The sequence below is a fragment of the Lissotriton helveticus genome, chromosome 1_2 (genome assembly GCF_964261635.1).
Source record: "Lissotriton helveticus chromosome 1_2, aLisHel1.1, whole genome shotgun sequence".
In the NCBI taxonomy this organism is placed as follows: Eukaryota; Metazoa; Chordata; class Amphibia; order Caudata; family Salamandridae; genus Lissotriton; species Lissotriton helveticus.
The window spans coordinates 174,347,789-174,924,504 of NC_136058.1; the positions used below are offsets into that span (position 1 = coordinate 174,347,789).

Here is a 576,716-nt window from a genome sequence, read left to right on the forward strand (position 1 = left end):
ACGGACGCTACCCTATATCTGTGCGACATGGAGGTTCCGCAATTGTCCCAGGACGACGCAACGGAACTGGAGGCAGAGATCACGATAGAGGAAATAGGTGAGGCAATACAGTCCCTGAAACCGGGGAAGACTCCGGGACCTAACGGCTTCCCGGCTGAATTTTTCAAACGTACAGCGGACCTGCTCCAGCGCCATATTAGACAGCTATTTGCTGAGGCACTCCAAACGGCGAGATTACCACCCGACCTTGCTACGGCCATAATTGTCCCTATTCACAAGGAGGGTAAGCCAAGAGACAGGTGTGCCTCTTACCGCCCGATCTCTCTCCTTAATATGGAGACGAAGATTCTGGCTACGATACTAGCTAGGCGCCTGCGGGGGGTGATCTCTGATTTAGTACACCCAGATCAATCCGGGTTCCTTCCAGACAGAGCTACCAAACTAAACCTCCGCCGCACGCATAACTGGCTACAGGAGGTCCAAGGGAGTAGCGAACCCCACTGGTTCCTCTCGTTGGATGCCGAGAAGGCCTTCGATGCGGTCCATTGGCCCTTCATGTTTGAGACGTTGCGAAGGTTCGGCTTTCGACAGGGGTTTTTGCAGTGGCTTCGGCTCCTGTACTTGGGGCCAAGGGCACGAGTGCGGATAAATGGACGACTATCGCGCAAATTCCGCATTAACAGGGGAACGCGCCAGGGATGCCCACTGTCCCCTCTGCTCTTTACTTTGACTATAGAAATACTAGCGATCCGGATCCGGCAGAATCAAGGGATTAGGGGGTTTACCTGGGGGAACCCGGAGTCTACCCAGGAAAAAATCTCACTGTATGCGGACGATGTCCTGCTGTTTGTGACGGACCCGGATGACACGATTCCGGTCCTGTTCAAAGAGTTGGATGAATTCGGGGCGCAAGCTGGTCATACTATTAATTGGCATAAGTCGATTCTCTATGACCCACACGGCCGAGAGCTCAGGGAATGCCTGCCTGAACTCCTCATTCATACCACTGAGGGGTTCCAGTATCTGGGGGTATTCATAACACGAGACGAAACACTCTCCTTTCACAACAATGTGGCACGCATCGTTGCAAATGCAATGTTGGACATGGACCGATGGAAGCAGCTCCCGCTTACCCTATTGGGACGTGCAGCACTATATAAGATGGTTCTGCTGCCAAAGTTCCTCTATGCCCTGCAGAATGAATACTACCCGCTCCCTCCAGCAACCTTGTCTCGTATACATGGTGATTTGCGAACATTCTTATGGCTGGGGAAACATCCGAGAGTGGCCTTAGCTACACTGCAACGTCACCAATACAACGGTGGGATATCTCTTCCCAATCTCGAGGTATACTACTGGGCAGAACACCTCGCTCCCATAAATGAATGGCTACACACACCAATGGACCACCCCACGTATGCGCTAGAACGATCCAAATGGGCTCATACTAACGTTCTGTACTACCTATATGGTGGTTCAGCGGGAAGACATTTCCTGCCTGCTACCAAGATCACGCTGGTGGCGTGGAACAGGGCGACCAAACGCATGGGATGGGACAAACGGCCCACCCGGCAGACCCCGCTGTGGCATTGTAGGTGGCTGGGTGAGTTACACAAACTGACAGGCTTTAGACAGTGGGACAACATTGGCATCTCGACCATAGGGGACGTGAATGCCGGGGGCGTACTGAAAACATTCCGGGCTCTACAAGTGGACTTTGATCTGCATGACACCCAGTGCTACAGATACTCTCAGCTCAGACACGCCTGGAGGGCACAGAACATAGATCTGACGGACGTACCAGAATATGCCCCGTTAGAGGGCAGGTTGCTGCAGGAGCAAATTGGGAGAGGGGCGGTGTCCCTAACATACAGAACACTGACCAACAATACATTGGGAACACTACAGGACTTGCGTAATAGATGGGAGGCAGACATAGGGGAAATGGAAGACCTAGATTGGGAACTGGTCCTTATGCACCCTCGTGAGGTGGCGATTAAGTCCAGACTCCGTCTCATTCAGCTGAAAGTGCTACATAGAGTATACTACGACAGGGTGCGGCTATTCAAAATGGGGAAGGTCACGGATACGAAATGCTTGAGGTGCCACCTGCTGGAGGGAACTTTCTACCACACACTTTGGGGCTGTGCGATAATACAGACATATTGGGAGGGCATATTCGGGGAACTAGAGGAGGTACTGGAGACTACTTTGCCACGTGACCCCAAGCTAGCACTGCTGGGGTTGACGACCGAAGTTGACTTGGCCCGCCCGCTGACCATATTTCTAGTGCTGGCCCTGGTAGTGGCCAAGAGGGACATTGCTAGGCGATGGGGTGCGGAAGAATCACCAGAATTAGAGGAGTGGAGGAAGGGTCTCGACCTATACATGGCAGCGGAAAGAGTGACATACAAGGCCAGAGGCTGCCCAAAGAAATTCAGGAGAGTATGGACAAAGTGGAGGCAATTCCACGGACTAGAATGAACTCAACGGAGTTCTACAGGAGAGCACTACTACACCTGATGATTGAGGCATACGTGAATTAGAGGGGAAGGGACTGGGCCGGATTGCACTGTACCTCGATGTTACCCTGTGCTGAATCGAGGGTCTTGATTTCAGAGGGAATGATGGCAGAACTATGGGGTGGGGGTGGGGGGCGGGCATGCAGGGGCTGTTTTGGGGGGGTTGTTTTTTCTCTTCTTAGTTGCAGTTGTAACATACTTTGGTCTGAACTGCACTGTTGCAGTGGAGGGGGGGTACTCTTTATGGGCAAATGAAAACGTTGCGATACGGACGGATACTGGCGGAATGTTGAAGCCAGCCCGTGTCTTTATATTTTTCTCAGATGATGAGTGTACTGTAACAATAAAAATCTGTTTTAAAAAAAAAAGGAATGTAATTTCCGAAATCTTTGGTCTTCAAATCCTGCAGCTGATGTCTCAAGCATGTTCACAAGGTCCGTTTATGATGCCTGAAATGCTCTTATGACTCAGACGTCCTATAAGTTGTGCGTTGTCATGAACCTCAAAGCCGCCCAGGAACACAAGGCTAAGCTGGTCAAGGGCCAGATCGACGGCGCCTACCAGGTTTCGGTTGCCTTCTCGGGACCCCTCTTATGAACAATGCCATAGTCTCCTCTTCCTTCTGAAGCAAGCAGAAGAAACAAGGGAGATCCAGGGAGTGTCAGACCCATCTGCAACCCATCTTCTCGCCAGATTTGCTCATACAGTAGCTTCCCAGCAGCAAATGGAGGCCCTTAAGTCTGCGTTTGACATATTGGCCCAGACCCCTTCCCCCCAACATACATGCACTGTTCACCTTGAGTTTGACTGTGTCATCATCCTTTGTCGACTCTGGTGCATTGCCAGCTGCTTTGGCACGTCCACTTCCTCTGCAGAGGGTCGACTCGGCCAGCTGCCACAAGTCCCCTTGTACTGGTTGATGTGGTGCCCGCTCCCCCTCTACATTCCCTGTTGTAGCTTTGAAGCCAACATTTTCCACTTCATCGGCATCTTCTCAGTTGCCTACAAACCTGATGACTGGTCTGATGTCACAGACAGCATGGCAGGGCTCCTACACATGACTACAAGTCTAAGCTACCAAAAGTGACCCCACTGGAATCCTTTCAAATTTGTTTGGATCTGACTCGCGTGCACTCCAGTTTCGAACCTAGGAATCTTGATGGTGATCACAAGGTGGATATAATTGAACCCCTGTTGGCCCTTTGGACCCGAATACAACCCCATCATGGATCTGCAAAGTGGAAGCAACCTGGAATCCCCCTCTGATGAGGAACCGCTGTCAGTGGAACAGTTTAATGTCTTGGCTGTTGTTCCTGAGACCGCTGGGACACTGGAAATTCCCCTTTAGAAAGCATGTGTAGCTCAGACAGGATTGTATAAGGTGGAAAAAACGATATTGTGATGTGCAAAATATGGTAGCATATTTCAATAAAAAGTAAAAAAAAGTAAGCTCTTGATAATAGGAAGCCACAATATTCACTCTCTAAACTTATTCCAACCTCAGATAGTCATTGATAGCCCTATTTCCGTCTGTACAGTATCATATGCTTGGGTAGAGAAGTATAGCGGCAGTTTTCTCCTCTACCACATGCCATATTCCAACACTGCTCTGAGCCTTTGTCACTGTGATGCTTTCATTGGTTCAAAGTTCTTTTGTTCCAGCTGTTACAGGAACATCACCTTACTTTCTGGATTGACAACAAAATTGGACTGTCAGCTCATTCGGTGGGAAGTTAGAATGTGAATGTGGATTGCAGGAGTGATGTTAGGCCGGGCCTGAATGCCAAACGTTTTGCCAGATGAGGATGACAGAGGTGAATCTGTATCAGATGTCAACCAACAGGAACTGTTTGTTGCCTGTAATTTCCTGTGGAGATGCTCACCTCTAGTTTTCTAGGGGATGCTTGAGTTTCTATTGTTCTTTCACTCTAGCTATGCTTTTCCTCCAATTCCTCTAAAATAGAGGGACATTCAGAGTGTAGAACTTGACCCATGCCATTCTAATTCCGCTTGACTTGGCTTATTGCATCTTTTGAGCAGACCTTTTGAAAATGTGCTGCAGGTCCAACCTGCATCTCTCTGTTTTAATGACCTTCTGTCTTATTTGAAAGACAATTACGTTACTCCCAAACATTAATTCACTCTAACTTCCGGCATGGAACTGGAAAGGTTAGCTTGGGGGGCAAGTGAATTACCAGTGACACCCAACAATTGATGTATAGTCTAGCAGGTGTGTGATCTCTCCTTGCTGGTGTGAAGAGCATCTCTCTACAAACCTGCATGTGGGGACTGTGAAGGGTTACTTTCTAATAATCTGCACTTGTATTTTTTGCAGCCAGATCAAGCCTCCCTCTTTAGGTAGCCATGTTTTAAAAGGCGTACAAAACAGGATTCCTCTGGGTTCCGTCAGTCTGGATCTGACATTTCTCAAGGGAGCCCCTTTCTACCCTTCACACCACTGTCTGTTGAATTCCTTGATGAGGAACCTAGTTTTTCTAGTGGTGCTAACCTCAACCAGACAAGATGGAGAGTTTCAGTTCCTTTCAATGTTGTCCATTGATGGGCTTCTCTAAAGGCAATGCAACTTTGCGGGTAATATCTTGATCAACGTTTACCTTCTCTCATCACCTCTCCATGGAGGTGAGAGGCTTCATCCTAGAAAGGCCTTTAGTCACTATATTAATAAAACCTCATATTTCTGTGTAGTTGAGAATATTTCCCTTTCCCCCAGATTTGGTAAGGCAGTGCGTAACCAAACCATTTCTTGAGGGATTTCTCTTTGGAATAAACATTGTTATCAGCTAGGAGGCAAAGACCATCCTGAGTGTTCCTGATCTTTTGAGGGCACCGTGGTAACTGCTGTTTCCAGTCTGTCGTGCAGCTCCCAGGGCCTCCTGCACTCCTTCTCACTGCATTAGTGACTCCATGAGTAGGACAGAATGTGACCCCAATGTAGTGTGGGTGTTCTTCCTGGTTTTATGGTATGTCATGGCGGTATCCTCAACCCTTCTTCAAGAAAGCTTTAGGAACGGTTCAAGTAAGGATGAAAATGTTGCTTATCTTTGGGAACGTTGACTATGACAGTACAAATTATTTGTCATTCTCCTGCCTTCAGTCTCAAAGATGGCTTGCATTATTTATTGGCTCCCGCCACTGCAACCATAGCATCTTCGGGGTGTGGAATAAGAGGGCAGAACTAACAACACCAGCTTCAGTTGTGCCAAATATAAGTCCCTGTAGTCACCTCCGCTTTTGTGACTCCATGCACATTGTCAAGCAGCTCTACCTGGTGCCAGTGGATGATATGGCTGAAATAGTTATGTGTCCAGTCTGGCACCTGGTATTGAAGGGTCAGTCAAGGAATCTTTGGGACCGGTCAGATCCATCACTTGAACTTCATCCTGAATGTTACTGAAGGTACATAACTTGAGCTACATCCAGCTGGATCTCTTGTGATCCTTCGCATACGGAGCTTACTGCAGGCGGATCCGTGTTCTACCTTGAACAGCAATAATTGTCTGGTTCATTGTTTGGTTGAGTTGCCATTGGAAAGGAGTCTCAGGGAGAATGTATTCTAAATTTAGTCTTCATTATATATTCCTTCTAGTTCCCTTGATGCAAAGGATGACCTAAAATACATCCACAGAGAGCAAACATCATTCTAATTGAACCAGATCGGACCAGGCTTTCCAAATATTCAGATCTTCTGGAGCTCAGTGGTGTTGCTCTGTGGTCTCTTCTAAGTTTGGAAAACATATTAAGACAGCAAGAAACCAGGTGTTTACTCTCAAATCTGTTTTCTCTGAAAACTTCAGGGCATATTACCAAGCTATAGCGATAATTATCGCTAAGCTTCGTTAGCGGGTATAAAAATATTGCCGCGCTCCGACGGTTTTTACCGCTGAGATACCTTGATATTATCAAGGTTTATCTCAAAAGCGGTAAAAATCGTGGAAAATGCATGAATAACGCTGTAAAATCAGCGATATTTATGCATTATCGTGACAATGCTCTTAGCCATGTTATCCACCTTCCATTGGCTAACATGGCTAAGAACTGCTCTGGGCAGGCGTTAGCTTTTGGAGATAATCGCGCTTAGCGCGATTATTTCCAAAAGTTGGTAATAGGTGATAGCGATGTTTCCAGTCACTAACATCTTGGCACGCCCACTATGCATGTCATTAGCGATAATTATCGCTGACATGCATAGTGGGCCCCTAAATGCCCGCTATCGCCTATTAGCTGTCGCTAACTGGTGTTTAAGCGACAGCTAGGTAATAGGGCGATTAAATTATCGCCGCTTCAGCGGGAAAAATTCCCGCTAAAGCGGCGATAAGGACCTTGGTAATATGCCCCTTCATTTTTGAAACTTGAAAGATTAGTGCTTTCTCCTTTCTTGATGATCGTCTAGAGAACAGTTTCTTGAAGGAGCTAGTGTGCTTTTGCTAAATGGTGAATTCTGGACCAGGTGGACCTTGGAAAACTAGATCGATAATATTCTTTGGTTAGGAGGAATGCATGCTTTATTGGTGGGGTGTTTTGCTGAGGCTACCTTGAGAAACCTCACTAAAGCAGTTCAAAGTCCATTACTAGAAGGAACCAGCTGGCCCTTGAGCACATCTGTTGTCGTTGTGTGTTGGAGCACGGATTCACTCCTCGGAGCACTGTTTCCTGTGGATACACAGTAAAGCAGTGCGATTGTGAGCTTTTCCACTTCCAGCCTGCCCGTTAAGGAAGGTGCATGGCACACAGGGTCTGGTGCTTCAGCCAGATGTGGGGGTGCCTTTGAGGCTGCAGCTTAGTCTGCAGAGGAAAAGGGGCTGCAAAGTACCTCCAGTCAGAGAAGCAGCTTGGCTTGGTTGCTTCGGTTGCTGCCAAGATCACAGAGACGCCACACAGTGGGTCAGCTATGCCAGTAGTAGTGATGAGGCCATTGGAGACTGGAGCTGCCTTCAAGTGTACCTGAAAGCTGAAGATGGCAAGTGGCATCAGGAACTGGAGCAGCAGGAGCTTCTGGTACAGGCCCTGTGTGAAGCGAAGGTGAGAGACGCGTGAACCGCTCTGACAAAGGTTCAGCAGCTGGGGCCACATCTTGACTTCAGAACTGACTGCTGGGAGAAACTGAAGTGGTTGGGCACTGAAGGGACCTCGGGTGGATGGTCTGCTATCCTGACAGGTAGACCTCCATGGGTGATGGGAGCCCCTGCTCTCTATGGACTAAGGTGCAGATTAGAACTGCACTGCAACTTCCTGGCCAATAATCCCCTGGCACTTCATCTACTGAATGGTGAAGAGAGACACAGGCAGTGTGCCGGGGCACCTCCTAAGCATTGTGTCGCTGGGCTGTGAGCTGGACCTCGAGCATTGCCCTGATGGCACAATCACTCAGTGAACTGTCGGTACTTTGGGTGCATGTGTGGCTCGTGTCCCATTGGCCCTCCTAAAAAAAGATTGCTTCTATAAACATATAGGATGGAGGGTGTGACCAAATTTGTTTTGCGTGGGTGATATTGGCTTGAGAGGGGGGAGGGGGCGAGAGGAGGCCTACACTTGGCCTTTCTCTTTTAACAGCCTGTTGATTGAAGATGGGTCTCTTCCCCAATAAAAAGAAGCTAGTTTAGAGGATATTAACAGGCTGAGGCAGTATAAACAGCCCAAAGCGATCTTGGAAGCCTATCTGGTGGGGACTGGACAACCTGCTGTGACCAAGACATTGCTCCATCATGTGAGGGGCACAGGAGCAGGAGGGAGCATCTGGAGCAGGTTTGAGAGGGGAGAAGGGGGAGCTAGGCGATCAGCTTGGACAGATGCCCAGGGCTACGAACACATCTAGGCTTGATCCTGAGAGGGTCATGAGGAAGGGATACATGTCATTCCCCTTGGGACATAGCCAATGGACAGCTGTTTGTCCATGTGTTTGTGCACAGGAGACTCAGCAGATCATAGCCTAGCACCCTGCCGTATGTAACCAGTTGGCTCCAGAGAATCCAAATTGCCCAGAATAAGGAAGGTCTGCCTCCTAATGATGAGAAGCTTGATTAATTGCCTAAAACCAAATGACACGCCACCTATCAGTCCTCAGCTGAACCTCACGTTAGGAATGGATCTGGCACCACTATTTCATACTTGAAGGTTATACTATAAGCTCCAGGGTAGAGGTGCCTTAGAGATGAAGATTGATAAAGTTGGAGTAGATGTGGCACTGCGGTGATAAGATCTACATATTGTGGTGGACAGAGACAGTGAGATGGGTCTCTGAGCTAGAGAACACCATCAAGCATCTTCAGACTAGGATGTCAAAGTTGGTGGGCACCACAAAGATTTTAGAAGAAGTGTTGGAAGACATTGATGGATGCTTGAGGAGGAACAGCCTCCACATCGTGGGATTCCCCAAAGGGTCAAAAGGAGCTCACCTAGAACAATTTTTAGAACAGTTATTGCAGGGGAAGAGATTGCAGTGCGTTTTGAGGTAGAAAGTGCACAGAGAGCACTGCCACCATGTCTGTCCCCGGCATGCCCCCACAAACCAATCTAGCCAAACTCCTCAACTACTGGGACAAAGATGTGGTACTGAGGATCATGTGACACCTGGGTTGTGTCATGTAAGAGGCATAGACTACTTAAAAACAAGGCTCATTGTTTGATGAGGTGAAGCTGAAAGCTGTGCAGCTGGAGTGTGTGCTCCTTTGTTACGCCACGTTAAAACTTAAACCATTCTTTTTCGAAAAGCCCCGGACAGCCTGGGGCTGGGTGGCAGAGTGTGCGGATCTCACAGAGAAGGGAAGGTATGCATGTGGCCCCCTGGCATGGGTGACTTGAGGGTCACGGTTGAAGCAGGGTCAATGAAAGGTGAGAAAGTGATAGTACCTGGGTGGTGAGTCCCAGACATGCCGCAGGGGAATAAGAGAAATGGATCTGGATCCTCATTTGCCACATAATCCTCAATGACATTGTGGCTGGCGAGGATGGTGTCCTGCATGGGGACATGAGTTTTGTGGCTGCAAGGCTCAGGTAACATGAGGAGGGGCGGCCTTCTTTTGTTTCACCAATAGTTTCAAATGGCTACATCTCACAAGATGGTGCACACTTACAAGCCTTCTCCCAAATCGTCATTCAACTCTCTACTAGGTGATTTTAATGTTTGGCCAGTCCCCCCAATGAAGCATCATCGGGTTTGGTATGAAATGCATTGGGGGGTTTGATGCATACATTTTCGAATAAACACGTGGGTTTTTCATGAAATTGATGTCTCCACCATGCCCTACTGACGGCAGTGCACGGGAAGTAAAGCCCTGCTGAGGGTACTGAAATGGAACATCAATGGATAGAAAGACCGGTTCAAGCAGGTTGTGTTATGAACCTGGCCTGGTGCTCCTTCAAGAGGCGCATGTGATGAGGATGAATTACACAGAGATAGGAAGAGGATACACCCAATGCTGGCCCACATTCGGAGTCATCTATTGATCATGTGGAACGGTCATTCTAGCTAAAAGGTTCTTTCTAAGATCAGGAAAGACTCAAATGGAACCTATGTTGGAGTCACTGGTGGGTGAAGCAGATATGTCTATCCTGTTCTCCTGCTACATCTCCGGAGGGCTGGAAGAGGGGGTGTTGGAACACTCCACTTCATAGGCCTACTGAAGCCTGAGAATGTCAGCTCATAAACTGGGTGGGGACATCAATGTCACAAACACAGAAAGTGACTGACCAGCAGGCTTGGGAAACTTGACAATGCTGTACACACTCTCTCTTCATCCAGTGCTTGAGATCTCCAGATGTTTTCAGTGGAGAATGTGGCTTCGAATATCTCGGACCACTCACCTCCTCACAAAGCAAACTAAATTATGCAAAACAAATAGAATTTGGAAACTGGACATGTGGCAACTTCCTATTTCCAAGAAAACACATGGTTCAGGCAGTTTCTCAGGGTGGGAGTCAATCAAAAGAGTACTCGAGAAAGGCTCAGATAAGGATACACATCAAAAGAAGGATACAAAGAGGATCTTAGCACAGGAGGACACTTGGCCAATGTGCGAGTGTGGGATCGCTAAGCACAGGAGAGAACTCAGTGAAAAGGTGGAGTTTCTCAGTGACTTGTAGATTCCATGATTGCTGGAGAGCCCTACAGTTACATTTGGATTACATTTTAACAATGGTAGAGTTAGGGTAAGCAGCTGATCATCATAAGAGTGAAAAGATGCTTTGACACCTGGGATTCCCATCAAAGTTGTTATAGGATGTATCCACTACTGAACAATTTTCCAGTGTTTTGGAGAATTCATAACGTGATGTTAGGAAACAGACAGTGATACTGTATGCTTCTAAAACTCTTGCATGAATAGTATATCATATTAAAGGTACACATCTGGCCTTGCAGAATGGGGTGTAATTTTGGGAGTTGACTTCAGCATTTTGTGCAAATAGGGCTAGTACATAAAGCGCAAACCTCAGCACATGGGTTCGGAGTGCTTTAACATATTACCACAGCATCCTGTAACTTTGAATACCTAAAGAAAGCAGTAAATGGAATGGATATCATCAGTCTTTGGAATTCAAGTGAATTTTGAATAGATCTATTTCCATCCCTTTTTGGAAGGCCAGCAAGTTTGTATTGAATCCGAGTTCTTCATGAAGGCTGCAGGAAAGTGCCCCTTTTTGACATGGTCACCCCCACTTTTTCCCTGGCATCTGATGCAATTTTGACTGAAAGTTCACTAGGTTCCTGCTATCCAGGCTAGAGGGATAGTCGTTTTAGTTTACTTAGTAAGAATGGTAGGTAGGAAGCAGTTTTAGCCAGTTTTGATATATGGGCGCAATACCAAAAGAAAAAAGTTGTATGAGAAAGCTTTGCCTAAGAAGAGGTTCTATGCAATTAATAAGGAACTCTTGTTTTGCGGAGTTTATTTTTATAGTGAAAGAATTCATCCAGTTTGTACATTTGTCCAAGACGTCTTTCATAGTTGTGTTGGATGGGTTAGATATCCTCAGATAAACATGAGCCTAACCACTGCATAGGCAGGCCAAAGCAAACTGAAAAGCAGCCTGGTCCCGCAGCCCATCTCATCGTCCCTCCACACCCTCAGTAAAGCCACTTTAGTTGTCCAGGAAGGGAACAACCACATCCTGTTGGAGGGAAGGTATCTTCCTTTCTGTAGGCATGGAAGGCCATTACAATAGACAAGTGGGCCCTACAGATTTTGGAAAAGGAATATACACTTCCATTCCAACAGGCTTTTCCCCAGATACTTCTCAGTCACTTATTTCAGATGACCACACTGATTCTCCAGCAGGCGGTGGCGGCTCTTTTACAGAAAGGAGCAGTGAAGTTAGTCCCAGAGCAGGAAATTAGGTAGGACTTTCTTTCTGGTACTTTGTCGTTTCAAAGAAGAATAGCAGTCTGTGTCTAATCTTGGACCTTCAAGTTTTTGAACTTTTACCTGCACATTGATAAGTTTCACCTGCTTGCTTAGGTACTTTTGGCACCGGAAGCGAAAGACTGAATTGAGTCCTACTACTTGCTTGATGTGTGTCACTTATTGATCCCGCAGTCCCACTTGGACGAACATCAGGGCCACAGTTTACACCAAGGTGATGGCGATAGTTGCAGAACATCTACACAGGTCAGGGATCTCCGTTTTTTTCCTAGCCAGACGATTGGCTACTAAAGATGGGCTCTCAACAAATGGTATTGGGACACCTTAATGCCAAAGCATACACCTGCTGTTCAACCTGGGATATTCCATCAGTCTGCCCAAGTTGTACCTACAGCCCTCTCAGCGCCTCCGATTCATAGAATCAGTACTAGACACAACACCTTTACATACTTTCCCTGCTCCCCACAGAATCCAAGTCATTCGCAATAGGATTCAGATGCTTCAAGAGGGAGGTCAAATTCCAGTCCTGACGGTTATTTGCCTGCTAGATCTCAGGCTACCTGCATCCTATTGGGCACACATATATACGCTGGCATATTAAGGCTAACCAGGGGTGCCTCAATATGCAGTGGTTTCAACATGGGGCCAACCTGAGGACATTGCCATAATTTCCCAAGACCCTGCAGCGGATCTGCCCTAATGGTTGGTAGAGCAATACCTTGCTTGAGGGAAGGCCTCCCCTTGTAGCAGGGGCTACAGAAGTGACGTACGCCTCCAACTTAGGGTGGGGAGCACATGTGGCGGTGTTGGAAATCAGAGGCCTCTGGTCTTACAGACAGCGAGGTTTAGACATAACTTTGCTCAAACTGCAGGCAATTCGCTTGTGCCTGAAAGCTTTACCTCCTTCTCTTTGTGGACATTCTGTCTAGATTCTGACAAATTGCACGAACATGATGTAGTATATCAAAATGCCAGAAGGAGTGGGATCTCATTTCCTCTGCCAGGAAGCTTTGAAACTGTGGGTAAGTGCATAGAGTCAGGTTGGTTGGCACACCCCTGGTGGGCTCCTTGAACACAAGACCCTCCTGCAACATCACCCCATTGCATGACCTTTGCAACAAGCTCTCGGACACCATCAGTAATAAAATCACCTCCATATATGGCAACGTCAACCCTCACCCGAACCCCATCACCATTGCAACTTAACTTCCCATCATGGCTGAAGATCGAACCTTGACCTTGTGGCCCGCTGTCACCATCATCAAAACCATTGCTACCATGAAGGCCATTCACTTGGGTGCCCCATCTGACCCTTGCCACCAGCACGCCTTCACCAGAGGAATTCTAAAGATAAGCGAAGCACTAACACCCATCCTCAATGCTTCCATCGACTCAGCCAGATTTCCGGACACATGGAAACCTTCCACCATCATGTCCCTGCTCAAGAAACTATACACTTACATAACCACACTTCCCAAATGAAGACCCATCGCCATCCTACCATACCCTGCAAAGGTCATAGAGAAACTAACCAACTGACTCCTCACTGACCACCTCAGCAACCAGCAGCCCCTCAATGCCACACCCAATGACAGTATAGAAACAGCACTCATCACTGCAACAGAAGACCTCTGCATGATCCTTGACAGAGGAGATAGGGCAGCGCTCATTCTCCTGGAAATCTCTGCAACATTTGACACTGTCCTACACCCTATCCTCATTAGGCGGCTGCACAAGATTAACACCAAAGGACCTGCTGTCTGCTGGATCTGCTTCTTCTTAACAGATCGAACACAAACTGTCAATCTAGCACCTTACTCAAGAGCCCACAAACTCATCTGCGAAGTGCCTCAAGATTCATCGCTCATCCCCACCTTCTTCAACGCATACATGATGCCTTTGGCCAACATCATTTGACACACCATATCCTCTCCTGCGACAAAAATACACAACTCACACTCGCCCACTCGGAGACGACCCCCAACTCAAGAGACATGTTCACCCCCTACATGACCAAAGTCACTAACTGAATGAAAGCCAACTGTCTAAAGCTCAACACTGACAACACAGACACGGTGATCTTCGCCCTGTCCTCAACCTTCCATACAGAACTAACATCACACCACATCTAAGAGAGTTTCACTGGCACTCAATACAGAAACATGCTCATTTCAAACTCCTCACAAACACAGAGCGTAGGCCCTACCTACCTGAACAGTTGCATCTCCTTTCAACTACCAGACACCTCCACTCAGCAGGACTCCTACTCGCACACTTTCCACGCACATAACCAGATTAGGAGGATGGGCATTCTCTTACATCGCGTCTAAAAGTGTGGAATGACATTCCACCCCCACATAAGAGCCTACTTGAATTCCACAAGAAGCTAAAGACCTAACTTTTGGATTAATCAACCTACCATAGGCAAGGCTAGGCAAACAATATAACTGCTCAGCGCCAAGATTCCTTTGTGGTTGACAAACGTACAGAACAAATACACCTAGCCAAATATAATACAACAATGTATCTCTGTTACTGAATCAATAGTACAAGATTAGCAGTTTCTAACAATAAGGTGCTGAACAGTGTTTTATGTTGCATTATGTCAGATGTGGCGGACAACTTACAGCAAGACTAAAGGCCAAGTATTGGGGTCATGTAGATTAAATAATATTGTCTCATACGTGGATGATCACAGTTTCAGTGCTACCTTTATCAAAATCCACAATGAAAGTAATGTAACAACTTGTTGCTGGATTTTTAGAGGAGTTTTAATGAGAAAGCTATACTTGTACCCAGGAGGGGCAGAGTTGAAACTGGCCCAGGTTTGTAGACATTTAGATGTCAGTGGTTGTTTTTTTAATGAGATTTGTGACCTATGCAGATTTAGTGGAATGTATGAATTTTCTTTCTTCTGGGGAAGAATTGACAATTTTATCGATTAGTGAAGCAAATCTTGAGCACAAGATTTTATCATACACCCTGAGATTGGATCACCTGCAAAGAATGATGGTTGTGATGCTGCTCTGATTTGCAGGAGAGATTTGAGATCTAAATTATTAAAATATGCCTATGTGGTTGCTGCTTTTGACAGTATTATTGGGGAGGTTGTTTGCGGATCTTTATTTAAATCATTGGGAATTTTTAAATATTCAGAAACATAATATTAGTGGCAATAGATCTAGAGCATTAATGTTGGATTGCTAGACCGTTTGATGATTTAGAAGAGTGCTTTGAGGTGTTGTGAAGACATATTTGATTTTTAAACACATTCAGTAATACGTGTTTGGTCTTTGAGAATTTTACTCTTAGGTTTGAGTGTGCATAGTGGGTCATCCGTTTATAGTTTTCTCCATTTTTCCTGGTTGTCCTTTTGCTTGCAGTCATTTCAATGGTGTACCATAGAGTGGGCACGAGCTTGGAGGACCCTGGAAGGGTTTTTGTTTAAAGGGTTCCAGTATGTATATAATGCTTAAGGTAGCTGAGACAAAGTAGCTCTGTAGATTGTTGGTGGAATGAGGAGTGTCATTTCCGAGCAAATTGTGCAAGTGGCGCAGAATAACATTTGTGATACAGATGTAGGTCTAGACTGTGCTAAGTAATGTGATCTGTTAAATTGTTACCTGTGCACAAACACCTGTTTGCGCAGGGATTGCAATTATATGTGGTGCAATATCTAATCCCCAGTGAATACCATGTTTTTCACCGCTATAAATTACTCTCTGGATCAGTTCCCAATAACATAAGCATTGAAGATATCTTAATCGGGCTATGCAATACAGTGGAAATGAATTTCTCCAAACCGTTCATAAATGGGGACAACTTGATGCAATAGAAGAATATATGCGACATATCAGCATCGAGATCCCCACAACGAAAACACTTCCCATCATATTTACTGCCCCAGGTGGCCAATCGCTTAGGGGTATAATATAGCCTAAATACCGTTTTATATATTTGAGCTTTTAAGTTAGCTGCCATACAAATCTCCTTGGCCATACATAGAGTATCATGAATATCGACTTCTGGGACAGCTAACTGATTTTGCCAATAATGATTAAATTTATACATATCATCATCTCTGCCCTCCATCATTAACGAATATAATGATCCAATCTTTTTCCTGAGGCGGATCCCTTCAACTAGTGCGTTTGGTACTGGTTTAATTTGTTTTTTTAAACAAAAATCGCGAATTTGTAAATATTTAAAAAAAGATGCCTGAGACAAATCATATTTTTTTACCAATATTCCAAAAGTAGCAAATGTAGAGTTCTCATCATATAAATCTCCAATTTTTCTTAACCCTTTATTTGCCCATCCCTTTGAAACATTATCCCAGAAAATAGAAGGTAATATTTTGTCCGCATTGAAGGGGATGTAATAAGAGATTCTTCCTAAATTAACTAATTTCCGGACACTTCTCCAAACTTTAAAGGCTGAAACTAACACCTTGAAACGAGTGCGCTTGTAGTAGTTACCCTCTAGTTCTTTTAATAAACTCCCTTTCGCTTGTTCTCCTAATAGTAGATAAAATATAGAGGGGGAGTCTGCTACATCCTCTGTTGGTTCTCCTGTCAGCATAAAGCGCATCCTTTGCAAAAAACAAACATAATAATAAAACAGAAAATCGGGTAAGCCACGCCCGCCCCTTTCTTCCGGAAGCGTTAGCTATTTCATGGCACGCCGAGTTTTACCCGGGAACCAGAAGAATTTCAGACACACAGTCTGAAGCTGATGTAAGTATTTTACTGGGAATTCCAGTGGAATGCTTCGAAATAAGTATATTACTTTTGGTAGAATATTCATTTTGATAATATTCCCTCTTCCTATGATAGAAATTTGCAGACGCCCCCATCTTTCCAGAGATTGCTTAGTTTGATTTATTATTTCTTCCCAGTTGCTATCTACTATTCCTTGCATTTGAGCTCTGATTTTTATACCCAAGTATGTGACCTCAGTAGTAACTCTTGAATCGTTAAATTGTGTAGTCTCTGTACATAAGATTTGAGTTTTTGCAGAATTTAATTTATAACCAGACCTGGCGCTGAAGTCTTCTGCCAGTTGCTCTATCTCTCTTAATGCCTTCCCAGGTTTGGTGGTTATGGTCGCAATATCATCTGCGCATGCAAATATTGAGTATGAAATGTCTTTGACTATAAAAGGTTTAATGTTAGGTGAATTACGCAGACTAATAATAAAAGGGTTTATAAATAAAGCAAAAAGCAGCGGGGAGCACGGGCACCCTTGCCGAGTCCCTCGAGTGATATTAAACTTTTCAGATTTTAAACCCATAGCAGCTATTCTTGCGTTAGGTGCCTTATATAGTACCTGAATGGCAGTCATAAAAGCTTGACCAAATGGCATCCTCCTCATCACCTCCCATAAATATACCCACTCCACCCGATCAAAAGCTTTCTCGGCATCAAGTAATATCAATGCTAAATCCCTCTTTTCCACTTCCGCTATATCCAATAATGTGATGACCCTATTTATATGTGAAACTGTGCCTCTTTTGGGGATAAACCCATGTTGAACAGTTGATACCAATGGTGTAATAACTTTGGACAATCGATTTGCTATCATTTTTTAATATAGCTTACTATCACAGTTAAGCAATGATATAGGGCGGTATGAGCCAGGTAGCTCAGGAGGTTTCCCTTTTTTACTAAAGACGACAATCACGGCATCATCCCAAGTGTTTGGGGCTATCGCCTTCTGTGTCATTCTGAAAGTATCCAACATAACCTGTTTTAATGGTTCAAAAAAACTTTTATATACTTCCCCCGGGATAAAATCGGGGACCGCTGCCTTTCCATTTGGTGAGTTTTTTACTGCTATCTCTAATTCCTCCATCGAGAAGGGACTATCCAGAAATTCCGCCTCGCTTTCACCCAACTTATTAAATAAACCCTCATTCCAATTCTGTCCTACCTCTTCGTTAGCTTGCCTAGTATATAGTTCCATATAGAACTGTTGAAATATATTTAAGATGGCTCCCGGCTCTTCATGCATCACCCCGAATTGATCCTGAAGTCTAGGGATAAGACGAGACGTTGCCTTCATTTTTAATCTTAGCGCAAGTGAGCGGCCTATGGACTCTCCATATTCGTGAATATGTCTTTTGTTGACTAGATATTTGCTTGCTATCTCTTCCGACTAAACACTAGTGATGCTAGCCCGACAACGTGCTACTCTGCCCTCTACCTCTGCTATCGCCTGTGGAGTATCTCTATGCCGAATTTTTACAGTCAGTTCCTCTTCTGCGACCCTTAGTTGGTTATACAGGTCTCTCATGAGTGAGCGAAGTTTGTTTTGATGAAATATCCCATAGCTAACTGCTTCCCCCCTAAAACAGGCCTTGAATGTATCCCATACTGTTTCAATACTGGCGGTGCCCAAGTTAACATTAAAAAAATCTGTTATCCATTTATTCATATATATTGTATATGATTCATCAAAACACAGTTTCCTATCAAATGAAAAGCTCCTTGGACAAACTATCTCTGTTTGAATTGGGCATTCAATTAGAATAGGGGAATGATCCGATGATATTTTAGGAAATGTCTGTATATTTATTCCAGACTGAATAGATGTAGAGGTAAAAAAATAGTCCAGCCGGACAAGTTTCTTATGGGGAGCAGAGTAATAAGTATATCCAGGAAGTGTCGGATGCTTCTTACTCCAGATATCTACCAAAGCATGGTCAGTTACTAAATCAAATAGAGCTCTAAACACTCGCGGTTTACGACCCTTATAATTTTCTGGGCCGGCGACTAATTCCATATTATTTAAATTTATATTCATGTCTCCACATACAATTAATGGAGATCTCCACATAGCTAATTCTATATTTAACAGTCCCAACACCTCGTCCTCATCCATGTTAGACCCATAAATTGAACATATTGTTAAATTTCCCTGACCCAATTTTAACTCCGCAATTGCCCATCTACCCCATTCGTCACTAAGATTGCGGACTGAAATTCGGCCTGACTAGAATCATCACCCCTCTAATCATATTAGTCTGCATGGAAGTAACTATTAAAGTATATCCTAAGTCCGCTATAAGCTTCCTTTTATCCCATGCTAGATGGGTTTCCTGCAGGCAGAGGATATCAGGTTGCATAACACGAATTTCAGCTGCGATTCTTTTCCGTTTATTGGCATTGTTAAGCCCGGATACGTTAAATGAACAGATTTTAACCTTTCTCGCCTTCCAGTATTATGAGCACCATTCAACATAATTTCTACCAAAAGACTTTTGTGTTATTCTGCATAAAATAACTAAATATGTGTCCCTACGCCAACAAAAATCTTCTCCTTCAGCAATGTCACCCGCCCCAACCCTGGATTTTACCCCCTTTTTCCCCCCTACCCCGAGTACCCTCCACCTACACCCACTGTCCCCCCTCATCTCCCCTCCCTCTCCCACCCGACCCCCCCCCCCTTTACCGAGGCCATTGGACTCGCGGTCCAGTTGATGGTGGTGAGCTTGCAACCCTCTCTCTGACACCATCCGCAGGGTCGAGTACAAATAATAGCTCATTTACCACAAATCTCAACTCTTCCAGCTCTCAACTCCTACATCAATACATTGAAACCTATTTACATTGCCTTAACCATTGCCTAAACCTCAATCTGGGTTTAAATCTAAAAGCGACAAAACAAAAAAAAAAAAATATTGAGGAGGCATTCTATCATTATCCAAATCAGCTACCAAACTCTTGACTATGACCCAATAAGCCTATACTTGAGATTCAGAAACACTCTGTAGATATTCTTTTGCAGCTGAAACATTAGTGAAAAAGCGAGTTTTCTCCCTATAAATAACTTTAAGTTTTGCAGGGTTCATAATGAAAGCTTGTGCTCCTTTACTTTGGAACTGGCTCACCAGCTGCCGCAACTGCCATCGAGTGTCTATTGTATACTTGCAGTAGTCAGATGTCGCCTGCTACACAAACTCATGGGAACCCTGCTACATAAACCCATGGGAACCCTGCTACACAAACTCATGGGAACCCTGCTTCACAAACTCATGGGAACCCTGCTTCACAAACTCATGGGAACCCTGCTCCACAAACTTGTCTGAAACCTGCTACACAAACTCATGGGAACCCTGCTTCACAAACTCATGGGAACCCTGCTACACAAACTTGTCTGAAACCTACTACACAAACTCATGGGAACCCTGCTACACAAACTCATGGGAATCCTGCTTCACAAACTCATGGGAACCCCGCTACACAAACTCATGGGAAGCCTGCTACACAAACTCGTCTGAAACCTGCAACACAAACTCATGGGAACCCTGGAACACAAAGTTATGAGAACCCTCCAACACAAACTCATGGGGACCCTGCCACACAAACTCATGGGGACCTTGCCACACAAACTCATGGGGACCCTGCCACACAAACCAATTGGAACCCTGTTACACAAACTCATGAGAACCCCTTTACATAAACTCATGGGAACCCTGCTACACAAACTCGTGTGAAACCTGCAACACAAACTCATGGTAACCCTGCAAAACTGACCACTGGGATCCCTGCTACACAAACTCATGGGAACCCTGCTACACAAACTCATGGGACCACTACAACACTAACTCATGGGAACCCTGCTACACAAACTCATGGGAACACTACAACACTAACTCATGGGAACCCTGCTACACAAACTCATGGGATCCCTGCTACACAAACTCATGGGACACCTGCTACACAAACTCATGGGAACCCTGGAAAACTGACCACTGGCATCCCTGCTACACAAACTCATGGGAACCCTGCTACACAAACTCATGGGAACACTACAACACTAACTCATGGGAACCCTGCTACACAAACTCATGGGAACACTACAACACTAACTCATGGGAACCCTGCTACACAAACTCATGGGAACACTACAACACTAACTCATGGGAACCCTGCTACACAAACTCATGGGAACACTACAACACTAACTCATGGGAACCCTGCTACACAAACTCATGGGAACCCTGCTACACAAACTCATGGGAACACTACAACACTAACTCATGGGAACCCTGCTACACAAACTCATGGGAACCCTGCTACACAAACTCATGGGAACACTACAACACTAACTCATGGGAACCCTGCTACACACACCCATTGAAACCCTGCTACACAAACTCGTCTGAAACCTGCAACACAAACTCATGGGAACCCTGGAACACAAAGTTATGAAAACCCTACTACACAAACTGATGGGGACCCTGCCACACTAACTCATGGAGACCCTGCCACAGAAACCCATGGGAACCCTGCTACACAAACTCATGGGAACTCTGCTACACACACTTATGGGAATCCTGCTACACAAACTCATGGGAACCCTGCAAAACCTACTCATGGGAACCCTCATGGATGCAACGATCACTGTATAAAGGTGCTATATCAACCACAAAACAATACAAGCATTGGCAAAGCCAATATGTGTCTCCTGTGAGAGTTATCGCCTTTGTAAATTTGTTTTTACCCATATTGTATGGCAACACGGCTGCTGTGCAACAGGTCTAAAAACTATTTACCAAAGTACTAGGACGACATCAATCCGCTGCATCACAGTGATTTTCTTTTTTAGATTTCAGAATTATTGCACTGCAGCTGCTGTACAACATAGCTATAAGTTATATGTAAAAAGGCACCATTACACGGCCAGCTCTGACTGCGTCTTAGCTCTTTTCTTTACTTTCAGCCATGTTACACAATCAATCTCACATAGGCAAGAGCAATTGGCTTTGCCAATGTATTTTTTTTTACTCTTTCAGCAATGCTGAACACCCGAGCTAAAAAAACAATTATAAATCCAATAGAGCTTGCATAGGCGAAAACTATTGGCTTTGCCAATGCTTGTTTCTCAAGAGTCCATGATGGTGCATATAGGTAAGGATGAGCTGTTGTTTCAGCACAAGTGAAAATCCCTAAAAAGAAGTTTGGAATTGTTTGTAAGGTCTTGTGGTAAACAATTTCACCACAGGGGCTATCAGCCAGCCCTCTTCGCCATGTTTCACAAGGAGCACATCCTCATAAAAAGAAGTTCTCCTCAGAGCCAAGGATTACCATGACAATAGCAGAGCTGTAGTAAAAACACTTTTCGAACAAATGAATTGTTTTTACAATGAAAGGCGAGTAGCGCAAAGGAGATAGTTATATCCATGTGTTTTGCACATGCTACGGTTCATTACAGGAAAGGTAGTACCTCTATAGATGACGCACATTCTGAGCTGCAGACATTTCAATCTGATTTACATAAATGGTTTCTATTATTGTTTTTGAAACATATTACTGTTTTAGGTGTGTTTCATTTTGCACTACAGACTCTGATTTTATTCTTCAGGTCCACAACCATAATACCAGTGCCCAACACAAGCCCACTCAGATGCCAAGGCACCCTTCCAACATTCCAACATGGCTGCCTGGAGCTTCAGGTCCTTGGAAACTCCGCGCACAACATCCTAACACGGCCCTCCAAGCCCCACTAAATTATCTGTAGGGGCCAAATGCCAAAATCGGACGATGGCTGGGGCCGCGATACTTGCAGCGGCTGCTCTGCTATGATATCGGCAATATCCACCCCTGACGGAGGATGCCACCTGAAGACCTTGGCCTGGCCTCCCATTTTATATCAGCACTAGAGGTGAGCCGGGCCCCACCGCGACGAACGGGTGCGCCCTCACTGCTCTCCTCAGAGATGCGCTCCAGTCTGCTCTGCCCCGCGGCACGCTTGCCTAACTCCAAAATGGCGGCGCCTTAGGGACCTCAGCTCCAACGACTCCCCGAACGGACTTACAAGCCCGCGATCGGCTGCTGCCAAAGCATCGGCTGAAGAGCCTGCCCTCCTCCTGTGCCCATCCAGCTGCGACGTTGCTCCGGCTCCTCCATATGGCTCCAGATAATGTGGGACAGCTGTGAGGCGTGTTCTCCCCGCTTCCAGGGACATCGAGACGTCTTTGTTGATGTGCCCCCACTGGCTGCCTGCCGCACAGCTGCCTCCCCATGCAGGCTATCTTTCTGGATTTTGCCTCGCCTCTTCATCGACTTTGGGGACCCCAGTGAACTTCTCCCAGGTTTGGGGGCGCGGGAGCCACGACCGGCTGATGGTCTTCGGTGTTGATCCAGTGGACTCGAGCCCACACGCCTCCACTCCCTTCCTGACTTTGATTTGCTTTAACTTTGTACCCCCCAGGACTTCTCCTGGCACTTTGGACATACTCACTGGGTTACTCTTATGGACTTCTTTACTTTTTTTCTTTTGTTCTGGCCGCCATTTTGCTGCTGCTCTCGGACGCTTTTTTTTCTCCTGACCCTGGCCTCCATCTTGTCCGTTCCCTCGGCCTCTACCCTTCTCCCTCGTTTCCCCCTTGACGATCCTCAAATGGTTCTGATTTGCCTTTTCTCCATACTCCTGTATCCCTCCCACCCTCCTCCCACCCAAATCTACTATTTGTATATATATGTATATATAGATAACTCTAATCACTAGTATATGCTGTAGACCATTGTACTCTCTACCATTCCTATTTGACGCTTAGAGTTTATCTATTTGTATCGCTTTCTTGAGTGACTCTCTTCCTTGTGTGACTTCACAACCTGTACATTTGCAATTTTTTTCTGCTTGTATCTTTTATGTAACGCAGGTGATCCTAAATCCTTATGTATTGAAACTGGTACTTATGTAAAGCGCTCTGACGCCTTCGGGTAAAGTTTGCGCTATATTAAATCGCATTAAATTAAAAATTTTTTTTTTTTTTAAAAACAGCAAATCAGGGACTGCAGCCCGAGGGGCGCAGTCCTTAGCAAGGAGGGGAGATCCATTGGAACATATTATATCCAGGGGAGAGGAGTTGGCTTGACAGCTCGGGCGGTCGAACTCGAATCTGGGGAACTGGGTTGAGTCTCGGCAATGACGCTGAACATCCTGTGATTCTGGGAAAATCACTTAATCTCCTTGTGGCTAACAAAAATTAATTTGTCCTCGTGTAATGCAACTGGTGCTATGTAAAGCGCTGTTATACCCGATCCGGGTCAAGTGCGCGCTATATAAAACTCTGGAAAAACCCAAAATCATAATAATAATTAAAGATCGAAAAGCCTAAATGATAAGTAACTGCGTAAGATGCACTGAACTAAGACAGCTACACCCGTTATTAATATCTAAGCCGTGATATAGAATGGCACGTTCCCTATATCCAAGCCTGCTTATTTAATGCAGTCCCTCACCCCTGCCCCCTCCCTTCCTGTAATTTTGGCTGATCAAATCAGCAAACATCTTGCAAAATTTGTTGGGGGGTGTTCAATAAAAATGTAATATTTGCAGAATTAGGTGAGGTAAACACCCCACTTTTCACCTGCAAATTTAGGACAGAGCAACCCACCACCCAGGGCATCGGTATTAAGGATGGCGTGTAAGTACTACACCAGCTTTCCTGAGATTTATAGGATTCATAATCGGGGCCTAATAATTCAAGCGTCAGATAGGCGTGTATTCTGAACCCATCACCACAAAAAGTGATAAAGGGAAACAGATGACGAGAGGGAATATGGCTTCCAGATGTATTGAAATCAGAGAATTTACTCCCACGCGCCTCGAAAACTGTGAGGCCTGCACCAATGAGGGAGACCAACTGAGCCCGAGTAAATGCAGGGTCGGCCTGGGACAGAAGAAAAGCCTGGGCGCCACAATTCATTTGGCCCCGTTAGTGAATTAGCAAACGGAACCTACCTGAGCCAGCAGACAAGCTTACGTTTTCGGCTCAGGACGCCCGTGGAGCTGCGGTGGTTCTCGAGCTAGCGCCACGGTGGGGCCCAGCCTGGAGGCAGGCACACTCCGGCCCAGCGCAGACGAACCCGGGGCCGCGCTCACAATGCAACCGGGGAAAGGGAACACTTGGTTGGTTCACTGTGTGATGCACTGTCGTGACCCGACAGATAAGCGACAGATAGGGCAACAGGACAGGAGGACGCTAGGACCCTGTGGGTCATGAGGGAGGTGACCAGGTCACCGGACACCACATCCGGTTAGGAGACAGGAAGGGACACTTAGAGCCAGGACTGACCAGAGGACAGACGTACAGATGACTGCTCCTGTATAAGCAATAAAAGAGGATTGTATTCACTAACCTGTGTCCCGTGTCTGATGTGTCCACTGCCAACGAGAAGAACACGACAACTGGCGACGAAGGTGGGATCACCCATCTGCGTGCCCGTGGATTTAAAGAGCATTTTCCACGTTGGGAGTGCACCGAAAAAGACGAGGAGAAGCTGCAGAAAGGACGAGCATTCAAGAAGACAAAGAAGCGCAGCGACGCGGGAGCCCACCCCGACCGCTGCAAAGGAAATACGATTGCCCCGGTAAGCGCCGCGTAAAGAAGCGCGAAGTTTAAAGGACCTGGCGCGAGCTCTCGCGAGAGTCTCGGTGGCCATTTTAGAATCAGGCGCGAGGGCCAATCAGCAAGCGGGAAAACACCGGCGGCCATCTTAGAGTCAGGAAACGATCGGATTGGCTGCGAAGTCTTGCGAGACTATCGGCGGCCATCTTGGAGTCAGGCAAATAAGCCAATAGGAAGCCAGGACGACTCGGCGGCCATTTTAAAGTCAGAAAAAGATCGTGAGCAATGGGCAAGTGCCGAAGTTGAAGGGGAAGGAAGAAATAAAGCACAGGCAAAGCCAAAGACAGCAAAAATAAAGAAAATACTAATAGAAAGATAAGAAATAAAGAAAATACTAATAAATAGACAAGAAATAACTAAAAGGAAAGAAAGAAAAGAAACAGTGAAAGAATAAAGAGAAAAAGACAAAGGAAAAAGAAAATAAAGAGAAAGGAAGAAAAGAAAGAGAAAAGAGACGGTACAAGAAAAAGAAGAAAAGACAAAGAGCAAAGGAAACATAAAACAACGCACAAAGGAGCGAAAGAACAGAAAGAGGAAAGAGCAGATAAAGGCAAGAAGGCAAGGATGGCAGACCCAAAGCACAGCGCACAATACAGGAGGCCACTGCCGTTCAACTTATCGGAGCCACAAACAGGAATAAGGTGGGAGAAGTGGATCAGACGGTTCGAAAGATATATGGAAGCCCCCATGAGTTCAGAACTGGATTATTGCACCAACAGAGTGCGAGAAACTGCACAGCAATCACACACAGTATGAGCAAAAACATGAAGGCGGCTTTCAAATGCAGTAGTGAAAAGAGCCCGAGAGGCAAAACAGAGGTATTTATGCATATGCAATGGTGGCTTTCTCTACAAGATATTGACAATGTTGCACAAAAAACTCTTCTGACTAAGAGCCAAGATTCTATATAACCTTTAAGGGACATATATGAGCTCCAAAATCTGCTATGGAAAGTATTTCGTTCCCATGGAAAAAGACCGTCATATGCCCAAGATCACTCCTTTTAATAGTTGAAAAGCCCTGAACAGAAACCACACATCTGCTCTTTTCGCACAGCCTCACCACCGCCTCACATCTCCTGTCTTACAGTATAGCCTCAGCTCACATTTACTATGTGGCAGCCCGTTGAAGAAACAAGCATTGAAAATGCAATAGGTCTCGCCCTCGCTTAAGTTAAAGCAATTCTGTTTGTAGTAGTAGAGTGAGTAGTGGAGAGTTAGTAGTAGAGAGTGAGTAGTACAGAGTAAGTAGTAAAGAGTGAGTAGTAGAGAGTGAGTAGAATAGTCGAGAGTAGTAGAGAGTGAATAGTAGAGTGAGTAGCAGAGAGTGAGTAGCAGAGAGTGAGTAGTAGAGAGTAGTAGAGAGTGAGTAGTAGAGAGTGAGTAGTAGAGAGAGAGTAGTAGAGAGTGAGTAGTCGAGAGTGAGTAGTCGAGAGTGAGTAGTAGAGAGTGAGTAGCAGAGAGTGAGTAGTAGAGAGTAGTAGAGAGTGAGTAGTAGAGAGTGAGCAGAAGAGAGTAGTAGAGAGTGAGTAGTAGAGAGTATAGTAGAGAGTAGTAGAGAGTGAGTAGTAGAGAGTGAGTAGTAGAGAGTGAGTAGAGTAGTCGAGAGTAGTAGAGAGTGAATAGTAGAGTGAGTAGCAGAGAGTGAGTAGCAGAGAGTGAGTAGTAGAGAGTAGTAGAGAGTGAGTAGTAGAGAGTGAGTAGTAGAGAGTGAGTAGTAGAGAGTGAGTAGTAGAGAGTGAGTAGTAGAGAGTGAGTAGCAGAGAGTGAGTAGTAGAGAGTAGTAGAGAGTGAGTAGTAGAGAGTGAGTAGTGGAGAGTAAGAGAGAGTAGTAGAGAGAGAGTAGTAGAGAGTGAGTAGTAGAGAGTGAGCAGAAGATAGTAGGTAGAGAGTGAGTAGTAGAGAGTATAGTAGAGCGTAGTAGAGAGTGAGTAGTAGAGAGTGAGTAGTAGAGAGTAAGAGAGAGTGAGTAGTAGAGAGTAGTAGAGAGAGAGTAGTAGAGAGTGAGTAGTAGAAAGAGTAGTAGAGAGTAGTAGAGAGAGAGTAGTAGAGAGAGTAGTAGAGATTGAGAAGAAGAGAGTTGTAGAGAGTGAGTAGTAGAGTAGAGAGTATAGTAGAGAGTAGTAGTAGAGTGAGTAGTAGAAAGTGAGTAGTTGAGAGCGAGTAATAGAGAGTGAGTAGTAGAGAGTCAGTAGAGAATGAGTAGTAGAGAGTGAGTAGTTGAGAGTGAGTAGTTGAGAGTTAGTACAGAATTAGTAGAGTGAGTTTTAGAGAGTGCAGGCCTCAGATCTCCAGCCCACCGAACCCACCCTTATGTCTGTCAGGCTGCAGCCCAACAGACCTTTTAGGAGCACCGTATCAACATGTGCGGAGTCAGGGAAAGGTTATTCTGCATTGGTCAAGCCTTGGCCTCTTTTGCAAAGTTAGTTACTGATGGCGAGGGAGGGAGCTCCTGCCTATACAACACTGCATAACACTTCCATTGGTCAGTGCACAAAGCCTGGCCTTCGTGTTGCCGTAATACACCAGTTACTATTAGTACATTTGTATGAATAGCTTAAATGCAGATGCAGCAAGTGAAATATGCTACTTATTACCACTGCTGAATGTGGGGGGAGACATTTCAAGAAGCAAGGCCTTCAGTGAGTTATGAAGCCCCTCTACTTCCTCAATAATGGAAATAAAAAGCATAGCATGATTTTATATAGCATTCCCTTCCACTAATGACGCATTGAAGAGCTCGCTTCTCCACAACCCAAAGTTAGTGGTTAATCCAATGGTTATGAATTACTGTACATTTTTTGGTTATTGGGTATGTTTTGTGCTCCGAGGAAACTGATGCGTTTCATGGACATCAAGCTGCGTAGTGAAAGTGGCATGGACATCAAGCTGCGTAGTGAAAACGGCACACACCAAGTTCCACGGGAAACAGCATTTTCTTTGCTAGGACACTTTTCACGCTTCCATTGCTAGGACACCAAAATGCAAAATGGCGTTGGGCTGTCCACAATCCCTACGGACACGCGCATGCTGTTTGCTATGGACAAATGGCAAGAGCAGCCATTTTTGTCCACGCAGACGCGTGCATGCAAGCCCTCCGCAGAATCGATTCCAAAAGGTACTCGCAATAGCGAGAGCATCGCATGCGCTGCTTTCGCTAGGCGAGACCTATAAAACTCAGTTGGGCTATTTGTACAGGTAAAATGACATATCTCCAAGTGCTTCTGACTCCAGGCACTATGAGGAACACATAGCCAGACCACGGGAATTATGCGGCAGGAGAGAACCAAATTATGCAGCAGGGTTGAGTAAATTGTGCCGCAAGAAAAGGCAAAATATGCAGCGTAATGCACTACATTTTGTGATAGTATATTTTGTTGTTTTTACACTTATTAACAGTATACTGGCATTGGTTGCATCTCATTAGTACCAAATTACTCCCAAATATAGCAATAAGCATCAGAAAGGTAGCCAGTCAACCTTTGCAAAGGGCCTTCCACAAGGCAGGAACAAGGCAAAAGTGGCAAATCTACAATAATGCGAAATATGCCATGGCCGCACATTCGCAAAATTCCAGTGGCCATGAACATAGCATATTTAATCTGAAAACTGCGTGCTTTGAGTGATTTCAGAGGGATCTGGGATTAGGATTGGGGTGGGGAGGATGCTGACAAGGAACCAGGGTTGGATTGGGATTAAAAATTAGCTCAGGCACCCTAAAGAAACTGGCGGCCCACATTTGCAGATTGCAATTTTGCACAAAACACTGCTTCAGTGTTTTAAGTATTATGAAAGGGGGAGGGCATTCACTGGCAGAGGCATGTTTTCTTCACTTCGCTTAAATTAAAAAAAATGCAAATGTTGCCAGGACTCTTTGTGCAGGGATTAGTTCACAGTTGTGAACCAAACCTGAAATATTAATGGGCCGGCCTATCGAGAGATTGAGAATGACACCTGGGCCTCGTTGGTAAAGGGGAGGTAATAGAGGCCCATCTGCCTCGGAGCTAAGATGCCCTAGGGGCATTCGATCGCTTTATCAAACTTATTTTCATTTAATTTCATTCGGAAAGGCCGTTCAGGGCCCCACTTGGCCTCTAGCGACATCTGAACAGCACAGAAACAGCCCAAATCGGCCAGCACGCTGGGCAAAAAAAGCAGCCCACGGCTGCAACTCCGATACCGGCCCATCCCCGAGTGCCCGCTTTACCAATCCGACCCTGCATGGAAGGTCTGGGGCTCAGGGATATATGTATCTTCTGCACTTCAACGTAAATGCGCAGAGAAATTTGCTGCTGCTCGGAGTTAATGCTCTGCTAAATCAAAGGTCAGCAGCCTCTTTTGCTGTAAAAAAAAAAATCAAAGTTTTAAAATAAATCTTCAAAGTGCGGAGTCGCATTGAAAGCATTTGCTGGTTACGGCTCTCTTAGACAGTTATCAGCACCTGTAAAATTAAAACTGAAAATTTGTATGTGGATGAAAGTTTGTGGGACTGTCCCTCCCAGAAAAAAACTCAATCTAAAACTGGTATTGACCTTAATGGAACATCCATATTACCGGTTACACATGGTACTGGACAGAGTTACTGCATGTGTTTTTGGACCCCACTAAACTGCACCGGGGTAAATTGACTGATTCTTGGCGCCATTTTGAACTATTACTTGGTCTCTCTGGTTTTCATTTAATATATAAATCTAGCCAGCATAAACAGCGTGTTTGCCCACAGACGTGCTCAATCTATGAAAAGTGCGCAATGGACCATTTGCAACTGGTAAATTGTAATGTCCACTCAAACACTCGCCACAAAGCTTTTGTTTTCCTCTACCTCTTCAATACAGACCGGTCTCTTCTAGGTTCTTATGTGAACAAGCACATTCGTCACATGTAGGAGTGGATGCAAACACCTGTTCTGGTGCCTTGTTCTGGGAACGGTAAGTGTTAGAATGCTAATCTTCTATATTACATATTATGCTGAGACCCCTCGCCATGCTAACCTCCCCCACTGACACCCCAGGCTCTGGCTGCAGGTTGCTGGCCCTGTTACAAGTGAAGCTGCTGCTGTAATTGCGCCCCACACAACTGATCCAAAAGACGAGCAGGCCAGGATTCTTGTTCCCTTGTGAAATTGATCAAAATTTCTGAGTCATGCCAAAGAGAGATATGTGCTTACAGTAGATAGTTATCTGCTGTATGACATTAAAACAGGCCCTATCTTCATGCACTTAACAACATTAATGCCAAAAACATGGCTTGATTTACAAACAAACGAGTGTTAAAAAAGTTTAGGCAATGCCAGTCGGCAATTTAGTTCTTCTTTCATTTCACGTTTTACTTAATCTTGCTTTCCTCAAGAGTTGGCTATTTAATCATGTTGTGTTTCTGTATTTTTTTTCTGTGCATACTTTGAGCCATGCCAGGTGTTTATGAGAGGCTTTGATTGACAGCTCTGACGCCAAAGCATTGTGCCTATCAGTGGGTTGGCCTCGCTGCAGAGCACATATAATTTGGTCCTATATTCCAGTTGTAATTCCAATTCTGTGAAAATGTGTGTGAAGTGGGTGCGCAAACAGCAAAATATTAACAGGGCACAAGGAAAAGGGAATAAATTGCTTGAATGCGGGTCAGTGCATTGTATGTTGGAAGTGGTGACCTGAGGGAGATGCAAAGAAGTGCATTTGGGAAAAGTGAAAAGAGGATGCTGAAGAGGAAAGAGTGGTGGTTGAGATGTGCAGATGGACGAGATGTGTAGAGTATAGTGGCATAAATATCTAACAAAGCGCACATTTAAATTTCGGAATTGAAACATTTTGAAGGTTAATTATTTATAACAAATCCCTGTTACTCATTAATCTGAAAAAGCTAAAAACCAACAACAAAGTCAATCCTACTGACAGGTTTTAGGTGTAGGTCAGTTGTTGTGTTATGTATCTGGATGCAATTACATCTCTGAGAGAAACCAAAATACCGGACAGGTAGCACACTATGAGAATCATAGGCATATATTTTAAATGTTCCATTTAAGACAGCCCCCACATTTTTCTTCCCAGTTAAAGACCAGTCCTCACATATTTCTATATGACTGATTGCGGTCAGCCGCTATGGTTTTTTTCTCGAAGCCTGGTTAGAGCATTTTCTTCCAAAGTTGATACCGCATGCAGTGCACGACACCGGCCAAGCACACACTTTAAAAGGCTGAAGTTGTCGCGTTGTACAATTAGCATACCACAGTAACTGTTGAACATATTAATGCAACACAATATAGGGTAGTTTTTAATGTGTTTAATATATCAAGACGACACGTTCCACAGCAGTAGTTGTCTCATGCTGGAGAGAGGACAATTGGGCCCTAGGTTGGCATAACAAACTGACCAGCAGAACACCATTGTGGTCTAGTGCAAGATTGACGAAGGTGGCCTGTGAGAAAGTGCCATCATGAATTGCTGATGTGCTTTGACTGAGTGTGCTCTGGGCTCCTGCCAACCTGGTACCCAGGGCCTGTGTTCCTTCCCTAAAACTGTACTGAAACAAAACCCAAATGACATCTATGGCCACCTGTCAGCCTCTAGTAATTGGTACCCTAGTTACCCAGGGCATTTGATATTTGATATTTATTGGATTTTGTAAAGCGCGACTATCGCTCCGGGAGGAGCATCTTGGCGCTGAGCGTGCAGGAAAAGAGACATAGTGATAAACAGATCAGATGGCTGCGAAGACTGAAGAGTCGGATTGCTGGAATACCCAGGTTTTCAAGAGTTTCCTGAAATGGCTCTCAGTGGCAGCTAGTCTGAGATTAACGGGGAGGTTGTTCCAGGCTCTAGATGCCAGGAAAGAAAAAGTCTTCCCCCCGCGCGTTTTTAACCTGAATCTGGGGATAACGACAAGGTGGGTTCCCGAGGATCTCAGGCAGCGCGTAGGATTGTAGTACGTAAAGCGCTTGGTAAAGTACAGGGGGCCAGTTTTCCTAGTGGCTTTAAATACAGTGAATAGGAGTTTAAAGAAGATTCTTTTGTGAAGAGGCAACCAGTGGAGGGTGTTGAGGGCAGCTGAGGCTGAGGACCTTCTGGGGAGTTTGAGAACGAGTCTAGCAGCCGCATGCTGAACACTTTGCAATTTCCTCAAGGTGGACTTCTTCACTCCTGCCATTAATCCGTTACAATAATCGAGTCGGGAGAGGACTAAGGCAACCACGACTGATTTTCTGGCGGAGATGGGGAGGAAGTCGAAGAATTTCTTCAGAGTTCTAATAAGGCTAAAGCAGCTCCCTGCAGTGATGCGAACATGGTCATCAAAGCTGAGGGATGCGTCAAATTGGATGCCGAGATTGCGTGCCGAGGAGACAGCCCTGGGAGGGGCTTCTGAGTTTTTTGGCCACCAATCTTTTGGGGAAAAGGACAAGTCTTTCCCTAGGGGTATAATCTCAGTCTTGGCACTGTTGCATCTGAGGTGGTTGCTATTTAGCCATAGAAAGACCTCGGAGAGACAGTTCTTAAATCTAAAGACTGCGTCCGTGCATTTTTTATCGATGGTAACGACAAGCTGAGTGTCGTCAGCATACGATGTAACGAGGATTCCGTGGGATTCTATCAGTGCAAGGAGGGGGGTCATATAAATGTTAAAAAAAAGAGGGCTAAGTATGGACCCCTGGGGGACTCCTGATGCGATTGGTCTTTCTCTGGAGGAGTAGGGGCCTAGTGAAACTGTTTGGGATCTATTGGAAAGGAACGAAATGATCCATGTCAGTACAGTATCTGTCACACCAATCTCGCGCATTCTGTTGATAAGAATGACATGCGAGATGGTGTCAAATGCTGCGGTTAGGTCAAGCAGAATGAGTACAGCCTGTCTCCCCTCATCCTGCAAGAACTTGATAGAGTCGGATAATTCAATCAAGGCGGTTTCAGTGGAGTGGCCTGGACGGAATCCTGATTGTTGGGGGTGCAGAAGATGATTGTTCTCTACGAAGGTTTTTAACTCGCCATATACTAGCTGCTCCGTGATTTTGCCGAGCCCGGGTAGTAGCGAGATTGGGCGCATGTTAGTGAGGTCAGTGGGGGATTTGTTTTGCTTCTTCATTAAGGGCTTTACTGTGGCCTTTTTCCAGTCATCGGGAACGATGCCTGATTCAAGGGATTCGTTAATAATGGCGTTAATCGTGGGATTTACAATTCCAATGAGGTGATGAAGAATGCTAGGGGGACAGGAGTCCGTGGGGGCTCCCGATTTGCAGGCCAAGATGGCCTTATGGGTTTGTTGAAGGGAGACTGGCTGGAAACTGCCAAGGGTGGAGGGAATTGTAACGGCGTCGTGGGTGGTAGTGAGGGGTTGAGGGAAATCTTTCTGAATGTTGGCAATTTTATCTATAAAGAAATCAGCAATTTGGTTGCATAGTGTTTGGGATGGAGGGATTTCAGGTAGGAGGGCTTTGGGATGTGTGAAGGACTTAACTATGGAGAAGATCATTTGCTGTTTCTGCTGGGCTTCCTCTATGGCTTTGGTAAAATACTCCCTTTTGGCCGCTTTAATGTTAGAGAGATAGAGTTTCCTCTGTAGGATGTAAAGTAGCCTGGGGGCTTCATCGTAGGATTTTCTCCATGTCCTTTCTAGGATCCTACATTGGAGGTGGCTATCAGTGAGGGACTGGGTATACCAGGGGGCGTTGGGCTTTTTTTTCCGGCGGGATGACTGGCGGCGGGTGGGACTGGAGTTGTCTGAGACAATTTTGCCAATCCAGGTGTCGAAGTTACGGGAGTCGGACACAACATCCCCGACTGAAGTGGGGGGCGGGGCCAGAGGCTGGAGGTCTGACTTGATACGTTCGGCCACCTTCTTCCAATTAGTCGAAAAAGGAGGGAGGAGGCGCTTGGCGCTTGGTGACATGGAGGAGTTTACCTTAATGACAAAGGGGATAAGGCAGTGATCGGTCCATATTTGCGAAATCGGGGGGAGTGTGGTCATAGTTGTCAGATTGGAGCAAATGCCGTCTAACGTGTGTCCAGCCCTATGTGTCGGGGAGGAAACAAGTTGGGAGAGACCGAAGATACTGAGAGATTGTTGGAAGCAAATGGTGTGCGGGTCTGTGCCTGATTCCAAGTGCAGGTTCAGGACGCCTAGAAGGGTGAAAGTGGAATAATGTGTCAGGAGTGATCCAAGAGCGTCGTCGAGGGAGTCCAGAAAGGGGGTGGCATTTCCAGGTGGGCGGTAGATGAGCCCCCCTGAAAAGGAAGTGGAAGCATTAATTTTGATAGTAAAGCCTATGCCCTCACAGTCCTTAAGGTGGCTTAGGTCGAAGGTATGGCAAGTGAAGGATTTCTTAATGGCAAAGGCTACCCCCCCTCCCCGGCCAATGGGTCTATCACGCCTAAAGATAGTAAAATCTGGGGGTAGGGCGGTTGCAAGATCGGGATTCGATGAATTATTGAGCCAGGTTTCTGTAATAAAAAGGGCATCTAAGTCATGAGATTGTATGAGGTCATGGATGTCTTGACCGTGGCATGCTAGGGACCTAGCATTAATGAGCCCTCCCTTAAATGTATCTAATTTATGCTTAGATCGGGGGGGGTGTAGGTGTTCCAGTGGTGACACCCAGGGACGTCCACCTACAGAGGCGACACGAGAAAGGGCCCCAAAGTTGATTGCTGGGAAGGCAGCCTTTACAGTGGTGGGCTCCCATGCCGTGACGCAAGGAATATAGTTCAAGGGGGTCATACCTGATCATAGGGATAATTTGGCCGGTATGCCCTGTGCCTGGCGCGGTCTTGGCGCGGACGGGCGCAGACGGGCTTGGCTTAGGCGCGGCTTCGGCGCGCATCCGGCGCGCCCGCTGCGCCAGCCCGCTGCGCCGTCTGATCGGCTTGCACATTTTATAGGAAGGTAAGAGGGCGGGAAGGACGGCCCGACTTGAGCGCTGTCCCCACCTGCCACACTCAAGATGGCGCCCACCGCTGGGCTGAAGGAGAAGAATGAATGAATAAAAGGTGATAGAGGTGTCAGAGTGCCTAGCAGTTCAATTCCCCTTATACTGACATCCCCCAAAGATAAAGTAAGGCGATTTTTAAAATTATTAAAAACGCTCCAGATGCGCTGATTTTTAAGAACATAAATCAAATATCACGTTAGTAAAATTCCTCTGCCGCTCGCAGCCCCAGTTCCCCTCACCAGGGAGAGCATCTGAAAGGCACCGAGCGCTGCGAATGGGCTCTGTTAAATACACCAAGAGGGCGGGAAGGACGGCCCGACTTGAGCGCTGTCCCCACCTGCCACACTCAAGATGGCGCCCACCGCTGGGCTGAAGGAGAAGAATGAATGAATAAAAGGTGATAGAGGTGTCAGAGTGCCTAGCAGTTCAATTCCCCTTATACTGACATCCCCCAAAGATAAAGTAAGGCGATTTTTAAAATTATTAAAAACGCTCCAGATGCGCTGATTTTTAAGAACATAAATCAAATATCACGTTAGTAAAATTCCTCTGCCGCTCGCAGCCCCAGTTCCCCTCACCAGGGAGAGCATCTGAAAGGCATGGTGACCAGAGAAGACCCCCTGAGGGCTGCAGTGCTTATAGTGCCACCCTCAGGGGCCCTGTACCCTGGCATCTACACACTGCCTTTGCAAGCTGAGTGCCTAAGTACAGAACTAAAACCAGAGTCGACATGGCACACATCTCTGTGTGCCATGCCCACAGAACCCACTGCCCTGGCATACTTCAGTCACCCCTCTAACTGGGTGCCCTGTGTCAGAGGTGTGGGCACAGGTGCATGAGCCCTGTGCCCCTACAGTACCCAGGGCCATTCCTGGGCACTGTAAGTGCAGTGATGCCATTAAGAGTATATGGTGCTGGGAGGTTGGCATTACGAATTCCACAGCACCATAATGGCTACACTGAAGACTGACAAGTTTGGTACCAAACTTCTCAGCACATTAAACCCGCACTGATGCCAGTGTGGGATTTAATGTAAAATGCACCAGAGGGCATCTTAGAGATGCCCTCTGAATCCCTAACCTACAATCCACGTCTGGCTGAGTGGCTGCAGAGGCTGCCACACAACAGACATGTTGCTGGACCCCTGGGTAGGAGAGCCCCCGCTCTCCTGGGCCTGCAACAATGCACATCCTGGGCGAGGTGCTAGGTCTCCTCCCCCAGGATGGGCAGGGGGAAGCTTTAAAGGCATGCCGCCTCTGTGAGCTTCTCCAGACCATTTGCTGTACCCAGCAACCAGCCCCCACCAGTTCTTCCCCCCACTCTGGTGGGAAAAACTACGTCAGGAAGGGGGGGGGGGGGGTGCCAGCCTGTACCAACCCCACCCCTCAGGTGGTGGAGACAAGGTGAAGCACAACCCCGGGCTCGGCCATCTTGAAGATGGGGAGCCCTGCCCTATCACAGCTAGGCTCCTGCCCACCTCCGACAGGAGAGGAGCAGACTAGGAGGTGTACCCACCCCAGGGCAGGGACCCATTGGTCCCTGTCCTTGCTCTACCTGTAACGCCCCTAAATTCAGTATTTAGGGGCTCCCTGAACCTTCCTTCCAGAGATCCCGATACCAAAAAGAAGAAAGAAGATCAAGAAGAAGAAGACCCGCCGTGCAGCTGCTAACAACAGGACAACAACAACTGACTTGGCCCCAGCCCTACCGGCCTGTTGATCCTGGAACCTGCTCCTTCCTAAACCCGGCGACCCCCGCGGACAGCAACCTTGGGACACCCAGAGGACCTGCCTGCCTTGACCCTCTTGAAGATTGGGACTCCCATCAGCAGAGGCTCTGCTGCAACAACCCACATGGTGCCTACCAGGAAGCTCCGGACCAGCCCACTCCGCACCAGCCGGGCCCGGGCCGGGCCAACCCGAACCAAGACCACGAGGACGTCCCCCCGGTGACTGGGACCCGAAGTCCAGTGCCCAAAGACCCTCCTAGATGAACCAGCCAACGCCTGCAGACTCTGAACCAGGGGCCACCTCAACCGCGACCAGCAGAGGGTAAGCTTTTCCGACACCCAAAGACACCCTGCACCCGGCGCTCTACAACCCCCTGTGCATCCCATTGGGGTACCTACCTGTGCTCCAAGATTCCAACTTACCTCTCGAAGTGCTGGTCGCCCCTGGAGAGTCTCCGTCCCCGAGCCTGCAGCCTTTGTTCCTTTTTGACCTTTCCCATTGGATAACATTGGACGCCCGACGGCTCAAAAGCACCCTGTACCCAGCCGCCCGAGTGCCGCTGGCTGTGACCCCTGTGTCCTATCCTACTTCCCCCTTGCCCTGAGCAAGTGACCAGGAGCCCAGCTCCCACAGCCGCGTGGCCTGCTAGCCAGCAGCCACCAACCGAAGGCCCCCCTTCCCTCATTGGATATCATTGGGCCTAACTACCTCTGCACCCGGCCGCCCGTGTGCTGCTGGGAGTGAACTAACTGTACTTACCTGAGCCTGGGGACCCCTGAGTCTATGCCCAGAACCTTAACTTCACCAACCAATACTCACCTGGAAACCGGTAATTTACTTACCTGCCGTTGGATAACATTGACTCATTTTGACTCGAAAATTTTCTAAGTGTGAAGTTTTGAAACCTGAAAATATTCACATAAAATCAGCCAAAGTCCGAATTCTGAAGTACTCACCTGTGATCAGGGGAGAAGCCAGTGCTGTACCTTTCAGCCCAGTACTGAACCGCAAAAGTAATTCCTAGCGGGGTTACTAGTAATCTGTATTTTCTCCATAGTAACCCATTGTCTGCTTTTCTAGGAAATTTCTTCTGTCTACTTTTGAAAACTGCAAATATTCTTTAAAAATCACACGAAATACTGAAACGCAATTACCTACCTGTTTTGAGTTGAGACCCCAGTGCTGGCCCTAGGAGAGCAGTGCTGGGTTACAAAAGGAACGCGATTGTACTTTACCTGCAACCTGAATTTTCTCCCATTGAATAACATTGTCAGATTTCCTTTGAAAAGTTTCAAAGTGTGAACTTTTAAAACAACTTTATATTCATGAAAATTCACTACAGTAACGAAAACGTTTTTGCTAACCTGGTTTCAGCTTAGACCCCAACACTGAATCTCAGATCTAGTCCTGGGACTACTAAAGTAATCTATATAGTAATCAACTGTACTTACATGTGGAAAACCCATTGAGCTCAATGCTATAGTGTGTTTTAGGATTGTGTTGCTTACTGTCAATACTGTATTAATTGTGTGCACAAACTGTATTGCTCCTTTGCAAAGTAATTACATGAGAGAACTCATAACAAGAAAAGTATGTTTTTAGAACTGTTAGTTTTAAGAATAAAACACCTATATCTGTGGATATAAAAACAATTAGCCTGGAGTTCAGTCCTTGAGTGTGTGGAACCTTTTGCTGACTGAGTGTGTACAACAAATGCTTTACACTGTCCTCTGGTACTGCCTTACTGCTCGACCAAGCTACCACTTTGGAGAGTAAGGTTAGTTCTGACTTTAACCTCTGTTATACCTCTGGGGTGGGTGGACTCTATACACACTGTACTTCATTCTAGTCCAGTATATATAGAGACACTTTCTCACATGGCCTCGCTACAAGTGTTTACAAAATGGAAGACCATAGGAATAGAGAGACTTTAAGTCATTTGGAGGGACGGAGAGCCACTTCCGTTTGAGGAACTACAGCAGGAGTTTGAGCTGGCTGAGACTCAGAGGTTTCATTATTTGAGGCTCAGACATATCCTGCGGACTCAGTTAAAAGGAGATACTCTCCTTCCTGACTATTCGCCCCTGGAGGACAGATTATTAATTGACCTTATCCCGGAGAAAGCGATTTCAACAATATACCAGAAGCTCATGAATAACCTGCCCTACCCACTGGCAGCATTGCGAGCCGCCTGGACTGACGACCTGGGCAATACAGAGGACGAGGAGTGGCAGGAGGCGCTCCTGGGCCAGAGGGAAATAGCAATATGGGTGCGTTTTAGACTGATCCAGCTACGGATTTTACATCGCTCCTACTATCCTTCGACACTTCTGCACAAGCTTGGCAAGGCACCATCACCACAGTGCATCCGAGGGTGCCACGGTGAGGACACTTTTCTTCACATCCTGTGGGAATGTCCCAAAATTGTGCAGTACTGGCGCAGAGTCACAACAATTATGGCCAGGGTGGTGGGTACCGACGTGCCACTAGATGCAAAGTGGCATCTACTGATAATTAAGGGAGAGACAGCTTGGCCTAAGTATATTACTATATAGCTCGTATTAGCAGAGGGGATCGCAAAGCGCAATATTACTAAGGGAATGGGTGGCGTCCCTTCCCCCTTCAGTGACAGACTGGGAAAAGGACGTAGATTGGTGCCAGAGGGCCGAGGAAACAGTCTACAAAAGCAGAGGTGCATAAAAACATGGGAGAAGGTGTGGGCTCCATGGCGACCTTACAGGGGAGTGATGATAGGCCCTGTAGAAGCCGAAGAGGCCTCAGCTTAGGCAGTGCCTTGAGGTAGGACTACCTTATGCTGGTGAGGTGTCTGCCACTCTCTCTTCCACTACCCTATTCTCTGTCCTATCCCCTTTTATCTGCCTGTGTCTCCTATCGCTCCTCATATCCAACAGTCCCTTCACCTTACTTTTAGAGTATAGGCAAACACAGATAATGCCACTGCCCGGAGCACTGAACTTCAGTGAGAAGGAGTGAAGCTGGAGATCCTGCTGGGTCTGAGCTATGAGAAGGCTAGAAATGGGTTCACTGGTTGACTCCGAGACGTAGGAGTGGAATAAGGTCAGGGTAAAGCTAGAGACACCTTTTTGTCAGTGGGTAAATGTTGCGTAGTGATTAGCTTAAGTTGACTGGACGGGATTAGCATACTTCATATGCTGGTATCTTGCAATAGAGCTCATTAGGATAGCAGATCAATCAGTACGAAGAATGGGAGGCCATTAACTGTGGTGTTTTAAACCTCAAAAACCCTATGTCTTCCTTATCATAGAATGCTGGCAAGAACACAATACTTCAACATCCCAATCAAAGTAGTTTTCTTAAAGTACCATGTTGAAGTGGAATTAAAAATGCAAAGATTTGAAGTGGCGTGGTTGGGGTTTTAACAGTTCTTTTAAAGTTGCACAAATACAATTTGCTTTCTCTTCACTTACCTGGGGTACGTGCATTCCTTCTGGCTACTATGTGGTCCACCCTGGTCCTATCAATAGACCGTTTGAGTGGAAAGAGGCAGCCCTGTTGGGGGGGTCGCTTGGCCCGTGCTTACGGTCACCATCTTGGAGCAGTTGACGCTCTAGCTGTTTTACTCTGTCCCGTGGCCCTCGCACATAAATCCAGCGAGGGCCACGGACGAGCACCACAATAGCAGAAGCGGCTGGAATTGCTGATCTTCCAATCTTGTGACTGTGCTTTTAATTTCCTTGTACTAGAATACACCTGTTTGTGTCTGTCAGTGTGCCTTTTGATTTGAAGCGACGTAGTTGGGGTTTTAACAGTTCTTTTGGGGTGTCGTTTGGCCCGTGCTTACGGTAGCCATTTTGGAGCAGTTGACGCTCTAGCTGTTTTACTCTGTCCCGTGGCCCTCGCACATAAAACCAGTATTCTCGCTGGCGCGCCTGAGGCAAGCCTGTCTGCGCCCATCCGCGCCTGAACAACACCAGGGAGGCTGCCTCTGGGGCCCAAAGAGGCAGTCAGCTATAACCCCATACACCTATTCGATACCTGTGCTTTTGGAGATTGGTAAATGTATGGGAAATCCAAGATGTAGGGAACATATCTTTTCGAACCAAGATCCACCTTTCAGCAAATGTGCTTGCTGCAAGGAGTTTCAAGATCCCCCGCACATAGTTGCTGCTGATTCTAATTCTTGCATCTCAGTCCCTATAGGTCATAACAACAATGCTTCCAGGAAGAAGCTTCATGAAAAGGGTGGGAAACTGTTCAATTTGCAGGGTCTCTATCTTAATGCCCGATCCATTCTAAAACATGCAGCAGAAATATGGGACCTTTTAGATTCCCTCAAACCATACATCTGCCTCTTTACTGAAGCATGGCTGCATCAGCTCGCTACCCCCTCCTTAGCTATTGCCTTTCCGGAGGACTACAGAATCTCCAGACTAGATAGAGAAGGGAAGAAGGGTGGGGGACAAGCCATTGCGACCCATCTACCTTTGAGCATTAAGCTTTTGGATTCCTTTTCCTCCCCCAGCTTGGAGCTGTTGGCTTTCAAACTGGAGATAGATCATGGATCCAGTTGGATGGGAGCTGTAGTTTACCATTCCCCGGGGAGATCAAAAAAGATTTCTGCATTTCACTAATGGAATCCCTTGCACCTCTCTCCTTGAAATCACACAATTTTCTATTAATAGGAGATTTCAATCATCATTTTGATATTAATTCCGACCCAGAGTCCATAGGGCTGGTAGAAGCGTTGGAATCTCTTGGCCTTTTACCCAAAATATTCAGCCCCACTCATTTAGCTGGACACACACTGTACAACATATTTTCTTACACTCAGGATGTAGTAGTGGACTCCACTATAGTCCTGACATGGACAGACCATTCAGCTTTGAAATTTGTGTTAAACCTATCAAAGGGAATAAAGAAACCCCAATCAGTCCTAGGCCGGCAGAGACCATGGAGGAAGCTGACTCTAGCCTCTTTTTCCCCTGTATTTAAAGCCCCGGCCCTTCAGAATTGTAGGGACAGTGATGTGGCTCTGGAAACAATAGAAGGTTTTCTGACCAAAGCTCTGGATACAATCGCCCCAATTAAAGTGTGTAAAACCTGGATAAAAGCAGCTCCAGCACCTTGGCACAATGACAGTCTTAAGAAAGAAAACGCTGTTTGGAGGAAATGGGAAAAGAAATGGAGAAAATCTAATCAGGAGGCAGAAAACTAGCATATAGAACGGCTCTTAGACAATACCTAAAGAACTTTAACGGTGCTAGAAGATCACACCTGGGGACCAGAATCACGGAAGCAAAGAATTCTTCCCAAAAATTGTTTAAAATCTTGAAAGATTTCACCAACCCAAGAGTGAATAACTCCTCTATCCCGCAGACCCAGCAGCTCTGTGATGATCTGGCCAACCACTTTAAGCTAAAGACTGATAAAATCTACAACTCTTTCAACATACAGGTGAAACCTAGAGTGGTTTCAGATAAGCACAATGTTTCCATTTCTTGCTCATTACAAATATTTAAGGCCATAATGGCGGACCAACTCCATTCGTTATTAGCTCACCCAAAATTTCGTTCCCCTCTCAACGTGGATCCCCCTTTCATCATCACAGCATTGGCCTCGGCTCTAGCGGCCCCCCATTGCTGAATTATGTAATCAATCTTTAATCACAGCCACCTTCCCTCAGAAATAGAAGCAGGCGCAAATCAGACCTATATTAAAAAAAGCCCTAGCTGATCCTCGGGATCTTCAAAATTACAGGCCGATCTCTCTTCTCCCTCTGTTTTCGAAAGTCATGGAAGCCTCAGTCAATAAGCAGTTAGTTCAATACCTTGAATTTAATAACCTGCTTGACGCTTCTCAGTCAGGCTTTCGTGCTTCACACAGTACCAAGTCTGCACTAACAGAAGTCACTGATACGATCAAGCTCGTCCTGGACAAGGGGACTCATACTATGTTGATCCTTCTTGACTTTTCGGCTGCTTTCGACACAATCACTCATCGAATCCTTATGGATAGATTACAAGAGATTGGTGTAAGCGGAAAGGCACTCGATGGTTTGTAAGCTTCCTTGCCGACAGAACTCAGCAAGCCCAACTTGAGTCGTTCACTTCTCAGACTTTGGCTGTGGACAAAGGGGTACCAAGGGGCTCCATTGTAAGCCCCACATTATTCAACATTTATGTATCTTCTCTGGCCCCCATTATCAGATCTTGTTGGTTCGACACCGTTTCGTATGCGGATGATACTCAATTGATCATTACCATCGATTCAGATCCCGCTTCGACCAGAGAAAGATTAAAAAAATGTATGTTAATGATGGCGGCCTGGATGATTGCTAACTTTTTGCAGTTGAACACAACCAAAACTGAGATTGTGTTGTTCGGGAAGGCAGAGGAGCTGTAGTCAACAGATTGATGGCCTCCGGAGCTGGGTGACCCTCCGACCCCCAATAAATGGGGGAATAATTTAGGTATCATGGTGGATGGGAAACTCTCCATGGAGCAAAATGTGAAGAGCATTTCAGGCAGGTGTTTCGGCTTGATGCATATGTTCAGAGAGATCTTTCCTTGGTTGCCCCTCTCTGCTAGAAAGTCGCTCATTCAGGCACTACTAGGTAGCAGACTGGATTACGGTAACTCCTTACTGGTAGGGATTAGGGAAGATCTTCTCTCTAGACTGCAGGTCGTACAGAATATTTTGCCGCACGTCTTGCTCTTAATCGTCCATCTCGCTCGCCATCGAAACTCCTCCTGTGCCAAATTCATTGGCTGCCAATCAGGAAGCGAGCATTATTCAAGCTGCTGTGTCTGGTATTCAAGACTCCACAGGGGCATGGTCTGGAATATCTCAGTAAAAAGATAATACTTTACATTCTGTGTTGGCAACAAGGTCGAGCAATCGACGACTGTTGCGTCCAATAAGGTCAACAAAACCAGAAGGGGGGGGGCGCTCTTTTTCTTACCTTGCGCCCTCCCACTGGAATAGGGTGCCTGACAACATTCTTGATAGCCCCTCCTTTGGGCTGTGCAAAAAAACGTCTCAAAACCTGGCTGTTCAGTCAATAATCAGCGGTTCTCTCCATCACTCTTCTGACATTGTGGCGCTGAGAAATCCCCGTGGGGATGATTCATTTAGCGCCTAACAAATACTACTAATAATAATAATAAGATATACCCAATTCTGTTCTCTGGCGTCCAATAGTATATCTTACAAATATAAAGAAAACTATTAAACGCGTGCATCTGATAGTGCGATGCCATTAATGTCTACAAATTATCACCTTATTATTTCAAGACTCTTTAGGCAAGTCCCAAACTATTTATACAATATTTCTGTTTTAAATACTCAAAAAAGTAAAATCTGTGCAAAATTGTTAATCTAAAACATTTTCATTTTATCTAAAAATCAGGGCTAATTTACAATTAGGAAAGCAACTTTTGGTTCAATTTTCTACAAACTGCAACAAACAATTAAAAAGGATTTTAAATTCAACAACCCAATTCATTAAATATTATTTAACCTCCGAACTACAGTATGCTTTCTTCCAGCTAGACGTCCCAGAATACAGTAGATTGTGGAATAAAAGCCATGGCTTGGAATCATGACAGCTTATCTTCTCAGCAGGGAGTTTGGAAAACATGTTCCACCTTTCTCGCTCATACAGGCCGATTTCTACCACAGACTAAAGAAACTCGAGAATGGTTTTAACAGTAGGCATGTAAAATATATCAAGTGCTCATCAGGATTAGACAGGCCTTTTATTCTGCAGGGCATTTCCTCGGTGAGCAGGAGCCCTTCGAGGCCGGTTTTGAAAGCCCAGGGCCGCTCCAGGTGCCCCTGACACTTCCCCAGCTCCGCGAGTTTAAGCGCTGAAGGCACAAGGAGGCTTCATGAGAGATAGAAAGGGAAGGAGGGGCAAGAGAGAGAGAGAAAGTGATCAGAGAGGGAGAATAAAGTTAGAGAGAAGGATGGTTGGAAAGAGATTGTGGTGTGTATTTAGCAAGGTTTTGTTTCGCCCTTACACCACGCAAGGGGGCGCAATGGTGACGAAAACCCCAAATGAGATTTATCAAGGCCACCTTGTGTGGCTCTGCGTGGCTTGATAAATCTAGAGTAACACAAGGAGTGCTTAATTTAAGCCTGTGTTTTTTACAGTCTGCCACATGGTGGCACCGTTTATGCAAATTAAAGATGAGCAGTACAACAGTTGTTTATTAATTTAATATCCATTACAACAACTCAAACCTGTCGCCCAAGACATTCTTATCACTTTGGGGGTCTGAAATAGTCTAAATTGTCACACTTGTCTGAGTGAGATGGTTAGTAGTTGTGTAGGTACGGTAATTGGCAACACTTTCAGGGGCAATGGGTGATGCATGCTGCAGCGGCCTCATGATGAGGGCCGCCACTATCTTACAAACTAAGCAAATTGCTGCCTTGCGTTACTTTGCGTCAGGGAGGCGTGCCATGGGAGGAGCGTGGGTGTTCCCACACAACCACCCATGCATTCTGATAGATTCCCAGATTTACCAACACTGGTAGACCTGAGAATGTGTCAGAATAGTATGCCTCCCCTCCAGCGGAGCAACAAGGAGAAATCTTTATTTCTCCTTGTTGTTTCCTTCTGCAGCACACTTAGAAAGAGATAAATGCCTCTGAGGATTGCAATGCAACAGACCACTATTACTCCCAAGCCTGTTACACCTCACAAAGCCACTCGGAGGATGGTGACATACAGCCCTTCCTGGCACACTTGACACTGCCGGGCGTCTTGCCATCTGAAAGAAAGAATTTAGAAACTGCCATAATGACTGAGTGGGTTTAAGAGACAATTATAGATTTACAATCTGGGAAAATGCCTAGTCCCAATAGCCTTCTTGTAGAGTTTTACATGAAAATGCTGAGTATGACAGCATCACTCCTATTAAATATGTACATAGAAACCAAAATAGTTGGCTGTCTTCCATACAACCTCAGAATGGCCACGTTAGCCATTCACAAACAGGACAAAACATAAAATGACTGTGCTTCATACAGGCTAATATCCCGCTTAAATGTTGACGACATTGGCCAAAATTATGGGCAACTACTTGAGAGAGATTATCACTAAATTTATACACTCCGACCCATCAACAGGAGCACCTGACAACATCAGGAAACTTACTTAGGTGTATGGCAAATACTGAAGGAAGATCAGAACCTGCAAAGGTCTCATCACTGGACCCTATTAAGGCGCTCGACTCCCTGGAATGGAATTATATGGACAGAGTCGTTCCACGGATGGCATCCAGCCCAACCCATCTGAACTGGAATACAATCCTCTACCATGACCCCCAGGCTAGAGTCCAAGTCAACGGACCTACATCACATCCATTTTACTTCAAAAGTGGTAACAGATCGGGATGCCTTTGTTGCGTATGGACACTCTGGTTGGGGTTTACTTTCTGTACTGGGGGTAGCAGAAAGATTGAAGGGGTAGACTATGCAAGCAGCTGACATTAATAACTGGTCTAGCAACAGGTGTGCTGGCTGTGTTTTTTTTAATTTGAGCTTTTTGCAACGGTCTCTAACACGCTGGTCATGGTCTTGCTATGGATAATAACAGTCTATACTGCATTGCTGTTGACATTTCTGAACAATTAAAAAATAATGTTTTAAACAAAAAAAATATATATATAAAGAGATGCCCAATTTCTACCATGATCTGTGCATTGGTCCTGGTACCCCTGACCTACTGGATCAGGGAAGATGCATTGGTGAGGAGCCTGCGATTGGATGCCACATATGACATGACAGAATGTTCTTACAAGTGGATAACATCCTGCTATACGCTGCATGCCCAGAGAGGACTGGATAGGTTACTTCAAACTGTGGATATCTTTAGCAAGTATTGGGGCCTACACACTAATAGGTAGAAATCATTTCTTTACCCATTGACATACTGGGCCCCTAGAGCAATAACTAAGTATTCCAAGAATGAAGATCAAAGGGATACAAGAACCTGGGTATATATTACACGTGACCCCTGTGAATTAATAAGAAGTAATCTATGCAACATTCTGACCAAAATTAGTAAGCATGTTAAGTACTGTTAAGACTACGAATTTTAATTTTAGGATGTGCAGCCTTATTCATAATGCATGTGCTACTAAAATGTTTGTTTGTCCCCCAAAATACACCATGTCAGGTCCCAGAGAACCTTTTTAAAAAAAAAAAAAAGAGAGAATCCTAAGTAAGATCCTTATCATGGAACAATGGGTTGCCAAGAATAACAATGAATAAACACCAGTGGTGTACAACGGGGCCATCGCTCTCCCATGCAGCCAAACATATTACTGGCCACCCAGCTGGTACTGGCGAGCAATGAACTTTCTCCCTGCAAACTGAACTATCCGTTGGATTAGACAGACACATTACAGAACACCAGGATAACATGCATACCTTATATAAGAAGAAGGGTGTGAGAAATATATGAGCAATAATTGCAAGGGAGGTAAGGACCTGACCCACCGTTAATCAACAATCGAGCTGGGAGAAAATCCTAACTAGAGAGACGCCCCCATGGTCAAGTGAATGGTTAAAGGAAGTATGGAGATTTCAGGGGTTCAAGAAGTGGGACTAATAGGAATCAGTAAGTAGGGAGATGTGCGGGGAACAGTCAGAATAACAGAAAGCAAGATATTTTGATACCTCCTGATAAAACAGAATTATGTTGCCACCATTAATGGGTGCTAGGCCCATATCTGCTCTTTACCTATCTAAAGCAAGGTGCCTATCCGCCTATTCTACGAGCCATCCTTGCTAAAAGGATGTACTCATCTTTGAGGCTGTCCTCAATGCTGGTTAGGGTGCCTAACCCACCTGCGTAGGATCTAGGTACCCTTTGCACTACTCTAGGAAAAATGGGTGCAGGGACCACATCTTCCCTCTCTAGGGGAGGAGGCTGGGAATTGTCCCCCTCATCACTACTTTCTCCTTCTGCAAGGAGGTCCTCCTCTTTAGAAGGGTGTTCCTTAGGTTACTCTGTCAAAAGCTCCTGGAGCTCGGTCTTGGTAGGATTGCAACCAATTTTTATTTTCTTCAGCCTACGGAGGGTCCTTAGCTCCTTCATGCCAAAATGGAGGCGAGTGGTCAGGCGAGCTCTACTACCACATTCTCTAAATCCATTTTTTCACTTATGTTGGGGCCTTCTTAAAAGAACTGAAAAAATGTCTAGGCACTCTTACCCCCACCTATAGTAGGTGTTTAAAACTTTAAAATGCTAAAGGGATTTACCTAGGCCCTAACAAGAACTTTCAATTAAAAAAAACAATTGTCAATTCAAAAATACAGTTGAAGTTGAAGGCAATTTTGTATTGTAGTCATGTGGTCACTTTTTGTCAAAGTGGTCCAGCAAATGTAAAGTCATAGGTCCCACCAATGATGGAAGCTGGCTCTGTATATACCATACCAAAGTACGGTATAGTGTGCACAGAGTCTAGTGGATCCCCAGAGCTTTACAGAGGCTAAAGTAGATAATACTAATACCCTCTTTTGTGGTATTGGGGGCGAGCAGTTACAATTATCAGAGGGTAGTGCTAAGCATTTGTTGTACACACACAGACAAGAAATGATTACACACACTCAATGACTAAATCTGAGAAATACATTTTGTAAAAATATTACTTTTAGTACATTTATTTCATAGAACCAAAGATACTTTGTAGGAGTAAAATATTACAGTTTTTCAATGTCAAAAAGTGGACACACTGTATTTTTCAATCAATACAATGTTATCCATGGGAGGAATTACAATCCGCAATATGCAGGTAAGTAAACGATTTACATGATTGATCTTTTGGATAAAGAATTAGTACCAGTCAAGATTCAGGTAAGTGAACACACTGCACCACCAGTGGCACTGGGTCGGACGGGTGCAGAGGTCAAACTCAGGATCTGGTGCCAGTGTTATCCAATCGAAAAAGGGGTACTACTTACAGGCAAGTAAACAGTTTGGTGACCCTGTCTCCGGGGTTTAAGATAAGGATGGGGTGATAGTTTTATATGTTTGAAAACAATAACATTTGATTATCAAAAAAAGATAAGGATGGGAGCCACAAGGCAGCACCAAACTTACACCTTCAGCGGCACATGGGTGGATCGGTGCAGAGTGCCAACACAGTGTTGGGCAGGAAAATGCAAACAAATGGAGAATCTTGATGTTGGAAAAAGGCTCAGGCCAGGAGGCTGGATGGAAAAAAAACTATAGCTGCACAGGTAAGTTGGGGTGTGCTGGTAGACCTCCCCAAGGCCCAGATACTCCAGGTGCAGGGGTTTCCTTCGGTGTTGAAAATCCGCTCACCAGTGCAGGTCGCAGTTGGGGGGTTGTTGTGCAGAGGTTGCAGGCTTCAACGTGGAGTCCATCAGGGAATCAATCCATGGTGGACTCTTGCTCTAAATCGCTGGGGGACCTTTGCTGGACCCGTGGACCAGTAGAACTCGGACTGTGGGCATCCGGTACAGAGGTAGTCGGTTTTGCGGTTGAGCGGGCAGGGCACTGGGTCTTTAAGGTTGGGTTTCTTCTGCACAGGTCCGCAGTCCACTGGAGATTTGGAGTCTTTTTAGAAAGCAGGCAGCCCTCCTAGGGTCCTGGAGGTAACTGGGCTGCTTGGACAAGTCACTCTTCTTTAGTCTTCGCAGCTGCACATCTTTTCTTTGTCCCCTTCTTCGTTGGTCGTTGGCAAACCGAGGATTAAGGTTCAGGGGTGCCCCTAAATACTCAATTCAGGGGCTTTACAGGGGTAATAAGGTAGTAACCAACGGACTACTTACTTTTAGGGTGCCTACACCCTTTGTATGTCCACTCCCTCTAGGGCGGGGTCATACCCCTAACCCTATTGGCTAGAATCCTCTAAAGCAATATGGAGGATTTTGAAAGGAGGGAGTCACTTCAGCTCAGGGCACTTTAAGGGTGGCCCTGGCTGAGAGGGGACATACTTCTGCTTATTAATTTTACAGCCGACCTTGCCGCCAAAAGTGGGGCTTGTCAGGGGGGACAGACATCTCCAATAGCTTGAGAGGACTTGGTCAGCAGGACAAAGGACAGGAAGCCTTTGAGGCTCGCCGTCTTTCAATGCTGTTCCTGCTTGGGGGTAAGTGTGAAGCACCTCCACCCAGAGCAGGCTTTGTGTCTGACCCACAAGAGCACACACTTGTGGGTTGGTAGGTTTTCAGGAGGTACATCTGAGATGCCCTCGGAGTGCATTTATTAATTAATCCAACACTGACATAAGTGTGGGCTCATTAATCTGAGATGTTTGGTACCAAACATCTTGAAATTCGGTGAAGGTATCATGGAGCTCACAGTGACAAGCTACCAGCCCATGTACTCAGTATGGCTTCACTGTGCATTTATAATGACTAAGAATGGACTTGGACACTAGAAGGGCATATCTGCTCAAGCAGTTATTCCTCAACCACAAGTATTCACATATCACGTTCTTTGATCACATTTACATACATGTGGCCCCACCAACAGGAGTATATATTGCCACATGATCGTAAGTCATATATAAAAATATATTTAATAAAAGCAGACAGAACTTTGTAAACAGTACAAATGTCAGTCAGTTAGGAATACATAAAAACAAGCATTAAAAATGCAATAGGTCTCGCCTTTTGCTTTGCTATACAATACCATTAGCAAAGCAAATGGCTTTAACTGAATCAAAGGCGAGACCTATTGCATTTTCAATGCTTGTTTGCCCTTGTGATGGAGGCACAGGTGGCCAAACTCTGAGCATCGAGCTTGCCTTTGAGAATCTGAATGCCGGATGGAGTTCAATCAGTATTCCTATATGCTGATAACCTCCTCTATTTAGAGGATTGCGGCGCTCCTGCTGCTGATACACCACAACTGCTTGCGGACTTTGCTGCAGCGTCTATGGTTTGAGTTAACCAGCCCAAATCATGCGCGTTCCCACTGTGACCCAATATTCCATTCACTCATCATGACCTAGACGGCGACCCATTACGTTGGGAGAGCACCACATTTAGCTATCTGGGTATCAAAATGACGTTGGGAATGCAACCCTCCTGCGTTCAGCTTTAAAAGAAAAGGGAGAAAAACACACACACATTGTCTTTCCTTTCTTTCAATTAAACCCACGTCTGTGGATGTTTCTGCCTCCCCCACCCGCCTTCTGCATCTTTTCTTCATTGAGAAACAAACTGCGCTTTGCACAAATCCGGAAGCGCTTGTTGGTTTAAAGGTTTGGTGTAGAGGGGGCGATTTTACAGTGCGTGGATATTAAGGCTGTGTGTAGTGCCGTCATTTCCCAGTGTGAGCCTGTAATGCCCGCAGCCAGGTATGACTGTAAGAGGAGGCAACGGACGCCAGCAGTGCCGGCAGCAGCTGAGCGGCCTCAGGTTTCTTCCGTCGGTCTGTCTCGAGAAGCGGCTTCTCCGCAGACCTCAGACACGCTCTCGGACAGAATAGAGGTGCGCCATGCCATCCCTCGGATAGGATGCCAGTCTGCCTGTCCTGAGGGGCATTGCCACCCACGTTATGTCATGTGCTTTTGTATAGCGCTTTTCAGCGCTATATGTCCGCAGAGACCGTACATACTATCGGGAAGCAGCAGAGATGCCCCTGTGCCACCCCTCCAATAGGATGCCAGGGTGCAGTGCTTAATTTGAGCAGGTGCTTTCAGGTGCCGGGGCTACAATTTCTGAACCTGCAGGTGGTGGTCTCAATATTAATTGTTCAATTCAAAATAAAAAGAATAACATACATTGCATGGTGACTGGCTGGTAAATGTTCATAGGCAGGCGGGCATATGCCTGTCCAGGTAGGGACGATTGTTTATCACCATATTAGCGATCATGTCATCACGCTGATCACAATTCCAAGAAGTCATCTACAAAATATGGCTTGCATTCTATTCCCCTAGTCTGCTGCACCCTGCCACTGCCTGAGCCTAAACCTCCCATTGAATAATTGTAGCCGGGGGCTGGCTCATGACGGAGTTGAGGCAAGGAAGATGCATGAGAACATTTGGGAGTGAGGGCTCTTGAGGAAGAATAAATGAAAGTAAGTGTGGACTTTCCACTTGTTGCGTAGCCAGAGTAGCATATCCGGCAGCCCTGCATTGCAGCTATCCCCAATGTGCTCGATGCGGCTGTGGCCCAACACAACTTTTGTGCGCTATGGCGTCACCAGTAGAATTTGTGTGCAGCACCCCAGGATGGTAATTGCTGAGCGTGAGTGAGTCCAGTAGGCACCACAGCCATACTTACCGGCATTGGCAGCATTACTGCTGGGGACAATGGTTCACAGCAAGCTGAGCAGTGGATGCAGATTCCGTCGCCATACCTGGATCTACAGGCAGCACTAGCAGTGACATGACCTGCTGTGCTCAAGCAGCCACCTGTTCCGCAATAAACCCAGTGATGCCACACTGATTATTATATGCAAAAAAGCATTTTCATTTGGTGTACATTTTGTTTTTGCACTCTGTGCAGGTAAGAAAGTAAAACACGTCATCTTCCGCTTCTTTAGGAAAATGCGGAGTTCAAAATAGCAGGGACATGTACAGGCTGACAACAGGGGTCACAGGCAGCAGCAGTGTTAGAGATGAGAGACAGCAAGAGTACCGAGGAGAAGAAACAACAAGAGAGGAGAGAGATAAAACGGAGCAAAGTAGAAGAAAAGGAGGAGAGCAAATCAGATGCAAACAGAAAGCAGCCATGATGTGAAGAACAGAGCATTAAGAAGAGAGAAGACAGAATGAAAGAATGTGGAGGACAGGACAGAGGGAAAAAAAAGCAGACAAATGATAAAATGGAGACACAGCTAATCACTGCTAGAGAGTGATGGTAAAGAGCCAAGATCGAGGGGAGAGAGAGCAGAGCATGGATAAAAGTGAAGAGAAAGAAGGGCAGGGCTAAAATGAATAGATGGCAAATCAGAAATGCAGGGAATAAGGTAACACACCAGGTGTGACAAAGATTATAGAAAACAATTAGAGAGGTGAGAGCATAGACTCTTAGAGCAAAGACAGAGACTGAGGCAGTGAGAGTGTTGACAGTGGGGCTCACCGGATGAAGACGTGAGCAGTGGCCTCCATGGCAACATTTTCAACACCTGCACTTCTTTTTTTTTTTACAAATTAAGAACTGCCAGGGTGCCTTCACCTGTGGGGCCGTGCCACCCACGTTTTGTCATGGGCTTTTCTATAGCACTTCTCTGCCTCTCAGCGGTACTTTTTTTTTTAGCAGAAACCAGACACGCTCTCGGACAGAAGCAGAGGTGCCCCGTGCCAGCCTTCGGATAGGATGCCAGGGTGCCTGCCAGCGGGGCATTGCCACCCACGTTATGTCATGTGCTTCTCTATAGCGCTTCTCGGCCTCTCAGCGCCATATGTCTGCAGAGACTGTACACGCTCTGCGGCAGTCGCACAGGTGCTCCGTGCCATCCCTTTGATAGGATGCCAGGGTGCCTGCCCTGCAGGGCCGTGCCACCCACGTTATGTCATGTGTTTTTTCTATAGCGATTATTACATTGTGCACGGTCCAGTGGCTCTTTCGGAATCTAGCCATCCTTTACGGACAAAGTACACTTGCTCACATGAGTCAATATTATCCAATGACATTGCATTTGTCTGTGTGGCGTATTGTTTAGTGGTAAATCACACCGGACAATGGCAGGTTAGAATAGACCAGTACATTATTTAGTCATGGAAACGCACTGGATAGTGGCAGACAGATGCTTATGTACATTTACTGGTTGCCAGGGCGGCACTGCACGCGCTCCCTTCTGAATTCCACATGTACACTGCTGTGTGCGGCTGCCCAGGTACCCTAACTACACCACACAGCATGATATTGACCTACTATAGCGCACCAAGACTAAAATGGTGCCCTGTTGGTGCAAGCGCTAGATTACATCATGCTATCTAGTGTTTGTCTAGTTCTGAACGGACACTAGCGTCGGAGTACCCGCAGTCCAGTCATTACATGGGCGGATCCTTACGTGTAGTTGGAGGGGTGAGTGGTTGTAGTAAAGCCGAGGTTTGAAGATGCGTGTCCCCAAATTGCACTTTTATTAAAAGAGGCTTTGTATGTGGGCATGTGAACGCCCCCCACTCCTCCCCCTTTGAACTCCACACAAGCAGTGTTAGAAGTGGGCGGGAACGGAAGGGCACGGCGTGCCTCTACTTTTAAAAATTATGCTAGTCCGTTCCCCTACTTCCTGTTTTAAAAAAAAAAAACATACCGGGAACTTTATTTTTCTGCCTGTGTGGTGCAACCTGCACATTGAGGAAGGCCTCTGCAGTGTGCCCAACCTCCTCCCCTTCCCCTCTGTGTCTAGCCTAGGGGCCTGCAAAGTGACACTGAAAGGGCCATCAGTGCTGCTGCCGTGAGCCCGTGACTCACACCTCGTTTTGTGAGGATGCTGCCTGCCCCCCCCCCCTTCCCCCTCCCCACCAATACAATGGTCCCATCAGGAATCGTTGGCCCGATTTCTAGGGGTGCAGGACGGAAGCCTCATTGTCCTGGCAGACTGGAAGGTGCCGCTTATCCATCACTGCTGACTTGAAAATGAAAGGACCCAGGAGGATACTTTGGTGTCACGCAGACTGAGGGACGCCAGCTGGGAAAGAAGACAAGCATTTGCAATGCAATAGGTCTTGCATTTACATGAGTTTGTGCTATTGACATCGCAAATGACAATGCCTTTTATTTTTGTTTTCGTTTTTAACATATAAATAAAAGGCATTGTCATTTACAATGCCAATAGCTTAAACCCGCTTAAATGCGAGACCTATTGCATTGCAAATGCTTGTTTTAAATGTCTAATGCTGCTAACGTCCTAGATCTCCTCTGAACATGAACTCGTGATCAGTGTTCTCCTGCATGTGTTTTTTCTTCAGCACCCTCCTGGCATTATATTATCTGTGAATGTAGGTGAGCAGGGAATACACTGATCCCAGCGAACATGCAGTAATTAGTGGCTGACGATGTAGGATTCCATCTTTGTGATCTGAATGGTACTTATTAATTCCTGTAGTAAATTGCGTGCACTCAGTTGCTATTTTGGCTTGGGCAGAGCTGCTTTGGTTGCGTATTTTTGTAACATAGGCCAGTGTTTAATACCTCTCTTCTGAGCACATAGTGATAAGCGGTGTGTACTGCATATTGTATTGTATTGTAATTGCATTTATATAGCGCTTACTACCCCTGACGAGGCGTCGAAGCGCTTTTTCAGCGGGTAGCACGCTACTCCGGGACCCACAGAGGATTAGTGTTGAATTAGTATGTGAAACATGCAAGTACATTTTAAGTGGTGGATAGGTTAATCAGTTATTTGGATTTGGAATGATAGCAGAAGGATAAAGGAGGACAAAGGTTTGTATTTATTTATCGCTTGCTTGTTGACGCACGCTATTCAGGGAGCCTATAGAGGATTAGTGGTGAATTAATATGGTGAAATATGAGGTCATTTCAGTGGTGGATATTAGTCTGTTACTTGGAGTGAGAAGGATAGCGGATGGATAAAAGGGGAAGAAAGATTTGCATTCATATAGCACTTGTTACCCCTGATGGGCGTTGAAGCGCTTTTCTGGCGAGTAGCACGCCACTCCGGAACCCATAAAGGATTAGTGTTGAAAATTAGTATAGTATAAATATGAAGTAATTTGAGTAGTAGATATGTTATTCAGTTATTTGGGCAGTATATTAGTATAGTTGAATATGGAATATTGAATTTGAGAAGTGAAACATGTTAGTCTGTTAAATTTTATTGAAAAAGGATAGTGGAGGGATAAAAGAGTGAAGGACTTTTTTTTTTAAGTCTTAGCAGTAGGAAGAGGCTTTTGGATGAGTAAAAAGGAGTTTTGGAGGGAAGGAGTCAGAGGGGAGAGTTTAGAAATGTTTGTTTTAGGGGATCGGTGTAGTAAAAAGAGGTGTCAGATGATGCAAGGAGGGGTAGAGCAGGAGAGAGTCTAGAAAAGGTTATTTTGGCGGTTATAGTAGTGGTATTGGGTTTGGGATAAATGAGAGAGTGGATGTAGAGGATATATTGATAGATCTATAGGATAAGAGATAGGGTAGTGCATTAGAAGGAGTAGTAGAAAGAAGTTTGAGAGGAGTCAGAAGGTTGGGCTAGAAGATATATTGAGTGAAGTATAGGCTGAGAAATAGGCTAGTGCATTGGAAATGCTAAATTAGAAGAAAGAGATAAGTATATAGATCCATAAGTACATTAAAAGTATATAGATACATAAAAAAGTAAGTATATTTAGATTAAATATATTGATAGAGGCACAGGATGAGAGATAGGGTAGTGCATTGGATATGCTTTTTCAGGAGAAAAGTAACAGACACACAGATCCAAGTACATAGAAGGTACATAGATGTACAATGGAAGTATGTACATGTAGACCAAAAATGATTTTTATTTATTGATGATTATTATTATTATTATTATTATTATTATTATTATTTTTCTTCTCTTAACAACATAATTGTTTTACATGTTTTATAAAGTAATACACAAAGATAGGTACATATCTATAGTGAAAACAAATGCTTATATACAGAGGGATATGCTGTAAATTTCTATTTCTGTATGGTGCTTATGTGGGGAAGCGCCAGTTTTCTGAAGATAAGGTGGTTGTCGGTGGATCTTATGTTGGGGGGTAAAGAGTTCCATAGTTTGGCTGCTTGAACAGAGAAGGATGTGCCACCCATTGTTTTTTTCTTGTATGGTGGGATTTTGAGGCGAGATGCTCCTTTAGAGCGTAGGTTCCTTTGTTGAATGGGTTTGGTGATTTTATTCCTGATGAAGAGTGGTCCTATTCCATGTATTGCTTTGTGGGTAATACAAAGCAGCTTGAACGTGGATCTTCTGGCAACCGGTAACCAATGCAGGGCTTTCAAGGCAGGGGAGATGTGGTCTCGTGGTTTGATATGCAAGAGTAGTCTGGCAGCCGAGTTCTGAATCCGTTGAAGTCTTTTCATGGTCGTTAAAGGTGATCCGTGGTAGAGGCTATTGGCGTAATCGAGTTTGGATAGAACAAGGGAGATGGTAGCTTGGACCTTGTGTGGAAATCCCAAATGAGGGAAAATTCGTCGCAGCGTTTTTATAGTAGCAAAGCTTGATCTTGCTAGTTTATTTACTTGGACATTCATCGACAGCTTGGAGTCCATGGTCATTCCGAGGTTTCTTACTTCCTTCGATACTTTATGCAGTGATCCCAGTTCATCAGGCCATTCGGCAAGCGGGTTGTCATTTTTCCAATCGCCACACGTGAGTATTTCAGTTTTTGAAGCATTCAATTTGAGATGGCTCCAAGTCATCCACTGATCCACGGCTCTGAGACAGCTGAAAATTGGTGATTTTCCAATGTCTTTGGGGCATTCCAGTTGAAGGAGTATTTGTGTGTCATCTGCATAGTTGTAGCACGGGAGGTGAAATTTATTGATTAGTACTGATAAAGACTTCATGTAGATGTTGAAAAGCATGGGCGAGATGATAGAACCTTGAGGGACCCCTGCTTTTGTGGAGTACGGTTTGGACGAGAAAGGTGGGGTGTGGATGACATTAGTTCTGTTTCGAAGGTAGGACGCGATCCAGTCTAGAGCAGTTCCCTCTATGCCGGCTTCATAAAGTCTTTGTTTCAGAGTGTCATGGTCAACCGTGTCAAAGGCAGCTGAGAGGTCCAAGAGGAGTAGCGCAGCAACCCCGTTCCAGTCAACTGTATTCTTTAGGTCATCCCAGATGGCAAGGAGGGAAGATTCAGTGCCTCTTCCCGGACGGAATCCTGTTTGGAAATCTGAAAGTATGTCATTCTCTTCAATGAATTGCGACATCTGGGCGAACGTTGCTCTTTCTATCAGTTTGCCCAGGAAAGGTCCATTTGTAATGGGTCTGTAGTTGTCGGGGTTCAGCGGGTCCAAGTTTGTTTTCTTCAGTAAAGGGCGTATGTATGACTTTTTGAGTTCTTCTGGAAATATTCCAGTAGTTAAGGAATCGTTGATGATTCTTCTTACTGGAATGGCAGCAGAGGTTGTTAAAAGAATTGTCTTGAAAGTTTGTGGCGGACAGGGGTCAGAAGGGCTGCCGGCAGGCCTGCTTGCTTTGACCAGGTCCATAAATTTATCGTGTGAGATGTGTTGGAAGGAACGGAGAGGCTTGATTAGAGCATTCTTGGATAGTTGTTTTGTACAAGGGTTAGTGCTGGTACTTTGTTTCTGTTGTAAGTACGAGTCCAACGTGTCTGCTTTGTCCTTTGGTTTTCGAAATTCATTGAATATTTTATAGAATTCTTTATTTGCACATTTAGCGTTTTGAATTCTGTCTGAATAGTACCTTTTCTTAGCTTTTTTGATAGCCGACTTATATAATCTGTTAATTTTTTTGTAGGTGAAGTTTGTCTTGTTTGGCGTTTGTTTTGAGCCAGGTACGTTGCAGCTTTCTAATTTGTTGTTTTATGTTTTTTATTTCTATCTTTCTCCAAGGCGCTTTTTTCCTTTTGTTCTGTTGTGTGGTTTTGAGTGGTATCAGGATGTCAAAAGCTTCCTGTAGCCACTCATATAGATTCTGAACAGAATTTATGGTTTCCAGATTTATACTGGCTGTTAGTTGTGTTTCCAAGTGTTCCAAATTGAGTTTGTTCCACGGCCGATAGGTGGATGGATGTAAGGTAGTTTTAGGTGAGTCGCTTAGTGTTGTTTTATGTTGGAAAGCAAGCAAGTGGTGGTGGTCTGACCATGTGACTGGAGTTATAGTTTGAAAGGTAACTAGTTCAGTATTAGCAAAAATGACATCTAGGATATGTCCAGCGATGTGTGTCGGATTGGGGACAATCTGATGCAGGTTCAATGAGTCTAGGCCAGTGATTATTGTTTTTGGATGGGTCATATTGATTTTATCAAACCAAATGTTAAGGTCACCCAGAATGCACAGGTTGGAGTGTATTGTTATCAGATTTGAAACTGTGTCTAGAAGTGCGTCTGGGAATGTTGCCTTGCTAGGTGGAGGTCTGTAAAGGAGCAGGAAGTTACAAGTAGAAGACGGTGTAGGATTGCATCTTGTTAGAAGAGCCTCACAATTCTTTATGGAGATGTTGTCAACTATAGTGATATGTATTGTTTGCCTGAATACAACAGCTAGACCACCTCCTTTTTTGGCTATACGATTTTGGGTGATTATTTGATAGCCTAGAGGAATGGCTTCATGCAGGACTGGAGCCATATCCTCTCCCAACCATGATTTGGTTATGAATAGTATGTCTGGTTTTGCATCGGTGAGAAGGTCGTAGATGTGATGCTTGTTTTCAGAGAGTGTTTTTAGTGCTGGTATTAGCTGTATTAGGATAGCAATCGTGTAGCTGTTCTGTATCGTGTTCCTCATCCAGCATGCTAAGAAGGCATTTTGATAGGTCTGCATGTGTATGTGTTGGAGATGGTGTTTGAGAATGAGTTGGAGTGCTCTGTTGCTTTTGTGGTGTAACATTGTTGTGCGGTAGACTTGGGGAAGCAAATTTGTGAGGTGTGGCATGTTGCTTATATTTTTTGCGTATGTTGAAGGCGGAAGGTGTATGAGTCAGGGGAGGTGGTGCAGCATGTGGGTCATGTCGTAATGTTTTAAATTGTCCAATGGATAAGAGGCGGTTAGAAGAGAGGTGCTGTATTGCTGTATCTGTGTTAGGTGTGGTGGAAGAGTGAAAGCTTGGCATTGGAGTTTGTTCCTTTGTGTGCTTTGAAAGGTGGGTATATGTATGTATTTTGTGATGGTAAGTATTATGAGGTGTTGCGCTCAAGATCTTGTTGTGCTGGTGTGTGTGATATGTTTTATTTTTAAAGGTGTGGTGAAAAGGGGTGCTGATGTATATGTTTCATGCACCTGATTTGGTTGTGTAGTATTGTTTGTGAGAGGAGGGTGTGACGTAGCGGGGGTGGTGATGTGTTTATGTGTAAAGTGTATGTTGTGTGTAGGAGGGAATGAAGTAGAGGTGAGAGTGTTTATCTTAGACTGGTTTGTTTCAAGAGTTACAAAGTGTGGTGGTGTGCAGTGTGTGTGTTGTGTGTTAGTGTTATTATGGTAGAAGGGAGAGGAGTGTGTTTGTTGGACAACTGATGGAAGAATCATTATATATTTGTTAGTGATAAAAGGTGGACTGTTAGGTGTAATTACAGCAGGGAGAGTGTGTCTGAGTGGGATGTAGTTATTTATGGTGTTGATTGGCGTTGTGTTAGTGATGAGTGTATTGGTTAGTGGTATAGGATAGAGTTGTGTACTGTTTGTGGGTGATGGTGGATATGTGTGGTAGTTGGGATAGTAGGGTGTGTAGATGTGGTTTGGTTGAGTTTGTAGTGCAGGCTGGTACATCAATCTGTGCATAGTGTTGTGCGTGGTGTATATTTGGTGTGAGTGTATTGCTCTGTTTGTAGTTGTGGATGGGTATTGTTAAATGAGAAAAAGGGCAGCATTTCTGGCCCTAGTCCCGACCAGTCTCGAACAGGCCCAAACAGGCAACTACCCTTGTCCTCTACACCCTTAACAGGCCCAAACAGGCAACTACCCTTGTCCTCTACACCCTTAACAGGCCCAAACAGGCAACTATCCTTGTCCTCTACACCCTTAGCCTCGACGCCCGGGCTGAGACGCCCTAAGCCTGGCCTTTTTTATAGCCCTAGTAATTCAGCCAATGGGAACCCTAGCCCTAACACTATCCAATCACAACACTAGCCCTAGCATCTAGAACCAATAGGAGACCAGGACCTTGCAGCCAATCTTAACCCTAGTCCAAGCACCCAATCAGTTCAAAAACCCTGATCTCTACGTCCAATAAAGGCCTTAGCCCTACCACTAGTCCCAACCCAAGTCAAAGCAGCCAATGGTACAGGTAGCCCTAGTCCCTACTTCCAATAGAAAGCCTAACCCTACTCTTAGTCCCACAACTGGTCCAACAACCAATCACACCAGAAGCCCTAGTCACAACTTCCAATTAAAGCTCTAACGCTAGCACTAGTCCCACCCTACTCCCAACAACCAATAACATAGGAAGCCCTAGTCCCTACTTCCAATAGAAATCCTAACCCTAGCCCTAGTCCCAACCCTGCAATGATTGATTCACAGACCGAGAAACCAATCAGAACCCTCAAATACCCAACCAATGAGGACATTTACCCTAACCCAATAGAAACACCAGATATAACCACCAATCAGTGTACACATGTGCCAACCACTAGCACACCATATAAGATCCCAGCAACCTCAGACAAGGTTTGCTGGCCTGGGGGTTGGAAGCTGCTTGCTCCTGTTCAGAATCTCCTAGGAGACAGACAGGCTCAATCCACAACTCTGGACTTCAGCAGGTAAAGACTTCACTAACTCGAAATCTAACAATACTGTTTGAATAAAGCTTTACTCCCCCTGCTGGCCAAAAAACGAAGTGCACAGGCCCCAGTAAATACAGTTTCAACAGCTCACAGAGGCAGGGGGGCTGGACTCACTGGCTTGTGAACACAAAATGGAGGCTGGGGGTGCACTGTTTGAGCACAGAGGCCTAAGCACAGAGCAAAGGTGAACTTTGGAGGGAAAACAGATTTGTCACCAAGGAATGAGAGGGACAAACTACAGAGGTTGGACTGCAAATCCCACAAATCAAGACACTAAATGAAGGCAATCATGGGCAGGGAAAACCACACATTTAAAACACAACACAGGTGATAAAATATGCAATTACAGGCAGGCTAAAATTACGTCCACAGTTTGCAACCGTTTCAGCATTACGGCACACGCTTCATATGAGGGCACAATGCTTATACGTTGCCCACCTCCCACTGTGCATGCCTCCTTCAGGCACAGCCCCACAGATTCGAGGGGTGCAGCTGCTCTGCAGGAAGCCCCACCCTTTCCCTCTTTAGTAAGGTCCGCCGGGACAGTGCGAGTTTCACTCAGTGGGGCAGAAGGGTGTTTGGTGGGGGTAGGATGTCGCACTATGGCCAGAGCTACAGAATTTGGAACTGGGAATCCTGGTTCAGTCTTCATGCCTAGTCCATCAGACCACTCCGGAGGGAGCACATTCCCATGATAGACCTTAGAAGGCCCCACTGGACCTTAGAAGCCCTGGTCACTTAGCACCAGCAGGTGAACCCTACCGGTGGCCAGTGTTGGTTAACCTTGAAGCCCTGTCCTCCGTACTGAAGTTCACCTCCAGTCTTGTGGGCAGGCCTACAAAGCAGCACACCCTAGAGCAGCAGTGACGTTGTCACTGAGGTCACAGGACCCTTGAGGCCAGTCCACCTCACCCATTGGTGCCTCCATTGGTCTTATTCCAGTAGTACTCACCAGGGATTTGCAATGCAGAATATGCATGCACACCAGACAAAGGAGGATGCATTGAAGGGCCTTGCGTCATGCTTGCACCTTGCTGTGTGGTACATGCACAATGCAGAGCTCCAAGTCCTGTTTTAAAAGCCACCTAAAGCCACTTAGCACGTCTTTAGACAACTTCATAGATATTGAGTAGTGCAAAGCAGCACAGACTGCTGCATTGCCTTACTGTGTGCAAGGGAGGTGTTGCGGTAGGTGTTGCATGGGAGACTGATTTTGTAACTGGGGACTGGTTTTACAGCAATGCTGCAACATCGGCCCCCAGTAACAAAACCAACAGAACTGTGCAGAATTATGACTCACTTTTAAAAATGCATAAATCATTGCAGAGTTCCTTGTAAACCCAGTAGTTTTCCTGCAACAATAAAAGTCTGCCACGTAACTCCCATGGTTTTTGTTGCATTCACAGATTTACAAGGACTTGTAATCCTGGGAATGAGTCAAAATCCTGCGCTGCCCCAGGAGTGGCATAACTAGGAGAAATATCTTTATCTCTCCTTGTTTTTTCCTCTTTCAAAGTGTGCTTTATTCTGCAGCACACATAGAAAGAGGAAAAAGCTTCTCAAGATTGTTTTTGTGCAGGATGGTGCCCCTTCCTGCACCAAAGAAATCCTGCATGCAACGGAGGCACCCTTGCACCATGGGGCAAGTGTGCCTGCCTTGGTGCTAGGCTGTCGAAATGGCCCCAGCGCAGGGGGAGCAGACAGGAATTCACCATATTGGATAAATACCGTGCATTCTTGCCTTTTCCCTGTGATACAGGGCAGTGCAGCAAAGTAACTTGCTGTGCTGCCCAGCGCCACCATTCCCATAAATATGCCCCTAAGCTCACAAACTTCATGGTCTCTCTGCTTCATACACAAGCACTTTTAGCATGTGCTGCCTGCTTTGGGGCCACTGCAATTATGCAGCAATGGAGGGAAACATTATGTTGCAGTGTTGACTAAATTATGCAGCAAAAAAACTGCAGTGATACTTTATTATTTTTACATTTTTACACATACTAACAGTCTCTGGAAAGCTTTCGCCTCATTAATCCCAGTGTAACATGCAAATGCAGCGGTGAGAAAGGTGACCAGTCAACCTTTGCACACGGCCTTCCACTTCACAGCATCACAATTCACGTTGTTTAGTAACTTTTGCTCCATTACCCAACTTATATATTATACCTCAAATAAACATGTTTATCGATTATTTGAAATAAATAGCGTTATATGCTGTAACTGGTCAGTGAAATGCCAAACGTACTAAAAATTGGTATGTTTTGCTATGTCTAGCCACACCTCCGACTCCGCCCACTAATCCAATCCTCTGCGTATTCCCGCCCCCTGAGTCTTCGCCCACAGTTCCCCTACTTTTTTCCCCCCACTTCGACCACTGCACACAAGCAGACCCTCATCTGGAAACTACATTTACTTTTGTGCACCTGTATTACGCAACGTCCATAATCCATAGGTATCCAGTGCTTTACAACCCGTAGTTTGAGCAGCCCCCTCACCCGAACCCAAGTATTCCCCAGTGTACCTCAAATTCTCCACAAACAAGTGAGGGTTCATCCCCGGGCCCGAGGCCATCATCAGCCCCTCTTGTCCTGCGACTGGACCCTGTGACCAAGACTGCGCCCCTATGTCCGCACCCAGACCCTACTTATCTTTTCTGCGCTCTCATATTGACACCATTCCTTTCCTCACCAAGGCCACACTCGTTCACCCCAACCAGGGGGCAGTTTCGCAAACCAGACATCTCCAAGAACACCATGGCAGAAACCTCCCTCTCTGTCCAGGCACCATGTCTGTTTTCAGATTTGAATAACGTTCAATGTCAATGTGTGAGACTCGTTTATTTATTTATTTTGAAAGTTTTATATAGCGCGGACAAGATCCTTGCAGATATCAGAGCGCTTTACAAAGAGAAGTACATGAGGGAGCATGGTTAACAGATAAATCAATAGGTCAATTAATACAAATAGGAGGCAACTAAGCCCAACATGACATGAGTACAGAATGGTACAAATAGGTGGCTACAAAGCCAAACATGTGAGTAATAAGACAGTTCATACAAATAATCAAATGGGTCAAACATGTAGTATAGATCGGTGCAGAGTACTAACAGTGGTCAGGATAATATGTCAGGTGTATTTAGCCATGAGGATAGCTTTTACTTCATTTTTAAAGAGTGTGCTGGAAGAGATAAGCCTGGTTTCGGGCGGGAGAGAGTTCCAGATCCTAGGCGCCATTCCCGAGAAGGAGCGCTTATATGTTTTTTCCTTCCGGAATCTTCGAGGTTTCAACAGAAGATTGTTTGTGCCTCTGGTGTTTCTAGCTCCTCCAGAGATTGTCAGTTTCTGAGCGAGGTACCCGGGTGAGTTTAGATGTACCGCCTTGTGTGTCATGCAGGCGATTTTCAGATGTATTCTAGCTTCAAATGGCAGCCAGTTCAGGGCTTTCAAGTCAGGGGTAATATGTGAGTGTTTTTTTGACCCAGTGATGAGTCTCGCTGCAGCGTTTAGAGAAGCTCTTAGGGGTGCGGTTGTAGTTAGGGGGAGTCCACAGAGGGCGATGCTGCCGTATTCAATTCGAGGAATGACTAGTGCTTGTACTGCCGTTTGGAAGTCTTTGGCTGGGCGGTAGGGTTTAAGTTTCCTCAGAGTGCTGATCTGGAAGTTTGCTCCCTTTGTTGCCTTGCTGATATGTTGCTGCATGTTCAAATTGGTGTCGAGTGTTATGCCTAGGGATTTTGCTGAGTCCACGATGGTGGGTTGGACATTGAGTGCGGTTAGGTCTTTAAGCCAAATTTGAGTGGTGGAGACCTTCGCTGGAGGTGAGATCAGAAGGAACTCTGTTTTCAGGGCATAAGAGATTGAGCCAAGGGAAGTTTGACTGCTCTCGAAAGTGTGAGGCTCACACTTCATGAGTGAGGATGGGAGCGTCTGCGGCTAGGCGGAGCCTTCTCCCACAGGACGCGTGAAGGTGCACTAGTGAGGATTCCCACATAGACCGGCGGGTGAGGGGCTGCCCTGTCTGACCCCTACAGATGCCAAGAGATGCAGTGATGGCGCTCCTCTCGCCCCAACACGTGCCTGGCAATCACAGTGATTGCACGAGCCACGCCCGCCCCCTCCACGAACAAGAAATGCACTAACATGCTCGGGAGCTTCACACAGACGTGTTCTGCTCCTCACGTAAGGGCTTTAGTGCAGTCCACCGGGCTCTTCTGCATTCACTCACCTCCTTCCCTCCCAGACTCCTCACCAGCGATGGCATCATCTACTAACCCATCGGTGCCGTCCGTGCAAAATAAACGCAAAGTTTCACGCGTAAAAGCAACCCCTCTCTGTTTCAGACCCTACCGCAGCCTGCCTCCTCACCCCCTCCAACCCAGGAGGCAAAGGAAGCGGGCGACAATATCTTTTTTTTTTTTCCAAAAGATTTTATTAGAAGAAGTTTTTACAAAAACAGTACAGAGTAAGCCGATCGAAGGCAACATTGGTAAGTGTAAACATACTTATCGGTAATAATACGTTAGGGCTTGTTATGGCGCATCTGAGCTGGTTATACATTGGCTGCTTGAGTCCTTGTCTTTACATACCGGTCAAATGCATTGCCCCCTACGGTCGGAAAAGATCGTGTGTAGAGGTAAGTAGGACAGAGATGAGAGGGAGTGAGGGAAAGGACGGACACAGGTGCGATGAATAGAGGTTGTATGGCCAGCGCGATTTTGCAGACGGGTTGCGCCTTGGTGGGTGGGGTTGGGGGGGGGGGGTGGCGTTGGTCTGTGTAGGGCCGAGAGGTGCATTCACGGCGGTTTTTGGGGAGGCAAGGTATTTGTCCAGGGAGAGCCACATCTCATTGCTGCGTCCGACTTGTGGTGTTTGGTTTTTCGTTATGTTGTCAGCTCCCCTTAGGAAGGTGACCCAGTTGAACCATACTTTGAAAGTGGCCCTCCCTGTATCTTTCCAGTTAGACAGGATTGTCTTGGTTGCCGCCGTGAGGAGCAGGTCAATGAGGCTCCTGTCATTGGCATATTGAATCTGCGGTGCCGTGAATGCATACACTATGCTGAGGAGATCTATTTTTGGAGTGTACCCAGTTACATGTGGATGAAGTCTGTTACTTTCCCCCAGAAGTTTTTAACTTTAGGGCAATGGACTATCATGTGTTCTAGGTCCCCTCTCTGTTTCTGACAGTTCCAGCATAAGTCGTTGTCAGTTAGACCGACCGCTGCTAAGCGTGCCGGGGTCCAGTGCACCCTGTGTAGGAGCCAGAATTTCGTTTGCGCTAGTGTTAAGGTGACTTTGTACCTGCTTGCCGAGGCCCAGAGGAGGGCCTCTTCTTTCTCGCTAAACCGCCCCTCGTTTAGTGTCTCCCAGCGATCCATGACTTTCTTGTTCAAATTTGTTGTTTTTGCCCTAAGTAATTTGTAGAGGTGTGATGTTTGGTGTCCAAGTTTGTTAAGATTTGACATGTATTGGTGTATTGTTGGCACCTCTTTGCTTAGTTTTGCTCTAGTGATGGCCGCTTTGATTTTGAGGAAGTTATATAGTTATATAGTTCTATGTCTGGGAGGTCATGCGCCTTTTGTAGGTTGGAGAAGGTGGCAGCAGACCCTCATTCCTCTAGTTGGGATGGGGTGTGGATACCTCGCTGGAGCCAGGGGGTTATATTAAGTACGCTGTTCTTGTATTTAATTTTTGTGTTGAACTAAATGGATTCGTATTTTGTGTTTTTTATACTTTTCTCCATTCGTTTGCCTGCCATGCAGGCTGTTTGGACAGTCTTAAAGTTTGTGACGTTAAGCCCCCCTAGGTCCTTGCTGAGCCTGAGTTTCTGGAGGCTAATCCTTGCTTTTTTACCCCTCCAGAGGAACGAGTTTATCATTGTGTTCAGTTTTTTGTGGAATTCTTCCATGACTATCAGTGGCAGCATACTCAGCAGGTAGTTGACCATTGGAGTTCGCATCATTTTAATGGTTTCTACTCTGCCCCACCAACTAACGTACTTGGGGGACCACGTGTCAAGTCCATCTTTTATTTTGTTTAGTATTGATTTTTCGTTATGCTCCAGTGTTGACCTGAGGTCCCTGTCAAAGTAGATACCTAGGCATTTAAGTGCCTTCTTCTGCCAGAGTAGGCCGGAGTTTCCTAACACCTCCCTGGTGGTGTGAACGTTGAGAGGCTTGCATTCGGACTTGCTTCTGTTAAGCTTGTACCCTGCTACATTGGCATACACTTCGATGGTGTTCATTAGTGCTTCTATTGAGGGTTCGGGGTTCTCTGTCACAATGCATCAGCATATGCTGCTAGTTTGACCGTGTTCTCGTTGACCTCCACCCCCTTGATCACGGTATTGTTCCTGATCATGGTCAGAAGGGGTTCTAAGGTCTGTAGGAACAGAGCCGGCGATAGTGGGCAACCTTGTCTGGTTCCTCTTTCCAGAGATAGGGCCTCTGATGTGCCTCCGTTAACCACGACTCGGGCTTTGGGTGCCCTTGTACAGAGCCATGACCATTGACCTATACTTCTCGCCTAGGCCGAACTTCTGCATACACTGGTCAAGGAAGGGCCATGAAACTCTGTCAAAGGCCTTTTCTGCGTCTAGCGCGATCATCACCGCTGGTTTTGTGTTGGAGGAGGCACAGTTAATTATGTGGCAGAGGAGTCTAGTATTGTCTTGGGATAGTCTGTTTTTAAGGTAGCCCACTTGCGTTTTGTGTATGAGGTTTGGGAGTTGCGCGTTGAGTCTACCCGCTAGTATTTTTGCGTATATTTTGCAGTCTACGTTAATTAGAGAGATGGGTCTATAGTTCTGCGGAAATTGCCTGTCTTTGCCTTCTTTGGGGATGACTATGATATTGGCCTCTGCCATTGAGTTTGTCATCTTCCCTGCTTTGATGCAGTGTGCGAAAACCTCTTTCAGTGTGTTTCTAATATGGGGGAGGAAGTGTTTGTAAAATTTGGCTGTGTATCCGTCCGGACCCGGTGCCTTATTGTCTTTTAGGGCCACTACTGCCAGATCTATTTCTGCCCGTTATTTCAGATTCTAGTGATGCGCATTGTACCTCTGTTAGTTTGGGTAGACTAAGTTTGCCTAGGAGGATTGCCCCCCCCGTCGGGGTTGAGGTTTTTGTCCTCTTTGTATAATACCTCATAGAATTCTTTGAACACTCTGAGAATTTCTTTGTTGGATGTTTGAGAATTCTTGTTGGTGTCGGTCATGGCTGCTATGGTGTGTTGTCTTTGCTTGCTTTTCAGGTAGGAGGCCAGGGCTTTTCCTGCTTTGTTTGCTGAATAGAGATTTATGGCTTTGTACTTGTTGATCCATGTGCCCGCTCTCTCGCTTAGTGTCTTATTTAGTTCGTATTTTTTCCTTGTCAGGGTAGTTAGTGTGTTCCTATCTGCTAGGTTGACGCTGTGGTGCATCTCTAGGTCTTTGATTTGTCTCTCTAGTTCTGCTATTGTTTTGTTCCTGTCCCTGTTCATTTTGGCCTTGATGCTTATAATTTTCCCCCTTATTGTGGCCTTCATAGCATCCCCCAGAGTACTCCCTTGTCTATGTTTGGCTTGACGTTAATTTCTAGATATTCTTTGATGACTTCCTCTATGGCTGCTGTATTGGTCGGGTCCTTAATGACATCGCTATTGAATCTCCATCTACAGCTAGTTGGGTCGTTGTGGCGACCGCTAAGTGTTAGACTAATGAGGGAGTGGTCGGACACTGTTCTTGGTGCAATCTCCGTGTGTTCTATGACGTGAGTGTGAGTGGCAGTGGCTGATATCAAGATGTATGTGTTATCAAAAGAGACTAGCTTAAATATGACCAATATTGTTAGGACTCGGATTAGATTTGTCATGGGCACCTCGTTGGTGAGTTCATGAAGCCCTCACCCACCAACCTGGTTGGTGGCATGCTTCATCATCGGGCCCACCCAGTGGCACCTAATGTGTCCCGGGTGTGCTGCAACGCCTGATTACAGCGGAGCTGGTATTTTACTGAGAGTGCAGTGTGAGGTGTAAAATGAAGTGTGAGTTAAAACGGCTTGGCGAGGGTCCCAGTACCCGAGGGTAAATTAAATTTTAATAACTGGGCCCCCGTCAGCGGTTAAAATAAGGCTTGGGGATGTTTAAGGGAGGTGAGTTACTACCTCCTACATCCATCAGTTGGTCGACATGTTTCAACCAGTGCCTTAAACTAAATCTGGCTTTCCTCAGGACCTTTTTAAAATAGAGTGTAGTGCAGGTTAAAAAGGAGTGTAATACAGGCTATGTGTTACACTCACTAAGGTGTTTCTCTAAGTGTGAGAGGGGGGGATTCCCTTCTCATATATGCGCTTAGATTTTGCAGCCAATGCTTCCAGGAGTGAAGCGGTAAGGGGTTGACCAGCTTTTCTGGTCAGAGCCTGCCTTGTACCTGTTGCACTGTCCTCGTACTCCGTACTTAAGATGTAGTCAATCCTGCTGTACAAGTTGTGGGGGTGAGAGTAAAATGTGTAGTCTCTGGCGTCTGGGTTCTGGAGTCTCCATGGATCACTGAGGTGGTGTTTCGCGCATAGGTTCCTAAGTGTGTGTGTGGGGGCGTGTTTGGTGACTGGTCCTTTGTGGGTGTCTGTCTAGAGTTTGGTCTAGTACCAGGTTAAGGTCCCCTGCTACTATCAGTAGTTCCTCCTGGGCGAGATTGCGGAGTTTGTCTCCCACTGCTCCCCAGAAGGACTCGTCCTCCGTGTTGGGGCCGTAGATGTTGGCGATGTGCATCGTTTCTTCCCCCCGCTTCAGGCTAGTGATTAGCAGGCGTCCATCTTCGTCCGCCTGGTGTTCGAGTAAGGTCAGTCTGGCTTTCCTATTTATTATCGTTACTACTCCTCTTTTTAGGTCTCGGCTAAAGACGCGCGGAAGCGCGTCTCCGCCGAGATCTTATGTCACCGAGTGTGCTTCCCAGGAGACAGTCCCGGCCGCGCGCATCCTTCGAGGCGATTTGTAACTGGAACGCGCGCTGTGGCCAGGCGCTGTCTCCTGGGAAGCGCAAGCACCACACACGCATGCGCATACACACACACACAAGCGCCCATGCACGCACGCACATACATACATACATACAGACACCACCCCTGACACATACACACACGCGCGCACATACACAAGTGCACCCAGGCCCCCCCCGCCCCCCGCCGTCACCGTCGCACACATACATACACACACACACGAGCATACACACACACACACAAGTGCACCAATCCCGCTCCAGCCTTTTGGAACTTACCTTACCTCAGCACGCGGCGCCCAAACTCCTGCTGGCGCGGCCCAGGGGCTCTACACCGCTCACAGGAGCCCCGGGCCGCGAGACGCAACGACTCCGCCTGCCTCCTCTTCCGGTCTGAACGTGGCCCCGCCCCCGTCACAGGCGACCGTGCCTGACTTCCGGGGCGGCCGCGATACTAAGAGACTGCTGGGGACAAAGTGTGGTCTGTGGAGTTACAATGGTTGCATGCAAGGGGTGAGTGTGAAAGTGCCGACCTTATTTACCTTCTGCCCCAGCAGGAGGAGGTGTCAACAATGAGGCCGGTGTTTACACTGAAGTGTTTGTGTGTTCACGGCCTAGGATGAGCAGAGCAGAAAGGAACAGTCAAAATCCGCTTGGAACGCAAACGTGCTTTCTTTGCGTAGACAGTATAAACGCATTTAACTATACATTTAATAAAGGGATGCATTACAACGGAGGTGGGGTACGGGGATGAGGGGGGGGGTGGCAGGCTCGAGCTCGCTTTGAACCCTTCACTGCTGTTCCTGGGCACAGCACACGCCGTGTTTGGCATCGGAGGAGACGTGCCAGACTCTCTCAAAGGTCAATCTCACGCTCGCCTGCGGAACGGCGCCGCTTCCGGTTTAAACAAGAAAGAAAATCCATATTCCGCCTCATGCTGAGCGCAGGACACGGGGCGAGGCCCGGCTGTGTCCGCTGTTGGCCTACTTTAAGGGGAAGACAGAGCTGGGCTGTGAATCCGGCCGGGCTGTGACAACGCGCATCGAGCAGCGGAAGCTCATTCAGCAGATCAGTGCTGACAACACCTGCCCAAGATCACACACAGCGACTAAAGAAAAAGGCCAGTCGAAGCGGGTGTGCTCGGGACGCAGGGTTGACTTGGCTGCAGTGAATGGTTTACCAGTTCGGGGATGGGTGGTCGATATTATACGGATTAGTTCCAGAATTCATCTTTAATAACACCCTCCCCCCGCCCCCCAGCCCCTCCCCCAATCATACCACCGCCAGTCTGATAAAGGGCAACATTCAGAATACAAGGCAGTAGCGTTGACAATGTGGCATAAGCCTTAGTGCAAGGAACGACGTGCCACCCACTCCCATAGGCTTCTGGGTCCCGGTGCCACTACACCTGCTGCACCAAGGGAAGCCCCGCCCCCGATATATGTATACACCTTTTTGGGTTCTACTGCACCCAGCACGGGTCACGCGCACTTCAAGGTCATGGGTGCCCGGGTCTGTCTGCTGATCAGCACAGATGTATCGATCGCATCCACAGCTAATTTCAGCGTATTGGTATTTCGAGCTACAAGAATGGTGTCGCAGTGAATGCCACGTGTCATCTGCGACTGTTCTCACAACTGCGGGCCCCGTCTGCCCCAAAATTAGAAAGATAAAGACATTTCAGCCGCACAAAACACACGCCAATAACCGCTGATTTGCGTGGACAATTATATTGATCTGTCACATGACAGCAAATTATCTTTCATTCCGACAATAAATGTTACAATTACGTAATATTTAAAAGGAATGTGTAATTCACAACACGGACTATCCTGGCTAAAGGCTGAGAGTGACGTGGGTGTGAGGTCGTGAACGTGCACAACTACTTACTAGTCACACTTCTATTCACCACCAGGGAAAACCACAACTTAATCCTTCTGAGAGAGAGAACATGAAACACTACTGTCAGGTTGCCAACCTTCCAGAGACATCAAATTACGAATACACGCCCGTCTTCCCCGCATTTTAGTGTAAAATGAAGACCGACGTCAAGCCTTTTCTCATCCTGGTGACAATAACACGCGTGACATCGATCAGAATTTCATCCATTTGAGGAAGTGAAGAAAAAAAAAAACAACTGTCATCCCCGCACATTCTCCTAGGAAGATAAAATCAGGAGCCAGTATGAACTTTAGTGAAGGCTGATCACCCGCATTTCATCTTTACTCGAGACGAACCCACACGACCCTTGTCTTTAAGTGATGCGGCTACCGGCACAATTTAGAGAGAGCTACAGATATTGGACCTGGGCTGATCACCCGACAATTATGAAAAGGTTATGGACTAAGGCGGGTTGGGGGGAGAATCTCGGCATAAACGTCTATTTGAAGGGCAGTTTTTACATTCTTTAGTTAGATGGCTGGTTGCGCGTTTTCCTCACGCACGATGCGTGTCTTCGGTACAGACTGGCGCTGAATACATATTTTAAAATGTATATATTTGTGGTTGACGTTCGCGAGAGAGAAGGGTTGATTAGGATTCAGTGTGGGGGGTGGCTTAACTGATCGGGGGCTGGGGGTGGGGGGGCTTAACTGATCCGGGGAGGGGAGTCGCCAGCCTCTGGTTAAAAGACGCATCATGCCCATAGCAGCGCTTTGTATTAAGCTTAAAACAAACAGCAGTGAGCCGCTCTGTAATGGGCCATAACTAACATTTTTAGGTCTCGGCTAAAGACGCGCGGAAGCGCGTCTCCGCCGAGATCTTATGTCACCGAGCGTGCTTCCCAGGAGACAGTCCCGGCCGCGCGCATCCTTCGAGGCGATTTGTAACTGGAACGCGCGCTGTGGCCAGGCGCTGTCTCCTGGGAAGCGCAAGCACCACACACGCATGCGCATACACACACACACAAGCGCCCATGCACGCACGCACATACATACATACAGACACCACCCCTGACACATACACACACGCGCGCACATACACAAGTGCACCCAGGCCCCCCCCGCCCCCCGCCGTCACCGTCGCACACATACATACACACACACACACGAGCATACACACACACACACAAGTGCACCAATCCCGCTCTAGCCTTTTGGAACTTACCTTACCTCAGCACGCGGCGCCCAAACTCCTGCTGGCGCGGCCCAGGGGCTCTACACCGCTCACAGGAGCCCCGGGCCGCGAGACGCAACGACTCCGCCTGCCTCCTCTTCCGGTCTGAACGTGGCCCCGCCCCCGTCACAGGCGACCGTGCCTGACTTCCGGGGCGGCCGCGATACTAAGAGACTGCTGGGGACAAAGTGTGGTCTGTGGAGTTACAATGGTTGCATGCAAGGGGTGAGTGTGAAAGTGCCGACCTTATTTATGTTGGTGTCGTGCGGCGCAGCCAGCTGTAGCATTTGATTAGTGCCTAAACAATAGCGATGCGGGCCACGAGCGGTTATTTCGCAGAACAAAGATGCATTGCAGATTGCTTTATGTCGCGTCCATTGGCGCTTATTATGAGAAGTGTACGGTCCTGACGGAAAGTAATTGCTTTCCGCCGGTGTTTTGGTTGGCTGCCGTACATCAGGTACATCTTTGTATTCACGGGCGGCTTGTACAAGAGAATGGGCTGATTTCCCACAAGGGCATTCACGCTAATTAATTTAGTTATCTCAAGAGCTTAACAAGTTGGAGCCCATGCTGGCCGAGTAGCGGCGTTCTTCCACAGTACAATCACTTCATGGTATTTAAGATTAAGCGATGTTCCTTCCCCATGCGAACGAGCTCACGTGGTCATCTCTGGGCGCGTCTTCGCTTCCCTAGGATTCTAACAGGGAGGTGTCCGCTTTCTGTATTTTTAGTGGTGAGTGGTGAGGGCAGAGTGGTGAGTGGTGAGTGCAGAGTGGTGAGTGCAGAGTGGTGAGTGGTGAGTGCAGAGTGGTGAGTGCAGAGTGGTGAGTGCAGAGTGGTGAGTGTGCAGAGTGGTGAGTGTGCAGAGTGGTGAGTGTGCAGAGTAGTGAGTGTGCAGAGTAGTGAGTGTGCAGAGCAGTGAGTGCAGAGCAAGTGTGCAGAGCATTGTGTGCTGTTGAGTGCAGAGTGCTGTGTATTGGCAATGTTAATGGCAATGCCCATTTATTTTTGATTTAAAGAAAAAAAATGTCATGAGCAATGACAATAGCTCTACCTTTAATGATGCCGAGACCATTGCATTGCAAATGCTTGTTTTGTGTATGGCTGGTGAGTACAGGGTTAGTCCAACTCAGCTCGCCTTTAGGCGCTGTGCGTCCTCTTCAGAAAGTTTTGTTTCCTGCAGGACATATACATCGCTTTTTAGTTTGGTTAGATAGTTCATTATCTTCTTCCTTTTTATCGGGTGGTTGAGCCCTTTGACGTTAAGTGAGGTTATTTAAAGGTCAGATAGTAGTTGGGGGTCATTGTGCGTTGTCATCGTGAGTGTATGTCATCGCCCATGCTTGGTGCTGTATGGTTGGCACCTATGCGTTTTGCCCTATCTGTCCCCCTCCTGGTACCTCCCTGCGTCCCCCGTCTGGACTGTCTGCAATGCGTGATGGCTGTGTATGTGTGTCCGTTGAGAATGAAAGAAGTACAGAAAGAAAGAAAAAAGGAATAAATAGTCTGTACTGGTCTACCCCCCTGCCCCCCCAAACCCCCACCCCTCCCCCCGCATTTCGATAGATGGGCGTGCGACAGCAAAGTTCCTTCCCCACTCTCCTCCCCTCCTCCCCCCTGAGGGTTACAGTATGAACCCCGGTATATCAGAAAAGGATATACAATTGGTCCATACGGGAGTTGATGCCATGTTGACCTCCCACTCGTCCCAGGGTGTTGAGGTAGTGTCAGTTTGCAGATACGGTGACATGTCCACCCTGGGGAACGGGAGCGTCTTATTGTTCGTACCTGATCCAGATACAGGCTATACCCTGAGGTAGAATGCTAGTTGAGGTAGAGGCGTTGATCGTGTGCTAGAGCTCTTTTGTGTGACTGGTTATTGTCCACTGCAGGCCTGTTCATTTGCACTTGTGTTATCCGATGATGCTCTTCTCTTCGCCATCTCTGTGCGTTGCGACTCCATGTCCTCCACCGGGGGACCGTGTAAGTGTCTTCTCAGTTCTCCCGGGTCGTCGAAGATCAGTGGGTGCCCCTTGTCCACGATTCTCAGCCTTGCCGGGCCTGCAAAGCTGAAGGTGATATTGTCTTTCCTCATTTTGTCTCGCAGAGCTAGGAAGCCTTTCCTTGTTTCGACAGTTTGGCGCGAGAAGTCTTGGGTGATTATTATTTTGGTGCCTTTCCACTTTAGTGTTTGGTTCTTCCTGGCCACTGCAAATATTGCCTCGGTCTGTTGTATCTAAGGGGTCTGCAGATAATCGGGCGGGGGCCATGTGCGCTTTGGAGTTTCATCGCTGGTACTCGATAGGCCTTGTCTAGTTCGAAATGTTTGTCAAAGCTGAGACCAGTGATATGTGGGATGAACTCCTCTAGGAGGGCTGCGCAGGATCCGGGTTTGTCCTCTTCCCCTTCTGGTACGCCAAGAAGTCTTATGTTGCCTCTTCTTGTGCGGTCGTCTTGTTCGGCCAGCTGTTTCTGTAGGCGGCTTTGGAGATTGACTGCAGGGCTCTGCTAGATTTCGTGGTGGCGTCTTCGATCTCGCTGATTCTCACTTCCGCCGAGTCAATCCTGGTGTTTGGGTTGTGTTGGTCTGCTCTAATGGCTGCCAGCTCTAGTTGCATGTTGTTGATAGTTTGTTTGGTGGATCTGGCAACCTCGTTGCCTTCATTGACTTTCCTGAGGATTGTGTCCAGCGTTGTGTCGGTTTTGAGCTTCAAGGGCGAGTCAGGATTGTTTTTGTATTTCTTTATTTCGTTGGCTACCTTTCCTTCTTGGTTGGACATCTCGCTAAGGCGCCTTCTGGCAAGGTAGCTGTCCAATCTGTTGCCCTTGCGTTGTGTGGCTGAGCTGGATTGCTCTCCTCTTGGACCCGGTGTGGCTTTGCTCGTGTGCTGGCGGTCTAGTCTGTACCTGCTAGGCTCTCGGATGGTCCTTGTTCTTGTTTTAGCTCCCGCCAGTTACGCTTGATGGTGCTGGAAGAGGTGATCCGTTCTTTGCGTGCACACTTGCTGTTTTGCTCTGCGTGTTTCCGGGTTGTTCCCCCTGGGACGGCCTGTTACCTGCTCTCCCTCTTTGTGAGACGCTCGTTTTGACTTCTGCTTTGGTCACCGAACTTGGCGGGTTAAGTACGTGTGTGCTGGCCTAGATGGCTGCTGCCAGTGTGCACCTTCAGTTTCGAGGTGCTGTTGCTTAAATCGCCGTCTTTGTCTTACTTTGCGCAACCTGGGTCAGCCTGTTAGCTGCTTCCCCCTTTTGTGCAGGCGCTCGTTTTGCTTTCTGCTTTGTTCGCCGGGCTTGTCATGTTAAGTACGTGTGTGCTGGCCAAAATGGCTGCTGCCAGTGTACACCTTCAGTTTCGTATGCCCCGTGGTGCGGTTGCTTTAATCGCCGTCTTTTTCTTACTTTGCTCCCCCTGGGTCGGCCTGTTAGCTGCTTCCCCCTCTGTGCAGGCGCTCGTTTTGCCTTCTGCTTTGTTCGCCGAGCTTGTAGCGTTAAGTATGTGTGTGTTGGCCAAGATGGCTGCTGCCAGTGTGCACTTTCAGTTTCGTATTTCTCGTGTGGTCTTCGCTGTGATCGCCGTCTTTCCCTTACTCTGCGCCCTGGGTCGGACGAACAAGTTACTTACCTTCGGTAACGATATATCTGTAAGAAACAGTAGTTAGTATTAGATTCCTTACCTTAGAATATCCCCAGGCGTCAGTCTGGATCCGCAAACTTTTGCGTAGCAGTACCCCTGCGCGTCGGTAGGCGTCGTCTGCAGGCGTCCCCTGCGGCTCCGCGTCGTCGGCGTCGTGCGCCGTGATGACGTCGCTGGAGTATATAGACGCCGCCTCCGCGCGCTGACGTCAGTTCTTTGCACACAGCTTTTCCGCGCCAGAACACGCAGAGCCATGTGAGAACCAACACTGGTGCCATTTGAAACTAGGGCCCTGAAAGGGATGTCCTTAACCCTAGGTATCAGTTCGCAGAACGGGGAGGATGGGCGGGGCGGTAAGGAATCTAATACTAACTACTGTTTCTTACAGATATATCGTTACCGAAGGTAAGTAACTTGTTCATCTGAAAGAAACAGGTTAGTATTAGATTCCTTACCTTAGAATAGATACCCCAGCAATACCAACCCCGGTGGTGGGTCTGCGAACCAATACAACCTACACCAGAAAGTCCTGGAGGACCGAACGGCCAAAGAAGCCATCCCTCCGGACTTGACTGTCCAGGCAGTAGTGCCTCGCAAAGGTGTGCAGCGAGGCCCACGTGGCCGCCTGGCAAATGTCCTGCAAAGGGACTCCTCGGCCCAGGGCAGTAGTAGCCGCCGTGGCCCGAGTGGAATGGGCCCTCAGCCCAACAGGAGGCTCCTTCCGAGCCAAAGAGTAGCATGCTTTGATGCACAGGACGACCCACCGAGAGATGGTCCGTTTCTGTACCGCCCTTCCCTTCTTCTCACCCACGTAGCCAACAAACAGTTGGTCATCCACCCGGAACTGGCGTGTGCGATCCATATAGAATGAAAGCGCACGTTTTGGGTCCAGACGATGGAGCCGCTCTTCATCCTTTGAAGGATGCGGAGGCGGGAAGAAAGAGGGCAAGGTGATGGACTGCCCAATGTGAAAAGCAGAGACTACCTTGGGCAGGAAAGAAGGTCTAGTCCGAAGAACCACCTTATCAGGATGAACAGACAAGAAAGGAGGTTGAATAGAAAGAGCCTGGAGCTCACTCACTCTCCTGGCAGAGGTGATGGCTACCAGGAAGGCCGTCTTTAAGGTGAGAAGACGGAGAGGACAGGAATGAAGGGGCTCAAAGGGAGCGCACATCAGGAAAGTCAAAACCAGGTTCAAGTCCCACTGAGGCATCACGAACGGAGTTGGAGGACACATGTGCGTGATGCCCTTCAAGAATCTCAACACAATAGGGGACTTGAACAAAGATGGCTGATCAGGTAGCCTCAAGAAGGCGGAAAGGGCAGAAAGATAGCCCTTGATAGTGCCCAGAGCAGAGCCCTGCTGGGCAAGGGAAAGGAGGAAGAGGAGAACCTCAGACAGAGGGGCAGAAAGGGGATCCACAGCCTTCGCTGTGCACCATGCCACAAATCTGTTCCACCGGCAGGCGTATACCGACTTTGTGGAGGGACGCCTGGCTGCCAGAATGACATCACAGACTTCAGGAGGCAAGTCAAATGGCCTCAACTGTCGCCGCTCAATCTCCACGCATGGAGGTGGAGACTGGACAGGTTCGGGTGGAGGACCGTCCCCTGCTGCTGCGACAGAAGGTCCTCCTGAAGGGGCAGGCGGATCGAGGGACCGACTGTCATGCTGAGTAGCTCGGGATACCAGTACCTCCGAGCCCAGTCCGGAGCCACAAGGATAACTTGGGCCCGGTCGCGCCTGATCTTCTTCAGCACTCTGGGCAGAAGTGGTATAGGCGGAAAGGCGTACAACAGACCGCAACTCCACTCGCGCCGAAAGGCGTCGCCGAGCGAGTGCCGTCTTGGAAACTCCAACGCGCAGAACTGATGACATTGCGCGTTCTCTTCTGTGGCGAATAGATCTAACCAAGGCTCTCCCCATTGCTGAAAGAGGCCTCTCGCCACATCCGAGTTCAGACGCCATTCGTGATCCACCGAGCACCGACGGCTGAGTTCGTCCGCCCTGGCGTTCAGAGAACCTGCCAGGTGTTGAACCGTCAGAGTCACGCCCTGACGTTCCAGCCATTGCCAGAGGCGCAGAGCCTCTTGGCAAAGGGTCCACGACCCCACACCGCCCTGTTTGTTGCAGTACCACATGGCGGTGGTGTTGTCCGTGAACACCTGCACTACACCCCCGTTGACAAAGGGGAGGAATGCCTTCAGTGCTAGGCGAATCGCCCGCAGCTCCAACATGTTGATATGGAGCCGGGACTCCGCCGGAGACCAGAGGCCTCTGATCTCCGCCTCTCCCAAGTGGCCACCCCAGCCTTGGAGGGACGCGTCCGTCACAACCACGTGCTCCGGTTGGGGAAGGGAGAGGGATCTGCCCCTGACCCAATCGCGGTCCGTAAGCCACCACTGCAACTGTCTCGCAGTGCCCTCCGAGATCAGGACATGGTCGGATAGGTTGCCCTGATGCTGGGCCCACTGAAACTTCAGGTCCCACTGCAGAGCCCGCATCCGCCATCTGGCGTGATGCACCAGAAGGATGCAGGAGGCCATCAGCCCCAGAAGCCGCAGCGTCAACCTGACCGAAACCCGGGATAACGGCTGAAAGATGGGAATCAGAGCCTGAATATCCCGGACCCGCCGTTCCGGAGGATAAACCCGAAACTGCGCCGAGTCGAGAACCGCTCCGATGAAAAGGAGCTTTTGAGAGGGACACAGGTGTGATTTCGGCACATTGATGGAAAACCCCAGCTCGTGCAGGAGGTCTGCCGTCATCTGAAGGTGGTGGACGACTGTCTGGGGCGAGCCCGCCTTCAACAGCCAGTCGTCGAGGTAGGGGAAGACTGAAACCCCTAACCGGCGCAGATGAGCTGCGACCACCGCCATCACTTTCGTGAACACCCGTGGGGCGCTGGTAAGGCCGAATGGGAGCACGATAAACTGAAAGTGCTCGTGGCCTACCGTGAACCGCAGGTAACGCCGGTGGGCCGGCAGGACGGGGATGTGAAAGTACGCATCCTGCAAGTCCAACGCTACCATCCAGTCTTGTGGGTCTAGAGCAGCCAAGACCTGAGCCAAAGTCAACATCTTGAACTTCTCCTTCCGGAGGAAGCCGTTGACGTTCCGTAGATCCAAGATAGGACGTAGGCCTCCCTTGTCCTTCTTGGGTACCAGAAAGTAGTGGGAGTAGCAACCACACCCTACTTCTGGCCCAGGAACGCGCTCGATGGCCCCCTTGGCCAAGAGGGCCGTAACTTCCTCCTGCAGAAGTGTCAAGTGGTCCCCCGACACACGGTGGTTCTGCGGTGGCATGGCTGGAGGAGTGGACTCGAAGGGGAGGGCATAGCCCCTTCGGACAAGCTGCAGCACCCACCTGTCCGATGTTATCGCGCGCCAGCGGGAGTGGTGATGGCGAACCCTGCCACCCACTGGCGTCACGTGAGCCCGAAAGTTCGGACTAGGAAGGCTTGGATGCCGCAGCGGAGGGAGGCGTGGACTGACCACGACGCTGGCCTCTACCGCCACCACGGCGGAAACCACGGGCGCCACCGCGCTGGGGAGCGCTCTGCGCCGCGTGGCTGGCAGCACGTGTGGGACCTCCCCTCCCTTGGCCACGAAAGGGCCGAAACGAACCCGTCTGCTGGCGCTGGGTCGAGAGACCCAAGGACTTGGCCGTGACCCTGGAGTCCTTGAAGCGCTCCAGCGCGTGGTCCGCTTTGTCACCAAATAGGCGACTGCCATCAAATGGCATGTCCATAAGTGTATTTTGGACGTCTGGTGAGAAGTTGGCAGATCTCAGCCAGGCATGGCGACGAATCGCCACCGTAGTGGACATGGCCCGTCCCAGTGAGTCCGTGGTGTCCAGACCACAACGGATCGAGTACCGCGCCGCATCCCGGCCTTCAACCAAGGCCCGGGTGAGCTTGTCCCGCACTTCCTGGGGGCATTGCGGCAAACACTCCTCGACCGTATCCCACAGGGAGTGGGTGTAGCGGCCCAAGAGGCACGCGGTGTTACAAGACCGCAGTCCAGCGCTCAAAGAGGAAAACACTTTTTTTCCCAAATTGGTCGTACCTCTTTGACTCCCGGTCGGGCGGAGCCGACGGAAATGCGGACTGTGAAGTGGAGGCCTGGATCACCAGACTCTCCGGGGAGGGATGGGTGGACAGGAAGGCAGGGTCGTCCGAGCAGGGACGGTGACGCCTGGCAACGTTCCGGTCAACCGGCGCACCAGAAGCGGGCCTGGACCAGGTGCCCAGAAGGACATCCGTCAGGGCCTCATTAAACGGCAGCAGAGGCTCCTGGGGGCATGACTGCGGTTTAAAAACTTCCGTCAGAATATTCGGTTTGACCTTCGCGACGGGGAGCTCAAGGTGTAAGGCCTTGGCAGCCCTCATCAGGACCACCGAATAGGCAGCACCCGCCTCGGACGCCACAGGGGACGGAGAGACAAACCCAGGGTTGGGCGACTCGTCCAGGCCACTGGCATCACCCAGATCACCTACCCAGTCCACATCGTACTGGCAGGCACGGGATAGAGGGTCCTCAGACCCCTCCCAACCCTCTCCATACTCCTCCTCGTCATACCCATATTCTGGGTCGACGATATAGACATCGGGGTCAACGGGCCCCATCGGCGTCGGGTCCGGCGTCGGCCGACGCCGGTCCGGCTCCGAGTCCGGAGTCGGGGAGGAAAGGGGGGTGGCGCCGCGCGGCGTCGGTGCCGGTGCCGGGGACCCGACGCCGGCCGGAGCCGACGGCGGAGTCGCTGCACCACGCGGGGGCGGTACCACGGGTTGGCCCACAGGAACCGACGCCGGAGAGGCCGGGAGACCAGCCGGCGACGAACCAGAGGGAACCAGCGGCGCCGGGGCCGGAGCCACCGGCGGCGCCGGGGCAGGAGCACCCGAACCGCTCGGGCCCCCAGACGGGACCGACGGGCCCGCAGGCGCCGAAGGCCCCGCCGGAGAAGACCTCGCCCTCATAGCAATGAGGAAGGCCTCGATCTCCTCACGCGACGCGCCTTCCCCAGGGACCGACAGGTGTGGGGTAGACGGCGTCGGCGACCCATGCGGGACCGCGGGGGTGGGGTCACCCGAGCCCCCGGCCGCAGCACGCGGGCGTCGGGGGGAGTCGGGGGTGCGATGGCGACGCCCCGACTTCTTGTGCTTACCTGACGAGCCGGAGGAATGGTGGCGACCAGTCAAGTCAAGGCCCGACAGTCGACGCAGGACTCCACGTCGTGGTCCGCGCCCAGACACCGGAGGCAGAGTCGATGGTGGTCGGTGACCGACATCAGGCGGTCGCACTCGTCACAACTCTTGAAACCGGGCATCCTACCGGCACCGTAAAGATCAATCAGTTAACAAAAAACTTGGTCAAAAGACCGGAGTACTGCTCTTCGGATCTGCGCTAACTGGCGCGGAAAAAAGAAGAACTGACGTCAGCGCGCGGAGGCGGCGTCTATATACTCCAGCGACGTCATCACGGCGCACGACGCCGACGACGCGGAGCCGCAGGGGACGCCTGCAGACGACGCCTACCGACGCGCAGGGGTACTGCTACGCAAAAGTTTCCGGATCCAGACTGACGCCTGGGGATATTCTAAGGTAAGGAATCTAATACTAACCTGTTTCTTTCAGATAGTTAGCCTTCTGTTCTTGTTAGCCTACTTTACCGCACTGAGTAGGACCATGTGGGCCTGGGAGGTTGATTATGTGGGCACTTCCAGCTTCGTGTGGGCCGTTTGCTTTGATCTTGGCTACGCCGGATGCTAGTAGTGTGCACCTGCAGTTTCGTATTCGCCGTTGTCTTGTTGTCTTTTGATTAGTTGTATTAGACCGCACTCGCTGGCTCACCAGCGCGCCATCGACCAGGGTTGTTCTTATGTTTGGTGGGTAGCAAAGATGGCCGCTTCCAGCGTGCACTTTCAGTTTCGTATGCCCCGTTGGCGAGTTGCCTTTCGTTATGTATTACTTGTTCGCACTCTCAGGTACTTGGGCTCACCGGCTCCCAGGGCTGTGCTGAAGGATGTTCCCCCAGTGTAGCAGGCACGCCTATGTATTTCTTCTGCACATTCTCGCCTACTTTATTGCGTCCTGCGGTTGAGTGCTGGCCAAGATGGCCACTGCCAGTGTGCACCTTCAGTTTCGTTTTTGCCAGATTATTTATTAGTCCCTTTTTAGCGGTTTCGCGGTTTAGTGCTCTCTTTTGCCAAACTCTTAGCACTAACCTGGCTTGGTAGTTCAGGTGGGTGCTCCGTTCGGTCCCTTTCACTCTCCTTTTCTCTGGGCTAGAACTTCTCATGCCCTGGTTAGCACCGGTGCGACAACATTTCTGCTCCTCTTCGCGTCTGTCTTGGTCTTGTGTTGAGGACCGTTTCTTGGCTTTGCCGTTTTCTATGGCTGTGGTGGGGTACTTCAGTCTGTGCGCTTGACATTCTGACGTCTGTGCTTGTAGTTTTGGCTTTTGCGCTGGTTTGTTTCGCTCGCTAAATCGCAGTTATTTCCTCGGGTTAGTGGAGGTAACGGACTCAGGCGCCCGTCCTCCATTGCTGTCCAAGCCACACCCCAGCGGGCGACAATATCAAACACCCCAACTGCCTCACAGAACAGGACAGACCGCTGGACCCTCAAGGAGCCTCTTCAAGGGAGTCCGCATCAACTCCACCGCCCCCACTCCCCCGATCCAGGCATGCGCACAAGGGAAACACGAAATCTGTAATACTGGGACAACATGCCCCCTTTCTCGAGTTTCTTTGTTGGTCCGTGTGACCCCCGCCATCAAACATATCCAACGCAGAGACGGTCGATCTAGGCGCACGCTGAAGTCTGTTGAAAGTCAAACATCATTCCTTCCATCAAACCACCTAACAGCAAAAACCGGAAATTTCAGGTAGACTCTGCCCGCCCCACACCAAACATATATCGCTGCTGACCATTATACTAAGCATGCAGAACAACAACAACAAACGTGCCAACAAGCAATCTGTAAATAAGTGAAAAGTCCTCACTTGGGTGTCAAACAAAATTCTGGTTGTACCCCCTCCTATAAACTCACTCAGCGCACTGAAAGCGGCCCCAAGCGCTCTGCGCCTAGACGTCGGGCGCACTTAGGAAGGGCTCTCCTGTGAACTTCTGTGGCTCTCTCAGCTCGTGTCTAACACCGAGCACATGATGCGCAGAACTTCTAGTGAAAAACAATCACATCCGCTTTCACATTTGTCCGGAGCAAAACGATTTCTTGTCTTTATGGGGCTGTTTGAAACACATGTCCCCATAAAGATAAGAAACCTTTTGCGACGCACAGAAAAAAGGCGAGCCCGTCCAAGTGGGCCGGCCGAAAAAGTCTGAAGTACATGACATAAAGAGCTCTTTTCCAATGGCTGGCCACCGTTTAGCATAAACGGTGATGCCAGCCAATGGAAAAGAGGGGCGGGGCTTAAAGCCCTTTACTGAAACTCCTCAGAACCATTAAATCTCGCTGAGCGAGCTGCGCATGTGCGCAGCCATGCTAGATGAGACCTAACAATTAACAATGACTAGTGTAAAAATAATACACCACAATAAAAATGTGCTTTCCACCTTAAAGAAAGGGGAAGAAGAGGAGCGATAGAGAGAACACACAAGACAGAACACTTAGTCATTAAATTCATCAGCTAATTTGTGTAAATAATCAGCACAGCCACATGATTGACATCTCCTGTCTACTGTGCCTGTATGTTCTTCAAATTTAGCTTTAAATATGCTTTGACGCGTTTTGGCGGTATTTAACCAATTCCAACCGCCTTCTTCTGGACATTATTTTTTAAATCTCTAGTCAATATGAAATATTCATTGGCATATTCAAGGATGTCTTCTTACTTTTTGTTTTCGAACTTCTTACATTTCACAGAATGAATGTATATCACACAAAAGGGCATGTCACAGCTAACCCCACATCTAACACACTGTCTAACCAAGTCAGTTTCACTAGAAAGTGGGGAGAGCCTCCCATCCTTCATTTCCGACAGTCCATCCTGTCGGACTCAAATGACACATCATAAAAGGCCTACAAGTTTTAACCCCCCCCCCCCCTCAACAAGATAAGGACCACCTCTTGGTAGTTAAGTTATCAAAACTATCACTGGGCTCAGGATCTAGTTCTGTTTGGCTGTAAACATTGTGTTCACTTCTGCTGTCAGGCTGGTTTTCCAAGATGACCAGGTGGCCTCCGACTAAAACTGGAATAGGTGCATATGCTGTAATGAGGGAGGGCATACCGCCAAAGGGAAACCGCGTGTAAGGTAGGCGACAAGAGGGCCCTACTTATGTTCACATTTTTTATAGTCTTCTCTAAAAAAATATCCACCATCCTTTCCATAGACAGTTTTTTCCAGAGACGGGCATGCCACTGAGAAAGCACTGGCACAGCCTTTTTCTTCCAGGCTGCTGCGATCGTTACTTTGGCGGCCCATACCATGTCCACATTATAGCCCGGTCTGTTTTAGTTTGCTGCTCTAGGTCTGGATCTCTCAGTCTTAATAGTGCTCATTCCTTGGTGGTAGGGATAGGGTAACCCAGGAGTTCTCATGTGAAACAAAATCTCCTCCCAAAAGGGTCGGATTGAAGGGCAATGCCACCATATATGACTGAAGTCCCCATAGAAGCCGCACCCTCTCCAACACAAATCCAAGGACTCTGGGAAAAGTTTAGTTGGGTATAAGTACAAATCAAAGAGAATCTTATAGTGCGCCTCCCTTAGGTCTAGTGAGTCATTATCTTTGGCAATATTCCTTCACAGATGGTTCTACTCTGTATCGGAGATCTCTCTCCCTGTACTGTACCCTTGTCTGCATATAACGTGGTCTTGGCTACTGTGAAGTAGAGAGAAGCGGGTTATAAAAGAAAGATCACCCCTCTCATGGATCCCACCTTCTGCACAAATATTTCCATTGCAGTCTTCTCCTGAGTCGCGGCCTCCCTGACCTGCGGCTGGAAGGGCCAGTGTTTGAGTTGGAGATAATGGAAGTGCTCACTGGGCGGAACCTTGAAATCCCTTTGACAGCTGGCAAAAGGTGAGAATGTCGTAATTATGAAACAGATCCGATAGCATCAGACAACCCCCCTCCCTCCAAAAGTAAAATGAACCTCTTGCAGCGCTGGGGGGAATTCAGGGTTGAATTAAATAGGAGAGTAGTGCGAAGGGAAAGTAGACCACTCTAGTCCCCCGGAGACCTCATCCCAAACTTTAAGTGTGGTGCGCGTGGGAGTACTAATGTACGAGTTTAGTGGCCTGTCTTTCTTGGGCTTCCATATCAAATCCCATATTGTCCTTCCTACCACCACCCTTGTCCATATGCAGCCAATGTTTATCTGACTCTCTCTTTGACCACTCCGCTAAAGTATGGAGCTGGGCTGCTTTAAAATATAAGTGGGGATCCAGTAGCGCCACTCCGTCGCATCTTGCCCGGCTGAGCGTATAAAAGGGAAACCGCGCTCCACTGTTCTGCCAGATACATCCTGTGAAGAGAGACCGCAATTTAGGCAGAAAATCCCTGGAATAGATACAATAATTTAGGGAGGGCGGTCATTTTTATCGTGTGAATGCGCCCCAAACTGGAGATAAAAAGAGGCTTCCAAGGTTTAAGATCTTGCTGGATTTGGAGCAATAGTGGGGGATAGTTAGCCCTAAACAGACCCTCTAGGCTGGGAGTCAGGTTAACACCCAGGTATTTGCTTGACTGTAACTCTACTTCAATGGGCTCAACATACATTCAATCTACTCACGGCCTCCCCGGACAGAGTGAGATTCAAGATGAAAGATTTCATGAGATTTACCTGAATACCTGAAACTTCTTCAAAAGTCCTCAGTACATCCTGTAATTCCCGTAGCGACTGGTCGGGGGAAGTAAGAGAGAACAGTACATAGTCAGCGAAGAGCGATATTTTATGCTTCCCCCCCCAAACCGGAATTCCCTGGATTCCTGCTGCTTTACGAATCCGTAGGGCCAGTGGCTCAATGCTCAAAGCGAAAAGTAGTGGCGAGAGCAGGCACTCCTGCATGTGCCTCTCTCTAAGGGAAAGAGGGTTGAACTGGTCCCGTTAAACTGGACTCTAGAGCACGGGCATGCGTAATTAATGTCTTCTTACTTTATAACAGTTTATGCAAGTTTAACATTCCTTTTCTTCCAACTTAATTTGAGAGAAGTCTCAATACTAGAATTAAAAGATCCTCTGTGAGACCCAATAAGGGTGATTAATCCTTTTCACGTTTGTTCACCTTTGATATCGGGGACAACATCCTCTCTCCTTATTGGGTGATTTGTGTGCCGTATCTTCCAACCGTACTATGAGGTATTGGCCCCTGACTATCGTCCAGCCTTGGTTTCTTTTTCCGACTGGCCTCCTGCTATCTAATTCACGAGGAGTCACTTGGTCAGGTCATTTTTATATATGATTTATGATCTTGTGGCAATAAATACTTCTGTTGGTGGGCCCATATGTATGTATATGTGAGCAAGTAGCGACAAGTAAAGTGTGCGGTGAGCGTGATATGTGAATACTTGTGGTTGAGGAAAAATCGGTAGCCTAAGGGAATATTTGCAGATTTGATAATCTAATATGGAGCCCTGTCCCTTTGGTCAATAGGGTCCCTCGCATACTATTTTCACAGGGATGTGTGCTACGTCGACTTCACTTTAATCTGCACCAAAACACGCAGGCTGCAGTGGCACTATGCTTGTGTTTGAGGAGGAGTTTCTTAGGGTGGCATAATACATTCTGAAGTCACAAGGCCCTTGGTACCACTGGTTCTTTTAAAAGTGACTGATATGTGAGTCAGAGGATTGCCAATTGGAGAAACAAAGGTACAGTCAAAGATGCATCAAAGCCAGACAAAAAGTGGGTGGTAACCACGCCAAAAGGGGTCCTTGCCTAAACTTATGGTTTACATAGATTTCAAATTTAAATTAATCAGTCGGGTCGTAACCTACAGATGGTTTTCACGTACACCTAAAGTCAGAAAAGTAAACATTTATATACTAAATTTAGATAGAAATCACACTTTGTTGCCAAAAGGTTTGCTTTTATTAAAACAGATTTTGTCCTCAGGTGTGCAATAATACAAAACAATATTTTTCCAGAAAGGGATGGGAAAACAAATAATGGTTATTACTATATTACACTTATTTGCCAAGAAAGCAAGCTTCCTTTTCAGCTCCTGATCATAAATAAATCCTAGAATCCGTTTGGATATTTTACACCAGGTCCCCACGATCAATAGTACTTGGTTATTCATTTCCTCTCCGACTCTTCTTGTGGCTTTTCTTTGATCTGAAAAAGCAAAGCAGATTTTATTTACACACTAACATTATCTATGACGAAAGCTCTTATTAAAATTCTAATTCAGGTAAAAAGATGTGTTGGGGCTGTAAATGCCGATAACATATTAGTGTATTTACATGTGTAATATTATTAAATCAACACTTTTGCTGAAAGTACTTAAAAAATATTATCAGCCTTTGACTATATCGAGTTTCAAACCTTTAAGAAATATTACCTAATTTTCCTTTAATTATCTAGTTTTGGCATAAACCCCACAACCTTGATTTCCAACACTACAACTTAGGTTGTTGCACACTATTTTTTGTAGCTTTTTATTAGATTTTTAACAATCAATTTGCAGCAGGTAAAGCTAAGTCTCAAATCAAAGCCACAGCTCATTATATTTCTGATAATTTAAGGTGATCACATATTACACAGAACATGCAATCCATTATACCACTGACTGTTAAGCCAGTGACCCCATATTTTCAGATATTTGGTTTCACAGCTATTCTTTTTGCAGCAACACGGTAAACGGTGCCCCTATACCAGTCTCTCATTTTGGGGCGACTCTCGCTATGCAAACAGCGTCCTTACTGTTTTTGCAATCATGATGCCAAACCCATCCAATGCTCTCTGTGCATACGTATTTATCCAGCCGTCCATGATCTCCAAAAATTGCCACCTGTCATCGGGTCTAGGCAATACGCCCAAGCATTCAGCCAGAGATTCATATATCTTCTGACAATATCTTTGGGTAGAGGGCATTCCTATATAACTTATTAGAAGGTCCCTACAGATTCCTTACATCTAATGTAGAGCAAATTATTCTCTGTGCCCATCTTCCAAATCCTTTCTGGGCTGTGATAGGTTGATAGGTTTTATGATAATAATTTAACTGAATAATTTCCAGGCTGTATGTGTGGCCACTAGTGGGTCAGGGGTATTAAATATTAAGGCTCTTAAATGTCTTGATATGCCCTTTTGACCCAAGAGGTTCATCACCAATTACATCTCCAGTGGGTTATATTGTAGCACATCTCTCAACTCCTCTTTATATTCAGACAATGCATGTCTCAATTGCAAAGATCTATAAAACTGACTTGTGAAACTCAAAACCAGCACTCAGTTGCTCAAACAACTTGATATGATCTAGTTCCTAAACATCCCCAAGGGATGATATTCCTACGAGGGCTCCATGCTTAAAATCCTGGCAACTGCGCCACATGCTTTCAATTGGAACCAGTTCAGAGAGATGTTTGATTTGTAAGTTTATTTAGGAAAGTTTATTTAACTACAGAGTATGTTTTTTTTAAAATATGTTTTTATTGTTTCAAAAGTACAAACAGATGATTATACATTGTCAGCATGCCACATTACTGTCGACTGTACAATTATGCGGGGTCCGCAAATCATACTATTGTAAATGCAGACCACGTAATAGAAAAACAATACGTGTGCAATTGTAATTGTTCAGTTAGTCCATAAACGTAGTTCAGACGCCTATAACAGGCAGCGCAACACACAAACTATTACCAGAACATAACACCAGTGTCTTCATTAGTTTTCAAACAAACAGTCATATATATAAGCTGTGATGCCATAAAGCAAAAAATCATGATGAACTCAAAACATCATACCACCCTCCCCAACTTCCCCCGTGCTCAGTTCCTATTATTCAGCGACAGTGTGTTTATTTTATTTATTTATTTATTTTGAAAGTTTTATATAGCGCGGACAAGATCCTTGCAGATATCAGAGCGCTTTACAAAGAGAAGTACATGAGGGAGCATGGTTAACAGATAAATCAATAGGTCAATTAATACAAATAGGAGGCAACTAAGCCCAACATGACATGAGTACAGAATGGTACAAATAGGTGGCTACAAAGCCAAACATGTGAGTAATAAGATAGTTCATACAAATAATCAAATGGGTCAAACATGTAGTATAGATCGGTGCAGAGTACTAACAGTGGTCAGGATAATATTTCAGGTGTATTTAGCCATGAGGATAGTTTTTACTTCATTTTTAAAGAGTGTGCTGGAAGAGATAAGCCTGGTTTCGGGCGGGAGAGAGTTCCAGATCCTAGGCGCCATTCCCGAGAAGGAGCGCTTATATGTTTTTTCCTTCCGGAATCTTCGAGGTTTCAACAGAAGATTGTTTGTGCCTCTGGTGTTTCTAGCTACTCCAGAGATTGTCAGTTTCTGAGCGAGGTACCCGGGTGAGTTTAGATGTACCGCCTTGTGTGTCATGCAGGCGATTTTCAGATGTATTCTAGCTTCAAATGGCAGCCAGTTCAGGGATTTCAAGTCAGGGGTAATATGTGAGTGTTTTTTTGACCCAGTGATGAGTCTCGCTGCAGCGTTTAGAGAAGCTCTTAGGGGTGCGGTTGTAGTTAGGGGGAGTCCACAGAGGGCGATGCTGCCGTATTCAATTCGAGGAATGACTAGTGCTTGTACTGCCGTTTGGAAGTCTTTGGCTGGGCGGTAGGGTTTAAGTTTCCTCAGAGTGCTGATCTGGAAGTTTGCTCCCTTTGTTGCCTTGCTGATATGTTGCTGCATGTTCAAATTGGTGTCGAGTGTTATGCCTAGGGATTTTGCTGAGTCCACGATGGTGGGTTGGACATTGAGTGCGGTTAGGTCTTTAAGCCAAATTTGAGTGGTGGAGACCTTCGCTGGAGGTGAGATCAGAAGGAACTCTGTTTTCAGGGCATTGAGTTTGAGATGATTATCTGCCAGCCAGGATTGGGTGCATCTGATCGTTGAGTTCAGGAGCAAGATGTCCTTGGGGGACTATAATTTGAGATAAAGTTGGGTATCATCTGCGTACATGTGAAAGTGTACATTGGATGCTTGTAGCAAGGTGGTGAGCGGTTCCATGACTAGGTTGAACAGAGTTGGGGATAGAGAGGATCCTTGGGGGGACACCTAGCGTTACGGGTATTGGCGAAGACATCAGGTTGTTGCTCTTGAATTTCTGCGACCTGTTGTGAAGAAAGGAGGTGAACCACTTGAGAACAGTTCCAGATAAGCCCATTCTTGTGTTTAGGAGCTCAAGTAGATTCTCATGTTTAACGGTATCAAATGCTGAGGAGAGATCAAGGAGGATGAGGAGGCAGGTGTCGTTTTGGTCTAGCATTTGAAGTGCGTCGTCAATTATGTGAGTCATAGCCGTTTCTGTACTGTGCCCCGCTCGGAAGCCTGACTGGTGCGGGTTGAGGAGATCAAATTGTTCCATGTGTTTAGACAATTGTAGTTGTGCGCATTTTTCCAGCAGTTTGGCGAGAGTGGGAATATTGGTAATGGGACGGTAATTGTTGAGATCAGAGGGGTCGGCTGTAGGTTTCTTTAGGAGAGGTGTGACCTGACCAACTTTTAGGGAGTCAGGTATGCTTCCTTGTTGGAGAGAGCTGTTGATAATTTTAGTCCAGAGAGGGATAAGAAAGGGGGTAAAGTCTTTTACTGCTGCAGCAGGAAGGGGGTCCGTGAGGTGATTGGATGGTTTCAGGGTGCTGAGCAGTTTGCCAATTTCTTCTTCTGAGTATGTGCCAAAGGTTGACCATGTGGCATTGTTTTTTGGTTCAGTGGCTGCTAGGCACTGGGGTTTGAGTAGAGGCTTGCGTCAATGAGGAGATCGCTCTTTATGTTGTCAGTTTTTTGGGTAAAGAAAGCAGCGAAGTCTTCACAGGATGGTGCCTCACACGCAGTGATGAGTGGTTGGGGTTGATCCTTGGATTGTGATCTGATTAGCTCAAACAGTTTTCTCGGACGGTTTTTTGCTTGGTCGAGCTGGAGGCTGAAGAAGTCTGATTTTGAGCGTTTTATTTTCCTGAAGTAGGCGTTTCTCTTTTTCTTCAGATTTTTTTAGGTGCATTGCCGAGGGAGCTGATCTCCAGGTACGCTCTGCCATTCGCATGTCTCGTCTATCATCATTGAGTCTCCCGTCGTACCATGGATTAGAGATTTTAGTAGAGGCTCTTTTTAGCTGCTTAGGAGCAGCCTCATTAAGGTTTAGGTCCCTGTCCTCCTGTGATGCGCCAAGTGTAGTGCTATCGGTCGTCACTGATCTGTATCATAACGTTAGTTGCGGTTTACACCCAAATGCACGCCGTGGGATCAGAGGCACAATCCATCGACCCCTGCAGTATCCACGGAGCACGCACCTCAAGGCGGGTGCGTGCTCAGCAGACAGTGGCATCCAGTGCAGCAAAAGCATTCAATAACGCATACCATTCTAAGGAAATAGGCGTCCGCCTCAGCCCCCTATATTGTTCTCTACGTAATTCCGCCCCCTCTGCAGTACCCCAGCGAAGCACCTCTGCATGCCATTCCTTTGGGGATGGGGGTCTAGTTGACTTCCATCAGGTTGTCACTGTTCGTTTGGCCAGGAGAAGCGCAAGATTAACAAAGTGCGCGGAGGGATTACCTTTCTTTGCACGAGGCCCCAGTCCCAGGATGCAGTATTCCAGGGAGTCATACGGGCGTGCCGGAACCACTGCTGTCTGACTGTCACGGACCATGTCCCAATAACCTCGCAGTTGAGGGCAGGACCAAAGCATGTGCAATAAGCCCGTCTGCGGCGAACGGCATCTCGGGCCATCGTCCGACGCGCCTGTAATCGTCGCGGGGTTTGGTACGCTCTATGTAGTAGCATAAGCTGTATGAAATTAAATTTAGGGTTTCGTGAGACCTTTCTAGGGAACTACAGGATCTTGTTCTATTCCGTGTCCGTGAACGTGCGGCCTGCATCCCCTTCCCATTTGTCCCATGTCAGCTGCAGAGAGAGCTTTTTTTTCGTTCCTTATCCCGTAGGTCAGCCATTTCACCAAACGGGCGCCATTACCCATCATGTACTTCATGGTGAGGAGTGCGTTTGTGGGAGGTTCAGCCCAGTTAGGTCCCCATGTAGTGCGAATATAGTGGGTAATATGGGCATGCAGTAGGAAGAATGTGGGTGGGGTTCCATGCGAGCGCACAAATTCCGCGTGACATTAGAGTGCCCTCCGGAAGAAATCTCCTAGAGTCGTGCCTCCAGTCTGACCAAACCCTAAGTGCACGGTTAGTGAGCGTACTCGATCTAGTGGGCACGCCGAGTAGGGGTATAGTAGGGACATATGGTATTAGTTTGCCAGTATATCGCAGAGCGCTGCGCCATTGACCAATCGCCAAACGGAGCAAGTGCAGTAAGGCCGGTGCTTTGGTAGCGTGGGGCAGGAGTAGCCTATGAATAAGTCCTGTATCTCTATCACGTTCGGTCAGATCCAGCTCATGGAGATTCCGTCCAGCTAGCCAATATGTAAGCCATTGTAACTGACATGCATAACTGTATACCCGCAAATCCGGGACTCCCATGCTACCCTGGGTGGTAGGCATCTGTAGCTTCGCCTGACCGACACGATGCCGCCCCGTAGCCCATATAAGGTCTGTCAGTAGGGTGTTCATTAGTTGAAAAGTCCGTGCGGGAATCTGCAGTGGGAGATTAGTGAAAAAATATATCAGTCGTGGCAGCATCACCATTTTCGTAAGGGCAACTCTACCGGCTATTGACAAAGACAGGGAAGTCCAGAACTGGATGCGAGATCTAAGCGTAGTGAGCGCCCTGCCCAAGTTTCCGTCTAGGAGGTCCCGGGTATTACGGTACACATGTATCCCTAGATATTTGAAGGTAGCAGGCTCTATCTGGAATACCCAAGGGTCGAATCGCACAGAGCCCCCAATCCGCGCGTCGTCAAAATAGTATGCATGAGACTTAGACTCATTTATAGTGAGGCCAGACAGTGTGCTACAGGTAGAAAATATACCAGGGATCGGGTTCAGATCTGCACCCAAGTCCTATAAGTAGAGTATAAGATCATCGGCATAAGCAGAGACAATGTGGGTTGCAGAGCCACGTACCACACCTCGGGGAGACGCAAAAGTGCGAAGTCTGTTTAACAGGGGCTCTAATGCTAAGATGAACAGTAGGGGGGATAAAGGACAGCCTTGTCGCGTCCCTCGAGCAACCGTATATTTCCCGGAGATATGGCGGCCTGTGCGGGCACGCGCCGTAGGGTTCGTGTACAATAAACGTACCCATGCAATGTACTCCTGTGGGATTCCGAAGCACGCTAGGGCCCGAAACATGTAGTCCCAGCGCAACGCTTGTTTAAGGTCGAAGGAAATGCATCCCTCCTCATTGCCCGGTAAGCAGGCACCTAGCATAATCTGATGTAAACGCCTAATATTGAGGGCCGTACTACGGCCTGGCACAAAGCCACATTGGTCCGGATGTATAAGTGAAGGGATAAATTGGTTCAATCGGGTGGCCAGTAGGCGGCTAAGGATTTTGTAGTCTGTATTGAGAAGGGACAAGGGTCGGTAGCTGGGGATATGTAGGGTGTCTCTGTCTGGCTTTAACAACGATGCCACCAGCACTTGCAGTGTCGTGTGTGGTAAACTGTTGCTTTCAAGAGACTCCTGGTAGAGAATTTGCAATTGGGGTACTAGTATGTCAGCAAACGTGGCATAGAACTCTGCCGGGAATCCGTCGCTTCCTGGAGTCTTATTACGGGGCAAGGCCTTAATGGCATGCCGTATTTCCGCACCTGTTATGGGGCATGCCAGGTCTTTCTGCTTATCCAGTGTCAGTCGAATCATACATATGCCATCAAAAAATTCAGCAAAAGGGTCCTCAATCTGTGGTGGGGGAGGGCCATATAGGAGTGCATAATAGTCTTTGAATGCGGTGTTGATGTCCAGCTATGTGTTAACCTCCTCACTGGCGCTGTTGAGTATGCGGATTATAGGGGTGGGTGCAGGTGTGTTGCGAACTAATCGCGCAAGTAGTGGTCCGGATTTATCTGCTTGTGAGTGTTGTTTTTGAGTGTACAGGCGGTAATCCACCACCCCGGAGCTCCTCTAAAAGCTCCGCATATCGGATAGTGGCCTCCCGCAGTTGTGTGAGTTGGTCATTCGTGCCCACTGCCTCGCCTCCCAGCGCAGCCTGCTCCTCTTCTACTCTCTTGAGCGGATCAGTGAGAGCATGTTGCACTCCAACTTTAGTACTATTAGCTACTCCCCGTACCGTCGTTTTAAAGGCGTCCCATTCTATCTGTCGGGAGCTAGCAGTGCCTGCATTCTCTACAAAATAGTGCGTTATTGCCTCAGACAAAGCCGTTTGGAAGACCTGGTCTTCCAGCATAACTGGTTGTAATCTCCATGTGGGGATCGGTGTCGGTATTCTACCTCCATTGTATTCGCAGCTCTACTGGGTTGTCATCTGACAGGGTCTTCCCCATGTGGTTTGCTGAGGTGACGGAGTCCATCAGCGTGGAAGAGCATATATAACGGTCTATTCGAGTGTGCAAGCATGTGGCGGAGAGTAAAATGTATATTGCCTGTGTTCCATGTGTTTTGTCCTCCAGGCATCCCATAGATCCCAGCCTCTTGCCTAACCCTTGAGTGCATCTGCTTGTTTTCTACTTTCAGTGGATTGTAATGGGACCTATCGAAGGTGAGGTCTAACACAGCATTAAAGTCACGCCTAATATCCAGTGATATTCAGCCCATTCAGACAGTACCATGCTGAGTGTTGCTGAGTATTTGTCCTGGTCAGTATTGGGCGCATATATACAGCCCAGTACCACATGTCTCCCATCCAATAAACCATGTAGCAAAACAGATCAGCCATTACTGTCCACTTTTTGTTCCAACAGCGCAAAGGGAACCGTATTCCTCAACCAAATTGCCACCCCCCTCGAGAAAGCTGAATATTTGGTAGCAAACAATTGCCCCCTCCATTATTTGTGTAGTTTAGTTGTTTCGTCCCCATTAAGGTGTGTTTCCTGTAGGTATGCAATTGAGACTCTTCTTCTATTAAGTTGAGCCGGGACTCTGTGCCTCTTATGGATAGAGCCCAAGCCGCGCACATTCCAGGTGCAAAGAGTGTATGTATTAGGTGTCGTCGCCATGGAAATGACATCCTGCAAGGGTGGAACCTATTGTGGCAGTTCCACTGAAGAACATGGTAAGGAATTTGAGCACGTAAACCCCCATTAACACCCAATTCTAGGTTCCTCTTGTAGAACTATAGAGGACCAAACCAAGACTATCAGCCTAACGTGGGCATCAAAGAGTAAAGAAAAACATGCAATCGCTTGGGGGGCGAAGGCCATGTCTGCGCTAGAACAAACAGTCCCTCGCAGCATTAGGACCGTGCCCCTGGAAGCTTGGGTACCTGGGGTCTTATCAACAAGTCAGAACGTTAGTCCCCCACATCAGGCTTAGTGCAAACGTTACCACCGCAGGATACCCCGGCCGGCTTAAAAAGTCATTCGCTATCTGCGCCGTGATCGATGGAAAAAGCGGTTGGCTGCTGTCTGATTCGGAACAGACTGTGTTAGTATCCGATAAGTGTTCCACGTGGTCGACAGTTCGGGCATCATGAGCCGCCAAGGCGGCCGCCGTTAGTAGTGCATTTTTTTGGCTGGAGGGGATTTGCTCCTTCGTTGGGGCCAGCGCCGAGGGGTTTCCATCGCATTCGCGACCCGGTTCCTGTTGATCCGCTGTTTTCCGGGAGGAGGAGACGATGCTCGGGTGAGTCTGCAAGAGTGGATCCTGAGAGAGGTCCGACGCAAAGGTGATCTCAACCCATTCTGCCGCTTCGTCAGGAATCTCAAAGAAGTATGACTTTTGATTATGGATCACTTTTAGGCGCGCCGGGAAGAGTAAGGCATATTTCAAGTTATGGTCTTGCAAGCTTCTTTTTATTCCCAGAAATGATGCTCTAGCCTTCTGGGCTGCTGGGTCGAAATCCGGGTAAAGTGAGACAGTTTTGTTCTCAAATTTCACTGGTGCATTCTCTCTGGCCGCCCTTAGAACGGTGTCACGATCTTTGTAGCGCAGGATGCGCGCTATTGGCGGGGGGGCGCTCCCGGTCTGGGCAGTCGGGACGGCACACGGTGCGCTCTTTCCACACTGTAGAGTGGAGTAAGGCTGGTTGTGGCCACCTTATCCCTGAGCCAGCCTTCCACATACTGCGTGGGGTTAGACCCTTCACTGCGCTCCGGAATTCCCAAAATGCGAACATTGTTGCGTCGGGATCTCCCCTCTGCATCGTCTACCCTCTCCTGGAGTCCCCGAAGTTGGCGCTGGAATTCTTCGAGTTATGTGGAGTGCAGTGTTTGTTGTGGGATAAGGTCATCTAGAGCTAGCTTGTTCGATATGACTTTGTCAACCAGTTTTTTATGGTCATCTCGTAGTAGAGTGAGTCCCGTTGACATCGTGTCCATTTGCGTTTCCAGCGCCATTCTGGAATCCCGGATTTCTTTTAGTATGAGAACCAGCTTGGCATCATGGGGATCCATGCCCGTTGGTGGGATAACTTCGTTGTCCGGAGGGTTGAAAGGGTCACCAGCGGTAGAGGATTGTGTCGCGTTGTCCGCAGCGGGGTCCGCTTGCTTGGTCTTAGTGCGTCCCATGGTGCCTCTCCGGGCCCCCACCCGTCTCTGCTCCAGTATGTACAGGTGTGAGGGGCACCTGGCCAATGCCCCAAGCCGTGTACGGAATTAGTGGAGCCTTCTCCCGCCTGGTGCATTAATGGGTGGCCAACAGTAGAGGCCTCGACTTGTGTTGTAGGAGGGTCAATGTGCCACTTAACAATGTGTACGGAGGGCAGGTTCTCTGTGGTAGAGCCAGGTGTGGTGTCCCATATGACACCGTGCCAGGATCCGTGAAGAGCACTATGCCGCACCTGCATCAGGGGCCGGCCGCGGGGTAGGCACTGTAACCTCTGGAATGGCAGCTCCGTCGCCAAGGGCACACCAGTGCTGTGTTCAGTGGCAGTTTCGCAAGGAGGCGTCAGGGGCCCAGCGCATATCGGTGGCGCCGTGTCAAACGCGCGGAGGATCGTGAGCTAGTTTCCGCGTTGCCTGTCATTCACCGCGTAGCTGGGGAATCTGCAGGGCCACCCAATCCAAGTCCCGCCGGTTGCCACTCGGAGCGGCACACTATATATAGTAAAGGGACTGTCCGTAACGCGCCTTATTTCCAACAGTGTCTCGCCACAAGCACTGGGTAAATCACAGACTGCGCACTCTGCATAAGCACCCCGCTCCCCCAAGTTTGTCGCTGTATCAATGCGCCCTTCGGGTAAGTTTATTATGGGTGGGGGTGGGGCAGGGGCATCTACACTCCACGTGTATACCGCACCACAAGTCCATATGCGGAGTAGGCGTGGACAGCCCTCACACTGACGCGAGACAGTTCGCTGGCGGAAGCCATCTTAGCTTGCATCATCGAGGCGGGCTCCGCTGCATCAAGGTAATCCTCACCGGAGGGGACAGGAAAGGATCCCAGTTGGCACGTAAAGTTGCATGTCCCGCCGCCTTTAGCGTCCGCCATTCAGGATTCTCTGTGCCGCCGGGTCGGTTCGAGCACGCAGCGTCCTTCTCACTCCATGCGGCACATACGTAACTCCGCCTCCTGTCCTCGTCCGCCCAGAGTCGCGTCGGACCGCAGGCAAATTCAGCAAGTTATCGGCCAGCCAGTTACTTCGCAGAGCATCTGGACACTTCTCCAGTATTCTGCCGTTCGTGGGGCTGAAAGCAGGTATCAGCTACCCAGGAATCTCAGGATATTCAGCAGAGTATCGGGGCAGAAGACGGAGCTCACGTCTTCCATGCTCGGCAGTCAGCCACGCCCCCCCAACTACAGAGTATGTTTTAAGGCATCTTGCCAGCAGAGAACTGGGATTCTGGATCTGCTGTGCAAATCCAGTGGCTAGTCTCTATATTTGTTTAAATTAGAACTCCAGTTTGTGTTAGGCCCAGTTGGAAAATGGCAACCTTCCTAGAGTCTAAAATATGGTGGTTTTTATCTGCCTTGTGAAAGTACATATGTCACATCTTTTTGATCTGTAAAGATGTTGTATCCCTGCGGTAGTGACATACAAATAATGTCATTCTCTTGATAGTGACAGAAATAAAAGTTCCTTTTGTGACAGCAGTCTGAGACCGGTGCCTTTTCAAAGGTCAAAAACAGCTATAACCCAACAGTGTAGTCTGTATTGATGTATTTTTACCTTATTAGTGCATGTATCTAATGTATATAATTAGGTCAATACATTTCTTAAAATAGAACAGACTGGTCGATTTACTAAAAAAAAAAAAACTCTGAAATCGGAGAGGTCTTTGCACCAGATTATTGCACCTGATGCTGCCTAAAAATTCTCCTGCCAGAACTATGTGCTGTCGCAGCTTCCAGTTCCACGCTGAATGCAGTTACCCTGCCGAGAGGGGAAGATTTAAACCCAGATGCTGTGTGTTTTCTTTCGAAAGAACACTCACTTCCAGCCCTCCGGATAACCACAGCACTTTGCTGTAAACAAGCATGCAGTACATTGTCTCAGAAGAAACTCTAGATACAGGTTAATCTACTTTCATAGTTAAGTGCCTAAAAATAGGTTTTATGTTGATAAATGTAATGTCTTTCTATGTTAGAAATGTTTATATTATTCTCACTGTGGGCCACGTGCCTAGGTGCTGTATTAATCATATTCTGTGTGGTTACTTTTCATGTGCTAAGCAACAGGATTAGAATGTTGAAATAAACACTTTATAGTGTCTCTAAATTAGTGCAGTGCTGTACGTGATATTCTAAAGACAGAAATTAGGTTTTAATTACCACTGCGGACCCAAAATCTTTTGGGGACTGTTAGTAACCTAGAAAACATTTACACCTCACAGTTGATTGGGGTTGTATGCAGCTACAATAACCTGGACTTTCACATTCAAGCGTTGGTGTACTAAACTAAGTTCAGGCACCTGTGGATGGGAAAGTCATTGAGAACTAACCATATAGACTTAGTTTAGGAAACCAATATGGCTGGTAGAACTATCGGAGGAGTTTATGACAAATTAATGATCAGATACCCAAGAGGTAACTATCAATCTTCTACCAATTGGGGCAGCAGACAAAACTGGTGCATACAAAGGGCCGTGAAAACCAGGAAATTCCAGCTGAGCCAGCAGAGGAGGGGAGCTAATTAATGGGAGACACTCTAGAGTGGGGGTGGGGTACAGGAGCCACCCATAGAGAGAAGGCACACTAGAGGTACTGGGACCTAGCAGCCACAAAGTGTTCCTTTTGTGGATAAAGGACAGTGGTTACAGCCCACAAAGGGAGGAACAATAGTTACTTACCTGTAAACAGGTGGTTCTCCAGTATTGGTGTCTTTCATAGATTCACATGCCTGAATCATTCCCCGTCGTCGGAGTAGGAGTCTCACGGTATATAAAAAGCAATAAAATGCCATAAAATATATAGCAAATATCAGAAATACCAAACCAGGAAGTAAGTAGCCCCAGCTACAGCAGAAAAAACTTCCATACTCGTGACTATCCAAGTCGTTATGTGTTAGTCCAAACTGCAGCCAATCAGGCGACAGCACCCACCAGAATGTTCTCCCCAGAGGCTCAGGCTCTCAGATTTTCTCGCACAGGAGTGAAGTCCCATGCTATTCGAGAGAGTCTCTGGGGGAAGGCGGGCAGGTTGCATGTGAATCTATGAAAGACACCAATACTGGAGAACCACCTGTTTACAGGTAAGTAACTATTGTTCTTCTCCAGTATTAGGGGTGTCTTTCATAGATTCACATGCCTGAATCAGAATAGTAAGCAGTACTCACATTATAACGCTCTTAGACGTCAGAATATCATATATGCATATAATTAGATATATATATATATATGTGACATGCATAACAGTAATCAACAGGTTCTGAGCAAACGTCTAAAGAGCATAAATGAGGAGGTGGAAACCGAGGCTCACCTTATTTGAAAAGATTGCGAAGCACTGCTCTTCCAACCGAAGCATCTGCATCGTCTGCCGAGTCCAGACAGTAATGTCTAGTAAAGGTGTGCCTGCTAGACCACGTGGCAGCTCTGCAGATCTGTCGAAGTGGCACACCAGCAAAAAGGGCAGTGGAAGAGCTAACTGCCCTAGTTGAATGTGCTCTTGGCAATGCTTGCAAGGGTCTACCAGCCTGTTGATGACAAAGTCCAATCGTAGAGGAGACCCATCTAGCAATGGTCTGTTTTGAAACAGCACAACCCCGGCATTGCCGGCCATAAGCCACGAACAGTTGGTCTGTCTTGCGGATGGCCTAAGTTCTGGAGAGATAGAATCAAAGGCATCTTTTAACGTCTAAAGAATGCAGTGCTCTCTCAGCCGTAGACTGTGGGTCAGGAAAGAATGTTTTAAGGACAACAGGCTCATTTAGATGAAAGTCCAGCGGCACTTTAGGCATGTACGTGGGATTAGTGCGCAATACCACTGAGTCCGTGGTGAATTGAAGGAAAGGTGCCTTAGATGTAAACGCCTGAATATCGCTGACCCTCCTAGCAGATGTCAAAGCCAGGAGCAACGATACTTTCCATGTCAGAAATTTCAGGTCCACCTTATGAATCGGTTCAAAGGGGTGTCGCATGAGCTGAGATAGGACGATGTTCAGATGCCATGCCGGAGGAGGTTTCCGGATCGGCGGAAACATGCGAAATAAGCCCTTGAAAAATTGTTGGATGATCCGTACAGAGAACAAAGAGTTTGATCCATCTTGGCGAAACCTAGAGATGGCTGCTAGGAAGACCTTAAGAGTAGAGTGCGCCAAACCCAATCTGGCTAGATGCAGAAAGACAGGAAGGATTTGTTCTGGTGTTGCTCGAATGGGATGTAAGTCATTAGCTTGGCACCACGCACAGAACCGTTTCCACTTGAGTTTGTACGTTTTGATCGTGGATGGAGCCCTGGCTTTTGCCAGCACCTCCTGACAATCTTGTGGAATGTTTAGGTGTGCAAATTCCATGTGTTGAGGAGCCAAGCTGACAATGCCAGCGAGTTCGGGTCCGGATGGTATACCCTGCCTTGCTGGGTGGATAGAAGGTGCGGAATGCGTGGTAGTGGTATAGGGTTGCATTCCGAGAGAAGGAGTAGTTCGGTGAACCAGTATTGTCTGGGCCATCGAGGAGCAATCAGGATCAACCGGCATGGCTGCTTCTTCATTTTCCTGATGACTTTCGGGATCAGAGGTATCGGAGGAAAGGCGTACGCGAATATTTGATTCCAGTTCAGCGAAAGGGCATCTCCACACGAGTCCTTGTGGGGAACCCAGCTTGCAAAGAATGGGCATTTCCGGTTCTGGAAGGTTGCAAACAAGTCCAAGTCCGGATGGCCCCACATCTGAAAGATGCGATGTAGAGATGGAAGATGAAGTTCCCACTCGTGAGTGCAGCCCCCGGACCTGCTGAGAGAGTCCGCCAATACATTCGCAATCCCCGGAACGTGGACCGCTGACAGATGGATATTGTGAGTCAAGGCCCAACTCCATATTTCTTGTGCTTGTTGAGATAATCGGACTGATCTGGTCCCGCCCTGTTTGTTTAGATAATACATGCAGGTGGTGTTGTCTGTCCGTATCAAGACTGTGGCACCTTGCAGAGTCGCTTGAAAGGACTTCAGGGCTAAAAATATGGCGTGTAACTCGAGCCGGTTGATGTGCCATTTCCTTTGGACCTGGTTCCACTTCCCGTTGACCGTCATGCCTTGGAGGTGTGCACCCCAGCCTGTCATTGATGCATCGGTCGTCACTATGAACCTGGGAACTTCCGCTAGGAAGGAGCATCCCACTTGTAAGTTGGATCGGTGGGTCCACCATGCGATCGCTCGTCGCATGCGAGGTGTAATGTGGAGGATATCCTCGAAAGATCCTGTGACTTGGATCCATTGGCGACTGAGCTCCTCCTGTAAGGGTCTCATCCGAAGACAGCAGTTGGGAGTGAGCAGAATGCAGGAAGAAAGCATTCCGAGGAATGACTTGAATATGCGTACTGAAACGCACTTTTTTAGTGACAATGTCGCCGCGAGTCGTTGAATCTTGACCTGTCTTTCTTCTGAAATGAATACTTGGGCAAGGTTGGTGTCTAGTGTCGCTCCCAAGAAGTCCTTTCTTGCTGTTGGTGTGAGATGAGACTTCTCGAAGTTTATTGAGAAACCTAGGTCCTGCATCAGTGACAAAGTTCTTTGAACGTGGTCTTGAGCCGTGTCGAAAGAACTGGCCTTGATAAGGCAGTCGTCCAGGTATGGATATATTTGAATCGATTGCAACCGAAGATGGGCCGCTACTGGGGCCAGCATCTTCGTAAACACTCTGGGGGCTGAACGCAGGCCAAATGGGAGGACTTTGAACTGGAAGTCCCTGCCAGCCACTCTGAACCTGAGAAACTTCCGATGCCGTGGGAAAATCGGAACGTGGAAGTATGCATCTTGAAGGTCGAGTGTTGCCAAAAACTCTCCCGCCGAAAGAAATTGGAGGATTTCCTGAAGTGTTAGCATCCTGAATGTGAGCTTCTTCAGGAACTTGTTCAAGGCTCGCAAGTCGAGGATGGGGCGCCACTCTCCTGACTTCTTGCGAACAAGGAAAAACCTTGAGTAGAAGCCTCTTCCTCTCTGATGATGAGGCACTCTTTCGATTGCCCCCTTCCGGATCATGGTGTTGATCTGGATGAATAGCTCCTTGAGGTGCGCTGGATCGGGTCCTTTTGGGGGGCAATTTGGGGGAATTTTCACGAATTCTAAAATGTGTCCTCTGGCTACTACATCCAGGACCCATCTGTCTGGAGTAATTTTGGACCAATTTAAGTAGTGTTGGGATATTTGTCCTCCAATTTGGTTCGGGTTGGCACAAAGTGGTGGCAGGATGTGTGCCTCATTTCTTGTTGTCTCTTCCTCGATAATTAGATTTTCCTCGAGGTTGAGAGTAATGTCCTCTCTTTTGCCCATAGGTTTGTTGCCGGTAAGGCTGAAATCTTTGGTTTCCCTGGGTGGAGGAATAAGAGCGTTGTTGGGTGTATCCTCCTCTATTATTGAAATTCCCCCTTCCTCTTGTACCACGAAAGGAAGATTTCCGGTATTGAAGGGTACCCAGTGAACGTGCCGTTTCAGTGTCTTTCTTTATGGCCTCCAGAGCATCATCAACATGTTTGCCGAATAGTGACTCCCCATCAAAAGGCATGTCTATGATTCTGTTTTGAACCTCCTGCCTAAAGGAGGTTGCTCGTAACCACCCTTGCCGTCTAAGAACAGCTGCACCCGCTAGCTGTCGAAAGCCAGTGGCAGCAACGTCCACAGCAGCGTCAATCATCTCCGAGGAGACACACTCTCCTTCCTGAAGGATTTTCTTGGCCTCAGCGCGATCAGGCTCGGGAAGCTTGTCCATGTATGGTGAGATGTCCGACCACATCTGTCTATCGTATCTCCCTAAAATGGCGAGGGAGTTTGCGGCCGGATGGTCGTGGCTGCAATGGTAGAAACCTTCTTGCCGATGGAATCAAGACGTCTCCCATCCTTGTCTGGAGGAACAGAGACATGAGACGTAGGATTGGAAGATCTCTTCTGCGCTGCCTGTGCCACCACAGAATCGGCTTTAGCTTGTCCGACAAGGCATGCTGGAGAAGAAGTAGGCGCCCTATATTTTTTATCTACTCTAGGGAGCACTGCTGGTAAGGAATTTGGCTTGGCCATGATCTTAAGACCCTCCTTCCAGATGAAATCTATAATTGGAATGGTCCAACTCTGCTTATGTGGGGTAGATTTAAAATCATACAAAAAGCAGTCTTCTTGTTTTGCCTCCATGGTTATCAGAAACCTCCTAGTTGCTCTATCCATGATCTTGTGGAATGAGGCAACGTCCACGGGGGGTGACTCAGAAGTAGTAGGCTCCGCCGGAGAGGGTGTGTTTGCATTATAATCCTCATACTCCGACGATTCAGAGACTTCATTCAGCTCTCCTTCCTCTTGATCTTCTTGTTCCGAGAGCTCCTCGTCCCTTGGCTGAGGAGATGAAACTGGTGACGTAGGCAACGTTGAGCGACTGTCCTCCAACGCAGTAGTCGCCTTTGGTCGTGTCCGCGGAGAAAGGGGAGGTCTTCCCTGCGGCAAAGGTGTAGACATCACCGAGTCACCAGACTCAGAAGGTGGGAAACGTCTATAATAGTCACTGAGCATGTACTGCAAATTGCGAAATAAATCTTCAGGCAATTGCATATCAGTTTCAGGTCTGTCAGCACGCGGAGCAGGCTGAACGTCCTCCATGCTATCCTCAACCTCTTCCTGAACTTTAATATGGAGTTCAGATGGACTTCGAGCTGCCCCAAAATTTTCGTCTTCATAGGATCCTTCCTCATCGGAATCCACGAGCTTGTCAGGCACCACCAGGGTAGTAGAAAAAGATTCCGCAGTAGCTCTCTTTTTTTAACAAAGTAGCTGTAGTCGCAGGAGATGGCAATGGAATCCCTGCTGTTTGCGCAGACCAAACCTGCAAAGTAGTGCAGCTTGAAAGAGGCGGCGTCAACGGGACGTTTGCATACTGCTGACATTGGTGTCTCGTCGACGGTATCGTCGTCGACGGGGCCGTCGACGGGTTCGTAGACGGTAGCTTCGTCGACGAGTGTTTTGTCGTCGACGAGGATCTCTTCGTCGACGAGGTCGTCGACGGTGGTTTCGTCGTCGAGGTCGTCGACGGTGGCTTCGTCGTCGAAGTCGTCGACGGTGGCTTCGTCGTCGAAGTCTTCGACGGTGGCTTCGCCGTCATGGTCGACGGTGGCGTCGTCGACGGGGGCGTCGTCGAGGTCGTCGACGTAGATTTCGTCGTCGACGAGGATTTTACCGTCGACGGGAGGGCCATCGACGTCGATGTTCTCGTCGACGGTACCAATTTCATCGTCGACGGGGATCCGATCTTCGATGGTACCTTGGCCGTCGTCGTCGGGGCAACTGTCGACGACGAGATAGGCCTAATTTGGACATGAACCAGTGTAGGCGAAGAAGCTGAAGACATGACAAGGGTAGGCTTTGGTGAGGAGAAAGTCATAGTGCAGGTGGTAGAAGTGGCCACATGAGAAGAAACACAGTCCTTCCTTGACGTTGAAATGGTCAATGATGGCAACTGAGGAGGCGCAGATTTAGAAGATTTCTTGGGCACTGTCTTAGTCCCAGACTTCTTAGAGGGCGTAGAATCCCCTTTGGAAAGTGGGATAACTTTACTTGAAGAACTAGGCCCAGGAGCATCCTGAGAAGATTTAGACTTCTTAACCACCTTCGCCCTCAGAGATGAAACATCAGTTTCAGCCTTCCTCTTAGTTGAAAGAAATGAAGAGCCGGAGGCACAACTTCCTACCTCAGAGACAGGGTCATCCTTGTTCTTGAGTCTATTGAGCCACAATAGAAGTCGCCCTTCTCTATCCGTGATGGTCTTGGAGGGGAAAGTCCGGCAGATCTTGCACTCCTTCACCTCATGATCAGGATAAAGACAGTACAAACATTTCTTGTGGGGGTCCTCCTTAAAAAGTCTTGGCTTCCCACAAGAATCACAGGCCCTAAACAGGGACTTAGATGAAGAAGACATCTGTGAAATGTGAAGAAATCAATGATATAGAAGAAAAAACTGAGCAGAGCTCAGGGAGACTCCCTTCACACAACGTGCGGTAGAAAATCTGAGAGCCTGAGCCTCTGGGGAGAACATTCTGGTGGGTGCTGTCGCCTGATTGGCTGCAGCTTGGACTAACACATAACGACTTGGATAGTCACGAGTATGGAAGTTTTTTCTGCTGTAGCTGGGGCTACTTACTTCCTGGTTTGGTATTTCTGATATTTGCTATATATTTTATGGCATTTTATTGCTTTTTATATACCGTGAGACTCCTACTCCGACGACGGGGAATGATTCAGGCATGTGAATCTATGAAAGACACCCCTAATACTGGAGAACATTCTGTTCTGCTCCTTATATTCTATCCAGCGTTGTCATGTGAAATCATCCAAAATATGCAGAGTGCTCACTTATACAGCTAATACCAGAATGTTAGTGGTGAACTATAGGGCTACATAGGGTTTACTCAATGTATTTCAAGCTTGTCAAAAAGAACAGTTAATGTACCCCCCCCATGTTTCAAAGGAATCCCATTGCTCAATTAAATACATGCTAAGAGAGTAGCAGGACTAAATAGCTTAACAAGCATATTCTGTGATATACTACCACAAGCTGCTATTGTAGCACAAAACAAGCGTTGGCAACGCTAAACTGACTGTATGTCAGTGGTTACTTTGCCAATAATTACATTGGAAGTCATTACACGAGGGCACCTTTCCATCACATGTTATTTCCTCAGCAGCACCTTCGCTTCACAGATATGTTTTTAAGGATTACATCAAACACACACTAGATATATATATATATATATGTACATATATACACATACAAACATACACATTACATTTGTAATCCAAATATTAAAGCAATTATTTATTTTGAAAAAATAAATTTGAATTATAATATTTAATCTACACTTAACTAGAATTGCTTTTAAATCAAATATTTTAAACTACCATTCCTTTAATTCTGAGAGCCTCTCACTACTACCCATTCCTGAGCCGTAAAACTACTTACTAACCACATGGGCTACAGATTTCAGATCCTGAGAAAAACGTCTTAATACCAGTATGCACTTTCCAACCCTTACACTAAAGGCCATTTATTATCCTATATAAACTTTAAACATTAACAAAATAAACCCATATTTTGAAGCTAATTTGCTAAAATTACTACTGTATTAATTTAATTACGTTAAATAGTTTTAAAATAAATTACTTTAAGTTGGGTTAAATTACTATTACAATTTTAGATGACATAACATCAACTATAAATACATATATATATATATATATATATATATATATATATATATATATATATATATATATATATATATATATATGTATGTATTTATAGTTGATGTTATGTCATATACTGTGCATTTACCCTGAGAGTGCTGCCATCTCTTTGTCCGCGTGATTGCGGTTTGAGAAACTTTGGAGCAGATATTACGTGTCGGGTGCACCCCCGACAAGGCAGGCACCAGCCTAGGAGTGCGGGAGGCAGGTGCAAACGGAGCGAGAATATATATATATATATATATATACACACACACACATATATATATATACACACACACACACAACACAAATATATATGTACATATACACACATTTAAGGTTAGATACTAAACTCTGTAGGTAAATTATTTATAAGACCTGCGGAGTAAAAAACTGATAATTTACCTGTAATGTAGAGGCTTCCATTGTAACTCATACCATTTAATGGCTCTGAGTAATGGGGACATACTGTGTGGCTAGCATTGTAATTTACGTCTGCAATACACTCCGTGCCACTATTCTATGCATGTGAAATCGTGAAGTAGATAATAACTACAGCAACTATTTGCTCACTGAATAACCATCCATGGGATATCAATAACATTAGCACTTACTATGCTGGCTGTAGGCAGAAGCTAAGGATTTGGGAGCAATGCTTCCGCCTATTCATTTCAATAGCTACAAAAAGTTAAAACCGGTTATTGCATTTCTTTCGCATGTGCAGTAATGAAGATGGTGCATCTGAAAGTGTAGTGTATTTCAAGGAGTCTACGTTGAGATGAAAACAGTCCAACCTACCAAGGCTTACATATCACTTTGGCATGTCAAATCCTATTGCACAAAGACAATCAACAACAGCCTTTTTTATTACAAAACACAACTGTTAACAGCAAGAACGTAATGCAATCATAACTATTATTTTCACTTTAAGTTAACTATTTGCTGAAATCGCATATTTTATGATATTCTATAACCGATTGTTTGGAAAAAAATTGCATACTTTCATACCTTTCAGGTGATTTGGAATGACTCCTATGTCTATGGCTTCTGTGGTGCCCTGAAAAGAAAAGTTTAATTGTCACTGAATAAATATTTCTAGCCTTAACAAAACACAGTTGAAAGAGAAGCTGCTATTTAAATCGTAGCATATTTCTTCTTAGACGTAATAAGTCTGCAACCTGAAACAAAGCTGTAACACGTTTTTTTTAGATTAAAACTGGCAACCAGAGCCTACAGCGCAAAAGTATTAGAAAGGGAGTTACTCTTTCATTTTACATGAGATAACACACACACTACATATGGAAGCCTCTGATATTAAAGTACAATAGTCAATTTTTTAAGATGCAGTATTGTTGTAAAAGTAAACTGTGTAAATGAAGGTTACTACTGCATATGAGCTGTAGACCAGAAGATGCAAGTTGGCTTTGACAGTTTTAAATCAGCAGCTGCTAGAGCTCTAAGTGTTCACTTAGTTGCTGATTATGAAGTCATGCACCATTTATTTGTTATGGTCTTTTCTACGTTATTCAGACTTCTTTAAGTGCCTATCAGCATTATCATGGCATGTCATTATTATGTATTCTTTAATCAAACCTCTGTGTTTTTGTAGAGTGTACGATTCACAGGAGGGTATTGTGGTGCTAAAAGAAGGAGCTGTAATGGGCCAGTCTAAGTCGTGCCTAAGTGAAGACCAAGGTCTACAGTTTCCTGAAAAAAATCAAGAACTGAAGTAGAGTCTCTGATGTGCAGGAGCTGGTCGTTCCAGGCTTTCAGAGGAGGTAGGAGAAGGTAAGACTGAGGAGTCTGGCCCTGCGTATGTGATGTGTGAGTAGGGGTGGTAGTCTGAGTTGAGCTGCTAAGTTTTGTACGGTCTGGACTCTTCTGATCAGTTGTGCATTAATTCTGACAGTGTGTGTTGCCGTAGTCCAGATTGCTGGTTATGAGAGCCTGGGTGACTGTTCTGCGTATGTTGACAGGAAGACACTTGAAGATCTTCTTCAGCATCTTCAGTTTGTGCATACGGGAGAAGGCGGCTACATTCACTTGAGCAGTCATGAAGAGTTAGTGGTCGACTCTTACTCCAAGGTTCTTTACTGATGTATGAGTCAGAGTACAGTAGTCCATCAGGTGGGGTTCCATAGCGAGGTGTCTGTGCCGAAGATTACTACTTCCATTGTGTCTGTGTGGAGCTTGAGACAGTTTGTTGTCATCCATCTTGCAACTTCAGTCAAGCAGAGAAGTAGGTCCGGGTACTCAGAGTTTTGTCGGAGAGAATGAGCTATGTGACGTCTGAGTAGGAAATTATGTTGACTCCATGGGCATGGATAATGCTGGTCAATTGGGCCATGTAGGTGTTTAACCGAGTGGGGCTGAGAGATGATTCTTGTGGTACTCCACTGATGAAGTTAGTGGAAGGCCGAGCTGAAGGGAGTCAGGCTGAATGATTGGATGCGTTCTGTTAGGAAGGGGCAGGTTCAGGAGTGCGAGAGCCCTTACATGCAGATTTTGTGGAGGCGCTGGAGGTAGATGGGGTGGGCGACTGTGTCAAAGGTGGTGGATAGGTCCAGTGGTGTCTCCTCTGTCCATGATCAGTCAGATGTTGTCCATGGCAACATGAGTGCGGTCTCAGTGCTGTGAGGGGGTCCAAAATCAATGTTTGAAACATCTTTCGGCAACCTTTGAAAGGAGAATGTTGGTTTGATGGTGTTTGGTTGTGTGTGGTTAGCAGTGTGGAGTGTAAAGTTGTATACTAGTTTGGGCACTTTTTTGAAAGTAAAATTAGTGTAATCGAAGAAGAGCTCTGTGTTTTTCAGATGTACAGGATGGTGTGTCAATTGCCTTTTTGGCTTTGCCTCATCTGCACGGCAGGTGGGTGGAGGGTGGCGGGAAGAAATATGGCAGGGCAAAGAGCTCTCAGAGAAATGTTTTTGTACATGCATCCCAACCCTGCTTGGTCTTTTATGATGCAAACCAATATGTTATGTTTATGCGTTTTTGTTTGTATGGTTCTAGAGTATGTTGAGTGTGAGACAATGCAGTTCATTCGGCAGTGTTTTCTCAACAATATGGCTTTCATGAGATGTTAATGTGGTTCTGGCTTTTGTGTGCTTTTTAAGTATGACCAATTGTAGATGAGATTCTAACAAATGCATATAGTGTTATTGTTAGATGCTTAGTTAACTTTGAAGACCGTGCATAGGTAGAACCCTGATAACAAACCCCAGTAGTCACCACAAGAAGCGGGTAGAGGTCTGGGTGGCTGTCGGTGTCTGCCCGCATGAAAACATTGCAACAGAGAAAGTGGTACCCTCCCTGGTAATGGGGTTGAGTCCCTAGCTAAGGACTGCTCCTGGGAAGAGCACATGATGGGGTTTGTTAGGTTTGGTGCTGGAGGGGTGGGCTAGGTGTGGCGACAGTAAGGTACGTAAATGTAAATGTAAATTGGTATTTGTAAAGCGCTGACTGCCACTCCGCAAGGAGTATCCTGGCGCTGGTGACATGTAAGAGGGGTTCATAGCAGTTAAGGACTGCTAACCTTTTTTGGTGGGAGAGACATTTGAAGGGGTGAGGCTTTTACAAGAGTTGAAAGCCTAAGGTGTTCTTGAAAGTTTACTTGTTAACAGTAACATGTGAAATCTGGTGCATTAGTCAAATTCCTTAAAATACCCCATATCCATATTTGGAAAGCAGTGGAAAGGTCAGGCATCGAGGAGCTGTGTGACTGGGATAGTGCAATAGATCGATACGATAAGGATAAAGAAGCCAGCACTACAGCCCTACTGAGACAGTGGCAAGAGGACCCAATTCCTGGCAGAAAGCAAGAAATTAGAACCAGGTCCAGCTTCCTTTGATCTAAGGCTACATCTCCAGGCACCATGTCCACAGCTCTCCTTACAACATCCCCTAACTTGCACAGATGAGAAAGACCCCAATCAACAGAATGTGAGCAGATAGGGATAACTCAAAAGGAGCAAACAGGATACAGGTTCACGTTGACAGAGCAAGAATCAAGGTGGCATTAAAGCAGGGAATGGTGCAGTGGAGCAGTGAATGATAAGGCAAGCACGTATGCTAGGAAAAGACGCTACCCAGAGGAAAGTAATGATAAAATGTAATACTAATAATGATAAACTGCGTGTTTGGCTGACATTTGGTCTCTGATTCTTGTGTTGCCTTATGTTCCTTTAAATGAAGCTGCAGAAAATTCACAAGTTTATACTACTGAATCTTAAGTGTGTTTTGCAAAGCTAATGATAAAGAAGGAGATCATGACTATAAAAGAGGAAGTACAAGTAAACTAAAAGCCTGCAAGTGGTCCTGTAAAAGGAGCAGTAGATCTAGCAGCCATCTTTGTGACTAAATCATCTTGCCCCATCATTTTTAGGTCTCGACTATTCTATCCCGCAGGGATATATACGCAAGAATTATGGTAAGCACTTCAAAAACTCTACCAAACTTGCGGATCACACACAGTTCATGTGAGCTATGCGCGTGCACGCCATCGCCAGCCACGTCACACCACCATTTGTCTGTGCCTTGCATCAGACTTCAAAGCTGCGGCTCCCCCGCTCCCACCACCATCATACTTCAAAGGCTGCAGCTCCCCCGCCCCAGCAATGCAGAGAGCTTGTTGTTGTTTGTTCATCCCCATGGATCACCATGATAACTTGTGGCATACAAACTTCTCCCATTATAGTTAATGGCTCAGGGCCATTTTTTTTCATCTGAAAGAGCTCTTCATGCAAGTGTTTGTGTTTCCTTTCCCTTAATCAGCGCAGCGCCTCTTCACGACCACCCCGCTTCATGTTTCACACCAGACCACTTACATTTTTTATCGTATTTCCCGATTAGTGCCCACATAGGTACATGCGACAATGCGCTAGTCCTTCCATCTTAAACTTTTAAAATGGAGGTTTTCCTTGCATTACAACCGAAATAAACACAGAGACAACAGAGAAATTTCTATTTGCGAGAGCGGACTCTGCTCTGATGCTCCACGACGTGCTGCCACTCTGCACCACACATTAACTGTGGCCACTGCAAGGTGTCGGCAACAAAAGGCAGAACCACTCCTCCTATAAACGTAGCACGTCTGTGCTGCTTCTTCAACCATGGCCTGGGCTTTAATAAACATGCAAGCATTCCCATAATGTACGAAGTCACCTTTATTTAGTTTCAGCTACAGCCCCCTCCCCCGCAGTAACGGATTTGCTTTCGGAGTGAGGCGATGTTTTGGGTTTTGTTTTAGTCTAGCTTCCCCGCATTTGTTAGCCCAGATTATTCTGCACGCCACACACTGCTGCACGCCTCACACTGCTGCCCGCCTCACACTGCTGCACGCCTCACACTGCTGCACGCCTCACACTGCTGCACGCTACTGCCCGCCACACACTGCTGCACGCCACACACTGCTGCACGCCGCACACTGCTGCACGCCGCACACTGCTGCACGTCGCACACTGCTGCATTACTCATACTGCTGCATGTTGCACACTGCCACGTTGCACACTGCCATGTTGCACACTGCCATGTTGCACACTGCCATGTTGCACACTGCCATGTTGCACACTGCTGCATGTTGCACACTGCTGCATGTTGCAAACTGCTGCACGCCACACACTGCTGCACGCCACACACTGCTGCACGCCACACACTGCTGCACGCCACACAACACCACCACATCACTCTAGGACACCACCACATCACTCTGGGACACCACCACATCACTCTGGGACACCACCACATCACTCTGGGACACCACCACATCACTCTGGGACACCACCACATCACTCTGGGACACCACAACAGCATCACTCAGCCCAACCACAACAGCATCACTCAGCCCAACCACAATAGCATCACTCAGCCCAACCACAATAGCATCACTCAGCCCAACCACAATAGCATCACTCAGCCCAACCACAATAGCATCACTCAGCCCAACCACAATAGCATCACTCAGCCCAACCACAATAGCATCACTCAGCCCAACCACAATAGCATCACTCAGCCCAACCACAATAGCATCACTCAGCCCAACCACAATAGCATCACTCAGCCCAACCACAACAGCATCACTCAGCCCAACCACAACAGCATCACTCAGCCCAACCACAACATCATCACTCAGCCCAACCACGACAGCATCACTCAGCCCAACCACAACAGCATCACTCAGCACCACAACAGCACTGTCCTTGCTTGCTACCAACAAGCATTGCCATAGCCAACAGGACTCGCATTAGGAAAGTGTAAGCTATTGGCTTTGTGAATAACAATGCTATTAAGTTATATATTTTCAAAGCCAACACATTTTAAAAAAATGGTCATTTACAATACCAATAGCTCACACTTTCCTAATGTGAGACCTAGTGCATTGCAAATGCTTGTTTTTTTGTTGCTCTTCCCCCACCCTCATGTCCTGTGACAATCAAATACCACCTGCAAATCCATCAGATTGCAAAAAGCAATAAAGGAAGCTGCTAAAGCAAAATAACAGAGTGGTGTGGTTCAAGGAGTCTGAATCATAGCCACTCAACATGTGGAGTGGTCTGCAGAATATCCTGGGAATCTACATTCATCCCTCCACTCCCCCATGGTCCTCAAAATGAGCATCAACAAACTGTGGAAAAAACTGAATTTGTCATTTACAGCACCCAGAAATCTCAGAAGGGTGCTGCAAATTAGTATAAAAACAAGTTATTAGTACTTTAGCACATAGCAATGACTTTCTGAATAGAGTTGGGATGCAGGCATGCAGTCTACACACATGCAGTATTTACCTTTTTCCAGTGAAGCTTCAAGTGTGCTACAAACCAGCATAAAGGGGAGGGAGAATGTATCGGAGGTAAGGAGATGAGCAGTGAACACAATGCAAATTGGTAAAATCTCAGTGCGGAAATAGGCCACTTCTGTCCACTTTATTAGGAAAATAGTGAATGGTATATCATTACCACTATACAAAGGGTTTTAATAGTGTAGGAAGGAACCTCCTTTTGACAAGAAGACACAAGACAATTTGTGAGGCCATTTCTTTGGGCCCTAAGGCAGTCTATGGTTTACTGGGCAGTAACCTGCATTTACCACTGGTGCCCAAGGGCCACAATACCATTGCAGTCTAATTAAATGGCAAATTCATTGCATTGGAGCACTTGACTGTCCCAGGCAGTTAAGACTGGTAGGGGTTAGACCCTCCGATGCAGCAGCATACAGTAAATTACATTAAATTTGTTCAATGCCCAGTTAGTGCTCTCACTTCAAAAAGTTAGAGGTATGTGAATCGAACAATCTAAACTAGGCTGTACAGTGAAAGGTAGAAGCTGATAAAATCTTGGAGAAAGAAATAGGACCAAAAGCATTTCTATAGCTCCAGGAAGCCATAAGCTACATTTTGCATAATATTGGCATGTAGCCAATGTTACAATAAGGAGGTGCAGACAGGTCAAACCGGGGATCCATGGAGCTCTTTTGGTCTGGTTGTTTCATGGACCTTTGCCTGTACGAAACTTGGGTTTGATCACAGGTTAAAAATGCTTGAATACTAATCCAACTTTCAGAATAAGGCTTGCTAATCAGAAAAATGAAACCGCTCTTCAACATGGCCAATTAGCCCATTTTTAGGTCTGGTATTATATAGCCTTAATTTTAGGGGCTTTCAGCCAGCCCTCTTCCTCCATTGGTCAATTGTTGTCTCACTCAGCATGAGGAAATGACTCAACAAGCTTAAGCCATTGGATAACTTCCCTGTTAATGATGGCATTCCTCTCTTTCACAAGGGGTACCTCCACACAAATAGTTGCCTTTACTGCCAAGGACTCCTATGGCAATGTGTGCTTTGTGAAATAAAAAAAAGATACATGTTCTTGCAGAGTGTTTTTTTGTTTATATTGGCAAGTGCCTGATACTGTTCCCACAATTACATTTTATGATACCCATGGCAAAAAACAAGCATTAACAAAGCAAAAAGGCTGGCAGCCAGTGGTAGACATATTAGATCTGCCAACACTGTGTGTTGCAATGAAAACAGAAAAAAAATAGCTAATCAAAATAAACAAAAAAGTCTGTTTGCTTATCATTCGCCCCCGCCTCTCCTCGGAGACGGACGAGTTACAACATACCTGGAGATTTAGATCTGGACCGATGGCGTCGATCTCTCGACCTGCTCCGGTGTCGCCGTGGGCTTTTACTACGATGACGTTCTCGACGCGGCGATGGGCTAGTAGAAACATGAAATGTAGCCATAAAAATACATTAAATTACAAACTTGTATGTATATACACATTAAGAAGAGCTGTGCATTATGACAGTTATAGGAACAGTTTTTTCACAACAGGAACATTGTTGACAAACAAAATCAACATTATTGTGGAATAGACACATTTCATATAAGGCTTGCTTTATAAGATTTTCACATCAACAGACTGGCATGTTCACAACCTATTACTTCATTGTTCCTACAACTAAATTTTTCTGGTGAACAGCCATTTTGAATAACATTTTTCAGTTCAAAGAGTGGGAGCTTCCGCAGGAAGCATGCCGACGTCACCGGAAATACACCCAAGGGGGTGTGACGCCGACGCCCACCTGGGCTAAGAAAAAAAAAAAACAAAAACAAAGAAAAGACTACGAATCCGGACCCAACCACAAGACCGCGGAATAATGCACAGCATAGTGAATCCAGAAAGATTCACGCTGCCAAACTATATTTGCAAATCTTTTCAACATTATGCATGTACCGATACAATTTGTAAAAGTTGAAAGCAAAAGTCTACAGAGACCAAGAAAGGAAAAAACAACCTCTCAGGTTTCTCTAGATTCTTAAACCTCAATATCCCCACCCTAATCTCCTGACTGCAGTCACAGTCGAGCCGAAAGAGCACTACCAGTGTATATGTTAACCATCAATACATTAGAGATGTGAGCCATTGGACTACAGGGTGGAAGGCACCATGCCTATGGTCATACAGCCAGCTAGAGAACATGAATTATTGTGGGTAAGGCAGCCCTCAGTATATTTCACACGGATGTCCAGATGGTAATAAAGAAGCTCTCATAATGATTGCAGAAGTCTATCTTTTAACATTCGATTATACGATGTAATCTTTGCTACCAGGTGGAGATTTTCAGCTGCTCCTATTTCCTGCGGAGTGTTGTAATGGTTATCTATTGTGTAAGAGTATTATCTGTGACAAATATTTGGTCTTATGACAACTGATAGTCTAAAGTTTTATTCAACGCAGCTGGGAAAAAGAAAGCCCCAGAGAATGTCCCTCATAAATTGTTTCCTTTGCACTAGGTTTCCTCCAAGGGTCACGTACAACACATTTACAACACATAGAAACATCTTTTTGAATTCTATAGGTACAAAGTCTTGCTCGTACTTGATCTTGTATTGAGTTTATCTAGTGTTTGTCAGTTCACAAATGCTTTCTGGAGCTCACAAAGTATCAATATTGAATATGCTACTTACCAGTATGCATCTGTTCTTGGCATGTAGGGCTGCTAACATTCATATCTGTAGCATAGATCGCCGCCTAGTGTTGGGTCCGGATGATTGCACATTGTTGTCCTGGAAGAGTCTTCGAAGTATCACGAGATAGGTGGCTCCTCCCCTGGACTACAGTGCGCATGGGCATCGACTCCATCCCCAGATTGTTTTTAGCCATTAAGGCAAAGATGGAGTTTAACAGTGAAAGTGATGGCCATGCTGGAGATAAAATGTAAGAAAAGTCTGCAGCCGCTACGGGCGCCGGTGAGGAGGGCGGGCGATATGAATGTTAGCAGCCCTACATGCCAAGAACAGATGCATACTGGTAAGTAGCATATTCAGTTCGAGGCATGTGGGCTGCTAAATTCATATCTGTAGCATAGAATACATAGCAGTCCCTCCATTAACGGCGGCCGTCCGTGCCAGCTGCAGAAGTCTGAAAAAGTGTTTTAAGAACAGCCTGTCCTACAGCTGCCTGATGTTTGGAATGCACATCTACACAGTAATGTTTGGTAAACGTATGTGGTGTAGACCATGTGGCTGCCCTACAAATGTCTTCCAAAGGAATGTTAACCAGGAATGCCATGGAGGCCCCCAACTTGCGTGTAGTGTGCGCCCTGGGGGGGACCGTTAAAGTGCGCTTAGCCTTCTGATAGCAAATCTGAATACACTTAACGATCCACCTGGCTATTCCTGCTTTGGAAATGGGGTTGCCTTTGTGCTGGGCTGCGAAGGCAACAAAGAGTTGCTGTGTCTCTCGAAAAGGTTGTGTTCTGTCAATGTAGTACATAAGCGCTCTTTTGACATCAAGCGTATGGAGCATCCTTTCTGCTACCGTTTCTGGGTTGGGAAAGAATGCGGGCAGTTCGATAGTTTGATTGACATGAAACTGCGACACCACCTTAGGGAGAAATTTGGGGTTAGTGCGCAGCACCACCCTGTTTGAATGAATTTGTATAAATGGCTCTTGGATGGTGAGCGCCTGTAGCTCACTAACACGTCTTAGAGACGTTATGGCAATGAGAAAAGCCACTTTCCATGTGAGGAACTGAAGCTCACATGAATGCAGAGGTTAAAATGGGGGACCCATCAATCTGGTGAGCACCACATTGAGGTTCCACACAGGAGCTGGCGGGGTCCTGGGAGGGATGACCCGCTTCATCCCTTCCAGGAATGCTTTAATGGCAGGCACCCTGAAGACAGAGAGATGCTGCCTGTTTTGGAGATAAGCCGCTATGGCGGATAAGTGTATCCTAATGGAAGCATATGCTAGATTGCATTTGTAAAGATGCAACAGATAGCAGATGATATTAGGAATGGAGGCATCGAGCGGGTTGATAGCGTGCTCGGTACAGTAGATGACAAACCGCTTCCATTTTGCTGCATAGCAAGCTCTGGTAGTGGGCTTCCTTGCCTCCCGGATGATGTCCATGCATTCAGGGGGCAAATCAAGGTAGCCAAACTCTAAGACCTCAGGAGCCAGATCGCCAGATTGAGCTGCTGCGGATCCGGGTGCTGAATGTCGCCACGGTTCTGCGTCAAGAGCCGGGGTGTGAGGTGCAGTCTTTGATGCGGTACCACGGAGAGTTCGAGGAACGTGGTGTACCACGGTTGTCGCGCCCACGTTGGAGCAACTAGGATGAGCGTCAGCGAGTGTTGCTTGAGCTTTCTTGCCACCAGCGGAATGAGAGGCGCTGGGGGAAAAGCGTACGCAAATCTGCCTGACCAGTTCATCCATATCACATTGCCCTGCGATAGTGGGTGAGGGAACCTGGCGGCAAAGCTTTGGCATTTTGCGTTTTCCTCCGTGGCAAACAGGTCTATCTCTGGATGACCCCATTGCTGGAAGTACGGGCGGAGTACTGATGGATGTAACTCCCACTCGTGCATCTGGTGGCTGTACCTGCTGAGCAGATCCGCCATCTGATTGTCTGTGCCCGGGAGGTGTTCCGCCATGAGGAAGATGTTCCTCTGAATGGCCCACTTCCACATGCTCTGAGCCAGATGAGACAACTGTGGAGAGTGCGTACCTCCCTGCTTTTGAATGTAGTACATGGCTGTCATGTTGTCCGGCCGGATCAACACGACTTTGTTGCACAGATGTACTTTGAAGGACTTGAGAGCCATGAAGATTGCCATCAGCTCCAAGTAGTTGATGTGCATCTTCCTCTGCTGCGTTGTCCATAGTCCCTGCACCGTATAGTGGAGCACATGAGCCCCCCATCCCAGGAGAGACGCGTCCGTTGTTAGTGTAATCTGTGGCACAGGCTCCTGGAACAGTCGGCCCTTGCAAAGGTTGTGTGGATTCCACCAATGCAGAGAGCTGTATGCCCGACCCGTCACCAACACTAGGTCGTTTAGTTGTCCTTGAGCCTGAGTCCACTGATGCGCTAAGCATTCCTGGAGCGGACGCATATGGAGTCTCGCGTGCGGGACTATGAAGATGCAGGAGGCCATCATGCCTATCAACTGCATGAACACTCTCGCTGGGAGTGAGTGTTGTGGTCTGAACTTTTGGATCAGCGCCTGGATGTTGTCGATCCTCGCTGGGTTTGGCTGAGCTGTGGCAGCCAGAGTATTGATCGTCGCGCCTAAATACTGCCGCACATGGGCTGGCTGAAGGTGTGACTTCGGGTAGTTCAGTGTAAATCCTAGACTGTGAAGGAGGTGAATGGTGTGGGACATGTCTGCGGCGCACTGCTGGGCTGACTTTGCCTGCACGAGCCAGTCGTCCAGATAAGGGTAGACATGTATACTCTGTCTCCGAAGGTGTGCCGCCACTGTCGCCAGACATTTTGTGAACACTCTGGGAGCAGTGGTCACTCCGAAGGGGAGTACCTAGAACTGGTAATGCCTGTTTTGGATGGTGAACCTGAGGTACTTTCTGTGGGAGGGGTGGAGTGGTATGTGAAAGTAAGCATCTTTGAGGTCCAAGGTTGCGAGGAAGTCTCCCCGTTGTAACAAGGGAAGAACCTGCTGCAACATGTGGAAGTGTGTCAACATGTGGAAGTGTTCTGAAAGAATGTACTGGTTTAAGGGGCGTAGGTCTAGAATCGGTCTGAGCGAGCCGTCCTTTTTTGGGATTAAGAAGTACAGGGAATAAACCCCTGTGCCTTCCTCCTCCACCGGCACGAGCTCTATTGCGCCTTTTTGCAGCATCACTAGAACCTCCTGCTGCAATAAGTGCAAGTGCTCTGCTGACATAGGACGGTGTTTTGGGGGCATGGGTGGTGGGGTGGATGTCAGTTCTAAACAATAGCCGAACTGGATAAGTTTCCTGACCCACCTGTCTGTGGTGATGGACTTCCAGACGGGCAGGAACTGTTGGAGTCTCCCCCCGACAGGTGTTGGATGGTCGGGGGCAGTGACAGGGAGTCACTGTTTGTTGGCGGCAGAGGAACGGGAACTGTTGTTACCTGCGCCTCTACCCTTGGCACCGTTTCCTCTGTATCCACCTCTGCCCTGCTTGCTGTAGGAGGATTGCGCACCACTTTTATTGAATGGCGTCTGCTGCGACATGTGCCCTCTGTTAACACCGCGCTTTCCTGAGCGACGAAAAGTGTTCCCTCTAAATTGTTGTGACTGGAGAGCTCCCATGGACTTGGCAGTCTCGGTATCTTTTTTGATCTTCTCTAGGGTGGTGTCCACCTCTGGGCCAAACAACCTGTCTGGATTAACGGGTTGGTTGAGGATAGTAGTTTGTATCTCTGGCTTGAATCCCGAGATGCGGAGCCATGCCTGACGTCTCAGCATCACACTAGTGTTGATCGCTCTCGCTGCTGTGTCCGCAACATCTAGCGCACACTTTATAGCAGCGTTGGAGATGAGCTTCCCCTCTTGAATAAGCATTTCAGCTCCCTCTTTAAACTGGTCTGGGAGGTGTTGTAACAGCTGCTCTAGGGTGTCGTAGTGCGCCCTATCGTATCTGGCCAACAGAGCTTGCGTGTTTGAGATGCGCCATATGTTGGCCGCCTGAGCTGCTACCCGCTTCCCAGATGCCTCCAGCACTTTTGACTCTGTCTGGGGGAGGAGCTTCACCCGTTGTTTGGGAGTTTGCCCTCTTGCGGGCATTAGAGACCACCAAAGAGTCCAAAGGCAACTGGCCCCTTATGTAAGTGGGGTCGCCAGGTGCCGGTCTGTATTTCTTCTCAATGCGTGGGTTTACCACCCGGGATCTCGTGGGTTCCTTGAAAATGTCTGCCGCATGCTTAAGGACCCCTTTCAACATTGGGAGAGTCTTGACAGTTTTTTCAGCAGTAGAGAAAGTGTCAAAAAGGAAGTCCACTTCCACGGGGTCAGCATGCATCTCCACCTTATGGTTTGTAGCTGCCCTTTCGATTAAGGCATTAAATGCCGCAGAGTCCTCAGTGGGGGACGGCTTTACGTTATAGACCTGTGGATCCTGGACCGTCTGCTGGTCCCCTTGATCACCAGTATCCATCCATGATTCCTGCTGCTCATCAGGCTCTGTATGAGCAGGGAAGTTGTACTCCTCATCTTGGTCCCCTCCATCCCCATCTGAGTATGTGGGTGAAGGTGTTGCACTCCGCCTATGCTGAGGAAGAATCTGCTCCACCAGAACTGGGGTGTCTGCTGCAGGCTTTTTACGTTTCAGAGGAATGGTAAAGGACTGCAAAGGTTGTGAAGTAATCTTCCTCTTGTATAGCGTGAGTTTGCCGGTGTCGGCATCGATGAAATGCTCCGACCGTTCTTCAACCAAAGGTTGTCGAGGACCCACGGTCCCAGCCGGTGTAGTGGACGTCGACACGGTGTCCTTGGGCACCGACCGCGGTGCAAAGGCCTTCGGCGCCACCTTAGGCGGCAACGTGTAGACGAGCGGTGCCGATGTGGTCTTCGGTGCGTCTGTTAGCTTCGGTGCGGAAGGAGTCTTCGGTTCCGTGCCGAAGCCTTGTCCTTAAGGTGCTTGAGGGAGTCCGAGACCTGCTTCGTAAAGGAAGCGGACGGTTTTGTCGATCCGACTGATGTCCGTGGTCCGCCCCCTGGGGAAGACCCGAGCGTGGCTGACTTGTGTTTGTCCGGTCGAGGAGCACTCGTGACTGGTGCGCTTCGATCACTGTCCACTACCGTAGACGTCGATGCCGATGGCTTCGGATCGATTGGTTTTCCTTTAGGGGTCACGGCCCCAGACCTCGGCTCTGCGGCCTTCACCGACTTCGCGTCAACGGGCCCCTTGGTTTTCGGCGCGACAGACTTTCCCGATGCAGGCTCGGCGGTCTTCTTGGGCGTCGGCTTGTCTCCCTTGGTAGACTCCGAACCGATGGGCTTCTTCGAGCTTGGCTCCTTAACTACCTTCGGCACCTTAGCCTGGTCGGCAGCTTGCGCCTGTTTGGTTTCGATGGCGTGTCGGCCATCTTTGTTTTCACCGGTACCGAGGGTTTCGGTTTCGTTTTCAGTAATGGCGGCTCCGCGGAGGCGTCCGTAGCCGAGCTGGAAGGCGGGGCCGTGGATCGAGGTGTAAGGTCGTGGGTAAGGCCGCGTGGCGATCCCGTGACCTGAGCCTTTGTAAGAGTACGAACGGGGCATAGCTCTTCCTCCGAGCTATCTTCCATGGCCCCATATGCTTAGTCGTCGTCCCCTACCTTCGACGATTTCTTCAATGTCGGGACTGTGGTCGTCAGCTCCGTCTTCGGACTCGACCTCCACCGGGGTAGGGGAAATCTGCAGGTGACGCACTTGCTCGTCTTCCGCGGGGTCGTCAAAGATGTCCACCGGTGCTGGAGCCGTTCGCTGGGCCTCAAGGCGCGCCACGCGCCGAAGCTTGATCGTCTTTTTCGATCGAAATCTGGAACAGGCCATACAGTTGGCCTCGTCGTGGTCCGGCGACAGGCACTTGTTGCACACAGGATGGACGTCTATGTGTGGGTACTTGGATCCACACACGGGACATTTCTTGAATGGACTCCGCTCCATGCCGTCGAAGTCTTGCTGCGTCGACTAGGCCCCGATAACCGAAGAGTCACACGACCCCCCGGATATCAGACTCCACGAGCTGGAAGATATACGGGACCGAACGCGAACAATACCGACAGTGCTAAGAAGGCCTTTTGGCTTTGATAAAGTTCTTTTAAGATTCCGAACAGGAGACGTCGAAATCACATCCGAACCCAATGGCGGAAAAAAACAATCTGGGGATGGAGTCGATGCCCATGCGCACTGTAGTCCAGGGGAGGAGCCACCTATCTCGTGATACTTCGAAGACTCTTCCAGGACAACAATGTGCAATCATCCGGACCCAACACTAGGCGGCGATCTATGCTACCGATATGAATTTAGCAGCCCACATGCCTCGAACATATAATAACAGAACTCCCTGGAGTCGGGATGAAACGATCTCCAACAGTCCAGTAAAGACCAGTGTTGCAGCCAGTGGGAAAAGTGTCACCACCAAAGAAGCTGGGAGTGTCAGATGCCAGCTATCTTGGTGCAGATCAAGCACACAATTGAAATCCTCACCTAATATCTCCGGGATGTGAGCCCATTTAGTAAGGATTGCGGATAATGTTGCTAGAAAGGTTGGCTGTGCAGTGTTGGGGGCCATATAAGTTTCCCTACAGGAATGTCCTGCCATCGAATTGGCCTTACACAAGTACATAGTGACCCTCGGGATCAATCTCAGACCCCCATGAAGCAGAAGAGGACCCCCGTCCAATCCAGATAAGTGCACCTAGTGTGAAGCCTGTGTACGGGGGGCTGAAGCATTACCCCGTCATAATTTTTGTAATCCAATACACTATACCCTCTCCCAACCTTTCCCCGTTACATCTCTCCTGCAGAAGAGCTATCTGTATGACCCGCCTTCTGACATATTGCTGAACTGCATGCCACTTCCACACAGTGCTCATACTAGGGACATTCCATGAAACTATGCCCACCTTAGTCATCTCATCAATGTAGTATTGTTGTATGTATTTTAGCTGCTGGGAGAACTGCAAACTCTGGGGTCATAGTCGTGGTAGGAAGCATAAGATCAGTGTTGCATGGAAAGGAACATAATAGCGCACCACATGATTCAACTAACTGCAATAAGTCAAGTCAAGTCAAGTCAAATAATTTATATAGCGCGCTACATACCCAGAGGGTCTCAAGGCGCTGGAGGAAGGGTGGGGAATTACTTGTCGAATATCCAAGTTTTAAGTTGCTTTCTGAATGCTAGGTGGTTCTGAGTGAGGCGAAGGTGAATGGGGAGTGAGTTCCAGGTCTTAGCTGCCAGGTAGGAGAAGGATCTTCCTCCCATGGTGGTTTTGTTGATGCGGGGTACGGCAGCAAGGGCTTGGTTGGAGGAGCGTAGCTGGCGGGAGGGGGTGTAGAAGGAAAGTCGTGTGTTGAGGCATTCGGGTCCGAGTTCGTAAAGTGCTTTGTGTGCGTGGGTTAAGAGGCGGAATGTTATTCTCTTATTGACGGGGAGCCAGTGGAGGTTTTTCAGGTGACTAGAAATGTGGTCTTTACGCGGGATGTCTAGTATGAGTCTGGCTGAAGCGTTCTGGATGCGTTGGAGTTTTTTCTGAAGTTTTGCGGTGGTACCGGCGTATAGGGTGTTACCGTGGTCCAGGCGGCTCGTGACCAGTGCGTGGGTGACCGTTTTTCTAGTTTCGGTGGGGATCCAGCGAAATGTTTTTTTGAGCATGCGAAGAATGTTGAAGCACGATGATGAAACGGCGTTGACTTGTCTGTTCATCGAGAGTGTGGAGTCCAGGATGATGCCCAGGTTCCGTGCGTGGTCCGTCGGGATGGGTGCTTTTCCAAGGGCCTCTGGCCACCAAGAGTCATCCCAGGCGGAAGGGGAGGTGCCTAAGATAAGGACTTCTGTTTTGTCTGAGTTCAGTTTCAGACGGCTGTGTTTCATCCACTCGGCTACTTCTTTCATTCCTTCATGTAGGTTGGTTTTGGCGGTGTTCGGGTCTTTGGTGAGTGAGAGGATCAGTTGAGTGTCATCCACGTAGGAGATGATGTTGAGGTTGTGTTGGCGTGCGATGGTCGCGAGGGGGCTCATGTATACGTTGAAGAGAGTGGGGCTGAGTGAAGATCCTTGTGGCACGCCGCAAATGACTTCAGTGGCTTCTGACTTGAATGGTGGAAGGCGGACTGTCTGAGTTCTTCCGGTAAGGAACGAGGTGATCCAATCCAGTGCTTTTCCTTGGATTCCGATGTTTCTGAGGCGTTGTAGGAGGGTGTTATGACAGACTGTGTCGAAGGCTACGGAGAGGTCAAGCAGGATGAGGGCGACTGTGTCTCCATTGTCCAGTAGGGTTCGAATGTCGTCTGTTGCTGCGATGAGTGCAGTCTCAGTGCTGTGTTTTGCTCGGAAGCCGGACTGTGAGGAGTCGAGGGATTTGTTGGTTTCGAGGAAGGCGGCGAGCTGGCTGTTGACGGCTTTCTCGATGACTTTGGCCGGGAATGGTAGGAGCGAGATGGGGCGGTAGTTTTTGAGTTCGGTGGGGTCAAGTGTGGGTTTTTTCAGAAGGGCGCTGAGTTCGGCGTGTTTCCAGCTTTCCGGGAAGGTGGCGGAGTTGAGGGAGCAGTTGATGACGTCTCGGAGGTGTGGTGCTATGATGGAGTCAGCTTTGTTGAAGATATGGTGAGGGCATGGGTCTGTGGGGGATCCTGAGTGGATGGAGTTCATCAGGCGGATGGTGTCCTCAGTGGAGATTGGGTTCCAATCAGTAAGGAAGTTCAAGGGGGGTGAGGGTACGGCAGAAGGTTGGGTGGGTTGGTCTCCGTGTTGGTTGTCGAAGCTGTTGTGGATGTCTGCGATTTTGTTGTGGAAGAACGAGGCAAGGGAGTCGCAGAGGGTTTGAGAGGGAGTGATGTCGTTGGAGTTGGCTGAGGGGTTGGTAAATTCTTTGACGATGTTGAATAATTCCTTGCTGTTGTGGGCGTTGTTGTCTAGACGGTCTTTAAGTGCAGCTTTCTTGGCAGTCCGGATCAGTTGGTGGTGTGTGCGGGTGGCGTTTTTGAGGGCGTCCTTGGTGCTGGTGTTTGGGTCTTTTTTCCAGGCCTTCACAAGGGAGCGACAGCGTTTCTTGGATGTCTTAAGATCATCGTTGAACCAGGGGGCGTTTTTGCTGCCTAGTTTGATTTGACGTTTTTTCAAAGGTGCTAGGTTGTCGGCGCTATTGGTTAGCCATTGAGTGAGGTTAGTGGCTGCTTGGTTGGCGTTCGAAGGGTGGGCAGTAGGGTTTTGAAGAAGCGATGAGGAGATCTGGTCGATGGTGATATTGTTCCAGTTTCTTCGCAAAGTGGGTTGAGGAAGGTTGTGGGTTGTGGTCTTTTTGTAGACAAAGTGAACACAGCTGTGGTCCATCCAGTGGAGAACTGTGGTGTGACTGAAGGAGATATGTTTGCTGGAGGTGAAGATGGGGTCGAGTGTGTGGCCTGCGTAGTGAGTGGGGGTGTTAACAAGTTGTTTGAGTCCGAGGTTGGCCAGATTGTCTAGAAGGGTGGTGGCGTTGCTGTCGTTGCTCTTTTCCAGGTGAAAATTGAGGTCTCCCAGTAGTATGTAGTCCTCGGAGGGGAGGGCGTGTGGGGTGATAAAGTCAGTGATGTCTTCACTGAATTGTGCACGGGGTCCTGGTGGCCTGTAGAGGAGGGTGCCTCGGAGTGTGGTCTTGGGGTCGGTGTGGATCTGGAAGTGAAGGTGTTCGGCGATAGCGAGGTTGGCGTCTGAGTTGGTTGAGATGCGGATGGAATTCTTATGGACGATTGCGATGCCTCCTCCTGTTTGTTTTATGCGGTCCTTACGGATGATCTTGTAGCCTTCCGGGATGGCAATGGTGATGTCTGGGGCTAAGGATGCGTTCATCCATGTTTCTGTTAGGAAGGCGACGTCCGGAGAGATGGTGTCTAGTAGATTCCAAAGGTCGATGGCGTGTCTGTGGACCGATCGGGTGTTGAGCAGGATGCATTTTAGGTGGTTGGGGTCAGATCTCTGTTTGGTGTTCGTGGATGAGGAGTTGGTCTTGGTGCCGTCATACTTGCAGGAGATGCATGTGAAGGGTCCATGGGTGTGTCCAGGAGCGGCTTGGGCGCAGCTGGGGAGTCGGCCGGGGTTAAGGGCTAAGAGGTTGGAGGCGTCGTACGTAATGCGGGTGGGGTTGGTGGTACGGGGGCCAGGGGGTCTGGCGCGGGCTTGGCGCGGACGGGCGCAGATGGGCTTACCTTTGGCGCACCTTCGGCGCGGCCGCTGCGCGTAAATCCATCTGTCTTAAATGAGGAGTGGAGGGGGGCGGAGCGTGGGAGGGGCAGCTGGGAGGCGGGGAGCGGGGAGGAGACACGGTCCACGAGTGACCAAACAATCAAAATGGACGGGAGGTAAATGAAACGAAACACCACCACAATGAAGATGGAAATAAACAAAGCAATGCAGCACAAAATGCAATCAGTGAAAATACAAGCAAACGATACCAGGCGCTATTTAAGCTTCAAAGCGCTTCTGAAATGCAGGCGATGTTGTAGCGCGATATCAGAGGCAGGTAATGGGAGTCAGGAGCAATCACTGGGGCAGGCAGTGGGCAATGCGAGCAGGTTCAGCAGGAGGAGTGGAGCAGTCAGCCAGGGGGTCGAGGTGGGGAGCGTGGAGAAGCGACCGCTATGGAACTAGTCCAGCTGGTCACAGAGGCGTGTAGGGAGGATCGAGCAACTCTACCAGTGGGTGGGAGGGGCAGCTGGGAGGCGGGGAGCGGGGAGGAGACACGGTCCACGAGTGACCAAACAATCAAAATGGACGGGAGGTAAATGAAACGAAACACCACCACAATGAAGATGGAAATAAACAAAGCAATGCAGCACAAAATGCAATCAGTGAAAATACAAGCAAACGATACCAGGCACTATTTAAGCTTCAAAGCGCTTCTGAAATGCAGGCGATGTTGTAGCGCGATATCAGAGGCAGGTAATGGGAGTCAGGAGCAATCACTGGTGCAGGCAGTGGGCAATGCGAGCAGGTTCAGCAGGAGGAGTGGAGCAGTCAGCCAGGGGGTCGAGGTGGGGAGCGTGGAGAAGCGACCGCTATGGAACTAGTCCAGCTGGTCACAGAGGCGTGTAGGGAGGATCGAGCAACTTTAGCAGTGGGTGGGAGGGGCAGCTGGGAGGCGGGGACCGGGGAGGAGACACGGTCCACGAGTGTCCAAACAATCAAAATGGACGGGAGGTAAATGAAACGAAACACCACCACAATGAAGATGGAAATAAACAAAGCAATGCAGCACAAAATGCAATCAGTGAAAATACAAGCAAACGATACCAGGCACTATTTAAGCTTCAAAGCGCTTCTGAAATGCAGGCGATGTTGTAGCGCGATATCAGAGGCAGGTAATGGGAGTCAGGAGCAATCACTGGGGCAGGCAGTGGGCAATGCGAGCAGGTTCAGCAGGACGAGTGGAGCAGTCAGCCAGGGGGTCGAGGTGGGGAGCGTGGAGGAGCGACCGCTATTGAACTAGTCCAGCTGGTCACAGAGGCGTGTAGGGAGGATCGAGCAACTCTACCAGTGGGTGGGAGGGGCAGCTGGGAGGCGGGGAGCGGGGAGGAGACACGGTCCACGAGTGACCAAACAATCAAAATGGACGGGAGGTAAATGAAACGAAACACCACCACAATGAAGATGGAAATAAACAAAGCAATGCAGCACAAAATGCAATCAGTGAAAATACAAGCAAACGATACCAGGCGCTATTTAAGCTTCAAAGCGCTTCTGAAATGCAGGCGATGTTGTAGCGCGATATCAGAGGCAGGTAATGGGAGTCAGGAGCAATCACTGGGGCAGGCAGTGGGCAATGCGAGCAGGTTCAGCAGGAGGAGTGGAGCAGTCAGCCAGGGGGTCGAGGTGGGGAGCGTGGAGGAGCGACCGCTATGGAACTAGTCCAGCTGGTCACAGAGGCGTGTAGGGAGGATCGAGCAACTCTACCAGTGGGTGGGAGGGGCAGCTGGGAGGCGGGGAGCGGGGAGGAGACACGGTCCACGAGTGACCAAACAATCAAAATGGACGGGAGGTAAATAAAACGAAACACCACCACAATGAAGATGGAAATAAACAAAGCAATGCAGCACGAAATGCAATCAGTGAAAATACAAGCAAACGATACCAGGCGCTATTTAAGCTTCAAAGCGCTTCTGAAATGCAGGCGATGTTGTAGCGCGATATCAGAGGCAGGTAATGGGAGTCAGGAGCAATCACTGGGGCAGGCAGTGGGCAATGCGAGCAGGTTCAGCAGGAGGAGTGGAGCAGTCAGCCGGGGGGTCGAGGTGGGGAGCGTGGAGGAGCGACCGCTATGGAACTAGTCCAGCTGGTCACAGAGGCGTGTAGGGAGGATCGTGCAACTCTACCAATGGGTGGGAGGGGCAGCTGGGAGGCGGGGAGCGGGGAGGAGACACGGTCCACGAGTGACCAAACAATCAAAATGGACGGGAGGTAAATGAAACGAAACACCACCACAATGAAGATGGAAATAAACAAAGCAATGCAGCACAAAATGCAATCAGTGAAAATACAAGCAAACGATACCAGGCGCTATTTAAGCTTCAAAGCGCTTCTGAAATGCAGGCGATGTTGTAGCGCGATATCAGAGGCAGGTAATGGGAGTCAGGAGCAATCACTGGGGCAGGCAGTGGGCAATGCGAGCAGGTTCAGCAGGAGGAGTGGAGCAGTCAGCCAGGGGGTCGAGGTGGGGAGCGTGGAGGAGCGACCGCTATGGAACTAGTCCAGCTGGTCACAGAACCCACAGCTCCTCACCTAGTGCAAACCCTGAACACGTGGTCACTCAAACAAACATTGGGTCCCATAGTAGGGATGTTCCCAATTGTGCAAGCATAAACACAGTAATCGCCCAGGAGGTAGGCAAGGGGGCAGCCAGTGTGGCCGTAGTACCTTTGCTTTGAGTCAGGCTGTAGGGGATAAACAGTACTGGTACCTATGGGAGACACACTGCTTCCCAATCTATATCAGAAAGAATCAAGATCAGGACCCTGGTAGGTCCTCCAGTTGTATGCTTGCAAGTGGGAGGTTTCTGCGACATCACATCATCTCCTCCGCTGTCTGCTGTGCCACATCCAGTAATACAGCAGAGGCCACACTGCTAGTAGAGCGTGAAGATTCCAGATCAGATTTTATTTTTATTTATTTATTTTGAAAGTTTTATATAGCGCGGACAAGGTCTTTGCAGATATCAGAGCGCTTTACAAAAAACAGGGGGTATAGAAACAAGGGGGTGATTAACAGACTTTTGAGCAAAGAGTAATTGTATGTACAAGATGAGTAGCAATATAGGGTAGGTACATGGGGGGACATAAAAATCAACAAAAACCAATGATACAAATCGACAATCAGACAGAACAATAGTGCAGATAGGTGCAGAGTCTCAAATAGATCCAACATACAAGTTCAGGTGAATTTAGTCATGAGGATAGCTTTTACTTCTTTCTTAAAGAATGTAGTGGAGGAGATAAATCTGGTTTCTGAAGGGAGTGAGTTCCAGATCCTGGGTGCCATTCCTGAAAAGGAGCGTTTATATGTTTTTTCCTTCGGAATCTATGAGGTTTCAGAAGAAGATTCTTTGTGCTTCTAGTGGTTCTTGTGCCACCAGATATTGTCAGCTTCTGAGTGAGGTAGCTGGGTGAGCTGTTGTGTACAGCTCTGTGCGTCATGCAGGCAATTTTCAGATGTATTCTGGCTTCAAGAGGTAGCCAGTTCAAGGATTTTAGGTCAGGGGTAATATGTGAGTGTTTTTTTGATCCGGTGAGGAGTCTTGCTGCAGCGTTCAAAGAGGCTCTCAGGGGTGCAGTTGTAGATAGAGGGAGTCCACAAAGGGCGACGCTACCGTAGTCTATGCGAAGAATGACTAGGGCTTGTACAGCAGTTTGGAAGTCCTTGGCTGGTAGGAAGGGTTTAAGTTTCCTCAGGGTATTGATTTGGAAGTTTGCTCCCTTAGTTGCCTTGCTGATATGCTGCTGCATGTTGAGGTTGGCGTCAAGTGTAATGCCTAGGGATTTCGCTGATTCCACGAATGTAGGTTGGACATTGAGTGCAGTTAGGTGCTTAAGCCAAGTTTGTGTGGTGGAGATTTTCGAGGGAGGTGAGATCAGAAGGAACTCAGTTTTCAGAGCATTGAGTTTGAGGTGATTATCGGCAAGCCATGATTGAGCGTTGAGTTCAGAAGTTTGATGTCTTTGGGGGATTGTACTTTGAGATATAGTTGGGTGTCGTCGGCGTACATGTGAAAGTGTACATTAGATGCTTGTAACAAGGTGGCGAGAGGTTCCATGACCAGATTGACCAATGTTGGGGATAGAGAAGATCCTTGTGGGACGCCTAATGTTACAGGCACTGGTGGGGACATCAAGTTGTTGCTTTTGAATTTCTGAGACCTGTTATGCAGAAAGGAGGTGAACCATTTGAGAACAGTCCCAGATAGACCCATTCTGGTGTGTAACAGCTCAAGTAAGTTCTCGTGTTTGACAGTGTCAAATGCTGAGGAGAGGTCAAGAAGGATGAGGAGGCAGGTATCTTTTTGTTCTAAGATTTGGAGCGCATCATCAATTATGTGTGTCATAGCAGTTTCAGTACTGTGCCCTGCTCGGAAGCCTGATTGATGAAGGTTGAGGAGGTCAAATTGATCAATGTGTTTTGTCAATTGGAGTTGTACGCATTTTTCCAACAGTTTTGCAAGGGTGGGAATGTGGGTAATAGGACGGTAATTGTTTAGGTCAGTGGGGGTCAGCTGTTGGTTTCTTGAGTATAGGTGTAACTTGTCCAATTTTGAGGGAGTCGGGGATGAGTCCTTGTTGAAGAGAACTGTTAATAATTTTGGTCCAGAGTGGGAGGAGTAATGGGATGAAGTCCTTTAATGCGTTAGCAGGAAGGGGGTCTGTGAGGTGATTAGAGGGTTTCAGTGTACTGAGCAGTTTGACAATTGTTTTTTCCGAGTAGGTGTCAAAGGATGACCATGCAGCATTGTTCTTTGGTACAGTGGGTGTTATGATGTGGGGGTTGGAGTAAAGGTTTACGTCATTGCGGAGGTCGCTCCTTATGTTGTCAGTCTTTAGATTAAAGAAAGCAGAGGAGTCTTCACAGGATGGTATATCGCCTATTGTGCTATGTGAGTGTTGGGGTTGTTCCTTGGATTGTGTTTTGAGGAGTTCAAATAGTTTTCTTGGCCGGTTTTTTGCTTGGTCGAGCTGGAGGCTGAAGAAGTCTGATTTTGTGATCTTGATTTTCCTGAAGTAGGCGTTTCTTTTTTTCTTCAGAGTTTCAAGGTGCAGTGCCGAAGGTGTTGATCTCCAGGTGCGCTCTGCCATACGCATGGCTCGTCTATCTTCATTGAGTCGACCATCGTACCATGGGTTGGAGTTCTTAGTGGAGACTCTTTTCAATTGCAAAGGGGCGGCCTCATTGATTATTGAGGTCATAGAGTTGAGGTAGTGGTCGGTCAAAGATTGAACGTCAAGAGTGCAGGTAGGGGGAAGGAGGAGATTACAGCTGTGGGAAGGTAAAGAATTTGGGTTGAGTTTCTTCAGGTCCCTTTTCCAAACCCTGGATTTAGTGGTTTGAACCAGGTTAAGTTTAACTTTTTCATTGATGAAGAATGTGATAATGTGGTGGTCTGACCAGTCACAGGGTTGGATTGACCCAAGCCGGGTAGAGTTCTCTTTGGAGATGATAAGGTCGAGGATAGAGCCTTTATAGTGGGTCGGGCTGTTGCATATTTGGGTGAGGTCAAGAGCATTGAGGTAGTTTTTGAGACTATTTACCACTGCGTCATTGTGATCGTTCCAATGGAGATTGAAGTCACCAAGGAAAATTTGAGTGTTTTGCCGTCCGGAAAAGGTTGAGATTGTGTCCATGAGTTGTTGAGTGAAGAGGAGGTTGTCCCCAGGTGGGTGGTAGATGATGTGTAGAGAGCATACAGGTTTGCTCTCGCTGATGACATCGAGGCAGATGTATTCGCAGGAGGTGAGTGAGGGGGAGGTGACTCTAGTAACTGAGAGGTTGCTCCTATAAATACATGCGATTCCCCCGCCTGTCTTGCTGGACCTGTCAAGTCTAATGATGTGGTAGTTGGGTGGAACTAGGATGTCCATGATAGGTGACGAAGATTCGGTTAACCAAGTTTCAGTGGAGGAACCGCACTCCGAGAAATCAATTGACGGTGATCAGCCACAGATTAGCCGCATCTGTCAGAGCCTGAGCCAGTTCCTCCTTGGCTGTTCTGGGGTATGGCCCCCGTGAAGCTCTGCTCCGACGGGTCCCTTGATTTCCGCTATGTGAGGAATGAGTCAATTTTGGCACGCTTTACATGAGCACCAGTTGCGTCACATTAATTTTATGAGGCACAGGGAGATTAAGTGATTTGCCCAGAATCACAGGATGTTGAGCGTCGCTGTCGAGACTTGAACCCGGTTCCCCGGTTTCAAGGTCGACACCTCTAGCAGTTGCCGCCTAGGCGCAGGCAAAGGTGGCGTGGTAGGTTTGTAGTTCCGCTGCTCCACCCAGTCCCATGCATTCCAGGGTTCTGTGAAATAAAGAACTCTTGCGCCTAACCATAACTTTCATCTTGGCTGGGAAAAGCAGCGAGTAGCAGAAGGTAAGCTGTCTGAGCTTTTGATTAACCCCAAGAAAGAGACTCTGCGACATTGCACAGTTATGGTGTATTCTGGGACAATAAACATCCTTGCGATGTCATACTGGAGTAGCGCATGCTCTCTAGCAATTTGCAACATCATGTCTTTGTCTCTGTAATTCATTATACAGGCTACTACAAGAGGGGCCCCCACTAGAGGCCGCCGTGCTGGGACCCAGTGGGCATGCTGCTCTATTAAGAAGTGAGCGGACAGCCGGCCAGCTCCACCTTCTGTGAGATCCAGGTCTAGAAGAATTGCACAGGGTCAGAACCCTTGGTTACCTCCGTGATGCCCACAATGCAGAGGTTGCTGGGACAGGAGCCCAACTAGGAATCCTCTGCCTGGACCTCCAATTCCTGCACTTTTGTTTTAATGGAGCACACTTCACGTACTAGCCCCAGTTCAATCGCTACCGCATCCAACCTAGTACACATATCTTCAAAGGTATACGCTATACCAGCAACTATCTCATCCAGTTCAAGGCCTTTACGTCTCCCCTCAGTCCCTTGTTGACAATTCCACCAGCAAGCAGCCTGGCCCAGTACAGACGATCTGGGGAGCGCGAAGAAGAAGCAGAAGAAGCAGAAGAAGCAGAAGAAGCAGAAGCAGCAGAAGCAGCAGAAGCAGCAGAAGCAGCAGAAGAAGCAGAAGCAGCAGAAGAAGCAGAAGCAGAAGCAGAAGCAGAAGCAGAAGAAGCAGTAGAAGAAGAAGCAGAAGAAGAAACCACCACCACGTAGGGTTGCCAAGGCAGTCAAAGGCAGGGATATTACGGCATGACCACGTTCCAGGCTCCAGTAGTAACTCAGGAAGATCACAACATGGGCAACCAATCTGGCCATCTGAAGCCCATCCAACATGCCTGCACAGGGCTTACCAGCGTGCCTCCTCACACAATCAGGCCACAGTCTCAATCAAGCTCCAAATGCAGAGGAGACGGTAGGGGGAAGCAACAGGGGGGAGGCTGGTAGCCTCCTGCAATCCAGGCCTGTGTCCGCACGGGTCCCATGCCTGTTCCAAGCCCAACCCTCAGCCACAGTACAGGAGGCAGCCACAGGATAGATTAAGCACAGGTTGGGAGGTCACTGTTTGGACCACTGACCTCCACCTCAACTCACTGCACGATTCAAGAAGTCTTCCTTCTTGCCAAAAGGCCACCCAGGCTCCCGTACTCCAGTCCAGGCTCCTGCTGCGGTGTTCTGTCGCGGCAGTCACGTGGGTATAGGTATGCACCAGGCACCTCCTCCACCAGTCTCCTAGGGGCTGGAGTCACACAGGCACAGCCACCGATATCCAAGCTACCCCGCTGGGCGTGTAGCAGTGTGGGGACACTCCGCTTCAGCAACCGGCCACGTTGTGGGCTCTGCAGGTCCTTAGAGGCCCACAGTCAGTAGCCGAAATACAGGCATGGGATCCGTTGATGGACCGACCGTTCAATCCAATCGGCGCTGCCATCTCTACCCATCCCGAGCCACTACAAATAGACCCCTGAAGGCGCAGATGGTGGTGGCGGCATTACTGGATTGTGAGTCTCCAGCAAAGCAGTCCTAAAGCCCATCTGCCATCTTGCAACGACTGGCTATGCCCTTGTCAACACTTAACACTATGCATTTATATTGTGACCGTCATATAGGACACAAGAGATGCTTAACAACAGAATGCACAGTAATTTGCATTGCAAGTATTAAGAAAGGCATCCTGCCTGGCCATTCATTGTTAGCACTGCATAAATTGTATAATTTGCCATTAGTGTTGGACTTCAATTACTTTATAGGTAGTCCACAGTATCTGTGTGTTAAATCTATCTTGCGGCTTGAAAAAAGTCAATGGTACGAGGGAACTTGCTCAACACCGTTTCACAGGTTATTCCCATCAAGGCAGCAAATATGTTGAGTTGTGCTAGTGAAATATGGGGGATTATAGAAAAATATATATTTTTAGGAAATTAACTTCTGGGCATGTTGGAGGGACTGGCACAAGACTAGATGCTAAGTTAGGAGACAGAATTATGGTCTTAAACAGGGCCATTGGAATTATGCAATTCTGCTGGCGTGACATTTCCCCCACAATTATAGATATGTTGCATTTGTTGCATAATCCATCATTTGCTGCACAAGCTGCAGGTTTTAACAAAGAAAATGAGTAGCTCAAACAGATCGAAAGTTAATAAAATGGCCGCCGGATAGGAGCTCCCTGTAAGAGCTCCTGTGCTGGGGATCCAGTTTTCTGGCTTTTTATCCCCTTTAGCTCTGAGCTGCACCATCTGGAGATACGATAAAGTAACTGGATTGACAAGTAACAGGATGTCATAAAGTAACTGGATTTCCTTACCTGCTGGACGTTGCCTGCTGAGGATCCCAGTTCTGACTAAGGACTGGGACCGAGACACTTCCGCCTTCCCCCGCGGACTGTGGGCTCCCCGACCAACTTGCGGATGCCTGCTGCCTGGAGGCCGGTGATTGCCGGAGGGACGTCGCTGAAGTGGACCTGGACCGTCGCTGGTGCCTGGAGTGCGACGCTGCGGATGGGTGCTGTCCGCCGGTGACTGCTGCTGGGACCTCCATTGTCCTGCTGGGAGCTGGACACCCTGTCTCGTCCGCTGGGCTCCGCGCCTGGCGGCTTGCTCTGCTTGCTTGGCTGGTCTATCCCCTGCGCCTCACTGTGACGACACCTGGGGAGGTGAGCGCCCGATGGACGTGGAGCCGAAGGTGGCGAGGGTCGGGGCGGACTGACGGAGAGCGGGCGAGTCTGGGCTCCCCCGAGGCGAGGGTCGGGGCGGACTGACGGAGAGCGGGCGAGTCTGGGCTCCCCCGCCTGGCTGATCTCCGCGGGCTGTGATCGGCGCGTCCCGCCCGGCCGGGTGAAGGGCAGCTCGTCCTCCGCCTGCAGCCGCCATCGTTCTAGGAGTGGGGGAGAGGACTGAGGGGTCTGACACGGCTCTTCCTCACACCCCGAACACACCGAACATCCAGCTTCTGGGGGCGAGCCAGGCAAGGAGGAAGATTTGCCCTGGGAATGGTCTACCGTGAACTGCTCGACCATGTGCGCGCTCACGTTTCCCCATGGGATATGCTGCACAGATGCAATACTCGGGAGCAGAGACGGCCCCTTCGGCTCGAAGGTGAGCCTGTCGATCTGGGCACCACTGCAACCGGGATATGCAAAAGCTGGCAAAAAGGTCGTATTTGCCCCGGCGGCTGGGTTTACAGCTCGCATGCTAAAGTGAAGGCTGATTAAGGTATTTACTGTTCCCCAATACTTTTTGCTGGATTAGCTACTTATTTTGCTCCACTCGATTTTCTTATTGACTCATTCTGTAAAAAACCTCTCTTCTTCAAAATGGCCGGGGCCATAAACTGAACATTCAATCCCCGCCTGAACACACGAGGCCCATCAGCAGCTCCTTTTTAGATAACAAATCTGAGATAAGACTCCCCTTGGTATGCAGGACCCTGAGCCAGCCGGAATTGAATGTGAAACTGCTCTGCCCTGCTATCAAAACAGTAACAACTAAAAGAGGACTAATGACTTCATCCTCCCTACTTGGTGGCCATTTTTAAACTACTCTTGCTCTCTTTGGCGGCCATCATGGACTAGTCCTTCTGACTACTACTTACTATTGATACCAAAGACTCCACATAGCTCTGTATTTAAATCTTTGTGTTCTTATGTGTCTGCCTTTTATTGCGGTATTTTATTACTATTGTATTTTACACTTTATATATGGTGCTCTTGATGTGCTTAAGTATCTGCCTTTTACTGCAGTATTATCTTACTATTGGTATCCTACATCTTATGTAATATACACCCATCTTCGCTTTTACTCACCGACAGTGCACTGATTGCTACCTCATATTCGAGGGTCTTATTTGTTACTGCATTAATTTGTTTGTACATATATTGGATTCAGCAATTCATTAGTAATTTAGCCCTATCTTTATACTGTATATGCGGTAAGCTGCACCTACCTCGCCTTTATCCCTATCATTCACTGTTCGCTACCTCATTTATTTGCTGGTTCTTCCGATGTAAGCTACTTCACGATGTTGCACTGATTATTACTACCTCATTCACTTCGCTCAGTCATGTAAGCTGCACCCAGCCACTTTCTACACCTAGACTACACTGCTGTTACCTCGTACATTCTGATGGGTAAATTTGATTCCACCTAACCGGTTCTACCGCTCATATTTTGTACATGGTGTAAGCTGACTGCTACCTCGCATATAGGATACATTAGGTAAGCTGCATCTACACACTGTTTGTTCTTGGATTGCACTGACTTCTACCTCTCATACTTTTGGTCACCCACTAGTGTCATTCCATGCCTTGTAACTAGTGGCTGACAGTTTTTATTGTCGTCCTATCTCCTACACCCAACATCACAGCCTGTCTAAAATGGAGCTTAACGGCAAGCACACTTTTAGAATTAACTACCCTTCCACACTCACCAAAAAAGCCACTAAACGTTTTAAACATAACTTCCTGAGGTCGCACCCTGAAACACCCTTTGCCGACACCTACTTCTCACCGGGCAATGGAGCCCTGAATACTGATATCATCTCCCACACCTCACGCAGAGCCCAATGGAGAAAAGCGTTCCTATCCCTACTCACCGTCTCCACCACCAGGAAAACAACTCATGGCCTAACTCTCTCTATCACACCTTCCCACCTCTTCCCTGGCAGGACTACCATTACCATCTACAATAACGGGATTGTCCTAATTCAATCCACTGACAAGAACCTGGAACTACTAGACAACCTGTTCCCCAAGTTCAAAGAGCACCTTTCCAAGCTGCGGACCCCCACCCAGAACTCCACCAGCACTATCACCCCTGACGTCGCAGCCCCCACCATCAACACCCCTACCCCCAGCCCCCCGGTAAATGGCCCACCTGCTGTTAAAGCCCCACACCCCCCAAGGACAGTCACAAATCTCTCCACCTCATATACTAGCCGCCCCTCTTACATGACCACTCTTATCCCCAACTCATACCCCCTCCATCCCTCTCCCCCCTGACATAACAACTCCCACCCACAACACGCCACCATCTGAACACACCACCTCTCGGAGCTTATCCACCCCCCCCTCCCAACCCCCCCACGGCAGACCCCTCTCCCTCCCCAGCTCCCTCCCCACTCCCACCAACGAGTCTCTCACACCTGACACAACAACTCTCACCCACAACACGCCACCATCTGAACACACCACCGTTCGGAGTTTATCCACCCCCCCATCCCATCCCCCTCACGGCGGACACCTCTCCCTCCCCAGCTCCCTCCCCACTCCCACCCACGACACTCTCACCCTCCCAACTAAAGATACAGAACATACCGCCTCCCTTTCCTTAGCATTCCCCTCTCCCCCACCTCCTATTCTCAGCCCTCACTACCCTCCTGTCTCCCCCACTGTCTTTAGCCTTCACTCACTCTTCTACTCTCCGGCACCGTCTCCCACTGACGTCACTACCTATGCCTCCCACCCAACGCCTACTTCACCTACTTCACCCACACCCCTCGCCCACAAACACGCCCACACTTTGAATGCCATCCCACTCATTAGCACAGCAGAACCTTCCAACAACGCTAGTATATCCCCCCCCCCCTCGATACCCTGCCCGCTTTCCAGCGCACTACTCAACCATTCACCAATGGCTCTCACCACCAACCCCATCCCCAACGCACCTCCTGACCTGACTTTATCCACCCTCCAACAAGTCAAAGAGGATATTCTACAAATCAAAAAAGATGTCCACGCAATCAAAGACCTTCTCTCCTCACAGCCCAGTCTACCTCCCACCATCCCTCTACCCCACAAACGACGCACCCTCCCTACATGCCCTCGCCCCCAACGACACCCGCGCTGGCCGACTATCCCCGTTCGCAATAACTCCCACCGCCCCCGTCGTGTCCTCAACCCATTGTCGGACCGCGACCTATGCTCTCTCCTACACTCTTATGGCCCAGGTCCGGTAAAACACATATCCAACACACACATCCCCATAGCCACAATTCTTACAAACCCTGTGAGGCTCCCAACACTCAACAACAGAGGTTCCGTCCCCAACAACCTCAGAAAAGTTCCCCTCACACTAGAAAGCTCGACCACCCTTCTCTCTCCCAAACTCAAATGCATCCTACTCAACTGCAGATCGGCCCAGAGACACTCCTCCGACATCACTGATCTCGTCTCATCTATGGATCTGGACCTAGCCATTCTAACGGAAACGTGGCTTACTGAAGCCTCTACCCAGATTATGGACATACTAGTCCCCCCCAATTATCACATCATTAGGCTGGACAGGTCTCCTGGCAAGACGGGCGGGGGAATTGCATGCATTTTTAGGAGCAACCTCTCCGTCACTAAAGTCACCTCCCCCTCCCTTTCCTCCTGTGAACTCCTCTGCCTCGACATCACCAGCGAGGGCAAACAAGTCTGTGCTCTACATCTCATCTATCACCCGCCTGGTGACAATCTCATATTCACCCAACAACTCATGGACATGATCACTTCCAATGCCGGTCGGCAGACCACCCAAGTCTACCTAGGTGACTTCAATCTCCACTGGAACGATCAGAAAGACACAGTGGTGAATAGTCTCAAAACTTTCCTTAATGCGCTTGACCTCACCCAAATATGCGATAGACCAACACACGACAAAGGCTCGATACTCGATCTCATCATTGCCAAAGAGAACTCTACACAACTGGAGGCGATCCAACCCTGCGACTGGTCAGATCACCACATTATCACCTTCTTTATCAATGAGAAAGTTAAACCTAACCCGGCTCAACCAATCAAATCCAAAAGATGGAAAAGGGACATGAAGAATCTTAACCCCTCTACCCTTCCTCCCCACATCGGCAATCTCCTCCTTCCCCCTTCAGGTGCCTCGGATGTTCAATCACTGACCGACCACTACCTTGACTCAATGAATACAATAGTCAATGAAGTCGCCCCACTGAAACTGAAGAGAGTCTCCACCAAAATTTCTAACCCCTGGTATGATGACAGACTCAATGACGACAGGCGTACTATGCGAATGGCAGAGCGCACCTGGAGATCGGACCCTTCAGCACTGCACCTCAAAAGGCTTAAGAACAAGAGAAATGCCTACTTCAAGAAAATAAAGCGCACAAAGTCAGACTTCTTTAGCCGCCAGTTGGACCAAGCAAAAAACAGGCCAAGAAAGCTGTTCGAACTAATAAAGACCCAAACAAAGACACAACCCTTACAATCAAACAGCACAACAAGCGACACCCCACACTGTGAAGCCTTCTCTGCTTTCTTTAAGCTAAAGACTGACAACATAAGAAATGACCTCATCATGGATGTAAGCCGATTCCCCAACCACACCAGAATGGCTAACACTCAACCTAAAAACAAGGCATCTTGGCTGTACTTCGATACCTACTCGGAAGAAGCAGTACACAAACTGCTCTGCACCTTGAAGCCCTCTAATCACCTCACAGACCCTCTACCTGCTAATGCTGTAAAAGACTTCATCCCCTTGCTCCTCCCTCTCTGGACCAAAATCATCAACAGCTCCCTGCAACAAGGCCTCATTCCAGACTCACTCAAGGTGGGGCAAGTCACGCATATACTCAAGAAACCTACAGCTGATTCGTCTGACCTAAACAATTACCGGCCCATCACCAATATCCCCACCCTGGCCAAACTGCTGGAGAAATGTGTCCAACTCCAACTAACAAAACACATTGACCAATTTGACCTCCTCAACCCTCATCAATCAGGCTTCCGAGCGAAACATAGCACTGAAACAGCTATGACACACATAATTGATGACGCCCTCCAAATTCTTGATCGCAATGAGTCCTGTCTCCTCATCCTTCTTGACCTCTCATCAGCTTTTGACACGGTCAAACATGAGAACTTGCTGGAGCTGCTAAGCACTAGAATGGGTCTTTCGGGAACTGTTCTCAAATGGTTTTCGTCCTTCCTTCACAACCGGTCTCAGAAGTTCAAGATCGACAATGTGCTATCTACACCTGTGCCTGCAGATCTAGGTGTTCCACAAGGATCCTCCCTCTCCCCCACACTGTTCAACCTCGTCATGGAACCGCTCCCCACCTTGCTCCAAGCTTCCAATGTCCAATTCCATATGTACGCCGACGACACACAACGTTACCTAAAGCTACAATCCCCGGAAGACATCAAACATCTGAACTCCACGCTTATTAACACTCAATCTTGGCTGGCTGATAATCACCTCAAACTAAATGCTCTGAAAACTGAGTTCCTACTCATCTCACCCCCGGCGAAAATTTCCACCACCCAAACCTGGCTCAATAACCTAACAGCACTCAATGTCCAACCTACCATCGTGGATTCGGCGAAATCCTTAGGCATCACACTCGACGCCAAGCTCAACATGCAGCAGCACGTTAGCAAAGCCACAAAAGCAGCTAATTTCCAAATCAACACACTGAGGAAAATTAAACCCTTCCTCCCTGCCGAAGACTTCAAAACTGCTGTACAAGCTTTAGTCATCCCTCGAATAGACTACGGAATTGTGGCCCTCAGCGGACTCCCGCTATCCACAACAGCACCCTTAAGAGCCTCCCTGAACGCTGCCGCGAGACTCATTACTGGCTCAAGAAAACATTCGCATATATCCCCAGACTTAAAATCTCTAAAATGGCTACCTTTTGAAGCCAGAATACAGCTAAAAATTGCAGTTATGACACACGCGGCCGTGCACCACAATGCACCCAACTACCTCGCTCAAAAGTTGTCTATATCAGGAGGTTCGAGATCAAATAGAAGAACAAAAAATCTACTCCTGAAACCTCGTAGATTCCGGAAAGAGAAAACATACAAGCGCTCCTTCTCAGGAATGGCACCCAGGATCTGGAATGCGCTCCCTCCTGAAACCAGGCTTATCTCCTCCGCTGCACTCTTCAAGAAAGAGGTGAAAACCATCCTACTGGCCAAGATCTCCTGAACCTTATAGGTACTGAATCAGAGACTCTGCATTGCTTTGTATCACTGTTCACCTTGTCCTTTGGCACTATACTTCTACTTGATGGGGACACTACTACGCTACTCTCTTACTACCGACCAATATATGATACACGTTGGTCTACTGATTCACTCTCCCGATGCCCCCACTCAATGTTCTCTCTATACTAAAACACTGGTATAAGCCATCCACACACCCAAGGTGTACCTGAACACCTCTGTAGTGGGTTCAATGACTTGTGCCGTCTTATATTACTTGTTTACCTGATTGTATATTGATACGTTTTATGTATGTTATTATTATCCTACCATGTTAGTGACTATTATACTGCTCCCATTATCTCTGTTTCATTCCTACTGCCCCAACCCTGTCTTTGTGAAGCGCTCTGATATCTGTAAGGATCTTGTTCGCGCTATATAAAACTTTGAATAAATAAAATAAATAAATAAATAACAGTAACATATGCTGCTGCGCCATAGATGCCCCTTTGCAACGGTTGACTTGATATTTCTGTTTGGGATTATTGTAGTTCGACGTTAAACTGGTACTAATGAGGTGAAACCTTAGCCCAGAGAGTGTTAAAATGTAAAAAAAAAAGTGACAACATTATGAAGTAATATTATCATAAAATATGCTGCATGATGTTGCATCATTTGCCTTTTTATGTTGCATAATTTAGTGTACCGTTCCACCTAAATCTTGCCACATAATTCCAGTGATCCTGGTTATAGGTGCGCAACACTCAGTTGAAGCAAGGTGTGATTTATACAAATAAAACAAATTATTTCGTGGATGGACTCAAGAATTTAATGGTAGTGGGAGGTCTATGATAGATTATTTGTGTATGTAAAAACATCACTGTAGCAATAAGGAGTCGGTTTTAACAGCGAGACAGCTTTGTATTTTGAGTTGGTTCTGTGAATTCCTCCAGGAAGTCAGAACTTTACTAAAAGCTACTGGAGAGTCAAGTAAAAGGAGTGATGGCTGTGGCGTTGAGTGATGGCTGTGGCGTTGAGTGATGGCTGTGGCGTTGAGTGATGGCTGTGGCGTTGAGTGATGGCTGTGGCGTTGAGTGATGGCTGTGGCGTTGAGTGATGGCTGTAGGCGTTGAGTGATGGCTGTAGGCGTTGAGTGATGGCTGTAGGCGTTGAGTGATGGCTGTAGGCGTTGAGTGATGGCTGTAGGCGTTGAGTGATGGCTGTAGGCGTTGAGTGATGGCTGTAGGCGTTGAGTGATGGCTGTAGGCGTTGAGTGATGGCTGTAGGCGTTGAGTGATGGCTGTAGGCGTTGAGTGATGGCTGTAGGCGTTGAGTGATGGCTGTAGGCGTTGAGTGATGGCTGTAGGCGTTGAGTGATGGCTGTAGGCGTTGAGTGATGGCTGTAGGCGTTGAGTGATGGCTGTAGGCGTTGAGTGATGGCTGTAGGCGTTGAGTGATGGCTGTAGGCGTTGAGTGATGGCTGTAGGCGTTGAGTGATGGCTGTAGGCGTTGAGTGATGGCTGTAGGCGTTGAGTGATGGCTGTGGCATTTAGTGGTGCTGTGTCGTTGAGTGATGCTGTGATTGCCGGGAGCCCCAGGTGCTCGCAAGTATTTACAACCCTGTCTAATCTGAAGGTGGAATCTCCCCATTTACGGGCCATCCTGTTTTCTCAGTCAGCCATGCATTCTTGAATGTGCAGCGCCGGGCCAGACTGTTTTTGAGAGACCTTCTCAATTGCTTCTGCTTTAGCCAGTTAAATTGCTCTTTTATTTCGCGGCCCGAAAGTGAAAGCACAGCATGAGAGCACATATTTTGATGCTCCGAGGTGGTCGACTAAAAATAAAAATTAAATCAAAAGGAAATACAGCCATTAGCTGCACTGTGCCTGGAAACCCATTTCGACATAGGCTCCCCTCAAGCGTTGGAAGTCTGGCAGTATGGCAGCTGCGAGTGGTGTGCACGCACGCACGCGATGTAAGGAGAACAAGCCCTCACCCAAAGGAAAAAAAAACAAGAGCTGCTGCTGGCTCTACTCCGAAGGAAGCTAGATTACCGCTGCTAAAGACATGATGGCAGAGGAAAAGCCTGACAAAGGAGGGAGAAGACTGCTGGAGGTGCGAGAAAAAAAAAGCGCTCGTGAGGAAGGAGGGGCTGTTCTGCTGAAGACGGCTGTAGGGTAGATGAAGGGAGAAGGCTGCTGGAGGTGCGGAAAAAAAAGCGTTCGCGAGGAAGGAGGGGGTGTTCTGCTGGAGACGGCTGTAGAGTAGACGGAGGGAGAAGGCTGCTGGAGGTGCCGTGAGTACGGGGGCCTGAAGGGGAAAGAGAACACGAAAAACAAGTCGGTGGGGGGAGAAGGGGAGTGAGCGAGTGGGAGGAAAGCGCTGGTGAAGCGTCGCGCTTCAAGAGCCTGGTGGGGGGGAGCCAACGAGTGGGAGGGAGTAAAGGAGCATATGGGGATGGGGTGCGAGTGAGGGGGGAGCAGAAGCCCTTGATGGTGGTGTGCGAGGCCAAGCGCGCGCTGGAGAAGCGTCACGCTTCAAGAGTTAACATGCATTGTGAGAAATCCGCATGGAATCTGCTTCGTCAGAGAGTTTGTTTCAACTACATTACTCTCGTCTATTTATCCGTGCGGGATAGAATAGTCGAGACCTAAAAAATATCACTTGGAGCAACGCTGGTATATCTATGGGGCAACATTGTTTGTTTTTATGGTAGTGGGTCTACAGGAGTGAAATTAAACTCAGACTACAGGTCTGCTTCATTTTAAAAGACCACCAAAAATCATTAGTACAAATGATTAGCACTAAACAAATGCCACATTTCACTTCAGACTTGATGGATGTCTTTGGATATACCTTGATTATTTCATTTATTTCTTAGTTGCTAGCTCACCAACCTGATTAAAAGAAAAGTTTAACCTGTAACCTGTAACAGGAGAAGTGTGGCTCACTGGTTAGAAGCGGCAGACCCTGAAGCAGAGGTCAGGTCCGGGACCAGGGTTCAATTCCCGACGTGGCAGGGTCTTGGGCTCAATATCCGCGGACTCAATAATTCTCGCCTCGGTGCCTAATCTAATCATGGGTCCCACTCTGCAACTCTGGGCAATAGCTTGCTTAATCTCCACAACGGCCCCAACAGCGCTGGGATGCCTGGCTTCACCTTGGGGGTGCCCTGGAGGGGGCATCTCACAGGGAAAGCCAGGATGGGTTCCATAGCGGTATACAGCGCCAGGATGCCCCGAGATGGGGCAGCAGTGCGCTTTACAAATATACACACATTTACATTTACATTTACCTTCTTCTTTTCGGGGATCTGCTTCGCCTGTGAAAGAAAATACACAGATCAGATTATGGATTTCAAACACTCAGGCTCTCAAGTTCATTGCAATGTATTTATTATAGAGAGAAAAGCCTACTAAACACTTCCTAAAACAAACAAGCATTTGCAATGCAATAAGTCTCGCATTAGGAAAGTTTGAGTTATTGGTATTGTAATGACACATTTTTGATTTATGTTTTGGTTTTGAAAATTGCGAAATTAATAGCTTTGTCATTTACAATGCCAATAGTTTTAACTTTTGCAAACGTGACACCTATAGCATTTGTAATGCAATATGTGTTGTATTTACATGACTTAGATGTATTAAAATTACAAATAACAATGGCTTTTATTTTTTTTAATAATTAATACTTAAATAAAAGTTATTGTAATTTATAATGGCAATAGCTTCAACTTTTGGGAAGATTATGTTCAGTGCATTTTATTGTGATGAAAATCCAAGAACAGAAGTGAAATATTAACATCTTTTTGTGACATTTGTAACAAGAGGGCGATAGAGAGAAGGAAGGGGGGAGGGAGGAGAGGGAGGGAAGGGGGAGAAAGAGAAGGAAGGGCCGAGAGATAGAGGGAGGGATGAGGGAAGGGAGAGGGAGCAAGAGAGAGAGAAGGAAGGGGAGAGAGAGAAGGAAGGGGCGAGAGAGGGTGGAGAGTGGGGCGGTAAGAAGGAGGGGGAGAAAGAGAGAGAGAGAGGGGTGGAAGGGAGAGGGAGAGAAAGAAAGAGAGAGAGGGAAGGAAGAGAGCAAGAGAGTGAGGGAAGGAGGGGCGGGAAGAGGGAATGGGAGAGGGAGCAAGAGAGAGAGAGGGAGAGGGAGAGAAAGAAGAGGGGGGTCTAAAAAAATGACTCTCTCTCTCTCCATCAGAAAATACTTAGAAGGTCCCAAAAGCGAGACCTATTGTCTATGCCAATGCTGGTTTTATTTTCAGTATGAAGAGGCTCAGAGGAAGCAGCAGTGGTTAGCAAGCATGGTTGCTGGAAATGACACAGGGAGGTGATGAACAGCAAGTAAGTAGACCATTCTCAAGGTAAGACCCAGAGATTCTACTTTTCAATTTTTTTCTGGAACTTATATATTTTTTATTGATAAAATAGGAAAGTCACTATGCAGTTCTAAAAAACTGCAAGAAGATTTTGCTAAATGACCATTTGCTAAAATTGATGCCACTATGTAAAGTAGTAAATAACTAAGTTTAGTGTTAAACTGGTGCCACCCATATGCTACAGCAGTAGAGTGATGGGACAAGGATTGTTAAGAATCAGACCCTGGAATGCTTTCTCAGGAGAGATGACTGAGAACCAGTTTGTAACTGACCAGATTGTTCAGCCTCCAGCTGGTTGTGGGCTGACAACCTTTGGCAAGAGCTTGTTTTTTTCCAGATTCTTATACAACCTCCCCTTGCCGCCACTCCCAATCCCCAACACTACTAATCAAGTATCAGTTTGAGGGCCAATGGCCCCATATTCTAGTACAGGCACTTCTGCACAAAGGTCAGACAAATTTTGACATGGTACACCAATGACATTCTCTGCCTGAAACCTTGCTGGCAATTTACATAGACACAATGATATTCTTTTGATGTTTACTGAGGTTTCGCTATAAGAACATCCATTGTGGACTCATTTTCAAATAAACTCTGCTGAGATATCACTCTTTGCATTAACCATGAAGAGGTTCATTAAGTATGGAAATAAATGAGGAGATTCCACTTGAGCTAACATATGTTTTGCAACGATTCCGGATTCCTTTTTGCTGGCTCATAGTCGGATGCCAGAAAACTATTCTCAACAAGGCATTTCCTCTAGGACTGTTGATATTTACGTCTGTGGAATGTTTCTGGCCACAAATCTGGCAAAAGAAACACTTTCTTGCGCTTATGCTTAGTTTCTTTAATCACGGCCACCCCTCTTCTGTGCATCATCATCCAATGCAGGACCTTGTAACTTCTCTACTATATTTCCAGGACTTCTTTGAATATCATCTTGAGATTTGAGAAAAGGCATATTTTTCAACACACCTACAATAACCATTAAACAGTTTTAAAATAAAAACACTATGAATTATCAGGCCAAACTATGTATTACAGGAAAACACAGTATTGGAATCTACACCAGATGCTATGCCTGGCATTACCTATGCTGCAAAACCATTTTGCCCAAAACAGAAGATTTTCTGATCTAATAGAACAAATCACAACATTTTAAAGTGAGCAACTAAGCCACTAGACAACATCTCGTATCTTCACGCTTAGCATTTTTGGTCCTGTGCAAACTGGGAATTGTTGGAGTGTTTTGTTTCTATAATCCACCTCAGTAAGACGAGAAATATCGCTCTTGACTCAAAATAATGCATACGTCTTTCAAATTCCATTGAGACATGTAGTACAAACAAACAGAAGATTGTTTAGACCCGAACTTCTCATCGAGTGAGATAATTCAAAATGGCAAACTTGAATCAGAACTAGAAGCCTGAAACTTGATGCAAAATGCTCCAATTAGAATTAAAACTATTTTAATAATGGAAAGTCTATTCCTTATAATTGCTGCTCAAAATGTATAGTGACAAGAGTTTCCATTTTAATGGTGTCCCATAAATAATGTCGAAATAATATTGCAGTAAAAAACATGGGCTGTTTGGGTCAGTGCTAAGTTTGAAACTTTATGTGCTTTAAGCACGCCTCTTGTATTTTTTGTAATACTGATTTTGAATGCCAGGTGAGGGATCCCAGAACCCAAATATGAGAAGATATTGTGTGAACTAAAGATGAGCACTAATTTAGACCATTACCTCCTTGGTGACCTGCTCCGGCTCCTCCTGTAGCGAGGTGACGGAGATCGACGTGGTCTGTCCAGATCTCTGTAGCTTCGTCGGTGATAATCCGGCGTTGGCGCTCTGTCCAGCTGAAAATCATTGAGATTAATTAAGCCTATATTTAAACAATGACTTGTCACTAAAACAGCTGCAATTTATATGCTTAAATAACTAGTATTATACAGAAAAAATACAGCTTCAGGTCAACGTATGAGCATCAGTTTTCAAGACACTTTAAAAGATTACAAAAACAGCCATAGTTCAATGTAGCGTTTTGCTTGGCGTGACAGATTTTAATACCTTGATCACCACAGCTGTTAGCATTTGGTTTAAGAAACTTGGATCAGACAGACAGCACGCATGTATCACTTGTGAGGAGTCAGACGATTTCCAATTGAAGAACCACAGATCACAACTTTTGTTTCCATTTTATTTCCTGGGCAAAAGGCATACTAGCAGTTTGCCAGGTGACAGCAAGAGTTGTGTGATGCATAGATCGTCATGAAAAATAGATCGTTTCTACTGAAAGTTGACTAAAATAGGGAAATTGAATAAAATATTTTGGGTTAGTCTGGAAAAAGTTGCCCAAATGAACAGGAAACTGCGATTATTGCATCATAATGGTCTTTAAATAAAATAATGGTCTTTAAATAAAAATAGAAGGGGACTGGTGTAAGTGATAAGAAAACAAGCCACATGTAGAAATATTTTATCACAACACGCCAACAGAAATGGTGGGAGGCTCTTCTTCAAACAAAAACTTCATATTCAGTTTCTGTGGTCCAGTACAACTATGCTTTTGTCAAAGAACATAGGCATTTAACTTTTTAACACTGATAACAGAGGCATTAAACTTTTTTAACAATGTCCTTACTTCTTGCACTGAAAGGTTGCCATAAATCACTAGGTAACTTAAAATTCATTCTGAATGTCTTGCATACAGACATGAGAATGTGGGCAAACGATTCCCTGGTTTATGGCTATGCAATAAAACTAGAAGCAGGGAAAGTAAATTTGAATACACAAGGCTAAAATGGTGTCTTATAATTTTTTGGGGTTAAAATAACCATGTGCCTGCAAACAGGTTGAAAGATAGATCAACATTCAGCCTAAAAAGCATTTGCTTTTCTCTGAATGAATTTAGTGTGACTCCAGTTACGGTTACTCCCTTTCGAGAACCGGAGTCACACAATCCTACTTGTGCCTTGTTGGAGAATTTACTTAATGAAAGACATCTTGGCTAACCACTATTCAGAGAGATGATCCAGGCAAAATCACCAACCTTCTCCTCTTCTTCCTCCTCCTCCTCGCTGGACTCTACATCATCCATATCTTCTTCCAGGGCACTGACTCGAGTGTCCAGCAATTCTGCTTCTTCCAAGACATAGCGTTTCTAAAGGAACAGATGTTTAAAAAGCCTATATCAGAGGAGTCGTTTTGTAGATCACATACGTTACCAAGTTGTCCCTTGCTAGGTTACAAGTGATCAAACAAGTCTATATGGTTCAGTAGGCGCATCCACCCGGCTCTAGATGCAGATTCTGAGAAACACCGCCTAATACATTTGTTACAGTGAATATTCCCCTACCCCTAAATCAATTTAATGTTTAATCTGTGAAACAGATCCATAATCTTAAACTTAACCGTAGCCATCATGAAGGAGAACTACACCCACCTTTCAAACATGAATGGTGAAAATCTAGTATATAAAAACACTTAATACACCACTTCCTACATCAGTACCACATACTGAAAAAAAGAAGGAAAGATATATGAAAAACAACGAATGACAATTGTGGCTGCAAGAGTGTATGAACCATGTTTTTGTTTCGTTCAATTAAGTGGCTTACTGTTAAATTTGTTATGAACTAGAAGTGTATCTAATAACATTTGGATTAAGTATAAGAAATGTTTAACTGTGTTTCAGATAATAACATTCAAGTGGGAAACCCAGTTCCTCATTCCGAAGAGTCTGACAGACTGCGTTAGTTAGTTGTTTTGAAGGAGACAGGACTAGTGCTTTAGGACAAAGTTCCCACCAAAGTGGTACTCAAGTGACTTGTTCTGCAAAATACAGTTTCAATGAGAATCCCTAAGCTTACTACTCTCAGCTATGGCACAAAGAAGCTTACTTTTTTCTCAGAGAAAACTCAATATAGTATTTCAGTAGCACCTAACCAACACTAAAGCTAAGAAACTAACTAGTAAAAGTTCTAACCAATACTGCGAAAAGAAGAATTTAATAATTAGAATAAGACCAAAACTGAACAAAGAAATTAAAAAATAAGGGGCCAGATGTACGACCCACCAATTTTGCGAGTCGCAAATTGTGTTGCATTTGCGAATTGCAAATTGGGATGCACAACAGTGTCCGAAACACTGTTTTTGATTCCCAATGGGGTATTAATGAGGCTGTCATAATTTGTGACCCCTTTGGGAATGGCTGTCACTCCCAGGGATGGTGGCCTGCTGGGGTCAGCAGACCACCATGTCTGGGACTGCTATGTTTTTTTCAAAACTCTTTTTTATTGAGTCATCAGAGAAAGTAATCAAATATGTTACAAAGGAGCAAAAGTATTAGTCAATCAGCATAATAGTTTCCATGCAGGTGACTTCTATATAGCATTTATAAAACAATTAAATAAACAATTCGGGTCTGTAAACGACAGCCCCTAACATTACAAACAACTGTGTCCTGTACCGCATAACAAACCATCGGTCATACCCATCAAGTCCTTACATGTATGTCATAAACCTGTGTAACAACATTATTGTCCTGTGATATATCCCAATATGATTTCAACTTCAGCAGGTTGTGGTGGGGGTAGTTCTAGTAGGAGACCCCTGAAATCAGCCAGAGGACTGCTTTTAAATAAAGCAGTCTTTTTTTAAATGCAGCCCATTTTCCTTAAAGGAAAACGTGATGCATAAAAAAAAAATGTAATTAAAATTTTAAGGGCAGGCAGGGGTCCCTGGAACCACTGCTTGCCCTTAAAAATATTTTGAGAACCACTCACAAAGGGGACGAGGTCCTCTGGGGACCCCTTCCCATATGCAACTGGTTTACTACCCTTCTGTGAAGGGTGGTAAACTGCGACTGTTTTGCAATTGCGGTCGCAAAACGGTCATACATAGCTTCAGGAGTCGCTATTAGGAAGGGACACCCTTGGAACGACCCTTCCTAATAGCGAATCGCTAATCCTATTTTGCAAGTCGCAAATTGATTTGCGACTCACAAAACAGGATTTGTACATGGGCCACACGTTTTTTGCGGTCGCAAACCGGTCTCAAACCCATTTGGATCCGCAAAAAAACTTACTTACATCTGGCCCAAGATTTTTAAAGAATATTTAAAAAATGCTCTAATAGGTACAATTGTTAGTCCATGGACATAACCCACTTCTACATATCAGGCACTGAGTTCCTGTGGGCTTCCAGGCAGTACCAGGGGTTAGAAGTGAGTTTTCATCACATCAAAAAGGCTTACTTCGATATGGACTTACTGCAGCCTGGATTAAAGCAATTCAGGCTGCCATCGCATGCCTGAAAACATGCTTTTAAGTTATTCATGTGGGAGTTGCAATCATTTAGTGATGCCTGTATGCACCACTCAACTTTTATGCCACAGGTACACTTTGTGCACTATTAATATTTCGGTCTTGAAGAGCCCACTACTACTTTTCTAGGGCATCCCGGTGCTGAGGAATTGCACTGAAAAGACAGAGGAGAGTCTGGCTGATATTTTTTCTGAAAATTATAATAATTAGCCTCAGCTCGAACAGTTAGAGAGAGACAATTCCAACATATATGGGAAGGACCTTCTACCTTGGCATGCTCTCCTAATTATTATGACTATGATCAGATGAGCTTAGCAGTTTAGAGTGCACTCAGGAAATAAGATTATTTATCCTGCCGGATGAAGAGAGGGTCTTTTCACACAAGCGAATGAGGACACATACAGTGTGCCTTGAATACCACTCCTTTTGCCACAAGCAGCCAGTGAAGAAGCTTGGAAGGTGGAAGACATAGAAAGAATCTAGCATTGGTATTATGAATAAGCTGAAGCCAGGCTAATACAGTCTTGGGATAAGGAGGTGCAGTAATCAAGGCAATAAGTGTGGTAACGTCTTTGATTGTTTTGCGACAGCTCACTGGAAGAGAGCACCATCTTTGTGCCAGCATCCTTAGGTCAGATGGCAGGATATATTAAGGTAAGGATTATGGCTTACCAAACAAGCCACTAATTGTTACATCCCACACCAATAATAAAATAGCACTGCGTTCTAGTTCTCCACATCGTTAGTTACTCATGTTGCATGTTTAAGATTTGCTTACCTATTTTTAGGTCCCACCTAGGGAGCACTTGTGCTGTCTCTTCGAGACATGCTCTATTCAGGATATGAAGCAAACACAAGGAGATGATGGACGGAGCGCTGAAACTTTTCAGACACTCACCCCCAGTCACAGTTCTGGGTTGAATCCATCATCGTTCTTTAGCTCACTTCGCCACCCCAGTTCAGACACAGCTGTATGCAAATCAGTCTTGACCCTGTGCCTCATGGGAACAGTTCAGCCCAAACTGCCAAGCCACGTCTTCCCTGGACCGGAAACAAGCATCCTGGGACCGGTTTCGGGCTAACAGCCCTCATCAACCAGGCTAGCTTGAATCCAGTGGCAAAGTAAGCAAAAAACTCAATTTGTTTACTTTTCTATCCACATTTTGACAAGTTCTATAGTAAAAGCAAAAAGAGGTATCCTTGTTAATTTGGCTTTTGAAAAAAGGTTACTGTCAAAAAGGATTCCAAGATTTCTTAGCAGGCAAAGGAGTTGTAATAGTGCTAGATCAGTTGGCCACCAATTGGCAGACCTTAGGAAGAGAATCCTCTTAAAAAATAGGATTTCTATTGTTTCTCTCTGGTTAACTGCAAAGAACTGTTCTTCATCCACAGAACAACAGTAGACATGCAAGTAGTCTCAGATCATCATTATAATAAACTATGATTTGGGTCTAATCAACCTATAACATCTGGGTGAAGCTGAAAAAAATGAGCGAGAGAAGCCTGAGGAATTAAAAAGTGTTGGGCTCAGGGTGTACACTTAAAGTATTCTACAATGAAGAAACTTAGATTAACAACAGAAAAGGGGGAGGTGGACTACCTGTGAACATTTCTGAAGAAAGAAAATAAACCAGTCTAATGCCTTTTTCTGGATGCCAAGAATGGAGATACAGTTTATGACAACAGAATGGGAGACAGTGTCAAAAGCAGTACAAATATCTAACATGATCAGAGAATGATGCAAGATTTGTCATCCAAAGAATGCATTGTACAAAACCCATCATTTAAATGATAAGGTACAAAATAGGCAGAGCTGCCATGGATACAATGCAAAGCTCAAAGAACAACACCCACATTATTATCTGCCTAGCGCTACCATTTGAGGGATAAAATGGACCAAGAGTTTCTTTCCAACTGTACAATACAACAGTCCAAAGCTGGCATGTAGAAGACTAATAACATACATTAACCAGACCAAATGATTTAGCCTCTTTAATCTAGAGGACACAGGGAACAAAATAGTTTAAAGGTGCCTCCTAATTAAGGGCTGCAGTGGCTCTACACACATTGGTGCATTTATGGACTGAGTTATTGACCATTTACTGCTCAAACAGGACAAATGAACAGCAGAGAAGGCACTGCACAGGTAAGGTCACCATCAAGGTGGTCAATCACCACTTTCATTGGATAGCTGTTTAACTCTAAAGTATCAGAAATGTTAGACAAAGATACATTAACTGAGCTAAATAACATTCTCTCTCAACTAGGATAGGTCCTGGAGACTTAGGAACAAAGTTTAAAGCATCCTCTTGAATATCTCTCATTAAGTCTCATGTGCTGGAGATTAACCTGTGATCTTTGAGAAGAGTTACTTACCCAAGAGGTCTTAGCAGTTCAAAGAGCCAGTGCATCAATAATGAAAGACAGCTAAAGAGAGAGGAAAGTGGCTATAATTTGCAGCAGCCAAAAAACAATGGTGTTTCTGGATTCAAAGCGCTGCGGGGGGAGGGGGTCACAGTGTTCTAGGAATGTAGCTTGTAAAGATAACATAACACGTGTATTGTGATGCTCACATTTACCCACTGGGGCTTCCGGTCACCGAATAACAGGTATCAACTGGATACAATATGTTCCTTTTGAGCCTCAAAGTCACTTATGAGGTACAGTTACCAGTTCTTCCTCCAGGAATTTGAAGGACTCTTAAAAAGTTGAAAAAGTTAAAAGAAATGGAAGTAGGAGTAACCACAATATCATATCTAAAATCTCTGTTTATATGTAATCCTAGGTTGCTACTGAGATGTTCAAATCCTGATGAAGAGTTCCTCTATTGAAAGTAAGTTTAAAATGTATGTCAGTAGTAGCTTGCAAGCTATTCAACAAAATGGGTGTATGAACAATGCAATTGTTTTTCTCCAATGGAAGAAATCATATGCTTAGCAACCTACTTGTAACAATTGTATACCTACCCAGCAACCACAAAATACATACCTGCAAGCGTGGTAAAATGATATCACAAACACGTTCACTGTGGAGGAGCTGATCAATAAACTCATCTACATGCATTAGTTCAAAATCTGAAAGAAAAGAGATCGAGGTAAAACAGGAGTTACTTACTCCAAGAACAATAGTTAATTTTTTATGGTCGAGAGTTAAGACAAGTTATTCATTAAGGATGTTGATAATGATAATCATAGTAGCTAAATTATTGGTTTTCTTTGTTTTTATGTGCTATTTCCCAAAGCTTTTTACATATCCTACAAATCAATAAAACCAAGTACATATGAAAGACTGTCCTAGTCCCGGATTTAAACTGTCAATTACACTCTGCATTCATCTGGCTTTAAAGATGGCAATGCTAAATACAACTGGGCTCTAACCTTTCTCTCAAAAACTCAACTCAATACCCCCCCCCCCCCCCCCCTTAATAGCTAAATGGAGAGTGATGATGCACGGGGTAAGAAGGATGTCTTCTAGACTTTGTGCAGTTCTGCTCCTTTGACATGACTGAAGGCTTCACAAGGGATGCAAGAGAATGCAGCCACAGGACGTTCAGGCACAAGAGTGACAGGAGAAGCATGCAAGGCGGATGTAAAGCCAATCACAGTTACTTAATGTAAGAAGAACGTGGAAGGCTCTTTACAGAAACTGTTACAGAAGGAATTCGTAATGCTGAGATGTAGTGGGTGGTTAAGACACTGCAGTATTTTTGGAGGTAGGTGCTTCCTTTATTTATGGCAGATATTGTTTATAATTCTAATATGTACCTTGTAAAATCTCGGATGAGGGCTAAAGGAGTTTCAGCAGTATTATTTGTGCCAAGGTCCTTCAAAGAAGTAGCATAAAAGCTAGGGTTGGGAAACCCAAGAATGAACAGCTTGGTCAGGGGCTTCACCTGCAATTTAATTGTAGTTGGAAGAACACACTTTTCTAGTGGCAAGGGTGGAGGTTGCACAGGTCTGATCAGTCAATGGTTGGTTTGTAACAGCAAGGAAGGGACAACCCCTGTAGAACAAAAACTGTGAAATGCAGTAAATGGATATGCCTCCCTGGCCTGGGTAATGATATAAGCTGTTTGTAGAGGAGTGAGCAGTGGCAGAGTAGAGTGGATGGAGAATTAATGTTCAGACCAAACTGTAGAGCTAGTCTGGGAGATGTTAACAAGCCAATTGTTGTGGTGAGCAACGGGTTATGATTGTGCCCTTTCATGCAAATCAGACCATAGAAAAGTTGCTTAAACAAAGGACATCCGTGCTGTCAATGAAGGAATTAGAACTAGCAGGTAGGTATGTGTGTATGTATGAATATATATGGTATTTCTATAGTGTGAACCTAACCAAAAGGCAGCAGAGTACTGTACATAGTCACAGAAAAGCATAAAGTCAATGAGTAAGAAGAGAGGAAGCTAGGTTTTGGAAGGTTAATGTATTGTGTTCTTTAAAGAGCTAGATAATATTATGATCTGAGCGATCGAGATGTGGGTCTAGAACAAGCTAATGGCAAAATGAGGCTAACAAGCAAACCAATAATTGGAAGCCTACATGTGGAGCTCGAAACATACTATTGTGGAGATATCATGGAGTCCCTCTGCTCTGAACTTTAAAATTAGAGTTACGGTTTCAGATGGCTTCATAATCACATCAGCTCATGTGGTTTCGAGCTTACAAAACCTGTTAAGCATTTTTTCCAATGTAAAAATATGTCGGACAAATCAAGAAAATATACCTCCATTCCTGTTCTGTGTTTTTACTTTCCGATAATCGTTATACAACGGTTCGAGATATTTGTAACAATCAGTGGCTGTTCCAGTTAGCCTCATATAGAGTGCTCCCAAGGTTCGGACATACCTGTAAGAAAAGTTGAAAAATAAAATACACACCTATGGAGCAGATGCAGTGAAAGTTACTTTAACTTAACATCTACTGCAGAATGGAGCACATTTATAAATATGGAAAAAGTACTGGGCATAATTCGTGCTTCTGTACATTTCCTAACTCCGTCCTTCAACATAAAAAACCTTACTTGACACTGGGCCGAGAAGCATTACGTTTCCTACAAGTAATTCCAAAGTTTTAATTGCTTTTTAAAGTTTGATTAACAGGGTTTGAAAATTATAGGTCTATAGATCGATATAACAGCACAGATGTCAAACAGACTTATTGCTCATAAAATACAGAGTGGGCTTGTGTCCACCCCTTCAACCAATGGCTTTCTTCAGCCACCCCCTTTCAGACATTTGCTTGAAACTTTGTCAACTGCATCTTAGTTCAGCCCAGTGGAGTATTCATCTCCAATATAATGCTACTTGCTGTATCCTTACCACCTCCAGTCAAGTGCTCGCTTTAAACTGCACAAAAGCTTACTTTACAATATATTGCCCTATCCTATCCTGATGGCTCCTTCCGTAGTGTCTTAACTCTGTTCCTCATCTCAGTCGCAAATATTGTCTGAATCTCTTACTTCTTTTGGGATTTATTTTGTGCGTGCTTTGGATCCGCCAATACCTACATTATTTATACAGACTCCCTAGTCATGCTGCTTGTGACATCCGAGATGCTGGTGTAAATATTGTTGATAACTTCAAGTTTGTGTTACCAACAAGTTAATAACATATTCAACATAACAATTAACACACTGACAATAAGTTTTGGAAATATAAATCATATCCTAATTTCTCCCGCTGTCCGCCACACTCTCCTATCTCCCTCCTTCCCCTGAGCTCCCCTCGTTTCATTTGTTGTCTGGCTTTAATCTACTTACGCTCTGTCTGCACATTATCTCTAGGCCGATTAGCTTTGAGAATGCTTGTGAGCAACTCCCCAAGCCCTAACGTGCCGCAGAAGCCCATGTGCTTACACATACTATTGTGCACATCATCACAACCGTAATATTCGTCACTTAGCACCAATATCCACAATTTGGCACTAAACAAGTCGCCATGTATACTTCCCCCTTTTACCCCAAAAAAGGTTCAATCCTTTGTGATTTGCGTACTTGTACATACAGGTATCCAATAAAATTAATTCCTTCTCAAATACCTACATGCATCTCTGCCTGCCAAACAACATGAACGCAAGCTGTTTTGCAAGTACAACAAAGAAACACTGAATAGAACTTTGGGCCATATGTATGAACACATTTTCCCATAGACACAGAATGGGTAAAACCCTTTGATACATATATGATTCACGCTTTCGCCATGTGCAATAGATTACCACGTATGTTCTGCATCTCAATCGAGGCTAACGGAAACACTTCACTCAATGTACCCCAGCATAGAAGTACTACTTCTCAAAGACAACAACATTAATTTGTCATTTTTAACTCCTGAAAAATCCCAGGTAGTCACAGGCCCTGCAATTTCTTTGACTGATGATATTGTTTTTAGGAATACTAATTTTGATATGCTCCACTGGAGGACAGGGTGTTGGGTGCTCCTAATTATGAGCTTTATTATGCAGCGGCCCAGCTTCAACGGCCTCTTTGATGCTTATTAGATGCCTCCCACACAGAGAGGGATTTTCTGTGTTTTAATTTTGGGGACAGCCCATTAATGGAATGGTTCCTGGATTCCCCCTTCACACCGTCCTATTCCCGGCACATTGCTGAAAGTGGTGCTGGAAGAAACACATACTCAGCTGAAAAAAGGGCAACGCCGTATGCTCCTAGCCTTCCTCTTTGGGCACCTCTGCAGTGCAGGGGACTACGGTACGTTTACAAGGACGAGGCCTGGACCACAGCAGGATACAAGAGTTTTCGTGGGGGGAGGCAGACTTTGTACTTTTGCAGACCTGACGGAGGGGGGCTCCTTGGTTCCGAGACAGTTTTTCCTAGACTTTGCACTACAAGAGTTGGCGGGGAGATTATGGAACTTGGATGGGAGCCCTGTGCAGGTAGCTGGCTCACAGGAGTTGATGGTGGCTTGAACGGGGTCGGACGTATACAAAAGAGGATTATATGCATTATATGCACTTAACACGGAGTCCTGTGTTAAGTGCATATAATGTGGCTATAATGCACCTTCTGCCCCGAGCTCCCCCCGCACCATTAAAAAACGCCCTGACGTATCTGATTTAGTAGCGTGGTGATTGAAGGGGACCGTGGAATGAAAATGGAGAGCTACCCCAATTAGCTTCGAGACAGCCGAAGAACGGAATATCTGGGGGTACCTCTTGTATTTCAGCCGACCCGCTTCACTTTTCTTGAGGTGTGTTTCTTGTAGTGCGGCCAGGAGGGTCTGATGGTCCACTAGATATTTCCATAAGGATTGCTGTTTATTGGGGGATTTAAGCCCCCTTACATTCCAGGAAAGACAGTTAACCTTATTCCAGGGTACGACTTACCCAACCTGCAGTACATTCCTCTAAGACCCCTTGTCTACTCCCCTCTTCCCTCACCCACCTGTTACCACTTGCGCAATGCAAAATGAAAAATCACCATAATGCACAACAAATATTACAACACATAACTAAAACTGTGAGTTGTAGGAACCTCCACCCCAGAGGAGGGACTCCTGTCTGACAACTCCAGAGGCGAGCCCATTTCCGCTCCCAATTACCCCAGCTATTGTATAATCAAGGTGTGTACTTCTTCCCTTAAGCCGATGTAACCATCCGCCTTTCCCATATTTCTAACCAGAAGCCCAGTTCGCTCAGTGGGCAGCCGTTCCTAAGAGGCACCACGCTGGGGAATTCTATGTGGGTGTCTCAATCCTGTGTTCTGGCAACCGTGACCCCCCCCAGGATCGTCTTGCCATCGTTCAATGTCACTCCCCCTCAGGTGGATCTGCTTGCCCGATAATGTACCCAGCGTACCTGCATCTGTCCAGCATTAACTTGGAGTCTTCTAGTTTACTCGACTTGTCATCCTCCATGCACTGGCGGTGCTCTGTTCCCTTCTCTGGGTCCCTTCATTGCGCAGTGACATGGTTTCGCTTGGGAAGGTGGGAGGTCTGAGACCCAGGAGCTCCATCGCTTCTTCGAGGTCAGTGTAGTGAACCGGCTTATTGTCAATGTGAAAGGCAGTGCAGAAGGGGTAGCTCCATCTGTACTTAACTTGTCGTCTCACAGAGCTTCTGTTACCGGCCGGAATTGCTGCTGACGTATCAGGGTGTACCGCTTTGTTCGCCATAAGTTAGCAGGGTATGCTCAGACGTGAGTCCCTTGCTCACTTTGCCACTGGATTCAAGCAAGCCTGGCTGTAGACGGCTGAAATGCCAGAAACCGGTCCTAGGAAGCTTGTTTCCGGTCCAGGGAAGGCTTGGCTTGGCAGTTCGGGCTGGACTGTTCCCATGAGACACAGGGTCAGACTGATTTGCATATGGCCATGTCTGAACTGGGGGGGCAGAGTGGGCTAAAGAACGGTGATGGATTAAACCCAGATCTGTTAACTGGGTGTGAGTGTTTGATTGGTTCAGATGCTCCATCCATCACCACCCCCTTTTGTACCGCGACGTATCAGGGTTGCCTGGAGTTTCACCTCTGGACCTCCCTCTCCGATGACTGTGGAGAAGAGGCCCAGTAGAATGGTTTCCAGGTCTGGGCCCTCACATCCTTCATCCAGGCCTCTAATTCTTATGTAGTTGCATTGGGAGCGATTTTCGAGATCCTCGCATTTAAGGACAGAGACCCTCAGCTGCTCACTGAGCAACACCGTGCCTTCCTCCAGGGACCCAGTCTTAATTCCAGTTCTTGACATTTCGCCTCCACATCTAATGTACGCGACCCCACTGAGTCCACATCGGACTGCAGAGCCACAGTCTTCGCTCTCATCTCTGCCCTGAAGGATTCAAAGGAGGCAGTCATGTCCGCCTTGAGGCCCTCTCTTAGTTCCCTTTTAAAGTCTCGGAGTGGCGCTAAAAGATCCTCCCGTTTGAGCGCCATGTAGCAGCTTAATTGTGCGTCAGTTTCCTTGGCGGGGTCCGTGCCTGGTTGGCCAAAGTAATTCGAGACTTTGTTGGTCGCAGCCTTTTTGGGTGGCATATGGGGACCAAGGAGGAGGCCTACCGGGCCCTTCCCAACAGAGCTTAAGTTCCCCAGAGGGAAAGCCCCTCAGCGATCCCTTGCTGACTTGGTGCCGAGGATTTCACAGATCTATGCCCCTGGCTCGATGTATAGGCCAAGTGCTGTCCTTCTGGGCATGGCGCACAAGTGGGTGCCCCCTGAGGGTAGATGGTTTTTCACTGCTAGCCGACTCCTCCCCAAGGAAGTGAGGATACCCCTCTCCCGGAGGTCTATCCGGGGCCCCGGATTACTGGGCCTGCGGCGCCAAGATGAGCTGCCCTACTCGTGAGGCGGGTCCCCACTCCATGCCATCCATTCTGCTCCTAAGCCCCCTTCTCACTCCCAGGGAGCAGCTCTCGCAGGCACTGTATTTGACCTGGCACCCTTGTGCTGCTTTGCCCATGCCAGACACCAAGACCACAGCTTGTGAGAGATGGAGTTCTCGAGGCAGGGCCCTGACGGTGCTGCTGTAGGTGGGCCTGGACCAGCACTGTGAGATTCAAAGCAGCAACCAGGTATGGGGAGGAGGCAGGTTGTTGCTGGCTCTCATTGCGGGTCTGTGGCGCTTATCGGAGATCTCTCGCAGTAAAATGGCGACTGGCCGCCATGTTGGAGTACGGCAGTCACCACTTCGAGGACAGACACGGTGCAAAGCTTGGGACTCGTCACCCGGATCGTTCCCAGGGGGTTCTGCCTTCTCCAGTTGCGGGGATGGGGCTGCCGGCAAACTGCTCTGATCTTAGCCTGCGCTGCCACTCACCTGGACCACGCTGTCGTGGCACCCCGCGCCTGGGTCCCGCCCCCCACCGGACCGCTGCTCTTCTTCGGGGGTGATGGCTCTCAGTGGCGCCTCTCCGTGCTTAATAACCGGTCGGAGACCGGAGCTGTGCTGGTGATGACGGGGCGGCGTCACAGGTTCCAAGGGCGCTGTCGGCGACCGGCTGTCATTTGGTGAGGCGCCGCGTCAAAGCAGGTCCGCCGCTTCTTATTTCCTTAAAACAGTCAGATCGCGGCCCAGGAAGAGGTTCGCAACATGCAGGAGGGTTCACCCAATAATCACGAAGATTGGTGGGACTCAGCGAGCCGGTGAGCACCCTCTAAGTAAGTACCTTTAATCATGGGGCCTGGGACGGAGCTGTTCGGATTCACGTCTGAGCGGCCATGATGGCTGGCCATGCCTCCTATTCATTTTGATGTCACCTTTCATAACAATGATCAAGTGAAACAGTGCTATGTTGTACGGATATTAACCTTAAAGCATTGGGGAATACAATATTGAAATGTTAGGTTCTTTTTTCAGTCCATTAGAACGCTTAGGCTGGAGGATAAAATCTAAGGTACAAGTGGTGGGTGAAGAAAGACATTTGGAGATGATAAGATTTAGCAAACTTTGGTTATTAAAACAGGGCTCAGACAATCCAGTAGTGCTGATTTAGTTACCTGTGTTGTCTGCTGAGTCAAATGAGTGACTACTTCAGCAAGTTTTGCTGATGGTTCCGGAACTGTAAGTGGGTTTGAATACAACATTAAGTTGAAAAGCACCTCCATCCATCTTTTGCACGCAGTCAGACCAGTAACCTTGAATGTCAGGAATTGTAGTATGGTTTAGGGCCTCCTTTTGCGTGCATGTTATGTTAGCATGGCTTATTTGAAGTTTAAATGCCATTTTACCTTTTGCTGCTTTTGCACACGCCACTGCATAGATGTTTTTGTAAGTTAGCCTTCACAAAGGCCTACACATGAGAAAAGGTTTGTTGTTCGACATCTCTAGACATACATCGTGCCCCTAATCTGCACAGTGAGTGCTGAGCCGTCAAGGTTATCATAACGTGAGCATGTTTATCGGCATGTCCGTGTAACACATTCTAGACAACATTTTGGCAGCTGCGAGCCAAGTAAGATTCTGGCGCCTTTATCATAGCCCACTTGCCATGATTTCACACACTTGGAAGATTCCTGGGATGCAGAGAGCCTTACTGATCCCGATGTAATTTACACTTACTGAGCAGAAAGGTAATGGGGTCCCCCAAAACAAGCCCAAGAGACCTTCTTTAGTTTATAATACATAGTTCCTAGATAGGGAGGGTGTTAAAACTAGGCACTATATAACCAGTTTGCACTATCATTATAATAGGATTCCTCCTTTTGTATTTTATGGAATTGTAACCATGCTGACCATATTATTTTTAATCATATGTCTGCTTATGTTGACTAAAATACTGCGCATGAGATCACGTCGTTAAAATAAATATTTTAACCTTACCGTGTCTCTTTTTTACTCCTGTTGTGGACTGGTATGGGAGTATAACAAATGAGGGTTCTCATTTCCCACCATTCCTGAGATGGTTCTGAGTCGCATGTTCTGGGTAGTCTAATCATTGGTTACTTTGCTATAGGGCGAAGAGCTAATGTGACTCTGATGCTAGCTCGTTGAGGTTTTCTAGGTACTGAGGTGAGTTTCTGGTACACCACAATTCGCTAATGTCCTAGGTCTCTGTGCACAGTTCTGTATATGAGCAGAAATCCATGCAACATGGCGCCGTCAACGAGTGTGGTCTTATTGTGAGACACTTGAGTAGTGCTTATATCAGTCTACGACCCCCTCACTATTGTTTCCGGTTGACAGTAGTGACGGATAAAACCTACCTATAGTTACATAGGTTTCTTCATGCTTGATATTTTAAAACGGTTTGCTATTTCAGTTACTACCCAGTTGGGCCTTTTTATATCGCATTGTACTTCTCTATTCCTGTATCGATGTGGCTGCGGTTGATATCCCAGCACACAGTCGTGTGGCTGTGCGGAATCACTTGCAGGAATACCTCGTTTCTTTAGAGGGACAGGCAGTGATTTTTGTAGTCTCAGCTGACGCAGTGTACCCATTTGAATTGTTCTACTCATTTGTTACATTTCCAGCGGTAAATGCTGGTATTGGTGTATTTCACTCTTACACCCCTGCTGATGTTCCTGCAGCGTACGCTCCATATCGAACAGTGGAAATTCCGATTTCTGCTTGGCAGCATGCCGTTTGGTTTAATGGCGCCCTCCCACACGTTATTACAGCGGTCAGACAAGGGCAGTTGTCGATCCCAGGCGCTACTTGGCCTGTTTTAGCTGCTTACACCCCACATCCTCAGGCGGGTGCGTTAACAGCTCCGCAACTAAGACCCCTATATGCATCTGCAGTGACAGTTATTAGGGGTCTGGTTCATTACATTACCCGCCACCTCCCGGGTGGTGTGGCGCATCCAGTTGGTGGGGGCGGGCTGAAGCTTAGTCCCGTCATGGTTAATGCGGTCATGGGCAAGCGTCCCCAGGATAAGGATGAGATGCCTTTTTGGCTTGCCGAGAAATTAGACCAACTGGAAGCAGTATTCCTGAATACTAGTCCTGTGGAGAAACACAGGATCCTCACAATTAGTTTGCAGAAAGACTTAGTGCCTGACGTAAATGAATGTACAACTTGGGGTGCGATTTTTGCGGCAGTCTATACTAGGTGCTTTGGCACCCCGTCAATGACTGTCCTGCCCTCTGTGATCAAGCGTGTTCAGGATGAACGCGGACCAGAGGAAGCTGTGGAGTTGTGAATGCGACTCGTGGGAGCGTTTGACATGGTACCCAGTCTCGTCCTTGCTAATGTCAAGGGGGATGCGGTAAGTTTCCAAGTCTCTAATGCTCTGCGCGATGTCCCAGACGCCGACAAACCCAGTCAGTTACAGAAAATTATTACGGAGGCTTATAAGACAGTTGGCCGCAATAGTTTGGGTGTTAAGCCTTTCGCTAAGAAAGAAAAAACAGCAGCAAACTCAACAAGCATCATCTGATAAAGATGATCGCCCAAAATTTCAGAAACAAAATCGGAGTAAGAACAAAAAACAGGGGAAACAGAAACAGGGGTCCAGTCAATCAATCAATCAAATCAATCAATCAATCAATCAATCAATCAATCAGAGCATTTATATAGCGCACTACTCACCCGGAGGGTCTCAAGGCGCTGGGGGTCGGGGGGTCCGCTACTGCTCGAACAGCCAGGTCTTGAGCTGCTTCCTGAAGTCGAGGTGGTCCTGGGTCAGGTGGAGGTGGGTTGGGAGGGAGTTCCAAGTCTTGGCGGCGAGGTAGGAGAAGGACCTTCCCCCTGTGGTGGCTCTACGGATGCGGGGGACGGCGGCGAGGGCGTGGCCGGTCGATCGAAGCTGGCGTTTGGGAGCGTAGAAGTTGAGGCGGCTGTTGAGGTATCCTGGCCTTGGTTGTGCAGGGCTTTGTGTGCGTGGGTGAGGAGACGGAAGGTGATTCTCTTGTTGACCGGGAGCCAGTGCAGGTCTCTCAGGTATCCGGAGATGTGGTTGCGGCGGGGGATGTCCAGGATGAGTCGTGCTGAGGCGTTCTGGATCCGCTGGAGTCTCTTCTGGAGTTTGGCGGTGGTTCCAGCGTAGAGGGAGTTGCCGTAGTCCAGACGGCTGGTGACGAGGGCCTGGGTGACCGTCTTCCTAGTCTCGGTGGGGATCCACCGGAAGATCTTCCGTAGCATGCGCAGGATGTTGAAGCACGACGAGGAGACGGCGTTGACTTGTCTGGTCATGGAGAGGGAGGAGTCCAGGATGAAGCCCAGGTTGCGTGCGTGGTCTGATGGTTTGGGTGCGCTGCCTAAGGCGGGGGGCCACCAGGAGTCGTCCCAGGCGGAGGGTGAAGATCCTAGGATGAGGACTTCCGTCTTGTCTGAGTTCAGTTTCAGGCGGCTGTTCTTCATCCATTCGGCTACCTCTTTCATCCCTTCGTGTAGGTTGGCTCTGGCGGTGGCGGGGTCGTTGGTGAGGGAGAGGATCAGCTGGGTGTCGTCGGCGTAGGAGATGATGTTGAGGGTGTGCTGGCGTGCGATGGCTGCGAGGGGGCTCATGTAGACGTTGAAGAGGGTTGGGCTGAGCGAGGAGCCTTGAGGAACGCCGCAGATGACTTCGGTGGCTTCTGATCTGAACGGGGGGAGGCGGATTCTCTGTGTCCTTCCGGCGAGGAAGGAGATGATCCAGTCCAGTGCCTTCTCCTTGATTCCGATGTTGCTGAGGCGCTGCACTAGGGTCCTGCTTCGCCTACATCTGCCCCTGCTAAACGTACATATGAGTTGCGCGACCACGGTACTATTAAGTCACCTGATAGGTTTCAGGTTCCAGGTTCCTGAACAACGTTCTCCTCGCTCTTTGCAGGAAACATCGGTAACAACTACCAGTGGAGGAGGCGGCGGCAGAGGTCAAGTTGCCCAACAGAGCCGTGAGCAGCCTCGCAAGGTTGACTGAAAAGGCAAGCAGGAGGAGTCACTGCGTCAAAGGCCCCTGTTTCAGAAGAAGAAAGTTGCTGCGGTAACAGTGAGATATGCCACAGATAGTGAAAACGCAGCTTCGGAATCTGACATGGGTGCTGGCGCTGCTGGACAGCGGGGCGGAGATTACCATCATTCGAGAGGCATTGCGCCCACTACTGAAGGTGACAGTGACTGACACCTTTGTTGTAGTTGAGACAGCTGACACTAGAGTGGCTCCCCCGGATAGGCTTTATGAAATTGTCCAAATAATTGAAGGTGACATAGAACGTACAATAAAAGTTTTTGGGGGGGAAAATCTAAAAACTAGATATGATATTTTGTTGGCAGAGGTCGATTGGCCCCCACCCTTTGTCTTAGCTGCTCCGCAAGGGGAGGAGGTGATCCTCCCTGCTTTCGCGCACATTGTGCAGAAGGAGCATGCTCTGCAGTTTGCAGAAGATTGGGCTAAGGCGCTTGTGCCGGCGTTGTACCGTACTCACTGTGGATGGGACAAATTTTCCCCTCCACATGAGATTTCCTTGCGCTCGATGCCACAGCCTCAACCCCAATACCCCTTGCGACGTGAAGCAAAAGCCTCCGTTGCAGACATCCTTGAACAATTGGAATATCAAGGTGTCATTGAAACGTCTGAGTCTCCAATGAATAACCCACTTTTTACTGTGACCAAGCCAGATGGCTCGTACCATTTGGTATTGGATTATCACCACTTAAACTCACATTGTCGTACGTGCGCGGTGCAGAATATTCACAGTTCTGCCCTTGTGGACAGTCTGGTGCGTAAAAGGTTCAAAACCACCCTTGACATATCCAATGTTTTTTTTGCCCACAATCTGTCCTCTCTTAGTAGTCAATGGATGGCTTTTACAAGTGGTGGCAAACAGCGCCAATTCCTCCGTTTGGCTATGGGCTACAAGAATAGTCCAGGCGTTTTTGCCGCCTGCATGGTCTCTCTCCTGGAGAGGCCCGACGAAGATGCATGTTCATATGTGGATGATATATATCTCACAGACTACGAGTTATGGCCGCATCTGTGCCGCGTTGACCGCATAACTTGCCGTTTTGCGGACTTTGGCTATAAATTTAACTTTGCTAAATCATACATTGCAGAGTACACAGTGTTGTTTTTAGGCTACGAGCTCAACAATGAAGGTCGAGGTTTAGCGCCTCACTTCTTGGAGAAATACGCACTTTTGCGAGCTCCGACAACACTGAAAAAGCTACAATCTTTCCTGGGCTGTTTGAATTTCGGTTGTACCTACATTCCCGAATATGCCCAGCGTATCAAAGCGCGTTAGGTGTTGATACAACCTACTTTTTCCAAATCGTGCTGGCTGCCAGAACATTCAGCCATTTTGCAATCTTTGCGGGCTGACCTTCTTGAATCTAAATTCTTGTCGACTCGTGATAACCACATCATACTGCATCTTTGGTTGACAAAAGAGATAGCTGTATCAGTCTGAAATTAATAAATAAAAAGTCCGGTATTCGTATGATCCACCTCCAGAGATAGGCTTCTGGCAATAACATCCTTGTCTGGAAGATCTGATTTGAGAAGCCCCCAAAATTGAACATAGCAAAAAATGGAATAGCTAAGCAAAAATACTGTTCAGTTCAAACCACTTTATTCGGCTAACCAAAGCCATAAAAGTACACCACAGTGACCAATTTACATAAAAGACTGAATAAAAAACATATTAATACATTTTAAATTCATTAAAATATACCACATACAAACAATAAAATAATGCCAATAAAAACAAATGGCTTCTAGTTCATTAGTGTTATGATAAAAACAATTATATATATATATATATATATATATATATATATATATATATATATATATATATAAACTCAGTCAACACTTTAAAATATCTAACACCCTTTCTTCCTATGTCTGCCTGCCGCCAACAAAAAATTCGCAACATTAAAAATCTCCCATGGGTTATTTCATAACTGCATATATAGTAGAGCTGGTCTGACTTGCACGAATCCCTTCCCCTTTAAAATGGGTCTTAAAAACGTTCTCCTCATGGGGCTAAAATGCTCACAAAACATGGTCAGTTCTTCTGTGGCTGCCAAGGATTCTCAATGTTTAGTCTCAGACAACAGCGAGGGAAAAAGGCTTCCGTTTAATTGCCAGCCTCCTTTTCAGATTAAAAAGGATACCCGAGGCAAGGTCTTACTAGGGGAGCTATAGACTGCTTGCAGAAGACTGTTTGCTTGGTGGATACAGACTGCAACCCCCAGAGCAGAAACCTGGCAACTAAGGAGCTGTTCATTAGGACTGGGACCTGACCCTGCTAGAAGTGCTGCCTGGAAGGTCCTCAATCAAGGAACCCTCTTGGTGACCTGGATGAGTCATGGAGGTAACCAGATGGAAGAGAGCTGCCTAGAAAAGAAAACCAGGGCCAGTGAGGAAAGGAGAGGAGCTTTCTGCAGGTATTTGAGATCTCCCAATTAGATCGCCACAATGGTTTCGGAAAAACCTGGACTGTGATCGTCGATTCGTTTTCCTGTGCTGCATTTCGTGAGAGCATTAAGGATTAGAAAGGCTGCTTCCTGCAATGCATCGACCCCGATTAAGGGGCATTTGTTTTGAAAGAAAGCTTGTGACTGAAAATTGTGGCTCCTCAGAAACCAACATTGGCTACTTGTGCCATTGTACAGAGAGTATTTCTGCTGCAGTGACTGATACGTTTAGTGTCACCTACCATCACATTTTTGGAGTTGCTTTCTGTAGATTTCCTTAGCCCCAAAATAAATTTGACTATTTTGGAGAAAAGAAAACCTGCAGGCTTGTCTCGTCAATTTTGCTGAGTTATGTTTTGGTGGACTAGTAAGTTGGGAGCTAAACAAACATGTCTGAGAATCTTTAGTCTCCACAAACCCCAAAATCGCCACATTCACAAATGTTGGTATTTTACTATAAACGAATGTTAATGTTGTGCTATCCCCCTGCAATTAAAATGAGTTACATTATTAGTACCGCCAAACATAGATGGAAACATGGCAAATGTTGGACACACTCCTAAATACGTCTTCGGTTGGGGGGGGGGGGGGGGCGGGGGGGCACTCAATTGGTTGATTTAGTAAACCTAATTATCAGGCTATCTAGCTTTAGGAGAAAAGTTTATTCCAATGCAATATTCTTAAGGTTATAAATTACGCCACAGCCAGTCTTCTGATGTTGATAAAATACTTTGAGGTGATATATCAATCCTAAAAGCAATGTGAGCCCAGCCACCATGCCTCGTTGACAAGAGCTGGTTTTCTGGGCAACACTTGAGGGTCTTCTTCTTTCGGAGATATGGCTTTTTACTTCAAGAGGCAGGATCGGACTCCAGCGTGAACCAGGATGTCCAAAACATCTCCAGAAAATAACGCAGCAGAAAGGCGAAAAACTAGAGACAAGAGAAACCATCCAACTGACTAGGCCAAGCAGCAGGCAGTCAACAGGATCTGAAATGAAACTGGGCCCAAAAAAATCCAGTAAGCAAGCATAGATTCAGGAAGATCTGTGATGCAAATGACCAATCGGATCTTTCAGTATTTCGCGAAATAATCGTAAAAGCAGCTGAGGAGCTAGAAAGACCGCAATATATATCTTTTCGGCCACAAAACACCATACAGCCATAATAGCTGCCTGCTTCCACCTGCCATATTAGGAGTTACAGAAGCGATCCTGTTTGTGGGCCCTGCAGGATATCACGTTCACAGATTGCATTCTCTGACATGTGGCTTGTTTTATTTATTTTGATAGATTTTGGGGGAAAAGGCTTCCTTTTTTTCTGCTCCGAGACTGCACTTTGGAAGGGAAAATGTCAGAAAAAGACATTTTCATCAATGTGGTTTTTTTGTTTTCTCTCATTTGGGTCCATTTTAGAGGGGAACGATTGCAGAAAAGGAAAGGAAGAGTGTTAAAGTCACGGTTTTCAGCAGGTGAGGAGGAGCGAGATAGAGACAGAATGAGGGGACAGAGAAGGAGAGAGCTGCCAGCTGCCTCGGTGAACATTGACAAATGTGAGCTTCATGGGACTAGTATCACAATAAGATGAAGTTTTGATTCTGTGTCGGTGCCAAGACGTTTTGAGGGTCCTTGTGGACATTGTAGGGGCGCATTTAAGAGTTATTGGATTAAACCTGCCTTAGTCTGCCCATAAAATACACAGGTGATACGCTATCATCTGAGACACCTGACTGTTCTTCCTCTTAACCACTCTGTGTGCATGTCTGTCAGCTCATCACCTGAGAGCCCCGACTCCGCGTAGCGGTACAGAGTTAAATAGCTGCCTTTAGATTGAGCTGTTTTCTATTTTACACTTCTGTTTCAATATTAGTTTATAATTTAAAGGCTGTAGCAAAATGCATTAGATGAACTATGCACACAACAGAGAAACAACCTTTGTTTGTTAACCGAATTATCACAGTTGACAATTTGGGTAAAAACGCAGGCCGCAAGCCTCTGCTGTGACTAGCATATTCCTTTAATATTTAGGGGAAAAATTATGGGGAGAGGGGTTGGCCTAACGGCTAAGGCGCTCGACCTCGGACCTGGGGATCTGGGTTCGAGTCTCGGTAACGACGCCAAAAAACCCCTGTGATTCTAGGCAAATCACTTAATCTCCCCGTGCCTAAAAAAAAAATGAAAGTGTGTCCTCATGTAACGTAACTGGTGCTATGTAAAGCGCTCTGATAACTGATTCGGTTCGGTTCTAGTTCGCGCTATATAAAACTCTGCAAAAAAAACAACAAAAAACAAAAACAAAAAACAAACACACCAACCTGGTGATAAGAATCGTACCAGGGGCGGTGGGTTTCACGTACCTTACTTTTAATCAGGGTAACAAAGCCCTTATCGCTTACAAGTCACACTTGTACACTTCGGCTGAGTTGCGGTTTTCCACTGTGGAAAAAGTTGACAGCGGTGCAAATGGCGAATCTTAAGGAACGTGCACTGTGGCAGGGAAAACTCATTTTGGTTGTTACTCCGTATCCTGCCTTGGAGGCAGTGACGAAACCAGTGTACCGAATTCCAAAGCTTTGCACCCTTGTCACGTTCATTTTTGATTCCTCACTGCAGACTCAAGAGTACTTGCAGTATGAATTTGTTCTTCCTGTTCCTCTGACTATGCGCTTACTTGAGGATTCCCGTTGTATCATTTACACTGACTGAAGCGCGCAAGCGGCTACGGTTTCAAAGCACGCATATTCTTCGGCCTGCTCAATTGTGGTTGGTACTATGGTGGATGGTGAATTAAAGTCCGATGTCGTGCATACACAGACATTAGGGACTGTACCGCCCAGTTGGCAGAACTTCGTGCTCCGATGCTGGCATTGGAGTACGCCGATCCCAGTGCGACTACTCTTATTGTGAGTGACCCTTACTACTGTGTTCAGTCTTACAATGACAATCTACCCTTTTGGACTCAAAATGATTATTGTGACTCCAAGGGGCGCACAATAAAACATAAAATGATCTGGGTTCGAGTGGCTGAGCTCAAACAACGACTCCCACTCATTTTTGTAATTCATACTCTGGGTCATCAGCGTTTTGGCGTTCACACTGCTGGCAACTGTCTTGCGGACGAAGCTGCGAAGACAGCAGTTGCAACATATGCAGTGGCAGCAGTTACACGTTCCAAAAGTAAGATTGATGATGACATCTAGGCAGCTATTGCCGCAACGAACGGAGAAAGGAGGTAATTACCCTATGAGTTTCCCTTCGAAATACACTTAAGTCCTGATAAAGTTCCTTATGTGAGAATTGACGACGTTGGTGACAGGTTGATTCCCAACGCGGACCGCAGACAGGCTTTGATTACAGCAGCCCACACTGGGATGGCTTCGAAGCACGCAGGCGTGTCAGCTACCGTTTCTCTTCTCCAGCAACGATATTGGTGACGGGGTTTGTACAAACAGACACATGACTTTGTCCTTCAATGTGGGATTGGACAGCAAATTAAACCTTCCTCTGCTGCACGCCCGCCCCAAACTCAGTTGTGCATGTCTAATAAACCACTTGCGTGTGTTTATTTAGATCACTGCGGTCCTTTCTCCTCTGATACTGCGTGTAAGTACATCTTAGTAGCAGTTGACTCTTGCACATGCTTTGTCTAGGTGTGGCCTCAAAGGAGCGCGCATTCTAGAACTGTCGTAAGGGATTTGCGTGTCTTTGTGGGAATTTTTGCGTGTGGTACCTTCCATTCGGACCAGGGTCCAGCATTCGCCTCTAAGGCGTACAAGGATGCGATGGCTTCATTGGGGGTCCAGGTCAAATTTTCATCTCCATACCGGCCTGAGGGTAATAGTGTTGTGGAGCGAATGAACCGTGACTTAAAGCAATCCTTGACAGCAAAAGTTTTAGGTGCTGGCAGAGACTGGCTAACCCATCTCAATAGCGTTAAACATGCACTAAATAATCTCTATAGAAGGTCTCTGGGTGGGTGGTCCCCATACGAAATGCTCTTTGGCATCAAGATGTTTGTTCCGGACCTTGATGGTCTAGACATGGTGGCAGGAGCTGCATTCTTTGACGTAGATGAACATTCTAATGTTTTGCAGAACCTATAAAAAAACAGAGACAGTCTTGCAAAGGAACACTTGCCCTCCACGTCTGAAGCTGTGTTGCAGATTCCGGTAGTCAGCTGGCTACCCCAAGTTGGAGAACTGGTCCGAGAGAAGATAGACAACAAGAACGAATTTGGCCCTTCCTATCGAGCTCCAGTTGCCGCGCTTGGTGTGCAGGGTAAAAGAACAGTCATTTTACCTCCTCTTCCTGGGCGAAAGGGGAACAGGTACATCTCCATTGACAATGTCAACAACACAGGGTGGCCGATTCTTTATAGTATGACGCCTGCGGTTTCGTGTCCAGCAATGGTGCGACACTCTGTTTTGGCCCCAGATCCTGCCATCTGGCCTGATGTTGTCGTTGAAATGAGTCCACTTACGAATCCTTTATTGAATCTACCTGCTTGTGATCCTCTTAATGACACTGAATATACTTACCCCACTGACTTGTCTATGCCTGATTTGGAGACCCGTGCGGCCAATCAATCCCGTTTTTCATTTGACACTGGCTCTTCCACATCCAAGTCCCCTTTAAAAGTTTCGATTTTTGCTACCTGGTTTAAAAAACATTTTTGATTCCTCCCTGGACTTACATTTGGCTGGTGCTTATTGCAATTTTTTTGTTCATGTCCATCGGATTTGTGGTGTATTTTTTTCATTTTATAAATGGACACTATGTTCAAGAAAGAACTTCAATTAGAATAATTGATGGAACTTTGGCTCCCCACTCCTCTTCGCACATCATGAAGAGGGAGCAGACATTTGTGAATATAACTGCTTGGCCTGTTTTAGATGGGATTGTATGGGATGCTGTAAAGTTCCAGATACATGGTCCCACAGAGGTTATTAATGTTCCCAATGCATTGCATGTTTCTATGGGGGATGTGGTTAAACAAAATATTCGCTCTGATGATTGGGACGTTAAAGCCGTAGAATCTTTATTTTCTGATTTGAAATACTATCCTGCTTTCGATGCTGAAGATTTATATTTGGAATCTGCGAATTATGGTGATTTATACTGTTACCAGCATTTTGGCAATCACTTTCTGCAGAAGACAAATTCATTTAGAAACGTGGTTAACTACACACAGTGGGAGCACTGTCCCGCACCTGTGGAAGGCAGCTCAAAAACACTTTTGTTCTCTTATTTTACTGATTTTGATCAATCTAACCCGAATGCATTTTATTTTAAGATGACTGAGAAGTCCTCTTCAAAGGTTAGACTTACCCACACTAAATTACTGTATTCGAAGTACTTTATTGACTAGTTGGCTGTTGGGGGCTAGGAACTGTGGAAAGATACTATTGATCTTAAATCTGTTTGGGGTTCTAAACATTGACAAGTGCAAGGCACTGAGGCTTTGCATCATGCATGTCTCATCCCAAACCAGATGTTGTTTCTGAATGCCACTATATCACAAAGCACATGCTTTGGATTGGCTACTTCTAAAAAATTAAATGCCCCTTTGTTTACTGATTTGGGGGAATTTCCCCATTGGAATAATTATACCAGTTCTCCCCTAAGTGACTTACAAGCCCTGATGAGAAATTCCTCTTTAATGTTTCAAGCATTAATCCCGAAGGCTGGTTGCTATGGCAAAAAAGTGCAGATTCCTGCCAGCACCGTTTTCTGGGTCTAACAACTGGCTATACAGAGGTTAGAGTTGATCCCTGCTTTCAGACTCAACATTCAGTCACCACCTACTCTGCAGGCAAATTGTGCCAGAGTTGGCTCATTCATCTTTAGCGACTGTTAAGCTACATTTATCCAAACTCACAAACACTGTTGACTTAAATGATTTTGTTAAAGATCCTGCAGCAGGCAGATTGAAAAGATTGATATATGCTGCTTACAACGAGATTTGGAAACTGTCCCAAATTGAAGCTGCTTCTAGGCTTAGAGCTATTGATCAGGCCAATTTAGAAATAGTGCTTGCCGTTGTAGATAATAGCATTAACACCCTTTCTTCCAGAATTTACACATTAGATAATATTGTATCATCTGTGGTTGATATTGTGCAGGAAGATGTTGTCGTACTGTTTCATGGACAAATTCCATTGCGTTCTGTTATGCCGTTTGCGTGGACTCTACAAACGTTGAAAAATGGCAGAGTGCCATCGGATTACATGAACACGACTTTATTATTTCTGTCTTCTAATTTGACTGTTAATCAACAATTTATGTCAATGAAGGATGCCACGTTTTCACTGTTGCATATTGAAAAATTTGAGCCTTTACCGTTTTCAGTGGCAGCATCCAATTCGGCAGTTTGGCTCATCCATGGGTTAATAACTCTACCTTTTCCATTTTTCAAATTGGAGTCCTGCATGAAACACTATGCAATAGGTAGATTTGAACACTTAGGTGGTGCTTACCTTTATGAAGTTAGGAATCTCCCGTTCACATACAGGTGTTTGAGGGAAGGAAAGGAAGTTTATTTGAATGGCGAAGATTGCACCACCACACCAGATCAGCAAATCAGCAATTGCACGGTTCTTGTAATGTCCTTGCACCGAACCTTGCCTGTGTTTTAAAAGGCACTCCAGTCCCGCCCATTAAACCGACATTCACATTGCCTGCAAACGTTAGTTATGTGTTATTAAATAATGAAGTTTGTTGTGGTATGCATGCTGGTATTCCTTATATAATTACAGTTTTCCAGCATGTAGTTTGCTGTAAGAATGTCTTGTTTCCTCCTCCACATGGGAAGCTCGATGTTTACATCTGGCCTTCTATTCCGACCTTGAAGGAAGAGTTCAACAAGATGAGTCGAATTAGAGATCTTTTGTCCCAGAAGGAAGTCCCCCTTACATCTGCGCGTGAGATATTTGTCCTTCACGTTGCAAATACTCGTACTGAGGTAAATGCCTTATTAAACACAGACCTGCCCCTGCATTTCGGTGCTTTGATTCACACAATCTTAAATACCTCGTCGACCACTGGCCTGGCACATTTTTTTTTTAAGTAGTATGTTCTGGCCTTGTGACCTCATTTCAAACTATATTTGGTGTGATCTCTGCATTTTTTCATTCGATTTTTGCGATGGTCTTTGGCGGTTTCCCGTTGCTGCTTGGTTTAGGCGCGGGCATACTGCTGTTAATTTGTTTACTGCAAAAGGGATGCGCAGTCTGTGCCCCACGACGATCTCTCCATGCTGCTCCAGCTTCGTAACCGGATGCTGGACTACTATGGATCGCTGCCTCTGGCGACTGAGTGTGGCGTATGGTTTAACTTTCCGGTTTTCGTTCTTCACTTATGTGCAGCCTGTTTTCCATTGCCTGGATTGTAGATTTGAATGGGCCCTGGATTGGTGTCTCTGCAACACGGTGTCTCCTGATCTGGATTTTAATCTACTAATGAGTCCCTTAGTTGCTCATGAAATAGATTGTTCAAGTGCCGGGATTATGGCCTGCGCAGCGGCTCATGGGGTTCTAGGCAACGGGAGCATTTGGACTGCGGCTAATGACTTTCTGGCGCGCAGTTATCTTGAAGTGAGCCGGAGTTGTCCTCTGATGGTACTAGAGGCTCCGGCAATCGAGGAACATGTATGTTCTTTCCCTTTACTTAATTGGAAGGCTGAATGTTCATGGATGATAACGACTTACTATTGGAGGCAGTTGCAACGTATGGTGCTTACACGCTATTGGATTGAAGTACGGATTTTGTTTTCTGCTTCATAAACACGTACTAAACTCTAGAATATTTTTTTCTTTTAATGCCTTAATGTTTTTCTTAATTTTTGAGGTCTTTTTTCACACAATGGCCAGCCACGATTGGTTTCACTGACTTAGTTACGTTTTAATTCGGATTTTTACTCCCAATTCTCAAGTTTGGCAAAATTCCTGAACTTGGTTCGGTCTCATTCGAAAAAGGAGGGTGTAGTATGGTTTAGGGCCTCCTTTTGCGTGCATGTTATGTTAGCATGGCTTATTTGAAGTTTAAACGCCATTTTACCTTTTGCTGCTTTTGCACACGACACTGCATAGCTGTTTTAGTAAGTTAGCCTTCAGGAAGGTCTACACATGAGAAAAGGTTTGTTTTTCGACATCTCTAGACATACACCGTGCCCCTAGTCTGCAGAGTGAGTGCCGAGCCGTCAAGGTTATCATAACATGTGAGCCTGTTTATCGGCATGTCCGTGTAACACATTCTAGACACAACATGTTGGCAGCTGCGAGCCAAGTAAGATTCTGGCGCCTTTATCATAGCACACTTGCCATGATTTCACACACTTGGAAGATTCCAGGGATGTAAAGAGCCTTGCTGATCCAGATGTAATTTACACTTACTGAGCGGTAAGATAATGGCGTCCCCCAAAACAAGCCCAAGAGACCTTCTTTTGTTTATAATACACAGTTCCTTTTGTATTTTATGGAATTGTAACCATGCTGACCATATTATTTTTAATCATATGTCTGCTTATGTTGACTAAAATACTGCGCATGAGATCACGTCGTTAAAATAAATATTTTAACCTTACTGTGTCTCTTTTTTACTCCTGTTGTGGACTGGTATGAGAGTATAACAAAAGAGTGTTCTCACTTCCCACCATTCCTGAGATGGTCCTAAGTCGCATGTTCTAGGATGTCTTATCATTGGTTACTTTGCTATAGGACGAAGAGCTAATGTGACACTGATGATAGCTGGTTGGGGTTTTCTAGGTACTGAGGTGAGTTTCTGGTACACCACAATTCACTAATGTCCTAGGTCTCTGTGCACAGTTCTGTGTATGAGGAGAAATCCTTGCAACAGAATGACCTGAAGCAGTGGTCAATTTGTAAAAAAGTAAGTGCCGGGGCTCTCGTCAGGAGGCAACTTGCACAGCCCATTTCTCCGGTTAGCGCCACCTACAACCAAACCTACAGGAGGGGCATGGCAGCCACACATTCTAGAACTTGTAGAAGGACAAAAGGAAAAGTATAATATAAGAAAGACTTCAACATATACATTTATACACCCACACATATATATATACACACACACACACAAGTTAAAAGAGTCTCATTATTTATGTTAAGAAAGAGGTTTCAGAACCAACAGTGGGAAAAAGGTTATCTTCACAACCTTCTCATTACACTGACACACTTAGCACTCCTATGCAGTACACACACACACACACACACATTCTACAGCTTCATCCACAGCATCTGCAGTGCATACATCACTCCCTACCAGCAAAACAAAAAGTAACTGCCATAAAAAGCACATTTACCTTATTATTGGATCAGAAAAAGGTAACTTCGAGGACATAAACATGATTTGAGCTTCGCTCACCCGCATACCTAAAGTATTCATAAGTAGACACAGACTGTGCGTATACCATATAATTCCAATTTGCGGCTGAATGACCCAAAAGGACTGGATTTGGGGGACATGCCATAATAGTTTTCTAACAAAACAGAGCATAACTGTACTAAATTTTCAAAATGTCTAAATAAAAAAAGTTGAGCACTGAGTGAAGGTGTCCACATTTAAAAACAATGAGTAGCAGTCGAAAGTAGACTAATCCAAAACATTCAACAACAAAAGGAAACACGACGGCTTGCAACACAAGACCAAGCATCTACAAAATTGTAAGCAACTAGAAATATTTGACAATCTGTAACACTGTGAAATAAGGGAAGTTGGTAGTGCGTAATTCCTGCAGAAGGAAAGGCTGTCCAACAAAATGCAAATCGTTTGGTACGAACCTATAAAGCAATATAGATGTTGAAACCATGAAAGTGGGGAAAGGATGTGGCATAATAGTGAGAGCTGCCAACTTCGGAGCTGGGGAACCAGGCACGAGTCTCGGCGTTGGCTCAACAACCTGTGATTGTGAGCAAATCATTTAATCACTCTCTGCCTACCGCAAATGAATGTGTCCTTAACTGGTGCTCATGAAAAGCGCCGGTGTTGGTGATTAAGTGCCGGTGCTAAGCACCAGAAAACATCGGCTCAAATTAAGCACTGAAGATCCTTTCAGATAACCTTTGCTCTGAAGGCATAATACCGGCCACTGACTGTTCAGAATGGGCATTCCCTGTAGTCTAGCTGGTAAATGGTCTAGGGATTTGCATGTTGACCTTCTCGCAATGAATAAAAAAAACATTCTGTTCGACTGCCACCCAGTGCCTAAAATACAGGATACGCTAGCCAACTTGAGCACAGACAGATATTTTTCCATTATAGACCTTCATTCTGCCAAACATAAAATTCCACTTACACAAACTTTTCAGCATTTTACTGCATTTGTGTATCCGTCTGCTGCCTATTTTAATTTTCTATTTGCACTGGCCTCAGCAGCAAACATTTTCCAAAAGATGATAGATCACTTTTTAAAAAAAGTTTAAGCAGTCTCTAGCGCAATATTTTAATTAGTATAGAAGGTCTTGAAGAATATGTTGCTGTTCTGGACTAAGAGAGAGAGATATAACAGTCAGCCCAGAAACATGCAAACTATTTACCCAAGAAGTAGACTATCTGGGTCATACCATTTCATCCACTGAGATCAGGCCCAAAGCATCACCATCCACAGATAAGAATGTGTTAGTCATTCCTTGGTCTTTGTGAATATTATGTTTGTTTTGTTATAGGGTATACCATAAATGTGCAACCACTGAGACTTTCACTTAGAAAGGGCTCAAAGCTTGAATGGTCTGCACAAACAAATGAAGATTTTATGGAGGTTAAATAGCTAGTGCAGTGGTCTTAAAACTTGTTGATGCTGAAACCCCCCTCCCCCCGTCAAAATTGTTTAGGCATAAGGACCCCACTGACAAATATTTCTAGGACCTGGTACTCCTTATCATTGACAACCACAGATGTTCTCCACAGAAAAGGTCAATCTGTGGTTGCACCTCATTAGTACCAGTTTAACACCCAAATATGTCAATAAGCAACAAAAACAAGTGACCAGTGCATCTTTACAAAGGGCCTTCTAGTGAGCGGCAACACCTGTTGCTGCTTTTCAGTAACTTTTGAGTAACACTTTTTTTTGGTTGTTAAAATTAGCAGATTATGCAGGAGATGATGGATTATGTGGCAAATGCAGCAAATCTATAATTATGCTGCAATCGCACAATCCCAGTGGGCAGTGGTATAATAGCTGTAATGTATGGGCTGAAACTTTATTGCACGGCATTAGAGGAAAACCATACTATATTTCATGGGATGCTGACTACTTGGCTTTTACAGCTGCATGTAACTGGGAGGTAGCTGAACATCATTTATCATAATTAAAACATACCATTTACAATCATTAATAATGAACTGTAAGGTCCAAGTAGTATGCTTTAATTCCAGGGTAGGAAGCGGTCCCTTAAACTTCCTTTATCTTGACTTTTTTTAAAGTTTTTATTTTTAACATTATACAAATTAATGCTTTTTTAGCAAAAAAACGATTCCTGGTTATATTAGTTTGCTGCTATTGTTGACTTCAGTCATGTTTTGGGGGGTTGGAGGGCCTTGAGAGTCTGAACACCAAGGCTGGGTCAAAGGTGTGGCTAAAAACAAAATACCTTGAACGTTTTTAGGTCTTTCGCCATCAGGTGGCTACATATAAAATAACAGGCAGCTTCAATGAATAATAAATAAATAAAAGTTGTTACTCAGTGGAAAATGCACAATAGTACATGATGAAACCTCAATTAGTTAATACACTGCAAAGTTCTATGTGAAATCAGAGAGCCACAGAATTAAAATCGTGGTTGGTGCAGTGGAGAATAGCAACTTGTGTATTTTTTATTGCTATGAGGTTACAGCCTGCGACAGAAAGCACTGTAAATATATGTCTTTATTTTATACTTGCATTACACATAGTATAAGATCGACCACAACAAAATGCGCAAAATGCTTTACGATAAAATGGTGCTTCCAAAATATAGGGGTCTATTTACAAGCCTCTTGAGTTGCATCACTTTTTATGACGCTCTGGTTGCGCATAGTGCAAACCCATATCTACGAGGCCACGAAAACTCACTTTGCGTGGTTTTTTATTGCCTCCAAGATATGGTGTAAGGCAACGCTGCGCCTACACTGCATCAGGGGGGCGTTCCATGGGCACTGTGGTGGGTTTTCCCGTGCAACACCCATGGGGTTTGACACATTCTCAGATTTACAAGGATCTGTAAACCAGAGGATGCATCAAATCTGAACGCCGCCCCGGGGGTTCGTAACAAGGAGAAATATGCACAACTAGTTAATCTGCAAATGTAAAGGATTTGCAGAGTGACTCCGTGTGCACATTTACATTTCTTTCAGGCCAGTAGCAAACAGGAAGAACGGCATGTTTAGCTGTCTGCCTGGCTTCAAATTCACAGCACAGGAGAGTCCCTAAATAACACTCCAGCCCAAGCATTTTAACTACAGGAATTACCCACCTGGGATGTTGTCTTTTTGCAAAATTAAGATCGCGACCTCATTCCCATTACTCCACGGCTCCCCTGGAGGTCACGCCCCTCTGAGCTCTGATCTAGTGGTTGAAGCCCTTGCTTTACATCCTTTAATTTCTGGAAATAAATGAGTCATCAGAGTTAAACCTAGCCTGTGTGCTCTAGGTGCGGTGGTGGGACATTGGGTTATAGGCAGCGAACATACGGTTGCTATCACATTAGGAATTTCAAAGATCCTGAAATGAAGAACAGTGCCAAAGTGCGAGGGACCTAAGCCTGCGTAAGGACTTTTCAAAGATTTAAAATCTACTTTAGAGTTCAACATTTCAAATTAACATAGACCACAAGTCAGAGGTAATGGTTTGGGCAAAGATTCAGTTAGATTGATCAGGCCTTTATTGATGCTCCATGAATATGTGAGAGACATGTGTACAAGGAGGGAAAATATTCAGGGTGGACTGCTGTCCAGAATGCCATTTTTAGATGATACATTAAGAGATGAGTTGCACGATCATGAGTGTGTGCTAGCACCTGTGAATGCACTTCATGAATGCATGGGGGGTTTTCTTAACCGGACTGGCTGGTAGTATCTGAAAAGGATTTGTTGTTGCAGCAAGCATTACGAATGGATGGCCTAGAAATAGAGGCCTATCAGGATGAATAAAGGCTCTGCACAAGTTGTTTCAGAACCTACCTTTGTTCACAGGGTTGTATTGAGACAGGACTTTTTTATACCGCCTTTGAAGTTGTATATTAGGCTTACAATTGCTCACGGTAGCCAATGGGGGTGTCTAAGACACCTGTTGGAAACTGAGACAATACTACTGGTGGCCGTCAATGGATGGACTGATAAGTAGCATGGTTGATTTGTATTCTCAACTTCATGCAGTTGTTGTGTAACAGCAGAATGAAGTATACAGGTCATGACCATCACGTACATCAGTATATCTTAGAACCCTACCATTCGACAGCGACAATATTGGTCCATGTCAAACGCCATCACAAGCTTCATCCCTTTAAATCCCATGTTCATTTCCACAGCAAAGCATGGTTGATAAACGTTGTGAATGTTTGTTGTCAAGTAAACACTGGAATATTCATGAAAAACTTTTGGTTCCTGCTCCACTTTCTGGTGATAATTGTATTTCTTAAGTCCATTTAGTTTACTCTCCACAAATATGAACAACTTGACTGTTCATATTCATTACAATTCCAAGTGGCTTTATTATCTTTTTGTGGAATCATCTGATACAGAGTCTAATCAATTTCTTGATTCACATTTTTTGCAATGAAGGGTCTGAAAAACGTGGTTATAGTCAATGGCACTCATTTTACTCTGGTTTTTGATATCACACAATGTGAAGCATTTGCTGGTTGCTTTATACAGCCCACCTTCTAAACGCTTTCTTAAGGAAGGTGTTTAGACAGGTTTAACGTCAGGTTTTGATGTGGGAAACTATCTCAGGCAAAAAAGTCTGGACTGGTGACCACTGTATGGACACGGTGACCAGTGTTTCACCTTTCAAATTACTCAGGGGATATGGACGCTAAGACCAGAATGATAGGGGAGTTGTCGAAAACTTAATTTAACTCCTTTTCTGGACCAGACTCAGGGGTTGTTGTGGATGAGATGCATGCAAGGGTTCAGAAGAAACAAGAGAAAGCGTATTAGGATGCCAAGAAAAGAGCAAAAAAAGTGGACTTATGCACTGGAAACTGGGCTTTAACCAAGAACCTACATATCATGAAAGGGGAATATGAATTCATTTTGCCAGCACAAATACCATTCTGTGTGGTTACAAGGGAGAGGGTGGTAGAACAGAAGCAGTGCTGTTCGTATCACTAGCCAGCAAGCAGAGATTGAGAAATTCAGGTTCTCTTCCTAATGATGATGAGAATAGCTTTTTCGATCCACTGATCTTTTCTGGCTTGGTCATGAATGAGTGTGAGAGTGATTTCAATCCGGAGGAGGAACATGTATGAGCAGTGTTCTGACGGTACGGATATGCAGATAGGAGGAAATGATGTCCTTCCAAAACCTATGAATGACTCCAGAGGGGACAGAGCTCAAACAACTGACCTCTTCAGAGACTTGGTTCTCTTCAAAGCGTCATTTGTTACTCAGGGGCTCAATGGATACATAAGCTAGGATCTACAGCAATCTCCTACTCAAGATTCTAGTGAAGTTCTAAGGCTCTGAAATTTACTAGTTTGGTTTTATATTTATTTTCACTCTCCATTTTTCTTCCTTAATATAGTAGGAGGGGTGTGGAATGTGTATTTTTCACTATTATGTCCATTACATCCTTAAGTGTATTCATGTTCCAATTCAGAATGGGGAGAGGAGGTTCTGGAAGCTTTCAGAGTATTTTGACTGTCAGTTGCTGTGGCGCTCCATGTCTTGTTGTCCCTGTTGTTTCCTAGAGGTCTCTTATTTGGAGTGAAACCTTCCTTCTCTCGTGTCACTGGCCTCTTGTGTCATCACTACTCTAAAGATACTTTATTCCACTTTTGTTTAGTCACCTGCGCTGTTGGGCGCATGATTTTGGCTGAAGGTCTAGAATAGTATCACAATATACACTGTTGATAGCCTGACTGTTAATTTGCTGGAGTCAAAATAATTGACGCAATACATGGACCTAAACAAGTATTACCGGCTGTGTGAGAAAGGCATTTTACAATTTGTTCGCAGCCCAAAGCACGTAATGAGTCTATAACTTTGCTGGATTGAGACACATTTTCCGTCTGTCCAAATGTTGAAATGTACCCATACAAGTAGGTACTTTATGTCAATTAGAACCCTATGTGACTCATTCCTCTAGCCACTAAACAAAAAAAAAAACTTCACTGAAGGGTACCTGTACAACAGAATGCAACCCCATACAACATTCATGGATTACTGATTTGTAACAATAGCATCTGCCCATGTATTAATTACTTATTTATAATGTTTTATTAGTTATGAAAAAAAACGTCTATATCCCCTACCACACTTTTTGTTTGGAAATGCATCTATAAAATGTTGTAGTGTTGGGAGGGGTGGGGGAGGAATAACCTCATAGTGATACTCTTTCTGTTATTTTTTGGAAAAACGTCAGGGCTTCCGGGGTTAAACTCAGAATTTGTGGAGGAGGAAAGAAGCATATGTTCCCTTACTTTACTTTAATAGTAAACTTTAGCTTTAAACCCACCTGACCGTATCCATTATTCTTCAGCATACAGCTATTCTAGCCACTATCCCCTAAAAATTACCTGTTGACTTTCCAATTAGATTATTACCAATATTTTTTCTATTTTTAAGTTGATCTGCAAAAATTCCATTAGTGCCCATTTGTAATGTGGGACCATCTAAAGCAAGTAAACTATTATCTTCTTACTTAAAGTCTTCATTTTTGATGAACTCAACAATGATATCCTTCTCTGGCTGAATCTGTAGCATCTTCAGTGTCAAGCATAGGAAGGGTGTAGGTTTTATGTTCCCACCGAAAACACCACCAACATATTTCAGCTCCATGGCTTTGTCTACAACCAGCTCAGCTAAAAGACAGAAAAACATTAAGGTCAGTCTTGTTGACGAATCAAATGCCTTTAAACTTAACATGTGTAAAATGCTTTGGTGAATAAATAAAGTCATTACAATCCAAACCATAAAAACACAGTAACTATAAATACAAAATAATAGCCACGCAATTTGACAAAAACTAAAAAGTATTTTATTTCAGCCTGTAAATTAATTTACAATATCAGGTAGTATAAACATAGGTCCATATCATCTAAAAATAGCCACAAGTATCTCAGCAGCCAGACCCAATAAAACAGAAACTAAAATGTTAAGTTAGTCAGTTGATTAACCAATTCAGACAATACAACTTAACACAGTTACTTTTCTTTGCACAAAGTGCGACAAACTTTGGAGTTGCCCTACAATTCGGTCCTTTTGGCAAAATATCCATGACACTCTGAGAGACCTCACAGGTCTCACACTCTTGAACACGTGGGAGGCTAGTGCGCTAGGCATATTCAGAACGCAGAAACACCTTAAAGTGCACACACGCTTCATCTCGCTGGCTGTTTTACTAGCTAAAAGGAGTATAGCCATGCACTGGCGATCCCCCTCGGGCCCCCCCGCTTGCGGCATGGGTGGGAGCTGTACACAAATGGGCGGCCGCAGAGGAGGAGGCATTGCGCGAAGAAGAGGTCAAAGGATACGTAAAGTCCCCATCTCCATGGAGTGGGCTCTACTGCAACACCGCTTCAAGCTATCAGCACACAGTGAGGAGCCGGATGCTGGCATGCCCAGGCCAACAGAAACTCAACCACCAACGCAAGTCACGACTGCAGACATTAGACTCACCATTGGCACGTTCGTAACGTTGTCAGTTGCACCCCGCACCTTATGACACTAGGCGATCGGGCTCTGATATTGGTTCAACAGTGCCCATCCCCACGCAGCAACAGTACACCGCTATGCCGATTGGTGAGACACACAACACCCAGACCTGCATCCGATACCTATACTTAGTAAACCCATGCACCTATCCCCAGTTTTTACGTCCCGGTTCTATACGGCATTTGCACTGCTTCAAATACCACCGTTGACACAAGGCCTGCTAATCAGCTTCACATATCACTAACGGTATAATTGACTATCACAGATGAAGTATATCACTTGATTGTATGTCTTGCATTATGAATTGTCATGGTAAAACTATAAAATGCCAATAAAAATATGTTTAAAAAAAACAACAACAAAAACAAAGTGTGACAAGCTTATAGGTAGTCTTTTTAATTGGATGGAGACACAAATAGCACATACAGAAAATATTTAAACCTATTAGTTCTTGATGATAATCAATGAATGTCTTAAGTGAATTACTTTAGAGAAGACTTCCATTAGTTTGCTTTATGTTAATAACACACTTTGTTCGATCTAGTAAAGAGATGAATCAACCCAGAAAGAAGTAAGTGATGAAATCGGGAAGGAGCAAAAAAAAAACGGTGTCCTGAAAAGAAAAAATTAACAAAAGTACAAAGCTGAGATATACCAGGGCAAATAACATTCAAAAAGTGAGGCAAGCAGAGAATGTGAAATCTAATTTTAAAGGACAGATTCTGAATTTACAAAATGCACTAAAAGCATATAATTCAACCAGGTTGGAACAAAATAAACACAAGCAGCACACAGCGTCACTTTTATGACACAGGTAGTTCAAAATAAAACACATTGTAAAATACAGCTTTAAGATTAGATCTCTAAACTGCCATTCAGCTATCACAATGTATCTCTGAAATAAGTCAGATGTTCACCACACCGTATTTTATAGCTTCAAGTCTGAGCTATTAAATGGCAGTGCTGATTTACAACAAGCCAGTTGCATTCCTTAAGCACAGTGTCATATCGTCTTAACAGCCATTATCAATTGGGGGTTCACAATCTGTAAGACTAATTTCCCCAAAAAGCCTTTACTAATACCAGTTCTAGGAAAGTGGATTAATATTTGGGGTGGGAAATTGTCCACCTCAAACGAAAAGGCAGCAGCCTGCTAGATGTCATGCACATTAAGTAAAATAAACTGATGCTCAATCCCTTTCAACTCGCCACAAAGCAGTCAGGTTTATGTCAAAGCATTTTTTAAAGTCTAAATTTATAAATGAGGTAAAATCAAAACAAAAGCACGTGGATGACACAGTGGAGGCAAGGCAATCATATTTATAGTCTATGGGAATGACCTGACACACAACAGGTCCCCACAACATCAGGTAGTCTCATGTCAAAGGTAAGCTGTAGGCTCCTTAGTGTCAGCCCCACTCAAGGTAGAGGCAGTATTTTACAATATCAAGTAATGCTTCTGTCGCCATGGGATTTTTCTGTTGACCTAGTGCCTTGTGTATTTTTTTCTCGCTCAGCACTATAGCAAACCAGCTCGGTCAGGCGTGAGTGTTGTTCAGTTAGATTTGTCAAGGTCTCGCTCCCCTACCCCTCTGCCTGCCAAGTCCTCTGTAGTGGTGGCAAGCAGGTGAATCATCTCTGTCCACAAGGCAATTTCGCCTAATACTTTATCATCATTTAGGACCACTTTCAGGAGCCTTCCTTCCGCTAATGTTATTGTTTGGACCAACACACAAGCTCCCGCTCATTCCTTATTCAGTAGTGGTTTCCCCAGGTTGTCCTCCCACCTAGCCCGGACCACCGTTGGGGCTTTCACTCTGTCCTCTTTTAGGGTCTTGTAGAGCATGGAAGTCAGTAGACGACTCCTGCCCTCCTTTATTATAATTTCTAACGATGCAGATACCTTAGGCGTGCTCCATAACTCTGTCAAGACTTCTCTGGCTGTTTTGCTCAGCTTTGAAAATTGAAGGAATTGGCCTCAACCTACCCCAAAAGCTGTACAAGCATCAGTTTAGATTATAAATGCGATGGCAGGGTATAGGTCTCCTAAAATAAGACAACCCCCTCACCCACCATCCTATATAGGACATGTCCTATTCTTGTCCCATTCCAACTGTAGCAATCTAGAGAGGGGCTGGCTACGTTGCAATCTCGTGACCACAGTGTCCCATTCTATAATCACCCTGATGACAATTGCCAGGTGCCTAATGGCTTGGTCGGGCCCCTGCATCAAATAGCAGGGCAGCTTCTCAGTCTCTACCGTACCAACAGTGTATTTTCCCAACTGGCTCCTTCCGGGCACCATTGAGTCATGTGCTGGAGTGCACCATTAAGTAGCATAACTTTATGTTGGTAGCCCTGGGCTACCTTACACTTTATCCCACTTAACATGTAAAAGTCGTATCATATTCCTCTTCCCAGTCCCATACTAGAAAAATTTTCTATTTTCCTAGCCTGGTGAGCAGAAAATCTGGATTAATTTAAAGACACAAAGGTTATGCAAATCTCCTTTTATTGTGTGCTCACAGTAGCAACAATATAATTTTTTTTAAACTTTTAAAACATTCCAGTAAAGTATATAGTCCAGCAACATGAAGCCAGCTTCCTTCTTCCAGTTCTGTGAACAAGATAAATCCAAACACAGAACTAAACTCTAAAGGCAAATGCTCCCCAAATGTTATTCCAAATATTATTATCCAAACTCTTCTCAATCTGAAAGAAAATAGAAATAATATGCACTATCAGGGTGGGTATTTATGTGGTGGGCTCATCTTAGTCTCTAGGTCTTTAAAAAATCTGGGTTTTCTGCCCACCGTGCTGTGAAAAAACTACATTTTGTGTCATGACACAGAGACTAACATTAGGCAAGTTTAAAGTGTTAACACTTTATCCATTGCATTTGCAAGAGTTCTATAGAAACATTTAAACATATTGTCATTGGACCAATCTGCAGGACTTAGAATGTCCTGCAAGTCACCCCCCACAAGATGTCGATGCACTGCTGAGGAAATGCGCCCCAAATCTAGTTACAGCCACATCACCCTTCCTCATTACCTCTTTCTCAAGCCTTTGAGGCCACCTGTATAAAATCAACAATTGTTCAACATCATTCCTCAAAATGTGTTTTCTTCCTGTACTTTTTCAGACATTTAACCACGCAAAGCCCTTGATTCGACTCAAAGTGCGAGTAGAACATAGCGGCAGTCAATGTATTTGTTCTCCTTTCAATATAAAGACAAACTCCCTCAGACTGATATGGCTTTGCTGGTGACATCCAGAGCCCTTACGTCGTATGTCCGCCTAAATGACACCAGACCGAGTGAAACAGTCAGTTTGTAAGAAATATGTTTTAACGACAGATTAGAGTTCTCACCCCAATTCGCTAAAATCTGTAAAACATCCCCAAAATCCCACAAGGATGTGGACTTTGGTGTAGGTGGGTTCCGAACTTGCATGCTATGCATGATTTTCCTAGTAAGTTAGTTCTGCCCAGCGGATACGCCACCTTCCAAACAGTGTCCAGCTGCTTTAGTTGACCTGTAGACATTCACTGTTCTGTAGGACAAACCTGAACCAAACAACTCTGTTAGATAATCACATGCACTAAATCAGTTGAAGCGGGATCGTAACGCCGAACACACCAACAAACCCATTAGTTCCATGCCAGTCAAAATGCTCTCCTCGTTCCAGATGCCCACAACTCTGATATGTGCTGGAAAGCATCTCCAGCAAGCCCTGGGATTTCACACTGTCTCTTGAAATCCTCCAAGCCATTAGAACGAATAGACCGTGTTTCACTAGAGCATAGGTCTTCAAACTGTGGGGCGCACCCCCCTGGGGGGGGGGCACAGCATCCCCTCAGGGGGGTGCACACTCCCCCCTCCCCCCACCACTTCACCTTTCATTGTTTTAGGTAGCTACATTTCTATGAAATGCACTGCATCTGTGTGAAAGTCACCCGAAATAAAATGCATTGGAAAAGTTATGGTAAGCTATGACGTCCTCATGCGGGCCTTATATCAAATCGTTGAAGAGTAAGACCCGCACAAGAAAGGTGCCCGGGAATTCGGGAAAGCGAGCTGATGTCTGCAAACTTCAATAATGAAATGGGACACGGGTGATGCTGCAGTGGCAGCTGCGTGGGGTACCGTGACAGCGATCTGAACCATTTCATACCCAAAACAGTGCACAAGCAAAAGTCAGGGTGCCGAGTGCGTTTTATGCGGCGCACCCTTTCCTATCTCATAGGACTGTATGTATGGGCTGCAAAGAGAAAGGCCCAGTGTTCTGACTTACTAATGTGCCGTTCTGCAGTGTCTTGTCTGTAGTAGAGGTCGCCTGATGGTCTTTGAAGCAGACTCCAGATAGGTGCCCCTGCGCAGAGGCAGACTGTCAAGTTCAGGAACACCAAAAGTGCTCCTCCTTTTATCCATAGGAAGCAACCTCCCCAGTGACCTACAGTCCATGGCTGTATGCTTAGTAACAGAAAGGAGTCATGCTGCTGTTTTGTGTAACCCCAGGGTGTGGGCTACCCCCCCGCCCCTCCACCACTATGTGGAATAATGTCCCCGTGAGAGCGTATGTGTGGTAAATATAGTTTAATAAATGTCTTGGGTTCTACTCATTTATTTAAAGGTTGGTAAGGTGAAGGGGGGGGGGGGGAGCTTTTTCTTCCTCATAAGGCTTGGACCCAGAAGAAGAAAGTGCAGAACGGAGAGCAAGAAGCTCAAAAAGAGCCTAGTGGTGTTATTGTTCTCTTAACTGAACCATCCTAAATAAACACAAATGGCATTAAAAGACAAATACAGTGGCCTAGAGAAGGTATTCAATTGCCATCTATAGGTTGAGCTCCCTAATATTTCAAATATCCTATACTGGACTTTTTGTTTAAAGTCCATAACACCCAGAATGAAAATCTATATTACTGCTCCTCTTACGGTATTTTAGTTACAAGAAAAGTAAAACAACTTGTTGAATTTTCTTTCAAGACAAAAGACTAATCTCACAGATTGTGCATGCAAATGCCCTTTATATTATGTATGATAATGCATTTATTAGCGCTATATGCCCCACTCCGGAGTGCTGTAGCGTTTTACCAGAGGGGTGGTACGCTATGGGGGTGTGCTTGGTTGGAAAAGTGCTGTAGGTGCTGTGAGCCTACGTTTCAAGCAGTTGACTTGTGTCATTTGTGAGAATGCCCAGAGCTGTGTCGTAACGCCTCGTGGGTTTGAAAGCTTAGCTGTGTGATGGAGGAATTAAAAGTGAGAGGTGGGGTGTGGTCAGGTTATCTTAGCTGGCTGTTGTAATTTGATTAGCAAATCCAGTATTAGTTTCCTGGTTAGTGAAGATTTTCAATCCTTCACTTGTGCTAGTGCTCAATTCAAGAGTACAGCATGGTTTGGAGTCCCGTCCTAAATCTTTTGAGCAATTATTTAACCCTATATGAGAAAATCAGAAGAATACATCTCGGTGCAAATTATCGTAACACTGTGTGGCCACATAGGTTTTGGACTAGACACGAGCAAAGAAATTTATTTCAGCTCTAAATGGGCTACAGTAAAAGCTAGAGCACAACTTGTTAATAATGGATTTTACATGAGAGTGAGGATCTAAAGAAGCTCTTAGATGATTGCGTAAGCAATAGCTTTGAAAGGAAACAAACTACAGTCAAGAAGAAATGGGGTTCATTCAAGCTTCAGCAGAGACCTGTCTTGTAATTGAATGTCTGACTGCCTGAGGTTTACCTTTCTTCTGAATGTTGATTGCAATGGAATTTAAGAAAGTTGTGTAATTTATATTTAAGGATCTTTTAGCATGTTACAAAGTAAAATGTTGCTCATGCGGACTTCAAGGTCCTGTCCGCCATTTTATTTGGCATCTTTATGAGGTCTGAATACACGTAGGGTCGATTCTGTGTCTACAATTAATTTGTTATCTGTGATTCAAATTCTCTGCGTCCTGGGTGGGACTGTGTGAAACTTCTTATATCTAAGTGTATTCTTGTAAAATTAATGAATTTTGTGTTACGTAAAATGTGTAGATCTTCACCATTTCCCATAATGTAACATTTCTTGCAGGAGAATGGATCAAGTCATAAATGTCTCAACGAAGTCGGACTTCAAATCATGATGCAGCTTGGAGATCTCTACCTAACACATATACACAATGGGACTGATTCACAAAGGGCCTCCACCCTCGTGGCAGAGGCCCTGCAGTTGTGGGGAAGTCTCCTCACTCTGGTGGAATCTCTGCAATGAGAATACTCATATTTTACAGAAGACACTTGTGCAGCGCCTTCTGTAATACTGGTGAACATGTAACACCGGCACTATCTCAAGTCCACAGTTCCTCATTTGCAGGGGGGTGAATCTCTTTGCCTCTCCACCTGAGCCATAAAATGGACTTGGCTCAAAAAAGCAAAGAAGGCATCAGGAGGCTACAAAGGGTGGCGCAGCACTGTCAGTGCACCCCCTAAAGGCAGCCCTCTGTAGGGAACTCAAGATGTCCTATGGGTCCTCCAGACATCTACCAGCAAGCAGACTTCAGTTTACTAAACACTCTTAATTTATTTAATATTATTTGCCCTATGCGACCTCGACTCAGCAGGTGGGAAGCACCATCAATGATGAAGAGTACCAGCTTCCAGAACATTTTTGTCAGGTGGTGGTGATGGTGGGGGGGGGGGGGCTCGGCGTGTAAAAAGTTTTAGATGGGGGGGCTCAGCTGACAAAAGTTTGAAGACCTCTGCACTAGAGTATGAAATTCTTCCCCTGGTTTTAGGATTACATCCCTGAATGTCGGGACTAGGATAAGAAAAGTCTATTGCCATTTCCAACATGATTGGAAACCCAGCTTGTGACCTCCAAAGTGGAGTTATCACCACTGCAGTTTACCTGCATCTGCTTGCTTGCTGAAGAACTAGTGACAGCACGCCAAACGCAGGGAAAGCATAGGGTGCTAAACCCCTCTAATCCTGCAGAAAAGCATCTACTCCCCAAGCCTGTGGATCTGGTCACCATCTGAAGAATCTCGTCAACTGTGTGTTCAAGCTGTCCAAAAGAAGTACTCTCCGAAGGGACCCCATCCCTCCCAATACTAACGAACACCTACCTGTTCAATCTACAGCTGCTGGAATCCCTGAAATTCAGAGAAAGCCAGCCCACCACACCATTGCTTAACCCAAGATTATGTTGCACCACAAGACCTTTGCCAAATCTGCAAGACCCTTGGAACGAGGTCCACCCATCTGCCTGATGTACCTCACTGCTGACACATTGTTCATATAGAGCATTACACAGCATCTTATCAATCCCTGGGTAAAGCAGAGTATTGCAAATGAACATGCGAACAATTCTAAGCAGTTGATGTGGAACTTCCTCTTTTGAACTGTCCAGCGACCCCGGTGGAACAGTTACCACATCTCGCGCCCCATCCCTCTAAACTCTCATTCAACTATCACTATTTCCGGTTCATCCCTAAAATGGCCCTCCTATTCCATGCTACTGTATTCCTGAGCCACCACAGAATCCTTCCTTGAATCTTGATCTAGGGACAACATTTGCGAGTACGACCGATTGGTTCATATGCACCTTGTTTTGAGTCTTTGGAGGGCCCGGTAGTCCATGGGGCCAGGGAAAATTGCCTGAATTGTGGAAGATAACAGGCCCAGAATCCTTGCTAAACCCTCCGCTGATTCTCCTCTTTTCCGAATACTTTCCTCAATTCCCTGCATATCTGTTTTGATTTTTACTTTGGTAGCCTCAGCTCTGCCTGAACTGTGTCAAAAATTAAAGCATAGAAACTGCGTGCCCTAGCCAAATCAGTTGACTGGGGGAAGAGTGCTTACAATGTTCAACACTCCGTCCATCATCCCCTTTGGTTTTGCTTTGTTCGCCCTAAGTTGGCAGGGTATGCCCAGACGTGGGTCCCTTGCTCACTTTGCCACTGGATTCAAGCAAGCCTGGCTAATGACGGCTGATTAGCCAGAAAGCAGTCCCATGATGCTTGATTCCGTTCCAGGGAAGACATGGCTTGGTAGTTCGGGCTACACTGTTACCATGAGGCACAGGTCCGACTGATTTGCATATGGCCATGTCTGAACTGGGGTGGCAGAGTGAGCTAAAGAATGATGATGGATCAAACCAAGATCAGTTGACTGGGGGTGAGTGCTTGCAATGTTCAACACTCCGTCCATCATCCCCTTTGGTTTTGCTAGCCTGGCACTAAGCAAGACTTCTACATCGTGGCAAAAGGGTTCTACATCGTGGCAAAAAGGCCAACAACATCTAGCAGATGATCCTGGCAGGACTTAAAGCCAAGTCAGGCCCTTTTCTTGGGCCCTTGCCTCCTTTGTTAATAAATGCTAATATCTTGGGGTCATCTTTTGGGGTCTTCGGGACTTTGTCAGGGAGGGAGGAGTGGGGGCACTCGGATTTGAGACAAGAACTTACTTCCTTGGGCATCTCCTTTCTCGACCAGAACGTGATGTACTCAGCGACATGCTGTGAAGGTGTCCATTCAGGGTACAAGGGGCGTTTAACTAAAAGGGGTCTGAACATATTCCCCCCCACCCCCTAAAGGATCAACTATGCCCATCTTTGATCCAGAGGCCCTGGATGACTCTTCTCAAGATACTTTTCTCCTAACCTCGTGGTCGGAGTCAAGTTCAGAGGAATAAGAGGCCAATCTCAGGTTCACAAGCCCAGTCATTATCCATATATATAGGGACATTTGGCCTTTTTCCTTGCCCACCCGCAGATTCCATCACTGGCTCTCTTCGGTGTCAAATCCTCCATATCACCTTGATTTTCCTTGTTTTTTTAATAAAATAGTCACCTGAAGCTCTCTTTACCTCTGGGTCTTACCTACCTATCCAGAACATTTGGGCTGATCAGTAGGATTAAACCCCTTTCCTTTCTTGGAGAATGCCTCCAATTTCCTATTGTTGGTGTCATCTAGCAACCCCATCATTTCCCAAAAGCCCTGCTCACCAAATACTCTAATTTCCCTTCAATTCTCTCATCCAGCTGTTCCTCAGACAATTTACCATACTAGAAGATCTAAGGTATTAGGAACTATATGGCTAAACTAGCTAACACAGTAAAGAAAGTGTTATATTAAGGCAGCCTAGTTAACAAAATGATAAGCGATGATTGAAGGAAAGGGCAATTGTCCAGGAAAAATCAGTTGAGGTGTATGAAAGGACTACAACTGCCACAGGTCTCAGCGCGATTGTTATTAAATCTTTCCCAATGTTGAAAAATGGGCACTCCTATTGTGTGCCATTATTCTTAGCCCAAACACCTAAACCGCAGCCGAAGCGCAAGCTGGGTGCGTTGCCGACGCGAAGGTATTTTCTTCTGTTCCCTTGCTCTCTAGGGAAAGCGCTGTGTGATTGGTGCAGGTGCATAGGAAGAGTGATGCACCAAAGGAGGGCCAAGGGGAATACAGTCACTCAGTGCAGACGCCAGGAATGCGTGCGCCACACCGAGGTTTTGACGCTGATGTAAGGAGCTACCTGATCGTGCGCTTGCAACAATCGTGTCGCACTGTGGCCCTCAAAGCTGCTCAGGAGGCCTTGCAGAAGCGAGAAGGCAGCTGCTACAGGAGGAGCCACGTGTCCCCGCCGGACTACATGCACGGAACGCCAAGTGATTCCAGCCCGGATACGAGATTCAAGACACTGTCAACCGCCAGAACTCTGGGGCTAAAGTGAGGGAAAGTGAAAACAGCAATACGGTATGAAATTAATGGGAGAAAAACAATTAATACCAACAGAGGTGTATGGAACAAATTTAAACTAAAATCACAACTATTAAAAAATATAAAACACAAGGTTAAAATAAAGCCCCGGATGAAAGGCCACAGGCATGGATGCCAGTTGGAGAAATGTAGTAGTGTACATATGCGCCCCCATAAGAGGGTGTTGTGAAAAACATACATCCACCCACACAAAGCTGTATATGCAATAAGTAAAACAAAGAGTACTTATCTTGTGAGTAGTCGCAACAAAAGAAGGTAGATGGCTGCATGTTGCTGGACTATGTACTTTGCAGGAATGTTTGAAAAGTTCTACATTTTTTCCATAGTTGCTGCTGTGGGTGGCCAATAAAATGAGATTTACATGTTAGCTTCCATGTCCTGACATAAAATAAGCAGGTGCCTATTGTCTTCAAAGTCTTTCATAAAATATAGTGTATGAAGTTCTGCAAGAAGTACAGGCATCCGGGAAGGAAGTCCTCCAAGTCAGTCTGGGATCCAGGAGACCAAAAATTTCAATTCTCATCCTCAGAAAAGATGTCCCCAGTAATGGAAGTGGCATTAGGGGGCCTGTTTGCTGCCTTTCTGTCTTGTCGCTAGCTTGACAGCCATCATAGAGAGAGTTATAAAAAGCATTTGCAATGCAATAGGTCTTGCATTTGCGAGACTTTGAGCTACTGGTATTGTAAATGACAAACCTTTTTTGGTTTTGAAAACAGATAAATAAAAGGCATTGCCATTTACAATGCCAATAACTTAAAATTTCACAAATGAGAGACCTATAGCATTTCAAATGCTTGTGGAATATGGCTGGCAGATATAGGACCAGCAAAAGGTCCCCCATGTCCCTATGTTCATGGCAGGGTGCAAACAAATCTTCCTATTCAGTGTAGATTTTCTATTTTCAATTAATAATTTAGGACTCAGTATTGATCTCAGACAATAGTCTGTAACACACCACTAACCCCGGTCATTTACAGCGCCTAGAAACGAAAGGGAGCTGTGAAGTCCTGTAAAAGAATCAATTTATTGTCCTGTAGAAACCGGTGGGGCACAAGACCTAACCCCAAAGCAGCCCCTCCGCTGTGCCCGGCCTCGCACTACACCCACAAACTCCAAAAGCGCCGAAGGGCAGCTGGAAACGGTGGGGTCACTATATAAACACACCTCGGACACGAGTAATATGTGATCACCCGTGGTGCCAGCAGGTGTGTGAAGTGACGCTCCCTATTGCCTACTGGTGCGTCACCAGCCATGGTGGGGGGAGGAGGGGGAGTTACGAGGTGGCAGATGTGGGGTGCAACCTGTGCTAACGTGGAAGAAATAAAAGTTCAAAGTAACAGAAAAAATGGCATTGTGTTTCCGGTTAGTGAAACCCAGAGAGTGCGAGTGCTTCCCAGGCAACCCCCTCCTACCTCCAGCCACCAATTCCCCCAGCCGAGACCCCAGTCACAGTGGATAACTAGACAAGGTTTAGCGAAACAGGTTAACGAAGAGTTATTTGGGTGAATCCCGCTATTTCTTCTGGTTCACCCAAGGAGCGAAATTGGGCTAAAATGTCACTTTAGTGTCAATGACGGGAAAGAGGTGATTTTCTAGACCGAACCACCAAGACAAGACAGAACGTAAACAAAACATTTGTGATAAAATAGTAAGCCAGAGTCGTGTGGCACTTCCATCGGCCGGGTGCTGAAATTTGATATAAGCACTGCCCAGAGAGCGGCGAGTGATTATGTCCCTGCAGACGCGAACACAGTCACATTTGAATATGGCAGCAATGGTACTCCTGCTGGATGGTAGAACTCCTGGTATGAAACACCGGCCCACACAAAGAAGAAAGGCTCATACTCACGAAAAAAACTAGATCCCTGCGCACAAATGCTAGAACTACTCCTAATTTTTAGAAGTATAAAAATTTTACATAAATAACGCACAGCATTGTCCCACGAGTGCGGGGTGGTGGTGGTTAATATTAAAGTATAAGCGAGCATTGCGCTATGCTGCGCATGCATGTAGCGCCCGCCGGTGTCCCGCGAGTGCTGTGTGGGAGCACTGCAAATTCAAGCGCCACCATTGTTGCACATTATTTATTTAAAAAAATTGGGCTCCCTGAAAACTAAAGCATCCTGTGTAACACCGCAAGTAAACGATCGAGTCCGTATGGGCGGTCCGAGAAAGAGACAGGGCAGTAACAAGAAGCCTCATTTTCAATGGGAAGCCAGCATTTAGCATAAACGATGACGCCATCCAGTCAGAATGATAAACGCCACTTCTGAAATCTCCTCGATTACAATAAGCCAGCAGGCATGCGTGCTGTAACGCAGGTCTGCGAGACCTTATAAACGATCTTTGCTAAAAGCATCAAAATAAATGCAGAAGTTGAACAAGCATCACAAGAAATGCGGACGATACAACACTTTTATATTGTATATTGGCTTTAAAACACTGCCCATTCATGTGGAGAGGATGTTAGTTTAGCTGGGTTTTTAAGTCCCCTTATTAAGAGAATTAAACCGAAAGAGAGCACACAGGGTTGGTAGGGGGTCACTTGCTGTTGCAATGTTTTTTTGTCACTGTTGTCATTAAAGAGTGTCTTTATAGATGTACCCACTAATCTATTGAAATGGGCGGGACTTATTTTTTTCCCACCAAACTACTTGATGTAGAAGCCAAACATCACTACAAAGCTTGATCACTGCTAAAGTAAGATGAATCTTACTTTCCTCCATGTCTTTGCTTCATATTCAAGTGTGTTTTCTTGAACTATCTTTTTCATTTCCGTTTAAGCTCTCCATCATTTCATGGTTTATTTAGATGCTGCAAAGCTTTAAGACGAATACATCCAAATCTTAAAAATGCATATATTCCGATTCTATTTCTCATTTCCCTTATTGCTAAACCTATACTACTATTTAGCTGTTGTAACTACCAAACCAAGTGTAAGGCTCCATCAACTTCACACTAAAACCTATCAACACCTGTATAATGCAAGGCTAACAGACATTTGCTAAATGTATACTTTTGTGTCTAATCTATGAAAAGAAAAGGCGTTACTCAAATATGCATCAAAACATAGATATTCTCTTTCTGATTCAAATTCCATGGTCGAAAAATAATAAAAATTTTACTAGACCTGCAGGTCTAGTAACTTCAAATAATCTACTTCACCCAACTATAATAAACTCGACCTGTGAACTGATGTCAATGCGATTGTCACACAGTTCACTTTACAAAATCCTCTAGCTTCAGTCACAGAAAGAAAAGTAAATGTTGGAAGCCAAACTGACTTTTGTTCTCTGTTTCTGACAGCCGAGCAAGTGGGACAAGATAACAAAACGTAACAGTATCTGTATTGCTCATTCAGTTTGTGAGCAAGCAGAACCTCCTGTTGTCAGCTCTCCAGAAAGGGCGAGTAGGCCCATAATGTAGCTTGTCCTGATTAAATCAGGCTCGACATAGCAAGTGGATTTTTCAAACTCTGAAATAAGGTAACGGCTTTTAAATTAAAATTAAGAACCTCCCTCATCGGAAAAATTGTCATTAACTTTAAGAATCATTGGTAATTTCAATACTCTTGATACACTTGAAGAAAGAACAGCGCACAAAGATGTCATATATTGCTTATCTGCTTGCTGCTCTGTGAGAAGTTGGCCTGATGTATGATGTTCACTAGAATAGTGATCACCTTGTATCAGTCCAAACAATCCCTTATGGTGGTGGTTGTAAAGTCAACCTTATAGACCAGCTATCCTAAGGGTAGCATGGACTAAGCAGTCTTAGGCTTAACTCAAGAGGGCATGTGAAGCCAGCTGTTTTACCATATGCAATCCTGTAATATCAAATGACAGGACACCACACAAGTTATATATTATAAAAATATATGTATTTATTACTAGAATAATCCTCTGTACTCTTTAGGAGTCCAGAGGCACAAGCGGTTAAACAAAAGCACAGTTAAACATACACAAGTTGCACAATTTTGGATAGGCCCGGTGGCCACTCTAACCATGTACTAAAATAGTGGTATAAGTACCACCTCTCGAACAATGGTAGGGCCTAGGGCTCTGTGAATCGCTGGGACTACTCGGGACTAACAGTGATGAAGTCGGGAGAGGCCCGCGGGACACGGGTGCAGTGCCTAAAGCACACGCATGCACCAATGCAAAGTCAATGGCGCGTAAAAGTTAGAAAGTTACTGTTTTGGAAGTCTTCCGACTGGAATAGAATTACCCCACTTTAAACTAGGACACTAGAGGTGTAAACCACTACAGGAGCACCGGTGTTTGATCGTTACCTCACCCACAGGAAGCGGGTGCATAGGTGCCAAAGTGTGTTGGGTTTCGTCGTGAAGTTCTATGGAGCCTGGAGATGAAGATGCTGCAGGCGGCCAGGAGCGAAGAGTCCGGTTGGATCCAAGGGTGGATCGAAGATGTAGAGTACCTGAAAGCAGAGGAGACAGAGTCTGGGTCACTAGCCAGTGACCAGGAGGGAACCAGGAAGGAATCAGGCGATGTCGGGCGCAATCAGGTGGTTGTCGAGAAGCTTGTCTCCGCTGCCACGTGGACTCTGGGGCATCGAGGACGTCCAGGAGTGGATCACGAGCTGTCCCACAAAGGCTGTCGCTGTCGGCGGTGTCGGCTTCCGGATCGGAGTTAACAGGCCTTGGCAAATGCAACCCACGCAGGAATTGAAGATCGCTTCTTACTCGGACCAGCAAGGTCAGACCGGTGGCTCCTTTTTAGGGGAGCGAGGGCCAGTCTGGAGCAACCAGACCAGCAGAGTAGTTTCGTCATCGTAGAGGCCACTAGCCAACGGGCAAGTGACCGGACAGAAGCGTCGAGCAGGAAAATGCAAAAGGGCCCCACGCAGCACTCGATGAGTGTGGAGGGGAGATCTTCGATGCACAAGCTGCTCGGGGCTGGGGCTTCTCAAACCCCAATGCACAGCTTCGAGGGTGCCTCGGGAGCTGCACAGTCAGCACTTCGCAGTCTTTTCAAGATGGCCGGCCCCACGCTTCACGTCGCCTCCACGGGTCTCAGATTCGCTGGGACTGTGGATCGGGCTGTTAGAAGTCAGGAAAGCTGGGTCTTGTCGATCTCTGTCGCTAGAGTTCCGGCGGGAACTGCAACAAAGCAAACCGCTGGGCGCTGGATGGTGCCTGTTTGCACAGGGTGGTCACTCCTTGACCACAAGGGAGATTCTTCAGTCTTCCACGTCGAATGTGGGATGTCGAAGGGTCCAGAGTTCTGTACCAAAGTTTCAGTCAGGATAATCTAATGCTCCTGGGCACAGCTCCTCACTTTATTCCAAATCAAAGGGCTGGATTACCTGCTAGGTCCCTCCTATGGGTGGGACCCAGGAAGGGGGTGGTTACACCCCTTTCCCTTTGTCCAGTTTCGCGCCAGAGCTGGGACTGGAGTGTCCCAGCACCGGTTTGAACTGGGCTATGCATGGGGAGCCTTGTGCGCCCCAGGCAGTGTCTAGTTTCACTCGCCCTGCCTGCCTCAATCCACCATCTCCTGTCTGGGGTGGTGTAACACCTCCCTGTGACAGGAAACCTTTTGTCCAGGCCTCCCCTGCCGGAGTTTCGGTCAGCAGCAGGAGGCCAGACCCGTGTCTGTGGCAGCAGCATCCATTTTGTGATGCTAAGGCTCTGGTTAGATTTAACCGCGTTTAAGTAAAGTAACATGTCTTCTCCCTCTAGAAGGGTGGAATGCTACCCCTGTCGCCAGAACTGGCGAGGGGGTAGTATTCCAAAGTGTATGACACCTTACACGACATGTTTTGCTAAAGCCAAACCAAAGTTAGCAATAACCGCGAGGATTATAATGCACTTAAGAGAATATGGTATGGCAATATCCCAGAACAGCTATAAGGACTTGGTTCCGAAAGATGCAGACAGGCTCAGCTCATGCTAGAGCACCATCTCACACAATACCAAGCACTCTGCCTCCAGGATTGTTAAGGCCTGCCATAGGAGTGACTTATAGGCATATATGGGTTTAGATATAGGTATACTATATCTAAGCAAGGGGTGATTACACCACCTTGCCCCAGCTGAGTGATCAGCCAATGTGTCTGTATGAATGGCCAGCCAGGGGTGGCAAAAGATATGCTGCAGCCCCTGGTAGGCCTTGGATGCACCTATGCCCTGGGTACCTATAGTACACTGTACAGGGGCTGATAAGGTGTCCAGTACCAAATTGGTGATGTACCTAAAGTACATGTCTGTGAATTTAGAGAGATAACAGCAGGCTGTGGGTCTGATTAGCAGGCCCACAGCCACATTATGTCGAAAACCAGTGAAGCAAAATGCAAAAATTGGGGTGACCATAGGAAAGCAGACCCTACTCTCCCACATGCTCTAAATCTTTTGAGCCTACCAGGCACATCTTTCTTGAAACTGCCATTTCTGCTAAGTAGTTTACGCTAGTAAAAAATGTTAGGGTAATGTGTATTGTATGTCATGTGGCTCCTTCATGACACTGTAAATACTTTCATGAAAAAAGATATTAGCATAGTAGGTTGTGTCTTTTTACCATCAAACGAAGGCCATGACATAAAAGGGAGGCAGAAAGGCCACCTTCACGGAGATTATAAATCTAAATCAATGTAGCAACAGTAGCACTGACATCCATAGAGCCAAGTCGCGAAACTGGGAGCGCGTATTCAGGGAATCACCACTGTTTATAGTAATCTTTTACCACTAACAGGCCCCACGCCATAAATGCTGCCTTTGTGCAAAGGCATGGGCTATCATGCAACTTGTAAAAGGCAGGAGACAAATAAAAGACAAGTTGATAACATCTGATCTTAAGTCAAACATGCCAAATATGTTGTTGCACTTTAAAGACTGAGTAGGCAGCAATATCCGGAGTATATACAGTGGTGGGGATGTGCACATGTGTGGGAAGGAGGGATGGGAATTCTACATGGAAAAGAGAGAGAAATAAACCACTTTCAATCCAATGTGGTGCTCAAAAAATGAGTCCCTTGGTGAGAATTGTAGAAGGATACAAGTCACCCAATCAAAACAACAGTAAAAAAAAAAAAAAAAAAAAGCTACGCTCCAGGGGAAGAACAAATGCAAGAACAGGATTGAAAGCAAATAAATAGGAAGGAAGCAAATGAGACTGATTGACAAGAATGACAATGCCAACAAAAGATAAGCAATAAGCTAACCAAACGCCCTCTCTAAGACTTTGTCTTGGAAACAATAGGTCTTTTATAATGAACAGTTAAAATATGTCTGTAGGCGTTGCACTGGCAAAGAAAACGGGCATGGCTTGCATTTTGATTACAACATTAGAAAGACTGCTGCAGTGCAAAACAGAACAGAAAACAATTGCATTAGATATCATATACTATGCATTCATGAGATAAAGAATGAATGTGTAACAATTCAGGGCACTAGCATGTGTTTCCAACCAGAAAATCGAGATCTACCTGTAGCTCGCAAACACCTTTAAAGTAGCTCACAGCCTTGAGTTCATTTTTAAATAATCACAGGGTCACATTTTTCTTTTAACGTTAATGTGAGGCTGTGTTTATAATATTATCAGGCTGCAGATACCAGAGCCTGATAATGAGCAGTGCTCAGTCAGATTTATGGGCCAGGTTGGGTCACAGAGGTGAAGCACTGAATTTTTTAACTCTTGACGAAAAGTCCGTGTTGAATCAATATTGGAGCAGGATAACAAAAATATGTTTCTGAATGCTTTTAAATGGAAGAACTTTAAAATGAAAAGTGACCTTAATGATTAACTCTTCCTTTTAATTGCGTCCTATTTCAAGTGTCGCATTTACAAGTAGCAGGCTTTTTACTCCCAGTGACCAGTAGACACTGTGCTATAGCTGAAAAACAGTCATTTTTTTCCACTAAGAGAAAATATAAATTAAAGAAAACTTTGTCTATTAAACATTAAGAATTAATGTCTTACTCCACTTCAATTAAGCCAAATACCTCTTCATATTTAATGACGCATGTTTATTTAAACTCTTATAATTTCCCCCATTTAGGCAAATATATTTTACTGTTATAAATATGGCACTATGTTTATAGGCCACTGGGAACAAGATGCTTGGTGTTTGTAAACGTGACACTGGGAAATGGGAGGAAATGCAAATGATGAGTTTTACTAGCATCCACATAAACAAAGTTAACTTTTCAGTTACATTTTCTCGATACAGTGCCATATTTATACGTGAAAAATACAGCCATTATTTTAAGTTGGAGAAATTTAAACTGTAGAAAAATGGTCCAAAATCTGAACATTCTGTAGAACATTGTTCTGCACTTTAACCCCTTCCATGCTGCCGTCGGCCATTGGCTGACGGCAGCACTACCTCCCCATTGCTGCCGTCGGCCAATGGCCGACGCGGCCCCGCCCACTTTGCGAAAGTGCCGCACTTCCGCAAAATCGCGGGCGCAGTAAAAGGGTTAAATGCAGCAGTGCCACATATGGTAAAAGGTGTGTCCTGTGCTACAAGTAAATACGACAGTCTCTCAATCACCCAAACACATTTCACTCATACGCACACATGTTCATAAATTCACAAAGACCACACTCTCTCCGACACTCATTGCAGCCCGGTCATAGATCTCTTAGTCAAAGTATTTTGTTTAAACCATAGCATCTGGCTCTATGAACATTAGGCTTCAAGCCAATTAAGCTGGGTGTGGGGTTTAAAAAATTGGTAAGAGCAGACCTTTTAGACCCCTGCACTGTCAAACCAGACTTAAAAACAGCCGACAGCTGTCCCTCAGCTAAAGGTCCATCGTCCAAAATCCACCTTCCCAAACGTACCCTGGAGACATGATACCATGAGAGCAGGGGGCCAACACATCCTCGCTGACTTACAGCTGCTGTAAATCACACCAGCTCGTGCAGATAAGTCTTCTGCCACTCGAAGAGTGTTCCATCTAGTCACACTAGATATGGCAAGCCTATGAGGGCTTATGAGAACAGTAACCATGCACAGGCATGAGACTTGAACTCCAATCATACCTTTACTCAGCCCTCTATGGAAGAGGTCCATAACAATTGTGGAAGAGGTCCGTAACACTTGTGGTAGAGTAGGTGGCACTCTATCCAAGGTGTTGTCAAGACCTGCGTGTATCTATTCCACAGCACCCTTATGTGTGACTTCTTCTTTAAACCTAGGTGCGTTGAGTCCAGATACTGGGGTGTTCCATAATGATCTATAAGTAGATCCGCGACGTGGATCACCTCAAATGTGTTGGGCGCTAAGAACGACGTTGTGGAAAGCAAATACGGGCACTAAATGTAGTTTTTGGGCGCATATCCCTAGCAGAAAGAGGGAAGACAATACATGAAACGCTTTTTTACTGAACATTGGGGCTAGATTAGTGGACAGGAGAGGGGCTCTCTACTGGAACTTCTCACCTGTGAGACCGAAACATTCCTCTTTCCAGTACTTGGATTCGTAGATGCGGGTACGGATAATTTTCTCTACCAGGTACTGTGGGTTGGTCCCGTGGATACTGTGCGCGTCTTTCACAGTACGGTTAGCCATGGCAGAAAACCTATATCCACAAACAAGCCAGCTACCGTCCGCTGGCGCACAGCAACAGCATCACGACGTTCACCGCAACCTCCGGCTCCACGGTGTGACGACACTTCCGATTAAAATATAAACAACACCAAAATAGTCCTAAGAACGCTGCGCTGCTGCCATGCTAGGGTCAGGCAAATACTGATGAAACGACGCCGACTTTTAAACGCTTAGGTTTTGAAAACGCGTATGTATCCCACAGTGGTGTTGCGGGTGCTGCACATGTAGTATGCATAGATAATTTATGTTTTGCAATTCACGCCACACCAAAAGTGTTACCCTTAATTTAATTTATATTTTCATTGTGGTTACTTTCTGTTGGAGATATTTATTGGCAAGACAGACTTAATATAAGTATTTTTGAAACACCTGTGTCTTTTTCAATTTATACCTACAAGAGCGAATTCAGAAGCTGTACCTTTCCAAAATGGCCGTCAATGTGCGTGTTATTGGATACTCTGGCTTTTTGAGTTTGACATGACAGTCTTCCTTTTATGTTTATGGCGCTTGGCGCGAAATTCCAGCATGCTGTCTGGCTGAATTTGTACCAAAACTTGGTGTGTGGGTAGGAAACTACGCCCCGGCTCCTAGAGTGCAGGTTAGATTGAAGACTAGATTTGTGTAAACCTCTAAGTGGCTAGCATCGCAGAAAGGACACAGTGAACTCGGATTGCAGAATCGCCCTCAGACACAGGCTGCAAAGTTCAGGATGAGCAAGTATTTCACTCGGGTCAGACGAAGGCGCCACTATTCATGGGCCGGGGCTGCCCTGCATGACCGCAAGCTGCACACCATGCATTATGGGTGAGTGTCTGGAAGTATTGAAAGTTAACCTATTGTAGTAAAGCTTGCCTAATCACGCAGTGTCTAATTTTTAACCTAGAATCAATGCTGTGTGTATAGATCACTTTCTATAATTAAATTACCTTAAAATGTTTAGTACAGTGACTTTTAAAGTCCTACATGTCAAGTTACTTGCAGTTTACCGGCGCCATCGCATTCGAATTTCAATACCCGTCAAACTTCAGATTCTCCTAGCCAGTGATGAAAGAAAGTCCTAATTTTGTTAACGACAAATTAGGCAAATATTATGCAATCACTGATTCTATTAGACAATTGGTTATGAAAAGTCCCGCTCTTATTGAAGAAAAAGGAGACCCATATTATTCAGTCTCAATTCATGCCGTTTATTGAATAGCACCAGTGCTTTAAATGGGCCGGTAGTAGGTTCCTGCACCTTTTGAATTTGAGAGGGAGAGTGCCCGCACGTTTTGGCAGAAGTGCAATACTTTTAATTGGAGAGTCCCAACCCTTCTTCGAAACAAGAAGGTACCTTGGTACATTGTACCTGCACTTCTATTTTTGTATTTATTTCAAGCACTGAAAGCACATTCAATGTACTAAATGTCTCATGATCCTGCTCTCTTGGGCAGGGAGTAACATCTTAAATACATGCGTCCATTCTCTATAAATAGGGCAGTGCAACGAACTTGTTCTCTTTTCTTGACTTGAGCTCAAACTCCATGAAAGAACCTAAACAGTACAAAAAGTTACAGACATCTCATTAGTAGCCATATTACTTACTCTTTGCCTTGGCAAAATACCATGTGGAACGTGTCCTCCATCCAAAATAAGTGTTTTCCTTCAGCCATATACTTGGCACCTCAGACCATTGTCTGGTTAGTCACGATTGGCACTAGTAAAAACTATAAACAATATATTACTACCATAATCGGGGCTCTCTAGAGGTGGTTGCACACTTGGTACGCCTTGTAACGATGAACTGGACCCCCTGTAGCAAGAAATGCATTGTAGATACATCCAAAGATTTAATGTTTCAAGCTCTTCCAAATGATACCAGCCATTCAAACCTAAACGGCTTGCCAGATATTAAATTTAAAGAAAGGCTACCATGATCTTCCCATGGTTGGAACATTTGTAGAGCCAAATTCACAGCCCATAACACAGAATATCTGGATTTATGAGGGTTCCCATATCGAATACCATCATCAACTTGAAAATCTCATTGTGTTCCCCGACTGGTTTACCATCCATTTTCTGATGGCCTGTTGATATTGCTGGACTGTACCCTGTAATAGTCTTATACAACTTCGGACCGGTCAGCGAAACGTCTAAGAAATTTAAAATTCCTGTGACATATTATGAAATGTAATCCATACCTTGTTCTATACACCAACCATTCCAAACCTCCCAGGATGAATAATATGCCTTAAATGTACCTTGTGCCCAAGTGGCCTTCATGTACCCTGAAGCAGACTCCAAACGTCCTGGTAATGTCTGCAAGCAACTTGAGAGGTTCCATTCCTCCTTTGTCCAGAACAAGCTTGTGATATTGCCTCCGAGGACCCCAGAAAATCTGAGGCAACACAGGCAATCTGACAGGGTAATCCACCACAAGCTATAATGGAGATGGTTACCAAAGCCACGCTGTCCACAGTGATGCTACTAAGACCACACTTGCTGAATGCGTGCACAGCTGTGCCACACACCTGAGTATTATGATAAAAGGTGGAAAAGCATAGTCATTTCCATTCAACCAACCCTGAAGAAAAGCATCTGACACTAAAGCTTCCAGATCAGGCCTCCAGATGAAATACTTCTATAGCTGAGTTGAGTCTTGGGGAAATGTATATCTATGTCAAATGGACCCCACCTTGAAGACGTTTCCATCCAGGCACCAGTCCGTGTTATCCTAGAGGTTTTTGAATATCAGTCTGCCACTCTGTTGCGTGGTCCTGGATTATACTCTGCTTTTAAAGTCGTCCCCATACGAGACAGAACTCCTACAGTTCCCTGGTCATTCCGCAAGAGCCCAGGACTCTATGCCCCATAGGTGGTTTATTTATCTGACCTCTGTCACATTGTCCATGTGCAGAAGGACTGAACACTTCAACTTGCCTTTTATCAGACTCCTAACTGCAAAGAAACCTCTGCAAAAAGCACTAAACAATTTATGTGCATTGACAACTCCCTCCTGGAACCTCTTCCTCCAGTCAAGAAGGTGCCACACCTGGCACCACAACCCCAGAGACTTGCATCTGATTCTAACAGTAGATCTAGGTAAGTTGGAAAGATGGCCTTTCCGTTCCTTGTGTCTATATGGCACAATCGCCAATTTATCTTTGTTTTTGCTTCCATATGCAACAGAACCATCTCTGAGTATTCTAGTCCCCTTTGTAATTGTCTTACTTTGAACTGTTAAAGACCCATGCCATTAAGGGGTCCTTGGAAGATCACCAGAATCTAAGATCAAAGAAGGTACACCAGCTTCGCCAACTGCCGGAGAGAAATCTGCTGTAGAGCCAACGCCATCCTTAACTCTTTCTGTATTATTTTGCCTCTGGGAGTAAAAGGACTTCTTTTTTTTTTTTTTTTTTTTTTTTTTTTTTTTCGCAAGACCTTTATTAACATATAGCAGTTGACACAGCATGAGCCTACAACCCTGAGGCCGGCTCGCTACGTAAATATCAGCAACCAACATAGGATAAGTACGTCGTGCATAATCAGCGTTACAGTGTGAGGCAGAGTTCTTACGCACGCCCCACATATGGTTACTAGCTGTTAAATGAAATGAGTCTCACTTTTTCACATTTGTTTTCAACAGTGAACAAAAGAACAACTTTCCCCAACTTAGACCGTAAAGTGCTATCAGTACATACTACACTTCAGTTGTTATGGTAGTCACAGTTCCCCCTAGGTTCCCGCCGGTACATGACTCACGTATGTGTTGTTTACCTACACAGTACCCCAATCAATTCAATCCAATGGTCGGTTCTCTTCATCATCCTGTATGGAAGCGAGGTACTCCTCTAAATAACCCCAAATACTCTTGGGCCTGGATTTCGCCGGCAGTAGCTCCTCGTATGTTTGTAGCTTGTCCCGGCAAGTGGACATGTCATGCAACCATGTTTTTACCTTCGGCACCTTGCGACTGTGCCAGCATTGTGCCACCTGTCGCTTCGCCAACAACAAGGCTATGACACAGAACTTGCGTTTCAACGCCCTGAACTGCGGCACTATCCCTAGCAGACAGACTTTGGGTGTGCATTGCACCTCTTCCTCCAAAATGATAGACAACGTTGCGGTGACCTCCACCCAGTAACTCGTTATTTTGGCGCAGTCCCATGCCAGATGAGCGAAGCCCGCTCCCTCTCCGTTACACCTTTTGCACCTATCTTCCTCCTGCAACCCATATCTAAGCAGTTTTGTCGGCGTGTAATAGAGTTGGTGAAGGAATTTGAAATGAATGATTCTCAAATTACCGTTGGGTGTCAGAAGTTGAGTCAGTGCACAGGTGCCAGCCCATTCGTCGTCTGTCAGTGGGGTGTCTAACAGTGTATCCCACCGCCCCTTGGCCTTCAATGCATGTCCCGCTAACTCGGACTGTGCAGCTGAATAGAGTCTAGAAACCAGGTGCGACAAATCGGTAGTTGTGATCAATAGTTGTAGTGGTGCAAGGCATTCGGGTTCCAATGGGAACGTCGGGTAGTGTTCCCTCAAAGCTCTTGTGAGCCTGTAATATGTAAAGTGAAACATGGGAGTCTGGTTCTGGATGTAACCTAACTGGTCTAGGCCCACAAATGTGCCCCCTTGAAACACATCCCCCATCCTGTCAATGCCAGCTCTACTTAGCAGGGACATTCCGACACTCTCCCTAGTGACTGACAGCTCCTGATGATGGTGTAATGACATGGCCGGCGCGTACAGTGGGGTTTTATGAGCCAGCTGTCCTAGCCTGTGCCATGCTTTGACCGTGGTGTCCACTGTGTTAATATCCCTAGTATGCAGCGGTGGACGTGTGTGTGAAATAATCGCTGAAAGGGGAATAGGATGCGCATCACTCTCCTCAATAGCCGCATGTGTGATGTATGGGACCGCATGGTACCAATACGCCGCGTATTGCGCCTGCGCACAAAGGTAGTATAGGAGAAAATCGGGCACGCTGAAACCACCCTGCGCAAAGGGGAGTGTAAGAGTTTGCAGATCCACACGTGCCTGTTTGCCAGCCCATATCAGGGTCCTAACCAAGGAGTTAATGCGGCGGAATATAGCCTGTGGTGGTGTAATCGGGACGTTATTAAATAGGTATAATAATTTGGGCAGCACGTTCATCTTTACAATAGCTATCCTGTCAGCCAGCGAGAGGGGCAAATGTATCCATCGCTGGACACTATCCTCCAGCCTGGAGAGTACCACACCGTAGTTCGCCCGTAGTACCTCTTCTGGGTCTCTATGGTACATTATTCCCAGGTATCTGATCGGGTCTTGTTGCCATTCTAGCGGGAAGTCCACCGTAAACTGGGATGTAGTGTCAGTGAGGGGTATTATAGAGGATTTGGCCCAATTTATAGCCAGCCCTGAGTGACCTCCGAATCTGATGTATTCCCTGAGTAGTGAGTTCAGGTGAGTCTCAGGGTCACGGACATAGAGTAACATATCGTCCGCATACAATGATATGTGAAGCGGCCTGGCTATGAAGTTTAACGCCGAATCTTTATAATTCTGCCTTATCAGACAAGCCAGAGGCTCCAGCGCTAGGGCGAATAATAGGGGCGAGAGCGGGCAGCCTTGCCTCGTCCCTCGCTCAATAGCAAATTGATCCGAGACATAGCCATTGATTCTAATCCTTGCACAAGGCTTCGTGTAAAGTAAGGAGACCCATTGCACAAATCGCCTAGGAAACCCCATTCTATTCAGGACGGTGAGCATATATCGCCACTCGATGGAGTCAAACGCTTTTGCAGCGTCGAGCATGACCGCCACCGCTTTGACCGAGGGCTGCAGGTAGTGTGAGAGTGCAAACAGGGATCTAGTGTTGTGCGTGGTCGATCTGGAGGGTACGAAGCCAGACTGGTCCGGTAGGACCAGACTGGTCATCAGAGGAGATAGCCGTTTCGCTATAAGCTTCGCTAGGATTTTTGAGTCCACATTGATCAGTGACAGTGGTCGGTATGAGTCGCACTCCTCCGGATCCTTAGATGGTTTAAGGAGAGCGATGATCATTGCTTCGCGCAGTGTGGGGGGAAGCAGCTCCTTTTCAAAGGAGGTGCCGTACATGTCCACCAGGTGCGGTGCGACAATATCTGCATATTGTTTATAAAATTCCGAGGTATACCCATCCGGGCCTGGCGCTTTACCATTTGGCAGCGAGCCTATTACCTCGGTCACCTCTTCCGCCGTGATAGGCCTGGCTAAGTACTCCCTATGCGCATCCGACAGCCAGCCAATGGCTACATCGTGCAAGTAGTCATACGTATCATCCGCTGAGGCTGTAGGTTGGGATTGGTATAGTGACCCAAATGAGTCCACAAAACATTTCAATATATCCGCAGCATGCGTTTGTGGCTCCCCCTCTCTGGACTTCACCCTGAGTATAGTAGCCGGACCACGGCCCTCACATATCTTCCGAGCCAACACAGCCCCAGGCCTACCCCCCTCCCCAAAGGCTCTAGCCACATGCGTGCGATTCAGGTACTTCATTTCAGATTCAAGAAATTCTGCGTGCTCAGTGTGGATGACACGCAGTTCAGCCAGATGCGAGACATCGTTAGTGGTCTCATATAGGGACTCCAGGTCTCTCATCCGCTGCTCGCATCTGCGGATTTGGCCCCTAATATCCTTGAGAACCCCTACAGTGGTGCTAATACAGACCCCTCTTATCGTGGCTTTGAACGCCTCCCAAAGGAGGCATGGGTCATCAGTCGAATGCTCATTAATTTCAAAATAATCCCTTATCGCTTTTCGTATGGTATCAGCATATACCGTGTCAGTGAGGGCTCGCGAATTGAAACGCCATTGGAAGGGGGGGGGGTGCATACCGTGGAATATCCAACTGCAGCAGAACGGGATTGTGATCAGAAAGTGTGCGGGGCAGCACCTGCAGGTGACGTACCCACAGCGCTAGGTCCTTGGTGCCCAGCCAGTAATCCAGTCTGGACCAGCTGTTATGTGAAGCTGTTATGTGCGTGGCCCCAGATGCATCCGCATGTTTCAGCCTCCAGAGATCTGCTAAACCCATGTCTTTCATCATGTGACCCACCATTAGGCGTGACTGTTTGTGTTGTTCCAATGAGTTAGATGAACGGTCCAACCCATCTCGGAGGGTCATGTTCCAGTCACCCCCGCATAATATGTGTTCGCTATTGTGTTTCTGCAAGTGGTCCCATACTTCCCTAAAGAAATCCGGGGCGTCCGTGTTTGGACCGTATACATTCAACAACGTCACTCGCTGGCCTCTTAGTGTACCTGATACCAACACATACCTCCCAGCTGGATCTTGTGTCACTGTCTGAGTCTCAAAACCTACCCCACGCTTTATCAATATGACCACCCCCCTGGAGTAGGAAGAGTATGAAGCTCTGTGGACTGCCTCCGCCCACCTCGACCCCAACTGAGCGTGTGAATGTGGTGCTAGGTGTGACTCTTGTAGAAACGCTATGTCCACATTCCATCTAGTCAGGCTTGCAAAGATCTGTCTGATTTTACGAGGCTGTGAGAACCCTCTAATATTCCAAGTAATAATGTTCAAGCTGCTCCTACCCGCCTCCCTCGAACCCATCAAGTTTGATCAATACAATACATGACAGCGCCACATTTGTCAACTGTGTAGGAATTACCAGCGTCCCCTCCTTAGGAGTTCCGAATTGTACAACAGCAGTCTGAACCATTGGGGAACCACAAAAAAGGAGAGGTATATCGCACCTTGACGGTCCATTCATACAGGTAGGCAACCCCCCACCCCTTATCCCACCCACTCCAGCAACCCCAACCTGCCGAAGCCTTACCCTTGCAGTGCACCATTCCCTTAAACTCAGAACCATAACTACAGTGCTCAGCTCCGAACTCTGATTGGGTTATACCCTCACGGAGGTCCGCTGGAGGCACAACTCTCCACCCGATGGACGGGTGTGGGCGACACTAGACAAACTATAATGAATGCAATTCAAGTGTTCAACCGCCGCCACCCCCCCACCGCCCCCCAGCGACACATCAACAGCGCTGTAGAACAGCCACATTCCTAGGAAAAGCCCTTCACACCGTGATGTCATAAGGCCAACAGTAAACAATATATTCCTCCGCCCCCCCCCCCGACCGCTGACCCCCATTCACCGCATATTGGAAACAGCAAAGACAGCGACAGTATGATGCGCCCAAGAGCGGGAGCCTAGTAGGCAGCTTACATATCACGAGGTCCTGCGGTCCACAATGTGCGAACCAGGCTTCACAGTACAGACCGCCCCAATGCTCCAATTTTCCTCGCCAACGTTAGTTAGTGCAGCACAATGGGGGGGGGCTGGCAGCGCAGAGTGTCCACAATCCATAGTCCGTATCACCCCCACACAGCCGAGCAGCAGTCTCATTGCCCCAACGGGTCCTTGCCATCCAGCCATGCAGGTCTTGCTGCACCAGTACCTTGGCTCCTCACTCAGGAGATTTGCGCCAAGCTGGGCCTACCAATGCAGACAACAGTCGCCATGCTAGAACGCTTATAAGCGGACAGGAAAGGAACTCACCGCCGGTCGACTAGGGGTCAACCCGATGTCTTCAGTCCGATTCATGATGCCGTTCATTTTGCGTGTCGTCTCTCATTTCGCGCTGCACCTTCTTAACAAATTCTTGTGCTGCCTTCGGAGTCGCCAGGATAATCGCTTTCTCCTTCCACACCACCCGGAGGCGTGCCGGATACATCATTGAGTACACAATGTTCAGGTCTCGTAGTTTGGCCTTGACGTTGGTGTATTCTTTCCGGGCCTGCTGGACCGCGACCGTGTGATCTGGATAAAACTCTAACAAGTTTCCTTGATGCTGTATCTTCCCTTTTTCTCTTGCCAGTCGAAGGATCGTGTCCCTGTCGCGGTAGTTGAGGATGCGCGCCACAATTGGCCTCGGCCGGGCGCCAGGAGGTGGCTTTGGGGCCAGTGACCTATGTGCCCGCTCCACGATGAAAAGTGGTGATAAGGCCTCAGCTCCGAACAGGTCTTTACAGAGCGTTTCCACGTAGGACTCCATCCGCCCTGTGTTGGTAGACTCCGGCAGGCCCGTGATTCGGACGTTGTTGCGCCTCGAGCGCGCTTCCAAATCCTCCTCCTTCGCCTTGATTACTTCCAGGAGTCGTTCTATACCAGCGCACTTGGAGGTGGAGGCACGCGCCTCATCTTCGACCGCGGAGATTCTCGTTTCGGCCTCGTCCAGTCGCTCGCCATGCTTCTCCTGCCGCGCCGCCATGTTATCCATTCTGCATGTTAGATTATCCAGCTTTCCATTTATGTCCTGCAAATTGGACTGGATTGCCAATAAAATCTTTTCAATGTTGTTGCTGGGCCCTGCATTATCGCCATCTTCCACCCCATCCTCTGTGGGTTTCTGCGCTTTTCTGGCCTCAAACGACAGTTTCTGTTGTTGCTTGTCCGGTTTACCCATGGCGGCGGTCGGGCACACTGTCTTCTTACTTGCGGGCCCCGATGCCCTCGTGACTCTTGCCGCTGTCGCCGTGGTGATCCCCACAAGGTGTATGGCAACCTTGCGCTAAGCTACCCCACAGAGCCGCGAAGGGGAGAGAATCGGTTTGCGCCCGGGCGCGTGGCCACGTGGTGAATCGCAAGAGGCCCAGCCACTCACAAGCGCTTCTTAACACGTCCAGCAATTGGCCACGCGGTCGTAGTGAATTTGCGATGACCTGTGGCAGCGCACTATGGCAGTTGGCTCCCTGTTCTCGCCGCACACTGGGGTGGCACGTGGTTGCAGTGGGCCACACGTCTGCTTGCTGTGCACAACCTGCACTGCTCCTCCAGCGCAGTATGCACACCGTTCACGCCAGCACAGTCGCCTTTCAGGCCTCAGCGAAGTTTGGCATGGAGACCGGCAGTCCCGCAGGGCTTGGGCCCAAGTGCGCTGTTTAACGAGGCGGCTAATATTCGCGCCGATTCGTGCTGACCACCGCCATCTTGTCAGGCAAGGTCATTTGCGCTATTGCGAAGGTTCTAGGCGCCCCGCAGCCTGGGGGCGCAAGATAATGGCACCGGATTGTCTTATAGTGCTCGGTCTTACCCCAGCAGCGTCGTAGTCGGTGTGGAAGGTCGATCGCATCTCGCCGGTATCACGTTAGATGCGCGTTTGTCCCATAGCGTCGGCCATTTTGTCAGGCACTCCAACGCGTCTCCGCTTTTCACGGCGATTAAGCCGGCAATCCTCGCTCTGTGGGGCGCCCGCTGCCTCACATATAACGCAGCAGGTCTTCCCCCATCTGGTGATGTGCTCAGGGAGCGGCAGGCCGGGGCGACACCGGCGAAATCACGCCAAGTGGATGATCGCCCGGCGGAGCTGCTGCTCAGGCAGCCATCTCGCTGTGCGCCCCCTAGCGCCTCCAGTAAAAGGACTTCTTTGTCGGAGTCTACTAGAAACCGCCAAAACTCCATTATCTTTGATGGTTCCAAATTCAATTTCTTCACTGTTATGATAAACCTTAAATACCTAATTAATTCTGTGACCATTTGTACCTTCTTCAGTAAGAGATTCTTGTCTTGGCCTAGGAATATCAATTCATCCAAGTATACCACTCTCCTCCGCCCTCGTACCCGAGAGCTACAGCAGCTAGTTTTATCAGCTTGGTAAAGCACCAATGAACGTAGAGTAGACTGAAAGGAAGACACTTTAACCTGTACACCTATTTTAGCCAAAGGAACTGCAGATACTTGTCATGACCAGGAAAAATCAGTACTGTCAAATAAGCATCCTGCAATTCCAGACTCATCATCCAGTCCCTAGGTAGTGGAGTATCTATGAGACTGACCAGGGTCTCCCTTTTCAATTGGAGGTAAAGGACAAACTGATTTAGGCATTTTTGATTTATTACTGGTATGAACTTTGATTTTCTTTCGAACCAAAATTATATTGCTTACAAACCCTTGTGGGTCTAAAAAAACAAGTTATAATAGCCCTTTTTTGGATCAACTCCTGTTGAAAAATTTCTAAGCAAATGTCTTTTTCATCGTTCATAAGATAGTCCAGCATTTAAATTAACCAGAAAACATATTGCCCTTTGGGCCCATCTGGATATTACTTCCAAGTCTAATGTTGCACCCATATTTTTAGCTTGCTCAGTTAGGCACAAAATGTCTTTTCCATGGCCAAAGATGTCCAAAATGTTGTCCTGGTGTGATAACCAGACTTTATCAACTCACTTTCTGGGACCCTTACCATCCCTGCTCAAGAAAGTTACAGTTTTTGTGTCTAAAACCGGGGTCAGAGCCTTCTTATCCAAAATTACTGGTCTGGGACATACCGCCCTCATTTAAGTTCTTGTGGTTCGCCAATTCGTATTTTGATTCTTGACAACAGAGACGCCCTTCATCTTCACGGTGAACGTTTTCCTAAAAAGCCTAATCATTAGGGCACTGCTGACATGGTTTCACATAAGCCCTAAAAGTTTCCAAGTGAGCAATTATTTTCTAAAACGGAAAGCAAAAGGGCCTGGTTTCAGAAATTTTCTGGGCTTCAGCCTGGAGTACTAAATCAACAAGCATTTGCAATGCAATAGGTCTCGCATTAGGAAAGTTTGAGCTATTGGTCTTGTAAATGACAATTTTTTTATTTATGTGTTGGTTTTGAAAATAGCTAAATTAATAGCTTTGTCATTTACAATGCCAATAGTTATAACTTTCGCAAATGTGACACCTATAGCATTTGTAATGCTACATGTTTTGTATTTACGTGACTTAGATGTATTGATATTACAAATAACAATGGCTTTTAATTTTTATAAATAATTAATACTTAAATAAAAGTGATTGTAATCTATAATGGCAATAGCTTAAACGTTTGTAAATAACGTTTGTGAAGATTATGTTCAGTGTATTTTATTGTGACGAAAATCCAAGGACAGAAGTGAAATATTAACATCTTTTTGTGACATTTGAAATAAAGCTTGAAACATTGAGAGAACATATTTGAACCAGTTGTTGTTGAATGGTTGCACAGATTGTTGCTGAGTGATGCTGGAGTGATGCTGGAGTGATGCTGGAGTGATGCTGGGGTGGCGCCTAGTGGTGCTGGGGTGGCGCCTAGTGGTGCTGGGGTGGCGCCGAGTGGTGCTGGGGTGGCGCCGAGTGGTGCTGGGGTGGCGCCGAGTTATAATGTGGTGGTGCTGAATGATTGGAATTATAGAGTATGCCCTGGGTTTGGGCAGAAGGAACCATAGAAATTAGAACAAAGTTAGGTTAAATTGACCATATACAGTGTTCATATCTGCTCAATGGACTAAAAGATCGGAGGGTTTGAGAGTAATGTAATGTAGTAATGTAATGGACATTTATAACGCGCTACTACCACTCCAAGGAGTATCTTGGCGCTTACACAACCCAGATGGAATAGTTGGATAGGGAAAAGAAGTCCTAATTTCTACACGTCCACTACACTAGGGTCCTACACAGAGCGTCAGGCAATAAGAAAATGCAGGTTTTCAATGCTTTCCTAAAGGGGGCTTCTTGGGAGAAAGACCGCAGGGAGAGGGGGAGTTTGTTCCAGGCCTTAGTGCCTAGTACAAAGATGGATTTGCCACCCTTCGTAGCCAGTTTGAAGCGAGGAGTAGTAAGTAAATTCTGGCTAGCGGATCTCAGACAGCGCGCTGGATAGTATCTTTTGAACCCCTTTCGTAGGTAGATTGGACCACGTTGATGGAAAGCCCTGAAGGTAATCAAGAGAAGTTTAAACAAAATTCTCTTTCCTATTGGCAGCCAATGTAAGGTGTTCAGGGCTGCAGAGGCTGATGATCTACGGGGCAAACGCAGTACGAGGCGAGCAGCCGCATTTTGGACCATCTGCAATTTGTGGAGCACGATTTTATTTGCTCCAACATAAAGTCCGTTGCAGTAGTCCAGCCTAGAATTTATTAAGGCCACTGCGACTGTTTTCCTCGCCGAAAGAGGAAGAAGATCGAAGAACTTCCTAAGTGCTTTAATGATTTGGAAGCACATGCCTGCCACTGCTACAGCCTGGGGTTTGAAGGATAAGCAGTTATCAAATTTTATGCCTAGATTACGGGCAGATACAATTGTGTTAGGTGGGGCTTCAGCATCTAATGGCCAGCATGCTGTGGGGGAAAAAGGGTTATTGATCCCTATGGGTAAAATTTCCGTTTTTCCGGCGTTGCACTTTAAATGGTGGTTGTTCATCCATTTGAATGTTGCTGCAAGGCAGTCTCTAAGGTCTTCTTCGGCACCTGGTCGTTCCCTGTCCAACACCAAAATCAGTTGGGTATCGTCAGCGTATGAAATAGAACTGATCCTAAATGACGCGATCAAGTTAATCAGAGGTGCCATATATAGGTTGAAAAGGACAGGGCTCAAACTGGAGCCCTTGTGGCACCCCTGAGCTGACATTTTTAGCCTCAGATTGATATGGGCCAAGCACTGTTATTTGGCGTCTGTCAGTGAGGAAATTCCTACACCAAGCCAACACCTGTCCTCCCACCCCTGCGGCAGCCAACCGGTCCAATAAGATGTTGTGGGACACGGTGTCAAAGGCTGCCGACAGGTCAAGTAGGATAAGGACGGCCTGTTTTCCCTGGTCCATTGCTGCTCTTAAGGTTTCAGCAGTGTATAGTAAGGCTGATTCGGTAGAGTGTTCTGACCGAAAACCTGACTGATTCGGGTGGAGAACGTTATTCTTCTCCAAAAAGTTAGTCAGTTGACTGTTGACAAACTTTTCAGTCAGCTTAGACAAAATGGGTAACAGGGAAATCGGGCGTAGGTTGGAAAGGGTAGTAGGATCGGCTAGGGCCTTTTTTTGGAGTGGCTTAACAGCTGCGAGTTTCCAATTATTTGGGATACTTGCTCTTTCTAGAGAGGAATTGATGATACTGTTAATCATAGGATTAACCATCTCTATTAGATGGTGCAACACCGGAGGGGGGCAGGGGTCAAAAGGGAAACCTGATTTGCTGGCTAAGATGACTTTAGCAGTTTCCTCCAAGGGTACTGGAGCGAACTCATCAAGACGGGGGGAGGAAGTCATCTTCACTATCTCTTCGTCATCCATTGTTGTGGTGGTTCCTGATGGAAAAGTGTTGGTAATGGTTAGGATTTTGTTGTCAAAGTAATCAGATATCGCATTGCAGAGATCTTGCGATGGAGGGATCTCCTGCGATAGAGCTGAAGGATTAATAAAATCCTTAACAATCCTAAAAATAGCTTTTTGTTCTTGGCCTGCTGAAGAAATGGCCTGTAGATAGTGTTTTTTTTGTTGCTAGTTTTAATCCTGCGTGATACTTCCGTCTAGCTGCTATATAAGTGTTACGTGCGGCGGTGTCGTAGTTACGACGCCACCTCCGTTCTAGCGTTTTCACTTCACCTAATTCAGACTTAAGAGCTGGTGAAAACCATGGAGCATTTCTTTTCTTATTCCCAGGTTTCAAGTTCTCATTGCTAGGTGATGTAAGCAGCATGCCCGCTCCAGCAATCCAATCACAGAAGGTCTGATAGTCTGGGGAAGTACAGTCGGTAAGGGTTGGTAACCCATCTTTGAGTTTTTCAACAATGTCAGCTCTCCTGGCTAATGACTTCCAGTCCGGAGTGGGTTTCGTGTGGAGTTTATCCTTATATTTTAAGGAGTTTAAAGAGGAATTCCGGGTTTCGATTATGAGAAAGGGAATTAAAAAATTATCTGTCCATACCTGAGGGCAGGGGGATTTAACTGTCAAGCTGGACAAATTGGAACAGATGCCATCTAGTAGATGCCCTGCCTGATGAGTGGGTTTGTGATTCACAAGAGTAAGTCCCAACACTTCAATTGTGTCCAGGAAACAACTGACTCCAGGATCAGTTGGGGACTCAAGGTGCAAGTTGAGATCACCCAACACTGTAAAGTTAGAGAACCTGAGAGTTAGATCGCTCAGCACGTCACCTACAGAGTCCAAAAATATGGAGTAGGGGCCTGGGGGGCGATAGATAAAGGCTCCAGAGAATACAAGGGAGTCATGGATTGTTAAAGAGAAAGCCAGTGCTTCTGACTCTTTTAATTCCGTCAATTCTTCTATGGAGCATTTAAAAATATTTCGATAGATAATTGCAAGACCCCCTCCTCGTTGTTCCTGTCTATCCAGACGTAAGATGTGGTAATCATGTGGTAGGGCTATAGCTAGGGCAGGATTGCACCATGGCTTCAGCCATGTTTCCGTGATAAAAAGACAATCCAGCTGAGATTCAGTAATAAGGTCGAAAACTTTCTGGGCGTTTTTTACTAAGGAGCGTGCATTAATTAGCCCGCCTCGAAGTAAAATAGCATCAGTGGATGTCTCAGAAGGCAGTTCGGAATTTAAAGTTTGATGACCATGAGCACAACAGGCCGGGCCGTACCAGCTGTGGGGAGCTAAGGAGCAATGACAGGGAGCATAAGGACCGCGAAGAGATAATAAGAGGTCACGTGACATACTTACGTCAGGAGGCATCGTGAGATAGTAGGAAGAAGGTTCAGAGTCTCCCGCCTCTTGTGCCTCCTTAGCGCTGACGGGCGCTGACGGGGGCAGACTCTGGCTTGAGTCAGGCGTTCCGCTGCGCGGGAGGGTGTGAGCTTTAAATACAGGCTCACCTGGTGTCCACGCTGAGCACTAGAGCGCTCTGACAAGTGGCACACTCGATCCAAGACAGTCCCAAGATGGCGGCCGGGCGCCTCGAGTAACACTAACAGCACACAGTAATCCGCTCTAGAAGCGGTGGGGACACGATTTAAGTGCAGGTATGTGGGCGGATTGATGGGTATTAAAAACAGGGGTTTACAATTTCAATTTTACAGAAATAGTAAAAAACGATAATTTAAAAAAAAAGTTATAGCGCTGCGCGCCTAGACACACGCTTGCACTGCTGCGCGTTTTGAAAAGACGTACAGCTTTCCCTAAGGTCGAGCCACTCTAGGTGCTCGCCTTAAATACAGGCTCACCTGGTGTCCACGCTGAGCACTAGAGCGCTCTGACAAGTGGCACACTCGATCCAAGACAGTCCCAAGATGGCGGCCGGGCGCCTCGAGTAACACTAACAGCACAGAGTAATCCGCTCTAGAAGCGGTGGGGACACGATTTAAGTGCAGGTATGTGGGCGGATTGATGGGTATTAAAAACAGGGGTTTACAATTTCAATTTTACAGAAATAGTAAAAAACGATAATTTTTAAAAAAAGTTATAGCGCTGTGCGCCTAGACACACGCTTGCACTGCTGCGCGTTTTGAAAAGAGGTACAGCTTTCCCTAAGGAGTGGAGCGAAGCAATAGAAAATAACTGAATGAGATCGCAGGTATTGTTAATATGTTTATCATGAAACACTGTACTGTAAGTGAACCAGACTTTGCTTACTCTGGTGGTTCAGCAATGTGTGTAATAACGTCTGATCAATATCATTGAGATATAAAACAAGCATTTACAATGCAACGGTTTCGCCTTTGGCGAAGTTAGAGCTATTGGCATTGTAAATGACAAAATTTGTATTTATATGTTGGTTTTGAAAACAGATAAATAAATGGCATTGTCATTTACATAGCCAATAGCTTAATCTCTCGCAAATGTAAGAACTATTGTACCCTACGGACGAGCTCAGCAGACAGCAATTACTACCACCCACACACCCGCGCGCGCTTTATAGAAGCATAACAAGTTATTTACTAGACAAGAGAAATTAGTTTTTTACCATTCAATGTTACCACAGGTGCCCCCAAAGCTGCTAATGCTTTTTTGCAGGTCTGTCAGGCCTGCATTATTATTATCAGGGCCATATCAGTGGTTTGCATTCAATTTTGCACGTAGCAGTTTGGCGCTTAAACAAAGAGCTTCAGATGAATAGTTTAGCCAAAGTGCTTTTATCATTCTTCTCTCTACTCTAAGGTGTAGTGGTGTTCAAATAAGGACACGTATATCAAATAGATGTTCAGAGTGTAATATGCTGTATATTGGTATTTTTAAGTGTAGGACAGCGGGAGGCACACGGACAGAGGGAGGCACACGGACAGCGGGAGGGGGCGGGCAGGCACACGGACAGCGGGAGGGGGTGGGGGGCGGCAACGGGGACACGAACAGCGGGGGGGGCATGAACGGGAAGACGTGCCTAAATAGGCTGATAATCAAGCCCTTCGTGCATCATTTATATTTTTAGGCTTCATTTGTACCTATCTCTAAGGCAGAGACATGTGTAAACAACTGTATACAGAGTGGCATGGTTTGAGTCGCTGCAAACCCCTGGCACAGCCACATGCAATCATGAGTCAATGAGTAATATATGGCATAGAAGCTGGGAATACCATAAGACACATACGTAGGAATAGCTGACACACACAGGCAAACAGCAGTACTTGAGACTTAACATAAAATGGGAGGCACACGGACAGCGGGAGGCACACGGACAGCGGGAGGGGGGCGGCAACGGGGACACGAACAGCGAGGGTTGGGGGGCAGGAACGGGAAGACGTGCCTAAATAGGCTGATAATCAAGCCCTTCGTGCATCATTTATATATTTTTAGGCTTCATTTGTACCTATCTCTAAGGCAGAGACATGTGTAAACATCTGTATACAGAGTGGCATGGTTTAAGTCACTGCAAACACCTGGCACAGCCACATGCAATCATGAGTCAATAAGTAATATGTGGCATAGAAGCTGGGAATACCATAAGACACATACGTAGGAATAGCTGACACACACAGGCAAACAGCAGTACTTGAGACTTAACATAAAATGGGAGGCACACGGACAGCGGGAGGGGGCGGGCAGGCACACGGACAGCGGGAGGGGGCAGGAACGGGGACACGAACAGCGGGGGGGGCAGGAACAGGAAGACGTGCCTAAATAGGCTGATAATCAAGCCCTTCGTGCATCATTTATATTTTTAGGCTTCATTTGTACTTGTCTCTAAGGCAGAGACATGTGTAAACAACTGTATACAGAGTGGCATGGTTTGAGTCACTGCAAACACCTGGCACAGCCACATGCAATCATGAGTCAATGAGTAATATGTGGCATAGAAGCTGGGAATACCATAAGACACATACGTAGGAATAGCTGACACACACAGGCAAACAGCAGTACTTGAGACTTAACATAAAATGGGAGGCACACGGACAGCAGGAGGGGGGCGGGCAGGCACACGGACAGCGGGAGGGGGGTGGGAACGGGGACACGAACAGCGGGGGGGGCAGGAACGGGAAGACGGACAGCGGGAGGGGGGTGCGGGAACACACGTAAAGCACTCACCTGGACCTGGACTTCCTCCGGCGGCGGTCGGCCGCGGAATGACGAAAAGAAACCTCGACGAACACAAAAATAAACCCCGCCCACCGCCGCACTGATGTGACAAAAGGGGCAGGATGAGTAAAAATGGCCGGAACGCCCCGAATCTGCTCCGCAATTGACGGACAGATCTCTGTTCCAATGGCTAGCCTCCATTTATGGAGCTAGCCAATGGAACAGAGGGGCGGATTCCCAGCCACACAGTGTAAGACATAAGATTTCGCCTGCGCGAATCGCTGCTTGCGCAGCTTTTTGCCAGGTCGAAACCTAAAAATTAAAAATTATTGATAATAAATCTCCAAATAGAGGGCATAGATACTTCCTCCCTCTCTACTACATAGTTTTGTCTGCACAATGACTGAAAGCGAGATGGACCAAATAGAATTACACTTAAAAACGAATGACAACCTGCATGACTATCAATGAGAATGACTAACAACATGAAAGACTATCTTATTTACATACGTTACACAGATATACCAGAAGTTTACAATAAATTCGACCATATCAACTGGCTACCAAATGCAAAAGAAAATGAATAACCACAAATCAAAACAATGCACAAATAAAATTTATATATTCCTTCTACTGCCCAGAATTCCCTGAATTTGCACAGGAGATTTCCAATCTGACAAAATAAATACTACACATTGTGTGTTCAATAGGTCAGCTCTACGCCCGACACTCTATAGTGTCCACACCAGCTGATCTGGTCGGTATAAGCCGACATTTGTAATGTATAAGAGACACTTCACTGTGCAGCTGACAAGCGTGGTGGACTATTCTGATCTAAAACGCTCAGATGGTCTGTCCCATTTCTAAGGATGAATGAGAAAGGGCTTCTTACCTCGGAACGGGTCGAAATCATAACGTTACTCCCTGTATTATTTCAGTCAATCAATGCGCTCGTCAGTAGGTGTGGAAATTTCCATGTATGGAAAAATGGGGGCATGCGCCCTGGCGTATCAGCAGGTACATTTTAAAACAGGAAGCACTATATTGAGTCATCACATCTGCCTATATCTATTTACTCTGTTTCCGTTCACTGTATGTCAGCATGGGAGCGGGGTAAATGTATTAAGTCTACGAAGCAGGGACCTGACTGACCGAGAACATAGGAGTTACTATGATGAGAAACATTCTGATTCTTACATCACATCAACTGCATTCCAACGTTTAAGACAATTCCACAGTACAGACAACAAAAGAGAGAAAGGCGTAAAATGCTAACTAATTGATCTACACTAAAAGAAATTTCAACGTATCTGGATCAAAGTGAGGGTCAGTATACCCAAGTGAATTGCCTTATATAAAGCATCAACCAGCATCTGAAAACCTAACTTTAACGACGATTGCGTACACATCTTGGAGACAACACGCCTTTACTTTTCTAGTATATCTATCAAGTTATGGACACTCTGGTTATTTCCTTGCCAGATTTATGTCGCATTTTGCTAACTTTTTATCTATTTGGGTAAAATTGTAGAACATTACCAACATCAACATCCTTTCCACGCCTCTGGTTAAATATTAAGGGAAAGGAAGGTAAACAAGCTCTTGGCATTGATGTGGGGGGGCGGGGCAGGAGCGCATTGGCGGGGGAGCAGCAGCCTTTGATGTGCGAGCGAGTTTGAGAAGTGAGGCGCGCGCTGGCTAAGCGTCACAGTTGATTACCAGCAGCCTTTGATGTGCGAGCGAGTTTGAGAAGTGAGGCGGGCGCTGGCGAAGCGTCACGCTTGATTACCTCACATGCATTGGGGACAATCCTCGCTGGTTTCAAGAGTTGTTTTGCCTACAATACTCTCGAACAACAATGCATGTGCGTTGGTTCTACGAGACCTAAAAATCTCCCAACGGGCTGCAAATGTTGTCAAGAAAAGCAAAGCTTTACAAAGCGAAGGTGCTTGGAAGTTTAGCACGAAACCAAATATAATTAATTACTCTCTTCATGCACCCACCGGGCCAAACAAACCTTAAATGTTTACACAAAGCGCCTTCACAAAACAAGGCTGAAAAACAGTCCCTCTCTCAACTACCAAATCTAAGTATTACCTAGGTACATCATGTCAAATCCAATCAAATCAAATATACTTTATTCGGCTTTTGAAAAACAAAACCATAAAAGTTCATGATAAATACAATTTACAATCCATATAAAAACATTTTAAATAACTAAAGAACAGTAAGGAAGGGTCCCTGACATAAAAAATTATTTTCCACTACAAGGTTATAGCAGTATCAAAGGAGTTCGTGGTTTAAACACAAGAGTTCATGAATAGCCTTTGTTATATGTCCAGATATTCAGAGGGGAAAGCCCGGGATTATGGGGTAAAAGTCATGTAGGTCCCATATTGATATTGGGCCATCTCTTACTCGAGGCGGGCAAGTTTTCAAATAAGGTACTATGTTTCGGTCCCTAAATCTCACGAGTACCAGGTCCCCCGCAGTGTCTTTGGGAAGAGAGCCCAGCCAACCAACCCTTCTAACACTCCTTATTACTCCATATAGACTAGGAGGCAATGGTCTGTTTTTTGAGAGCCAGAATTTAGTTTTATTGACTAAATCATATTGTCTCTCAATTTTTCCCGATGGGAGAGAAGGTACACCCGCAAGAATGCACACGTATGGGGCCGCTTCCGGAGGTAAATGAATAGAATTAATTTTATTATGACCTACTCTCGGTGTGGTCAGCTGTGGGGGGGGAAAGTTTAGTGGGGAATTTAGGTGTTTGTTGCCCTGAGGCAGTAGGGCCAGTGGGTTTTGTTTGATGCCTTTTATCTAGCACAGATGGTATTGAGCCTAGATGTATAGGAGAAGTCTTAGGGCGATTGGGTGTAACACTGTGTTTGCCAGCCAACGGGTTTAAGGAAATGGCTTTCTCTATCACGGAAAGGCGTTCCCCTAACAAGTTCATTTTTTCTAGTAAGGGTGCTATCATGGAACTAAGCAGTTGTTCGATAATGGGGATAATTTGCAGTTGGGAAGAGGGTGCTATGGCTTCTGAAAACTCCACCAGCGGAGAAATCATTGGGGAGTTTACAGTGGATGGATTATTACCACCTTTAATGACATCGGTATTTTTCCTTATTGTGGATGGGATCTGAGGGGACTCATTGCTTTGTGGATTCGGACTGCAGGATTTATTAACAAATATGGATGAGTCTAGAAGTGTAGCCTTGTGTGAGAGTAAACTCACATTTTTGGGCAAAAAAGGAGTTTCTAATGAGGCATATGTGGTTTTGCAAATGAGGTTCAGCTCATCTAACAGAGAGCACGTTTGCCCACTGCTGTCTTCGTAGGTAAAATGGTCCACCTTGGTGGTCATGATGGTATAGGAATGTAGGACCTTAATATGTAAAAGAGTCCACTAATAGGAACACAAAATACTTACAGGGGGTCTTTACCTATTTTTTAGTAAACCAAGAATGTGGCAAACCAAGGGGGGTGGCCCGTCCCGTCCTTTGAGGGCCGTGGAGGGCCCGCCCTTTGCCCGGGCTTAGCCCCGGGCTATGTCCCGCGCGCGTCCCGCGTCGCGGGATTGGGAGCTAGGTTTAAAACACTTCAGGCAGAGGGGCGGGAACGCCGAGGGAAGAGGCAGCAGCTGGTGAGCACAGAGACTGCTGGTCCTCGCAGTCCCTCGGCGTGTGCAGCAGTCTTCCCCTGAAGTAGCCCCACTCGGATTTACAAGCGCTAGCAAAGCGCACAGGTCCCACGTCGTCCCTTCAGGCCAGCAACCCTCTGTGAGCGGCACCCGCGGAGCGGGGGCCGCGATAGGTAAATGAATGTCCAGGCAGGGGGGCGGGAACGCCGAGGGAAGAGGCAGCAGCTGGTGAGCACAGAGACTGCTGGTCCTCGCAGTCCCTCGGCGTGTGCAGCAGTCTTTCCCCTGAAGTAGCCCCACTCGGATTTACAAGCGCTAGCAAAGCGCACAGGTCCCACGTCGTCCCTTCAGGCCAGCAACCCTCTGTGAGCGGCACCCGCGGAGCGGGGGCCGCGATAGGTAAATGAATGTCCAGGCAGGGGGGCGGGAACGCCGAGGGAAGAGGCAGCAGCTGGTGAGCACAGAGACTGCTGGTCCTCGCAGTCCCTCGGCGTGTGCAGCAGTCTTTCCCCTGAAGTAGCCCCACTCGGATTTACAAGCGCTAGCAAAGCGCACAGGTCCCACGTCGTCCCTTCAGGCCAGCAACCCTCTGTGAGCGGCACCATGTCATTGTACTCAAGCAGCAAGAAAAAAGCACATGTTGGTTGCACTCCCCCTGTTTATAGTGGATGGATGTATTTTCTTTATATTAATTCCTGGCCCGGATAGCATGATCACGGAAAATGTAGTGCTTAGAAGGTGCTATTCAATTAACAGCAATAAGAGATATTGCATAACATGCCTCCTGTTTTGTAATAAAACTAGATTTGCACTGGCAATTGCCGTGATCTGCAGACTTGGATGCAAGCTTGCTATGTAAGCTTGTTAAATTTTCGCAAAGTGTCTCTTACATTCTAGGCTTCTCAGCAAGTGCAATGCCAGACACATTCTGAGCATGCACAAGGACAACAATTAAGCCTGATTGGACGATACTGCCACGGCTCTTTGAGACTGGCCTACTTTGTATTTGCATTTAAATAGCATTTACTACCCCTGACTAGGTGTTTTAAGTTTTTGGATTAAAAATAACCCAGTGTTAGTTAATTCACTTATTTTTGTTAGTATTTTCATGCTCGGTTGAATTTAGTAGCTTTTAGTATTGTGTTTTTTAATATGCATTTCATGCCTTACTTCTAGTTTCCTTGTTAAGGAGATTTAGTATAGATTGGTTATTTCGGGGGTTTAAGGGTAGGCGAGTAACTATGTACCAGAGAGGAGTTTGAAAAGTCGATGCGTCAAGTAATTTTGTGCTAACATGCAAATGCATAGTGAGGTAAGCAGGATTAGTATGTGATTAGAAACTGTTATGTTCTGGGGGAGTGTGTATAAAAGGCTTAAAAGGCAATCTGATTTAGCGTTTGGTGGATAATAAGGTAGGACATGCTGAAGGAGTGGGTGGCATTAGGCGAAACATTCAATCGGCAGGTGTCCGAAGGATCTAGGAAAGACTGATGATTGTTACATGCAGGCACGTGCAATATATTGTGGCATCTTTGGATCTCCTTTTGGCTGTCAATATTGAACTTCGTCCTTTTCTAGGAACTTGTTTTTTCTAATTTATGGAACCGTGTTATGTGGTATGTCCTAATAGCTGGTCGTTTGGGGTTAACCAATAAGGTTTAGAGTAGTGGGCCACCACTGGAATTTGTTTGGATGATTCTGCTGTGCTCTTGTTTGTGTAACACTCGAGTGGAGGGACAGTTAGCACTTAAGAAAAGACTAGGTCCAGTACCGTTACTCCCAAGAACTAACATCTAATCACTGTGTGCTAACTGTTCCTTAGCTTTAGATACATAACCAATTTGGCCATGTCAATAACAGGAAGGAGAAGAAAAGAAAGGCAAGTCTCTATATGTAGTGTTCCCAGTAGATGAAGGTGGGGGAATTTCTCCTTTAGGAATTAGTGCCCTCACACACCCTTGCGAGTGTCATGCTTCAACATCAGGCGTTGCTCCTCGTGGGTGTGGTGCTGCTGTCCTCCACGGGCCCCACGAGGTGGCTCTTTTATCGGAGATCTTTTTAGGAGACGCCGCAGTTGTGCATGTGGGTGTGTGGGCCTAAAATGGTGTGTGCTACCGAGTTAAAATTACCCCGCCGGTACCATGGGGAAATTTTATTCGTTGGTCCGGGAAGTAAAGGTAAAAGAACTATACAGCAGTGTGGAGGCACCTCTGTTAACAAATAGCATAGAGGTACCGGTATTACTCCGCTGCTACTAGTGCCTGTGTGTGACTGTGAATGTGCGTGTTTTGTGCTCTTTATGGGTCCCTAATGGATCCCTTTGCGCTTCGTCAGGACCGTGTGAGTGATATGATACAAACAAGCATTGGAAATGCAATAGGTCTCGCATTAGGAAAGTTTGAGCGATCGGTATTGTAAATGACACTTTTTTTATTTATGTGTTGGTTTTGAAAATAGCAAAATTAATAGCTTTGTCAGTTACAATGTCAATAGTTTTAACTTTCGCAAATGTGACACCTATAGCATTTGTAATGTAATGTGTGTTGTATTTACGTGACTTACATGTATTGACATTACAAATAACAATGGCTTTTAATTTTGTAAATAATTAATACTTAAATAAAATGTATTGTAATTTATTATGGCAATAGCTTAAACGTTTGTAAATACATTTTGTGAAGATTATGTTCAGTGTATTTTATTGTGACGAAAATCCAAGAACATTGCATTTGCACCTACACACACACAGAGCCCCACACACACACACACACACACACACACACACACATATAGATGTGGTGGTGGATCTGGGGGATATGGTGGTGGTGGATGTGGTGGTGGTGGTGATGGTGGTGATGGTGGATGTGGTGGTGATGGTGGTGGATGTGGTGGTGGTGGTGGATGTGGTGGTGGTGGAGGTGGTGGTGGATGTGGTGGAGGTGGTGGTGGATGTGGTGGAGGTGGTGGATGTGGTGGTGGTGGGTGTGGTGGATGTGGTGGATGTGGTGGTGGATGAGGTGGTGGATATGGTGGTGGTGGATGCGGTGGTGGTGGTGGATGTGGTGGTGGTGGATGCGGTGGTGGTGGTGCATGCGGTGGTGGTGGAAGTGGTGGTGGATGTGTTGGATGTGGTGGTGGATGTGGTGGTGGTGGGTGTGGTGGATGCCGTGGTGGTGCATGTGGTGGATGTGGTGGTGGTGCATGTGGTGGTGGTGCATGTGGTGGTGGTGCATGTGGTGGTGGTGCATGTGGTGATGGTGCATGTGGTGGTGGTGCATGTGATGGTGGTGCATGTGGTGGTGGTGCATGTGGTGGTGGTGGATGCGGGGGATGTGGTGGTGGTGGACGCGGTGGTGGATGTGTTGGATGTGGTGGATGCGGTGGATGCGGTGGTGGTGGTGGATGCGGTGGTGGTGGATGCGGTGGTGGTGGATGGGGTGGTGGATGTAGTGGTGGTGGGGGTGGTGGATGTGGTGGTGGTGGGTGTGGTGGATGTGGCGGTGGATGTGGCGGTGGATGTGATGGTGGATGTGGCGGTGGATGTGGCGGTGGATGTGGTGGTGGATGTGGTGGTGGTGGATGCGGTGGTGGATGTGGTGAATGTGGTGGTGGATGTGGTGAATGTGGTGGTGGATGTGGTGGATGTGGTGGTGGTGGATGCGGTGGATGTGGTGGTGGTGGATGTGGTGGTGGTGGATGTGGCGGTGGATGTGGTGGTGGTGGATGTGGTGGTGGTGGATGTGGTGGTGGTGGATGTGGTGGTGGTGGATGCGGTGGTGGTGCATGTGGTGGTGGTGGTGGATGTGGCGGTGGATGTGGCGGTGGATGTGGCGGTGGATGTGGCGGTGGATGTGGCGGTGGATGTGGCGGTGGATGTGGCGGTGGATGTGGAGGTGGATGTGGCGGTGGATGTGGCGGTGGATGTGGCGGTGGATGTGGCGGTGGATGTGGAGGTGGATGTGGAGGTGGATGTGGAGGTGGATGTGGAGGTGGATGTGGAGGTGGATGTGGAGGTGGATGTGGAGGTGGATGTGGAGGTGGATGTGGAGGTGATGGTGGATGTGATGGTGGATGTGGTGGTGGTGGATGCGGTGGATGTGGTGGAAGTGGTGGTGGAAGTGGTGGTTGATGTGGATGTGGTGGTGGAAGTGGTGGTTGATGTGGATGTGGTGGTGGATGTGGTGGATGTGGTGGATGTGGTGGTGGTGGGTGTGGTGGTGGGTGTGGTGGATGTGGTGGTGGATGCGGTGGTGGTGCATGTGGTGGATGTGGTGGTGGTGGATGTGGCGGTGGATGTCATGGTGGATGTGGAGGTGATGGTGGATGTGGTGGTGGATGTGGATGCGGTGGTGGTGGAAGTGGTGGTGGATGTGTTGGATGTGGTGGATGTGGTGGTGGTGGATGTGGGGGATGGTGGATGCGGTGGTGGTTGTGGATGCGGTGGTGGTTGTGGATGTCGTGGTGGATGGGGTGGTGGATGTAGTGGTGGTGCATGTGGTGGATGTGGTGGGGCAGCAGCAACCACATACCAACCTTTCAATACCTGGCTGCGCAAGTTAAGAGAGCACAACAATAGTCAACATTTAATAAAATCCAGTTAGTTGCGACTGAAGTGGCGCCGGACGTTAACGTGTGTTAAGAATGTTTTTATTCCTTTTAAATCACGGAGAAAGAAGAGACTTCGCATAACTAAAACATTGAAATACTCGCATTTTTAAGCAAGGATGCAAAAATTGTAAACATTGCACACACAAAACAAGATGCAGCGCCTGGAATACAGAAAGTATGAGACGGGGGTGTGTTTCTGAAAGTTGTTGAAGGTATAGAAGTCTGATGCCCTGTCAGTTGGTGGCGATGCTTTAAGTCCCCCGGCCCTGGAAGTACAGAGGCTGCAAGGTAACTGGGCAGCAAGTTACTGGCTCTAAATATTATGGGATAAACTGTTCATTGTCAAGATCACACACATTTTCCAGCTGCACATACTGTAAGCTATATAGATAATTCGGTCAATGTTTATTTGTTTTGAATGCCAACTATGAAATGATGAAAATAGAAGTGGGTGAGGGGGCTGGGCACGAAGGAAGGAGAAATGCGAGTCACGGCCAGAGGCCGGCCGTGAAAGCCTTTGATGCCGCAGGGGGTGGAGCGGCAAACTGAAAGCACGGCCGGCCGGCCGTGAAAGCCTTTGATGCCGCAGGGGGTGGAGCGACACCAAGCTGGGAAACAGATGGCTGACGATTTGATGCTGTGCACGCGCATTTTAGGTCAATGCGCTTGCGCATTGACCTAAAAGCGCACGGGCACAGTATCAAATCGCCAGTTAGGTAAACTCTCGATAAGCCCCTATATATATCTCGCTCCCGCTGATAGGTCGCTCGACCTAAAAAGGACAAAACAGGTTCTAGGTTCCTTGTGTTCTGTTTCATGGAGGTCCTGGCCTGGCAGTCGGGCTGGACTGTTCCCATTGGAGCAGGTTCAAGACAGATTTGCATATGGCTGGGTCCAAACCGAGGTGGCACAGTGGCCGAAAAATGATTGACTGGGATGCGGCCCGAATGATTGACAGTGACCTGGATTAATTCATGCATTCCACCCATTATCTTGTTGTTTTTGTAGGTGACAACCTGTGTGTGTCGGGTATGCTTAGACATGGGTCCCGTGCTCACTGTGCACCTGGAATCAAGCTATACCTGGTTGATAAACCCTGATCAGGGAAAAACTGGTCCTAGGTTGCTTGCTTTCTTGTTCAGTGAGGACCTTGCCTGGCAGTTTGGGTTGGACTGTTTTCATTAGAGCAGGCTCAAGACTGATTTGCTGGGTCCAAACTGAGGTGGCATAGTGGAGAAAAATAATTGACTGTGGTCGAGGCCCTGTGCCAGTGTGCTGAGATTAATTCAAGCATTCCACCCTTCACCTGGTTGTTGTTGTTGCAATGAATCCTGACTGGAGGCACAGTGTGTATCAAAACACACCTTAACTGTAGTAGGGGTGAGGAATCCAGGGGCCAGATCTACAAATACATTTATAATGGCCGCAATGCTGCGATTCTTTAATCACCGGATTATCAACCATTAAATGCCTTTTTAGTATATATTATCTCCATTCTGCTATTACAGAGCTCTCGACTGTTGAACTGGGGAACCAGGTTTGAGTCTTGGCATCAGCTCAACTTTCTGTTATTCTGGGCAAGTCACTTAATCACCCCGTGCCAAAAAACAAAACAAAAAATGAATGTGCCTTTCTGTAATGTAACTGGTGCTCATGAAAAGTACTACAATACATTTAAGTCCAGTTTGGGCTATATAAAACTGCAAATAACTAAGTAAATATGTGCACAGCGAATCGCAAAAAAGGTTTTAGAAGTACCAAATAATTCGGAAGGGGTGTGTTTAGATTAGAACATCCCTTCCAAACTGCAATGGTTTGCGACCACAAATTCAGTCGCAAAACCTTGCTAGGCTAAAGACTCCTGAAAGGAGGTGGTAACTGATTCACAAAGGGCAAGGATTCCGCAGGGACACCTACTTTGTGAATGTAAAAAATTAAGTTTGTTAGCGAGTAGGTAGTGGTCCAGGGGACCACACCCACCTCTTGAACAAACTTTTTATTTAAATGCATGCCAGTTTCCTCTAAAACAAAAGAGCTGCATTAAAAAAAATAAGTTTATTGAAAATAAATGACAGACATGGTGGCATGCTGATTCTTGGAGGCCACTATCCGTGTGCTTGTGGTCAATTGAACTGAGCTGCAATTTGAATATTACTTAATTATAATTAATGAATATTAAGTAGGTCAAATTAGGAGGCAATCCAATTTTTTCTTTTTACAATCCGACCTAATGGTACATAGATCGGTTCATAAAAATATTTACTGGTCACAAATTACTGCCAGTATTTCGCAAGCAGTGCACACACATTTGGCCCTGGATGTTTTTGCACACAGACTGCACGTACATTCACCACTTTTTGCCACCGCCTGCACTTTACTGAAAATCGTGTTTCATTTGCAAGTAGGGTTTGTTATTTGTTTATTTTTTACATGTGAATTGCATTATATACCACGTGCTCTCACGGCCCGCATAGTACTTGAAATGGTCCTATTACCCAACCTAAAAGAGTTATGTTTTATTTATCATGAAAGTATAGAAATTTGCGTTGGCGATCCCAGAAGTTAAACCATTAACCTATAGATTCTTTCAACAGGTATATATATCCCACTGACGCATCTGGCCGCCTTCAATAAATTATAGAAAAGAAGCAGCGTGCTGAGTAGGCCCCTCGAAGCGCTGGCTCAGTGTTGAGAAACGCCCACGTATAGCGCTCCAGGCCACACATTTACAGGTCCCACCTGTGTCAACAATCCCACCGCACCCATGGGGAGAGGCAGGACGTGCACATTCTAAAGTATCCTTAGACAGAGCACCCCGCCCCCACACTTTACAAATTCAAGGTCACAGGGGGCACTTCCGCCTGGAAACGCTTCTCTTGCATCTCTCTGAAAAAGTATGAATAGCCACAACACAGACGTGCATATGGAGCTCAGGAAGAGGGTTATTTTATACCCCAAGGCGCTGCCAGGGAAACCTAAAAGGGACCAGTTCAAGAACGTGTTTACATTATGATAATTCCCTCCACAACACCGAAATGTTGGCATATAGGAGAAACGGAGGCGGGGGGGTGGGGTTTATACAGTGGTTTCCCAGGATCACACCTGTAAGGCACCTCATGAAATGACATGTATGAAGATTGGGATTCTGTCGAGCACGTATGGCACAGAGATACTGAAAGAGTACCACAAATGTAAGTCGCAAAAAGCAAGGACATGTATAAACACTGAGTTATTGCTAAGAATGTAGGGCCTAACAAGCAAGGACATGTGCGCACTGAGATACGGCTACACCACGCATGTGTAGCAAAACATACAAAGACTTGCACAAACACTGAAAATGGTCAAAAATATAAACCACAAAATGAAAGTACATGTCTAAAATTCAGACACAACTAATACCGTGAGGCACAACATGCAAAAATATGGGTAAACGCTGAGATACTGACACGTATGTGAGACAGAACATGAAAATACATACATAAACTGAGATTATGCCAGAAATGTAAGCCACTACGTGAAAAAGACATGTATAAACATTGACATACTGTCACAGAAGTTAAGTATGCCGTACAAGATGTGTGTACCATGCACGTAAGGCAGAACATACAAGGACATTTCCACAAATATACGGTCATGGTATAAAACGTTATGTAGAAATCCTGGCATACTGCCATGTTAGCATTGTAGAACATGCAAGTACAATAAAAACCTCGATATCTTAGCCCAAACCAAAAGTAAAGCATACCAAACAACAACATATATAGGTGCTGAAGTACTACCAGGGGTGTAAGGCACAGCATGCCAGGATAAGTATAAAAATGCATAAATAACTAACTAAATACATACCGCAAATCACTGCCGTCACTCTGCCGGCCTGCGACCAGGAAGTCAGGCAGGCCGGCGCGACAACAGGAAACAGGAAGTAGGAGGGCGGGAGCCTACCCCGCCTCCCACGGAAGAGCCGCGATTGGACGGAGCCGCCGTGTTTGGAGCACCGGAGCAGGCAGGAGCCTACCCTGCGCCCCGGTGCAGAAGGAGGTAAGAAGAGTCCTGCTGCCGGGCCCTGCAGCTGAGGAGAGCCGCCGCACGAAAGAAGCCGGTGAGTGCGTTGCTGAGCGGGGAAGGGGGAGGCGGGGGGAGCGGGGAAGGGGGAGGCGGGGGGAGCGGGGAAGGGGGAGGCGGGGGAGGCGGGGGGCGCGGGGGAGGCGGGGGCCGCGGGGAAAGCATGTGCGGGCGGGCGGGCTTTGTATGTATGTGTGCGTGCGTGTGACTGTGGGGGAGGGGGGTGTGTGTGTGTGAGCGAGTGTCTGTGTGCCTGTATGTGTGTGCCTGCGTGTGCATGCGCTCGCCTGTGTGTGCGTGCATGCAGAGGGGTGGGGGCTGCCTGCGTCTGTAAAAGCAAGGGCTGTGAGTTACTCTGCGCATGCGCGGGGGCAAGCCTGTTCATTCCAAGCCAGCCTCAGCCAGCCTCGGGAAAAACAAAAGTAATAAAAAAGCGAAACTGACACTGCCACTGCAGACAATGCTGCGCGCTCCCGAGGTGAAATCCGGCACTGAAAACGCTCGTAACACTTTGGTGTCCACTCTCCTAAAAACGGATCACATTAGTTGTCGAGCTGACAGCATTCATGCTTCGCATGAATGCTAACGTCAGCTCGACCTAAAAATAGGAGTAGGGAAAAGACACCCTATCCTCCTATGATACCTCTTATTCAGGTCTTTGTGTGCTATTTGTGCCTAGGGGAATACCTCTCTCGTGTACCAGCCTATTTACCCATATAAAAGAGAAGTCATATCCTCCTCGGTTGTCCCCGCTGCTGGCCCGTTCTGGTGAGAGCGCTCCAGCTGGGAAAGAACAGGCGCATTAAGGCGCAATTCAAGGGTCATGTGTGGGCTAGATTCTTATTCTGCATGGATCAAAAGTTTTGTATATTAAAGAAAATAGTTTTTTTCTCAGCAGAAATGCTGAACTCGTATATTTGAAGGTGCTGTCTTATTTAATGATGAAGAAAAAGACGGCTCTAGGAAATAAAATATTTGCATAGGATCACACAATTTAAGACCAGTTTATCGGTCAAGAGCATTACATTTGGGGGATAGCAGGTCTAGCAACATTTATTTTTTTGTTTTTGAGGCTTGAACATGTAGGACCTGTTTAGGTAAGAGGTAATCTAAGCAAAATGATACCGTCTATTACGACTTCCTTGATTGTTAGAATTAAGCTGTCATGGTGCACTGTGTCAAAAGTTCCGGAGTAGTAATGCTGCTGCACGATTTTTGTTGACACTGTTTTTTTAGTTCATCCCAAATCACAATTAGAGCTGATTTGGTACCTTTTCCTGGGCAGAATCATGTTTATTGGACTGAGAATAGTTGATTTTATTCTATGATTTCTGAAATTTGGAGAAATGCTGCTTTTCCCCATAAGTTTGCCACGGAAAAGTCTATTGGATATTGGTTTCTAGTCATTGATATTTTGTGGGTCCAAGTTGCTCCTCTCAAGTAATGGGTTATGTATGCTTTTTTAATTCCTTTTGGATAAGTTCTGCGTCTAAGTAGTAACTGATAATATTTCAGACTGGAATATATACAGATGTTGAAAAAGAAGATGATGAAAATTAGCAGAGGGAAAGGATCTGATGGGCAGTCCACTGGGATGCTGGTTTTTACCAGTTCCTCGAGTGCTTGGGTTGTAATTTCTTGAAGGCATGAAATAGATGTATATTGTTGTTCTGTTATAATGTTTGTTTGTATATTTGGGGTGCAGTTGATTTTCATGATTGTTACATATGAATTGTGTGTTCATGTAGGATATTCGATTAATTTTGTGTGTGTAAATCTATTCATTAGCATTTTGGATGCAAACAATATAACAGTACCGCATCTGCAATCTGAACAGCAGGCGGAATCAAAACAAAAGGGGAATCAAATGCACGAGGTAGGGGGTATAAAAGTACATACAATTGGTTGTCATCATATATCTAAGTGCAGATTGAGTCAAGTGTTGGCACATATAGCTATATGAATACAGTATATCCCACATAGCATTCTTAAAGGCCCACATTTAGACCTCCAGTTGTGGTATAAGACTCCATCAATGGAGGGCTTATAGGGCTTGCAAGCGGTTTAGGTGGTGCTGTCTAATCTTAAGGGGCAATAAATAAAAGGTATCATTTAAGCAACAATGGTGATGGCATCAGTAGGGCTGGGTCAGCTTCTTGCTGCCGAAGCCAGGTGGTGAATGGACCCCAAATGTGCTTAGGCCTGGATCTAAGGGGCAAGAGTGCCCAAAATGTGGATAGTTATTTGAGGCACTAAGTGGCATCATGCAACCATGCTAAAATTGTTGAGGCAGGACGTCTGCCCTAATGGTCTAGGTTTGGCCAGAAGGAGCAATATGACGATGAGGGGAAGATGTGCATGTGCAATTTCCTTTATCATAGCAGACCCACTAGGGGGGAAATATTATAACCCCTGACCGGTGATCAGCTGGATGTGTTTATACACTTCTCCCCAGAATGAAACCACTTTGGGACATTGCCAGGAGTAAACATTTAGCCTGCAGGATTCTGCAACGCTTGAAATATGAACCAGAACCCGTCCCCATTTGGAATAATTACAAGGACGTGCTATAGGTACAATGTGGAAATTTAAAATGGCTTAAGCGATGTTGGTAGTTTGGGAATAGATGCTCCAGTTGTCCCCAGCAGAAAAGCCACTGCGCATCTGTGATAAGGGGATCTATGTCTAGTTTCCATTGTTCCAAAGTTTTTAGGACAGTTGCAGGGAGGTAAGCTGCATATTGTTTTAAAGTCGATTAATTAGTTTACATGAAGATAGATCTGTGACCATGTGTTCCAATGCCGATAGGGCAGGGAGTGGAACAGCAAATGTCTCATTCAATGTACAACATGTAGCCCGCAGTTGATAATACAGCAAAGTATTAAGGAATATAACGCTGTGGGCCCTTGACATCTGTAATGATGAGATTAACTGTTCATCTGGGTACAAACCTGAAAACGTGTTGATCTTGAGATTGTGTGCTCGCACAATGGCGCCTTGGTGTAAAAATGGAGGTAATTGAGGGTTATTGACCAGCAGGATAGAAGGGGCATATAGAAGTGTGAGTTTAGCCCTCTTCCTCAACCCTTCCCATGCCCATCCAAGATTTTATATTGTGTTAATTCCTTCCCGGTATTTCCGTAATTGTGCTGTATTCAGTGGGCTAGGTCCTTTTCAACAGCTATGTGCGATTGATAAGCCGTCTGGTTTAGCCAAAAATGTAGGCATTGGGACTGAGCACAGTATGCATAGAGTATCAGATCCGGAGCACCCATTCTGCCCTGGGTTAATGGGAGAGTAAGGAGGTCCATGATATTCTAGGTTGTTTGCCCGCCCATATTAAGGTAACCATGCAGGATTGTAGACGTTTAAAAAATTGTGATTTTAGCAGTAGAGGAATATTGGCAAATAAATAAAGAAATTTAGGTAGAATTATCATTTTCGTTATTGCAGTCCGGCCCTGTAGAGATAGAGGTAGTTTAGTCCAGATAGTGATCCTCTCCTCCAGCCAGGCTATTGCCCTGCCATAGTTTGCATTCCCCATTCCGGAGTATTCCGGCTAATCCATATGCCTGTATCTGTTTTATGAAAAGTGGACTGAAGCCCTACCAAGCTAGAAGAGAAAAGAAGTACAACCACTCCAGCGAGTCAAATGCCATGGTTGCATCTAACAAGGCTGCTTAACTCTGGAATTTTGGGGTCGAGGTGATGCATTACTACAAATATGGTACGTAGGTTGTGGGATGTTCATCGCCCTGGGATACATCCAAATTGGTCCGGTCGAATGATTACGGGAAGGAACGGTTTCAGCCTGTTAGCAAGGAGTTTAGCATATATTTTAATATCAACATTGATTAATGATAGCGGTCGGGTTTCCCTGGTTTCAGTATTACATCTTCCCTCATTTAAGGTTTCCCACTTTCCGAAGATTCTTGAAATACTGCAAGGAGATCCGGTGCAAGTAAAGAGGGGTATTCTTTCATAAAAAGTAGTAGTGAGACCGTCCAGATCTGGTGCTTTGGCACCTGGTAGGCTTTGTATGACCTGTACTATCTCTTTGGTGGTGAAAGACTCATCTAGATAGACTTGGTGTGCTTGGTCAAGCCAAAGTAATTGTATAGCATCAAACTATCCAGTCAAGTCCATTGCTGTCAGTGACTGGTTGGAGGAGTATAATTGGGTGTAAGAGGAGGACATGTCGCCAAGTTGTGCCTCTCAGGGTGTGGACTGGATTAGAATCACTTTCATGTACTTCGGTGATATAGTTGGAAGCTATAGGAATTCTCAGCAGAGAAGCAAGTGTTTTACTCGGGCGGTCACTCTCCCCATATCGTCTAGCCCGAGCATGTCTGTGTAAAAGTTTACTGAAGAGCTTGGTCCTGAAACTCGGTGAGTTTGTCTCTGATGCTGCCTAGAATTGCAGGGTCAGGAGATCGGAAGCCTTCTTCCTCCAGACAATGAATTTCCCTCTCCATGTCATCCAATGTTCTTCTAATGGCCCTCCGCTATACCTGATTGTTTTGCAATATATGCGCCTCTAATCGCCACTTTATGTGCTTCACACAAAGTAGTCTGCGATTTTACTATGTCTATGTTGTGTACAAAATAGTCTATGATTTCTTTACACATTTCTTCTCAAAATACTGTATAACAGCGCCTCTGGTGGTAGACACCAGGTGAATGCACCAGAGGCAGTTTGTGGAATCTGTACTGTGATAAAACTGGTGTGTGATCAGAGGGAGTGTGTGGTAAGTGGGACACCAATGTGATCCAGGTCTGGACACCTCAAGATACTAACCAAACATCCAGGCTAGGCCATGCATTATGATAAGTTGACACACAAGTGCCATCTCGGGTATGTGGATATGCCTGCCTCCAAGCGTCTACCAGGTAGTTATCGTGTATTCGCCCTGAGTGTCGTTGTGGACTGCGGGTGTAGACATAGAGGCGCCAAATCTGTCTGATTGGTCATCCATGGCAGCGTTGAATTCTCCTCCCCAAATGATGGTGGTAGTGCTAGATTTGCTGTTCTCGACCAGATGGGGTGGGGGGAGTAGAAACATTCATATACGCATATACCGCAGCTACTGTCACCTGTCTCGTAGAGCGAGCCCGCTAATAGAACGTATCTGCCTTCCGGGTCAGTCAAAGCATGGGACATCCACCAATGGAGTCCCTTTCGTATTACAGCCGCGTCTCTCCTAGCATATTTTGAGTATGAAGTCTGTCTCCCCACCCTCAAGTGCGCAGTCTAGAAGTCGATGCGACACAACAGTGTGTCTCTTAAAAGATACACACATCCACCTTATGTCGAAGGAGATTGGTATGAGCTAGACTCGCTTTTCTGTAGTCATTCCATTTAATTGCATGAAACAGTAGCCATGTTATGTATAGGGTATGGGTTTGGTATGGGCCTGAATGTGTCTGAGTAGCATAGCCAGATGTTGGTAAGTGTGCATTGTGGCGTGATGAGCACATGGCGTAAATAAGAGAATAAAACCTGAGTCGATCCATAAAGCAAGGTAATGATCCAAACGTACAGTTTGACACCCCACCCAACTCATGTTCCAATTTGATTTGTGAAACAAACCTCCTCCCCCCCCCCACCCCCATCTCCCACATCAACCCCAATTGGTTTGTGCCATAATACCCACACTTGAACCAAGAACAGTCTTGCAATCAGAAGTTCAAGAGGAATTTATCTCTGGGAGCCTAGGAGTCACCTGCATACTTCCCCGCCATTAACAGCTGTGTGGCCGAGATAGTTGTACAGGGGAAACCCCATATAACATTATATAATTTTGATGTGCGCAGCTCAGAACAACCTCAAGGAGTGCAAATACCTGTAACTAGTTAATTGTATAATGGCATGGAGATGTGTTTGTGGTGAGGCATTGCGGTAATTCATAAGTCTCATTATTCCGGTTTACTTATTAAGGAAGACATTCTGGACTGTGAATACGCCTGCTTCAGGGTGTCTATAGGTCCGCACCTGACCCTTTCTGGACTTTTGGTTTTACCGCCCTCCAGGGCCGGCGTCCAAGTTCATAGATGCCTTTCTGGAGATTGTTAGCACACTTGTTGTAGGATCGGCTAATTTTACTATCTTGGGAGATTTTAATCTCCACTTACACCTCATTCATGACAGTGCCATTGGTAGTCTATTAGCTGACCTGGATGCCTTACAACTGGAGCAATTGGTGTCAGGCCCCACGCATATAGCCGGGCACCTTCTAGACCCTGTTTTTTCTAACTTACAATCCATGAAGTCCGAAACGCCTAAACCTATGGGATGGACCGATCATTCCTTAATAGAACTATCGTTATCGGTCACAGAGGCACCTCAGCGCTGCCTTTGATACGGTGTCACATGGCATTCTTCTCCATCGATTAGAGTCAGCGGGGGTCACTGGGTCGGCCCTAGAGTGGTTCAGATCCTTCTTGACAGAGAGATCTTTCCGTGTGTCCTCCTCCCGTTCCTCTCTGTCCCAGGCCATCGGGCAGGGGGTTCCGCAGGGCTCAGCATTGAGCCCGTCGCTGTTTAATCTCTCTGTCCAGCCTCTAGCTGCTGTCGCTAAACTGTCGCTGCCTGTACATATTCGAGGTATGGACGGCCAGCTTGCTTTCAGGAAAGCTATTAAAACTTTCCTCTTCCCCTCAGTGTAGTCCTTGGTTCGTGACGTCTGTTACGACCTTCCCTGTTGTGTGTGCTTTTAGATCTCTTGCAGCGCCGGGACGCTCCTTTGCTGGGGCAGCTGTGCGCTATAGAAATCATTTAACATAACAGGTCCCCACTCCGGCCCCAGTATAGTTATGTCGCTTTACATCATTTCCTCATGTGGTAGTCAATCATTGTCGCTCAGCCGGGCATCTGCAGATGAATGTGGCAAGGTTGCCGTGGACCTACGAACATGTTTAGCAAATCGAAGTGCAGATTTGGCATACAAATAGTGCGTCTTCCCCTCATAGAAGATTCACAGCTTGGATGGATACGTGTGGGCGTGGGGCATGCCGGGCTTTTGGATAATTTGTTTGCGAGTAGGAAGTCTCGATGGACCGTCTGGGTGAAGTCAGCATAAAATGAAATGTTGTTACATTGATACTGTAGCGCCACCCGTTCTCCGGCCAACCTTAGGACGACATCACAAAATCGGTAATTCAGCATGCAGGTCACAATGGGTCTGGGTGGGGCACCCACCGGCAGCTTGGGTCAGAGCGAGATCATTGAGCCCTTTCCACTATGAAGATGACAGAAAAATCAGAACCAAATAATTCATGCAATAAAGTATCCTCTTTAAGATAGCAGTGGGTTCCGCAATGCCCGTGATACAGAGATTGTTTCATCTAGAGGAGACCTCCATGTCCTCGTTCTTGGCCTTTGAAGCTCAGTACTTTGTCCATCTGTAGTAGATGCTCTTTTGATTCTGCTTGGAAATTGTCTGCATCTGTGATTGTTTTCCTGCTGATCCAGACAGGTTTTGTGTTTATCAATACGTTGTTTAACTTAGTTTAGGTAGTTTATAAGAAGTTCCAATTTAGAAAAGATGGTTTTTAGGCTTGACTTCACATCCAGAATTATAGTGCGAAGATCGTTGCCAGGCATCCCTTACTCCTTATGAAGTCACATTGGGCTCAGATTCTGAGCCCTGTTCGGCTTATTGGGTGAGATTTCCATTTTCAAATGAGTTTAGCTTGCTTGGCAACTTGTTTACTAATTGCAGGTCAACTTAAGCACGTTCTGTGGATAATCGTTTTAATGTGAGTTCAACTGGCACAAGAGTGCAGGAGTGCCCTCTCATACCGCAGACCCCAGAGCAGGGTGAAGAATAAGTGTGTTGTCTGCAAAGAGTAATCATTGTCCCACCAGCTCGTCGTAGGACGGGGGCCTGCTGTATGTTATATTCGACACGGGCAGTAACCAGCCTATCCAAGGAGGGTGAGGTTCAGTTGTAGTATGGCCGTACTTGTAGTGGTAATCCAATCAGCGAACATCCAATAACAGTGCTTGGTAGCCAGCATTACTTTGGTTGGCCCCAACCAGTGCGATGCGGCCTGCCGCAGTCCTCCATAGCACAGCAATTAAGTTGGCGCGCACTTACCCCAGAGGAGCTGCGGCCCTCTCAGAGAGCGTCCATCTTGCTGCATGGCTAAGCCACACCCCTCAAAATTAGATTATGAACTAGGGTAGGAGACTACCCACCCCAAGGAATAATCACAACCATTTTCAGGGTGAACCCTAAAAGTCACTAAATTACACTGATCTCAACCCCTCGTAATTCTGGCACAGTGCAGATAGGCTTAACTTAAGGCAATGTGCAAAGTATTTATGCAGTACAAAAACAGTAATAAAGTCAAAATGTAAAACAATTAAAATACCAAACCGAATAAGTACAAGTTATTAAACAAAATGACACCTAATTGACAATCCAATCAGGGAGACCAGAGAGATGAATTTTTAAAGTTTTTAAGTAGGGGTAGCACCAAGAAGCAGAAAATACAATGAGACAACTCTCACTGTAGACAGGATATAATGGGACCTAGGCACAATTTAATGAAGACCGCGCGGGAACACCGTTCCGATTCACCGTTCCGATTCACCGTTCCGATTCACCGTTCCGATTCACCGTTCCGATTCACCGTTCCGATTCACCGTTCCGATTCACCGTTCCGATTCACCGTTCCGATTCACCGTTCCGATTCACCGTTCCGATTCACCGTTCCGATTCACCGTTCCGATTCACCGTTCCGATTCACCGTTCCGATTCACCGTTCCGATTCACCGTTCCGATTCACCGTTCCCAAAGATTTTCCCTTCTGACTTTATTCCTTTAAGTCCCAATCCACCACAGAAGTATACTTCTAACGGGCATTCCCAGGGACTTGGAGGCTGGGGGGGGGCCTTGTGCTCTGAGGGTTGTGTGTGTGTGTGTGTGTGGGAAGGCGTAGTATGTCCCATTTTCCTCCCATATCTAACACATAATCTAACACATAATCTAACACATATCCAGCTTGAAGCAGCCACAGTACTCCAATAAACCTGGAAACAGAAGGTTTGCAGAACAAAGCAGAGTTTTCCAGTACCAGGTTGTGGATACCCAAGAATTGTTTGGTTACCCTGTTTCCCTTTCTTTCAAGTATGCTGCAGGAGAGTAGGATCTGCTTACTATGGTTACCCCCACTTTTTGCTGTATTTCACTGATTTATCGACTTTAGTCTGGCTGTGCCCCTGCTAACCAGGACCCCAGCCTAGCTGCTTGCTCTCTAAATTGATTGCATGTACATTAGGTACACTCCAGATTGGTTACTGGGTAACCCTTGTGATACCCTAGTATATGGTACCGTAGGTACCAAGGGCATAGGTACTCCAGAGGCCTACCAGGGGCTGAAGCATGTATTATGCCACCCCTGGGAAGCCTTCCAAAATGGCACCACATGATAGATAGATAGATATATATATATATATATATATATATATATATATATATATATATATATATATATATATATATATATAGATATATATATATATATAGATATATAGATATATAGATATATAGATATAGATATATATAGATATATATATATATATATATATATATATATATAGATATATATATAGATATATATATAGATATATATATAGATATATATATATATAGATATATATATATATATATATATATATATATATATATATATATATATATATATATATATATATATATATATATATATATATATATATATATATATATATATATATATATATATATATATATATATATATATATATATATATATATATATATATATATATATATATATATATATATATATATATATATATATATATATATACACTCCTATGTCCTGAAGGCAGAGTGATTGGTTTTGTGTGAGAGGGTGCCCAAGCATGAGCTGAGCCCCTCTGCAGCTATGGGAATCCCTTCCTTATAGCTGTTCTATGATACAGCCATACCATATACTCTTAAGTCATTATAACCTTGCGGTTAATGCCAACTTTGGAATGGCTGCATCAAAACATGTTGTGTTTGGTGTCAAACACTTTGGAGTGCTACCCCTCGCCAGTTCTGACAGCGGGGGTGTATTCCACCCTTCTAGAGGGAGAAGACATGTACACACTGGTAAACCCGGTAGAAGTTAAACAGAGCCCCAGCATCACAAAATGGATGCTGCTGCCACAGACAAAAGTCTGACCTCCTGCTACTGGACGAAGCTCCGGCAGGGGAGGCTTGGACAATAGGTTTCCTTCCCAGGGAGGTGCCAGCACCTCCCCAGACAGGCTTTAGTGTATTGGGGCAGGGTGGGTTGCATTCAGTGAATGCTTTTCAGACCGTGCCTGGGGCACACAAGGTGTCCCTGTGCATTTCCCAGTTCAAACCGGTTGCTGGGGCACTCAGCCCCAGCTCTGGCGCGAAACTGGACAAAGGGGAAGGGGCGTAACCACCCAATCCCCAGGTCCTCCCCTAGGTGGGACCCTAGAGTTAGTCCAACCCCTAAACTTGGTATAAGTATAGGACCCCAGTCCCTAGGACTTTAGATTATCCTGGACGAAACTCTGAAATATAAATCTTGGACCTTCGACATTCCATTTCGACTGGAAGTGGAAGAATCTCCCTTGGGGTCAAATAAGGACCCCCTCCTGTTCAAACAGGCACCAAAGAAGCATCTTGCCGGTCTGCATTTTCGAGGCTCCCACCGTTTCCCGAAGAATCTGCGACAGAGGACACGGCCTTCCAGACATCTCCGAGGCCGACACGAGTCCCCAGCAAATCTGAGACCTGTAGCCATCACGAGAGACTTGGGACCGAAACTCCTGGACATCCAGCACATTTGCTAGTGCATTGACTTCCCGAGCTTTCCCGAAGTTGTGCATTGGGCTACTTGTAGTAAAAGCCCGGAGCACCTTTTGCACCGTAGTTGGTGGGCCTACACTCCACGAGTGTTCTGTAGGCCTGCTTCCTGCTAGAGGCCCCTTCGCTATTCCTGGTCCGTCGACTGGTGAGTCCCCACAAAGGAATCTTCTTTGTTTCTTGGGCGTTCCTGGTTGCTCCAGACGTGCCCTGACTCCCCTCCAAAGGATGAGTCCCTCAGACCTTGCTGGTCTGCACTGAAGCCAATCTTGTCATCTTGCGTGGGTTGCTGTTGCCAAGGCTTGTTAGGTCCAATTCAGATACCGACACTGCAGCACTCGACATCCGACGTGGGACAGCTGGAATCCAGCTCCTGGTTGTCGTCGATTCCTCCTGGACCTCGTGGCTGAAGAGTCAAGCTTCACCTACATCACCTGAAATCACCCGACATCGACTGCAATCTTCTTGTCGCCTTCCTGGCTAGTGACCCAGACTCTGTCCCCTCTGCTTTCAGGTTCTTCAGATCTCCAATCCACCCTTGGATCCATCCAGACACTTTTTTCCTGGACGCCTGCAGCACTTCTTTGCAGCTTCCCACTGGAAAAGACGATGAAACCCGACACAAAAAGACACCTATGCACCCGACTTCCCTGGGTGAGGTAAAACGAGTACTTCGGTGCTCCCGAGTGTCTTGGCTCTCGAAGTGTCCAGTCCTGAAGGGGTTTGTTCCTAGTCCACTTCTAAGTGTCCTTATTATTTTAAAATCTAATTGCGAGTTTCTACATAGAAGTCAATTGTGATTCGCGGCTGTGTTTAGACACTGCAACTGTCCCCTGTGGGTCTCCTGCGTCCCTACCTTGGGTGGTTCCTGGTTCCCGGTTCCCCCAGCGGTTCTACTGGCCCTAGGCCTTGCTTCTATCCCTCTAGTGGTTCTTATACCACTTTCTTAGTATATGGTTTGTGAGGCACCTAGGACAAAACGCATACTGTGCTAATTTACTGTGTTTAAGTTCTTGCATTGTACGTTTGCCTCTAGCCTCATAAAGAGACTAGAGAGGGGTGTGTTTAGAATAAATACATATATTTTACAAATATACCTGGTGTGGTTCTGCTTTCATTTGGTCATTCAGGAGATTATAGACTGGTAAAACAAGCTGCTTTACATTCCTTCAAGACTTAGCCTGAAAGCTGCTCTCCACAGCTACCACTAGGATAGCTTTCTATAAAGGTTGTCTAAACCTACCATCAATAAGGGTCGTTAGGACTGGTGCAAGGTGCCCACTAGAATAGTGGACATCATATGCCAGGCCAACTTCTCACATGTGCTTTCAGTATTATATGTAAAAGCTCAGCAGACCTGTCATGCAGGATTTGATATTTCAAGCAGAATTTGACACTACGATGTCGAAAAGGATGCTCCTAGCCCCGCAGTGCATATTTTGTCAGGTTCATAGAACTGATCTCTTCCTAGTCAGATTAGCTTATTGTTTGCACCTAGAAGGTACTTTACAGCATTTTCACACCTATTAAGATGCTAATTACTGACTGGCAGAAATGACAGATCTAGCCTACAAGAACTTGAGGCAGAGAAAATGGTTCTTTCTAAAAGTTATCCTTAACATTTATTAAAACTCCGACTTCACAGTTGGATTTTGTTTTAATCAATATTAAAAATTGTTGTTTATTTTTCTAGCTAGTTTCATTCCCTAAATAAAGAATTGGGCTTTTAATCTATACTCTGGTTTTATACTTAGGACAGTTAGGCTTGCCACAGTGAAACATTTGCTTTTGTATGCTGGCCACTGTCTGAACATGTTCCCATTAAATGGCTACATGTTCTACTTTAAAATAACAAGCACCCTGCCTTTTGGATTACAAGGCCTACATAGGGGTGACTTTATAAAATTTATCATTTATTAAAAAGTAGTCCTTGATCCCTCAAAAGGGTTTATTTTGGCACATTGAATTGAAGGTTTTAAACTGCCACAGTTTGGCTGCAATAGTAGGCCTGGATCCATGTTTGCACTGCCACTGGAGTGGATGGCACAATAGGTGCTGCAGTCCTCAGTCAGCATTTAACTTCCAGGATCTGAGTACACTCCCATACAGTAAGTGCCTATGGGCAAGGTAAATATACAAATTAGGAGTATGCTAAATCAACCACGTTAAAATGGGAGCACAGGTGCTTTACTACTGGTTAGATGGGATGAAGTGCAGAGAGTTTTAAAGCCAACAAAAAATATGGGTCTGGCACAAGGCGAAAAATCTGAAGTGACCATGCAGAAACGGTGGACCTCCTACAGACCACTTTGGTTCGCTAATGTGTTTCTAGCTTATTGAAGAAGTCTTGTAAAGATGATGTGGAGATTTGGCTGCTCTCTGGGTTGCAAAAGTCCAGAGTTTTGCAGAGGTCCTTGGTTGGGCATTCGCCGTTGCCGATCCTGCTTGAGTAAGGGATATTTTGCCTTTTTATGAATGATTTGAGTGTATTTTGTTTTCTTTCTTTTTTGCCTTGCTTTGAAGTTCTTTATAGGATCGGTATTCCAAAGGCTATGGTCATCCATTCATAACTTCTCAACGGAATTTATGTTCTTTGATTGCGTGTTTGTAGTTAGATGAAATGCCAGCTCTTGCATTTTTAATTTGTTCCTTTGTAAGTTGTGGGGTGGTGGGATTCAGTTGATACTTTATTTGGTATCTTGAGTGGGATGATCTGATGATCAGTCTTTGTGACTAGTGAATTTTATTGAACAACGATTAGTTCTGAATTGAAAAATATTACATCCAGTATATGACAAGCTAAGTGGATTGATCCAGAGGCAATCTGTTATAAGAGGGGTGGGTGTGTGTGTGTGTGTGTGTGTGTGTGTGTGTGTGTGTGTTATTGAGTAGTGATATAGTGGCATTTAGTTGAGTAATATTTATTTTAAATAAAATTAGATTATTAGGTCACAGAGTATAGGCATATTGGAGATTTTGGTTGTCAGATCTGATACTGCTTAACTGAAAATAAAATCACACTACCATCTAAAATGGAAAGAATATACATCACTGGCTAGTGCACGTAAACTTGTACTTTAATAATCACTAAGGTAGTTCACTTGCCAACAACGTTGCTCTAAGGTGACGGCAATTGTTTATTTTCATGTCTTATCTGGTCACCAAAAACAAGTACACTTATATATATTTTTATGGTTCGACTTTGCTCCCCTACTGCCACTCACTCTCTTTAAGTGGCTATCCCCGTGTAATGGGGGTAATCTACAGCAGTAAACCCATAGCAGCACAGACATGTTTCTTTATTTGTCTCTTCTCCTGGGTTTGGGATGTGTGATTTGTACTGCATTCTTTTTAAAATGTAATGTTTCTTTGTACCTTCTTTTGTAGGAGACTTTTTATGAGTTCAGAAGAAAATCCTAAGGGAAATTACATAAGCAACGGAGACTATATCTTAGTAGAAGGAGATGACCCTGATCGACCCTACGTGGCCAAACTTCTGGATCTATATGACGATGGTAAAAGTCAATACATTTTATTGATATTACTCTTAAGTCTAGGTTTCTTCTTCCAATGTTACAGATACATGAACTCATTCATGCAGTATTTACATCACAAGCAAGTGTTTTAATATAAGTTGATGAGGACAACTGCCATTATCTGTCCTTGTAATAGAACCTGTATATACTCCAAAACGTCCCTTCAACACTTTTTGTTTTTTCTGGAAGTTGCCAAGGAGCTTCAGGGACTGAATATTGTGACTATAACGCTGTTTAAATTTAAGCCTTGTTCATGGGGTTGGTGGGGCTATTGAAATGTGTGCTACCCTAGCATTGTATGGGCCTCCCTAATTGCCCATGGTCACAAGTTAATGCAAGGAGGGTTCCACCACCAAAAATTGGCATGACTAAAGTTGGGCGTCCAGTTTTTGGGCAAAACATTAGCACAGTCTCTTCCATCCTTGTCACAAACTAACCAGGGTGGTTATTGTGGTATAGTGCCTCACCTACAAGAGTAGCTTTTACTTGCAGTGCCAGGAAAACTCCTGACTGTTGTTATTGTGACTGCAGCAGGGATCAGTATCTGAATATATTTAAACTTCTCTCAGTGCAAGATTTGTTTCAAGATTTTGAAGTGTATCAATCCTTCTGCTAAGCACTCAGTTACTCTCCTCAGTCACACAATAGCAATCCTCAAATAAATTAAATTAGCATGTAGTTACTGGAGATGAGTGGATTTGTGTCTCAAGCGCAGATAGAAGGTATGGGGACATAATATCAAAGTCGTTCTGAGAAGGTCCGATGTAACAGGTAAGTCCTTAACAGAAAGTATGGTTAGTTCATGTAAAATCCTACCAGTAAGGCTGGTGGGGTGCAAATCTAGTTGCACAATTGAAAATGGCCTAGGTTAGAACCTGGGAGCGACCGTAGTATAAGAGTAGACTGCACGAGGGTTAGGTAAATTCTGCCGCGTTACACAAGCTAAGTAAGTAGGAAGGTAAGGGGACCAGGTTGTCGTTATCTGCTGTCAGTATTTACACATGAGCCAGCACAAGCATTACTTATTTCAGTATGGGTATATTATCTTTTGTAGATGAGAAATAAGTTGCTTGAATCATGCATTACATGTCTGTTAAATGGCATTCATTACCTGTATGTTAAATGGCATTCATTTGCAATTGATTCAAACCAAAATGGAGGGCGCGGTATGTATGGGGGAGGGCTTGAAAATCTGGACCTTCCATGCAATACATTGTAAAGTATTTACATTCAGATGTTTAGGGATCTTTACATGTCTGTCTAAAACACTGTCTTCTCCTAGAATGTCTGCATTAAATGTAGTTTAAGTAGATGGGAAGCAATTATTCTGTGAATGTGTTGTGATTAAAATACGATAGATGTTTAATGCATCATGTATAAGAAAAGTGCACTGTGAACCCGCACATCATTAGGAATAGTCGACTTTGAGGTACTGATTTGAGAAGGGTAAAATGCTTTATCGAGTGATGTTACTAAAATATGTTGCACAAACCTCTCCATACAACAGTACCAATAACCTTTGCGTGTACAGCAGTTTATTGTAGACTGCGCATATAATATGCATGAGTGTATTTGTTTACTTTGTTCACAAAACTGTGATTGGAGACAAATTGATTTATCTGTTTCTTTGATACTAGCTGTTAGTGCAAAGACATAATACTTTGAATAAACGTAATAGTAAAACAATCTCACTTCTTAAAAGTGAAACATTCATTAGTTTTCTTTATTTTCAGAAAATCTAAATACATTTACAGTGCTAAATAGTCACTATATCTAACTTTAAAAGTATGATTGAGACTCATTTTATACAATAAAAATCCTTCAATGCATATACAAATACTATACAGTCAACGTCAGAAAGATACCTTGCCCAACAATGAAACAACAGTCCCTTCTCCTGCACAGCATGGTTGTGTGCATTTTCATTAATGCCAACCACGGGGGTGAGGGCACCAGAGTCCTGTTGAGGGAAGCACAAAATGTCTCAACAGGACTCTGGAAAGGAACATCTGACTGCAGTACATCTCCCAGCCTTACAGAACCTTTAGGGTGGATTAACTTTGAAAGCCTCTTATGATGAAAAACCAGTGACTATTTTCTATCAGATGTCTTCGGAAATCTTGTACAACTTTTGTTAACTTCTTTACCACTACCACAAATGGCTTCATGTCCAGATTTCTAGAGCTTTGGCCATGTGGAATCTCCTTTACTCTCATCTTCCCAACGTGTCCACCAAGTTGAGTCCATCCTCCATCTATGATGCTAACGGCTCTTTTGCTGAGGTAATAGTTGTAACCATAATAGCTTCACCCTGATAGTACATGGCAATGAGGTGCCAAGGAGCACCTTCTGCACAATGAAAACACTGCAAAGCATCTTCCAAACCATGGATTCCAACATAAATTACAAGCTATCCTCGCTACTGTGATTTCCAAGCATGGCTATGCCAATAGCCTATACCGTTGAGCACCATGCTTCATCATATGCAAAAAAAAAAAAAAACATTAGAATGGTGCAGCAATACTCAATGGATCACATGACTGCAGATCTGCAAACACTTCACATGCTACCTGTAGCTAGATGATATAAGTTCACAGCACTTTGCATTGTCCACGGAGCCTCATAAGGAAAAATGACTGCATACCTAAAAATTAAATGTAAACACTAGAAACAAAAGTGTACCATGTTCTCCAGGTTAGCGTTCCAGGTAGTCATGCCACTTTAGAATAAGAAATCCTAGGAGGATCTGCTTTCTCTGTACAAGGTGCCAAGCTCTGCTCGCCAAGATTTGAAGCATCTAGAAACATTTAAAGTTCAGCAGAGAAGTTAAAACATGATTTTCCCAAGATAATTATATCATCAATTGACCCTCTGATACAACCCAGAACAATAACCCATCTACCAGTAAAAGCACAGTTGAGTGCTGTGGAACAGTCTTGACTAGCACACCATGCCAAGAGGACAGACATAGGCATTCGATCCAAATTGAGGAGCTCCACCCAACATATTCTTATTATGACTACATCATACATATGGAACATAACTAATGTTCTCCAATCGGCATTAAAAGAACCCCTTACCTCTCTGCACTTGAAGACCTACAACCTGACTGACGACACATAACTCGAACCTTAGCCCCCACCCACACACTTGACATAGCACACTGTCTTGTCTACCATACCTTTGTGGATTTTGGGGGTCTTTTGGGGGACCACCCAAAAGGTGCAGGGATCACCCTATAGTCCACGGGTCCGGAATACAAACTGAGACCAACTCTGCAGCATGGAGAGAAAGGATATTTATTACAAGCTCATGAGATGGAGAGAGCATCAGCAACAGACACCCATAGCTGTCTGAGAAGGCAGTCTGCAGAATCTTCTTACTTTACATCTTATATACCCTCTATCTTGCCCTAGGAATGTAACGGAGTTGTACCAATAATACTTTATTGCATTCGTAAACAATGGTCAATCTGGTGGATCAGCAGGTGAGTAGCCTTTGGGGGTTTTCGCAGGACATGGGCAAAACATTATAATTACATAGTACACAGAGGTCAATCTGATAAGCCCAGGTGGTAGCGGTGAGGCCCCTGCAGGGTGTAGGAGAAAAGCATGTTTATACAAATAAGTCCACAAATGTTAGTTGTTTGGACCGCTGCAGGGCACAGGCGAGAGGTATGATTACACAGCAAGCAGGGATAGGCCTGTTGGACGCCTGCAGGGCGTCGTGCGCAGGGTTAAGACGATAAACATCTGAGAAACTCCCTGTCCGACTGGTTGAGCATGGGCTGGTCAGTTTGTAGCAGGCCAAAGCAAGAACAGGGTGTGAGTGTCCGTGCAGGAATGTGGCAGGTCAAAAGTGGAGCTCCAGAGTGTTCGTGATACAGAGAGAGGTCAGTCATGAAGGGTATAGCACAAAATGGTGAAGTGAATGGCAAGATAACAGACCTACTTTTCCACACCTTCTACCTCCAATCACAAGATGGACAAAAGTTACTGTAGTGTTTTGGATGGTTCTACCAGTGCCAATTTGATATATGCCCTGTTATTATACAAATACATAAGTTAATTACCAGAGTCCCTCAATGTCAACTGGACAGGTATTAAAGAACCAGTGAAACCTCTTTGACAACTTGTTTAAATTACCACCCAATACTAACCAGACAGGCCTGCAGAGACCAAGATATTCCACAAATTGCTGGTCATCAGAGAACTGAAACATATTCCACTGTGCACGGCCAAAATATTCACATACTGTCAGCGCTGACATCTTCTAATGACTGGATACAATACTTGCTATTATGGTCATTAGAAGAAGAAATAAGGATGTAATTGACAAGAACTGATGCTAAAGTGCCGGGGTGCGTGTCCAAGGTGGTGCCTATACAGAAGTGTTCCTGCCGAGCTCTGCCGCCCATAGCCAACAAGAGTCTGCCTCAGCTGCAAAACAGCTGCACCAAAACTTTATGGGGGAAGGTTCCGGAGGTATTGGGGAGGCTCCTGGAGGTAGCAGGGAGCATGCCACATTGCTTCTTTCCCTCCTGGCCGGCTCGGTGGTGACTCATGGCCACAATAAAAGATGGCTGCTGCACCAGATCCTGCTGCCTAGTGGAGCAGTCTCAGTGCCCGAACTGAGCACTCCACCCCGCCTCTGGAAGCAGCGTATGCCAGCTCAGTGGCAACTCACGGCCGCGAGGGCACCCTGGATCCCGGGGCCCAGCAGACCCGTTTGGCACTACCCCTTGAAGAGGCTGCATAATGGCCACACCACTGGAGAGATTTAAATCCAAACCCAGGGAGCCGCAGCAGGTACAGGCACCTGCAACGCCGAACACCTCCATACACCAGATTAGACACAGAGCCTCCAAAAAAACTCTGGGGGGAGCCCGCTGTATACATTTGAGGCACAGTTGTGACTTTGCAGTATGGTGAATGCTAGGTACACATGCCCCCATTTATAACCACTTTCCAGGCACGCTATCAAAGGTCACCAGAGAACCATGACCTATTCTACCCTGCACGTCCAAAATAGTCACCTACTCTGCCACTACCTTCCTGCACAAGAAGGGTGTGAAATACAAGTGGTGGCACTTCTTTCAACTAATCTTTGTATAGACCAACAAAGCACATATAGTCCATGCTATGGAAGAAGCGAAGTCAGTCCAAGAAGCAGCCCCCAATCTTACCGGGGTCCACAAAACAGGGAGGCAGGGGGGCCGGTGACCATTTAGGCCAGAGCCCCCACAAGGACACCAGGATTGAATTGCAAGTAAATACTGTAGAGCTACCCACCAATCCAACCACTATCCACCAATCCGTCCACCGGAAGCAAAACCACTGGCATATAATGCTGCCATAGCCGCAAAGGGGTACAAACTATTGGCAGAACCCTGGCAACACACAGATCCAATAAAGACACCACTCTGAAAGAGACACCCACCAAGACAGCCGCCTAACAGCCAGACCCTGATAGGACACCTTGCCCATGCCACAGCCTCCCCATGAGCCACACTCCATGGATGCGGACATACCGAGGTGAAAGCCCCGGTCACCTGCCCCCTCTTAGATTCCTACTTTTGCTTACATCAGAACGGCCTAGCAGCCGTGTGGGGGAAAAAGTCACCACGGATGTCAAAGAAATCAAGAGGGACAAGGTGGACATTGGTCAACTAGTGGCTACACTGGAACAAACCAACAAAGTCGGAGAAGAGGCACGAAGCACCCACAGGTGCAAACTTCTTGAACTGCGAGACTGAAACATGAATCTGAAACTTCACCTAGAGGACCTTGAAAAAAGTTGGCGCCATTCCAATTTCCAAACTAAATGTGTCCATCCATAAGCAGACTCTGGCAACCTAAAGGGTTACATCCATCGCCTCTTTTGCAATCTCCTCCCAGACGTTGCAAAGAAGGACAAGGCCCTTGATCCAACCATGAAGCTGGCAGGCCTGCCACCGAGTCAGGATATCCACCACTATTAGCAGAAGAAAGCCATTATGACAGTGGCATGAGACCAAAGCTCGATCATGTTTGAAGGGCCAAAAGTCTGGCTCTATTTGGCTTTAACATCTATAGTGCTGCAGCGTCGCTGCTCCCTTAAGGCTGCCGCAACCTTCCTGCATGGGAAGGGAGTTGAATACAAGTGGGGGCACCCCTTTCAACTAATGTTTATATGGAACAACAAAACACCTATGGTCCATACTATGGCAGAAGTGAGATCGGTTTTAGTACTGGAAGACACGCAAGGAGAGCGACCAGCCTAAATCGCTTCGCAGCAGCTGAAGAGGAAGTCACTTGGCCAAGAACACCACCCAATAAATCATTGTGAATATAAGCCGTCGTGACTTCTCTGCCTTACTTCAACTCCAAAACCATGAATCTTTTCAGGACCGCAACTCCTCATAGTACCGCACCCACTGGACATCTGCTGTCTTTAACTCCACGGTACAAAAGGGGGTCGTGATGGACGAAGCATCTGAACCAATCAAACACTCACACCCAGTCAACAGATCTGGGTTTAGTCCATCACCGTTAAACCCCAGTTCTTCTTCTTCAATACCCGCACCCAACGGCCGGACTCTTGTCTTGGACAGCTCACACCTTGGAAGACCAGGACACCATGGCATCTGCCGGGGACCATGCAGATGGCTCTTTCCACATCCACACCATGGCCATGTCCACCGCTCTATGACTGTATGTTTAAGATAATGAGTTTTAATGTCCAAGGCCTTAATGCCCCAGTGAAATGGCTTGCACTCCTAAACATCCTTCGCGACTCACAGGAGACCCACCTCCTCAAAAAGGATTGAAAACAAATGCAATTTCGCTGGTTTGCCTGGCAGTATTTCTCCTCGGTTCCTAGCAATAAGGCAGGAGTGGGGAATCTTACTCGCCACAACCGGTCAGGTCCCAGTCCTCCAAACGCAGGCAAAGATACCTGAAAGACTCCTTTCATTAAGGATCACGATCCACGCACACCCTTACTTACATTAGCCACTCCCTATACCCCCAATGAGCATTAAGAACAATGAATCCATGACTCTCTGGAAAGAATATCTGCAGCCCCAGACGCCGACATACTAATAGATTGCAACTTTGACATAGTATCAGACAGCTTATACTATGAGGGGGGGTGAGGGGGGAGAGAGGAGAGAGAGGGGGGGAGGGGGGAGAGAGGAGAGAGAGGAGAGCGAGACTGTGAGAGCGAGACTGTGAGAGCGAGACTGTGAGAGCGAGACTGTGAGAGAGAGACTGTGAGAGAGAGACTGTGAGAGACTGAGACTGACTTTCAGCCCTAACCCAACTACAACTGGGCAAAGCGCCAGGACATGAGTTCCCACCTGCATTCTACAAGATCTTTGCCACACAGCTGGCGCCCTCCTCACCCACCTTTTTATAACTTCTTCGGGGACACAGGCACCCTCGCAGACACCATAAGGGAGACACACATCACTGTGATTCCCAAACCTTGGAAAGACCTCACATTGTGCTCCTTCTACCCACCCATCTCCTTGTTAAACGAAGATGCTAACCTCTTTACAAGCATACCTCAACCAGTGGCGGCTCCTCAGCTAAGGCGGATGAGTGTTTCCCCACTGATCAAAAAGAAAATGACTAACTTATCGTTATCATTTTATTTTTCCTATTGCATGCAGGCGGCCTGTGCACAGTGTGGTGTGGGGCTGGCCAGAGCAAGGGAGGACTGGTCTCGGCCAAATCTTTGAGGCCTGATAAGTTAAGCAATTGCATCTAGTCTGGTAGTCAAAATAAGCATATCTTCCAATTAAAAATATACTTGATTTGCCCTTGCTTTACGTTTTTAAGATTTTTGTGGAAACTGTTGTGTAGTCCTATTCATTACGATACTGGAAGTGTCTGAGAGGAAAATTTGAGGTGTGACCCAGCAGTGATTTTTGACCTAAAAATTTAATTGCATTTTATTGAAGGGCTACAACTGTGTAAACATTTTTTAAGAAACATAGTTCTATTTGTGAAGAAAATGTAATTTTATGCATTGTGTTGGATTCATCCAGCTGGTTAGACCCATTTTTTAATTCATGCATTGCTTGTTTTAATTTTTGTGTAGGACTGCTAGCCATCACTCTTTGGTGTTGGATGTTTGTGCGTCATCTATCACCTAAAAGAAATTGAACTGCTCTTCGCATGAAGTGAACTTTATGGCTATCTTGTGTTTCAGGTTCTTGCACTCAGTCCCGTAAGCATGCGGTTGTGCAGTGGTTTGCGCGCTTCGAAGAAGTCCCACGCACTAAACAAAAAAGGTTGGGACGGGAGGTTCACCCCCAAGAGATTTTCTTGTATGATGTCCCAGCTTGTGATAATGACATTGATGCTGAGACCATTGTTGGCACCGTTCAGGTGAGCACCTATTCCACATGCCCGCTTCCGCATACACTTCTTTGTGGCAATTTGTCGGACTGCTGCTCTGTTAAAAAAAAAAAAATCACCAATAGGAATAAATGCTGCATATAGATTTGAGGTTATGTACACACTTTGTTTAGCTTAGTTATGTTAAGCTTTTGTGCAATACTTGGTGTGGTGCAGAAAGAACACTAACTGTCAAGGCAAGGCTAGAAGAAAAGGGACTTGTTTTTAATTTCTCCCTCCATTCCTGTTGAAGCCTAGGCATGGGCATCCCTGCAATGGTGCTTATATAAAGTGTTCTTGACCCTGAAAAATGACAATTCAACTTCTTGTGAGGAGGAGGAATTGTCATTGGTCTTAGAGGGGAAGGCCTATAGAAACATCGGAATTCCATATGAGCTGCAGGAATCGTGTTGATAAAATGTCTCCATCAAAAGCTATGTCCTTTAAAGAATGTGCCTAGAAATTTGTGAAAACCCCTTGCTTCTGCACACATTATTCCCTTTGCCAATGGTCAAGATGATGCCAGATGGAGTACAGCAGGACAAAGAGTACACCTTGCAAACATGCTCTTCAGAGACTTTGGGTCAGACTGATTTGCATATGGCCATGCCTGAACTGGGGTGGTGGAGTGAGCTAAAGAATGATGATGGATTACACCCAGATCAGTTGACTGGGGGTGAGTGCTTGCAATGTTCAACACCCCGTCCGTCATCCCCTTTGGTTTTACTTTGGGTCAATGTCATCTAGTGGTGGGTTGACTAGTGTTGGCTCTGTTGTTATAGTCCTGAATGAATGGATGTTTGAGGATTGAGGCATGGTCTCACCCTGTTAGGAACTTAAGAACGGTTCTCCTGCTGGATAGGTACTTTCTGCTTTCAATCAAAAGAAAAGTATCTTTCCTTGCTCTATGATAGGTGGGGAGGGGGGGAGGGGGGTAAGTGGCAGTCCGATAGCTTAAGCTTTACTGTTGTCCCCTCTTCTACACATCACATGCAAGTTTAATTAAATAACATGTGGCTCATTAACTTGTCCTTTACATATCTCTTTAATTATTTTCCAGCTAAGGATGCATGATCTACATTGCTACCTGCTCCTGAAATATTCTTTTTCTGTCAAATCTTTTTTATTTCTCCCCCGGAGCAGGGAGTAGCAAAAGGGTGACTGGTACACAGCGTTAAGCCTACAACCCATTCAGGGCCGGCCGCGTTATGGCATGAGAAATGAAGTAACATTGACCGTGCTCGTACTCAATATTCTTGTACACAGCGTTTCGCCTACAACCCATCAGGGCCGCCCGCGTTATATTTTCCAGCGGACGCCGTGCAGTCACCGCCTAAGATTACCCGGTCCCAAAGACCAAATGTAACCATTAAACCAACAAGGTTAGAACTAGAGGACCAAGGAGGTCCAAACTTCAATAGAATGTCAGCAAAGATGACAGCAGATCGGAGAAGACAGTAAGAATAAGCAAAGAGAGAAGACAAGGAAAGAAAAGGCTCTCAGAGTGCAGAGAAGAGGACAGAGGGGGGTAGAGGGGAGGACATCGTGCCGGTCAACTGGACAGCTTGTAGCACCGACATTGCTCGAGGCCTCAAACATCGGGGCTTTACACCAGCAGCCTATCTGGTTCAGGGGGGACCACTGCATCTTCCACTAGCCGCAGCTCCCGGAGCTTAGGGGGCATATGGCGCATGTGCTCTACTGTGCATAAATATTTCACCAGAGGCTGCCACACCGCTTTAAATGAAACATTGTTTTTAAGGAGGCTGTTGTTATTGCACAATGCTCATCATTTACGTTCCTGTGATTTACTCCCATTTTCATTTAACTGTCCCATTTTTAGGTCCAAATGCTGCATCCCAATGCAAACCTACAAGTGAAGAAGGTTGGGGAAAAGGAATTGTTTGCAATGCTTTCTTGGAACGGAAAGACCTTTCAGCCTCTAACCTGTGCTTTGACACCTGAAGGCAAACAGAAAATGGAGAAATCTCCAGGCAATCGGACTGCCTGCCCACCCAAGCTACGAGTTTCTCCAGAAGATGGGGCAGTGGACATCATTTGTGCTGTAGAGGTAGAGTCTGGTAGAGTCAGCCATAGTTCAATGAAAAAGAGAGGTCTAGAAATTGAATCAAAACATTCTGCCTCGAAGTATTCTCATTCCAAAGACCGAATTGCACAGAGAGGTACCTGTGTTGGTGGCACGCCTGGAGCCAGAAAGAAGTTGCAGCTCTGCAGTACGTATAACTTTCTTTGATTTATTTATTTTTCAAGTTGATTAGTAGTGCATTTGCCATGAACCGATTCATCTTTAGGCACCACCCTATGATATTCTGTGTTATTTGTTTGGTTGTTTTTTCATAGTCTCAACAGTGTGCTGGAGCAATTGGGGAGAGCAGAATTTGATATCAAGTAGGAGATTGTTTCTGTGTTTTGAAGCTGGGGTATCGAAGCTCTTGTCTCTTTTTTTTGGAGCATGCGCACCAAATTACCTGTACTCTTTTCTGATGATCACTCGGCAGATGTCCATCTTGCAAGGTTGATGGTTGAAAGTGACATTTTGTAGATGCAAGCAAGTTTAGCCATGACAAAAGTCCTGGTTCAAGGCCACGTTTGTAGTGCTGCCAAAGTGCAGTCTGTTATTGGATGCAGCTCCTGTTGTAACAGCACCATCTTGAACCTGCAAACCTGATTTATTGGTATGCTCCCTTCTTGGTATGTTGCGTAAACTAAGTCTGTAGGCTCATTTGTACAAGACCTGACTGTCCCACCCACAAATTCCTGCGCTTACTTCAGTGCACCAACTTTTGAATGTGAATGTCCAGGTTGTTGTAGCCATACACAACCCCACTTACATCTCTGGTTGATGTGATGTTGGTGTTTTCTAGGTTGCTGACCGTCCCATAAATGTTTCGGAGACGCAGTGGAAATTCTAACCTAATTTCAATCTTCAGAATAGCACACAGTCACTCCGCCGAATAAGTGACGCTTTATGGTTAAGTGATTATTCCAGCATTCTAATTTTGTTGCTTAGTACATGAAATGTAACCAAACAGGGTATGATTATTACAGTACTGCGACACATGACCAACAATGAAAATGATGTGAACATTTCTAAGATAGCGAGAAATGTATTTTGTCACCCTAACACCTACTTTTATGCGCTACACAGTGAGAGCATGGAGTAGATTAACTTGTATCTAGAGTTTCTTGGGAGGCGAATTGCTGCAAACCTGTTTACAGTATAGTGCTGTGGTTGGTAGGGCTGGAAGGGATTGTTCCCTCAAAAGAAAAAAACTAGCAGCTGGCCTCAGCTCTCCTCTTTTCACGTTATTGGCCTTCAGCACGGGACTGGATGCTGCAGCAGCACGTCGATCTGGCAGGTGCTCTCAGGAGTATCTCGGACAACATCTAATGCAATAATCTGGGGCAAAGACCTCTCCTATTTAATGGTCATTTCAGGAAGTTTTCATAGTAATGCGACCCTTCTTATCTTAAAGAATGGATTGACAAAATCATATACATCACTTTGATGTACTAATAAGGTACAAATGTCGATGCAGACTACACTGTTTGAGTTATAGCTGTTATTTGACCTTGGAGAAGGCACCTGTTTCTATGAGGAACTTTCATGTATGACACTAAAGAATATGACATCTTTTTTTTATGTCACTACAAGAAGGATATGACCCCTTTTTTACGTCACTTCCGGGAGGATTTGACATATTTACAGGTTAAAAGAAGGTGACTTATTTCCCTCGGAAGATAAAGACCACCATGTTTTAGAATCGAGGAAATAATCGGCCACCATTTTCCAAGTAGGCTTATAACAAAATGGCGCCCTAATCTGGACAAAATAAAGTCCAATCATAGAATCTGTACAATGGGTACCTTCTACCGCAGGCTATAGGAGTGAAGAATTTCACTTATTGCCTTTGGTAATTGGTGTGCAAGGATATTGTTTGGTTTGCCTCTACCTACTAAGAGGTAGACTCAGACCGCTCATTTAAGAGAGGCTTCAAGAGAACGTGTGTTTTAATTTTCATCACAAGCATATGAACAGACTGATTGACACACATACTCTATATAAATAAAAGTGGTAAAACAGAGTGTGCTCTGATCTGTATGCCAGCACATGCAGCAGTAGAACTACATTCTTTTGTATGCTGTTTGGAAACTTGAGTAACAAGCATTGGAAATGCAATAGGTCTCGCAATAACGCGAGTCTGAACTATTAGCATTGTAAATGATAATGCCCTTTATTTTTGCGTTCTGGTTTTTGGAACATAAATAAAAGGCTTTGTCATTTACAAGGCCTATAGCTTAAATTTGCGTTAAAACGAGACCTATTGCATTGCAATGGTGGTGGTGCTGCTGAGTTTTCTCTGAATCTGCACTCTGAATCTGCACTCTGAATCTGCACTCTGAATCTGCACCCACAATCTGCACTCTCAATCTGCACTCTCAATCTGCACCCACAATCTGCACCCACAATCTGCACCCACAATCTGCACCCACAATCTGCACCCACAATCTGCACCCACAATCTGCACCCACAATCTGCACCCACAATCTGCACCCACAATCTGCACCCACAATCTGCACCCACAATCTGCACCCACAATCTGCACCCACAATCTGCACCCACAATCTGCACCCACAATCTGCACCCACAATCTGCACCCACAATCTGCACCCACAATCTGCACCCACAATCTGCACCCACAATCTGCACCCACAATCTGCACCCACAATCTGCACTCTGAATCTGCACTCTGAATCTGCACCCACAATCTGCACCCACAATCTGCACCCACAATCTGCACTCTGAATCTGCACCCACAATCTGCACCCACAATCTGCACCCACAATCTGCACCCACAATCTGCACCCACAATCTGCACCCACAATCTGCACCCACAATCTGCACCCACAATCTGCACCCACAATCTGCACCCACAATCTGCACCCACAATCTGCACCCACAATCTGCACCCACAATCTGCACCCACAATCTGCACCCACAATCTGCACCCACAATCTGCACCCACAATCTGCACCCACAATCTGCACCCACAATCTGCACCCACAATCCGCACTCTGAATCTGAACTCTGAATCTGCACCCACAATCTGCACCCACAATCTGCACCCACAATCCGCACTCTGAATCTGAACTCTGAATCTGCACCCACAATCTGCACCCACAATCTGCACCCACAATCTGCACCCACAATCTGCACCCACAATCTGCACTCTGAATCTGCACCCACAATCTGCACCCACAATCTGCACCCACAATCTGCACCCACAATCTGCACCCACAATGTGTGAGTGGCGTTGCGTGTGTGAGTGGCGTTGCATGGCTGAGTGGCGTTGCATGGCTGAGTGGCGTTGCGTGGCTGAGTGGCGTTGCGTGGCTGAGTGGCGTTGCGTTGCGTGGCTGAGTGGTGTTGCGTGGCTGAGTGGCGTTGCGTGTGTGAGTGGCGTTGCGTGTGTGAGTGGCGTTGCGTGTGTGAGTGGCGTTGCGTGGCTGAGTGGCATTGCGTGGCTGAGTGGCGTTGCGTGGCTGAGTGGCGTTGCGTGGCTGAGTGGCGCTGCGTGGCTGAGTGGCGTTGCGTGTGTGAGTGGCGTTGCGTGGCTGAGTGGCGTTGCGTGGCTGAGTGGCGTTGCGTGGCTGAGTGGCGTTGTGAGTGGCGTTGCGTGTGTGAGTGGCGTTGCGTGTGTGAGTGGCGTTGCGTGTGTGAGTGGCGTTGCGTGTGTGAGTGGCGTTGCGTGTGTGAGTTGTGTTGCTTGGGTGAGTGGGGTTGCGTGGATGAGTTGCGTTGCGTGGATGAGTGGTGTTGCTTGGGTGAGTGTGGTGTTGCGTGGATGAGTGGTGTTGCTTGGGTGAGTGTGGTGTTGCGTGGATGATAGTGGGCTTGCGTGGGTGTGAGTGGCGTTGCGTGTCTGTAAGTGTTGCTGTGTGGGTGAAAGTGGCACAGAGCCTTTGATGTGGCCTGGCGTAGGAGAAATGCTGCTGCTGCTAATTAAATACAAGAGCGGCCGGGAAGCGGCCGGGAAACGCAAGTACGGCCGGCCACATAATTAGGGGAGGAGAAGCCGCACAGCACACGCTGGGAGAAGCCCTTTGATGTGCTGTGCGGCCGCGATGCGCGCTCTGTGCTGGGGGAGGGGGGAGGGCCATTAGCCTGAACTCGCGGCAAGATCAAACGAAGGGTGGGAGGGACATTGAGGAACAGATGGCCATGAAAGTGTATGGGCCAAAAGCGCGTGCCTGTACGTGCACTCGAAGAAAACGCCACGAAAAAAAGCAGTGGTTTGACAATCAGTTCGAGCACTTGAATTCTCGCCATTTCCCATTCCTTCGGAATGGTAAAGGACGAGACCTAAAAATTAGACAACAGTTCAAAGTAGTAAGTCAAAAGCAAGTGTTGCTTGAACATGAAATAACTTGTAAAAAAACAAGAGGTGTTTGGCAAAACAGGAACAGTTCGTTTGATTAAACAGACAGTGCGGCCGGGACACCAGTTACAGGCGTAGGGCGTGAGACTGTCCCAAATCTTTGGTAAGAAATGTGACCCTCTGTCTTTGGAGTCATAAATTAATGTATTCGATGAGGAATACAGGTGGGCCTCTACCGTGCATGGACATAATGTGATCAGATGTTTGGCATGGGGTGCGCGGGATCATTGTGTGTACTGTGTGCTGTGTCCTGATTGGCTATGTATTCCTAACTTCAAGTAGCATCTGACTGTATGGTGTTTTGGGAACGCGCACACCACTTCGGCCATGTGGGACTTATTCGGGCCAATCTCCCTGGACCATTGTGTGGGTGCTGCGCCTATCTGTGGGATTGGTCTGGAGTTTCCTATTTGCGCCTTTGTTTGCCAGCTGTGTGCCACCCCACCTGTGACCTGTCATTTACTGACCTCAGACCTGGGTCTCAGCAGCTACGTTCATAGCAGAGGAATTTGTCAAAGATGTAACTTCGTTTTTATACATGAACTTTTTCAATATTCACACAAGGGGCTGACTTCCTCCTTTTTAAAAATTCTAAAGATTGACATTCTGACCCATGAATTCTAAGAACAAGTTAAAAAAGTGTTTGAACCTTATCCATCAGTTTTTCTTCCATTCCGTATTAAGACTCATGGCTTTGACAGCTGGCCTTTTTGCACTGAGAAGTTCGGATTTCACAGAATCTGTTTGTCTTTCGAGCTAACTAAGCCTCCTTAATAGGTTATCTCACTTCTTTCATGCGTATTTATTTCCGCTCATGCATTTTCCCTAATTATGTTGATAATGTTCTGGGGCAAGATTTAACTTTCTCCTCAGATTAGTTTTTGTTTATCACAGTTTTCTTCAGTGCAAGATAGCCCCCTAAATTTGCTTTCCTGGGGACAAATAAGGGCAGCAGCTGTTTTATGTCCGTTTTGCTATCTCGTTTTGAGAACCTGTTTAAATGACAGCAGTTTTCCGAATTTATTTATTTTATCATTGACCAGGCCAGAGAATCAGTACCATTTTTTGTGTGTGTGTGTGTATGTGTGTGTATGTATGTATGTATGTATGTATGTATATATATATATATATATATATATATATATATATATATATATATTACCTACTGGCGGTCGCCAGTAGGTATATATAGTTAGGATTTTTTCTCTATGGGTTTTTTGAAAATTCTATGTCTAATAACTTTGGCGTTTGTGGACGGAATTGGCTGAAATTTTCAGGAAAATGGCACATTTTGTTTCTGAGCAGCCCCTGAAAATTTTGGGGGGGTTCGTCAAGGGGGGGCCGAGAAAAAAGGGGGGTCCCAAAACGTGTTTTTAACATTGAGTTTTCCATAGGGCGGTTGGCCTCACTTTTAGCCCGAACGGCTGAATGGATTTGCACGAAACTTGGCAAAATTGTAGGGACTGGTAGCCCGATGTGCCTTTTGTAGGTCTCAATATATGTGCTCCAGTGGATTTTGAGAAATTAACGTTTAAAAAAATATATATATCTGTAACAGCGGACCGGGCAGCGCTCTGGTTCGCGGACTTTTCGCGCAACGGAGCTTTGTGAAGCGAAGCTGATTGGTTCTCCGGCGTCTGTCAACATTCCAAACAGTCCGTAGCGGCCGCCATCTTGTCTCTCGGTAGGATCGAGAGACAAGAGGAGGCCGAAGCGAAGGGGCAAATGACCATAAGGGGGCATAGTACATTGTCGCTCACCCCCTAGGTTTGATGTGGAGGTTTTAAAAGGGCCCCGCGGGGCAAAAAAAAATAAAAATAATAATAATCGAACAGCTGAATGGATTTGCACGAAAGTTGGCAAAATTGTAGGGACTGGTAGCCCGATGTGCCTTTGCTAGATCTCAATATATGTGCTCCAGTGGATTTTGAGAAATTAACGTTCAAAAAAAGATATATATCTGTAACAGCGCACCGCTTCGCGTACTTTTCGCGTTACGGAGCTTTGCGAAGCGAAGCTGATTGGCTCTCCGGCGTCTGTAAACATTCCAAACAGTCCGTAGCGGCCGCCATCTTGTCTCTCGGTAGGATCAAGAGACAAGAGGAGGCCAAAGCGAAGGGGCAAATGACCATAAGGGGGAATAGTAGATCGTCGGTGACCCCCTACGTTTGATGTGGAGGTTTTAAAAGGGCACCGCGGGGCAAAAAAAATAATAATAATAATAATCGAACGGCTGAATGGATTTGCACGAAACTTGGCAAAATTGTAGGGACTGGTAGCCCGATGTGCCTTTGCTAGGTCTCAATATATGTGCTCTAGTGGATTTTGAGAAATTAACGTTCAAAAAAAGATATATATCTGTAACAGCGCTCCGCTTCTCGTACTTTTCGCGTTACGGAGGTTTGCAAAGCTGATTGGTTTTTCGGCGTCTGTAAACATTCCAAACAGTCCGTAGCGGCCGCCATCTTGTCTCTCGGTAGGATCGAGAGACAAGAGGAGGCCAAAGCGAAGGGGCAAATGACCATAAGGGGGCATAGTAGATCCTCCCTGACCCCCTAGGTTTGATGTGGAGGCTTTGAAAGGGTCTCGCAGGGCAAAAAAAAAATATACCGTTTTTTTAGGTTTTTTGCGTGGAGTGCGCCCGGTTCGCGAACCGGGAAGCGGTCTGGGGAGCGTACTTTCTTGAAAATTAGTGAAAAAAGTTAGAGTAAAATAATAATTGTGAGTGATCAGATGTAGGGTAGCTCTGAGAAGAGCTTTTGGGTTTATGGTACATTTAGGTACTTATAAGTAGGTACCAATGCACAGTCTTAAATTCAGAGTGAAAACTCTGTTGCCCTCATCTGAGAAGTGAACTCCATCTGCTCTGTAGATATCTTGCATGTAGTAACGCAAGTTATTGTTGTACAGGGAGCCCATTCCATGGTCTCTCATGTAAGCTGAAACAGATTTGTTTACATGCTTCCTCGATTTCTCAATTTGTGGACAAAATTGGTTTGACCACCTCCATTTCTGTCTTTGGCATATATTTGAATATACCAAGGCAGTCTGAGGAAAAAGTGCCATCAATTGCTCAAAGGTGTCCTTTAAAAGCATTTCCAGACCTACCCCAGTCAAAGTGCCCAAATCATTACCTCCACAGTGCACAATTAACAGGTCAGGTTTTGGCAAATGCATAAAGGTTTTCACCAATGGTATCAATTGGTGACATTTTAATCCTCTGTGGCCAAACCACTTAATTTCCACATCTTGTAAATTGAGGTTAGGTAAATTCCTGTTTTCAGCGTACCTTTGAGCCCAATAGATGTAGCTATGTCCAACAATCCAGACAGAAAACATGGCGAGAGAAGGTTCTCCTGCAGTCAGATGAAGTGTGGCAATGAAATGGCAGTTAAAAAAATGAGAGTGTAAAATGAAAAAAACGGAGGAGTTTCTGTGTTAATGAAGCAGTAAGAGTGATTGGTGGATTTTGATTGCTGAAAACAGAAAGTTAGTGTGCATGGATGAGTTCGTTGAAAGATGTATTTTGAGTGGCGAAGAAAAAATCATTAAATGAAAGAATGCTTTGGATATGCAGGTGCACTGAGAGTTCAGAGTTCAATTGCAACATTGTTGTGTGAGAGGTCTTGCAAGAGGTGGTTGCTATGCAGAAAAAGCAGAGAGGGGGCAGAGGGGGGAAGGGTTTTGCTTTGAAAAAAAGTGAGGGAAGAGTTTTGATTGGGTGACATGAGAGATCTGTGTGAGGAATTACAGCATTTCTGTGCTTTTGATAGCTGCAGACTCTGGAGTGCATACCTTTTGCTCTGCTGAAGACAAATTGGTGTGTTTCTGAGACTGTTTTGAAACTCAAAGTATTTGCTAAGGTGAGAAAAAATTTCTTTAATTTAGATAGAAAATAGTGTGCTTTAAGGAGAAAATTATGAAGAAAGTTGTGTTTTTCAAATGTTGCTTTGTCTCAAGTGTTTCACAAATAGATTTTGTTTCTTTGAGAAATTGTAATTGGAGAAAATGTGAAGTATTAGTACTGACAGGGCTTTTATGTGCATAGGAGCTGTGGAGTGTTTTCAAATTATGACTTGTAAATCGTTTTTGAGAAAAAGCAATGGTTTTAATATTGATGAGAAGGACATAATGGTGTCTGCTTCTTTATAAGGTAATTGAGAGTCTCTGATGTTATTTTTCCCATTTCAATGTAAGAAGTTTGTGTGTGGAGCAAATTGCTTGTAAATATGCTCCCACCTGTGCATGGCAAATTTAGATTTTGAATGTTTCCGTTACATAGGCATGTTAAAGGTGACTGAAACATGCTGCAAAGGCAATCAAAAAATGCTTTTATGTGTCTTAAGGACATTTTAAGTCATTTCCCCATGTGCAGTGTTTTCAAATTATGAGTTGAAAATCGTTTTTGAGGTAAAGGAATGTTTTCAAAATTTATGTGCGCCATATGACCCCAAATTTTTTTTTCAGGGGTGCAGCAGGGTGTTCTTGAGACACCCCTGCACCGTCGGAAAAATTCGTAATTTGCGATGAGGTAATTGCTAATCGCAAATTGCACCTTCATTCCTATGGGCCTCCTGCTGCATGGAAATGAATGGGTAATCTTGCTGAAATGCAAAGTCGAATCTGTATTTAAAAGGGTCTGCACCTCTGTACGGGTGTTCGCTATGTGAAGCACGAAAGTTTCACGGGCCGAACTCAAGGCCACCTCTCTCTGAGACAAAAGAGCTCTTATTCTTGCCATGCTGTTGAAATGTGCTCCCAAGGTTGGTATTTGTGGCCAGATTGAAAACTCCCTATGTTCATGTGTGGGAGGAAATAGAACATTTCTGCAGCAAATAACCCGTTCATTTACTGTTACGATAAAATGAATACTTTTAATTAACCCAGAACAATCTTCATTATTGAGCATCAAATAACTACCATTTTCCAAGAACTTGAACGTGGGGATGATAGCAGGAACTGGCGTGCCTTGCAACACGCAAGCCATATTTGGTCGGTGTTTGTTGCATGAACCGTGTAACTGTATGTGCCTACACATTAGTGAATGATCTGGCGTCTCAGTGCATTCCTCTCCATTCAGATAAAGGTCTTGATCATCTTTGAAAATCTGTATGTGTATGGAAGCGACCAGACCTCATGAAGAAAACCACTACCTAAAGGTTAATAACGACCTATTGGTATATATTTCATACAATTTGAAAACTTATATAAAGCAAAAGGCAGCGTTATTAAACCGTGGATAAGGCACGTTGCCAAAGCAGTGAACCTTTTGGATTTATACTGGAAATGTTAAAGGAAGAATTACGGAGTAGGGCCTGTAAATCTTTAATGGACAACGAGTAAAATTACTCCAACCATCATATTCCTCTAACTCCGGGATAGTAGGGGTGTTTAATTTTTTTAGAAGTAGCCAATCCAAAGCATTTGGTCTGGGAAATTGTTTCATTCACAAACAACATATGATTTGGGATGAGACATGCACGGTGGAAAGCCTCAGTGCCTTGTACCTGCCAGGTTCGTGAACCCCAAACTGATGTAGATCCTGGATATTTTTACACTGTGTTACGTTAGCATGGGCTCATTACTGGTTTAAACGCCATTTTTCCTTTTTTGTAACTTCTGCACACGATACTTAGTTGTTGCTTTAGCTTTCAGCCTACCTGCGTCAAGATCTATGCCTGCTTCAAGCAGGCGCAGGGTTTTGATGTAGCTTTGTCCTATCTGATTGTAAATGCGGCACACCGTGGGTGGCAGAGCAGCGGTGCACGTTAACTGGTGCATCCCTGGGGATGTGCTAGTTAATATAAATCTGCCCCTTTACATTTAATTATGTGCAGGGGACACAGAGTAGGTGAGGTTTATCCAAGGTTAAGAAGAGATGAGTCCTGTTCAGTGAAAAATTGGAGATAGGCTTCAGTATATTATATACTTAAGTAGTGTGTTAAGTTTTTGATGACTGTTATTAATTTACTGTTGGGTAATAGTGGTTAATAACATTTTTTATTATATTTTACCACAGATTCAACTGCAGATTATTTCAAGATTTTAGGATGCCTAGCAAAGAAAGAGTAAGAAAGGCTGCAAAACGTCAAAGACAGCAGGACCATGGAAGAATGCAGCAGTCCTCTAACAAAAAGATTTGTCAAGTCACCAAGAAAGCACCGGGTAAGAGTCGAAAAACAGTCATAAGAAATATGTGTAGTAAAAAAAATATTACTACAGAAAATGTTTCACTCCAGAAAAGGAGACAGAATTCAAATGGTAAGGAAAGGCCAATGAGAAATGTTACTGCTAGAGTAAGAGATAACTCTATGCATGAAAGTAGAAGGAAACAAGAGTTTAGGGATATTCGTAAACGAATGTTCCGCAACAGGATAATTGGGAATTTGTTAAAAAATATTAAGAAAGGTCAGCAGAAAGTGGTTTTTTATAAGAGAAAAAAAATTGTTGAGAAAGTTATTGATCAGGCATTTGAAATTAAACGTAAGTTATTTATTTTGACAATCAATAGAATTCGGAAGCTAAACAAGGTAATTTATGATTTCAAAAGAAATAGTAGATGGAAGAGAATAGTTAATCGTAGTAATTTTTGTGAAGTTTTTTCTGGAGAATGGATGCATAGTTCCAGCTCTGAGGCATTTTTTAATGAGGAGAGTTATTTCCAGGATAATGATTTGGTGCATGCAGTTGACACCAGTGGTCGAGCTTATGAAGTGAAAGATGGTTGTCCAGTTGAAAAAGAAAAACTTGTGACAACAGAGATAGAAGAGGTGTTAGGTAATGAGGTTTTAGGGAGACGTCCTAAGGGTCCTGTGTACACCTGGAAGTGTAGTAGTATTTGCAGTGTACGACAGGATTCCATCAATTTGCTTTGTGATTTTATACGGTCATTTAGTAAGAACAGTTTGAAGCAGAAAATGAAGTTGTTGCAAGAATTAGATCCTTGCAGAGTGAGAGAAGTGATAGGTTTGCATGGTCATTCACTGGCTTGTCTTTCCAGGAGAGTATGCCAGAGTGTTTTTCATCATTTCAGGATGCTAGCAGTGCATCATAATAAAGTGAGGAAATTAGTTAGAATGTTGTATTATGCTAAGAGTCCAGCAATTATGCTTAAACAATTATGCGCTGCTCTTTTGCATGGTTCTGAAATAGATGTGAAGAATATATGTGAAGAAATTGAGTTTTGTTACTTTGGAAGTAAAGAGGAGAATGTTGAAATTGACCAAGAAGAAGAGAGTAATGTGGAAGATAGTGTACAGGTTTCCAGTACAGATAATTTCCAGAGGGAAATTGCGACGTTTGAGGTGAAATCAAGTGAGAGGCCAAATTTCACTTGTGTGTGTTGTCGACGCACTTATTATAAGAATCAGACTAAGTTAGTGGATTTATATGGAAAAAGTGAAAGGGAAAATAATAGTGAATGGAAGGATTTTACAACATACTTGATGGTAGAAAATTGTTTTGATTTGGGATTGGATCAACGTGTGTGTACTTATTGTTGTAACAAATTAAATCAAAACCAGATGCCTGCTAGAGCAGTTCATAATAATCTGGAATTGGTTGAGATTCCTTCTGAATTGAAGGATTTAAATACTTATTAATCTATTTTGATTCAAAGTATCCATCCCTTTCAGGCTATTGTAAGAATGGAGCCAAAGACAGGGAAATTGCCTCCATCAGATTTACAGAGAGGATTAAAGGGAAGAGTTGTTTATTTGCCTCTAGATTTGAAGAAAAACATTAACACAATTGGAGTAGAAAAAGTGGAAGAGGAACCTCTTGTTATCTTAGTTAATGGGGTTCCGACAAAGAATAAGAAAATATGGCAAGATTTAGTAGATGTTAGGAAAGTCAAAAGGGCAACATTGTATTTGAAAAAATATAATAAGTACTATAAAAATGTATATGTTGCAGAAGAGGAAGTAAGTGAGGAAGAGGATAGCGATTTGTGTGCTGGTCAAATTGAGAAAGTAGAACCCTGTACTAGTGAAGAAATATATGAACATTATAGTGTTCATCCTTTGCATTCCAAGGAAGTCATGGGGAATGCTATTGAGTTGTTTCAAATGAAACAAGCGAAAGGGAGTCCCATTAGTGTTTGGGAGGAAAGTTTGGAAGCTCGGTGTTTCCCACAGCTTTTTCCAACAGGTCAGGGAGGAAGATATGATGAGCGACCTCATCAAATTCCTGCTTCTGAATACCGGACTTTGCGATTGTATGCAGGAGATCCTAGGTTTCGACAATGCATTCCTTATTTGTTTCATCTCCTGTTTGAAAGCGATCTGTCTGGACTGTCATATGCAGTGAACCACATCTTGAAAAGTGGTATACACATGCAAAACATCTCGGCAAGTGACTTTATGGATAAAGTCAATGTCCAAGACAGTATTTTGGATTCTCACCTGATTAATCTCATGGCGTGTCAGCGTGGTACTAATGAGTACTGGTACCGTCGTCATGGTGATTTAAAATGTATGCTAAGGAACTTAGGAACTCCCACATGGTTCCTCACTTTGAGCTGTGCTGAGTATGGCTGGGAAGACTTACTTGAATTTCTACGAGAGGCAAATGCTAACGTAGAAAACATCGAATTCAAGACACCCGGAGAACTGTGCTCTTTGGATCCAGTCAATGTATGTAGGTACTTCAATCATAGATTTGAAGGTATGATGTCTTTCATCATGAATAAGAAGAATCCACCTCTTGGAGAGGTGTTGGATTTCTTCTGGAGGAAGGAGTACCAAGCAAGAGGTGCTCCTCATATACATATGTTGCTGTGGATCAAGGATGCACCTAAATTTGGAACGGATGCAGAAGACTCAGTGATGAGTTTCATAGAACAGTATTCTACGTGTGCTGTTCCAAACGCAAAGGAGAAAAAAAGCCTACGAGAAAAAGTTCTACGTTTCCAAAGCCATCGATGTGGAAAGTACTGTCGTCGTAAATTCCGGAACAAAGACAAGTTCTACACCAAATGTCGTTTCGGCTTTCCACGATCGGTGATTTCTAAAGGAAGAGTGAACAGTTTGATGTCTTCGCTGCGACATAATGTGATGAAGAAATCACCTAAAAACACATACAATTTGAAGAGGAACGAAGAGTCTAAGTACATTAACGACTACAACCCGGTGATTTTGTCCATGTGGAATGCTAACATGGATATACAGTTTGTGGCTGATAACTGTATGGCTGTGGCTCGGTATGTGACATCTTACATCACCAAAAAAGAGAAGACAGAATTGAAGGATATGTGGGAGGACATTTCCCATGAAAAGAGCCTCAGCAAGAAGTTGTACAGTTTCAGTCTGAAGATGTTGTCGCATCGAGAAATCGGAGCTTACGAATGTTCTGACCGGTTGTCTTCAGCAAGTCTCTATGCCAAGTCCAGGAGTATCGTTTGGGCGAGTGTTGGTCTTGCTGCAACGCGTAATCGAGTTCTGAAACCTGTGCGGGAAATTGAGTATTTGGCGGAAAAGGAGCCAAACAGTACCGACATTTTGAAGAGCAACATGTTGGATACATATTATCCAAATCGAAGCAGTCACCTCGAGAATGTTTGTCTGTATGAGGTTCTGCAAAATTACATATTCAAGAGGAACATCAAAGAAGATACTGAGAAAGGAGTGTATGCTGTAATAGGAAGTGAGGGATGTCTGGTCAAGCAAAGAAAATGCCACTTGATAAACCATCGAAAATTGAGTGGCGAATCTCCTGAAAAAAAGGAGTTTTTCTATTTAGCACTTTTGCAACTTTTTAAGCCTTGGCGTGCAGAAGGGAACTGCTTGGAGATTTCCTTTGTTACGAAGACTCATTCAATGCTGCCAAGGAGACCATAGAATGTCCTGCTTTTCCCAAATATGTAGAAATGTTGAATGTGGAAATTGAGCAGGAAGCAACGATTGCAGCCGAGATTGCCAGAGACAGTTCTCAGGACAGTCAGAGTTCTGCTTCATTGAGTCAGGATCCACTAGGAGGACCTCTTATCGAAAATGAAGCTGCCACTGCTATGAATGAAGTGGAAAGAGCCATGGCACATGCTCAGGAGGATGCGGTTAACTTAGAAGAGTTGGAAAGACAACTCAACGTTGAGCAGAGGAAAATATATGACGAACTTACCATGCAAATTGATCATGGATTAAGTCATGACAAGAAAGAGTGCTCATGTACGTCGTTGAAGCCTGTCCGACTGTACGTGAGTGGAGAAGCGGGAACTGGAAAAAGTTTCCTTATTAAAGCAATTTCATGTTATTTGCAGGAAAGGACAGAGTCATCGCTGTCTTGTGTTGTCACCGCTCCAACTGGACTGGCAGCACATAACATTAAAGGGATTACTTTACATCGTTTACTGATGCTGCCAGTGGAGCATGACAACAAATTAGAATATCACAAGCTATCTGGAGATGCTTGTTTTGAAGTTTCAAGAGTCTTGAGGAAAATGAAACTTCTTATCATTGACGAAGTAAGCATGGTTTCCAATGTCATGCTTGCCTTTGTGCATTTGAGAATGCAAGAAGTTCTCAAAACAGAGTATGATGTGTTATTTGGTGGCAAACACATCATTGTTTTCGGAGATCTTCTGCAGCTGACACCAGTGAAAGGGCAACCTGTGTTCAAAATGCTCACGCATGAAGATACCAGGAAGTGCTTAGGGAGTATTGGCAACGTCAATATATGGTTAAACTTCAATTATGCTGAACTGCATGAAAATATGCGTCAGGCAAAGGATGAAGTTTACAAGACTATTCTACAAGATGTTAGAATTGGAAAAGTGACCGAGCATGGGAAAGAAGCTTTACATGCACGATTACTGACAAATTTATATCCAGACGAAGATGCCTGAGAATATTTTTCAGAAAGTTACTGAGAAAAAATCTGGAATATGTTTGATGCCAACTCTTGCAGAATGTGCCAAATTCAACAACAAAATGTTGCATTTAGAAAAGCAAGAGATTGTGAAATTGGAAGCTATTGACAGAGTAGAGCATATGGGATCAACAATTATTTTGTCTGAGAATCTGAAAACAAAATTGGGTTCATTAGAGAAGAGTATATCTAAAACTGCGGGTTTTGAAAAGACTGAATGTGTGCTTGAACTGCCGTATAATTTTAAGAAGGAATTTACATGTTGAAAGAGGTCTGGTAAATGGATCAATGGGTAATGTTGTTGATTTTGTGAAATACAGAAATAGAGATGGAATTGAATTTTTAAAAATTAAATTTGATGGCATTGAGGAAGTACAGCTAATTGCTCGTTGTTCTGCTAGATTTTTGCTTGTAAAAGACTTATATGTTCGCCGTAAGCAGTTTCCTGTTTGCTTGGCATATGCGGTGACAATTCATAAATCGCAAGGTTTAAGTGTAGACTGTGCATTGGTGAATATTGGCAGTTCTGTGTTCAAGGAGGGTATGGCATATGTGGCATTGTCACGAGTTAGGACTTTATCGGGATTGTACTTGATTGAGTGTGATGTCACAAACATTTGTGCGGATCTAGATTGTGTTAAGGAATACAATAGGTTGAGAAGAGAGTATGCGCCACATTTGCCTCAGTATCCTTTGTTTGAGAAACGTGTGGTAGGCCGGAAACGAAGAAATGTGACCAATACTGGGGAGGTTGTAGCAAAAAGACGAAAAGTCGATGAACCTGAAATTACAAGCAGAAACAAAAAGGATTCTGTTGAAGATGTTGTTGGTTTTCAATTTGAAAACAGTTCTGGTGTCAACTGCTATGCTAATGTAGTAGTTAATGTTTTGTTTTCTCTAGAAAATGTAAAAGAAGAGATTGTGGTCAATTCTGATCAAAGATTTTGCAGTTTGTTAAATTCTGTGTTAGAGAAATGTAGCACTGATAGAACAAACATAGAAAGTGTGTCTGAAATTCGAAATCTGTTAGACAGATGTTCAGGCCAAACACAATTCTCTCAAAATAGTCAGCAAGATTGTCAGGAGTTTTTAATGTACATGCTTGATGTATTGCATGATGAAGGTGTAGATGTAGATCACCTGTTTGGGCTTTCTTATCAATGGCAGCATGACTGCGAGAACTGTAGGGTATCAAGTACTACTAGTGTAGACTCAGAAAGATTTATATATTTAACTTTGCCAGACAGTAAATCAGTCTCTTTTAATAAGCTAGTAAAAGCAGCTGATCACAACATGGAGTGTAGCCAATGTAAATCTGAAATGATGTCCACATTATTTATACGAACATATGGCCAGTATGTAATTTTAATGTTCCAACGATGTAGGCCTGATGGAACAAAATTGACAACTTTAATTAAAAATTTTGTGGCTTCACAGTTGTCAATATCAGGAAGGACTTTTGTAACTGTAGCAATTATATATCATGATGGTCCTTCAATAACATCAGGACATTATACAGCTTATTTAAAGTGTAGAAATGGCTGGTCATTCTGCAATGATTCTGTTTTAATTTTCAAAAAAAAATTGCCGTTTGACCTTAAAAACTCTTACCTGGTGTTTTTAAAACCAAAATTTTAGGGAAAGAATCTCGGGATGTGCTCTGAGGAATTTCAAGAAGTTCTCATGGCTCCTACACGATTTGGCCTTGAGGATAAGTGTAGTACAGAGACATAACTTCTTACCATAACACTGGACTTTATGGAGAAATACGTGCACTTTGAATGAGTTCAGAAAAACTGTTTCTTTTTATAAGCTAATTGAAGCAGCCAATCAAAACATGGAGTAGAGGGAATGTAAGTCTGCAATGCTGTCTACTGTTTTACATTGCTTTGTGATTAAAAGTGATGTAGAGAATTAAATAATTGTACTAGTCATAAAGGTAGTGTAAGTCTGCTTCATAGTAAGCAGTATCAGTGTGATAGGAAATTTAGAACATGATTGAGGAAGAAGGGGAAGATATTACTAGTCCAGGATTGTGTAAATGATCTTCAACATTTTAATTCTGAAAGTTGTGGAAATGCGAAAAGACGGGATTGGCTAACAAGAAATCCAAGAGTTATACATGGCTCTGACAAGATTTGGCCTTGTGGAATCTTGTGGTAGAGAGCAAGAAGTCATTTATTGTATGTAACATGTTTTTGAAAACGATGGAGGTTTTCTTTCAGAAAGTGGCGGGTTGAAAGTAATAACAGCACAACAGAGTGTAAGCTGTTCATAGGACATCCTTGGCCGTCATGGAAAGTAAGTTAACTTTAAGGAGTTCTGAATTCTGATTTCTAATGTTGTATGGGTTTTTTAAACACAATCATTTTGATTGTGGTTTTTTTTCCCCGCTGTTATATGATGAATACCTTCAAGTCACTGTTTTAGTGAAATTTGATACATTCTGAGAACAGCAAAAATAAACCATTTAACATGTATAATTAATTCTGTTCTGTTTGCATTTATGATGTACATGTAGAACTGTGTAGGAGGCATGGAGAAGGTGAGGCTTCTGTAAGTGTCAAAGTTGTTGCATACAGTCCTCATATTCTACGTAGTCTTTTATATTTCATTACTTTCACTGTTTCTGACTGATCTAAAAATTTTTTTTTAAAAAGAACAGTAAGTATAAGGGAAGGAAACAGACAGTTATGTTAAAAGAAACACAGCTATAGGGAATAAACTAGGGATACTGTTACCCGCAATCCTCTGCTGATGATGTCACTGAGCATGTCATGAATGATGTAATATGTGACATCATCAGCAGTGGATTACGGGTAATAGTATCTCTAGTTTACTCCCTTATAGCTGTCTTTCTTTTAACATAAGTGTCTGTTTCCTTCCCTTATACTTACTGTTCTTTTTTTTTAAAAAAAATTTTGGGTTCGCTTCCGGTTCGCGTACCGGGGAGCGAACTGGGAAGCGAACTAAGAGAAATAGAGGTTGGCACAGTTGCAAATATTGTACCAATTTTTTAATAACGGGGAGGTAGTTCTGAAAAGAACTTTTTTTAAAATTGTTTTTGTTGTTTTATATTTTTTTTATTTTTCTGAACATTTTTTTACTTTTTTTGAATTTTTCTGAACAGTTTTATAATTTTTTTGTTTTTTTTTCGGAGGGGGCAACGAAAACGATTCATTGTAAAGGGCTCAACAGGAGCAAGAAAACAAAAAAAAAGAATTTATTGTTTGGGGAGTTTCGGACAAACATGAGCATGATTGTCAATAGCTCTGTTGATCAGAGTGATGCTACTTTCTGCGTAGCAAATGAATCCACTGCAATGTAGGCAGACTTGTTTTACTTCACGAAATCTCGTTTGTATATTTGGCACCATCTCCCTGCCCTCTGGTCCCGTTACTTCCGGTACAACAGATCTTCTGGCCATAATAGGGAGATTATCTAGGTCGTCCTGTTCCTCTTCTTCGTCTTCTTGCTGAATTATAACTTTAGCAGGTGGTCCACTCTTCCTTGGATGTGGTGGAGGTGGTGGGGAAGCACCAGCTGAAGCTAGTAAAGAAGCCATTGCTCACTGGTAACAAAGGGTCTTTCTCTCACAATGATGAAAGTCAGAGTGAGGAAAGAAGGAGGGATTTTCACCATTTGGGGAAAAAAAATAGTTCTCAACCAATGAAAAGTGTTCATTTTAGATCATATGACCTAGTCTTACATCATTAGGAAACCAAAAGTGAAATGAACCAATGAAAAGTGTTATTACCAAGTCACATGACCTGCTGTGTGTATGTTACGCGCTTTGCAGGGCCTCCCGGTTTGCTTCCAGAAACCTGTGCTTTGCGACTCGGTAAGCGTACGAGTTCGCTAACGTAGCACGTCATATGACGTATCACGCGACAACGCGAAACGTCATGCGGACGGGAGGCGTCACGATGTTGTTTTCTAACGCGGCAGTTGCGGTAAAGAAACGTTTACCGGCTCGTGGTCTATTTCGCGGCATCAAGGTCAGCTAACGGGAAGCTTCCCGATTCGCGAAGCGGGAACGAAGAAAAAAAAATATTTTAAAAAAAAGTTATTAATAAACATATAAAATATATTTTTGGATTTAAAGAAGAATACATTTTACAGCTACAGATATTAGCTGTTAAAAAACCAATGAAATTCACTGAAAAAACCATAGGTTATAGACCATATATAGTTAGGAATTTGCATTTACAAAACCTTGAAAATTCACTGAAAAAACCATAGGTTAGAGACCATATATAGTTAGCTGGACATTTTATTGACATAAAACCAATGAAATTCCATATATAGTTAGTTGCACTAACTATATATCGTGCACCCGCAATCCACTGCTGATGATGTCACATATTACATCATTCATGACATGGTCAGTGACATCACTGATGACATCACTGATGACATCTCAAATGACATCTCAAATGACATCACTGATGACATCACTGATGACATCTCAAATGACATCAATGATGACATCATGACACACCAATACCAGTTACTACATACGCACTCACTGATTCCTACGTCTACACACACATTCACTCATTCACCCATACAATCACTCATACATACAGTCACTCATTATTACAACACTATCATATGCACTCATACACCTAGTCAGTCCTGTGAAGAATCAATCACACTTCGATTTCCTCATCTATACAGTTAAACACAGACCACCATACTTTTTCACACATATACTAACACATACTTACTCTCTTATACAATCACTGATACAAGTACACATTGATATGCACAGTCACACACCTCCCAGCCAGCCACACACACACTCAGTCTTCCATACATCCACTCATTCTTCAATATGTAAAACATATTTAAACTTTTCAAAAACACAGACACTAGATGATGTCATCAGTGATGTCATTTGAGATGTCATCAGTGATGTCATCAGTGATGTCATTTGAGATGTCATCAGTGATGTCACTGACCATGTCATGAATGATGTAATATGTGACATCATCAGCAGTGGATTGCGGGTGCACGATATATAGTTAGTGCAACTAACTATATATGGAATTTCATTGGTTTTATGTCAATAAAATGTCCAGCTAACTATATATGGTCTCTAACCTATGTTTTTTTCAGTGAATTTTCAAGGTTTTGTAAATGCAAATTCCTAACTATATATGGTCTATAACCTATGGTTTTTTCAGTGAATATATATATATATATATATATATATAATTAATTTAATCAAAAAAATTGCGGCACACAGATAGGGTAATATCGTTAAGATATTTATTGCTCCATGCTCGGACCGACGCGTTTCAGCCTGATTCACAGGCTTTGTTCACGGTAAGTGGTCACATTTCTAGGTCTACTATTTATCACAGTTTAGCAATTAAGGTGCTTTCTGGGACTAGTAGTACATGCTGAATTCGATTCACGAAATTAAACATTTCAAAGTATTCGTGCATTGGGGATGCTGCTGTTACATTTTTCACAGATTACCAAAATCAAATCATATTTTGTCAAGTTATAGCAACTGCTCAATTCGCGCTATATTCATTTCAATTGTATCACTGATATGCAGGGTTTACAGTCACCTGTTTTTTGTTTGTCACAGTTTACTGAAGTAACCGGGTAGAGTACCCAACAACAACAATGATATGTGCACTATTTTAACCAATTCTAGTTCATGTCATCAGGGTGTAGTACCCCCTGATGACATGAACTAGAATTGGTTAAAATAGTGAAACAGCAGTGACTGCGGCCCACTGGGGCGATTTAAAGGAGGTGCAAGCAATGGAAATCCAAACCGCATTTCAGCAGCTGCCTGGGAAGAAGAGGCTGTAAGCCTCGAAACGCGTTGGCATATTAATAAAAGGATTCCTGGTATGTCCAGCTGGTCTCCATGCTCCGTGTTTAAATGCCTGTAAAGGTACGTTTGCTGCGAGTGCGACCTTAAAAGCTTTTGGGCCTTTGGAAAAACTATATATAGATATATATATATATATATATATATATATATCTATATATATATATATATATCTATATATATATATATTCATCCTGCTTATAAATATATTGTATATTGAAGATGTGTATATGGGCGATATTGTGTATTTACACAATCATTACAAAAGAAAAAGAGCTTTGAGATTTTGGAAAAGAAATGTGATCATCAAGAGTTAAGATTGAATTAGGTTTGTTTCAATTACAAATTGTATCATTTCAAATGTATTTTGTATGAGGAAAACGGCTTCAACTGGAGCTTCATGAAGCAGACCCTACCACAAACAGCCTTTGGTCCTAAATTCAATGCAGTGATTCTCACGGGCTATCACACCCCACCTTCCAGAATAGGACTAAATAGTTACTTTTGCACTCCCTGACTCTAAGCACGGGTATGTGTTAAGGATGTCCTCTAGCCCCTTTTTTGTTTGCTCTCACACTAGTACTAACTAGCATGCACAATTAGAAGAGACCCGGGATTTCAGGGTGTACAGTTTGGCAAAGACGTATGGTGATGCTATTTGCAGATGATATCTTATTAGTGCTATCACACACCTCTTATCCAGGAGTATGAGGCGGTTTCAGGCTTCAAGGTCAACATGTCTAAGTCTGAAATATTAAACCTCTTATTCTCGCAAACAGACGTGGATGTCCTTACGGATCGTATGCAATTTTGATCGGCCTTAAAATCAATTGGATACTTAGGCTTCACTAACTTCCTCCACGTTCCTACTACATTTAAAGGGGGAATCAAAAAATTGGCTGCTGATCCCCATTTAATGGACTATCCGAGTAAACGATATTGAAATGACACTGATTTGCAAAGTATTATAACTATTTCAGGCCTTATCCTTTGTACTCCCGAAGACCTTTTTTCTGACTTTAAGCGAGCATTGATGGGATTTATTTACGGTGGAGGTCCTCCAAGAGTCTCTTGTAAAACAATGTGCCAACTTGAGGATGGAGGGGTGGGGGGTCTCAATCTACCAGATCTGCAACCCTACCGAGGTGTCCAGCTGATGGTTGTTGTGGATTGCAACACTAGGAAGTCAGAAAAAAAAATATGGGCACGCATGGATAGAGCTATAGTGAGCTGTGGGATCTTCTATGGAAACCGAAATGTGATCACCCAGCAAATACATACCTTAGTATATCCATCTGAACAACACTACAGATCTGGGACACCTTACACACACACACACCTTATACACACACCTTACACACACACACACACCTTATACACACACACACACACCTTATACACACACACACACCTTGCACGCACACACACCTTGCACGCACACACACCTTGCACGCGCACACACCTTGCACACACACCTTGCACGCGCACACACCTTGCACACACACCTTGCACGCACACACACCTTGCACGCACACACACCTTGCACGCGCACACACCTTGCACGCGCACACACCTTGCACGCGCACACACCTTGCACGCGCACACACCTTGCACACACACCTTGCACGCACACACACCTTGCACGCGCACACACCTTGCACGCGCACACACCTTGCACGCACACACACCTTGCACGCGCACACACCTTGCACGCGCACACACCTTGCACGCGCACACACCTTGCACGCACACACACCTTGCACGCACACACACCTTGCACGCACACACACCTTGCACGCGCACACACCTTGCACGCGCACACACCTTGCACGCGCACACACCTTGCACGCGCACACACCTTGCACACACACACCTTGCACACACACACACACACCTACACACACACCTTACACACACACACCTTACACACACACACACACCTTACACACACACACCTTACACACACACACCTTACACACACACCTTGCACACACACCTTGCACACACACCTTGCACACACACATTACACACACACCTTGCACACACACACACCTTACACACACACCTTGCACACACACACACACCTTACACACACACCTTGCGCACACACACACACACCTTACACACACACCTTGCGCACACACACACACACACCTTACACACACACACCTTGCACACACACACACCTTGCACACACACACACCTTGCACACACACACACCTTACACACACACACACACACACACACCTTACACACACACACACACCTTACACACACACACACACACACCTTACACACACACACACACACACACACACCTTACACACACACACCTTACACACACACACACATATATATACACACATATCCCTGCTCGCTTTAACCAAAAATGTACATACTGCTGGGTACAGGCAAAATACAAATTAATAGACTGGTTTCGCTACCCAGCTCAGCTACACAAGCTTTACCCTCTGGCCAGCATGAAGTGCTGGAGGGGCTGTAGTTCAGTTGGATATTTGAATCCCACCCGTTTGGACTACACATGCATCTTGCCATTTTGTTCTGAGATCACAGAGGCACACCAGACCATCTTAGGTTATTCAGTCGAGCCGGACTTCCCTACAGTGCTTTTATGAGTAAGGGTGTCCACTTAGTGATAGCAGACTAGAGCACGTAATGTTACGAGGACAGGCCCACCGCAAATCACGCAATGCCAAACTCAAATCTGCATGCATTTTGCATGGAAATGCTGACTCTCCATACCTACATTGACAGCCAGTACATATAATAAATATGCACATTTGTTATTTCTCGATGAGCTTTGAAACCAGAGTTGAGAGGTTGGAGTCAAATTAAGATTGCGATTGTGCGGTATAGTTTGCATGCAATAGGGCAATACGATCTGTCATTGTTCTCGTTCTGGAACAGAGTAAATCTAGTGCAAATCTGGTGTTAAATAACTCCGTAATCAACAAAGAAAAAACAACCATCCCACCAAATGTTTTAAAAATGCAAATGTTACAAGATTAAACTTGGGCTGATAGCTCTACATTGGTTTATGGCTAACTGGAGAGCTGAATGAGTCTTCTGTGCAGCCCACATGATGTTGCTGGAAAGAGGTCTTGAGTATCAAGCAAAAACATTCTGATAAAGCAAGCGAAAACTGACCATACATTAAAAATAGCTTAAAGGGGTCTAGCAGCTAGATATCTGATCATATCATTTGAAAGTTCCCTAGCAGGCTGAACAGCTGAATTGTGTGCAGGCCAAGCCTCATGCTTCCTTACTTGCGAGGTATTGGGTGAGAAATTATGCAAACCTGGGGTCTCCCCACAAGTAAAGGAAAGACTAGTGGGGACCAAGAATAATTGCATAGACCTTTCTAAATGTGATCCAAGATCCTCCCACATATGACTGCCACATTAAAGGCCCAGTCCTTCCTCTTAGGGATGGAGGGTACAGTATACCATCACAGGTAATCCTCAGAGTTTAGGAACATAGTTCATTTACCACTGACAGAAGCACGAATTGGAAGCGCCTGTAGAATGTTTGTACCCATTCAGTAGAACAGCGAAGCAGGTCCACTGAAGAATGAGTCACACAAGGTTGGAGTAACCTGTGGATTTAAGCTATAGAGGTCCAGGCCCTATAGAATGAAGTGCAGCACACTAATGTATAATCAGTTTGATAACGTGTTGTATGTTCTGTGAGATGTTTACTTGGTGTCTTAGAGCAATGTAGAGGGCAGAATCCTGTGTGGCTACTCTCCATTAGGATAACCAGGTTCCTCACATTTGAGCATGGAAGAGCTTATTTTGATTAAATATTTTTTTAACAGATTTTTTTTTTAATGTGTAGCCTGTAAATTGATACAATTTAAAGCTCTTCATATGTCATTTTACTCTGCATAACACTAGACTAGATGCTGCCATCTATAGACAACAGGTAGTTTCAAGAAGAATACATAACTTCTTATGATTGTGTTTGTCCGATCACAAAAGACCTATCTGGGGAGATGATGGAACAATACAACTCCTTGTTCCCAGAATAATCTGGAGGTATCTCAGGTTCTGTGTTTTCTATTCGACTTGGAAGATGAGACCTGATTAAATTGTCTTCCTTTTTTCAAAATTGACCAGCTTTTATCTTTTGGCAACTTTTTTCAAAATCTGGGAGCCGAAGTTGCAGTCAAGCAGAACCACAGAGTCTATATTTGGCCGGGTTGACCCAGATTTCCTTATCATGAAAGCTAGTGATTGTGACGAGGAACTCTCTGAAGGAAGGAAAAAAGACTGATTTGCCTATGAAGTGGTGTGGTTATAAGTGATCATGGATGATGTTAATTTAATGATCCCTTGAAGCTTCTAGCTTGGTCTTTTTGGAAGACTCACCAGAGCGTTATCTAACGCTCTTTGAATTTCAAGCACTGGTGGAAACATAGCTAATTGGGTGAAGCCTCATGAAAGCTTCAGGTTCCACCTTCTTTTCATAGTCTGCTTTTAAAATGCTGCTGTAACAAAATCCCTTTTTCTTCATCCGTTAGCTGTATCTTTTCAAGATCTAGCTTTGCCAGTATCCTGCGGACTGTATAGTGATCCTGTTTAAGTATCTGCAATGTTTAGTGAGTTTCTGCATGATGAATAATTTGAGTTCACGCATTCACCGATCTCATCGATCTCATCTCCTTTAGGTCCTGCTAAATCTCCTGGAAGCAAGTTGACAAAGCAGGATGTACTGGAACAGCTTTTCGATGATAACAATGGGTCCTTCCTAACTCTAGAGCCAGAAACTTTTAAGAGGAAGGTAGCATTCAGTGGACTCTCCGATTCTCCCGAAAAAAAACGGTCTGATTGGGGTGACATCCAGCAACTAAGTTTGGGGCCTCTCAAACCATCCAAAGACAGCAGTCTTGAAAAAAGCAATATTTTAACGCCAATTAAACAGACCAAGGATTGTGACCCTTCAGCCAAGAATCAAGTGCAAGCTGATGGAGGCACTAACAGCTGCCTGTAAGTAGAAATGTCTAACGTCTGAACATGGAGGGTTAAAATGGTACATTAATGTTATGAGCATCCATGTTTTTATTTTAGGGCTTTTTGGTTAGCAACTGTGAGGTGTCTTAACCACCTTTTTGGACTTTATTTTATAGTGCATTAAATACAGAACACAATGTTCTGATGTTCTTATAGACAAACAGTCATTCTGTATTTGTAAATTGCTTTTTGTCATGACTGTTTTTCTTCCATTTTTAATAGTAAGTTGGAGAGCAAAATGGAAAATGAAGGAAAAAGGGACCGATCTTGCAAGACTCCCCAAAAGCAAGCTGCCACACTCCGAAACAACTCCACCCCACTCAAGAGGTAAAGCAAAAACTCATGTCATATTTCTTTGGTATGGTCACTCTTTCCAGCCATTACGAAAATATTTAATTTGAAGCTAAGCTGCCATTGTTTGCTATAAAAAAAGAAGCGAAACACTAGTTCTTAACGTGATTTTATATTGTGTTTGAATTACAGGAGATAGAAAAAGGCTCAAATTAGCTACCCACTCTGGGCCAGCTCAACTCTATCACAAGAGCACTATGTATGTTCTGTATGTCCTGTTTCTACAAACTTCTGTCTGTAACTCCCTCTTATCTCCCTTGGTGGCTTCTCTCTAATTAGTGCACATGCATTTCAACTGAATATAATGTAAATCCCATGTGTGCCTTTCTTGAGATACTGTACTTTTTGAGGCTTTTGAGAATGTGACACCCTATAGTAAACTGGTTTACCATTACGTTCTTTTGTTCCAGTCCTTAGCTTGGACACATCCTTGCCCATCTAGAGATTCATACAGAAAGAGGTTTCGGGTGACTTTAGTCAGCCACTCTACCACCTACATTTTTGTGGCTTTCTCCGGTGTGCTGCAGTGTAGCACTTCGAAAGGAATCCCTCTTGTCTAACAATACTAGTTGCATCGTTAGACAAGCCGCACCATGGTTGAGCTGATATAGTATATTTGTTAACCACTGCAACATACTGTGGGAGGGCAGGCAACTTACTATGTGTAAGAATCTAAAGTATTGGAGGACCAGGACTAGGGAGGAAAAACCTAGAAACCGAGTTACGTCCTAACTCTCATCAACCTTCATAACTCCGCTTGTTAGGGCTGCTGAGCTGAATATAGAATATTTATTCACAGCACCTTGCGTCCAGGCTAGCAGACAGGCTCGCTTGGCAGCCAGCAGAAAAACACCTCAAATGTTTTGAAAACTGGTAAGTGACCCAATTTGCCAAAGTTGAGTGGTTTACAGACATATTTCAGTAGGTCTTCATCAGGACTGAAGTGATCCTTTTAAAGCAACATGCTATACTTTCCCCTTTTACTAGTAAATTAAGCACAGCAACTGTGTTAAAATAAAGGACAAATAAATAATTCTGAGGTCAGGTATTGTGAGTAACAAATTGCTACTGTTTTATAGAAATCTAAATAGGAGTACACAATGGCCTTTTTGATTTTTTTTTTTTTTAATTAAAATAACTGGTTGGCAATTTTAAAATTAGTTTACCGTGTAATGTCTACTTTGACAGAGATGGAAAGTATAAGGCTGTCCTGTAAGGGATAACCATGAAGATCAATGCTGCTTACCTGGGGCTGATAGCAATACTGTGTAGTTATTAGAGAGTTGTTTCCGAAGATTCCTCTGCTCTTATTAAAAAGGAAGTGTTGTACGCAGAACCATTCACACACTTCACGTCTCCTAGGTGCCTCTAAATATATAAAATAATCTCACCATTAATAGGGGACAATGACACTCATTTCTAAACCAACAGTAGGTCTGATTGAATTATCCATTTACCTATAGCCTGGCCGCTTGGTAGTTTGTGCACAGTAGATACTGACAACTGTTCTCAAGTGGGTGCCATATTAAGGTGGGGTACGCTGTTCTAAAAATATGTATGTTGTCAGATGTTGAGTAGATATGGTTACATCTAATGTACTCTATTGTTATACAGAGAACTGCAGCATATTATTTGAAAGTCTCTATATCTGGGGCCTCTTAAACAAGTTACTATGTGGGTATTAATTAATTGATGATCACATGATGTATGATAACATGGTTGTACAGTGATATCGACCCCACTGTGGACAGACCTTGAATACCGGTATCACTACAGAACCTGTTCAAAAAATATGTTGTGCACATGTAATGTTTCTATATTTGTATCCACAACTAATGCAAGGGGCTGGCTGGGAATTGTTAAACCTTGACTGACACATTGTGAAACAAATCAATAAATCATTCTAATATCTCATAGTAAACAATTCACAATTGAATTGCCTTGCTGTGGAGTTCTAGAAACATGTTATGGCCACATGAGTTTTATTAGGGTACTATTCCGTGCATTTAGTTAGCTCATAGAATTAGCATATCACAATTTGCATATCATGTAGACACCATCTGATTTGTATTTATTAATTCATTATCTTCTTTGACAAAGACTGTAGCACATAAGACACCATGAGGACTTAGCAACATCTTGCAATGCTTACCGTTATATCCAACAGCTAAAGGAGTCCTCCTATGCCTACATAAAAGATGGTATAACTACGTCTATGTGAATAGAAATCATATTTGTCCCCAATTCTTAAGCCTCTGTTGAGGTACCATGAGGTTCAGTATTCCGTGTAGGCCATTAAGGCACATTGTCTTCTACAAATACAATTGATATGCACCTTTGTCTTTGTGTGAGCACTCTGAAGCCACAGCCAACGCTTGTTTGTTATCTCCCATTACGTCTGGGCATTCACGAGACTACACGACCCTCACACAGGTGCCTCTTACCACACCGCACACTGCCCTTGTCTCTGCCCACTCATCAGACTAAGATACAAACGTTTATTGGGCTGTAACAGAGGGGTTAAAACAGGGGGCTGAAAAAGGGTTATTTTACCGCACAGGGGCTCTGTCACGAAAGCGATTGTATTTGACTTTTTTTGTGTGACTAACCTCTTGTGTCACTTCATTAACACAGCAAGTTAACTTCGAAAAACGAACCAGGTACAGTTTTAATAAACTGTCAACTAGCTGATTATTCGAAAGTGTGTTTGATTGAGAGAGAATGAAATTAAGCAGTGTTTGAGAGTGTCAATGAGAATGAGAGTGAGAATCAATGAGGGAGTGCGAGTAAGGAAAAGAGAGGTAGTGAGTAAAGTAGTGGGAGTTACAATGAGTGTGTGATTGAAAGGGAGTGGGAGTCAGTGGCGGCTGGTGATCCCTGAAAGTGGTGAGGCGTAATACGTGCCACTGGTTCCCCTCATAACTGTCAAAAATTGCCTTGGGTGCCTTAACACACTAAAGCACCCATACACCAACACTGCTTCTTGCACACAAATGCACATTCACACACACTTTTATAATCACTGACCCTCAATCACAACCATTGGTATACAGGGGCTCTGATCTGAACTCCTAAGGTACAGTTGTTTAATGCGCAGCGAGAGCAGCTGTACCAGGGCCTCTATGCCATGGTACCACTGCACCAGCTGCACCATTGATAGAGGCACCTCTGACTCACTCCCACCAGCGGCGGTGCGTCCATTGGGGCATTGGGGCGTTGCCCTCCCAATGCGCACTGCCGCCATCCGGGACCGCTAGTGTGCCTAAAATAAAACATTATTCAGACTGGTTTCTGGCCGGCCGGTCACCGGGCCGGACCAGAAACCATCAGGAAAAGGGGGGGTGGGGCTGTGCAGACGCGCTAGTGAGCGTGTCCGCTTCGGACAGGTCATTTTTCTGCCCGGCGGGAACATGTGCACTAGCCCCCCCCCTTTGGAAACCGGGGGTTGCCTCACGCCGCAGCCCCCAGCCTCCTAATGGGGCGGGGAGTTTGGCTGCTCTCTAACCAATCCTGACCTGCTTGATGACGTCTGGCATGACGTGCCAGTCACTCACCTGCTTAGTCACTCTCACCCCGCACCCGCAGCCACTGCCACACATAGTGCTGCCCGCTTCAGTTGATTCATCCTTGCTGCCTAGGGGCCCCCAAAAGATTTATTCCGAATGCGCCAGGTGGCATCGCTCTGTGCGCTAAGGCCGAGGGGGAGCCATTTGAATGACAGGCTGAGGAGAGATAAGAACAGCCTGCGAATATGTTTTTATTTACTGCCTTTTTCAGGGAATAATAACAGCACGCGTACTCTGGTGATTGATGCACTTTGATGGAGAGAGCTGTGATCAGTCTAGTGATAATTTTGACTCCTGCTAAAGCAGCTTAGTGTTAATGTTCCTGATACGAAGCACAAAGTGTAGCATGCCTATCACAGATTTTTTTTTGTAGATAGCTCAGTGGGTTGCTGCTTTTGCCACAGATCATTCCGTTTCTTGAACTTCATAGGTTACCATCCTTCGAACATAGCTCAGTGAATCATGACTGGCATCAAAGTGCTGCATGTAAACTGAAAGGCATTGTTTCAGAACATCTTTGGGTTTTTTTCTCGATCTTTCGTTATTCTATGTTTGCAAAAAATGATTCCTTTGGGTTGTAATACATTTTTATTTAAATAGACAATCCCAAACACTAATGTTTGATATCTTGAGTTTGTGGATAAGATTCCTGGACAGGCCAGTGGGCATTTTGTTGTATTAATAATGTGGCCACGGCAGGGAGGGGGGCGCGCGCGTGGGGGTTAAATGATTATGCTCCAGGTCCTAGGGATGCCCCCGCCTGCTGTGATCACCATGGCAACAGAGATGAACCACCCTCTCGTTACTGCGAGTAGGACGCGCTCGCGAGCTACAGTGCGGAAATCATTTTCCGCCTCGCCAGGTTCAAATGTCACCAGCCGCCACTGTTTGTATGCACACATTCAACCCAGAACGAACACGTCCGGCATGACTGGTGGGGGGGGGTACGTGCGGGGGAGGAGGATAGGGGGGAGAGTTGGGGGGAGGAGCTGGGGTAGAAGGGGATAATTTAATGAATAAAAGAACTTACCAGACATCCCCTCCGGTCCTGCTTTGCATCACGTTTCCTCTGCAGCGTGGTGGAAGTAACTTCTCCCCGCTCTTTTCTTTTGCCAATTAGGACACTGGATGCGACGGAGTGCCGGATGGCTGAACCTTGTTTACTCTGTCCTGCCATTTAATAGGGCATGGGGCGACTTTGCGTAAAACGCATCACCGCCCGATCAGGAGCCTATCTTCAAACTGCTGCACTACACTGGGCATGCGCAGCATACCTTTATGGTTTGTGAATGTGAGTGAGGGGCAACGCTCCTCTTTCACATGCGCAGACCATCTTCTGAATGCCTGCTCGTCTCTGCCTGCGTGCGCTGTGTGAACTGCGCACTTTCACAAGTGAAGTGCACAGGCGGGCCCGGAAATGTAAACAGACTAATTGTAAGCTGTCAATTTGTCTGCTTACATTTCTGTTCTTCTGTTGCCCGATTCTTTTGGGGGGCGCTGACCCTATGGACCAGCCGCCCCGTCTTCTATCCATATGTATTTCATTCTGGTTAATTTTTGTTCTAGATTAACTCCTCTGTCTTTATTCAGAAGTGTAGCTATTATCCACGAAGTCTGGTCTGCTCTCCAGCCTATATTACGAATGATGGTGGATTTGGGATGACTGGAGGTCTGGAGATAGGGTACCCAAGGTACATACTGACTCCTAGAGGACTGGAACGCAGACACTAGGCCATACGGAGGATTTCAACTGGAGAGCTGTTGGGGGCCCGAGTCTGAGGGCCCGACTGTCCCTTTAGAGGAGCGGTCCTACCAGGGTGGAGGCTCAGTACGATAGGGTCGTGGTTCTGGCCCTGCCAGTCCGCCAACCGTAGTCAGGGGAGGGACCTCTCCAATGCAGGCGGAAGCTCGATGCAGAACGATTATGCCACATATGGCAATTAATGTACAAACTGCTGCAATGATGTCTAACTACCTTTTCTCCCTTTGCAGGGAGGACTTAACTTGGTTTTTATTCCATCGCATGTTAAGTGTTAATAGTAGGGGTTTGCATAACTGGGTCTGTTGGATTGCACAGTGATCATTTGCCGGGGTATGTTATGATCTGGTTAGTTTACAAAGCCATAGTATTTTTACATGTGTGGTTGTCTTGTTGGGTATCCTCTCATTATTAGTTGTAGGCAGTGGTTGGAGAGGGTAGGGTTAGGCTGTGGTTCCGGTTAGCAAGAGCTCAGTTGGATAAGCAGTGTGGTACTGTTCATACACTGCATATCTGGGATATGGGTTGGTTTTTTGATCCCACTGTTTGGGGTGGTTTGTTGATTTTCATTATGGTGTGAAGGAGCTAAACTGATCCAAGGCCCTGAGCGGAGACAGTTTCCCGGTGGAGTTTTATCACTCCTACTCTTCCGTCCTCCAGGAGAAACAGTAGGAGGTCTTTATGGAGGCAAAGGAGAAAAGTCTTCTCCTGCCGCCCATGCGAGAGGGTATAATGTATTCGCTGAAACCTGGGAAGGCTCTGCTGACCCTTCTGCATCCAGGCCCCTCACCATGCTCAATATAGTTCTTAATATACTGTGCAAAATATTAGCAAACAGGCTGCGGGGGTGGTCTGGGAGTTGGTCCATGTAGATCAAATGCGGCTTTATGCCGGCATATAGCACTGCTTTTAATTTACATAGGTTGGCCCTTGTGCTGCATGATACCTTGGACAGAGAGAGGGAGATGGCTTTGGTTTCCCTCGATCTCAAAAAGAATTTGATACGGTGGAATGGGGTTATTTAATGGCAGGGCATGGGGTCCGGCCCTAATTTCTGTGCCTGGGTACAACACCTGTACACTGACCCATCTATATATAATAGAGTGGGTGTGTGATTTCCAAGACTTGGCCGGTTGGTAGTGGTACCGGCCTGGGGTGCCCCCTTTCACCCCTTCTTTTTGCGCTGGCAATGGAACCCCTCACACTGCTGTTACATATTAAGCAGTAACCTTGGTGCATCAGGGTGGGAGATTCCACTCACATTTTCTCGTTATACATGGATGTGTGTACAGTCTCCCATGAGTTTGTCCCGCTTCTGCTACGGCTACTGCATTCCTTTGCTGCGGTTTCGGGCTTTCAGATCAATGCCCGCAAATCGCTCCTGTTCCCCTTGGGTGGACTGATTGGGAAACAGTCGGGCCAACTGCAGGATGTGTGTATCTGGTGGGAGCTGTAGGTGTTTAAGTATCTAGGAATATGGGTCCCGCATCAATGCAAAAACGTGGATAGGGTTTGACTGGTCTTGAACTCCATTAAACTCTGAAATAGGCTCCCTTCTCTCTTTAATGGGAAGGGCAGCCGAGACGGAAATGTTTTTCCTTCCTTGCTGCTTGTACCTCGTTCGAAATTGCCTTTAATCGCAGAGGGACCAGTTCTTCCGCAAGCTGAATAGCCTATTAGTGACTCTTCTGTGGGCGGGTAAGCTTACCTGGGTGGCGCTGACCCCGCCCAAGAGGGACCTGGAGCATGGTGGATTGGCTGTCCAGGACATACAGTTCTACTATTATGCTGAATACCTACAGCATGTCACTTTACGGCTGGCAGAGTCTGATGATTGAGAGAAACGACTGTTGGGAACTGAGATAGGAGGCAACACATTGCCACAGTTGTTGACGGGAGGGGGCAGGATGGAGCATCTGGTCCCGTATCTAATTAAAACCATAGCGGAACTTTTGGGAGAGGGCACTTCAGAGGGTTCCCCATACAGCTCCCATCAGCAGGGATTTACGGTTGTGGGATCTAGGTCCTTTTAGAAACCTAGACTTAGACATTCCTATGGAACAATGGGAAGGGTGTCAGGTGGCGAGGGATATAAACCCCGGAGAAACCTTTATTACTTTCCAGGAAGCTCAGGACTATTTTGAAATTGGACCAACCTACTACTTACACAATGCTAAGCTGGAGAGTGTAGTGAGGGAATTCTGGGTGGATTTCCCCGCAACACCACAGCCTTGTGTGTGCTTGACTGCTCAATGGGTGGGGGAGGGACGCCACTTAATTACTCTTTTACAAAGCCTTAGGGGTGACATGCAGCACTGACAATTTCCAGGACTTGATGCCTGAGAAATGAAATGAAATGAAATGAAATGAAATGATTACGCTCTTGTATAGCGCACGACTACCCGTAGGCATCTCGGCGCTTGCTTAGGGAACCCGTCCTGGTATTCCCCTGTGAGATACCCCAGCAGGGTGTCCACAAGGTGAAAGCCAGGCATCCCGCCGCGAGGGGCCGTAGTGGAGATTAAGCAAGCTATTGCCCAGAGTCGCAGAGTGTGACCCCGTGAGTTGAGTAGGCACCGGAACGAGAATTATCGAGTCCGTGGAATTTTGAGCCCGAGACCCGCCGAGGCGGGGAATCGAACCCTGGTCCACGGCTGATCTCAGCTTCCGGGTCTGCCGCCTCTAACCACTGAGCCACGCTTCTCCACTGAGAAAGAGATTTGGGAATGCCCATCTCCGATTCGGATAAGGTGAGTGCCTCAGGCTTGGTTCGCACTGTGTCATGTAATAGATTCAAGCTACTCCACAGTCATTTTTTGCATTGTACCTATGACACACCCTGTATCTTGAATAAAATAGATCCCACTAGAGGAGATAAGTGTGCGTGTTGTGGGGTGATAGGTGCCACTTTGTTGCAGTCCGCTTGGGAATACACAAAGGTCCAGGATTATTGAAGACAAATAGTGCCATGCATAGAGACATCCACCGGGACTAGGATCCCTTTGGCGGCACTGGTCTGCTCGTTGGGTGTGATAGTTCGACCTAAGGGATAAAAAATTGCTTGCAGACTTGCCCAGTTGGCCCTTTTATTGGCAAAACGCTGCGTGGCTGGACACTAGAGTCCCACTGCTGAATCATTGTTTGCTGGACCTACTGGAATGAGGAGTGGCAGAAGAACACCACGTTAGTGTCACATAGCGATGAGGGGACGGCTGATGAGATCATGTTGGCATAATTGCTGGGAGCATTCCAGGATGACAATAATTTGGGCTCCAAGAGCAGTTCTGAAGCAGAAGACTGATGTCACACTCGCTAATTTTATGATGACCAAGTGTGTAATTGTTGTATTTCTTATATGACGATCAGCTCCTAGTCTTGGTTCCATTCTCAAATTGCATTGATCGCTGTCTGGCCTGACAAGTGGTTCCCGAACTCGATGATTGAATAATGATCATTATTTTCATAACCATCTTTGATGTTAAGTGGGCTGTGGCAGTGTCCCTACCGCTTTTTACAGAAGCGCACTAGCGCATTTCACTCGCATGTTGACCTAGCGCGTGAGCTCATTTTAAACTTTTAAAGCTTCTTCTCCTCACCTGGCACTGTGGTGAGCCAGCGCGTGTAAGCCGCTTTGCATTGCGTGATTGCTGTGACTTCCGCATTTTGCTCGGCTGAGCCTCTCAAAGCAGACAAGCAGGTGCTGCTGCCTAGCAACGGAGTGCTGGACTCGCCCCTCCCTCCCGCCTCGTTCTGACGCCGGTGACTAGCACCGTTTGAGCAGAGGGCGTGGAGGGTCCGAGCCAGACACTTCTGGCAGATACCAGCAGCGCTCTAGTTGTTGGGACGCTGGGGGGGATATAAGGCACTGGATTCTGGCGCCTTGTGTGGTAAGTGGGCAGTGGCAGTGTCCCTACCGCTTTTTACAGAAGCGCACTAGCGCATTTCACTCGCATGTTGACCTAGCGCGTGAGCTCATTTTAAACTTTTAAAGCTTCTTCTCCTCACCTGGCACTGTGGTGAGCCAGCGCGTGTAAGCCTCTTTGCATTGCGTGATTGCTGTGACTTCCGCATTTTGCTCGGCTGAGCCTCTCAAAGCAGACAAGCAGGTGCTGCTGCCTAGCAACGGAGTGCTGGACTCGCCCCTCCCTCCCGCCTCGTTCTGACGCCGGTGACTAGCACCGTTTGAGCAGAGGGCGTGGAGGGTCCGAGCCAGACACTTCCGGCAGATACCAGCAGCGCTCTAGTTGTTGGGACGCGGGGGGGGATATAAGGCGGATGTGTTGTAGGCAGCGCAGCGGACGAGCGCAGCGGGCGCGACGAAGGCGCGCCGGAGTTGCGCCTGAGTTAAGCCCTTCTGCGCCCGTCCGCGGCCGATTGCGGCCCAGGGCCAGTCCCCCTGCCCCTTCTTTACATCGTACTAGCTGGAGTCGAGATGAACTTCTCCTCCGCAGTGAGCTTTCTGGACCTTGTTCACACAGTATTGAGGCATGACACTACGTGGGCTGTAGCCACTGTAACTTCACCTTTAACTCAGGAAAGGCTCTAATCAGAGGCCAACACGCCCTGGTATGCGTCTTGCTGAACGTACGCTCCCTACGTAAACACGCTCAGGACATCCACGACCTCCTCAGCGGAAAGCAATGGGATCTGCTTTTCCTCACGGAGACTTGGCTAGACCAAGACTCCATGCCGGAGGTAATTGAAGCCATCCCAGAGGGCTATTGTCTGCAAAGACTAGACAGAATACGGGGGAGAGGGGGTGGCATAGCCATAGTTGCTAAACAGGATTACCAATGTCAGCTAGAACGCACTATGATTGATGATAGTGAAGCAGGTGCGTTTTCTATCTCAATAAACGGCTACTTTACCCTGAAGGGCCTTTTGCTTTATCGCCCTCCGGGCTCTACTGCAGCTTTTGTTGAGAAATTAGTGGAAAGCGTCACAGAGGCTGCATTATGCATGGACAAATACCTAGTCTTAGGTGACCTGAACTTGCATTTAGATACCCCTACGGATAAGGTGGCGAGTGATTTCTGTCAAATAATGGCAGGTTTACAGTTTGAACAGAAGGTACAGCACCCTACCCACAAGCTGGGCCACCTCCTTGATCCGGTTTTTGCAAACTGGAACCAAGTGGATGCCCAAACTCCGATCCCCATCCCTTGGTCTGATCATCTCCTCATCCCATTTACCATCGGAATGCAGGGACCACGCCCCAGTGACCCCCCCGCTGACAAACATCCTAGGCGGAGATGGGCGGCGTTCTCCCAAGCCAAATTCAATCTGGCGCTAATTGAGAATGGTCATCCTGGGGGTGATGGGGTAGATGAAATTAATTTTAATTTAGACCAGCGAATTACGGAAGCCCTGGATCTGGGGCACCACTTGGTGTGGTAAAAACGGGGGGGCGAGCACATAGATCGGCTCCTTGGTACAATGAGGACATGCGAACGGCCAAAGCCGCATGTAAACGTGCCGAAAGGCAATGGAGAATTGCCTACTCGACCCCCGCCAAAACAGAGTACATAGATTGTAGGCGCAATTACCACAAAATGATTAGAAAGGGCAAATCATTGTACTACTGCAACAAGATTGAAGAAGCTGAACAGTCCACCAAGGAACTCTTCTCAATCTATAAGTCCATTGCGGTAGGGAAACCCGCTGCGGTGCCTAAAAAACTCTGCACGACGGAGGGTTGTGACCGCATTGCTGAGTTCTTTGCAAACAAGGTTATTAACATCTACAATTCCTTTCCTCAGAGGACAGATAACGGTCCTAGACACCCGGAAGCTACTAAAAGCAAAGGGGAACAACGTTTAACCACCTTTGTCACCCCCCCTACTGAGGAACTTCTCCGCATTTGTGGGTCGATAAAATCCGGCTCGCCAAGAGACCCGACCACTCCTAGTCGGTTGAAGGGCAGCCTGCCAGTACTTGAGCCTTATGTGCGTCACTTACTGGATACCTCCGTTAAATCCCAGGTTGTCCATAATGCTTGGAAGCAAGCAGTGGTACTCCCCCTGCAGAAGAAAGCCAATGTCAGTTTTGAAAAACTCGACAACCTTCGCCCAATCTCCCTCCTGCCCTATATGGCAAAAGTGGCGGAAAAAATAACCAATGTACAACTTATGCAGTTCGAGGAGGCGGCTTCGCTACTCCATGACTCGCAATTTGGCTTCCGCCCCCGTCACTCGACGGAATCTGCACTCCTCGTGGCAGTTGAAGCGCTACGACAAGGTGTGGACTAGGGCCAAACCATGGCACTGATTTTACTCGACCTAAGCGCGGCATTCGACACTGTAGCACATTCCATCTTGCTACAGTGTCTGAATGAAGGCGGGGTTACAGGAGCAGCGCTTGGCTGGATCGGGTCCTTCCTGTCTGACAGGTGTTTTCAAGTCAGACTGGGTGAATGCTACTCGAGGGAGTTTGAGTTGGGCCAGGGCGTGCCTCAGGGCTCGTCCCTGAGCCCAACCCTATTTAATATCTATGTCTCCCCCTTGGCGGCCATCGTGGAGGGATACGGTCTGCGCCTGGTGTCCTACGCCGACGACACGCAGTTGGTCATCTCCCTGTCGCGTGCACCCGGCCTCGCAGCGGACATCTTCAGGAATTGCATGCAAGATCTTGCTGCCTGGATGTCCGCAAACTGCTTAAAACTAAACGGCAGCAAGACCGAGGTGCTCGTGGTGGGGGGAGGGCCGTCTGCCTGGTCGTCGGCGTGGTGGCCGCCCTGTCTGGGTGAAGTCCCCGTTCCTTGCCGTGAGGCCAGGAACCTTGGCGTGTGGCTGGACAAGGACCTTGCCTTTGGTCCCCAGGTCAGTCGGGTGGCGGGTGTATGCTTCGGTGTCCTGAGAGCCTTAAGGAAAGTGTTAGATCTTCTCCCGATTTCTGCTCGAAGGACGCTGGTGCATGCCCTCGTCACCTCAAGACTTGACTATGGGAACTTGCTTTATCTGGGGGCCACAGGCAAGCCATGGGTCGCCTGCAAGTCCTTCAAAATGCTGCAGCGCGGCTTGTACTCAGGCTCCCTAGGAGGTCATCCTCCAAACCAGCTTTGCGGGCCCTCCACTGGCTTCCCATTGAGAGGAGAGTGGAGTTCAAGGCCCTCACTACATGCCATCGCATTTTGAGCGGCAAAGCGCCTGCTCCGCTCAAGAGTCTGGTAACCCACTATGAGCCCACACGCAGTCTACGGTCCTCACAGACTGGGCTGCTAAAGGTCCCCAGAGTATCGAAGGCGCGCATGGGAGGCAGATCTTTTAGATACCTCGCTCCCAGGTGCTGGAATGCTCTTCCTTTGGAACTGCGACTAGAACCATCTGAAGTCCTGTTCAGGAAAAAACTTAAAACATACCTTTTCAGCAGGTAGCCTTCTGTGGGAGGGGGGGGGGCAGCCATTTCACTTATCACAGCGCGGGGACACGCCAGTGGCGTAACCAGGCGCTTTACAAATGCCCAAATAAATAAATAAATAAAAAATGTGTAATTGTCGGTAGAATTTGTCTGTTTCCTTGTTCGTTTCAATTTTATTGAAATTAATTAAATACAGTTTAAAAAAAATCCCTTTTCACCATCTTTTTCTAGAAATGTTAAAATAATAATGTTGATTATTACAAAAACAAAATTGGTTAGAACACAATTATTCTAGGATCACTTTTTCTTTGTCTTTTTGCAGAGAGACTCCGAGCAGGAGATGTTCAGTATTATCTGCAAAAAAAGCTGAGTAAGTATTTTATCAGAACATTACAGATCTATGCCCGATATGTTAATCATACATATTTTGAAGACCTCAAATACTATGATGCTTGGTTTGAATATATCTACTTTGTCTGATACAGTTGCAAATCCATGTTTTAGAACATGTATCAAAATTGATGAAGCATGTCAGTTACTTTTTTCACACTTATTTGTTAGTAGTAGCATTTGACGTGTGAATTTTGGTTAACCAGAGCCTCACTTTGGCTGATATTTTTTTTAAGTGACTTTCAGAGGTTTTTAAACTTAGCTTGAGGTTTTGTAACCAGAGCTAACCATTACTTCACTCTAACCATTTATTTTTTTCAAGTTGAAATTATGATAATTTTAATGGGGAAATGGCCTCTCTGATACATTCCTTAGGAAAAGGGATTGATCCCCTTTGTATAGCATCCTAAAAAGCTGCAGGAAGTATTGATGTGCTTAGATCTTGATATTCACCTGGAACGTTTATTAATAGCGTTTTCGTACATTCTGGAAGGAGTTAAAAGCAGTCTGAAGAAGACTGAAACTTCCAAAGAGGACCTGCCAATTCGTTGGTTTGATACAACTTGTACAAAGAGTTTGAGAGATCTACGCAGTGCTCTCAGAATGTCTCCACGAGATCACAGACAGGTTAGGGAATTGCGTAAACTATATAAAGTAGCGCCGCAATTTCCAAGAATAGTAGGGATTTTTTGAATGTGATAAATACTCCCTTCCTCAACGATGAAAGTGATCCAACATTGGATGTTCATGTAAGCGAGGATGCCTGGGTGGTGCACTTTGATCAGATTTTTTTAATTAGGGGTGTATCCCCGCCCGTCTCAAATTTGACCATGAGAGTAGCACCTTGGGAGCACTTGAAATTTGAGTTCACTGAGGTGAGACCTGAGTTGGCCGAATGTAGCACCGCTAAGGCCCCAGATCCTGGCGGGGTGCCTATAGACATTTTCCTAGAGTACCCAGATCTATGGGCTTTATTGTTGACTAATATTTTTTATGTAATAAGTAAGATAGTCACCTGGCTTCCTGGAGAAGCACTATAATAGTCTCCATCTATAAACAAGTATTTGCAATGCTATTAGGTCTCGCATTTCTGAGAGTTTGACCTATTGGCATTGTAAATGACCATGCCTTTTATATATGTGTTTTAAAACGCAAGCAGTGCGTAAAAACACTCTTTGTACTTCTTTCTTACTAGAAGCAAGGCTTGCGGTAACATTTAAGCTACCAGCTTACTGAGAAACATATTTTGTGCTTGTCTAATTTGTTCGTTCATCACATTGCTATGCGCTGTGTCTGTAGCACTATAACCACACCTCAGTGGTCCTTACGCACAACATGAAAATACCACAGATCACTGACCGTGATCCTTCGAATCACTGAGCCAAATTGCCCTGCACGTTTTGCTCTATTTGTCTGGACCTCTCTGGGGGAAAACCAACCATTTTTGATACTTGTTCAGGCGCAATTCTATATATTACAAGGCCATTTTAAGATGGGGTACACTGCTAGGAAAATGTGACCATTGCCTTTCATCGGGCCATTGTAGCATAGTGAAAACCGAGAAGCAGCCTCATGCTGTATAAAAGGTTATAATATAAATAGTCATCAGCAATACATATGAATGTGATCCTTACTACAGTAATACATTCACAACACACCAACACATATTTAGCATGCAAGCAAAAATCAGCAATAACGGCAGTGAAAATTTTAAAAGGAGAACCGAGGATACAAATTGAAATGAGTTGAAAGATTCATAGTGTGCCGTGTTTATTATAGTGAGTTTTCATTAGAAACAACTGTAGAATGTTAGAACATTGTCTAAATTTAAAAACCTTTGTTTAAGTTTAAACTTCTAATCAGCAACTGTCACTCACAATGGAATATTTGATCTGCAGGATCCCCCTGCTATCCCCGAAGGTATTTATAAATAGCCTGCTAATCTCCCAAGAACCCCTACTAAGGGAGTCTGTCCATGCCTGAAATTTCCTAACGGGCAGAAGGATTGGGTGAAAAGGCCAGGGGCGGCCCCAGGTTAATTGCGGCCCCAGGTTAATTGCGGCCCCAGGTTAATTGCGGCCCCAGGTTAATTGCGGCCCCAGGTTAATTGCGGCCCCAGGTTAATTGCGGCCCCAGGTTAATTGCGGCTCCAGGTTAATTGCGGCCCCGGGCAGGGAGCGTAGGTAGGGGGCCCCGGATGAGGGGGTCCGGGCGGGGTGGAGCCCCCCGGAGCTCAGGAAGGTGTTTTAATAAAACGTTGAAGTGGAACAGAGCCGGTGGCTGCCAAATCCCTGCCAGGGGCCGCCGCGCAAATATTTACCATCCTCGGAGTATTATTATATTAAGGATATATATTGGCATGGCGGCCCTGTGCAGGTGCACAGCTTGCACATGCCTAAGGCCGCCCCTGAAAAGGCTGGGTGCTTCCTTGATGAAATTTCTCATCCCAGGCCGCCACACACCACGGGGGGGGGGCTGAAGTCCTTTGAGTCCAAGGGTGTTGCGTGCCTGCCTACCATAGCATGCACTGCCACATTAGTCGTACTGCCTACCATAACAACTGAACATACTATAACGAAACATAACACATTTTTATAGCATAACACATCAAATGGCATTGTAACATCCTATAATAAAGGCTGCAGTTTGGTGCGTCTCGAAGGCTTCCCTGTGCACACTTGCTATCTCGGGGCTGCGGGTGCGTAATACAGTAAAATACAGTAAAATGTGACATTAGGGATTGCACTAGTACAAACGATGTTCACATCATCGCACTGTGATATAGTAAAATGCAAGAATGTACATGTGCACACTGCTTATCCGCCGATACACCGTGTGGCCCCCAGCAGTAGCCCTGTACAGTACAGTGCCTGTTTGGATGACCCTGCTATGACCGTCAATTACGACATTTTACTTTTCTGGCGCACGCCATTTTAAACATAAGGCATGCAGTGCTCAGATAGCCTGCTTTAAGTATCCACACATATTCTCGCACACCTGGTTCAAAGGTTTGGGGTGAGATATGATACCACACAGCAGGGCCGGCGCTAGACATGGGCAGCGTGGGCAGCTGCCCAGGGCCTAGCACTCAGCCCACCAGCATGGGGCCCTGCCCTGGTGGTGTGTCCTCGTGTTCCCTGGCGATCCATTTTAAAGAAATGTGTCTCCTTGCAATTAGGGTCCAAGAGGGCCCCCCCCCCCCCTCTCCCTGGACCTCTCAGGGATGGTGTCTGGAGGCCTAGGGGAGGGAGATGCTTCCTCTTGTCCAAATTGCAAGGAGACCCATTCACAGACACTGCGGGAGGCCCATTGTCCAGCATTTTTGCGCCCCCACAGCATTAACTTTTAGCCCACAAGCAATTCTCACACCTATCGGACTGAAGGTGTGAGAATTGCTTGTGGGTTAAAAGTTAAAACTCTGGGGGCGCAAAAATGCTGGACTATGTGCCTCCCGCAGTGTCTGTGAATGGGTCCCCTAGCAAGGGGGCACTTATGTTATTTAGAGGGGCCTCGCACATTTCCTTTTAACCCAGGGCCTCGCAAATCGTAGAACCTGCCCTGCCACAACAGGTCAAAGTAGACTGGGGCGAGGGTGTCACTCAAGCTTGAAGCTGCCGAATTTAGGAGCCTCAATCTCTGAGTCAGAGAACCAGCACCTCCATCTGAGAGTAAGAGATTAGATGGTGTGAAAAGAACTAGAGCGATCCATGCTGCATAGCAACAGAGTATTCACCGTAGCCCGACCTCTACTAATGGCACAGAGAGATGGCCTCTCTACCTGGAAGGGAGATTTAAACTATTGAACGAGAAATAGGCCAAAAAAAGACTAGGTGGAGCATGGGCGGTGCCGAATTTCAAAAGTTTCACATACACAGTGTTAGAAGGGGCGATCCCAGAGGGCCAGGCTATGCTCTCCCGACCACTCTGTGACCCGCCTCTCCCACAAGTACTGCCGAGTCTTAACGTGAGGTCCTCACCGGGGAGGACTTCGAGTCTAGAATCGTACACACTGAGCTCACACCACACTTACGAACGGACACCACACCGTAGATTTCAATAAGCAAGTTCTTTATCAACAGTAAAAAGGAATCAGCACTCGTATTTACAACCGATCGAGGGATCGTAAAGTCTCAGAAATTCGGGAAGAGGGAAGCGGGACAGTCTCAATCTTTAGACCAGCACGAAGCGTACCCTGCGCAAAGCTGCGAGGATGAGCTGCGACAGCGTAAGCAGGGCTCGAAGAGTTAGAAGTTTCAGTTTTCCCCAAGGTTAAGCCGCGATCAGATCAGCAGGGCTCTCTTGTCCAGGATACAACTGCCCGCTAGTTGTGGGGCGGGCCTTGATATAGTCCAGTGGCCCTTTGATGTCCGGACCCTCGCAGGCGGAGGTCTTATGCCTTAGGGGCTGGTCGTTGGAGAGGTCTGTCGGTTGGCCCTTTGATCCTTTTTGAAGATGCGTCCGGGAATTCCCAGACGCCCAGCAGGGGAGGACAGAGGTGCGATCGAAACCGTCCCACAGGGGAAGGCCAGAGATGTGAGAGAAACTAGTCTCTCAGGGGAGGCCGGAGGTGCAATCGAAACTCCCTATCTTATCGGGAGCCCATTACCCCCCAGCCGGGACTGGCGCGTCTGGAGCCTAAGTTTCGCTGGGGCCGGGGTCAGGCAAGTCCCAGGGAGTCTGGGACCTCGGGACGGGAAATGGCGGCCGGGGCCCTGTGAGGTGATGCAGGTTCGGGGCGCCCGGGGCCGGGGCCGGGAAGGAGGACGGTGGAATGCGGGGCTGGTCGTCGGTTGGTGGGGTCGTGTAGGGAGCTGGGCGGACAGGGAACAGGACGACCAGGGGTTTCTGGGTGCAGAGCTAGGCTAACATGGTGCTGAGGAACGGGGGGGAACCACGCCACGAGGCCAGGTCCAACACGCGTCCCCCCCCCAGCTGAAAGGCAGAGAGAACTACCCATTCCCTTGGGGGTTCTCTTCACTGAGGCGGAAGAACAGGGACAGGCCGTCCGCGTTGGCGTGGTCAACACCAGGCCGGTGTTCAACGGTGAAATCCATCCCCTGGAGGGAGATGGACCATCGCAACAGTTTGGGGTTCTCCCCTCTCATTTGCATTAGCCACCGGAGGGGGTCGGTGGTCGGTTTGGACCCGGAAGTGAGTACCGAACAGGTAGGGCCTCAGCTTCTTCAGGGCCCAAACCACCGCGAAGGCCTCCCGATCGATGGAGCTCCACCTTTGCTCTCGAGGGAGTAGCCTCCGGCTAATGAATGCCACTGGCTGGTCTAGGCCGCTTTAGTTCATCTGGGATAGGACCGCTCCGATGCCATGCTCGGACGCGTCCGTTTGGACCACGAACTCTCGGGAGTAGTCGGGGGCCTGTAGTACAGGGGCAGTACACATGGCGTCTTTCAATGCTTCGAACGCCTCTTGGCTGGTTTTTGGAGGTCAATTCCGTGAGGGGGACTACGATGCTGCCGTACCCTTTTATGAATCTCCGGGAGTACCCTGTGAGTCCTAGGAACGCCCGCACTTCCGTCTGGGTTGTGGGAGCCTCCCAGGCCAGGATCGCATCGATCTTGGGCTGGAAGGGTGCCACTAGGCTGCTCCCGACCTGGTGCCCCAGGTAGACCACTGACCCTTGTCCGATCTGACATTTACTGGCTTTGATGGTGAGACCCGCCCGCTGCAGGGCCATCAACACCTCCCAGAGGTGTTGGAGGTGCTCGGTCCAGTGGGAGCTGAATACCGTGATATCGTCGAGATACGTGGCGCTAAATTCCTCCAACCCAGCCAGTACCTGGTTAACCAGCCTCTGGAACGTGGCAGGGGCATTTTTCATTCCGAAGGGCCTCACCCGGAAATGGTAGTGGCCATCCGGGGTGGGGAAGGCGGACCTCTCTCTAGCCCCCTCTGTGAGGGCGATTTTGCCAGTATCCGCAGGTCAAGTCGAAGGTGCTGAGATAGCGAGCAGACCCTAGGCGGTCAATGAGCTCGTCTGCTCGGGGAATGGGGGGAGCATCGGTTGTGGTGACTGCGTTGAGCCCGCGGTAGTCCACTCAGAACCTCAGCTCGGGAACATCGCCGGGGGCGGCCGCCTTCGGAACCAGGACCACGGGGCTGGCCCATGGGCTGTCCGAGGCCTCGACCACTCCCAGGGCTAGCATCTTGGAGACTTCGGCCTTGATGCAGGCCCGGACTCTGTCAGGGACGCGGTAGGCTCTGTGCCGTACCGGAGGGCTGCCCCCGGTGTCCACATCGTGGACGCACCAACTGGTGACGCCGGGGACGAGAGAGAAAAGGTCAGGGAACTGTCCTAGTAACTGGCGACAGTCTTCGCGCTGCTCGGGGGTGAGGGAGGAGGAGAGACTCACTCCCTCTACGGAGCCATCTTTTTCCTTCGCACACAAGAGATCGGGGAGAGGCTCTGTGTCCTCTTCTGCTCCGTCGTCGATGGCGAGGAGCAAACTCAACTCGGACCGCACGAAGTGGGGTTTGAGGCGGTTCACATGTAGGACCCTTAAGGGGTTCCGGTGGGACTGCACATCGATGAGATAAGTAACCTGGCTCTTGCGTTCCACCACTTTGAAGCGCCTGGTCCACTTGTCCTGAAGGGCACAAGGTTCCACTGGGGCCATCACCCAGAACTGCTGGCCGGGTTGAAACTCGACCAGAGTGGCATTCTGGTCATACCAACGTTTCATTTCTTCTTGACTGGCCTCGAGGTTGGCTTCGGCCAGCTCCCGGAACTTCCGAGTCTGGTTTCGGAGGGCCAGGATGTAACGGAACACATCTGGGGGGCAATCCTGGGCCGCCGATGCCCAACCTTCCTTGACCAGGCTGAGGGGCCCCTGGACGCAGGGTAGGAGGACGTCCCACTTGCGCCTCAGGGGCTCCTCGAGACCCATGATCATTCCCTTGAGGGTACGGTTGAATCACTCAACCAGACCGTTACCTTGGGGGTGGTATGGGATGGTGAACTTGTACGTCACCCCACACTGTTGCCATAGGGACTTCATGTACTTGGAGATGAAGTTTGTTCCTCGGTCACTCACAACTTCTCGCGGGAATCCCACCAGGAGAAGATCCCCATGAGGGCCCGCCCCACTACGGGGACTGTCACAGTTCGGAGGGGAATGGCCTCGGGGTACCGGGTGGCATGATCCACCAGGACGAGGATGAACCGGTGGCCTAAGGAGGTCCGGGGGTCTAGGGGCCCCACGATATCTATTTCCACCTGTTCAAAGGGGGTACTGACAACGGGGAAGGGTTGGAGGGGAGCCTTGCGCCTCCCTCTGCTCTTCACGCTGGCCTGACACATGGGGCAGGACTTGCAGTGGTTCTCCACATCGAAGCGCATGCGGGGCCAGTAAAAGTGAGTGACCAGGCGGTGGTAGGTCTTGTCCTGTCCCAGGTGTCCCGCCAGGGGCATGTCATGGGCCAGGTTCAGGAGGAAGCCGCGGAAACGTAGGGGTACCACCAGCACCCGGGCTGACCCTAGTTCGGCGGACTTCTGTTCGCTGTATAAGAGGCCGTTTTCCCAATAGACAAGGTGGGAGCCGGACTAGTCACCGGCAGCCTGGGCGGCAGCCTGCTGCCGCGGCCCAACTAGAGAAGGACAGGAGGTCTGCTCCAGGCAGAATTCTTCTCGGGAGGGTCCTCCTTCCTGGCGCCACTGTGCTAACTCTGGAAGGTCGTCCAAGTTCGGGGTCTGTTCAACGGCAGGGCCTAGGGGACCTGCGTCGGGGTCAATGCTTTCACCGGGGGGAAGCGCGGGGACCTCTGGTCGCTCGCTGCCCTCCGGGTCGTCAGAGACCGGGCGAGGGTTCTCGGGTTCCACCCCCCCCCCCCCCCCCGGGGGTGGACACTCGGGCGGTCATAGATCGGGTGCTCACGCAGGCCCATTCGGGCAGGCCTACCATCTCTAGGTGAGTCCTTCGCTCCACCTGCTTCCACGGGGAGCTCTCCAGGTCGTTACCCAGTAGACAGTCCACGGGCATGTCGGTGCGGACCGCTACTCGTAAGTCCCCGGAGACTCCCTCCCACTCGAACGGGACCTGGGCTATTCGGCAGGTGCGGACGAAATTGTCGGCTGAGATTACCCTGCAGGAGGCGTGGGGTATAATTTGGTCTTCTGTGACTAGGTGACATCTTACTGCGGTGATGCTAGCCCCTGTGTCTCGGAGGGCCCCTATGCGGTGCCCGTTGACGGTCACCTGCAGTCTGTACTTCTCAGTGTTGTCTGGCAGTGGGGCTCCGGGGACCACTTCTCTGTCTCCCAGCGAGACTAATGACACTGCTGCTGGTTCCCACTCCTCTGTGTCCTCTATCTCTTCCTCTTCCAGGGCTACTGTGGCTAGCTGGCACGCGGGGGGGCTCGCAGCGGCTGTTTTCTTGAGCAGGGGCCACTAGGGGTCACTGGCATAATGCTCTGTTTGCTGACAACTGTAGCAGGCTGTGCTGATTCAGGGTCCTTGTCTAGCTGGGGGGAACCCTGCTCTCGCTGCGGGAGGAGAGGTTCCGGACTGGTTTCTGGGGGGGCTGTGTTGGGGCCCGGCTCGGGACCCCCTCTGTCTACCCTGACCTCCAACTCCCCTCTGGTGGGAAGATCCTTGCTCGTGTCGGCCATAGTCTCCCACGGGCCCCCGTGGGACTCTGGTGCTCACCCAGCGATCTGCTTCGACAGCCAGCTTCCGGGGGTCGGCCAATTTGCTGTCCAGAAGGTGCTGTCTCAGTTCCACAAAGCAGTTGGTGGATAAGTGTTCATAGGCGATGAGGTCAATCAGTCCTTCAAAAGTGGTCACCTTGCTGCCCTTGATCCACCCTTCCAAGGCCCGGCTGTAGAAATTCACACATTCTATCCATGTGGTGCCGGGGATCTTTTTGCAGTCTCTGAACCATTGCCGATACATCTCCGGGGTGAGCCCAGAACTGGATAGCAGAGCGTCCTTCATATGGGTGTAGGAGTTCATAACTGAGGAGGGCAGGTCCAGCATGGTGTCTCTTCCCTCACTGAGGAAGTGGCCCAACAATCCGACCCCCCCCAATCCTTCTCGGGCACTCGGTGGGAGGTCATGGCGACCTCGTACGCCTTAAACCATTGCTGGATGTCGTCCCCCTTGTAATACTCTTTCACGACGTCCTTGTGTATGTGTACTTTGGCCTCCACCGGGGAAGGGGTTTCTCTTTTCCCCGGGGGTCGGGTGTCTTCGCTTCTGGCTTTGAGTTCCAGTTCTTTCAAGCTGCGCTCCTGCTCAAGCTGACGTTTCTTTCCTTCATGCTCCCTTTGGAGCTTCTTTTCTTCTAGTTCTCCTTGCAACCATAATTGTTCTACGGCCAGTTTGTTTTCGGCCAACTTGAGTTCTCCTTCCATTTTAAGACGTGCTAGTTCTAGTTCGTGGATTCGGGTGCGTTCCCGGTCTGTCACTCCTCCGGCGACAGACCTCTCTCCGTGCTGGGACTCCGTGTCCGGGAGTCTGTTCTCTCACCTTCTTGGCCGTGGGTTTCAGTCTGCGGCCCTCCCTCTCCGCCATCTCCTTCTGGTGGCCGGGTGGGGGGGGGGGGGGCCCGGCCTCTACCCCGGTTGTCAGGGCTTTTTGGTAATCTTCCTTGGTGCTTAATCCAGTGGTAGCGATGTGGAAGTCTTTGCAGAATTGTTTCAGTTCTCGGCGGGTATACTCTTCCAAAAGGTCCTTTTGGAATGTGGGCTTCTCGCTTGTTCCGGTGACACTCATGGTTGTTCTTTGTCCCGGTAGTGCGTCAGTCGTTTTACTGTACGATCTCTAGGCGTAGGCTCTTATCCCGTCGCTTGCCACCAATATTAGAAGGGGCGATCCCAGAGGGCCAGGCTATGCTCTCCCGACCACTCCGTGACCCGCCTCTCCCACAAGTACTGCCGAGTCTTAACGTGAGGTCCTCACCGGGGAGGACTTCGAGTCTAGGATCGTACACACTGAGCGCACACCACACTTACGAACGGGCACCACACTGTAGATTTCAATAAGCAAGTTCTTTATCAACAGTAAAAAGGAATCAGCACTCTTATTTACAACCGATCGAGGGATCGTAAAGTCTCAGAAATTCGGGAAGAGGGAAGCGGGACAGTCTCAATCTTTAGTCCAGCACGAAGCGTACCCTGCGCACAGCTCTCAATCCTCGAGCCGGGGGATACGGAAGATGATGATCGTACTGGCTACTTCACTCACTTCGGGTTGAATCAGGTCGTGTTGGTAGCGTCGATGGTCCAGCCGGACCAGAGTACTCCCCGAGACGCGACGAGGTCAGCAGGGCTCGATCCGGAGGCTAGTTCTTGAGGAGCTGCGACCACTTCAGCAGGGCTCAGGATGTTCCACGAAGGTCTTTAGTGTTCAAGATCGAGCCGCGATGAGGTCAGCAGGGCTCCGATGTTCTAGTTCCGTCTTTGCGAAGATGAGCCGCGACCGCTGGGCTCTGATGTTCTAGTTCCGTCCTTACGAGGATGAGCCACGACAGCGTCAGCAGGGCTCGAAGAGATCGAAGTTTCAGTTTTCCCCAAGGTTAAGCCGCGATCAGATCAGCAGGGCTCTCTTGTCCAGGATACAACTGCCCGCTAGTTGTGGGGCGGGCCTTGATATAGTCCAGTGGCCCTTTGATGTCCGGACCCTCGCATGTAGAGGTCTCATGCCTTGGGGGCTTGTCGTTGGAGAGGTCCGTCGGTTGGCCCTCTGATCCTTTTTGAAGATGCGTCTGGGAATTCCCAGACGCCCAGCAGGGTCTCGAGCCAGCTCTCGGGGAGGCCAGAGGTGCGATCGAAACCGACCCACCGGGGAAGGCCAGAGGTGTGAGAGAAACCAGTCTCTCAGGGGAGGCCGGAGGTGCAATCAAAACTCCCTGTCTTATCTCACTCAGGGAGCCCCTTTACCCCCCAGCCGGGACTGGCGCGTCTGGAGCCTAGGTTTCGCTGGGGCCGGGTCAGGCAAGGCCCAGGGAGTCAGGGACCTCGGGATGGGAAATGGCGGCCGGGGCCCTGTGGGGTGATGCAGGTTCTGGGCGCCCGGGGCCGGGAAGGAGGACGGTAGAATGCGGGGCTGGTCGTCGGTTGGTGGGGTCGTGTAGGGAGCTGGGCGGACAGGGAACGGGACGACCAGGGGTTTCTGGGTGCAGAGCTAGGCTAACGGGGTGCTGAGGAACTGGGGCGAACCACGCCACAGGGCTAGGTCCAACACACAGTGTACATTACAGCGCATACAGTTCACATTGCGTCCTAAATGTGGTTCACCGCACACCTTTCAGTGTGCAGTAATCATGGGGTTCTCAGTTTAAATGTTATAGTGACGCTTAGACCTGCTAGTCTACTAGCTGCTCCTCCACTAACTCGATGTTTGATATTTTGTTAAAGGTTACTCTAAGAGGCTGCGCTGACACTAGTATACCTCCTCTGTGGCTGGGAAAATAGCAGCTTACAGAGACGGGCTGCCCAGCGAGGCACGCCAGGCTCAATTATCATATGTTTTTCCGGAAAGACAAAGGTGCCCACAAGCAGGTGGCAATTTGTAGTTTTCACTCTAGGCTGTGTTTTAGATTTTAAACAGGATGATATTTAAAAATAAAAGATGTTCAGATCGAGACTGATACCTCTCCAAGTTAGATAAAACTGATAAGTCAAATAGGTGCACTACGAAAATGAAAAAAAAGCCTGCAGAGCGAACTTCTGCTAATGTGAGCAGCCTGCAAAGCGAGAGGATGTGGCTCAGCAGCCAGAGCTTCAGACTTCAGAGCTTGGGATCCGTGTTCAAGCCTCGGCGTCGGTGCGACATACTGTGAATGATTGTGTCCAAATCTTCGTCCGAAAATGCACTAAAAATAAAAAGCATTGATCAATTTTGGAGGGGTGGTGAGGACCCACACACTCACTATTATGGGGTGGGGTGGAAAGCGTAGGAATAATTAAGTGGACAGGCAAATGAGAAGTGAGTAGAGGCAGGCAGGACAACAAAAACAAGCCCAATCCCACCTTAAAAAGGAAGCCCAAACCAAACTATCCTACCCCAAAAAAAGCCTAAATAAACCTAAATAAAATACAAGCAACGGAGCAGGAGGCACGACAGTGGAGGCAGCAGTAATGTAACCGTGGCATTAAGAGGGGGTGGGAGTAAGATTACTATATTTAAATGTAAGCAGGTAGGGAGCTGAAGTTGAACACAGACAAACAAGCAACAGAGAAGGAATCCAAGCAAAAAAAATAGTCTACCGAAGAACAGATAAAGAACCAAAGTGGAATGAGACGGTGCAAAGTCCCTGCTCTGTGGGAGGAACAAAAGAGAGAAAGGAGGGACAAAGGCAGGATTGACCTCTAGCAGGCAGGGATTTTTTGAAGAATCTAAAAATGCAGGTTCCCTTTTGTGCTGTAAAAACCACTTATCATCCAAAAAGTACTGCACTGAAAGATGCTCTGTTATTGTGAACCAATAATATATATTGATTCATAGGTCTCTTTTTCTTACTCAAAGAATGTTCATTACTCTTCATATATAAAATTATTTATTTTCTTTAAAACAGTTAGAATATACAATATTAAGTTTACAAATAATTGTCCTTTACGGATTTCACAATTTAACACAATTTCGTTTATCGTATTTGTAAACGTTCTCATTAACATTATTACATCAATTGAAAACCTAATTACATAAAACACAAAACCAATTAAAACACATTAGTATAAAATATCCACCCTTTTTAGGGCTCGCCTGCTGATGCGCTTCAGCGCATAGCTGGCGAAGCTCTATAGGGGCTTATCCAGTGTTTATCCACTGGCGATTCCACTGGCGATTCCTTCAAGTGCATGTGCTTTTTAGGTCATTGCGCTTGCGCAAGCCCTAAAAAGCGCGTGCACAATGCCACCAGCCGCCTGCCTGCCTGCCTCGCATTACCACATCAAAGGCAGCCCTCCGAGCGCATTTCTCACCCCCTAATTATTCACGGCCGGCCGGCAGGCACATCAAAGGCTGCTGCTGCCGTGACTCGCATTTCTCCTCCCTCCTCCCCTATCACTGCCCAGGCTGGCCGTACTTTCTCTTTACAAGGGCGCCCATTCCTGAATCACTTGAAATCTCTCCACATTATTTGCATTTTGTTAATTAAAAAAATTAACTTCAACACAGCGTTGCACATTTTTCTCGACTTCGGAAGGATGAGTCCCAATCTCATTTGTACAAAGTGTTGTAATGGGATTATTGGAGAGTTAGAGAAACGTGCTCACAAGTTACATTTTTATGCAAATCATCTGAGTAAATAAACAATAGCATGGTGCCGTTTGCGTCCTTGACTTGATCTGGTTTTTATTTTTATTTTGCTATTATTCTCACAAAGGCTAAGAAGGTCTGCCTACTTTAGTATTAAGTGCTATACGTCGCATAAGCAACAGCTAACCATTCACTCACCCACGCAACGCCACTCACCCATGCAACGCCACTCACCCATGCAACGCCACTCACCCACGCAACGCCACTCACCCACGCAACGCCACTCACCCACGCAACGCCACTCACCCACGCAACACCACTCACCCACGCAACGCCACTCACACACGCAACGCCACTCACACACGCAACGCCACTCACACACGCAACGCCACTCACACACGCAACGCCACTCACACACGCAACGCCACTCACACACGCAACGCCACACACGCAACGCCACTCACACATGCAACGCCACTCACACATGCAACGCCACTCACACATGCAACGCCACTCACACATGCAACGCCACTCACACATGCAACGCCACTCACACATGCAACGCCACTCACACATGCAACGCCACTCACACATGCAACGCCACTCAACCACGCAACGCCACTCACACACGCAACGCCACTCAACCACGCAACGCCACTCACCCACGCAACGCCACTCACCCACGCAACGCCACTCACCCACGCAACGCCACTCAGCCACGCAACGCCACTCAGCCACGCAACGCCACTCAGCCACGCAACGCCACTCAGCCACGCAACGCCACTCAGCCACGCAACGCCACTCAGCCACGCAACGCCACTCAGCCACGCAACGCCACTCACACACGCAACGCCACACACACACGCAACGCCACACACACACGCAACGCCACACACACACGCAACGCCACTCACACACGCAACGCCACTCACACATGCAACGCCACTCACACACGCAACGCCACTCACACACGCAACGCCACTCACACACGCAACGCCACTCACACACGCAACGCCACTCACCCACGCAACGCCACTCACCCACGCAACGCCACTCACCCACGCAACGCCACTCACCCACGCAACGCCACTCACCCACGCAACGCCACTCACCCACGCAACGCCACTCACCCACGCAACGCCACTCACCCACGCAACGCCACACACACACGCAACGCCACACACCCACGCAACGCCACACACACACGCCACACACACACGCAACGCCACTCACACATGCAACGCCACTCACACACGCAACGCCACTCACCCACGCAACGCCACACACACACGCAACGCCACACACACACGCAACGCCACACACACACGCAACGCCACACACACACGCAACGCCACACACACGCAACGACACACACGCAACGCCACTCACCCACGCAACGCCGCTCACCCACGCAACGCCGCTCACCCACGCAACGCCGCTCACCCACGCAACGCCGCTCACCCACGCAACGCCGCTCAGCCACGCAACGCCGCTCAGCCACGCAACGCCGCTCAGCCACGCAACGCCGCTCAGCCACGCAACGCCGCTCAGCCACGCAACGCCGCTCAGCCACGCAACGCCGCTCAGCCACGCAACGCCGCTCAGCCACGCAACGCCACTCACCCACGCAACGCCACTCACCCACGCAACGCCACTCACCCACGCAACGCCACTCATCCACGCAACGCCACTCATCTATATGCAAAACGAAAAATGTCAAACTCTTCTATTGCGAGACCTATTGCATTTTCAATGCTTGTTAAATTGATTGGGTTTGTTGTAGGTCCCATTACTTCAATATACTTTTTTTGTTTTTAAGGTGAACAAAAAACACATTTCAAAAGTCCTACTACTGTTCAATACTCTTTTTGTCGACGCTGCGTTTCTTAGTAAGATTCCCCGCATTCTTCAGGACAAATTCAACAAGATACATGAGCTGTACATTTAACAGTAGAAAAGTAACTTTCCTTGCTGCATAGATCTTAGATAAGTATGGGTGTTCCCTCCTTCACTGTAAATTAAATCACTTTGTATAAGCGATAATTTAGGTCTTTATATCCTTAAATTTTAAACCTGGGACATCTGTTCTTCTTTTTCGCCGTCCCTTCACAATTGATTTTGTGCTCTTAATAGAAAGGAGTTAGACGGCCATCTTCAGCTTTATGAAGAAGCTTGGGTCTAAGCGTATTGGGATAATAAAAAAGATGTATAGTGCAAAGACCGTCTCTGCCATTGCGTATGGGGCTTGGGCCTGGGGGACAGTGGTAGTAGATTCTTTGCAATAGATAGAGGATGGGTTCTTTAAGAGACTATTAGCCCTCCTTCGTAGTTGCTTTAATTACAACTGCCATGTTGAACTTGGCTCCCCATACCTGTCTGATGCCATTATGCTTGCCCCTATTTTATTATGCTTCTGTTTAGAGGAGGAACACTGTTCATCTAACTCAAACTATTATTAGAGATTGCCTATTCCTCGATAATGCACATAAGATAGCCTGGCTGCAGTATATAAAAAATACCCAGTCTTCATTGGGTCTGGATGATGTTTACACAAATATGATGTTTACACAAATATGATGTTTACACACATCCAAGTAGGTGCCTGAATCTTTCTTAAAAAAGTAAATAAAGGAAATCTTTTTAGCTAAGGCAGCAAGCGAGAGAGAGGAGAAAAACAGTCTCGTTCCTCTGTAAGATCATATTTAATGACCCCATCGATTTTGCTGGAGGAACACTCCTATTTAGAGTTTGTGACGAACCCATAGCGCAGATTTATCTTGGTGAGATTTCAACTTAATTTTATTCCCCTGATGATGGGTTTCCCAAGCAAGAGCTATTCAGTAGCCGAAATAACAGCGTGTCCTTGTGATGGAAGCTCGGAACAGTCCGATCTCTATATAACTTTTTTTTGTAATTTTTATAAAGACAAAAGGAAGAGGTATATTTGCCCTCTAATGCGTGAATACCATTTTAGACCATGTCCCACAGCCCTTTATTTTATTTTAAAAACCTAGTTATTTGCAATAGCCACATTCCTTCGGTCCTGTTGGAAATGGAGGAGAGCTTGTATAGATTGGATGCTTTGAGGAACTGTGATTTTATTCATATCTGTTGTCGCTATGCACCTTATAAAACCCATATTAAAGTTGCTGTCCATCCCGAGAATGCAGTGACTGGATATCGTATGAATATATATATATATATATTTATTTATTTATTTATTTATTGCGCAGGTTACATCAGGCTATGGACAAAACAGGAACGTGTTTTGGCAGTCAAGCTGCCTTTCTCAGCCTGAAATGTGCCATATTAGTGCTTCTATTTAAAACTAATATTCACTAAAATAGAAGATGCACTACATCACGCATCGATTGAGTACATGTAAGCATGTGAGCTGATGACCATTCTTAAACAAAGCATAATCCGTTATTCCGAAAACCGCATCAGTGTAATTCCTTCAAACTAAATTGCTTTAGGATTATTTTCAATCTGTGCTGTTCCGTGTTTATGCCCTCCAGTTCATTTTGTTTAAAGAAAGCTCCCAACATGCTTTATTCCATTTTCAGCAAAACCCGGACTCGATTTATACTCTCCCTTCAGCTGCGACCAAGGGCATCTTTATAATAACTTTAAAATCCAAACATACGCATTTTCAAGTTGATGCTATTTCACTCTAAGCACAGTTGCCTATCTTCTTGGTTCATTAACTCCTTAAAAGTCCATGCGCTTTCGAGGGGAGTCCGCTTTCTACTCGGGTACGCTTTACTGATTAGGAACACGTTTTCCAATTAATTGGAGAAAGATTCACGGTAGCAACTTCTTAAAGTTTCAAATCCACATGTCCAATGCAACCGGCCGGATAAGCAACAGCACGGACCCACTTGACCACCGCATTCTTGGCCGGTGCCAACAGCAGTGCCCAGCTCCATAGTAGGAGAGGTTATACCAGGGTGAGGATGTGCCGTTGGGTAGAGAAGCTTCAGTCCCTGCCAAGGGAGCATAGGCTCCCAGTGTTTGAACTTGCTCCTCCACAAATGCCTTCTCCTCCTTCGCCACACTCCAGTCATGGGGGCATGCCTGCCTCAACATCCAGGATCCAGATTGCTGTAATACTGGTGTGCTGCCAGATCGCTGGTGGTGCTTTAAAGGTGGTGCTACAGCTAGCGCTCAGAATGTACAAGAAATAATCCCCAACTGTATCTGGTTAAGGAGCAAGCACTCGTCATCGTGGGGATTCTCTCGTTTATTGCGCAGGTTACATCAGGCTATGGACAAAACAGGAATGCGTATCGGCAGTCAAGCTGCCTTTCTCAACCTGAATATGGCGCATTTGTACATTTACTGTGGAAACATTGCGAAATAATGATTGATTGTATGTGTGTGAGTGGATGTCTGAGTGGCTTTATGGGTGTGTTCATGGGTATGTGAGTAGCTGTATGGGGATGTCAGTGGCTGTGTGAGAGTTATTGGCTCTGTGAGTTATTGGCTGTGTGAGTGAGTTATTGGCTGTGGGAGTGCCTGCCTAAATGCGAGTGGCTGTGAAAGTAGCTGTATGGGTGAGTGAGTAGCTGTTTGAGTGTGTTTTTATAGGCATGTGAGTGGCTGTAAAAGTAAGTGAGTTGGTATGAGTGGTTGTATGAATGTTTGAATGGGTATGCAAGTGGTTCTGTGGGTGTATGAGCGGTTGTATGGATAAGTGAGTGGCTGTGTCAGTGCCTGTATGGGCAAGTGAGTGGCTGTGTGAGTTTCTGTATGGGTAATTAAGTGGGTGTGTGAGTGGCTGTAAAGCAGGCAGTGGTCCCATGGATGACTGCCTACTCTTAAAAAATGAAAAATCTTTTCATTTTTCTTTCTGAAACTCATCCCATTTTCCTTTATGGAAAACAGGCTGCATTTTAAAAAAGAAAATGCTTTATTGAATTAAAAGAAATCAGACCTGGTGGTCTGCTGACCCCAGCAGGCCACCAGCCCTGTGTAATTGCCCATTCCCAATGGATCGCACACCAAGACCTACCTCATATATATTAATGAGATGGGTCTATTTGACACATTTTGTGATTCCCAGAGGGTCACAGACACATTTGTACATTGGTGTTTGTGGTTACCAAATAGAGAATTTTAGCGATTCACTATTTGGTAAACACAAACGATTATGTATGTACATCTGGGCTCTTACTGCCTCCTAATAGCTGCAGAATTATGTTGCCATGATGGTAAATTCGATATTTTCAAACCGGTGTGAAAGAAAAATGTTACCCCCTTTTTCAGCAAATCTGTTTCCTTGAAAAATTCAGACATGCTGGGCAAAAATCATAATTATGGAAATAGTGAATATGAAAGATCAAAATACTCAAAAGTGTTCATTAGGTTATCTTGCCATCTTGTTAAGATGCACATTTTTCAAAAACGACTAAACTATTCACCAAACCATGAAAAGCTCACTTTCTAAGTAAAGTTCGTCTTTCCTGGAAATTTTGCCTTAAATCCACTCAGTATTTTTTGGTGTAGCTGTAAGCAACATTTTCTGTTGGAGCACAAATAATCTTTATTATGTAAACAATGTTTTTTTTATTTTACAAATGTAACTAAATAAATATTGTTCTTCTCTTTTAATGCAAACAAACTGTGTAGTCTACTATTTTTCTTTCTCTGGATATGAATACACTTTTCCCTGTTTGAAATGAGCACATTTTCAACCTAGCTACCCCAAAATAAACTTGCAATATAAACATACATAATGGTTAACATTGTTAATATAGTTCTATGCCGCTCTTTTAGTTTCTGGTGACATTTGCAAACCACCGGGCCTACAACCTTGTGGTTTATGACATCACCTGAGCTCCTTAATGGCAAGATTAGACCATATTACACTGCTACGTGTCATGTACCCCCATATATCTTTTTCACGTTTGTGCTTTACTCAAGGCTCATGTACAGGACATTGACTACTGAGAATACCAAAGTGATCTTGCCTTATCCTTTCTAGATGTCCATAATGTTTAATTTCTTGTTTGCGCTAGGTAAATATGTCGAATACCTTCTCAACTCTTATTAATTAAACTCCTTAATCTTTAGGATATTGAAAGAGGAGAAAGAAGAGCCCAGGAAAACTACTGACTCTCCTCGCTCCTGCCGGAAATCTGCACAGCTTAGCTCCCTTCGTTCTAGGCAGCAGCTTAAGTAAGTCCTGTACTATTCCGCTTTCTTCCAAACAGTCTGTGTGAACCGCATATTAACCTGGGTGGTGTTTGGTGGAGAAGTGTGGCTCAATGGTTAGAGCAGGCAGACCTTGATGCAGAGCTCTGGCCAGGGACCAGGGTTCGATTCCCGCCTCGGTGGGTCTCCGGCTCATTAATTCCCCTGACTGGATATTCTCGCCTCAGTGCCTGTTCTGATCATGGGTCTCACGCTGCAACTCTGGGCAATAGCTTGCTTAGTCTCCACAACGGCCCCAAAAGCGCTGGGATGCCTGGCTGCACCTGGGGGGTGCCCAGGAGTGGGCATTTCCCAGGAAAGCCAGGAAGGGTTCCTAAGCGGTATACGGACAGCGCCGGGACACCTCCGGTGGAGGTAGCTGTGCGCTTTACAAATTCCGACATTTACATTTATTTATTTGGTTGGGTGTGCTTAATGTAAATGTTTTTGGCTTCTTTTTTTGTTCATTTTGTTTTGCAATAGTTGTAAAATATCATGCCAGCATAAGTTAGATGACTATCTTTCAAAAATAGGTTGCCAAAGTCATCTATAGCTATAGTCATCCATTGAGGGCTACTTTGGAATGTTGAAAGGCTGTGTTACTTATGAGATTCTTGAAAGCTTCATTTAGGTGTGCTGCCCTTACCTGGGTGCCCATATCAGCTGTTTTGTGTAGAAGTGTCTGAATGCTTTTATTGTTTGTGTATTGCATCTTTCACCAAAGCGGACTGTAAAAATGTCCTCTGTCTCTTCATTGTGCCCAAGCCAGACCGGTTGACTTTGTCCAGGCTTGGTTTTACTGGTGGACAGTAATATTCATCTCCTCCACTAAACCACGTGATAAAGATGCTTTGACTAGCTGACCTGTCCACCCCATGTTCTGTGATGCATTTGTGAGCGAGGGATTAGGCAACATGCAATATGACTTTGTTCTTACAAAGCTGATCTTTTAATAAGCAGGAATACAGCTGCACACATTGTTTTGTTTTTACCAAAATACATTGGCCATGTTTGCACTTTGCAACTGGCCTATCAAATCAAGAGACCAATTAATTTTCACGATAGTGTGTGGCTGCAGCCCTCATTTGGGATTGCCGGGTCAGTCTCAAACTTCTCAATTTTCTGGAGTTTCCTTCCCCTCACTGACACTCCATTCGTTCATCGTGAATTCCAGCATTTTGCTCATCAACCCTTCTGCTGTGTTTGCTTGTGAGTACCTCCGAAGTGTGTGTGAAGCGATCCTAGCCACGATGCAAGCAGTACACTTACAAAGCATCCGCTGCAATGAGAACAAGCATTTACAATGCAACGGTTTCGCCTTCGGAAAAGTTAGAGCTATTGGCATTGTAAATGACAAACTTTTTATTTATGACTCACCTCCATGCCCACACACAAGGCCTCTTGTCCTAAAGCATACACACAGGTGCTCTAACACCCCCTTCTGTGGATAGCTTTGCAGAGGCTCGAAGGTGCCTTTTATTAAAGAGTTCAGGTCTCGCTATACTGGGTGCTGAAGTTTTGGGAAGCATTTTATGGACTTGTTGGGAGTGGCGCACATGGACGGACCAGAGTCCCGGGTGTAAAAAACTCCAAGAACGGTGACAGGTAAAAGCATTGATCTAGCTAGAACAGATTGGAATGCATGTCGAAAAAAGCTTGTTGTATCCACACCAAGCAATCTGTAAAATATTGTAGGTAGTGTGTGACTGGTTTCCAAGGTGTGTTACTTGGCATCATATGTAAGTTAGCCTGCACATCACGTTTATACGTGGCAAGGAGTGCAAGTAACCACATTTATGTTGGCAGTGGGTGTCTTCACACAGAAATAAATCTAGGCCAAGCAGACTGTATGCATTGTTTTTCAATGCTATACACGTCTAGCCATTACATTGCGAATGGTAAGGTAGAAATGAGTACTTGTTATTAAGTCAAATTGAGCCCGAGGCTTTAGAACTAGATGTGCATTTCAGACAGTGACGTTCTCGCAGGTCCCTCCGGCTTAAACGGAAGTGTCGCTAATTTCTGTGAACGGAGGCCGTCAACATGCCACTCAGAAAGAAGAAATGATGCGCTGCTAACTTACTCTAAGAATCCGCTACCTAAAACCCGTCGCTGTGAACAAACGGCGTCGAGGGAAAGCAGCGGCGAGATTAGGACAATGCAGCCCACTCTCCACAGCCCTACAGAGCAGCTTGTCAGGTACCTAATCTGAAAATAGTCACCTGCAGGTTAAGAACCTCCGGAGAGACGAAAGAGAGAAAGGCATCAGGAACGGCACCCTGTGCTTGTCGGTGCCAGATTACATTTCCACAGCAGCTGCTTCTTTTGTCTACTTTCAGTGAAGCAAAACCGGCCTAAAATTTAATGTAATCTGCTGTAAACCCAAGTGTCAGGCACTTAGATGGCAACTAAAAGAGCCTCTCTCAGATAACTGAGTGACACTTGCTAATAATAGCCCCGGCATTAAGAGGGCAAGGGCGGACATTTTCTGTAACCAAAGAGTGGGCAGTGTATGGGAACGGAGCGGCGTGGCCAGTCCCAGCTCCCCGGGCAAGGGGAGCAGCATGCAGGCCGAGCCCACCCGGGCTCCCATGTGATTAGCTGCTCTAATACCGCCAGTGACCTTCAAGCGTAGAGGCAACAATGGACCCGGCTTTTGTAAATGGAGAACAAATGCCACCTCTCACAGCACCGCAGTCCTGACTCCCTTTTCATCTTCTAAGGGGCTTGCACTACCAGACCCTAGTGGCAAGGAGCTTTTCACCAACGTTTCACCTTCTATTTGCTCACGGAAAAGATCTGCTGAAATTTGTGCGAAAAACCAACCTTTGGCCAGACATTCCTGTCCAAGGCTAAATAAAGGTGGCGATCGGTACTAATATTTTGAATATAGGACTTCTTCCCACGCTGCAGGGATTTCCTTGAAGTCAAAGAAGGGCCATATTGTGCTGCTACAAGATGTCATCTTTGGGTCTTTGTCCCCCACAACAGACCTCAATTAATGGACATGTTTTTTCCTTCCTTAATGCAAGAAAAACGTGTGTTATGCTGACTCGACAATGTACTTTCCGAGCAGCTATTGTTGAAAATGGTGTTGCCCAATTATGTAGGAGGGTGCACGGGTTCAGTTATGCATATATAATAGATGCGGTTATCGCCCTACTCAATAGTACTGACCTCGGAAACATGAACGGTGGAGTCTCCTCTTCCCTAGTTTTGAAACGGTGGTCCATACAGATCTCTGACACAAGGGTGTCCCATCCCTTTTGCCCCGTGAAGAAAAGGGGCCTAGTACTGGGCCACCCCCTAATGATTCACTGGACAAACCGGTGCATTCCATAGACCACACAGTACAGTAGGTACTGGACCACCAGTGCTTCCATTAAGGCGGCTGCTCACCGTGTTGCATTGTCTTCTGGGTTAGCATCTCGAATGTGCGCATTGTTTGAATATAGCAGATACACCTTCAAGCCATATTTGCTGCGTGTTAGTGACTTTGGAGTACTTTCTCAAGTTTAAAACCAACTAATACCGCTTTTATATTTTTATTGGTGAACACTCAGTGATTTATACATTTCGTGGCTAAGATGTGTTATTTCCAAGAACAAGCAGTAAAAATACAGCATTTCTCTGTTTTGTTGTTTGGGAGTACAGGCCACGCACAAAAGTGCGGTAAAACCTCTCGATACATCTGTCAGGGAAAAAAGCATTGTGTGCGAAGGTATAGAAGTCGCTCGATACATCCATAAACTACCAACATCTCGATGATCCCTGCAGGAAACAGACGGCTGGCTTTGGAAAGCGAGGCCGGTGGGGGAGACCGCCCGCACAGCCTCACTCCGAATAGCAACAGCTCGTGTAGTGCTCCCTCGCCCAGAAAGTGCCCTCTCGCAGCCGGACGCCTCTACTGAAACCCCGCCAGGAGCGTGTCTGGGATGTTCGGCTGACTGGATGTGTCAGATAGGCTCCGAATGGGTTTTCGCGGGTCAAGGTTCCGTCGGCTGCAGGAGCAAGACTATTTTTAGCCGGCATAAGGTCAGGGAGCCCTCGGAGACCGCGAGGGCTACAATAAAATCTATTGATCAGCCACTGGTGAGAGTCCTAGATTGAAACACAAAAACAAGTCAGGTCCCGGGCCGGCAGCCAATCACAGCGCGGCCCGGGGAATGACGTCACGGGAGTGTCCCGGGCTGGCAGCCAATCACAGCGTGGCCCAGGACACACGGCAACAAGGGGCGGGACTTAAAAAAGACCGAGAAACGCCCCTAATCGCGTTCCGACGGGGAAAGAGTGATTGACAGCCAATCTCTTCCACTGGCTAGCCTCCATTTATGGAGCTAGCCAATGGAAGAAGGGGCGGGTTCAAGTCCCCCATAGTGTTCTAACATTAGATTTCGCCTGCGCGAAACGCTGCTTGCGCAACTTTCGACAGGCGAAACCTAATAAAGGGCACCCGCCAATCCCTATGTAACACTGCTGTCATTCCAATGCTGGGGCATTTAAGCATCTGTTATCAACAGTGGAGCTGTGAATAGCTTTCTGACAAGTCCAAGTCCTCATTGAGTTTATTTCTCAGATTCTTAGGTAGATCTGATAATACAGGTGAAGACGAGGATTTCCAACCTTTAAAGGAAACAGTTGAATCCAGTTCCAGTGAAGAATCTGAGGAGGAAGAGGACCAAGAAGGTGAAAGCAAGCCAATTGCTACAGCTAAAAGAAAACCCACGGCTGTTCCCAGGACCCCAGTGTCTTCAAAGAAAGCCTCTTTGAGGACACCAGCCAAAACACCATCCAAAAGTGTAAGTTTGAGATCAACTGACACACCTCATAGTTTGAGTAACCAAAGACCAGGATTCAGTGCAGCATATAAGCGAGTGTTGGGAAAGAGGTCACTTGTCGAACAAGCTGGTATCATTGGGGATGACCTCTTATTGTTCAGGTCAAGTGGTTTGGGATTTATGTTGTTCCGTTGTCTTTTACAACAATTAATGTTAATATCCTTGAGAAAGTTGTTGTATAGCTTTTCTTTTTCTTTAAACTTCTTATCATTTAGATCTATCACACAGTTCGTTATTATGTTCCTTTGTTTTTTTAGTAGCGATGAATGCTTTACCATTTATTTTTTTTAGGTTTAAAGTATTTTATTGCATTTCCACAAACAAGAAAAACAGGGCACACAAAGGAATACAATCGTCATGGTGAGTATCCGCCCAAGCCCCTCCCCACATAACCAACTGAAAATCACATATCGGCAGCTGCCCAGTCATTGAGCCATAGTTGTTCGTGAAAGGTCTGAGACGACGTAATCCAGAGCCAACAACCCCCCAAACTCCCCCCTCCCTCATCCACCCCCCCAAACCCCTCCCTCCCCACCCTCACCCTTCGTGCCTGTGCAAATGTCTCATTCAGCTCACACTTTCGCGGAACATTCCAGTCCTCCAACGTACCCACACACTGTTTCGATTATGCAATTCGGGTCGTGAGTCGCAGCAATCTAAGGTAGCGCGGGCAGGTAATCTCCTTGAACTCCGATTGCAGTAGTGTTATGAACGGCTGCCACAGTTCATCAAATCTATCCACCTCCCCTGCCACCGTGAGAGATAGTTTCTCCATCCCCAGAACGTGCCATAACCGGTGCAGCCAGCCAACGGAGCTAGGGAGTGTGGTGGTACGCCAATAAATGAGTATGTTCTGGATCGCTGAGCCCAAAGCGATCGCTATCTGTCTGCCCTTCCTAGATCGCAGAGGGTACATCAACCCATTGGGCAACCCCAATAAGACATAAGCAGGGAGGCGAGGCAATTCAATGCTAAAGCACTGGTCTATTTCGTCTAAGACGTAGTTCCAGTACTGGTCCAGCAGCGGACAGTCCCACAAAACATGCGTAAGCGTGCCTATTTGCCCACAGTTGCGCCAACAGGTGTCCGGGACATGATGATTCATTTCGTGTAACCTCTGGGGAGTGTAATACCAGTACGTGGAGACCTTGGTAAAGGTCTCTGTTAACCCAGTGTGGTATGCAGAGTGTCGCGCCTTGTAGGAGATGTCATCCCACTCTCTATGGCTCAATTCCCTCCCCAGCTCACGCTCCCAGCGAGCCCTCCCGGGACTATAGATGTGGTAAGGGGGGGGCTGCAAGAGTCGGTACAGGTCAGATATAAGCTTGGCGTCCGAAGAGCGCGTCGCTAGCCACAGCTCGTACTGGGTAAGTTTCCGATCGGCCAGCTCCCGGACCTGTGGCTGGAGCGCCCAATGGCGAACTTGCAAATAGCGCAACCGCTCAGTCTCAGGTAGGTGATATTCCCGACGAAGGTCTTCGAACGGCACGGCTCCTTCAGGGCCATAGATATGGACTAGCGCGCAGCACCTAGCCGTCTGCCAAAGCGAGAACGCTCCGGGTTCCGTTCCAGGATGAGTCTGGGTTCCCCACCAACGGGGTAAGCGGCGACGGGAAGGAGGTAAGGTCATGTTTAAGATTCACCGCATCCCAGACACGAAGCGGGACCTGGGTGACAAAGGACGCGTAGAGATTGGGGGGTCGGTGAGGCCTGCGAAGGAAAGGCACCTCCTGTAGAGTCCTCCCCGCCACCGCCTGGTCCTGGAACAACCAATGTCTGTCAGACTCCCACTTGCTCCACTCAACCAGGTATCGCAGCTGCGCCGCCTGAAAATATTTGTGGAGGTCCGGAATCCCAAGACCACCGGACTCGGGCGCCAGTGTCGACAGGGACTTCTTGAGTCTGGGTTTGCGGCCCTGCCAGACAAACCGAGCGATGTCGGCCTGAGCCTGACGTATCCACCCCCTCGGTGGCTGGAGTGGTAGGGCCCGGAATAGGTACAATACCTGCGGCAAGAGGGTCATCTTGACCGCGGCGACCCGTCCCAGTAAGGACAGCGTACCTTTGCTCCAACGGAGCAGTTCCTCCTTCAGTTTCTTGCCCAAGGCCGCGTAGTTAGCGGTAACCATGGCAGGTAGAGATGGCGCCAGCAGTACCCCCAGGTATGGGATCAGACCCCTAGACCATTGCATGGGGAAGGCACTCTGCAGCTCATGCCGTGTGGCGGGGGCGAGCGAGATGTCAAGGAGCCGCTGACTTTCGGATATTCATTTTAAACCCCGCCACCGCCGCGAAGGCGTCCAGCTCAGCAATGCAAGCGGGGAGCGATTCCTTCGGATTATCAAGCATGCAAATCACATCATCCGCGTACAGACTGATAGTGTGGATGTAGCCCCCCATCCGGACACCGGTCACCTCCGGATTGCCCCGAATCTTCTGGGCAAAAGGCTCCATGTAGAGAGCGAAGAGCAGGGGGGAAAGTGGGCACCCCTGCCTGGTCCCCCTTTCTATCGCGAACCGGTCAGAGTCGCAGCCATTCACCCTCACCACCGCCGTAGGAGATTTGTAACAATTAAATATGAGGGTGCGGAACTTTTCTCCTATACCGAACTTGGTGAGTACGTGCTCCAGGAATGGCCAGTGCACCCGGTCGAACGCCTTCTCCGCGTCAACCGAGAGTAGCATGCGCTCTCCGGGGACGCGGGAGGCCTTCTCCAGGACGTGGACGACTCTTTTAGTATTGTCCACCGTCTGACGGCCCGGGACGAACCCCGCCTGATCTGGATCCACAAGACCCGGCAGGTGTGGTGCCAAGCGCGCCGCCAGAACCCCGGTGTAGAGCTTGAGGTCCACATTGAGTAGCGAGATCGGCCGGTAAGAGGCACACTCTGCCCGGTCCTTCCCAGGCTTAGGGATGACCGTCACCGTGGCCCGTAGGAGATCTGGGGGGATGGCCCCAGGCTCGGCAAACGAGTTAAAAAGCCGCGTCAACAGCGGCGCCAGCTCTAGGCAAAACACCTTATAAAAAAGTGGGGTGTAGCCGTCGGGACCCGGGGCCTTCCCATGCTTGAGGCGGGAGATAGCGCTAATCACTTCCTCCGGTCGGATATCGCGTTCCAGGTGTTCCGCTTGCTCCGGTGTGAGGACGGGGAGGACGACCGATGCAAGGTAATCGGACTCAGCTTGGGCGGAGGGGGCGTCACTTGTATACAGGTCGGCGTAGTAACGGCGGAATCCATCTGCAATCTGGGGGTCGTCAGCGGCTACTAGACCGTCAGGGGTAGACAGCCCCGTAACTCGCTGACGCAGACGTTGCACCCGGAGTTTATTCGCCAGCAGGCGGCCGCAGCGGTCACCCCCGGTGTAGTACGCATGTTTCATGCGCAGCGCCGCATATTCCGCCCTATCCATATCGAGCGCGGAGAGTGACTTCCGGGCCACTTTGAGTTGTCTCCACACCCTGGGGGCCCCCGTCCTCCGATGCGCCTGTTCTAATTCCTGCACGGTGTTGGTTAGCTCGTCCCTCTTTATTTGGCGGTCCTTATTCTCCGCCGAGGATATGGCGATAAATTCCCCCCGCAGCACCGCCTTCAGGGCAGCCCATTGTGTCGCCCGGGAGGTGTCTTCGTTCTCATTGTGTTCCCGAAACCCCGCAATCGCAGCGCGCACCTGTTTCAGTACCGCTGGTTTGTGCAACAGGGTGTCACGGAGACGCCAGACCCCGCGGGACCGAGGCTCCGGCGGTAGTCGGAAGGACCCCGTCACCGGAGCGTGATCAGACAGGGAGAGGACCCCTATCTCAGAAGTGGACACCAAGTCCGCCATCGGTCCCGTAACCAGGAGATAGTCCAGCCTCGCATACGTCCTATGTGCATGGGAATAATAGGAATATGCCTGCGTAGTGGGGTGGAGGCGTCGCCAAAGATCGTGCATGTCCAGATCTTTGAGGTGGGAGGAACTCAACCGCGAGAACTCCCCGGCGTGTGGGTGGCGCTGTACGGACCTGTCCAGGGAAGAGTCAAAGACCATATTCAGGTCGCCCCCAACGATTGTGTCTGTCTGGGGTAGTGGCAATATCGTCCAGGGCAGACTGTAAAAAGTGGTCTTGACCGTCGTTGGTGCTATACACTGAGCCCACAGTGAACAGAAACCCCCCTATCCTAACCCTGTATGCCAGGAGCCTCCCCTTCTGTTCTGCGACCTTGGACAACACCTCCCCCTTAAACTTCCTGGATAGCAGGATAGCTACTCCCGCCGTTTTAGTAGCCCCAGAGGAGAAAAGCTGGACTGGAAACCTCGGGGACCGCAACCTGGGACAATCTCGGGCCAATAAGTGTGTTTCCTGCAATAGACAGATGTCCGCCTGGGTGCTCTCAAGCAAGGACAGTATAGCTCTGCGCTTGACCGGATTATTTAACCCTTTGACATTGAGAGTGACAATTCTAAGAGCCATGGCGAAACATCAAAAAATTAGCGGCAAGTGGGCTTGAGACAGCAGAGGGACCAGCACAGGCCGGCAGTGCGGGACGGGGCAAAATCCACCCACAGCAGGCACGACATCCCACCTCCCCGCCCAACGCAAGAGGGACATGGCGACAACAGCAACAAGAGATCAGAGCATTAACCCAGCATGAGTTCAGAAATCCCTTCAAAGCAGGCCCCTCCCCGTCCCAGTGAGACGACATGAGGACACAAGAAACACAGCATGAGGCAAAAGTAGCACAACCCGAACCCCGAATCCTTCCCTCCCCAACTCCCAAAACAATCCCCGAACTCCCCAACTCCCCCCATCCCCACCCCGCGTCCAGAGCCCCACCCCCTTCCCTTCCCGCACCCTGCAGCAGCAGCCCCAACTTTGCAGAAATCCCCAATGTCCCAGTCCAGCCCCTAGCGGGCAAGTCTGTGGTAAAGTGTCCGAGTGGACGTCCAGCCACCATCAATGCTCCCCCGGAACCCTCAAACCTGCAAAGCCAGTGGTGCTAAGACGATCTCCCCCCGGATGATGCTCAGGCCGTCAAGGCCACGTCACTAGTCGATGTGGAGCCGGATACCTCCTGTATGGCGCTGTCCATGTCCGCCCTGATCGTGGGAGAGTCCGGGCGGGGAGGCGGGAGCGTGGTCCGGCGCCGCCGAACCGATTGCCAGCCCTCCCTAGAGGTGCGGCGGCGTGGCGTAGGGACATCATCATCCGCAGCAGTGATACCCACCACTCCGCACGTGTCCTGAAGGGACCTCATTTGATGCAGTGTTCCATTCCACCGGAAAATAAGCCTGAAGGGATGCCCCCACGAATACTGCATACCATGCTCTCTCAGAAAGTCCGTAGCAATCCTGAAGGATTTGCGCTTCTGCAACGTGATTGTGGATAGATCCTGAAATAAAGCAATTTGGTGACCTCTGAAGCTCACCGGCTGTTTCTGACGTGCTTCGCGGAGGATCCGTTCCTTCAAAGGAAAATCCGGCAAAAAAGCTAAGATATCTGGGGGTGGCGCCGAGGCCCGGCGCGGGAGTCCAACTCTGTGCGCTCTGTCGATTCTCACTGGAAAATCTCCCGCCTCGCCCAGAATATCCCGAAACAGGTCTCGTAGGTAGGCCGCGATGTCTTCCCCCTCCTCCTTAGACGGAACGCCCCGGACCCTGATGTTGTTGCGCCTGGACCGATTCTCAAGATCCTCGGCATGGGCCTGGAGGTCGAGCTGTTGATCCCGAAGCCGTAGTACTTCCTGTTGCAGATGCTCGACCTCCTCGTCTCGGGATTGATTAGCGTCCTCCATGGCGGCGACCCGGTCACCAAGCGAGTCGACCTCTCTCCTCACCTCTCGGACCTCGCCAGCCACCTCTTGTTTCAACGTCTGGAAGTCCTCTCTGAGGGTGCTGAACAGCGATTCCAGAAATGACCGGGTGACCGGGGGCTCACCCCCCTCAGCCCCGCGGGAGCCGGTCGAGGGACTCGGAGTCGGTTGGGACCTGTCCTGTCTCGGGGCGCCCCTGCCCAGCATCTCCGGCAAGGTGCGTTCCCCTTTCTTTCCCCCTCTATTGCCAGACATCGTCGAGGTAGGGGTGCGTCGTAGGGAGAGGAGCGTGAGAGTGGGCTGTGCACCACGTGGGCCTCCGCAGCAAATCGGTCTAGCGCAGTCTCGGGTCCCGGGGTAGCGCCCCACGCCCGGGCGCGGCAACCAATGAACCCCTGCAGGCGGGCGAGGAAGGGTAACCACCAATATCCAACTGCAATGCCCCCGTAAAGGTCCCCTGCGGTTCAGAAGCAGATCAGCACAGTGTCACAAGGGCTTCGGGCGTTGCGGCACTCAACCGCCACTGCCAGGGCGTGCCACGCCGCCCGGCAGACTCAGCACGGACTGGGCCCCTCCAGGCCAGCATGCACCAACCGATCAAGTGTGTGAGGGGCCCCGGGGGCGGCGCACCGGCTCAAGAAGCTCACCAGGGAGTGAGGCCCGGCAGCGCAGGGACAGGGGCCAACAGCCCGGGAGCGAGCAGGATCACCAAGTCTCGTTGCGGCCCTCCGCCAACTGCTCCCAAAGCTGTGTCACAACCGGCCGGGTAGGCAGAGGCGTCCACCAGGCCCTCGCACGGCCCTCCCGCAGCTGGGGCCCCCAGAAAAGAAGTCCGCCGGCGTCTCCGGCCTACAAGTCCTCTCGGCTCCTGCAATCCCCGGGGTCGCGTAGCGCGTCTCACCAGCTCCTCCTCCAGTCAGGCGTGGGAGGCGTGCCGTGGTCTTCTCCACCTCCCGCTAGGGTGCCCCGGCGTCACAGAAGGGGGGCACAGCAGGCTCCTCGCTGGTCGGCGGCCCGGGAACTCACCACCGCCCCGTTCGCCGCGTCCGGGCCGCAACGCCCGCCCGGTTCAGGGGCTAGCGCAGCGAGACGTCGCTCTCAGCTCCGACGCCTCCGGAGGCTTCAGCACAGCTCTGACCGGGCTCTCGGTCGCTTTCGCCTTCCCCTGCGCTCGATCTGGGGGAGATCAGCAGCGTAGGAAGGGTCAAGGGCTCCGGGGCTTCAGGAGCTCACGGGAAGAGCGTCTCTTCAGCCCGCCATCTTGGCCACGCCCCCCATTTATTTTTTTTAAAGTAACCTCCATGGTCAGAGGTTGGTTAAAATGTCTTTGTACACTTATTGGTCCATCAGATAGGGAAACAACCTTTACAACGTGCACATTACACCGCAATACCTTCACAACGCAGTGCCATTACAACACAAGTCGTCACAACAACTTGCTCTAGAGGGCGCTCTAGACTAGGGAATAGTATGATTTACTATTCCAACACCTTCCCTTCTGTTGCACACACTGGAGTTGGAATAGTAAATTATGCTATTCCTAAGTCCAGCGCGCCATCTAGAGCAAGTCGTTGTAATGACTTGCGTTGTAATGATACTGTGTTGTAACGACCACGTTGTAAAGGCACGCGATGTAATGACTCGCGTTGTAAAGAGTCCTATTCATCCGCACTTGTACTCGAACCTTCCTGATTGGCTCTTTCGAGGCAAGGGTGATACAGCATTGAACTGGAAGTATAAACCATAAATAAGAATTTGAGTGAAAATTGACAAGCCAATGTAACTCCATCAGTAATGTTTTTGGCAAAGATTTCAATCTTGGCATCTGTGGTTCAAACACAAGTTCCTACTAGCAGAGCCTTGAATGCAACTTTCTTCTTCAGTGTCCTCATCCACACACTTTCAGTGGTGAATTGATTGTCCTCTCTTCAGGTCTTACATTGCATTTTGTCTAAATGTGCTCACTCATGGAAATATGGTTGCAACATGTTTTCCACTGAAATAATAGGCTGCGACCTGGTCTCTAAAAGGGCATTTGCCAGTAAGCTGCATGTATGTACGTCTGTGCATATGTACCTGCTAGGTAACCTCCAACGAGGTGGAGGGACCAATTAAGTTTTGTTTGTGCTTGTGATTTGATTGCACATGACTAGGCATCATAAACATTAGGGTGCCCCACTCCCTTTTCAACATTTTTCGGGCTCAAAAGAGGCTTGTGGCTGCACCAAAATATCACATTTTAGTTAATCAACTAAGCAAACTTGCTCCCCTCCTTCCGTCTCAGTCAGAGTTACATGTATTAAAATGGCGGCGAAAGCTGCATCAGCTTTAGACGAGAAAGCTGAAAAATCTGAACGCCAGCAAATTGAATATTGTTGAACTTTCTTAATATGGCACTAGTCATTTTGCAGAACTCCCTCCACAAAGTAATCACACATGCACAGATTGAGCGACAAGGTCCATCAGACAGTTTGTTTTTGTTAAAATCCTTTTTTGGAGTATAAAACCAATGAAAGGTAGGAATAAATGGCTATCTTCGGTTTCAAGGGTCTGTTCCCAATGAGTCAGCGGCAAGTAACCAAATGAGAGCACTCTAGTTGGATAGTGCAAAAACCATGATTACATCAGTTTCTTTTACCCTTCATTGTTAGATATTTGTGTCGACCGATCATATTGTTACCAGCTCAACATTATGTTGGGTTGCTAAAGAATCATACATAATGCAAAGATCGCACCTACATATGAAGTCCTAAATATGCTGATCTCTGTGTCATAATTTTTTTGGGATCCTTACATTAAAACCCGTTCTTTGAGTGCTGATGAAACATCTGAGTAGGGTCCTAAAGTCACACTGCCATGATCTGTGAGCATCTTTGATTCAAGGAATTACATTTTTCAGGGACTTGGCAAATCTGCCTAAGCCTCTGAACTGACTGTAAGAATAAATAAGTTGTTCATAATAGCAAATCTGAAGCTTGGATTCTTCGTCTTTAAGATCACCCACCCAGCTGGTTGTGCTTTTATGATGACGCTTTTGATGGTGTCCTAGGTCGAGTGCATAAGACTAATGAGGCTGAGCACTACTGGCTGATTAGTAGGGCACTGAGGGACCGCAAGAAGCGGAGGTAGTTACAGAAACAGCAGGCGGTGCATGGGGACTTTTTCAAACTTCATTAAAAGACCATTGGGATAGAGTTGGAAAATATGGGAATTTAAAGACTCATCCACGAAATTAGAAAAAGTGAGAAAACATTTGAAGATTTTAACAACATTCTTTCCTTCTAAAGTTGCAAAATATGTGGAGTATTCTAAAACCAGTTAGCATGTTGGGAGGGTGGAGCCAGGACTCAAATAAAAAGTTCATATTTTCAGATGTGTGCTAAACATGCTTTCTTGACAAATGCTATACAGATTGCCCTTTTTACCAATATAAATTGCAGCTGGATGTAATTGCAGCTGAAAATGTTTGTTTTCTGGGTGCATTACATGTTGTTTTTGAATTTTTTGATTCAGCCTGCACCAAGGACCCCCAAGACTCCACGCCTTGCCACTCCAAGAATTCCTGAAAGAAACAAACCTGCGAGGAATCCAAGCAATGTACTTGAAGAGGCTCGCGTAAGGTAGATCACAGGAGCTTCCCAATTTTGTTATTTGTTCATGTTTAGAAGTGGTGGGGTTCAGACAGCAGGAACCCAAACCTATTTGCCCTGGAACTTTTTTAAGATGATCAGGTTCCAGTTGATGTTCAAATTAGTGGCTCTATCCAAATCCTTGAAGGTGAATATCATCTGAGGAGACATCAGTGCACTTTCCACGGAGGAATACCGCTCTGTGGACTCAGGCTAGTGCAGCCGACATTTTTAAACGTCGATTACTTACATTTTTCTCTCATCTTCATTCAATGAAATGAGAAAGATTCGGAACACAGATTTTAAGTTTAATAAAATAAAGTTTTATTGCATTAATATTATTTTAGAAAGACAGTGATGTGGAGGTTAATGTGACATACATATAGAAAGGTTTTCTGTGAAGCATACGTTACAGTGGATAAAGCTGACCTTCCCATGGTGACTTGATTACAACGGAAATAGAGCAGGGGTGCCCAACATATTTGCAGGAAGGCTGGATCCATCCCAGATTTTCAGGGTAACCACTAGCAACGTAAATTAGTTTTATTTAATTGTATGTGTATTTATCTTATGTTGATATTCCAGAAATCTAGCTCTGGTAAATGTTTAATGACATGACCATTTCTCTGGTTCTCCTAGGCTACATGTTTCTGCAGTTCCTGACTCTTTGCCTTGTCGAGAACAAGAGTACCAGGACATCTATAGTTTTGTAGAGAGTAAACTCCTTGATGGTACTGGGGGGTGAGTATTGTTCCATGTAATTAGCATTTTCCTTATCAAACTTTGTGGCTGAGGAATACGAGGGCCACTTAGCTCCATGTTGTCAAAACACTACATTTTCAGCACTGGCCTTGGCACCCGTATGTATCCTAGAATAATGAAAAAGGAATCCCAGGAAATCTGGACATCGACGACGAGAACCTATTTTGCCCTGTTATTTTGTTACAGGGCATACATTTGTTATTTCCATTTAGTTCCCACATATGGAAAGACACTGGTCCAGTGCAGCCCTGCCTTGGGATATGCTAGTACGTCTTGAATTTCAAGGGATAATTCGCCGTGATCTGAGCTTTTGTTGGTGTTACAGGTGTATGTACATCTCTGGAGTACCAGGAACTGGGAAGACTGCCACTGTCCATGAAGTAATCCGCTGCCTCCAGCATGCTGCAGACGACGATGATTTGCCATCCTTTCAGTACATAGAAATCAATGGAATGAAACTGACTGAGCCCCACCAGGCCTATGTCCAGATTTTGAAGGTGAGTCTGTCCGCAGTTTCACTTCAGAGGCAGTTTAAATTCGGATCAGGGCATGGTTTTCGCCCATGACAAATTCCTGCCTTTCGGTCTTTAAATTGGTACCCTTTTGGAATCCCCAGTTCAGATGAAGAGACTGGGCACTGTTGCTCAGACAGTTTAAAAGTTTCACACCATATCTCTTGCATGCAAAGGCCTTCCTTCTGGAGCTGGCTCCACTCAGTAGATCCCATTGATACCTCCTTCCATTGTTATTTTTCTTACCTACACACAACAAAAGACTAAACCTGTTTTTATTCCCCACTTAAAGGCTTTGCAATCTTTTTGTTGCACTTTGTCAAGACGTCTTGTCTAAGCGACAGATTTTGCTTTGGCAAGAGCATATCAGTTTCTTAACTTTTTAGATGTCGGCCAAAGCTTTGGGCATTTTCCAGAACCGCTGTCAGGAACTCTAGCAGGTCTAGTTTCTCAGAATTTCCAGAGTGATAATGGCATTAGAATTGACATTGTTGCTAAGTTATCCAAGCTGTGATCGTAGGGTCACAGTTGCATGATTCCATGTTGCCTGCAATCCTAGGATTTGCAACAGCTTGTGGATGAAGTGCCTCGTTTTCTTGCACAATGAGTTGCTTGTATCGGACACATTTTGGTCTCTGAACTGTGGTTGAAGCATTCCTGAGAAGGTGTCACTTCAAGACAAATCAAAACTGGTATAATGACTGTATTAGCAATGGAGCTCAGTACAGAGCATTCAACCAAACTCCAGATGGGAATTCTACAAAGCCATCAGTGTGCACTATTGCACAATACTCTGGCCCCGCCCCCATTCATTTCTATCCGTTTCTATCCGTTCCGATAAGAAAACCTGTGACTATCGTGGACGCCTGAGCCACAAAAGGTAAGTAAACTCTAGAGATTTCATGCAATACCATGACTCAACCTCTTGTATTGTGGTCTAAATTTAGGGGTATTTTAAAATGGTTCCTTACATAAGCACTGTTTTTCCTTAAGTTGCTTGAATCCACGAATGTGTAATCTTCTACATCCGTTCTATATACTGATCAATATATAGCAGTATGTTTGGAAACTTTCGAAAAAAGCTTCTTGAATTTTTGTAATAATTCCCCTGTCAAATCATGTAATCTATTCAGTGAGAATTTAGTCGAAAGATAAGTCGAAGTTTATCTGTTAATTTTTACTCCCTCTTTGAGTACTGTCATCAATGGAATTCCCTGCAATATTGATCCCCATTGAAGCCATAGGGAGCTTTTTAACCAATTCGAATAGCTGGACTACTTTCAAGTCTGGTTTAGTTGCAGCTCTGTCTACTTTATGACCTACTTCTATTTTTGTTTCCAGCTGTTGACAGGTCAAAAAGCCACAGCCGACCACGCGGCTGCATTGCTGGAGAAACGGTTTAGCACCCCTGCCCCTAAAAGAGAGACCACTGTACTAATCGTGGATGAGGTGAGGTTGGCACTTTTTGGACTGTTTCAATCAAATTGTCTGGTTCATTGTTTTCACCTTGCAGTGTTTGTTTCACATTGGCCCTGCTCTTACTTGAAAGACTTGTTTGAAGAGAGCTGCAGAGAATCCACCAATGTGCTGTGCCACCTTAATGTTGGTAAACTGTCTTTGCTCACAGCTTGACCTCCTGTGGACTAGGAAGCAGAATGTGATGTACAACCTGTTTGACTGGCCAACAAGGAAGCAAGCAAAGCTGATTGTGCTTGCCATCGCCAACACCATGGATCTGCCCGAGAGGATTATGATGAACCGTGTGGCGAGCAGACTGGTCAGTGGTGCCATTTCCCTCAATTTTGCCTTAGTAAATTCAAGTGGAGTTCAGTAAAATGGGAGGCTTTCAATCAAAATGTTCATTAAAGGGCTGGGCTCTGTTCAATTAAAATTATAATGTTTGTTTCTGAACAGAAGTGTACAAAGAGCACAATGTAGAATCTCTGGATTCTCAGTTCTGGTTTCCTTTATGGAGTCCCCCCCATCCTCTTTTTTACAATACTGCCATTAGTTCCTTGAAACATAAAACAATGTATGTTGTTTAACATTTCTTGTATATTATTTGTGCATTTATTGATATATATTTGAGAGGGGGCACTACCCTTTTTCTCTGTGGTGGCTGCAGCATGGTTTCTGTAAATTAACAATGATGCAATATCTTTACAGTACTATGTAGTGTCGGAGGGTCCCATTCTTCCCCTCAAGTCTTACTCCCTCATCCTCGCATGTTTCGAACCAGACAAAATAAGCCCTGAATACGGATCGAATAATAGCCTCATATTTCAACCAACAAGTGTATTAGCCTGAGCAGTTCAAGGAAATTTAGGAAGGTGAGAAGGGTATTCGCTCCGCCCTTGCACACAGATACTTTACCAGAAATGACTAGAAAGCCAGGTGCTTCTGTCCAGTTTCTAACAGAGTGACACTCACTGATGACTAACATCCAGGCACAGACACAGCACAGATACAGTCAGAGCACATAAACAGGCTCACATCAATGAATAGGTGTACAAATGGACACAAGGAAGGACAGACTGATATATGGATACAGGTTTCGTGTCCTCTTGACCTTTAATCTGTTTGCTGAACAAATCAAATTTGAGATAGAGAAATAATTGGCATCAATGCATAATCAATCCTAGGCCCTTCCTCAGGAGTATCACCTCTGCTGGGAGATGGACTGCTTTGATCTCCATGTCCATTAAGTCATTGCCCTCTTAGGAATAATCTCTTGTGTCCAGTCCATCTTTGTCCTCTTAGCTTTAACCATTCATGTGTCAAACTCAAATTCAATACTTTTAATTTCCTTAATACTAGATATTACCGTCTTGCGTTAATCAGATTATTCCATCTACACCAACCATTGCGTATCCAGTACTGGCCTTTTTTCTTTTTGTGTTCCTATATGCCATTGTCCAGAGCACACATCCCCTCAATGGTGCATGGTCTCAGAGGGATGGTGCTGATATGTAGATGTGCTTGTATTTGTATTTCATGTATTTACAGAGTGCCTATACGACCCAGGACATCTTTGATGTCGAGCGATTTCCTGAGCACCCTCCCTGTAAACTGTGGCAAAAAGATGATTAATTAGTACTTTCCTGAACACTAGCTGCCTCTTGACTAATGTTTAAAGAACAACGGTTCTGTGAGGACAGGGATGATATTTAAAAGGCTCTTCATGCCAGCCTTTGCCTTCTGTAGTGGTGAAAAGTGAGAACGTGTTTAGAACTTGAATGTGAAGAATCTTAGTTGAAATTTAGCTAGAGCTATTTTCTTCTGGTAAAAAGGCTGGGGTTTAGAGGATTTCTGCAATATGGGTCTCTGTACAAGACACTCTGGAGAATCATTTTAACATATAAGCAGGGCTTTTGCTTCTGCGTTTTCTTGGTTTTTAATATTCAGAACTTAAGTAACCTCACAGTGTATTATGGTTGGTCAGTGCTAGAAACCCCAAATCTTTTCTGGAAAGCATATTTAATATTGCACTTTAATTAAGACCCTATCATCAGTAGGATTTGACTAAAGCATTGTTTAATATTTTGCATCTAAGGATGATGATGGTTCATGCTTGCAGAATTCATTGGTCTGTGTGGGAGGTTGGTACCCCTCTGTCGCTGGGCATCGACTTTATTAGTACACATTATCATTGAGCATCTGGTTACTGCTTAAGGTTGTGTGCAGTCCCACAGTATCCGAAGAGTTCTGGTGTATCTCTTTCATCCTTGCAGGGGCTGACCAGAATGTCATTCCAGCCCTATGCCTATAAACAGCTTCAGCAGATCATCACCTCGAGGTTAAATCATGTCAAAGCCTTCAAGGACGATGCTATTCAACTTGTAGCCAGAAAGGTAGGACCAAATGTATTTCTTATTTGTGACTTGCATGTCTATACATGAGGGGCTGCATGTTAAAAGGAAAACATCTGACAATCTTGACTGTGACACCGGTTTGCTTTTCTTCTTGTACCAGGTGGCTGCATTATCTGGCGATGCGAGGCGCTGTCTAGATATCTGCAGGCGAGCTACTGAAATCTGTGAGTTTTCCGATAAGAAGAATGGCCTAAGCTTGGTTGGCATGCAACACGTCATGGAAGCACTGGAGGAAATGTTTTCGTCTCCTTACGTAATTGCAATCAGGTAAAGCTTCTAAGTTTGAGCACTGCTTACTACATTCCTTGATTCCTTGTCACATTTTTCTCACTTTGATGTGCTAAACATTTTATAGCATGTCTGAACATGCTTTGCTTCCTAGTTTATTTTGGATTCACTTCCACTAAATTTGATGATGAATTATGAGGGCCATAACTAATTTAATATTCTCAATTATTTTGCCACCTTTGTTATATACTAAAGTATGTAGTAGTAAAGTAAGACCGCCCATTAGAGATTAAGGTTATGCAGATTAATGGCAATTGATGGTATACTTAAAGTGAGTAGTTAGTCTCGCTGCAAATGAGTGTGTCTTACCGGATTTCTAACTAATCTAGCAGCCTGCATCTGTTTTGATCAACGCTGCAGCACTTGTGTACTTGCAAAGAGGAATAAGGGTCTGAGGATGCTTGACTTTAAGGAGCTTGTGGTCTTCTGTCGAAAAAACGTAACCAATCTAAAAAGAGATTGACTTTCTTTTGAGCATAGCTCGCTTAAGGACCATTCAGAAGTAGACCATCAATGCCTTCCTGATAAACCAGAATGGAAACCTATGGTGCTGGAATGCCTTTTCCTTTAAAAGACAGATGCTGTCTAAGACTTTCTGCAGGTACAGATGGTCTTTCACATCTGTCTTGAGCACTTTAGTCAGAATCAATCTTTACAAATGTTTTATGATAGATTCCCTACGCTATTCTATGAATTTCTACTGGCATGTACTTTTTTGCATGCAATATTTTGAGTTTTTATGTTTTGATCACCATTTGTACTGTAAAATCAATAAATGGTTAAGTAAAATAGTTCTATACAGTAGACTTACCGAAGAAATTGTATCGTCGCTCGCTCAATCGATCTACTGAGACTGTTACAGAGGTCTTCATGAATGTGTTTAGAGGTCAGTTAAGTGTTCAAATTGAGAAGGCAAATCTATTTACTTGCTCCTATAAATGATTGGTACAAAGGTGTGTGTAGACTCCTCCAGGCATGACATTCACTAAGTGTTGAGGTATATTGATAGATTTGAAGAATGGATAGAGGTGGAACAGTACCAGAAAAGTCTTAGCTGTGATGTTGTGATGTTGTAGGGAGTTGAGGTGTCTGGAATACGACGGTCCGGCAAAGCACTATGTGGGTGTTTTCAGAGTGTGATAGAGCAATTGAATGTTTGGAATAATTGATGTGTAATATTTCATGGTTTTGATGCATTGAGGGTACACTAGTTTTGTTTTTCATTTCAGGAACTCTTCAGTGCTAGAGCAGTGCTTCCTTAGAGCGGTTCTATCGGAGTTTCGGCGATCTGGTCTTGAAGAGACATTATTTCAACAGGTAAGCCATATTTTTCTTTAAAATATGTACAGCACAACTATAAAATACCTAGAAAATTACTTCTAGATGTATGTTTTGTATGCATTACCAAATTACCTGGGGGGGATAATGACCCCCCCCCCCGCATTGGCACCGTCATCACCCCCATTAATCTTTATTTGTGCCCCTTTGGTATGTTTCTCCCATAGGCCGAAATGTACTTCGGCACTTCCGTTTTATCAATCCGCTTCCGATGTTTTAATGTGATTCAAATTAGTTTTTATTAAGCACAGTAGACTATTTTTCCTTGAAGGTGTTGTGCTTAATAATTTTTCATGCCAGAGAGTCCAGAAATGAAAGAGCAAGCTTGTACAGGTGACCGGCTGGTTCTAAGACGCTGGCACCTCTTTTCGATTATCACGTTTTCTCAAAACGCGGGCTCATCTCTTTGATAACTGAGCGAAAGTACTCTTTACTCAACCAGTTCCTTCGAAGGGCTTCCACTCTCCAGTGGAGCTGAGACTGACCAAGGATTTGGTAGTCTTGGGTCACTAGTAGACTTTGTGTCTGTTTTATTTTTTTATCTTCTTAAAAATGTGAGCCTCTAATTGGGGGCACACATCTGAGCATTGGTTGGAAAGCGGTTGGCCAAAGAGTAAGACATTGTGCTGCCTCTTATTGGGCATGATGCTGAGCTGTTTAGGAGATGCCCCATTTTACAATGTTGCATTTCAAACTAAATACCTATAGCAACTTCCATTTGCAATGCTGTGCCTAATATAGTTAATGCCTGCTAAGCTGACGGTTCCATTAAGATTCCTGTTCAGTTTTCACTTTCACCCTCTTTTTCCCTTTTCAGTAATCCACCACCTATCTGTCCTGGTATTTGGGAGCGATTTCTGCATCCCATTATTCGCTTTTCCATAATGTATCCATCTACAGATTTCTTGGTGATTTTAGTATAATTGAAATTAAGTTCATTGTTTTGTTTATTTGAGGTTATTTTGTAGAGTTAAGATTTAAGCTTCTTCACCCACAGGTGTCCGCAGAAATACTTTGTATCTGGCCATTGTTGCCTGCCAATGTACCTGCAATACTCCATTCTTGTCTAATGGGCTGATTAATCTTTAATTCCTTCCATGTTGTTCTTCTTTAACTCTGAGCGGTCTGAGCAAGTTCTTTACCACTTTTAATCATTTCAGAAAATTTATTCATATACAATTTTCTATGGTTTAGCATTATATCTGATCTACCAACATTTATGACTTATTTGAAACGAAAGAGTTTGCAATTTTCATTATAATCTGTCTGCCCTAAGTATTACAGATTCAGCTTGTCGTTTTTAGTCCAACCCTTGCATGGTCTGTGCGAAGGGACATGGCCTGGCGATTTTCCATTGTAAAACATTCACAGAGAGTTAGAGATCTACATCTGCAAAGGGTACTGGATGCCCTCAGTTACTTAACGTTCTGTTTTGTTATAGAAATGTATGGCCTAGGAGTGCTGTCTGCATTAAGGAACCTTCTCACTATGGTCTTGATGATGATTCATCACAGACTCCAGTTTCATTCTTGGTTGTTTGGTTTGAATGATCATTAGTGTACGCTTGCTGAACGTGCTGCTTTCATGTTTGTATGCAAGTTGTAAATGGTTAGTAGTGTTTTGGGGTGTGTTGCCAGAGGTATTTACTAATACTGGTATGTGTAATCCGGTAGGACTGGTAAATGATTTGCACTGCTTTTGAGACATGTGGGCTGGTTAAACGGTTACTTTGGACATTATCAAATCCCCATAGCTCAATTCATGGTGGATTATTGGCAGTTGTCTTTATTTCCTACAGCACGGTTGTGTGTACAGTGATAACCAAACAACAGTTGCATCTGTACAGCACCACTTTCATGTGCACCCCTTCCAGTGTGCTAATGTGTATCTGCATGAATGTTTATTCAGCATGCTTTAGTGAGGTTCCTGATACTCACATGTATAGGATACCTGAGCTCTGTAGGACTCGTTTATCTGGACTGGTGGACATGTTAGAAGTATTACTGTCTTGTATTTTGTGTTGGATGTGGGAGCTAGAGGATTAGTAGTTCTGCCCACTGTGATCTATTGGGTGTAGGTTTGTCCAGTGGGGGAAAAAGACGATCAGTGCAATCTGGGAAGTCTCATACTGGCAGTTATTATTTGGTGTTGTTTCCGGGGGGTGGTGTCACTACTCAACTGCTGAGGTAGCCGAACCTTTGGCGACGCAGGCGCATTGTCCTATGGCCTACCCCAACCGGATAGCCTTTATTAGAGCTCTAGTGAAGGGCATCTCTTCATCATGTTTCTTTTACAGGTTTGGGCAGCCAGCAGTTGCCATGGGGACGGGGAGTTACTAGTTTTGGGCAGTTTGGCTAACGTCCGAGGGGCAAACACAACTATCATTGAAAGGGAGGTAGGGGTGGGGCGGCGGGCTGAGGGGGATTTTCCAATAAGTAGATGGCACACACGAGACCTCATGAGGTGAAAATATTCTCAAGGAATGTGAGCGGGATCGGGCCGCCCGCTAATTGCCATAAAATACACAGCTACATCACACGTAGCGGAGCAAGAGACCCACCTCACAACAGAAGAGGGTGCCCGTATGAGGGGAAAATGGCCGGGCCAGCTCTATGCCACATCTTGCGCTGCGTTTTCGAGGGGTAAACTAATATGGATTAGAGCAGGCACACCCTTTGAAGTAGAGCACTCAATTATAGACCCAAAGGGATGGTGTGTGTTAGGAAAAGGCAGATTGCTGGGAAAAGAGATCAACTTAGGGAGTATATATGCCCCGAACTACAACCACCTCATGTTCCTTAGAGGATTATCCATGCCCCTCTCCAATTTAGGACAGATTACCACCTCCTGCGGGAAGATTTTAATTCTGTAGCAGATATATACTTAGACAGATCAACACCTCTACTTAAAGACACATGGGCATCCCAAAACTCTCCTGTTGAAATAAACCAGGCACTTAGTACGTATAATGAGACATTGTATGGAAAGCGGTGAGCACAGCTGCTAACACATGTAACAAATTTCCTAACACACCTGAGACTGAAGACAGGCTGCAGGAGGGGAAGGGGGGGGGGGGGGGTAATAATGGCACAGGAGCGGAGTGCAGCAATCAAAGAGATGGTGAACGGGCAGGCTCCATGTGGCCTACCAACAGAGTTTAACTCAACCTTTGTACAATTGCTAACACCTAAGCTGGAGGCACTATATGCAGAGGCACTGGCCAGGGGTGTATTGCCAGTCTCTACCAAGGACGCACTAGTGATCCCACTACCAAAGACCAAACCCTCAAAGTTTCTCCCCTCTCTATGCTAAACATAGACTTTGAGGTCCTGGCCATGAGGGGTTTCGCCTTATATGCCACACCTGGTACATGAGGACCAGAATGGTTTCATACAAACCAGGTCTACATCTGGCAACCTACGCCGGCTCTTTCACCATTTGGATAACAAACGGTACCCTGAGGCACTTATTATGTCGGTTGACCTAGAGAAGGCATTAAACTCTGTCAGGTGGGACTTTTTAAATGCAACCATGGGGAGTATGGGCTTGGGTGGTGGATGGATTAGGTGGGTGAAGCTACTGTACGCGTGCCCCACAGCGCGGATCAGGACAGGGAGGGGTGATCTCACAATCGTTCACTTTCCACAGAGGAACCAGACCAGGATGCCTGCTGTCCCCACTCTTGTTTGCACTGGCCATTGAACCCTTGGCAGAGCTTTTTAGACAGCAAGGACACAGCCAAGGTATGCAGATTGGAGGGCATGTGCATATTATGGATGGAGAAAGGAAACTGGTGTTGAGGAGTCCGATACGGATGTCGAGGAACTCCAAACTGAAGCTTATTCAATTTAACTATATTCACATTGTCTACCTGACCTCCCACAGGTTGAACATAATGAACAGAGGAGTAGATCACTACTGCCCCAGATGCAGAACTCTAGATGCAGGGTTCGCTCATATGGTATGGGAATGTACAAGGTTACAAGGATTATGGAGATCAATGAGAGCTCCACCAGCCGGCTTTTGGCCCGCACACTCCCCTGCACTGCAGAGACCTGCCAGGCCCAAGGCTAGAAAAGTGGGCTCCAGATCTGCAGACCTGGACTTGGTCTTGGCACGCAGACAGATAGCCTTGATATTGAAGTCCACGATAGGCCGACAGTGACCACATGGGAAAAGAATGTAGACATGTGGGCCAGGGCGGAGGAGAGGACGCTCGGGCAGGGAGGACGCTACAATGTGAGGATGCCAGAGGGGTGCATCGTCGCCCACTGGCGGGGCTATGGACAGAGATTCTACGAGCATGGAATACCAGTAATGAAGTGCAGTTCAGTGAGAGTCTGGATAAAACAGGGAGTGTGGAGAGCACCTGAGGAAACTATTCCGTCCCTGGACAGAAGGTGTTGAAAGACAGAGACGGTCATGCGACAAGGCCCACCCGCCTCCTGCCCAGATAGCCCCACCCCACCCTGCGCCTTCCCATTACCCTTCTCTTGGGGTTTGACCAAATCCTCCCATAAGGGGAGTCTGACCCCAGAAATACTGAGAGATGGTTTGGCCCAACGGACGACACACAGACACACTGTTTCTAGTTTCCCTATTACGCTAAAGCTGGATAATTTGAGTTCTTCTTATATGGCATAAACGATCAGCATACACAATTAGAGGACACTGTTGACTGCCCTGGGAACGCCCATAAACAGGAGTGATAAAATGATACATGTTATAAAGTGGATTTCCAGGTTATCGCATTACTGACAACTAACGTGGGGAATGGTAAACTAGATGCAAATTCTGATGTAGCCATAAGTGCACAAAAAACGTAAAGTGATGTAATATCCCATGAACAAGGATTGTATTGCTCTTGTAACTGCATATATGTAAGTGAGTGAAAATACCAATAGACTTAAAAAAAAAAAATAATAATCTGGGAAGCCTTCTCAATATCAGTATCAAATGTTATGTCCTGCTGTGTAGTCCTTGTTCGCTTCTCTTATACTTGTGATAGTGGCTAATATCGATAACCATTTATCCTACCACAGATGCAATTGAGAGCGTGGCTGAACACCTTAAGCAGTTGTGGGTTTTTTCCTCGTCTCGTCTTTATTTCCTGATGATCCCGTTTCTGCTGCTATCCTGTTATTCATGTCATTTGCATTAATTATTTTATTATTCAACTCCTATATCTGGTCTTTTCATTTTGCTCTGGATGTCTCTCTAATGTTGTCACCCGGTGATGAATAATAACATGCTAGCGCCTAATGGTGGGGGATGTCTGTTTGCCTATTTGTCTTGTTCTCTCAGGACCCACAGCACTGATCTCCAGCTTGGGGTCAGGAATGAGAATTGGTAATTGAGTCCAGTCTTGGCTCTTTTGTTTATCCTGTCATATTCACTTGTGCACATAGGGCGCCCTGATCTATTCCCATTTTTGTGTCTTTATTTTATTTTTTGGGGCAGAGTTTTATATAGCGCGAACTAGACCCGAACCGAATCAGGTATCAGAGCGCTTTACATATTTTCCAGTTACGTTACATGAGGAAACAATTTCATTTTAGGCACAGGGAGATTAAGTGATTTGCCCAGAATCACAGGAGGTTTTGGCGTCGTTACCGAGACTCGAACCCAGATCTCCAGGTCCGAGGTCGAGCGCTCTAGCCGTTAGGCCAACTCCTCTCCCCTAAGTCTTTAGGGATGCCCCAGAATTGGGACCTACTTCCCATGTATGTAGGTAGACCCCTGAGAAAGCACATGCTTAGCTTGGCCCTCCCATTTGCAATGTAAAAACGTAACAATTGCTAAAAGTGTTGTTCGCTGGCACACTTCTTCTGTATTATGTCTGATACATCGAAAATTGGATATGGCTTCATAATAGTCAGCACCTCCTCTCAAATCATGAATTGCCTCTGGTATCATTAAACATGTCTGAACTTTAGTGTCATCAGCTTTCGTGTGCTTATTCTCAATACATCTCTGTTTTCAGGCTTATTCCTCCATGCTTAGTACATTTTACTCCATTTTTCTAATTGGATTTGGGATTTTTATTGTTTTGAATCTTGACTTCGTTACTGTTTTTGGTTCTACATACGTACTTTGCACATTGCCCTAACTTGCTCTGTGCCATAGCTACCAGGAAATCTGAGCTGGGTTCATTTAGTGACTTTGACGGTTCACACTGGTGACTCTTCTTTGAGATGGGTGGTCACCCACCCCAAATAACAATCCTGTTTTTTACAGCAAGGTATCCGATAAAGGTGCTCCTGTTCACCAGGTTAGTTGACTGCTCTGGAAAAAAGCATTCTGAACAGGCTCAGTGGAGGATTCTTAGTGAGAGTTAGGATTGAGACCCATACCAGCTGGAGTCGGTGTGTAGCTGCCAGGAAAATGGGCCTTCAAAATCTATGGAACCCTTTCTTAATATTTGGTAATTTTGAGGATATCATTTTTCCGGTATTCGCTAGTTATGATGTATTTGTTGTATTACCGCCTTATGAAAAACCCTTGTCACTATGCAGTTTCCTTTTTAAATAGATACTGAACATGCTCAAATCCTTAGCCATGAATAGAACAGTTTAAACAAGCTATATATGTAATTCTAGAAAATAAATAATGTATATGATATTTCAATAGCTCAGACCTAGCGGAAAGGCCGCAGTGAATGGCTGTGATGGCTTTGTGCAAATTAGGACATTAACTATTTGGCCCAAAATCTCGCAGGTATGTGAAAACCTTATAAACATGTCTTCTTTTTCAGGTTTACCATCAATTAGTGGCTCTCTGCAGAATTGAAGGGCTCCCACCTCCTACCATGTCAGAAGCTATGGCAGTTTGCCTGCGGCTTGGAGCATGTCGCCTGCTGCTCGTGGAGCCCAGCAAGAATGATCTTCTGCTGCGCGTGAGGCTAAATGTGAGTCAAGACGACATCATGTATGCTTTGAAGGTGGAGTAGGTCGACGGTGAGGAGGAGGAAGATGGATTTTAACTCTTTAATGCAAGCAGGGTTTTTTTTGCTTGCAGACTTGAAATATAATCGTTACAAAAAATAACGAACTGCATATAGTGTACAGTTTCTAAATCCTTTTTAACTTAAAAAAAAATATTTGTATGAAATTTTATAATGTGTTTTAATTGTCTTTGCTTCAGTTCGAATGTTTATATATTTAAATCGTGTTCTTAATGCTCTTCATAGTAGAACTGAATTCCTTCGCTAAGGCGATCTTGTAAATATTTGTTTTTATCACATTTTGTAAATTGTGACTTTGTTGTAATAATGTTTGTATAATGTTTAATGTACATGTAAAATCCTAAATAAAGTCTATAAATTTGGTTGACTTATTCAATGGAAATAATTAAGAGCTGGTTTGAGCAAGTTCTTAAGTGTGTTCTTGGATTTAATGTTACGATTCATTTAAATAATGCACAATACGAACAATCACCAATCCGGATATATATGCAAGGGAAAAGGAAGAAAAACACAGATCTACAATCATGGTACAAACTGAGGAATATGTCAGGGGATTGACAGTCATGCATACCGCGTGGTATTGTATGTGCTTTCCCAGACCGAATGCCATTAAGATAGTCTTAACCCAGTCAACAGGCACATGGAAGACCGATTCGACAGAAGAACATTTCCAACAGTCGATAAGTTACACAGCATAGGGTTATGGGTTTTAAAAATGAGGGCAGCAAAATTGACGTGGGTTTTTTTTGTTTGTTGGAATTTTTAAGGAAAGCCCATCCACTTGACAAGTAGAAACTTACTAGAACTCACACCCAATTAACTTTATTTTGTACTGGAAAATGTTTGAATCCCCACTCCAGTCGAGGATTCAATTTTGACATTGTTGCAATCCCACTATGCACTACGATCCTTTTGGTATGAAAAGTCTGCTCCAAGCCAGTTTCATCTACCACATCTCATTATCCACCTCATGTAGTATAAGATTGGTTATTAATAAACTTGAAGGAGCAATTCAGCGTTAATTAGTTGGTGGATATATTTGACACTTGTGTCTGACTACAAAAGTGTGTCTGTTCACATCTCTGAAGATATTTTCTAAATCAGCCTCTCACTTGTGACAGAATGCATCAGGCCATCGGGGATGTGCATAGAGTCTGAGCAAGGATCCTAGCCTAAGTCTCAGCTTTGATGGCCAGCTGTAGTCAAGTCGATAAAGACCACCTTATGCTGGGTACTGGCGCAGAAGTACATTGGTATCACAGAAGAGGAGACCACACATATTTCCTCTCGGCAGTGCTCTCCGAATTACACCTCGTGGCACCACAAACTGTTTCATCAGTGATCAGATTGAGGGGTAAAACTGCTGACAATATTGCTCACACAGATCTCATGGTTAATTCTGCGATGTTTGGAACTCCTAATGGTGCAGTGATATTGTAGCAGGTAATTTACTCTACCCCATCAAGTGGGTGCTAGGTATCTGGGACATGGCAGAAAATGCACCCCACAGGAAGACTGCGTAAAATGCTTGCAGCTGAGAAGTAAAGTGATCTGCAGCTAATCATCAGTTCCCAACAAGGTCACTGCCATCTTTCCGAGGTCAGTAAATTGAGTACCTTTAAATCGGTTATTACTAGCACCTTTTATTTACAGCACTTTCAAGCCGTATATATTGTACACTGACAAAGCCAATAGGTCTTGCCTTTGAAAGGAGCTAGTGACATGTTTGCTTTGCCAGTGCTTGTTGTTAGTCCTTAACAGCATCGGCAAAAAGAAATAAGGCTTGGCAAAGCCTGTGGGTCTGGCTTTAAACAATGCAGCACACAGACCTTCAAGCCAGAGATGGAAATTAAAGGGTATCTATATGGAACTCTCTGTTCTGTGTTTTTTGTTAAATTAAGGCAAGTTCAGGGATCTGCTGGTATGAAGGTCTAAAGGTCTGAATAAAGAAAGACACATTAAAAAAGCTGAAAGGATTGGAATCACTGAGCAAAAATATTCTTTTAAATAAGAAGTAGGCAACAAAACAATGGCAAAGAATAAATGCAACGAAAAGATGTTTCCTAAGAAGCTTGAAACCCTGCACATGTCACCTAACGGCATGAAGGATGAAGCTTTTGTGAAAGCTTCAGCCTCTGGACCTATGAAGCTTCAAAAACCACAAAGACTGATTTATTGTCATCTTAATCTACACTTGCTGTTTCCAGTTTTAATTTCCAAAGAAGCTTAGCCCTCTGCTGCCATGAAGGAAAAAACAGATTACTATAAGCTAAAAAGTAAGCAAATATCTTTCAAATGACATTGACCTACTTAAAGTCGTTTTTGGCATTGAGGAGAAGGTAATGTGACCTTTAGTTTTCAACTATAAATATCAGATACCAATCACTTTATATCCTGTATAGCATCTGGTACATCGTTTTAAAAACGTTTGAAGTTGTCTTAATCAATTTTATGTATTTTGTAAAAGAACATGTTGCCCACTTCAAAGCATAGATACTTGTGCATGGTAACTTTTTGTACAGTTTTGTAGATGGATTTTACAGCAATATGCATTCATGAGTCTTTTGTAGTGGATGTTCTTCGTCAAGAAAGGTAGAATGGGTGGCAACATTCACATTAGACAGTTTCTTTGTGTATTGTATTACAGCATGTATTATAGCCTTAGAGCCTGACGTTGCTGCGTTATCGACCATTAAAGGCTCGCTCCAATGTTAAATGCCCGAGCCGAAGGAGGGCCTTTAACAAGGGAGCGGGCCTTTAATCGCCAGTAGAGCCTGCTACGGACGGTTCTAAGGCTATCAGAACATTCTACCTCCAGAGGGCAGAATGTTCTCATTTGTAAAATAAAGGCCTCACAGAGCCTGAGGGGGTTGAGATCCCATTGGGCTTCTTGAGGCCTTTCTTCACAGCAACAGCTGTGAACAAACGTTGGAATGTTGATGCTCCGGGCTTCCACCAGCCATTAGAAGCCCGAAGCACTCTATTGTCTTCAATGGAGCGCTCAACATTCCAATGTTCTAAATAGTGATTACTCCACCTATGTGGGGCCCTGAAGTACTTGCATACATGGCCAGCAAGCTATGCCATGTCGGTTGTCTGGTTAAAGGTTGTTGTGTGTGATCCTGTGTGGAAAGTGTTTCCATGTGGTGCGTGATGACCACCGAGGGCAACAGTGTGCTGGAAAATGAGGAGTGAAACACTGCAGTTTATGGTTTTCAGTACACTGGCATCTTTGAGTAGCTCTGCAGGTCCTTTTTATGGTATTTCTTATAATCATAGTCTATTTAGCTAGTTACTGCACTGGGTGGTTTTTGAGAGGGGTTATTTGGTCTTTAGTCACTTTAGTACAGGTTTGCAAACGGGTTAATCAGGCGCGCACACGAACAGCAGATTGAAATGTGAAAGTGCAGAGCAGAAGCCGCCTGCTCCTCCCACATTTTCTCTGGCCTTGCTGTCTGGACGGCACAGAGCTCACGGAAGCATGCGCCAAATGAATATGCTAACTAGTAGGGCACCAGTTGGGGGTACACGTGGGTGGACGACGTCTACCCACTATTTTCACAGGACGCTGTCCACCCTGCCAAGAAGTTGTGCCCCACTGAAAAATATGCTGAATTTGTCCCTGTGTAATTTACAAACACCGGGACACATTCAGCAGAGCCTGTACGATGTTGCCCACTTTCAATAAGCAACAACTTGCAGGCTGGGACGGAGCATTCTTCTTTGTGACTCCTGCTGGGCCATAACAAAGGCCGAATCATCAGAGGGGTTATCAGACCTCCTTTTGTTTGAGTCTTCTAGTGGAGGGGAAACAAAGGCTCACACCTTGTTAGCACTTCACACTTACTTGAGAGGCAGTTTTTCACTTTGTTCAGTCCCTGTTTAGGAGATATACATGCACTGTAAGAATATCAGTGAGATGTATTGGTCTTTCCCAGTATTTACACAAAATAAATAGCATTTATGTAGGGCTTACTTTTCCTGAAGAGGCGTTGGATTAATTTAAATATCACTATTTTTTCATATAAAGCACGATGGGTATAAGAAGTTTGCACTGACAAAAGACAACATTGTTTTATGTGTAGATTACAAAAGTGAGAATCTTCGGCCTAAATCAGGAGGGTTTGCATGTATACTCGAATTGTGCTCAAATGTACTCTTGATAAACCTGCTAAACATATATGCCAGGGCTTAAGATCTGATGTCACTTCTTATGATGCCACTTCTTGTGATGCCACGTGCTGTGATGTCACTTGCATACTGATTAACTAGGTTAGTCCACCCACTTCTTTTTAGGTCTCGTAGAACCAACGCGCATGCGTTGTTCTTCGAGAGTATTGTAGGCAAAACAACTCTTGAAACCAGCGAGGATTGTCCCCAATGCATGTGAGGTAATCAACCGTGGCGCTTCGCCTGCGCGCGCCTCACTTCTCAATCAATCACACCCCATATGGTGTTCCCTCCCACTCGCTTGCACATCAAAGACTGCTGCTCCCCCGCCAATGCGCTCCCGCCCCCCACAGCAATGCCAAGAGCTTGTTAATTTTCCTGCCCCGTGCTCCCCTTGTATTATCTTCAAGTGGTATTTTGTGTTTTCTAAAGTGATATCCCCTTGACGTTTCTCTCGTTACGTCTCTTTTGGTCCCGCTTGTCTTTGACCCGCATGTCTACAAATGAGCCCCTCTCTTTTAAACCCCTTGTCTATTCCACTAACCCCTGCTTTTCAGCCTTGTTTATTCTTTCCCCTGGATTTACCCCCCCACCCCCCCAAGGCCCCCTGTCTCCTCATCCGCACCAGAAACAACCCCCCAATATGGCCATGCCTAGCCCGCCAACGTTCTTCTTAAGCGAAGGCACTCTGCGATCCGCCACCCCTCCGTCGTCCAACTGCACCGACTCCGCCCCCCGAGAGCCCTGCCGGGATCAGTGCGAGCTGTCCGCAGAGCAATGCCACACCGCTGGTCTGCCACACTCTAGTCCAAAGCAGCACCCCCAAACCCTCACAGGTAGCCACCCGCTAATGGGCAGCGCCCAGCAGCCAACTCCATCTTCTATCAACGGCGCCCAAACCCTCATCTCCCAGCACTCCCGCATGGCCATGCCAGCACTTTACACAAAGGCTCAATCCGCACTTTTACACCAAGAGCTCAATCAGCACCACGCACAAGGTCGCCTCCACAATGTTGCACAACCACATCCAGCACATTTACACAAAGGGCTCACACATTGCACAACGAGCACGTCCATCACTTTTAAACAAGGGTCTCAGTCAGCACTTTTGTGCAAATTGTTGCAGGGCACACCGATCACCTTTACACAACGTGTCCACCCAGCCTCCTGCACAAAGTTCGTACCCATGGCGGTGCACGGAGGCCACAGCCACACTTTACAGGCCTGCTTGGAGTTTGCTGAAGGAGGCCTCCTGCACACAAAGAGCACTTCCAGCACTTTTAAACAAAGGACTCAGTCAGCACTTTTGTGCAAATTGGTGCATGCTAAATCCTTGCAAAGGGGCACACTGATCACCTTCACACAGCGTGTCCACCCAGCACCCTGCACAAATGTTCGCACCCATGGCGGTGTACGGAGGCCACAGCCACACTTTACGAGTGAAGCATGCTTGAAGTTTGCTGAAGGAGCCCTCCTGCACATTCCAGAGTGTGTACTCTGGCACTTTCACCACGGGCACGCCAGCCCTCTCTGCAGCTGCGCCCTTGGAGTGCTGAAAAAATAACCTATAATTAGAGAGGTCTGCACTAAGAAGAAAGCAATCTCTTTCAGTGCCTTACATGCTATAGCCACCCCTCCTTGCTTATACAATGTCACTTCGTAACAATCCACACTTGAGCCACCTCACACATGCCGTAGACATTTGAAAATATCTCCCAGTTCCTTTAATCCAGCAATCTTCACTTTATGTGGCCTACCATCACTTGCCTTTTCCCTTATGTGCCCTCTCTCAGCTCTTCTCCCTTGCCCCATCTGTGATTGGCAGACCATCACAACCCTTCGCTTCCATCCTGTAACCCCAAGTAGACTATTTTGCTCATTGTTTGGCCCAACCCTCTTGTTTTGTGTGCAATTTTATATATATATAGTGCAATCTCAACCCGAAGGTATATTGGAGGCTTCACATGAGCACCAGTTACATTACACAAGCACACGTCCATTTTATTGTAGGCGTGGGAAGATTACATGATTTGCCCACAATTACAAGATGTTGAGGTGACACCGAGACTCGAACGTGGTTCCCCAGCTCTAAAAGTGGGCAGCTCTGGCCGTTAGGCCACATCGCTATTATCAGGCTCTGCACCGTCTCAGTTGGATGCATTGAAGCATTGTGAGGGAGCTGTTTTGGGGATTAGCCTCAGTGGCTGATATCGGTATCAGCTGCACTAATTGAGATAGGTTTCTAAACAGTACACTACCTCCTCCTCTTTATGACCTTCTCGGCCACCGTGCTGTGTCTGACAGCGTTAGCTCAAATGGGGGCTCGTTACAACACACCCACAGCCGGAAAAAACTGATACTGCAGGTACGGGATTGGTTATAGATCTTGGTTTAAGTGAGATTAGAAAGTGGGAGTCTCGAAGAGGGGGGGGGGGTTGTAGAAGCTTTACTAGGAATCAATCAGTCTTTATCTATTTTCGGTTTCTTGCACAAAATCCATAAAGGCACACACAATGAAAGGGGTCTCGAATGGAGGTGTAGTCATCGAATCTTTACTAGGAATCATTTCCAAGAGGCACAGCCTATGTATGCAAGGGCACGCAGGAACAAATAAACCAGCAACTACAAAGATTTTGTAGTGAATGTTTAGAATTGGAAGTGTTTCTATTCTGAAAGTAAGTATCTGTGAATTAAAATTTACTAAGCTCGGTGAAATGGGTGCTGGTCTTCAGAGAATCCCTCCTACTTTCGTTGCAATCTTTCCCTCTGTTAGATACATATACCCTTTTTATTCCTGCATTTTTCTGAAAACTTTAATTTGCACATTTCACACCTCACCTTTTTTCTCTTCATTATCCTTTTCACTCTCCCCTTCTGTATGTACTGCCTTTCATCTCCACTTCACCATCGCCCTCACACACACACACACACACACAGCCACGCACTTATTTGTAAGCACTACATTTTCTTTTCCTTTGGAGCAGTCAGTCACTCAGTCAGTCAAAACAAACTTTATTTGGTTTGTTACAACCATAAAAGTACAATTTACCTCTTATCCTACTAAAAAAGGAAAAACAAAAACAGATACATAACACGGCGGTATCAAAAAACATATTACTTCTTGATATACATATAATTTGACTATCATTTTTAAAATCGGAGTATTATAACAATTAAATTAATAAAATCACTTAATTCATACCTATACAACACCTCCTTAATCATGCAGCACTTACTACTGTAAACACTAATTGTTTCACCCTTATTTAATGTCGAGGACTTATATTATTAGTTCTTACTCTGTGCATTTGAGGAACACCTTAACTTTATTCATATATTTCCCCAGGGCACAGACTATATCTAAGTTCCCCATTTCCACCAACAGATTAGCGGCTTGCATCCTGTTCGTAATATTATAAATTTTAAAAATCGGACATAAAAACTCCTTTCGTATATCTAAAAACCACATACAATCTAGTAAAATATGTATAATATTGCAAGTAGTACCTAAAGTGCAAGTGCAATTACCATTACATCCTATCATTTGATTTCGAGCTCCATTATTAGCGTAACATGGGTTTATTCCAATTCTCATTTTTAGGACTTCCCGCCTTAAGCTATGACTTGGTAGCCGGTCCACATAGGGAAAATGTTGGTCAAGCTCCCAGGCCGATGTCATGTGGGCTACCGAGCTTTTTTGTGAGAGGTACTCCCGGTCATAAGTACTGGACATATCAGTCCCTTGAAGCCTTAGTTCTTTCTTACCTATTATTATGTGGTCTGGCAGCGGGCAAACCTTCAGTTCGAGCACACTATATGCATTACTTATTGATGCTCTAGTCTCTTTTGCCCAGGGTAGCTCGCTCGTGGCAATTTCCTCTTTGGCCCACTGGGAGATTTTGAGGAGCTCCTCTGCTCCCAATCGCTGCCAGAATCGTACAAGGGCCATAGAGGCAGTTATCGCCCACGAGGTAATTCCCAGCTCAAGTCTTGCCGCCTGTACCATAGAAGATTTAGGCAGTACGAATAAGCTTTTTAGTATATTTCCCTCCTCTCTATCCCAGGAGGTCTTATCGCTTAAGTAAATAACTTCAGCTCCATACAAGAATTGAGGGGGCACCATTGCTTGGTAGGCTTTTAGGACCGGTCTATCCGACATTTCTCCATAAGTATTATTGAATCTTTTTAAGCCTTTCACAGACGCCAATGCCCTCATTTGTAATGCTTGTAAATGAGTATACCATTTCAGGGTACCAGAAAACCACATTCCCAAATATCTATAATCAGCTACCCTCTCAAGCAATACTGTGCCCAGGTACCAAGAAAATTTTGTTTTCCTCCTACCAAAGCAAACAATTTTTGTTTTCTCCATGTTTACTACTAGTTTTTTGCTTGTACAGTATTCTTTGAATCGATTTAATTTTCTCTGGAGGCCTATCTCCGTCTGATCCATGATTACCAGATCATCAGCATAGAGGAGGCATGATATCTGGTTTCCTCCCAGTTTTGGGTTCGCCCCTCTGACCTCTTAATGTTTGGGGTAGGTCTGCTAAGAACAGAGAGAATAGTAGGGGGGCGAGTACACACCCCTGCCTTAAACCGTTCCCGATTGGGATTCTCTTCGTCAATCCTCCCTCCTTATCCAGAATTATCTGTGCCCAATTTTCTGTATGCAGTGCTTGGATTAGGGCTAGCAGGTCACCCTGTATTTTATACCCAACCAATTTTGACCACAGTTGCTCCCTGTCCACCAGATCGAAAGCTGCACGGAAGTCCACAAAACAGCAGAATAATTTACCCCCCTGATTGATCGACTTCCGTGCAATGGACCAAAGAGCAAAACAGTGGTCAACGGTTGAGTGGCCTTCTTTGAACCCCCCCCTGTTCTGGTGGTACTATCTGTTTGTCATCCACCCAATCCTTTAGTAAACCCAAAATTGCTTTAGAGAAGACCTTTTCGCCTATATCCAAAAGGTTTATTAGGCGGTAATTTTTTGGGGAGTTTACATCGCCTTTTTTATGTATTGGCCTGACATTAGCCCCTTTCCAATTATCTGGGAAATTGCCTGTGTTTAAAATCCCTTGGAACATATTAGAAAAAAACTCCGCCCACCATTCTATGTTCGTTTTTATTATAATAGCTGGTAAATTATCAGGGCCTGCAGCCCGTGTTAGGTTTAATCTGTTTATTATACCTCTAATGGCATCTGGGGAGAAGTGTACTTTTGTTTCTTCACTTATTCCAGGCCAGTCATTGGCCGTTCTTCCCTCCCTGTTTGGCCATTTACCATAGATTTCTTCCAGATAGGTCACCCACTTGTCCTCTGGCACCGAGCAGTGTAGGGTTTCTAAGACTTTCCCCGTACATTCTTTTGTTTCTTCACTTATTCCAGGCCAGTCATTGGCCGTTCTTCCCTCCCTGTTTGGCCATTTACCATAGATTTCTTCCAGATAGGTCACCCACTTGTCCTCTGGCACCGAGCAGTGTAGGGTTCCTAAGACTTTCCCCGTACATTCCTGAATTAACTTCTAAAAGCCTCTCACATTTTTTTCTTCAATTTTCTCGAGTAAATTCCCCCAACATTTGTCCTTAAAAATCCTTTTTTTATCTCTAATAGTGGCCGTATATTTTATTTTTAGTTTCTTAAGTTCTATTACCGCTTCATCACTATAATTACCTCTTCGGCGTCTCTCCTGTTTTCTAATATTGGCCTTTACCTTCCGGCATTCGTCATCGAACCAATAGATGGTACTGCTGGGGTATGGTTTCACACTATTTACTGATTTATGTTTACCGTGCTTTAATTTTATCCTGAGGCATTCCACCATATCCCTTATTGTATCCTCATACCAGGTATGCCCTCCTCTGGTGCTAGGTTATCTAAATTCACAGTTAACTGGTGTGCACTCAGGTTTTTTTTATGTATTCATCGGTAATTCTCGTAGTGAGTCGCTTGGGGTATTCCACCTCTACTGGTAGCACTTTTTGTCTATGTGGGGAGCTATTTACCTGGAGTTCTACCTGCAGTGGGTAGTGATCACTACCCTCCACCCTGAGAATTTTAAATTGTTTAATTAGATAAAAATTCCAGGCCTGTATGAATGCGTAATCTATTGGGCAAATTTGTTGCCCTACTTTAAAAGTACGATTCGCGGGCCGGTCTGCTTCCTTTCTTCCATTTACGCAGACCAGACCCATAACCCCCAGCAGTTGCCCAAGCTCATCATCTTGAGTTGAGATGTCACGACGGGGAAATTGTGCAAGCTCTATTTTATATGCAAGCAAAGTCAAGCGCACACAACCTAAATTAGTTGATAGGTAATGTCTTGTGTCATTCAATGAAAGGATAAGATCGAACTCCAATGTTTATTTGTGTTTTATTCATCTGGTGAGAAGCTCCCCTGACCAACAGGGGAATTTTTATTTCACAAGAAACCAGCCGACACGTGTTTCGTCAATAACGGGGTAGACCCGTGACTCTTCAGGGCTGGGGAGATAAAGTAAAGTGTGAAACAAAAGGTTGGGGGAGGGGGGGGTGAATAAGGGTAAATTACTAATGGAGACGGCTAAAGAAGGCCAGTGTAGAAGGGTGTGATGGAACGAGGTGATTGGCTGCAGGGCCAATTGAAGAGACGTGGAAACCAGAGAAGGTGAACGGGAGTAGAACTGGTGTGTGCCTAAAGGGAGAGAGCACCCGAGTGAAACATCAATCCAAAGTGAGTGTTTTCAGTGTGGTGGTGAGCTGCTAGAGTTTAAAATATTACATTTAGAAAAAAATTACATTTAAAAAAAATGCAGCGACGCAAGAGAAAACCACATGGTGTGTGTCATGTGGGGAGAAAACAACATGCTGAAAATCACAAAAAATCAGAAATGCAAATTATAATGTAGAATTTGTCCTGGGGGAAAAAAGAAAGGAAAACGAGTCATCAATCAATATATCAACTGTACAAATGGTGGTGCGTGATGTGTAGTGCCCCTAAACAAATTAACATGAAAAGTCATTCAAATATCCCCAATCTCTTCTTCCGCAGCATTAAGTTAAAACAGACCAGTACTACTAGTATCAAGGAAATGGCGATCGGTGGAGTACCTTGGGAGACAAAAGGAACTGAATATGTATCTCTTAGTAGTGTTTAAGGCCAGCGTCACAATTGTTGATTCATTGTCTCCTAACATAGAGTTTCATAATTAAAGCAAGCACAAATGTACCGTAATGGAGTGAAATATGTGAAGAAAACGGGTACCTTGGGATAAAAAACATGTAATAGCAATTCTCTTTGAGGACAAACGTATCATGATAAAGTCCCTGATGATTACAGTATCAACATAATGTACAGCAGTATTCCACCTTAAGTTCGAGTTAAGCAAAAAAATTTAAAAAGAGTGTGACGAGATGCAGAAGAGACGGAAAAGGAGAAGAAAAGAATGACAGAGCTGATTGGGTCGCAGAAAAGAGTTTACATGAAAAGGCAAGGGCGGAATCGGAAACATGTATATTAAGTGTTAATATATCAAGCTATCGAGAAGCATGCAAGCTGAGAGAAAAAGAATAAAATGCCCAGCGTAGTGGGTGCACAACAGGAGTATCGGAAAAATAAGACAGACAGAAACGCGACTATCGTAAGTGGTGGTGGGTACTGGAAAGGAGAATGAGTACATAGCAGCACTGAATCATGAAAAAGAAGAGACTGACAAAAACAGCAAGGTGCAAGGCATACCTGTGTAAGTAGGCTGAAAGCAGTATCTGTGGGAGGGGGAAAAAAAGGGGTGGGAATAGTTGAAAGCTAAACAAAAGACGCGTAATGTGTAAAAAGGCAAAAGTAATTATGAACCTATGAGTATGTTCAAGATGTAGATAGCTGGACTCACCGGGGGACCGGTGATAATTTCAACCCGGTCCTAATCGGGTATAAACAATAGAAGACGCGAGAAGAAGGTGCTTCAAAAGCGTCAGGGAAGGGTGTAAGGGTTTGAATGTTCCGTCGCCGGGTGAGCGGTCGGACAAAATAGGGAAGCAAATCCGCTTGCCCTTACTCGTAGGCTGTGGGAGAATGAAAACAAGTGGGCAGTCAGATAGCGTCCCACGAGGCATGGGAGTGAAAAACTAAAAAATAAAAGGATACAGAAATGTCCCGGGGACACTATAGCTGTATGTCTTACCTTGTTGCCGTAATGCGGGACTGAAGTGAAGTACGTTGGTTCTCCGGGTAAGTAAGACACCAAATGAGATGATACTCCGCCTAAATAAAGGCGATTGCTAGATGACGTGTCGGCCCGGCGCATGAGGGCCCGCCCATATCAACTAGAGCGTACGTCTGAGAGGGGAAGTAAATGTAAAAAAATAAACGATGGACTAAAGTCTTAACGGATATCAGCAAGTAGTAAGTAATGGGTAAAAACCGAGATGAGCGTAAAAATTGTCAATGGTTGATATTCAAATGAATATATAAAGGAAGTAAGATGCTGATGAAGAAACGCGGTCTGTAAGACAAAGAAACCGTTAAGTTGATTCAGTATGCCTCGCGTTTGGAAAGCTGTCGTATTTATTAGAAGGAAAATCTGATTGAACTTTGTCAGTCGGCTGCCAATAAAATGGTGAAGTGTTTTATGAGTGAAATCGCCAAATCAGTTGGTCAGTCGCAGAAGGTGAAGAGGGGGCCCCTTAGGTAGGCAAAGGCAAGCCCTGTATTATAATGGGCCAGATGAGAGATACTGTCCTATTGTTTACAAAAGGTAGGAAAAACCCACAAGAGAGATTACGCTCAAGGTATTGGAAGAGTGTGAAGTGGTGCGGGTGGTATTGCCAGAGGGATCAGAGGCAAAATTGTGCATCCAAATGGGGCTAAGCCTACATGGGCGGGGGGCAGAGTGAAATGATTTTTTTTTTTTTATGGAGTGGGCGATGTTTACACAATAAGATAGAGGACGGTTAGAGTCAGAACGATAGATGTATAGGTGGGGTGGAGTAGTATAGGGTTGTGTAGGGAGTTTGTGTCTCCAGGCAAGATAAAATTTGCAGCATTTGTGCAGTACTAACCGAATTCACAATTATGCAAACATTCTAAATTATAGGCAGTTCAAATTCACAAGAAGTAATGAAGTTCATTGTCTGTGTTCTGGCGGTGCTTGAGACTGTGTGCTCGCATGATCCAGATTGCTTCCTGGCGTCTTAGTTTTAATTCACGATTACCGCCTCTTGAATGGGCTTCAATCACATCTATGCCATAGAAGGTGAACTTTTTGTTGGGACCCTGTGAAGGGCATGTGGCCATAGGGTAACGTGCATCTTGTGTAAGAATGGCACGTGCATGTTCTCTGATACGTTCTCTCAGAGGTCTGATGGAGCTGCCTACATATTGGTTTTGGCAGAGACATTCAATGATGTACACTGTATATCTGGTGTCACAGGTTATGTGTGTGTCAATTTTAAACTCATGTTTGTAGTAACTTTTGAAGGTCTTGGTGCCATGTTTAGCCCAGCGGCACATGCTACAACAACCACATTTGTAGAAGCCTTTTGATTTCTTTGTTAGCCATGAAGTAGGTTTTGCTGTGCGTGGCATGGTAGGGCATAGTCTATTTCTGAGTTTTTTTCCTTTACGATAGGTGATTTGAGGTCTATTAGTGATTGCATCTTTCAAGGCTCTGTCGGCAAGTAGAATCCCCCAATGCTTGTTGAGGCTTTTCCTGACCGTCAGGCTAATCTCATTGTAGTCCATGATCAGTCTCATGGGTTGGTTATTCTCCTTAGGCTTTGTCTTGTTTATCAATGTCGTTGTCCTGTCAATTTGTAGTATTTTTCTCTTTGCTCTTTTCAAAGTGTTTTGTTTGTAACCTCTTCTCGAGAAGCGTTGAGTCATGTCCTCAATGCATCGTTCAAATTCCGTGTTTTCGCTACAGTTTCTTCTTGCGCGTACAAACTCCCCATATGGGATGGTGTTGATTTGGTGAGCGGGATGTGAGCTCTCTGCATGCAGTATGGCGTTACAGGCTGTTTCTTTCCGGAAGAAGCGGCTGTGCAGGGCGTTGTCCTTGATATAAAGTTGTACGTCTAGAAAAGTCACATTCGTCGTGCTGATGTTGCTGGTGAACTTCATCTCCATTTGGTTGTTGTTGAGGTGCTCACAGAATTCCAAAAGAGAGACGTGAGACCCTGACCATATTAGTAGGCAGTCATCTATGTATCTTCCCCAATAAATTATGTGATCGATCCATGGTTTTCCCTTATTGCCCCAGATGTATTCAGCTTCAAGTGCGCCCATATATAAGTTTGCAAAAGAAGGGGAGAATCTAGACCTCATGGCCACTCCTCTTGTTTGTCTGTACCAAATTCGGTCATATAGAAAAAAATTATTCATCAGAATAATGTGCATCATAGTGGAGAGCATTTTGGTATGTTCAAAAAGAGTGATGGGTCTGTTACTCAGGCAGTTGTTGACTGCTGTTAGCCCCATTTCTGGATTTATGGAAGTATAAAGTGAGACAACGTCTAGTGTGGCCATGATTAGATCTGGTTGCCATTCAATGTCTGTCAAGATGCTGAGGATATGCTTTGTATCTTGAATAAAGGAAGGGAGGTTTCTAACCATTGGATTCAGGAATACGTCCACATATTGGGCTAGTTTCTCCGTAGGTCCGCCAATACCAGACACGATGGGTCTGCCCGGGGGAAAAGCCCCTGTTTTGTGAATTTTAAGTAGAGTATAGAGGTAAGGGTAGGTTGGTTTGGTTACTCTCATATACAGTGAATCTTCACTGATCAGGCCATGTTCCCTCCAGTCATTAAGATGTCTGTTAATTAGTATAGTCAGGGGTCCTGTAGGATTATATTCCAGTGGAACATAGCAGGAGGTATCAGAAAGTTGTGTGATAATTTCATTGTGGTAATCTGCTTTGTTCATGATAACCACATTACCACCCTTGTCTGCTTCTTTGATTACTAGTTCTTGATCTTCACTGAGTACTTTCAAGGCTAGTCTCTCATCTCTGGTAAGATTGTCATAATGTCTTCTTTTATTGTTATAAAGTTTTTTCTCCTTTTTCTCAATGTCCGCCAGCACTAAGTTGTAAAAAGTGTCCACCGGGTTGCCACCGGGGAGAGTTGGAGTCCATTTAGATTTGTTCTTTAGGCCACTGTCTAAACTTTGATTGGTGTCCAATTCTAAGTCGTTTAGAAGGTTCTCAAAGGAGTTGGGAGGGTCATCAAAATCGGTGAGGGACAGGAGAAGGTGCGTAGCTTGCACATCCTTAATGCTGAGGCTGTTAGGCAGCACCTCTGCTTGAGCATGTGTGGGAGTGTCATGAGGGTCAAATCTGCATGCAAAAAGTCGTTTGAGATTACGGACGAATTTGAAGAGATCTATTCTGGCTCTACAGGGATCACCTGTTTCATGGGGATTGAAACTAAGGCCCCTGCTCAAAAGTGAGATGGTATTGGTATCAAGTTGTTTGTTAGATAGATTTACAACTTGGACCTCCTTGTTGTTGGGTCCTTCTACTTCTTGTTTCCTGATCGTAATTTCTCTTTGTAGCCGTCCCTGGCCGGCTCTGTTGCCTCTCCTTGTTTTCTTTCTGTTGCATTTGGTCGGGAGCGATTCTCTCGCCTGATGGTTTGTATTTCCCGTAAAAAATTATTAGTAGAGGAGCTGGTTGTTGTCGTTCTGGTCTCAGCTGTGTTTGTCGCTGAAGTTTGTTCTTCTGGTTCACCGTCACTTGGGGGGATGCTATTCAGTGAGGTCGAACTGGTGGAAATAGAAGAGGTATTAATTCTGGAGGTTTGGATGTTGCGTGTAGTTTTGTTCACAAGCTGGTCATATTTTCTGGCGAATGTGAAGACCCGACCCTCTCGGTAGTCCGCTTCATCCCGTCTCAGTTGTCTCGTTTTGCGGTCTTTGATCTCGTTCTGGTGTTTCAACAGGACATCTTCAAGTATTTTATAATTTTTCTCCGTTGCATCTTTTAGATTCATGTCCAGAATTTCTTTTTCTAGTATGGTGATTTCAGCTTGTAATTTATCAACCTTGCGTTCTGCATTTTCGATTAGAATTAGTATGAGTGTTTTTGAGCCTGATGTGAGCGTGTCCTCCCATTTGTTTAGAAGGTCATCATCGAGGTCATCGAAGGTGGGAAAAGTTTGGGAACGTAGTCCTCTTGGCACTCTATTGAGTCTCAGATATTGCTTTAGTGTTGCACTATCCCACCATCGGGAGTTCTCTGTTTTTTTAAGTTTCTCAAGTCTGATGAATTTCTCTTTTAATCCTTGTATTGGCGGGTTGTTTCCACTGGTACTGGGTGTGCTACGTGTAGTGCCACTGGCCAGATTGTCACATAAATCAGAGGCGATCTTATCTCTATCCATGTTGGAATCCTGGTATAAAGTCTTGCATGAACCACTGTGGCTGCCTTTCTGAGTCTTATGAGTAAGAAGTTCAGCAAAGTGTTATGGAAGTGTTCAGAAATATGATGGCGCTCTACAGGTAGTGGTCAAATGGTAGTTGCGAGGTCTAGGTGGTTGGTGCTTCTTGATCAGAGATAACCCTGGTCTCCTTTTGTTTCACACTTTACTTTATCTCCCCAGCCCTGAAGAGTCACGGGTCTACCCCGTTATTGACGAAACACGTGTCGGCTGGTTTCTTGTGAAATAAAAATTCCCCTGTTGGTCAGGGGAGCTTCTCACCAGATGAATAAAACACAAATAAAATAATAACATTGGAGTTCGATCTTATCCTTTCATTGAATGACACAAGACATTACCTATCAACTAATTTAGGTTGTGTGCGCTTGACTTTGCTTGCATTTTCACAGAAGGTGGAGCTCCTCTCCCCCCTTCTTTTCTCAGAGACCAGGGTTATCTCTGATCAAGAAGCACCAACCACCTAGACCTCGCAACTACCATTTGACCACTACCATTTTAATGGGATTTAATCTATGATTGAAGTCCCCCAGTATCATGAGCACATCTCTTGGATAACAATCACATAGGTATTCCAGGTCTGATTTTAAACATTCCAGGTCAATCTTATACTCGTTTGTTTTCCCTTTCTGCATGTACACATTTATAATACATAGGTTTTCGACCACCAACATATTGTTTAGGGTTCGCACTCTACTACCCAAAGCCCAATTACACTTGAGTTCAAGGGGTTCCATGTCTTTGGCTATCCTTGTTGAGACCAGCGTCATCTGGCCGCCAGAAGGTCTACCTGATAGGTTCTTTTTTGCAGGTTTTACGTGGTAAGTGAAGCCTTCCGTTACAGGGGTTTCATCACACAGCCAAGTTTCCTGGAAGCATACAATATCATTTTAATTCAAGATGTTTTTAAAATCTTCCTGTGACAGTATTCTATTGTATTCGTTTACATTCCAGGACAGAATGGATAGGCTGTGCGGCGGCCCTTCTTCCTAATCAATGTTGCTCATATAACCGTCTTCCTCACCATTCATGTATGCCAGTTCTCTATATCTATTCCCAGCAAGGACATCTTCAACATCCCACCTCTGATCTTTTGGTTTTATCGTAATTTCAAGGGCGTCTTTCTTGCCTCTCCCCAGGCTAATCATTTTTATTTGTTTTTCATCCAGGGCTGCATGGTTCCTAAGGAAAGGGTTCCCTGTTTTGTTCAGTAACACCTCCACCCTTTTTACTATTCAAATTCCTTCCCAAAGCATCTCGGACTCTGCCTTTTCTATTGCGTCTTTTATTAAGGCTGAGTGGAGTAGGACCTTTGTTATTTCCTCCCCTTTGCTATTCGCCATAAACCCAACTTCTTTTAGATCAGCAGTACTAACATATCTTAGGCTGGGACACATTGCAAAAGACGATAGGAGCTGTGAGCGATTTAAGGGGTTTAATTTCCTAGTTCTTTCCCCCCCTTTTCCTGTCCTAATGGCTCTACGAATACCCAATTGTCTGTAGGCAGTTCTGGCTGCCGATGTTGTAATGTTCCATCTTGCATCTTTCCCCTTATGTGCCTGCTTGCTTCTTCTCTGTCTCCAGCTCTAACCCCCTTCACCTGGTTTGGGTTAGTAGGCCCCACACCTGCAGACGTGTCCATCCCCCAATCTACTGCTGTGCTCTCCTTTACCCCAGATTGGGTCCTCCTGATAGCCTTTTCACCTTTTCCCAATCTATTCCTTGTTATCCTCCTGCTTTGATCGTCGGGTCTATTGCTACTTGCTCCTATTTCTGAAAAGTTTAGTTTTTTAATTCCTTACCTTAGCTGCTTATCCGTTGTCTTATGAGCTGGAGCGGCCCCCCTCCCATACTCCTGTTGCTTCGCGGGGTGGCAGTTAACTGGGGCCTTTTTCCCCTTCCTTTGCTTTGTTGTTTTTTGCATTCTAAACTTCCTTCCACCATACCTTTTTATTATCATTGGGCAGTAGGATATGAATTCTGTGGGTACATCCTCTGAATGACTACTCGCCCTTCTCGCTACTTCCCCCCTATCCGCTATATTCTCTTCCTGGGCTTCTTCTGGTCTTACTAATGTGGGCATCAAGTTTTTAATCTGTACCAACTCTCCAATTATATCCTTAAATTGGTCACCTTGTCTTTTTATAATGTCATTATTTAGGACTGAAACCTCTATAATGCCCTGCAGGGTTTTCTGGAGCATTAGCATAACCTCAAGCATGGATAAGCTGGTGGATCCAGTCACCTCCAAACTGCATGGAGGCACTCCTGATACATCGAGACCGACAACATTTGAGTTCACTACTCTTTGGTGTCCATTAAAACTGGATTCCCTCTCAGCAGAGTTCCCTTCACCCAAGGGGTTGCTACTGTCTATTTTGTCTTCATTCACTGCATCTGCTCCTATGTCCTGGGTGAATAGCGACTGACACATCCTTGGCGAGGAAGACAGTCGAGGTTCCAATGGTATCTCGGCGATATTGAAGTCAGACTGGTTCAGAGCTTCCGTGCTAGATGCTGCCGAGTCTTCGATGGTTTGCGGGGTCTCTAATACACTTGTCTCCTTACTTGCTGTCTCTTTCCCTTTAAAATGTTTGCCGATGAAGTCCTTAATGGATTTTGATACCGCCGACCCCCCTTTTGCGCCGGCTGACTTAGAAGATGCAGGCGCTGGCTGTGGAGTTGAACTCGGGGGTGAAATTTCTCCATTAGCCATTACTCTACTGCCGGTTGGTGTTGGCATATCTTTGTTTGCGTCGTCCAGGCTTTTCGATACGTTAATCACATCCACCGTTCCGGATTTATTTCCTGATTTTTTAGAGCTTTTCTGGACCTTACGTGGTTTGATTTTTCCTAAGGCCATTTGCCTTTGCTTTTGAATTCTTCTTCACTGCGTAAACGAGGATGCAAGGGAGTTTTCTTTCCCCTGGGAGGCTTCTGCCGCTTAATGGGTGTGCAACTGCGCTCACCCCCGGTTAACTTCACTTAATTGTTTAATTAGGGCAAAACAATCAGGTTAAGGATTGCCCCTTTCACTCTTCTCTGTTTCTGTAAGCCCGCACTCCTTCCTCACCTCACCACTCGAATTCCAGGCTTCACTACAAACTTCAGTGGCTATGTTCTCCTCTCCTGGGCATTGATGCTTATTCTTCTGCCGCCAACTGCCTTTCAATTATGTACACTTGACGGGCTCCTCTCCAAGCAGTCCTTTTCTTACTGCCACAGTTTTATCCAGCCCACGCTCAGCCCCTCGTGCGCTGAAGATTTTCTTAGCGCTTCACGCGCTGTATTCTGGGTCAGTGCGCTGGGTCCTAGATCTGTGGTCCCCCGCGGGGGTGTGGGCACCGCGCCCCCTCTAACCCCCACTGCACAACAGGTCGCAGCTTCAGTACTTGCCGCTTAACGCTTTCCGCGCTAATACGAGTCCGTTTTCGTTATGGCAGCGGCGGCGGCCGTAGATGCGGCTAGCGTTCTTGCTCGTTGCACTTGCTCGTTCCGCGAAAACCGGAAGTCGAGCGTCGGGAAGTCGGGAGGTGGGAGGTCCAGTGGGAGTGCTGTAGTCGGGCGCAGAAACAGAGCCTGCATCACTGGGTTAGTCCATGTTTCGACAGCTGTGGACCTCCTTCACACACTTTCCCTCAATTACAATTGGCACATATTTCACCTATGCTCTGTGCACTCTGCAAAGAGGCCAAGGATTGCATGTGCACTAAGGTGACTACTGACAAGCACTTTGAGAAATTCCCATTGTCTTCAGCCTCAGCCCAAGCCCCAGAGCTCTCACTTGAGCCCCGACATTAACACCTACTCACAACTTGAACTCACGCAGACTCCTGGTTTTTTTTTTTCTCGCGGCAAAAACCCCCCACGAAGGTTGACCTGAAAACGTGGCTGCCCACATTAATTAAAAAGGCGATTAAGCATTCTTGCTTTCTAGGCAGTTACATTCCTTGTGTTTCTGCTTGCATTGTCTGTCCTAGCTACAATTTTTGGTTGGTTTCTGACGTCACAGTTCCCGTTGTTTTCCCTGTATTTTATAGTTTTTGTTCCCCCTCGACCTTCTTGTTTTACAACTAATTAGTGTCCGGAAGGTTAATCCAGTTGGTCCAATTGAAGGAAGTTAAGGCCACAGCTCGTACACTGCATACAAAGCCTTGACCTGGCTACATTGTGTCCTGACAACATTGTTTTTACTGTCTCCACCTCAATATTTTGACCCCTATGTACCTCCTCACACATTTTCACAGAATTACAATTGCAACGGGAATACCCGCCCATTGCTCTGTGCACCCTGCAAAGAGGCCAAGCATTGGATGGCCACGTATTCCGAACACCTTTTGAAGTCACTGACAAGCACTGTGTTAAACTCGCACTGCTTTCAGCCTCACCTTCAGAGCTCTCAATTGTGCCCGCTATAAACACCTACTCAAGAGTAAATGTTTCATGGAAAAATAAAGAAACACAGCACCCTGGAAATAGTTTACTTAATCTTGCATTTCCTAAGAATGTTAAACGGGAAATAGAAACAAGAACTAAAATACTGACATGGATTACTTACATTTTTTTACATGAATTATCTAGAACTCAAACAGTGTTTTTAGCCAGTGAAGTTAAGGACCTGAATATAGGGCATATAGGTGACCTTTTTCAATATTAGTTTTTAATTACTACCTAGTGTGAGATTGAGTGCATGCTTCCAGACACACACACACCACCAGCCGTCAGTGCACTCTTTCACCAGGCACACACAACACCAGCCATCAATGCACGCTTTCACCAGGCACACACACACCACCAGCCATCAGTGCATGCTTTCACCAGGCATACACACCACCAGCCGTGAGTGCACACTTTCACCAGGCACAGACACCATCAGTCGTCCGTGCACGCTTTCACCGGGCACAAACAACACCAGCCATCAGTGCACGCTTCCACCTGGCACAAACACCACCAGCCATCAGTGCACGCTTCCACCTGGCACAAACACCCCCAGCCATCAGTGCACGCTTTCAACAGGCTCACACCACCAGCCATCAGTGTACGCTTTCAACAGGCTCACACACACCCCACCAGCCATCAGTGTACGCTTTCACCGGGCACAAACACCACCAGCTATCAGTGCACGCTTTCACCGGGCACAAACACCCCTAGTCGTCAATGCACGCTTCTACCAGGCACACACCACCAGCCGTCAGTGCACGCTTTCACCAGGCACACACGCACACCACCAGCCATCAGTGCACGCTTTCAGCAGGCACACACACCACCAGCGCACCATTTGTACAGGCACACCCATCACCAGCCATCAGTACACCATTTGTACAGGCACACACACCACCAGCCATCAGTGCACACATCAATTGTTAACGCATCCACTATTAACTATTGTAGCAATCGCAGTATGGCACACTTTACTATTAAACATATTCATCTAAAGCGCAGCATGCCACCATTGCTACAAAAAACAAGCATTTGCAATGCAATAGGTCTCGCATTAGGAAAGTTTGAGCTATCGGTATTGTAAATGAAAAATATTTATTTATGCGTTTAGTTTGAAAATAGCTAAATTAATAGCTTTGTCATTTACAATGCTAATAGTTGTAGAGGGTAGAGGGGAGAGTAGTCAGAGGGGGAAGTGTGGGGAGAGTGGTGAGAGGGGAGAGTGGTGAGAGGGGAGAGTGGGGAGAGTGGTGAGAGGGGAGAGTGGGGAGAGAGGGGACAGAGAGTGGTGAGAGGGGAGAGTGTGGTGTGAGAGGGGAGCGAGAGGAGGGGACAGAGAGTGGTGAGAGGGGAGAGTGGTGTGAGAGGGGAGAGAGTGGTGAGAGAGGGGAGAGAGTGGTGTGAGAGGAGAGAGTGGTGAGAGAGGAGAGAGATGAGAGGGGAGAGTGGTGTGAGAGGGGCACCGTCTCCTGAGCCCGCTCTTTAATCCGTGGCCTTAGTGGCTCAGTAAAGTGCCTCGAGGCCACGACAGGGTCATTCCAAGTGTTTACTCAAAGAACACGTTTTTAAAGTGCTTGTGTTTGTGTAGCTCAACTGTTAATCGTGACAGGAGGCGAGGAAGTGTGTACCCCGAGGCCAGCAACATTCTTAAAAGGCCTGGTTTTGTGAACAGTGGAATGTGCGGCCTCGTGAGACACATGAAATGCAGAGCCCGGGCCCTCGAGAGACACACGTGATAAGCGCAGCTTCGGAGTCTCCTCTGCCATCACAAGGCTGCGCTCATCTCAGCTCAAGGGGTTTAGTGCCTGCTGCTGAGGTCTGTTTCCTGCCTGCTGAATGCTATGTCCGCTCAGACTTTCATCATTCTGCGGTCGATAACATGCGCGCTGCTGGGGTCTGTCTCTTTGCTGATGAAGTTTATGCCTGCTAAGCCTTTCATCATTCTGCGGTCGATAAGATGCGCGCTGTTGGGGTCGGTGACGGTAGCCTGTGGCACGCACACACTGTAGCCAATGACGTAGGCGGCCCGTACAGCCCCGGAGCACAGCTGGCACGACGGGTCCCGTGCTTGCTGAAGGCGTGCACTCAAGTGTTTTGCTTTTGGAGTTTTGGTATTCTTGACACAACCGATGGATGTTTATTTATTTATTGGCTTCTCTGTGGCGCTGCTGCCTCCCTGTGCCAAAAGAGCCCACGTCAGACAAGATGAAAGGCGTGCCACGGGTAGCGCCTCGGGTGTCTGGAGGGGGGAGGCGCCCTCGCAGAGGTTCCAAAGTATTCACACTGTTCCCCTACAGTGCCCCACCCTGCCAAATTGCCCTCCCGGTGCCAAAAGCCTGAGATGAGAGCCCACGTCAGACAAGATGAAAGGCGTGCCCGAGGTAGCGCCTCGGGTGTCTGGAGGGGGGAGTCGCCCTCGCAGAGGTTCCAAGGTATTCACACTGCTCCCCCCACCCACACACTGCCCTCCTCCCTGCTGGGGGGAGGGGGGTGCCTCTGCCAGGTGGTCTTGCATGTGGTAACTGGACACCCCCACCCCCTGCCCGGATAATCCCCACTCGGCCCCACCGGGGGCTCACGGTGCTGTCTGCTGGGTGGGAGAGGGGGCAGGAAGGGGGGGAGGGGGGTGTCAGTAACCCAACAATGAACGCCTCCTCTGATCCGAGGATGGGGTGTTTGAGGAAGGCAGGGCAGGAGGGCTATTAAAAGGCCTTTATGGGCTGTTAATGTCTGGGCGGGCAGGATACAGCTGAGCACACCTTTTATCCAATCCCCCCCCCCAGCCCCTCTGAAACGTGCCGAGCAGCGCAGCACGTGCAGTGCGTGAAACACTGCAGAGTCCTGATGGCAGCTGGACAAGAGCTGCGAGGTGCTGTGCCGCAAAGGAGAGTACTGCGAGGCGCTGTGCCGAAGAGAGGAAGGCTGCGAGGTGCAGTGCCAGTGCCGAGATGGTGGACTGAGGACACACAGAGCCCCCTCTGTCCTTGTCATACTTCCTGCATCCGGGTTAGAAAAATCATTACAACAAAATCAACTTAAACAACTACAAAAGGGGGAGGGTAGAGGGGAGCAAAATTCCATCACACATAGTGTGTCCCTCATATTTAAAGACATTCAATCAAGGGGAATTTGAGTTAACCATAGCGCCATGGGCATGCTGACAAGGAAATCAGCGAACCACACACTAGGGGAAATCTCGTCTTCGCCAATTGTAAAGCAATACACTATATCGGCCGTTGTGACAATGGTCTAAGTCCGTTTCACGCCGCATTCTTACACCGTTATGAGGCATAACCTGAAGCAAGAGTCCCTTTTAGGCCACATCATCACACAATTAGCAGGCATAACCTTAAATTAATAGTTAGCCTCGTCAAATCCAGGCAATAATACACCATGGCTTGTAGCGGTAATTATCGCATTTGACTCGTAACTTTAAGTGGTAAATCAAGCAATCTCGAATTCAGCCAAATATAGCATACCGTGCAAATTCGTTATCCTCTGTCCACTGTTCCGAAACCTTCCATGGGGCGGGACTTCCGTCTTCGGAAGCCTGCGCACGCGCCCACGGAGAGAAGCAGTGCTGGTGACGCGGGGCTCCCATGCCCGAGGGAGAGCCCCGCGGAGGCTGCAAGAGTTTAGAATGGCGGTAAGTGGGGCTTGGGGGGGGCGCTTGTATGTATGCGGCGGCGGCCGGGCGCTTGTATGTATGCGGCAGTGGCGGCGGCCGGGGGGGGTCTCTATATGTGTGTGTGCGTGTGTGTGTGTAGGTGCGCTCCTGTGTGTATGCGGCGGGGGGTGCCGGTGAGTGGGTGGAAGTAGGGGGGGTGCGCGCGCGTGTGTGTGCCCCTTCCTGCCTGCGTGTGCCTTGCTGCCTGCATGTGTGTATGTGTGTGCTCAGGGAATCTGTGGCAGGGGACGTGCACGGCGCCGGGCTGGGCGTGCGCGCCCACGAGGTCAAATCTCCGGCAGGAGAAGCGCGTGACAGTCTGCTGTCCACAATCCCCCAAAAGTGACAACATAAGTTGTCTCGCCCTAGACAGAGGCGACAGAGGCGAGACCTAAAAATTTGGGCCTACAATTTATAGACTTTTGTTGCAATTGGTGTTGCAATATTTCGAAATGCCAATAGCTCAAACTTAATTAATGCGAGACCTATTGCATTGCAAATGCTTGTTTTAGGACTTGTGCCCTGCTAACTCGAGGGTCCTTCCCCCAAACGTATGGTTCTCTGTAAGGGGGAGGCGGGGGACAGGGCTACATTCCTCCGAAATGTACCTTCTAGAAACAAGATATTTGATTTGTTTTATTATTTAGTTCTAAGTAACGGATTACCAGCTGCGATGCCGTACTGCTCTGGTTCCCTTCCGTCTTATTTCCCATAAGAGAGGATTTCACACCAATGGACGGTGATTTGCCAATAATTTACACTGTCAAGGTACAAAATATGTGCGAGTCTCAGTGGTGTCGTCGGAACCAACATTTCTTACCTAAGTGTAAAAGTCCAAATGACGTCCCATTTAATTAGCACAGAGCACCAGCTGTATCGCCTCCCTGAATATTGAGCACAATCGAGCGCAGTATTGTGGCGTTCACCTCGGAAGGATGAACTGCTCAATCCCAATTGCCGTTCATCATCATCGCACCCCACCTCTGGAACGTCATTAACAACTCCTTCACGTCAGCCACCTTCCCTGAGAGCTGGAAGCACGCAGAAATCAACACCCTTCTGAAGAAACCCACAGCGGACCCCAAGGACCTCAAGAACTTCCGCCCCATCTCTCTACTCCCCTTCCCGGCTAAAGTCATTGGAGAAGACCGTCAATAAACAGCTGACTGCATTCTTGAGGCAAACAACTCGCTCGACCCGTCCCAGTCCGGATTTCGAGCCAACCACAGCACCGAGACCGCCCTCATCGCAGCCACCGATGACATCCGGGCCCTGATGGACTACGGAGAAACAGCCACCCTCATCCTCCTAGACCTCTCGGCAGCCTTTGATACAGTATGCCATCGCACCCTAATCACCTGCCTCTTCAACACTGGGATCCAGGGAAAGGCCCTGAACTGGATCACCTCGTTCCTCTCCGACAGAATCCAGAGGGTCCGCCTCCCTCCCTTCCTTCCGCTCAGCAAGCACCGAGATCATCTGCGGCGTACCCCAAGGCTCCTCGCTCAGCCCAACCCTCTTCAATATCTACATGAGCCCCCTCGCTGCCATCGCACGCAAACACAACATCAACATCATCTCCTATGCTGACCACACCCAGCTGATACTCTCCCTCACCAAAGACCCAGCCACCGCCAAATCCAACCTCCAGGAAGGAATGAGAGACGTCGCAGAATGTATGAAGCTCAGTCGCCTGAAGCTGAATACAGAAAAGACGGAGGTCCTCATCCTCCGACAATCCCCATCTGCCTGGGACGACTCCTGGTGGCCCACGGCGCTGTGCACCGCACTGACCCCCACGGACCACGCTCGCAACCTGGGATTCATCCTGGACTCCTCCCTCACAATGGCCAAGCAAGTCAACGCCGTCTCATCCGCCTGCTTCAGCACCCTGCGCATGCTCCGAAAAATCTTCAGGTGGATCCCCACCAAAACCAGAAAGACCGTCACCCAGGCCCTCGTCACCAGCCGACTGGACTACGGAAACGCCCTATACGCCGGAACCACGGCCAAACTTCTGAAACGACTTCAACGCATACAGAACGCCTCCGCACGACTCATCCTCGACATCCCTCGCCACAGCCACATATGCGCCCACCTGAGAAACCTGCACTGGCTCCCCGTCAACAAAAGGATCCCGTTCAGGCTCCTCGCCCACGCACACAAAGCGCTCCACGACATGGGCCCCGAATACCTCAACAGCCACCTCTCCTTCCACACCCCCACCCGCCAGCTCCGCTCCGCCAGCCTCGCCCTCGCCACCGTCCGACGGATTCGCAGAACCACCACCAGAGGAAGATCGTTCTCCTACCTGGCAGCCAAAACATGGAACTCCCTCCCCGCACACCTACCACTGACCCAGGACCATCTCACCTTCAGGAAACTCCTCAAGACCTGGCTATTCGAGCAGTAGCAGCACACCCTTCCCCCCCCAGCGCCTTGAGACCCTCACGATTGAGTAGCGCGCTCTATAAATGGACTGATTGATTGATTGACTGATGGCGTCACTCTGTAGGCACGCCCATGCGTCACCACCTATGCGCGCCTATCCAATACCTCCGGCACTATTTTTTTCTGTGATGACGTGAGCCAAGATGGGGAATGCTTCTTCGATCGGTAAATAAAAGAAAATATGAAGTGCGTCAGAGCGCCTGGCATCAAATGTCAGCTGTTGAGCCCGCTAAAAAGGGGTAAATGTTATAAATGTGTGAGGGCTGGTGGGGGTGAGGGGAATCAAACCGAGGTGTGGAAAATCATACAGAGTGGTGGAGGTTAAGCTTGAATGATGTTCAGCCTTGGTAATACTTGGGCCAATGGGAACAATCCAGCCCAAACTGCCAGGCTAGGTTGTACCCTTTTATAAACAGTACGGGGACTTGTGACGTTTGCACGCAGGCACTGGAACCCCTGTAGCCTTCGCCTTTTGACCTGTTGTGAGCTTACCAAAACGAACGGTGACTTTGAAGTGCACGCAGTGTTTACCATTGGCTGGTTTTATGGTCATTCATTGTCTTTATCGAATAGCTACACCTCACTATCGTATGTTTATCCCTGCGCTGGAGTTTGACCTCTCCATTGTGTGTTTGTCTAGCCATCCCTTTTTTGTGTACTTCAAAGGGTTTACCAATGTTATTGGTGATCGATAACACTGCCAGGAGAGATTGCCACAGACATGTGGTGACTCCCAAATGTGAGATTGCATTAAGTAAGGCTGACCTTTGTTGAGACGGAGTCTTTGAAGCAATAAGTAAATTATGCAGGGAGGGAATGGCGAACAGCAGGCTGATTGAAGGTGGTTTAGAAAATAAACACACCAACTTGGGGGCAGCAGAAGCAATGAAAGATATGGAGAGGGGGCAGGGATGTGAGAGAGAAGCAGCGCGCTGGAGTGATGGGTAGAACAAACAAGTATTGGTAAATGCATTAGATTTTTCCTGTATGATTAATAATCAGTTTTTTTAAGTATTAACTTGCTGAGTAGTTGTGCAATACAAGTTACAGAAAGTATGTTAGTGTTATGACTTGTTTATGTACCAAAAGGCAATATATTGTACTGTTACTAGTGGTATGTTTCAGGCAAGTAATAACATTTTGAAAAATAAGAGGGAAATAATAGAATTTATTGATATAATAGCAGTATTATGTATTTAGAGGAGTTATGACAACTTTTGAGTCCGGTGCCACTGCACCTGCTGCACCATTCTAATCCTGCCCTAGTGCCTGCAAAATAACTGCATTTGTGACTGCCTGTTACACTATACCAAAGTAAGGTATAGTGTGCACAGAGCCCAAAGAGTTCCCCAGAGGTATAGCAGAGCCTAAATTAGGTAAGTACTAATAGCTCTCTTTGTGGTAGTGTGGGCAAGCATTTATTGTATTCACGCAATCAAAACTAAAGGCAAACACTCGAAGACTAAATCGGGAAAGTATAAAAAAAGGTATACTTATGTTTTATTTGTGAAACCAAGCAGGACTTCGCACAGGTAAGTAAAATAAACTCCCAAATGCAGGAGTTCACAAGGAGTTGTCGTTAAAGTTGTAATAGTTACAGGTTGGTATTGGTTCAAAAAGCAGTTTACATTACACAATTACTTTTAAAATACTTTTCAGTTACTTTTAGATTACTTTTAGATTACTTTGAGTACTGGGGTAGTATGCCTATATACCACACATAGGGATCTCGCAATACAAGGTAAGTAAGATCTTTCTTAGCTTGAGTTATAGTTACTGTTTTCCCCATACAAAACAACGGTTCAACTCTTGGAACATTTTAGGCCCTGAATCTCATAACATGGGTTCCTATGGGATTAAAATGGTTATCGGTTTCACAGATAAGTAAACTTCTTACAAATGGGAGTTTAGAAGGTTAGGACCAAGGTTCCTCTAGGTCTAGGTTGGCATTCAAGTTGCACCACCAGCGGCACTAGGGCGACCAGGTGCAGAGTGAAGGGGCCCAATGTTAGCCAATGGGGATAAGGGAGCCTTCGGTTAGGGACTGCTTACGAGCAGCCCACTCAGGTGTGGGAGCAACGCTCCTGGGGGTTAACGTCCGCACTGTAGGGACCAACAACCAGCAAAGGAGCTGCACCAGCAGCTGGACTGGGCGGCAGGGTGCCAAGGAGATGTCTGGGGCCCTATGATTCTGCAGGCTCTGACAGAGAGGCTTCCTGAAGGCGACCACCGTCTGGAGAGGTAAATTGGACTCGTGTGGGATATCTGAAAGAGACACGTTAGTATTAAATTCCTTACCTTAGAATATCCCCAGGCGTCAGACTGGATTCGGAAACTTTTGCGTAGCAGTACCCTTGCGCGTCGGTAGGCGTCGTCTGCGGCTCCGCGTCCGTCGTGGGCACCGTGATGACGTCGTCGGAGTACTTAGACGCCGTCTCCACGTGCTGACGTCAGTTCTTCTTTTTTCCGCGCCAGCAAGCGCAGATCTGGAAAAAGCAGTAACCCTAGTCAATTTTTGACTAACTTTTGATCGTTTTTTGATCATTTCTCGAAGTCTTTCGACTCCGATTGGTGCTGTAGGGATGCCTGGCTTTAAGCACTGCGAGGATTGCGACCCCACGATGTCGGTCACGGATCCTCACCACCTGTGTTTAACTTGTCTAGGCGTCGATCACGAAGACAAGGCCTGCTCCGACTGCCGGGCCCTCTCTTCGAAAGCCAGGCGGGAGCGGTCCCGCAGGCGACTCGAACTCCGGCAGTCGGTCCCGCGCCGCGAGAGTTCCCCCCCCCCCCCATGGGGGCCCACCCACGCGGCTCCGTCTGAGTCGCGGGCGCCGCGTTCAGCTCCACACCCTCCGGTCCCTGGGCTAAACGCGACGCCGGAGGAGATCGAGCGCTTCCTCATGGCTATGAGGAAACTCTCTCCTCCGACGGGCTCCGCGGCGCCTTCTGGGGCCTCTAGCGGGTCGGGGGTTTCGGCCCTGACGCCGTCGGGTGCTTCGGCCCCGACGCCGCCGACGCCTTCGGGCCCTGACCCGCCGACGCCTTCGGGCCCGGCGCCGCAGGTTCCCGCTATCCCGACGCCGCCGCAGGGTACAGCTGACCCGGCGCCGCCGGCGCCTTCGGGCCCGGCGCCGCGGGACGCCGCTAGACCTTCTTCGGGACCTGGATCGTCGCCGGTGGACCTTACGAGCTCCCCGGCGTTGGCCCATCAGGTGTCGCCTCCGGCGCCGTCCTCGGGCGGCGCCGTCCCCGATGCCCCCTTCATTCCTGTTCCGACGTCGGGACGGCCCCGATGGGCGCCGCTCCAGACGTCGTTTGGGGAGTTTCACTTCTATGAGCAGGCCCCATTAGTTGAGAACCCTGAGTTTCAGGAGATGGGTGATGAAGGGGATTGGGAGGGGTCTGAGGACCCTCTGACCCGAGAGTGTCAGTCTCATGAGGACTGGGCAGGAGACCTTGGGGAGGCCAGTGGCCTGGACACCTCTCCAGACACTGGTTTTGTCTCCCCTCCTACCGTGGCTTCGGAGGAGGGGGCAACCTACAGTGTGGTGTTGATGAGGGCTGCCAAGGCCTTGGGCCTTGAGCTCCCCGTCGTGGCCGTGAGGACTAATCTCGTCACTGAGGTCCTTAAATCGCAGTCGAGCTCGGCCGAGCCTCTGCTGCCCTTTAATGAGGCCTTGACCGACGTTCTTCTGGGCACTTGGTCCAAGCCCGCTACGGGTTCGCCCGTAGATAGGAACGTGGCCAGACGCCACCGCCCAGCACCGGGCGACCCATGTTTCCTGTCCACCCACCCTACCCCCGAGAGCCTAGTCATCCAGGCCTCCAATTCCCAGACCGCATTCCCGTCGGCACCGCCGGACAGGGAATCCAAGAGGTATGAGCAGTACGGCAAAAAGATCTTCTCGTCCCTTAGTCTGGGACTGCGGTCTTCCAACACCGCATGCCTCTTGGGCCGCTACACCCACTCTCTGTGGGATACGGTTGCGGAAGTGCTGACAGAGTGCCCGTTGGAGGTACGGGCCAAACTCGGCCAAGCCCTTGTGGAGGGCCGGGATGCAGCCAAATATTCTATACGGTGTGGGCTGGATACCACCAACTCACTGGGTAGAGCGATGGCAACGACGGTGGCGGTCAGACATCACGCCTGGTTGAGGTCTGCCAACTTTTCGGCCGATGTCCAGAACACCTTGATGGACATGCCGTTTGATGGCCGTCGCCTCTTTGGCGACAAGGCAGACCATGCGCTCGAGCGCTTTAAGGACTCCAGGGCTACGGCCAAGTCCGTGGGCCTCTCGGCCCCGCGCCAGCAATCGGCTGCCTTTCATTCCTTTCGTGGCCACGGAAGGGGTGTACCCACACGTGCTGCCAGCCACGCTCCGCAGGGTAATACCCAATGCGGTGGCGGCCGTGGGAACCGCCGTCCCGGCGGTCGGGGACAACGGCGAGGTCAGTCCACACCTTCCCCCGCAGCATCCGCCTCAAAACCCTCCTAGTCCGTGCTTTCAGGCCCATGTGACGCCAGTGGGGGGCAGGGTTCGCCATCACCACCTCCACTGGCGCACCGTCACTTCGGACAGGTGGGTGCTGCAGATCGTCCGAAGGGGCTACTCCCTCCCCTTCGAGGCGACTCCTCCAGCCATGCCACCACAGAACCACCGTGTATCGGGGGATCATTTGCGACTTCTGCAGGAGGAAGTTACGGCCCTCTTGGCCAAGGGGGCCATCGAGCGCGTTCCTGGGCCAGAAGTAGGGTGTGGTTGCTACTCCCACTACTTTCTGGTACCCAAGAAGGGCAAAGGGGGCCTACGCCCTATCTTGGACCTAAGGAACGTCAACGGCTTCCTCCGGAAGGAGAAGTTCAAGATGCTGACACTGGCTCAGGTCCTAGCTGCCCTGGACCCAGGAGACTGGATGGTAGCGTTGGACTTGCAGGACGCTTATTTCCACATCCCCGTCCTGTCGGCCCACTGGCGCTACCTGCGGTTCACGGTTGGCCACGAGCACTTTCAGTATACCGTGCTCCCCTTCGGCCTTACCAGCACCCCACGGGTGTTCCAAAGGTGATGGCGGTGGTCGCAGCTCACCTGAGCAGGTTAGGGGTTTCAGTTTTCCCCTACCTCGACGACTAGTTGTTGAAGGCGGGTTCGCCCCAGACAGTCGTCAGCCACCACCAGCCTACGGCAAATCTCCTGCACCGGCTGGGGTTCTCCATCAATGTGCCGAAGTCACACCTGTGTCCCTCTCAGAAGCTCCTTTTCATCGGAGCGGTTCTCGACTCGGCGCGGTTTCGGGTTTATCCACCCGAACAGCGGGTTCGGGATATTCAGGCTCTGATTCCCATCTTTCAGCCGTTATCCCGGGTCTCGGTCAGGTTGACGCTGCGGCTTCTGGGGCTGATGGCCTCCTGCATCCTGCTGGTGCATCATGCCAGGTGGCGGATGCGGGCTCTGCAGTGGGACCTGAAGTTTCAGTGGGCCCAGCATCAGGGCAACCTATCTGACCACGTCCTGATCTCGGAGGGCACTGCGAGACAGCTGCAGTGGTGGCTCACGGACCGCGATTGGGTCAGCGGCAGATCCCTCTCCATTCCCCAACCGGAGCACGTAGTTGTGATGGATGCGTCCCTCCAGGGCTGGGGAGGCCACATGGGAGAGGCGGAGATCAGAGGCCTCTGGTCTCCGGCGGAGGCCCGGCTCCACATCAACCTGTTGGAGTTACGGGCGATTCATCTAGCACTGAAAGCATTCCTCCCCTCTGTCCGGGGGAGTGTAGTGCAGGTTTTCACGGACAACACCACCGCTATGTGGTACTGCAACAAACAGGGCGGGGTGGGGTCGTGGACCCTTTGCCAGGAGGCTCTGCGCCTCTGGCAATGGCTGGAACGCCGGGCGTTACCCTGGTGGCTCAACACCTGGCAGGTTCTCTGAACGCCAGGGCGGACGAGCTCAGCCGTCGGTGCATGATGGATCACGAATGGCGTCTGAACTCGGACGTGGCGCAAGGCCTCTTTCAGCAATGGGGAGAGCCTTGGTTAGATCTATTCGCCACGGAAGAGAACGCGCAATGTCATCAGTTCTGCGCGTTGGAATTTCCAAGGCGGCACTCGCTCGGAGACGCTTTTCGTCGCGAGTGGAGTTGCGGTCTACTGTACACCTTTCCGCCTATACCACTTCTGCCCAGAGTGCTGAAGAAGATCAAGCGCGACCGGGCCTAAGTCATCCTTGTGGCTCCGGACTGGGCTCCAAGGTACTGGTATGCAGAGCTACTCAGTATGTCAGTCGATCCCCCGGTTCGTCTGCCTCTTCAGGAGGACCTTCTGTCGCAGCAGCAGGGGACGGTCCTCCACCCGAACCTGTCCAGTCTCCACCTCCATGCTTGGAGATTGAGCGGCGACAGTTGAGGCCATTTGACTTGCCTCCTGAAGTATGTAACGTCATTCTGGCAGCCAGGCGTCCCTCCACAAAGTCGGTATACGCCTGCAGGTGAAACAGATTTGTGGCATGGTGCACAGCAAAGGCTGTGGATCCTCTTGCTGCCCCTCTTTCTGAGGTTCTTCTCTTCATTCTTTCTCTTGCCCAGCAGGGCTCTGCTCTGGGCACTATCAAGGGCTACCTTTCTGCCCTTTCAGCCTTTCTGAGGCTGCCTGATCAACCTTCTTTGTTCAAGTCCCCTATTGTAAATAGATTTCTTAAGGGCATCACACACACGTTTCCTCCTGTTCCGTTTGTGATGTCTCAGTGGGACTTGAACATGGTTCTTACGTTTCTGATGTGCGCTCCCTTTGAGCCACTTCACAACTGTCCTCTTCGCCTTCTTACTCTGAAGACTGCTTTCCTGGTTGCCATCACCTCTGCCAGGAGAGTGAGTGAGCTCCAGGCCCTTTCTTGTACTCCACCTTTCCTTTCTGTCCATCCGGACAAAGTGGTGTTGCGTACTAAGCCTTCTTTCCTGCCCAAGGTTGTCACGGCCTTCCACATCGGGCAGTCTATCACCTTGCCAACCTTCTTCCCGCCACCGCATCCCTCTAAAGAGGAAGAGCGGCTCCACCGTCTGGACCCAAAACGTGCGCTCTTATTCTACTTGGATCGCACACGCCAGTTCCGGGTGGATGACCAACTCTTTGTTGGTTACGTGGGCGCTAAGAAGGGGAAAGCGGTGCACAAGAGGACCATCTCCCGGTGGATCATCTTGTGCATCCAGGCATGTTACTCCTTGGCTAAGAAGGAGCCCCCTGTTGGATTATGAGCTGATTCCACCCGAGCCACGGCGACTACCACTGCCCTGGGCAGGGGAGTGCCCTTACAAGACATCTGTCAGGCAGCTACGTGGGCATCGCTGCACACGTTTGCAAGACACTACTGCCTGCACAGCCAAGTCCGGAGGGATGGCTTCTTTGGCCGTTCCGTCCTCCAGGACTTTCTGGTGTGATTATTGGTTCGCAGACCCACCACCGGGGTTGGTATTGCTGGGGTATCTATTCTAAGGTAAGGAATCTAATACTAACGTATCTCTTTCAGATGCACAAGTTACTCCTTACATCAGAGGAGCCCCATCGGCTTCGGCGGATTCAAAAAGGCCCCCCTCCTGTCCGCTACACGGTGGAGGACGTTGGCTGTTGCGCCGAGTCTGCAAAGGGACGTGGCAGACCCCCCCCCCTCATCCCCCCGCACCGCAGCACCGGAGGCTGGATACGGTCAAAGGATAGACAACAGAGGAGTAGAGATTGCCGCCAGCTGCACCGGAGACTGGATGCGACCGGAGGCTGTGGCACCGTTACCCAGAGGAGCGAGTGAAGTGAACCCGGAGTCTAACAGGAGCGGTAGGGGCGACAGAGACCGAAGCCTGCCCCCATCGGCACTGGTGGATACCTGGTAATCGGTTGAGCCGCTTTTCAGGATAATACAGGCTTGGAGCCCTGATCTGGGATCACGTACATGCAGCTCACATATATCTACGAAGCGGAAGGGACTGAGCCAATCATGGACTAAAACAGTGCTTCTGTAAAACTCTGCTGGCAAAATCAACAGGCACACAGAAACTTAAGGTATCTATTTCTCCCACCCGCCTGCTCACTTTTTAAAAACTAACTCCTTTGTTCAAAATGGCTGGGGCCATAAAACTGTAGCAATAAATCCCCCCCGTACCTCTGTCGTCCACGAGGCTCCTCGGCTTAACTCCCCCACACAGAGATAAGAATTCCTCACAGCTAGCCTTGAGCATTGCTTGCTTAATAAGAAAGTGTAATCCCTTCCCCTGTTGTTGGACACGGCCTCCTGGCGTGGTCCGACCCCATCCGCATGGAGGGCCCGGGACGACATCGGCCCTCCATTTACCTACTGTCGACCCCCCTGACACGCACATTCACGAACCATCGGCGCGAGCAGCCTCCCCGGCCACCTGCAGCTCTCCCCCTCCCGGGTACCCCGGCAGAACCTGCTCGCCAACGCTGCCAGCCTGGCACCCTGACCAGGCCACCCTTTCCGGCCCGACTCCATCTTGGGACCCTCACGCCCCGGACACGTGGCCGCAGCCATCCCGGGCCCGGCCCCCGCGAGGCCCAGACATTGAGGCACCAGGATCCTACCAGGTGGTAAAGTGGCCACTCGACCAGACCCCGGAGGAGGAGAGTCTCGATGGGCCTTCCACCGCCCCCGGACGCCTGGTATCGATCGCTCTCCCGGCTCCCTGGGCGCTGGCTCCGCCCCCCTGCTGGGTGTCTGGACCCCTTCATCCCGGCCCCTCTGACCCACCAGGCGCGAGGGTCCGGACATCAAAGCCCTCCAGTCCTATATCTGGGCCAGCCCCGGATCAAGACGGCAGTTGTATCTGGAGTCGAAGCCCTGCTGACCTCGTCGCGGCTGATCCTGATCCTAACTCTTGCACCTGGAACTACCTCCGAGGCCCTGCTGACGCTGTCGCGGCCTGACCAAGCTGAACCACCTCCGAGGCCCTGCTGACGCTGTCGCGGCCTGACCAAGCTGAACCACCTTCGAGGCCCTGCTGACGCTGTCGCGGCCTGTCCAAGTTGAACCACCTCCGAGGCCCTGCTGACGCTGTCGCGGCCTGACCAAGCTGAACCACCTTCGAGGCCCTGCTGACGCTGTCGCGGCCTGTCCAAGCTGAACCACCTTCAAGGCCCTGCTGACGCTGTCGCGGCCTGTCCAAGCTGAACTATCTTCGAGGCCCTGCTGACGCTGTCGCGGCCTGAACCCTTGAACTATCCACGCACCAGTGGGTGCCAAGACTGTCCCGCTACCCCCTTCCCCCGAGACCACGACATTACGGATCCCTCGATCCTTGCCGCTAACCTGCCAAGAACTTGCTTTGAGTACTTATATAAAGATTCTTGTGAACATCCTTCCTGTGTAGTGTCTATCTGTAAGTAGTGTGATTGCTCTGCTGTTACGATTGTAGGCGAGGAGCCTCGCCAAGGAGGCCTCCCTACGGCGCTCGGCCTATTCCATACAGAGAGGTGGGCCTCGGGTGGACAGTCAGACACCTTCTGTCTCCCCTGGGGTCGCCTTTCCAACATTGGTGGCAAGCGACGGGATCCGAGCCCACGCAAATCGTACAGCGAGTAACACGTCACTACTGACAGAGACCCACAGCCACGATGACTACTAAGGAAGCCGGAACGACCGCAGAATTCCAGAAAGACCTGTTAGAGGAGTATACCCATAAAGAACTTAAACAATTTTGCAAAGACTTGGGTATCGCTACCACTGGACTAAGCACAAAGGACGATTTCAAAGAAGCGCTGCAAACCTGGGTGGAGACCAGAGAGACCCCACCCCAAACGAACGATGACATTGTCCGAGAAGTACCCGTGAGTACCGTCATAGCCCCCATAGAGGAAAGAACCGCCAATCGGGACCCGGGCCTCTCCCACGAAGATGCCCGGGAGCGAGAGAGGAGTCGGCTCCATGAACTAGAGCTCGCCCGACTCCGGCTGGACGGAGAACTCCAATTAGCAGAAAAGAAAATGGCCCTTGAACAACTGCGATTAGAGGGAGATCTGGAAGAGAGGCGGCGGCAAAGAGAATTGGAAGAAAAAAAACTCGCATACGAACACGAGCGTGGCCTCAAAGAACTCGAAATCAAAGCCAAACTCGAAGAAGCTGGCGCCACGGTAGCCCGGAACCCCTCACCTCCTGCCGACCCAAAGGTCCACATCCCGAAGGATATCGTCAAGGAGTACTACAAGAATGACGATATCCAGCAATGGTTCAAGGCGTACGAAGTGGCCATGACCGCGCACCGCATTCCGCGAACAGACTGGGGTGCTGGCTTATGGGGGAGATTCGTCAGCGAAGGAAGAGACACCCTGCTGGAGCTGGCCGACGACATAATGTCCTCCTATGACCACATGAAGGACGCCCTGCTTGTCCGGTATGGCCTCACCCCCGAGATGTACCGGCAGAGATTCAGAGACTGCAAGAAAATCCCCGGTACCACGTGGGTCGAGTACGTGAACTTTTATAGCAGGGCCCTAGAAGGATGGATAAAGGGCAGCAAAGTGTCCACCTACGAGCAGCTGTTCGACCTCATCGTTTGGGAGCACCTCTCCAACAACTGCTTTGTCGAGCTCCGACAGCATCTACTCGACAGCAAGCTAACCGAGCCCCGGAAACTCGCCGTCGAGGCAGATCGATGGGTGAGCACCCGGGTCCCCCGAACACCGATTGGAGAAACCGGTCAGGGCGGCCGGGGGCACCCCCGCCAACGGGGGGCGGAGGAGGACAGAACCAGAGCCGAAGCTTCCCGCCGGCCTCGGGCCGGGGTCCCCCTCCAGGGAACCCCCCGAGTAACACTTCGCCGTCCCGGAAGAGGGACCCCCCAGCACGGCCAGGGCCCTCCCCGAACATTACTTGCCACAGGTGCCAGCGGACCGGTCACTATGCCAGTGACCCCCTCTGCCCCATGAACCAGCGTCCCGGCACCACGGGGCCTCCGACCCGCCAGTTCGCTGCTGCAGCTCTGGGAGAAGAGAGAGAAGAAGACGAAGAGGTCTACGAGGAAGATCAAATCGAGTATGAACCGGCCGCCATGGCCCTAGCCTGCCTGGGCAATAGAGATCTGGCCCCACTACCGAGCAACACTCGAAAATACCGTCAGTGGGTCCACATCAATGGACGACGGACCGAGGCCCTCCAAGACACGGGAGCCAGTGTGACGGCCGTCCGCTGCCACTTGGTGACCCCCGAACAGATCATCCCGAACGTACGCTGCCCCGTGAGGGCCGCCGACAACTCCGAGACTATGCCAGATGGCCCGAATTCCCTTCGAATGGGGGGGAGTGTCGGGCACCCTCAAGGTGACCGTCCGGGACGACGCCCCCGTGGACTGCCTCCTTGGGAACGACCTCGAGAGCTCTCCCTGGGCCCAAGTCGAGCGGAGAGAGCACCTAGGAATGATGGGATTACCAGAGTGGGTCTGTGCGACGACCCGATCTATGGCGGCCCGAGCCCCGGCAGCGACCGAGGCCGCCCCGACAGAAGAGCCGGAGTGGCCCGAGCCACCCCCCTCTGCCATCCATGAAGAATGCGACTCCGAGACCAGGCCCTCGGAGCTCGGAAGCCACCACGAGCTCAGTGACATCCCCGAACTCGCCCAATGGCGCCAAGAGGGTGGTCCCACCCGAGAACAGTTTCGGCAGGAACAGAAGACCTGCCCTTCCCTCGGGGGGACCCGCCAACAAGCCGCTGCCCAAGCTACCGGGGACACCTCAGGGTCCCACTGGGTCTACTGGGACCACGACCTCCTATATAGTGAACAGAAAATTGCCGAGCTGGGGGCCAGCCGAGTGCTAGTGGTTCCCCTGCGATTCAGAGACTTCCTTTTGAACCTGGCACACGATGTGCCCCTCGCAGGGCACCTGGGGCAGGACAAAACTTACAGCCGCCTGGTGACCCATTTCTACTGGCCCAAAATGCGCAACGATGTGCATAACCACTGCCGCACCTGCTCGACATGCCAAGCCAGCGGAAAGAGCGGGGGGAAGGTGAAGGCCCCGCTCCAACCTTTTCCAGTAGTGACCACCCCCTTCGAGCAAGTGGGAATAGACATTGTGGGGCCCCTGAACCCTCAAACCTCGCAAGGGCATCGCTTCATACTTGTCCTAGTGGACCACGCCACCCGCTATCCTGAGGCCATCCCCCTCAGAACCATCACCGCTCCCGTGGTGGGGCGAGCCTTGATGGGGATCTTCTCCCGAGTAGGATTCCCCCGGGAGGTCGTGAGCGATCGGGGCACGAACTTTATATCTAGGCATATGCGGTCCCTGTGGCAACAGTGCGGGGTCACATACAAGTTCACCACCCCGTATCATCCCCAAGGGAATGGACTTGTGGAGCGGTTCAACCGGACACTCAAGGGAATGATCCAGGGCCTAGAAGAGCCACTACGACGCAAATGGGATGTCCTGCTGCCCTGCCTCCTGTTTGCCTATCGGGAGGTACCACAGAAGTCCCTGGGGTTTAGCCCCTTTGAACTCTTGTACGGACACCCTGTCCGAGGTCCGCTCAGCCTAGTCAAAGAGGGCTGGGAAACTACCGTCCAAAGCGCACCACCGGATGTCTACCGGTACCTCCTGACCCTCCGAAACCAGACTCGGAAGTTCCGGGCCCTTGCAGAGGCCAACCTGGAGGCCAGTCAAGAGGACATGAAACGCTGGTACGACCAGCACTCCTCCTCCATCGAGTTCGAGCCGGGCCAGCGGGTCTGGGTCATGTCCCCGGTCGAACCATGTGCCCTCCAGGACAAATGGTCGGGGCCCTTCAAGGTGATCGAGCGCAAGAGCCCCGTCACTTACCTCGTGGATATGGAGTCTCCCCGGAACCCCCTCCGGGTTCTGCACGCCAACCGGCTCAAACCTCATTTTGCCCGCACCGAACTGAGCCTACTCCTCGCTACCGACGATGGGGCCGAAGACGACTCCGAGCCCTTGCCCGACCTCCTAAAGTGCACGGAGAAGGACGGCTCCGTCGAAGGGATCTCTCTCTCCCCCGACCTGACCCCCGCACAGCGCCAGGACTGTCAAGAGCTGTTGGGACAATTCACAGATCTGTTCTCCCTCACCCCCGGGGTTACCCAATGGTGTGTCCACGATGTCGACACCGGGGACAGTCAGCCAGTACGACACCGGGCCTACCGGGTCCCCGACCGAGTTCGGGCCTGCATCCATACGGAAGTCACCAAGATGCTGGCCCTGGGGGTAGTCGAACCCTCCGACAGTCCCTGGGCCAGCCCAGTGGTTCTGGTCCCCAAGGCCGCCGCACCTGGCACCCCGCCAGAACTCCGGTTTTGCGTCGACTACCGGGGACTGAATGCTGTTACGAGAACCGACGCACATCCCATCCCCCGGGCCGATGAACTGATCGACCGCCTGGGGGCCGCCAAGTACCTCAGTACCTTCGACCTCACCGCCGGGTATTGGCAGATCGGCCTCACCCCTGGCGCCCAGGAGCGCTCCGCCTTCTCCACGCCCGACGGCCACTTCCAGTTCAAGGTGATGCCCTTCGGCATGAAAAACGCCCCGGCCACCTTCCAGAGACTAGTAAACAAAGTACTGGCGGGGCTAGAAGAGTTCAGTGCCGCCTACCTAGACGACATTGCGGTCTACAGCCTCCACTGGGCTGAGCACCTGAAACACCTCTGGGAAGTCCTGGCCGCCCTCCGCCGGGCCGGGCTAACTGTGAAAGCCAGCAAATGCCAGATAGGCCAAGGGTCCGTGACCTATCTGGGACACCAAGTGGGGAGCGGCCAAGTGGCTCCCCTCCAACCCAAGATCGACGCCATCCTAGCCTGGGAACCCCCGGTCAACCAGACCGCCGTCCGAGCCTTCCTGGGGCTCACGGGGTACTATCGGCGTTTTATCAAGAACTATGGGAGCATTGTGGGGCCCCTCACGGAACTGACCTCGAGGAACCGGCCACAAAGTGCAGTGGACACCCGCGTGTCAGGCGGCCTTCGAGACCTTGAAAGCAGCCATGTGTACCGCCCCTGTGCTCCAGGCCCCCGACTACAGCCGAGAGTTTGTGGTCCAGACCGACGCCTCGGAACACGGCATCGGGGCGGTCCTATCGCAAATGGACTCCGCGGGAACTGACCATCCTGTGGCCTTCATCAGCCGGCGGCTGCTGGCCCGAGAGCAGCGCTGGAGCACCATCGAGAGAGAAGCCTTCGCTGTCGTGTGGGCCCTCAAGAAACTCAGGCCCTACCTCTTCGGCACCCACTTCCGGGTGCAGACTGACCACCGGCCCCTAAGGTGGCTGATGCACATGCGTGGCGAAAATCCCAAACTGCTGCGATGGTCCATCTCCCTCCAAGGCATGGATTTCACTGTGGAGCATCGCCCTGGCAGTGACCACGCCAACGCTGACGGCCTGTCCCGGTTTTTCCGCCTCGACGAAGAGAGCCCCCAGGAAGATGGGTGACTCTCCCCGCCTTCAGCTGGAGGGGACGTGTGTTGGACACGGCCTCGTGGCGTGGTCCGACCCCATCCGCATGGAGGGCCCGGGACGACATCGGCCCTCCATTTACCTACTATCGACCCCCCTGACATGCACATTCACGAACCATCGGCGCGAGTAGCCTCCCCGGCCACCTGCAGCTCTCCCCCTCCCGGGTACCCCGGCAGAACCTGCTCGCCAACGCTGCCAGCCTGGCACCCTGACCAGGCCACCCTTTCCGGCCCGACTCCATCTTGGGACCCTCACGCCCCGGACACGTGGCCGCAGCCATCCCGGCCCCCGCGAGGCCCAGACATTGAGGCACCAGGATCCTACCAGGTGGTAAAGTGGCCACTCGACCAGACCCCGGAGGAGGAGAGTCTCGATGGGCCTTCCACCGCCCCCGGACGCCTGGTATCGATCGCTCTCCCGGCTCCCTGGGCGCTGGCTCTGCCCCCCTGCTGGGTGTCTGGACCCCTTCATCCCGGCCCCTCTGACCCCCCAGGCGCGAGGGTCCGGACATCAAAGCCCTCCAGTCCTATATCTGGGCCAGCCCCGGATCAAGACGGCAGTTGTATCTGGAGTCGAAGCCCTGCTGACCTCGTCGCGGCTGATCCTGATCCTAACTCTTGCACCTGGAACTACCTCCGAGGCCCTGCTGACGCTGTCGCGGCCTGACCAAGCTGAACCACCTCCGAGGCCCTGCTGACGCTGTCGCGGCCTGACCAAGCTGAACCACCTTCGAGGCCCTGCTGACGCTGTCGCGGCCTGTCCAAGTTGAACCACCGCCGAGGCCCTGCTGACGCTGTCGCGGCCTGACCAAGCTGAACCACCTTCGAGGCCCTGCTGACGCTGTCGCGGCCTGTCCAAGCTGAACCACCTTCAAGGCCCTGCTGACGCTGTCGCGGCCTGTCCAAGCTGAACTATCTTCGAGGCCCTGCTGACGCTGTCGCGGCCTGAACCCTTGAACTATCCACGCACCAGTGGGTGCCAAGACTGTCCCGCTACCCCCTTCCCCCGAGACCACGACATTACGGATCCCTCGATCCTTGCCGCTAACCTGCCAAGAACTTGCTTTGAGTACTTATATAAAGATTCTTGTGAACATCCTTCCTGTGTAGTGTCTATCTGTAAGTAGTGTGATTGCTCTGCTGTTACGATTGTAGGCGAGGAGCCTCGCCAAGGAGGCCTCCCTACGGCGCTCGGCCTATTCCATACAGAGAGGTGGGCCTCGGGGCGGACAGTCAGACACCTTCTGTCTCCCCTGGGGTCGCCTTTCCAACACCTGTGCTCAAACTAATAGCAGCAGACAGAGGACTAATATCTCTATCTCCCCTGCCTGCATGATTGTGAAGGGAAACTGCTCTCCACCGCTATCTAAGCAACAGCAACTAACAGAGGACTACTGTCTTGATCTCAACTATTTGGCGGCCATTTTAGGCTAGTCTCTCTCATGGGCGGACATCCTGGACTAGTCTTTTTCTTCAGTATCGGAACACTCACTAAGAATTTATCATTCTAGACTAATCTCAACTACTGAGTACTTTGCTCAGTTAGGTATCTACACCTTCTTGTGAAAGAATGCCTGCCTATTTTTGTAGTATTATACTCCTAACTATATTTTGAACATTTGTAATGCACAGATTGCTACCTCATATATGAAAGAATGTCTGCCTATTAGTGCAGTATTACACTCCCAGCTTTATTCTGAACATTTGTACTGCCTATTATTGCAGTATTATACCTATACCTGTATTTTGAACATTTGTAATGCACAGATTGCTACCTCATATACCTATTACTGCAGTATTATTCTCCTACCTGTATTTTGAACATCTGTAATGCAATGCTACCTCATTTGCCTTGGTTGCTAACTAATGTCATTTCTGACTTTATGATTTTTGATTCATGTACACTATTGTCTGCATCTGTACTCTGTTCTTACATGCGATCAGCAGTATACTTACACATGTATTCTGCACTATTCCGCACCTTTCCGCAACCTGCACTGTTCCCTCCTGTTAGGCTACCTCAGATATCGCATACTTCTTCTTTATTCTGCACTACTCTGCACACTTCTGCAACCTGCACCCATGCTCACTCTTCTCTCCTGTAACGCACCGATTGCTACCTCATATATTTCTGGTTGCTCACTAGTGTCGCTTCTACCTGTATTTTGAACATTTGTAATGCACAGATTACTACCTCATATATTTTGGTTGCTCACTAGTGCCTCTTCTACCTGTATTTTGAACATTTGTAAATGCACAGATTGCTACCTCATATTTTTTGGTTTGCCAACTAATGTCACTTTTGATTCTTGAGTTTTGATTCACGTAAACTGTTGTATTTGTATCCTGTCCTTTTATTTTATCAGTATTATACTTGCACTTATATTCTGCACTACTCTGCACATTTCCGCAACCTGCTCCCATTCCTACTTTTTCGCTCCTGTTATGCACAGACTGCTACCTCATACTTAATATACTTCTAAGGTATTCTGCACTATTATGCACAGTTCTACAACCTGCATCCATTTTCACTCTTCACTCTAAAGCATCGACTACTACCCCATATATCTCTGGTTGCTCACGTGTGTCACCCCTGCCCCCTAGGGTCACTCTTGATCCATATATCTCTGGTTGATCACTAGTGTCACTTCTGCCATTTAGGGTCACTTTGATCCATGTAACTTGATATTTGCATCTGTATCCTGTCCCAGTATTATACTTCACTTTGGTACTTTGTAATGGCGTATGTATTTGCTCTACTCTGTAATACCGTATGTATTTGCTCTACTGCACACTCGTATATCTTGGTTATGCTGATTGATCACTAGTGCCACTTTTGTTCTCTATAACTTATTGTATGTATATGCTTCTCTGCACACTCTTACATTTGGGATATGCTGATTGATCACAAGTACTACTCTTGCACCGTGTAACCTATTGTATGTATTTGTTTTTCCTGCACATGTGTACCACTATAGTGCATTCTCCCATTCCCAACTAAACCATCATCGCAACATGGATCCTATCGGCAATCACACATATAAAATCAACTACCCACCGTCACTCACCAAAAAAGCCGCTAAACGCTTTAAACACAACTTCCTTAGGTCACACCCTGAAACCCCCTTTGCTGACACCTACTTCTCACCGGACAATGGATCCCTGAACACTGATATCATATTCCACACCACACGCAGAGCTCAATGGAGAAAAGCGTTCCTCACCCTACTCACCGTCTCCTCCACCAGGAAATCCGCTTACAGCCTAACTCTCTCCATCACACCATCCCAATTCTTTCCAGGCAGAGCCACCATCACCATTTACAATAAAGGGATTGTCCTATCTCAATCCACAGACAGGAACCTGGAACTGCTAGACAACTTGTTCCCCACCTTCAAAGAGCACCTCTCCCATTCGCGGACCAACACTCATATCCCCTCCAGTCACACCAACCATGACCTCACAACTACATACTCCTCAACCAGGGACACACCTACCACCCCTGATCGCTCATCTCCCACCCACAACCCCTCTATTCCAGTTCAGCACCAGGCAGTTGTAACACACGCCTCAAACACAGACACAGATCGCTCCCCCTCATACACCACTCACACCCCCACCCCTTCTACCAACCCCCAGACCTCCACACATACCAGCAGCACTCCTCTCACACCTACAGCGAGCATCAACACTCCGCTCACCCCTGACAGCACAGCTCCCCCCCAACACACCTAACCTAGTCCAGCACCAGAACAACACGCACTTCTACAAATCCCCCCCTTCATCCCCCCCCATTCTCAGTCCCCATTACCCCCTAACCAACCACGCAGAACACACCTCCTCTCTTAATCTAACTCCCACTCCCCACAACATGACCACCACCAATCCCATTTCCCCTCCTACTCTCAGCCCCCATTACCCTTCCGGCACCCCCACCACGACTATCAGTCTCCCAGCCTACACCCTGACCCCCCCCGCCTACCATCAATGCCCTCTCTCATACCACCAACCTCCACCCCTCCTCATCCACACCCCTCCCGCCCAAAACCTCCCTCCTCCCTAACACCTTCCCGTACACCAACACAACGCATACCTCCTCGAACACCAGCCCACGCTCCCACCTGCACACGAACTCCCTGGTCAGTCATTCACCTCTGACTGCCGCCCCCACCTCCACCACCTACCCCACAATGGACATCATCATGGCCACCCTCTCTCAGATCAAAGAAGACATACACAACATCAAGGAACTACTCGCCACACACCCCATACACCCCTCACCCACCTCCCCTCCCAACTTGTCCCCTACCCTTCTGGCTGACTCCCTCACTCAACACGCCCCAAACCGGGCGTCAATCCCTGCTCATAGGCGCAGTAACTGCCCTCGTCCCCCTCGTCGCCCCTGCAACACCTCACACATCTACACCTCCCCGCCCAACGGGTCCCCCACCCTTCCGACTAACTCTCTCACTCAACTATCCCCCAACCTGACCTCACTCCCAGCTAGCAATCGCATCAACCGCCCTCGTCGCACCCACAACTCTACTTCTGACCTCGACACACTCACCCTTCTCCGCTCCTATGACCCAGCCCCCCAAAATCACACAACCACCCCACACCTCAACATTCCCACGATACACTCAAATCCCCTTAGACCCCCACACTAAACAGCAGATTCTCCATCCCCAATAACCTTAGAAAAGTCCCTCTCTCTCTAGAACCGTCTACCACCCTCAACACACCCCGTCTCAAATGCACTCTCCTCAACTGCAGATCGGCCTCTAAACATTCTGCCGCCATTGCCGATCTCCTCTTATCGCTGGACCTTGACCTCATCATCCTGACTGAAACCTGGCTAACTGAATCTTCGACACCTATAATGAACATTCTGGTTCCTTCCAACTACCACATTATCAGGCTAGACAGAGCAGGCAAAGTAGGTGGTGGAATTGCATGCATCTACAGGAATAACCTCTCTGTTCAGAAAGTCAATTCCACCTCCCTACCATCCCCAACATCCTGGGAATACATCTGCCTCGACATTATTAGTGAGGGCAAACCGATATGCTCTCTTCACAGCATCTACCACCCACCCAGGGACAACTTCACCTTTTCCCAACAAATCATGGATATGATCTCAACCAATTCCGGACGGCAGCTCACCCAAATATACCTTGGTGACTTCAACCTCCACTGGAACGATAGCAATGACGCGGTGGTAAATAGTCTTAAAAACTTCCTTGATGCCCTCAACCTCACCCAAATATGCAACAGCCGACTCACGAGAAAGGTTCTATCCTCGACCTGATCATCTCCAAAGAGGAGTCTATCCAACTCGAGTCCATCCAACCCTGTGACTGGTCAGATCATCATATTGTCACATTCTTTATCAATGAAAAAGTTAAAGTCAACCCGATTCAATTCTCCAAGCCCAAAGTCTGGAAAAGAGACATGAAAAAACTCAACCCATGCTCTTTGCCCCCTAACAGGTGCAATCTCCTACTGCCACCGACAGGCGATACGGACGTTCAAACACTGACTGACCACTATCTCAACGCTATGACCTCTATAATTAATGAGGCGGCACCTATGCAGCTAAAAAGAGTCTCTACTAAAATCTCCAATCCATGGTACGACGGGAGACTCAATGAAGATAGACGAGACATGCGAATGGCAGAGCGTACCTGGAGATCAGCTCCCTCGGCAACGCACCTAAAAGATCTGAAGAAAAAGAGAAACGCCTACTTCAGGAAAATAAAACGCTCAAAATCAGACTTCTTCAGCCTCCAGTTCGACCAAGCAAAAAAACGCCCGAGAAAACTGTTTGAGCTAATCAGATCACAATCCAAGGATCAACCCCAACCACTCAACACTGGGCGTGAGGCACCCTCCTGTGAAGACTTCGCTGCTTTCTTTACCCAAAAAACTGACAACATAAAGAGCGATCTCCTCATTGACGCAAGCCTCTACTACAAACCCCAGTGCCTAGCAGCCACTGAACCAAAAAACAATGCACATGGTCAACCTTTAGCACATACTCAGAAGAAGAAATTGGCAAACTGCTCAGCACCCTGAAACCATCCAATCATCTCACGGACCCCCTTCCTGCTACCGCAGTAAAAGACTTTACCCCTTGGCTTATCCCTCTCTGGACTAAAATTATCAACAGTTCTCTCCAACAAGGAAGCATACCTGACTCCCTCAAAGTTGGTCAGGTCACACCTCTACTAAAGAAACCTACAGCCGACCCCTCTGATCTCAACAATTACCGTCCCATTACCAATATTCCCACTCTCGCCAAACTGCTGGAAAAATGCGCACAACTACAATTGACTAAACACATTGAACAATTTGATCTCCTCAACCCTCACCAGTCAGGCTTCCGAGCAGGACACAGTACAGAAACTGCTATGACTCACATAATTGACGACGCACTTCAAATGCTAGACCAAAACGACACCTGCCTCCCCATCCTCCTTGATCTCTCTTCAGCATTCGACACTGTTAAACATGAGAATTTACTAGAGCTTCTAAACACAAGAATGGGTTTATCTGGAACTGTTCTCAAGTGGTACACCTCCTTTCTTCACAACAGGTCGCAGAAATTCAAAAGCAACAACCTGATGTCCTCGCAAATACCCGTAACGCTAGGTGTCCCCCAAGGATCCTCTCTATCCCCAACTCTGTTCAACCTAGTCATGGAACCCCTCACCACCTTGCTACAAGCATCCAATGTACACTTTCACATGTACGCAGATGACACCCAACTTTATCTCAAATTACAGTCCCCCAAAGACATCTTGCTCCTGAACTCAACGATCAGATGCACCCAATCCTGGCTTGCCGACAATCATCTCAAACTCAATGCACTGAAAACAGAGTTCCTTCTGATCTCACCTCCAGCGAAGGTCTCCACCACTCAAATTTGGCTTAAACACCTAACCGCACTCAATGTCCAACCCACCATCGTGGACTCAGCAAAATCTCTAGGCATAACACTCAACACCAATCTGAACATGCAGCAACATATCAGCAAGGCAACAAAGGGAGCAAACTTCCAGATCAATACTCTGAGGAAACTTAAACCCTACCTCCCAGCAAAAGACTTCCAAACCGCAGTACAAGCACTAGTCATCCCTCGAATTGAATACGGCAGCATCGCCCTCTGTGGACTCCCCCTAACTACAACCGCACCCCTAAGAGCTTCTCTAAACGCTGCAGCGAGACTCATCACTGGGTCAAAAAAACACTCCCATATTACCCCTGACTTGAAATCCCTAAACTGGCTGCCTTTTGAAGCTAGAATACATCTGAAAATCGCCTGCATGACACACAAGGCGTTACATCTAAACTCACCCGGATACCTCGCTCAGAAACTGACAATCTCTGGAGGAGCTAGAAACACTAGAGGCACAAACAATCTTCTGTTGAAACCTCGAAGATTCCGGAAGGAAAAAACATATAAGCGCTCCTTCTCAGGAATGGCGCCTAGGATCTGGAACTCTCTCCCGCCCGAGACCAGGCTTATCTCTTCCACCACACTCTTTAAAAATGAAGTAAAAGCTATCCTCATGGCTAAATACACCTGAACTACTATCTCGAACACTGTTAGTACTCTGCACCGATCTATACTACATGTTTGACCCATTTGTTTATTTGTATTAACTGTCTTATTACTCATATGTTTGGCTTTGTAGCCACCTATTTGTACTATTTTGTACACGTTTGGCTTTGTAGCCACCTATTTGTACTATTTGACCTATTGATTTATCTGTTTGACTATGCTCCCTCGTGTACTTCTCTTTGTAAAGCGCTCTGATATCTGCAAGGATCTTGTCCGCGCTATATAAAACTTTCAAAATAAATAAATAAAATAAAATAACGATATATCTGTAAGAGACATTAGTTAGTATTAGATTCCTTACCGACCCACCCATCCTCCCCGTTCTGCGAACCAATATCTATGGTTAGGGTTACCCCCTTTCAGGGCCCTAGTTTCAATGGCACCAGTGTTGGTTTTTTGACATGGCTCTGCGTTTCTGGCGCGGAAAAGCTGTGTCTAAAAACTGACGTCAGCACGCAGAGGCGGCGTCTAAATACTCCGACGACGTCATCACGGCGCCCACGACGCCGACGACGGACGCAGAGCCGCAGACGACGCCTACCGACGTGCAAGGGTACTGCTATGCAAAAGTTTCCGGATCCAGTCTGATGCCTGGGGATATTCTAAGGTAAGGAATCTAATACTAACTAATGTCTCTTACAGATATATCGTTACACAAGTAGTAACTTGTGCTTCTGGACACAGTTGGTTGGGCCACCTACAGCCGTGGGGGGTCTGCTGAAGGGGTGTCTTCTGGTGTCGTGTTTTTTTACCTGCTCCGGTCACAGGGAGGGGGTACCCTTCAGATTGAGGCTGCAGGTGTCATCTTGGGGCTTGAGGGAGGTCTGGGATCACCAGATCCCAGGTCCGGATCGGTGGAGAGACCTCCTTGAGGTGTTGAGCCACTCAAACTTGGGCCATAGGTGTCGGGTGCAGAGCGGTGCAGAATCGTGGAGTCGACAGAGTCCGGATTCTGGTCTTGCGGTCTTTGTTTAGCAGTTCCGGTGCTTACGGGAGACAGTCTGTAAGGGGAGTGCCGGGTCCTCTGGGCTCCAGGAGGCTGCTGGGCACGCCAGTTTCTTCACTATATGCAGGTCAGATGTGCAACAGGCTGGTAGGGTTGGAGCCAAAGCATTAGTTGTCCTCTTCTTCCTGGGTCAGCACGGCTGTTTGGTTTGGTCCTTCTTTCTTGCTCGAATCTGAGGCGGCAAGGTTCAGGGTCGCCTCTAAATACTACGTTTAGGGGGTGTTAAAAGGGGTGTGCAGGTTGGGACCAATGGGTCCCTTCCTTTAGGTGGGTACACCCCCTAGTATGCCACCCTCCAGAGGAAGGGGACATGAGCCTCTTCCTGATTGGCTGAGTCCACTCATCGTCAAGGTGAAGGGGACTGTGATGTATGCTTCACCTCACCTGGGGATGGGGTTGGCAAAGGTGGGCACATCTCTCTTCCTAGCCTGGTTTCCGCCGCCTATTCGCCTGCCCAAACTGAGGGGCAGAACTGGTGGATCCAGTTGCTGGGGGCAGCAAAAGGCAGGGACAGCTCACAAAGGCGGCATGCCTTTGAAGCATCTCCTTTGAGACCCAGCCTATCCTGGGGGTGGAAGCATGACACCTCTGCCCATGTTGGGCTTTGTTTTTGAACTCAGAGAGCGGACGCTCTCTACCCGGGGGTGCAGAAACCTATCTGGTGGTGGAAAATGGCAGGCAGCCATTCAGGAACCACAGCAGAGCTGGTTGTTTTTCAGGGTGTTTAGCTAAGATACCCTCTGAGTGAATTTTACATTAAATCCCACACTGACATCAGTGTGGGTATAATGTGCTTAGAAGTTTGCTACTATACTTCCCATGTTTTTGTAAAGCCATTATGGAGCTGGGGAGTTCGTAATGACCAACTCCCAGACCATATACTCTTTTTGGCTTTACTACACTTACAATGTCTTAAGAATGGACTTAGACACTGTAGGGGACCGGGCTGGTGCCACTGTACCCTCACCTGAAAGCTAGTGCACCTTGTTAGATGGGTGGCTTACCTAGGACCCAGGCAGTGGATTGTAGGCATGGCACACAGGGATGTGTAGAAAAAAATTGGCAATTGCACACCAAAAAGTGCTGATGACTTTTCAAGTAAAGCTAAATGTTTCTCGAAAACATGTTTTCTTACTAGTGCATGCTACACAGTGTAAGAGAGCTGCCAGTCCCTAATGTGAGTATGAATGTGTGGGGTTATTCAAGCGTGATAGCCTGAAGTGGACCTTGTGCACAGCTGGTGAATGTTAAGCTAACTTCACAACATTTCTGCCAAACATATTTCAAACTTTTGTGCGAAATGTAACAAAAGAACAGTATTCAAAAAATGATATCACCATAAATTTTCATTACATTTTTGAAACAAGAAATTTTCTGAATATCTCATACAAATTCAGTACAATAATCACTGCATCATGATAACTCCTACATCGGAAGTAATTACCCAATCATAACATCATTGCAATATCTTAATGGAGACTGGGATTGATGACCTCCGGCCCAATGCATTTCAGGACCTTATTTCCCTTCCTCAGGGGCCACTGAAAATAAAAACATACACAATATTACCCAATCATAACATCATTGCAATATCTTAATGGAGATTGGGATTGATGACCTCCGGCCCAATGCATTTCAGGACCTTATTTCCCTTCCTCAGGGGCCACTGAAAATAAAAACATACACGATTTATCATTTTATAGTTGTTGAAGCATTGATACATCAACAAATTGGACCATCTTGAAGGAAAAGAAGTTGACCTGGCGCATGCACAAGACTTCCAGTAAATAGCGGTGAATGCAGAGAAAGTACAGAACGACCATGGCAGTCCAATCCAAAGCACCAAGAAGCCAATATAAGTTTCCCGGCCATGCTGACATGTACATAGATACAACACCGATAGAAACCAGTGTGAATGAGCGCACTTGTGCAAAGAGACACCTACACCCCGTGCCACTGATGTGCAAGTAATCCGATACTCTACTTACTGGCAACCTCGGGAATTGCCAGTGCACAACGCTTCAGCCGCTAGCCACAGAATCCTAATCACATAAAAAATGGTGTGAGGACGAATACACCAACAGTACCATGTGTGGTGTGAAAACGAAATAAGAAAAGGTAGTACCTTATCTTGAACCCAAATGGAATACAATGCGAGCCACCTGTAAATGCAGTAAAGATGGCTGAGTGCCGTACAAATGCAGAGAATATCCAACAGGAAATGCATAGGTAAAGAAATGAAACTGACCTGAAAGCCACAGGGTAATCAAAAAAAGAGTCCCCACAGACACAAGCAGAAGTCTAACAGATACTGAACCCGCGTTCAACTACCGATATAGCAAGCGCGTCAGGACTGAGGCCCGTCACATGGTGAAACAGCTGGTCTGAGTTAACAAGAGACTAAGGCGGCCATCTTAGAACGGTGCAAAAGTCAGTGGTAGCCCCTGAGGAAGGGACATAAGGTCCCGAAATGTATTGGGCAGAGGTTATCAATCGCAATCTCCATCAAGATATTGCAATAATGTTATGATTGTGTAATTACTTCTGATGTATGAGTTATCATGATGCAATGATTATTGTACTGAATTTAATGAGATATTCAGAAAATTTGTTGTTTCTTAAATTAGAATGAAAATTTATGGTGATATTTTTGAATACTGTTCTTTTGTTATATTTCGCACGAAAGTTTGAAATATGTTTGGCAGAAATTTTGTGAAGTTAGCTTAACATTCACCAGCTGTGCACTTGGTCCACTTCAGGCTATCACGCTTGAATAACCCCACACATACACAGGGATGTGTGCCATGTCGACTCTTCACTTTTTCCTGCATCAAAACATGCAGCCTGTGTGGGTGTTAAAGTACAGGGCTTCTAAGGGTGGCACAACAAATGCTGCAGCCCTTAGAGGCCTTCCCAGGTTACATTGCTCTTAGTACACATGGTACCTTTTACAAGGGGCTTACCTGTGGCCAGAGTCATGCCAATTGTGGGTACAAATGTACAGTTTGGGAAAGAACACAGGCCCTAGGGACCTGATTGGAAGGGACATAGGGCACCAAGTCAGGTTGTTTCAGATGCCAGGCAAAAAGTGGGGGGTAGCCATGCAAAAAGGGGCATTTGTAAAAAAGTGGCTCTGTATATACTGGACCAAAGTAAGTTACAGTGTGCACAGAGTCCGGTCCCCAGAAATATGGCAGAGGCTAAAGTTAGATATAATCTTACTCTCTAAAGTAGTAGCTTGGTTGAACAGTAAGGCAGTATCCGAGGACAGTGTAAAGCACTTGTTGTACACACTCAGTCAGCAAATGGTCTCACACACTCAAGAACTGAACTCTAGGCCAATTGTTTTGTATCAAAAGATATCGTTTTATTTCAGAACCAACAAGGTATCAAAATATACTTTCTCAGGATGAGTTACTTTAGTTAAATACTTTTCAAATAAGCAATAGACTTTTTGAATGCAATAGTTACAGTTTGTTGCAATAGGCAACACAATTTCAAACTCAATGCAACATTGAGCTCAATGGGAATTTTTAATTAAATGCAATTAGCCACTTTGTAGATTACTTTTCTAACCACAGGACTGGATCCTAGATTCAGTCCCAGGACATGAGCTGTAAACAGTTGAGTAAAAGCGTTTTGGTTACAATAGTGATTTTTAAGGAATATTATAGTATTCTAAAAGTTGACACAAACTTTTCTGGATGAAATTACCAATGTTATCCTATGGAAGGAAATTCAGTTTGCAGGTAAAGTATGTTTACGTTACTTTTGTAATCCAGTGCTGGGCTCCTAGGTTCAGCACTGAGACATCTATCTAAAACAAGCAAGTAATTACGTTTTTATCGTTGGCACGATTTTTAAAGAATATTTGTAAGTTTCAAAACTCCACACTTAGAAACTTTTCTGGTGAAAACCATACAATTGATTCCTAAGGAAGGAAATTCAAATTACTGGTAAGTGTGGTTAAAATTACTTTTCAGGGTCAGTGCTGGGCTAACAGATGCAGCACTGGGTTCTCTCCAGATAACAGGTGAGTAAATCGGAATTCGTTGTTCGGCTGATTTTACATGAATATTTTAAAGTTTCAAAACTCCACACTTAGAAGAATTTTCATGTGAAACCAGTCCATGCTACCCTATGGAAGAAAAGTGAGTTATCGGCTTTTGGGTAAGTACTCGACAAGCAGAGTTCAGGTTTTGGGCATAGACTCTGGGGTCTCCCAGGGTCAGATAGGTACACCCTCAGCGGCACAGGGGCAGCCGGGTGCAGAGATAGTTAGGCCCAATGTTATCAAATGAGAGGAAGGGGGCCTTCGGTTGGTGGCCGCTGGCTAGCAGGCCACGCGGCTGTAGGAGCTGGGCTCCTGGTCACTTGCTCAGGGCAAATGGGGAAGTAGGATAGGACAAGGGTTGCACTGTCAGGGGCACTCGGGCGTCAGGGTGGTTTTGAGCCATCGGGCGCTCAATGTTATTCAATGGAGGTCTTGAAAAGTGAACAAAGGCTGCAGGCTTGGGGACGGAGGATCTTCTGGATCTACCAACACTTCGAGGGGTAAGTTGGGATCTTGGAGGATAGTTAGGCACCCAGGAGTTGGGCACAGGGGACCTTGGGGTGCTGGGTGCAGGGGTGTCTTTTGAGGTCGGGAAATCTTCCCCCCTGCTGGTCGCAGTCGGAAGGGTCCCTTGTCCTGAGGCTGCAGGCGTCATCGGGGTCGTCGAGGAAGGTCTTTGGGCACTGGATTCCAGGTCAGAATCGCTGGGTGGAAGTCCTCGGGGTCTTTGTTCACTCAGGCACCAGCCGGGCTAGGCGGGTGCAAAGTGTGTTGGCTTCGCGGTTCCTGGCTGGTACCAGGGGTATTGTTGTTTGAGCAGAACCACTGCTTGTGGGAGTCCCAGTCTTGGTAGAGTCACAAGGCAGTCGGGTCCTCCGGGGTTTTTGAGCCTGCTGACCATAGAAGGACCCGGGGTTTTGCAGGAGCAGGTTCGAGGGTCGGCAGGCCTGTAGGGCTGGGGCCAAGTCAGGTGGTGTTGTCCTCTTCTTAGCAGCTGCATGGCAGGTCTTCTTGTTGCTTAATCTTCTTGTTTTGGTATCTGGAACTGGGGAAGAAAGGTTCAGGGTGCCCCTAAATACTAAATGTACGGGTGTTACAGGTAGGGTGAAGGCAGGGACCAATAGGTCCCTAACCTGCTCCTCCTGTGGGTGGGGGGCAGGAGCATAGCTGTGATTGGGTAGGGCTCCTCATCCTCAAGATGGCGGTAGCCCGGAGCCGTGCTTCACCTCCCCTCTCCCACCTGAGGGGTAGAGTTGGCACAGGCTGGCACATCCCCTTTCCTGACGTAGGGTTTCCCGCCAGTCTTCCCACCAGAGTGGAGGTCAGACCTGGTGGGGGCCAGTTGCTGAGTACAGCAAGTGGTCTGAAGAAGCTCACAAAGGCTGCATGCTTTTGAAGCTTCCACTTGCCCATCCTGGGGGAGGAGACCTAGCCCCTCGCCCAGGATGTGCATTGTTGCAGGCCCAGGAGAGCGGGGGCTCTCCACCCAGGGGTCCAGCAACATGTCTGCTGTGTGGCAGCCTCTCAGACAAGACGTGGATTGTAGGTTAGGTTTCAGGGGGCATCTCTAAGATGCCCTCTGTAGTGCATTTTACATTAACCCCTTGCATGCTGATGACGGCCCCCAGCCGTTATGCACTACAGCGCTCGTGTGCTGATGACGGCTGGGGGCCGTCATAAACCCTCCCACTTGCGATTTTGCCGCGTTTAATGTGCTGAGAAGTTTGGTATCAAACTTGTCAGTCTTCAGTGGAGCCATTATGGTGCTGTGGAGTTCGTAATGACAACCTCCCAGCACCATATACTCTTAATGGCTTCACTGCACTTACAGTGCCCAGGAATGGCCCTGGGGTACAGGGCTCCTGCACCTGTGCCCACACCACTGGCATAGGGTGCCCAGCTAGAGGGGTGGCTGATGTATGCCAGGGCAGTGGGTTTGTGGGCACGGCATACAGGGAGGTGTGCCATGTTGACTCTTTGTTTGGTTCTGCACCAAGACACTGCCTGCAAAGGCAGTGTGTGTGTGTCGGTGTACAGGGCCCCTAAGGGTGGCAAAATAAATGCTGCAGCCCTTAGGGGTCTTCTCTGGTCACAATGCCCTGGGTACCTAGGGTACTATTTACCAGGGGCTGACATGTGGCCAGCGATGCCAATTGGGTTTAGACTTTAGTACAGTTTTTAGGGAAGGAACACAGGCCCTGGGTACCTGATTGGCAGGGACCCAGGGCACACCAAGGAAAGGTGCATCAGGTGGGGGGGTTACTGCAACAAAAACCCACTTCCTTACAGCACTTGCCTACATTTGTGTTTAAAAAATAAAAGTGCACAGTTATTAATCATTAACACCTTCACTGTTCAGGCTTTCCCCAGCCCCCAATGCGGAGTCATTTTTTATTGTTTAGTAATTTCATGCTCAAGCCTCCACAATCTTTTTTTTTTTTCTCAAAAAATATCCAGGTTACATATTTAGACTTTTTCCCACATGTTCGAGATTCTAAAGGTACCTTGGATTTATGAATTCCCTTTGAGTAAACCAGGAAAAGAACCAAAATCTATGGTTGATATTAGAATGCGATCTAAGTTTGGAAGAGTGGGGAAACACTGGGTTCCCAGTGGAGCTGTTCAAGAGACTGACAGCACTAGTAGGCCCAAACGTACTAAAATATTTTGAGGATGGCCGTACTCAAGGACGGGTATCCCTAGATCTGCCCCATGCCCTAACCCCGGTGATATATAAATAAGGTAAACCAAGGTCAGAATGCGAGTTCTATCTCCCAGTATCTCTCCTAAACATTGAGATCAAACTATTGGCTACCATATTGACCTGGAGGCTCAGTAAAGGGATAACCTTGTTCATTCACTATGACCAGAGCGGATTTACACCTCGAGATTTATCTGGCAAAACTTTAAGAGCCTTCACAATTGGCTGTATGCAGTGAAGGTCATTAGGACCCCTTTGGCTGTTGTGTCCCCTGACGCTGAAAAAGCATTTGAATTGATTCACTGGCCCTACCTCTCACTGGTTTTAAGACACTAGCTGTGGACCTGACTTCTGCAGCTGAGTGGCCCTGCTGTAAGCGACCTGATGCATGGGACGGACAATGTCTGAGACATTCCCACTAGAGTGGGGGGGGGATCAGGCAGGGATTCCCCTTTTTCCTCCTCGCTGTATGTATTAAACTACAGGCCAGCTGGGTCTGGTGAGAGAGAGAGATTGCCTTGTGCTCATGCCCTGGCAGAATGGGAAAAGGAAACAATCTCCTTATATGCAGATGACGTCCTAGTTTATATACCAGACTCCAGGAGGATGCGAACACCCTCCTGCCCTGGCACAAATATGTCCTTCTTAAGGTTAGGGATTTGAATACTGGATTGCCGATTCCGGCCCCTCTTAGGGTGGTTACAGATGGCTTGAAATAACTAGGCGCACCTTTGGCACTAGGAATCTGGAGTAGTCTCAGAGGGAAAAACCTAGAGCGCCCGTTAATTGACATGTAAAGTAATATTCTGAGGTGGCGTAAGTTGCTGCTGATGCTTCTTGGAGGAGCAGCCATTCTCAAAACGATTACCCTGCTGAAGCTCCTGTATGCAATTCAAAATACACCTTTTCCAATACCGAGTCCTCCTTCATCAGACTTGATAGAGAGGTGTATGAGGTGTTGTGGGATGCCCCCCCCCCCCCTCATATAGACCTGCGGTCACCAATAGGTAGCTATAGTTAGGACCTTTCTATACATATATACACACACACACGATAGCCCTCTCGCATCTGCAGGCAGACTACATAGTCTCCCAGCTCCTGACAATTATTAGATCCACACCCCAGGGATGACCCAGCGGTTTCACTGGATAGATGCACCATGGTTGAGCCCTGTTGTGAGGACTAATTTTAAAATGAAAAGGGTAGTGGACCCTACTAGCATCTGCATGGGCAGCCCTGATTGCGTGGGATAGGTCAAGGACCCATGTGGGATGGAAGGGCAGAGTCACAATGGAAACCCCATCATGGGTGGAATCTGTACTTAAAGAAGTACCCAGGTTACAGGGATTTGCGAGGTAGGACCTGATTGGGCTATCTAGTGTAAAATACATTATAGAAGACGGAGCAATTGGATCTTTTGAGCACATCCAAGAGGAATATGAGCTTTATCACACTCTGCAGTATAAATATAAGAAGCTCAGCTATGCGCTCCATACCGTAGACATTGACTGGGATGATTTGCCTGAGTCACTCCCTTAAAGAGACCCCTTTTGGGAGACCCACCGGGAAATAGGGCAATTTCCACATTATACAGAGCTATCATAAGTAACATCCCTAACAATCTTGGGAACCTAAGACAGCGATGGGAACGAGAGATGGGTGCACTGTAAGATGTGGACTGGGAACCTGCTCAGATGCACCCGCTTGAGGTAGCCATCAGGGAACAATTTCATATGATACAACTTGTGGTCCTACATAGGTTCTAAATGGGCAGGGCTAAACTCCATAAAATAGTGAAAAGTCTCACACCTAATTGTTTGAGATGTCAAGGTGCTAGGGCTCTTTCTTCCACACAATTTGGGATTGCCTCAGGATTCAGGACTACTGGGACAATCTTGGGAGAGTTGAGAGAACATACTTGAAGATGAAATACCGCACAAACCCCAATTTGTCCTGCTTGGAGTCCCGAGGTAGGTTGACCTCCCTAGGAGGAAACTTACTCTGGTTCTGAATGTTGCAAAGAGAGACATTGCTCAGAATTGGGGAATCATTCACCCTGCCAACCAAGGCCCAATGGATCTCTGAGATGGATACCTATGTGGAGGCCAAAAGGGTCGCCCAGTTTGCTAAGGGATGCCTCTGGAAGTGTGATTGGCCCTGGGGAAGGTGGAAGGAGTTCTACGGGCTGGTGCCCGGTTGCTCACAATCCTCCATGTGCAATGCTGACTAACAAAGTGGATACAGCCTGTCTCCTTGTGGGAGATGTTGGAATAAGCTGGAGAGATGGTGACATGGGGTTGTCCTCCAGGAACTGCGATCTGAGCCACCGTCCCATGAGGTGTCACCCTGGGACAGTACATTCACCAGTTACACACCTCTCATATAAATGTAAACTGTATTATTTGCTGGAAGCTTGGTTTGTGTTCTGCAATTTTCTGCTCTGTGTGTAAGCACTTAAAAATGCCAATATATTTTATTGATTTATTTTAAATGGGAAAAGGTTCTGTACATTGTTCTTTAAAACTTGCACCAAGAAAAAGTTTTGGGGTTCTAATGGGATCCTTTCCTCAGCTTTCAAGAACAGGCAGATTTGTAAAAAGAAATATTTCTTACCACAATTTTGGCATTTTCTTAAGAAGTAGTCATTGTTTTCCTAAATACACGAATTTTTAATATAAAAAACAATGAAAATAAGTAGGACAAAATAGAAGTAGGTGATGTATTCCTCTGTAATATTTTGCTCCAATGAACTGCTACTGGGGCACTATATTGGGGGTCTTACCCGAATCTTCCCTCCAGGGTGGGGGTAGATAGTTTGCTAAACACCAGGGAATTATTACAAAAACGCAGTGGGGTGACCCCCTCAGGTATGGGTCTGATGCCCACCCATAAAGGTCCCAACAGTCTTTCTGTCCCACCTGGTGGCAAAACTAGAGATTCACCCCAGTCTGCCACCTAAGAGCCAGAAAGCACCTTAAGTCAACAAAAAGAAATCTTCTTTGGTTTACTCAAAAACACATCTCACTTTTAACCACACCATAAACTCAAAAAGCATCATCAGAGCATAAATGTAGCCCAATCAAAAGGAATTTTAATATAAAAACTGTTGTTTATTTCATAAAAAACAGAGCAATGATATTAATGACACAATAAAAGTTGAAAACACGTAATAAAAATCACTTTGCAAATCTTGAGGGTATTTGGTTGGAAAAACCACAGCCACAGAAGAAAAAAAAACACAATTCCACAATGTTTATGCATGAAAAACAAAGACGGGAGAAAAAAGACAGACACAGTTAATTTCAAAGAATAGAACCACCAGGCACTGTTAGAGTATCTGTTTGTAGTTGAACGCACCTTAGACACCAGGGAATTTACTTGTATCCATAATGCTGTTAGATCAGCGTGGGCGGGCAACACTGGGGAGAAGTGTTGGTAACAATGTAATCAATGAACTCCCCAATGTTTTCAAGGGAGTGATTGGGTGTCTTAAAGGTGACTAGCATAAAACTGATTTGACAAATGGTAGTACTCCTGTAGAAAACAAGGCCAATGGAATGCCATTCAACATCAGTGAATCTTTGAAAAAAAACCAGCTAAAGTGTTTGTGCACATCAGGGATTATGGAACCTGTTGAAGCTTATGAAAGGGTTACTTTTGTGTTTGAGGCGCTCAAACCCAGTGGTGACATATAAGACTATGCCTCAGTCTTTGATAAGTGAATCGTTGAGTGCTAGAACATAAAGTTCAGTTACCGTAACATCTCAGTAACTGTCTTTGCTCTTAGGTGTCAAGTTTATCTCAACATTATACTTGAAATCTGCTTATCACCAAGTCGGACCTCATGAAGAATTAAAGGTTCTGACTGCATTCATCGTTCAATTTGATGTGTATAGGTTTAATGGCATTCAATTTTAGTTGTGTTCTGCTGTTTCTGTTTTTCAAAGGGAGATAACATACTTGTTTGGTGTTGCGTTGGGAGTTACATTTTTCCAAGACAATAGTGGTATTTTACAAGTTCAGTATGATGACAATTGACAATCTGGGTCATGTAGTGTTTGGTGAGGAAAACTGGACTAAATCACATTAATGTACACCACTGTTTGCATGCCCCAACGAAAATAAAAAGGAATCATTTTTGACATTTATACTGAATGCCAGAGTATTGTTCAGAGTTTGTAGAGAATTTAGATAGTGAAATTGCATCAGTTATAATTCTGCTTAAACTGGAGTAGATCTTGCATGGACAGAGGCCTGTGAAAGTGAGTTTCTGTAATCCAAATTTAAAGAGATTTGCTCTTGGGGCAAAGGTGAAGGCTGTCAATGCAGTGAATTGTTGCTATTTTGGAGCAAAACATTGAAGAGATGGATAAAGATCTTCACAATAGTTGTGGATGGGTGAAGAAAGGTGGAAGGAGCTGGGATACCCAGAAGGATATAAAACATTGTGTTAGACCATTAAGGATGAGCTGTTAATGGATGGACTATAGTTCTAAGGTTTATACATCGTTCCACTGAGGGCAAATACGACGAAACTAGTAGAGTTGGCACATGTTGGGCATCTAGAAATTTGCAAGACCAAAGCTAGGCAGCGCAGTGATTATCGGTGGCTTGGTATGGATTTACATGTTGAGAGAATGGTTAGAAACTGGAATGTCAGCAAAGTGATGAGGCCAAAGGATTCAGGAATATACCTTTGCATCCTTGGATGGATATTTTGGATACCATTCATTTGGAAACATACCTTTGCGTTGTTGGATAGATATCCTGGATCATGGTGTCATGCTATTAATAGATGTGTTTAATCATTGGCCAAAAGTTTCAGAAATAAATATGTGCACAGTTATAAACGTAATGGAAGATGTGTTTCAGAGCGAGTGTCATCTAAACGCTCTGTTAACCGACAATGGTGTCCAGATGTTTACTGTGGAGATAGGACAATTTTTTTACGTAAACATTTATTTTTCAGAAAAAGTGATCATTGAATCATCCTTAGACTAATGGCATAGGTGAGAGGTAAAATTGCACACTCAAGAAGAGCATACAACTTGCCAACAATTTGGAGAAAAATCGGAGAGGAAGTCACCAGGAAAGGGCAGGCTTTTAGGTTTTCTCCACATGCCACAGCATGGAAATACTTTGTGCGATGTTTAATGTTAGATAGGAATGCAATTTAATGTATCTTCATGAAGTATGGTACAAGAAAGGTAGAGAGGTTGAAAATAACTTCAACATTCCTATAAAAGAGGAAGTTTTGGTAGCAATCAAAGCTTCCGTAGGGCGTATGACACATTCTTAGTTCAGCAAACCAATGAGGGTGATTAAAATATTTAATAGAGCTGTGAAACTGGACAATGATCATGTTTGGAACATGAACCATATTATGGGGATTAACAATAAGGAAGTTGCATTAGATTCTTTCATGTATTCGAAGATCAAATCATCAGAGTGAAGAAGAAATGCATAATTCCAGATAGGAAAATTCTTTAAGGAAGAAATTTTAAAAGCCTAAATATTTGAGAGAGAATCAATTTGAAATCTGCATCTTCATAATAGTGTTTTCCTCTTTTATTCTTCATGTAATACATTGTCCCCAAATTTAAAGCGCATGGCTGTAATTTTATGTCAATGCTGAGAGCAATGGTTATGCATTCATTTCTTCACTTGATTTAAAATAGTTGTTTCCAAGTAATTTAAAAAAAAATGTTAACTGAACTACATTTTCCAAGAAACACAGGGAAATCAAGTGAAATAAAATAGCCCCATAGTCCATGAATCATATTGTCATGGCTAATATCTCTATGTATGGCATTTTCCTTTGCTTTGTCTTCACTGCTTGGAATGAAGTTAATAGGATATTCATTGTAAAGATCCTACTATGTGGTGAAAACTGTGGTGATGTCTCTTTATATTGATTCTTGAAGCATGACGCTTGTATGTCCCTCAGTAGGGCGGTAAGCCCTGCATTGGGAAGTCAGAGTTCTTTGGGGGAACTCTCCTAACCAGAGGAGACCTAAGTCAATCAATCAATCAGGTGTTTGTATATCACGACTACTCACCCGTGAGGGCTTCAAAATGCTGATGGGGGGAGCTGCTGATCCGCCTGACGCTGCTCTTGCCCGATCAGCGACTTTCCACCAGCAGGCGCTTTATTCTCAACCCTGGTACAAGGTTAAGGAACCCCCCTGTTAGGTTCAATATACACAGTGGAATTCCATGATTTCCATGAAGACGGGGTCCTGGCTCATAAACTACCTCCCACTCACAAGACACCGCAAGGAGGTAATGTTTACCATCTCGAGAAGCTATATTATCCCAAAAATTCAGCAACTACATTGACCCAAGCATCAATCCTACGACAGGGTCCCCTGTAATGGGGGAGGGTGGTACAGATGATGATGGTTCATCAGATGAGGAGACGGATACAGATATACTCTAATCTGATATATTTGAACAATAACTCTACAATCTGAGAGCTTCAGAATGGGTACCAGGCCAAAAAGTGGCAGATTATGTTGCAAAGAACATCAGGCAACCTTTAGAGAAGGATGTCAGTCCACGAGATGGACAAAGCCTTAGGCTGTCTTTGTCTGCTGAGATAGTGTTCAGATGGCCCCAGAGAATGCTGTGGGAGCTGGAAAATGCCAATTGCGTCCTTTCAGAACAGAGGTGTAGGTGCCTCCTTATAAAAATGACCCAAAAGTAGGGAGATCTCTGCAGGGCAGGTACATGAGCCAGTACCCAGGGCAAATTAATCAAGGACCCTTTCTTCAAAGAACTGGAGAAGTTTGTGGCAACGATCTCAGCCTTACACAAAGCGTACATTTCCATAAAGGAAATTTCCCCAGAGCTGGTGTATGTACAGACCGATCCTTTAGCTATCACTTTCAAATAGGTCCCTTCCAGGGACAGGGCAAGAGTAACAGTAGTTGGCAAGACGGGTACCAAGCAGGAACATCCTTTCCCTTGAGAAGATATGGCAGAGGAAATTTCAGAGGAGGAGTGAGCGCCCCAAGAGGATACTTCAGTATGGATTAGCAGTTTTCCCTTCTGGAACTAGGGGGGGGGAGGGGGGAGTTGAGATGGTTCAAAAACAATTGGAGGGAACTCACGGCCGATCTACTGGTATGGTAAATTATACAAGGCTTCAATAGTTGTATGGTTCCCTAGTCCAAATGTCAGCTCCACCGTTTGTGTCTCCAAATATCAGAATCGATTTTGCTAAAGGTGACTCTTCTCCAGGCACCACCAAGTCACTTTTAGATACCAACAAAGATTATTGGAGTGGCTTGATGAGTGGAAGTGTCATGGTGGTTCAAAAGGTCATCGGGTACAAGGCAACAAGAAAAATAAAATCCCTCCAGAGATAGACCGAATTAGTTAAAGCATGGAGGCAAAAGATGGCTGCTTCCCATCACCAATGGAGAGGGTAGATGTACAACTTCAAAGTGCATATTTGTTGTTGAATGCAATAGCTGTAGAAAAGCATCACTTATCGTGGACAAATTATGGCCTTGATTAATCGTAGAGATGTCGCCCAGGAATGTTGTTATTGTGATTTAATTAACAGTAGAGCTGGCTACCAAAAGCACTAAACAAACTGAAATGCCTTAACATCCAAAAAGAACATCATTTCTAAACACGAGAATATTTTAGAACTGTTTGCTCAAGTTTTCCAAAATCTTAGTGGTCATCGTTGGCTCCAGGAGAATAAAGGTCCCTTCCTATGAGTTACACCCTTGCTAGGCAACCAGCGCTATTCAAAGAAACAGCTTGGTTCATATCCCTCAACTTACCATAACCAGAATTGAAAACTCAAGTGTTCCTGTTTCCTGCTATGAGCTCACACGATCCTCGGCGTGAAAGAGATTTCTGTATTGAACCATCCCAGTCATCTCAAGTGCCCTGTAAGGAAGAAAAAAAGAAAGAAGAAACAGCTGAGTAATATAAACTATTTTCTAAGCAAACACTAGACAATAATTTTGAATGCACAGTGTAAAAACAGTTTCAATCGGGTCGGGGACAATCGATATTTGCCCGGCAGTATTGCCTCTGTGACCCTCTAGTTATTTAAATCAATGAAGAGGCAGGCGCTGGAGACTGGAAGGCAGGAAACAAGATTTTTATTTTCTCCGGAGGAGAACACAACGAAACGGACAGAAGGTATCGTTCTGAGGTGCTCTAACTTACGTTTGAGGCCTGGCCCCTTATATACGGTGTTTTATTGTTTTTATTGCAGTTTACATATACGTGACAAAGCTTTGATATACGGAAAGACATACCCGGAATCCCCCTTTGGGGCCCGTTCCCACACACATTTACAGTTGAAGTCCCCACCCTAGTCACAACAGGTGATGAGCATCGCGCAGCTGGATAATCCGCCGAGTCACGGGATGTGGGGAGTGTGATTGGGTCTCATGGGGTGGGGGCTTTGATCGACCCGGGGATTTCTTTGATGGGGGAAGTTTTCTATTGTACGGGGAGGGGCAAGGGTGGTATCGGCAGAGCTGGGTGTCGGCTTGGGAACGGGGAGGACAAAACGGGCACACGGGGAAAAGGGGGGTTTGCATCTAAGGGCCGGAGATCATGAAAGGAAAGCAGGGAGGTGTCGCGCTGGGAACAGGATGAGGGCCGGGGGCAGAGCAGCGCCGAAGAGGGGTTTATGACTCCAGGCAGGTGCAAGCAGGGGGTGGTCAGCGGGCAGGCTTAGCGAAGGCAAAGGGCTATGTCAGGGGCCAGCGGCATGCAAAAGGGTTGGTTCTGATCGCGGCATCTTAAAATGGCGGGCGCGCACGACAAAAGTGTGGCATCAGGGGAAGAGGCAAGATGGCGCAGATAATGTTCACCAAAACGCACTAATTTTCCACAGTCCCTCCTTTAACATATTCAAGACATCTTGTTGGTTCATTTTCTACTCGGGTCTATTGTGGTGAGCATGAAAGAGAGAACGGTAGAAAACCCAAGATAAAGAGTTGTAAACAATACACTTTGAGGTTACTAGTTTTTAGGAGGTGCACCTATTTGATGAACTTTGATAAATTGGTTCAGCAGGAAAGTCATAGGAATGAAATACAAAAACGGCGAGCAGCAAGTACATATCATAACATAAACTGGCAGGTTAATACATATTTCGGATTCGGATTGGAGCAGGATCAATACAATGGTGGCTGGGAGAGAAATGAGGCGTAGGAAAAAACGGTGGTTTGAGGATGTCAAATGTTCGAAGTTTACGAGTTCTCATTGTTCTTTGTGGTCTTTCGTTGGCGCTGTTGAGCACCGGCGGTGGAGCTGCAAGTCCGGCTCTGTTCTAAGTTCTGCGTTGCAGGGCACGACCCTTTCCTCGCGTTTCTGGCCGGAAAGGTCCTTTTCGCCCCGTGTCCTTTGAGGTGATTGTCAGAAAGTTCCGATGGAAGAAGAGCGTTCAAGACAGTCCATAGGGTAGGTCAGAGGAAAAAGGGGGATGGAGCAAGGCCAAATTAGGAGCAAACTAGGGGAACGAGAGACTTCAAATAAGCGGGCGTGTGACGGAATTCGGAGAGCGGGGACTTGTCGACAGGCACTGGACGTCGAGCAGGGGCATCAGGTCGACCCTTTCTTTTCATGCTGTCGAAAACAGTGCCTCGTCCTGCAGCTCTTTTCAGTCGTGGTCTCGCCTTGGCTAATGTCGCAGGTGTCCCTTAGTCTGCAGTCGGGCCTCGTGCTCCCACATCCGGTCCTTCTCTCCTCCAACAGCAGTACCCTTAAACAAGTTTGAAAAGACAGTTTTTTTTAGAAAATTTTCGGATGAAGATAATCAAAAAGTCTATTTCTCTCCCAGCTCCAGGCAAAGAATGAAAATGTCCGTCATTTTTAACGTTCACAACTGGCATATGAATGACCGGTGGCGGACCTGCTGGATTTACTATGACTTTCCTTCATAATCATTTATTACAGGCATGACAGTTCATCTGATGGTAACCCACCTTCGGGAGATAAATCTGGCAAAGGTATGCCGTTCTCTAGAGTTTCACATTTACAAAAGGGTACAGTGAGTCGTCAACATGGTACTACACAGGTATTTCGCTGAGAGACGAACATGGCTAAACATTTCCTTTCTATCAGTGCATCCTGTTTTTCAGCTACTGCGAGGTTCATTTTGACGATTTCTTTACCTTGGTCCAGTCTGTTAACCTTGTAAAACATCATTCTGGGTCCTACGTAACCTTTTACAGCCCGGTTACTTAACTAGGAAGGACAGGGGATTTATGGGAAACAACCAGGGACATAGACAGGGGAGGCAACGGGGGTGATCGTTTTTCTGGTTTGGGTATTACGACGATTCGGGGAGGGGAGGGTCGCGTATTCTGAGGTCCTTGTTTTATACTATAGGAGCCATTGACATGTAGTTCCCTTATTTCGGGCCAGATTAGGGAACCTCTGTCGTCTTACCTGTCCTTTCCCTTACGGCCCAACCTGGGTTCATTGACTTCTAGCGGAAAAGGAGAGGTAAGGACGCGGCCTCAGGGTGATTGCATTAAAGACAAATGTTTGTGCAAATACTGACGGTATTTGAAGCCAATTAGGTGGTGTGCTAGGGGTGGCGATCTGCCAATTTCGGGGCTAACCACTTGGGAGAGTGGTAGTGCAAAAAGAGAGAGAGAGAGAGAGAGAGAGGGAGAGAGAGAGAGAGAGAGAGAGAGAGAGAGAGAGAGAGAGAGAGAGAGAGAGAGAGTGTGCAACGGCAGGCTAAATAGTGCACGTGCAACGGAGAGGGCGGCAGTGCATTCAAGAAAGGCTATTTAGTGCATTACACAGTAAAGGGTATTCACGAGTCCACGTTAGAATCTTGTAATCATGCAGTTTGAGCATTAGACAGGGTAGAGGGGACGTGCTTTGGGAAAAGGAAAGAAGAAAAAAGGAGGTACCATTTTGTCGCACTTTCTCGCATTCTCGGTCCTTTGACCAGTCGGGTCAATGCTTCAGTCACACACACACACACATTCCCTCACAGTTTCGCATCATACGTGACATGGGTTCATTCTTCCGGTCTGGTTTAAGGGTGGTCACTTTTTATCAGGTTGTGCTAATTTTTCGGGCTTGTTCGATACGTGAGTAGTTTGCAGGCGTGCTTGGGCACTACCCTGCGGCGCTAGTCCGTTTCGTGTATTTGGACATGGCAAGGTCTCAGATCTTCGCCACACCTCGGCTGTAATTTCTGACGTAACCTGCAGAGGGAGGAAAAGAGGGGGGGGTGGGGGAGACAGCATTCGCGCGCATTCAAATACATGGATTCATAAGTCCTTTACTTACCTCTTACTCGTCTTTTCCTCCTTGGGGCAGGGTCCCCGGGGATATGGTTTTCGGAGTCGGGGGGGGGTAGTGTGTTCATGTAGGGCGTGTGCGGGGAAACATAAAAAGGTAACCAGAGGTGCCTAGTGCGAGGTATCTAGTCAAAGGATATATCTCACTATCGGGATCCTTAAACCTCTTTCGACGCCGTGGCGTTCTAAAGTTCTTCGGTTCTTGGGTCCCTGCTACTTCGGAACGTTGTACTTTACAATATTTACATTATTTCATTTCACCCTCCTTTTACATTCCCTCATTTACACCATTCGTTTTACCCATCCTTGGAAGTCACGGTCTTCCTCTACGCGAGGGTTCATGAGTCAGTCGCGTACCTTTAATGCGGAGCGTCGGGTTGTCGATCCGATCCGTCCTCCAAGGCCGGGCAACCATCTTCCTTTAACCTTAAAGAGAGAGCAGAGTAGGGTGCACAGAAAAAGAACTTTCCTACCCATCCCATATTGTTTTAAAATAAAACATGCAATACCCGTCCATAGTTTAAAAGACTTTAATTTGCAAATTCATTTCAGCATATGGATTAGGAGGGTGTGGTCGTATTTGGTCGGTCGTGGCAATGGCTAAAGTGCGTACAGTGGGGGGGTGTCGTTTGCAACAGTAAGAAACATCGGAAAGTTTTACTCATTCATTTGTAAGAGACTAAAAACGTCTATTAATTGGCTGGGGGTTCGGGGGCATATATTTTCATAATTTAGAAACATAATCATAACAGTTGTAATCAGATTTCCTATATACATACCGTACGCATGTATCGTAAATGAGGTTTACATCAGTTATAAAAATATAATACATTGTATATTCGTAATCAACGTTTGTAACGGGGATCTTTTCATACAGTTCGTCGAGTGAGCTCTCCTTGTCTTTTCTAGCCAAGTGTACAAAGGATCACAAAAATCTCAGAACATCAAGTTTATATTAGTGCGAAGGAACACCACGAGGTGTTCGTAGGTTCCGATTGATACCAGCGCCATTTTGGGCGGGGCCGGCACAGTCCGGAAGCAGCATCAGGGGGAAATGTTTCCATTACTGGCAGTTTGGACCAGAGTCCTTTTCGGCAGTTCTAGAATTCACGCTAACAGAAGGTGTGGCAATGTCATGTTTGTTTCGTTGGCGATCGAAGCAGCCGTCCCTTACCGGAAACCTGCTAAGGCCGAAGGCTCCGCCGGGGACCTTTGCATGATCTTCAAGGCTGCGGAGATGCTGTCGGAGATGGGGGCTCGTGCTCCATGGGACAAATGTTCGAGTTGTATGGCTGGCCAAAGTTACTCTAGTGGCCGGGGCCCGCCTTCCAGCGGATCCAGACGCCATTTTGAGGCCCTACAGGGGCCACTCTCGTCGAGTTTGCAAGAATGGAAGAGACCCTTTGGAGTGAAGGGAAGAGGTCCCTGTTTTGTGAGAGCGGGACGTTCAGCTGGGGTGCAGCTGTGATGCCCCCACCTGGGGGGGGGCGAGGGAGACTCGTTCACATCGTCTCCTTCTCCCGGTGCACTCCATGCCGCTCCTTTTCATCGCCCTGCATGAAGGCCTCTCCACATCCGATGTTCCCCAAGCGTCACCATTGTACGTTCGGTGCTGCGCAAATACTGCGGTGCCACCATTGTGTGTTCGGTGCTGCGCAAGTACTGGGGTGCCGCCATGGTGTGTCCGGTGCTGTGGAAGTGTGGGCACCATCGCCTGACTGGGGGTGTTCGGCGTCGGACTGGGGGCTGGGAAACCTCCTACCTGTGGAGGTGGGAGAGGCTCGTCCGCGTCGCCTCTCCCTCCCAGCCCAACTTGGACAAATTGTTGTGGAGGTACGTGCAGGACATCCCGCCGTCCAGGACTGCTGCGGCTGTGACGGAAGAGAAAAGGAAGAGGTGCCTCGCTCTCCTCTTGACATGTGGCGGGACTACCTTAGTCTTTCCAGGCCCGTTGCGGCCGGCCAAGGAGACATGTGGCGGGACTACCTGCAAATGCCCAGGCTGCGGGCTCCTGCCTCTCCTCCGGCTCCCCCATACGTTAAGATTTCCTGACCAAGAGTTGGCGGCGGGGCTCGCCTTATATGGGTTGCCGTTGGTTGGGCGTAGCCGTAACCCTGCCCTACTTTGGAAGGTTCCAGAATGGGGGGGGGCGAATGTTCTGTTTGACTTCCGTTTTCTACAGTTTATCGTTATTATTCCTTGTTTGTGGTGTTTAAATTAAAAGTTCAAGTTTATTAATGTTCTACGGATTTTGTTTTATCATTTCTTTCTTTCCAGGTTGCTTTTATGCTAAGTTTCTGCTAACAGGGGTCGAGTAACACGGAAACACGTGTAGAGGGGTGACGCAGATTTGTACATTTACATACACACGAACTCAGACGGGGGACAGTACAAGTACGACATACAAAGACCCAAGACAAATATAAAAACAGTTATCGGTCATAGTTATCTCTTTCCGTCTGTAAGTTTTTTTTTTAAACGAGGCTGGGTTCCCGTCTTGACATTGCCCGACCTAGGAGAACTTGATCATGCCGCTGAGATTTTCCTGGCGAAATCTGTGCCATCGGGCATAATCAAACGTGGTGGTTCTGTCTGGCCTGTCTATGTAAGTCGGGTTCTTCTCTGTCTCGCGCCTTTTCTCGTACTGTCGGTCTGTCGTTCCTGTCGGTCCTCTGCTCCTACTCACGCTCAGTAGAGTCGGGCATTGGGCTTTCCAGTGTCCGACATACCTACAAAAAGCGCATTGGTCTGACCCTAAGTCTGGTCGTCCTTGGTATAGTGTCGGGGGGTAAGTTGTGGGTAGCGGTGTCCTGGGGTTGTCCTGTCGGTATATTTCCCTACTTGGTTTATCCTCGTCTTTTCTCTGTCGTTTTGTAGCCTCTCTGCGCCACATACCGAGACTGTCGAGCATAATTGGCGTCGTCTTATTATTTCGAAGGGCTATTTCTAACGTTTCTATTTTATCAAGGTCGAAGGATCCTGCCAGTGGCCACTGTTTGTCTTGGCTATCTTCGGTATACCTGTGCCATAATTTATTATAAGCTATGGTAACTAACCCATAGTTTATGAACATGTCCTTATTAGGGGTGCCTTCTAGTGGAGCCATATGGTCCACCTCTAACACCCGGTCCGGGCTAAACAGGCTATTTATCAATGGGGAGAAGACAGACATGACGGCTCGTAACGAGGGACTAAAAAGTCAGCACTGCCTATCTTATCACTAGGTGCAAAGACTAGACAGAATATTTCTATTCTACGTTGTTTGCAGGCAGTGAATACCTCATGGATCCCAAAAAAAAACCAATAGACCAACAAAATAACAATGGGGAGAATGAGTAGGACCGCAAAGATCTGCGTCACCTACCCTTTTCACTATCTGCAAAAAGGATGGTCTCTTCCCTGCTTGCAGACAGAGAATCTCCAGGAAACAATAGTTTGTGAACAACAGTTCACTTTCAAGCAATTATTGAGTGGGGGAGAAAAAGAACAAGCACGGCTGCTACCCTACTTATCCTCCACTGCTTGCAAAGGGAGAGAGAGCCTGTTGCTTCTCCGTTTGCAGACAGTGAATCTCTAAATAAAAATAAACAAGGCAATACTAGTATTTTTTTGACAATCAATCAAAACAAATTCTTTCGCAATTTGTCGTGGCAACACGACCTTACCCGGACCATGTGGACAGTTTCTTGTCTTCCGAATCCAGCGCCCGATCGTCCTCTTTTTCTCGTATTTCTCACGGCACTCCTGATGGTTCCCAGTCAGGACCGAAGATCACTCGAGAGAGGTCTGTTCGGAACTAGTGAAGTTCGGATGATCGGCTGCCAGACGAGGGTCTATGGGCAAGAGCTCTCCCGATCGTTGCAGTCGTTCACTCTGTCGTCGGGACCTCTCCCACTGGATCCACGAGTCGCTGATGGGCCCCACGCTTGGGACGCCAATTGTAAAAACAGTTTCAATCGGGTCGGGGACAATCGATATTTGCCCGGCAGTATTGCCTCTGTGACCCTCTAGTTATTTAAATCAATGAAGAGGCAGGCGCTGGAGACTGGAAGGCAGGAAACAAGATTTTTATTTTCTCCGGAGGAGAACACAACGAAACGGACAGAAGGTATCGTTCTGAGGTGCTCTAACTTACGTTTGAGGCCTGGCCCCTTATATACGGTGTTTTATTGTTTTTATTGCAGTTTACATATACGTGACAAAGCTTTGATATACGGAAAGACATACCCGGAATCCCCCTTTGGGGCCCGTTCCCACACACATTTACAGTTGAAGTCCCCACCCTAGTCACAACAGGTGATGAGCATCGCGCAGCTGGATAATCCGCCGAGTCACGGGATGTGGGGAGTGTGATTGGGTCTCATGGGGTGGGGGCTTTGATCGACCCGGGGATTTCTTTGATGGGGGAAGTTTTCTATTGTACGGGGAGGGGCAAGGGTGGTATCGGCAGAGCTGGGTGTCGGCTTGGGAACGGGGAGGACAAAACGGGCACACGGGGAAAAGGGGGGTTTGCATCTAAGGGCCGGAGATCATGAAAGGAAAGCAGGGAGGTGTCGCGCTGGGAACAGGATGAGGGCCGGGGGCAGAGCAGCGCCGAAGAGGGGTTTATGACTCCAGGCAGGTGCAAGCAGGGGGTGGTCAGCGGGCAGGCTTAGCGAAGGCAAAGGGCTATGTCAGGGGCCAGCGGCATGCAAAAGGGTTGGTTCTGATCGCGGCATCTTAAAATGGCGGGCGCGCACGACAAAAGTGTGGCATCAGGGGAAGAGGCAAGATGGCGCAGATAATGTTCACCAAAACGCACTAATTTTCCACACACAGTTTCCAAGGGAATGCTAAAGTGATTCGCAAAATAATTTTTGGTACACACACCTGAGGTTGGGTAACCCGAGCAGATCTATGAATGTAACAGAAGCAATACTGACTCTAAAGGTGCGAAAAGGCATGCTTGACTGAACAAAGGAATTGTACTTCACATAAAAGAAAGACTTGAAAGTCAGGAGAATTATTTTGGGAACAAACCTTTGATTTCTAAACTGGTTGGAAAAGCACTTAGTGAAATCCATTGCATTCTAAAAGAGAACATACTCAGTTATAATTGAGCATGAACAGACTGAATTAAGAATTGTTTGAGAGTGAATGTTATTTGTAGCAAATTATACACTTTCCTTTATAGTCCTGGTACATATCTGGTGACCCTATTAGAGCAAGAGAAGGAGTTGAACTCCACCAGGGGTAGAAGGTACGCTGTCATCAGCTGACAACTTTCTCTTTTTATCATCACATTTCCCCCTTCCCTTCATTGGTTTTTTAGAGGGAGTAATTCTATTACTCACTTTGTTGAACACAATAGAGAACAGGTGGGCAATTCACATACTTTGCGCTATCACTCCTGCCGGGCCAAAGTTACAGGTTAATCAACTTTCAGTTTATGTTTGACATTTTTTTTATATTAGCAATTTATTTCTGACAGAATTCCTAGCCCAACACTTTCTACCCAGCATAAGTGATGGGCACTAATAGGGTACTGAGCACCATCTTAGGAACTCTAACCAGTCTACAACAGGAGGTTCAGGTCGGAGGTGACTGGCGTTTCGAGAAAAGCAAAGTTTATGTCCGAAGAGGGAAAGTGTGTATCCAAGAATTTGGAGAACTGCAGCGGCTAGCCTCAACAACTGGCGATGCATGGCCATCTCGGACTGATCTGTGGCAGATTTGAGGAGACGCAGCATGAATGAGGGACTTTCCAAGGTCGCTTTAGGGTTCATCCAGCAAACCTAGGCAGAAGGTGCAATCAAGAGCTACCAGTTAGCATGGAGGAGATGGGCTTGTTGGTGTATGGGAAGACAGCTGGATCCAGTGGGGGCAGGAATTATCCTTATCTTCAGTTTCCTATCAGTGAAACCTGAGACCGGGCTAGCCGACAGGAAAGTGAATACATTCACGTTAGTCAGCAATATCAGCCGGCCAGATACCTATAAATAGGACTTCAATGGAATAACGTCCTTCGGTATGTAAGCTAATGAAGGGAATTAGGTTATCTAAATCTCCAGACCTTAGGTACTCCAGTCTTTGAGACTTGAATTGAATTGAATTGAAAAACGATTTGTACAGCGCAACTTTGCCCGTAGGCGGCAAGGCGCTAACGATGGTACGGGCTGTGGGGAAAAGGGGGGGAGTTACAGATAGGACTCCCTGAAGAACCAGGTTTTTAGGACCTTTCGAAAAAGAGAGTAAACTGGCTGACCTTTAATGTCTGCTGGAAGAGCATTCCAGATCTTGGGGACAAGGGAGTGGAAAGACCTCCCGCCCCATCTGGCTCTGTAGATTCTGGGGTTCGCAAGAAGATTTTTATTGGCGGATCGAAGAGCCCTAGCAGGGATGTAGGATGTTAGGAAAGATTTAAGTTCTTCTGATTCACCAACATGCAAGGCACGGTGAGTAAGACATAAAGTCTTAAACTCTATCCTGGCCTGCAAAGGGAGCCAGTGAAGGTCCCTCCTGATGGAGGTTGCTGATGAGAGTCTGGGGGCATCAGCGACAAACCGGGCAGCTGCATTTTGTACCAATTGCAGGCGTTGTACCTGCCGCTTATTGATACCCAAATACAATGCGTTGCAGTAGTCTAACCTGGAGGAGATTAGTGCTACAGTAACAGTTTTCCGGGCCTCTGGGGAGAGATAGTGTACCAACTTCCTCAGGGTTCTGAGAGCTCCACAACAGGTGGAGATTGTCCTGCTGACCTGTTTGTCAAAGGAAAGTTTATTGTCAAAGATGACACCCAGATTTCGAGCAGACTGGGAGGGCTTAGGACAGACCCCAAGAGCGGGAGGCCACCAATCATTTGACCATTTTTCTTCCTTGCCTCCAAAGATCAACACCTCAGTTTTTTCCCCATTCAGTTTGAGGAAATTCCTCACCATCCAACCGGCTACTGCCTCCATGCAGCTTCTGAAATTCCGGGCTGTGATCTCGGCTGAATGTGAGATGGAGACCATGATCTGGGTATCGTCGGCATAGGATACAGCTTCGAGCCCAAAAGATCTTACAAGTCTGGCGAGCGGTGTTACATAAATTTTAAAAAGTGTGGGGCTCAGAGAAGACCCCTGAGGAACCGCACACTGCACCAGTGTTGCTGGTGAGAGAAAGTCGCCTAACTTGACCCTTTGTACTCGGTCATCCAGAAAGGATTTCAGTAGGCTGAGCGCCGGACCGTTCACTCCTATCTCCATGAGGCGATTAACTAAGATGGAGGGAGATAGGGTGTCAAAAGCGGCTGTAAGGTCGAGCAGGACCAGAAGGGTAGTCTGGCCACTGTCGACCTTAGCACGGATGTTATTAGTGACAACTGTGAGAGCGGACTCGGTGCTGTGCACTTTGCGGAAGCCGTGTTGAGAGGGATCAAGAAGGCTGGCGTTCTCCAAAAAGGCACTCAGATGGATGTTAAGATGGACCTCTAGCATTTTGGCAGGGGCAGGAAGCAACGAAATGGGCCGGAAGTTTTTTAAGATACCGGGATCCAGTGAGGCTTTTTTGAGGAGGGGCTTAACTATGGCCATTTTCCAGGACGTAGGAAAGACACCTTCCAGAATTGAGAGATTGATAACTTCGAGAAAGGCGGGGAGAAGGACATCTCTGCATTAATTAAGAGTCTTTAAAGGGCAGGGATCCAGGGGAGAGCCTGACTTCAGCTTATCTAGGTACAGGTTGAGTTGTTCTAGTGTTAGCTGAGGGAAGTTGTTAAAAGTGCCAGGCGATGATATAGGGGGAACTACATCCACGGAAGGAGGAACAGAAGTAGTCGGAAGTTCTAGGTCTTGATTGAGAGCTTCAAGACTGGAATAGATATCAGTTATCTTGGACTTGTTTTAAACCATTTGCTCTCTTCACAAGATAATTTTTTCTAGAAAAAAATTATCCGCCAAGTTGGCAGTATATAATTTTGTGTAAAAGGGTGTCTTATGTTGGGACACTCGATATTAATGGGAACATATTTTAGCCGGATAGAGTCACTTTTATATTTTCATATCCAGCTTTTGGAGACAAACCAAAGTTGTGTGTGGTTAGGTGCAGTAAAACGTATGAGAATATGGCGGCAGAAATGAGGCTGGAAGGGAAAGGCAATTGTTAATATCCCTAGGTCTTGACATAGAATGTAAAATATCCTAGCTATTGAGAAGAAACATTCCAATTCTAGTTAATCCTTATCTCTATATTCTTAAACAGAACTGAAGCTTTCCATCTCTATAGCTAATAAAGTTCACATTAACATTGTTTAGCTTCTTCTTGATGTTTTATGTGTTCACTCGATACTTGGTGTTTTCCTTATTTGATTCCCTTTTATCTTTATTTTTTCAGATTTTGTTTAAAAAAAAGGAAGGCGTGTGGCCTTCTGTATTCAGAACTGCTACTGCCACTTTTAGAGTGGAGGTCTTAAATTTTTAAGGTGTGTCCCACTCCAGCATGCTTTAGGTTAGAGCTGTAATAAAGCTCATGCGCAACTTATCTGCTGCTGAAGGGAGCCTTCTCTTTCTCCTAAAACCAGAGTTTGAAGACACCTATCACAATGAAGCCTCAGCTTCACCTGTACATTACAGTTTGGTGTTAGTTTATTTTTTATTCATTACACTAATTGTTGTGAACATGTGACAAGTCCTGTTTAGACCTTTTCTATTTCTGTCATGAGGCTGCTTAAAGATTATTTTATCTCTTTTAGTAGAATGTGTGTTGTTGTAGACATGTGCAGAAGTGCTAGTATCGTGTCTTATCTAGGCTGACATATTTTTTAGTTTTTATTATGGTTTCTGCCATACCGTTATTGACGCTTATAGTGAGTGCAGATATGTTTCTATTGTTAAAGTAATGGGGCAAAATTTCTCCATATAAATCGAGATGACACATCGCCATATTTATTTTGTTGTGCCGAGACTTTAGTGTCTGCAAGTGCTATTTTATTTTATTAACAGTAGATAAAATTGGAGATTACGTGCTATAACAATACAGGATTTCTGACCATAATGTGTAGGGGCTTTGTGGCAGAACTATTAATCCAGAGATTACACTGGTTTTCAGCGACAACTAGTCTCAGACAGTGGTGCAGAGAAGGGACCTACTGCCACTGCCTTTCACTGCTTATCATTTTCGGGCAAGAACTGTGATAGAGAATAGCTCAACAACAATTTTTACTGAAAGAAGGTATGCTATGTTATCCATCGTAGGAAACTCAGTTTACAGGCTTGATAATTTCTTGGCTCCTCAGAAATTTAGCATAGTGCTTAGAAGTAGCAAATGGGTATTAGCATTCTATGACCCTACAAACCATGTTAGGATTGTTCATATTGTTTTCGCTGGTCATGTCTTGCATTTTGACATTTCTTTTCTCATTCAGTGTAGGCACTGTTCATATTTTATACACTGGAAATGGTTTTTTTGAAATAAACATTTTAAAGTTCATTTCCTGTTTCTTACTGCTATTTTGAGTTTGTTATTCATTTATAAAAGGGGTGTGGAGTTCCACTGTGTCCCTGAACTCTAGTGGGACTGACCGTGACTAGAAAACACCGCCTGCACAGTATTGCTCAGTGGGTTGTCTATGGTTGCATTCTACGTGGATTTCTTATTTGTGTTGATGCATTGAACTGACGTCCTGCACCAGGGTGGGAGAAATCTAACCCCAGTGGCTCTCGCAGAAAGGGGGTGAGGGGCTGATCTTCACCGTTGGCACCCAATATGATTTTCCTCAGAAAACAATTATCCAGTGAAGGTAATGGTGTGGCATCGGACGTCTTGCAGAAGTGTGCCATCTTACTGCCTCTAACATTTTAAGAAAGTTTCAAGTCCTGATGGGATTTCTTTCTAAAGGTCTTGTCACATTATGCTGAATGAGAGAAGCCCTTGAATGTCCTCATTTCTCCCACATTTTCTAAAACATATTGGACTGAAAAAAACAGCTACCTTAGATGGACTGCAAGCAGGCATGTTCGAGACTAAATATTTACAGAGCAGAGACAACAAAGCAAACTTGGTTATTAGAATTGTTCCCAGTTCTTCAGGCTACATATACATTGTTTACAACAAGGGCTAAGCAGTTCTTACTACTTACAAATCACATTTGTATTCCACAGCCGAAGAGCACTTCTTTCCCACTGAGAAAAATATGACTGCTGTGTAGATGGCCAGTTTGAAAGAAGGCACATTGATGCGGGGAAAAAAATAATAATTTTAGTTTCTCCTATTCATACACTGAAAGCAGCAGCAAGCAAATATTCCTAATGCTCACAGTCTGCACCTTCATTGGGTGCAGTGGGCCATGTCTTTAAGTGCAGTTGACATAAAATCTGAGTACGATGCAACTCTCCGTAGGGAAGAATTTCGACAATACACAGGAAACTACTACAAACTCCTAATATCCTGCTTATCAAGAACTATAAGTGTGCATTCTGCATAGACAACTATGCACTTCCAGTAGTTGGTACGAAACACAAATGTGGTGCAGGGAATTTTATAAAACCGCATGCACACACACCAAAATTGTACATGATTGCACTGCACAGATCACAGAAATTCATGTCTGTTTTCTTGACAACAGAAAGCTGATCCATCAGTACCCATATTAATAGTTTTGGATTCATCATTTTATGTGCAAGGGTACAATGTATGTTTGGAACATTGCCAATCGAATAGATTCAGAGATTCAAAAGGGAAACCAATTAAAAATAAATAGCTCTGCATCTCCCAAGATAAGCTTTCTTTGGGCCATACTCAATACAGCATGGCCCATAAAAGTGAGGAAATTCACGCTAAAGGGAACTGTGCAGCAAACCTCATTATTTTACAGTAGCAGTGGTAACCAGGTATCCAACCGAAACAGACAGTATATATATTGGAAGCGATACAAGCAGCTACTAAGGGTGCAAAGCCTCCTGACAGCTTTCCCTGCAAATCCTCCTATATCCTCCATAAAGATAGTGCTTCAATGGTTTCCCTACCCAGGAGCAGGAGATAGACATCTTCCTAAATAACAGGTTCGAATAGACCTAATTAAAGCACACAGGAGGGGTTAACGCCTACCCACACTGAGATGCGTGCCTCAGTAGCCATGCTCCAGCAATGATACTGGTGACCTCACCTTCATAAACAAACTAAAAACAATATATGGCAATGTAACATGCGCCAACAAATAAAACATTCTACTGTTTCAAGACCAGCGCTGACTCCCCATTCAATCTCCGTTCACGGTAATTTATCTCCATTATATCGGGCCAATCGATCCAATAAACTGATATTGGTATATAATAGTTGCTGTTTATTGATGCTCCAGCTTTCTGAGGGTTTGGCCCCAAAGAAGTGCTGATGCTCACGCGATCATAAAAGACTTGCAGTTCTTGGTAGCAATGGGTGCAGTTCATTACTTTCTTTCAGACAGTGCCCCTGTGATCACCTCAAAGGCATTCAGGCATGCTATTTCTAGTCTAGAAGTGACCTTCAGCCTACATTACTCACACCCATTTGATGCAGATAGCAATGGGTGAATTGTGCACACGAACGTATGCTTAAGCAGACCATGACTGCTAGGGTATTAAGTACAGGACTACGTTGATTATATAATCTGTATGGAGTTTAGATAGCATTAAATAACTTGCCTAGAGTAGTATTAGGTGGTTGCACTCCATATAAGATGCTCTTTGGGATATTTGGGCATATGAGTGATCCAGAAAGTTGGCAGAAGTGAAAAATGTGACCAGAGCCAACAGTTGAATGTCTTGGAAAGCGTTCAAGAGGTTGGAGACAAGCTATCTAATCTGAAGCATTCCCACTCTGCCACTGGTGAAGATAAGATTCATAAAGCTGCTGACGAGTGGCTCCCCAAAGTGGGTGAACTAGTTAAAGAAAAGATACTGAGGAACAAGTATATGGGCCATCCTACAGATAACCTGTTCCAGTTCTTGGGACAGAAGACAAACAAACTGTAATCCTACCTCCACTGCCTAGTTCATAACAAAACAGGAAGGTGTCCATCGGTCACGTTAAAACACATTATGTGACCAATTCTGTTCTTACCCCCTTGACACCTAAATGCCTTTGCGATGGAACCTTACAATCTCTCCCATCTCTGAAAGAACTACCCCAAGAAGGCTTCAGTCGAGCTCAAATCTTGAGTCCCAATCTGGAGACAGTAGAGGCTAATGTGTCTTCAGCTTTACACCAAATCCAAGTGTCTGTGGGTGAACCTGCTGCTTCAATTCCAACAACCTAGCAGTTTCAACTACTGCTGTGGTTTATTATGAATCCTGACATAAGCCAACATTAATTGAAATTGTGCCTTTGCAGGAAATAACACTTTATGAAAATGGTTTAAACTTTGAATTAGTTGAAGCACTGACACACATCACAGTTGCTCAAAGTCACCCCTGGCATTCTGTTTGCTTCTGGTTTTGTGACAGGTATCGTATACCACCATGGTCCTATTTCTGGATTGCTACAGGAGTGTTTTCCCTCTTGTTGTGCAGCATCCCACTGATCACAGTGTTCTTGTTAATAACTTGACATTCAGTTCCAGATAGAACTGTGCAATTTCCTGTGGTTCAGGAACTTTAACCACATTCTTCGCCTTATAGAGTATGTTTGGAAAATCATGCTGGGAACATCACAGTATATCCTCTGCAAGACTGTGTAGTTTGGGAAAGGTTTCGTTTTCAGATTATGGGACCTACTGAACTCTCACAAATGCCTTATGTTTTGCAAATCACCCCTGACAACATGATAATAGTTGGTTCCTTTTCAAATCAATAGGACAAAAAACTGTTAAAAGAAATTTGAAAGACTTAGAGGCATACTCTATATTAGACATTGACCACCCTTATTTAAATTCTAACAATCACAAACAAATGTTGTTTTTACTGCTTCAGACACCGCTACATGCATAGAACTGACATTCCCCAAGAAATATATAAGCATACAGAGTGGGAGCTTTGCGGGTTCGACCCATAAATAGGTACCCAAATTTGCAGAAGAAATAACCTTATTTCGGTAGCATTGAAATGGAAGTTTCAACAGCCTTCTATTATTTACAGAAAGATGTAGGAACTCAAGAGACCCTGTTTACTGATCAAAAACTGATATATTCTCATCGACTTGTTAAGAATCTTGCTGTGCAAGGCTATGAGTATTGGAAAGAAAACACTGAGGAGAAAAGTATTTGGAGAACAACATTTTGGCATGTTCAAGGCAAAGAAGCTTTGTTCAGAGCATGCATAATTCCCAAATAAAGTACTTTTTTTTGTTTTAGAACAAAACTGCCCAGCAGACCACATGTGGGATTTGGATCCATTAGAGATTGAAATAGACCTTCAGTTCCAAAAGTCAATTTAAGTCAATTTAACATAGTTGCCAAATTGGCAAAGGAAAGAAACCATTACTGATTCTGAATTAAATTAAATAATTCAGAATAGTACTTACAATTTGACCAGGTTACAACCTGAAGGGATAGACCTGTGGCCAACTGATATTGATGTATGCATGCACTGATTCCTTCCCAAATCTCATAGTCATATAGCTAATCTCCCAGGGCCGATTCACAGAACTAATCTGAGACAAAATCCTAAACCTACTACTTTTGGTATTCACAGAAGGCTTTTAGTAGTACTACTACTAAACTGGGACAAAATCCTAACTTTACGACTTTCGGTATTCACAAAAGGGATTTAGTAGTAGTAAAGTTAGGATTCCAAACTTTACTACTACTATTTGCACCATAATGTCTTCGGCTCTTGACCTTCTCAAAGAAGATTTAAATCTTCTACAACATGGACAGGCTCAGTTGACAGCTATTGGCTAAATTGGGAACTACAAACATTAAAATCCAACAAAGTGCCATTGCAACTCATTACCGAGAGTGCTATATTTCAACCATATGATCTAACCTCTACACAAAGAATCATCTGTAAAAAAGAAGCCACCTACAACCTGTTAAGTACTGAAGAAATGGAAGATGCCTGAGTTCTGTAGCAGAAGACTTGCATAGCACGTGGCTCCTACCTGGAGCCATTTCACTCCTTGTGACTAACATTCATTCTCAAGAGAGCCAGAAATAAAATTTATTTTGTTGGCACCTTTGGTAAGAATGGCTGACTGCCCTAAGCAAGCATTGTACTCTATCTTTCTGCAATTTGGACGCCTCACTAGTGTGACCAGTCTTTTCGGGCATAAACCTTTTGCAAGAAACTGTTCTGGAAGTTCCACCGAAACTGACAATGAAGTCGACCAAGGTGAAAAAACTGCTACAACCACTAAATGTGCACCAAACCTATTGGGCACTACTCTTTCAGCAATTAAGCCTAGAAACCCCATCAATGCTCTTAATGCAGTTGTTAATAAGAGTTAATGCACAAAAGATGTTCCCCTCATCGGATTTTCTGGTTCTATAACATCTTTACTGTTGAATATGCCCATCTCCTTCATCATCCAATTCTAAACCAAAGGTAATTGGGCAACACAGTAAACATACCTATGCTATTCCAAGTGCCCCAACTACTATGGCAAGAGCCCATGCTTATAATGGATATTGCTTGACACCCAGCACCAACTGGAAAACAATTAATCTTAAATCTTTTCTGCGTACGAAAAGAGAAAAGATTGTTCCTGCTGTCCCGAAATGAGCAAGAGTGTGCAAAGGACAGTATGGACACTTTTTGTTTTTCTATTCAAGCCATGGGCGACAACCAACCTCGGTCAGGGAATGCTCATGGAGTGATGCAGAGAAGTGGCATTTAGTCTTGCCCTGCTTATCATTCCTGGAGAAGAGATGTAATTGAGAATAGCTAAACAGTTATTTTTTACTGACAGACAGTATGCTGTATGATCCATCTTAAGAAACTAATTAATAGGCTTGCTATTTTCTGCTGAAATCTAGCATTGTGCTTAGAAGTAACAATAGGGAGTTAAGATGCTAGGAACTTGCTAACCAAGTTAGAACTTTTCATATTGTCTTCGCTTTCCATGTCATTTATTGCTGCATTTAGTTTCTCTTTCTGTATGATTACCGTTCATATTTTATGTACTTTACTTGGGTTTTAGGAATAAACATTTTAAAGATTATCCACTGACTCATAATGTTATTTTGATTGTGCGGTTCATTGCGAAAGCAGGTTTGGAGTCCCACTGTACCCCTTAATTCATCTAGTGGGATTGAATTTAACAAGAAAATACCATCTGCACAGTGTTGCTCAGTTGGTCGTGTATGTGCTGAAATCCAACTCATCTTTCATGGCAGTAGTGGAAGGATCTGCGGTAGCAGCTGATCCAGCGCTCTCACCAAAATATTGCACAAATGACACTATCTACTACCACAAAACTTACACTACAACACTAGGCCCATATCAACAATAGAGCGCTTGAATCATGAGGCGATAAGATCTAAATATAGTTGTTTAAACCATCTGCAATAATCAAGACCAGCTTGTCATTTTAGAAAGTTTATTTTAACACATCTAGAAAAACTTAGGTTTTGGTATTTTATTAAACAAGCATTAGAAAAATGTCATAAAGAAAGAATTTTTTCAGTATTAATAAAAAGAGCATAAATCAAGAATTATTATTCATTAGCAAGAATAAGTAAAATTAAGCATTTTCCAAAATCCTAACTATATCTCTGTCTCTACCCTCATCACCTAGTAATAAAGTAATTAATAAAAACTCCTGTCCTCACGTGTAAAGTCCATCAGCATAACATCGTCCTCCAGATTTTCTCGAGCGTAAGCCAACTATGTGTTCTCTGAACCTATTCTTATACCCTAATTTTAGCTGAGCTAACTATTTTTCACATTTCAGCAGACGAATTCTAGTTCTCCATTGGCTGAGCCACCTCGTACCACAGTAAACTGTGACACCTCCTTCTTACATGCCCGGGCAAATTCACTAGTCCATTGTTCATTTAGAAGTCTTGGCAGCTCTCCTTAGACTGCTACATTTTGTAGCGACAGCTTCCTTTTTAACCTTGAGCTAGTCAGCTCTGAACTCCCGTGGCACGTTAGCAAACGTTAGCAAATTTCTCCAAAAAGTCATCTTTTTAGCAGTTCAATCCAAAACCTTTCAAAATAAAAGCTCAGAGGCCTTTTCCATCCTTCTTGGAATTATTTTCACTTGAGCCATTTTCATCATTAGGCCTCTTTCAGAAAGCGTCAATTTTCTGCGCCACCGTCCCTGCGTCACTTTTAAAAGGGTACTATTTTTCTGCAGCCATCTCTAAGCTTCACTTGTAAAACTGTTATATAAACAAACACAAAGAATAATTAATGAAAGAAATACAGTTTGTTCTGTTGCCTCCCATCTTTGCTAATAATTAACCCATTAGTCTAAATTACCTAGCAGTAAAGCACAAATAAAGCAGCATTTTATATCTACCTATCTTCATTAATCCATAAAACCTTATGTGCACCTAGAATAGTAGAAATGACATCACATAGACAAGGGAAGCAAAATAAGCACATGCCATTATTTTAAAAACAGCTGCTATTAGTTATGACATGACAATAGACAAGATTAATTTATTATTTTCTACATACATGAGAATGCAACATAATGCACATTTATGAGCACACATGTTAGTTTCCCACATGTCTTTTGTGTATGCAACTTTAAACTAGGTTGAATTATTATACACACAGCACAAGTTGTTAGCATTATTAATTTATTTATGGAAGTGTGACTTCATGGGTTTAAACAAATTTTTGTTTTCTATCCCGCTCCATCAACTCCCTCATCTGGTGATTAACAAATCACCACACCAGCACCCAAAAATTTAGCAAAGATTTTATCTAAGATGAACATGATTCAATTTCACCTGTGTTAGTATTTCTAAAGACTTATTTCATCAGTTTATCTACAATTCTCATATTGAGTTTTAAGAAACCCCTCTAGTTCTATTTCATTCTCTTGTGTATCATACAACTGAGCTTCAATAAAAGTGTTGCAAAAACTATAACTAATATAATGTCAGTATCTTGCTTGTCATATTAACCTAAAACTTCTCCTTGATTATTTCTAAAAGAACAATAACCTAAATTATCCAAAGCAGAATTATAATTGCATTAAGCTTGCAAAGAAAAATAAAACAAAAATTTTAAAATTTTTACCTAAATTTTCTAAAAATTTCTAACACCCCCCTTTTTCAAATTTTTTTTTTTTTTTTTTTTTTTTTTTTATATACTCTTTAAACCTTCTAACAGTTTTTCTTCGACCTAATGTCACAAATTAATTTTTCAGCTAACAGTATTTCTTCGACCTTGTGTCATCTAACAAGATTTCTTCAGCCTTATGCCAAAAACAGAAAACCTAAAAAATTCAATAGGTATGTACTTCAATCATTGTCACTTTTGTTTTCAATCTCTTTCTGACTATGACTATTTACCTCCATTACAGGTATCAATTCTATTTTCTTTCCTGCCTCACTTTTCCTTACTCTTTTTGACTTGATTTCTCATCAATCTGTTTCTTTGATCTATATCTCAATTTGAATTTTAGGCCTTCATTTTCTCCTTGCCAGTTATCACTTTTTCTTAGCAATTTCTTCTTTTGCTTGGTCACATTACATTCTGTTCTCCAAGCTCCTTTTCTGAATTTTTTTATTTCAGAATCTTCATCACTTTCATCAGTTTCAGTGTCAGATATTTCAACTTCAGACTCAGGTACTTCTTTACTCGGCAGCTTCACTCCGTTAGGAACGTCATCTTTGTAGCTGGTACTTGGCAATTCATTTTCTTCTTCAATTACCTTCAACTTCCCAGTTTCAGAATTCCTGTTCCTGCTTTCAGAGCTACTTTTCTGCTTTTCAATACTCTCCTGGTCTTGAATCACAATCTGATCACATTCTTCTTCTGCTTCTTTTTCTGACAGATTTCCATCATTTTCTGAGTCTTCAGTCACAACTTTCAAGTCTTCTTCAATCAAGGCTTGTTTTCTTTTCGTGTTCTCCAGATATCGACCAACTTGTCGATCTTCAAGATCTGGATTCTCTTCAGGCTCTTCTTCAGAATCTGAATCAGCAGTTGTGACACTATCCTCATCAGGATTTTCAGGTGTAGTTACACGAAAAGTATGGCCAGTGTCAATCCACCTCTTCAGTCCTTTGCACTTCTCTGCATTTGCTGTGACAAGACTGACTAGCCTCCTTTTCTGCCACCTTGGCACTAGAGAATTTCTTTTTAGACGAACCTTTTTCCTGATTCTTTTACCTGGTAACTGATCAAGTACTTGCTCTTTTTCTCTTGTTTGCACTTCAGTTTCATCTTCATCAAACACAGAAATCATTTCATCTGATAAATTCCTGCAGTTCTCCAATTTGATGCTATCATTGATAGTCATCATTCTTTTCTCTGGTATGAATGACTGTCTCATGACCTTGTCCATCATAATATCACGTGGACTTAAATCTGTCTTTTTATCAGTAGTGTTTCTCAGAAACATCAAAACAAGTGGAAGAACATCTGTCCACTTTGTACCTGCAGCTAGGCACATTTTTGCATCTTTGTCTTTTATACTAACATTCTCATGCTCCTCAACATTTGAAATTTCTAGTTTATCTGCACAATGAAACAGTCTGTTTTCAATATGTCTTCTGTTATCTGATAACTTTGCAACAGTAATTTCATCATCATGTCGTATCTGAAATGTTTCAACCCATTTTGTAATCAAACAGTAAATCACAAAAATGTAGCACAGTTTGTAATGCAGTGACATCTCACAGAAATCCATTTGTAATCTGGTCAATGAACCACTCTCCTGTAATTCTGTTTCCAATCTCACAATTGTTCTCTTAATTGTGTTCACTTGCTGATAAGTCAGACACCTCTGGTAAAGAAATTCTGCAATTTTATGGTACATTCTGTTCATGTCAGTAATCATACTATTTGGTAAAACTATTCTACTATCTTTGTGTATCCAAATCTCATCCTCATCTCGCTGTCTAAAATCTGCACTCAACCATGTGTTTTTCTCCTCATGAGTTGCATCATCTTGTAAGTCTTTGATTACCTGCCATGTTTCAACTGCAGATGTTAGTATTAGTGAACTCAAAGCATGTTCATCATTCATGTAGTATGCTGCACATATCACGACAGCAAACCTTTCTGCCAATTGGATATCATCAATCAACTTTTTAATTAAATTTGCATTTCTGAAAAGTGAACCTGCAGAAGTCAATGTTTCAATCTGTTGATCAATTGCATCCTTTACTTTGATGTCTTCACTCAAAAGAACATTATTTTTATTCCAAAATTCTGAAAGTGCATTTAATCTTTTTAGACTGTTTTCCTGTTCTTTAATTAATCCTGTATCTGTTTTCTCTGTCTGTTCATTAACAAAAATTTGCAATGGCAATGAAGCCATGTCAATCTGCTGAACCATTACCTGTCGCTGTATTTGTAACTCTTCATTCAGCTCATTTATTTTAGTTTCCTTTTCAATTGACCATAATTTTGACTCATCAGACTGTATCAATTTAATCAGATCAGTATCAGACTTCTCACTTACTAGAACTGAAGTCATCTCTGTTTCTTGCTGAGTTTTGATCCCTACCAGTTCAATCTCAAGTACAATAGAATAAACTTTTTCAGTTAATGGGACTTTTAAAATTGCGGAATTAATTTCATCTTTTCCCAGCACAGGGACTATCTCTGTTTCCATAATTTTCATGGACTCCTTTAAATCATTTGATGAATTTATATGATCAGGAATACTAATTTCAGAAGTACTAAGCATTTCATCATGTTTTACTGTCACATCAATTTTAGTAGAAGTCTGAGCTGGCACTTTATCAGTCTGATCTGACACTTTTGGCGTTTCATCAATCTGTTCTAGGGGTCTTCGTGAATTTCTATTCTGATCTATATTTACAATGTCCATTTTACACTGATCAATATTTTCTACTCTCACACTTTTATTATTTATTTTCACTAATTTTGGAATCTTTAATTTATTCTCACATTTAGCTACAACCTTTTTCATTTTCTTATATAAGGAAGACATTTTCTTTAATAAATTTGGTAAATGTACTCTCTAAATTTGCCTTGTAGCGCTTGATGATCAATTAATTAATTAAATATTATCAGGTGTATAAAACCTTTATAATTTGGTCAATCTAATATATCTCCTAATTTACTTGTATCACTAATTTTTATAAACCTGTAAAGGAAACATGAATTTGAAAAAACAGTAGCAACGCAAATTATTTATTTATAACCATATATAATCACATGTGTTTTAATTGTACTTAATTTTCACTTACACACCTTCTGCAACATATACCTGTGGAAAAATGAAAACCTGACTTGTTTTGCCTTAATTTACATATAATTTCTTGCTTGCAAATAACCTTTGACCCCTTCTTATTAATTTATTTAAACTAATAATTTAATTTGACTTGGAAATCACCAATCACCAAATGTAATACAATGTTGCTGTTGAAGACAATTTTAACAGTTATTCTGAACACCTCTGCTACTATTGTCCCCACCAGGGAGGCTGCTGTGCTATCTACTATTCTAAAGCAGTAACTCCCTCCTCCCCAAAGTACATTTAAATCATAATTGAAGGGAACAATTTCAATATTACTAAAACTCCAGATAACAGCGCTAAGAAAATTAAGTCAAAACATTTTTTAAATTGAAAATCTGGGCACTAGCGCTAATAATTTCAAAGCCCAATCACTCAGCAGAAGTAAACAATTGGTATTAGCTCAACAAATGCTTGAGCCAATCAGCGCGGCTATCACAACGCACAGCCAATCACAGTGCTCACCCGAGTCACGGCCAATCAGAATACAGCAAGCCTCTCCTCGAGGTATAATCAAATCAATCTTCAACTTAAGGCAGATACTCTACAAAGTGTAGCGCTATTCCGCTATGTAGCGCTCACCAACACTCCCTCTGTAATAAGAAAAAGGAAGTCTTAATTATATAGAGCTCTGACCAATCAGGTCACAGCTCATGACAGGACACACGTCACAGCCAGCTCCTTGTTTACACTTTGGAGAACCTCGCCCAATCCCAGCGCTGCTCACTGATCCCCACCCAATGGCTCACGAAGCCTTCCTTAACCTCCTAAACAACACTGATACTAAAATCCAACCTGCTTCTTAATTTTTAAAATCTCCAAACAGCAGGCACATGTGTAGCATAATATTTGTACAAAAATAAACAATCTCGAGGCTCACGAAGCCTCAACCAATGAGGTCGCGGCCTTTGTGTGACGCTACGCGTCAACAACCAATGGGTGCACAACCTTTCTAAGCTGCACCGGGAACCAGGGGTGTGCGCGTCACCAACCAATGGGTGCGCGACCTGCCGGGACTTTAACCAATCACAGCGCTACTTCGCTGTCATTCGCCAGGACTCTCAGCAAATCAGAGCCTGTCCTTGCTCAATTGCTTTAAACTTTTAGTAAATTTCAGCGCGGCTCTACAATGACGCGCGCCAGACATTGGAATCAATTAGAGCGCGGCCGCCCACACAGCCATTACGGCTCTCAGCTCCTCACTGCTGCTCTTAGCTCCTCGCGCCAATGGGTGTACAACTCCTTAAAGACGCGCTGAAACAAGGGTTATCTCTCCCTCTATGAAGCGCGCTCTTCACAGCCACAGACAGTTTCCCTCCACACGCGCTATTATATAGAATACCCAGGGCCAATATACATTCAAATCACCCGCCAGAAGCAATAACAAATATTTATTATTCGTACATCCATCCACGAAGCCTCATCCAATCAGAGCACAGCTCACGGAGCCTCGCCCAATCACAGCGCGGGTTTGCCTATGACGCGACGGCGTTCTAGCCAATGGCAGCGCGGCGGCTGACGCAAGCAGCCGCTGCAGCTGGCAGCTCTTCCCTTCGCCTCTCGCTCGGCAAACAGCCCCTCCCTCACAAAATGTATTTACTATGGAGCGCTCTAAGTTCTTCTTTTGATATCAACGTTTGGGAAAATTATTTTTTAAAATAAAATGGGCATTTATTTAGTGGACGCTTGTTAAGACCAAATTTCTCATTATAAGACACTCCAGTCACTTCAATTAATCGGAGTGATATTTTATTATGACACTTTGGGCGAATTTTATTCTTCAATCAGTATACTTACTACACACATCAGTTTTTAATTTAGCAGAATTATTAAAACGAAGGGAACATCAGAGGAGGCTTAGCTAGTTACTCCATAACAACGCCTCAACCAATCAGGGGGCAGCTTTTTATTATCAATGCTGACGCTCTAGCCAATCCGAGCGCGGCAATTCTGACGTAGGCAGCTGCTGCAGCTTCTGTCTCTCCCTACACGCTGTTTCACTCGCAAAACCAGCCCCTCCCTTACAATTTTCGATCGGGGCACATTTTAATGGTTTTAAACTACGGAGAACAGTATAGTACTATATTTAAAGCGAGGAATGTTTATAAAATCAATACTAATCGCTTTTTACTTATTTTAACGAGTTTAATAACGTGGAATACCTTAATTATAGCCTAATTAACACAGAACATTCTAAAATGCTCCTGAATGTTTTAAAATAGCACAGTTCACCTTTTTATACTTTTCAACTATGCTGAACACTTTTGAATTCAATTTTATTAGCGTGCAGAGATTTGAAATGTATTTAAACACTGCACAATATCATAAAAGTCTTAGAATGGTACAGACTTTATCCTGAACTTTCCTAAGTACCTTAGAATTACTTTTGGTACATTTTAGTCAATACATAAAAACGAAACACATCTGTCTGCTTCTCTAATTAGGATAGTTTACATACATTCAAGTATCCACACTTCGGAATAGACGGCGCTATTCACACTAAGGATAATTTACATTTGCCAGTAGAGCAACTCTTACTCTACCCTTCTAACACGTAAGAATATGAACTCATTTTGCTCTGAACCCACCGCGAAGTGAAAGTATCTAAGAGTTCCACTTGAACATACCTTACAAAACAATCACGCACTTTCACACTGAAAATTCCCTAACTTCAGTCACACATGAAATCCGTACAGGACTCTCACCTGTTTATAGAAATCATGCACCGTTAGCAAAATAACACCGTTATCCGTACAGGGCTCTCACCTGTTTATAGATATAAAACATGTACCCGTACAGGACTCTAACCTGTTTATAGATAATCATGCACCGACATTACCCTGCCCTTCACTCAAGCTTGGATATAACTAATACTCTTATCACAGTGAGTTTTATGGAAGGCGCTTTGTCCCTATTCTCATGCTGCTCTAATTTCTTAGAAAACCCTCACTGTTACAAGATTCACACCTAGCCCTAAAACTGTGTTGCACGGCGACAACACTGTATTGCACGGCGACAATACTTCTGGTACACGGCGATACCAACAGTGATACTCGGCGATATCACAGAAACAGATCAGATATTCTGCATGACTACATTCTCATCACACAGTTTTTGTACCGGTACACACATAGCACAAAATAAACAAACTCAACATGTGTTAAAACTTAATCCTATGAATTTACCAACATATATGTATCATGCATGTAACATGTATGTCAAAAACAACATATATAAACCGTCCGATGGCTACCAGAAATTGATCCAGCGCTCTCACCAAAATATTGCACAAATGACACTATCTACTACCACAAAACTTACACTACAACACTAGGCCCATATCAACAATAGAGCGCTTGAATCATGAGGCGATAAGATCTAAATATAGTTGTTTAAACCATCTGCAATAATCAAGACCAGCTTGTCATTTTAGAAAGTTTATTTTAACACATCTAGAAAAACTTAGGTTTTGGTATTTTATTAAACAAGCATTAGAAAAATGTCATAAAGAAAGAATTTTTTCAGTATTAATAAAAAGAGCATAAATCAAGAATTATTATTCATTAGCAAGAATAAGTAAAATTAAGCATTTTCCAAAATCCTAACTATATCTCTGTCTCTACCCTCATCACCTAGTAATAAAGTAATTAATAAAAACTCCTGTCCTCACGTGTAAAGTCCATCAGCATAACATCGTCCTCCAGATTTTCTCGAGCGTAAGCCAACTATGTGTTCTCTGAACCTATTCTTATACCCTAATTTTAGCTGAGCTAACTATTTTTCACATTTCAGCAGACGAATTCTAGTTCTCCATTGGCTGAGCCACCTCGTACCACAGTAAACTGTGACACCTCCTTCTTACATGCCCGGGCAAATTCACTAGTCCATTGTTCATTTAGAAGTCTTGGCAGCTCTCCTTAGACTGCTACATTTTGTAGCGACAGCTTCCTTTTTAACCTTGAGCTAGTCAGCTCTGAACTCCCGTGGCACGTTAGCAAACGTTAGCAAATTTCTCCAAAAAGTCATCTTTTTAGCAGTTCAATCCAAAACCTTTCAAAATAAAAGCTCAGAGGCCTTTTCCATCCTTCTTGGAATTATTTTCACTTGAGCCATTTTCATCATTAGGCCTCTTTCAGAAAGCGTCAATTTTCTGCGCCACCGTCCCTGCGTCACTTTTAAAAGGGTACTATTTTTCTGCAGCCATCTCTAAGCTTCACTTGTAAAACTGTTATATAAACAAACACAAAGAATAATTAATGAAAGAAATACAGTTTGTTCTGTTGCCTCCCATCTTTGCTAATAATTAACCCATTAGTCTAAATTACCTAGCAGTAAAGCACAAATAAAGCAGCATTTTATATCTACCTATCTTCATTAATCCATAAAACCTTATGTGCACCTAGAATAGTAGAAATGACATCACATAGACAAGGGAAGCAAAATAAGCACATGCCATTATTTTAAAAACAGCTGCTATTAGTTATGACATGACAATAGACAAGATTAATTTATTATTTTCTACATACATGAGAATGCAACATAATGCACATTTATGAGCACACATGTTAGTTTCCCACATGTCTTTTGTGTATGCAACTTTAAACTAGGTTGAATTATTATACACACAGCACAAGTTGTTAGCATTATTAATTTATTTATGGAAGTGTGACTTCATGGGTTTAAACAAATTTTTGTTTTCTATCCCGCTCCATCACAGCACGTAGACAATTGTAGATGAGGTCAAGGAAAGATTACTCCCTGCAATAAACCTAAACAAAAATTAAATTCAGAAGCTGCTAATGAAAAAATAAATTGTACAAGTTATTTATTGGTAGAGGGGGGAAATGAATATACTCAATCCCCTGTTCTTGGTAAAGAAACCAATGGAGAAATTCTGATCTGTATTGGATCTAAAGACAGTGAGCTTGTTCATTCCACTCCTAAACTTCAAAATGTTAACTCTTCAGTCAATTCTGTAATTCACAAACAATAAATACATAAATAAAGGAGATTTTTTAGCATTGTTAGCCCTTCTAGGTGCTTATCGTCATGTGCTAGTGCATGCAGCTTCACAGAGATTTTTTTTAAATATCTAAATATATATTTTCAAATAACTTTATTTGCATTTTCACTGGAACAACACATAGTACAAAACAGTACTTCCATCCACAATGCTGCATTGGGTTCGACATACAGATCACACAGTGTTTCAGTAGTACAGTACAATATCGGCGTGGCCTCCATGATCCATCTCGGGTGAGTACAAGACACTTCAGACAGTATTAATACCGTTAAGGGCCACTGCATAATGGAGCATGCCATTTAATCGCCTCCCAAACCAAGATCGTAGTGTCAAAGCCAAAGACTCTATACTTTACAGAACTTCTTGGGGCACCCTCCCGCCTTGCGTGTGACCCTCTCAGCGACCATGTAGAGGTTCATTCCTATTGTCTATTCCTTGAGGGTGGGTGACTCTGGGGCACCTGAATGCCAGGCGATGTCTCGCTTTGCCACCACAAGTCCCAAGTGGCTAAAAAGCGGTATACTTCTGGGGATGTCCACCACTGTGGGTACCCCAGGAGAACAAATTTAGGGTCTATTGGCAGGCTGACCCCCTGTATCTTATTTAGTTCCTCCATCACCATGACCTAGTACAAACTGATCACGGGGCATTACCACATTGTGTGTATAAATGATCCGGCCCCATCACCACCTCCCAAACAGTTGGAGGTTTCGGTCCTACCAAATCTATACAGACGGGCCCTGTTGTAACATGCCATGTGGAGGATTTTTTAAATAAGGCGTAAGCGGGACTTAATCACCATCTGCCTTGGGTGCATCAGGGCAGCCTCCCATTCTGTGTTCTCTAATTCACCAACATTCCCATGTTGCCTTCAATTTTGTCAGGGAATCTGGGATATAATTAAGAACAGTCTTTTATGTCCATGATATCACCTTCTCAGTCACCTCCTACTGAAGGAGTCTCCCCTCTAACAGTGCATAGTCCTGGAGGTCACCAACAACTACTTTTTCTGCCTTCCAGGCGTGTTGCAATTGCAAATATTTTAAGTATTGGGTAGATGGTATTCCCTCTGTAAGGAACTAAAGGGGATCTGTGTACCCTCAGTGGGGTCCCCAAGTTTGGAGACACCAATCATGTCCCATTGTTTAAAACCCTTCAGCTTTCCAGATTCCTTCAAATGTGTTCCCACCAGAGGGGCATCTCGCGAGTCAGCCTCTTGTCTCATTTTATTAACCTGCCCACCCCTTTCCTCGCATCAATGGTCATCTGGGTTGCAGTCAAAAGGCTCCGTGTCCCCATGCCACCATACAGATAGTGTAAGTGTGAATGGACCTGGAATTGGGTTTTTTACATATAGTTTTATTAAACTAGTTATAAAAAAGCCATTTGCATATAATCGAAATACGAGCGTTTCAGATCTTTATGCAAAAAAATAAGTTTTACTATATAGAGCAGTAAAATTCTGGACCCTTGTACAGGGTGCGAGGTTTAAATTAACCTGGAATGTATCCTAACAAAAGCATATTAGACCATGTCCCTACCTCATCTGTCAGTACATATGTTTATGCATTAAGGTATCCATAGTGTAGTCATTAAAGGTATTAACATTCCTCAACAGAACATTACATTTCAGTGGATTCTGCTCCTGTCCAGAATAACTAGAAGACCAAATAAAGTAGGGGGCTAGGGTAGGGAAAGGAGGTGGGTTACAAAACCTCCATCACATGTGACCATTTTACAAAACCTGTCACCCTAGATTGTACGTCTGTATCTGTCCTTCACTTCAAACACCTGTAAATCTTCACACCAGAGATCAGCCAGTGCTTAATTTGAATCTGTGGTTGCTGGTAGGGGCAACAACTGACTTTTTTGGGGCCTGCATTTATATTTCTGCTTCAGACATTTACAAAGAGCAAGAGAGGAATACCAACAAAACAGAAAGACTGCGGAAGAGGAAGATGGAAAACAGTCACAAAGCGAGAAAGCAGGAACTTGCAACGGTGAGATAATGGGGCTGGGAGTGTCCGGTGGTAGATTAAAGAGGGATGCGGTGACTTGAAAACTAGGTAGGCTTGGTATCCAGCGTGCCAACATTTAATTGCACCACTGCAGGCTTCTGAGCAGAGCGTTGGGCACCGGCACTCATTATTTTACAAATTAACCACTGACACCTTATCATGCCACCTGCCTCTTCCCTGCGTAAGACCTCCTCTTCTGCTGGTGCCCACTGTACTATATCTTTTATTCACCTGCCATATACAGGTCCTCTTGCAGCTTTCCAGTACATAGGGATCAGTCTTTAAGCTAAAATCAACGCTGTCAATAAATCTATTACTAACTTTTTTATGTTTATGTCTTAGGGAAACCCACAAGTTGGCACGCTTCTGGTGTCCACTCCACCTCTCTGTCGAGGGTCCTCCTCAACTGCTGAGTAACACAGGTTCAATCGACCTCGATCTGCGGACTCCCCAGACCATGTGGAAAAAGGCCGCAACTGATGAGGCGCACAGTGGGCATGTACTGGGATCTATCTCAATGATCTCATTTAGCTTACTGGGTGTGATGTAATTTTGGTGTGTGTAAATAGACTGAATAAGCTTTGATATGGTGTATCTAGCTACTCTGTAGGGGTAAGCTATAATACTCACCCAGAGACCCTCCACATCAAGCAGTTTCTTCCTCTGGGTTGGACTCCTTCTTGCATGTAACTGATGAACAAGTGGCCTCTCTATTAAGCCGTGTAAAATCTGGCTCTCCAGCAGATCCTGCACCACCGTCTGTCATGTCGACACTCAGTCCAGTCTTAGCAGATGCGCTTTCCAAGGTATATAATATATCGTTGGATACGGCTACATTTCCAAATAAGTGGAAGAACACACTGGTTAAACCACTTTTAAAAAAGCGCTAGTGGACGCGACAGAGTTGCAGAACTACAGACCGATTTCGCTTCTCCCCTGCTGTTCGAAGGTTCTGGAAACACTGGTGAATCAACTCAAACTCTGTAACAAAACAACCTTCTGGACCCTTCCCAATCCGGCTTCCAAGCATCACATAGCACGGAGGCGGCACTGATGGAGGTTACGGACACCATAAGGTTGACACTGGATAGGGGAACCCCAGTGATCCTAGTCCTCCTTGATCTGTCAGCAGAGTTTGACACCATCTCGCATAAGATACTCCTTGACAGATTGGAGGGGATTGGGGTCAAGGGCAGGCCCTCAAGTGGATACAAAGTTATCTATCGGAGCGCACCCAAAATATTCAGCTGGACTCCTTTGCATCACAGACAATAGTGGTGGACAGGGGTGTACCTAAAGGATCGGTCTTGAGCCCCACTCTATTCAATGTATATGTGACTCCCTTGGCTGATATCATCAGAGGTCATGGCTTCGAGACTATCTCATATGCTGACAACACGCAGCTAATTGTCCCCATTGAAGAGGACATAATGTCAACTCAGTTAAAATTCAAAAGCTGCATGTCTAGCATTGCGAGTTGGATGAGGAGGAATTTTCTACAACTTAACTCCTCGAAAACGGAGATTCTGCTGTTTGGGAAGGCCGACGCAATCTGGTCTCCCGAGTATTGGCCTGCTGAGCTGGGCGAAGCCCCCGCGCCCAAAAGTTGGGCTAAGAACCTTGGCATCAGGATAGATGATAAACTAGCAATGGAGGAGCAGGTGAAGACACTGTCAGGCACCTGTTTTGGTACAATGAAGATGCTCAGGAAGATCTTTCCCTGGATCCCCCTCTCAGCAAAAAAACCCCTCATCCAATCGCTCTTGGTGAGCAGACTGGACTATGGCAACTCATTGCTGGTGGGAGTAAGGGAAGATCTCCTATCAAGATTGCAGGTGGTACATAACACAGCAGCCCGCCTCGCCCTCAACAAGCCGGCGCGGACACCTTCCGCCCCTCTATTGAACCAGCTTCACTGGCTTCCAGTCAGTAAACGAGCTATCTTCAAGATGCTTTGTGTGGTCTTCAGATAACTACAGGGGAAAGGCCCGGCCTATCTCAGAAAGAAACTCATATGGTATCAACCACCCCAACAATTAAGATCTAGCAATGGCAACCTTCTGTGCATTCAGAGAATACACAAGGCAAGAATGGGTGGAAGAACCTTTTCTTATTTGGCTGCCAGCCATTGGAACAATCTGCCGCAGAACATTAGGGCCTGTGGGGAACTAACCAGATGTAAGAAATTTTTAAAGACATGGCTGTTTTAGATGTGCCCGCCCACCAAGCACCTGTCTTTCAAAGCGCCGAGAGATCCCCCTGGGATGATTCGTTTGCGCTTTATAAATGAAAAAGTAAAGTAAAGTAAAGTAACCCACACTCATTTAATTTCATATCCCAAGGTCGCCTTCCACCTTGCCTTACTATTATCTGAGCCCCTGGGCACCATCTTATGTAATGCCCTATACAACTAGGTCAGCAGATGATGTACAAACCCATCGTCATTAATAACTGCAAAACATCTTGTTGTTGGGGTTCTTTCGCGTCCACCACCTCACAGTGACTTAAACTTCGGAACCAAAGGCCCATATTTCAAAAACTGTCCTGATGGTAGTCCCTAATCTTCAATAAGGGTGTCTAGCAGGATAAAAGTCGATGCCAAATACATTTCCCCAAATGTCTGTATCCCAGCTGCTATTAAGTCAGACAGCTGGTGCCCAGTAAAAAACTTTGGCAGGTTCTCCATATGGGAGACCAACTAATGGCACTGCAGGGGTATATGGGACACATTTCAAGGTCTTTCTAAGGTATCTCTTCCAGCATTTTAACAATGTGGCTAATAGTAGATTCTGTATGTTTTAATTTTAGCCGGCATCATCAAAGCAAGTTAGGTGCATTGGTTTGGTTCTTCCCCTTCTGGTCCAATTCCTCTCTGTTTCCCATCCAGCCACTTTGTGATGCATTGCAGCTGTGCTGCCAGATAGGGTAACTCATAATCTGGAACGCCCTTACCACTCTCCGAAACTGGTCTCTTAAGTCGTTACTTTGTGATTCGTTGATGGGCACCATCCCAAAGCAATTCTTTAATCAAGCAATTCGGCTGCTTAAACCAGGACAGGACCCACACAGGTAAGTTAGTGAAAAAGTATAATAGTCTGGGTAGAACTGTTGTTAACGTATCTAGGACCCTATTTAAATATTCCCGATTTATGCCCTTATGTGGTTATATCAAATCATATCCTTATAAAGGCATAAGAATCATACCCATATTAAGTCATAGCCAATGCAGTCCAAATATGGCATGGCTACTCCCATAGACTCCTAGAAAGCACAACGCGTTCTTAAACAAACCAAGCCTCCAGCAGCCCGGGAATTCCCCCTGCTTCTGTATTGATTTGTCCTAGAACTCCTGGAGTCCTGAAAGAACTGGGAGTTCTTAGTGACGTCTTATGTCCAACCTTACGTCAAACTCGGCACCTTCCAGGTATAAATATACCAGCATCTGCCCTAACAAAACACACGGTGGTTTGGAGCAGATCGCTATCTACTTGCCCGATGCCCTGCTGTAGCGAGTGCCGAAGGAAGCCAACCCTCCCATTGACGCACTGAGAGAGACGCTGTCTTTTCTCCTGCCGAGAAATCCAGCTCCAGTGTTTCCCTGTCACCCTTGCGGGTTGCTGGGAGATGGAGTCCTGAGAGAGAGATACAAGACCTCCTTCATTCTATAACCAAGGTACGGAGCTGATTAGACCCTTAGAGAATTCTTGATTCAGATTCTTGGCAGAAACTATATTAACTAAAACTGTAGCTCATTTACTCCTTCCCACGTACTAGGCCTCGGTTAGGTACGCCGGGGTAGGCGTATCTTAGAAGCACCCGTTGAGTACTTTTAGTTATCATTTTATCTATGTATATATTTTATCTATTTTAAACACCGTATGGCTTAGAAACCATACCATGCTTTTACAGTATTATTTCCTAATACTCCTTTTACTGTACGCACTTTACTTTATGACAAGTATTGCAATTGTGGCAACTCACTTCTCTTGCATGAGAAAGAAGACTGTTCAATAAATAACCTCTCTGTTTCTCTGAACTTCTGGTGAAACTAAGCATGCACGATTGACTGAGTGAAATAGTTATCTATTGTTTCTGCGACTCTGGAGATATACTCCTTGTTCTGGAGGGAGCAAAGTTGTCATGTTTATCCGGTTGTCAGAAACTAATCCCTTCTTGTCTATTCAGGAAAGTTAAACACCTTCTTGTTTACTCGAGAAAGTTTCTAGTGACCTCTGAGCTAGCTGGCATACACAATTAAGTCTAACATATTCAATAGCGACCCAGTCGACCTCAGTCCTACGTCTAAACTATTGTTTATGTTATTCCAATGCGCAGAGCCTATTGGGAATATAGGAACTACACTACAGAACCATCATCTTGGTCAGGCCTACCCATGCCATCATCAGTAGGCACAGAGAAAACTAAAAAGATACACTACCCCTAAGAGATCTCAATGACCCGAGCCCCACAGGATTCCTTCTCTAAGGTCCACAAAATCATGACATACATGCACCCTCACCCTCCCCCCAGGTATTTAGATGTATGCTGGGCCAGCCTAATCCCCAGTTCGGTGGTCCCTGACAGCTTTCCCATCACTGCTACCGGGAAAACGCGTGTTTTGGATTTATTAATCCTAAGTCCTGACACATTGTCAAAGCCGAACATTAATTGTAGCATTTTTAGAATACCCACCTCCCCATCCTGAACATGCAGCAGTAAGTCATCTGCATATAAAAATATGAGGTGACCCTGTCCCTCCAACGAGACATACTTTCCTACAGCCTTGTAGAGATTCTTTTGCAGCAGAACCATTACCAGTTTTAGGAACTATCCTTTGGTCCGTCTTCCTCACCCAGGCTTTTCACTAAGGTGTTAACCCCATTGGTGGAAAGTATTCATTGTAAGGGAATACAGTTGCTCCCATACTTAGGTCACTGGCTTATCTGTTCCTCTTCTTTTTCCAAGGTACAACTACATATCAGGGAAGTTTACAGACTTGTACAACTGCATGGATTGCTGCTCAACCACTCCAAATTTCATCTGGTTCCTACATAAGAACTGCGGTTTATAGAAGTCCTTGTCAACTTGGAAAAGTGTTTCTTCCCAAGCAAAGAATTCATTTCATAGACTAAATTCAGTGTTAACAGTGCTTCTCTCGAACCAGTCTTCATCAGCCAGAGATTAGTTAAAGGTGCAGTGTCTCATGTCCTCTGCAGTTATGTCCCTTCTGTGGGCCAGTTTACACATGTATCCCTGTTCAAGCACCTATTGGTGCACTGGAAACCAGCATCCAATGATTGCGATCAATAGGTCTTAGTGGATTCAGAGATTTTTCAGACCATGCGCTAGTGGTCAAGGAAAGAAAATATAGTGAAAGATAGCTCACAATAGCAGGTTAAATTGGGGTGCAATTCTGGACAGAACTCAGAGCAAGAGCAGTAGTCAGCTCAGGAGGAGGAAGCCACATCGAACTGGATGGAGTTAAAAGTGGTGCAGTTAGCCCAACAAAGTTTGCCCCTCGGATCCATCAGTACAAATTGTAAATGAGGGCCGACACAACAGGATTGTCATTCGCTACCTCGACCTAATAGGGAAGCTGCTTGGTACAATCATTGACTCGCTTGTCAGTGGGCAGAACATAATCTGCTGCCTTTAAGAGCCATCTATCTGCCCGGGAAGGAGACTTGTACGGTAGAACATTTGTAGAAGCGTTTTTTAAATTTTGTTTATTGCTTTTATGTAACAAAATACACAAAGACAACAAGTGCCAATACATTTGCATGTACAGCAACATGACACAGCAATTCAGTGAGTCATTACAAGTAAACGTTGAGATATGTACCAAGATACCAAAAACTCTTGGAGTGCATTAGCGGTTAGGTTACAGCAATACATCATGAAAATGGTCCATCCATTTGCACCATTTCTTTTTAGTGTTTGCCTGGACATCTGTGGGTTCTGTGGACTGGGGCCTCCGCCAGGGCCAACTGATCCTTGCCACATAACCATTTTGCCAATGCTGAGCTTGGCAATGTTTCTTTTGGCTACTAGGCAGCTAATACTGCACAATGTTGATCCCCAGTTGAGTCATCCAAACCCTGGTGTATGCCTAGAAGAAGAGCCCTACATGACTCATGCTCTATGGAATAGCCCAGGATGTTTTGTTGGGTGGCATGAACGCTAGACCAGAATGTGTGAATCAATGGGCAGTCCTGTATCATATGTAGCAAGTTTCCCACCTCGCTCTTGCAGCAGGTGCTCCCTGCCTTCAAGGGATCTGTTCATTTTGTGTAATTTCTCCAGAGTTTAATAAATGTAGTGAAAAAAATTAGATTGTACTAGGCGTAGCCTCGAAGAGACCGCCTGAGTTCTGGCTGCCATCTTGGTTTCCAGCCAGTCACCATCATCTAAGTCTCCCACATCTAAAGTTCATTTCTCCTTCAGTTGCAAGAACAAGTCTGGGGTGTTTGTAACTAATGTTTTGTAAAGTCTCCTAGTGTGAATATTCCTATTTTGTTCCAGGGTTTGAATCCCTTGTAGATGCAAACTTCGGGGATCCAACCACCTGTCCACAGGGGGTTGCTTGTGTGAGATGCCTCATCCAATTAATGTTTTTCAAGGCTGTGGACCAGCAGTTTATTTTCAGTTTTATAGCTGGAACAAGGACTGTCGGGGTCCTGGCCTCGTAGAGATGTATCATTACCCCATACCTCTTACAAGTTGGACAGCGAGATCGTCTCTATCCACGTAAAGCCAGTCATTAATAGGAAGCAAGTGGGCCACCCAGTGGTATAGCTGTATGTCTGGTACCCCTAGCCCTGCAACCCATGGTGACTGCACCATCTTTATAAATGCCACTCGCAAGGGTCACCTCCCGACCTATATATGGCAAGAGTAGTCCGTAAGATGCCGAAAAAGGCATTGAGCAGCAGAATGGGGAACTTTTTTAGAGTATGAAGCAGCTACGGAAGGGAAATCATTTTATATAGAGCTACCTGCCCCATAATTGAAACCTGGAGCCTTGCCCGGGCCGCAAGCTGCAGTTTAAGTTTATCCAGCAATAGTTATAAATTCAATCCCCAATAGTATTCTGGCCACTATGTAATCTGTATGCCCAAGTATTTAAAGGAGCTGGATGACTGCCTGAGGGTCGGATATATGGGCAAGGTCACATTCCTGGTCTTCCTTACCAGGATCAGCATCAACTTGTGCCAGCTGACTTTTTTTTTTATAACCAATTTTTATTGATTTAAGAAGAGACCAACAAGGGATAATAACACCAGCTGTACGTAGAGTAAGTTGCGCAAGACACCTACAAAAGAAGATTACATCAGCGTAGGTAATCAAAAAACAAGGCAAACACATAGCTGCACCCATTCCAGTCCTCAAACACCCATTAGGAGTGTCAATCCTCCACCACTCCAACCCATTGCCCCACATTCTACGAAATTTCTTCAAGCATCCTCTTGCTTTATACAGGGGCCGCTCCTATGTGGTGCACCATTCCACCCCTCTGCGCCAGCGTTTCAAGGGGGGGGCGGCCGAGTTAAGCCAATTGGCCGCAATGTCCCTCTTGGCCACCATCAGAGCCGTGTTTAGAAAGAGTTTTTCAGCTCTAGAACCGTCCATCCCCTCTGAGATACCCAGAAGAACATTCATGGGGTTAAAGGGGACCTCCCAACCCAGAACCTCAGTAAGTTCCCCTGTTACTGACTCCCAGTAGTGTTTGATTGCGGAGCAAAGCCATACCATGTGATAAAAGTCAGCTTGGGGGTGAGTGCACCGGGGACAGGAGGCATCAGGTCGGAGCCCAGCGCGATGGAGACACAGTCGCGTAAGATAGGCAGTGTGAAGGTAATATATCTGAACTAAACGAAGTCGCGCTGAGGCTGTGACCATTTTGGATGCCATCAACATGTCTCGCCAATTAGTGTCGCCCAGCGAACTGAGTCAACCCTCCCATTTGTCTCTGAGTAGTGCTAGTGTGTTGGGGGTATTATTGATGAGGGTGCGATAGATACGGGAGATCCCTCCCTTCTCTTCCCTAGGTTGCCGGTCATGGTCTGGGCCTCGGATGGGCTATATTCGGGCAGGGAGGTGCCCTCTGAGATGTGAGATTGGAGGGGATGGCGTATCTGCAGGTATCGGTAGAATTGGGAAGCTTGGACGGAGTAGGGAGTCTGTAGTTCTCGGAAAGTGCATATGTGACTACCACCCCAGACATCTCCCAGTAGCAAAATGCCAATGAGATCCCATGATCTGAAACCCCAGAGATTGGCAACCTCTCCGAGCCGTGTGCCGCACCACAGTGGGGTATATTGAGTCAGTTTTTCCAACCAGTGGGTGTGATGCAGAGAAGCCCGCCAGGCCAAGAGCACTCCGCGCATGACCTCCGCTAAATTTTGGGGGAAGAGCGCACCCATACAGCATCCCTTGAAGGGTAGCCAAACCCAGGGCGTGGAGCTGCAAGCAGTATGCCGGGTCGGACCAGCCGCCGTTAAACCAATCATACACGGTAGGAGCCGAGTCGCTAAATAATAAAGGTAAAATTTGTTATCCCCAAGCCGCCATCATAGGGGGATCCAACAATAGGCGAGGGCTAGCCTAGGCCTTCGGCCTCTCCACAAGAACTTAATGGCCATGCTGTCCAGTTACCGGAACCACGACCATGAGAAGGGGGTGTGTGTATTCCAGAGCATATAAAGGAATCTGGGCAAGATTATCATTTTAAACAGAGCTATTCTGCCCATAGGGTTCAGTGGCAGAGTTTGCCACTTGAGGAGATCAGCCCAGGCCTTTTTCACCAACGGGGCTACGTTGAGTGACCAAGCAAGATCAGGGAGGAAGGCGACCCAGATTCCCAGATACTTGAAGGACTGTCGCGGAAGGTGTATTAATGACTGCCATTCAAAGCATTCCCTCAAAAGGTGAAGTGGGACCAAGACGGACTTAGCGGGTTCAATCGAAGGCCGGAAGTTTTTTAGTTTGTTAGAAGAGGGTCAAGGCCCAGAGGCAACGGGGTCCTGACTGAGGCCAGTTGACTTTTAGGCCCAAAGCTTCCTCATACATTGTTAGCATCTGGAAGATTTTGAGTGATCGATAGTTCATGGCATCCCAGATTTAGTAGTATGTCATCCACGTAGAGAGAAATGTGGTTCTCCATGCCCCACCCCACTCCATTCCCCATATTTGAGCGGCCTATTGAATCCATGCTGTTAGGGTTTTGATTGTCAGGCTAAATAAGAGTGGAGACAACAGGCAACCCTGTCTTGCCCTCCTTTCACTCGAAAAGAAGCAGGAGAGAATGTCTGACAAGTACTCAAGCCCAGGGGGAGGACTGAAGGAGCTGGACTTATGCTATTAATCTCAGCCCCACTTGAGCAAGGTTTTTGATGTCTTCACTATTGTTGAAGAATCAAGTATTCCAGCAATTGGTGAGGAAATTTGGCCTCCTATAGATATATCTGTTTGCATCAGAAGAGACTGTCCTGCTTCTTAAATTTTGCATAATTATGCTCTCTCAGCAGGCATGGTGAATAGACACAATGCCTTTCAAGTGGCTGAAGGTACTTCTGTTCGCTTTCCCTCCAATTCCCATGATACAGAGAGTATTACGGAAAACAGGAGAGGACAAGATGATGGTTCTATTTTCGGGCTCATGTTGGAATCGTCTCCTGTGGGCTCTGTTGATTTTTCTTCTGGCAGGGTTTCTCATTGGATGATCCCATTTAATCCTTATCTATTAGAGACCCTGCAGTTGCCTCTAGCAGTTCTATATCGCCTGTAACTGGGGGCATGGCTAAAGAGGTTGAATTTGGAATCAAAGAGATGCTCCCTAGAGGTAGCTTTGTTGATGGAGCAATCTCTTGCCACTGGCAATCATTTGAGAGATGGTGTGGTAAATGAGGGTTGTCTAGATTACCTTTTAAGTCACTAGGCCAGGCTGATATAAAGCTTCTTACTTAAAAGGATTTGTTGACTCTTGTGTTCAGAGCCATTTTCAATTTTTTGCCTGCCAAAGTGGTTCTTCTGCCCGGTCTCCAATTTGTTCCTAAAATTCCACTGACATCATTGTTCTGATGATTTCATTTTGCCGGAACATCAGTGGTTAGTGCAGATGTCACAAAAATAGGTCACCACAATTGCCATCAGCTAGAGGGACCAGCCGAGATGTACCAATCATGTAAGAGCTCACTTCCCCTCTGTGCATAGCGGTCCCTCACACCACCTGTCTTAACATGTACAAAGGATATGACAAGCCTGGCCCGAACACATACACAGGAAGAAATACCAGATGCACATCCTGCCTTAGAATATACTGACGCATATGTGCACGCTTCGCTTTAACCACACTTTCACACCTAAAGGTTGAATAGTTTGGCAAGAGAAACCACATGCAAAAGGTCAGATAGTTTAGCCCAATCAGCATTTAGCAAGATATCACCACGTGCTGTACAGTCCGATAAATATATCTTTTGATGCCGATTTAATTCCAAGAACCGAAACCCACATAGGGCTTTTCCGCCAATCATGCAAGGTAATGCGCACCTAAATGCGCTTTTGGTTCTGAGAATTTGCTACACCTGCTGATGTTATCTTGTATGTCCTGTGTGAACACTGCTTATGCAAATGATGAACTTGTAACCTTTTCCTTTGTGGTTTTGTCCAATAAATACAGTTGCCTTTGAGCAGTACTTTAGACATCAGGTTTCAGTCTCGCTTGAGCTGACTGATCTCCCCAGTTAGCTGTATTGAATAAAGCCATATTACTTTGTCAATTGTGTCTTGGTTTTGTTTAATAGATTTTCCTCCGACATATTGGTGAGTTCTTAGCCAGTAGTTCCACTTAGCCTCACCTATTGCCACTATCCAGAGTACAGCCTGTCCCTGTTGAGTGAAACTGTGCATCTTAAAAGGAGGTAAGGAGATAACTTTTTTTTATAGTTGCCTCATTCTAGGGGACAGGCAGGACTCAGACATTTGGCATCAATAAGATGAGGACATTGAAAACGTATTTTCTTTTTATTTAAAAAGGCGACATTTAGTATTTTAATATGGATCATTTTTGTATATCATTTTTTAATTTCCATGGAAGATTGCATATGAATATTATATATAATAATTAGTGGTATTCACATGCAAGATTGTGTATGAGTTGTATAACACAATATTTAGCATCCCAGTGGTAAGCCCTGTAGATAAAGAGAACTTGACTAAGTAGTCAAAAGTGGTCAAAGGCCGAGTAGGACTTAAGACTGGGTTTTCCAGTGCATGTTTTGCCATTACAATAAGTAGACCGGTATCATTAAACTTTACTCTGAATAAGAATAAAACATTAGAGTCAACTCTGGAAATCACAATTTGTAGTTACAAATAGTGAACGTTTATTCCCTTTATGAATGCGGAGGGGAGTGACCAATGCTTTTGGTTTGCCCTGGTATGTAGTTTAGAATTGATGAATATGTATATGTACATGTACATAGAAATGTGGCCACAGAGTAATGTCATTTTTGTTAAATTTGTAATATCATGTTATGTATAATTTAGGAATAAAATTGATGGATTTCCCATCTTGTGAGGGATACTGTAGAATGTTAGGAAAGGAAATTTAAGTAATTGACTGAGGTAGGCAAATGTCTCAAGAGTTTGCGAGTGATCAATCACAACAGGTCTCTAAATTAATTATCCTTCTTTATAATAGTCAGCTTGTAGGTTTCTCCAACGGCACTGACCCCAGTAGACTACCAATACCAGTTCCTTGATGGATGACATTTTTGAATTTCTAGGTATTGGCACCACACCACCTTTAGGCCTAAAGACAACATACATTGATGTGATAACAGCACATCTGTCAGATAATTAAATAGGTCCTCCAAAGAACTAATTAGAAACATTTCTAAAATGAGTGTTCGTGCCACCACAACATCCAACAAAACTATTTTCATTACATAACAGATGGCTATAATAATACAGTGGCCTCATGAACACAATAATCAATAGTTACAATAACAACGATTACCTCCATGGTAAAATTGTAACTACATTCTCTCAGGATTGCAAATTAAAAGCATTATCGTATAATACAGATAGGAATTTAGATAACTATCTTGAGATTACACAGACAGAGGATGAATTATTGGACAGTATTGACAGTGATATAAACAAGTATCTTAAAAGTGATTTTTTTTTTTTTTTTTTTATTAAACCTTTTTTTTATTAATTGCGGTCAACAGAGATACATGACAGTCACAGCATCAATAAACCAATATAGCATAACATGTATGGTACATTCAGTAGAAAAGCAGTACTTGGGCATGGGCTGGTATAGCACGCATAGGTCAGCCCACTAGGCTCATATTACAGTGATCAACATTGCGAAGACATCCACGGTACAGCACGCCTCCCACCCACTCATGGTCACAAGGTGTGGGGATCCCACAGCTTCAACGCATAAAAACAGACTACCAATCAAGGGTGGAAGGTGCCACGAAGCCCACCAGCCCCCCGACTACCTCAGTCTCTACCAGTCAACCAGCTACACCTCCGAGTGTATAAGTGTGCCTCATTTGTGACAAGGAGAGGGTGGCCCCTCACAACACCCCAGGAAGCGTGCAGCGCTCAGGCAATATATGTGTATCATGCCAAAAAAGCGGGGCATAGTGCTCACCCATGCAAGCGTCATCTCTACCGATGCGCAGTCCCTAGAGCCAATGTGTATGTTTACCCCCCGCAGACCTGTCATACTAGGATAACGGGAGGGTCAGGAAGATGTGCATTGTGAGTAACAGCATATTACTGGTAAGTACCCCAGAGTCCCCAGCAGCCTTCTAGCAGTAAGCCTACCATCATGGTCCGAGCAGGGGGGGCTGTGTCCCCACCTCTCGGTTGTTATGTAACATGGTGAGTGTTCTACGCAACGGCCACACGCTCAGGGGGCAGGCAACAGATCTTCATCCCCAGAGGAATCACTGTGAGCCATCTGGGACAACCAGTAAACCTGTAAAGGGGACCAACAATCACTGGGTCTACAGCGAGCGGGGAGCAATTCCGCATAGATGCCATGTTGGTCTTGGCAGTACGTGAGGTCATCCAGCCAGTCTTTAAACTTCGGTGCCCTGCCCCTTCCCCACCTGCAGGCTATCCTCCTCTTAGCTAGCAGCAAAGCTATATTAACAAACCTCCGGTCCGCCTTGGGCACATCCTTGGTATACCCCAGCAGCATCACCACCGGGTCCAGAGGGAGGGGGCCAGCAATCATGACCTGGAGAGCTGAATGTACCTGCGCCCAGTATGCCTGTATCGCTCCACACTCCCAGGCCAAATGGAGGAAACCCGCACCTTCCGCGCGGCAACGTGCACACCTGTCGTCCTCTGAGAGGTGAAATCGCAGCTTCCGAACCGGGGTGTAATAGTACCTCTGTACAAACTTGTAGTGAATAATTTTCAATCGACAGCTGGAGGATATGTCAGTCGTGACCGAGCAGCAATATTTCCACTGCTCGTCAGTGAGGTCAACAGGCAGCTCAGAGTCCCAGGCAACCCGTGCCTTTGACAGAGCCGGCGGCCGCTGCCCACGGATGGCAGCATACAGTTTGGACACCAGGTGCCTACCATCCGACACCAGCAACACATGCAAAGGCAGAACCGTCTCCGGCTCATCCGGAAAGCTGGGGAGTATGTCCTGCATACCCTGACGCAGCCTAATATAATAGAACACCTCCATCGGCGTCGGGGGGCCGGTACGAAACACCTGATCTTTGGAGCGGAACAACCCATCCTGGAACAAGTCGCCCCACGTGGCTATGTGTACCCGTTTGCACATGGATCGAAACCCAGTTTCCAACAATAGCGACAGCTTTGGGTGGTACGCAAGAGGCATTGCCGGTGAATAAAGCATGGGCGCTCCAAGCAGTTTAGTCACTCTCCTCCAAGAGTCAACAGTGCAGGTAACAGTGGTAGCAGGCGTCTCGATATCGCCAACCTGACCCAGTAGCATGCCCCTGAGCGGGAGTGGATGTACTATCCAATCCTCGGCAGCTACCTGCGGCATAAAAGGGGCGGGGCTGACCCAGTGATATGCATGCTGCGCCTGAGCACTGAGATAATACACTTCGAGATCAGGGACATCGAATCCGCCCCTGTCATATGGCTGCGTTAGGACCTTCCAGCTAAGGCGCGGTTGTTTGCCGCCCCAGAAGAGACGAAGCAGCTCGGTTCGGAGCCTCTTAAAAAAATAGTTACCCGGGTAGTAGGGGATGTTCTGGAATAGGTATAGGAAACGTGGTAGGATGGCCATTTTTATCAGTGAGGCTCTGCCTGCCATCGACAGCGGGAGGGCCAACCAGCGGGTCACATTGTCAGTCAATTGCGAGATAGCCACTCCGTAATTCATCCGAATCACGTCTTCTTTATTGAGTGATACCTCAATGCCCAGGTACCTCAGGTCAGAGCCACACCACTCCAATGGGTAATCCAATGGAAATCGGGTAACTGCGGCCGTGAGGGGGAAGAATTGCGACTTCTGCCAATTAATGTGCACTCCGGATATGCCGCCAAACACTATAAATTCTCGCAGAAGTGGGTTAAGGTGTTGTTGTGGGTGCCGCACGTACAATGTAACATCATCCGCATAAAGGGAAATCCCAATCTGCCGCTGGTTACAGTTAAAGGCGCTAGCCTTATGTAATTGCCGGATCCTGCAAGCCAGTGGCTCAATTGCCAAGGCGAAGAGTAGGGGCGACAAGGGGGCAGCCCTGCCTAGTACCTCTCGTGATATGCATTCGAGCAGACAATACCCCATTGATGACGACCCTAGCGACTGGAGAGGTGTAGAGCAGTTTCACCCAGGCAATAAATATCTGAGGGAACCCCATCCTACCTAAGATAGCCATGAGGTAGCCCCACTCGACAGAATCGAACGCTTTGGTGGCGTCCAGGAACACAGCAGCGACCGGTAGCGTAGGTGCTATGGTGGGTATAAGGGAGAACAGCGTACGAAGGTTATGCGAAGTGGCTCGCCCTGGGACAAACCCAGATTGATCCGGCAGCACCAGTGTAGTCATGAGTAGGGACAGCCTAGTCGCCAGTACTTTAGCAAGTATTTTTGCATCGCAGTTGAGCAGCGAGAGGGGTCTATAGGCGTCAGGCTCAACCGGGTTTTTCCCTGGCTTCAGAAGTGAGGTTATCGCCACCTCCCTCATTGAGCCCGGCAGTATTCCCATCTCCAGCGATTCTTCAAAGACTTCCTTCAGCACCGGTGCCATGATGTCGATGTAGCACTTATAGAATTCGGCTGGGAGGCCGTCCAGCCCCGCAGCTTTGCCATTGCTGAGGGACATAATCGCTTCCCTGATCTCATCCAGTTCAAAAGGACATCCTAGGAATGCCCTATCGCCGTCACTCAGCCAGCAGAGTGCTATATCATCTAGGAAGTTCCCGAAGTCCACCTCGTTTTCCTGCTGTGTGGAATATAACCGACGGTAGTGCTGCAGGAAGGTGTCCTGGATACTCTTAGTGTCCTGATAGGACCCGCCTTTGCCATCAGTGATTTCTAATATGTGGGTGGCATGGCGCTGGTGTCTAGTGAGTGCCGCGAGCACCTTTCCTGGCCGGTCCCCCTCACAATAGCGCCTAGCCGTCCAGTATTTGCCCCGGAACTTCACCTCTCTAGCTGCCTCCTCCTCGAAGGACGAAAGCTTGGCCCTGAATTCCTCCGCCAGGTCAGGGCGAGGATTGCTGACCATCTCCGCCTCCAGCGCTTTAAGCTCCAATTCCAGTTTTGACAACGTGCTCACTATGGCCTTGAGTATACCACAGCTCTTAGAGATCGTGAAGCCCCTAACAGTCACTTTAAAGGCTTCCCAGATCGTTTCCACCTTATCGACCGACCCCTTGTTTCTAGGGAAGAATGCCTCAATCTCCTCACCAAGTTCGTGTTTAAAAACAGGGTCAAGCAGGGCAGAGGGGAAGAGCCGCCACGGCGGCCGCACTCTGGCATATCCAGGCATTTCCAACACAGCCAATACGGGGCAGTGGTCTGAGTAAGTACGAGGCAGATGTTGCACCCGAACTACACCCCCAGCCAGTCCCCGCGAGATGAAGCAGTAGTCAATCCTCGCCCACGAGCGTGCGTGCGTCGTGAAATGAGTGCCCTCCCTAGTCACTGGGTGTGTGTGCCTCCAACTATCCAATAGGCCCGCCTCCAACAGTATACCCTGAAGAGTGTCCCGAGCCTTCACGTTGTATTGTCCACTACCATCTGACCTATCTGCCCCAGGATTCAATGAGAGGTTGAAGTCCCCCCCCCAAATTAAATGTGTAGCTTCCACCTCCAGTACATGACCCCACAATGCAAGAAAGAAACCGGGTGTGTCGATATTGGGTGCATAACAATTGACAAGCATGACCACATCAGTGCCCAATCTACCCCAAAGTAGCACATACCTCCCCTCAGTGTCCACCCTCGCTCCCAACTTCTGGAAAGGAAGCCCCTTATTGATCAGAATAGCCGCACCCCTCGAGTAAGTGGAATAGGAGGAAAATTCCCTCACTGTAGCCCATCTACTTGCAAACTTAGGAACATTACGTGGATTCAGGTGGGTTTCCTGTAGCATTGCGATCTGTACATGATGTCTATCCAAATATGCAAGTACATTTCTGCATTTCCGGGGGTCATTAAGGCCCCGAGCATTCCAGGACACGATTGAGACATTGCTCAAGGCGACATCACCCATGCTCATCATCACACCCCTGAAAAAGACCCATGGTCGGTGCACCAGCCCGCACTCGGAACGCACCAATGACAAGTCTCTTTGCTGATTGGAACTTTCGCATTGCCCATCCACTGACACACGCGCACACTCAGTCATCGATTTCTGCATACATGCCATGAACATCTCCCGCAAAACTGCCCCTGGGGCCAACAACGCACACCCCCACAGTCATACACCCCCCCCCCCATTCGTGCAACACCCCAACCCCCGCTCAGCAAGACCTCCCCCCTCCCACTGAAGCAACCCAATTTTGCCAGTATCACATCCCCCCTCCCCACCCCAATCTCCACCCTCAACAACCATAGAAAAACTGTGTGGGGAACCCCCTTCTGAGGGCATCAGAGGTACGCACCAATACACCCCTACAATCCCCTCCCGTCCCGCACAGTTCATACGGGAACAGTCAGAGAAGGGGCGGTGGAGCCTGGTATATATCACCCCTGCAGGTCAGAGCCCGACCAACATATCACCGTCTCTTGCGGCATCCCCCCCTGTTGGAGAAGGTGCCAATCAGGCCAGGTGAGTCATCTATGCATCCGCCACTGCGCATAACACCCCCAACATTACATCCAACCTGGACATTCCAATACAAAGCTCAACCCTGGAGTACAGCATACGACCTGTCCGCCAGTCCACAGCCAGTTCACACAATGATGAATCTGCAATCCAGTTCCAGAACCCTGGTCAGAACAACCGGGGCCAAGACAGGTCGAAGGATCCAATCCGAACGCCAGATCAACAACAGGAGGTCAACCATCCAGCAACAATGAGGCAACCTCAGTCCGCAGCCTGCTCCTCTGGGTTCTCGTCCGCATCCCCATTTTCCGCATCTCGTCTGTCTCTCCTGGTAGCTCGGAGTTTTTTGATGTATTCCTCCACCTGCTGTGGATTGACGAAAAAATGTTGTTTACCCTGATGGGTCACCCTAAGTCGTGCCGGGTATAGGAGGGCGTAATCCACCTGCATGTCTCTTAATTTTTTGTTTACAATCAGAAACTTTTCCCGCTGTTCCTGCACAAGCGGCGTAAAGTCCGGGTCCACCGAGAAGGGTACTCCATCGCAAGACAAGTTGTGATTTGTCCGTGCTGCTCGTAGTGCTGCGTCGCGGTCCCGGTAGTTAAGCAACCGAGCGATGATAGGCCGCGGTTGCGCCCCAGGCTTGGGCACTGGACCCAGGGAGCGGTGCGCCCTTTCGACGATAAATTGACCAGAGAAGGCCTCTCTGCCCACCGCAGCTATCAGGATTTTCTCCACGTATTCCTCCATGCGCCCAGTGTTGGTGGATTCCGGTACACCCGTTACGCGAATGTTATTGCGCCTACTTCTCGCCTCCAACTCCTCATTCTTTGCCGCTATTACTCGCAATATGTTGTCCAGTCTGGAGAAGCGCGCATCGTGAGAAGCAGTCGAGTCCTCCGAGGCAGAAATGCGTCTCTCCGCTTCCGTCAAGCGTTCTTCATGGACCTCCAGCTTCTGTACGACCCCATCCATCCTGGAGGACAGGCGGTCTACCTTGTCCACTATTGTGGCGAAGCCCTGTCTCATCTCTTCCAGCATTATGCGCATCTCAGGGGCCATGGACGTGGAAGGGAGCTCAGTGCCCGGTGGATCGTGGGCACTACCAGCGCCCGTCGTGCCACGCAACTGCTTCCTGGGCAGCGCAGGCTCAAAAGAGAGTTTAGACTGCTTATTTTCGTTCTTCCCCATTGTGCTCCGCTTGTAGGGGCCCGAGGCGCCCAGCGAGAGGCGACCAGTGTGGCTCTCACCGCTCCCCGCCACTCCTCTGTGCATACGTGCCCCCTGTGCGATGGTCGCGTCGTTGGCCGCGTCTCCTGCGTGAGGAGCAGGGAAGTAGTGCCAGAATTACTCCCCGACGTGCCCCTTCTCCGGTGCCCAGGACCAGCCGCCACTGCACACGAGGGGGGTCGGAGTTCCAGCTGGCTACGCTATGTGGGTGGCGGGCAGTGATGCGCCGGCGATTTGCAGGCAAGGTCCGCATTCAAGGTGCCCTAGGGGGCAGTGTGGGGGGGATGGGGGGGGAGGCCCAGCGCGCCTCCACCGGGCGGCAACGTCCACAGTATGGCCTCAGTCCGTGGCCCCCATGAGTCCCCTGATACTCCCCGATCCCCAGTGCCCAGAAGCAGCGAGCCCAAAGCAGGATCGGGGGGGGGGGGGGGGGGGGGGGGGGCCGCCGGCAATCCGCAGTTAGTGGCCGGGGTCCCGGTCAAACACCCGCCGGCTCAGGCGGTAGTACACAGCACTCTCTGCTATCCCAGCAGGGCGTAGGTCCGCCGATCAGCACCACCGAGCGGTGCCATGTCCAGATAAGGGGGAAGACTCACCACCGTCACCGACCTCCGAGGTCCGGCAGGTCTCGCACCTCCCGGGCCGATCACTCTAAGTCCGAGGCCCACCTGCCTCGTGGTAAGCCTCGACCTCGCGTGGCGCCGCACGCAGGGTCCCGCGTCTCCTCTCCCCTGCGATGCAGAGTCTTCGGCCGGCTAAGTTCGGCGCCGATGCTCGGTTCGTCTCCAAACTCGGACCGGAGCTACTGGGCAGGATGGCTCACACTCGGTGAAAGTTTCAGGCATAGATCCGCAGGCAAACAGGATAGAATAAGGATAAAGCTGACCAGGCAGCCAGAGCCTCACTAAAGTGCGGCCATTAGCTCGTGCGCCCCCTAGCGCCCCCATCTTAAAAGTGATTTTGAGTGTGACTTTCCTACAGTTAGAATAGAGGTAAAGTGGTAAATAAAGAGGTGAAGTTTGTAAATGGAAAAAACCTGTTGCGGTTGTCGAACCAATGATGAAATATCCCCTAAGGCCCTCAAAAGAACTGACTTATCTTCTTTATGAGTATTGATGGAAGTGGCTTAACGATAATATATCATTATCATCAAGAACGGATAGTGAAAAAATTGGCCCAATTCCCCAGTGAGCCCCACACTAATGGATATAGAAAAAGAGACACAACCGTGCCAAGATACCACTTTGGGGGTGATTCGAGCACGTAATAAATTAAACCAACATAACAACATAACATAGCAACAAGACATTAATAACATTTTTGGCATATATAAGGTAAGAACTAAAACATCTTGGAAGTGGGGAAACGTCCTGCCTGATACAAAAGGCAGGACAAATACAAAGTGAACCTTCCTTTACGAAAATATTAATTTTTAACTCTTCATTAGTGACACTAATGCCTCCTTGTGGCCATTGACAGACGATATTGAAATTTCAGTGGAACTACGGGCAATTGTTGCATTATTCCATCCTGGATATAATAATGGACTCGCCCTTAATATTAGACATCCCAGTTTACGCACTTGTCACAGATATTCTAAATTGTGGGATTTTGGGACAGGAGTAACTCAGAAACACCACAAATAGTTCGTATATATTCATGATAATGTCATAGTGTCGATTGTATCGGGCAATAATCTACTGACACCTTCCATAAATGCACCTATCCAAGACATATGTATAGATGAAGTTGTCCAGAAATTAGGGATAAATATGTCTGATTTTTGCCTTCACGGGCTAACCACAATTTATGTGAAGTCCGGAAATACCCCAAGAAGTAGACATGGGCCCACTTACATTATAAAGAATACAATAGAAAGAACAACAAAGTATTATAAATAATAAAATTAGTGAGATTGATAATTTACATTAAAAATAAAATTAGAACTAAATATAGGATTCAAATATAAGACAAGTTCCACCAAGGTGTCATGGGGTCCCCTGCAGTACACCTGGTCGAAGTATTCCCCCAAAACAAAGACCGGATAGGAAAACATTGTACAGAATGGCACAAAGCCACTAAACACCACACGCATCCGTGGGCCCAGGAGCCTGCCAGCACTTCCACTCAAAAGAGACCCAAGTGCAGACCTAAGGGCAGTACAAAGAAAAGACAGGAGTCTTCCAGTCCTCCCACTCAGATGAGACTCAGAGGCAGACCTAAGGGCAGTATAAGGAAAAGTCACTGACAGAAACAAGTAGTAGGTGCACAAGCCGAGAAGCGGCCAAGAGGAAGGCCCAGAAAATGACCAAAGCCAGAGGGTCCTAGTGATAACAAAACAGAAGAGGGGACATTGAGAAAAAAACAATGCCCCCCTCAGTTGACTCACATCATCAGGATAGTTAAGTGTCATAAAGTCAACACAGCTGCCTTCTTTGCATACCCTTTTCAGGTACAGACGAAGATGCCCATAACTGGGCCACATATACTCTAGACAAATGTATCCAAACAGCAGAAGAGCCTATTCCAGGTAGTGTTGTTTATTTTGTAGATGGGTTTGCCACAATATATTAGGACACAGGAGTGAGACACACAGGTGCAGTAGTGGTTAAAGCCATGCAGCATTACTCTTCAGATATACTGCTGATACCAGACCAGATAATGTTGCCATCTCATTACTTAGCCCAGGCTGCTGAACTAGTAGCTTTAGTGCCAACCTTTAAACAAGAGGAAGCAATAACAGTCAATCAATCAATCAATCAATCAAGTCATTTATAGAGCGCACTACTCACCCGTAGGGTCTCAAGGCGCTGGGAAGGGGGGGGGTGCCGTTACTGCTCGAACAGCCAGGTCTTGAGCTTCTTCCTGAAGGAGAGGTGGTCTTGGGTCAGGCGCAGGTCGGACGGGAGTGAGTTCCAGGTCTTGGCAGCCAGGTAGGAGAAGGACCTTCCTCCTGTTGTCGCTCTTCGGATGCGGGGGACGGCGGCGAGGGCGTGGCTGGTTGATCTGAGGAGGCGCGTGGGAGTGTAGAAGTTGATCCGGTTGTTGAGGTAGCTCGGGCCTTGGTCGTGTAGGGCTTTGTGCGCGTGGGTGAGGAGGCGGAAGGTGATTCTCTTGTTGACCGGGAGCCAGTGCAGGTCTCTCAGGTGTCCGGAGATGTGGCTGCGTCGGGGGATGTCGAGGATGAGTCTGGCCGCGGCGTTCTGGATCCGCTGGAGTCTCTTCTGGAGCTTGGCGGTGGTTCCGGCGTAGAGGGCGTTGCCGTAGTCCAGTCGGCTGGTGACGAGGGCCTGGGTGACTGTCTTCCTCGTCTCGGTGGGGATCCACCGGAAGATCTTCCGTAGCATGCTCAGGATGTTGAAGCATGACGAGGAGACGGCGTTGACTTGTCTGGTCATGGAGAGGGAGGAGTCCAGGATGAAGCCCAGGTTGCGTGCGTGGTCCGTCGGTTTGGGTGCGGTGCCCAGGGCGGGGGGCCACCAGGAGTCGTCCCAGGCGGAGGGCGAGGAGCCCAGGATGAGGACCTCCGTCTTGTCTGAGTTCAGTTTCAGGCGGCTGGTCGTCATCCATTCGGCTACCTCTCTCATCCCTTCGTGCAGGTTGGCTCTGGCGGCGGTGGGGTCGTTGGTCAGGGAGAGGATCAGCTGGGTGTCGTCGGCGTAGGAGATTATGTTGAGGTTGTGTTGGCGTGCGATGGCCGCGAGGGGGCTCATGTAGACGTTGAAGAGGGTGGGGCTCAGTGAGGATCCCTGGGGGACGCCGCAGATGACTTTGGTGGCCTCTGACTTGTACGGTGGTAGGCGGACTCTCTGTGTTCTTCCGTCGAGGAAGGAGGTGATCCATTCCAGTGCCTTGTCCTGGATTCCGATGTTGCCGAGGCGCTGTACTAGGGTGCGGTGGCAGACAGTGTCGAAAGCCGCGGAGAGGTCCAGGAGGATGAGGGCCGCTGTTTCTCCGTTGTCCATCAGAGTTCGTATGTCATCGGTGGCAGCGATGAGGGCGGTCTCGGTGCTGTGGTTCGCTCGGAAGCCAGACTGTGAGGGGTCGAGGGATCCATTCGTCTCGAGGAAGGCGGCCAGTTGTTTGTTGACGGTCTTCTCGATGACTTTGGCCGGGAACGGGAGGAGCGAGATGGGACGGTAGTTCTTGAGGTCGGTGGGGTCTGCTGTGGGTTTCTTGAGAAGGGCGCTGAGTTCGGCGTGCTTCCAGCTCTCAGGGAAGGTGGCGGTGTCGAAGGAGGTGTTGATGATGTCCCGCAGGTGGGGTGCGATGACAGCGTCGGCCTTGTTGAAGACGTGGTGAGGGCAGGGGTCGGTCGGAGATCCGGAGTGGATGGAGTTCATTGTGCGGATGGTGTCTTCGGTGCTGATCGAAGTCCAGGTGCGGAGGGTGGTGGTGGGTGGCGTTGTTGCGGTTGTGGCTTCCGTTGGTTGGTTGCTGAAGCTGTTGTGTATACTTTGATTTAGCCTATGTAGGAGCAAAACAACAGGACAAGCAGTGAGACACAGAGTTGCACTCGCCATACCTGATGTAAAAGAGCCCATGGCTGATCTTTCGGGAGACCCACAAGAGCAGCTCAACACAAAATTGTCAACAGTGATAAAGACAAGCACTCCAAGCCTCACTCAAAACACACGACCCAGTCTTAAAATTGTCTCCTGGAATGTGGCAGGTATACACAAAGCTCTTAAACAAGTAACAGCAATAACCAAACTGCGTGAAGGCGATATTCTATGCCTACAAGAAATCTGGGCAACAGAGCCGGTACATCTGGAAGGCTATGCTGGTTTCCATAAACTAGCAACTAAACGCAATTGGTACGGAAGAGCATCAGGTGGGATTTCGATCTACGTTAAACATGCAAAACAACTGACAGAAAAGATCATAAATACTGACTCACACTTGTAGCTGAGGGAAAAGGGGACAGGGAAGACAGCGTTTCACTGCTCATAATAAACGTATATCTAAACTTACACAGTCAGTCGAAATTAGTGGCTACAAAATCTATGATTAAAACATTACAGGAAATCTTATGCACTAACTTGTTACCAGCCAAATTGCTTGTGGGTGATTTCAATCTGCACTACCTGGGAATGAAGTTGAGTGAGAGGATGCACTTAACTAGCGCTGAAAGAACTTTCAATAACTTCTTACAAAATGATGACCTCAAGTCAATTGAGGAATTACTAAAAAGTTCAGACCCAAATAGTTCAGGAACTACCACATTTAAGCATTGATCGACAATCGATTATATCTTTTTGTGCAACCAACTCATTTGCAAAATATCCCACTTTAAAATCAACTGAGATGATACAAGTGATCATGCAAGACTCCAGGTTTAACTGAACATTTATATTAAACAATGGGAAGGAATCAGCATGGTAGCTTAATCAATAGGCATTGAGGACTATGCCCTTGTCAGAAGAATAAAATGGAACAAGCATCAGGCTACCGTATTCAAGGCATGGAAAGACGAACAAGAAGGCACAGGCAACCATGCTGGTATCGAGCTCAGCATAGAAAACTGGTCAGAGTGGACCTCTGCCTTGAAAACAGTTCTTAACAATAACAAGAAAGCTGACCCCAAATTAAAAGTGAAACCGAGTACACAAATATGGTATAATAACACAAAACTTAATGACATAACACGCAACCTAAATAAGACAAAAAGAGCTCATACGATTGCAGGCATGCTAAGAACACTGGATGAGCGCAACGGACTGCATAATGAGCACAAGCCTTTGCTATGGACGCTCAAGCAGATTAAGATAGATGAAGATCGGATATCAAGATCTATGAACTAACAAAGCCTCATAAACACTGACAACTTTGGCAATACATAGCGCGGTTGGAAAACGACAAAGTGGAACGGCCCAACTCTGTCCACGAGACACGTTTCCACAATTTATGTGGAAAAGGAAGGTTGCATTGATCCTGGAAGTAGTGTGGAATGCTGCACGGAGAGTATAAACAACGTAGTGGAATTACTACTAAAGCCGTAAGCAAAGATCAAGACGGCACAGTTGTTGAAAAAGTAGTAAAAATGATAAGAAAATATGGGGCACCAGGGCCTAATGGCCTCCTGGGTGCAATGTTTAGAGAAAATCCAGCATACTGGGGGAGAGTCCTATCCAATCTATTCACCGAATGCCGACTAAATGCTAAGGTGCCAGGCTTATGGCACTGGCCAATCTTACAACCTATATACAAGAAAGATGACAACACAGAACCAACAAACTACAGATTAATTGCCCTTCTGGATATTGAAGGGAACTTCTATGCAAGTACCCTATTGACAGAATTAAACAGAAGAGTCAGAGAAAACAAAATCCTTCCCCCCTACCAAACAGGGTAATGCAAAGGCTGTTCGCCAATAAATAACATCATGGCCATATCATATTTAAGCCAGCAAACTATTGTCAAAAACAAAAAACAGTCTTTGCCTGTTTCGTAGACTACTCTGCAGCCTTCAACGGAGTGCTCTGGACTAATCTGCGCAACTGGCAAATTCCACCAGTCCTCCTCAACGCCATTATCTTGCTATATAGTAACACTTGGATCAAAGTCAAATTAGCAAACAACACCACAACAAAAAAGTGTTTTACACTAAAACAACAATCCTCAAATGGCACGGGGGTAAAGAGATAATCGCTGTTTCGAAATCTTATAATTATCTTGGGTGCTGGTTGAGCGATTCGGGTAAAGCAACTCTGCATCTACACAAAATGAAATCTAAAGTACAGTCGACATCTACGCCCTGTGCAAACTACATGAGAAAATGCAATGTCCAACGACCATCCCAATCAGAAAGGTCTTACAATCTAAAATAAGGGCAATCGCGGGGTATGCACAGCAGGCATTCCCAGGCAAAATGGACACAATGATGGAAAAAGCTCAATGTCAGGCGCTTATTCAAGCTACCAAATTACACCTGCAATAGCTAGATTCACCGGCTTGGTGCAACAGAACAAAGAATGTCTGGGTGTGCATGCTAAATATTACTACCAAGTACTTAAAGCTCCAGATGGAAGCTTGAAGAGCATGCTTACATCAATCTACAGAGGGCCAACTAACCCATGGCAAGTCCATATGCAGGAAGCAGTAGAAATTTTAGACTTGGCAACACAGAACTGGGGTCAAGAGGACATAAACTACCCGGCCATCAAAAATGCAATCAATAAACAATGCTATCGATTGCCACGAAAAATTGTTTAGCACATTTTGAAACTGGAGGAGGTAAATGTGGGCTGATTGCAACATACATGGAGCACAAAACCCAGTCTTACCTTTACCAAGCTTTGGGGAGGAAGGCCCTGAAAAACATCCAGTGGGCCAGACTAGTGCCCCTCCCAATCAAAGAACTGAATCCCGGGTGGAAATCTCTTGATCGTAAAATCTGCTGTAGAATCTGCAATTTCAAAACAGAATCATTGCTACACCTGATGTGCTGCTGCCCCGGCCTGTTACAGTCTCCTCAGAAGCTTTTAAAACCAATATGGCTACGCAAAGGAGTAAGGACAGTGAAAGAAGCAGTCTCGGTTCTATTTTCTTGTATTCTACCGACTGACTTGGCTATAATCTGGAGATACATGGATGCGATGCATTCCAGACTTGTTGAAGATTAAGATTTCAGCAACCGCGAAAAAATAGAATTGTTGCGGATGGATTAAGGCACATCTTAAAAAAGACATAATAACTTCTGTTATAATATTTTATATATAACTATTCACTTTTTAACTTAAATTGGTTAGAATCTCAAATGAATTCTTTTTAACGCTCTTATTTTTTTTCACAACTGTGTTTATTAAGGGTTTCAGGCAAATCATACATACAGTACTCCATAGCCAGGAGGACACTGCCAGTGGAAAACACATAATAGAATGCATGAACAGCCTAGACATTCAACTAACCCCCCACCCACCGTCCCGCCCCCAGCCAACAACCCCAAAAAGAAAAAAAAAAAAAAAAGAAAAAAAAACCCCCGACTACCCTCCCCTTATCCCACCCAAACCCAGTGCACGTGATCACCATCAGCTGCAGCATATAGTGTAAAGCACAATAGGCGTCCTGGAGCCACCTAGGCCCCGAGGTCACTGCCGGTAGGCAGTCCATCATCCAGGTCAACGGGAGGATCCAATGGCAAGTCTCTGTATTCTGCCCACTGCTTCCAGATCTTGTAATGTTTGCGGGGGCAGCCCCTGGCCTCAAACACAGGCAATTCCAGTCCCATAAGAAAATCTAGTCCCGCCCTCCATGCGCTGAGTGGGGGGGCGCGGTCACTCTTCCACGCCTTTGCCAAATCCCGTTTGGCGACCGTCAGGCCCAACAGAAGGAGGTGACGCTTATAGATGTTACCCCCTACTTGATCCATGATATGTAAAAGACCTAGTCTGGGCGTGCGAGGAAGGTCCCAGTGCAGCACCTCTGACAAGCAAGACCAAACCCCACTCCAGAATCGAGTCAGACCCACACACGACCACACAGTATGCAGCAGCGTACCGCTCTCCGTCCCACAACGCAGGCATACAGGGGTGGCAATGAGGCCAGCCTTCCACAGTCTCTCTCTGGTGTAATAGGCCCGATGCAGGTACTTGAACTGTATAAATCGGAGTCTCACAGCGATGGCTGCCCCACGGGGGGACTCCAGTGCCTCCCTCCAATCATCCTCATCCAAGGGGCCAACATCTACTTCCCAGGAGGCCTTCAACGACAAGAGGGAAGAGGAGCAGTGAGTAATTAAGGTTTGATAAATTTTGGAGACTTTTTTATCCCCCAGATCCCCCATGAAGAGCTTGGCTTCAACGGGGCTAAATTCTGGGAGTTGGTCTAACCCCACTAGACTCGGCGCGAGAGCGTGACGCAGTTGTAAGTATTTAAAAAATTGGGTCTTGGGCATGTCGAATTCGGCGCTAAGGGCTTGAAAGGTTTTAAGAGTAGTCCCAGTAAGGACATGGCCTAGCGTCGAGATCCCAATAGAGTCCCATCCACTAAACCCCGACAGTGAGGCAAGTGCAGGGAGCCGGCCATTGTTCCAGAGTGGCGTTTCCGCTGTTAGGCGACCCCACCAGCCCATACGACGTAGCACCTGTCTCCAAAGCATGAAAACCACCTGAGTAGCCTGCGGCAGCTTCCGCCGCCGGCTGGCCGAGTATAACAGCGTGTGGAGCGTGGCATCCCCCATAAGAAAGCGTTCCAGGGCGTATGCCGGGTCATCACGCCCACCGTACCACCACTCATTCAGAACCAGCAGATGAGAGGCTTGGTAGTAGGATAGTATGTCTGATGTAGCGAGACCACCACAGTACGTGGACAGGAAACAAGTCCGCAGTGCCACTCTGGAGGCACCCCCTGCCCACAGGAAACGTCCCAGTACCGAATTCACGCGACGGAACCATTGTGGGTCAACCCTATATGGGAAGTTCTGAAGCTGGTAAAGGAGTCTAGGGAGGGCGACCATCTTAAAAATCGCCGACCTGCCATAGATGTTAAGGGGCATGCGAGACCAGGTCTTGACGTCCGACTGAACTCTGTCCCACACCGGCAACACATTGCGCTCCCACGCAACCGCGGCAGATTCAGACAGGAAAACTCCCAGGTATTTTAGACCACCAACCGCGACTTGCAAGGCCGAGGCCCAGGGGAACACCTCCGATCTCCCGCCCAGCACCCATAAAGTCGATTTACGCGGGTTAAGGAAGAGTCCCGACACTTCACCAAAAATACGCATTATGTCTAGGATCCGCGGGCCAGAACGGTGAAGGTCTGTCAGAAAGAAGAGGACATCGTCTGCGTATAACGCAATCCTGTCCGAGAGTCCAGCTCCCCACACAAAGCCCCGAAGTTGTGCATCAATGCGCACCCACGCGGCCAAAGGTTCCATGACCAAGGCAAAAAGGTACGGGGAGAGGGGGCACCCCTGGCGAGTCCCCCTGGCAACTGGGAACTTCTCCGACACAGCCCCCGAAACACGCACCGAGGCGGTGATGTCTGTGTATAGAAGCCGGACATACGAGACAAAAATTGGACCGAGGTTGAGTCGCGGCAAAAGAGCGAAGAGATAAGTCCAACTGACTGAATCGAATGCCCTATCGATGTCCGCTAGTAGAAGCGCCGCTTGTTCTCCCGTCGCTCCCATCGCATCGACGGCCACCTGCGCGCGCCTGATATTGTGACGCGTCGCCCTACCGGGCATAAAGCCCGCTTGATCTGGGTGGACTAAATCCGCCATATACGGGAGGAGGCGGTTCGCCAACGCCTTGGCCAACAATTTGGCCTCAAAGTTGATCAAGGATATGGGACGATATGACTCGTGTCTGTCGGGTGGTCTGCCTGGTTTCTGAAAAACCACAATTTCTGCCTGACGCCAGTCAATCGGCAGGCTACCACATTCCCGCGCTGCCTCTAGTGCCCGCCTATAATGCGGCCCCAGCTGCAAGTGGAATTTCTTATAAAATTCGCTGGGAAATCCGCTCGGTCCGGGCGCCTTGCCAGTGTTGAGTTGACCCAATGCATCGCCTAGTTCCTCCGCCGTCAAGGGGAGATCAAGGGCGGTCTTGGCTTCGTCTGTAATCGCGCGAGGGGGAAGGTCAGCGATGAACTTGTCAATAGCCTCCGGCGGGAGACTGTCCCGAGGGGCATATTGTATCGCATAATAGCGAGCGAAGCTCGCCGCAATGGCAGCCGGATCCGTCATGGCCAACCCGTCTTCGTCCACGAGGCCCGGCACAGTAATCGGCTGCAGTGTTTGTTGGCACAATCTATGGAGCATGGTGCAAGATTTGTCGCCCCATTGGTAGACCCTGCTCCTCGTAGCCAGCCAGGCCAGTCGCGCCTCGTCAAGTAAAACTGAGGCGTAAGATTGCTGCGCTTGCAGGAGCAGCCTGAGAGCTACCCCATTACCGTCAGTCCGACACCGAGCTTCCAACACCCCTACTCTATCTGACGCCGCCACTATAGCCTCACGACGACGTCGACGGGCTGCAGCACACCAAGCTATGTCGACGCCTCGCAACGTGGGCTTCATGGCCTCCCAGACCATCACCCCATCAATCTCCTCAGTCAGGTTCTCGTGCCAGTAGTGGGCAATCGCTCCGCGCATGTGAGTAGTATAGTCTGGTTGCTGGAGATGCCACGAGGACATCCGCCACCGAAACGGCTGGGGCGACCTGTGCAGCGTGATCTGTACTACGACTGGGGAGTGGTCCGACAGCCCACGAGGCTGAATCACGGCCTGCTTCACTCTGTCAAGAAAGGCCCCCGGCACAAACACACAGTCTAGTCGGGAGAAGGAGCCATGCACAGCAGAGACATATGTGTACTCACGCGACCTGGCATGCAAATGCCTCCAGACATCCACCCAGCCCAGCCCATCAACCATCGCCTTCAAGCGAGTAGGGGAGGTGGCCACCGCAGTTTCCTGCAGCCTTCGCCGATCCAGGCACACATCTACCACATCGTTCCAGTCACCACCTATCACAGCCAAAGAGTCCGGAATCTCAGCCCACAACGCAAAGAGGCGCTCAGCCAGGGACCATTGTAGAGGAGGAGGGGCATACACACAGCCAAACACCACCGGCTCCGCGCCTATCACCCCTTTGACAAAGACATATCGACCCTGGGGATCCAGCCAATGTCGCTCGTGGGTATAGGACAGTCTCCTGTGTATAAGGATGGCCACCCCTCTCGAACCTCTAGAAAATCCCGCATGAAACACTTGAGTGTAGCCAAAGCGCTGTAAGCTTAGCGCCTTTGTTCCCAACATATGTGTCTCCTGCAATAGCATGACATCAGCTGAGTCTCTCTTGCCCCAGCGCAACACTGCCCCACGCTTAATTTTGTCCAACATCCCCCTCACATTCCAGCTTAAAATTCTCATAGATCCACTAGTAGGTGTCAATTGTGCGGGATCAGCCATTGTCCTGACGAAAAAGTCTCAGAAAGCCCCAGGACCCGGCCCAGGCACCCTGTAGCATGCAAATCACTGTAGCCAAAATCACGTGCATCCCATCCAACACCCCCCCAGCCCTCCCAGCTCCCCCAACTGACACAACCCCACAAACCACCCAACACCCAATACTCCGCCTCCCCCCACCCCTATACCTCATGAAACCTTGAAGTACCTGTCGCGGCATGGGGAGCTTCGGGCCCAAAACATAGTGCCCAAAACCACCCATACCAATGGATCCCACTACACCCCCCAAACTAACGGGAACTACCCTTCGGGGCCGCCTCCCAACGTGAGAGGACAAGGCTGCCCATATGTCAACACCCCGAGCCCCAATGAACCACTAGTGACCTGTAACACGGTCAGGGCGAGGCAATCAGGCTTCACCAACAGCGCCCCACCTGAGACAAACCAATGTCCGGGTCTCACCACCCCTGGCGTTAGTTCCTCGGCCATCGCGGCAGTTGCTCCGGGCCTCTCGGATAGTCCACTGATGAAAAGAGAACTGACTTAGGAAATGGAGGTCTCATGATCATCAAAGCCCTTTCCCGGACTGATCAGTGTCGGACTGTACACCATCCCGCGGGGCGCTCCCGGAATGGGAGCGTCTCCGCGACCGAGATTTCCCGCGTCTTTTACCCCTAGTGGAGGAGTCACTCCTCTCCTGCGACGATCCACGTGATGGCCCTGGGTTCAGGCCCGGTTGGGCGTTCGGCCGGAGCCGGATAGTCTCATCCGTCCAACCATACACTGCCTCTGGAGTATCGAAAAAGTGAGTCTTGGACTGGAATACGACGCGTAGACGGGCCGGGTAGAGCAGTGAATAAGGAATCTTCAAACCCCGGAGCTTGGCTTTCGCATCTTGGAAGGAGCGACGCTGCTGCTGCACTTGTCTGGTATAGTCCGGGAAAATCATGATCTTATGATTATCGAACAGCAACGCGTCCGTGGCCCTTGCTTCTCGAAGTATGGTATCCCTATCGTGAAAGTTGAGGATTTTTGCGATGATTGGGCGCGGTCGTTCTCCCACAGGCGGTTTCTGCATCAGGGCTCTGTGGGCCCGTTCGATCACAAAACAGCTCGAGAGGACATCCGGGGGGAGCCAACCTTCTAGCCAACGCGTCAAGAACGCATCTATGGGCCCCTTCTCGCAATCCTCCGGAAAGCCAATGAAGCGTAGATTATTCCTGCGCGCTCGCCCTTCTGCATCCTCAACTCGGAGTGCCAGACCCCTCTGAATCTTGTCCATCTCCGCCACTTTCTTCTTTAGGGCACCAACATCATCTTCCACTCCCGTGATCCTGGTTTCAGCCTCCGTGATGCGAGCAACCGCGTTTCGAAGGTCCTGGCGCAGAAGCATGACATCAGCCCCAACGGCCCCGATCTTGGCGTCCAGTGAGTCCCTGGATTGCGTGATGGCCGCCATCAGGGCCGCGTTGTCAGGTCCCGCGTTCTGGCTGCCACCCGCTGGGTCCGGTAAACTTGTCGATTGGACCTTGCTTGTTGGGTCCAGCGCCGCCCCCACCTCTTGTCATGATCAGGGGAAGTCGGGCGAACCCCTCCGCACCCGCAGTAAAGTAGACGTAGAATGCACTCGGGGGCTTAGCTGCACACCGCAGGTGGACACACCAAATCAGGGGGCACTCACAGTTCTCTGCGTGTCGCAGTCGGATCAGGCCACAGTCCACTCCTGGGCAGCAGGCGCGATCCCCAGGCTGGCGGGGATAGGTTGCACTGGACACTGCCTGCCACCGATCCACTGCCCAGCCAGCACAGCCGCAGGATCCGTAACAGTCCAGTCGCAGAGGGGCCCTCGACCCCACGCGCCACTGACCACAGCGTCGGCTCCCCCGACAGATAGCCAAAGACGGTTGCGCCAGGCGGGGACCGCCAACCTCAAGGTCCCGGCGTCCAGAGGCCCAGCAGAGCACAGCACCACTCCGGTGTCCCCGGGGGCCAGGTCCCCCAGTCGTCACAGCAAAGGCAGTCCGGGGAGCCCTCCGTCACGTCCCCGGGAACCAGGCAGCCTCAGTCCCAGGCAAGGGAATTGTACCTCCGGACCCACGCCACCAAAAGGGGGGCCAACCCACAACGCAGATGGGCCGCAGTCACGGGGGGTCTCCCGTGGCACCCCCTCCTCACGACGAATGGCGTCCTGTGGCAAGAGCTCGGTCCAACAACCCCAGGGGCACCCAGCGCCGACTCACCACCTCCCAGGCGCGGGTCAGCTCAGCGTCTCCAAAATCGAGGCCCCGGCTTCTCGGGGTCAGCATAGGCCGCAGTGGTACCGGAGCTTCCAGGGGCCACCCCGGCGTGGGAGTCCGCTCCACTGGTCACCGCCGCAGCTCCTTTCACCTCCGGTGTCGCAGGCACCAATCAGGAAGGCTTCCCACCGGTCCGACCAGCGGCCGCCAGCCGATGCCTCGAAAATTGAGGTCCCGGCTCCGCCTGCCGGCCCCAGGCCGCACCACTCCACATCCGATGTCGGCTCACCAGAGCAGCCGGGGGGACAGCGCGCCTCACCGGACAGGTCCAGATGCTGCCAGGGACAATCGCCACTCAGGTAGGGCAGGTAGCGGGCTCGGGGGTCAGGATAAATGGTAGGATTGTGTCAGGGCAGGCGGGAGCTCTACAACGCTGCGACCGCCATCATCGCCCGGCAAGCCACGCCCCCTTAACGCTCTTATTTTAATGCTTTTGTTGTACTGCAAATGGTTTTAAGTAACTGTGCAATACATTTTCACATTTCAAGTCAAGATTTAACCTATGTCACAACGACAGTGTAAAATGCCCCCTTAGTAACAAACATACCATCGTTTTGTTAGCTAGTGTAACATCGCCACCTTCAAGCCCCTTGGGTGCTTCCGGACATTTTACAGAGACAGCTCCCTTGTACATAAGAGAAATACAAGAAAGCCAGAGCATGGTAAGCCAGAGGATGCACACAGACAGGAATAGATTTATTATTCACACAGATATCCATATTTGTGTGTGTGTGTATATGTGTGTGCGTGCAAGCAAATAATATAAAACACAAGCAGATAATTCCGGTAAAACACATGCAGACAAACACAAGTCAGATAATAATGAAACATTCACAAGTGAAATGGACAAGTCAGATAATAATGAAATATATATATATATATATATATATATATATATATATATATATATATATATGTATAGCATGTATACACAGAATGGAAGCATATAAAATATATACACAGAATATTTCAGATAATGCCAATGAACAAGAACCAATGAATAAAAATACTTCATAGGTTGGTCACTCAGCACATAGACAAAAACACATGTAGAAATAACTCTATATATATGTCTCAATACCAATGATCATTGAAAATACCTCACCGGCTGCAATATCTTCATCTTAGCAGACACAAGACTGGGGAATCCCAAATGACCATCCTGGGGAGAAGAGACTCCTTGAGCCGGGAAATGTAGCACTGAGCAGACGCGTACATCTCTCAGGAGAGAACCCGGTTTCCAAGCCAAGAAACCCCCGTTTTTATAATATTCTCAATGCACAAGACGTTTCGAGAAGACACCCTCTGCATAAAGGAAATTCACCAGAGCTGGCCAGCCTTCCACAAGCATTCCAAAGCAAAGGATTCCTCACGTATTCTCCTGTGCCTCCCTCATTACATGTTTCAGCCCCTTATCGTGCACCGGCTCGAGAAAGTAGAAAACATCTCAAAAGAGTACAAAAAACATCCTCAAAGAGGAAAACAGTCTTGAACCCAAATAACCTAAATAACTATGAGTAACCTGGGGGGCCTGCTTGTGTGTACAGAACTTAGGTCAGAATCCAAGATGGAGTTAGGGCATGTCAAAGCTAATAGGTAAAACGTATGTACAACATAATGCACATTTGCACACCACTGCCTACAGCACCACATTCCGAGACAGAGAAGCACATTCCACACATTTTTCTCTCTTATGCTTTCAAACTCACATCCCACATGTTCTGTTCCAGGCAAGGCTGTTTTACTTTGTGCTAAACACTCCTACTCTGAAGCCATAAGGAGACACAAAATGAAATCACAGGTCAAAATGCAAATGCAGAAAAATTGATGACGTACATTCATGATAAAGTTAATTAAAACACATAGAGTCAATTAAAACAATGGTAGTCAAAGGTCATCACATGGTCTCAATACATATGAGTACATTTAGCAATACATCACATTCAAATAATGTCCACAATACTTCTACTTCAAGGACACTCCACTGTAATCAGGGCCGGTTCTAGGGCGGTGGGAACAGTGCCACCACACCGGTCGCTGACTTCTGATGGGGGGTGCCATTTCAAGTATATTATGGTTTTAAAAGCAATTTGCTGTCGTGTTTCTTGCCTCCAGCAATTCACAAAGTGCATAAAATGTAAATCTGTAAGTGGGTTAGTACTTTTTGTCAGAAACATCCTTTTGTTACTTACAGTGTTATAAGTTAAACTCAATATATAAAGTAGAGTTATTAACTGTCATCAAAATGCTGTAGGTATATTGAAAGGTATAGATTCGAGTGATATCTTTTTTGCCCAGTCTTTCATTATACTAATGTTCAAAAAGTAGAAATAGACACCTATTAATAAAGCAAACTCCCAACCATGGTGTTACGTTTGAACGCTAAGTTTGTGCTTCTCCAGACCAAGCACTCTTAAACTATATTGCCTACCAGTATGGATGACATGTAACTCCTACACCTTGTAGTTCTCTGTCTTATGTAACATTTTCTATACATTGATTTATGCACTCATGATTGTCTATTTAATGTGGGTGAGATGTAAAGTGTTTTGACACCCTACACTGGTATGAGTGGCGCTACATAACTAATTGAATGCATCTGAGAGAGAGCGTTTATGGAGACTTGAGGGGCACTGTTAAAGGGTGGTAGTGATGAGATCCATTGCAGATGTGGTAATTGGGGAGCACCAATAAATGTTGTCACACTAGGCGCTACCAGTGATAAAGCCAGACCTCGTGTTGACTGTGGTGCCAAGTGTGCTGCTAATTTTCTGGTCTGTGAGGTAATACCCTGGTGGGGCGTTTCCGAGGGGATCAGATTCGACAATGGCGCACACACTTCCGTCAATATCTTCTTCCACCTCTCCACTTTGTTAGGAATTACACACAAACTCTTGACAACTTACCACCCCCAAAGCAATGACATAGTGGAGTGCCTCAATGGCCTCCGAAAAAACAAAATAAGTTAACTGTGGATAACATTGGAAAAGAAATGGTTGTACTGTCTCACACTAGCACTGTTCACCTTGAGAAACCCCCAGGGTCAGACCACCTTTTGACCCCACATCAGATAGTGACAGGGAAAATGATGAACACTGTTGTGCCACTATCTAGACATAAATTGCAGACTAAGAGTGTGCCTGATGTAGTACAAACTGAAATATCTGTTTACTTTTCTCAGCTAACACAAGTGTCAACGTTCATCTGTAAACAGGTTACAAGTATAGCTGACACATGCATCAACACCCCTACAGTTGATGCCCCTCCATTGCATGACCAATAGTCACCCTTCACATTGGGAACTCCAAATTACCTTGGACACTTTTGTTTACCAGTAGAGAGATCCTAAGTCTCCAGGACATGTCCCTGTAACAGACAGCACAGATACTGAGATGAAAAGTTTGCAGCTACAAGTCATGGATATATCCCTCCAAGATCTGCCTGGCCCTAGCTGTGACATCCATCACTTCGGACACCGAGCAGGAAAAAGAGGGGGTACAACAAGAGAAGTCACCACAGTAAAGTCTCCCCCTGTCGCCCCACCAAGAGACATTACACATTTCAAGCTATGTATTTCATTTTTGTTTTTCCTCCTTGGTATACTCATGTTTTTCGGTCTCCTGTATTTCTGTTTCTTTTATCCTACATCAACTATTATACGCACACGCAGAACCGCTGATAATGATGCTGACCATCACCCTCTCCACACTGCTTTCTTTGAGAATATGTGGTACCAGCACGTGCATAGTATAGGCACACCCACGTCTAACACCAGCTGTTACAAATGCTCTTTCATACCCATGCCTCCACAGAAACAAATTGCAGTACCCTAAAGAGGTTTCTCCAAACATTACACACTGTCTTTTGCGCCTTTTTTTATGTGGAATAAAAGCACAGCTGTAACCAACACACGGTAGGCCCAGTACTGCAGGAGTTAACACAACTAGATTTGATACCATCCCTGAAGTACTACAGACTCTTACAGATGATATAAGAGATCACATTTCAAGAATGAATAAAGCACGCATTAAGAGAGGTTGGCCAAAGAGGGAAAAAAGGATATTAGACTGGGGCATCTTAGGAATTACTCACCCACCGCCCTAATGTAATAACTATAAGGCTAAGTAAGCCCCTCCCACCTGACTGCACATGCAGACCTGGTCTCAGCATCACAGGATCAGTATTTGCCCATGACAAATGGCATACAGGGGCCACGTTCATATGCAGAGCAATATCATTATGGAATGGCACCAAGACAAGCAGCCCCGTAGTGTTTGATAAGATAGTAGAACAATGTCAACAAATATGGAACGCAAACATAACTAACACACACCCTGGAATAGCAATGACATGAACACAGTTTTCTCTTTGTTATAGAGGAAATGGAATAGTAAAGGTGAGTAGCAACCTCAACTGCAACACCACCATGGACAGCACTGACATGCAGGGCGGCACCTCCAGCATGATGGATCACTTCTGGCAGTACGGGCCCGGCTCCACATGCAGCTACCCCTGAAATGGAACGGCCTCTGTTCGCTTGTGACTCTAAACATCCCCTCCCTGGTGATACCATGAGTGGACCTCTCTGTCTTGCATAACCATCCCATGAGCCATCCAACAACCTTGCTTCATAATCACTGGACGTTAAGAGCTGCAGAATACTATGGCACTTGGGTTAGGGAAAACGTTTCACAGGAACACAGACTATTCAATTACACAAATGGTTATAAGTAACGTGGTGGCAGTCTTTAGGGGTTATACAAAGCACAGGCCTGCAAGAACTACTTTAGGTGTCACTGGCGGTGAGGCTAAAAAAGGAAAATGTTGATGAGAGAAGCCCATGTCTTAAGCAGTATCCTATGGAGAATTTCAGCACTAATACAATACAAGACGTATTGTAATCGAACAACACAGGATGTCGTAAGTACTGGCTACACACAACCCTCGCCTTGCAAGCTTTAGTACGTGTGCATACACAATAAAACCTCGTCCTGAAGAAAGCCACGTTGACCCTCTAGGGCTACCAAAGGTGGCTGAAACATGTAGACCACACCCAGGATGACCATAGTAAGGGTACATGGGACCAACCAATTATCCCATACACTTCCACCACTGTTTGTAACATTGACCGGGAATCCCAAAACGTTTAAATAAAGTTGGAATACTTGGGGTCAGAGGGATTTCCGAGCCAATTTTAAATCACAATGTCACATTCACGAAATCACACTAAAAACCCCCCAGCTCTGCAGTAATCTGGAGTCGCAGCACATCCTGGGGGCATAAGGCAACCAGGGTGGGAACCCAATGATGAAGCATGTCACCTACTAGGTAAGTGAGTGAGGGTCCTTAAATACCTTGTGGGTTCCAAGTCCCTCCACCACATCAGATGGAACGGAAGGAAGAAGACTTGAAGTAACCAAATCATAAATAGGTGGATGATATGTTCTCACTTTGCTTTGTATATATTTTGACTGTGAAGACGAATGGACACGACTGCTCTCTCTCTTTTTGTTTATCGAGTCTTTAGGGGTTGCCACTAGAGGGTTGAGCTTGGGGGAAGGAGTGGAGATGGCCTGGCTATGCCCAGGTGTGGTCTGCATGTCCTGTGTGAACTTCCCTGCATCTTGATTTTGAATTAGAAACAGAATTAAAGTTCATGATGATGGCAATGAAGGGGTGTGTGTGCAGGCGAACAATGGGACATTGGCTGAGGCCATTCAGATATTGCATGACCTACAAAAGAAAATGGTTTATGAAGTGGGTAACCCTAATGAATGGTTCGTGGGTTGGTTTGAGTGGGTGCCGGTCCTAGAGCTTGAGGTTGTTCAAGGCATTGTTGCCTCTGGTGGTCCTGTTTCTCTTGACTTGTCTTATTTTTCAGGTGGTAATAACATGCTGCAATAGGATGACAGCTAAGATGGGAGGGGTGTTTATCTTCAGGAAAAGCACTAATGTTGTCAGTGAACATGGTAGTGAATATGAGGCGATTCCCCTAGAAGATGGAAGGTTACAAGAGATAGTTGAAGAATCAACTAGATGGGGGAATGATGCAGGGAAGAATGTGTTGCATAAGGTAGAGACCTACACTAATCTATGTCCAGACCCCCTGCAAATCTTTCTGGTTAGAGATAGGTTTAAGCAACTGCAAGTAGCAACAGGCTTGTGTATTGAAATAGGCGGGACGAAACACAGTGGGTTCAGGAGAAATAGATGGGTCACATCACAAGTTAATGTCAGGAAAAATCTTGAGGTTAGTTAGCTGAGCTGTTGCCTGAAAATAGGTCATATTTCCCGTCAATCTCCGGAAACATGATAGAACATCCGTGGTTAGTTAAGATATCACAATAATCGGTCACCACAATCACCATCTGCTAGAGAGACCAGCCGAGATCCACCAATCATGTAAGAGGTCACGTCCCCTCTTTGCTCAGCAGTGCCTCACACCACCTGTATTAACATGTACAAAGGATATGAGAAACCTGGCTTGAACACTTACATAGCAAGAAATACCAGGCGCACATCGTGTCTTAGAACATACTGGTGCACGTGTGCACCCTTTTGCTATGACCACACTTTCACACCTAAAGGTTAGTTTGGCAAGAGAAACTATATGCAAAAGGTCAGATAGCTTGGCCAATTCAGCATTTAGCAAGATATAACCACGAGATGTGCAGTCAGATAAATATATCTTTGATACAGCTTAAATTCCCACATAGGGGGTTTCTGATAATCATGCAAGGCAAGGACCTCCAACATGTGCTTTAAAGTTCCAAGAAATTACTACACATGCTGATGTTATCTTTTATGTCCTGTGTGAACATTGCTAAGCAAATGATGACCTTGTAACCTTTTTCTTTGTGGTTTTGTTCTATAAATACCGCTGCCTCCGAGAAGTACTTCGGACATAAGGTTTCAGTCTATCAGAAGTTGACTGATCTACCCAGTTAACTGTATTGATTAAATCCATATTACTTTGCCCAATTGTGTCTTGGTTTTGTTTAACAGATTTTCCTCTAACAGTATTGTGGCTTTTTGGCCAGCATAGAAAGGTTGGTTGGTTGGTTGGTTGAAGCTTTTATTCGATATGCAAGATATCTTGAAAGCGTACACAAATACAGCATTTTTAAAAAAGAAACTGGAAAAAGACATTTTAAGAACAGTATTAAATGTACGGTTAAAAAAAGATAAAAAGACATGTGATGTCGGAATAAATTAGCTAAAAAACGAATTAAACCGCTATTGACAATCTCTTGCAACGAATCAACCAAAAATGTTTTAAAAATGTGGCTACACCACAAACAATAGGAGGGGAAGTGTCCGTCATAAGGATGCGAAGAGCTACCAGATGGCTACGCGTGCCCATATTGCGACAGAGGGGTTTGAGCCAATAGCCCCTGGGTTTAGCATAGTCCGGGCATTCAAACAATATGTGCGGTATAGACTCTAACCTCGTGGTGCAACGGGCGCAAAAGGGGGACATGTGGACACCCGATTTCCACTTAGACACCAGGGCACCAACTGGAAGGGAGCCCACTCTAAATTTAAAATACAGTGCTCGATCAGTTGCCAGGGTAATTAAGTCCAGATATGGTTCGTAGACTACAACATCTTTAATTATTAAAAAGGCAGCTGTAGATTTACAATGTCTAGAATTTGTCACTAGCTGTTCCGCAACCCATTTCCAGTAGAGTCTTTTCAAAACATCTTTTGGTGGAGCCGTTCTTAATGACCAGCAGTTCCCAAGCCCAATATCCTCCAATAGTTTTTTCGTGTCTCTCAACCACTTGATCTTTGCCCAACCGCCCAAGCTCATTATCTCTGCCAGCCCTTCAGCATATGATTTTAACTCTTCACTCCTCCAAATACGTGCCCATAGAAGGAGTGGCCGAAGCCGGGCTTGATCTTTGATGTTCTTACACCCAGTGTCCAACAGCACAGGCACTGTAGGGGTGCTTGGAGGCAGGGCGATTAGAGATTTCAAGAGCTTGCTCTCTGATGTTACCAGGGAATCCAGGCAGCAATGCCCCCACAGCTCTGCTCCATATAGGGCTGATGTTACTCCCTTGGCCTTGTAGATATCAATTGCTGGGGCAAGCGACCTCCTTGGTGAAGCCCGAAATTCCCTCAAGAGGGCCCCTCCTACTCTCTTGTGGTTCAAGACCATCTTAGCAATATGGGGTGACCAATTCATGGTGTCCGTAATCCGTATTCCAAGATAGTCGAATTCGGATACTTTTTCCAAAGAAACAGAATTAAGAGTGGGTGGACGGCCCAGTTTCCTTGGAGGGTTTAGAATAAGGAACATGGTTTTATCTACGTTGATTACCAAGCCCCTTAGAGCACAAAAGTTCTGGAAGCGGTCGAGCAACTTCTGGAGGCCTTGCGGAGTCTTAGAAATCAAAAGCGTATCGTCCGCAAAGAGTAAAGTTGGGATCCGCACTCCACCTAGACAAGGAGCATCGGCTGGTTCTTGTTGGAGATAGTCCACCACTCCGTTGACATATAATGAAAAGAGGGTGGGCGCTAGGACGCATCCCTGTCTCACACCCCGAGACACTGGAATCTTCTCAGTTATCTCTCCATTTCTCCCCCAACGAACCTGAGCAAAGGTATGTTCGTGTAGGCTAATAAGGAGGGACAAGATGTAGGGAGGTAGCCCCAACCCATAGAGCACCCTCCATAACTCCTCCCGGGGAACTAGGTCAAAAGCAGTCCTTAAATCTATAAATGCCAAGTATAGACTGCCCTTGCCTAGTTCCACCACCTTCCAACCAAGGAGTGCCAACCTAAACACCTGCTCAATCGTCCCTGTGCCTGCCCGAAACCCTGCCTGGAAGTCTGTTAATATTTTGTTCTCCTCCACCCAGTGAAGAATCCTACCCAGGATAGCTTTACCTGCTATCTTTTGGGTGGAGTCAATGAGGCTTATGGGGCGGTAGTTCCCTGGGATTTCTCTGGAACCTTTTTTATAGATTGGGACCACCACCGCCCCTTTCCAGGAATCGGGCACTGGCCCCCCCTTCATAATGTCATTAAGGAGCAGTTGCCGCTATAACCCCTCCCCAGGCCACTGGATATGCCCGCATGAGGTCCCCCGGTAAACCATCTGGGCCTGCTGCCTTCCGGGGGGCTACACACCCGATCACCTTTTCAATCTCTAGAGCTGAAAAGAGATTGTAGCCATGGGGTTCAGATACTAGTGGGGGGAGCATCCTAGCATTTAGTGCCCCATCCGCCGGAAGGTATAGGGCCCCAAAGTGTTTGACCCAGCTTTGTGGGGGAATATTACAGGGTCTCATGGCTTCGTCAGGCCTATTTCGCGAACCTACAAGGTTCCAAAAACTCCTAGGGTCTTTGCTTTTACTAGCGATAAGTAGGTCCTCCCAAAATTTCTCTTCCCACTCCTTTTTAGCAAAATTAAGGGATCTATTATATGCCTTCCTTGCTTCCAATATGTCGGGGTGGGATTTCGATTTCACTGCCTCAACAAGTCTTGATTTGTTTAGCCTGCACAGTTGTGTGTACCACCCGCTAGCTTTCTTCACACCTCCTTTCCTCCCTAACTTACTCGGGGGGATAGAAAACACATTAGTCAGCGCCTCTGTGAGTGAGGCAAAGACCTCGCAAGCCCTACCCACCCCTTCCCGGATGGTCCCCAAATTTGTTAGTGCATAATCTAAAAGGGTTGATATTTCTCCAACTTTTTCCTCCGACATGACCAATTTAGCCCATTTTAGGCGCCTTCCACATAGTGAGACTACCGACTCATCTTGGGGAGTTAATATGGGGTTATTATACCCCTTCATAGAATGACACCACCACTGAACCATGGTCAAGGAAAGCGGGTTGTGATCACTTTCGACCGAGGGTACCACAACCATATCCCTCACCTGTGTCCACAGACATATATCTAAAAGAATATAATCAATTCTAGAAGTATGTCCTGGTTTATTATAAGTATGTGCCCCCCCCCTATCTGAAATCGTCCTCCCATTCACTGCCCTTAAATTAAATTCCGTGCTCAAGGTGTATAACTGTAACACCACCTGTGACCATCTCCTAATGGGAGGAATCTCCAAGATTGGGATCCCTATCTTCGCGTCCTCCTCATCTTGCTCTAAGGCAACATCCGAGCCCAAGGGCTCAAACGTACAGTTCATGTCGCCCGCTACCAGGGTACACGACTTGTGTGCGGTTGTACTAAGGTAACTTTCCAGGAGAGATAATACAGTCGACTTCCTCCCGCCCTTAGTTCCTCTGGCATATACATTGTAGATATTCAATATTATGTGACCCCTAGAGTCTCTTAAAATAATATTTTGAATATCAGGACATCCTGTCTGAAGGTCCTCTATTCTACAATCTAGGGAAGCTGCCACCCATATAAGCAAACCTCCCGAGGGGCGTCCTCTCCCCGATTCAGAAATTTGTGCGGGCACATAGTAGGAGGAAAATCCCACCCTGTGTAATGGGTCCAAACTCCAGGTCTCCTGGAAAATGCATATGGCGTGGTCATCAACCATAGCGTTCCAGTCTGGAAGGGCCAGTTTTCTCGCGATCCCTGCGACATTCCAACTGAAAACCTTACAATTGCGGTCCGTTACAGCTGGTGCGTCGCAGACCGCGAGAACACTCCCTTCCGTAGGCCTCGCAGGTGGAACAGGCAAATTGCTGTCCAAGGGAACATGGAGAGAGTCTACCGATCCACTGTCGCCTGTACTTATAGGAGAGGATATTCGGGGTGGTAGTACTGTCATTAAGCCCATTCTAGTGAGAATTACCATGCTGGGATCAGGCACTAAAATCACCCTCGTATCCCCCTCCTCCTGTCAACAACTCAATGGCCCCCACAGAGGATTCGACCCGTTGTATCCCAGACCCCCTGCCACACATGGGTCCCAGTTTTGGCCGGAATCAATTGTGCTAGGACCCACCCGGGATGGCATTACAATTGTCCTGGGATAAAAAAAGGTTAGGTCCACTAGTTTAACCCCTACCTCATCCATATTTTTTATAGGGCCACAGATGGAACTCACCACTCTGGGATCTTGGAAGTTTATAATTACACAGTCCCCCTCCTGTATTTTTTTCCCTTGGCCTATCCACCCTACTCTGCGGACGCTTAAAATTAGCCCATCTAGACCATTCGGGATTGGCTTATTTGATTTTAGCCAATGAATACACTTGTTCTTGAGTGACTGGTGATTCTCCACTTGATCTTCCTTCAGTAGGGGAACGTTTACTAAGACACCAACAAAGGGGTGACAATCAGGTGGTAAATTTATTGGCGGGGTCCGCCGTGGAAATTTACGGGGGACCGTTTTAGTTGTAACCGGGGCTACAGAATGAGGGGCAGTTTTAGTGACCTTCTCTGTCACTACTCCCTTACCTTTGGCTTGTGTGCCAGAGGCTTGGCTAACCTTTACCATCCCTCCGCTTACCAAAGGCTGCGGATGGGATGTTAATTTAGGTATACTTTTGGCGACCCCAGAAGATGTTTCCACTCCCTTGTGTTGGAGCCCTACTTTTGTTGGGGGAGGAATTACAGGTGCAGGTGTTTTTATGATGGCAGTATTTACTTTCTTTGCCCTAATTGGGTGATTAGAATCCGCCTGAGTTTGCGCAGGGACTACTGAGGGCGCACTCTCATTTAGATCCCTGGCCTGGTTCTCACTCACTCTTTTATGCTGTTTAAGAATAGATTTAAGTGAGAAGAAGCCGTCAAGGGTTGATTGCTCTAATTTGTCTATTCTAGACCCCAAACCCTTAACCTGGGTCAGCAACGGCACAAAGAGAGTGTTTACCCTCTCCATAATCCTATCAATCATATTTTGTTCAAAAAGTGGGGGAACATTAGCAGCACTACTAATAGAGGTCGAGCAGTAATTTCTACCCGTGGGTGCGTCCACAGAGCCCCCCTCTACCACTACCTTATCTCTTGGGACCAACCCCCTTACGTCCCTCACACCCTGCTCAAGAGATTTTCTCGATTGCTTATATAGCGCGGCCTGTTTCACCGGCCTACCCTTACTAGAGCAGGCTGCCCTTTTATTTTTGGCCCTTTTGTTTTGCCCACTCAAATCAGGCACAGATTGTGCCCCAACTAGGTTTACTGTATTATGAACAGGGGAGGTTGGCAATATTACTTGAATAGAGCTTGTGTTTGGGGGAGCAGGTGGAGGAGCTGTATCTGCGCCACAGACTTCCACAACACCACTAGATAAAAGCGCAGATGGGTGTTCCGGCCTATCTATATTGCTCCCAGATTCTACCATTTGGGGGAGATCTACAGAAGCATCCGGGACATCAGAGGGAACAGAATGAGTGTTCTCGCTAGCAGGTGATAAGACCTGGGCTATAGCCCCCAGAGAGGAGCGTCTGGCAGGGAGATAGACCTCGGAGAGTCGCCGTTCCGAAATGGCGATCTCATTTTCAATGACCGCCGTTACTCTCGTAATGAAACGGTCCATAGTTCCAATCACTGGGCTCCCGGCAGCACCACCCCTTTCACCCTCAGACCTAAGTAATTTGCCAGAACGAGTTGACATGATAACAGGAATGCCTTTCGACAATGTAACGTGACCCACCAGGGCCCAGAGCAGGATGTAAGAGACGTGGCCCAGCCCAGCCTCTGTCTGCCCCTGACTGCCACAGACTGCCCGCCCTTTGCTCGGGCTTCGCTCGGCGTCCCGCTCGCCTCCCGCTGAGCGTCAGGCTGTTGCTTATAGAGGGGCGTTGCGGCCGGGGGGTGTGTCCTGCTGGGGGCGCGGCCGTGCACACCTGTGCAGCGCAGGGACTCCTGGTCTTTTGAGTCCCTGCGGCGCGCACTCTCCTCAGCCTTAGCCTCGCGGAGCTCCCTCCTCCTTACTCACGCTGAGCGATCCTCCTAGAGCCTCGACCCCACGCCTCAAGCCGCGCAGCGGCACCCGCGAAGCGGGTGCTGCAAGAAGTGAACAAGCGGCAGAGGCGGTCAATCCCTCCAGGGATACAGGGAGGCTAGATCTCAGGAAGTCGGCGTGTTCAGTAGCAAGGCACCCAGGTCAGTCTTCAACAGAGTCCCACTGGAGGTTAGCGAGCTTCCTGCTTTAATTTTTCTGGTCGGCCGGGGGGGGGTGTCCTGCTGGGGGCGCGGCCGTGCACACCTGTGCAGCGCAGGGACTCCTGGTCTTCTGAGTCCCTGCGGCGCGCGCTCTCCTCAGCCTTAGCCTCGCGGAGCTCCCTCCTCCTTACTCACGCTGAGCGATCCTCCTAGAGCCTCGACCCCACGCCTCAAGCCGCGCAGCGGCACCCGCGAAGCGGGTGCTGCAAGAAGTGAACGAGCGGCAGAGGCGGTCAATCCCTCCAGGGATACAGGGAGGCTAGATCTCAGGAAGTCGGCGGCGTGTTCAGTAGCAAGGCACCCAGGTCAGTCTTCAACAGAGCATAGAAAGGTGCTTGTAGGAAGTAAGGATCCTTCTAGCATGGTTACCCCCACTTTTGCCTGGTGTCAGTGGTTTTTTACATTGTCTGACTGGGATCCTGCTAATCAGGATCCCAATCACTGTGCTTCCTCCCTAAATTGACCATGGTAAGTATTTTTGTACATCCACAATTGGCTACTGGTGTATCCTTATACGTCCCTAGTATATGGTACTTAACCCCTTCGCTGCTAGGCCTTTTCCCCTCCTGTGCTAAGGCTTTTTTGGCGTTTTGGGGTAGTGCGCGCTTAGGCCCTTGTAACTTTTTGACCACATAAGGTATCCACGCCAAATTTACGTCCTTTTCTTCCAACATCATGTGGATTCTAAAGGCGCCCAGGGTTTGTGGATTCCCTTGGAGGGGCCCAAGAAATTAACCAAGATATAGTGAAATGTTTGTTTTTTTCAGAAAAATGGGAAAAACGGGTTGCAAATGAAAGCCTCTGGGTTTTTCCCTGAAAATGTTATCAAAAAAGGGTTTGTGGGGCTCAAATCTACATTTTCTCAGCTTTTAGGGAATGACATTCTTTTGTCAGAGAACCGACATTTTTCACACAGTTTTGGCATTTTTCTGGGACATAGCCTATTTTTGCTATTTTTAGAGCTTTCCACCTCCTTCCAGTTAATGGTAGAAATGAGTTTGAAAGCAATAATGGATCCTGGAAAGCTGTACATTTTCGAAAAGTAGACAAAATTCTGAATTCAGAAAGGGGTCATTTGTCTAAATCCATGAAGGTTTCTTTATAGAAACTAACAGTTAAATATTGGAATAATTGAAAATTTGTTGAAAAAAACAGCCTTTTGTCTCAACGTTTTCACCTATAACTTTTTCTAATTTTGACAGCTCTTGGAAAGCAATATACCGTTACATTCATTAGACCTTCCTGGTTGTGGGGATATATAGGGCTTGTAGTTTCACCAAGAACCCGACGAACCCAGATCCAAAAACTGAGCAGCAACTTGCAATGGTATTTTTTCATTTACTGGGTATAGAGCACTTTGTCTTGGAAAATGTATACATGGAAAAATATGTATGAAAGACACCTATGTATTTCTGAATTGGGTACAAATTATAGAGTTCAGAAACAGTATATAATTGCACATTTTCAAAATTGGGAATACTCATACTAGCATGAGAATTATTGGTCATTTTTCAAAAAGATTTTTTTTTACACAATGTCTTTCATTGAAAGGGAGAAATGCATGAAAGCTCAATTGGTAATAACAGTTGATTTACAAATCTGAATTACCCCAAGCCTCCCGATAAAAACGGTACCTCACTTGTGTGGGTCGGCCTTGTGCCTGCGACAGGAAACGGCGCAAAATGCAACGTGGTCGCACCTCAATTTCCCAGTGAAATCTTGCGCTCTTTTGACAAAGAGACTACCTTTTGTTTTTGAGCCCTAGCTCTGCCAGCACCTAGGGAAACCTAGCAAACCTATACATTTCTGAAAAGTAGACACCCAGGGGAATTCAGGATGGGGTGACTTGACTGCCTACCACCAGGTTTTGTTACCCAGAATCCTTGCAAAGCTAAGAATTTGACAAAAAAAACACATTTTCCTCACATTTCTGTGGTGGGAAGTTCTGGAATCTGCGTAGATCAACAAATTTCCACCAACCCAGCGTTCCCCCAGGTCTCCGAAAAAAAATGGTACCTCACTTGCGTGGGTAGGCATAGTGGCTGCGACACGAAACAGCGCAAAACGCAACGTGGTCGCACCTCAATTTCCCAGTGAAATCTTGCGCTTTTTAGACAAAGAGACTACCGTTTGTTTTTGAGCCCTAGCTCTGCCAGCACCTAGGGAAACCTAGCAAACCTATACATTTTTGAAAACTAGACACCCAGGGGAATTCAGGATGAGGTGACTCGACTGCCTACCACCAGGATTTGTTACCCAGAATCCCTTGCAAAGCTAAGAATTTGACAAACAAAACACATTTTCCTCACATTTCTGTGGTGGAAAGTTCTGGAATCTGCGTGGATCAACAAATTTCCACCCACCCAGCGTTCCCCAAGGTCTCCCGAAAAAAATGGTACCTCACTTGCGTGGGTAGGCATAGTGGCTGCGACATGAAACAGCGCAAAACGCAACTTGGTCGCACCTCAATTTGCCAGTGAAATCTTGCGCTTTTTGGACAAAGAGACTAACTTTTGTTTTTGAGCCCTAGCTCTGCCAGCACCTAGGGAAACCTAACAAACCTATACATTTTTTAAAACTAGACACCCAGGGGAATTCAGGATGGGGTGAACCGTCTGCCTACCCCCAGGTTTTGTTACCCAGAATACCTTGCAAAGCTAAGAATTTGACACAAAAAACACATTTTCCTTACATTTCTGTGGTGGAAAGTTCTGGAATCTGTGTGGATCAACAAATTTCCACCCACCCAGCGATCCCCAGGTCTCCCGAAAAAAATGGTACCTCACTTGCGTGGGTAGGCATAGTGGCTGCGACATGAAACAGCGCAAAACGCAACATGGTCGCACCTCAATTTCCCAGTGAAATCTGGCCCTTTTTGGACCAAAAGACTAACTTTTGTTTTTGAGCCCTAGCTCTGCCTGCACCTAGGGAAACCTAGCAAACCTATACATTTTTAAAAACTAGATACCCACGGGAATTCAGGATGGGGTGACTCGTCTGCGTACCCCCAGGTTTTGTTACCCAGAATTCCTTGCAAACCTAAAAATTTGACAAAAAAACACATTTTCCTCACATTTCTGTGGTGGAAAGTTCTGGAATCTGCGTGGATCAACAAATTTCCACCCACCCAGCGTTCCCCCAGGTCTCCCGAAAAAAATGGTACCTCACTTGCGTTGTTAGGCATAGTGGCTACAACATGAAACAGCGCAAAACGCAACATGGTTGCACCTCAATTTCCCAGTGCAATCATGTCCTTTTTGGACAAAAAGACTACCTTTTGTTTTTGCGCCCTAGCTCTGCCAGCACCTAGGGAAACCTAGCAAACCTATACATTTTTTAAAACTAGACACCCAGGGGAATTAAGGATTGGGTGACTCATCTGCCTACCCCCAGGTTTTGTTACCCAGAATCCCTTGCAAACCTAACAATTTGACAAAAAAAAACATTTTCCTCACATTTCTGTGGTGGAAAGTTCTGGAATCTGCGTGGATCAACAAATTTCCACCCACCCAGCGTTCCCCCAGGTCTCCCACAAAAAATGGTACCTCACTTGCGTGGGTAGGCATAGTGGCTGCGACATGAAACAGCGCAAAACGCAACATGGTCGCACCTCAATTTCCCAGTGAAATCTTGCCCTTTTTGGACAAAAAGACTACCTTTTGTTTTTGCGCCCAAGCTCTGCCAGCACCTAGGGAAACCTAGCAAACCTATACATTTTTGAAAACTAGACACCCAGCGGAATTCAGGATTGGGTGACTCGTCTGCCTACCCTCAGGTTTTGTTACCCAGAATCACTTGCAAATCTAAAAATTTGACCAAAAAAACACATTTTCCTTACATTTCTGTGGTGGAAAGTTCTGGAGTCTGCATGGATCAACAAATTTCCACCCACCCAGCGTTCCCCCAGGTCTCCCGAAAAAAATGGTACCTCACTTGCGTGGGTAGGCATAGTGGCTGCGACATGAAACAGCGCAAAACGCAACGTGGTCGCACCTCAATTTCCCAGTGAAATCTTGCGCTTTTTGTACAAAGAGACTACCTTTTGTTTTTGAGTCCTAGCTCTGCCAGCACCTAGGGAAACCTAGCAAACCTATACATTTTTGAAAACTAGACACCCAGGGGAATTCAGGATGGGGTGACTCGTCTGCCTACCCCCAGGTTTTGTTACCCAGAATCCCTTGCAAAGCTAAGAATTTGACAAAAAAAACACATTTTCCCTACATTTCTATGGTGGAAAGTTCTGGAATCTGCGTGGATTAACAAATTTCCACCCACCCAGCGTTCCCCCAGGTCTCCCGAAAAAAATGGTACCTCACTTGCGTGGGTAGGCATAGTGGCTGCGACATGAAACAGCGCAAAACGCAACATGGTCGCACCTCAATTTCCCAGTGAAATCTTGCCCTTTTTGGACCAAAAGACTACCTTTTGTTTTTGAGCCCTAGCTCTGCCTGCACCTAGGGAAACCTAGCAAACCTATACATTTTTGAAAACTAGACACCCAGGGGAATTCAGGATGGGGTGACTTGTCCGCCTACCCTCAGGTTTTGTTACCCAGAATCCCTTGCAAACCTAAAAATTTGACCAAAAAAAAACACATTTTCCTTACATTTCTGTGGTGGAAAATTCTGAAATCTGTGTGGATCAACAAATTTCCACCGACCCAGCGTTCCCCCAGGTCTCTCGAAAAAAATGGTACCTCACTTGCGTGTGTAGGCATAGTGGCTGCGACATGAAACAGCGCAAAACGCAACATGGTCGCACCTCAATTTCCCAGTGAAATCTTGCCCTTTTTGGACCAAAAGACTACCTTTTGTTTTTGAGCCCTAGCTCTGCCTGCACCTAGGGAAACCTAGCAAACCTATACATTTCGGAAAACTAGACACCCAGGGGAATTCAGGATGGGGTGACTCGTCTACCTACTCCCAGGTTTTGTTACCCAGAATCCCTTGCAAACCTAAACATTTGACAAACAAAACACATTTTCCTCACATTTCTGTTGTGGAAAGTTCTGGAATCTGCGTGGATCAACAAATTTCCACCCACCCAGCATTCCCCAAGGTCTCCAGAAAAAAATGGTACCTCACTTGCGTTGTTAGGCATAGTGGCTGCAACATGAAACAGCGCAAAACGCAACATGGTCGCACCTCAATTTCCCAGTGAAATCTTGTCCTTTTTGGACAAAAAGACTACCTTTTGTTTTTGTGCCCTAGCTCTGCAAGCACCTAAGGAAACCTAGCAAACCTATACATTTTTGAAAACTAGACACCCAGGGGAATTCAGGATGGGGTGATTCGTCTGCCTACCCCCAGGTTTTGTTACCCAGAATCCCTTGCAAACCTAAACATTTGACAACAAAAACACATTTTCCTCACATTTCTGTGGTGGAAAGTTCTGGAATCTGCGTGGATCAACAAATTTCCACCCACCCAGCATTCCCCAAGGTCTCCCGAAAAAAATGGTACCTCACTTGCATGGGTAGGCATAGTGGCTGCGACATGAAACAGCGCAAAACGCAACATGGTCGCACCTCAATTTCCCAGTGAAATCTTGCCCTTTTTGGACCAAAAGACTACCTTTTGTTTTTGAGCCCTAGCTCTGCCTGCACCTAGGGAAACCTAGCAAACCTATACATTTTTGAAAACTAGACACCCAGGGGAATTCAGGATGGGGTGACTCGTCTGCCTACCCCCAGGTTTTGTTACCCAGAATCCCTTGCAAAGCTAAGAATTTGACAAAAAAACACATTTTCCCTACATTTCTGTGGTGGAAAGTTCTGGAATCTGCGTGGATTAACAAATTTCTACCCACCCAGCATTCCCCCAGGTCTCCCGAAAAAAATGGTACCTCACTTGCGTGGGTAGGCATAGTGGCTGCGACATGAAACAGAGCAAAACGCAACATGGTCGCACCTCAATTTCCCAGTGAAATCTTGCCCTTTTTGGACCAAAAGACTACCTTTTGTTTTTGAGCCCTAGCTCTGCCTGCACCTAGGGAAACCTAGCAAACCTATACATTTTTGAAAACTAGACACCCAGGGGAATTCAGGATGGGGTGACTTGTCTGCCTACCCCCAGGTTTTGTTACCCAGAATCCCTTGCAAACCTAAAAATTTGACCAAAAAAAAACACATTTTCCTTACATTTCTGTGGTGGAAAATTCTGAAATCTGCATGGATCAACAAATTTCCACCGACCCAGCGTTCCCCCAGGTCTCTCCAAAAAAATGGTACCTCACTTGCGTGGGTAGGCATAGTGGCTGCGACATGAAACAGCGCAAAACGCAACATTGTCGCACCTCAATTTCCCAGTGAAATCTTGCCATTTTTGGACCAAAAGACTACCTTTTGTTTTTGAGCCCTAGCTCTGCCTGCACCTAGGGAAACCTAGCAAACCTATACATTTCGGAAAACTAGACACCCAGGGGAATTCAGGATGGGGTGACTCGTCTGCCTACTCCCAGGTGTTGTTACCCAGAATCCCTTGCAAACCTAAACATTTGACAAAAAAAACACATTTTCCTCACATTTCTGTTGTGGAAAGTTCTGGAATCTGCGTGGATCAACAAATTTCCACCCACCCAGCATTCCCCAAGGTCTCCCGAAAAAAATTGTACCTCACTTGCGTTGTTAGGCATAGTGGCTGCAACATGAAACAGCGCAAAACGCAACATGGTCGCACCTCAATTTCCCAGTGAAATCTTGTCCTTTTTGGACAAAAAGACTACCTTTTGTTTTTGTGCCCTAGCTCTGCAAGCACCTAGGGAAACCTAGCAAACCTATACATTTTTGAAAACTAGACACCCAGGGGAATTCAGGATGGGGTGATTCGTCTGCCTACCCCCAGGTTTTGTTACCCAGAATCCCTTGCAAACCTAAACATTTGACAACAAAAACACATTTTCCTCACATTTCTGTGGTGGAAAGTTCTGGAATCTGCGTGGATCAACAAATTTCCATCCACCCGACGTTCCCCCAGGTCTCCCAAAAAAAATGGTACCTCATTTGCGTGGGTAGGCGTAGTTGCTGCAACAGGAAACGGTTCAAATCGTACGGTGGTGAATTTACAATACCCTATTGCAAAACTACCTTGAATTTTTTGGGGGGGGCACCTGAGTTTTTGGCCCGGGGCTCGGTGGCCATCTTTGGAAACTACCAAACCCGAACAGTTCTGAAAACTAGACACCCGGGGGAGTCCAGGGAGGTATGGCATGCGTGGGTCCCCCAATTTTTTCCTACCCAGAATTCCTTGCAAACCTTAAAATTAGGTTAAAATATCACTTTTCCAAACTTTTTTGCGTGGGATCTCTGTGCCGGCAAAAATTTCCTACCACCCAGCTTTCCCCTTGTTCTCCCGAGTAAAAGGATACCTCACTTGTGTGGGTGCCCCAAAGCAGAACAGGCTAAAAATGAATTTTAAAAAAAGTAGTATTTCAGTTTGACAAATTAAGCCCCCCTACCTTAGTCACAGGCCTTTGGCCCACCCACACAAGTGAGGTATCATTTTGCTCGGGAGAACAAGGGGAACACTGGGTGGTAGGACATTTGTGCCGGCAGCGAGATCCCACCCAAAAATGTATGGAAAAGTGGGTTTTTTAACCTAAATTTAGGGTTTGCAGGGATTTCTGGGTAGGAAAACATTGGGGGACCCACGCATGCCATACCTCCCTGGACTCCCCCGGGTGTCTAGTTCTCAGAACTGTTTGGGTTTGGCAGTTTCCAATGATGCCCGCCAAGCCCCGGGCCAAAAACTCATGGGAACCCCCTTGCAAAACCAAATTGTTTTGAATGAATTAAGTTTTCAGTTGGAGAACGTACGATTCAGGGGACAATATCGCATGAAAATTGTGACAGACAATTTCAAGTTTGCAAGAGATTGTGGACAAAAAACAACAATAGAATTCACCAGAAAGACATGACCATATACTACCATGAATTACCAATAATATCTAAATTTAGAAAGTTATTTATAGCTATAATATACACCATAACTGAGTTACTCAAAAGACAAAGAATCAAGCACGGCTCTCTATTCCTCAAAGACACACACATACAGGTTGGATTTGGCACGAGGGCGAGTGATGGTTCAGTACATAAAATTTTATTAACATGATATTTCAAAAAAATGAAATGCTCTGTTAATAAATAAATGCATAAAAACCGAACCAGTGACTCGCAACTCGTGAGCTGTAAAGCCACGACAAGGCACCAACCGTTTTACAGGCCATTCACGCACCTTTCATACCGGATACAAACCAGACCACTAACACCATCTGGAAGGAAAAGCAATACATTACAACAATCACAATAAGGGACAAAGTACACCCTACTGCAGAAAGAGAAAAAAAAAAATTACTGCACAGCCATCTAATCCTCAAGCACACACACATACTGGTTGGATTTGGCACGAGGGTGCGTGATGATTCAGTACATACAATTGTATTCGCAAGTAATTTCACAAAAAATGAAATACACTGCGTATAATTGAAAGTATGATTAACTGAACCACTGACTCACAGCTCGTGAGCTGTAAAGCCACGTCAAGGCACCAACCTCTTTACAGGCCATTCATACACCTTTCGTACGTGTGACACATTCAAAATATTCACACCGCCAGCCGCGGACCCATCACATTTCAACACTCACACCAGCAAACAGCGCCATTCAAGGGCCCATCACTTTCACACGCCCACATTTCTGACACTGCAACTACACAAAATGATGGACTGCGTGGAGTGTCACTCAACTAGCAGTGTGTGTAGTGACCAACAGAAAGTAACTACTCACACACCGCCAGCCGAGCGCCAGTCTACCCACACCACCATCCAAGCACCAGACCATGCACACCGCCAGCCAAACACCACTCAGCGCACACCGACAGCCAAGCACAACTCCCGTGCACAGACAGCCAAGTACCACTCCACACACACCACCAGCCAAGCGCCACTCCACACACACCGCCAGCCAAGCACCACTCCGTGCATAGACAGCCAAGTACCGCTCCACACACACCATCCAGCCAAGTACCACTCCACACACACCGCCAGCCAAATACCACTCCACACACACCACCAGCCAAACACCACTCCATGCACAGACAGCCAAGTACCACTCCACGAACTCCACCAGCCAAGCACCACTCCACACACACCGCCAGCCAAGCACCACTCCGTACACAGACAGCCAAGTACCACTCCACAAACACCACCAGCCAAGCGCCACTCCACACACACCGCCAGCCAAGCAACACTCCGTGCACAGACAGCCAAGTACCACTCCACAAACACCACCAGCAAAGCGCAACTCCACACACACCGCCAGCCAAGCACCACTCCGTGCACAGACAGCCAAGTACCACTACACACACACCACCAGCCAAGCGCCACTCCACACACACCGCCAGCCAAGCACCACTCCGTGCATAGACAGCCAAGTACCCTCCACGCACACCACCAGCCAAGCGCAACTCCACACACACCGCCAGCCAAGCACCAGCCGGCACACACCACAAACACATTTAGAATTCTTTTTTTCAAAATAACACTAAACAAATGGAAATACCTACAAATCAGCTAACACAAATTCTTAAACTAAACACTTTGCACTAATGCCAAACCTTGAAACAAACTAAAAATGTTTACAGAATGCAGACCAGGCAATTCACTTTACAGCTCATTAAAACTCCCAAAACTTCTTTTGCGTGTGGTACGATTTAAAACAAACTGACAGACACAATCCAGGCTTAGAAGGACAGTCAGGACAGTATATACGAGACTCCTTCCGCACGCCTCTTCGCCAACAGACTCTGCATCTTCTAGTCGGAAAGTCTCTTGCGGTAGTGGAAGGAATAGATTCAGGAAAGTGGCGATCTTTCAATCTAGCCACTTCCTCCACCACTCCAAATGTAGGAACACTTGCCTGCTCCACAAGTACAAGGCTGCCTATTATAGACTCCTGAAACTTAACAAAAGGCATCTTCTTCTCAGGACAAGACTTCTGGTACACAACAAAAGCATTAAAGGATGCCAAGTAGAACAGATGGATAGCCAACTTCTTGTACCAAACGTAAGCCTTTCGAAGAGAAGCATAAGGTTCCAACCTCTGATCTACTCTGTCAACACCACCCATGAACTTATTGTAAGCTAAAATGCACACAGGTTTGCGCACTTCAGCACCCTGACCCCAAACAGGCACAGGTTCTGTACTTTCATCGTGGATAGTAGTCAGCATGTACACATCTCTCTTGTCTGAAAACTTCACAGCTAGAAGCTCCCCACATCGCAATGCCGTAGACTGTCCCCGCACAAGCCTTTTGCAAACAAGTTCCTTTGGGAAACCTTTACGGTTACTGCGCATTGTGCCACAAGCAACAGTGCCCACTTTGGCCAACTCCTTGAACAACCGTACACCAGTGTAGAAGTTATCTACGTATAAATGATGGCCTTTGTTAAATAATCCTCTACCTAGTTCCCACACAATTTTCTCAGTCACTCCGAAAGTAGAAGGACAACCAGGAGGGTTAATGCTGGACTCCTTACCAGTGTACACCCTGAAATTGCAGACATATCCAGTCTCACTGTCACACAGCATATACAGTTTGATTCCATAGCGTGCCCTCTTACTAGGAATGTATTGCCTAAAAACCAAGCGGCCCTTGAACAACAGCAAAGACTCATCCACTGCAATTTCTTTACCAGGGGCAAAGATCTCAGAAAAACGATCAACAAAGTGATCAAGGACAGGCCGAATTTTAAACAAACGGTCACAATCAGGGTGATCGCGTGACAACGCTAAACTATTATCAACAAAATGCATCATCCGAAGAAGAAGCATATACCGATCACGACTTATGACTGCTGGAAATATAGCTGTTGCCATCAAGGGACTAGTGGACCAATATGAAGACATTGATGGCTTCCTTAGCAAGCCCGTCAAAAAAGTTAATCCCAAAAACTTCTTCATCTCTTCAACATTTGTGGGAGTCCACCGGATTGCTCCAGCATAGGGCTTAAGGCGGGCACTGTTGGCCCTCAAAAACTGTTCTGCATACAAATTAGTTTGATCAACAATCTCTTGCAAAAACACATCGTCAAAAAACAACTGAAAAAAATGTATTGGCAGAAAATTCTCAGTATTCACTCTACACCCAGGAACACCAGTGAACTCTGGCAAAATGCCGGCTACACCATGCCAGGGGGAACCCAGAGGCCATCCCTATCAACGGGGGGAGCAGCCACCCCAGCCTGCAGCCCAGAAGCCTCTTGCTGCTGTTCACCAACGGGAAGCCTAACAGCCACAGATACTTCTGACTGCACAACACCAACAGAAGACATAGCATCCCCAGAGGGCTCTTCCTGCACTACACCAACGGGAAGCCCAGCAGCCTGAGATGCTTCTTGCTGCACTACACCACCGGGAAACCAAGCAGGCCCAGATGCCTCTTGCCGCTCTACACCAATGGGAAGCCTAACAGCCACAGATACTTCTGGCTGCACAACACCAACAGAAGACATAGCATCCCCAGAGGGCTCTTCCTGCACTACACCAACGGGAAGCCCAGCAGCCTGAGATGCTTCTTGCTGCACTACACCACCGGGAAACCAAGCAGGCCCAGATGCCTCTTGCCGCTCTACACCAATGGGAAGCCTAACAGCCACAGATACTTCTGGCTGCACAACACCAACAGAAGACATAGCATCCCCAGAGGGCTCTTCCTGCACTACACCAACGGGAAGCCCAGCAGCCTGAGATGCTTCTTGCTGCACTACACCACCGGGAAACCAAGCAGGCCCAGATGCCTCTTGCCGCTCTACACCAATGGGAAGCCTAACAGTCCCAGATGCCTCTTGCTGCACTACACCAGCAGGAAGACGAAAAGCACCAGATGCCTCTTGGCGCACTACAGCAATGTGAAGCCTTTTGGGTGCAGGCTCCAGCCCACATGCCTCTTGCCGACGTAAAAAGAAAGAAAACCTTGCGGCCCTAGGCAGCAGCACAGATGCCTCTTGGCCCACTACCGGCACATCAATGTCCTCCTCTACCATAGGCCCTTCATCAGCACTAGAAGAAGATTCATCATCCGATGATGATGATTCCATGCGAAGAGAAAACTCACTGCCTGAATCTTCTGCACCTACTTGGGAGTCCGAATCGGACTCAGTCTCTGAACCATGGTCAGAGGAAGACTCAAAAAGCAAACCAAGAACCTGCTGAGCAGTAATCCTGCGACTAGCCATTATCCAAACAAAGCAAGAAGACTGCACACACAAGTGAACAACAACCTACACTGTGCAAAGTAAGGAGTAAACAAGGTAAGGCTTTCACAAAAAGATAAATACAATCCAAAACAATTTCACTCTTACCAAATATAGCTACACTCACCAGCACCCACTCTGTTGAGACACAGCAAAAAGAAATGATATCCCACTAGAAAGAAAAAAAGAAATGACAGATTAGAAAACAAAGTGCACATCAAACACTAATGCTGAAAAAAAAAAAAAAAAAAAAACACAGAGCCACACAAACTGCTAGAAGTACAACCTTTTTCAAAAAGACAAACATCAAGGGAAAGTAGTACAAAATACATTCACTTACCAAGCACAAGCAACTACACAAGCTGCAAACAGACACGCAACCTACAACAATCCAAACAGCAAAAGCCTGGAACAAGACAAAAATAGAGAAGAAAAAAAAATTACTACCACATTTCACAAACAATATAACAATTAAAACAACAACACACAAATTTGCCCCCCAAATTTAAATTTGGCCAGATGGGCCATCAAATAGGGCTTAGACCAATTGGGATTAGATGAGGTTTAACATTAAGACACTGGTTAGTTTTTTTAATTTTTTTTTACTGCCTGACTCCTTTGGTGCCAGTCAGTCTTTTGCTCCTACCAGTACCCCCATCACACAGGGGCAGTAAGGACATTCATACACCTTTTGTACGTGTGACACATACAAAACATTCACACCGCCAGCCGCCAGCGCCATTCAAGGGCCCATCACTTTCACACGCCCACATATCTGACACAGCAACTACAGAAAATGATGGACTGCGTAGAGTGTCACTCAACTTGCAGTGTGTGTAGTGACCAACAGAAAGTAACTACTCACACACCGCCAGCCGAGTGCCAGTCCACCCACACCACCATCCAAGCACCAGACCATGCACACCGCCAGCCAAACACCACTCAGCGCACACCGACAGCCAAGTACCACTCCACGCACACCATCCAGCCAAGCGCCACTCCACACACACTGCCAGCCAAGCACCACTCCGTGCACAGACAGCCAAGTACCACTCCACGCACACCACCAGCCAAGTGCCACTCCACGCACACCGCCAGCCAAGCACCACTCCGTGCACAGACAGCAAAGTAGCACTCCACGCACACCACCAGCCAAGCGCCACTCCACACACACCGCCAGCCAAGCAGCACTCCGTGCACAGACAGCAAAGTACCACTCCACACACACCACCAGCCAAGCGCCACTCCACACACACCGCCATCCAAGCACCACTCCGTGCATAGATAGCCAAGTACCCCTCCACGCACACCGCCAGCCAAACACCAATCAGCGCACACCGACAGCCAAGTACCACTCCACACACACCGCCAGCCAAGCACCACTCCACGCACACCGCAAGCCAAGCGCCACTCACAGCCAGCCAAGCACCGCTCCACGCACACCATCCAGCCAAGTACCACTCCACACACACTGCCAGCCAAACACCACTCCACACACACCACCAGCCAAACACCACTCCGTGCACAGACAACCAAGTACCACTCCACGCACACCATCCAGCCAAGCGCCACTCCACACACACCGCCAGCCAAACAGCACTCCGTGCACAGACAGCCAAGTACCACTGCACGCACACCACCAGCCAAGCGCCACTCCACACACACCGCCAGCCAAACACCACTCCACGCACACTGCAAGCCAAGCGCCACTCCACACACACCGCCAGCCAAGCGCCACTCCACACACACCGCCAGCCAAGCACCACTCCACGCACACCGCAAGCCAAGCGCCACTCACCGCCAGCCAAGCACCGCTCCACGCACACCATCCAGCCAAGTACCACTCCACACACACTGCCAGCAAAACACCACTCCACACACACCACCAGCCAAACACCACTCCGTGCACAGACAACCAAGTACCACTCCACGCACACCATCCAGCCAAGCGCCACTCCACACACACCGCCAGCCAAGCAGCACTCCGTGCACAGACAGCCAAGTACCACTGCACGCACACCACCAGCCATGCGCCACTCCACACACACCGCCAGCCAAACACCACTCCACGCACACTGCATGGCAAGCGCCACTCCACACACACTGCCAGCCAAGCACCACTCCGTGCACAGACAGCCAAGTACCACTCCACGCACACCACCAGCCAAGCGCCACTCCACACACACCGCCAGCCAAGCACCACTCCACACACACCGCCAGCCAAGGCAGTAAGGACAAAAAAAAGACCAACCGGCACCAAGGGAGGCGGACAGTAAAAAACAACCAAACTTAAAACCAACATTGGAACAAAACTCAAATCCTAGGGCCTAGTGGGCCAAAAAACAGGAGGCAAAACGTTAAAAAAAAACGGGCCGATTTGCCCCAAGGGCGGGCAGAAATTCAAAAACATAATTACTTGCCACCAGGAAGCGACCCTTGCCCAAGGGGTCGCTTCCTAAAAACTAAATTTAAATTCCCTGGTGCTAGTGGGCATTTTCTGCCCCCCCCCCCCCCCCTGGGGGCAAAACGGCAAAAAAAACGGGCCGATTTGCCCCCAGGGTGGACAGAAAAACATAAACACAATCATGGCCACCTGGAAGCGACCCTTACCCAAGGGGTCGCTTCCCAAAACAAACACATTGCCCCAACAAAAATCCCTGGTGCTAGTGGAAAATTTCTGCCCCCCCCCCCCGGGGGCAAAACGGGCGAAAAACGGGCCGATGTGCCCCCAGGGGGCGGCAGAAAAACAAAAAGTTAATTGGGAGGCCACCTGGAAGCGACCCTTGCCCAAGGGGTCGCTTCCTAAAAGCTAAAAACAAAATCCCTGGTGCTAGTGGGCATTTTCTGTCCTCCCTGGGGGCAAAACGGCAAACAAAAACGGGCCGATTTGCCCCCAGGGGGGACAGAAAAACGTAAACAAAAAACATGGCCGCCATATTTGCCAGCAAAAAACAACCCTGGTGCTAGTGGGGAATTTCTGCCCCCCCCTGGGGGCAAAACGGCCAAAAAAATGGGCCGATTTGCCCCCAGGGGGGGCAGAAAAACGAAAACATTATCAGACCCCGCCTGGAAGCGACCCTTGCCCAAGGGGTCGCTTCCTATAAACTAAAATTAAATCCCTGGTGCTAGTGGGGGCATTTCCGCCGCACAATCGCGACGCTGTGCGCGATCGTGAGGCAGAAATACCCTGCAAAGAGACATCAGGGGAGAGGAAAATCTCTTTCCTCTCCCCTGATGCCTCTTCGCTGCCCCAAACCCCCGCCAGACACGATAAACCTACCTTGTTCTCCAGCGCTCAGGAAGCAAATGGCTTCCCGAGCGCTGGGAATCCCTGATGATGTCAGCGCGCGCTGTGCGTGCTGACGTCATCAGGGATTCCCATGGGGGGGGGGGGGCGGGGGCGGCAGCGGAAACTCTTCCGCTGCCGCCCCCAGCAAAACAACCAAGATCGGAGACCCTCGGGGGGAGCGCCAGCGCTTCCCCCGAGGGTGGGGCTGATGACGAGCTGGCCTTGTCATCAGCGCACGACCGGTGTGCGCCATGACGAGCCCAGCTCGTCATAAGCCCCGAAGGGGTTAATTACCCATGACATAGGTACATCAGGGGTCTCCCATGGGCTGCAGCATGTATTGTGCCACCAATGGGGGTCCACTTCAAATGTGACTACAGGCCTGGCATTGCAGCCTGTGTGAGTTGGTGCTTGCACCTCTACCAACAGATATAGGTTCTTATATCTGAGGTCACTGCACTTTAAACCTGGAAGTCATCCCTATGTCTGGCTCTTCAATCCTGAGGGCAGGGTGCTTGGTTATAAGTTTGAGGGTGCCCCTGCATGAGCAAAAAAAACCCTAAAAACCTCGGAGTCGATTCTCCAGGCTCTGTATGTGCGGTTGTAGGAAGGTGGATACCTGACTATGGTTACCACAGATTTTTGCCTTGTGTTTAGCTGGTTTACGACTTAGTTGGCCTGGGGTCCTGCTAATCAGGGCCCCAGGCTATCTGCTCTCTCTGTAAAATGGACTCCATGTACTTTAGGTACATACCTAATTGGATGTTGGGTCACTCTTATGAGTCCCTGTACAGTGTACCATAGGTACCCAGGGCATAGGTGCACCCAAGGCCTACCAGGGGCTGCAGCATATCTTTTGCCACCCCTGGCTGTCCATCCAAACTGACACAACTGGCTGATCACTCAGCTGGGGCAAGGTTGTGTAATCACCTCTTGCTTAGGTATAGTATTCCTATACCTACCATTATATATAGACACATATGCACCTATAAGTCACTCCTATGGCAGGCCTTAACAATCCTGAGGGCAGAGTGCTTTGTTTTATGTGAGATGGTGCTCTAGCATGAGCTGAGCCTGTCTGCAGCTTTCGGAACCATGTCCTTATAGCTGTTCTATGATATAGCCCTACCATATACTCGTGCATTATAATCCTCGCGGTTGAATGCTAACTTTGGTTTGGCTTTATCAAAACATGTTGCGTAAGGTGTCATACGCTTTGGAATGCCACCCCCTCGCCAGTTCTGGTGACGGGGGTAGCATTATACCCTTCTAGAGGGAGAAGACCTATTGTTCCTGTTAATCCCGGTTAAAGTTAACCAGAGCCTCAGCATCACAAAATGGATGCTGCTGCCACAGACACAAGTCTGACCTCCTGCTGTTGGGAGTCCTTCCAGCAAGGGAGGCTTGGACAATAGGTTTCCTGTCTTGGGTGGTGCTAGCACCACCCCAGACAGGCCATAGTGTATTGGGGCAGGGAGGGCTGAATGAAATGAGACACTGCCTGGGGCACACAAGCTGTCCCATGCATAGTCCGGTTCAAACCGGTGCTGGGGCACTCCAGCCCCAGCTCTGGCGCGAAACTGGACAAAGGGAAAGGGGTGTAACCACCCCCTTCCCTGGTCCCACCCATAGGAAGGACCTAGCAGGTAATCCAGCCCCTCAGATTAGTTTATAGGTAGGAGCTGAGTCTAGAGACTTTATATTTATCCTGAACTGAAACTTGAAATGAAACTCTGGACCTTCGACGATCTCCTTCACAGAAGATGACTGAAAAATCTCCCTTGTGGTCAAGGAGTGACCACCCTGTGCAAACAGGCACCATCCAGCGATCAGCGGTTTACTTTGTCGATGCTCCTGCCGGAGCCCGAGCACAGAGTCCAACGAGAGCCAGACTTCCAGACTTCTCTGACCCCGATCCACAGTCCCTGCAAAGCTTAGACCCATGGAGGCGACGAGAGACGTGGGACCGGCCATCTTGAAAAGCCTGCTCCTTGCTACTTGTGCAGCTTTCGAGGCACCCACGAAGTTGTGCATTGGGGATTGATAAGCCCCAGCCCCGAGCATCAACTGCACCGAAGATTAGCCCTCCACACTCCACGAGTTCAGCGTGGGGCCCTTCTGCATTTTCCTGCTCGACGCATCTGTCCGGTCACTTGCCCGTTGGCTAGTGGCCTCTGTGACGATGAACCTTTAAATCTACACCACCTACCTGGTTGCTCCAGGTGGGCCCCTGCTTTCCTGCAAAGAAGAAGCCCCATAGACCTTGCTGGTCTATCCCGAAGCGAATATTCGATACCTGCGTGGGTTGCATTTGCCAAGGCCTGCTGACTCCAATCCGGAAGCCGACACCACCAACAGCGAGATCCTTCGTGGGACAGTCAGTATCCAGCTCCTGGTCGTCGTCGACGCCTCCTGGTCCACGTGGCTGCAGAGTCAAGCTTCACGACATCACCTGATTGCTTCGCGACATCGCCTGGTTCCTTCCTGGTCACTGGCTAGTGACCCAGACTCTGACCCCTCTGCTTTCAGGTACTCTTCATCCTCGATCCGCCCTTGGATCCACCCGGACACTTCTCTCCTGGTCGCCTGCAGCATCTTTCTTCAAGGCTCCATAGGATTCAGCGACGAAACCCGACACACTTTGACACCTATGCACCCGCTTCCTGTGGGTGAGGTAACGCGAGTACTCCGTTGCTCCTGTGGGTATTGACTATCCTAGTGTCTAAGTTTTAAGTAGCTTTCTCCTAGTCCATCCGGAAGTGCCCTAAAAGAACTAGTTTGCATTTCTTTTGTTCCCATTCTAACTCTATGGTAACTCGCGTGTGTGTTAAGACACTGCACACGCTTCCCGAGGGCCTCATGCTCCCTAACTCTCGTTAGTACAGCGTAGCCCCAGCGATTCCCTAGGCTCTAGGCCTATCCTTTGTTCAAGACGTGGTCCTTATACCACTATTTTAGTATATGGTTTTACGTGCCCCTAGGGCCCTACTGTATTTTGTGCAACTTATTGTATGATAATTGAGTATCTTGTTATGTGCTTATGCCTCTGACCTCATAAAGAGTTCAGAGGGTTGTGTTAGTAATAAATACATATATATTTTTATATATAACCTGTGTGGTGTCCTTTCATTTGGTAATAAAGGGGTCATATATGGTAAAACAGCTGGCTTCACATGCCCTCTTGAGCTTAGCCTAAGACTGCTTTGTCCATGCTACCACTAGGATAGCTGGTCTATAAGGTTGACTTTACAACCATCACCATAAGGGTTGTTTGGACTGATACAGGGTGCCCACTAGAATAGTGGACATCACATATCAGGCCAACTTCTCACATTGGTGTGCAGCGGGTGGGATAAGAGCTTGCTGTTGTTTTACCAATTGTAATCTTTGAGATATCATTTGAAAGATCACATTAGGTACCATAGGTACATATAACAAGACTTATAATACTTAAGTTCTACTGAACTTAGTTGTTGTAGACCAAAGGGCCTAGCACACCCTGACTACAACTCCTAGAGAGGTTTAGTAGGAAACACTTATTGTAGGTAGGTGCACACACCACACCTCACTAGATCATGTCTCTGAGAGTAGAACCAAGTGGATCTCTCCCAGTGGAGGTAGATCCTTTAAGGATACCTTCCAGATATAATACCCTAACCTTCCAAGAGCTAAGGCACTTGTGCACTGTTAGAAGGTTAAAACAGGGTTTTCACCCTACCCTCAGACACCTGATTGAGCTCATGGAGGAACATGATGCTCTTAAGGCCTCTAACAAAGGTCTGTTAGTTAATGGAGATGAGGCACTGCCCTCAACAGAAGATCCCCCTGACCCTACTGTCATAGATGATGATGAAGTTGAGGAGGAGGAAGATTCTGGGGAAGAGGTAGACAGCCAGGTTCAAGGTAGGAGGCTTAGCCAGGCTAACCTAAGCCTATTTTGGGCTGAGAATGGGACAGCCCCATTCAGGCCTACAAGTGGACTTAGCCAGAGGTATAGGAGGGAAAGATCCCATTCCAGGGAGTCTCTCCACTCCAATGCTTCAAGGGGTTCTCAGATGGGAATGACTTCTCCTCAGAGGAGACAACACCAGGCTAGGATGAGGGAAGTCCAACTCAGGATTGAGAGGGAAGAACCTGCCCTAGCCAAGGCAAAACTTGCTCTTGCAAGAGAGCAAATGTTAAGTGGACTAGAGTCCACTGGTGGCAGCAATATCCCTAAGGATAAAGACAGTTCCTATGACAATAGACACCTGAGTAAGATTGTGCCCCCCTACAAAGTTGGGGATGACATCCACAAATGGATAACTGCTTTGGAGACTGCTTGCAAAGTACAGCAGGTACCCCAACATCAGTGGGCAGCAATCTTGTGGCTCTCCTTTTCAGAAAAAGGTAGAGATACGCTCCTCACAGTTAGTGATGAGGATGCTAAAAACTATTCAGCCCTGAAGTGTGCACTAATTGATGGGTTTGGCTTAACCACTGAGCAATACAGGTTGTTGTTCAGGGATACCCAGAAGACACAGACTGAGGACTGGACTGATTTTGTAGATTGTGCAACTAAGGCTCTGGAGGGCTGGTTATTCGGCAGCAAAGTACAGGACTTTACAGGATTGTATACGTTGATTATGAAGGAGCAGATCCTTAGTAATTGTCAAAACCAGCTTCTACACCAGCACCTGGTGGACTCTGATCTGACCTCTCCCCAAGAATTGGGTAAGAGGGCAGACAAATGGGTCAGAACCAGGATTAGGCCTAAAAATCGGGGTGGTGGCCAGAAGAAAGATTCTACCAAGCCTCAAGAGAAAGGTGGGGATAAATCAAAAGACAAGTCCTCCACAGGGCCCCAAAACTCCAATGGTAGAGGTGGGTCCCAAAACACTTCCTCTAACCAACTGAAACCTTATTGCCATGTCTGTAAACAGCCTGGCCACTGGGAGACTGACAACAGTTGCCCAAGGTCAAACAATAAGGAAAACATTCCCCCAAGTAATACTCCAAGACCTCCTGTTACTATTAGTAGTAATCCCCCAGGTGGTGGGAGTGCCCCCAAGCATTTGGCTGAGTTTACTTTGGGAACTCATGTGGACTCTGGCCTAACCAGGTCCCCTACCATAGCTACACTTGTCTGTGAAGATGGCATGGGGTTTGCCAACTTTTCCGCTTGTCCCAACACTTTGGGCAAGTACAGACAGGAGCCCATCATCAATGGCCAGAAAGCTGAAGCCTACAGAGATACAGGGGCTAGCATCACTATGGTGACTGACAGTCTAGTCCCCTCAGGTCAACTTTTACCTGGGTTCACCTATCAGGTGACCAACATTGATGGAGTGCAGAAAGATCATCCCATGGCAGTAGTAAATCTCAGCTGGGGAGGTGTCACTGGCCCAAAGAGAGTGGCAGTGTCTACAAACTTGCCTGTAGATTGTCTACTGGGAAATGATCTAGAGATGTCAGCCTGGGCTGGGGTAGAACAAGAAACCCATTCCAAAATGGTAGGCCTTCCAGAAAAGGTTAGTGGGGCTGTGATGGCTACAGCCCCAGCTCAAGCAAAATTCCTTCCTAAAGAGGCTGGAAGGGCTGTGATGGTCACAGCCCAAGCTCAGGCGGACTTCCCTGAAAAGGTTGGCAGGGCTGTGATGGTCACAGCCCACACACAAACTGAGTTCCTGCCTGAAAAGGTTGGTAGGGCTGTGATGGTCACAGCCCAAACTCAAACAGATTTTAGTGTTGTGAAGCCTGAAACTATGGATCACTCCACTCAGACAGAGTATTGGGGAGGAAGAAAAGTCTCCCTCCCACCAGGCATTAGGTGAGAGTCAGCCTCCTCAGGGAACTGACCCTACCCCTTGTGAAGGAACTGCCCCAGAGGTAGTCAGGCGTAGCCTGGCAGAGCCCCTGATTTCAGTGGACCCTTCCAAGGTGGGACCAAGTCTGGAGCAGGTAACCTGCCCCTCTCTACCCTGCCTCAGTCAGCCCAGGGCTGTAGAGGTCAGGGAGGCCAGTGGACCCCAAAGGGCCCCTTGTCCACAAGAACACCCCCATCAGATTAATTACCCATGACATAGGTACACCGGGGGTCTCCCATGGGCTGCAGCATGTATTGTGCCACCAATGGGGGTCCACTTCGAATGTGACTACAGGCCTGGCATTGCAGCCTGTGTGAGTTGGTGCTTGCACCTCTACCAACAGATATAGGTTCTTATATCTGAGGTCACTGCACTTTAAACCTAGAAGTCACCCCTATGTCTGGCTCTTCAATCCTGAGGGCAGGGTGCTTGGTTATAAGTTTGAGGGTGCCCCTTCATGAGCACAAAACCCCTAAAAACCACGGAGTCGATTCTCCAGGCTCTGTATGTGCGGTTGTTGGAAGGTGGATACCTGACTATGGTTACCCCTGATTTTTTGCCTTGTGTTTAGCTGGTTTACGACTTAGTTGGCCTGGGATCCTGCTAATCAGGGCCCCTAGGCTATCTGCTCTCTCTGTAAAATGGACTCCATGTACTTTAGGTACATACCTAATTGGATGTTGGGTCACTCTTATGAGTCCCTGTACAGTGTGCCATAGGTACCCAGGGTATAGGTGCACCCAAGGCCTACCAGGGGCTGCAGCATATCTTTTGCCACCCCTGGCTAGCCATCCAAACTGACACAACTGGCTGATCACTCAGCTGGGACAAGGTTGTGTAATCACCCCTTGCTTAGGTATAGTATTCCTATACCTACCATTATATATAGACACATATGCACCTATAAGTCACTCCTATGGCTGGCCTTAACAATCCTGAGGGCAGAGTGCTTATGTGAGATGGTGCTCTAGCATGAGCTGAGCCTGTCTGCAGCATTCGGAACCATGTCCTTATAGCTGTTCTATGATATAGCCCTACCATATACTCTTAAGTGCATTATAATCCTCGCAGTGGAATGCTAACTTTGGTTTGGCTTTATCAAAACATGTTGTGTAAGGTGTCATACGCTTTGGAATACTACCCCCTCGCCAGTTCTGGCGACAGGGGTAGCATTCCTCCCTTCTAGAGGGAGAAGACATATTGTTCCTGTTAATCCCGGTTAAAGTTAACCAGAGCCTCAGCATCACAAAATGGATGCTGCTGCCACAGACACAAGTCTGACCTCCTGCTGCTGGGAGTCCTTCCAGCAAGGGAGGCTTGGACAATAGGTTTCCTGTCTTGGGAGGTGCTAGCACCACCCCAGACAGGCCATAGTGTATTGGGGCAGGGAGGGCTGAATGAAATGAGACACTGCCTGGGGCACACAAGGTGTCCCATGCATAGTCCGGTTCAAACCGGTGCTGGGGCACTCCAGCCCCAGCTCTGGCACAAAACTGGACAAAGGGAAAGGGGTGTAACCACCCCCTTTGCTGGTCCCACCCATAGGCGGGACCTAGAAGGTAATCCAGCCCCTCAGATTAGTATATAGGTAGGAGCTGAGTCTAGAGACTTTATATTTATCCTGAACTGAAACTTGAAATGAAACTCTGGACCTTCGATGATCTCCTTTACAGAAGACGACTGAAGAATCTCCCTTGTGGTCAAGGAGTGACCACCCTGTGCAAACAGGCACCATCCAGCGATCAGCGGTTTACTTTGACGACGCTCCTGCCGGAGCCCAAGCACAGAGTCCGACGAGAGCCAGACTTCCAGACTTCTCTGACCCCGATCCACAGTCCCTGCAAAGCTGAGACCCGTGGAGGCGACGAGAGACGTGGGACTGGCCATCTTGAAAAGCCTGCTCCTTGCTACTTGTGCAGCTTCTGAGGCACCCTTGAAGGTGTGCATTGGGGTTTGAGAAGCCCCGCGCATCAACTGCACCGAAGATCAGCCCTCCACACTCCACGAGTTCTGCGTGGGGCCCTTCTGCATTTTCCTGCTCAACGCATCTGTCCGGTCACTTGCCCGTTGGCTAGTGGCCTCTGTGACGATGAACCTTTGAATCTACACCACCTGCCTGGTTGCTCCAGGTGGACCCCTGCCTCCCTGCAAAGGAGAAGCCCCATAGACCTTGCTGGTCTATCCCGAAGCGAATATTCGATTCCTGCGTGGGTTGCATTTGGCAAGGCCTGTTGACTCCAATCCGGAAGCTGACGCCGCCAACAGCGAGATCCTTTGTGGGACAGTCCGTATCCAGCTCCTGGTCATCATCGACGCCTCCTGGTTCACGTGGCTGCAGAGTGAAGCTTTGCGACATCACCTGATTACATCGCCTGGTTCCTTCCTGGTCACTGGCTAGTGACCCAGACTCTGTCCCCTCTGCTTTTAGGTACTCTTCATCCTCGATCCACCCTTGGATCCACCGGGACACTTCTCTCCTGGTCGCTTGCAGCATCTTTCTTCAAGGCTCCATAGGATACAGCGATGAAACCCGACACACTTTGACACCTATGAACCCGCTTCCTGTGGGTGAGGTAACGCGAGTACTCCGGTGCTCCTGTGGGTATTGACTATCCTAGTGTCTAAGTTTTAAGTAGCTTTCTCCTAGTCCATCCAGAAGTGCCCTAAAAGAACTAGTTTGCATTTCTTTCGTTCCCATCCTAACTCTATGGTAACTCGCGTGTGTGTTAAGACACTGCACACGCTTCCCGTGGGCCTCCTCCTCCCTAACTCTCATTAGTACAGCGTAGCCCCAGCGATTCCCTAGGCCCTAGGCCTATCCTTTGTTCGTGACGTGGTCCTTATACCACTATTTTAGTATATGGTTTTACGTGCCCCACTGTATTTTGTGCAACTTATTGTATGATAATTGAGTATCTTGTTATGTGCTTATACCTCTGACCTCATAAAGAGTTCAGAGGGTTGTGTTAGTAATAAATACAAATATATTTTTATATATAACCTGTCTGGTGTCCTTTCATTTGGTATTAAAGGGGTTACATATGGTAAAACAGCTGGCTTCACATGCCCTCTTGAGTTTAGCCTAAGACTGCTTTGTCCATGCTACCACTAGGATAGCTGGTCTATAAGGTTGACTTTACAACCATCACCATAAGGGTTGTTTAGACTGATACAGGGTGCCCACTAGAATAGTGGACATCACATATCAGGCCAACTTCTCACAGCAGTCTGCAAAATTAATTCATATAGTGGACCTCAGTCATTACGAGATGTCTAACTATATAGCAGCTGCACCAAACCCAGTCATGTTTAGTATCAAACATGTTGGAATCATACCCAACACCGATTCCAGTATTGGAGGTATGATCCCCTGTACCCTGTACTCCTGGTAACAGCCTTTTTAGGGTTTGACAGCAAGCTAGCGGTGCTGCCGACCACAGACATGATTCTGCCCTCCTGCTGCTGAGCTGAGCTTGGGCAGTCGAAGGCAGAACAATATGTTTCCTGTCACAAGGAGGTGTGACCACCTCTCGGACAGGACTTAGCATATTGGGTTGGGATGAGGGTGCTTGCCAGTGCCACCATACAACTTTGAAGGGCACATTTGGTACCCTCTTTGCATACTCCAGTTTGTGCCAGTTCAGGGAGCCTTGGTTCCTGCTCAGGCGCGAAACTCGACAACAACATGGGAATATCCTACCCTCTGTCCAACCCCTCCTCTGGAAGGGAACCCGAGTCTTCCCAACCCTTTCCTTAGGGCATTAAAGGTCTACCCTGTGTGTGGGTCCTCATATTCAAGACTCAAGACTGAAACCACTTCACTCTTCAACTGTCTGGACACTTGGACTTCGCCTGGCACAAACCAAGACTGCACCAAGGAAGACTGCTGCTGCTCCTGGTCTCGCTGTTCTGCAAGTCTTCTTCGTCATCGGTGCTCCTTCCAGGTTCTTCAACAGGCCTGTGGGCATCAAGGACACCCGAAGTAATCTCCCTTGGAGTGAAGGAGTTACTCCCCAGCATCTGCAGGCACCGCAACCAAGCTAACCGGTCTTCTGCTCCTATTGTTCCATGGACTTCCCAAGGCCTAGCAACACAGGTAGTGGTTCTCCAACTCCCTCGAGCCTGAGCTTTCCTCTCCGCAATTTTGAGGCTAGTATCCCTCATCGTAACCGCTGAGAGCAAACCCCTGTGCAGTGCTTTAACTTGCCATTTCCAAGGCCTGTTGGCTATGCACTCCAGGGATCTTTGGGCTACGAGAAGCTCCAGCATTTCTTCCCTCCAGGATCAACATCCTCACCACATCCTCTGCACCGTGGGCCTTCATCTTGGGTGAGCTGCTCGAAGTCCTCTTGAGATTCCTGTGACTTTGGTGTGTGGGTCCTCCTGGGGGTTTTCTCCTGGTTCAGTGGACTCCACTGCTTGCTCGGTCCTGCTCTGACTCTCCTTCTGTTCACAATGTTGCTCCTTTTTGGCTTTCGACAGCAGTTGCGACTACCAAGGCTTGTTTGTGCTCCTGCCAGACACTGATCACCTAGTCACTGAGATCCAAGGTGGGACAGCTCGTGTACGGCTCCTGGTCTTCCTCAGTGTCACCTGGTCCCCACAGCTGCAACGACAAAGTCACCGTCTACTCTCATGAACCTCCTGACATCGTTGGCATTGTGTCTTCGTGGCTCCTGGTAACTTCCGAGTGGCACGGACTCTATCCCCTCTGCTTGCTGGTTCTTTACTTCCAGAATCCACCCTTGGATTGTATTAGACTTCTTCCTGAACTTCTCCAGAGGTATTTTCTTCCAAGTCTTCCAGTGTCGTCTACGGCGGTTTCTGATGTCTCTTCACCCCTATGCAGTTGCCTTCCCTGGTGTAGATAACCTGGTTTCCGGTGCATCCACTGGTGGGGTGGCTCTCCAACCTTCCGTCCTCCAAGAGAATTCATCTGGGTCCTCTGTACACAGCCTCCGTGGGGTTCCTGGGTACCTACCTTGGGTAGGTCCTTGTGTCCCTAGCTCTTCTGAGTCTACTGGTCCAAGTCCTGTTTCTAGTTGCAGTCGCATCCCTATTTTTAGGTTTCGCCCGCACAGCGCTTACACTGTGCTTGAGAAATCTATTGTATTTAATATAATCTCAAAAGGGGCAACATCCTACACCCTTGCTTTTCATTGGTTCCTGTGCTTGTTACTTACTTTTCCTCCATTTCTATTGGTTGTAGCAAAGTTTCCTACATTTACCAGTGCTTGTTCCTCGCCTGCTTCTCTTATCAGTTTCCTGTTGCAAAAGTACTGTTCCCTTCTGCTATTGTGGCACTTTTTTTAATGCACACTTTTGCTTAACCGCGGCGACAATTCAGCCGCGGTGCGGCAGTTTAGTGGAGTGGGCGGGTCGCGTCTGCCAACGGAGGTAGTGCTCGCGACGGCAGTTGGCCGACAGAAGCAGCGAAGGGGTTAACGTCCTTTACTTTTCCTAGCTGCATGCATTTGTCTCGTATTTTATTTAAACATTTTGGGTACGCATTTCAAGCATGCTTGTAAACCCATGCCAGCACTCAAACCCGGCTCCCCAGCTCCAAGGTCAGCAGTTCTGGCCATTAGGCCACATCCTCTGTCTTGTCTCTTTATTTTTTCCCATTTAATCGGTAGAACTCCAAATGAGTGCATGTTTTTGCAGACCGTTCTCCCTCCATTGCGACCACCAATGTTGCTGGCATCGTCTCCGGCCACCATCCCCTGCCCTGGTCATTACTTTCACCTGCAACCCTGCACCTTCATTGCTTGTTTATTTAGCAAGCTTACTGCTACAGAGGGCTGCGCTCTAATACTAATATCACAGCATGAAGAATTTCAGTGGCTTTGATCATCACACATTGACACGAGGGAAAGAACAGATTAAACCATGGCTATTATTTGCTACAAATTACAACAACAAAAATATTAAGAATCACATAGGAAAAACCTAATGCATTTACCAAATGCTTGTTAAGTTTATGGTATGGTATGGTCGAGAGCACTGTATTTTGTGCTTACTTACCTGATTGCATTTGAAGTATTTTGTGTATTGTGTTTATATCTCTAGGTAGGAGATATAGCAATGTGTTAGTGAGTGTTGTGTAATAAATAGAAGTATTTTTATATAAACACTGTGTGGTTCTTTTTCATTTAGCTTAGCTTACACCATAAGGTTAAACTGGTAAAACAAGTTGCCTAACATTCCTTCATGATGAGCCTGAAGGCTGCTCTCAACAGCTACGACTTTGAGAGCTTTCTATGGTTATCAAAGACAACGAAAATCACCATAAGGGTTGCCTGGATTAGTGCAAGGTGCTCCGCTTAAATAAGTGTGCACCACATACTAATCCAGCCTCCTACAGTGCGTCAGTGCTAGAAGTGTGTCATGCAGTGACTTGGTCATTCTTCACACCTTTATGAATCATTACAGGCTGTTAGTAGGGTGAAATGGGAGTTTACTTACTGGTAATCTTCATTACCTCCTTGTCCGTCTTCCTCGCCACAGTAATTATTGCATGAGCTTTAACATCCCATAGATAATTCAAAGTAAAAGTCAGTATACTAGCCTCCAATCCCTCAATATGGCCGACTCCTTCATCCACTAACCACAAAAAAGGAGCGACCACCACCCAGAAAATTTTTGTTTTTGTTTCTGCACACGTACTTTGAGTGCTGCGTCAGATTGCAGGTAAGTGGGGAGTGCGATTTTGCTTTCGCAGACTTGAGCTCCCATAGGGTCATGGTATTGCTGGGCATGCCTGAGGACCTTGCTGTTTTTGCGTTATGTGTGTCCATATTGCGCTGCCCGGTTCCAGTAGAACAGCTTGAGCGGATTCGGGGGGAGCGCGGTGGAGGTGTCTTTGAGGCATTTCTTGCTGGGGCGCACTTTTCTCTGCCTCTCCCCTGGGGGTCTTGCTGCAGCGGATTCTGGTGAGGAGTGCGTCCGCCTTCTTTGGAGGCTGGGCAGTTGATGATAAAATTATTTATTGAGCGCATGTTCACCAGCAGTTTCTTGGCGCTTAGACGGAGTTGTTTAGACAGATGCAGTGGGAGTTAATTAATTATAGGCCTGGGAAAAAAGCCACGTCTTAAGGGATTTCCTAAACTGAGGATAGGAGGGAACTTGGCGCAATTCAGGGGGGGGAGGGTATTCCAGAAATGAGGCGCCAAGGTCGAGAATCTTAGACCACCATGATTTTTATGTTTGAATGGGCAAGGGGTCAGTAGATTCAAGCTAGAAGAGCGTAGCTCACGAAAGGGGGCATATTGCTGTATTCTAGTTGCAATAAAAACGGCCATAGGACGACAAGGCTCTGTGGATCAGGCAGCCAAGTTTGAAGAGACAGCGGTGGGTCACTGGGAGCCAATGGAGACTCTTAAGCAGGGGTTTCGCCTGGTGGGATTTTGGCTGGCCGAAAACAAGCCTGCCGGCTTGATTCTGTACCATTTGTAACAGGAATGATTGGTATGCAGGGATTCCGCCTACAGTGAGTTAGCGTAGTCGATACGCGATATTACTAAGGCCATTGTAACTTGGATAAGAGCCTCAAAAGATAGGAATCTTTTAATTTACCGAATTCTTCTCAAGTGGAAGAAGCAAGCGGAGACCACCGAATTAATCTGGGCCTTCATGGCGAGGTCACTTCTAATTGTGGCACCTAGGCTTTTGACCGAGCTGACTGGGGAGGGTGGGCATCCCAGAGAATGGGGCCAAAAGTTAGAGTTCCACGGGTTGGCTGAGGGCCCGGTGAGAACCATCAGATTGAGCTTTAACTCGTTTAAGTTCATCCAGTTGCTAATGAAGTTCATGGTCGATTGAAAATTCTCCTTAGAGAAGGGTGACGAGTCAATGGTGAAGACAAGCTGGAGGTCGGACGGCATCTTGTTCTCACCTGAGTGAGCGTGCATGGCTGTCAGCTGGTTTGTCTCCATGTCGTGGGCGGCCATTGCAGAATTTTGTTTCTTTACTGATGTCTGTATGCATGCTTCATTTTACTTAATGGCTTGTAGTCACATGTATTTGTGAGGCGGTTGCTTGGCGACCGGGTCGCTGTTACGGCATCATGTGGTGGGGTCAGTGTTCCGAGACGGGAGTCTCGATTTATGATACAACCCTCCATGGCGGGGTGCTGGAGCTCCTGCGCAGATTCCTTCTTGGTATTTGATTCCGGCTGCTGTAGCTGCTGCTTTTCATGGCAGAGAGCCTGTTCCTCCAGCTCCTCTGGCCTTGACTGATTCTGATGGGTACGGTGATATGGCACTTGTTGAGCGATTTTGTGCAGCTGCATGCGTTTCGGTTCTTCGGCACATTGGCATGTCCTTAAGGTTACCAGGCACGGTAGTGCCTGGGGAGAGCGCAATTTTTTTTCTTCTCTTTCCCAGTATCATTGTCAGTTGCATGGGTCCTTGCCAATCCATTCTTCTGTACTTAAGTTGTTGGAGTCAGTCTGGCCAGACGTGGATGGGCATGGGTTTCCCTGTGTTTTGGCACAGCGGTGTCCTTTGTGCTTCAGTCGCTGCTCGGCGCATAATGTGGTTGTCATCATAGTAGGCTGATTCCGCCCAGTAGGGTTTACTAGTGTAGCTCCCTTTTTGTGGGTGTTGTTGTTTAGTCTTACTTTGGGGGATGTGGTGATGTTGTCTGTGACGGGTTGCATACTGCTGGCTCCTGTCAGTCTGTGCATCCTACTTTCTTTATTTCCAGGATGCCTTTTGGTCCATGCTGACATGGGCACTCTGGCCAGCCCTTTCATGACGGGGCATGGTGGGAGTACTCCTTCCGCTGACGCGTCCTGGTTTCCCCCGACTGCTTCCTCTTCCTCAGCCATCTCTGTGCCCTGCCTATGTGTCTGTGCTGCGAGTTCTGGTGGGTCGCATTTCTCTGTTTTTTGGGTTGTGGCAACAGTTGGTGTCCGCCCAGTGGGTGCTTCTGGTGGTGACAGAGGGGTTCAGGATTGTTTTTTCAGGGAATCCCCATGTTTTTCGGGTCCCGCCTTGTCCCCGGATAGGTTGACTGCAACTATCCCTCTTGGTGGGGTTCGCTGTCTCTTGACCTGCGGACTCTTATGCTTGTGCCTCCTTTGCAGGACAACTGGCCCTTACTGGTAGTCTCAGCCTTGTGTTGGTTCTGGAGTGGCTGGTTCTGTTCCTTCACTGTGTTTAGTTTGGGATTGTCTCTCTTCCACTCGTTCTGCCTTTGCTCTTTCAGGGGTACTTTCTGACTTTCCTCGCTCTAAGTGGTGCCTCTCTCCACTGTCCTGTGTCGCCATTCCCGGTCCAAGGTGGTGCCTTTTTTGTCTTTGTTCAACCTAAGGTGTTGGCTCCTATGCTTGGTGTTTTGCTTGCTAGAGGGATAGTGTTCTCCCATTTTTCACTATTCTCTTGCTTTCTGCCTCTTCTTTTCCAGTGGCGGGACGTCCTGTCATGGAGGTATGCAAGGTGCTCTGGAACTGTGGATTTTGGTGACTCTGGTCAGCTCATTCCTCCCCCGCCTCTGAGTCTGGCTTTCGTTGGGGATCGGTTCCGACCTTTGTTGGGGCAGGTGCTCTTCCTTCTGTCCAGGGTATTGACTGTGGTGTCGGAGATTCCAGTATTGGTGTCCTTGGCATGTTCTCCTGTGGACCTTTGAAGTGGGTTCCGGGGCTTCTGTCTGCTTTTCTGATGGTTCTTCCCTGGGCTCAGTTACTTGTGTATCCGGTGCTAGCTCTTGTGTTGTCCTGCTGGTTTCCAAGTGGTCAGGTTTCCGCGATTGGTACCTGTGTATCCCATGTTTAGGGAGGTTCTGGGCTGGTGGTTGAGCGTTGTTGATCTGTCCCAGGGTTGGAGTTTTCAGGTTGCTTGCTCATATTGTGCTGACCACTGCCAGTCTGTTGGTCTTGGGTGTTGCCCTGTTTTTTTTTGTGTCTGTACAGGACTTGTGGTCCTCGGTTCTGGTGGCTTGTTGTTTGTGCTGCCGGGAGCTGTTTGCTAGTTCGGGTCTTTTTTTCCTGGGCAGTGTTGGTATTGTGGCCCCTGTCATTGTTTTCTTGCCGGGACAGAAATAGGGGGTGTCAGGCAGGCTCAGCAGTGTTTTTTCGTCCCTGTCATTGACTCGACTTGTGTTCCTGGGTTTACCGGTGAGGTTTGTTTCTCAGAGGGTGGGCTTCGTTGCCTCTCTGGTTATTTCGATGCTCTCTTGTTTTTACATTTTTGTGCATGGAGGCAAGGAGGGTGGTTGTGATGCCCTTCCAGTAACCTAGGGATCTCATGTATGCCTTTCCCCCTGTTTCCCTGCTCTGCGCAACGTTGCAGGTGTTCAGGTTGCAAATGGCGTTAGAGTGTTTCTGGTCGTTCTTGGGTGGGGGACTCGACCTTGCTTTCCCCTCTTGTAGGGGTTGGCGGTTCGGCCATGCTGAGTGTTACCTTAGCCGTTGGTGTGTCCACTTTTCCCTCTCTGACAACACCATCAGTCGAGCATACAGGGCAATTTTCCACCTACCCACCTACACTTCGCCTGCTCAAATCCGCCTTGAATTCGGCCTACAGAAACAAACGGTGGAGAGAAGAGGTGCATATATAAAAAGCTGGCGGAAAACCAGAGACACTGACCAAGGAACTCTAAACACCCATCTCTGGACTGAACTCTCTATCAGAGAGAACTCACCCGCAAGGAAGTATCTAAAAGAATCACTGGAGTTCTTGGGGCTCATAAATCTCTGGGAGTCACCAACAGACATCAAAACCTTTAAAAAAAGTGGTAACGAAAGTAACCAAGATGATATCAACTATAGAGGACAAAGACACCCTGGCAAAGAGGGTTCATGGATGGGCAGTGCTGAAAGATTACAATGCTCTGAAGCCGCAAGAATATTTAAAAATGGGCCTCACGCAGACGACAAAAACCAAGTTTTTAAACCTGCGCCTCGACATCATACCTATACTACCCCATCTGGCACCTTGGAAAAGGGCAAGCTCAGCAAATCGCTGCCGACTCTGCTCATTAGGTAAAGAGGACCTAATACACATCATTTGTATTTGTACAAACATCATGGACATAAGGCGCTCCCTATTTTGGGTCTTATGGAACCAAAAGGGCATAACAAGTTGTAGGCAGGCTGTGACGCTGTGTTTTAATCCTGAAGAGACTCAGTTAAATTTCAGGCTAACAAAATTCTTTGACACAGTGGCTAGAAGACTCACAAAACAGCCACCTGGCTCACCTAAAGCATCTGCCAAGCCAATGCAATGCTATCCCACCCGGAGTACCTTGTCCCCTCAATTTTAATGGCCCTCACCAAAATGAAATCGAGACTTCTATGATCTTAAAGAGTGTGACCACACGCCTTTTTAAATTTTAATTGTAAATAAGGCTTTTCTTATATATGTAAGTTTTTATATTGTGAGTTTTTATTAACTGTACAATAAACAAACCTTTAACCTTAAACCTTAAACCCCTCTCTGGGTTTTCTAGTCTATGCTTCTTCCGGCTTGGTTCTCGCCCGGTGGTGACTGTTCCATGGATGGCTGGTCTGATTCTACAATCTCGGCGCTCTTCTGCTTTGCGTGCTTCTGCCAGGCATTGGTCTGCTTTTTCTGCTTGTTGTCATGAGTGCGGCGAGCGACACTGGATACCACGCTGAACGCTGTATGACTAAAAACCAGGGGCAATTGTACCACCTTGGGAGAAACTCTCGATATTTTCAACAAGTCCAACTAAAGAAAAAACTTTGACCTTCCAAAATAGAATGATCTTATTTTTAATAACTATACTACATCTCATCATAGAAGTTCTCCACGCTGTCATGTTTTAACCTTGGATTCAATTCAAGAATAGACATGAATACAGAAAGCCTTGAAGAAGTCTCATGGAGACGAAAAGCGCAGCGTCGGCAATGATGGCTATGATTTTGTACTGTATTTTAAATGAATGATCGTCTATCAAATATTAAATAAAGAAGAAAACAAGCATTTTCATGTAAAATGTGGAGCTCTGCATACTTTCTTTAGGGGAATAGTCTATTGGTTCTTGAATAATTTTGACTTTGTGATTATTAATCCTGTGATACACACTATATAACTTATGGGTATGTGCTGAGCTGATCTGAATATTGTGTTTTTGGTCATCCAAAAGTTGAGGGAACTAGGGAGGTCAGGTTCCCAGCTCCTGCACTACCACAATTGCTCAATCCTACAGAAATACATATGTACCAGTGCAAGATCTTAGTGCCCTGACTTTTTTTTTTCTTATGTGTTGTAGCCATTAAGATATGTCGAAAGAAACTCAGGAGGTGGGATTGCTGGAGCATGCCACAACAGCACGCCGTTAACCAGACCTGACCACCAAATATGTGCGTCTGTCGCAACTAGGGTGATCTGAAGTCTCTGCTTATCACTTCTCCCTTCTAAGAAATCTGAACATTTGAGTTGTTAGTGCCGTCTGATCAACAAAGTACAAATATAATGGTAGAGCACAGTCATAAGCGAGAGAAGGCGATTTCGATGCAGAAAAAATCCGCTTGGACGTAGAACACATAAGCGAAAAAACAATAACAGGGAACTAAATAAATAAGTAGGATAACACCCCATCTCCGGCCACATTGTTTACGTCTGACGTGAGCAGCGTCCCTCGTTCTTTCCGCGTTGGTGCGTCATCTCTGCGATCAGCGTCTCCTCCGCCTGCGCCGAACGCCCGGCAGTGACAGGTCACGTGACAGAAACAGTCTGACAGGTGGAGGCTGGGTGCCAGGGCTGGTCCTCAGGTGTTGCTAGCTGCCGTGACTGGATCCTCTCCCTGCTTCCTGTTGGCTCCCGCACTCGGAGGGGTAGTGTCAAGGGTCTCGCGCTGGAGCAGGTAGAGTACGACATCTGCTGCCCCCGGTCCTCCTGCTGTATGTTCCGGGGTGGATGGGAGGGGGTTCGGTCCTGCTACTCAGCCCCCGCAGGGCCACCCACAGACAGGATAGCGCTACAACTGACTGCCCCACTAACCAGCTCAGCTCCCGCGTCACTGCCCGCCGACTCCTGTTCCTCACCTCTGTGCATTCCCGCTTCCGTGCTACTTCACATGGACCGTGCGAATCGGGTGTATCTCCCCTCAATCTCTTTATTTACCAATTACGGACTGCACCTCTTTCTGCCAAGCCAGTCCAACTGCGCGGGGGTCGAGGATAAGTGTTATTTATTTACACACACACACGGTAAGAACATAACGAAAGAATCGCACTAATTGGCTTTCGGATCCCTTTTCAGCCTATGTCAGAAAAGGAGCTTTTGTACAACATTCCAACCTCCTTTGCACACCCCCTTCTTCTAAACACACTGGGCAGCCCTAATTATTCTAGATGCTGCAGTTGATTCCATGAACGTCTTACACATCCGGTCTTCCTTGAAGTTGATTACGCTTTTGAGAAGTTTAGATTTAACTTGTGTGATCGATTCTTTACTAGTCAAAGTGGATAGATTCTGCAGTTCTCTAATCTGGTTTCCAAACTTGTGTTTCCCCCACCGCGCCATGCCGTTTTAAACGGAGAGAAATGTAACTTTGTGAATTTGTAACCCTCTAAGATAAACATGTTTGAATTCATGTGTAGGGTCGTGGTCTGAAAGAGCAGGTGTTTCCATTGAAGAGCATTCCTGAGCAGAGATGCTGGGCCGAAAACCAATCAAGAAGAGTCCACAGGGAGCCAAGGGCAAGGGTGCTGCAGCTGCCAAGCAGGTACGAGGGTCACATCAAGGGCAAGGGGTCGCGACGGCCAACTAATTAAAAAGGGGCAGAAATATAAAGCAAATAATTGTAAATTGGTGTAGCTGCAGACGAAGTGGCAGTGGACCTCAAATGCATTTCCTACACAGCAACGGTCAGCTAGCAGTTTACACCAAGCCAGTACTGACTCGGTGCAGAGGGCTAGAAGTGCAGAGTCCGCACATACTAACGGAGAAGGCACAACTGATGTAACTTGGTGCACACCAATAGACTCGGGACATTGGCTGCAAAACCGTCACAGACTAGAGAACTAAAATGCTGAGTATAATACATAAAGTGAAGTGCTCGGGTGGCAGCCAATTCCAGACCGTATCAACCGTGGGGCATGGATGTCAAGGAAATACCGAAGCAAAGGGGCCGCAGCCATCAAGTAGCGGTAGCCCAAGTAGCAGGGGAGTGGAGACAGATTTCATGCAAGTACGCACGAGGGGGTATTACCCACTAATGCAAAGAAGGTTCTGATGAAGGGGCACTAGTTAGAAGGCAGTACATGGTAAGCCGGTTCAGGCCAGCAATGACGACTGGTGATATTTGAAAGTGGGGTGGATGGGGCATAATGTTTGACCCAAATTATTCTCGAAAAGTTTGAGAAAAATGGGGCAAATAGTACATTTTAAAGCACAATTTTAAAAAAAATGTGACATAAATCCATAGGCTCTGAAACAGCAGTGATTACATTCCTGTAATTGTATACCAAGCCCGTAAAGCCTGACGCTCCTTAGGAGTAGACCCCATTTTTTTCAAAATGAGTCCCCCCTATGTTAAAATGATCTTTCATGTGCCAGGTGTAGCATTTTGGCAAAGATGACCCCATATTCCATGGATGGCCCATATGCCAAAAATGACATAGAATATCCTAGTGCTAGCATTTTGACATTTATGCTGGCCATCTTCCATTGGTTACCCTTATGTCAAAAGTTACTTCTATTATGTCAACGCCTGCAGTTTGCCATGGTCGCCCTTTCTCATATGTCATGGTTGTGTCCTGCATTATGCTAAACTTTCTTTTTTTCCAGTGTGCCAGTACCAGCATTTTCCATAAGCCAAGAATTATCTTTAGTATACCAGTGTCTGTATTTTGTCACAGGTGCCTGTTATGCCCATATTTACCTCCAGTATCTCAGCACAGGCATTTCCCCATGGGTATCGAATATGCCAAATACGACCTCTATTACAGTAGTGCTAGTATTTTGCAGACTAGGGTGACCAACTGGCATGGGTGCAAATTCAGCACAGTGAGTGTAAAAATTCAGGACAATGGGTCAAAATTCAGGACAAAAATTCAGGACATGAGGTCAAAATTCAGGACAAAACTTCGGTACAAATGGTACGTTTTACATCCACATGAGATGAGGTCGCACAATAGTATACAAGTAATCCCATCTATATCCAAACCTATCCATCATGTATCCTTCCATCCATCATTTCACTCATCCATCACGCCATCCTCACTTTCACTTATCCATCCATCCACCCTTTCACCTTATCTATCTGTACACTCATCCATCCACTCTTCCACCCATCCATCTGCTCATCCATCCAGCCATTTATCCTTTCACCCATCCAGCCATCCTTTCACTTATCCTTCTACCCAGCAGTCACTCATCCTTCCACCCATTCACCTTTTCAGTCAGCCATCCATCCATCCATCTATCCTCCCTTTCTCCATTGACTCTTTCACTTAGCCATCCTTCCTTTCATCCATCCACCCATTCTTCTACTCATCCACTCATGAAGCCATCCATTGACCCTATCACTCATCCATCCTTTCACTCATCCATCCACCCAGTCACTCGCCCATCATCAACCCTTTTACTCATCTATCCATCCTTTCGCTCATTATCCATCCATTCACCCTTTCACTAATCCATCCATCCAGCCATCCCTTCACTTCCTCACTCGCCCACCTTTTCATATTAATAATGAGCTGAGCCTTTGTCTGCAGAGTTGCAGACAGAATAGGACCATCAAGAATTTCACCCTTGCTGTAGTTCCTAAGGCAAGGGGTGGGTGGGCGTAGGGTTCACTATGCCACTACACATAGACAGTCTGAAAAAGTGGAAGTCCTGAGTCATGCATGATGCACAGTGCCATGCCATGAGGTGACTGTGACATGGTGTTGTTTCCAGGGCTTTAAGCTGGATGAAAAAAAAAGGGGGGTCTCTCCATAGGGCGTGTTTGATGTAATTAAGGGCGTGTCTTAAAAAAAAGCAAAAAATCTGTGCTTAGCATAGTGTGCAGCTGGACTGGTATTTTGCCTCTTCTGTCATTGCATCTAGATATATAAAACAACAAGTATCGTTACACCTACAACAAGCCAGAACTATTGGCTTTGTCAATGGTTGTTAGTTGCATAAAATGAAAATGCAGCAACCATGGCTTTGTTGAATATAATATTGAAAATGCACTTATCTAAAATGATGAGACTTGAAGAACTCTAGCTCCTTCTTCTTAACTTGTTTCACCAGCTTCTTTGAATGAACCGGATTCTCATGTAGCAGCATTGGCGTTTTGCACATTTCCTCCATCTGACCGTGGCAGGAGGAGGCCACTGCATGCAGTGACACTACAAACTGGCCAATTGTCATTCTGTATGTCGCAATCAGCTGCAGACAGAATGACAATGGGCTGGGTGGGGCTGCTCTTGTGCTCCCAGGAAGAGTGCGAGGCGGCCCCATTAGGGTGCTGGGGCTTTATGCAGGGAGCAGTGCTGTTCCCTTCAATGCCCAAAATTACGGACAAAAGGCGTCCATAAAAGGGATCCTCACGGACAACGGACGTGAGGTCCAAATTACGTACGGTCTGTGAAACTTACAGACGGTTGGTCACCCTATTGCAGACCTGCCAACTCGCACAGTGCCTCCGCGTGTCCCACGATTTCGGCTCCTTTCACATGGTCACCTGGTGAGGAGCCAAATCACACAGTGTTAGGCTAGGCGAGCTGTAAACCACAGCAGAGAGTGGATTTCCATATTGTGTTTTGAGACTGCAAGCAGGCAATGCCCATTAAGGGGTGTGAAAACGCCCCACGTCATAACCAGCAGGCTCAACAATCCTTTGATCTCGTTGGTTTTGGTGGAAGGAAGAGGTCGATGGGGGCTGGGGATGGAGGCAGAACGTCCGGTCGGGAAGTTCGGGAAATAAAACCCCACCCCCAACAAGCCCAGTCCTCCTGCTCACACAGCTGATTTTGTTCTCAAGTTAGCAAGTCTGATTTTGTCACAGGTGGACTAATGCTTAGAATTGTCTTCAGCATTCCAGGAGCAATATTTTGCCATGGGTGTTCTGTAAGCCAAGATTTCCCTTCCATATGCCAGGGCCAGCGGTAGAACTCTCAAGCAGAACGCCATATTCTCATTTACAATAACTTACCTTGATTGACTCTCTGGTCTGCATTCACTCTCAATAATTCACTCTCACCCTTCTCTCACTGTTTCTGTCTAACTCTTATGCACTTACTCTCATTCACTTGCACTCACTAACTCGCTCACTCCAATTCAATCTCATTTATCCACTATCATTCACACTCACTTGCACTCAGTTTTACTCTTACTTGCTCATTTATTTAGACTTTCACACTTTCTAACTTATTCGTTCTCACTCATGCCCATTTGTCTTCTTTCCTACTCAATTTCACTGTGGCCTACTCATTATTACTCACAGCTACACTCACTCTCACTCAGTTACGCTCAATGACTCTCAATATCATTGACTCCCATTCTCACCTAGTCACATTCCCTCACCCATTCTCTCTTCCTGGTGCCCTCTCTTACTGCCACTTATGCTTACTTTCACTATTTTGTTCTCACTCGGTTGCACTCTTCTTCTCACTCATTTGTCACTCACTTTCACATACACACTCTCTTACTCACACATGCACACTCTCATCCACACAACATTATAAACATTTTTTGTACTTAACTTCCTTTCTAAGCAAGTCAGCTCCAGGTGCTCTACTGATATTAAGGACAGGGGCATAGCACTAGCCCTCCTCAAGCAGCACTGACACAAGAAACTGGAACTTTAAGTCTGCACAGTCACAGATTCCAGTTTTCAGCCTCTTTCTTTTTCACCCCACCCTGCATTGAGTTGGAAATTCAGGAGCTACAGGCTAATTGTGATAGGTGAGTTGGAAAAATGTTGGGTGACAGGCTAATTGACGTGTAGCCCTGGGCAATTTAGGGCTTATGTCTCAATCACCCTTGGCTATATTGAGAAGTGACTCTATAGCAAGTCATAATTGGAGAGGCAGAGAGGTTTGGCGGATCTCGGAGGCTTGTGCTGGGACTTTGCCACCCGTGGGCAATCTTCAGTGCTCTTGTGTCAGCCATCTCATAGATGTCACTTCCTCATGCTACACCTGGTACCGAGGGTTGGCGTTTTTTAAAGTTATAGCAATAGTGAGTAATAGGATGTTACTCACTATTGGTGTTTAAAAACAGGTCAAGAAACAAGGAGATTGTCGCTGGTAAAGATAGGTCCAGGCACTTAGCTCTGCAGTGCCTGGGCTACATGCTAATCAAAATTACCCTTTCCAAGCTTGTTATAGAGTTGGAAAAGGGTGGGGTGAAAAAGGAAGAGGCTGAAAGCTAGTACATGTGACTGCACAGGCTCCAGCTTTCTGTTTTGCCCTGGAGTGCTGTGGAAAGGAGAAGTGTGCCTGCCCGAGGGTCAATGGAGCATCAGGAGCTGAAAAAGGTCATGCACAGACAGTGCGGTAACTGAATACAAATGCTTTTAAATGTGTGGGTGAGAGCATGTACGTGTTGGAGAGCTTGTTAGCGTGAAGTATGTGTGTATGAGTGAAATTAGGAGTGGGTGACAAAGTAGGACTAGTAATGAATGAGAGTGAGTGAAAATACATGTCTGTGAGTAAAAGTGAGTGAGAATGAACGTGTTGAGGGTGAGAGGCAGTAGGTGATTGTAACTACGAGGGAGTGGGAGTCCCAGAGAGTGTAACTATTAGAATGAGTGTGTGAGAATGAATCACAATGAGTGAAGTTGAGTGAAAATGTGCTGAAGTGAGAATGAATGAGAGAAGATATAGTGCGAGTGAGTGTGAATGAATACGTGTGAATAAATGAAAGTGAGTGCAAATGATTGAGAGTAAATGAACAAATGAAAAGGGTGAGTGAACTGTCCTCCCATTGTTGAAGAACCCCTCCTTTGACCCTTCAGCGCTCGTCTGCTACATATCGAAATGTCTGTTACCATTTCCATCCCAAAGTCTTAGAAAAAAATCATCAACTGATGCCTCGCCGAATACCTCAACGACCACCAACTCTTTGACACCCGTCAGTCTAGTTTCAGACCTAATCACAGCACGGAAACTACCCTCATCACTGCCACTGATGACCTCTGCATGTCTCTGGACAGAGGAGATATAGTGGACCTGACCTCATCCACCTGGACCTCTCTTCATCGTTTTATAATGTCACCCATCCCACCCCACCCTCATCCAATGCCTACATTTTCTTTTTTTTTTTTATGTTTTCACTGACATTTTATATCTTAATACACATCTTACATTTATATTTGTGCATCACGTTTGTTTCAGACTTTTTATACAGTTAGGGAAGTATGTGCGTAGTGTGAAGCATGAACTTATGTGCGCGTCTATTTGCATTATTGTATGCTCTATTGCATTTTGAGATATACGTCCTTCCTATAAGTTCCGGTCTAATAGCTACCGGTGTGGTTTCTTAACTGTTAAATTTGGGTCTAACTGGGGTTGACTGTGGGGGCTTTGGGTTGCGTTCAGGCAGGAGCATTTTACTTGCGGGTCGTTATGCCGTCACTGATATGCGTTTAGGTATGTGGGGGGGGGGGGCTGTGACAGTTTCTACGGGCCTATCCGGATTCCCAGTGTTTGTATAGACTGTTATGGGGTGTTACGGGTGTGTGGCTGGTTGGGGCCTTTGATGTGTTTCTTCGGGTGTGTTTCGGGTCGTTTGAACCTTTGGGGTCTGGGGTGCAGGGGGTGGTTCATTGCGTGCTGTCTGTATTGGTGTAGGAGTAGAGCCCATTCCATGGATATGTGGTGCTTGTGTGTTCTCTCACTTCTTCATTTCTAATCGCTTCCTATTCTGCTGCTCCCCATTTATTTACTGCTCCCATCCAGGCTGCCATAGGGGGTCCTGTCGGGGCACGCCACTGCATGGCTATTCCTCTCTTAGCCAGCAGCATTGCCAGGGACACGAAGAGTGTCTGCACTTTGTGTGATTTTTTCGCCACCGGAATGCTCCCAATGCGCTAGCCTCCCATGTGTTCATGTCTGGTAGACCCGTGGTTTCCCGTAATGCCTCGTGTATGGAGCTCCAGTATGGTTGTATTGTGGGACAACTCCAGAACATATGCTGGAATTCTGCATCAGAGGCCTGGCAGTGGGGACATAGGAACTGAGTATCCAGGTAACATCGTTGGAGTCGTGCTGGTGTTAAATGTGCCCTATGTAGGAGAAAGAATTGTATGTTTTTAAAGCGAGCATTTCGGGATACTTTCTTGGGGTACTCTATTGCGTGTTCCCGCGGTTTGTCGTGTAATGGCCATCCTAGTTCCTCTTCCCCTGTCTGTCGCACTGAGTCTAGCGGTTTGTCTGTGAGTTCTCGTATGGCTTTGTAGAGCCAAGTGACTAAGTATCTGCTCTCACCCATGTGGAGGATTGTGTGTAGTACTGGATGTGTTGTGGGTTCCCCTTCAGCGAGGACCAAAAGTGGGCAGCAACTGGTGATGATTTGTCTATGTAGCAGGAATTGCCCTAGGGGAAGGTCATATTCCTCTATTAATTGGTTAAACAGGCGTAGTTGTCCGTCCTCATAGGAATTCCACCTCAAGTAATGAGTGATCTGTCCATACCTGCAATGTACGGGCTGTGTAATATCTCTCGTTTCTGGGCAGTCTTATCAGAGGTAGCAGTGGGTAGTAGAGGGGCTTTCCTGCAGACATGCAGTGTATCCTCAGCAAACATGTGTGGTCTATTGACACTTGTGTCCGCATGGTTCTTATCAGCCGATTGCTGGTAATGGTATAGGCCCTGTCTCGGTATTGGTTTCTCCTAGGTAGCGCTCTACCGTCCAGTGAGAGAGCCACTGTAGTTGTGGGGCTAGGACATATGCCTCGAAGGATGGGGCCCCCAGTCCCCTCCAGTCGGTTGGCAATTGTATTTGGTTAGTGTGACCCTATGTCGGCCTGTGCCCCAAACAAGGGAGCTAAGTAGTGAGTCTAGTTTCCGGAAAAAGGGACGGGGTGACCGGGAGGTTAGTAAAGTGGTACAGTAATCTGGGAACTATTATAATTTTGGCCAAAGCCACTCGTCCAATTGGGGCCAGGGGAAGAGTCTTCCAAAAACCCACAGCCGCCCTTATCCCTGCCAGTGCTTTACGATGTTTTCCCTCGTATATATGTCGGTGGGGGAGTGGTATAACCGGACTCCTAAGTATCCAGGGGCACTCTCGCTCCAGGTGACGCCCTGACCTCCTATATTGATGTTCTGAGGGTCGTGTTCCGGACTTGGCGGATATATCGTGGATTTATCCCAGTTTACTCTAAGTCGCGATGCCTCTGCGAATTCTGCGAGTGTTGTCCAGATTGAGGTCAAGTCTGCTGTGATGTCACGTACGTTCAATAATAGGTCGTCTGCATACAGTTACACGCTATGAGTGGTGCCTGCTATTGGGATATTCCAGGTCTCTCCCTCCTGGCGCATGTAAATCACTAGTGGCTCTACTTCCAGGGCAAACAGTAGAGGGGAGAGGGGACACCCCTGCCTTGTGCCCCTTTCCACCTGGAATGGGGCTGATATACATCGTCCCATGCACACTCTTAAAGGGAGATTTGTGTATAATAGTTGTATGTATGCTAGTAGGGTGGGGCCTTTTCCTGTCTGTTGAAGAAGTGTGAAAAGATATGGCCATATGAGGGTATCTAAGGCTTTCTCCAGGTCCTGGATCAAGCAGGCGGCCTTGGATAAGTGATGCTCGCTCTGTCCTGAATGTGGAACAGCCCACGTATATTCTGAGATGGATTTCTACCTTGGACAAACCCGCATTGATTCGGTAGATCAGTGGTGGGAGGATTTGTGTATATCGGTCTGCTAGTATCTTTCCCAGGATTTTACAGTCCCCTGTCAATAATGTTATGGGTCTGTATGAGGCCAGGAGTTTTGGGTCTCGGTTTGGTTTCGGGAATGTCTCTAGGATCGACTCCCTGAGTGATCCCGGGAGTTCGCCCTTCTCTAATGCATCTTCGTACATTTCTACTAGGTGGGGTACCAGCAGCGCGGAGAAGGTGCTATAATATTTTAGTGGAAAGGGGCGTTATTGCCTGCCAGGGCTTGGATTGCTTGTGTGATGTCTGTGGACGTAATTGTTGTGTCTAGGGAGGTCTTATCCGATGTTGAGATTTGTGGTATGTTTAGGGGATTTAGGAAGTCTTCCATTGCCCTCTGGTTGTTCTGTGTTGGATTTCTATATACCCCTGTATAATAGTTGTGAAAGAGTTGTAATATTTCTGCTTGTGAGCGGTTCGAGTTTCCGGCCGGGTCTACTATTTCTGTGATTGGTTTTACCGCCATATCTTGCCGGGCCAGCCAGGGTAGGAGCACCCCGGATTTGTCCCCCTCCCTGTGTGCAACAAAAACAAATAGACCTGATCTACTCGGGCAATACATTCTATTGACTTCCTGAGTGGAAGTTTATTTTCTTCCCCAACAACAACCACCCTTCATATTTCATAGGTATTGTCCCTACTCATCCTCGCCCTATCTTTTCATTAATTACAAGAACCGACCTCTGAGTCAATAGTCACTGTATTCAGCAAAATACCCTCCACTTCAACAGGTATATACACCACACAGATGTGAAGCAATATTAATAAAAATTGTGACAAAACGAAGTAGCACCTCAAGTGCGCACCACCAGAGGAGCTTACTGGTTAATCGTCACCAGTTATGCCCACGTTTCTCCTCATTGGTCGCTACCTTGCAAAAATAATAAATGTTGGTGTCCAGAAAACCAATGAAAAAATGAATATGTGTATACTGACAACACAAACGAACCGCGTGAAGTTAAAATTGAGATAAGCCACATCGTCACCAAGAAACCACTTTTATTCTCAACTCGAGGGCTTATTCAAAATAAAAACATACTGCATGTTTGCAGACCATGTAATGATGGGCCGACATGTTTTATTGCCTGTAGACTGTAGTGGCAATTTCTTCAGGGCACGAGGTCTCAATCCACCTTTTCTGTACCCTTATTGAGAAACACACAGTGACTGTTTAAACACAAAGAAGGTTCATTCAAAGTACATCCAGCCAGTCAGAAATCCATCTTATTACATTAACTTATGTATCTTATCTATTTGTACCCAAAATACATATGTACCCGGTAGCAGCCAAGGCCCCTCGTACCAGCTATCCACCGCGTCACACTGGTACTATATACTATTAGAAGCCCTGTTTAATTAAAAAGACACTTGTGTTGTCCCAGTTCTTAAAAAAAAAAAAAAAGGCAGAAAGGTATTAGAAACTTCATATAGAGCAATTCTTTATATAGTTTCACCCCCATGTCGCAGATAAGAGAGCCCAAGTCCTACTCTACATCACTGTGACCTACTCATGTCTGAGTCTTATTATTAACGTCTGAATATCAATATCGATTGTATTCGAAAGTGGCCCTGATAGTTGAAACACTGTGCTACTCATAACAGACTCCCTCCCTGTCAACTGATCCGGCCTGCCCCCATTACAGTTACTGTCCTTGCATACAATCTAGTGTAACCCCATATGCAAACGTCAACTCAAGCTTTAAAACTCGTCTCTAGTATCCGTCCCCCGATATTCTTACCGTGTCTTGCAGTAAACGAGCATTGTTTCGTCCCCATTCGGATTGCGGAAGAAACAACCTGATTTAAATATGGCGGGTCGGTTGCCGGAAACCCGCTTGGTTTCAAGTCATGTGATCGGCACTGATACACAAGTGCCATATTGGAACGGGGAATTTTCTCATTATTCTGATCATAATTCTTACACCTGATCAGACCAAGCCCTCCCTGTGTGCCCTTGCCTCATGTGCCTTAAAATGATATTTATGCAGATCCTGTAGGGTTGCTGTGTATGCCGTTTTGGCCTCCTCCACCTGGGTCGGGGTTGCTGTGTTCGCGTCCGCTTCTTTGGTTATGGTTGCCAATATGGTTTCTGTTTTTCTAGCGCATGTTCCAGTGTTCTCCTGATTCCCTCTATTTGTCGTAGTAACTGTATTTGTTGTAAAGTATTCCCGTATAATGTTTCCCTGTCCATGCCGGAACACCTGATCAGTCAGGCACTCTTGTGGCAGTTTCCAGGTGGGTATCGGAGGATGGGGGGCGGTCTCCACCTAAGGGTTAGGATGTGTGCGTCATGGTCCGAAAGGACCCGGCCCAGGTAGTCAGAGTGTTGAATCTTGGAGACAATTGTTGCGGTGCAGGGAAACCTGTCTAGTCTTACCCGTAAATTGTGGGAGACAGTGAAACGAGTAGATCTTGGTGTTTGGGTGTCGGACTCTAATTGCGTCTGTGAGCGTCCAGTGTGAAACCCATGACTGGTAGCGTTCTGTCTTTTTATGAGCTGGGGAGTGTATGGGAGGGAGTAGGATCTATCTAGGATGAGGTCTAGCGCTCAGTTGAAGTCGCCCCTTAGTATCCATGGTATCCCTGTGGGGTGATCCCAAAATTTGTCTTGCTCTGTGTTTGGATGGAGCATAAATACTGCCTATGAGTATCGGTTGCCCTGCTAGGACTCCCTCTAGGATTACATATCTCCGCCAGATCAAGGTACCTCTCGCGAAGACAAAGTATGTTGTGGCGCAAAGGGTCCCCCGCCATCTCCTGTGCGGGCGCTCCAACTTTTGCTCTGTTAAGTGCATTTCTTGCAGCAGAGCTATCTGCACACTGTGCCGTTTGATGTATGAGCATATGGCGTACCTCTTGCTCACTGTGTGCATACCTCTGACGTTTAGTGTAATGAGACTAATGTCAGTGTTTATGGTCTTGTTAGTCATAATATGATGTCTATGGGACCCAGCGTGCTGTTCCCCGGGAGTTTAGTAATGCCTGGCATTACCCTGTTTTGGGGTCAATTAGTGTTATGTGATTGTCTTTGGGGTTATTTGGTAGTGGGTGTGTGATTCGGTTGGGGGCAGGGGTGAAACAATGCAAGGAGACTTGGTCCAAACTCTGTGGACCTATCGCCCGTGGTGATACGTCCAAACTGAGCATTATGTAACTACTCTAGTGCGTTGTTGGAGCGGTTGTGACTTCTCGCTTCTGCTGTGTGGGGTCTGTGTAGCCCGTTACAGCTGGTGAGTGTAAGTGTGGTGCCGGCGGAACCTCCGTGTGTCCCCATACTGCACCTTTTGGTGTCTGCGTGTTCTCACGGCATTGTGCACTTGGCTGTAGATGAACTTGAAACTAAGTCAGTGACCCTCTGTGATGCAAAGAGAGAGCGCTAGGTGCATTGGGGACATATATACAATTACATGAGTCTCTCAGATTAATGTGTCCGCCGTCTGTGGGGTCACCACTGGTGGGATTATCGAACCCTCCCGTCAGGTATTAGTATCGCTTATGTCCTCTTCTGATGTGGGGGCCTCTTTCTCCGTCCGAGCTCCCTATTGTTGGGCCGAGATCCGCTGCCGCCTGTAGTGCCTTGCGGCGTTCCACAATTATTTGTTCGAGATCCGGGGTGCCTCTCGATTGTTTTCCCTGATCGTGTTCCTGGTTGTTTTTTTCTGTTGTCGTTGTTTGCCTCTGAACTCTCGATTTCTTTGTGCGGCTTCTCGGGAACCTTTGCCTTGTAGGTGTTGTTCTGCCTAGTCATATGCATCCTTTGGATCTGTGAAGAAGCTTGTGTGGCCTTCATGTATAATTTTGAGGCGAGCCGGGAATAAGAGGGAGTATTGAATAGCTTTTTGTCGTAGCATGCGCTTGACCTCCAGGAACGAGGCACGTTGTTGTTGTACCGCCCTGGAGTAGTCTATGAATAGCATGACCTGCTTGTCCTCCACCCAAACTGGTCCCTGTTGCCTGGCTGCCCTTGGCACTGCGTCCCTATCACGATAGTGTAGGAGTTTCAGCAGTAGTGGTCTTGTCGGGAACCCCGGAGGCGGCCTGTGCGCCGGGACCCGTGCGCCCTTTCCACTGAGAAGTAGGGGGTCAGCCACGATGCCGTGGTAAATGATTTAAGCCAAGTCTGTATGTATCCGATGGAGTCAAGGCCTTCCGTTCCCTCTGGTAGGTTCAGTACTCTAATGTTACTTCGTCTTCAGTATCCTTCCAAGTCATCTGTTTTTTCTTTTAAGATCTTGACTCTGGATTGGAAATTTCTGTGTTTCCTGCTGCAACTTGATTTGGGGTTCTAGAGTCTGGATGTTTTTTTCTCCATGTGTTACTTTGTCCGCCAATTTACGGTGGTCGTCTCTGAGCCGGTTGAGATCTGTGGCCAGTGTTCTGAATCTGTCTTCCATGGCGACTCTGGAATGTTCTATGGCCACTAGCACTCTATCTAGCTTGTCTGACATTAATGCCGTTGTTTTATCTCCCTCCGTCCGGGTACCCTTAGCCGTTGGGGAGGATTGCCTTGTGTGGGCCGGTGTTTGCGAGGTCCCGTTAGGGCGCTGTCTCCCCATGCTTGGGTTAGGTGAGGGAGAAACTGTGTTTTTTGGCTGGCTTGTTTGCTTCTTGATGGTGGGTTGATTTCCTGGCACCCTTGTTGGGCCACCTGCTTCTGTGCTGTGTTCGCTCTAGTGATTTCAGGCGCTCTGTTTCTTTTGAAACTGCCCCCGGTATTAGGTGCCCGATATGATTGGCCCCTGTCGAGGTTATGATTCTGATTGTTTAGTCTGTTGTCTTGTCTCCCGGGGTACCATTCTGTGCTGCGTTAGGGATTTTAAAATGGCGGTGTGCCGTGATCCCCACGCCGTGAAGTGCGTTTCTTTACTCCTTGTGCGTTGCTCACCGGTCTTCTCTATCCCAGTGGTTTGATATTGCTATTCTTTCCCCCCCCCCTCTCGATTGACTCTCCCATGCTGTTTCGCCCCTAGGACGTCGTTCCGTCACCTCTCGCGCCTCAAGGCCCGGCACAGATCACTCAGGTTTTTAATGGGACAGGGAAGGAGCAGGGTAAATGGCTCACCAGTGGTTTCCTGGTTACCGTCTGGGGCTGCTTGATTTCGGGTAACTTCCGCCCTAGTAAAGTTTCTTCTTCCCTTTGGCTAGGGGGCTCCCGCTGGTAAAGTCAATCGTGAGCGGCGACACCTGCGGATCGCGCCTAGGCAGCCCTCCACTCAGCTTGTGCCTGCCTGGTCACCCCTGCTGCCAACTCTACCTTGATGCTCACCTCGGGCTTCAGTGGTGCGGCCTTCTCCAGGGGCTGGCAGGAACCGTCCTATCTGGCTCTCCGCCGCTGTTGCCACTTCTAGTGGTGTGAGACTGGCGCCACATTCGGCACTCCGGATGTCGCCTTAGTGGGGCCGTTATTCAGGCCACGGCCGCCGCCATGTTAGATGCGGTCTCCCAGCACTTTTCCAGCTCATGGTGTCTATCCCGTTCCTCAATTCTGGATTTTCGCTGCCAATTGTGGATGACACTGTGAATGACTCCGTCCCTGGTTTACTTTGGGGGTCCACCGGCACCAATGATTGCCGATACTTGGGCCACCGCTCGGAGCCTCAAGCAGACGCGTCCGCTATCATGGCTCTCTTAGCCCTCATCCAATGCCTACATGACATCGGAATCCAAGGACACTCACTCCAGTGGATCTGCTCCTTCCTGACTGGAAAGACCCAGTCATGCAGCCTTCCACCGTACACCTCGACCGCCCACAACCTCATCTGATGAGTTCCACAAGATTCCTCCCTGAGTCTGTCTGACCCACTTCAAGCACACATGATCCCTTAAGCCAGCTTCATCCACTCTCACAACATCAATGTCCTCTCATACACTGACCACTCCCAACTCATTTTCTCCCTCATGGACTAGATGCTCAGTATCTGGATCAATTTCAGTGCCTGCATGACTGAAATCATCCAATGGATGAAAACCAACTTCCTAAAGCTGAACATCGACAAAACCGAAATTGTGACTTTGTGGAAGAGCACTTCACCCTGGAATTCTACCTAGTGGCAAAAAGAGCCAGGCCTAACACCCACCATCAACAGCAAAAACCTCTGGATCATCATCAACAGCAAACTAGGCATGACCACCAAAGCAGCTCCCCCTCATGCTTCCATTACCTGAAGATGCTGAGGAAGTTTTTCATATGGCTCAGTCAGCACCCAGAAAACCAGGCACATTCTGGTCACAAACAAGCTGGACTACTGGTACACCCTTTATGCTGCCATCAAGAAAAAAAACTCTGCAGAAGGCTGCAGACCATTCAGAACTCGGTGACGAGAATCACTCTCAACTTCCCCTGCTGCACTCGCATCACACCACACCTGAATGAGCTCCACTGGCTCCCCATACACAATTCAAACTCCTAACCCACACTTTCAAGGCACTACATAACACTGGTGCAGCAAACCTCAGCAATCGCTTCTGCTTTCACAAACCTTCTAGACACCTTCGCTCGTCCAGCTTGCTACTTGCACACATCTCATGCATACAGAAAAACAGATTCAACAGTCGACCCTTCTTCCACATCTCTCCTAAAGTGTGTAATGACCTGCCACTACACATAAGAGCTTCCTCATCACTTCTTTAACTCAGCAAAAACCTGAAGACCTGGCTTTTTGAGTGAACCCACTTGGCCCTAATGTGGCTAGGCTCGCACCTACTCAGCTTCATGATACCCTCCTGGGTGATAGTGTGCTTCACAAATCTGCATAACAAAATTCAACATAAGATAACCGTATGAGTGAGTGAGAATGAGTTGAGTGAATGTAAGTGAGCTTGAGTAGGTAAGAATGTGCTGTTTTGCTTGTTAGTCTTATGTTGGCCCTGAAGGTAACTTCTTGGCTTGCAGATTACCACCAGTATGGCCGTCGCTGCCATACTGGTGGAAATGTTTCGACTTACGGGCTCCTGTGACAAAGTGCTGGCACTAGAGATAGTTCTTATTATATGAGTAGATAATCATGGCATATGGGAGAGAGCAGCCATGGCAAACAGCTGACCCAGACATACACAAATGTCACCCATTAATGGCAGAATTCTGGCACTGGCATAATACATGTCATTTTAGGCATATGGACTTACCCATGGTGCATGGGGCATCTATGACACGAGTGAGCCCTTATTCTACAATCAACATGTATTGTGCCAGTGTTTGGTCAAAATTGTTCTTTAAAATTCACTATCTGATTCAAAAAAAAATTCAAAATATTCTCAGAACACCCCTGAATCCTCCTAGAAGGAAATGGATCCTTTCGCTGGAATTCAGGGCAATTATTACACTCCTGCACTTTCAGAGGTCACCAACTGGATAGTCACATGGTACATTTAGATGAAGAGCCCCCTTGCATGGGAAATTTAAATCCCTAAATTACATTGTACCTCCACTGAATCTTCAGTTTGTTTGTCCTTTTAAATAGTAGATATTTCTGCTAACACTAGAGCACTTAAGTAACTTCAGACATTCAATTACCCACTAAATTGTTTTAAAAGCCCTCCTAAAATGTGTTTTTTTTATCATTAACTAGCAGCCCGTCCCGACATTGTCTGGGTATGAAACAGAATGTGTGCAATGTGTGTAATAGGCAAGGGAAATTTATTTTAAAATCTCGCGGTAGAGAACATTTTTAGCATGAAGTGTCACAATAGTTAGGCATGTGTGTGCAGATACTGTGTGTACCTCGGAGTAAGAAGTATTAGCAGATGTCTCTAGTGTGTATGTACTCCACTTCCGTAGGTAAGCGTGTGTGAAAGTGCATTCAGTTGTAAATTTCGTGTCCCCGCAGGCACACTCAATCGCGTCATCCCCCGCTTGAGGCCCTGCTCCAGTTTTGTTTGATGTTTGCTTGTGGTGTAAAGTCGTTGATGCAGAGAGTTGAGTGGGTGACAGTGCGGGCTGGTGACGCTGGGCGTGTGGGAAAGTGCAGTCAGTTCGAAGGTTAGTGTCCCAGCAGGTGCGCTTAGTCGCGTCATCCGCCGCCTGAGCCCGGCTCCAGCCCTGGTTGATGTTGTGCGCCTGGTGTTAATTCGTTTATGCAGAGAGTTGAGTGTGTGACAGCGCGCAGGAGACACTGCAGTTAGTGTCCCCGCAGGCACGGTCCTTTATGCAGAGAGTTGACTGGCTGACAGCGCGCAGGATACTGTGCAGTTAATGTCCCCGCAGGCACGATCAGTCGCGTCTGCCCCCGCCTAGACCCCGGCAATTGCCGCGCCCATTGGCCACGCCCCAAGGCACGGTTTATTTTTTTGGGGATGTTGCGCGCGATTGTTGCCGGTTGTCGCGCCCATTGGCCACACCCCTTGCTGCCGCGCAATTGCAATTGCCGCGCCCATTGGCCTTGTTCACGCCCCCAGCACAATGCACACGTTTAAGGAACGCTTTTTTTTGTCGTCATGCCGCGCCCCTCCCACGCCCACAAGGGACTACTTTGCTGGTAAGGTTCTTTTACCTTTCAAATGTATATGGTGGGCATCTGTATAGCCTATGTCCTTCTGCTGCAACTGCCCTTTCCAATGCTGTATTGGGTGTTGTGATTGGTGCTGTGGTTCCTGAGATTACCCGCCTCAAAGGTTTGGGCTCTCTCTTTATAATATTAGTAATAGATGTAAAATAATTCAGATGCGTTACCAGACAGTCACATTTATAGAAATTGCAGTTTTAGTATCCGGATGCTATTAAGCTCCTCCAAACTGTCCATTAAAATTTTGAAACACTGTGAACACCAAATATCTTTAATGCTTATTTAACATATACTATGTCCTTTTGCTAGCTAGGGTAAGATTCTACCGGGACATGTCTTTAAATATTGTGGAAATAAATACATATTTGAAACTAAAAAAAACGAAAGTGGGGAATGCTAATATTAAAATTGATTTATTCGCTAGAAAGCAACCCACTCAGGCAAGAAATAATAAGTGCGGCCAGTATTACTTTTTTGTGCACTTTGAAAACCTATGGTGAACAATCCAATTTGCACAAACTAAACTATTGCAACCAAAATAAGCATACAGTACAAAATTAAAATATGAAGACATGGAGTTGTTATGCATATTATTATTTATTTTTTTAGCAAATAACGCAACCCCACTTTGTTATTGTTATTTACATTTGAAATGTAAGTTAAAGAAAAAGAATGGAAACAATTTGCATCATATGGAATCATATCAAATTGATTCCCAACCCAATTCCAACATTCACCCTCAAATAAGAAGTCTGGTTTAATGTATGAGGTTTCTGGCATGCTTATGATCCAAGATAGTTCTAGATTAAAGAAGAGGGCAGTGTTATCAATGAAGCTTGATCAGTGCAATCCCTTCCGGTCAGTGGAGAGCTCTTCATTCTGTGAGCCCTATTGCTATGATCATTCTCGACCTCAGTCACAAAGCTTCCAGGATGAACCTCCGAAATGTACGACTGGGTCAGTGTGCCTACAATTTGAGTCCATTTCAGATTTTCATGGAACTCGGAAACAATTCCATGAGTACTCCTGTGAACCTGCAGTAGTTACAGATTTCCAGGAGTAAGGGCTTGTATAAACATTTACGCAAGCAGAAATCTACAGGTGTATATTGCAGAAATGGAACGCTGAAATGCATTTGCATTTTGTAACCTGGAAAGCCCTTCCCCTGTACTGCTACCCTTCAAATTTGTGGTTGTCCCTCCCCGTTCCTACTGTTAAAATAGATTTACATCTGCCATTTTCAGAACGTTTTCAAGCTGGGAACTGCTTGCAAAATCATTGTGAATACCACTCGTGGCCTTTAGTTGTTCACTACCCTTTGCAAGTGGATTTGCTTTAGAAATCATCGAATCCTTGCCCTTTCACCAGAGTTGCTGTCACGGACATTAGTCAAAACTGATGGAACGTCCTTGTAACACAGTCACATTTACAGAGCCAAATCCCATCATTTTTGCTTGTGTGATATGCCCTTGAAAATAATGTTATTTGTTTATTACACCTATTATCATTTTACTTGAAGCATAAATAACTTCGTGAATAGGGCTCAAAATGACATTGCCTAAAGGGGCGGTCAGCCTTGTCTCAAAATCAGCAGGACGCTCGATATCCGGATTCATGCTGTGATTTCTTCATTTTCGGTACTAAGAGGCTACTTGATGTTATCAATGGTTACATTTTAAAATGACTGTGTGATTACCAGGAAGAGCTATTTATTAATTTTTTTTGTATGTGTCTGTTAAATTGGGAGACATTTTAGAGGTAATGTATAGAAAGTTCTCCCTTATAATATTGTTTGACCTACTGTTTCTTGATGGGTGTTCTTCCCGCATGCACCATTATCTTGATTTTACAGAGTGTTTTTGTTGTGTTGGCTTTGCACCTAGTTGGGTCTGTTTGTCGATTTCAATCCTGAAGAAATGATGCAGAGCATGGATGACGATGATGTGGATGATGGGGACCTTGAAGCAGAGCTTGCTGCCCTTACGGGAAAGAAAACTACTGCAGCCAAACCTAAGCCTAAGGGCAAATGTGAGCATTTTCTCTTTTTCATTTGCAGCCCTCTACATTCAGTTGAAATGTGCTGAGGGAGCTTAATAAGTGTTTTCTAGGTCTGTAAGGGCTGTTTTATTTCGTCCTTTGTATTTTTGTCCTTCCTTCTTTTTCCACAATCCATATTGGCCCTTCGTGCCTGGTGCAGTTGGGCGGGAAGGAGTCCTTTGGGGTGGAAAAGCTAATGGGCAATACTTCATGACACTTAATTTTTGTGTCTGTTGAGATGAATGTTATCTTTGATGTTCATTATGTAGAGGTGCATTTTTTTGCTCCCTCATCAGTAGAAAGTTCTTTTCTTTGGGTTCTGTATTAAAAGAAAATGAATGAAAAAAGTACATTTCAAGTCTTATTAATGCGTGCTGCTGGAAGGGATTGTTCACAGCATCACATGTTGTGTGACGGTAGCGTAACAGTTTATTGTGTGCTGGATTTGAAAATGTCCCTTATACACAAGTATTTCCAGTTTCTAAAGAAAATACAGTGGTTGGTGTGCAAAATAACAAGATTCAAAAATAGCAGTTCTATGTGCAGGTGCAAAGTAAAATCCATGATCTGTGAGCAAGTGTAGGTGGTTTATGGTTTGGAAGAGAGAAGGTAGGGGACAAAAAAAACGATACCCCTGTGGTGTAATTACTGTAGGAGAACAATAATATTCTAACAGCAAATGATCATGTAATAGTTAATAAAGGAACTTTGGACCACGTTACGATCCATACGTTTTGCAAGTTCCTAATTGTGTACTCGCAATTTGGAAGTCGCAAAATGCGATGTACAGCAGTGTGTTTGACACTGTTTGCGATTCCCAGTGGGTCGCAAATGGGCCTGCCTCATCAATATTCATGAGGCAGGTTGCAATTTGTAACTCCATTCGGTATGGACAAAAACAGGGATGGTGGCCAACTGGGGTCAGCAGACCCCATGTCTGTAATTTGCTTTTGCAATAAAGCAATTTTTGGGGGAAGGCAGTGAGTGTACCTTAAAGGAAAATAGGACGCATTTCAAAAACAAAAATGAAAAGTATTCTTTTAATTTTTTAGGAGTAGGCAGTGGTCTTTAGATCCACTACCTTCTCGTAAAAATAATTTGTGCCCCCATTCTCAAAGGAGAATGGGTTCTTGGGGACCCCTTCCCATTTGCGAATGGGTTACCACCAACTTGAAGTTGTTGGTAAACTGCGAATGTTTTGCCATTGCATTCTGGTTGCAAAACATTCATATATCCCCCTCCGACTTGCTATTTGGAAGGGATGCCCTTAACACGCCCCTTCCTAATACCGACTCGTAAACCCTATTTTGTGATTTGGTAATAGGTTACCTACTCACAAAATAGGGTTAGTGCATGTCAACAGGCTATTTAGGAGTCACAAATGGCCTGATTCTCTGTTTGCGACCGCTAAAACCTTTTGTACATGTGGCCCTTTGTCTCTCAAACAATAAGGCAAATATATGGGGCCACAAAGTCGGTAACAATTGAGTAAGGATCTGGCAGACACAGAACAGTTAACAATTGCGTAAATAAAAATGATGGTAGCTAAATGAAATATTACAGTAGACAGGGAAATGAGATGATTAGATAGACTGGCAGTTGTTACTTACTTCATGGTTTATATCCTTTAAAGTATGTCACCTGTATGCAGGTGTAAATTAAACATTGTTTGAAACATATGGTTGTTATGCCCTTTTGGTGGCTGACAGTGACTACATTATTGTTCACCAATGGGTTAAGGCCCAAAACAACTGTCTGTGGTTGGGAATGCAAAGTTAGTATCCACAGTTGAGACTACACCAAAAGACTAATATGGCTTTTGTCCTTACCTCCATTGTTTTTGTGTGAAAAATAAAAAAACATTCTCTTTATAACACTTCCACACTTAAACTTTCAGATTGCGAAGTAATGGTTCACCCTTTACCCATTTTCCTTCAATAATTTGGACCGTACAAATAGCAGTTCTGTTAAATGTTGTATCTGAGCTTCTGTTAACTGTTGTTTAAGTGTGTGGGCAGACTGGGGGAGGGGGATCATATGATGTTAGTTTCACCACATCTGGAAAACTGTTTCAGTAGGCATTGTTTTTTCTCATTGTGGCTTTTTGCCTTGAACTCTATATCCCTCATGTAGTCCCATGTCCTTGCAGCTTCCTTATTTTGTTTCTTTCAGAGGACATGGTCAAACTAGGCCTTAGCCTAGTAGCTTTGTACTGCATTTGTGTAACATATGTAGTGTATTTGACACTGACAGTCATTCCCTTCCACACAATTTAGGGAAAAAAGGTTGAGTGTCAAATGGAACATAATTTCTACCAGATTGCAGACTGTCATCATTCCGTCCAGCACCTGAACATATTTACAATTTTTATAATATGGTATGTTTGTAAAAATTATTAGGCATTTCTGTACCTGCTCTGCCCATCGTCGATAGTGGCTTCTTTTCAAAATGGAATTCTTTCTTCTTACACCTCCCGAGAAGAGCCCAAGCATTGCGAGTGTTGAACTCTAATCTATTTTGATATTCTTCCCTTAAAATGTGATCCCCAGTGGAGATCATGTCAGTTGTACGTCTCCCATGCCTTCTTTTTCTATACCCAATAGTAGATATGTCCGATATTGTCCCATCAGTCTTTATCACAGCAGGTTGCCTAATCTTCTTGCTAATATCTAAGATTGTTATTATGGCTTCCTTCAAGTCTTCCTCATTGAGCTACAGGCAGCTCTTCTTCATGATTTGTATCTCACATTGCAGAGTCTTTGTCTTACTGATGTGCAGAGCGTTGTTATCCAAGCAGCTGAGATTGTAGACAAAGAGCAATAATGTCAAGCACCCCTGTGATGATGAAATAACTGCAAGCTTCTCGTGCTAGTTTTTATATTAACTGAGAATTCTTGATAGTGCTTCATATTCTAACTGATTATTTTAACACCAGTCCCCATTTTGGCAATGGGCCACACATGTTCCTGTCACTTAGAGAGGGACATGCCTTTTTTTTTTAAAAACAGATTTTATTGATAGATCGCACAGAAAATCGCAGATCTCTGTAGCCCAGAGGTATCTGCCAGACATATGTACATATATAGAACAATGCAATCCATCATGACTTTTACATGTAGTACAATGGGATCATTGCACAAAATGAACCCACCTCCCTGCCCCCCCCCCCCAACTGTCCCCAACTCCATCCCACCCGGACCCCTCCCCCCCCTGCACAGTTTCCTTTGGTTTTCTTTTTAATAAAAAAAAAACCATTTTTATTGATCACAAGGAAATCGTAGAGCTCTGTACCCCAGAGATTTCTGCCAGGCAAAAAAACACACATATGTGACATCGCAATCCAGTAGAGTTTTACAAAGGGAACATATAAACATTATGGAAACCATTAACAACCCGCCTCCCCTCCTCCCCCCCCCCCCCGCACGGTAGCTAGCTTCTTCTTGGCAGTCAATATACAGTCATCCGTCTACATAGCACTCTCAGAGATCCGGTGATGGGCCGCCAAATTTTATAATGTTTGCGAGGACATCCCCGAGCCAGAAATTTGGGCTTCTCCAGCCCCAGAGGGACATGCTTTTTGAGCATCTGCCAACACTCAAAATGAGTCAGTGGTACTTATCTTGCACCCATTCAAACACTGATGCAGCCTGCCTAAGCTGTGTGACAATATTATAACATCTATCCCATTTCCCAGTATTTTCAGAAATCTTTTACAATTCAAAGTTTTATTGGTGTGGTGGCTTTTCTGAGGGCCATTTGCTCTGGTTCTTTTTTGGTTTCTTCAGTACTGTATAGTAAGCGTGGATGTTTACTCAATCAGTCCTTTTCACCTTTAACTTATCTTACATTATATTAAAATTCGAATTTTATCTTCTTGCCAAACATTAGGAACAAACTTTGCCCTCACTCCTTTGGGTTCATCGGCTTCACTTACAATCGCCAGTATTGTCACGTTTGTTTTGCTGAACTCCCGCCCCAAACCCTTGGACCGTCGAGTCATTGCCTGAAAACAAGTATGCTTTAGATACTCGGTTGCAAAAAACCTAAACTGTACAGTATGCAGTTTACGTTCTTGAGTGATAGTTTATTTTTTGAAGTAGATGTCATTACTACTGGTCTCATCTGTGGACCTTTGAGTGGTATGAAGGCAGGTTTATTAAGTTTCACATTTCCCTCCCAACACAGATTTCAGATCATGAGACCTCTTGACAGTTCTATTTTTCTTCATGTTTACTTTTTTCGTTTTAATTTTGTCTTATGTGCTTTCTTCATAATGCAGAATCTCATCTTATCTACGCAACGTTTCCATTTATCTTCACACTTGCATTTTGCATCCCCTTTCAGATGTTCATATTTTCACCAATGCTTTTCCTATAGGTTTTGACGATCTTTTACATATACTCCACTAACCAATTAGATACCAAAGGTACAAGAAGTGCGCTTTGCTTTGTTTACATCCATGACATTGCTAATACATTCTCTTTCTTCATACTATCGCAACATGTACTGTAAACAGTAGCATTTACTCAGAATGTCATCAAAGAAAATGTATCCTCTGTTCAGCTCAGCCAATAGGGCATTTGTTTTGTGTCTGGATTCATTACCCTGTGGTATTTGTAGTGTTGTACCCAGTCTCTTCCTTCGCCCCCCCATGGCCCGGTGATTCCTGTCTCAGTGACACACATACTTATATTCTCTCTCTCATTTTCATCCAAAATCATTGCAACAATGTTCCATTCAGAGACTTTAGTCCTGCAACTACTACATCAGGTTTTTACCTGCTACCTTGTATGTTCAGAGTAATGGGGACTGTTCTGAGAAGGTTATTGCAGCGTAGTCACTTGAAACAACGGCCATGGATGATCTAATAGCATTATTACTACCATGCATAAGCCTCCAAATGTCATTACTTTGAACTCCTAGTACATTTGATTTAGAAAGTTATGGTCTTCAAGGACCTTCATCTTTCTGTGAGGAAGCTATCCTACTGTTCAATTAAACAATAAAAAAGAGTCTAACTGTGTAAACCTATGATTTGTGTTTTACATCATATTTTCAAAACGTATTCGGAGAATGAAAATAGGCACTTTTCTACTTGCTGTCCAAACCTTCCATCTTTCTAACCTGCCTCTACGTAGTGCTTTAGCTCCCATTCTGATACAGATGCTACTGGACTAATCTGTATTTTGTCACTTTAGGATTCAGGCCATTTTCTTGATTAAGATTATGCACCCCTACCACACTTAGGTTATGAGACTACATAGTATTCATAATCTACCTACCTAAGTGTATTTGTAAGATTTGTGCTTTCCCAGGTCTGAAGATTTGCATTATCTGATGATGCTTGAATGAGTTCCTGATACAATGCATATTCCGGAAAGCACATAATTGACACATCACTAGTTTAGGCTCACTACAATTATATGGCTTACCTCTTTTCAGTTGGCTTTTTGTCTCAGAGAGTGATTTCTATTTTAACTATTTCATGCATCTGTTTAGACTCTTTTGGTGTTTCTGCCAATACCCCCCTCTTCACTAGCCTTCCATTAATTCATGAGATTGTTTTTCAAGGGAACTGGATCAGTTTACAGGGGTAATCATATTGTCTGCATACAAAAATAGTTTCATGCCAAATGACTGAATTAGAGAAGCCATTGGATTAAAGAGAATTTGGAAAACATATCAGTCCTTGTGGAACACCACACTTTATTACAGAAGATCAAAAGGTGTAGTAAAGAAACTTTTAGGAACTGATTACAAGCTGTGGGGTTACGGTTGAGGTATTTACCACACTCCGTATTACCCCAGACCGAGGCGTGTACTTGGGAAGGCAAATAGCTCATTTTCCAAGGTTTCCTTTTGGAAATGAGGCACAGCATGCAGAAATGCTGTTTAACTCAGCAAGTTCTACTTGCTCTCTCCTTTTTCTGGTTCTCTATCATGCCAAATGTTTTGCCTTTTTCCCTGATAAATTTCAGCAGGTCCAACCTGCCAAAATCTGTCGGGGGGGGGGGGGGGGGAAGGAGGGGAGACAGTGGGGGTGCTATGATTGCCACATAGCTTGGAATTCCCATGCGTGAAAAAGCTCCTGTTTGAGATCAGCTATCACTCCCAGCTCACAACAGAAGCCTTACTGTAGAATCTGAGAAATTCCTTCAGCCTCCTAAGTTCAAGACTTTGTAAGTCCTCAAGCTTGTTTAATATTTTAGTGTGGTCAACTGTGTTGCGTGCCTCACCAGTTCTAATAAAACCAGTGAAACCACTTTGCCAGTGTCCAAAATACAATAGAATTTATCCATTGCTGCTGGAATGGTACCCGAATATTATGGTCAAAATTTCTTCCGACAAAAGTATTGTGTTTGAAATATCTTGTACAAAAATAGCACTCCCTTGGCATTAATATAAAACCCATATCCAATAGACAGTTATTTTTGTAAAATATATTTGAGGGTCTATAAGTATTTTAGGGGATATTTTTGTTATCAATATTCTGCTAACACCACCATTTCTCTATTCTAATTTGGGTCAAAGCCCCCTTGAGATTAATGTATCATGTTCACTGATTCCATGAATACGTGAGAACACACTATTTGTTTTTATAAGTTTAGTTTCTGTAGGTTTAGTGTTAGCTTTTTCAGCAGAAGAGTCATAATATTCAGTTTAGGTTGTGACTTTACAGAGAGGCACTTATCAAAGCTTTGATCTCCTTGAAGAATGTGGACATTGGACTTTTTTTATCACTATTATTTATTGATTTCCAACAAAAACATGTTATACATTGAAAAGGAAACAAATAAAAAAAACAACTCAACACTGCCATTCCCGCCACAACCATAGGCCCTTCCCAACACATTCTAAGGAGGGATATATGAACAGGCTTACGTGGAAGCCTCTAGGCCATAGTATTCCGTCCATGTCCCCCATATACGCTCATATTTGCAAGGGCATCCTTGGCCAGCGTAAATAGGTTTTTCCAATGTGGAACACTAGTTAATTCCCCTCCTCTACTCAGTCAATGTTGGTTTTGGGCTTTGTCTATTTTTATGCCACTATCGTGGCCATCGCAAAGAGGCATCTTTCCTCCCAAGTGCTGCAGAGGTCGTCCAGTATACTTAATAAGGCTTCCCTGGGTTTCAGTGCAAGTGTGTGCCCTAAAACCTGTGAAAGGCACAAGGCTGTGTTCCCAGTATAGGGTGAACAGGGGGCTGGACCATGTTGTAAAAAAGATTCTGCATCTCAGCAGGGGCATCGGAATCATGCCCGGAGTCTACCATTTCCCCACCTGCCACAGCTTCCAAGGGGGGGTATGTATGTGCAGTGAAATTTGTTCATCTGTACCAGCCTGTGACGGGAGGATATTGCTATCTTGTGGCGAGCCATGCGGGCTATTTGCCAATCAACATTTTATAGGGTGCCAATCCAGGTCTCCCACTTACGTCTCCGGGGCACGAGCACATCAGGGTCATTGTTAATCAGTATGCAGTAAATTCTGGAGATTACCCCCTTACCCAGCTTGACCATTAGTAGTTGAGCTTCCAATAGGCTATGTTCCAGGAGGGAAGTCAGACGGTCCATGTACACGAAGAGAGCATGTCTAAGTTGTAGACATTTATGGAATTGTGTCTTGGTAATGTCAAATTGTGCCTGGAGATCCTGAAAATATTTAATGTGGCTTCCCTTCCAGACATCCCCTTGGGTTGTGATATCAATAGTGTCCCCTGAAATCCATGCAGACTGGAGGTATGAGTGAGGTAGTGACCGTGCTACAATGAAGTCTGTTGTGTGAGCTTGTCGTGCCATCGGAGAAAGCGCATAGCTGTCTCAGTCTGAAACACTACCCGGTTTACCCCTGGGAGGTGTTTGGGGATCGGGTCCCCATACAGCAAGCCCATGACTTTATTCTTGTTTAACAAAGCAAGTTCTGCTCGATAGGTAGGGTTATCCCACCCACCCACCAGTCAGCCAATCATTAATCACGAGTAACTGTGTGGCCCAGTAATATAGTTAAAGATCTGCCATTGCCATAACTCCATCATATACAGAAAGCCTGCACTTAGACCCGGGCATATGTTGTTGTTTGCCTAAACAAAGAAAGTCACGGACTGTAGAGGTAAGGTCTCGACCTTACCTTACAGCTGGAAATTTTGAAGTATATGAAAATATTGCAGGAGGGCCATCATTTTGAAGAGGGCTACCTGGCCCAGTATTTTAAGAGGCAGAGTTGACCACCTTTGTAGATCCGCCTTCATCCAGGACAGGATGAGTGTCATGTTAAGGCTCGTCATGTAGAGGCTCCAGGTCAGCTCGGGAAAGAGAGCTATGTGAATGCCCAAATACTTGAAACTCAGTTGTTTCATGGGTATAGAGGATTGCTATTTTATGGTCTCTTTCTCGCCATGCATCAGGACCAATATGGACTTGGAGAAGGTGCATCCTGAGGCCCGAAGCCTCTTCATAGAGTGCTTGAAGACGAAGGTATCTAGGCCCAGTCAACTGGGGTTCACCCAGGTACAGGGGGACATCATCAGCATAAAGTGCATTTCTAACCTCCATGGATCCCCTTCAGTGCCATCCTTGCATCTGGGCATCACATCGTGTCAGCCGGCAAGCGGTTCAATAGTGAGGGCGAACAAGAGGGGCAACAGTGGACACCCCTGCCTAGTCCCATTACCTATAGAGGAGTCAGAGGGCATTCCTTTTATTAACATCCAGGATGTAGGCTGGGAGTACAGAAGATGAGTGTATGTTCAAATCTGTGACCCAAAGGCCACAGGGAGTGGTGTGGCACAGCAGCAGGGCGGCTGACTCTAGAGCGTGAGGCTCGTGGTTCGATCACCTGCGGCGGTGCGGTGGCAGCTCAGCACATACGACCCTGTGGGATAGCTAGCTTAATCTCCCCCATGGCTCCCAGGGCCTTGATATCCTAAAGGGATGATATGTTTGTGCATTACAAATAGGAAATCTATTATTATTATTATTATTATTATTATTATTATTATTATTATATTGAGTAAGACTGCCCCATGAAACCCCAGTCCATCGTCAAATCTAAGGCTTTATTTTCGAAGAGGCAAGAGTGTGCAAGGCCATGATATATCGCGGGCTCGGGCTAGTGCCACCTGCAATTGACATAGTGCTGGGTTTTTCAGTTGGGCTTGAACCCACATTGGTCAGGGTGTACCGGTGTAGAAATCACCTGGCCAAGCCTGGCTACGATGATCTTCGCAAAGATCTTTATTTCTCTGTTCATAATAGATATGGGCCTATATGAGACGCAGTTCGGTGAAGGTAGGTCAGATTTGGCAATCATCACTATCAAAGCTACATCTAATTCCGGTAGGAAGTGGCCGACTTGAGCTGCCTACACATACATAGTGAGTAGATGCAGGGATAGAAGGTCCCGGATCTTACTATAATATTCCGGGAGGTATTCATTCAGCCCCTGGGTGTTTACCAGCTTAAGCACAGTTATGGCAGCTTATGTTCCTCCACGGTGATGGGCGCGTCATCTTGGGAGTGGTACTTCTACAGAGAGGGGTTGACATTGCTCACGGGGGGAGAGTGGGCTGCATGGAGCACCCAGTAATAATTGACGAACCCCGCCCACTATCGCCTCCATGTCAGTGTGCAGGACCCCGGCCTGATCGAGGATTTCTGGAGCTGCTCTGATGGAGGCCCCTTTCGTGGCTAACCAGTAGAGCAGTTTACCTGATTTTACTCTCATCTCATAGACCCGCTAGCCAGAGGACCTCCAACATTGCCTAGCCTCCTCTAGGGAAGTTTGCCTAAGGTTAGAGGTATCTATTTTTGGTGTCTAAGGGTCTCCGAGAGGTTGAGTACCAGCCGTCGTTCTAGCGTGAGTATATGGTGCTCCAGGTCAAACGTGATCCCATTTGTCTTTATTGAGTTGCCTACCTTTTAGCCACTCCCGGCAGACCAAATCGTGCTTGTGGATGCAGCGGACTCAGCATAGCTGCAAAGTAGGCCTGTAGTACTGTGTCTAGAATTGTTGTGCATTTCTCATCCTGGAGAAACCAGGCATTAAGTCACCACACAGGGCGCCATGAAAGTGTCATACAATCACTTTGGAGTTCAATCGGGGAGTCATCGGTTACGTCTCTGGGGAGGATGTCTACCTGGGAAACCTGTAGCATATCAGTTGCTGATAGCAACGAAAAAATCTATACTTGAGTGTGTCTTATAAGCCGCAGACGTGTGTATAATTTCTATCCCGGGGTGCCTCCAGACATCACACAAACCCAGGGAGTCCATCCACCGCTGTAGTTGTCACAATATAATGTCAGGGCACCAGTAGTATGCATTTCTGGATGCAAGGTAGCATTAACGTACCCGTCTATGGCAGTGGTGCCCACTGGGAAGCCCGAGATCACTTCTATGAGAGCTGCATATGATTGGGTGGACATATGAGGGGGAGCATAGATACTCAGGGTATTAGATGGGCGCCCCTCAAGTGTGCCCTCCAGTGCCACATATTGGTCAGTGTTCGTATGAGCTATCTGGAGAGGGAAGAATTTGTGTAAAAGAAGAGCGACGTGAAGTCTGTATGTTAAACCTTATTGTATTAAAATCTCTTCAGGAAAATGGCCTTTTAACCCAGAAGGTGTGTTTCATGCAACAGCAGGATGGAGGGGTGAAGGTGCTAGGCGTAGCAGAAAATTGTTGTTCGCTTAATGCGGTCTGGGAGCCTGTCCACATTCTAGGTCCTTTGTAGGGTTAAACGTATTGTATGTCATGGGGTCCCCGTCTAGGAGTGCTATCTACAGTGTGGGGGAAAGGTAGAGAGCCTCTGGAGACAAGTTGTCTCATACTATCAAGGGAAGAGCAGCATGTGAGTGGCATACAGTAATTAAGCAAACAACTCAAAACCAAAAGGAAGGAAAGAAAAAACAAAGGGAAACAAAGGAAGAATCTCAACCACTAAAACCCCCCCACACAATTCCCCACCCCATACTTCCCTCCTCAAAGTAACTGTCACCCTAAACCCCGCAACTCTAACATTAAACCATAGAAACTCAAACAGTCTAGGTGTTTGAGGCATCACAAATGGTGGCTTTCCTGATTCAGATGGATCTATGTGTAGTGCACCAGCGCTGCTCAGCTATGCATGCTCTATGAGTGGCCCTACTGGGTCGACGGCAATCGTTCCCCAGATACATTTTGTGCTCTAACCCACCAGCTGTCGCCTGACTATTCCCAAGTGGACCCAGGTCTGCGACCTCTTTGGAGTCAAGCTAGCCTAGCTGATATGGGGTGGCACCCCGAAACCGGTCCCAGGATGCTTGTTTCCGGTCCAGGGAAGACCTGGCTTGGCAGTTCGGTCTGGACTGTTTCCACGAGGCACAGGGCCAAGACTGATTTGCATATAGCTGGGTCTGAACTGGGGTGGCGAAGTAAGCTAAATAATGATGACGGATTCAGCCCAGATCTGTGAGTGGGGGTGAGTGTTTGAAAAGTTTCAGCGCTCTGTCCATCATCTCCTTGTGTTTCCTTTGTTCGCCCTAAGTTGGCAGGGTATGCCCAGACGTGGGTCGCTTGCTCACTTTGCCACTGAATTCAAGCTAGCCTGGCTGGTGAGGGGTGTTACCCCAAAACTGGTCCCCAGAATGCTTGTCCCAGAATGCTTGTTTCCGGTCCAGGGAAGACCTGGCTTGGCAGTTCGGTCTGGACTTTTCCCTCGAGGCACAGGGCCAAGATTGATTTGTATATAGCTGGGTCTGAACTGGTGTGTCAATGTGAGCTAAAGAATGATGATGGATTCAACCCAGATCTGTAGCTGGGGGTGAGTGGCTGAAAAGTTTCAGCGCTCCGTCCATCATCTCCTTGTGTTTGCTTTGCGGCCTCTTTGTGCCTGCAGATCTCCGTGTCATAGGAGTCTGGGGAGATCACAGAGCGTCCACGTGGCCTGTGGGATCTAGTGCTCTCTCTGAGATTTAGGTCATGTTGAGTCCCTTAATTTTAGAAGGGGCCAGGGCCAGTTTGGGTGCTTTCTCCACTGCCCACTCTCACGCCGCCTCTGGGATGGTGAAGAAACGGGAGCGCCTGTCATGATCACCCGGAGTTTGCTGTAAATAAATGCATATATTTCAGGTTAAGGGCCCTGAGCTTCTGCTTCACCTCATCGAAGGACCGCTGTTGCCACGGAGTTTCACGAAGTCCTAAACTTGAAAAGTTAGTGAAACACCTATGCGGGCCTCTCATAAACTAGCATCCCTATCACAGTACTTGACGAATGTGGTGATCAGTGGGCGCTGGGGTGCCCCGACAGTGGGCGCTGGGCCAGGGATCTATGCACCCTTTGTATAACAAACCATGGAGATAAGTAGTCCTTGTGTAGCCAGTCTCTCAGGAGGTCTGCTGGATCTGATGATTCCTACCCTTCTGGGAATCCCACAAAGCATAAGTTATTGCACAGTGATCTATTCTCCGCATCTTCAGCCCTATTCCCGAGTGTGGTAGTAAGGGACAGGAGTTTGACCATGTTTCCCTTGAGGGAGGTCACATCGTCTTCCACAGTGGAGAGCCTCTCCTCCGCTTCGGTGTTCCCGATGGTCATGTTTTGTAAATCCTGACATAGAAGTATGAGATCAACCTTGACTTCCCCCTAGCCTGGCTTCAACTGCCTTACGGGAGGCCTGGATGGCCTGCAGTATGTTGGTGAGGTTTGTGGGCATCAGCGTGTTCATTTGGGCGGGGGCCATTTCCAGTGGACTTGTGGCATCACCAGGAGGGATGGTGAATCCTTTATCCCTCGGTCTGGGCTCTAGACCTCTGGTAGTAAGATCTGAGTAGTGCGGCAGAGGCACTGTAGTGCGGCAGCGGCACTGTCGTCCAGCCCGCATATCCTCTAGCAAGCGACACAGCACAAGCAGCCAGGGGTCCTTCTAGGTAGGATGTTTATAAGGTCCCGAAGCACATGAATGAGGGAAGCACTTGGTCAGGGGAAGGTCCCATAGTGCCACTCCCCCACCCGAATACAGGTTCGCTTCAAAGGGGAGCCGTTTTTCTTTCCTCTCCCCAGGGGTGAACAGCCCACTGCCATGTTGACCCGCTTCAGAGGGATCCAGCCAACTGGCGCAGGAACAAGGCAGTGGCTGATACTTTCTAGGTTTCTTTGGACTATGTGTGCGTGGACAGCAGCTTGTTGGCGGTCCCTTCGCATCTGATGATTACCACTAGTACTGACTGCTTGAGTTTCCCTCAGCTAGGATGCCCTGAGCTTCTCTGATTATGTGTCCTTTACTTGACTGAGGCCACACTATCTTGGCAACTGCATTGGGGAGAGTGGGAGAGAGGGGGAAGGGAGTTGTCGGCCCAGGCAAATGTAGTTTTTGACTGGTACACTGTGAAGCTTTGGGCACTGTGCTAATAGATTTCTAGTTAATTTTATCATTACAATGTTAATGTCTGATGTATCTTCTGTGTTTATCTTGCTAATTATGGGCTCAATGTAACACAATGCTGTATGATTTATGTGGCTACCGGCCATGTTTACAGTTGTGAAAACAAATAAACTACATTTATCTACAAGGATCTGGCTAAGAGAGTTAGCAGCGGGCATATGAGGCCCGTCGTTGAGGTAGCAATAAGACTCTAGGCTGCCTGTTCTGCCACGGAGAACACAGGGTAGTCCAGCACTACAAGTCAAGCACTTTCTTCAGGTAGCTCTCTACAGTCCGGGCAGTCACTATATCTGCATGCCAGCAAATCTGGCTCGAGACTGTCAACCCTGCCACCATCTACCGGGCAGGGGGACGCAGGCTTCCGGGCGGGTAGACCCCCACACCTGTGGCCAACGGCTCGGTTACCACTCTCACCTCCAGTCCACGAAGCAGGTGGGTTCTGAGCGGATAAAAGGCCTCTTCATGGGTGCTGTGGCATGTGGACCTGCACGTAGCCCTCTCTTAACTCACCGCAGAGGCTGTGCCGTCCTCCTCCACCTAGCTCCGGAGCGGCTTACAGTCTCAGGCACAGGGTCCAACTTGCTCATAAGCTGCACCCGACCTGAAACCCGCCGACTCTCCATATGGTACCTCACAAAGCTCCAACAGCTCCAACTGGTCTTTAGGAGCACAGCAAGTGTTTCTCTGCTGCCGGGCTGCATACTGTGACATGGATGACGATGGATACTAGGGATGGCCGGGAGGACTCTCTAATTGTGTCCGCCATCTTGCCTGGGCAAGCCTCGCCCCCGACATTGGACTTTTTTTTTCTCCAGATCTTTGCTACTGTAACATCCAGTGGCACATTTGTTGGAGACTTAGTGTAGCTAGCTTACCACAAGTAGATTAAAATAGAGGACAAAAGGTTCTCAGATTCTTCTCCAAGTTCAATGAAAATGAAAGAGATGTTGGTAAAGAAGGTTGGCTCTTTATCATAGCTTCAGAAATAGCTCTGATATTTTTTATGTGTAGCTAAGATTTTGCACAAGGCAGAGATGCTAGAGAGATTGCAGGGCTTAATTTTTCCTTCATTATTGCATAATTAAAAATGTTTTCCTTGAGAGCATTTAAATATTTGCAAATCCTGTTTGCAAGTTTAGCTAAATGTAATATACTGTTTGTATTTCAATGATTTACGTGACCATTTAAAATTGTCTTCTGGCTAGTAGTGTTTACTCTATTTAGGTTTCAGGGAACGTAGTTACCTTTTTAGAGCTTTACAGTCAGGGTGCACCATTTATTTGTTTGAACATTTTTTTAAACATTTCTCAATTAACAACAATAGACATGAGGTTGGATAGTTATTTAAGTTGCCAATCTGGTCCTGCCATTAATAGTTTCTGATTGGTTTGTCAGTGTTTCCTTAGATGCACAGTACATATTTAATATATTTTTTTCCATTCACTGCTGTTTGACTTTATTAAAACCAGTTTTCTTGTTGATGGTGAATATTTTATGTAAAATTGCTTCATACTATATATATAGCCAGTCCTCTGGCTACAGTATACTTAATATTGTCATTATTGGTACTGGGGATGCTCCCTTGTTGGCTTCTGATAAGGTAACCTATTCAATTAGTCTGTGGTAAGCGAGGTAATGTTTAGATTATTTGAGAACAGCCTAGCGCTAATGACCCGTAGTAAAGCCTCTGTTGGCTCCATCTCCATGTTTTCTGCCAGTCCCACACTTGTTGTTTTTCATACAATGTTACAAATCTTTCCAATTAATTCTTTTATGATATCAGCTTTTGTTGTTCATGTGATTCCTTGGCCTGAGTCCCCCCAAACTTTGCTTAATCATTGAGGAGATTTAAAATTCTCCACCCAATTTGCAAACCTTCAAAGCAAATATGAATAGTAATTTGTGTACCTTTCCTGGCATATGTTCGTTTTTCCTGACCCCAATGTGTGAGGAGTTCTGCATTTGTACCTGACACTGCCACCTATGCAACTTAGGCAGTCCCCACTTTGTTAATTGCTGACAAGTCATCCATTCATGCATGCATTTGTATATGCATATATCGGGCTTACATTGATCACGTTTTGGGACTAGGGTGCTAGCTGTGCCTTTAGATTAGAGATTCAGTTGGTTTCCTCTGGCTAATTTATGTTGTTAGCATCTTCATACATACAATACATCAAGACTGTACATCAGTTTATTTATCTGGTCATTCAGCAGTTTATTTGTTTTTTTCTATGACAATTTGTGATTTTCCCCCATATTGTCTCCAGCAAATTTCAATGCATGTGTATACCTTTTAATGATGCTGGCTGGCCTTAACCATATCTATCTTGAATGCTTGGTGTACATTTTAAATTTTGTTTCTTAATAAGGGTTTTGTATGTTTTGTGGGCTTCTCTTTTGTGATATACCTCTGTTAATCACTTTGTATCTGCAAGTGGAAAGCTCATTTTTGAAATGTGCATGAGTGGCTGTTCAACCAGTGCCAAGTCCTCATATCTGTTGTATCCTCCTTGATGTACAGTAATCAATAATCCCTTTTCACTGTTTGTAATTATCAAGTGATTTGTCACGCTATTTTCCCTCTACTCATGGCCTGAGAGCCTTTTTATTATTTTCGTACTGTGTTTCGTATATGTGGCCCTTTTCTTTGCCCATTCTTGTTAGGCATCTGCTCCCCCCCACCCCCCGTGCTGCTGTAGATCTTCAGTTTATACAGCCACCAACAACGTATTCACCGTGGCCTACGAGCCTGCAGTTGTCCATCTTTGCATCTTTGCCAGTGTGCTAGTCCTTCCAGCTGTCACACATGTTGTGGCAGTCCAAAAACTCTCCTACTTTTCCTAGACCTCGACTGGCAGTTGTTCTTCTTAACTGTTGCATCCAGACATCTAAAAAGGGCAGGGGCTATCTCGCCACATGGCCTTTGTGGATTTTATACTCTTCTAGATTCACAGATGGCTAGGGTCAGAGGAAGAATCCATGGCTAGAGCTCCCACACTAGGATCATCCCACGAACACAGGCTTCATACTCTTATCTTCTGCAGGCAATGTTAGGGAGCTCTAATGCAGGGTATCCTGTATTCCTAAAGTGTTATTGCCCCAGAAATAGTGTGTTGTTTTCTGGATCTGTTGCCCTTTAGCATAGAGTTAGCACATGCTACAGATGTCTGATTTTTGTCAAGATTCAATGAGTTTGGAGGCAGAGCTATTTTGGTGTATTTTATTTTATTGTGATTTCTCAGATGCCACATGCTTCTCAGATGCCACACAGGTAGAGGGGTGGTAGGAGAGTGAACAAGGGGACAAAAAAAACTCAACAGTTCGTTTTTCCGCTTAAGCAGACATGCGTTGGTGGAACATAAACATAATGTACATGCTATGCCGCGTGAGGTTGAGTTTTTTTCTCCTGTTCCCGTAGACTTAATTGCCATTGATGCTATAAAGCATGGTTCATTCTTAAATTCTGCTGTTCCCTGTACTGACCAGTTCAAAGCTTATTTCTTCAATCAAGTTTCTGTTTAGAAAACCGTACTAAAACAGTATATTACTTCCCTAGTGTACAAACATTATAAACCAGTATATAGTAAATTCTATAGAGGGATCGGTTGTGTATTAGAACACACAGTTAAAGGATTAAGTAACACTGAATTTATATTTTAAAAATTTCCCGATATTGAATATCAGTAACAAAAATTCAGATTTTAAATTTATATCCTTATTTAGTTCCTACTATTTTCTTTTCTCCTATGAATCCATTGTTACCAGGAACACATTGTTCGTTGGCGTATGTTCTTGGGTCTGTGCACTCGGATCCCTCAGAACCAAACCGTCGGTCCCTTGGTTCAATGAGACTCGTAGGACTATAATATAAATAAAATCTATAGGACAAACATATCTATAAGTTAGCTTTAAAAGTCTATCACTCTAAGGTCCGTTCAGCGAAAAAAAATCTTTTTTTGAGACTAGAATTGAGGAGTCAGATATAAAATCTAAAGACCTTTTTTAAATTGTTAAATCATTCATGAACCCGGATGCCGCTACGAGACACCAACAATCCAGAGCTGATTGGTGCGACCAGCTGGCTGTGTACTTTCATGAAAAAATAACCTCTATCCATATCAGCCTGTTGAATGTTTCACAGGTTGCCAAAACATCTTATGAGGTTATATAGTCTGGCAAGCCTACTACTGAGGAGACCACTCTCTGTAATTTCCCACCCATGTCCATAGATTAATCTTTGGCGGCTATCAAGTGTCTTAAATCGTGGTCCCCATCTGACCCATGTCTACCTAGCTTACTTGCTAAAGTGGCTCTTGTTATTAATCCGGTTGCAAATAGAGTTTTGAATGCGTCTCTGTCTTCCGGAACAGTGCTGGCCAAATGGACGCATGCTAAAATGTTGCCTTTACTTAAAAAACCCATGGCTGATCCCAAAGTTCAAGCTATCTACAGACCTATCTCCCTTCTTCCTGCATTCTCGAAAGTTTTGAAAAAATGTGTTAACTCCCAAATCTTGGATTACCTTGAAAGCAACAATCTTCTTCATCGTAGTCGGTCAGGTTTCAGAACCAATTGAGCATGGAAACAGCCCTTCTAGAGGTGGTCGACTTCATTAAAGGCACTCTAGATGAAGGGTGTTGGGCCATCCTGATTATGTTGCATTTATTGGCGGCCTTTGACACAGTTCTTCATGAGACTGCTAGCTTGTTTACAATCCATTCGAATTGGGGGCCCGGCCTTGAAGTAGCTGACATTCCTTTTTGAATAACAGAAGCCAAGAAGTGTGGATACCCCTGTTTTTATCCCCAGTCTGTGAGTTGCCAGTTGAAGTGCCTCAAGGTTCAACACTCAGCCCTACCTTATTCGATGCCTATCTCACACCTTTTACGGTGTTAGCTGAGACACTGGGTGCGATGGTAATATACACCGACGACACACAGTTGCTTTTCACTTGAGAAAAAGGGACAGAGTTTGATGGAGTAGCTATTAAAGCTTGGCTCTCCAATGTGTTCAACTGGCTGTCCATTAACCAATTAAAATGTAATCCAGACAAAATGGAGATTTTGTTTTTTGTCCCCACCTCACCAGATTTCTGGAGGACTTGTTGGCCTCAGGGTGCTCTACAGTAAAAAACCTAGGCGTCAACATTGACCTGACTTTCCAACCTCCAATCCAGGCACTGGTTGGCTCCTGTTCTGGGCTGTTACGCTCCCTGAAACCATTCTTACCTCTCCTGTCTGTTGAATCCAAGAAAATGGTAATCCAGGCTATGATTACTTCCGGACTCTCTTATGGGAATGCACTTTACTTGTAACTCCCTGAATATCTCCTCAGTAGACTTTAGGTGGTGCAGAATGCGCCGGCAAGAACAATTCTCAACCTTGCTCCTACAACCCATATGACCCCACTATTGAAAGCGCTCCACTGGCTCCCAAACAAAAAGAGGATTCTTTTTAAAACACTGGTCCTGGTGCTTAAAAACTCTTCTTAAGAAAGGAGCAGTGTACCACCCACACTTGATTCAGCATGCCCTAAAAATTACAGACCAATATCCCTCCTCCCATACCCAGTAAAGATCATAGAACGTTTGGTTAGCAGGGCACTCTCCCAGTTTTTGGAGCGTAACAAGCTGGAGGATATGCAGTTTGGGTTTCGCCCAGGTCATGGGACAGAGATGGCTCTGGTTATCGTCTTGAAAGATCTTTGAATGCGAGCAGACAGAGGACAACCAGCTATTTTGATCTTACTGGACCTGTCTTCCGCATTCGATACGGTCAACCACAAATCTCTCATGACCAGGCTGGAAACAGTAGGGGTGGGAGGTGTAGCACTGGATTGTTTTCGATCATATCTGACAACCAGACGACAGGCGGTGACCCTCCCCCTTATCGTTCGGACTTTACTGAGATTAGGCATGGGGTTCCCCAGGGCTCTGTAATCAACCCAATACTATTTAACACCTATATGAGCCTCCTAATGTCGATTATTAAGTCTTATGGGGTCAGCTTGGTAAACTACGCCGACGATACTCCGCTCATTGTATCATTGGAGGGAGACCAAGCGGTCTCGCTGGAAACATTTCATGTCTGTATGCTAGAAACAGTGCACTGTCTGAAAAACAACTCCTTACAATTTAATTGTGAAAAAATTGAGGTACTCTGCTGTGTAGCAGGTAAAGTCCCCTGTTCTCTCCCTTCGGGTTTTTGGCGTCATTCTGAGTCGACTTGACTATGGGAATGCGCTACTGCTGGAAACCCCTAGGTACCTGATTGGGAGACTCCAGAGAGTTCAGACGGTGGCCGCTAAACTGGCCCTATCAAGACCACGTCAGTCATCCACATCCTTGGCGGAGCTTCACTGGCTTCCGGTACCCCAGAGGATTCAATTTAAGTCACTGTGCATCGTCTTCAAGGCATTGCATGGGATGGGACCAATACCGCTGCAGTCTAAGTTCCACTGGTATAATCCCACTCGGAGCCTTCGTTCTTCCTCGACTAATCTGGTGAACATACCCAAGATTAAGAAAGTTAAATCTGGTAGAAGAGCCATTAGCTATGCGGCAGCACTCCTCTGGAACAGTCTGCCAGTTGAGCTAAGACAGATGCAGGATCTGGTGAAGTTCAGGGGCAAAGTTAAAACTTGGCTTTTCCCTAGAGTACAGGCCGAACCTAGCAACCATTGAGCCTGGAAGTATGGTGACTGAGTATTTGTACCGCAGCGCCACGATGCCAGTAGGGTTACAGCGCACTTTATAAATCTGAAATACAATACAGAGGAGAATGATTTGTGCATATGCCCCTCCCAGGAATTTACAGACAAGTCATGGCTTTCTAGCCAGAATTCCTAAAATACGCTGTGCCAGGACCGGAGGCAGATCCTTCTCTTACCTTGGCTCAATAGCTTGGAACAATTCCCCCTTGAAACTTCTTTCCATTTCTGAGCTATCTGTCTTCAAGAAAAAGTTAAAAACCTGGCTCTCTCGACAAGATTGATAGGACGATCAGCACTGTTCCGCAGGCAATCTTTCAACTCAGCACTGAGACACCCTTTGGAGTATGTATGTGTATGCTTTACACATGCCTTTCATTCAATTTCATTTCATTTCATTTCATAGATCAAGTTCTTGTTAATCATCTGATTTGTAAAAACCCCAACATCTCCTCGAGGAAAAAATGTTTTCACAGATTGCAGCAGCAGTTTTACATGAGATGTCTAGTAGAATGACTGGTGCAATATGATTCTTCCAGCGGTTTGGGGCAGCGCTTGCGCCGGCGAGGTGACGGTGTGTAACAGAGACGTATTATGAGAGCAGGTTTTGGAGACAGCAGGTGGATATCATGATGGGAGAAAGTGGTGGGGAAACCACATAAGAATGTGCTCTGCTAGACTAGTTTCAGTTTGTACTCCTTCTTCGTATCAGATAAGTATTGATGTCTCCCAGCTCTGCAGGAGCACAAGTTAATTTAGTAGTGTAAAAAAGAGCAAGCACAAAGTTAAAATAAACATAAATACTTTTAAAACAAAAAGAGAAAGATCAGAATTGTGGAAAAAGTAGTTGAACTATTTAACTTTAAAAGTAGTGAAACTTCCCTTCTACTCACTGGATTCTCCACTTCATGTTCTTCTTTTACATTTCCACCAGTATGAGAATGAGCATCTCCGAATGTTTTAATCTTGTGTGTATGTAGCTATGGGGGATGTATAGAGGGAAATTTTAGTCCACACTTCTAGCTACAAAGCAACAAAAGCAGGAGAAGGAAGATGTGTGTTTTTGCAAGAGAAAATGGCTACATGGGAAACTAGAGGTGAAGAGGGGCGGTGAATAGGGAAATACTGGGGCTTGGTGAATTTCTGTATGAAGTGAAGTGTACTTATTTGCGAATGAAGGGGAGAGCTTGTCTTTTTCAGATACTCTATGCATAGCAGGCAACGGCTACCTTTCTTTTGCTTGTATCTCTTGATTTACAGTCTTGCAGTATTGTAACTCTGGAGCTACTAGTGCTGCCAGAGATTCTGAGTTTGTATGCCATGCAGTCTTCATGTGGAATTCTTTTAAGTGATACAGCTTATACGAACGCACAAGGGGAGCGAGTTGAGGTCTCTAGGAGCAGGTCGAATCTTAGTAAACGTCAGGGTACTCCTGATCATGCAGGCTGCTGCATGGAGGCACTCACGTCAGGAGGGTGTTTCAGATCGCAGTTTTGATGTACATTCACAAAATGTCTAGTTGATCAGAACAATGAGCTATGCAAATGTACCATAAAGGTGGATCTTTAACTTGAAACCTAGTGTCCTTGGGGATCATACCCAGTGGGGACAAAATCAGGAAATACTAGTGAGTAGCATGCATGGATCCACATGAAACAAAATATGTGATTTTACTGTGAGTGTTTCCTGGTCTGTTTGAATGGGAGCAAAAAAGGTTAGGCAAGTTAACTTGGGGTGCAATGTGTGCTCCATTAAGAGTCAGCAATGAGCTGTACTTGGTACAAAACTATATTGTGCTTCTTAAATATCCATACCAGTAGCACTGGGTGCTATCTGAAGTCTGTGCACATGTTTGGCATCCAAATATAGCAATAAACTGAGCATTCATAATAGCACCCATTATGATGCCACTACCTTTAGAGGTAGAATGGCAGCATATTTTTGAACAGGGATGTTACCCAAAAATACAGCTCTGTCAGCATCTTGATAGATGCCCAGGATTTCAGCTTGCCAAAGAAAGGCACTACATTTTGGATCTACTTTTATTGATCCTTCCAGTCCAGATTTGAGTTCTTTCTCAAGGTCCTTTATGCGTTTCGACTGCGTTATACAGCCTTTGTCATCAGGTGACTAAGTGTGTTGAACGCAGCCGAAACGCGTCCTTTCCGGTGTGTCCTGATGGATTAGACCGAATTTCTTGCATTCCAGAGTGTCGAGTCATTCTTATATGGGAAAGGAGTTGTGTTGAAATCTATCTATCTATCTATCTATCTATCTATCGACTAGTGTTTTCATGCTAGCATTTCAAAATACCTAAATAACATAAAAGTAGTTGCCATAAATCTAGATGGAAATCATTTACATAGTCAACATTTTCCATACAATCTGCCATGCCTCCAGCACACCTACTGGATCTACAATAGTCGGACAGTAAGATGTTCACCTCTTTCACTTTCCTCTTTTCATCCTTCTCTTCTTTGCTGTACCCCGTCCTTGACTTACAAATATTTTTAAGACACATTTGTAAAATATCTGACTTTGACAAATATATCTGGCACTCAAAATAAAAAAAATCCAATACTATTAAAAACCAAGTGCCAAGCAGCGGTCACGTCAGGGGCACACGAGGGGACTTGCCATGTACCTTGCACTTCTGCTGGGTAGTGTTAATTTTTAGTGTTGGCTCTCATTAACACTCAGTGCTGAAAGTGCTGGCAAAGGAGCAGATGGAGAATCGTTGAGAGAATGTGTATAAAGTAGAGTACTTCAAGTCATCATCATCTTTCCTTTATTTCGGTTAAAATAAAACCATAAAATTACAATTTAAAATGGTAATGTAGTAAAACGTACAATTTCATTGTGCAACACTATTTCCAAGTAAAACTTTGTTGTGAGGGGAATTTCGGTCCAACAATACAATATTAATCCTACATTTTTTACGATCCATGATATTATAAAAAAGGATCAAAAAGATTCAAATAAAACATCCCAAAAATTAATATGATTTACAAGAAAGACAAGTGCATACCTAGATAAAGGGTACAAAACCAGTCATAAAAACAATTGGGACAGTACATTTAGTAGACATGAAGGTGCTATTTTAAGGAGCATTCAACGTAATGTATATTGCTGGCGGGTAACTAGAAATTGAATACACCACACAGTCTCTGGTGTTGTTTTGCATATTCTGAAAGGTGTAGGGCGATCCCTCTACCCAAATGGCTTACAAAGGGGAATAATCCAACGTGAGCGTTGTTTAGCATATGCCTTGCAAAAAATTGCATGTGTTCATATTCTCTGGGACTAGACAACCCATCGGACACAGGTTTGTTATATCTCCCTTTTTCGTCCTAGAATGGGTAAAAGAAGCCAGAGGTAATATACCTAATCTGAATTTAACATAAAGTGCACGTGTGGCAGGGTTAGAAACCATATTCAGGTATTGGCCCTATTCAGGTTCCCATTTACTGATCAGGAAGGAGTCTACCAGCGTTCCAGGAGAAACCGCAGAAAGTTTTACACCTACTATATAATTCCAGTAGGATTTTTTCAGCTTCTTCCAAGCACCTTTGGGTAATGCAAAGGGCTGTAGCCAGAAACCTTCCAATCCTAACTTGACTAGCCATTTTTTGATATGGACAAGCCAGGGGATCTTCCTGGCATGGTGGCCACCTGGTATAATTCTAATGCAGTATCTATAGGGACCTAGATCCTCGTTTGTCCAGAGCCTTAGCCAATATTGGATAGGTCTCAACATAGCAGTGTCAGAAATTGATCTTAGGTTTAGGTTGAATCTAGTAGGCAGGGTGGGTGCACTTGTTTGGCGTCTCAACAAAGTCTTAATAAAGGCATTTTCAGCTTTTTCAAGGGTGTTTAGATTGCAGTGCCTCCATAAATCTGCCCCATACATGGCCTCATCACAGGCTTGAATCTTCTATATCTCCAAGGTAGGGGAGATTGCGAAAGTGGGTGATATATTGGCAAGTCTTAAGATGGACCCGGTTCTTTGCTTTAAAATCATGACACTTTTCTGGACCGGTGCTACCCATCTATGGGAGTCTTCCAGTCTTATGTCCAAATAGTCAAATTCATAGGCCCTATCTAAAGACTCATCCCCCCTAACCCCTCTCCACCCAGGCAGTGCATAAAATGGATAATTAGAAGTGCAGCTACTATGTACCAGAGTACCTGCTTGTTTCTGAGAAGTGCAGGTACTCTATGTCTCAAAATAAAAAAGTGTTGGTGCTCAGTACCAGACCGTGCCGGCCCATTTAAAGCACTGCCCGTAGGAATACTTTACTCATAGGTATTTTCCTCCTCTTACCACAGTCCATGTATGTGGTTTTGTTTTTGTTCATTTTCGGGTTGTGGTCTAGACAAAAATGACTAAATTTATCCAAGAGAATAAATAGACCACAAGTGGACTTTGATGGTAACAAAGTGTCATCTGCGAAAAGGAGACACAGTACTTTATAATCTTTCACCTTCGGGGAATCGTTTTCATAGTTTAAAAGATAGGGGATGCAGCCATTAATGTACAAGAGTCAGAGTGTTGGGGCCAAAATACACCCTTGTCTAACACCTTTCTTGATTGGAATGTGTTCTGTCAATTCCCCTTCAGGGCCCCACCTAACCCTTCGCAAAGTTTTCTGTGTATAATGCTTGGATCAGGGACAGTAGTCCGCAAGGGATCCCAATCTTGTACAGAGCCGCCCAAAGTTTTGCCCTAGGGACAAGATCGACTGCAGCTCGCAGATCCACAAAGGCAACAAACAGCAGCCCCCTGTCAACGCCTACTACCTTCCACGTAATAAGACAATCTGGTCTATTGTGCTGGTGTTGGATCTAAATCCCGCTTGTAAGTGAGACATTTGGCTTGCGCAATCAATCCCGTAGCCTAGATAAGATATGAATGCTGTAGATTTTCTGCATGTTGCCTATCAGACTTATTGGCCTATAATTTCCCAGTGTGGATTTATCACCTTTTTAATAAATAAGGATTATTTCTGCTCCTTTCCAAGACCTCGGGATTGGTGCTTCAGCCATCAATGTGCTTGACAAGGAATTTATATAGAGTCCCCAGATCTGCAATAAATCTGCTGGGATTCTATCCAAAGCAGTGGCTTTGCCCGATTTATGGGCCTGGACTGCACCTAGAGTGGCCTGACCTCTCCAGGGGAATCTGTCGGAAGGATGGCAGGGCCTCCTCATGGCGGCATGTAAGTGGGGGGCATGTGCTGGCGATTCCAGCAGGTAAGAGTGGGGTAGGTTTTCGGGATGCTGGCGATTCCTGCAATGACTGCAAGTAAGAGCGGGGTGGGTTTGCGGGGCGCTGACGAATCCCACGATGGCCACAAGCCCCAAAACTTCTGCAGCTACTGGGAAAGTGACTGTTACATTGTCTCAGACCAAAAGAGACCAATGTATCAATAATCTAGAGGGCAGCAGAGCTAATTTTAAGTTGTTTCTTTTTAACACAAATGTCTGGGTATCCTACCAGATTCATCCTCTTCCTCAACTAGTTCCAAGAATGGGGTATAGGGTTCAAAGGATGCGTTAAAATCTCCTGCTATGATCACTTTATGGCCAAGGGCAAATGTTTCCAGAAATGCATTCAAGGTCTTCAGGTTTGGAAAATGGAGTCGAACTTTCGGTACCCAGAGCAACTTTCGGTACCCAGAGCTGGCAAGAGATCTTCTTGACAATCAACGGAAGAGGTTGCACCAGGGAGGGGGTGGCACAAGCATCAGAATGCTCTCTCTGTTTTTTCTACAGGGATATGATGTACCCACTGAACTGCGAAGCCCCCAGGCGACATTTAGTTAGACCAGAGTGGGGGGGGGCAGGTCAGTCCCGTTAATGACTAGGTACTCCCCACTTCTTAGTGTCACTGCCCTAAGCGACTTGGACTGACTGACTGGGGGTTTAGTCTCCAGTCAGGGGGTTGTAAGGCAGGGCGTGCCCCCTGTTGGAATCAACGGGGGGACACCTATGCTCAAATTCAACGCTCTTATCCCCTCTAGTGGACAGAAAGATTCTAGTGGGTCAACACCAGTGGAGAATATCGTTGCACCCCTTCTACACCCAAGTATGCACACTTGTCAGACGTCCAAACCCCCAGTTGCCGTAAGGCATGAAAACATTGATATAATCTCTTGGAATATAGCTGGCCTATCCAGTAAAATAGAAAATCCTGACTGGCTTGTCTATATAAAGAGATTTCACATTATATGTCTGCAGGAAACGTGGGAGGTAAGCAGCAGTCCAACAGCCTTGGAAGGCTACCAAATGTTTTTTGCCCCAGCACGCAAGTCCACATCAGGACGAGCCAAGGGGGGGGTCTGATCATCTATGTAGATCTGAAGCTTCAAGGGAGATGGGTGGACCTAGGCTGGAATTCAGACTTCATGCAGAGGATTCAGTATCAGAACAAGGGTCTAAAACTAATCCTCATTAATTTCTACAGTGCTATCACAGTGGGCCAGACCTTAAACAAATTGGTCGAGATGGAACAAAGGTTGGCAGGAGCATTGAGCGTCCAGAAGATATTATTGGGAGACTTTAACTGCCACTTGTGTCCCCACCTGATCACCAATAGGGGGGAATGGTCCCCTTGCCCACTTGAAGATGGTTTGCACATGGAACACACCAGGGAAGGAAATGAGTTAAGTAAGGTCCTAGGAATGTACGCTTTTGCACCTACCATGGACCTGACTAGTGTGGGCATAGGTAATCCAATCCTCCCAACTTTTAAAGGGAGAGGAAGGGGCTCTTTTATTGATTTCATCTTTGTTTCTAATACACTTAAATCTTGGGTTACAAGCTTCACTATAGAACTCAGTATTTTTAGCGACCATAACCCCCTAGTATTGTCCATACGGGACCCTTTCCCAACCAAGCACCCACATCGACTGCAGTCCAGCGGCACAATTACAGCCGTTGACCAGGGAAGGAGACTGAGATGGGCCAATATATATATATTTTTTTTAAACTTTATTTTTGTCGCAGACAGTTATAGCATACAAACAGTTGCGCCGACAGTCCCTTTAAAATAACGACATTCCGTCAAGCAACATGTTACTGTTCACACGGCCCATCAGCCCACATCCCGAAGGCGGGCGGCGGTAGGTAGTAGCATGCCAGAACTGGCCATGAACCTAGCAATGCAACTGTACGGCAGGATATTCTGGTCTGCTTTTATTTTTCTTTTATGCAGGTTACCCCCCAACTCCCCAATAGAACCCCCCCCCCCCCAAAACCTTGGCATCAATGACTAAGACATGTGTATGCAGTTCGTGCACCACATTATTGCACTCCTAGTGGCAGATAAGACAGCAATAATTACCTAGATTAGGAATGAAACCTTCAGGGATCAAAAAATAACTTCTCCAAAATGTATCATACACGCGCGTGAACGGCCAGGAGATGGGCCAATATTAACTGCAAAACCTTTTATAGGGAGTTACTCTCAGAGAAGGAACAGCAGGTTTGGAAATGTCTAGACCTAGCTGTGGAGGGGGCAGACTTAATAACAGCATTTGAAGGCTTTGCACAATGCATCGATGGCCTGCTTAGGTGCAGAACACCAAGAAGGGAACTGGACACCTCAAGGTGGTTTGACCGGCAATGTTCTATTGCTTTAAGGGAACTAAAGTCCGCTTTAAAGGCAGTCCCTAAAGTTAAAACATCGGTGTCCACATGCAGGGCACGGTACAAACCGGCAGTCAAACACCGTAAAATCTCTTTACAGCACCAGGCATGGGAGAACTTAAGAGAAGCAGTCGAGGCAACGGACTCGCCTGCTTTCTGGAAAGTCATAAATGATCCCTGTTTGCAGGATACAAATAAATCAAAACTTGCATGTCAGGTCCTGCCGGAGTCATGGTTGGGGCACTTTCAAGGCCTATACAATCAAGGTAGCATTAGTGACTCAGTCCCATCAGTAGAGGAGGGAAATCTGACCTCACCCCAGACATTTTTTTCCCTGGATGAGATAAAAGTGGGCATCGAGGGTCTATCATGGAACAAGGCCCATGGCCCCGACGGGATCCCCCCATACCTTTTAAAAAGTCAGGTAGAACTTTGGGCGCCTATTTTAACAAGAGTCATAAATGCTGCAGTGGAGTCAGGGATGCCTGCGTCCTGGTTGACAGCCATAATAGTGCTGATCTTTAAAAAAGGTAACGGTAAATGCTACAGGCCCATCTCCCTTATTGATGTAACAGTGAAAGTTCTAGGGAGGGCCATTCTTAATCGGCTAATGGACTGGGCGGAAGAACACGATATAATCTCGGACACCCAGTATGGGCTTAGGCCGGGACGTTCAACCTCAGACCAATTCCTCAACTTGTATCTTTTGGTTGCCAAGTACACCGCCGCTAGTGATGAGACGGTGTATTTGGCATTTATGGACCTCACGGCAGTCTTTGATCGGGTCAATCGGAACAGGCTCTGGGAGTTAATGGGGGTCCTGGGCGTCGATGCAGGTTTGGTTAATATTTTAAGGGCCTTGCATCAGCACACTTCAGCACAGGTTAGGTACAACGAGGAGGGTAACACCATCGATTCCTTCTCCTGCTCTAGGGGGGTGAGACAGGGCTGTATTTTGGCGCCCTTTTTATTTACCTTATATATTAATGGTTTAGACCGGGCACTCAGTGTTTTAGGGGTGGATTGTCCAAGGAAAGGAAGAAGAGGGATCCCCGTCCTGCTTTATACTGACGACGTGGTGCTTTTGGCACGAACCGCGCAGGGTCTACAGCACCTTTTAGATGGTTTTGTTAATTTTATGGAGAGCCTGGATTTGTCTGCCAACCTCTCTAAATCGTACATAATGGAAATGGGAAAAAGACCAAGCAGGAATTTTACTTATATGATTGGTACCCATCGATTGGAAAAAGTGCAGACTTTTTCCTATTTGGGCATCCTATTTGATAGTCGCCTATATTTTAAAACCCTGATAGACAATAAATGCAAAATACTAACCAGTTCTGAGGGGGCAATTATGAATTTCGCACATAGGCTGGGTCGCTGGTCCCCGGAACACATACTGAAATTATACAGTTCCATATGCAATGCCAAAACTTTATATGGTAGTGAGGTTTGGGGCTTCATTGATCCTCAGAGGATTCAAACTGAAGAAAATAAATACCTGCGGCGGCTGCTTAGAGTCCCGCAGAGCACACCCTCCTATAGCATTCACGAGGAAGTGGGTCTTACTTATGTCAGAGATAGGATCCAATTAAAACCCCTCACTTGTTGGATTAAAATATGGACAAATCCTGAAGCTGTATTACCTCAACAGCTTATATATATAAACTTCTTTATTCGGTTTTTTTCACAAGTAAAAACCATAAAAGAGACATAAAAAAGAACAATTTACATATCTAAGCAAAATAGAAGTTCATACAAAGACATTAAAAAATGAATTTTTCAATCCGTTTCATTTCCTCGGGATATGATTATGTAATACTTTTTGTACGATGCTTTTTATAGACTTTTCCTGTGCTTCATAATACATTTTAGGAAGTTAAGTACAAAGTAGCAAACAGATTCAAGCATTTGAAGTCTAAGAAATGCCGGCCTGCATTGTCTAAGGCCCCAACTCCTCAATGTGGGCAGTAGCCAAATTTTCCTGTGTGCATGATGGAATTTGCAAAACAGAATGACGTGTAAATTAGACTGAGTTGATTTCTCGTCACAGGGAGGAAAACTTAAGACCCATCCATTATTCGTAGGGAAAGCGACCAGTCTAAAGAATGTATCCAACCTAAATCTGGTCAACAGCATTCTGTCATATGTCGTCACCGGCAGTGTTAGGTAAGGCTGGATGCTGTGTGTTATTTGGAACATATTCGCGTGAATAACCGCATGTTTCGGAGAATCCAAAGCCAGTCTCAATGTCTCTAGATGACAGAGGGCTTGTTGTTTTAGTGCTCTCTTCGGAAGGTCGACTATAGTCTCTGGATGAGCGTAGTATTTCTCCAAGCCGAGATCTTTAAAAAAGTTTCTAATATAGGAAAGCCATCTTACCTTGGAGGACTTGTCAAGAGCCATTGTATCTGTTATGATGGACTGGGACAAAGCATTATTCGCGGATGTCCAGATGCGCCGCCACAGCATCAGCGGTTGGATCTTGATCAAGTCCTCCAGGTAGGGAATTCCTAGTTCTAGATGTGAGGCATAGGTTGAAGTGCCTCTGGGAGTGACTAAAAGAAATCTCAGAAGGGCATTTTCTGCTACTTGGATGGAGCTGGTGTCAGTGTGTCCCCATACCCCAGCTCCATAAAGAGCAATGGCCTGGCATTTGGCACTATAGATCTTCAGTAGCTCCACTGGAGCCCTTCTCCCCAATCTCTGAGAGAAACTCATCAGAGCCGCTATTGATCTTTTAAATAGATGGCATCTTGACTCTACTGCTGGCTTCCATGTCAATCGTCCGTCTATCATGATACCAAGGTACGGATACTGGGGAGTAACCTCGAGTTTTTGTTTATCGAGGTAGATCTCTTTTACTCCTTTTTTCTTAGTACCTGCTATCATTACAAACGTTTTCTTGACATTTACCTGTAGATCTAGGCCTCCCATGAATGTCGTGTATCTCTTCAGGGAGCTCTGTAGCTCGCGCGGAGTACAGCTTATAACGGACTGCATTTCCCGGGAGTGAGGGGGGAACATCCCCTGGCTAAAATATGTGAGGGAGACCCTCTCAGGATTGGGCCACGTTGATTACTTTAACCACCCCACAAAACTGCTAGCCCGGGACAAGGCCCTTATCAAGTTGGAATTTTCAAAGAAATTAGCATCCATTAGGGAAGACAGTGAGCTGATCAAACCATCAGTGAGAGCCCACCTCGTGACCAAATCGTGTATGGGTATGGAACCTTATCTGTCCTAGTTTCATAACGCAAAGGACAGATGTTTAATGACCCGGTTCAGGTTGAACCTATTGCATCACACACTGGGGGTGCCTGCGGGGTACTTAACATCAATAGAGTTGAGGGGTCCGTGCGGCTGCAACCAACGGTCTCCGCAGGACCCGCTTCACTTCGTTTTGTTGTGCCCCTATTACGCACACCCCAGAAAGTTATTCTTAAAGCGCATTTTAAACAAGCATTAGAAATGCAATAGGTCTCGCATTAGAAAAGTTGGAGCTATTGATCTTGTACCCCGCAGTTTTTAATTATTGCTAAAATTCGTACCATTAAGGGCTCATTACAAAGTTTTTAACAGACCCCTTGAGACCGAGAGGGATGGACGAGCTGCTCTCCCTGCTGCGCCCCTCACTTCCCTACTTATGACCGGGTGACTGTCACTGGTTTTCCATACCTAGGGCAGGGGAGGGGGCGGATCGGGTAAAAAAAACAAAAAACAAGACGGAGGGAAGGCAGGCCAGCACTGATCTAGTTACTGTGGTCAGACAGATGGGTGATTTTATTAGAGCCACCCCGGTCACAATGGAAGGAGACACGTAAGTAATTGTATCGGATCGAGGACATCGTGGTCACGCCAATTCTGAATGAGTTCAGCAAATTAATGACATAAAAATATTCACCTTCATTAAATTAAAACATCACAGGGAGCATAATTTTACTTAAAAGATGGGATTTGAAAGAGAACAGACACTCCAAGAGCACATGCGTGTTCAGTTATTTTTTTGTAAAAATCAGCTTTGATGCATGATTGAATAACTATGTAAAAAGACGGAGGGAAGACAGAGAAGGGGAGGGGGGAGGAGAAATGCGACACGGCGGGCAGGGGAGGGGGCGGAGCGGGGGTGTGGGAGAGCGGATTAAGGAGAGCGGGAGGAGGCAGCGAGTAGTTTAGCGAGCCAAGACGGAGGGCATTGCTGTGGGGAGGGGGGAGGAGAAATGTCACAGGGAGCATAATTTTACTTAAAAGATGGGATTTGAAAGAGAACAGACACTCCAAGAGCACATGCGTGTTCAGTTATTTTTTTGTAAAAATCAGCTTTGATGCATGATTGAATAACTATGTAAAAAGACGGAGGGAAGACAGAGAAGGGGAGGGGGAGGAGAAATGCGACACGGCGGGCAGGGGAGGGGCGGAGCGGGGGTGTGGGAGGAGGGAGAGCGGATTAAGGAGAGCGGGAGGAAGCAGCAAGTAGTTTAGCGAGCCAAGACGGAGGGCATTACTGTGGGGAGGGGGGAGGAGAAATGTCACAGGGAGCATCATTTTACTTAAAAAATGGGATTTGAAAGAGAACAGACACTCCAAGAGCACATGTGTGTTCAGTTATTTTTTTGTAAAAATCAGCTTTGATGCATGATTGAATAACTATGTAAAAAGACGGAGGGAAGACAGAGAAGGGGAGGGGGAGGAGAAATGCGACACGGGGGGCAGGGGAGGGGGCGTAGCGGGGGTGTGGGAGGAGGGAGAGCGGATTAAGGAGAGCGGGAGGAGGCAGCGAGTAGTTTAGCGAGCCAAGACGGAGGGCATTGCTGTGGGGAGGGGTGGAGGAGAAATGCGACACGGCAGGCAGGGGAAGGGGCGGAGCGGGGGTGTGGGAGGAGTGCGGCTGAGTGAACAGGCGGCGATTTCAGGCTGCGATGAGGGTGTGAAGCAGCAGGGGCTGCGGGAGGGAGGCTGGGCTGCCTTTGATGTGTAATGCAAGGCAGGCGGCTGGTGGCATGTGCACGCGCTTTTAATGTCAATGCGCTTGCACATTGAGCTTGAATTTCACGGGCACTGCAAGGAATCGCCATCGACTTGCAAGTTGGTTAAAGTCTGTTTAAGCCCCCATAGTCTCGCAAGCTCAATGCGCATGCGCATTGACAGGCGAGACCTAAAAACGCCAGGTTCAAACAGGCAAAGGTGGCTCTACTGTTCCTAAAATTGTCTGCAGAGGTTTTTACACTCTTTTGTACCGTTAACTTTTTAAGGATGGCTGCGAGACTTAGAAGCACAAAAGGAGATGGATGACAGAACTTGATGCCACTTTTCCTGTACTAGCCCACACGTGATTAAATAATGAATTAAGTGGGAGCGGGCTCCCCTCTTAATATGTCGGTATTGCATCAGCGCCCCATATTTTTGACAGATTTAAAATGCACTGTTTATACATTTTTA

The 576,716-nt window shown here is 46.5% G+C and overlaps 3 protein-coding genes across 5 annotated transcripts in view; 2 read left to right on the forward strand and 1 right to left on the reverse strand.

Annotated features, from left to right (window-relative positions):
• Window positions 1-88,085: 88,085 nt before the first annotated feature.
• PRPF38A (pre-mRNA processing factor 38A) lies at window positions 88,086-205,900 on the reverse strand. Its single transcript, XM_078670607.1, has 10 exons — window positions 205,684-205,900; window positions 185,505-185,664; window positions 157,594-157,715; window positions 155,860-155,945; window positions 150,597-150,707; window positions 149,291-149,403; window positions 146,463-146,489; window positions 116,208-116,305; window positions 109,099-109,147; window positions 88,086-88,354 (listed from the first exon to the last, which is right to left on the reverse strand). The coding sequence occupies exons 1-10, from the start codon at window positions 205,811-205,813 to the stop codon at window positions 88,312-88,314; spliced, it is 939 nt and encodes a 312-aa protein (XP_078526733.1). The 5' UTR covers window positions 205,814-205,900; the 3' UTR covers window positions 88,086-88,311.
• A 474-nt stretch (window positions 205,901-206,374) lies between these two features.
• ORC1 (origin recognition complex subunit 1) lies at window positions 206,375-348,608 on the forward strand. The gene is made up of 18 exons (XM_078670617.1): window positions 206,375-206,656; window positions 250,668-250,795; window positions 259,013-259,191; window positions 261,044-261,434; window positions 287,069-287,387; window positions 287,634-287,738; window positions 300,766-300,813; window positions 320,123-320,227; window positions 324,819-325,041; window positions 334,386-334,492; window positions 335,141-335,242; window positions 335,589-335,760; window positions 337,117-337,224; window positions 337,403-337,552; window positions 339,507-339,626; window positions 339,748-339,914; window positions 341,165-341,252; window positions 348,028-348,608. Exons 1-18 carry the CDS (start codon window positions 206,562-206,564, stop codon window positions 348,220-348,222), a joined length of 2,802 nt encoding a protein of 933 aa, XP_078526743.1. The 5' UTR covers window positions 206,375-206,561; the 3' UTR covers window positions 348,223-348,608.
• A 175,154-nt stretch (window positions 348,609-523,762) lies between these two features.
• Window positions 523,763-576,716, forward strand: part of CC2D1B (coiled-coil and C2 domain containing 1B) — a 710,809-nt gene continuing 657,855 nt past the window's right edge. For 2 of the 3 annotated variants that reach the window (XM_078670637.1, XM_078670630.1), the window contains exons 1-3: window positions 523,763-523,939; window positions 524,679-524,803; window positions 543,342-543,486. In XM_078670637.1, coding sequence (XP_078526763.1) covers window positions 524,732-524,803; window positions 543,342-543,486 — 217 coding nt within the window. In that variant the 5' untranslated portion in view covers window positions 523,763-523,939; window positions 524,679-524,731. The remainder of the gene's footprint in view (window positions 523,940-524,678; window positions 524,804-543,341; window positions 543,487-576,716) is intronic. The other variant, XM_078670646.1, reaches the window with a different exon arrangement.

Excerpts from the sequence above, each read along its gene's own strand:
- ORC1 (XM_078670617.1), top strand. The coding sequence starts at position 206,562 with ATGAGCAAGTATTTCACTCGGGTCAGACGAAGGCGCCACTATTCATGG. Across the intron at positions 287,739-300,765 it reads AACTCCACCCCACTCAAGAG|AGAGACTCCGAGCAGGAGAT; the intron begins GTAAAGCAAAAA and ends GTCTTTTTGCAG. Across the intron at positions 337,553-339,506 it reads ACCGTGTGGCGAGCAGACTG|GGGCTGACCAGAATGTCATT; the intron begins GTCAGTGGTGCC and ends TCATCCTTGCAG.
- PRPF38A (XM_078670607.1), bottom strand. The coding sequence starts at position 205,813 with ATGGCTAACCGTACTGTGAAAGACGCGCACAGTATCCACGGGACCAAC. Across the intron at positions 150,708-155,859 it reads TCATTTTACCACGCTTGCAG|AAACGCTATGTCTTGGAAGA; the intron begins GTATGTATTTTG and ends CTGTTCCTTTAG. Across the intron at positions 146,490-149,290 it reads CGGAGCAGGTCACCAAGGAG|GCGAAGCAGATCCCCGAAAA; the intron begins GTAATGGTCTAA and ends TTTCTTTCACAG.